The sequence below is a fragment of the Homo sapiens genome, chromosome 18, assembly GCF_000001405.40.
Source record: "Homo sapiens chromosome 18, GRCh38.p14 Primary Assembly".
Taxonomy (NCBI): domain Eukaryota; kingdom Metazoa; phylum Chordata; class Mammalia; order Primates; family Hominidae; genus Homo; species Homo sapiens.
Window position 1 is genome coordinate 537,423 of NC_000018.10, and position 552,236 is coordinate 1,089,658.

At 41.5% G+C, this 552,236-nt stretch overlaps 6 protein-coding genes, 5 long non-coding RNA genes and 4 pseudogenes across 85 annotated transcripts, besides 33 other annotated features; 7 read left to right on the top strand and 8 right to left on the bottom strand.

Moving 5' to 3' along the window:
• Window positions 27,430-27,930: an enhancer, noted in NCBI's record as "H3K27ac hESC enhancer chr18:564852-565352 (GRCh37/hg19 assembly coordinates)". NCBI's record gives its function as "activates a minimal SCP1, AML or CMV promoter by ChIP-STARR-seq in primed H9 embryonic stem cells {active_cell/tissue: H9 hESC(primed)}" and the evidence as "EXISTENCE:reporter gene assay evidence [ECO:0000049][PMID:30033119]".
• Window positions 27,931-28,431: an enhancer, noted in NCBI's record as "H3K27ac hESC enhancer chr18:565353-565853 (GRCh37/hg19 assembly coordinates)". NCBI's record gives its function as "activates a minimal SCP1, AML or CMV promoter by ChIP-STARR-seq in primed H9 embryonic stem cells {active_cell/tissue: H9 hESC(primed)}" and the evidence as "EXISTENCE:reporter gene assay evidence [ECO:0000049][PMID:30033119]".
• On the top strand, window positions 42,958-44,692 carry CETN1 (centrin 1). Its single transcript, NM_004066.3, has one exon. It carries the CDS (start codon window positions 42,987-42,989, stop codon window positions 43,503-43,505), a length of 519 nt encoding a protein of 172 aa, NP_004057.1. The 5' UTR covers window positions 42,958-42,986; the 3' UTR covers window positions 43,506-44,692.
• RN7SKP146 (RN7SK pseudogene 146) lies at window positions 49,185-49,428 on the bottom strand (annotated as a pseudogene).
• Window positions 59,315-59,444: a silencer, noted in NCBI's record as "fragment chr18:596737-596866 (GRCh37/hg19 assembly coordinates)". NCBI's record gives its function as "represses an EF-1alpha promoter that drives an FKBP-Casp9 reporter gene in an ReSE screen in K562 erythroleukemia cells {active_cell/tissue: K562}" and the evidence as "EXISTENCE:reporter gene assay evidence [ECO:0000049][PMID:32094911]".
• Window positions 59,505-59,624: a silencer, noted in NCBI's record as "silent region_9239". NCBI's record gives its function as "represses an Ori minimal core promoter by ATAC-STARR-seq in GM12878 lymphoblastoid cells {active_cell/tissue: GM12878}" and the evidence as "EXISTENCE:reporter gene assay evidence [ECO:0000049][PMID:35858748]".
• Window positions 59,566-112,760, top strand: CLUL1 (clusterin like 1). 12 transcript variants are annotated; one of them, NM_001393346.1, is made up of 13 exons: window positions 59,566-59,707; window positions 60,924-61,160; window positions 69,556-69,677; window positions 75,343-75,489; window positions 75,737-75,859; window positions 80,566-80,684; window positions 81,791-81,939; window positions 87,443-87,610; window positions 89,675-90,107; window positions 95,876-96,013; window positions 103,905-104,119; window positions 107,488-107,675; window positions 112,476-112,760. In NM_001393346.1, exons 6-13 carry the CDS (start codon window positions 80,579-80,581, stop codon window positions 112,477-112,479), a joined length of 1,401 nt encoding a protein of 466 aa, NP_001380275.1. In that variant the 5' UTR covers window positions 59,566-59,707; window positions 60,924-61,160; window positions 69,556-69,677; window positions 75,343-75,489; window positions 75,737-75,859; window positions 80,566-80,578; the 3' UTR covers window positions 112,480-112,760. The 12 variants fall into 12 exon arrangements, with proteins under 12 accessions (NP_001380275.1, NP_001380277.1, NP_001380274.1 ...); NM_001393348.1 differs by lacking the exon at window positions 60,924-61,160; NM_001393345.1 differs by lacking the exons at window positions 75,343-75,489; window positions 75,737-75,859 and having other exon boundaries at window positions 61,078-61,160.
• Window positions 60,047-60,546: an enhancer, noted in NCBI's record as "H3K4me1 hESC enhancer chr18:597469-597968 (GRCh37/hg19 assembly coordinates)". NCBI's record gives its function as "activates a minimal SCP1, AML or CMV promoter by ChIP-STARR-seq in primed H9 embryonic stem cells {active_cell/tissue: H9 hESC(primed)}" and the evidence as "EXISTENCE:reporter gene assay evidence [ECO:0000049][PMID:30033119]".
• Window positions 67,387-67,681: an enhancer, noted in NCBI's record as "tiled region #12053; HepG2 Activating non-DNase unmatched - State 13:Ctcf, and K562 Activating DNase matched - State 5:Enh". NCBI's record gives its function as "activates a minimal TATA promoter and a strong SV40 promoter by Sharpr-MPRA in HepG2 and K562 cells {active_cell/tissue: HepG2 | K562}" and the evidence as "EXISTENCE:reporter gene assay evidence [ECO:0000049][PMID:27701403]".
• LOC105371952 (uncharacterized) lies at window positions 83,230-107,492 on the bottom strand. 3 transcript variants are annotated; one of them, XR_935082.4, is made up of 7 exons: window positions 104,487-107,492; window positions 103,853-104,285; window positions 97,981-98,066; window positions 95,231-95,284; window positions 93,809-93,903; window positions 87,098-87,324; window positions 83,230-86,785 (listed from the first exon to the last, which is right to left on the bottom strand). It is a non-coding gene; the product is annotated as an uncharacterized LOC105371952 (long non-coding RNA). The 3 variants fall into 3 exon arrangements; XR_007066265.1 differs by lacking the exon at window positions 97,981-98,066 and having other exon boundaries at window positions 86,302-86,785; window positions 103,853-105,096; XR_007066266.1 differs by lacking the exons at window positions 83,230-86,785; window positions 87,098-87,324; window positions 104,487-107,492 and adding an exon at window positions 92,664-93,053 and having other exon boundaries at window positions 103,853-103,933.
• Window positions 103,733-104,932: an enhancer, noted in NCBI's record as "MED14-independent group 3 enhancer chr18:641155-642354 (GRCh37/hg19 assembly coordinates)". NCBI's record gives its function as "activates an origin of replication core promoter dependent on BRD2, BRD4, P300/CBP and CDK7 cofactors, and independent of MED14, by STARR-seq in HCT116 cells {active_cell/tissue: HCT116}" and the evidence as "EXISTENCE:reporter gene assay evidence [ECO:0000049][PMID:35650434]".
• Window positions 112,198-120,869, bottom strand: TYMSOS (TYMS opposite strand RNA). Its single transcript, NR_171001.1, has 2 exons — window positions 120,420-120,869; window positions 112,198-112,542 (listed from the first exon to the last, which is right to left on the bottom strand). It is a non-coding gene; the product is annotated as a TYMS opposite strand RNA (long non-coding RNA).
• Window positions 119,955-120,456: an enhancer, noted in NCBI's record as "H3K27ac hESC enhancer chr18:657377-657878 (GRCh37/hg19 assembly coordinates)". NCBI's record gives its function as "activates a minimal SCP1, AML or CMV promoter by ChIP-STARR-seq in naive H9 embryonic stem cells {active_cell/tissue: H9 hESC(naive)}" and the evidence as "EXISTENCE:reporter gene assay evidence [ECO:0000049][PMID:30033119]".
• Window positions 120,194-120,373: a silencer, noted in NCBI's record as "silent region_9240". NCBI's record gives its function as "represses an Ori minimal core promoter by ATAC-STARR-seq in GM12878 lymphoblastoid cells {active_cell/tissue: GM12878}" and the evidence as "EXISTENCE:reporter gene assay evidence [ECO:0000049][PMID:35858748]".
• TYMS (thymidylate synthetase) lies at window positions 120,231-136,156 on the top strand. 4 transcript variants are annotated; one of them, NM_001071.4, is made up of 7 exons: window positions 120,231-120,525; window positions 122,219-122,292; window positions 124,724-124,898; window positions 131,650-131,751; window positions 133,270-133,445; window positions 133,958-134,029; window positions 135,438-136,156. In NM_001071.4, exons 1-7 carry the CDS (start codon window positions 120,321-120,323, stop codon window positions 135,573-135,575), a joined length of 942 nt encoding a protein of 313 aa, NP_001062.1. In that variant the 5' UTR covers window positions 120,231-120,320; the 3' UTR covers window positions 135,576-136,156. The 4 variants fall into 4 exon arrangements, with proteins under 4 accessions (NP_001062.1, NP_001341796.1, NP_001341797.1 ...); NM_001354867.2 differs by lacking the exon at window positions 131,650-131,751; NM_001354868.2 differs by lacking the exons at window positions 122,219-122,292; window positions 124,724-124,898.
• Window positions 120,457-120,956: an enhancer, noted in NCBI's record as "H3K27ac hESC enhancer chr18:657879-658378 (GRCh37/hg19 assembly coordinates)". NCBI's record gives its function as "activates a minimal SCP1, AML or CMV promoter by ChIP-STARR-seq in naive H9 embryonic stem cells {active_cell/tissue: H9 hESC(naive)}" and the evidence as "EXISTENCE:reporter gene assay evidence [ECO:0000049][PMID:30033119]".
• Window positions 120,544-120,593: a silencer, noted in NCBI's record as "silent region_9241". NCBI's record gives its function as "represses an Ori minimal core promoter by ATAC-STARR-seq in GM12878 lymphoblastoid cells {active_cell/tissue: GM12878}" and the evidence as "EXISTENCE:reporter gene assay evidence [ECO:0000049][PMID:35858748]".
• Window positions 120,824-120,943: an enhancer, noted in NCBI's record as "active region_13021". NCBI's record gives its function as "activates an Ori minimal core promoter by ATAC-STARR-seq in GM12878 lymphoblastoid cells {active_cell/tissue: GM12878}" and the evidence as "EXISTENCE:reporter gene assay evidence [ECO:0000049][PMID:35858748]".
• ENOSF1 (enolase superfamily member 1) lies at window positions 125,564-175,208 on the bottom strand. 47 transcript variants are annotated; one of them, XR_007066184.1, is made up of 18 exons: window positions 175,082-175,208; window positions 169,048-169,156; window positions 159,818-159,933; window positions 156,826-156,912; window positions 156,460-156,486; window positions 153,782-153,854; window positions 153,646-153,684; window positions 153,127-153,209; window positions 151,152-151,186; window positions 148,499-148,586; window positions 145,824-145,958; window positions 141,274-141,315; window positions 140,321-140,450; window positions 139,923-140,022; window positions 137,899-137,980; window positions 136,739-136,984; window positions 135,188-135,654; window positions 132,896-133,500 (listed from the first exon to the last, which is right to left on the bottom strand). XR_007066184.1 is itself a non-coding variant. In NM_017512.7 (16 exons), the coding sequence occupies exons 1-16, from the start codon at window positions 175,163-175,165 to the stop codon at window positions 136,883-136,885; spliced, it is 1,332 nt and encodes a 443-aa protein (NP_059982.2). In that variant the 5' UTR covers window positions 175,166-175,208; the 3' UTR covers window positions 132,896-136,882. The 47 variants fall into 47 exon arrangements, 26 of the variants coding, with proteins under 26 accessions (XP_047293567.1, NP_059982.2, NP_001426065.1 ...); XR_007066181.1 differs by having other exon boundaries at window positions 174,938-175,208; NR_148707.2 differs by having other exon boundaries at window positions 132,896-135,654.
• Window positions 148,712-149,300: an enhancer, noted in NCBI's record as "OCT4-NANOG-H3K4me1 hESC enhancer chr18:686134-686722 (GRCh37/hg19 assembly coordinates)". NCBI's record gives its function as "activates a minimal SCP1, AML or CMV promoter by ChIP-STARR-seq in primed H9 embryonic stem cells {active_cell/tissue: H9 hESC(primed)}" and the evidence as "EXISTENCE:reporter gene assay evidence [ECO:0000049][PMID:30033119]".
• Window positions 160,190-160,322: a silencer, noted in NCBI's record as "fragment chr18:697612-697744 (GRCh37/hg19 assembly coordinates)". NCBI's record gives its function as "represses an EF-1alpha promoter that drives an FKBP-Casp9 reporter gene in an ReSE screen in HepG2 liver carcinoma cells {active_cell/tissue: HepG2}" and the evidence as "EXISTENCE:reporter gene assay evidence [ECO:0000049][PMID:32094911]".
• Window positions 175,133-175,452: a silencer, noted in NCBI's record as "silent region_9242". NCBI's record gives its function as "represses an Ori minimal core promoter by ATAC-STARR-seq in GM12878 lymphoblastoid cells {active_cell/tissue: GM12878}" and the evidence as "EXISTENCE:reporter gene assay evidence [ECO:0000049][PMID:35858748]".
• Window positions 175,404-175,983: an enhancer, noted in NCBI's record as "H3K27ac hESC enhancer chr18:712826-713405 (GRCh37/hg19 assembly coordinates)". NCBI's record gives its function as "activates a minimal SCP1, AML or CMV promoter by ChIP-STARR-seq in primed H9 embryonic stem cells {active_cell/tissue: H9 hESC(primed)}" and the evidence as "EXISTENCE:reporter gene assay evidence [ECO:0000049][PMID:30033119]".
• Window positions 178,207-178,501: a silencer, noted in NCBI's record as "tiled region #6782; HepG2 Repressive non-DNase unmatched - State 23:Low". NCBI's record gives its function as "represses a minimal TATA promoter and a strong SV40 promoter by Sharpr-MPRA in HepG2 cells {active_cell/tissue: HepG2}" and the evidence as "EXISTENCE:reporter gene assay evidence [ECO:0000049][PMID:27701403]".
• YES1 (YES proto-oncogene 1, Src family tyrosine kinase) lies at window positions 184,166-275,331 on the bottom strand. Of its 10 annotated transcripts, none has more exons than XM_024451244.2 (12): window positions 275,248-275,331; window positions 219,135-219,413; window positions 214,283-214,382; window positions 210,498-210,596; window positions 208,526-208,629; window positions 208,286-208,435; window positions 205,838-205,993; window positions 205,496-205,675; window positions 202,313-202,389; window positions 199,386-199,539; window positions 195,412-195,543; window positions 184,166-187,210 (listed from the first exon to the last, which is right to left on the bottom strand). In XM_024451244.2, the coding sequence occupies exons 2-12, from the start codon at window positions 219,403-219,405 to the stop codon at window positions 187,002-187,004; spliced, it is 1,632 nt and encodes a 543-aa protein (XP_024307012.1). In that variant the 5' UTR covers window positions 219,406-219,413; window positions 275,248-275,331; the 3' UTR covers window positions 184,166-187,001. The 10 variants fall into 10 exon arrangements, with proteins under 10 accessions (XP_024307012.1, XP_024307014.1, XP_024307011.1 ...); XM_024451246.2 differs by lacking the exon at window positions 275,248-275,331 and adding an exon at window positions 274,986-275,148; XM_024451243.2 differs by lacking the exon at window positions 275,248-275,331 and adding an exon at window positions 274,962-275,148.
• Window positions 204,502-204,571: an enhancer, noted in NCBI's record as "active region_13022". NCBI's record gives its function as "activates an Ori minimal core promoter by ATAC-STARR-seq in GM12878 lymphoblastoid cells {active_cell/tissue: GM12878}" and the evidence as "EXISTENCE:reporter gene assay evidence [ECO:0000049][PMID:35858748]".
• RNU1-109P (RNA, U1 small nuclear 109, pseudogene) lies at window positions 260,567-260,713 on the bottom strand (annotated as a pseudogene).
• Window positions 274,427-274,516: a silencer, noted in NCBI's record as "silent region_9243". NCBI's record gives its function as "represses an Ori minimal core promoter by ATAC-STARR-seq in GM12878 lymphoblastoid cells {active_cell/tissue: GM12878}" and the evidence as "EXISTENCE:reporter gene assay evidence [ECO:0000049][PMID:35858748]".
• Window positions 274,587-274,646: a silencer, noted in NCBI's record as "silent region_9244". NCBI's record gives its function as "represses an Ori minimal core promoter by ATAC-STARR-seq in GM12878 lymphoblastoid cells {active_cell/tissue: GM12878}" and the evidence as "EXISTENCE:reporter gene assay evidence [ECO:0000049][PMID:35858748]".
• Window positions 274,697-275,206: a silencer, noted in NCBI's record as "silent region_9245". NCBI's record gives its function as "represses an Ori minimal core promoter by ATAC-STARR-seq in GM12878 lymphoblastoid cells {active_cell/tissue: GM12878}" and the evidence as "EXISTENCE:reporter gene assay evidence [ECO:0000049][PMID:35858748]".
• Window positions 274,697-275,480: a biological region, named in NCBI's record as "NANOG-H3K27ac-H3K4me1 hESC enhancer GRCh37_chr18:812361-812903".
• Window positions 274,938-275,480: an enhancer, noted in NCBI's record as "NANOG-H3K27ac-H3K4me1 hESC enhancer chr18:812361-812903 (GRCh37/hg19 assembly coordinates)". NCBI's record gives its function as "activates a minimal SCP1, AML or CMV promoter by ChIP-STARR-seq in naive H9 embryonic stem cells {active_cell/tissue: H9 hESC(naive)}" and the evidence as "EXISTENCE:reporter gene assay evidence [ECO:0000049][PMID:30033119]".
• Window positions 275,481-276,022: an enhancer, noted in NCBI's record as "NANOG-H3K27ac-H3K4me1 hESC enhancer chr18:812904-813445 (GRCh37/hg19 assembly coordinates)". NCBI's record gives its function as "activates a minimal SCP1, AML or CMV promoter by ChIP-STARR-seq in naive H9 embryonic stem cells {active_cell/tissue: H9 hESC(naive)}" and the evidence as "EXISTENCE:reporter gene assay evidence [ECO:0000049][PMID:30033119]".
• Window positions 292,902-293,468: an enhancer, noted in NCBI's record as "NANOG hESC enhancer chr18:830325-830891 (GRCh37/hg19 assembly coordinates)". NCBI's record gives its function as "activates a minimal SCP1, AML or CMV promoter by ChIP-STARR-seq in naive H9 embryonic stem cells {active_cell/tissue: H9 hESC(naive)}" and the evidence as "EXISTENCE:reporter gene assay evidence [ECO:0000049][PMID:30033119]".
• On the top strand, window positions 294,721-295,092 carry BOLA2P1 (bolA family member 2 pseudogene 1; annotated as a pseudogene).
• LOC441806 (proteasome 26S subunit, non-ATPase 8 pseudogene) lies at window positions 319,105-319,999 on the top strand (annotated as a pseudogene).
• Window positions 362,872-363,072: a silencer, noted in NCBI's record as "peak3036 fragment used in MPRA reporter construct". NCBI's record gives its function as "represses an SCP1 promoter by STARR-seq MPRAs in K562 erythroleukemia cells {active_cell/tissue: K562}" and the evidence as "EXISTENCE:reporter gene assay evidence [ECO:0000049][PMID:32103011]".
• On the bottom strand, window positions 365,342-369,230 carry LOC124904340 (uncharacterized). The gene is made up of 2 exons (XR_007066435.1): window positions 367,660-369,230; window positions 365,342-366,926 (listed from the first exon to the last, which is right to left on the bottom strand). It is a non-coding gene; the product is annotated as an uncharacterized LOC124904340 (long non-coding RNA).
• ADCYAP1 (adenylate cyclase activating polypeptide 1) lies at window positions 366,989-374,750 on the top strand. Of its 4 annotated transcripts, XM_005258081.5 has the most exons (6): window positions 366,989-367,136; window positions 367,339-367,638; window positions 367,964-368,074; window positions 370,237-370,368; window positions 370,843-370,941; window positions 372,024-374,750. In XM_005258081.5, exons 1-6 carry the CDS (start codon window positions 367,021-367,023, stop codon window positions 372,211-372,213), a joined length of 948 nt encoding a protein of 315 aa, XP_005258138.2. In that variant the 5' UTR covers window positions 366,989-367,020; the 3' UTR covers window positions 372,214-374,750. The 4 variants fall into 4 exon arrangements, with proteins under 4 accessions (XP_005258138.2, NP_001093203.1, XP_047293244.1 ...); NM_001099733.2 differs by lacking the exon at window positions 366,989-367,136 and having other exon boundaries at window positions 367,449-367,638; XM_047437288.1 differs by lacking the exons at window positions 366,989-367,136; window positions 372,024-374,750 and adding an exon at window positions 371,123-372,010 and having other exon boundaries at window positions 367,449-367,638.
• Window positions 370,294-371,015: an enhancer, noted in NCBI's record as "H3K27ac-H3K4me1 hESC enhancer chr18:907717-908438 (GRCh37/hg19 assembly coordinates)". NCBI's record gives its function as "activates a minimal SCP1, AML or CMV promoter by ChIP-STARR-seq in primed H9 embryonic stem cells {active_cell/tissue: H9 hESC(primed)}" and the evidence as "EXISTENCE:reporter gene assay evidence [ECO:0000049][PMID:30033119]".
• Window positions 371,738-372,459: an enhancer, noted in NCBI's record as "NANOG-H3K27ac-H3K4me1 hESC enhancer chr18:909161-909882 (GRCh37/hg19 assembly coordinates)". NCBI's record gives its function as "activates a minimal SCP1, AML or CMV promoter by ChIP-STARR-seq in naive H9 embryonic stem cells {active_cell/tissue: H9 hESC(naive)}" and the evidence as "EXISTENCE:reporter gene assay evidence [ECO:0000049][PMID:30033119]".
• Window positions 374,751-388,660: 13,910 nt separating the features above from the next.
• LINC01904 (long intergenic non-protein coding RNA 1904) lies at window positions 388,661-390,571 on the bottom strand. The gene is made up of 2 exons (NR_146724.1): window positions 390,512-390,571; window positions 388,661-389,461 (listed from the first exon to the last, which is right to left on the bottom strand). It is a non-coding gene; the product is annotated as a long intergenic non-protein coding RNA 1904 (long non-coding RNA).
• Window positions 411,914-412,488: an enhancer, noted in NCBI's record as "H3K4me1 hESC enhancer chr18:949337-949911 (GRCh37/hg19 assembly coordinates)". NCBI's record gives its function as "activates a minimal SCP1, AML or CMV promoter by ChIP-STARR-seq in naive H9 embryonic stem cells {active_cell/tissue: H9 hESC(naive)}" and the evidence as "EXISTENCE:reporter gene assay evidence [ECO:0000049][PMID:30033119]".
• Window positions 412,489-413,062: an enhancer, noted in NCBI's record as "H3K4me1 hESC enhancer chr18:949912-950485 (GRCh37/hg19 assembly coordinates)". NCBI's record gives its function as "activates a minimal SCP1, AML or CMV promoter by ChIP-STARR-seq in naive H9 embryonic stem cells {active_cell/tissue: H9 hESC(naive)}" and the evidence as "EXISTENCE:reporter gene assay evidence [ECO:0000049][PMID:30033119]".
• On the top strand, window positions 413,707-524,114 carry LOC107985165 (uncharacterized). The gene is made up of 3 exons (XR_001753317.1): window positions 413,707-413,856; window positions 512,598-512,766; window positions 524,041-524,114. It is a non-coding gene; the product is annotated as an uncharacterized LOC107985165 (long non-coding RNA).
• Window positions 465,246-465,540: a silencer, noted in NCBI's record as "tiled region #14540; HepG2 Repressive non-DNase unmatched - State 24:Quies, and K562 Repressive non-DNase unmatched - State 8:EnhW". NCBI's record gives its function as "represses a minimal TATA promoter and a strong SV40 promoter by Sharpr-MPRA in HepG2 and K562 cells {active_cell/tissue: HepG2 | K562}" and the evidence as "EXISTENCE:reporter gene assay evidence [ECO:0000049][PMID:27701403]".
• Window positions 473,633-474,832: an enhancer, noted in NCBI's record as "MED14-independent group 3 enhancer chr18:1011056-1012255 (GRCh37/hg19 assembly coordinates)". NCBI's record gives its function as "activates an origin of replication core promoter dependent on BRD2, BRD4, P300/CBP and CDK7 cofactors, and independent of MED14, by STARR-seq in HCT116 cells {active_cell/tissue: HCT116}" and the evidence as "EXISTENCE:reporter gene assay evidence [ECO:0000049][PMID:35650434]".
• Window positions 477,689-478,250: an enhancer, noted in NCBI's record as "OCT4-NANOG hESC enhancer chr18:1015112-1015673 (GRCh37/hg19 assembly coordinates)". NCBI's record gives its function as "activates a minimal SCP1, AML or CMV promoter by ChIP-STARR-seq in primed H9 embryonic stem cells {active_cell/tissue: H9 hESC(primed)}" and the evidence as "EXISTENCE:reporter gene assay evidence [ECO:0000049][PMID:30033119]".
• Window positions 524,115-552,236: the final 28,122 nt, after the last annotated feature.

Below are 552,236 nucleotides of genomic sequence, written 5' to 3' on the forward strand. Positions count from 1 at the left end.
AGAATTTTCAACCCAGAATTTCATATCCAGCCAAACTAAGCTTCATAAGTGAAGGAGAAATAAAATACTTTATAGACAAGCAAATGCTGAGAGATTTTGTCACCACCAGGCCTGCCCTAAAAGAGCTCCTGAAGGAAGCGCTAAATATGGAAAGGAACAACCGGTACCAGCCACTGCAAAATCATGCCAAAATGTAAAGACCATCAAGACTAGGAAGAAACTGCATCAACTAATGAGCAAAATCACCAGCTAACATCATAATGACAGGATCAAATTCACACATAACAATATTAACTTTAAATATAAATGGACTAAATTCTGCAGTTAAAAGACACAGACTGGCAAGTTGGATAAAGAGTAAAGACCCATCAGTGTGCTGTATTCAGGAAACCCATCTCACGTGCAGAGACACACATAGGCTCAAAATAAAAGGATGGAGGAAGATCTACCAAGCCAATGGAAAACAAAAAAAGGCAGGGGTTGCAATCCTAGTCTCTGATAAAACAGACTTTAAACCAACAAAGATCAAAAGAGACAAAGAAGGCCATTACATAATGGTAAAGGGATCAATTCAACAAGAGGAGCTAACTATCCTAAATATTTATGCACCCAATACAGGAGCACCCAGATTCATAAAGCAAGTCCTGAGTGACCTACAAAGAGACTTAGACTCCCACACATTAATAATGGGAGACTTTAACACCCCACTGTCAACATTAGACAGATCAACGAGACAGAAAGTCAACAAGGATACCCAGGAATTGAACTCAGCTCTGCACCAAGCGGACCTAATAGACATCTACAGAACTCTCCACCCCAAATCAACAGAATATACATTTTTTTCAGCACCACACCACACCTATTCCAAAATTGACCACATAGTTGGAAGTAAAGCTCTCCTCAGCAAATGTAAAAGAACAGAAATTATAACAAACTATCTCTCAGACCACAGTGCAATCAAACTAGAACTCAGGATTAAGAATCTCACTCAAAGCCGCTCAACTACATGGAAACTGAACAACCTGCTCCTGAATGACTACTGGGTACATAACGAAATGAAGGCAGAAATAAAGATGTTCTTTGAAACCAACGAGAACAAAGACACCACATACCAGAATCTCTGGGATGCATTCAAAGCAGTGTGTAGAGGGAAATTTATAGCACTAAATGCCTACAAGAGAAAGCAGGAAAGATCCAAAATTGACACCCTAACATCACAATTAAAAGAACTAGAAAAGCAAGAGCAAACTCATTCAAAAGCTAGCAGAAGGCAAGAAATAACTAAAATCAGAGCAGAACTGAAGGAAATAGAGACACAAAAAACCCTTCAAAAAATCAATGAATCCAGGAGCTGGTTTTTTGAAAGGATCAACAAAATTGATAGACCGCTAGCAAGACTAATAAAGAAAAAAAGAGAGAAGAATCAAATAGACACAATAAAAAATGATAAAGGGGATATCACCACCAATCCCACAGAAATACAAACTACCATCAGAGAATACTACAAACACCTCTACGCAAATAAACTAGAAAATCTAGAAGAAATGGATACATTCCTCGACACATACACTCTCCCAAGACTAAACCAGGAAGAAGTTGAATCTCTGAATAGACCAATAACAGGCTCTGAAACTGTGGCAATAATCAATAGTTTACCAACCAAAAAGAGTCCAGGACCAGATGGATTCACAGCCGAATTCTACCAGAGGTACAAGGAGGAACTGGTACCATTCCTTCTGAAACTATTCCAATCAATAGAAAAAGAGGGAATCCTCCCTAACTCATTTTATGAGGCCAGCATCATTCTGATACCAAAGCCGGGCAGAGACACAACCAAAAAAGAGAATTTTAGACCAATATCCTTGATGAACATCGATGCAAAAATCCTCAATAAAATACTGGCAAACCGAATCCAGCAGCACATCAAAAAGCTTATCCACCATGATCAAGTGGGCTTCATCCCTGGGATGCAAGGCTGGTTCAATATACACAAATCAATAAATGTAATCCAGCATATAAACAGAGCCAAAGACAAAAACCACATGATTATCTCAATAGATGCAGAAAAAGCCTTTGACAAAATTCAACAACCCTTCACGCTAAAAACTCTCAATAAATTAGGTATTGATGGGACGTATTTCAAAATAATAAGAGCTATCTATGACAAACCCACAGCCAATATCATATTGAATGGGCAAAAACTGGAAGCATTCCCTTTGAAAACTGGCACAAGACAGGGATGTCCTCTCTCACCACTCCTATTCAACATAGTGTTGGAAGTTCTGGCCAGGGCAATCAGGCAGGAGAAGGAAATAAAGGGTATTCAATTAGGAAAAGAGGAAGTCAAATTGTCCCTGTTTGCAGACGACATGATTGTTTATCTAGAAAACCCCATCGTCTCAGCCCAAAATCTCCTTAAGCTGATAAGCAACTTCAGCAAAGTCTCAGGATACAAAATCAATGTACAAAAATCACAAGCATTCTTATACACCAACAGACAAACAGAGAGCCAAATCATGAGTGAACTCCCATTCACAATTGCTTCAAAGAGAATAAAATACCTAGGAATCCAACTTACAAGGGATGTGAAGGACCTCTTCAAGGAGAACTACAAACCACTGCTCAAGGAAATAAAAGAGGACACAAACAAATGGAAGAACATTCCATGCTCATGGGTAGGAAGAATCAATATTGTGAAAATGGCCATACTGCCCAAGGTAATTTACAGATTCAATGCCATCCCCATCAAGCTACCAATGACTTTCTTCACAGAATTGGAAAAAACTACTTTAAAGTTCATATGGAACCAAAAAAGAGCCCGCATTGCCAAGTCAATCCTAAGCCAAAAGAACAAAGCTGGAGGCATCACACTACCTGACTTCAAACTATACTACAAGGCTACAGTAACCAAAACAGCATGGTACTGGTACCAAAACAGAGATATAGATCAATGGAACAGAACAGAGCCCTCAGAAATAATGCCGCATATCTACAACTATCTGATCTTTGACAAACCTGAGAAAAACAAACAATGGGGAAAGGATTCCCTATTTAATAAATGGTGCTGGGAAAACTGGCTAGCCATATGTAGAAAGCTGAAACTGGATCCCTTCCTTACACCTTATACAAAAATCAATTCAAGATGGATTAAAGATTTAAACGTTAGACCTAAAACCATAAAAACCCTAGAAGAAAACCTAGGCATTACCATTCAGGACATAGGCGTGGGCAAGGACTTCATGTCCAAAACACCAAAAGCAATGGCAACAAAAGCCAAAATTGACAAATGGGATCTAATTAAACTAAAGAGCTTCTGCACAGCAAAAGAAACTACCATCAGAGTGAACAGGCAACCTACACAATGGGAGAAAATTTTCGCAACCTACTCATCTGACAAAGGGCTAATATCCAGAATCTACAATGAACTCAAACAAATTTACAAGAAAAAAACAAACAACCCCATCAAAAAGTGGGCGAAGGACATGAACAGACACTTCTCAAAAGAAGACATTTATGCAGCCAAAAAACACATGAAGAAATGCTCATCATCACTGGCCATCAAGAGAAATGCAAATCAAAACCACTATGAGATATCATCTCACACCAGTTAGAATGGCAATCATTAAAAAGTCAGGAAACAACAGGTGCTGGAGAGGATGTGGAGAAATAGGAACACTTTTACACTGTTGGTGGGACTGTAAACTAGTTCAACCATTGTGGAAGTCAGTGTGGCGATTCCTCAGGGATCTAGAACTAGAAATACCATTTGACCCAGCCATCCCATTACTGGGTATATACCCAAAGGACTATAAATCATGCTGCTATAAAGACACATGCACACGTATGTTTATTGCGGCACTATTCACAATAGCAAAGACTTGGAACCAACCCAAATGTCCAACAATGATAGACTGGATTAAGAAAATGTGGCACATATACACCATGGAATACTATGCAGCCATAAAAAATGATGAGTTCATGTCCTTTGTAGGGACGTGGATGAAATTGGAAACCATCATTCTCAGTAAACTATCGCAAGAACAAAAAACCAAACACCGCATATTCTCACTCATAGGTGGGAATTGAACAATGAGATCACATGGACACAGGAAGGGGAATATCACACTCTGGGGACTGTGGTGGGGTCGGGGGAGGGGGGAGGGATAGCATTGGGAGATATACCTAATGCTAGATGACACGTTAGTGGGTGCAGCGCACCAGCATGGCACATGTATACATATGTAACTAACCTGCACAATGTGCACATGTACCCTAAAACTTAGAGTATAATAAAAAAAAAAAAATTAAAAAAAAAAAAAAAACAAACGAAAAACCTAGTTACAGAATTAATTAACATCCAAGCCAGAAGAAAATTAGAATGATAGACTCTTAGAGCTAGGAAAAGCTAAGAAATAAAATTCAAGTTCTCCAGGTAGATTGATGTTTGTAATTAAGTTCTGAGCACTCATAAAGTTGGGCATTGATAAGGGAGAAAAAAGTTTTGGTCCAATGATAATCAATATACAATTTTCTAGGCACAGATGGGAAACAGCAATGAAAAGATCATAGCTCTTTCAGCCTAGCTTAGAGAAGGAACTCCATGTGGGAGTTAATAGGGTGAGGGAAGGGTAGTGGCTACATGATTTGTGGGCCTTGTTGCAAAATGAGATGGGAGAACCATTTCAAAAATTAAGAATTGACTGGGCACGGTGGCTCACGTCTGTAATCCCAGCACTTTGGGAGGCCAATGTGGGCAGATCATTTGAGGTCAGGAGTTCAAGACAAGCCTGGCCAACGTGGAGAAATCTGTCTCTACTAAAAACACAAAAATTAGCTGGGCGTGGTGGCGGGAGCCTGTAATCCCAGCTACTAGGGATGCTGAGGCAGAAGAATTGCTTGAACCCGGGAGGCAGAGGTTGCACTGAACAGAGATTGTGCCACTGCACTCCAGCCTGGGAGACAGAGAGAGACTCCGTCTCGTAAGAAGAAAAAAAAAAGAAAAGAAAAGACGGAGCAAGACCGTCTCAAATAAAAATAAAAATAAAATAAAATAAAAAACTAAATACAAATAAAAAACTTCAAGACAACACTAGCAGAGCATCACAACGAGCACAAGTTGCACACCCACAAAGCCAGTCCTGGGCAGTGGGTCAAACATTGTCCTGTCCCACCAAACTCAGGTGCCGGGGCTTTTCCACTCATGTCCAGAAGCTCACCTTCTGTTTCCTGGTACTTACAAGCATTTCAGGCTTTAAAAGAACAATCAATGATTATATCCACACTGGCAGATGTCAAGACATGAATGACTCAAATGGGCATGAGGACTGCTGTTTTGTAGACCCACATGCCACAGTGAAAACTCTGGCTTTGATGGCTGCTTTTTCTGTGTAGTTTGCTGTGTTCATTAGCAAAGCAATAGTCCCAAAGAACCTTAAGGCAATAGGAACAAAGAAAAACATCTTTGTCACACCCCCCCAGATTCTCTGTAGCACAATTGCAAAGCTTAGCAATTCTGGGCCCTGCCTCTGAGAAGCCACACCCAGCCCACCCAGCCTCACATACTTTGACTTAACAATTCTCGCCTTGTCCCCTTAAAACTTCCTTAGAGGAGGGATGGCACACACCAGCAAATGGCCTTGGAGGGAAGGCTTTTGGAAGATACCTCTTTTAAGAACCTTATTGCAGAATAATGAGTACATATGCAGCATTTGGGCCACAAGACAAACCACTAAGACAACTGCACCTGTGCCACTATGTTACATGTCACTTGAGAAATGAAATGGGACATACCCCCAGCCTTGGGCAGACACAATCTGACACCAAATTGCCAAGTGGCTGGGGTGGCTGTGACTCGGTGGTAGTGCAGGGTGTTGAAACAAGTATTGAACTAGAACCTAAGGGTCCTTCTTTCTTGATTTGACTTAGCCTCTTTCTAGCTGTGTGAGTTTAGATAAGTTGCATAATCTCTCTGGGTTTTAATGGCTTTGTCTCTTGAATTAGAAGGTTGGATTATCTCAACACTAGGATCTTTTCCTGTGAAGAAAGAGAAATTCTACACATATTTTGTTGAAAATATATTAACAGAAGATAGGGTAAGGAAAGGGGAAAGAGTGTGTTCAAGGGAAAAAGATGTTCATTGACATAAATAATGAAATACCCAGGAGGATGAATCATGTCCAGGACACTAGAGGAGACAAGAGAAAGGACTAATATTTAGGGATTGAAATAATTAGCTACAGAGCACGTCAGGGTGGTGGGCCAGGGAGTTGAAGGATGTTTAGGGCAAGCTCTTGGCTTAGTGTAATAGAAGAGGCGGGGAGAAAGGCTGGATGGGATACAGATTTTAATTTCAAACTTCCAAGAGGTTATTACAAACAACTGGAGAGAAGGTTGTTCTAAATTGTGTTTAATGCGAGTATTCTCTTGTTGGCAGTGATCAGCATTTCCTATAAATACCACTTACATCTTATGGAGTGAAGCTGTGACGGGGAACATGTTAGGAGAAGAGGTGAAGAAAGAGCCATGAGGGAAACTTGGAACCTGAGCCCTTGGCATGAAAAATTGGAGAAACTGAGCTCCCCTCCTTTTATTCTTTTTGGAACTTATGGCAAACAATTGCCTTTTGAATGGCTGTGATCTTATTAGTATACATTTTTGCTTTGCTTTTGAGTATTTAATGTGCTCTCCAGAGACTGGTTCAAAGCCTTTAAAATACCACTTGCCAATTTCTCCTTCTTTCTAATTAATACCAAGTGGTTACATTCAAACTGAAGTTTCAAGCTGATTCAACATAAGCAAAATTAAGTGTAGACTTGAGCTTTGGAGCCGGAATGATCTGAAAATCCCTGCTCCACCACTTGCTAGCTGTATGCCTTAGGAAAATCATAGAACCTATCAGAATTTCAAATGTATCTTCTTTAGCATGAGAATTGTTATGATTATTGAGACAACATCTAACAGTTCTTTTTCTTTTTCTTTTTCTTTTTGAGACAGAGTTTTGCTCTATCACTCAGGCTGGAGTGCAGTGATCCAATCATGGCTCACTGCAGCCTTGTCCTCCTGGGCTCAAGCAATCCTCCTGCCTCAGCCTCACATGTAGCTGGGACCACAGGTGCACATCACCATGCCTGGCTAATTTTTGTATTTTTTGTAGAGATGAGGTTTTGCCATGTTCCCCAGGCTGGTCTTGAACTTCTGACTTCAAGCAATCTGCTCACCTTAGCCTCCCGAAGTGCTGGAACTACAGGCGTAAGCCACTGTGCCCAGCCACTAAGACAGTTCTTGAAACGTAGTAGGAACTCAACAAAGAGTAGCTGTGTCTATTCTTCCATCTATACTTCCCTCTCCCTGAGAGGAAAAGCATGTGATTTGGGAGGTGGGAATTACAGTTGACTCTTGAACATCTCAGGTACTAGGGGCGCCGACCCCCGGCACAGTAAAAAATTTGAGTATACCTTCTGACTCCCCAAAACTTAACTACTCATAGCCTACAGTTGATGGAAGCCTTACCGATAACATAAACAGTCTATTAACACATACTTTGTATATGTATTACATACTGTATTTGTACAATAAAGTAAGCTAGAGAAAAGAAAATGTGATTAAGAAAATCATAAGGAAGAGAAAATATCCTTACTACTCATTAAGTGGAAGTGGACCCTCATAAAGGTCTTCATTCTCGTCGTCTTCATATTGAGTAGGCTGAGGAGGAGGAGAACAAGGAGTTGGTCTTGCTGTCTCAGGAGTGGCAGTGGCAGAAGAAAATCCACATATAGGTGGACCTCCACAGTTCAGGCCCATCCTGTTCAAGGGTCAGTGGTATTAGCACACACACTTATGTTGGTCACATTGCCAAGGGTGACCACTCACCCTGCTCCACTTTGTGCCTGCAGATGAAGGCTTGGGTAAGAGCCTCTCCTCAACATCTCAGCTCCTTATGTGGCTCTGGTGGGTGCCTTATGCATTGGCTCGGGCAGTCCCATGTGCCCGCAATTCCCATTCTTCCCTTCCCACCTCACCCCACTTTGGGGTTCCTCCTAGGGGGTAACTGATGCAGAAACTTTCCCTGACCCTGTCACTTACGGGTCCTTTCACAATACCCTGTGCACACAACACAGTAAATTTCCCTTGCTGGTTGTATTGCTATTATCTCTTTACATGTTAGTCTCCCTCACTGGTCTGTGTGTCCTGAGAGCAGGAACATGGTGTCCAGCACATGATAGGCACCCAACACTTACTGAAAGGAAGAATAAAAGTCATCATATCTAAAATGACCTTTTCTCATCAAATTGTGTTTCCTCCTTGCTTTCCCATTTTGCTGATACCAGGCGGTTTTTCTAGAAGCTCTCTCTGAAAACCCCAGTAAACCTTCCCTTGCTTCCTACTATCGCAAATAGGGTCACATGACAATCTTTGGCCAAGAATGGTGGTCAGAGGCAACATTATGTGACTGCTGAGACACACACTCAATTCTTCAATGCAAGGTTGTCACCGTTTCCTCAAAAGCACATACCCTTGCATTCAGCTGGGATAGATGTTTAAATTAAAAGTAGGATAGTACCAACAAAAATGGGAATGGATATTGAGAAGACAACCACAATATCCGGAATATCAATGGCAAAGCAATGGTGATGAGGCATATTCAATTTTGTCTTTGAATACTGTTGCTTTCATATTTCCCTACTTGATATGACACATTTATGTAATTTTGGTTGGTTTCCTGTCTACCAAGGCTGAAATTAGGGGAAATGTGTGGACACAAATAATATATTGGCCTTGGTGCCAAGATATTCAGGATACTTGGTTCCAAATGGGATTTGGCAATATTTGTGAAGTGAGAGCATGGAGTTGACAGCCCCCAAGAATTGAACATTAGTTCATTTTTATGCTGCTGATAAAGACATACCTGAAACTGAGAATAAAAAGAAGTTTCATTGGACTTACAGTTCCATATGGCTGGGGAGGCCTCAGAATCATGGTGGGAGGCAAAAGGCACTTCTTACCTGGTGGCGACAAGAGAAAAATGAGGAAGAAGCAAAAGCAGAAACCCCTGATAAACCCATCAGATCTCGTGAAACTTATTAACTATAACGAGAATAGCACAGGAAAGACAGGGCCCCATGATTCAATTACCTCCCCCTGGGAGCCTTCCACAACAAGTGGGAATTCTGGGAGATACAATTCAATTTGAGATTTGGATAAGGACACAACCAAACCATATCATTCCATCCCTGGCCCCTCCAAATCTCTTGTCCTCACATTTCAAAACAAATCATGCCTTCCCAACAGTCCCCCAAAGCCCTAACTCATTTCAGCATTAACCCAAAAGTCCACAGTCCAAAGTCTCACCTGAGACAAGGCAAGTCCCTTCCACCTAAGAGCCTGTAAAATCAAAAGCAAGCTAGTTACTTCCTAGATACACGAGGATACAGGTATTGGGTAAACACAGCCATTCCAAATTGGAGAAATTGGCCAAACAAAGGGGTTACAGGGCCCATGCAAGTCCAAAATCCAGCAGGGCAGACAAATTTTTAAGGTCCAAAATGATCTCTTTTGACTCCAGGTTTCATATCCGGGCCATGCTGATGCAAGAGGTGGGTTCCAATGGTCTTGGGCAGCTCCACTCCTGTGGCTTTGCAGAGTACAGCCTCCCTCCCAGCTACTTTCACAGGCTGGCATTTAGTGTCTGCAGCTTTTCCAGGCACATGGTGCAAACTGTCAGTGAATCTACCATTCTGGGGTCTGGAGGACAGTGACCCTCTTCTCACAGCTCCATTAGGCAGTGACCCAGTAGGGGCTATGTGTGTGGGCTCTGATCCCACATTTCCCTTGCATTGCCCTAGCAGAGGTTCTCTATGAGGGCCCTGCCCCTGCAGCAAACTTTTGCCTGGACATCCAGGAGTTGCCATACATCTTCTGAAATCTAGGCAGAGGTTCCCAAACCTCAATTCTTGACTTCTGTGCACCTGCAAGCTCAACACACGTGGAAGCTGCCAAGGTTTGGGGCTTCCACTCTCTGAAGCCACAACTCCCTATGTTGGGCCCTTTCAGCCAAAGCTGGAACAATTGGGATGCAGGGCACCAAGTCCCTAGGGTGCACACAGCATGGGGTCCTTGGGCCCAGCTCACAAAACCACTTTTTCCTCCTGGGCCTCCAGGACTGTGATGGGAGGGGCTGCTGTGAAGGTCTCTGACATGGTCTGAAGACATTTTCCCCATGGTCTTGAAGATTAACATTAGGTTCCTTGCTACTTATGCAAATTTCTTCAGCTGGCTTGAATTTCTACCCAGAAAAATGGGTTTTTCTTTTCTATTGCATAGTCAGGCTACAAATTTTCCAAACTTTTATGTTCTGCTTACCCTATAAAACTGAATGCCTTTAACAGAACTCAAGTCACCTCTTGAATGCTTTGCTGCTTAGAAACTTCTTCTGCCAGAGGCTGGGCGTGGTGGCTCACACGCCTGTAATCCTAGCACTTTGGGAGGCCGAGGCAGGCAGATCATGAGGTCAGGAGTTTGAGACCAGCCTGGCCAATATGGTGAAACCCCGTCTCTACTAAAAATACAAAAATTAGCTGGGCGTGGTGGCGGGCACATATAGTCCCAGCTACTTAGAAGGCTGAGGCAGAAGAATTGTTTGAACCTGGGAGGCGGAGGTTGCAGTGAGCCAAGATCATGCCACTGCACTCCAGCCTGGGTGACAGAGAGAGACTCTGTCTCAAAAAAAAAAAAAAATTCTTCTGCCAGATTCCCTAAATCATCTTTCTTAAGTTCAAAGTTCCACAAATCTCTAGGGCAGGGGTAAAATGCCACCAGTCTCTTTGCTAAAACATAACAAGAGTCACCTTTGCTCCAGTTCCCAACAAATTCTTCATCTTCATCTGAGACCACCTCAGCCTGGACCTTATTATCCATATTGCTATCAGCATTTTGGGCAAAGCCATTCAACAAGTCTCTAGGAGGTTCCAAACTTTCCTACATTTTTCTGTCTTCCTCTGAGCCTTCCAAACTGTTCCAACCTCCGCCTGTTACCCAGTTCCAAAGTCGCTTCCATATTTTAGGGTATTTTTCAGCACTGCCCCACTCTACTGGTACTAATTTACTGTATTAGTTCGCTTTCACGCTGCTGATAAAGACACACCTGAGACTGGGAACAAAAAGAGGTTTAATTGCACTTACAGTTCCACATGGCTGGGGAGGCCTCAGAATCATGGTGGGAGGCAAAAGCCACTTCTTACACGGCAGCAGCAAGAGAAAAATGAGGAAGAAGCAAAAGTTGAAACTCCTGGTAAACCCATCAGATCTCGTGAGACTTATTAACTATAACAAGAATAGCACGGGAAAGACCAGCCCCCATGATTCAATTACCTCTCCCTGGGTCCCTCCCACAACACATGGGAATTCTGGGAGATACAATTCAAGTTGAGATTTGGATGGGGACACAGCCAAACCATATCACTGGTGATGCCTATAAACACAAACATCTCCTAACTGGGGAGAAGGTCATGCTGACAGGTTTGCTCCTCCTATATCTTTGATAATGACCCCCATGACTTTTCATGCAAATGGGAAGATGAACTGAGAGCAGATTTGGAAATGGACATTTAGAGAATGGGGTTGTATTACATGCAATGCTTTGTCGGAACATACTTCTTAGAGTTAAACTTGGAATGTTGCCTTGCCTTCACCTGACTCTGTGAAACTAATATGAAGTTTCCTAAGGTTATTCGCATCAGGCTGGCCTTCTATCCTCAGTGCTCAAGGAGCCATAGTACTGAAGAAGAAAGTCCTAGAAACAGAAATATATTTTCACTCCCCTACTCAAAATCTATAATGGACCCCCACAGCCAACCATTTGAAACATAAACTCCCTACCCCCACACTCAAGGGCAGCTGCGTTCTGGTTCCAGCCATCCTTATGAGACTTTTTAATGTACTCAACATCGCAGGAAGCCTGGGCAGGTGTGTGTGCTACTCTCTGCTCACTCCCACTATACCCCTTTACCCCACCCATTTATTCAGTCTTTTTTTTTTATTTTTTTAGTGACAGGGTCTCACTCTGTTGCCCAGGCTGGAGTACAGTGGCATGAACATAGCTCACTGCAGCCTCCAACTCCTGGGCTCAAGGGATCCTCCCATCATAGCCTCCTGAGTAGCTGGGACTACAGATGCGCACCACTATGCATGGCTTTTTTTTTTTTGAGATGGAGTCTCACTCTGTCACCCAGGCTAGAGTGCAGTGGCACGATCTTGGCTCACTGCAACCTCCACCTCCTGGGTTTAAGCGATTCTCCTGCCTCAGCCTCCCAAGTAGCTGGGATTACAGGCATTAGCCACTTTGCCTGGCTAATTTTTGTATTTTTAGTAGAGAGGAGGTTTTACCATGTTGGCCAGGCTGGTCTGGAACTCCTGACCTCAAGTGATCCACCTGCCTTGGCCTCCCAAAGTGCTGGGATTACAGGTGTGAGCCACCGTGCCCGGCCCTATGCACGGCTATTTAAACATTTTTTTTTGTAGAGATGGGACGTCGCTATGTTGCCCAGGCTGCTCTTAAACTCCTGAGCTCAAGTGATCCTCCTCCCTTGATCTCCCAAAGCTCTGGGATTACAGGCACCATTTCTTCAGCCTCGAATGCCCTCCCTTCACCATCCTTTTTTCAAGCCCACCTTGCACGCTCCCTCCTCCCCAGCCTGAAACCAACTGTCCTGCCTTGGCCATCTCCTAGTTCTTTGCTTATGTGCATCATGCGCATGTGCCCAGTGCTGAATCTGTGAACAGCAGGCAGGACTGTGCTTGTGATATCTTCCTTACATTGCTGGAGGTTACTTTTGTTGGAAAAAACCATGGGGAAACCATTTGCACATAGGTAATAACAGTTTTGGAAATTCTGCTTTATTATTGAGAAAAGTTCTTGATAAGAAAGATTTGTGTGAATCAATGTAGTATTTAATCCACTGGAGCACATTTGTAGGAGAGAGCACTGATGAAGATCCCAACTTCTTTTATACTTTCTTTTACTTCACTAGTTTTTTTTTCATGATACTGAAAGGCTTACATTTTTCAATTGCAGCCCCATATATCCATTTGTGGGGCACAATGCTGTTACGGGGTAAAAAATGAAGTGCTAATATGTACATCTAGGTTAATTACAAAACATTTCTCCCCTTCCCCTTTTCATATGCCCCCTTCTGTCTTTTCTATTTGGATTGGCATGGAAGCACGGTGTTTCTGCCAAATTAGTAAGTTGAAATAAAAAAAAAAAATTCTTTTTCAGCCGGAAGAGTGTCAGTGTTGATCTAGCGGGGAAATGGGTGCTGATTTGTGTCCTGGCAGACCCTCTCACAAAAAAAGAAAAAAGAAAAAAAAAAAAACATCAGGAGTGCTTGAGGAAACTCCAGCATGAATAAATGGGTTGCTTGATAGTTTAAATAAATGTACTTGCACTAAACTATCTAAATATGGTTGTCTTTTCGAATGAAGCAAAAGAAGGTCTAGATGGATGAAAACAGAATAATTCCAAGCCTGTTCCAATTCTAACTCTTAGTTGAACACATATACATAGCTGCACACACAGACCATGCAGTTTTCTACATAGATTATGGCTAATGAGTTTCATAAGAAAGCAGTGAGAATGGCTGGTAATTATTTTGTCACATGTATAGACAGCCAAAGTCCTGATATCTAGGTCTCTGCAGGAACTTTTCTACCTACATCAATTAATCTCAAGAACTTTTAGCAATTTTTGAATGTTTCTCAATATGGCAGGAGGTCCTGAGCCCAGGAGCAATTTTTTTCTCTTTTTAAAAATTTATTATGATTATTATTTTAAAATGGGATTTGGCCATGTTGTCCAGGCAGGTCTCGAACTTCTGGGCTCAAGCAATCTACCCCACTCGGCCTCCCAAAGTGCTGGGATTATAGGTGTGGGTCACTGCTCCTGGCCAGAGCAATTTCACTGAGCAAAGTTTTACTCTAAGTCCTGACAGAGGTGCCCCAGGACCTCAGAGCCTTCTGCTGTATTTGCTTATGAAAAAATAAAGAAAATGGATGAACTCTCAGCCAGGTGTCTTGGGCTGAGGACTTGAGATATTAAGGGGTTAACCTGAGTGATTAATGGGAGTCGGTGGCACAGCCAACCAGGGAGACAGCAGAGCACTCAGGAGAGAGGTGCCTGGACCTACTCTGTCACCCAGAGTAGTTAGAGACAACTGTCAAATGTGGAGAGGGCAGGACATGCAAACAAAAGATAGGATTCAGGCCCCCCTCACGACTCCTCAACCCTCACTACTTCCTGTGTTGTTTAGAGCAGGGGTCCATTGGTATGTGAGAAGAAAAAATAAAGATTTCTGATTATATTAATATTCTATTTCTTACATTAGGTACCTAGAGTAGTCAACTTCATAGAAACAGAAAGTGGAATAGCGGTTACCAGGGGCTGTGTGGAGAGAGGAACATGAAGTTGTTGTTTAACTATAGGGTTTCGGGTTTACAGGATGAAAACATTCTGAAGATGGCTGATGGTGGTGGCTGTACAACATGAATACACTTAATGCCACCTAACTGTACACTAAAAAATGATTAAAATAGTAACTTTTATGTGATGTATAGTTTATGACAATGAAAAATAAATAAGCATATAAAAATAAACACTCCTACTCTATCACTTCCCAATAAAGGTGATATGTTCACAATGAGTGAGAAAGTAAATATTGTCTGAATGGAATTAATGCTATAAAGTATGAAACTGGATGAATGGTAACAGTTCCACAATCATAGAGTTTTGTTGTCAAAAATAGTGTGTGACATCTATAAAGTCTCTAATATCTGCATATTTAAAAAACTTGGGAAGAGAATTTCTAGCTTTAACAAATCTTCTATTTTAAAAATTTCAATCGTTTCAAATCCACAACACAAAAATGCAACACTTTTTCATTAACTTGCAAGATCCAGCTGACTAACATTAGGGAATATTAAAGTTTACTAGCTGAATTTGACCAAAAGAGCTTTGCATAACTGCTGGATCCAATTAAAAATTAAGTATGATGTTTCAGAAAGTTTAGCCAATGATGCAATTCTTCTATTTGTGTCTATTTATCATTGTAAGAAATCTTTTTCTATGTAGTCCATTAAAAACCAAGTGTTACGTGAATACATAAGTTAGTGTACATGCCTATCTTAATCCTGTCCACTGAATGAGGCTAGAAGAAATGACACCCCAATAGCAATGAACATACCCAGTGCTTAGATCTTGGTCTCTAAATACCATTCTCCTACTAAAGAAACCAGGACTCCTAGAAGAAATGGCTGATTCCAGGACTGGGGCAGAGAAAATACAAGATGAACCAGAAGCATCTTGTAATACCTGAGAGCAAGAAACCATCCCCCAAAACCACAAAAGGATGGTAGCAAGTCAAAGGGACACAGGAGCCAATCTAAAAGAATTCACAATGGCCAGGAACTCAGGGGTATTCAGGGGGAAAGGGTGGGAAATGAGTGAGGGATAAAAGACAACAAATTGGGTGCAGTGTATGCTGCTCAGTTGATGGGTGCACCAAAGTCTCACAAATCACCACTAAAGAAATTACTCATGTAACCAAACACCATCTGTTCCCCAATAACCTATAGAAAAACAAAATCCCAACTCAGATTCAAGGGGAAGGGATCTCATGAATGCAAATAAATAAATAAATTAATTAATTAATTAAAAAATAAAAGAATTTACAATGGCCAAAGCTGGAAAATTTTGAGCAAAAGAATAAATAATGTAGTATAGGATTATAACCCAAATTATCAAATAAATATTCATGAGTCAATGCTAACGTAAATAAATGATTGGATAAATAAATTTTTAAAAAGGGAGAGACAAACCTTTACAGAATTCCAAACAATGTATGTAGATACTCCTTCTCTAGGGGGTAGAACTTAATTCTCAACTCCCTGTCCCCTGCCATGAAAGTGGGCTACACATAGCGACTTGCTTCCAAACAATAGGGTAGCAAAAGGGGAAAACAGCAGCTCCTCAGTGAGGAAGCCCAACAAATAATGTCTTAACCAAGTGACGGCTAACATCCTCTATGACAGCACGTGGCTATCACGTACCCCTGATATGACATAGTGGGAGGGGCACTTGACCTCTGTGCTATTTTTAAATAGAAATTCTTTATTCTTTAAAAATTATTATTAATAATAATAATAACCATAATCATGAGAAAAATAACAGACACACAGATTGAAGAGCATTTTACAGGATATTTGGCTAATACTTCCCAAGACTGCCAAGGTCATAAATAACAAGAGAAGACTGAGAAACTTACAGACCAGAGCGGACTGAGGAGACATGACAGCTAAATGCAATTTAGGACCCTTGGTAGCTTCCTGGAACAGAAAGAGGACATTAATGACAAAGTGATGAAATCCAAATAAGTCTGGAGTTTAGCTGAAAATAATGCAACAATGTCAGTTTCTTAGTTTTGACAAATGTACCATGGTAATGTAAGATGTTAACAATGGAGAAACGAGGGGAGTGGTATATACACAAGTCTGTACTATCTTTACAAGTTCTTTGTGTTTTTGAGATAGGACGTTGCTCTGTTGCCCAGGCTGGGGTGCAGTGGTGTGAACATGGCTCATTGCAGCCTCGACCTCCTGGGCTGAAGCCATCCTCCCACCTTAGCCTCCCATGTAGTTGGGACTACAGGCATGTGCCACCATGCCTGGCAATTTTTTTTTTTTTTTTTTTTTTGGTAGAGACAGGGTCTGGACATGTTGCCTAGGTTGGTCTTGAACTCTTAGACTCAGGTGATCCTCCTACCTTGGCCTGCCAGAGTGCTGTAATCTCAGCACTCTGGCAGGCATGAGCCACTGTGCTCAGCCTGTAACATTTTATAAATCTAAAATTATTCCAAAATAAAAATATTATTTTTAGGCTGGGTGTGGTGACTCTTGCATGTAATCCCAGCAGTTTGGGAGGCCAACGCAGGCAGGTCACTTGAGGTCAGGAGTTCGAGACCAGCCTGGCCAATATGGTGAAACCCCATCTCTACTAAAAATACAAAAATTAGCCCGACATGGTGGCAGCTATAATCCCAGCTACTCAAAAGGCTGAGGCAGGAGAATCACTTGAACATGGGAGGCGGAGGTTGCAGTGAGTCGAAATCGTGCCCATGCACTCCAGCCTGGGTGACGGAGTGAGACTCTGTCTCAAAAAAAAAAAAAAGTTTAAAAAAAAAATCAAAATATATTAAATTGAGGACCAAACTTGAAAATCATTACATGACAAAGTATTAAACCAAGATTTTCATAAATACTGACATTTTGACTATCACATCCCTAAAAATTAACATTACTTATAATTGAAGCAAAAGCAAAAATAATTTTTAATTAATAGAGTTATCTTTAAAACATCATTTATTTCATTTTTTTTATCTGTTTAAAACATGTTTTATTGTATCTTCTATAATGCACTCAATATACGAACATTGTCATAGATTTTACAATTTATAGATGAATAAACTTACCTATGTTTGGAATACAGAAACATTTTCACAGGAATATGAGGCTAAAAATTGTTTGTGGATCAGTGGTTAAAGGATATAACTACCATGTCATATAGAAATCAAGCAAGAATGTCTTGGTACAGGTAAGTGATCATGTATAAGTCACCTTGCTTCTCTGAGCCTCATTTTTCTCATTCATGAAATGGGGACAGTAATACTACCTACTGCTCAAGCTTGTTATTTTGGTCAAATGAGATCATGAATGTGAAAAGCTTCACAGACAGTACAGTGCCCCATAAAGGTGAGCAGGAATTCAGACTAACGAAGGTGGGGCATCTATGGTACCAATGCTGAAAGCTGCAATGCAAGGTCAGAAAAGGCACAAAGTGGACAACTGATTGCTAACTGAAGCAACCTAGGGGGCTTTATACTATGGGCCCTTAGTCCCTCCCTGGGCATTCAAGGTGGCAGGAGTCAGACCCAGAATCCCTTCAGGTCAGCTGGAGCCTTATGAACAGCTGAGGTCATGGAGTCATTGAGTCCTAGAAGCTGGGCCTCAGGTTTCATCTTTGGGTTCAAAACCTTGCTCTGATCAGTTCACTCAGAAGTATTGGAGTTGGGGGAATGTCCAAACTTGAGAAAATTGATTTATGTGCTGATCTGTTTGCAGTGGAGAGGGGAATACTTGGCCCACTGGCCAGGACATGCCTTTCCTTATAAGTTTTGCTTGGAGAATGGAAGATTAGAATGCAAAGAGTTGAGATCTTCATCCAGTTGGATATTTTGCCCGGGGCAGGAACAACTTGCCACTCAAACTGGAGTTCCTCAGTATGCTGGACAGAGGTTCTCTTCTCCGGGTTCCTTGATGGTGACCTCCTCTTTCTGTTACCATAACAACACTCCTTGTTCTCCATTTCATCCAGTTCTCACCATGGGTGACAATCCAGCGACAAAGTGTTAACAGAGATGGTGCCTGCTCCTTCTCATATCTTTGGAGGCATGTTAATCTCATCAGTAGCGTCTCTAAACCCCACAGCAGGGCCTTTCCTTCTGAAAGGGCTTCAGACCATCTGGACCTGTCTGGGTGAATTTCAATAGCTTGAATCTCAGAAGCTATTGCTGTTGTATAGGGCTGTCATTTTAAAAAATTTTTTTAATAATAAAATGATGCTCAGAGGGTGATATTTCCCCAACTTCGGCGTCATGTCCTCTCTTGACCTTCCCCTCCAGATGTGTCCCGTCTTAACTCTCAGGGCCTTTCTTGAGGCTGTTTGTGTTTCCTCTACAATGAGTAAGACCTGATGATTGTGTGTGTGTGTGTGTGTTTGTGTGTGTGTGTGTGTGTGCACGCGCGCGTGCACGCGTGCATTCAGGCCCTTCTGTTTCCCTCCTCACTGATCTTCAGAGATTTGAGCCTGAAGCCAACTGCTGCAACTTCCTGTGTAAACAAAAACAGCCTGTCAAGATCCAAACAAAAAAATACAAACATCTCCTTATGTAGCAGTTATAGCATTCATTTCTCTTGGAAGAAGACTTTACATATCCTCCTGAGAAGCTGGGTACCCCAATCTAAAATTATTAAGATTCTTAATTCATGAAGTTTTGAACAAAGTTTGGTCTCATTAAAAAAAAATTGATGGTGCTGCACAAAACACAACCATCTCTTTCATCTGAATGTTTTGAAAAGCTGCAAAAGTTATGGATTCCACTGTCAGAAGGAGACTCCTTTGATAAAGGAATGTTTTTAATTATTTAAATACCTTCACAGCAAGAGCTTACGGTGGGTTGGTTTCTATAAGTATTACTGGCGTCTCACTGCAGGTAACTGTGTAACTGTCAAAGCCACTGATTAAACAACCTGGCATGAGGCAAAGTATCAGCATGAGGATGTGTATCCCACATATAAACATGCAGCGCCGTCTTAATTGTATATTTTTAAATAACTTAAAGAATGTCACTGGATTGCTTGTAACTCAAAAGATAAATGTGTAAGGGGTGGATGCTCCATTCCCCATGACGTGCTTGTTTCACACTGCATGCCTGTATCAAAACATCTCATATACCCCATAAATATATACACCATGTACCCACAAACATTTTTTAAATAATTTAAAAAAATTTTTTAAAGTGCTGCATGCAATATTAACAGCCATCTGTTTGCTATACTTTATTCACTTTCACCTCTGAGTAAACTGAAGTATTATTATATCCTAAACCACCACAGACTTCCAGGGTTCAGGTAGGAGGAATGCAATTCAGCCACAGACCTCTGCTGGCTTTTTATCTTTTAAAAGATAGTTAAAGAATAACATCTGCAGGGCATGGTGGCTCACACCTGTAATCCTGGCACTTTGGGAGGCCGAGGCAGGTGGATCACTTGAGGTCAGGAGCTCGAGACCAGCCTGGCCAACATGGTGAAACCCTGTCTCCACTAAAAATGCAAAAATGAGCCGGGCATGGTGGCGGGTGCCTGTAATCTCAGCAACTCGGGAGGCTGAGGCAGGAGAATTGCTGGAACCCAGGAGGCAGAGGTTGCAGTGAGCCAAGATCGCACCATTGCACTCCAGCCCAGGTCGACAACAGCGAGACTTAGTCAAAAAAAAAAAAAAGAATAACATCAAAGACAAAGGATTATTTTCCAATCCATAGGCAATTAGGAGTAGCCTTGAGAATTTATGAAAATAGAATTCTCTATTTCTTCTATCCCTTGGGAAAACATTTTCACATATAGAGAGGTAATTGCTATCCCTGGAATCTTTTCTGACTGCTCTTGTTCAAAATGAGCACTGAAAAGGCTTTAAATGAGGTCAAAGTGGAACTGGCCAAAACCACTAAGTATTCTTTTTAACTTAGACAGCTAGATAAGAATACACAGAATTCTTCCCTCTCCTCTTTTCTCCTTTTCTTCCCTCCTATTGTCTTTTTTTTCTTTTTTTCCAAAAAAATTTAACAACACCTACTCTGTACAAACATTATACTAGACACTTGGGATACAGAGATAAATAAGAAGTGGTCCCACATGTCAGATCACCAACTATGGAAGTCAAAAAACTTAGGTCGTTCATTTGTTCATTCATTCATACAAATAGTACCTATTGAGCACCTACTGTGTACTGTGTGTAACCTACACTGTGGTCACAATAAAAAGCTCAGTTACCTAGGGATGTCAGTGAATGCTCATGCCACCTGGGCCAAAAATAAAGGGATGGTAGATGTTCAGGTTATCAATTTTCCCCCCTGCCTGTGTATTTCAAATATACGATAATAATAAAAACAATAAATGTGTTCAAATGATCCACTGTCTAAATCTTTGACATAAAAAATTATCACTAAGAGTAAATGGAATAAAATACCCATAAGGCACTAGGAGGTATCAGTTGAACTGAAACACAGTAAAATGACTTATGTCAAAGATAAGAAACTGGAGACTAGAGGATCCCTGCAGAGTATGTAAAGATATCTTTCCCTTATTATGTAACTTTCTTGCCTGAAAGATGTGCCTCACCTGTTAAAACACTTGTATCTGCCTACTTAGACTTGAAAAAAGATTATTTTTCAACTCTTCAAAATGGAGAATGTCAGTGTACTTTGAACCATTTGTCAAAAATATAAAAAAGCAGCATCCTCCCATCAGGGAAGATGAAAATTTTCTTTTCTTTTTTCTTTTTTTTTTTTTTTGAGGCGGAGTCTGTCGCCCAGGCTGGAGTGCAGTGGCGCAATCTCGGCTCACTGCAAGCTCCGCCTCCCGGGTTCACACCATTCTCCTGCCTCAGCCTCCCGAGTAGCTGGGATTACAGGCGCCCGCCACCACGCCCGGCTAATTTTTGAATTTTTAGTAGAGACAGGGTTTCACCATGTTAGCCAGGGTGGTCTCGATCTCCTGACCTCGTGATCCGCCTGCCTCGGCCTCCCAAAGTGCTGGGATTACAGGCGTGAGCCACGCACCCGGCCCAAACACCATTATTTGTAATGGTATATATATATATACACACATGCCATTATTCGTAATGGTATATACATATATACATGCCATTATTTGTAATGGTATATATATATATATATACATATATATACATGCCATTACATTATTTGTAATGGTATATATATATACACACACACACACACACACACACATATATATATATACACACCATTATTTGTAATGGTGTGTGTGTATATATATATATGTATATATACACACCATTATTTGTAATGATATATATATACACACCATTATTTGTAATGATATATATACACACCATTATTTGTAATGGTATATATATATGTATACACACACACACACACACACACACACCGTTATTTGTAATGGTATATATATATATACACCATTATTTGTAATGGTGTGTGTGTGTGTATATATACACATATATATGTGTGTGTGTGTGTATATATATATATATATATATATATATATACACACACACCATTATTTGTAACTGCACCCAACAACGCACATCTTTCAGCTTCGTATGTATATATTTTTTGTGAAGTATCTTTTTCTGCTATCATAGCCATTAAAATCAAGTATATAGAAATAAACTGAACTGAGAACCAAACCCTTTGAGGGTTAAACTGTTAAACCAAGATTTTATTTTTATTTTTATTTTTTATTTTTTATTTTTATTTATTTATTTTTTTGAGACGGAGTCTCGCTGTGTCCCCAGGCTGGAGTGCAGGGGCGCGATCTCAGCTCACTGCAAGCTCCGCCTCCCGGGTTCACGCCATTCTCCTGCCTCGGCCACCCGAGTAGCTGGGACTACAGGCGCCCACCACCACGCCCGGCTAATTTTTCGTATTTTTAGTAGAGACGGGGTTTCACCGTGTTAGCCAGGATGGTCTCGATCTCCTGACCTCGTGATCCGCCCGCCTCGGCCTCCCAAAGTGCTGGGATGACAGGCGTGAGCCACCGCGCCCGGCCTAAACCAAGATTTTAAAATACGAAGAAGTATTTAATGTCTCAGTAAAGTGAGAACAAAGGTTGTTTAACATAAATAAATGTTTTAGATTATTAGATGTTACTACTTATTATTAACTATTACATATTCAAATACTTGAAAATTTGCTAGCCGTAAATGCTCATAGTAGTAAAGAATAGGCCGGGTGGCTGAGGCAGGGGAATGGCGTGAACCCGGGAGGCGGAGCTTGCAGTGAGCCGAGATCGCGCCGCCGCACTCCAGCCTGGGCGACAGAGCGAGACTCCGTCTCAAAAAAAAAAAAAAAAAAAAGAATAAAGGCTGAAATTCTGTGAACTGAACATGCTGCTTAAGACGTTAAAAAGAGTAACGGGGAAAAAAGGAAAGTAAACGGAGGAAAACAATCAAGAGATCAGAAATTAATGGGGGAAATGCTTCAATAAAGAGGACCAACAAAGCCGGAAACTGGTTATCTCAAAAGACTAATGAAATTGTCACATCTGGCAAGACTGATCAAGAAAACAAGATAAAGTATCCATAAATTATATTAGAAATAGAAAAGAAGACATAACTGTAATTATAGCAGAAATTTACAATAGTATGTGATAATACTATATACAACTTTATGCCAATAAATTTCAAAATCATAAATGAAATACGTAATTTACTAGAAAACTATACATTACAAAAACTGATTCAAGAAACGGAAAATCGTAATGGTTCATATACATTAAAGAAACTGAATCATAAAAAAATTTAAAGAAATCGAATTCATAAAAGAAATGGAAGTAATTCAAAATCTTTCCTTAAAGAAAATACGAGACCCATTGTTTTATTGTTAAGTATTACCAGACATCTAAGAGTTAAATAACTTCAAGCTTTACAATATTTTCAAATTATAAATCCCTAATTCATATTATGACACCAGCTTAACCTTAACGCTAAAACTGGTCCCAGCCAGCACACTAAATTTTTGGAAAATTAAGAGGGTTGGAAAGGGTAAAACAAAGCTACCATTCAGAGACGATAGACTTGTTCACATAGAAGACCCAAAGAAGCTTATACATTATTAGAATTAAAATAAGATTAGTAAAATTTCCAAATACTAAATAAATATACCAGGTTAATTGCCTTTCTCTTCACCAGCTACTATCAATTAGAATATGCAAATAAGAACATTTTATTAATAATTTAATACTAGCAATAAAAATATAAAATACCCAGGAGTAAGTCCAACAAAAGATGTATGAGACTTACATGTAAAAATTATAAAACTTTTTAAAGAAGGCATTAAAAAAAACTTTTTTTTTTGAGACGGAGTTTATCTCTTGTCACCCAGGCTAGAATGCAATGGCGTGGTCTTGGCTCGCTGCAACCTCTGTCTCCAGGTTCAAGCGATTCTCCTGCCTCAGCCTCCTGAGTAGCTGGGATTACAGGTGCCAGCCACCATGTTCGGCTAATTTTTGTATTTTTAGTAGAGATGGGGTTTCACCATGTTGGCCAAGCTGGTCTCGAACTTCTGACCTCAGGTGATTCACCCACCTTGGCCTCCCAAAGTGCTGGGATAATAGGCATGAGCCACCACGCCCAGCCAAAACTTTTTCAAGAATAGAAAGATGGCACATTTATAGATAAAGACTCAATATTTAAAGTCACAAATCCCCTCATCCCAACGATTTATCGATTCAATGTAAATCCAATCAAAATCTCAAAAACAGTCTATCATGAAATTTGTCAAGATGATTCTAAAATTTATAAGGAAGACCAAAAACTCAATAATATAGCAAAGACATTCATGCAAAATAAAAGAGAAGGATGTGCTTACCAGGTATCAAGACTTATTATTCTATAGCTACTGTATTAATTTAAATGATGCAGTAATCGTGTAGGGACAGACAAACCGAATCAACATACATGGAAAACTGATGAGACCATTCAACCTGTGGTGCTGAAGCAATTATCCATATTTAAAGAAATGAAAATGTATCCCTACCTTACACTATTCAAGGTAAATTGAGGAATTTATCAATTCAAGACAGATTAAGGGACTTAAATGTGAAAGGCAAAACCTTTAAACTTTTAGTATACAGTACCTTAAAGTAGGGACAGATTTCTCAAATAAGATATAAAAATCACTAGCTATAAAATATTGAAGAATTCAACTACAGTATAAGTCAGCAGTCCCCAACCCCCAGGCCACAAACCAGTACCTGTCCGTGGCCTGTCAGGAACCCAGCTGCACATCAGGAGGTGAGTGGTGGGTGAGTGAGCTTTACCACCTGAACTCTGCCTCCTGTCAGATCAGCCTGGACATTTGATTCTCATAGGAGCTCAAACCCCATGTGAACTGTGCATGCGAGGGATCTAGGTTGCATGTGCCTTATGAGAATCTAATGCCTGATGATCTGTCACTGTCTCCCTTCACTCCCAGATGGGACTGTCTAGTTGCAGGAAAACAAGCTCAGGGCTCCCACTGATTCTACATTATGGTGAGTAAGTAATAATAATAGAAATAAGGTGCGGAATAAATGTAATGTGCTTAAATCATCCCCAAACCACCCCCATCTCACCCCGCCTGTCAATGGAAAAATTGTGTTCCACAAAACCGATCCCTGGTGCCAAAAAGGTTGGGGACCACTTGTATATGTTACAATTTTTGATAGTCAAAAGATACAGTAGTCCCCCCTTATCTCTTGGGGAGACACTCCAAGACCCCCAGTGGATGCCTGAAACCACAGATAGTCCCCAACCCTATATATACTGTATGTATAGTTGTTCCTATACATATAAACTTGTAATAAAGTTTAATTTATAAATCAGGCACAGTAAGAGATTAACAAGAATAATATAACAATTAGACTGTTATAAAAGTTATATGAATGTGGTCTCTATCTCTCTTTCTTTCTCAAAATACTGAAATATTTTTGGGCCTCGACTGACCACATGTAACAAATCTCAGAGAGTGAAACATGGCCTTCTGTATTATAAAGACAGTAAAAAAGGTATGCCTTGAAACAAGATTTTTAGAGCACATATGATGAATTGTTTCTATTCTATATTGTTGTGTAACTACAAATTTTCTGACTGGAAACAATAATTATTTTATTACCTGTGAGTCTCTGAATCAGGAAATTGGGCTGAGATCAATGGGCAGTTCTCTTTCCTGGAGCATAAGTGGGGATCACAGGTGCAACCAGCTGAGAGTTTGGCTGAGGCTTCCAAGACAGTTTCATTTGTATGGATAGAGCATCAGCTGAGGCGGTTGGAATGAGTAGGGGCTGCCTGGGCCTCTCTTTCTCTGTATACCATGTCTCATCCTGTGGAAAGTCTCTCTGCGTGGCCTCTCTCTCCATCAGGATAGCTGGAGCTTTTCGCACAGCCGCTAACTTCCAAGATGGTGAAATGGAAACCATAAGGCCTCTAAGGCTTTGGCCTGGAGATAATGCAGCATCTCTGCCATATTCTATTGATCAAAGCAACGCACAGGGCCACCTCCAATCCAAGAGGAGGTGCGATAACCCCACCTCACGATGAAAGGTGGCAGGTGGCGTGCACCTGCAGGGATGAGAGGAATTCTTGGCAGCCTTTTCTGCCAACATTCTATGCACTGATAAGGTTTTAATATCCAAAATATGTAAAGGATTCCCATGAATCATCAAGAAAAAGACAAAAATAGAAAAATGCAAAAACACAGACATCCATAGAAGAGAAACATGAATGGCCTGTAAACATATGGAAAGATGTTTACTCTCATCATTCAAGAAAAATAGATTAAATCTACCAAAGAGTGAAAATTTAAAAGTCAGACAAGACCAGTGATGGTGGGAACTGTTATATAGAGCTAATGAGATGTAAAATTACACATTACTTGAGAAAACAATTTCGCATCGCCTAGTAAAGATAAGTGTATATACACAGCAGTTCCACCCTTGGGAAAATTCTTGTGCGTATGTCCTGAAGACAAGTAAAATAATATTCTTAGGAGGATTTGGGAGGTTGGGGGGAAATACTAAAAACAAACTAAATGCCAATCAACGATTGAATGGAGAAATAAGCAGTAGTGGATTCATATCATGCAATACTCTAATCCACAGCTAGATGTGCCTCAATGTGGATGAAGCTTGAAAACATGATGTTGAAATGCAAAAGTGTCACAGAAGGCAATTTCAGTGTAATTCTATTTATACACAAAGCTCACAAACAGGAAAACTAAGCAATATATTGTTTAGAGGGCCAAACTTATAAATCCGTGCGTGCGCGTGTGCGCACACATGCACACACATGCACACACTCACATATGTATGGGGGAAATGCTTAGCCCAAATTTCAGGATAGAGGATAACTGGAGTGGGGAGAGGGAGGAAGCAAACATGGACTTCAAAGATACTGGTAATATTCTCTCTCACTCTCTCTCCTTTGAGCTCAATCATAGTTATACAGGTGTTTGTTCAAATATTATTCAAATATTTTTAGTTCTGATAGTATTGGCTATATACACATTTTGCATGTAGAATGCATTTTTTTAAAAAAAAAAACTCTTGCCCAGGCTGGAGTATAGTGGCACGATCTTGGCTCACTGCAGCCTCTGCCTCCTGGGTTCAAGTGATTCTCCTGCCTCAGCCTTCCAAGTAGCTGAGATTACTGGCATGCACCACCACATCAGCTAATTTTTGCATTTCTAGTAGAGGTGGAGTTTTTAGTAGAGATGTTGGCCAGGCTGGTCTCGAACTCCTGATCTCAAGTGATCCACCCACCTCGGCCTCCCAAAGTGCTGGGATTACAGGTGTGAGCCACTGTGTCTGGCCTAGAATGTATTTTTAAAGTGGCAAAGGATCTTTCAATAAATTGCTGAGAACAAAACACCTTGATGACATGAACAAAAAAATGATACTTTCATGTATGACTGTGGGAAGGACTTCAAATTGGCATGTGACTCAATCCTTTCTTGTTCCCATACACTGAAATACTTGGAGACGAAATGTCTGGGAATTGCTTCCAAATAATCTGACGGGGGTAGATAATGATGCAACCGTATTGACCGTGAGTTGGTCACTGCTGAAGCTGGGTTCATTTGTACTCTTCTCCCTACTGTTGTGTACGTGTGAGGAGGAGGGGTAAGAGGGGACAAGGGTAGAGAACGCTCACCAGAAGATAACTGGAACAAGTGAGGATATTTATAGGTTATCTGAATGCTAAGCATTCCCTGCTATAAAGCATAAAACAGAGTAGATTAAAAAAGAAAGGGGAACAAAATGAAGGGGAACTCGCCAGCTTTTTACATGCAGGGAAGAGTCTAGTTGGCCAGAACACATAAAATGTGCAAGCATGAGAACGCGAAAGACCCAGCCAGGCTGGCAGGGGAGGTGGGGGAGGAGGTGGGATCTGGAAGGCCAGCCATGGATGGCTCTAGAGCTGTGCACGAGTCCATCCCACTGCTGCTGCTGCTGCTGCTGAGAAGCTTCAGGGCTGTGCTGTGGCCCTGAGCCCTTGGGCTGGCCAGAGGAAGCCCACAAACAGGACACTGTGGCCATCCTGTAGTGCCACATTGGCTATCAGCCACCCAACTTGCGTGGTCTATGACAGAGGAAGCCCCATCACCAGACTCTCCCCTTCTAAGACCAACTCCAAGACTGAGACTCTGACTGCCCTCTGAAGACTCTGACTCTGGACTTCCATGGCTTGCAGCTGCCAACCCAGTGCCCACCATACCTGAGTACCCAGCAGCCCTTCACAGGGCTCAGGCCACCCCCAACTTCCACCCCCTAAGTTCACAGGCTCACCTCCTATGCTTAGCCAAGTAGACCCCTGCAGTTCTGAACGTGCTCCCATTCTGGCTTCTACTCCTTTGTATGTGTTCTTCCCTCTGCCTAAAAGCCTTCTGCTCCTCCCTACTCCTTGTTCTCTTGGCAAGTTCATAGTCATTTTGCCAGAATGGGCTCAAGTGTCCTCCTCCTCCAGGGAGGCTTCTCCCTGACTCCGCAAGCCAAGCAGAGCTGTTCGTCCCCTGCTACACAGCATCGTCCTGGGGCCTGTAAGTACCTGCAACACGGCCGGCTCTTTCCACCCTGCTGAACTGTTTCTCTGCTAAACACTGGAGCCTCTTCTAGAGGAACCCGAAGATGAGTTTTCAGCTCTGTTAGGAGGTACTCACTGGAGCCAGAAAATGAAGGAAATTGTTCTCTTCCAATCACAATTGTGGAGGAACTCTTTTTTTCTCTCTCTCCTATCTCTGTGACCAGCATTATACATAGAAAAATGGTCTCAAAAAGCACATGTTTGCTATTTCGACGACTGTAGAAAGTATCAGAGGAAGGCGATTATGTTTGCAAGGGGATGTTGTAGTTTAATCCTGGTTTTGTTCTTTTCAATTTTCCATAATTATGTGTTGCTCTGATTTAGATGAAATTAGCCTAGACAAGTTTTGCTGAAATAAAGGACTGCAGTTGATGCCTTCCTCCCCTGTATATGGGTCCCTCTTCATATTAAATGACCGCTTTCACCAACCTCCACCAGAGGCAAAGTCACACCAACCCCTGAGTGAGCCAGGGTGGAGCGAAAAGGAGAGGAGAGAGAAGGTACTGAGTTTTAGAAAGCTGTAATACCAGTCCCCTTCTTACAGGGAAAGAGAGATCTGGCTCATTAAACATTAAGTTGGGCACGGTGGCTCATGCCTGTAATCCCATCACTTTGGGAGGCTGAGGCAGGCAGATTACTTGAGGTCAGGAGTTCAAGACCAGACTGGCCAACATGGTGAAACCCCGTCTCTATGAAAAATACAAAAAATTAGCCAGGCGTGGTGGCGCACACCTGTAATCCTAGCTACTCAAGAGGCTGAGGCAAGAGAACCGCTTGAACCTGGGAGGCAGGGGTTGCAGTGAGCCGAGATTGTGCCACTGCATTCCAGCCTGTGTAAGACAGCGAGACTGTGTCTCAAAAAATAAAATTAAATATTAATCATTTATAAAACTACATCAAGAAACCTATGCTAAAAAGGAAGATGTGGTTGGACTGGTTCATTTTTCTCCTCCAGTTTAGAGCTCCCATGCTTATTAATCCAAGAAGAAGAACAAAGCTAGCTGTAGCCAAACTTGGCGATTTAAATATCTGTCATATCCATGGCATCTGTTTTTATTTAGTAATATTGTATATTTTTATCCAGCACTGTTCTATTTCACATATGATATAGTACATGTGCAATGTTTTGGATCATATCTACGGTACAGAACAGAGGGCAATTACCCTAATTTATGGGTGATCCCAATTGTCACTTCCCCCAAACAGCAATGGAGTTTTTCAATATCCTCAGAATAAATCCCTCCTCTGGAGCAGTAAACATAATATGACAGTGTGTCAACCATGGATTTGTTTCAAGATTATTTACTTAGAATTCAACAACACTGCTGGCCCATGGAGTGCCCCGTCAGCAAAGGCTGCATTGTTTGAAGTAGCTTGGGGAAACAGCCAGGGTTTCAGAATCCAAAGAATGTAGTTTTCCTAAATACCTCAGGATTATGAGATGCTATAGAACTAATAAATTTGCTCCTTAAAATAGTCCAGAAGGAATCCTTAACCATGGCTACATGTTTGAAAGTTTAGGTTATTAATGGGGAGAGAGAATGCTGTTTCGTCCCTTGGGCTCATATAATGAGTACCACGGGTAACTTTTTTCTCCCTTTCTTCTCTTTATGATTATTTTTAAAAGGATAAATTCCAGAGGTGGAGAACATTTTGGAAAACAAGGAAATAGTAACGAAATGATGAAATGTTGAGAGATGATGTGCAAGAGACCCATGCAATGAAAGCCTTTTAAGTTGGAAAATGCTTACCTGGTGCTGATTGTTGTTTCTCGGGATGGCGAGTTGGGCAGTTTCATCCACCTATGGATAAACTGGATGGTGCTCTGTAGGTGTAACCAGTAATATAGTAACTGGAATCGAATGTTCTACAACTGGTTTCTTGTTTTCATACAGGCGGTAACTAGATCTAACCTATATTTATTAGGTTGGTGCAAAAATAATTAAAAGTAACGGCAAAAAAAAAAAAAACCGCAATTACGTTTGCACCAACCTAAAACATCATATTTTAAAAGTTTTAAAGCACTTTCCCATCTGCAATCTAATTTTTCTCACAGTCACTCAGAGAAAGAAGTTATGATTATCACCAATTACAAATGAGGAAGTTCAAGCCCCGAAGACTTAGCAACTTGCCTAAGTTCACCTGGAAAATGGGTGGAAGTGTGTGGATGAAAACTCTGGTCTCTTAGTTCAGTGGTCATAACCTCTAGCCTATCCATGATGTATTTAGTTGTGCAAATTCAAATTTTATGAAGCATGCACAGAGACTTCATCCATAGTAATGAACTTTTTAACTGAGAGCAAGTGTTTCCAGAATAAAAAATCCGCTGCTCAGCCCCCATTGCAGCTTCATGTGTCCAGTGGAATGTGAGCAGAAAGGATGAAGACAACTTTTGGTACATAAAAGTCTTGTGCATTCCCCTGTCTTGGCCAAGGTCCCCCTGAGAGTAGAATCTAAAGCTAAAACTCAACTGCAGGTTTATTTTGGAAACGATCTCAGGGAGCAAGGGTGAGGGATAGAGAGGGTGGCAAGAAAGAGGCCAGGTCAATGCAAGAAAGAGGTACTAAGTTGGCCACTCTTATGGGTGACTGGTGCTCAATCCCACAGGACCTTCTGATGGGAAGACACAAGGGGGAAATATCCACTGATACTAGACTGTCATTGATCAAGGTGTTAAATCTACACTGCTATGATGCCTGAGATGCCCCAGAACAGAAATTGAGAGGCTTGGGGCATGGGCCAAGGTGAGGTACTAACAGGTTGCAATTGTGCAAACTGGCAAAGTCTGCACAGATCTGATCATCACACGAGTAGTTAGGTGGGGCTGACAGGATTTGAAGCCATCTTTAAGAAGTTTCCCTTCCTGCTGGGTAAGATGCCTGTGGTAGTAAGCCGGCTTAGACCACGTAGACAAGGGCAAACCATCTGGGAGGCCTGGGGCAATAATACTGAAGAATCTTGGCATCCTGGAAATATCTGAGCAGCCATGTGAACTTGAGCTGTACAAGAGAGAAATAAATCTATTTCATTTAAGCAACCCTTATTGTGTAAACTAATAAAAAGTACATCTGATAATCATGAGCTGCAAACATCAAACTGGAGAGACTTGTTTAGACCAGTGAATAAAAATTTTAGGTGTTACTAAGCAGCAAAGCCATGGTCCACATGATGAGCACATTGAAAATTTCACCTCTATTTGGCTCAGTCTGTGATTGGCACTGAATTATTGAATTCACTGGATGGTGTTGCCATCCAAACACAACCCCTCCAAATACTTTGTGAAATACACACATTCTTAGGCCAGGCACGGTTTCTCATGCCTGTAATCCCAGCACTTTGGGAGACCAAGGTGGGAGGATCACTTGAGGTCAGGAGTTCGAGACCAGCCTGGTCAACATGGTGAAACCCCGTCTCTACTAAAAATACAAAAATTAGCCAGGCGTAGTGGTGGGCACCTGTAATCCCAGCTACTCAGGAGGCTGAAGCAGGAGAATTGCTTGAACCTGGGAGGTGGAGGTTGCAGTGAGCTGAGATCGTGCCATTGCACTCCAGCTTGGGCAACAAGAGTGAAACTCCGTCCGCAAAAAACAAAGGAATAAATAAATAAAATAAAATATACACGTTCTTGCCTTGGCACACTGTATTTTAAGCTGAAGCAACGTAATGATGATAATTTTTTTACAAATATGATTATTTTATGTCATTGTATCATACCAGTTATTAAGGAGAATTGATATAGCTTTAGAACACTAAATATACCCCTCACTGAATAATTAAACTTTTAGCTAGTAAGTGACTAAATTTGACAGAGCCTTGAATAGGGTATATAAAGGGACTGTGTTAACTGCTTTCCTTCAACGTGCATGTACTGACTTGAAGAAAAATCTGTGCCACATTATGAAGGAGGAAGTAGGTACAGGGAGTGGGGGATAACTTGACCAAAGTGGCCCAACTCAAAACTGGCAGACATGCAGAGCTAGCATTTGAACCCAGGCATGTTTGACTCAAAAGTCCCTGCTTTACTCATTATGCTAAATCTGACTGAAGAAAGTTTTAGCTTTGATACTCTCTGGGACGCTAGAACACCTAAAATAAATAGTTTGCTTGCCTGGTGCTTAAAGGGAGGGCCTTAAAGGAAGAGGACGACGTCAAGATCAGAAGACTTGGCCATGCATGGTGGCTCACCCTGTAATCCCAGCACTTTGGAAGGCTGAGGCAGGAGGATCACTGAGCCCAAGACTTGAGACCAGCTTGGACAACATAGTGAGACCCCCATCTCTACAAAAAATAAAAAAGTCAGCTGAGTGTGGTAGCTCATACCTATAGTCCCAGCTACTTGGGAGGCTTAGGTGGGAGGATCACTTGAGCCCAGGAGATCGAGGCTGCAGTGAGCCATGATTGTGCCACTGCACTCCAGCCTGGGCAACAGAGGAAGATTCTGTCTCAAAAATAAATAAAAAGATCAGAAGACCAGTGTTGTTCTCTGTGTGAATAGGAAACAGCTGAGACTGTCTGACCTCAGGTGCTTCCTTGATAAAACGGGAATAACACAACCTACCTCACAGGCTTTTGGAGATGTTAAATGAGTGTATGTGTATATAGAAGTGCTTTATAAACCATAAAGTACTACATTTACTTACTGTGGGCCATGCACAGTATTAAAGCACTTTACATGGATAATCTCCTTTAATCACCACTACAACCCTACGAGCTAATTATTCTTCTGTTTGTTGTATAGGAATTTGAAGTTCAGCTTGCCCGTGGCCAAGTAACTAGCAGAAGGAGGAGGCTGGTGTTCAAAGGCAGCCACAAAGGGCTTATGGGCCCACACTCAAGCCCCCCACCACTCGTCTGCCCTGTACACGTGATCATATGGCCACCACCTACGTATTTACATACCACCTACATAATGTGGACAACCCGTCTCAGATTCAAATGGACTCTGTAGCTGCAACATTCCTGCCTTCTCCTCACTGGAGTATTAACAGGCTCTGGTAGAAGTGGAATGATGAGAATCAGAGGACAGACATCTCTCTGGGAGCTGCTTTTCCCTAAGACCAGGGATACAATTTCTGAACACATTCTTAATTTTATCCCATGTATCTAGACATTAATCCTAGTCTGATAAATTCCTGGAGTGCCCTCACGCTACATTTAAACTTCTTTATTTTTGTGTATTATAATTCACCCTTAATGAATCAGGAATTCTAAGGTAACTCTTTATCTTAAATAGTACCTGAGCATAAAATATATAGCTTATGTTTTAGTCTCTAAAATTTGACTGTGTTGGGAAATTAAGATGTTTACAGTTCTAAGCCAGGTACGGTGGCTCAGGCCTGAAATCTCAGCACTTTGGGAGGCTGAGATGAGAGGATCACTGGAGGCCAGGAGTTTGAGACCAGCCTGGGCAACAGAGCAAAACCTCATCTCTATAAATATTTTTAAAAAATAACTAGCTGAGGCCGGGTGAGGTGGCCCATGCCTGTAATCCCAGCACTTTGGGAGGTTGAGGTGGGCAAACTGGTTGAGGTCGGGAGTTCAAGACCAGCCTGACGAACATGGTGAAATCCCATCTCTATTAAAAATACAAAAATTAGCCGGGCATGGTGGTAGGCGCCTGTAATCCCAGCTACTTGGCAGGCTGAGGCAGGAGAATCGCTTGAACCCGGGAGACGGAGGTTGCAGTGACCCATGATCACGCCATTGCACTCCAGCCTGGGTGACAAGAGCAAAACTCTGTCTCAAAATAAAAATAAAAGTAAAAATGATTAGCTGGGCATGATGGCATGTGCCTATAGTCCCAGCTACTCAGGAGGCTGAAGCGGGAGGATCGTTTGAGTCCAGATAGTCAAGGCTGCAGTGAGCCCTGACTGTGTCACCGAACTCTAGCCTGGGTGACAGAGTGAGACCCTGTCTCTAAAAGTATATAAATAAATATTTTTAAAAGATGCTCACAGTTTTAAAGCAGAAAGAGAGGCTAAGAACGTCTACCACTTTCTTCGGATTCACTACATACTCATGATTTTGGGTTCACGAAGACACTTCTGTTGTGAGATATGTATCCCCCCTTTTTAGTCCAGCTCGGTAGATGAGTTTCATGCATGAGTTTACATTTGAGAGTGAGTTTGCCTCCTCTTTCCCCCCTTGCCTTATTCTCATATGTTATCTGTAAAATATTCTTTTTCAGTGTGCCTGTATGAAATCTGTTCTTAGAGGCTGTGGGAGCTTTAAGATTAACTATGGACTCGATAGTAATGCAATGGGGTCTGAGATCACCCTGGCAGGCAAACACTTTGCGTGAGGTGTAATTGAAAACATTAGTACAACTAAATAACCCAGTTTCCATTCTAAGCTTAGTCCCCTGTGCGGCATTCAAGGCAAAGGAAGCCCTGACCAGCGCCACGTGAAACAAAGTAAAAGAACATGGATTTCAGATAAGAATGATCCAGAAACCAAAGGAATTTGGGAAGGACTTTGTAGATGCAAAGGAGCAAATGCAGAACATGAAGAAAACTAAGAGGGCCTCCGTTCGGGTGGTGAACCCACTGAGCTTCAAAAGATGTTTAAGAAGCATCTAAATGAAAAACCTCCCTGGGCGTGGTCAGTTGCCAACTCAAAAGGATGAGGGAGACATCATCCTCCTGCCTAATTGCACCCCCTTTCCTACTTAGAGCTTAGCAGGAGGGGGCTGTAATATGATTACTTGTTGAGAAAGGGATTTCTAGTTGCTGCTTCAGAGGAGACTGAAATGACCTATTGCTTTCCTTTGATGTTTTGTTTGCTGACACAACTGCTGGACTTTGAAATGCAGTAGAACTCTAATTTAGTTCAGGAACTTGTTTTTAAACATATATTTCAGTCAGAGAACTGATTTTAATCTAAAATCCACTTCTCCGAATTTTTAAAAATGCAAGTCTTTTCTTCACAAGAGGTGTAAGTTTCCTCCCCCATCTCATCACTTTCATTTGGCTTCTCCAATTCCCTCTGAGCTGGGAGCAGACTTCTGGAAACAAGACTGTTGTGGAGTGCATGGAAGAGAGTCCTAGCCCCCAGCTGTTCTGTTCCCTCACTGTGCCATGTACTGAACCTCATGGATGGCCTCTAAGACTGGACCTAGATCAGCCTTGCTGCCAATTCTAGAGGCCTGCTAGGCCCAAAGAGGTCCCAGTGGAAAGGACATAAGGACATGGCAGGCAGAGTGGGCTTCTCTCCTTCCAAGCTGGTTTGGGGAGAAAAATCAAACAGGTTAATTGCACATCTTCATTAGTTGACTTTCCCCTGTGGGCTGGTCCTGTGGTGTGACCTAACCTTTAGTAAAGATAGTTATGCTAAAGTAACTAGGCACAGATGGGCTTTAGGCTAGAAATCCATCTTCCCTCTGTCTCTGTCCTTTTCTCTGAGAAGTGTCCTTACTGCTTGAACCTCAGCAGAAGAGGTGGCCACTGCAAGGGCTGGGTGGATAATGTGCACCCTATAGGCCAAGTTCTGCTTCACCTGTGTTCTTGGAACTGCACAGTTTTCTTTTTTTCCTTTCTTTCTTTCTTTTTTTTAAAATTTGAATGTCAGTGTCTTTAAAAAGGGCACAAACTCTCCAGGTCACTGTTAATCCCTAAATCCACCCTTCACAGGCAGCCCATTTGGCTTATTCTGTGTTACCTAACACCACTGTGGGCTTCTGACCTTTCAACCTCTGGTGAGTGAAAAATTCTCAGTTAACAGCCTCAGAGCCAGCTTTAGATCCTGACGTTCCAGGGCCCTTGGAGAAGAAAAGGTGGATCAAAGAGTAACCAATAGCTCAGTCTATGAGCTATTGGTTTAAAATGAGATTTAAAAATCCAATGAAGCCACTCCTGGGCCTCCTGGTTCTGCATTTTCTGTGGATGCCTGCACCTGGTGGGCGCTCTGAAGACCACTTACAGGGTGGGACAACTGCCGAATTGCAAACCCCATGAGGTTCTGCTTGGAGTTTATGTCAACATAGATCTTGTCTTTTCTCAGCCTGTTTCCATCAAAGCAATGCTTAATTGGGGGCTGATCTGGGATCTGGGAAAGAAGGGGAGAGGGCAGTCATTCTTTCACTGGATGCATTTAATTTTACTCCACCTAACAAGTTCAAAATGCCCTGGAGTTTCATTCTTCCTTCCCTTCCTCCTCACACTTTTCCATCCTTTCCCTTCTTTGACTCCCAAACCCAAATGGGGTATAAGTGGAGCAGATAGGGGTTGGGTAGGGGTGAGAAACATTGTAGATCTTTATTTTATTCACCTCAAGCCCCACATTAAATCCCACATCCGTGTTTGCTAAAACATATAAGGTTCTGCAACCCCGGTCATGTCCTTGGAGACCATTTAAAGTCATAAAATAAGCAATGTGTACTTTTTTGGAATGGTCAGTCATTTAAAACTATCATAGAACCAGCAAATGCACTATGAAACAGAAAGCAACATTCACTTTTTAAAAAGCTGAAACACAGGATTATAAAGACATTTGATGCTTTTTGCAGGTTTCTTTCAAATAGTTCCCTGTATCTCAGGGGATAGCTTTCAACTCTCCTTTGCTATTAGGAATATTTGGGTGAAAGTTTGAGAAACCGTGTGAAATTCTGGCAAATCTTTTTAGAAAAGTCTGCTTTTGTATCTGAGAGGAGTATTTTCTTATTTCGGGTGTTCATGGAATAAGGAATCATGTAGCCCTTGGCTGGACACTTAAATGTGTTCCTGGACTTGCCAAAAAGACTTGGGTTGAGTCACTGGACTTGACTTCAAATTCCCATTCAGAGACCACTGGGACTGTAAAACCTTTTGCTGCTGAGTCCATTTCTTGTAACTGGCTCCACATATTTAAGAATAAATAATTCAGCTCTGTTAGTGATGGTTTTGGGATCCCCCTCTACAGCCCCAGCACAGTTATCCTGGTTTGTAGGAGCAGCACCCAGCATTCACATTTTCTCTGTTCTGCATTTGTTGGAAAGTAAATAAGCAGCAGTAAAGAAGCTGTATTGTGCATGTTTTCTGCCTTGGGTGGCACCTGGAATTTGCTGAATTTGCTGAGTGCAACTTTAAAAGGCTCCTGAGCCGCACCTTTTTCATGCCATGCAAGTCAAATGGAAAACCAAATAATCAGCATAAGCAAGCTGTGAGTCCTTTCTCTTGGTCTCAACGGACTCCAGACCCTGTTGTGGAATTCCAGTGCTTCTTTTCTCCCCTCTTCCAGCTGTTAAGTCTCCATGACTGGACTTAAACAACCATCTCCTCTCCCCCTCTCAGAGAATCAATCACTGATTTTGCATAATACTTAGGACATTGTGGTACAAAAAAAAAAAAAAATTGAGGGCCCCCCAAAAACCCAAAAACAAACAGAAACCCGCCCATCTCCACTGATTTTCTAGGATGTCTCGTTTATTTTATGTCAGTCTCACTAGAACTTAAAAATTACTTTTAAAGTAATAAAGCTGATTTTCACATGCCTTGTATAGACTTTCACTAATGCCAAGCAAAGGCATTTTGCCCAGATTGCTTTCCCCAGCTCATATACAGAGTTGAAAGCAGGGAATGGGGTGAAGTGGAATGGAGGAAGAACAGATGTAAATACTAAGCATATTGCAGGTTCAGTGACTCGCCCCAGAATGGGACCCTGTCTTAGATCCTACAAATTCCTGTTCAATCCTTCTAGGCAAGATGCTTAATTATTGTTATGTGTAGGGAAGAAAATTGTTAGCAGCAGAAGGTATCCGAGTCACGTGGCACCAAAATGTATCACTAGTAGCGAATATCCAAGTTACCTTAATAGAATCCGTATGGGTCTGCAGCAACCTCAATTCCTACATCCTCAGAAGAAAGAATTCAACTCAGGGTCATACGGCAGAAAAAGAGACTGAGGCAAGTTTCAGAGCGTTTATTAAAACGCTTTAGAGCAGGAACATAAGGCAAGTGATACTGGAGACAGAAATTATTTTAAGCAGATAATGAGGGCAAAAGAGTCCTCGGCAGAACTTCCCTGCTAACAAAGAACAGCCCAAGAAATCCCTTCTTTTCTAACAAAGAGCAGCCTGGGAGATCGGGCTGCAAACATAGATAAGGAAGCTGGAAACTTGCACGAGGGGATGCCAGAAGCTGCACAGTTAGAAAGAGGTACCTGGGGCCAGGAATGTCCACCCTGGGGGCTCCACCTCCCCTCTATTTTTAGCACATGCACAGTAAGAAGGAAATAAGCGGCCGGGCCCGGTGGCTCACGCCTGTAATCCCAGCACTCTGGGAGGCCGAGGCAGGCGGATCACAAGGTCAGGAGTTTGAGACCAGCCTGACCAACATGGTGAAACCCCGTCTCCACTAAAAATACAAAAATTAGCCGGGCGTGGTGACGCACACCTGTAATCCCAGCTACTTAGGAGGCTGAAGCAGGAGAATCGCTTGAACCTGGGAGGCGGAGGTTGCAGTGAGCCCAGATCTCACCACTGCACTCCAGCCTGGGTGACAGAGTGAGACTCCTACTCAAAAAAAGAAAGAAAGAGAGAGAGAGAGAGGAAGGAAGGAAGGAAGGAAGGAAGGAAGGAAGGAAGGAAGGAAGGAAGGAAGAAGTAACATGGAGTATCTAGCCACGGGCATAATAAAAGACTGGGGTGGGGGCTGCCAGAGATTCGTGCCCTATGCAGATGGCACACCCGGTCCTAACCAGTTTTTCATGCCCTTTGTAGGTCAGACACCGCCTCCCCACTAGCTCATCTATAAAACCCCCTGCATTTAACCACGGATCGGCAACTCCTTTTCTCGGGACCCTTCTCTGGGGCAGAGAGCTATTCTCCTTCTTTCACCTATTAAAATTCTGCTCGAAACCTCACCCTTTGTGTGTTTCCACATCCTTTACCTCCGTGGCCGTGAGACCGAGAACCTTGGGTGTCACCCCAGGCAACAAGGCCACTTCACAAGTACACCTGGAAGAGAGCCAATGGACGCCCTGGAGGTCAAGTGCCCCGTTTGATCTTGAACCTAGGATTTTATACGCTGGCCTACTTCCCGCATCTTGTGCCCCTTTCCCTTATTCTTCTCTTAAGGTGAACCGCCCACATGCATAGTGCCCTGCTTGGGATTGGGAGGTGAGCATGGGCAGTGTGTTTAAGAAGTTGTATGCGTGATCACCTGAGGCTTTCTTCCCCTTTTCCAGTGGAACGCCCCTAGAAGGTCATACGCTGCCATTTTGTCTCTTAATGCGCATGCTCAAGCCCACTGGCCCAATTCCTGAGATCTTATTGGAAGCTGCCGACTACCAATTTCAAGTGTATTCATCTGTTGGGAAACTGCCTCTCCCTGTTGTGGCCATGATCAATGATCATTTTAGAGAGGCAGTGTGACAACTGCCAAACCATCCCCTGATCATCACCTGACATTCCTGGCGGGTTGGGAGGGGAGCCCTTCTCTGCCCCGCTCATGCCTGACTAGCTACCTACTGTAACAAAATCTGTATCATGTCTTCCCAGTGATTCTATATTTTGGTAATATAGAATCAACTTGTGGAGAAGGCAGCATGATGTAGTGAACAAAGCTTCAGCAGGCCAGGATTTAAATCCCAGAGCCACCATTTATTGGCCATGTACCATTAAATATGTGTTACAGGCCTCTCCTGGGCCTCATTTTTTTCATCTGCAAAATAGGAAATGATGGCAAGGATCAAATAAGATGACAACTATGAGAAGCACGCCCAAAGCTAGGCACACATTAAATGTGTTTCCCTTCCCTTCTTAAGTCAGAGTTTGGACTCTGAACATAATGTAACTCCCCACCAAGAGCTGACTGTGACTATGGGCACTGTTTCTATGAAGGGAGCTCTTGGTGGCCCTTTGTTGTAACTGTTGATTGCACACATCTGGAAACCATGACAACCGTTTTGCTTTTAGTTCAGCTTGGCCCAAATGTAGCTCTATATAAGGCAGCTTCCATACTTCAGTTTTTCCCAACACATCATAGCTTGGCTTGAATTTGGGCAGAAGGGTGGGTGCCAAAGGAAATGTACAATGTCTGAGAAAAATTCTTATTCAACTAACAATTACCCAGATCTGTATGGCCCCACTAGGGCACTGTTCCTGGAGCTTTTGTGTACATTCTCCCACTGAAAATGCAGTGGGAAGCTTTATGATGATGCCTACTTTGCAGGTGTTTCGATGACTCTGGGTGGTTTAAGTGACTTTCCAAAGTCACAGAGATAATAAGGCATAGACTTGGGATAAGATCCCAGGCTTCTGACATGGAAAAAAGCAGGTCACAAGGATTTGCGGTGTTAGAAGAACAGCAGCTGTAGTGTCTGCCTGCCAGTGTGCCTTGAGTTGACACTGTCCACAACAAGTACTGGAAGGCAGGAGAGGGGAGGTCCTATGTAAGTTTCCTTGGCCTTTAGAAGAAACCCTGTGTCCAGGCTCTCTGTCAACTAAGTCACATATCGAACTGGGGCAGGTAGTGATATATGGCTAATTAAATGTGCCATGTAAACAATATCTGACCACTAATTTTAAAAAACAGTTTGTAAAACATTCCTGGCATCATTTAATCTTTTGGGGTTTTCACTTGTTGTATTCAGAAGGTATTTTAGGACCAACCTTAATTGTCATGCATTCATTCAACGAATATTTATTAACCTACCTACTGTGTTGTATCCAGCACTGTTTTGTTTTGTTGTTGTTTGTTTTTTTGGGGACAGAATCTCACTCTGTTGCCTAGGGTGGAGTGCAGGGGCACAATATCTGCTCACTGCAACCTCCGCCTCCTGGGTTCAAGCGATTCCCGTGCCTCATACTCCCAAGTAGCTGGGATTACAGTTGTGCGCAGCAACTCTCAGCTAATTTTCGTATTTTTCATAGAGACAGGGTTTCACCTTGTTGGCCAGGCTGGTCTTGAACTCCTGACCTCAGGTGATCCTCCCGCCTTGGCCTCCCAAATTACTGGGATTACAGGTGTGACCCACTGCACCCAGCCATAAAACTCTTTAACACAAACTCTTCAAAGTGACATCTTTTGTAACCTTCATAGGTTACAAAAGGTATTGATATATTAATAGATTGAGATTTGATTGCGGGGGGGCGGGGCAGGGGGAGAATGCTAAAAAAATAAGTCAGCTTTCTTTTCTGTAACTATTTAAAAGAATGCAAAGTAATTCTACAGGCAATTCCTTGGTGGGCTTATTTGGTAATTTTTTTTTTCTTTTCCATTTTCCTCTTGCTCTTTGGTTTGTAGGAGAACCGCTTTATTCCCAGGAGGCAATTTTGAGTCCCAACATGTCCTGCATCATCTCCTGTGCCCATTGCCAAAGGAAGGCGACCAGAGCGTGGGTTTCAGCACAGCTCTGATTGGATGATAAGCAAGGAGAGTAATGTGCTGCTAGGAGGTTAGAGAAAAGAAAATACTAGAATATACCAGAATGTAGTATTTCCACTTCCCTCCCTCCAAATCAAAAGCCTCATGAATGAAATTATGACCATTATTCAAGTGCAATTATACTGAGTATGTAAAATGGAAACACTGAAAGTAAATCATACATTTGGATATTACATTTCATATTTGAGAACATGCCAGAAACATTGTATTATTGTTGAGTGTAATGTCAGGAGACAAACTTCTACGCATTTTATACATAAATTTTTCCATTTTCTCTGTTTCCCATTTATGTCAAGTTGAACACATGGTATGACTTTTAATATTCTCTCTTCCTTCTCCTTCCCCACATTGAATGTCAAGTGATCACACTCAATCTTGATTATCCTAAATTTACCCTTAGGACCTGTCACCTCATTGGGTGTTGCCGCTAGAACAAGAGGGTTTTTTAAATGGTATAAAAAGGAGAGGCCCGGCTTGGTAGCTCATGCCTGTAATTCTAGCACTTTGGGAGGCTGGGGCGGGAAATCCCTTGATCCCAGGAGTTTCAGACCAGCCTGGGCAACATGGTGAGACTCTGTCTCTATAAAAAAAAAAATTTTTTTTTTTAATTTAGCTGGGTGTGGTGGCATGCCCTGTAGTCTCAGCTACTATGGAGGCTGAGGTGGGAGGATCACTTGATCCTGGAAGGTGGAGGCTGCAGTAAGCTGAGTGGCACCAGTGCACTCCTGTCAAAAGAGAGAGAGGAGAGAGAGAGAGAGAGAGAGGAAGAGTCCCTAAAGAAACCTATAAAACTGGGGTCTTATGGATGCTAGCACATATCTTGGAAAGAACTGCCAGCGCCAGTGGATTACAGAAGACAACTGTGGCTACAGGCTGTTCTTGCCAGCTCAGGCGTCAACTCGTGGAAACCGGTTAATGACCCGAGGGGACAGCGGATTCTCGCCTAAGCAAGATCCCGCAGATGGGAGGGCGTAGGAAGAGGTTCCCCGGGCCGGCTCCAGGCCCCAGCGGGCGTGGGCGTTGGCAGTGAGCGAGGGGTGGTCCCGCGCCGCGCCGGCGGGGGGCGCCCGAATGAGAGCGCGGGGCGGTGCCGTTGGGACCACGGCGGCCAGAGCGGCAGGATGGCTTCCGGCTTCAAGAAGCCCAGCGCTGCCTCCACCGGCCAAAAGAGAAAGGTGGCACCTAAGCCCGAGCTCACTGAGGATCAGAAGCAAGAAGTTCGGGAAGCATTTGACCTCTTCGACGTGGACGGAAGTGGGACCATCGACGCGAAGGAGCTGAAGGTGGCCATGAGAGCGCTGGGCTTCGAACCCAGGAAGGAAGAGATGAAGAAAATGATCTCCGAGGTGGACAGGGAAGGCACGGGGAAGATCAGCTTCAATGACTTCCTGGCCGTGATGACGCAGAAGATGTCCGAGAAGGACACCAAAGAAGAAATCCTGAAGGCCTTCAGGCTCTTTGATGACGATGAGACCGGGAAGATCTCGTTCAAAAACCTGAAGCGTGTGGCCAACGAGCTGGGGGAGAACCTCACGGATGAGGAGCTGCAGGAGATGATCGACGAAGCTGATCGGGATGGGGACGGCGAAGTGAACGAGGAGGAGTTCCTTCGGATCATGAAGAAGACCAGCCTTTACTGAAGTCGGTTCAGAAGCTAAAGTGACTCTCTGGGTTGCCTGCTTCCATTTTGTGAAACCTTAGAGGACAGCGGCTGCCTGTCCCTTCTTCACCCCCTCACCCCCATAATTTGTCTAGATCTATTTCCATATCTCTAGTTCAATAATAGAATTTGAAAGATGCTTGTAATGTGAGTTTTGGGTTTTAATTCTCAAGAGTCAACCTGGAGCACATGAGGTTAAACAAAGGGCCCTGAAGTTTGAGTGCGCCCTCCATTTGCCCTGTGCTGAACTTGCTGTTCATCTGTTGATCTGGAGGCAGGACAGCTTCTGGGACACACAAAAATGTGGTTCCCTTTGTCACTTCTTTGGTGGTCTTAAATTATCTTGCTTCATATATCATTCCTTAAATTCCAGTCATTGTTCCAGCATAATGAGATGGAATCTGCCAGTAGATTTGCCTAGCCTGTCCACTTAGCTGAATACCAGTTTGAAGGAAAACAGGGTGGCCACTTACAAACTTACGGAGCTCAGGACAGATAATCTTATAAAGAATAGACTTGCTTGGGTGGTAGTACGTTGTGCAATTTTGACTATTCACTGGCTTTATACCTGCAAATGATTCTTCGTTCATGTGTAAATTGTCCACCATGGGTTTATCTAGGGCTAGTATGTATACCTGGGCTACAGAATAAAAATAAAATCTAATACTGGCCCAAGCAAAGTATAATTTGCTTAAGAGGTTACGCTAACAAACGATTTTGAGTAAATATTTACAAATGTAGGATCTTAGTTTAGGAAATTATAACAAATACCTTAATATAACATTTTAAGCTACTTATAGTCCTTGGAAATAGCAACAAATATCTTAGTTATTGGACTATTATAACCTTAGTCATCTTATTACTGCTTGATTATGAGACACTCTCCCTGCTAATCCTTAGAACATCTTGGTTCTTGGTACTTGACTTTTAGCCCCTCTGACATATAGTTGATGTCAGAGTGTCTGGCATTTCAGTAGTGCTCTATTTTACAAATCCCAGTAAACTGCTCCACTGTGGCTTGTTTATGTGTTAATACTGCTTGTTTTCTGTTATAAATTATTTTTTGCTTTGGAGTAAGATATCATCATTTTGCATAGCTACAAATCTGAAGTTAAAGAAAATTTTAAAAATGTAATTGTGGGAAAATAACAAATAGATCTGCTGAGATGGAGGCTTTGACTAATGTTTTAATAACAGGCAACAAAACAAAGAGGCAGGATATTTTGGTCACAACTAAACCTAAATTAAATCCTCATACAAAGCCCCATTAAGATAAATGCTCAAATTCTGGGAACATTTCACTTGCTTTGCCAGCAATTTTACCCTTCAGAGGGTGTGGATCTAATCAGGGGAACAAACTACCCTGGGCTTAATTCTCATTAACAGGGACTAATTTGTCAAAGCGGCAGTACTAGCTGAAGTGATGGGTATGGAAGCATTCACTGTGAGGATTTTGCTGAGGTGCCTGGCACAGGGTAGGGGAACTCACCCAGGCTGCAAGATGCTAACAGTTCAGGTTCAAGGTCTTAGTGTGGACTAAGGTGCAGTCAGGATGGGAACAGGTGCAACTTGGGCCAACATCAGTATGAAGGGCCTGATCTGAGGGCAGGGGAAGGAGGGGGCATTCTGGGAAGCAAGAGTTCCTGGTATCCTGTTGACCAGAGTCTTGGCCCAAGGATCAACGTATGAATTAAAGTAGAAATACCAGAAACAAAGAAAGTTGGCAGAAACTAGGAGAAGCAGAGTCTCAGCCAACTGGACTGGGCTCAGCCTTGGCTACTGGCCCGGCAGATGATAGAAGAGAAAACCAGGAACCCAGGCTGAAGCCCAGTGGTTGGGCTGGCCACACACCATGCATAGCCTTAAAGGGGTGGCCTAAGGGCATGGTCCGCTCCAAAAAAGGAAAGGGGGCCCCAGAATATTTCTGAATCCCACTCACTGCCAGGGAAGAACCTCTCAATTCACTCAATAGTGCATTCTCCTGCTTCTCAATAGGCTAATACTCTAGAGAATATGGGGACAAGGGGAGGAGGGTCTAGTGGAACAGGTCTAAACTGGCGTTTGAATTTTAAGATAAGTTAATCATACATTGGCTGGGTCAGCCATGTCTCTTAGTCTTTACAAAAGTAGAACACAAAAAAATTCAATGGAAATCTACAGACACCTATTTGCAGATGAGGAAACACGGCTATGAAGATTGGGAAGATTGGGAAGAACTGGCCAGGTGTGGTGGCTCACGCCTGTAATCCCAGCACTTTGGGAGGCCGAGGCTGGTGGATCACTTGAGGTCAGGAGTTGGAGACCAGCCTGGGCAACATAGTAAAACCCTGTCTCTACTCAAATTACAAAAATCAGCAGGGCGTTGTGGTGCCCACCTGTAATCCCAGCTATGCAGGAGGCTGAGGCAGGACAATCACTTGAACCTGGTAGGCGGAGGTTGCAGTGAGCCAAAATCACGCCACTGTACTCCAGCCTGGGTGACAGAGCAAGACTTTGTTTAAAAAAAAAAAAAAAAAGGGAAGAACTAAAAATGTAATTTTCAAGGGGCTATCACAAATGGTCCCAATAAAGAGAAAGCAGGACTCATGTTTAAGAAACCCATGAGATGTGTATGGACCTCATGGAAGAGCTCTTGCTTTCTAATGATCTACGTAACAGATGAAAAGCAGAGCATAGGGCTAAGGATGAAAATACAACAGTAATAAGGTATTAATATATTATTAAGAAAGCTAATGCTCCACATAAGCAGAGGACATTAAAGGGACTTTTTTTTCTTAAGGATATCTTAATGTTTTAAATGAGAAGACATAGAAAGGGATAGGTCCAACTCTTGGGATTGTTGCAGGTTGGTTTCCATCGGAAGCACTCTGAGTCTGAGATTTGTATGCAGAAAATTAATTTGAATGTGCTTTTCAGATCACCCAGGTGGGGGAGGGAGGAAACCAGGACTGGGCAGAGAGAGGCTGGGCTGTAACCAAGTCACAACAAAGGTGTCAGCTGGTCCCATGGTGAATTCTGGACCTAGGATGGCTGATCCCAAGGCATTCCAAACTGGGGCAAGGAAGTTGTGCTTTAAAACTTCTCATTGACTGTCAGTCACTGGGCATGAGCAGTCCCCAGGAAGGGGGGATGACCTTGAGCAAGGTGGATGTCTTCAGCCAAGGGCAATCACTGGGAAGGAGAACCCAGCTATGAACTGTCAGCTGCCAACACTCCCAGCATCTGAGAGGATGAGGGCTTCAATTCTAAGGGCAGGGGCTCCAAGGGCAGGGGTACGGATGGTGGAATCTGGGCAGTACCTTGTGGCTTCCACTACAGTCCACCCCTTGCACCACTTAGTTCCACTGGCTTTTTTTTTTTTTTTCTTTTCTGAGACAGTCTCACTCTGTCACCCAGGCTGGAGTGCGGTGGCACGATCTCGGCTCGCTGCAACCTCCGCCTCCCAGGTTCAAGCAATTCTTGAACCTCCTGAGTAGCTGGGACTACAGATGTGTGCCACCACACCCAGCTAATTTTTTGTATTTTTAGTAGAGACGGGGTTTTACCGTGTTAGCCAGATTGGTCTCGATCTCCTGACCTCATGATCTGCCTGCTTTGGCCTCCCAAAGTGCTGGGATTACAGGTGTGAGCCACCGCACACAGCCAGATCCACTGGCTTCTATATAATTTCTGGGTGAAGCTAATTCAGGATTCTGATGGACCTGTCTTCCCGAGGGAAACTTGTAAAAGGAAAGTTAGAGGGACAAACTATAGCCCCTGCCACAGCAGCTGCTGTCGAGGACAAAAATGGTGCTCCTCATTTCCCTTAACCACCTGACCTAGATTCCCCTAACCCTTAGTGGGCACCTCTGTGGATGGAAGTGGTGGCTCACCTGGTGGGATGATCCAGATCCTCATCCCTGAGTGGTCTGAGCTCCCAGTTACCAGGCCCTTCTCAGGCTGTGGCTGTTGCACTTACCTCCCCAGCCATCCCCCACTTTTTTTTCTTGAGACTGGGTCTTGCTCTGTCACCCAGGCTGAAATGCAGTGGCATAACCTCAGCTCACTGCAGCCTTGATCTCCCAAGCTCAAGCCATCTTCTCACCTCTGCCTCCCAAGTGGCTGGGACTACAGGCACATGCCACCATGCCCAGCTAATATTTTTTATTTTTTATTTTTTTGTAGCAATGGGATTTTGCCATGTTTCCCAGGCTGGGCTTGAACTCCTAAGCTCAAGCTATCCTCCCACCTCTGCTTCCCAAAGTGCTGGGATTACAGGCTTGAGTCACTGCATCTGGCCACATTTATTCCTTTTAAACGTTAAAATTGAATGCAGGATCACTGAGAGACAGGTGAGTGATTACCAGGGTGCCAAACATACCCTTCTCCTCCTTTCCTGCAGCTCTACCTCCTCCTGATGATCAGGACAATCATGTATGATGACTCCTTTCCTTGACTGCTGCTCTCTCAGAAGGAACCCATTGTGTTGGGTGAGAACACATCATTTGAAATTTAGTAAGACTCTTGCTGTGCCTATGGTAGAAGCATTCCCTCTCTGGGGCCAAGATCTTTAAATGCACAGAGTCCAAAGTCGTGGGAACCAAAGCAGAAATTAAAAAGGAGATGACTGGGATTATGGTAAGAACTGTTTCCACCCTTGATTTGCTGCACCCATGTGTTCTACCTAGGAGATAGCACACCATATACTGGTTATTCATTTGGATTACATGCTGCATCCCGGAGAATGGGCACTGCATTCTCACTGGTCATCATGTCAGAGCCTGCGCTGCAGAGGCTTTCCCATTGCTCTGTCAGTGTGTTATAGGGTCAGTGGATTTCATGGTCATGTGCCCACTGCTGCACCTCCATTCTTGTAAAATGGGTCCTCTGGTTCAATGTGATGCCATGTGGGATCTTGTGTCAATAGAATAAATACTCAGATGTTCTGGCTGAAGCTTTACAAGCAGAAAAGGCCAACCGATGACTGAAATAAGCGTTGAGCCCAGTCAAGATGAGTTCCTGCTCTTTCCAGGATAGACGGAGTCTAGTGTAGATCACTTGACATCAAGAGACTGGCTGGTCTCCTTGAGGGATGGTGCTGTTCTGCATTCATCATCCTTGATGAATGAGGGACCCTGCTATTGGGCTCATGTACAGCCCCCATCTCTGCCACAATGAGCGCTCCATTCATGTTCCTATTGTGCCAACACTAGGGTGTCTGTAATCACTGAAAACATTATTGCTATCATTATTATTATTTTTTTTTTTTGAGACAGAGTCTCGCTCTGTCGCCAAGGCTGGAGTGCAGTGGCACGATCTCAGCTCACTGCAACCTCTGCCTCCCGGCTTCAAGTGATTCTCCCGCCTCAGCCTCCAGAGTAGCTGGGATTATAGGCATGCGCCACCACGCCTGGCTAATTTTTGTATTTTTAGTAGAGACAGTCTTTTGCCATATTAGTCTGTCTGGTCTCGAACTCCTGACCTCAGGTGATCTGCCCGCCTTGGCCTTCCGGAGTGCTAGGATTATAGGCGTGAGCCACCACTTGCTATTATTATGTTGAGAAAACTGTTTTCAATTATAAATAAGAAAAAATAAAAGATTATATTTTGCCTTTATTCCTTCTCTAATGCTGTTCTTTAAGTAGATGTGAATTTCTGAACTACATACTTTTTCTTTACTCTTGAGAGGTTGTTTGGAGGTTCCAGCAGGGGACCACAGCTACTCGTATACCCTTGACCAAAGACTGGTCCTTGTCTATCAAGGATGGTCGTCTTCTTCCACCAAGCACACAGCTTCTGGAGGGACGCACATGGAGTGGTGAGGGAGGAAGGGGACACCCGCCTAGCCAGCTAGATCAGCCAAGCAGAATAAACCCTGGTAGTCAATGGGGTGACAGTGTCGCAGCCAGATTGCCCTCACATCCAACTCTTAGTGATCTTCTCTTAACATTTCTTGCAAGGCAGGTCTACTGGTACAAATTCTCTAATTTTTGCTTGTTTGAGAAAGTCTTTGTTTCTTCTTCACCTTTTTTTTTTTTTTTTTGGAGACAGAGTCTCCCTCTGTTGTCCAGGCTGGAGTGCAGTGGCCTGATCTTGGCTCACTGCAAACTCTGCCTCCCAGGTTCAAGTGATCCTCATTCCTCAGCCATCTGAGTAGCTGTGGTTACAGGCGTGTGCCACCATGCCTAGCTAAATTTTGTATTTTTAGTAGAGACGAGGTTTTACCGTGTTGGCCAGGATGGTCTTCAGCCTTCTTAACTTTTAAAGGATAATTTCACGGGGAGAATTCTAGGTTAGTGTATTTTTCTTTCAATACTTTAAATATTTCACTCCACTTTCTTCTTGCTTGTGTGGTTCTGAAGATAATGATATAATTCTTATTCTTGTTTCTCTGCAGGTAAGGTGGTTTCATACCTCTGGCTTCTTTCGAGAATTTCTCTTTGTCTTTGATTTCCTACAGTTTGAATATGATATAATTATGTATAGACTTGGGGCTATTTATCCTTTCTGGTGTAGTCTGAGCTCCCTAAGTCTGTGGTATGGTGTCTTGTAATTGATTTGGGAAAATTCTCAGTCATTATTACTTCAAATATTTCTTCTGTTCCTTTGTGTTTTTTTAACTTGTGCCAACTTTTTAATTGATACATAGTATTTTACATATTTATGGGGTACATGTGATACTTCATTACCTGCATAGAATGTGTAAATGATCTAGTGAAGGTGTTTGGACTATTACCTTGAGTATGTATCGTTTCTATGTGTTGGGAGCTTTTCAAGTCCTCTCTTGTAACAATTTTGAAATATACAATGCCTTGTTGTTAACTAGTCACCCTGCTCTGCTCTCAAACACTAGGATTTATTCCTTCTGTCTAACTGGGTGTTTGTACCCATTAACCAACCTGTCTTCATCCCCTCTACCCACATACCTTTCCCAGCCTTGGGTATCTATCATTCTACTCTTTACCTCCATGAGATCAGCCTTTTTAACTCCCACATATGAGTGAGAACATGTAGTACTTGTTTTGCCGTGTCTGGCTTATTTCACTTAAGATAATGACCTTTTATTCCATCCAGGTCACTGCAAATAACAAGATTTCATTGCTTTTTCTTTTTATGGCCAAATAGTGTTCCATTGTTTATATAGACCACATTTTACTTTATCCATTTGTACATTGATGAACACTGAGGTTGATCCATATCTTGGCTATTGTGAATAGTGCTGCAATAAACATGGGGGTGCAGGTATCCCTTTAATATACCGATTTCTTTTCCTTTGGATAAATACCCAGTAATGGGATTGCCGGATCATGTGGTAGATGTATTTTAAGTTTTTTGAGAAACCTCCATACTCTTCCATCATGGCTGTATTAATTTACATTCCCATCAATAGTATATGAGTTCCCTTTTTTTTCTGCATCCTCACCAGCATCTATTATTTTTGTCTTTATAATAATGGCCTTTCTAACCAGGGTAAGATGATATCTCATTGTGGTTTTGATTTGCATCTCCCTGATGAGTAGTGATGTCAAGCGTTTTTCCATATGCCCATTGGCCATTTGTATGTCTTCTTTTGATGAAGTCTGTTTGTGTCCTTTGCCCACTGTTTATGCTCCTTTTTTTCTTCTCTCTCTGGTATCCCCCTCACACATATATCAGACCTTTTTTAATTGTCCCACAATTCTTGCATTTTCTGTTCTTTTTCATTCTTTCTTCTCTTTGTATTTCAGTTTTGGAAGTTTCTATTGATATTCAAGCTCACTGATTCTTCCTCTGGCTCTGTTCAGTCTATTAATAAGCCCTTCAAAGCCTTTCTCTCTCCTTCTTTCTTTCTCTCTCTCTCTTTCTCTCTTTCTTTCTCTCTTTCGTTCTTTCTTTCTCTATTTCCTTCCTTTCTTTCTTTCTTTCTTTCTCTTTCTTTCTTTCTTTCTTTTTCTTTCCTTCCTTCCTTCCTTCCTTCCTTCCTTTCTTTCTTTCTTTCTTTTTCTTTCTTTTTCCTTCCTTCCTTCCTTCCTTCCTTCCTTCCTTCCTTCCTTTCTTTCTTTCTTTCTTTCTTTCCTTCCTTCTTTCTTTCGACCAGTTCTCACTATGTTGCTCAGGCTAGCCTAGAACCCCTGGGCTCAAGTTATCCTCTCAGCTCAGCCTTTCAAGTAGGTGGGACAAATGCGCCATTCTATCATACCCAACAATTCCTCATTTCTGTTACAGTGGTTTTTATTTCTAGCATTTTCTTTTGATTCTTTCCTAGAGTTTCCATCTCTCTGCTTACATACACATTTGTTCTCTCATATTTTCCACTTTTTCCATTAGGGCCTTCAGCATATTAATTAGTTATTTTCAATTCTAGCCTGATAATTCCAAAATCTCGGTTATATTTGAGTCTGTATCTATGCTTGGTTTGTCTCCTCAGACTGCGTTTTTTCCTTTTAGGATGTCCCTTATCATTTTTTGTTGAAAACAAGACATGATGTATCAGATAAAAGTAATTGAGGTAAACAGGCCTTTAATATGAGGTTTTATGTTTATCTGGCTTGGAGTTAGGCTGTGTTTACTCTTTGCTGTAACTTTGGTGCCAGAGGCTAAAATTTCCTCTGGTGCCCTTGTTTTTGTCTCTCCTGTTATGTTTGTGTTTCCACAGAGTCTCCGTGAATATGGTGTGAGGCTTGAAGTTCTTTAGCTGTAACCCCTCTTATTATACAGGAGCCTTACGGGTGTGGTGGTAATGTGGGAGGGTGGGCTTAAGTATTCAGCAGTCCTGTGATCAGGTCTCAGTCTTTTAATAAGCCTGAGTACTTCCCTTTCCCTTTCTGCATGTTAGAGTGGCCTGGAGTTGGGGGTATCCATTACCCCAGGTTGGTAGGCTTTGGTAAAACCACAGTCTATCAAGCTGTGGTAAAATAGTTTCCCTGCAGTCTGGCTTTGTTAAGGATAACAGAGGGCTCTGGGGGTGTTTCAAAATTGCTACTTTTCCTCTCTCCCTGTCAGAAGCACAAGGAGATTTCTCTTGATCTTCACCCTGAGAGTCTGGTGGGGTTCCTGGAGGTAAAACTCAGGAAAGTGTGAGGGCCTCCACACAAAGCGTCTGCTGAAGTTTGTTCCATAGCCTCAGTTCTCTAATGGATCTAAGAAGAGTTATTGATTTTCAATTTGTCCAACTTAATTCTTGTTTTGAAGACAGAAGTGATGACTTCCAAGCTCTTTATATGTTGAACCCAACCCCATATTATTTTCAATTAGCAATTGCATATAGCAATGGTACATTGCATTTATAGAAATATAATTGATGTTTGCCTGTGTATCTTTTTTCCTATTATGTTGCTGAATTCATTTCTTAGTTCTAGGAATTTTTCAAATACATCCCTTAGGATATTCTGTATACATAATCATGTCATCTGCACATAGGGACAGTTTTATTTCTTTTTCTAGTCTGTATTTCTTATTTCCTTTTCTTGCCTTATTGCAGTGGCTAGAACTTGCAGCACTATATTAAAATAAGAGTGGTAAAAGTGAACATTCTTTCTTTGTTGCTGATCTTGGGGGGAAAGTATTCAGTCTTTCACCATTGAGCATAATGTTAGCTGTAGGTGTTTTAAATCTTTATCCAGTTGACGAAGTTACCCTTTATTCCAATTTTTCTGAGAATTTATATCATAAATGTGTTAAATTTTGTCAAATTTTTTTGCATGTATTGATATGATTATGTGGTTTTTCTTCTTTAGTTACTGCAGTGGGTTGCATTGATTGATTTCTATTATTGAACCAGCCTGCATTCCTGGAATAAACCCCATTTGGTCATGATGTATAATTCTTTTTTTTATATTGCTGAATTCTATTTGCTAATATTTTGTTAAGGATTTTTGCATCTGTGTTCATGAGGGATCTGGGCTGGTAGGTTTTTTTCCCCCCTGCAATGTCTCTGTCTGGTTTTGGTATTAAGGTAATTTTTTTTTTTTTTTTTTTTGAGATGGAGTCTCGCTCTGTCACCCAGGCTGGAGTGCAGTGGCACGATCTTGGCTCACTGCAACCTCCACCTCCCAGGTTTAAGCGATTCTCCTGCCTCAGGCTCCTGAGTAGCTGGGACTACAGGTCACACCACCACGCCCGACTAATTTGGTATTAAGGTAATATTATCATCATAAAATGAACTGGGAAGTGTGCCCTCTTCTTGTATTTCTTTTTTTTTTTTGAGACAGTCTTGCTGTTGCCCAGGCTGGAGTACAATGGTACGATCATGGCTCACTGCAGCCTCAAACTCCCAGGCTCAAGTGATCTTCCTGCCTCAGCCTTCCCAGTACAGGGGCAGGCTACCACATCTGGCCAATTTTTAAATTTTTCTTTTGTAGAGAGGGGTCTCACTATGTTGCCCAGAGGATCTCAAGCAATTCACCTACCTTGGCCCCTCTTCTTGTATTTTATGGAAGAATTATTGGTGTCAATTCTTCTTGAAAGTTTCGTTAGAATTCTTCAGTGAAGCTGTATGGGCTTGAAGATTACTTTTTTTTCTTTTTTTTTTGAGATGGAATTTCACTCTTGTCGCCCAGGCTGTAGTGCAGTGGTGTGACCTCTGCTCACTACAACCTCTGCCTCCCACGTTCAGGTGATTCCCCTGCCTTACTCAGCCTCTGGAGGAGCTGGGATTACAGGCACCCGCCACCATGCCCGGCTAATTTTTTGTATTTTTAGTAGAGACGGGGTTTCACCATGTTGACCAGACTGGTCTCGAACTCCTGACCTCAAGTGATCCACCCGCCTCGGCCTCTCAAAGTGCTGGGATTACAGGCATGAGCCACCGCGCCCAGCTGAAGATTTCTTTTTGGGGAGTTTTAAATTATACAATCAATTTGCTTAATAGGTATAAGCTATTCAAGTTATCTATTTTATACTGGATGAGTTGCAATAGTTTGTGGTTTATGAGTTTATATGGTCCATTTCATCTGAGGTATAAAATTTATTTGTGTAGTATTGTTGGTAGTATTCCCTTGTTATCTTTTTTATGTTCACATGGTATATGGTGACAGTCCTGGTTTAATTCCTAGTATTAGTAACTGGCTCTCTCTCTCTCTCTCTCTCTCTCTCTCTCTCTCTCTCTCTCTCTCTCTCTCTCTCTCTCTCTCTCTGGTCAGTCTTTCCAGAGGTTTGTCAATTTTGTTGACTTTTTTCCCCCAAAGAATCAGCTCTTTGTTTCATGGATTTTCTGCTTTTCTGTTTTCAACTTCATTGATTTCTGCTGTTTATTATTTCTCTCCTTCTGTTGGTTGTGAGTTTGTTTTGCTTTTCTTTTTCTACATATTCGATGTGAAATCTTACATTATTCACTCGGGACTTTTCTTCTTTTTTGATGTATGCATTTAGTATTCTAAATTTACTTCTTAGTACTGCATACTGCTTGAACTATGTCTGACAAATATTAATATATTGTTTTTAAATCTTTATTCAGTTCAGTGTATTTTTAAAATTTCCTTCTCTGCCTCTTCTTTGATTTGTTATTTAGAATTGTGTTGTTATTTTCCGAGTATTTACATTTTCCTCTTATCTTTCTGCATTGATTCCATCGTAGTCAGAGTGCATGCTCTGTACAGTTTCAGTTCTTTCAAATTTATTGAGCTTTGTTTAATGGATCTGGATACAGTTTATCTTGGCATATATATATATATATATACACACATATGTATGTGGGCGCTTGAAAAGAAAGCGTATCTGCTGTTTGGTGGAATGTTTGGAGTGTTCTATAAGCGGTGATTAGATACTGTTGGTTGATGATGTCATTGAGGGTTCCGATAACCCTACTGATTTAAATTTATTTAGTCTGTCAATTATTCAGAGAGAGAGGTGTTGAACTCTGCAATGTGAATTGTGGATTTGTCAATTTCTCCTTTCAGTTCTATTAGTTTTTTCTTCACATATTTTACAACTCTGTTGTTTGGTGCATACACATTTATGCACCAAATTTAGGATTGCTATAACTTCTTGGTGGATTGACCCTTTTACATTATATAATGTCTTTTTCTGTCCCTGGTAATTGTGGTTGCTCTGAAGTCTATGTTATCTCAATATAAATAGACAACTCTGCTTTCTTTTGATTAATGTTTACATGATACATCTTTTTCTATTCTTTTACTTTCAACTTACTTATATTATTATGTTTGAAGTGAGCTTCTTGTAGACAGCATGTAGTAGGTCATATATGTACATAGATATATATATTTTTTTGAGATGGTGTACTCTGTCACCCAGGCTGGAGTACAGTAGTGCTCACTGCAACCTCTGCCTCCTGGGTTCAAGTGATTCTCGTGCCTCAGCCTCCCCAGTAGCTGGGATTACAGGCACGCACCACCATGCCCAGCTAATTTTTGTATTTTTAGTAGAGACGGGGTTTAACCATGATGGACAGGCTGGTCTCGAACTCCCGACCTCAAGCGATTAGCCCACCTTGGCCTCCCAAAGTGCTGGCATTACAGGTGTGAGCCACCGTGCCTGGTTTAATATTTTTAATCCACTCAGTCTTTGTCTTCTACTGGTGTACATAGACATTCGCATGTAATGTAAATGTTGATATGTAAGAGCTTGAATCTGTTATGTTTTTGCTTTCTCTATGTTTTCTCAATTTTTAATTTCTCTGTTTTCTTTTTTTCTGCTTCATATTGGCTAATGAACACTTTGAATCATTCCATTTTGATTTACCTATAGTGTTTTTTAGTGTGTCTCTTTGCATAGCTTTTTTAGGGGTTACTTTAAGTATTTCATTATATGTACATAACTTATCACAGTATATTGGTATCATTATTTTACCAGTTCAAGTAAAGTATGGAAATGTTTCCTCTCTACATTCCTTTACCTCATTTATAATATAATTGTCTTAGGTATTTCTTGTACATACATTTTAAACCGGATGAGTGTTATTTTTGATTTAGCTATCAAATAATTCCAAAAACTCAAGAAAAAAAGGAAAGCTTACTATATTGACCCATATTTTCATTCACCATGTTGTTTCTTCCCTCTTTATGCCCCATAGTTCCTTCTTCTATTGTTTTCGTTTAGAGAACTTCCTAGCCATTCTATTGGGGTAGATCTCCTAGTGACAAATTCTCTTAGCTTTCTTTTCTCTGTGAATGTCTTTATTTCCCTCTTTGTTCCTGGAGGACATTCTCACTGGATATAGGATTCTTGGCTATTGGGTCTTTTCTTTTGGCACTTTTGTAAGTGTGCAGCCTGCTGTCAAAATAAAAATTAAAATAAAATAAAAATGAATGTTTTCCTTTGCTACGTTCATGAAAGTATAATTCACTGAATGAGGAGGGACACCCATCTCTATAATCTGGAGGCCCATGCTCACCTCTGAATAGTACATTTGCAGAGAAATTGGGGAAATCAAAGTCTGTTGAGACCAGCAAGATAAATAAGGCAAAAGGATACAAAACCATATCCAAAGAGAAATGGTTTAAAGGAACTAAGGCTGTTTCTCCTAAAAAGAAAATAGTTGGAGACATGTGACCTCCAAAGAAACAGGACTTTTTCTATGGGGCTCCAAGGGGTTTCTATGAGAGAATGATAAAGGAGAGATTTCAGCTTAGTCTCAGGAAGACTTTTCAACAACCAAACCTGCCCAAAGATGGACTGCCCTGCCTAAGGATTGTGTTCTGACATTAAGGGTATGGAGGTATGGGTTAGATGAATATTTTACCAAAATGCCATAGATATTTCAGGCTATTGATGTTGTAATATCATACTAGGCAACTCCACTTCAATATGAGTCTCTATGATGTAAAATGAAATAGGATGTGTTTCGATAGAGAGTTGCAGATTTCATTTTGATGTTAGCGACCACACAAAATTACTTTCCCTACATAAGAACATGTTATTACTCTAGTTGATGATGACTGCTTATGGGAAATGTGTCTGCTTTGTTAGGAATCTTGCCTAATATATGTATAATTCAAGATGGTATTATAAAGTGACATATATGATTTTAACATTTGCACTTAAAATAACACTTATTCTGTACCATGCACTGTCTAGGAGCTTCTACATATTCCATTATTATCTTTATTTTACAAGACAGGGAACTAAGGCATGGAGAGATTGAGTAATTTGTGCAATATTACCTACCTAGTAAGTGGTAAAGGAAAGATTGGAACCCATTCTGGCTCCAGGATCCAGGCTCAAAGCCAATATACTATCCACCACCCCAACTCTTTAGTTTGATCAATTTGTCAAATTATTTTACAGTTATTTATCTGTAAATTAAGGGGATAATTGCCCAGTCAATAAATGTGTCCCCTTCAAAGGTTACATACTTAACCAATGGTGCTACTGGGCTCAGAACATTTTTGGAACTACGATTTTGGTGGCAACCAAAAAACCTCCAGTACATTCCTCTGAACATTCTCCAGAGGCAAGTCTTTCTCCATGGAGACTGGGCTTCATTTTTTGAATTAGCCTGAAGTTGTTTGAGGTCAAATCTGATGAAAAGAGCGGCTGGGGAAGCTGGATATTTTCGTTCGTGATTTAAAACAGTAAATGCCACCTAAATGAGAAGGCTACTTTCTTTGAATGTTTTGTAAACTGGCTTTGAAGGTACTTCTTTAAAAAAGAAGCACAAGAAAGACGGTGACTGGCAACAGCCTCACTGGAATACGTCTCTAATCATCAAGGCAACCCACACTCATTTGGATGTGTGCATCTGGTGATGTTATTATTTTTAAAGTTATGTGCCACAAAGATGCATTCTTTGCTATACAAAAGAGCTGTTGTTAAATTTATAAAGATATAAAAAGGGGAAAGGGGAAGGCACCAAATGGAAGATTCTTAGGCATTAAGTGCTCAGACAGCATAGATCTTCATTAGATGACGTCAGGGAGAAGAGACACAGACTTTGCCATCTCAGGTAGAAGTATCAAAGTCATCAGCCTCCTAGTAAGACAGACCTGGGTTTGAAGCTCTGCACAGCCATTTCCTAGCTGGTCTGGGGAAAAATTACTTCTTGAAGCCTCAGTGTCTTTATTTGTAAAGTAAGTGGAATTATATTACCTTGTCAGGATGTTGTCAGAATTAGAAATAATTTAAAGAGGTCCAGCACGAGCAGGTCAATCAAGGGAAGATGTTAAAAATAACAACAGGTGAAATGTACTCCCAAAAGATAAAGTGGATACATAGATGAATCTTCCTCACACACAGAGTATAATAACCTCAGAAAAATATTGCCTAGAGTAAACATGCCTCCCAAGCCAACGTTCATCATCCAGGAATACGGAGAGGATGTTTGGGATATGGGGGGCATGAAATTTTACAATTGTAGGGCCCTTTAACAAGGGTAGACTTGCAAGTTGCACTGCCTTTCCTGCCCTCTCTGGCTACCTGTTCCAGCATCCAGAGTTTGTGAACCTGGGGCCCAAGGACAGCACCTGGCATGGGCAGGCCCACTTGGCGACTCTCTCAGGGCTGCTGCAGCTGTGTCAGTGTCCCCACAGGGAGGCTGACATCCAGCCATGACCATCGCATTAAGCCCAGCAGTCGGGCAGGGGAGCAACTGCTCAGAGGCACCTTTGACCCACTACTTTTTTCCCCTCCTGCTTTATCTGCCCAGAGCGAGGCTCTCTTTCTAATGTGTACAAGGCGTTCTACCTATGACTCGTGGTCCTGCCATAGAAATGCTTTTTTTTTTTTAACTGAATTAAGTTGCCAAGTTTGAAAAATCAGGAATTTCACATAAGCATCCCTATTTCTGTCTTCTTTTGAAAAACTGAATGTTCTTTCCACAGTGAGCCCACATTCCTTCCTGACGACCATCACCGTTCAGCTGGAGTAGAGAGGGCTCTGCTCGCTTCAGATCCGGACGCGCAGGTCCTCTGCAGGCCCCGCCCACCCGGCGTCACCTGCAGGTCCCGCCCACCCGGCGTCTGCAGGCCCCGCCCACCCGGCGTCACCTGCAGGCCCCGCCCACCCGGCGTCTGCAGGCCCCGCCCACCCGGCGTCACCTGCAGGCCCCGCCCACCCGGCGTCTGCAGGCCCCGCCCACCCGGCGTCACCTGCAGGCCCCGCCCACCCGGCGTCTGCAGGCCCCGCCCACCCTGCGTCACCTGCAGGCCCGGGCCGCGGGGTTGGTTTCCACCCTGGAGGTTGCTGACACCCTGTGCCCTCGGCTGACTTCCAGCCGGTGGCACAGACGCCTCCAGGGGGCAGCACTCAAGCGCATCTTAGGAATGACAGGTGAGAACATCCTCCGGGCCCCAGATTTCTCTCCTCGCCGCTCTTGCCCATTTCTCCGGAGAGCCAGAGAAAGCCGCTCCCAAGTCCAAGGCCGAGCTCCGCAGACGCCCGGCCCCTCCGGCGCGGACAGAACAAAGCCACTGTTCTTGCCGGGGAAGGTAGAAATACTGTGGGCTGCTTCAGAGGCTGCCAGCAAAACTCAGGCAATCTCCTGGGCTGTTCCAATACGTTTATTCTCTTTTTCAAAACAGGAGGAGGAGGTAGAGGCGGGGAGACACACCATCCCTGCAAAACTACTGGCAAAAACTAAGCGGAGCCGGGTGTGGTGGCTCACGCCTGTAATCTCAACACTTTGGGAGGCCGAGGGGGGCCGATCACTTGAGGTCAGGAGTTGGAGGCCAGCCTGGCCGGCATGGTGAAACACAAAAATTAGTCGATTGTGGTGGTGCATGCTTGTAATCCCATCTACTTGGGAGGCTGAGGCAGGAGAATCGCTTGAACCCGGGAGGCGGAGGTTGCAGTGAGCCGAGATTGCGCCACTGCACTCCAGCCTGGACAACACAGTGAGATTCTGTCTCAAAATAAATAAATAAATAAACCCAAGCAGAAAAAGAATCACTCTGAAAACGATCACATCTAACTATCAATGCTCATACAGTTTATGGAATTATCAGCCCAACTTGATAAAATCAGTATTTGAGGAAACTGTGGATAAGCCCCCTGATTTCAATCCCCATTGTGCCAGGTCCTGGTTAACTGAGGTTAACGAAGTAAAGAGCTGCAGACACTATTAACTGCTACCTTAAACCGATTACTCTAGCTTAGCCTACTTTCCACGTACAGATTTTACCAGTGGACAACATGATGCTTTATCTTGTTTTTCTCTCCCTGGGACTTTTCTCCAGACATTGAAAACAGAAATACTAATAAGGCCACTTTTACCTGCCTGATGCAAGAACAGAATTTTCAAACTCAACATTAATGCAACTCCTCAGTCCCTGACAATGGCGGGTGGAAAAGTTTCTAAAAATATGCAGCAGCACAATTATCGGGAAGAGATGAGATACTGTTACCTAATAAAAATGCCATAAATAGAGAATGATGAACTACCATGGGAAATGAATGCATAGAAGAGGACATGCTGGAATGTGGGACAGTAAAAATCACTTAAACTTTGCGTGACCTTGAAGAAAGTCACGATGATCTGTTTTTCCAGGTCCCTCAAACAGTGAGATGTGGCTGTTTCCCAAGTCTTCCTCTCCAGTGTAAAGGGTCTGAATTTAGACGCTTTGTGAGTCTTCCTTCTTTCGACAGCCTGGAGTCTCTCTTGAGTCTCAAGGCTGCCTGAGTTCCTCTCTAACATCCTCTAGGCAGTATCAGCTAATGAGACAATGAATTCCATGGAGGCAGCAGTGGGAACAGAAGTACCTCTCTTGGATAATTTACAACACTGGTGAGCAGAGGGTCAGATCACCCTGGGGTTTGTGTCACAACCAAAAAAGTGGCTGTGGCACTGAGTTCTTGGATGGTTTTCTACAGCTGGTCCAGATTTTCCATGGGCTCACCTTTAAATTAAAAGAATTTCTGCACTTTGAAGAATTTGAAAACAAAGCCATGTGTGAGAATATGAGATCCACTCATATGCCCTTGCAAGAAATAGGTTGCATTCCTTTTTCCGGACTTAAAAAAAAAGCACCCCCTCTTTCTTTTTTTCAGAAGGCATATATGTAAATGATTCCAAATTAATCTTTAGCATGTGCCTATGTTGTTCTGATTTACTAAACTTTAAAAATATGTCCATTGTTGTCTGTTAACAGCTTTTGGCAACTTTTTCAGAGATTGAAATATGTGAGCAAATTAGAGAAATGAGTACAATTATTAGCTAGTACCATTCAACAAGCGCTAAAGATACAAATACCTCTACAATACATAAAAGGAATGATTATAGTAGATTTTATAATGCCATATAAGGTTTCTTATTTAACTTCATTCTTAATTCTCAAAATAAAATGAAATTACATAGAAGCAAAGTAATATAGTTACCAGAATAGTATTTTTACATGTCTTTAAGTGTATGTTGTTGTTGTTGTTTTTAAGGTAATTATGTGATGTTGTGGAAAGAACAGAGACCTGGGTTAGATAAAATTCCGGTTGTCTACCAGATTGTGATAGTGAGCAAATTACTTAACCTCTATGATCCTTATCTTATTTATCTATGAAACAGGATTGGTAATACTCATATCATAAGGTTGAAAGGATTAAATGAGGCACTATGGAAAATTTCTAACATGGTGGTGCCTGGGACAGTAGAAGATGCTTAATAAAGATAGCTTTCATTATTATTATTAGCTTTTTCAGGTGATGGTGATTGTAAATGTTTAGGTAATTTTTTAAACTTTAGAAATAATTGATTTTCAAATGATTAAGACTGCTTATTTTAATCATTTATTTTTATCACCAGATTTATTTTTATTACCCAAAATGTCAACGACTGTCATAAAGATAAAAATTAATAATAATTGGCCAGGTGCGGTGGTTCACGCCTGTAATCCCAGCACTTTGGGAAGCTGAGGTGGGTAGATCACAAGGTCAGGAGATTGAGACCATCCTGGCTAACGCGGTGAAACCCCATCTCTACTAAAAATACAAAAAATTAGCTGGGTGTGTTGGCGGGCGCCTGTAGTCCCAGCTACTCATAGTCCCAGCTACTCAGGAGGCTGAGGCAGGAGAATGGTGTGAACCCGGGAGGCGGAGCTTGCAGTGAGCCGAGATCGCGCCACTGCACTCCAGTCTGGGCTACAGAGCCAGACTTCATCTCAAAAAAAAAAAAAAATTAATAATAATTTAAACCCGAAGTATGAACTGAATTATTTCCCTTAGTAGCACATCACATAGGCTGATGATAGTTTTGGTGACTGGTTTATCTATTCTTCCTAAAAGCAAACTGTTGTTAGATGGATGATCACTTGCATGTTGTGACTGAACTCAGCAGTTGGGTTTTATTTTTTATTTTTTATTTGCTTCAGTAGCATTAGCCTTTCCTACCAAGATTCGAACAATCCATTTGCCTTTTTTTCCCTAAAATCTCTCATACATTGTAAATACTACATATTGGCTAAATATTTCCTGGACAGACATGAAGGACACATAAATCAGTCTCTGTATGATGTTTCTCACTGTAATGGAGTTTATCTGGCTCAAGACCAGGACATTTATTGCATATCAGGTTTCTACAGTTCAGGCAAAAGTTTGAGGATAAGGACTTACTGCAAAAAGTCTTCTATTGTTCTCAACCATTTTCTCGCTTAGCACATGCAGAGATTTGAAATGGTCCGTGGTACAGTAGTTGTGTCTGTATATTTCTCTTGTAGAATATTAGAACAAGGGATTTGCAGTTTACAGAGAAGAAGGCTTGGCGAGGTGTTTGGAAATACACTCAGAAACCTGAGGAAATTTGTGGAAAGAGAGGCTTATTATTTCTAGAAATATGCTAGAGTACGTTTTGATTGTGCACCTGAGGAATTAATAGATTAAGTAGTTTTATAAGGACTGGGGTTAATAGAATACTGGCAGTGAAGTTTGTCTTAGGACTTCTTAATTGGATAATCAGTGAAGTCACCAGATCCCAGTTAGAGACAGTTCCAAGTTTTACAAAACGCAAGATAACTGTCCAAGAGCTGTAATGGCTTAATCATCTTTGAATAATACCTCTCACTGAAGCTATATCATAAGAAATAAAAATCTACATTTTAAAAAATTGGCTGTAATCATAGGGTGACTAACTGTCCCTGTTTACCCAGGACTCAGGGTTTCCCAGGCTGAGGGACAATGGGTACTAAAACCAGGACAGTCCCAGGCAAACTGGGACGGTTGATCACCCTACCCAATGGCCTCATCTGTCTCATTAAAATATCTGGATTACTTCGTGCCTCAAAAATATCCTCGGCTTACCTGACTCTAGACAGTCAAGAAGCTTTTATTAATTGTCTAATGTATGCCACTTTCTGGAGGTGATATTGTTCAACTGATAGATGAGCATCACTGATTGAAATATTTTGTGGTTTTCATGCTTTGTATCTTGTGCTGATAGCCCCACATGGATATTTCTGTTTCCAAGTTTGTGTCACTTCTGGAGATATTAGCCTGAACTCAGCAAAATAGGATGATCAAAATGAACCTTTCCAGTGAATTCTGTCCTTCTTGTGCTGTTGTCATCTGACTTAGATATACTGGCCGGGCGCGGTGGCTCACACCTGTAATCCCAGTACTTTGGGAGGCTGAGGTGGTTGGATCCCTTGGGATCAGGAGTTTGAGACCAGCCTGGCCAATATGGTGAATGAAGCCCTGTCTCTACTAAAAATACAAAAATTAGTTGTGCGTGGTGAAGTGTGCCTGTAATCCCAGGTACTCAGGAGGTTGAGGCAGGAGAACTGCTTGAACCAGGGAGTCGGAGGTTGCAGTGAGCCCAGATCACACCACTGCACTCCAGCCTGGCAACAGAGTGAGACTCCATCTCAAAAAAAAAAAAAATTAGCTGGATGTGGTGGCACATGCCTGTAATCCCAGCTACCTGGAAGGCTGAGGCAGGAGAATCGCTTGAACCCAGGAGACGGAGGTTGCAGTGGGACGAGATCGTGCCACTGCACTCCAGCCTGGGTGTCACAGCGAGACTCCATCTCAAAAAATAAAAATAATAAAAAATAAATAAATACATAAATAAATGAACACATAAATTAGATATACCAAGAAAAGTATAAAAAAGTCTTGTGTGAACATAAATGAAAATTGGCCAAAATAGGTAACAGACAGGGTCAGGCGTGGTGGCTCATGCCTGGAATCCCAGTACTTTGGGAGGCTGAGGTGGGAGGACCACTTGAGGCCAGGAGCTCAAGACCAGCTTGGGCAACAAAGCGAGACCTCATCTCTATGAAAGAAAAAAAAATTTAAAAGAGGTAATGAACAACTTGCTTGCCTTCCTGCCTGCCTTCCCTAAAATACTAAGTTAAATGCAATACATGCCCTGACATTGTAGTTTGCTTTCACAAAGATTTACTGAATACTTACTCTAGGCTAAACCTTGTGCTACATGTGGGGCTACAGGGATGAAAGAGAATTGGTCTTGCCCTCAGGAACCTTTCATTTAGTACAGAGATTTAGTGTGTGCTGGTTGGTCTCTGTTCTCCCCCTCTCCTCCAGATCTATTCTCTATTTCTTCCCCTCTCCCTGCCTCCAGGAAGGGGGGCTGGATCACTGTGGCTCATTGCTCTGTGGCTTCTGATTGAGTTCAGCCAATGGGAGGCATCATTTTGGCGTGGCAGCTCTGGCTGTTCCTCTGCAATTGCAGTTCCCTCCTCCAAGGCTCTGGCTCTCACTGGGTTCCTGTATCCAATAACAGACTCCCTTAACTGCCCACTTCTGAAAACAGTTTCTGCATAAAGCTATTTTCATAATTTCCTCTGATGTGCCTTCTGTTTCCTGTGTAGACCCTGATTCAATAGGAAAATAAATTATTGAAATAGAGGAAGAGACAGGTAATAATAGAGGTATACACAAGTAGAATGGGGCAATAAATGGCGCATTTTCGCACCATCAAGAGTGCCCATGTAACAGAGATAAGTAAATGCATCTTGAGCTGAACACTGAAGGATAAGAAACAAAGGGGAGAAAGACCTAGAAGGGGCAATATACAGCAAGGAGGGAAAATAAACTACTGTGCATTCATGCCAGTGTTAGCATTTAGGACATCTGGAAGCTAGAGGTGGAGTGGAAAAGGAGAGAGTGATAGGAGCTGGGGTCAGAGAGTTTCAGGGTGGGGAAGGTCTTGCAGGACCTTGTAGGTAATTGTAAAGCATTTGGATTTTATTCTGAGGGTCACTGGGGTGTCATTAGAGACTTTTGAGCAAAGAGGTACATGCTCTGACTGAACTTTATTCTGTGAACAATCAGAATCAACTAGATGGATTTAAGTATGGGTATACCATGAAAGAAAATTACTTAAGATCCTTGCTACTCAAAGTATGAGCCAGGACCAGCTACACTGGCATCAGCTGGGAACTTGTTAGAAATGCAGAATCCCAAGTCCCCGAGACAAACTGAATCAGAACCTGCACTTTAACAAGATCCCAGGTGGCCCATTTGTATGGTAGAGTTTAAGAAGCATTGGTTTAAAAGATCCCTCTGATAGGAGCATGGAAGATACATTTGAGACAGAATAGACAAGTCAGAGACAGGTGGGAAGGGCCTAAAACAGGGCAGAAGTAGGGAGGTAAATGAGGAGACAAATACAAAGGAAGAAAATGCACAGCACAGTGTAGACAATTCCTAAATACTTAAAAAAATTTTTTTTGAAATAATGATAGATTCACAGGAGGTTGCAAAGAAATGCGTAGGGAAGAACAATGCACCCTTTACCCAGCCTCCTCCATCATTAACATCTTATGCAACTATATTATAATATCGAAAACAATCAAGTGACATTGCTACAACCCATAGAGCTTATTCAGATTTCACCAGTTATTAGATGCACTCGTGTGTGTGTATGCATATAGCTCTGTGTAATTTTATCATATGTGAAGCTTTGCTACCACAATCAAGATATTCAAGCCATTAGCAGAAGATTTTCTGGTGTTACCTCCTTATAGCCACACGCATTCCTCCATCATTAACCCCTGGGAACAACTAATCTGTTCATCTCTATAATTATTCTATTTCACGAACATTTTGTAGATGGGTACATGCAGTGTGTATCTTTTGGGATTGGTAACAGAGCAAGACAGGATCTCACTCTGTCACCCAGGCTGGAGTGCAGTGTCGTGATCTTGGCTCATTGCAGCCTCCACCTCCTGGGCTCAGGTGATCCTTCCACCCCAGCCTCCTGAGTAGCTGGGACTACAGACACACGCCACCTCACCTGGCTAATTTTTTGTATTTTTATAATGATGGGGTTTCACCATTTTGCCTAGGCTAGTCTAGAACTCCTGGGCTCAAGTGATCCAACCGCCTTGGCCTCCCAAAATGCTGGGAGTACAGGCATGAGCCACCACCTCCACCAGCTTTTTCATTCATACTTTCTTTGAAGTTCATCCAAGTTGTGTGTATCAATACTTCACTCCTTCCAGTTGCTGAGTAGTATTCCATGGCTTGGAGGTGCTAGAGTTTATTCATCACATTCAACCCATTGAAGGACATTTGGGTGGCTTCCAAGTTTCCAGTTTTGGGCTATTATGAACAAAGTTACTATGAAGATTCATATACAATGGATACTTTTTGTATGAATGAATGGAATAGAATGGATAGGATTTAGTGATCAGCTATGTGGGATGAAGAGTGGCATAAGTAGTAAAAAGTAACCCTCAATGCAATGTGCAGCCAGCAAGTACCACAAAAAGAGTTTATTTTGTTTCATACATATATTTCTATATATACATACACACACTTTATTAATAACCAAATAGTATCCTTTTCAAATGAAAACAGTAATTTAACATAAACTATGAACTTAAAATCTAAAGTAAAACTTGACAACAGTGATGCAGAATTTTTTGCTCCTTAGCTCAGTTAGGTCTGTGTTCTTATCTTATGACCAGGAAGAACTAGGTACCCTGACATCAAAGAATGAGTGGCATAGAATTTATTAAGCAAAAAGGAAAGCTCTCAGGAAAGAGTGGGGTCCTGAAAGCAGGTTGCTGGTTGCCCCTTCGTAGTTGAATACAAGGGCTTCTATATAAAACCTGATGGGGCCGAGTTCCCTGTTCGTATAAGGCATGAATTCCTGGTGGCTCCACCGCCCTCCCCCAGTGCGTATGTGGGACCTTCGTCCACTAGGGACATGTTTAGACAAGCTCCCTGTGCACGTTCCCTTATCTGCACAAAACATGGGTTGGAGGTTCTCCGGGGACCCTTCCTTTACTTTCTGCCTAAAGCAAGCTGGCTAACTCCTTTCAACAATACTAAAGACATACAGACAATGGTTCTCAGTACAATCATTTTAAATATTTAAGTAAACTTAAAATGGTGTTTGTTTTGATTTGACATTTTAAAAGATATCGCTGTTCTAAAAATTCTGTGTTTTTAGTTGTTTGGGCTCCTATTCTACAATGTGCTATTACTATTAAGCATTCTTGTATCATGGCATTCCTCAAATAGTTTTTAAATTACTTTTAATTTGAAGAAGGAACATTCTGTACAGTCACGGAAAGTGTCAAAAATGAAAATGAGGCAGGGTGTGGTGGCTCACGCCTGTAATCTCCGCACTTTGGGAGGCCTAGGTGGGTGGATTGCTTGAGCCTAAGAATTTGAGACCAGCCTGGGCAATATGGTATAACCCTGTGTGTACAAAAAATACAAAAATTAGCCAGGTGTGGTGGCCCAAGCCTGTAGTCCCAGCTACTTGGGAAGTTAGGGTGGGAAATCCTAGGTGACAGAATGAGACCTTGTCTCAAAAAAAAAAAGAAAAAAGAAAATGATAAAGGATACATATCAGGAAAACATGCATGGTATTTTGTATCATCTACTTTAGAGTAATTCCAGTATAGTGGTTTTTTTGTTGTTGTTTGTTTTATTTTTGAGAAAGGGTCTTGCGCTGTCACCCAGGCTGGAGTGCAGTGGTACGATCTTGGCTCACTGCAACCTCCGCCTACCAGGTTCAAGCCATCCTCCCAACTCAGCCTCCAGAGTAGCTGGGACTACAGGTGTGCGCCACCATGTCCAGATAATTTTGTATTTTTTGTAGAGATGGGATTTTGCCATGTTGCCTGAATGCCTGGCCTCAAGCAATCCACCCTCCTCAGCCTCCCAAAGTGCTGGGATTGCAGGCGTGAGCCACCACACCCAGCCCCAGTGTAGTCGTTTTTTCTTTTCTTTTTTATTCTATGTTTTAATGAATTTACACGTTACCCAAATGTTCCCTAGTTTTTCTGCCTTCCAAGATCACTCTGGAAGAATATTTAAGAATATACCAAATAAGAATATGCAAGTCCTCCCCTAAGGGTGGCAGGAAGAACACCCCTCCCCCAGATGGTATTTAGCGCCTCTGGCTGGGAACGGCTTCCCCATGCTCCTAGGTCAGGGTCCTCTCTTGGCATGACACTACCACCACAGTGCAGACCCACAACAGGGAGAAGGACGGCCACAGTCCCTCAATCCCCCTTTTCCAAGATGTGCACAGCCTGACTCCTAACTCCCCACCACTGACTCTAGGGGAAAAACAGCACAGGGCAGGAAACGATTTTCCATGTCACCAACCTTTCTCTGAGGGAACCTACTGGCCACCTCCCTCTTAGGACCAGCCCATCGTCCACAACGTGGAAGTCCAGCTTCCGTTCAAATCGGAGTTCTTTCTTCATGACATTTCTTTGCAAAGTCCCGGAACCCACAGCTCTGAGACTCTGGCTGTCCCCCAACCCACCCCATCTTCCTTGTCCTCACCCCTGGTCAGGAGAAGCCAAAACATCAGTCAGCTTCCCAGTAATCAAGCCTGGCTTTCTCACCCAGGGCTCGCCCCAGAACAACCACCGGCTTCTTTCAGTGTAGCCAAAAGGCTATTGGAGTCTTCTCAAATGAAAGAGATTTTATCAAAGGCTTGGAGAAGAAAAGAAAAAGAGGATTATATAATAAAACGTAAAACAACAAACATATACACACAAACAAAAATAAACGTGAGATATGATTCTCCCGGAGTGTTTAGAGCAGGAATGTTCTTGGGCATCTGCCTTCCCCCACCAGCACCCCCCACAAGGCAAGGCCAGTTCACCCTCAGTGCTCACTACTTTGCAGTGTTCATAGAATATTTGTAATAATTTTAGGCGGCTCCCTAAAATTTCTTTTCTTTTTTCTTTTCTTTTCTTTAGAGTTGCGTCCCTCTCGGTTGCCAGGCTGGAGTTCAGTGGCATGTTCATAGCTCACTGAAGCCTCAAATTCCTGGGTTCAAGTGACCCTCCTACCTCAGCCCCATGAGGACCTGGGACTACAGGTATGCACCGCTATACCCGTCTATCTTTTATTTATTTATTTATTTAGAGACAGAGTCTAGCTCTGTCACCCAGGCCAGAATGCAGTGACACGATCTCAGCTCACTGCAACTTCTGCCTCCCAGATTTAAGGGTTTCTCTTGCCTCAGCCTCCCTACTAGCTGGGATTACAGGCTTGCACCACCTACGTCCGGCTAATTTTTGTATTTTTAGTAGAGATGTGGTTTCACCATGTTGGCCAGGCAGGTCTCGAGCTCCTGACCTCAAGTGATCCACCCGGCGTGGCCTCCCAAAGTGCTGGGATTACAGGCGTGAGCCACTACGCCCAGCCTATTTTATTTTATAATTTTGTTTTAGACAAGGTCTAGCTCTGTTGCCTGGGCTGGAGTGTAGTGGTGCAATCACGATTCAGTGCGGCCCTGATCTCCTGGGTTCGAGTGAGCCTTAGCCTCCTGTTTAGCTGGTACTACAGGTGCATGCCACCACCTAGCTAATTTTTTAAAATTTTTTTGTAGAGACGGGGTCTCACCCTGGTGTCCAGGCTGGTCTCAAACTCCTGGGCTCCAGTGATGCTCCCACATTGGCGTCCCAAAGTGCTGGGATTATAGGAGTGAACTACTGTGCCCAGTCTTTTTAAAAAATTTTCAAGAGATTGGGGTCTTGCTATATTGCCCAGGCTGGTCTCCACTCCTGGTGTTAAGCGATCCTCCCACCTCAGCCTCCTTGAGTAGCTGGGATGACATTACAGGCACACACTGCCACCACTGGCTCTAAAACTTCTTCTGTGCCATTTGTGCACTTCACCCAATTGCCTCTTTGTAGTAATTAATTAGGATCTAGGGTGAAAAAAAAGTCAACAGCTATATATAGTCCTCAAAGTTTTGTACGTATCTGAGCAGTCATCAGTTGCACAGTGCAGAGGGATGAACTGCCGTCCCGCCACCTAAAAAGCATTAGTGACCATCAGGGAACCGTCAGATGCATGCCAGACTAAAGCAGAGTGAGGCTGTGCTGGGTGCTCTGTCTGTGGCTGCCCGTGCTCTCACTTCCCTGTCTTGCTCTGTGCCTTTGGGAGGTTGACCCTGAGTTGGCATCTCAGGGTCTCAGTCTGCTGGTTTCCTGGGTTCCCCTTGAAGGCTACTGCTCCCACAAGGCAACCACGGTCCCCGCTCTGGCTCTCACTGAGCTCCAGAATCATTGTTTCCTCCCCTTACCCAAGTGAGAATAATTATGTTTTATTCCAGAACCCTGACAAATGAAGAGGCCTAAAAACCCCCTAGGTATTATCCGATCTTGGTGATCAGGGAGGTGTTTGTTTTGTTTTTTAATGCAGACACATAGTTTTAAAAATTATTCACTTCATCTACTGTAAGAAAAGTCATATTAATTCACAATTTTGATTAAAACAAACAAACAAACAAACAACTTCTGTGACATTTTGGCTAACAAGTGGTTCAATATTAAAGCTTTGTCCACCAGGTGCAGTGGCTCATGCCTGTAGTCTCAGTGCTTTAGGAGGCTGAGGTGGGAGGATCACTTGAGGCCAGGAGGTCGAGGCTGCAGTGAACCATGATCTCACTACTACACTCCAGCCTGGGCAACAGAGTGAGACTCTGTCTCTAAACAAACAAACAAACAAATAAGTATAGTTCTTTCAAGCATGGCAGACAATCTGTCTCCTTTGGCCTGGGTCTCTCACTGCCTTTTAGATAAAAATCTGGCAATAACCAAAGAGTTTTCATAAGGCCTGTTGATCTATTTATAAGACATGCATATAATTTACTTGACCATTATAATACCATTATAATAATCTAAATCTATTTTCTTTATCGTCCAATAATCCACAGAGTCAGCACACAAGGATTCTTTTTTCCATATATAGGCTGAGTATTCCTTATCTTACATGCGTGACGCCAAAGTGTTTCAGGTTCTGGATGTTTTGGGATTTTGAAATATTTGCATATACACAATGAGATATCTTGGGGATAGAACCTACATCTAAACACAAAATTCATTTATGTTTCATATACACCTTATACACGTAGCCTGAAGGTAAATTTACACAATATTTTTAATAATTTTCCACATAAAACAAAGTTTGTATACATTGAACCATCAGGAAGCAAGGTGTCCCTGTCTCAGCCACCCACAAGGACACTCTGTAGTTGTCTTTCATTCCTGATTCCGAATTTATACGCTACTGACAAGCAATCATTTTCTTACACTTATTCACACAAGAGCACTTAGTAAAAAATATGACATATATATCTGGCATGCTCAGAAAAGCTATTTTGCAGCAGAAAGGAGCTGGGAGGGTCCTTTTTTTCCCTTGGGGACACGGAATAAATTGTGTATTATGTGCCTGCATTTTGACTGTGACCCCATCACATGAGGTTAAGTGTAGAATTTTCCACTTGTCTCTCTGTGCTTAAAAAGTTTAGATTGGCCAGGCATGGTGGCTCATGGCTGCAATCCCATCACTTTAGGAGGCCAAAGCAGGTGGGTCATTTGAGGTCAGGAGTTCAAAACCAGCCTGGCCAACATGGTGAAACCCTGTCTCTACTAAAAATAAAAAAGTTAGCCTGGCATGTTGGTGCATGCTTGTAATCCCAGCTACTCGGGAGGCCGAGGCAGGAGAATCTCTTGAACCTGGGAGGCAGAGGTTGCAGAGAGCAGAGATCACTCCATTGCACTCCAGCCTGGGTGACAAAGCGAGACTCTGTCTCAAAAAAAAAAAAAAAAAAAAGGTTAGATTTTGGAGCATTTTGGATTTTGGATTTTGCATTAAGTGTGTTCAAGCTGAAAAGAAAATCCGATTTGCTCAGGACAAACTTAACAAAACAAGTGAGATATTCCAATACTATATATATGCTCCTGTTTATATTTCCTTAATTAATTTGGACTTGGAACAACTTGGCCAATTATGGATTAGAGGATGAGACTTAAATGTTACTGTACAAGGGATAGAACGATTCATTCCTCTATGTTATCAAATACTTATGGTATTTTACCCATCCTGCTGTCATGCAGATCAAGAACCAAATTAAAACACATTTGCCAGGGTCATAATAATGTGGCCAGAATTTAAAGAAAAACTTGATATTTAATTATGTATGATTTTGCTTGTTTAGTCTACCGATTTCTATTTGCTTTAGCTTACTCAAAAATAAAGCGCGGCACTTCGAAGACTCAATAGTCTTCCATTCATGTGGGCCTTTATAATGCACGGGCCCAGATGCAATACATCTGGCGGTCTGCTTGGGTTGGCCACTGGATTGAAGGAGACAGAGAAGTCTGGGATGATTCCCAAATGTCTGGATCTGGTGACAGGGAGATATGGCAGGGCGAGCTTAGGGGAAAAAGCTGGGTTAGGAACTGTTGAAACTGAAATCCCTGAGGGCTGTGCCGACAGAGAGACAGCCGGTAGAAGGTTGTCTTTGCCTGTCTGTGGTTCCAGGTAACTTCATCGAAAGAGAGTTTCAGGCAGTAGAAATAAGAGCACCCAGGACAAAGCCCCAGGGAAGAGAAACATCTGACGGAGGACAGAGGAAGAAGGGTCAGGAATGAGACTGAGCAGGTGTCATGTGTCTGACACCAGAGCCTGACACATAGTACGTAGTAGACACTCAGCAAATACCGTAACAGAGATGAATCCAAGGCTGGGGGAGGTGGCTCACGCCTGTAATCCCCACACCTTGAGAGGCCTAAGTGGGAGGATCTCTTGAGTCCAGGAGTTCGAGACCAGCCTGGGAAACATGGTGAGACCTTGCCTCTAAAAAAATAAAAATTAAACATTAAAAAAAGAGATGAATGCATAACCTGGCTGCTGGAGCCAACATGGGTTGGGTGAGCCCACTCTTACCAGCAGCTAATCAAAAATTTGCCTGGAATTCTGAGGCTCCTGTCCTACGTCTTGGCTGCTCCTCCCAGATCACCTTCTGGCCGGTCCCAAGTCCACTTCCCATGCTCCTTGCTCCCTTCCTCCTGGTCTCCCTCACACTTTCCTTTCCTACTCCCCTTCCCTCTGTGGCCCTGGCTCAGCCCAGCACAGGGAGAGCCCTGTGCCACCTATTACAGCTCACCTGCACCTTTGCATCTTTCAGAAAGGAGCACCTACAAGATAACCCACCCCCCACCTTTTTTTTTTTTTTTTTTAGTAGTACAGATTGCCTCTCATAGCATAATTGGGCTTCATTATTATCCTTAAAGACCCTCTTTCTGTGGCAGATTGGGATGGATAAAATAAAGAAGATCGAGAGGTTGAAGAACCCATCCTGTTTTGCCAGTGAGAAGGGGATAGAATTAAAAGGATTAGGAGGGCTCAGGCATGGTGGCTCCAGCGTGTCATCCCAGCTACTCAGGAGGCTGAGGCGGGAGGATCACTTGAGCCCAGGAGTTGGAGACTATAGAGCACTATGATTACACCTGTGAATAGCCACTGCACTCTAGCCTGGGCAACATATCAAGACCCTGTTTCTAGGGACAAAAATATTTTTTAATAAATTTAAAAATTAAGGGAAAGGTAACCACATCCTGCTACAAATAAAAGAAGTTGGAGAGGTAAGAGGAGGACCAAGAGCTAATGGCATCATTTACACAAAAAGAGATGCTTTAAAATCAGTTGCTCATCCAATTCCACAAGGACAATAAGTAAGAAAGAGGATAGAAAGTCACCGGTGGATTTGGTCATCATTGGCTTCTTGATGACTTTAGCAACAAAAATTCTTGTTGGTAGTGAGAGTTAGACCCTGGTGGACTGGGTAGGGGGTTCCTGGAGCATGAGCAAAGGCCTGTGCCAGCCAATGGCCCCCACTACACTCTGCCCCGGCCTTTCTCATCTCAAAAAATGGCATCCCCCATCCAAAGCTCAAGTCAAGAATCCAGCAGCCACCTTTGATTCTGCACTTCCCCTCACCTCACAGTCCAGTCCCATCTCCAAAATAAGTTCCAAATCTCACCACTTCTCATTCTCCAAAGAGGCACCATTATCTCTTTCCTGGTGATTAAAACAGCTTCCTAACTGGCTTCCCTTCTACCTTGCTTTCCCATAGTCCATTCTTCTCAGGACAACAACAGTGGCCTTTTAAAACCAGTGCATTATTGTTGCCCTTTGGGAAATCCTCCACAATTATCCAGTCTTGCTTCAAAAAATGTATGTATTTCTGACTTTTTACCCTGCCCTACTTACAGGATATGCACATTTCTGATCTCCAGCCAATATCACACTTCTTCTCTCACTGCACTCTGCCACACTTGGCCAAGTTTGTTCCCACTCCTCTTGCACTTGCTCTCAGATCTCAGAAGAGGCGTGCTCCTTGTCTTTCAGGCCAGCCGGCTTCACACATGTGCCACGTGCACCCCTCGCTCAGAAGGGATCTGTACTCGGTTTGGATCTATTGTTGCCATCTTGAAACTCTTAATACTCTTTGAACACGGGGCCCGTATTTTCATTTTGCACTGGGTCCTGAAAATTGTGTAGCTGGCTCTACTTTCAGGGATTGTATCAGAAGTCTCCTCCTCAAAGAGGCCTTCCTCGGCCACTTATCCTCAAGTAGCTCCTCCCCTTCTAAGTTACTGGCTATCCCATCATTCCCACTTAATTTTCTTCATAACAGTTGTCATGCTTTTATACATTCTGGCTTCTATATTTATTTGTGTATTGTCCAGTTCCCTCCCTTTGGAACGCAGCGTGGGCACCTGCAACGCAGAGACCACTGTATCTCCGGTGCAGAATGTAATGAGTGCCTGATACATTTGCCGAATAAACTATTCCAAGGGTTGAACTTGCTGGAAGCAAGAGAAGCACTATTCTGGGTAAAATGGAAATTTTAAATGTACTTGATATTTATATACATCCTAATCAATAATTAAATTTGTGTAGTGCTGATCTAAACAGATAAATTCTGGCTTCATGATGATGGTGAAGTGGAATATAATTTTCTCATTTTGTATTCAAACTAGATCTTTTTCATGAAAGGATTTGAAGTCTAGATTCAATGCCTACTTTTGCTACTTATGTTATATGAAACTAAAACAATTATTTTATTGTATTTTTTTTGAGATGGAGTCTTGCTCTCGTTGCCCAGACTGGAGTGCACTGCTGCAATCTCAGCTCACTGCAACCTCTACCTCCCAGGTTCAAGCGATTCTCCTGCCTCAGCCTCTCGAGTGGCTGGGACTATAGGTGCGTGCCACCACACCCAGCTAATTTTTGTATTTTTAGTAAAGATGGGCTTTCACCATGTTGGCCAGGCTGGTCTTGAACTCCTGACCCAAGTGATCTGCCTGCCTCGGCCTCCCAAAGTGTTGGGATTACAGGCATGAGCCACTGTGCCTGGCAATAATTTTAGTTTAGTCTGAATTTTTTTTTTTTTTGAGATGGAGTCTCGCTCTGTTGCCCAGGCTGGAGTGCAGTGACGCTATCTCAGCTCACAGAAACCTCCGCCTCCTAGGTTTAAGCAATCCTCCTGTCTCAGCCTCCCGAGTAGCCAAGATTACAGGCACCTGCCACCACCCCCAGCTAATTTTTGTATTTTTAGTAGAGATGGGGTTTCACCATGTTGACCAGGCTGGTCTCAAACTCCTGACCCAAGTGATGTGTCTGCCTCAGCCTCCCAAAATGCTGGGATTACAGGCCTGAGCCACTGTGCCTGGCCTAGTCTGAATTTTTTAAAAAGGTTATTGGTCTACCTTCCAATGACATTGCACTCTGTGTGGCTCAATAAAACATTTTCATTTATAATAACTAATTTGACCTGCTCAGCAATCTCTAAGCAAGATAGAGTAGCTGTAATTCTTCATTTTACAGGTCATGTCAAATCATTTCGTACATTCCAGCTATGTACGAGAGCTTGGTGAGAATATGTGAATAATAATCACAGAACTTCAGAGCTGGGAGTAACAGCTGGAAATATTTCTTCCAATAATTGCATTTTTTATGAGAGGACGATGAGGTCCAAGTGGACAGGACCATGAGACAATCGTGTGGCAAGGAAGTTGATGCAATTTGACCTCTTAAGTCAGTGATCTTTATGTCCATCGGTCCTTTCCAGCAAGTGAGTTAGCCAACCTTTGCCTGCAAAGGAGGAAATTTTTAATTGAGGATTTACACTCTGCTTCTAAAATTTTGCTTATTATTGTGAATAATTTTCTTTAAGTTTATTAAATGAATGGCTGAATAAATGGACATAAGGAAAGAAGGAAGGGAGGAAGGAAGGGAGGGAGGGAAGGAAGGGAGGGAAGGAAGGAAGGAAAGAAGGAAGGAAGGAAGGAAAAAGAAGAGAGGAAGGAAAGGAAGGATAAGTCTGATGACAGCTGCTATTATATTCTACGTGGATAATTTATTTAGATCCTTATACTTTATCTTTTGTTTTACTTCTCTTATGCATATTCTCCTCAACTTTTTTTCAGTGGGCCAGAGGAGGAGGACTGCCTCTTGTGACTGTGGAAGGACTTCTACCAGGCTAACACCCCTGGCCTCTCACCCTCCCATTTCTCACCCTGCAAAGCAGAGTGCTATTTGATTCATGTTCTTAGTCTGTGGATCTCAGTTGAGGAGAACTCGTTAGAGATTTGCCCTCTTTCTGTCTTTTTGAGACCTTACTGGTGCAGGACAGCAAATCCTAGCTGGTGTCTACAGGACACATGCACTCTTAGGTTACATAACTGCAGGGACCACTGTCATTGTATCCTGGAGCTGGTTCTATATAAGACACAGCCTGAGCAGTATATAGGCTTCCTAGTCTGCTCCTGGCCAAATGTCCCAGTTGGAAGCCCAGAGGTTGTCTGGCTATGCCAGTGGCAGGATGGGCAAGTCTAACTCAAGGGTGACATATTAGCAAGACCTTTATGGCCATGCATCTAAGATGCTCTGTCCAAGCCTGAACTTAGCAACAATAAACCTGACATTTTGAAATCCATCTGATTCCTCTATTTTCCAGTTGATGCCACATGCATCCTCTTGCCATCTTTCTTAATTAAGATGACTTTGCTTCTAAATCTCCTTAATTATCAAGCAGCTATCTACAATATTTTGTAATCCCCTTAAATCTTGAGCATAATGATGTCATAATTATGAAAGTGACCGGATTCACATGAAGTATTGCTTAATCTTAAGAACAAAATGGCAGCTGTGAAAACAGATGAAGTAATTAGAGGAAGAGCCTTTTTGGAAGCTTCGAGATATTTTCAAAGTAATTAGTACTAGTTAGCAATAAAGTTCTGTTCTGAGAAATTGCTCTTAAAGGAGGAACATGGATTAAAGAAAAAAATCTGCTACTAGGAAGTAAGCCATCTTTCTATGTGTGTGATTGGTTTTGCTTCCTGAAAACTGGTTCCGTTTTCAACAAAATTTGGGTCTGTTGAAAAAGAACACGCAGATGCCAGCCTTGATGTCAAACGGGCCCAAACTTGGACAGTGGTAAACTAATGAGCAATGGTGCACAGAGTCAGGGTAAAAGCTGGACAATTTCCTATGACCAACTTTTCCAGGACTCTGCTCTGCTCTTCCTGAGAAAAATACCCAAAGTGCTGCCTCTTCCATTGGCCAACCATGCATCTTTCAGGATAGGACACATCTGTTTATAGGTGTGGATTGTAGTTGCTCATAAGTGACATTAGGCTGTTTAAAATAATAATAGTTCGAGTTTTGCTATGAGCTGATCTGTTTTCCAAGAGAGCTAAGAGTTTTCCAGCTAAAAGAGGGAATTAGTGGGTAATCAAGGCAGCTGACATGGGGTGTGGCTGGGCCTTGAATGTGTGTCACTCTCTGTGCCCAGGCAGAGCAAAGATAAACTCCAGACTGCATGTTGCTCAGAGACCAGGACCAACGTCATAGGGCGCCTAAAAGGCAGGTGGCCCAGTTCAGAATTGTCAAGGTCTGACCTGCTTGGACAAGTGCTGAGTACATAGTAAGGATGGATTGGCTAGTCTCTCAAAACTTGCAAACAGGGCGCAGGTGATCTTGAGATTTCAGTTGCCAGAGAGACCCATCGTGTAGATTCCAGAGTTGGCTATCATGACTAACAGCTGTCTAAGTTGTTTTTAAATGAATCATTAAGGGCTACATTTTCAGTTCAGCTAATCAAGTAGCAAATTACGGTGGGTCTAAAATACTTATCTATTGCATTATGTATATGCTAGACTTTATCACTTTAGTTGGTTATATCGCTTCATATACTAACAGTCAAAAAATGCCAAACGAGAAAACAAACAAACAAAGATGCCACATGACTGTGTAAATACACTTTTCGAACTGTTTTATCTAAGAGTTTACTCACTTTCACATTGTGGCTTATAGTATTTTCAATCTAAGAGACTAATTTTGCTTACATAGGAAACTACATATTTTAAATTGAAAATTAAAAAAATATTTTTAAGGTTTTAATGAGTCCTATCAAAACACATTTGTATATAGGAAGGTAGCCCAAGGTCACTGTTGCCAATTGTGTACACAGCCTGCCCTCTAGTGTTTTCTTCTGAACAGTACCAAATTTTAGATCATAGTTGTAAATCTCAAAATGTTGGGTTAATAGGATTAAACACTGTGTCATCAAACTGATAGGACACAGCTAAATCCCTGACACGGATGAAAATTAAAGCAGAGAAAAACGAAGGTCCTTCCAGAAGCTGGTGGCAACTTCACTGGGGAGATATTGCAAAGTTAGTGGTAAATACACTATATTAATAAGTTTTGTTTTGTAAATAGAGTAATGATAGAAGAAGAGTTAGTTGAAATGATGTATGTAAAATGTGATAACTGCATAATTACTAGTACAGTTGCTAGTTTACGACTGTATTAAAAAGACATTCCAAATGTTGATCAAATAATGGAGGTTTCTGTGGTTGTTTTCTTTTTAAAATAGTAAATATACGTAAAGCAGATAAATATCCCCTTTGTGGGAGTTAAAATAATCTAACTTATTTTATAGTTTTAACTTTATTAAAGCATACGACTATTCTAACTTATTTAACTTTTCTTAGTAAAGTTTTAACCTCTGTATTTAGAATATTTATAACTAATGTGTATCGAATTAAACTCAAAGGGAAATTCATTAACTGAGAAGAAAAAATTTTAACTGTGCACTATTCACATAGCATAATGGGTTTTATAAGGAGTATGAGAAAAATGTGTGTGGTTGGTTTTGCTTTCTTTAAAAATAATAGCGAACCACGTAGGTAAAAACTCACTTGAGAACATAGACTTTTGGAGGGAAATGCCAGGTGTGGTGGCTCACGCCTGTAATCCCAGCACTTTGGGAGGCCGAGGGGGGCGGATCACCTGAGGTCAGTAGTTCGAGACCAGCCTGACCCACATGGAGAAACTCCATCTCTACTAAAAATACAAAATTAACCGGGCTTGGTGGCGCATGCCTATAATCCCAGCTACTTGGGAAGGCTGAGGCAGGAGAATCACTTGAACCTGGGAGGTGGAGGTTGCGGTGGGCCGAGATCACGCCATTGCACTCCAGCCTGGGCAACAAGAGCAAAACTCCGTCTCAAAAAAAAAAAAAAAAAAAAGAATTTTGGAGGGAAAAAAATCCCTCTAACAGATTCGAATTAATTCTGTGTTTCGAGATGTTTACAAAATGAAGCTTGGACTCTGAGAGGATGTGATCTATCCTCTCCATTGCATTGAGTTTCAAGTACTTCACATGGCGGGCTTTTTTAACTGTCGTGAAGAGTTTAAACCAAATAGGGACTAGAATTTGTTTGTTTTTTTAACTTACATTTCAAGCTTCCTTATGTCTCAGGCACATTAGCATAAGTTGTCTAAAGTCATAAGGAAAAATTGACAGAAAAATGCTTTGGAGCCCCAGGTGTTTTCAATTGATGCCAACAGAAACTAACCAAATGGAAGACATTTGATGCGGGTTTATTTTTCCTTTGCAGTAACAGCGGGAACATGAAGCCGCCACTCTTGGTGTTTATTGTGTGTCTGCTGTGGTTGAAAGACAGTCACTGCGCACCCACTTGGAAGGACAAAACTGCTATCAGTGAAAACCTGAAGAGTACGTTTGGTTTCTTATCTGTGCTGTGTCCTGTTTGCATGTTGGTTGTCCTGCTGGCGTTTATAGTGAGTCGCAGTTGAGAGATAACCATATTCGCTGTTTTCACGGTGAAACGTTCTCAAGGCGCTTAAACCAGGTCATCCTGACGCCAAACATCTGGGTAAAAATAGAAAATTCCAATCACGTCTCTGCAGGCGTTCACCTTTCCAGATGTTTGTATCATGTAGATACAACTTGCCAGTTTTTTCACTGCATTTTTTTGTATCATCCAGATGGTTGGTGTCATCTCAGCACAGCTCTAATGAACAGTGAAATACTTTTCTAGCATTTGAAAAATTTAAACCATTAGAGTAATCTGTGCAATTGTTCTTAAACTAGTGAAAGAATGGGTTATAATTACGTTGAATCTGGTTGTTCTGTGGCCATTAACTTGCAACTTTGCTTGGTGATATATACTTTGGGTACTTAATATATAGAAGAACAAATTAGCTAAAATGCAGCTGATTTGGGGTCTGTAATAATCAGAGTCAAGAATGAGCTCCTCAGTAGGCCACGTTGGCTATTTTGAACAGGGAATGACAATGAATTTTAAACTTACTAAGGGCTTATTAAAGGTGTATAAGACACGTCCATTGAGTTATTAAGGAAGCTCGTATTACATGGGATACTTTCTAGGTCTCGTGCCTCCTTATTAGGTAACTGAAGCTGAAAGAAAGAGAAATTGCTGACTGTGTTTGAGGTCCCCAGCTGGGCACTTAATATAAATTATGAAGAAAATGCAAAATTTTCTCTAATATAAACACACTTGAGTCTTAAATGAAAGAAAAAAAATGGATAAATGAAAACAGGGCCTGAGCAAGATGACAAGAATGAGGTTCAGTGAACTCTATTTGTTTAGGCGCTCACAAGTGAGGAGTAGAAGGTATGGTCCGTGTGGCAGCTGGGTCCATGTGGCAGCTGACAGCTAATTCATTATGATCTGCTTTCAGAATATGAGCCTATAAGAGAACAATTAAGCCTCTCTTTTGGAGACATGAAAGGTTGGTGAACTTGGTGTTTTGTAATCTGATCAGATCTCAAAGAAAAAATTGCCACATGTCTTTTAGGTTTTTCTGAGGTGGGGGAGATAGATGCAGATGAAGAGGTGAAGAAGGCTTTGACTGGTATTAAGCAAATGAAAATCATGATGGAAAGAAAAGAGAAGGAACACACCAATCTAATGAGCACCCTGAAGAAATGCAGAGAAGAAAAGCAGGTACAGTCATTGAAAATAATGTCTGTTCTTACACAGATCTGGACCAGAAATACTGCACTTGTTAGTGCGATTGATGAATTACTTATTTTCCTTAGTAATAAATTTCATGGGTAGCTGCTTTTATTTGAGGAAAAGTTTAAGGGAAGCTTCAGATTTCCTTGAAGAACATATTTCGTGTAGGATAGGCTTCTGCAAGACTCCAACCCGGAATCTGGGGGATTCATCTCTGTTTAAGTGCTGCTTTCTCAAAAATAGATTATTCTTGGTCTCTTCTGAGTTAGGATATTGAGTCAAAAGTATTTGAAGAGTTTTTTTTTTTACTAGATCAGTGGTCTCCAGAGTTTTTGTTTTTTGTTTTTTGTTTGTTTCTGTTTTTGAGACAGAGTCTCGCTCTGTCACCCAGGCTGGAGTTGATCCCGCTCATTGCAACCTCCACCTCCTGGGTTCAGGTGATTCTCCTGTCTCAGCCTCCCTAGTAGCTGGGATTACAGGCTCCTACCACCACGCCTGGCTAATTTTTGTATTTTTAGAAGAGACGGGGTTTCACCATGCTGGCCAGGCTGGTCCCGAACTCTGGGGCTCAAGTGATCCACCTGCCTCAGCCTCCCAAAGTGCTGGAATTACAGGCATGGACCACCGTGCCTGGCCCAGAGATTTTTGGTCTCTCATTCCTATGACTAAAAAATTTGTTACCACTCACTCCTAAATATATGCATATTCATTTACTTATGAATTAGATACATGAATTGCTACCATTGATATCTCAAGGCACAATATGTATTTAAGGTGAGATTCATCATTAGCGAGTGTGGATATAAGTCCACATTTCAAATAATCTTCTAGATATTTTGAAACTTTTAGCCGACTTGCCAGATCTGATTAGATCACCATAGTTTTCCCTTGTCACTTGGCCAATAAAGAGCTCATAATGATCAAGTGTCAGCTCTGCCATTTGCTTTTGGTCCGCTTGAGCTTAAATTATTCATTTTTAAAATCTGCCAAGTTTTTTTTTTTTTCAAGAATCTTGTTAAGCCTCCTGTCCATTTAGTGAAGGTTACTTTAGTTAAAACTAGATAATAAAATCCATCAGTCTACCTGAGTTCTCTTACATGGCAACTCATTACAATTGGGTGCATGTGAACAGAGCAAGGGAACTATAGTTGATTCTTCTGGAATGTAGAGGATCCCCTTTTCCCCAAGGTCATCACATACAGTTGGGCACACACAGTATCTGACATATGCATCTCAAGAGAGTACCATGTATATCCAATAATGCATCAGCCTAATCACTTTTTCAAATTCAAATAGCTTTATTTAACAGCTATAGCTTGAATTACATATTTTATCAATGGAGAATACATATTATATTCAAATGTCTTTGGAAGATGTAAAAAATTGTTCATATGCCACAGTATAAAGTTCAGTAAATTTCTAAATTATAGACATTGAATAGCTTGCAGTTTAATGACATTAATAATTAACATCACACTCAAAACAATGACTTTTTTAAAAAAGGTTATCTTCAAACATTACCCTTAAATCAAAGAGGAAATTAAAACTGTAACAAAAATAATTTGGAAAATATTTTCAATTTTAATGTTGAGAGTAAATTACTTTTTAAATTTATTTTTATTTTTTGAAAAATGTTAAGTTGTAAAATACATATAACAAAATTTACCATCATAACCATTTTTAAGTGTAACGTTCAGTAGTGTTAAATACATTCATACTGTTGTGCAACCAATCTCCAGAATTATTTTCATCTTGCAAAAACTGAAAGTCTATACATATTAAACAATGCCCCATTCCCCCCACCCCAGTCAGATTTTTAATTTAAAAATACAAGTGGAAGTTCTAATATTTTCTATCTATCCCTCTATCTATAAAGTTGGGGGCCACTGAATTCCAGATTGCTGCTTACATCTTTTTACTTCTGAGGATCATGGCCTCTGGGAGTCCGTTAAGCAACTGGAGCCGGGTAGTGTGACAGGCTGACCCCAAAGCTGTGTGTCAGCGTCACCGGACTGGTTGATGTTGCAGCCTCACCTACTGCCCTGAGTCAGTCAGGGTTCTGGCAAGGAAAGGAGAATGCCTGACCAGCAGCTGCAAACCCTTCTCCCTTTTGGCAGCAATCAAAAGATTTTGAGGAAATCTAAAATAGCTCCTCATCAGGAAAATGTGGAAGCCCCTCCAGCTGGGATCTTCCCTGGTGGGCTTGTGAGCCTGGCCATCTGGGAATAGAGACACTAGATAGCACTCATACACTCTTCACAAAACACATTATCACATGGAATGTTTTGAACATCTGGGTAAACCACTACTTTCATTTTATAGCTAAGAAAACTGGGGTTTGAGATGTTTGTTAATTAACATGTTACTCCAACACTGTAATGAATGAACTGAGATAAAGTCAGCAGATGTGTGCACGGGGGACCCAGTGATTTTCCGCTTTTCTCACTTCCCTGAACCTCCTGGCAAGGAGGACAGGGTATACAGCTTTAACAAGAATATTCCACTTTGGGTGGGTCAAGTAAGCAAATGTGGATTTCACTTCTGGCCCTGAAGAATCCAAGCAACTAGTAGAATTTTTGTTTATTCTTAAAAATCTTATTGTACAAAAATTCATTGAATTATACTCTTAAGTTTGAGGCACTCAATTAGAAAGTTAATCGGAAAAAAAAAATCTGTTTAACCCTGAGTATCCCTCCCTAAAATTACTTAAAGCCTAGAATAAAGGTCAGTTTAGACAAATTATGAATTGGCAAATATGGTGTTAGCAACCCTAGTCTCCCAGTATTGAGCCCCACCCATTCTCAAGAGTACTGCTCAGTGGTGACCCAGCATCCTCACTGTCCCCTTCCTCCACCCCTCCTTATTAATATTTAGTGAGACTATCTGAAACTTATTAAGTAGGAAACCCTAGAGAAGGTTAGAGTGACTTGACCTCCAAATCAGGTTTTATTTGTATGTGTTTTTAATGAAATGGGGTCTTGCTATGTTGCTCAGGCTGGTCTTGAACTCCTGGGCTCAAGGGATCCTCCTGCCTCACTTCCCGAGTAGCTGGGATCACAGGCACTAGCCACCATGCCTGGCTCAATGCCAGGTTAATATAGCGCTTTTGATAAACTGTCATCTATAGGAATAGAGTTATAAGCGTGAATCTGCCAGTTGGTACAATGTCTAGCAGGAAACGGAAGGCGTCGATAGGATATTCCTTAGGAATGTTTACTAGACAGAGGTCTACTTCTTCCATGGCAATGTTTCACTTCCAAAACTTGGGACCTGTGATTTGGTAACTGTTTTTTGTCCTGCTTCTGGGCAGTGAATGGAAGGAAGCCTGAGAGATACTAGTTATTATACTGGACTAGTTATAATAACAGATGTCTTGCCTATGATAATGGATACTAGGTATAATAATAGATGCCTTGCTTGTTTAGCTCATTTAATGCAAAGACCTTGAGAAGTAGATACTGTTATTCCTATTATTCTTATTTGCAAATGAGGAGACTAAGGCTTATATGTATTAAGTAATTTGCCCAAGGGTACACAGCCACTGTAGTTTGGAATTGGGAATATTAGGATTTTGGCTTATGAGGACAATGAGCAGAATATGTAAAATTGGGACTGATTGAGAAAATCCTGGAGGTATTGTTACTTGCCTTGGAGAAACAACTTTTTTTTTTTTTTTGAGACAGAGTCTTACTCTTGTTGCCCAGGCTAAAGGACAATGGCACGATCTTGGCTCACTGCAACCTCCGCCTCCTGGGTTCAAGCGATTCTCCTGCTTCAGCCTCTGAAGTGGCTGGGATTACAGGCACCCACCATCATGACCAGCTAATTTTTGTATTTCTAGCAGAGACAGGGTTTTACTATGTTGGCCAGGCTGTTCTCAAACTCCTGACATCAGGTGATCCACCCGCCTCAGCCTCCCAAAATGCTGGAATTACAGGTGTGAGCCACTGCACCCTGCCGAAAAACAACCACTTTAAGATGTAAGATTCAGCCAGGTGAGGTGGCTCATGCCTGCAATCCCAGCACTTTGGGAGGTCAACCTGGGCAGATCACTTGAGGCCAGGAGTTCGAGATCAGCCTGGGCAAAATGGTGAAACTCCGTCTCTACTAAACATACAAAAATTAGCCCGGCATGGTGGCACGCACCTGTACTCCCAGCTACTGGGGAGGCTGAGGCAGGAGAATCTCTTAAACCTGGGAGATGGAGGTTGCAGTGAGCTGAGATTGCACCACTGCACTCCAGCCTGGGCGACACAGCCAGACTCTGTCTCAAAAAAAAAAAAAAAAAAAAAAAAAGATGTAAGATTCCAAAATTGTTCTACAAAGTCCAAGGACACACACACACTCCTGTCTGGGTCAAAATGTATATTGGCAAGCTGGGGCCCTGGCAGTTTTCTTACGTGGATCATACCAAATGCTACGTGGCTTAGCAGCCAAACTTTACAATGAGGACAACTGACAAATCCTAGCCAGGCAGAGAAGATGTGGAAGATTGTCAGTGCCCAGGTGATTCTTTGGGCTTAATACTCCAGGAAAGGGTCATTTCCATTAGCTCTGAGGCTGTCTTCTTATGGCCAGATCCACTATACTCACTTCATTCCCCTGCACGATATCTCGGCATGGAGGGGGCTGGGGTTCAGAAGTCCACACTTGCAGGGAAGCCAGAGGTTTGGGCAGGGGCACAGGAAGAAAGGTCTGTTGCACCATGGTGCTGACCCGTGAGGCACTCCAGGGGCAGGGCTGAGGCTCGCAGGGACAGGTGCCACTGCTGCTGGGCTCCTCACCACCCAGAGCAGGACTTGGCCAAGTACAGCAAGCACCACAAGGGGGAGCACTGGGAATATAAACAAGAAGAACAAAGCTTGTTTATATTCCCATTTATATTTATTTAATATTACATTATATATAAATATATTTATTATATTACATTCTAATTGCAGAGATGCCATCCTGCGTCTCGGCAATTACAATGTAACTCAACGGGAACATTTAACTTGACATACAAGAATTGTACTTTCTTGCAATGTTTAAGGATATACAACAATTAAAGACAGCATAAATGAAAGAATTAAAATGTACCAGCTTTATAAACTGTAAAGCCCACTTTCCCCATGCACCAGTGGATGAGAATTGAAGACAGACTTACCGGTAAATAGGTAAATCACAGTTGTTCCCAGATCGGGATGGCATCTTCATTGTCAGGTCACCCACACCTAGAGTAATGTCTGTCACATAGCAAACACTCAGTAAATACTTATTGAACAAATGAATGAACAGATGAATAAGATTTACAGTCTTCAATAGGAATCAATCAGTGCTCTTTTCTTAAACTAAACAGAAAGCTTTGGGGGAGATCTGACAGCTGCGAGGCACCTGAAGGAGAAAGAATGAAAAAGCAGTTTAGAATGTATACATTTCAAAGGGTGAAATCAACTAAGGTGCACATAGATTATGAAATGGAAATTGGACTTTTGTTTCTACTTTTAACTAGGAGGCCCTGAAACTTCTGAATGAAGTTCAAGAACATCTGGAGGAAGAAGAAAGGCTATGCCGGGAGTCTTTGGCAGATTCCTGGGGTGAATGCAGGTCTTGCCTGGAAAATAACTGCATGAGAATTTATACAACCTGCCAACCTAGCTGGTCCTCTGTGAAAAATAAGGTAAGAGAAAAAGAGAGCTCAAGATTTCACAGTTCTTGAGGCACCTATTTCAGCTTACTTTTTTATTAATTTATGTTAATATTTAGAACGGAGATGCCTGATCTGATAGGGGCCTTTTGCTTTCTAGAATCTAATACTAATGTTTACATACCATCACCTGTGTATACGCAATTTATAAGGTAGAGCACCCATTCAGTGGTCACTGAATGCATCTCTTAAAATATCCTGGCTTTCTGCCTTGTATTTGTTATTTGTGAACATGTTCCCACTAGATAGTAAGCTCTTTGAGGGCAGGGATCATATCTTATTTGTCTTCACTTATGCATTGGTGGCATCCAGTAAATGTTTACCAAATTGCATTTGGAATCATAGCATTGCAGTCTCTGATTTCAATCCACATTAATTTTTCCTTCTGGAGGCCAAATATTTAAAGATACTCTCTGCCTCCCAAATCTTACCTTCAACATGCTTGCCTCCTTATGCATAACACACACACACACACACACACACACACACACACACACACACCCCTTCATGTCCCCTTTTGCCCTACCCATGTATGTAGGACTGGCATGTTTTCTTTTTTGTACCCTTTGGTTATCTTCTGAGCAGAGGGATCACAGAGGGTGGTGACCTGAATAGGATGAGCTCTGCCCCACTAACGGCTCCAATTAAGCTAGATTTTTCTCCCCCTTCAAGAAGTGAGCTGAATACAAAATTGAGTGGAATTTCACGCTCCATATTAGAGCACATACTAATTAGGGTATGCTCCTGGCTTGGCAATGCCGTACTCAATTACAAAGGGAGCAACTACTAAGATAATGAATGCGCCAAGTTAATTTGCCTCCACTATTAATTGCATCTGCTCTATTTTTAGAGCTACTGTCGCCTGCTAATACACCAGAATATGGTGTAATCAGCACCAGCAGGAAGTCAGGAGATATGGGGACCATTCCCATCTGGGTCAGTTGTGTGATCTTATGAACATTTCTTGGGGCTTTAAAGGTTTGTTTTTGTGGATGAAGAGTCAAGTAAACAGAAGCTGGTAGAGGGAGAGGCAGACAATCCACCCAAATTCTTTTCTTTATTTTTTTTCATGAGACAGGGTCTGGCTCTTTTGCCCTGGCTAGAGGGCAGTGGTGCCATCTTGGCTTACTGCAGCCTCCACCTCCTGGGTTCAAGTGATTCTCCTGCCTCAGCCTCCTGAGTAGCTGGGATTACAGGCGCCCACCACCACGCCTAGCTAATTTTTGTATTTTTAGTAGAGACAGGGTTTTACCATGTTGGCCAGGCTGGTGACCTCAGGTGATCCACACACCTTGGCCTCCCAAAGTGAAAACTTGACCTTTTTAGGCTATTGGTGGGCAATGTAAACCAGGAGAAATTTCAGATCCTGTTTCCATAGGCAAAGGCAAAGTCAGGTATAAGAGGGTTAAGAAATTATCTTAAAGTTAATTGCCTCATACTAGCTTGCCCAGAATTATTCTTGATTTGAAATGACTACTGTAAGTTGACTTTAAAATTTGCAATAAGAAATGGTCCAGGGCCGGGTGCAGTGGCTCACCCCTGTTATCCTAGCACTTTGGGAGGCCAAGGCATGTGGATTACCTGAGCTCAGGAGTTCGAGACCAGCCTGGGCAACACGGTAAAACCCTGTCTGTACTAAAATACAAAAAAAATTAGCCAGGCATGGCGGTGTGCAACTGTAATCCCAGCTACTCGGAAGGCTGAGACAGAAGAATCACTTGAACCCAGGAGGCGGAGGTTGCAGTGAGCCGAGATGGTGCCATTGCACTCCAGCCTGAGTGACAGAGCAAGACTCCATCTCAAATAAGAAAGAAAGAAAGAAAGAAAGAAAGAAAGAAAGAAAGAAAGAAAGAAAGAAAGAAAGAAAGAAGGAAAGAAGGAAAGAAGGAAGGAAGGAAGGAAGGAAGGAAGGAAGGAAGGAAGGAAGGAAGGAAGGAAGGAAGGAAGGAAAGAAAGAAAGAAAGAAAGAAAAGAAAGAAAGAGTCGAGAAAGAAAATAATTTTTTATTCCATTTCTGTCCCCTACTCTACTCCACAGATTGAACGGTTTTTCAGGAAGATATATCAATTTCTATTTCCTTTCCATGAAGATAATGAAAAAGATCTCCCCATCAGTGAAAAGCTCATTGAGGAAGATGCACAATTGACCCAAATGGAGGATGTGTTCAGCCAGTTGACTGTGGATGTGAATTCTCTCTTTAACAGGAGTTTTAACGTCTTCAGACAGATGCAGCAAGAGTTTGACCAGACTTTTCAATCACATTTCATATCAGATACAGACCTAACTGAGCCTTACTTTTTTCCAGCTTTCTCTAAAGAGCCGATGACAAAAGCAGATCTTGAGCAATGTTGGGACATTCCCAACTTCTTCCAGCTGTTTTGTAATTTCAGTGTCTCTATTTATGAAAGTGTCAGTGAAACAATTACTAAGATGCTGAAGGCAATAGAAGATTTACCAAAACAAGACAAAGGCAAGTATTAAAAGATTACTTTTACTTAGAGGTTTACACTAAAGTCAAGTTTTGTTTAGCTTCAGAAATGGTAGACATTTCTGAGTCACATTGTATAGCATTTCTTGAAGAGACAATTTATGGAAAATGTTTCAGAGCCTCTTAAAAGAAGCTTTGAAGTCTGCTAAACACCATCCCTCTTCCATCATCGTTGAGAACTGAACTCTTTCTAGAGCAAATTTTCAAAGCAGAAAGAAAAAATGCTAATAGGTTGAGAACTTGAAAAAAAAAAACCAGTTCCCTCATTTATTATTTCTTTATTTATTTTATTTTGTGACGGAGTCTCACTCTGCCACCCAGCCTGGAGTACAGTGGTGTGATCTTGGCTCACTGCAACCTCTGCCTCCCAGGTTCAAGCAATTCTCCTGCCTCAGCCTCCCAAGTAGCTGGGACTACAGTTGTGCACCACCACGCCCAGCTAATTTTTTTGTATTTTTAGTAGAGACGGGGGTGTCAGTATCTTGGCCAAGCTGGTCTCAAACTCCCGACCTCAGGTGATCCACCCGCCTTGGCCTCCCAAAGTGCTGGGATTGCAGGCGTGAGCCACCATGCATGGCCATTTCCCTCATTTATTAAAGCTCATGTAGATGCTCAGCTCTATTCTGCTAAAGCATCAGAGAGCTTCTTTAAAATTGATCTGGAATCCTCAACTCCCAGTTTGAGAAGCCCACTCTCACATATAACCAGAGCAATTTAGTGCCCTCCTCTGAATCACTACAATCATTCCTTAAATCATAAAATGTATGCATAAAACCACAAAAAATGCTCATAAACCCCAAACTACAGAAATATTAGATAAGAATTGCCTTCTACCAACACTAATCATGCCTCATGGCATCCATGTTGGAGACACAATGCTGCTTTATGTTTTAAGGCGGCAGATATCTTCTGTGGGCTTCTATGGAGTAAGTTAGATACCGCATTCGAGAATGAGAATTGCCACGAGGGTCAAGTGTAGGATCTGCATTTCCTTTGTCACTGTATTGACCCCTAAGCCAGGTTGAAGGCTGCTCCCCTCTGAGATGAAAAATAAAATGGGCTCCTTCTATCTATTTTTCTTTTTCTTTTTTCTTTTTTTTTTTTTTTGAGATGGAGTGTTGCTCTGTTGTCCAGGCTGTATTGGTGTGATCTCGGCTCACTGCAACCTCTGCCTCCTGGGTTCAATCAATTCTCCTGCCTCAGCTTCCCGAGTAGTGGGGATTACAGGTGCCCGCCACCACGCCTGGCTAATTTTTGTATTTTTAGTAGAGACAGGGGTTTCACCATGTTGGCCAGGCTGGTCTCGAACTCCTGACCTCAAGTGATCTGCTCACCTTGGCTTCCCAAAGTGCTGGAATTACAAGCATGAGCCACCACACCCAGCCAGCCACCACACCCAGCCAGCCACCACTCCTGACCCTATCTGACTATTTTTCAATTATATTAGCTGTAGCTGGCAACATCTGAATCAGATTCTCAAAATCGCCATGACATTACATAACTGGCCTCTACATAGGAGAGGTTTACCTTTCAGAAACTGAAGCTAGGAAACAGTGCATTACATCCTTCAGGTGCCATCGTTCCATGAACAGAGAACAGCCATCATTACTGGAATTGTTGGGTTCTATTTCAGAGTCCAGTGGACTTTTTTTATAAGTCAATTATTTGGTCTGGTAGTCCATTCTGAGGTTCCAAATTCATCAAATATTCAGGATAAACACCAGGCGAGTAGACTAAATCTATCCAGGCTGGGTGGTATTAAGTGATTTTAGCCTGACTGTTTACATGGATATCAACTGTCTTGGAATAACACTGAGAATATGTTCATTAGAACAAAAGGGCTCCTCCCCTCCATGTTGTGTAGCAGCCTTACACAAGCATTGGTTACATTCCCATGTGCACAGGACTGTCAGTAGTGATTCAGACATGCCACAATCTAGATAATTTTTCAACCACTGTAACCCCCTCCCACACACCAGCTACGAACATAGGTTTCCACTGTCTGCCACCATTGCCTTCTCATTCACACAGCTGGGGGCCAGCCCTACTCTCAGCTGCCTCACACGCACCCTCCCCAGCCCCTCTGCGCCACTTCCATCTCAGTGATGACCTGGAAAGCCAAGGTCCCCTGTGAATGCAAATAGTAAAGACAAAAACAAAATAGCAACCAAAAAAGTCTGTGTTACACTATTGTACTCTTCTTTCTCCAGTATCCCTCCCCTAGCCAGACAGTACACAGAAGCTACCGCAGAGGAGACACTGTCTTCCCAGATGAGCAAATGTGGACTGTTTATCAAGAATAGTCAGGCAGGCGCTCTACAGCACTTGAATGTGGTTTCCATCACTTTTCTGGACAGGTAGTTGGTGAGGAATAAGCCTACTGCCCCTAGAAAATCTGCCTAATGACTTGACACTTTGAGTTTTGCCCCTTGTGGTAGGCAAAATAATGACTGCCCAAAATATCCCCACCCTAATCCCCAGAACCTGTGAATTTATGTTATGTGGCAAAGGGAAAGTAAGGATGCAGATGGAAATCAATTTGTTAATCAACTGACTTTATTTTTATTTATTTATTTTTTGAGACAGAGCCTTGCTCTGTCACCCAGGCTGGAGTGCAGTGGAATGATCTTGGCTCACTGCAACCTCCACCTCCGGGGTTTAAGTGATTCTCCTGCCTCAGCCTCCCGAGTAGCTGGGATTACAGGCACTCACCACCATACCTGGCTAATTTTTGTATTTTGAGTAGAGGCAGGGTTTCGCCATGTTGTCCAGGCTGGTCTCGAACTTCTGACCTCAAATGATCCGCCCACCTCGGCCTCCCAAAGTGCTGGGATTACAGGCATGAGCCATCATGCCCGGCCTCAACTGATTTTAAAATAGAGAGAGTATGCTGGATTATCCAGATGGATTCAATGTAATCACAGGGTCCTTAAAAGTGGAAGAAGGAGGCAGAAAAGAATTAATAGTAGCAGCCACAAGAGAAGGACTTGGCTCGACTTTGACGACCTTGAAGACAGAGGAAGGGGCCAGGAGCCGAGTAATGTAGGTGGCCTCGAGGAACTGGAAATGGTATAGAAATGAATTCTCCTCTAGAGCCTCCGCAAAAAACTAGCCCTACTGACATCTTTTTTTTTTTTTTTTTTTTTTTTTTTTTTTTTGAGACAGAGTCTCGCTCTGTCTTCAGGCTGGAGTGCAGTGGTGCGATCTTGGCTCAGTACAACCTCCGCCTCCTAGGTTCAAGCGATTCTCCTGCCTCAGCCACCTGAGTAGCTGGGACTACAGGCACGTGCCACCACGCCCAGCTAATTTTTGCATTTTTTTTTTTTTGAGACAGATGACATCTTGATTTTAGCCTAGGGAGACCCACTTCAGACTTCTGACCTAAAAGACCAAACAATAATGAATTTGTGCTGTTTCAAGCCACTGAATCTGTGGTAGCTGTAGCAGAGCTAATAATAATAGTAACTGACCAACATTTACTGAGCAAGTTCCGTGTGGCAACCTTCATGGATGGGCCTTATTGGTCATGATTGTTTAAAGGGCCAAAATTAGAAAAATAGCTAACACTGAATTATGAACACCAGGAAAAGGAGAGCGGAAATAAAAAGAATCAGAAATATCTTGATAATTAATGCTATTTTTGTTGAGTATAGGTTCATTTTGTTCTCATATTTCTTTCCTACCTTGGTCTTTCTGGACCTCAGTTCCTGAATCTGTTGAAAGCGAATAGGTCCAGGAAAGTAGCTCTTGGAATTATCTTCATTTGCCTTATGAATCCCTGGAAGGAACAGATGAGATTGAGTTCTACTGTAGCTTGACCCGTGCGGGGGCCGGGAGACCTGGTTCTAATGCTGCCTTAGAGAGTGTTAGTTAACATTAATTTTCGCGTGGGAGAAACAGACAGGCAGGTGGGAGAGTAGATGATTTAGCTCAGTGACTGCACTGGAAGTAGCTCCCTGGAAGGGTTCTGAGGTTCTGTCAAGGCTAGACTAAGCGAGGTGATGGATTGTGCTGTGGCTGCAGGATGGGGAATTAGTGTCATATGGGCCTAGAATTTGTCATCCTTGGTGTACATACCAGGTATTAATCTAGATGCTAGAGATAAAATGATGATTATGACACAGCCTCTGACTTCCAGGAGCTCAGTCCAGAGAAAGGAAAACAGATTAGTGAACAATTACATCACCATATTGTGGGTAAAATGGCAGAAGAAGGTATGGAAGAATGACAAGATTAAAATGGCAAGACCAAGTCCCTTCCCTCAAGAGGCTTACAGTCTAATGGAAAAGATAAGAAAGCAAACACTACATAAAGCAGGAATTAATTCTACACTGGAAATTCTCACAGGGGGCTATACAGGGCAAAGAAGAGGGTCCAGGAAAGCAGCTGGGAGAAACTGACTTTCTGGTCACCAAAGGGGATGGGTGCCTTACATGCCATTCTATCGAACAGTGCTTCACTGTTTTTAAACTATGGACTTTGCAATTTATCTCAAAATAAAACGTTTCATTTTTAAATGCTGAGGATTTAATATGACAGAAAATCATCAGGTTGTAAATTAGTAATACATGTTTCCTAATGTCAAACACTCTATTGGGAACCGCCAATTTTCTGTTGGATAGACTTCTCTTTTACACATTTTTATATGGATTGTTAATTCTCCTAGGGGAAAAAACTTCTCAAAACTTGATTGGCTTTAGATATTTTCCTAAATCTTTGACCCCCTGTTCATAACAGTATATGCATCTCCACACACACATACTCGCACACATATGTGTGTATATATATGTGTGTGTGTGTGTGTGTGTATATATACATATATATGAGAAATGCAAAAAAAGAATAGTAATAAAATAACCACCTATCACCCACTTTAAGAAACAGACATTTCTAATATCTTTGAAACTTCTTCCCAATTATAGCTTTAAAAATTAATTATTAAAGAGTTTTTTAAAATACAGAAAAGTCCAAGAGAAAAAGTGGTTCACAATCACCTATTTACTTAATCCTATTGACATCAGAAATACTAATGATATAAGACAAATGATTTTTAAAGTAATCAAATATATAAAAGAACAAAATAAATGAAAGCTGCCCTCTCCTACCTTATCAACTCCCTCTTCTAAAAGATAGTTATTAATAATTCTTCATGACTCCTCCTAGAAAATAAAATTACATGCATTAATATATGTGTGTATATACTACTAATAAATTTCTAGTAATGAGATTCTTGGATTCAAGAGTGTGCAATTTTTAATAGCTGTTCAGTTGTCCCAGGAAATTATTGCACCAACGTGCATTTCTGTGTCTAAATATAGGAAAAAGGGCCAGGGGCGGTGGCTCATGCCTGTAATCCCAGCACTTTGGGAGGCCGAGGCGGGTGGATCATTTGAGGTCAGGAGTTCAAGAAACCGGCCTGGACAACATGGCGCAACCCCATCTCTACTAAAAGTACAAAGATTAGCTGGGCTTGGTGGCTCTCACCTGTAATCCCAGCTACTTGGGAGCCTGAGGCAGGAGAATCACTTGAACCCGGGAGGCAGAGGTTGCAGTGAGCCAAGATCCCGCCACTGCACTTTAGCCTGGGCAACAAGCAAGACTCTGTCTCAAAAATAAATAAATTAAATACATACATACATATAGGAAAAAGATTTTGAAAGCACTGGTAAGAAAAAGCTGCGGCATTGTCTCCACTTCTTCAAAGTGCAAACTCTTATGACACTAACGTGTAAATGTTATGTTCCCTGTAGCTCCTGACCACGGAGGCCTGATTTCAAAGATGTTACCTGGGCAGGACAGAGGACTGTGTGGGGAACTTGACCAGAATTTGTCAAGATGTTTCAAATTTCATGAAAAATGCCAAAAATGTCAGGCTCACCTATCTGAAGGTAAATAATTGCTATTTTGTTTTTTATTCTACTTTAAGTTCTCAGGTACATTTTGTTATAAAGTTTCGGTGCCACAAAAGAAATAGCACTCGAATATAAAATTTTCTTTTTAATTCTCAGCAAGGAAAGTTACTTCTATAGAAGGGTGCGCCCTTACAGATGGAGCAATGGTGAGCGTGCACTTGCCAAGGGAGGGGAAGGGGTTCTTAACCCTGACAACGCACGTGGCCCCTGCTGCTGTGTGGTTCCCCTATTGGCTAGGGTTAGACCGCACAGGCTAGACTAATTCCCATTGGCTAATTTAAAGAGAGTGACGAGGTGAGTGGTCTGGAGGGAAAAATGGTTATGACAGAGCATGTAATCGGAATGAATCAGGGCGGAGCGTGTAATCGGAATGAATCAGGGCGGAGCGTGTAATCGGAATGAATCAGGGTGGAGCGTGTAATCGAAAAAGGTTGCTTTACGAGGAAATTAAGTTTAAAAGTAGAAGGCAAAGAATTGAACATACTGACATACTGATTCTTTGGAAAGAAATTTAGAACTCACATCTAACAATTTTTTAGGGTTTCTTTAGTATTCTGGACAGAGGACAAAATCTCATTCTCACAAGCATAGTGGATTCATTTGCTTTCCTCCAAGCACTTTTTTGCAGGCTCATTTCCATCTGGGGGCGTTCAATGTAGGTTTATAAACTGGTGTTTTGTTTGTTTGTTTTATGAGACAGAGTCTTGCTCTGTTGCCCAGGCTGGAGTGGCACAATCTCGGCTCACTGCAACCTCCACCTCTCGGGTTCAAGCAATTCTCCTGCCTCAGCCTGCCAAGTAGCTGGGATTACAGGCATGTGCCACCACGCCCGGCTAATTTTTTTTGTATTTTTAGTAGGGACGAGGGTTTCACCATATTGGCCAGGCTGGTCTCGAACTCCTGACCTTGTGATCCGCCCACCTCGGCCTCCCAAAGTGCTGGGATTACAGGCATGAACCACCGTGCCTGGCCTGGTTTATAAACTTTTATTATTCCAAAGTATGTCATTCTTTCACTTTCTTTAATTCCCTAATTGTTCTTGTGATTTTTTTTATGATTAATGACCAAACACTATTGTGTGCAAAAGAAAAACCTTGAGCAAATTAGCGCAACTCCTTCCTTCTTACCGCAAGCAAAAAGAACCCCTGCCCCCAACCATGAAAGAAACCTTTCATTCTGTAAATCAGTGTTTAGACAAGTGAAATATTTTTTTGAAAGTGGCATTGGCTCTTTCCCATTGGTGGGTTAATGAACTAATTAGCATTTAAATAGGGAAAGTGGCTTCTCCTCCCAAGCCCCAGGAATCCTTTTCCCTCCCTTTCTAGTTCCTTCCCCAGGAAGGAAATCATTCTCCCTTTCCTCCATCCCTCCCCTCATTCCCTTTCCCTTCTCCAGACTAAAGTCACTCCTCCAACCCCACCAGGGCCAAATTACAACTTTTCTTACATAAAACAAGAGCTTTTGATTCCTATGCTTCTGCATTTTATCTCACTAAAGCCCTAAGGGAAGGAAATTTTCAAAGTGTGACTAATGGCTTACAGTAGGAAATTGGAAGATACAGAAGGGACAGAAATCAACATGTCAGTAAATTCTACAACACTAGCTAGAGATTTGGGGCAAGTCATTTATGCTGTCTAGGCCTCAGTTGAGTAATTTGTAAATAAAGGACCCAAGATAATCTTTGGGTTCTAACAAAATTCTTCTGTAAAACAGTGGTCCCCAGCCTTCTGGCACCAGGGACTAGATTCCTGGAAGACAATTTTTCCAAAGATGGTGGGGCAGGGGGCACGTTTGGGGATGATCATCAGGCATTATTCTCCTAAGGAGCGCTCAACCTAGACCCTTTGCATGCACAGTTCACAATAGGGTTTGTGCTCCCGTGAGAATGGAATGCCTCCGCTGATCTGACAGCAGGCGGGGCTCAGGCAGTCATGCTTGCTCACCTGCCGCTCACCTCCTGCTGTACAGCTCCGTTCCTAAGAGGCTACAGGCTGATATGGGTCCGTGGCCCAGGGGTTGGGGACCCCTGCTATAAAGGAAGTTCAGAAAAATCAGATTATAATTCTGATTTTTATAAATCAGAATTTATAAAATTCAGATTATAATTTACTACCAAGTAATAGCTCTTTTGCCCTTAACTTCCCACAGTGAAGACCACTGGAGTAATTTATATCAACGCAAAGAACAAAAAGCATGGTCAGTGGAAACTCCTGCCCCTCCCTTGGCTTTCTCTCCTCAATCTAACAGTGAGCAAGTTGCAACAAATCGCGCCGTTCAGAGAAAAGGGAGGATGGAATTGTTACAACCGTTTCTGTCGCCCAGGCTGGAGTGCAGTGGCGCGATCTTCGCTCACTGAAACCTCTACCTCCTGAGTTCAAGCGATTCTGCTGCCTCAGCCTCCTGAGTAGCTGGGATTACAGGCACGCGCCACCATACCTGGCTGATTTTTGTATTTTTAGTAGAGATGGGGTTTCACCATATTGGCCAGGCTGGTCTCGAACTCCTGACCTCGTGATCCTCCCACCTCAGCCTCCCAAAGCGCTGGGATTACAGGTGTGAGCCATCGCGCCTGGCCAACAAATTGTTACAATGTTAAACAACATAATATCCTAAACATATTGGCTTTTAAAGTATCATTAGATACACCACAATACTAATAAAGGTTACCTTTGGGTTTTAAGATTAAAGATGATTTTTAAAAATACTTCTTTCTGTATTTTCCAAACTCTTAACCATAAACATAAGATATTCCTTGACTTAGGATAGGATTATGTCACAACCCATCATAAGTTTGAAAAATCATAAGTTGAACCATTGTAAATTGGGGACCATATGTACATGTATGCATATATGATATTAAAAATTATTAGACGTCTTTAAAATTTGACTTTTTAACATATTACTTTTATTTAATCACCTTGCTCAAGGAGCCTGTAAATTACATATTAATATTCTCCATTATGAAATGTCTTTCCATTGTGCAAATTAATGCATTGCAGAGGTTCTAAACATCTATATGCTTTGCAACTCGAAAGGAGTAAGTTTCCCTTTCTAATTTTTTTATTCAATTAAATAAAAAAATGAGTTTAATAGAGTCTATTAAATTAGATCATTATTCGAGTGGTTAGTAAACCTGTTTAGAGTCGACAACACTCCCTTTCTCTCTTTTTTTTTTTTTTTTTTTGTGCCAGAGTCTCGCTCTGTCGCCGAGGCTGGAGTGCAATGGCACGATCTCGGCTCACTGCAACCTCCACTTCCCAGGTTCAAGTGATTCTCCTGCCTCAGCCTCTCGAGTAGCTGGGATTACAGGCAACCGCCACCATGCCCAGCTACTTTGTTGTATTTTTAGTAGAGATGGGGTTTCACCATGTTGGTTAGGCTGGTGGCGAACTCCTGACCTCAAGTGATTTGCCTGCCTCTGCCTCCCAAAGTGCTGGGATTACAGGCGTGAGCCACCATGCCCAGCCCCTTTCTCCTTTTTAAATATCACCAGCCTGGGTTCTTTGTTTTTTTTGTTTTGTTTTGTTTTTGTTTTTGTTTTTTTTGAGACGGAGTCTTGCTCCGTCGCCCAGGCTGGAGGGCAGTGGCACAATCTTGGCTCAGTGCAACCTCCGCCTTCTGGGTTCATGCCATTCTCCTGCCTCAGCCTCCTGAGTAGCTGGGACTACAGGCGCCCGCCACCATGCCCGGCTAAATTTTTGTATTTTTAGTAGAGACGGGGTTTCACCGTGTTAGCCAGGATGGTCTCGATCTCCTGACCTTGTGATCCACCTGCCTCGGCCTCCCAAAGTCCTGGGATTACAGGCTTGAGCCACCATCCCTGGCCTCCAGCCTGGGTTCTTATTGACACTGAATTCTCAAGTTAGTTGGGCTAGTGAGGAAGTCAGGTTACACGGGCCACAGAACAAGAACAAGGATTGTTCTTTCTCTCTCTCTTCCACTTCATTCTCTGTCAGCCTCTCCCGACCTCAGTAGTTGGTCTTTTCTCCCCCTTCTTTTGAAAGCAGAGTCCATTATACAAATGGACTTGTTTACTTCTCCACATCCCTCTTGTGCAAATTTTCTGCCATGGACACCTCTACCCCACCTTAGAATGTATATTAGACAATTTTGACATCTAGAATGTCTTGTTGGGCAGAAAAGCGTTTGGAAAGCGTTGCTCCAGGTAGCTCTGATTACAAACTGGACCTTTTCGCGGGGTTACCTAGAGCAGTTGAGAGTGCTCTTTCTCCTGGCCAGGTGCAGTTGCTCATGGCTGTAATCCCAGCACTCTGGAAGGCCGAGGCGGGCGGATCACCTGCGGTCAGGAGTTTGAGACCAGCCTGGCCAACATGGCGAAACCCCGTTCTACTAAAAATACAAAAATTAGCCAGATATGGTGGTATGAACCTGTAATCCCAGCTACTCAGGAGGCTGAGGCAAGAGAATTGCTTGAACCTGGGAGGCAGAGGTTGCAGTGAGCTGAGATCAAGCCTCCAGCCTGGGCCTCAGAGCGAGACTCTGTCTTGAAAAAATAATAATAATAATAAACAGATAAATAAAATTTAAAAAAATAAAAAAGGAGTGCTCTCTCTCCTGAACTGCTGACTCGAGGACTCTCTCAGCCTGTTTTATCATTTGGAAGAGGAAATAATATATCTGCTTCGTACACATCTTTAGAAGTTTAAATAAAATGTCTGAAATATCAATGATTCTCATTATTCAAATATTTGTTTTTTAAGTCACAGTTGCAAGGTTATATACAGAAGCATAGGTTTTTATAACAGAAAAATAGACACTTAATATACTGACCTCTTACAAAAATAGTCCTGCTCAAGCATCCCATCTATGTATCATTAACATCTATTTCTTTCTACCCAGCTAAAATAGTTTATTAATAATCCTTGAATGTCACAAGATAATACAGAATAAATCAGATAATACATTAAAATGCACCTGATAATCAATATGCACCAGATAATGGACACAGTATACATCAGATAATACAGTACAAATTCAATGAAAGTTTAGTGTTGCAAAGGTAAAATGTAAAGAATGTCCTAATGTGCTCCCATGCTGCTTAAAACTGTTATTATAAATTGCTTTTTATTATAAATATATAAAGAATGATGTAATAGGCCAGCCATGGTGGCTCATCCCTGTAATTCCAGGTCTTTGGGAGGCTGAGGCAGGTGAATCACTTGAGGTTAGGAGTTTGAGACCAGCCTGGCCAACATGGTGAAACCCCGTCTCTACTAAAAATATAAAAATTAGCCAGGTGTGGTGGTACGCACCTGTAGTCTCAGCTACTCCGGAGGCTGAGGCAGGAGAATCGCTTGAAACCAGAAGCCGGAGGTTGCAGTGGGTCAAGATCAAGCAACTGCACTCCAGCCTAGGTGACAGAGCGAGACTTTGTCTCAGGAAAAAAAAAAAATTCTCAGTCACCTAGATTGAGAAATAGAACATTACCAAAACAGATAAAGCCCCACTGTGTTCCCATCCACATCACATTCACTTTATCTCCTCAAAAGGAAAGTGCTATTTTGAATTTAGTATTAATTATTTCCTTGCATTTCTTCCTACTCATATCATGTGCCTATATACATATAATATATACAAATGCCGATATCATACATAGCAATGTTTTACATTTCGATTTTTGCATTGTCAATGTAGAATTTTTAAACTTAAAAACATGCTTCATACAGCCGGGTGTGGTGGCTCATGCCTGTAATCCCAGCATTTTGGGAGGCCAAGGCAGGCGGATCACGAGGTCAGGAGTTCGAGACCAGCCTGACCAACATGGTGAAACCCCATCTCTATTAAAAATACAAAAAAAAATATTAGCTGGTCATGGTGGCGCGTGCCTGTAATCCCAGCTACTCAGGAGGCTGAGGCAGGAGAATTGTTTGAACCCAGGAGGCAGAGGTTGCAGTGAGCCGAGATCGCACCATTGCACTCCAGCCTGGGTGACAGAGCGAGACTCCATCTCAAAAAAAAAAAAAAAAAAAAAGCTTCATACAAACATGAAACGGGCACATGTCTGGCTGGGTGCGGTGGCTCATGCCTGTAATCCCAGCACTTTGGGAGGCCAAGGCGGGCAATCACTTAAGGCCAGGAGTTCGAGACCAGCCTGGTCAGCATGGTGAAACCCCGTCTCTACTAAAACTACAAAAATTAGCCAGGCATGGTGGCATGCGCCTGTAGTCCCAGCTACTCGGGAGGCTGAGGCACAAGTATCACTTGATCCCAGGAAGCAGAGGTTGCAGTGAGCCAAGATTGTGTCACTGCACTCCTGCCTGGGTAACAGAGTGATACTCTGTCTCAAACAAACAAACAAAAAAAACAAAGAAAAGAAAAAGAAAAAAGAAATGGGCACATGTCAAATGTTAATTTGACTATGTAACTTATTAATGAAGGAACCAGCAGGGTGTTAGAGCTGGGTCAAAGAAGTATAAGAGAGACTGGAGTGCTTACAGTCAAGCAGAGACAGAATGCTGAAAGGTTATGAAATTAGATATGTTAGTTAATATTCGAAAGGGCAACTAAACTGTAAATCTTGCCATTATCTTTTCTATCAGACCAAAATAATTTACATCTCTACTAGACAAACATTTGCCACTTTTCAATCCATAATCTATGGGTAATTTCATGGAGTCTGGCCCTAATCAACAGTAAATAGTAAAGCCAACAAAGGATCTCTTCCCTAGACCTTGAAGTGATCTTTGGGTGGACCCCTTAGACAATAATTTAGTATGACATTGAGAGGACACGCAAGCCTGGGCAGCATAGTGAGACCCGCCTCTACAAAAAAATTAAAAATTAGCCGGGCATGGTGGTGTGAGCCTGTAGTCCTAGCTACTCAGGAGGCTAAGGTGGAAATACCACTTGAGCCCAGGAGTTCGAGGCTGTAGTGAGCTATGATCATGCCATTGCACTCCAGCCTGGGTAACAGAGCGAGAACCTGTCTTGAAAAAAAAGAAAAGAAAAAAGAAAAAGAAACAAAAGGAAATGCAGCCATTTTTTTTTTGCCTTATTTCCAAGTTCTGGATAATTTTTCTTTTTTAACAATATAAATATTATCACTTATGTATTCTTTTGCAATATGGCTTTTCACTCAGTGTAGTTTGCAAGGGTTAGCCATGTGAATGCATGCTGCTCTAGTTCATTAATTCACTGTTGTATGTTGGTCTATGTAGGCATATCACAATTTATTCATTCCCTAGCTGAAGTACATTTGCTTTCAAGGTTTTGCTATTATAAACAAATCTCATACCTTTAATCAAATAATAATTTTGTCTCTTCAATCAGCTTTGATTTACTTTGTTCTAATACTAAGCACACAACTATAATTATAATTTCATTACTGATAAATATAAAATATTTTCCAAAACATCACAAATCTTTTTTTTTTCACTATTTACTATACACTTTTGGTCTTAATTTAAAGCGGCTTCACTATATGTGGTTCTTTTCCTCTTTTCCCATACTAATTACTGGTACTGGACATATACATCCAAAATCAAATAGTAGTGTCCTTTTTAAGGGATAAATGGGATGTGATGTAGAAGGGGCATAGTAGGGACTTCATCTGTTTTGGCAAATTTTTTCTTAATATAGGTGGTAGGCATGTGGAATTTATAACAAAAGTTCTGTCTCCAGCCCAGTTTCTGTTACATAAAACCATATAATTAACAGTTAAACTGGATCTGGTTTGACACAGATGTAGACGATATTAATAATTACTCCAGAACAACAGGCATAACTAAAAACTACCACAGGCAAAAGGGGAAAATAGAGAATGTAAGGGCTGGGACTTAAGCCCATGTTGCCCACCTCCAAGTTTCATGGACTTTTTCCTTCTCCACATTACTTTCTTCTCTGCTAGACTGTCCTGATGTACCTGCTCTGCACACAGAATTAGACGAGGCGATCAGGTTGGTCAATGTATCCAATCAGCAGTATGGCCAGATTCTCCAGATGACCCGGAAGCACTTGGAGGACACCGCCTATCTGGTGGAGAAGATGAGAGGGCAATTTGGCTGGGTGTCTGAACTGGCAAACCAGGCCCCAGAAACAGAGATCATCTTTAATTCAATACAGGTAAAGGAGAGACCCAAGAGCAGATACGGAAATGACACGTGCATACCTTGATTTCACTGTTAATTTACTTATGAATTGTGTCTGAATTTGAAAACAAGCTGTAGGAGGTATTCATATTTCCATTGTGATTGCCTTCAGGCTGACTTGATTTAACGTAGTTCATGGTCTTTAGAAAACAAGAAAGTCCATAAAGAAAATCAATTTAAAACACAAAATACTTTCTAATCTAGAAATGGCTATTTCTGCTTAGAGTTATAGGGCTATAACTGATAGAGGTAACCTTGAAGAAATATGGCCAATGTAGGTTTTAGGAGAGAAGACTTACAAATAAAGCAATTTGAGTTCAAAATTTGACTCTGAAACTTACCAGCTGAGTAAGCTTGGGAAAGTACCTCAACCATTCTAGGCCTCAGTGTTCCACCTGTAAAATGGTAACAATCATAGCTATCTTAACGTGTACACCTATAAAGTGATTAGTATAGATTTCTTATACAAAACAAGAGCTCTGTAAATTATAGCTCTTATTAGTTGCTGACACAATAAAGCCACTGAGTTATCTTGAGAATTAAACATTTATATGTTACTCGTCACATAAAAATACATTGCCAGCTGGGCGCAGTGGCTTATGCCTGTAATCCCAGCACTTTGGGAGGCTGAGGTGGGTGGATCACTTGAGGTCAGGAGTTTGAGACCAGCCTGGCTAATGTGGCGAAACCCCGTCTCTACCAAAAACATAAAAAATTAGCCAAGTGTGATGGCACACACTTGTAATCCCAGCTACTCAGGAGGCTGAGGCAGGAGAATCACTTGAACCCGGAAGGCAGAGGTTGCAGTGAGCTGAGATCGTGCCACTGCACTCCAGCCTGGGCGACAGAAGGAGACTCTGTCTCAAAAAAAACAAAAATAAAAACATATTGCCATCTTAAATTCCACCTATACCATGACTCCCAGATTCAGTCAATAACTTTTTGCATAACATGCAAGTGACTTTTCTTCCTAAGACATCCCCCCTCCAACACACACACATTACCTTAATCTACAAATGCGCCAGGCTAGTGATTCCTGATGAGGCTGGTTTTGAGGGGTTCCCAAAAAGACTTGGATACAAAAATTACTGGGCAGAGCAATTGAAGATGCAATATTCTGTGTGTAGTATGTTAGGTTATGTTGGTGCCCTATCCAGATCCCTGGGGATCCCTTTTACCAGCTCCCACTGGTGCTGGTGCTGCTGCTAACTGCTTATCTCTGAAACTTTCTCCCAAAGATTGCCCTTGGAGCACTTATGCCCCAGAGCTTCCTGCAGGATCAGGCTGAGGCTAACAGTCATCTGAAGCCATATCCTTGCTTAGCTTCTTTCACTTCTCTAGTTTGCTTTCCTCATCCCCTTAAAAGTTGCACCTGAGAGCATTCTTTATAAACCACTTCTGTCAGAATCTCAGGCACTGCTTCTAGGAAATTAGACTTATGGCATTCTATAATCCAGCATTTCCCTCTTTTTTCAAACTACAAAGCTGTGGATCATGCCTGATTTGAGAAATAAGTTTAGAAAGTCACAGCAAGCTCATTAAAAAACAAAATTAAAAACCATACAAAAAATAGAATAGGACAAAGTAGAAAATATTAGCATGCATTGCATTTCATAAGTCATATGCACATCATGGAATTTCATTTCCATTTTGTATGTGTATATGTGTGTAAACATATATACACATATGTAGACATACGTGTGTGTTTTGAATCATGATGTCAAGTGTATTCATTACTGCAGACCACAGTCAAAGGGTTTTGAAAGCCACTGTTCCAATCCCTGCCAGCTCTCTGATTCTATAACTCTATTAGATTACACTTGAGGAAGGTAAAATAATTCAATATATTTGATCATCCTCGCATATATAGACTTTTAGTTTAACGAGGAAAAAGTCTTGTATTGAAGAATAAAACTTGAAGAAAAATTTTAGCAGTGCTTTCAACCTTTAGAAATCTACAGTCAATATTTAGTTGTTTTTACCATTGTCAGTATTTTCTATTCTGTGCTTTGATTTACTTCCATTCTAGTGTCTCTTGAGTAACATAACAGATTTATCTAAAATTCTTTATGCTGATAACAAAGGCACTTCTATATAAAAACCTCCACATAAAATAAAATTATGGTTTTCAATTATACATTTTTATAACAATTATTACCACTTAAGAGCATTTACTGGGTGTCAGGCAATGTTCTAAGAACTTTTTCCATATATCAGATCATTTAATACCCTCAATGACCCTATAAAGGAAGTAGAATTCTTTCCCCAGTTTTTCAAATGAGGCACAGAGGAGGTTAAGCAACTTGTCTGAGCTCACACAGCTAGTAAATGGTAGAACTAGAATTCAAACTCAAGCAGTATTTCTCTAGAATCAGTGAACGTAACCACTTTGCTAAACTGCCTGTGAAGTTACTTTTCTCAAAACAGCTCCTATTTCACCATGTAAAGAAAAGTACAAACCCATAAAATAGCAAGTGCTGAAGAGAAGCCTTATGAAAGAAATATACAAATTCCAGCAAGTGAAAACGGTTGTGGTCCCTGGTTGTATAATAGTTACATGGGTGTTGACTTTACAATTATTTAAACCAAACATAAATACTTTATGCAGTTTTTATGTATGTTATACTCACAGAAAGAGAAGGGAAAAATTTTTAAATCATTCTCTTAAGGTTACATCAAGTTGCGTATCAGTTCAGTTCCATTTAAATGATTCAAATCAAAGTCTGTGCATTTGAGAATTCATTAAGAGAGTAACATACATGTTATTCATTAAGAGTAACATAAATTTTGCATTGATTCTTGCCAAAATCACACCTACAACCATAAATTGTAAATTTCTAGGAAAACTCAGTACAAAACTTGGTGCAATGCAATAAAGTTTGTGGCACAGACAGTAATACTCAGCAAACATCCCACCTCCTCTCTCATATTTTCCAGCTCCCCTTGTGGTTAAACGTTGCCATGTGGCAAGTTCTGGCCAGTGAAGCGTGAGCAAAACTGAAAAGGGTTCTTTGTAGATTGAGACAGTGAAGAGCCTATGTGTGCTCATCTATTCTCTTTTTCTGCTGAGGGCACAAAGAAAGTCCTGAAATCATGTGCTACAGCTATGAGATAATGTGCCTTTGCCTACCAGGCTTCTCAGTGTTTACTGGTGTGGAGCCCTTGTAATGGACACATAACATGAACAAGAAATAAATCTTTGTTGCATGAAGCCCTAGGAATGCCAGGACTAATCTGTTACCTCAGCACAACCCAGCCTATCCTGACTAAGGTGGTATTAAATTACTATTGAATGTGTATTGGGATTTAGTAAACTTCTACTGTATAATCCTTCTTCTGTAGGTAGTTCCAAGGATTCATGAAGGAAATATTTCCAAACAAGATGAAACAATGATGACAGACTTAAGCATTCTGCCTTCCTCTAATTTCACACTCAAGATCCCTCTTGAAGAAAGTGCTGAGAGTTCTAACTTCATTGGCTACGTAGTGGCAAAAGCTCTACAGCATTTTAAGGAACATTTTAAAACCTGGTAAGCAGAGTGCCTGGTTAGGAATGCCTTGTTGACAGGAATAGTTAATTCTCAAAAGGGAAAAACAAAACTTGTTTCCAAATACCTGGAAAACATGTTTAACCTCATTAATAAAGACATGAAAACAAACAAGATGGCATTTTCTGCCTATCAGATTTGCAAATTAAAAAAAAACCCAGGAAATCCTGATAGGAATGTGATGAAATGGGAATTCTCATATATCATGTATTGGTGGGAACATAATTGGTTTTGCATTTTTGAAAGCTATTTGATTATGCATATGAAGAGCCATAAAATTTCCTTTTGATATAATAATTCCACTTCCGAAATCAATCCTAAGGAATAAATCTAAATTTGATGAAAAGTTCTCCCTCCAAGATCTAGATTTGCAGCATTATTTAAAATATTAAAATGTTGGCCGGGCGCAGTGGCTCATGCCTGTAATCCCAGCACTTTGGGAGGCTGAGGCGGGCGGATCACGAGGTCAGGAGATTGAGACCATCCTGGATAACACGGAGAAACTGCGTCTCTACTAAAATAAAAAAAATTAGCCGGGCGTGGTGGCGGGCGCCTGTAGTCCCAGCTACTCGGGAGGCTGAGGCAGGAGAATGGCGTGAACCCGGGAGGCAGAGCTTGCAGTGAGCAGAGATCGCGCCACTGCACTCCAGCCTGGGCGACAGAGCGAGACTCTGTTTAAAAAAAAAAAAAAAAAAATATATATATATATATATATATATATATATATATATATATATGTTAAACATACTCTTAATGTGTAAAAACAAGAGAATGATTAAGTAGATTATGACTAAATACACTCAATACATTTTATGAAACGTTAAAAATATTCAAAAAATTTAAATAATGACTTGCTAACTACTTTAACAAGAGCTTTATTATCAGCTAGTCTTGGAGGTAATAGTATTATCATGATTTTTCAGAAAAAGATCCTGAGGCTCAGTGTCCAAGGTCCAATGAACTACTCAGGTCGGAGGTGGTAGAGCAGCATGTGGAGCCAGTTCTCTCTCCGACTCCATCATCACACTGCACGGCTTCCTGTTAAGATATTTGCTCAAAAAATGCGAGATATAAAAATCTGGGTAATATGATCAACCTTAAAGAATAATTACATTTTAAATTATTCATGAGACCTTGTTAGTAGGTCACCATCAATGTGTAATTAAGCCAGATGTGACAGGATTTGTTGCCTCTCCCTTTACTTCTGAATTTTGGAGGCCTTTTTTTTTTTCTAGTTGTATCAGTCAGCCAACCAATATCTTTTTAGCATCTACTAAGTTTAGATACGGGAACTGGTACTCTGAAAGAGAAAATGAGAAATTTGACAAGATCCTGTCCCCAAGGAGCTTCCTATCCAACAGGGGCACAAGACAGATAGATAGACACACACACACACACACACACACACACACACACACACACACTATAAAGCAAGGCAAGATTTAGAGAGTGCACAGGAGTGGGCTCTGGGAGTTCAGGGGAGGGTCGTTCACATTCTGGTAGGGAAGATACTTCTGAGCTCAGTATATTCCCTTTCTCACTGTCCTTCTATCCCCTCTCTTCCTCTCCTCCTCTCTTTTCCTCTTTCTTCTCCCTCCTCCCACTCTGTCCTCTCCCTTTCTTTCCTTTTTTCTTTCTTTCTTTTTTTTTTTGAGACAGAGTCTTGTTCTGTCACCCATACTGGAGTACAGTGGCACGATCTCGGCTCACTGCAACCTCGGCCTCCCAGGTTCAAATGATTCTTGTGCCTCAGCCTCCTGAGTAGCTGGGATTACAGGCGCACACCACCATGCCTGGCTAATTTTTGTGTTTTTTAGTAGAGACAGGGTTTCACCATGTTGGCCAGGCTGGTCTTGAACTCCTGACCTCAAGTAATCCACCCACCTTGGCCTCCCAAAGTGCTGGGATCACAGGCATGAGCCACCACACTGGCCTCCTCTCCCTTTCTTAAAAATACATCAATTAATTAAATATATAAATGTAGATACACACACAGGCAGAATCAAAGTGTATAGGTTGGAGAGGAGACTGTTCCAAAAGGGGGGATGGCATGGGCAAATACGGCAAGAAAGAGTAGAGCATCTAGGTACTGAGGGTGCTGGGAAGTCCTGCTAAAAATACGGCAAGAAAGAGTAGAGCATCTAGGTACTGAGGGTGCTGGGAAGTCCTGCTAAAGTGGTCCCCTCCCACTGTGGGGCCTTTGAGTTTCCCTGTGCCAGGGTACCTGCCCTCTGTGAGTTTGAGTTCTTTCTTTGGTTGCAAGCAACCAAGACCAGCTCAGCTAAAAGAAATGGATGGATACCGACTCATGAGTCAGAGGGGAAGCTGGACGTCTATGCCCAGAGCCAGGCAGAAACGGGTCAGGTCTAGAGTCTGGGAGGAGGAAACCGATGGACAGCTGCTTCAGGGCCCAGCGCTCAGGGTGAAGCAGCTGCAGTTGTTTTTAGTCCTCAGATCACTCTGCTCAAGATGTGACTTGCCAGGAGGAATCTGGCTGGCCCAGCTGGGACATGTGTGTCTACCTCTAGACCAGGAGAGAGGAGAGTCTTGGTTGACAGTCCCCATGTAGTACCCCTTTGTTTAGGTTACTGAGTCATCAACAGATCTCAGTTCAAATAGTCACTTCTTCAGGGGCAATATACCCTCTTCTACCCATAAACTAGGGGCAACATACCCTCTCTCCCCTTTCACACATGACCATAACACCATGTAGCACTCAACTCTTGTAAGTTGACATTTACCCATGTGACTCTTTATGAACGTTCATCTCCATCCCGAGACCTACAGTCCATGAGGGTACCACCGTTCTAGGGTTTTTGCTCTTCTCTTTGTCAGTGGGGACTTAGGACTCTGCCTGGCACAGGGCAAACCCTCAATATTTGTTGAATAAATTAATTAATAAACACGTGTAAATGAATATCAGTAGACTACAACAAGAGTAACAGTAGGCGAAGGTGGAAGGCAAAGGTGGGAAGAGGTCAGGGCTCTGAGTGCTGGGCTGTGGAGTCTGAGGTTCACTCTACAGCGCTGGTGAGACACGATAGGTTTTAGAGAAAGGAAGCCTCATGCTGGTGCCCCAGTGGGTACTGACTATGCATTTGTAGCCAAATCAAAGTATTTCCCATAAAGTCATCTATCTCTTCCCAGTTGTTGGGACTTCCAATGGCAATGGGAATTAAGATACTGAGTAATTGGGAGATCAAGCAAATTATTTACTAACAAGGCACACGAAGTGATTTTTCACAGGCAATGTTAATGTTTTTCTTTTTTATGTAGTTTTAAAATTCTAAAAGTAACAAAATCACAACTACCAAACATTTAGACGACAAAAATTATCCATAATCCCACCATCTTAACACAACCACTATTATCATTTGTTTTCCTTATTCACATTTTCTACCTATTTTCTTAGATTCCAAGAAATAGAATTACTTGTTTAGAGGTTATTAACATCTTATTGTTCTGGATATATATATATATATAGCTATATATAGCTAAATTTAATAACAGCAATGTCTGCAGTACCACTTTCTCAAATGCTAACTGGCATTTCAATTTTTTGAGACAGTCTCTCTCTGTTGCCCAGGCAGGATTGCAGTGGCATGATCTCGGCTCACGGCAACCTCCACCTCCCAGGTTCAAGCGACTCTCATGCCTCAGCCTCCCAAGTAGCTGGGATTACAGGTGTGCACCACCACACTTGGCTAATTTTTGTATTTTTTAGTAGAGATGTGTTTTTACCATGTTGGCCGGGCTGGTCTCAAACTCCTGGCCTCAAGTGATCCTTCCACCTCAGCCTCCCCAAGGGCTGGTATTACAGGCATGAGCCACTGCCTGGCCTGGCATTTCAATTTTTAAAATCTTCAGTAATAAATGAAAATTTTTATCTTATTGTTATAATTTTTATGGTTTTTTATTATTCATGAGAATAAACATTTTCCAAGTTTGTTTACTGACTGAATTTCTTTTTTGTGCACCTTACTTGGTATCATGGATAAAATTTTGTCAATTTTCTGATTATATCAATGCATTCAGGGTCCCAAACCTGCCAAAGTTTAAAGAGAAAGATACTAAGGGAAAAACCAGGAAAAGATGGTAGAAAAGAATCACCCTGGCATTTTCAATCACGTAAACATTTGCTAGGTGCCCTAGCTGCAGGTATACAGCTCACTGAAACATGAATTCCAATTTTATAAGGTGAAATATATATTTAGAACCCTCTTCTGGAACTTTCTTCTAGTTATCTAGCATCCTAAGTGCCTGGACGTTCCTGATTGGTTTGCAATGTGTTTTATTTCCCATCCCCAAGTTTCATAGCTGCCGGCCCTGGGATCTACAGTCACAGGCTGTAACACAATATCTTGCACATCCTGAGTCTTTAATAAGCTTTTGTAGATGGGCTCTTACCATCATCATCATCGTGAAAGGCAAATATACAAAATTTGTTGACTAATGTAATGAGTCATGAGTAACAGAAGTTTACTGACCAAACACTACGTGCATGTAGAGTTCAGAATAAACACTTTATTATCACATCAGAGGAAAAGACCATCTTAGAGGCTCAACAACCCAGGAAAGCTGTGACGATTTCTTCAAATTGTTAAGAATATCCATGCATATGGGTTTCACATTATTTTGCTACATACAGTACCAATTTTTCCAAAAGCCAACAGCAGGTATTCTATTACCCATCCTGGACTTTTACTCCAAGAAAAAATACACTGAGTCTGTGAGTAATTTATTAGTATTTTGATCATTGCTGCCTTTTTTTTTTTTTTTAAGGTAAGAAGATCTAATGCATCCTATATCCAGTAAGTAGAATTATCTCTTCATCTGGGACCTGGAAATCCTGAAATAAAAAAGGATAATGCAATAAACACAGTTGCAGGAAAGTATGTTAGCTATATACTATGAAGTACTCTTAGTTTACTTATGTTGAATGGCTTAGCTATTAATACTCAAATTGAGTTAAAATGAAAATTCCTCCTTAAAAAATCAAACGTAATATGTATTACATTTCATGGTACATTAGTAGTTCTTTGTATATTGAATAAATACTAAATCACCTAGGTGTCTATGTTCTATCACATCTACAAACATGTCACTTCCTAATTAACAAAATGTTCTTCCTTTAGTTTGCTTTTGCACTTAAAATATATATAATTGACTTTTTTGGAAAAAAATCTAAGATTCATTGCTTTGTTTTGTAAAGACCAATAGGTTCTGTATAGTCTTTTTTTAAATTGTGGTAAAATACACATGGCATTAATTTACCATTTTAACCATTTTAAAGTGCACAATTTGTGGCATTAAGTACACTCACGTTGCTGTGCAACCATCACCACCGTCCATCTTCAGAACCTTTTTATCTTCCTAAACTGAAACTCTGTACTCGTTAAGCACTCACTTCCCTTTTCCCCATCCCCCAGCCCGTAGCAACCACGACTGTACTTTCTATGAATTTGACTACTCTAGGTACTGCATGTAGGTGGAATCATACAGTATTTGTCTTTTGCTTTGTTTTGTTTTGTTTTTTGTTTTCTAAGACAGGGTCTCACTCTGTCGCCCAGGCTGGAGTGCAGTGGTGCAATCACAGTGTCCTTTTGTGACTGGTTTATTTCACTTAGTGCCATGTTTTCAAGGTTCATCCATGTTGTTGCATGTCTCAGAACTTCCTTTTTTAGGCTAATATTCTTGCATGTATTTACCTAGTTTTGCTTATCCATTCAGCCATTGATGGACACTTGGGTTGCTTCCATCTTTTGGCTATTGTGAATAATGCTGTTTTGAACGTGGGTGTGCTACATAGTTACTTTTTAAAATTGGCACAACAGCGCTGTCTTTTGACATACGTATTTTATGGAAAACACAAGATTTTCCTGGCTGACGCTCAACCTCATAATTTGGACCTTGGTGCAACACAATAATAGGAGAGCTATGTGTCAGTATATATCACTAAGGATTACAATGAGAGTATATACAGTCAGTATTACAAATTATAAAAAGAAATGTAGGCCAGGCACGGTGCCTCACACCTGTAATCCCAGCACTTTGGGAGGCCAAGGTGGGTGGATTACCTGAGGACAGGAGTTCGAAACCAGCCTGGCCAACATGGTGAAAACCTGTATCTACTAAAAATACAAAAATTGGCCAGGTGTGGTGGCGCATGCCTGTAATCCCAGCTACTCAGGAGGCTGAGATGGGAGAATTGCTTGAACCTGGGAGGCAGAGGTTGCACTGAGCCAAGATTGTGCCACTGTACTCCAGCCTGGGCAACAGAGCGAGACTCTTTTTTAATAAATAAATAAATAAATAAATATATAAAAGAAACGTAATGAAAGAGAGAGAACTCTGAACTTTTAAAGAACTTTTCACCCAGTCTTGATCTATCTGACAGAAAGGCTTGTCAGAGAAAGTTAGAGTTCAGAGGCAGCCAATTGAATATAATTAACTCCAAATGAAGATAAACCTTTTCTAAATCATAACTGAAGGCTATAAAAAATGAGAATTATGTTATTTTTTTTTTGAGACAGGGTCTTACTCTATTGCCCAGGCTGGAGTGCAGTGGCATGATCTGGGCTCACTGAAGCCTGACCTCCTTGGCTCAGGTGATCCTCCCACCTCAGCCTCCTGAGTAGCTGGGACTACAGGTACTACCATGCCCGTCTATTTTTGTATTTTTTTAGTAGAGATGGGGTTTCTCCATGTTGTCCAGGCTGGTCTCAAACTCCCAGGCTCAAGCAATCTGCCCGCCTCAGCCTCCAAAAGTGCTGTAATTACAGGCATGAGCCACTGCTCCTGGCAGGGAACTAATAGAATCCTGGGTTCTTCGGTGTGCAATAAATCTCAAATACAGTCTATTCAACCATAGATTTTAAATATTTGTTAGTGAAGGTGACAAAAAAATAAGTGATTAAGAGAACCTATTTTCTATCCAATGAGCTATCAAAAGCTTATAGAGTGGAAAGAGAGTGGGGGAAGTGAGGCTCAAAACAGCTAAATGGAAAGAAGATTTTGCATGCAGGCTGAACTGGATTTTCATCCTGGCTACTATATTCTCCAGATGTGTCACTTTGGCCAAGATCCTTAATCTCAGTGTCATCTATAAGGTAATTAAAGTACACTAGTGCCCCACTAATCTGTGGTTTTGCTTTCCAAGCTTTCAGTTACCCGAGATCAACTGCGGTTTTAAAATATTATGTGGAAAATTCCAGAAATACATAGTAAGTTTTCAATTGCATGCCATTAAATCTCATGCTGTCCCTGACCCCTTCCTCTCCGGAGGTGAATGCTCCCTTTGTCCAGTGGCTCCACGATGACTACATTCCCCAAATTGTTCTCTTAGGAACCCTTTCTGTGTTCAAGGAACCCTTACTTTACTTAATTATGGCCCCAAAGCACAAGATAGGGATGCCGGCATACTGTTATAATTGTTCTATTTTATTATTAGTTATTGTTGTTCATCTCTACCTGTGACTAATTTATGAATTCAACTTTATCATAGGTATGTAGGTATAGGAAAAAAACATGGTATGTATAAGGTTCAGTACTATCTGCAGTTTCAGACATCCCCTGGGGGTCTTGGAACATATCCCCCGTGGATAAGGGGAAACTACTGTAAAAGTTTGTGTTTTATAGAGTAGTTGTGAGAACTACATTAATCCATAATGTGTGGCTCATGATACTCATTGATAGATGGTAGTAGCAACAATAAAAAATAATATTATCAAGTAACTGATTCATAATTGACTCTCAAAAACGTTAATTTTCTGCTTTCCTTTACCTAAGTTTACCTACATGTTTGAATTTGTAAAGGGAAGGTTTTTCTAGACCAATAATTTTCAAATATTTTTGCTCTCATACTTCCTCAAAGGAAACTGAAAAAGTTGCAACATACTTGCATGTCATTTTTCTATATAAGTTGAAAGAATAGCAAATTGTTATTTTCCCACGCATCGTAAAGATTAGCAGGTCATCCCTCTTTAAAATGTACCAAATGGAATCTAAATATCATCGCAATTTGACCCAGCATCATCCATTTAAACAAATATACAAGTTTTTCTTTAACAATGAGAAATTTTATCTCATTACATTTTCTCCCTAAACTCTTATTTCAATCTACATTCCTAAGAATTTTATCCTAATGTAGTATATTTTTATGCTTAAATATCTTTTGTTGATCAACACAATTTTGATCATTTTTAAATTTTAAAAATTAAGAACATCCTGTGACATCAAATTCTAGGTATGAAATATTTATTCTAGATTGGGTGATCATTATAATTATTTTTTGTACATAATTGATCAAAATAACATAAATATACTACAAATTTCTATGACTACTAAACATATAAAAGTAAAATTTTAAACAAATATATCTCTTAATGAGAAGGAAGAGCTTTTTATACTCCAATAAGTTAACGTATCCACTAATAATTATTATTTCTTCCTAGAACAAGACAGGATTAAGCATCATGACCGTCCCTATTGGGGGATGTTTTTATAGATGCAAGCACTGTGGCACCTACTGGTATAAATGCACCTGCTGATTGGAATGTTCTTTCCCCAGATCTTCCCCTGCTGGTTTCTTCCCAGTATTCAGGTCTCAGCTCAAATGTGACTTCCTCAATGAGGCCTCCTGGTGATCAGATCTAAAGCACCCTCTACACAATCACTGTTTAGTGCTATACCCATTAATTTACTATCATCACACTTGTCACTATCTGCAGATGTCTTGTTTGGTTACTTTTGTAGTGTTTGTCACTGCCAGAATATCAGTTCTATGAAGAAAAGGGCCTTGTCTGTCTTGCTGTTTGTAGACATGAGGAAGGCACCATGATATAAATGTGTGTTAATGAATGAATGAATGAAATTTGTCTGAGAGAACCATTCATTCTAACCAACATTTATGGAGTAACTACTTTGAAAAGAACCATTCTGTCTTTACTATCAAGCCAAGATACTCAAGGAAGGCAGCAGAAGTGGAAGCTCCATGTGGGCAGAGGAGCCTAGTCTTGAGATGTGATTTAGCTGGTATTTGGGTGAAACAAATAAACCAGCCTCAAAATAACACAAGGGGCCGGGTGCAGTGGCTCACGCCTGTATCCCAGCACTTTGGGAGGCTCGAGGCAGGCAGATTACTTCAGGTGAGGAGTTCGAGACCAGCCTGGCTAACATGGTGAACCTCCATCTCTACTAAAAATACAAAAACTAGCTGGGCATGGTGATGGGTGCCTGTAATCCCAGTTACTCGGGAGGCTGAGGCAGGAGAATTGCTTGAGCCTGGGAGGCAGAGGTTGCAGTGAGCTGAGATTCTGCCACTGCACTCCAGCCTGGGTGACAGAGCGAGACTCCGTCGAAAAGAAAAAAAGAAAGAAAGAAAAAAAACACACAAGGATGTGCAACTGATGCAGGGCAGGTGAGCCCAGAATTGGGCTTAGCTCAGGAGGGTTCTTGGTTTTGCTCAGGAAAGAATTTAAGAGCTACCTGGTAGAAGAAAAGCTCTACTGATATGGCAACAGCTCCCTGAGTGCCCCTGTAGAGCAGAGCTACCCTATAGGCAGTGTGCTGACAGCAGTAGCTTAAAGGCAGGTCTGCAGTGATATTTATAACCTACTTTCAATTACATGCAAATTAAGGGGCAGATTATGCAGAAATGTCTAGAAAAAGGGTGGTAACTTCCGGTTGTCGGCTCACTGCCATGGAAAGGGGCAGTAAGCTCTGGATGTTGCCATGACAATCGTAAACTGACATGGCACACTGGTGGGCACGTCTTATGGAAAACTACTTCTGCCCCATCCTTGTTTTGACTACTCCTCAATTTGGTCCCATGTCAGAGCCCTGCCTCCAGAGTCAAGCCCTGTCTACCTCACAATTATTATGTATCAGGTTTTTAAAAAATAACACAAGTAAGGCTGGGCATGGTGGCTCACGCCTTTAATCCCAGCACTTTGGGAGGCCGAGGTGGGCAGATCACTTCAGATCAGAAGTCTGAGACAAGCCTGACCAACATGGTGAAACCCTGTCTCTCCTAAAAATGCAAAAAAAAAAAAAAAGAAAAAAAAATTAGCTGGGCATGGTGGCAGGCGCCTATAGTTCCAGCTACTTGGGAGGCTGAGGCAGAATTGCTTGAACCCATGCAGCGGAGTTTGCAGTGAGCTGAGCACCACTGCACTGCAGCCTGAGGGACAGAGCAAGATTCCACCTCAAAAAAAAAAAAAAAAAAAAAAAAGGAAAAAGAATAACACAAGGAAATTAAACACAGATAACGTGCATCTGGATAATCTGGAATATTTTCAGCCTGGGATCTTCCTCGTGCTCGGAAACGTGTAGGGAAACGTGTAGGGACAGTTTTCAGCTGGTGTGGGGTGGGGGAATGCCAACATATGGTTGGCTTTCCACAGTCCTGCTAAAGCCCTGCAATGTGCAGAACAAACCGGTCCAGCTAAGAAAAGTCCCACCCAAAATGCTGAGAGCACCTCTGTACTCAATCAACCGTTGAGGTAAAAGGATGCTTGCAAGTACAACACATGTATCAGTGCATTTTAAACTCATTATAAAATCGTTCTGTAAACCAAAAATAAAATTCTACGCCCAGAACCATCTGAAAAGACCACTCCTCTGGGTCAAAGGCATTCCAAATTTAACCACAAAAACTAGTTCAGGCCATGATGGGAAGGGGAGCCAGACATGCCTCATTATTCCCTCCTCCGTTTGGAATTTAGGCACAGCTGACCAGCATTGACATCAACACAGGCCTCAAGACAGGTAGAACACACTCTTTAAGTCTGACAAGAAACATTTACAATCTATCTCTCTAAAGCCTGCTACCTGGAGGTTTAATCTGCATGATGAATCCATGGTCTCCACAACCCCTTATCTTAACCCAGATATTCCTTTCTATTCATTCAAATCTTTTTTTTTTTTTTCCCCATACGGCTCTGTCACCCAGACTGGAGTGCAGTGGCGCTTTCTCAGCTACTGCAAGCAACCTCCGCCTCCTGGGTTCAAGCGATTCTCCTACCTCAGCCTCCTGAGTACCTGGGGTTACAGGCGTGTGCCACCTCGCCCCACTAATTTTTGTATTTTCAGTAGAGAGGGTTTCACTATGTTGGCCAGGATGGTCTCAATCTCCTGACCTCGTGATCTGCCCGCCTCGACCTCCCAAGTGCTGGGATTACAGGCGTGAGCCACCGCGCCCAGCCCTCTATTGATTCCAGATCTTTAGATAACAATTCTTTCAACCAAATGTATAAAAAATCAAGTTGTAGCCCAACCACCTTGGGGACATGTTCTCAGGATCTGCTGAGGGCTCTATCACCGGCCATTGGTCACTCATATTTGGCTCAGAATAAATTTCTTCAGATATTTTACAGAGTTTAACTCTTTTCATCAACAGTTCCCACTCCCCAGTGTTAATGTTATAAACAATTCAGTAAAACTGGGAAATGTGGTCTATTAAAAACTTGGGGCCGAGTGCGGTGGCTCACGCCTGTAATCCCAGCACTTTGGGAGGCCAATGTGGGTGGATCACCTGAGGTCAGGAGTTTGAGACCAGCCTGGCTAACATGGCGAAACCCCGTCTCTACTAAACATGAAAAAAAAAAATTAGCCGGGCGTGGTGGCGGCGCCTGTAGTCCCAGCTACGCGAGAGGCTGAGGCAGCAGAATTGCTTGAACCCAGGAGGCGGAGGTTGCAGTGAGCCGAGATCGCACCATTGCACTCCAGCCTGGGTGAGAGAGCGAGACTCTGTCTCAAAAAAAAAAAAAAAAGACCGCCAGGGCTCAAACAAAAAACCTCGGAAAAGCCCTGGCGGTCTTTTTTTTTTTTTTTTTTTTTTTTTTGGGACAGTCTTGCTCTGTCGCCCAGGCTGGAGTACAATGGTCGGATCTTGGCTCACTGCAACCTCTGCCTCCCAGGTTCAAGCAATTCTTCTGCCTCAGCCTCCCAAGTAGCCACCACGCCCAGCTAATTTTTGTACTTTTAGTAGAGACGGGGGTTTCACCATGTTGTCCAGGCTGGTCTTGAACTCCTGACCTCAGGTGATCCACCCGCCTCGGCCCCCCAAAGTACTAGGATTACAGGCGTGAGCCACCGCGTCCAGCGCCCTGGCGGTTTTTAATCAAGTAGAAAAGCTGCATTATACCACTTGCTTCGGTTGCTTCAGTGAGAACGAAGAAATGGAAATGCAAATCCCTTATTAGTTGTAGGAAACAGATCTCAAACAGCAGTTTTGTTGACAAGACCGCAGGAAAACGTGGGAACTGTGCTGCTGGCTTAGAGAAGGCGCGGTCGACCAGACGGTTCCCAAAGGGCGCAGTCCTTCCCAGCCACCGCACCTGCATCCAGGTTCCCGGGTTTCCTAAGACTCTCAGCTGTGGCCCTGGGCTCCGTTCTGTGCCACACCCGTGGCTCCTGCGTTTCCCCCTGGCGCACGCTCTCTAGAGCGGGGGCCGCCGCGACCCCGCCGAGCAGGAAGAGGCGGAGCGCGGGACGGCCGCGGGAAAAGGCGCGCGGAAGGGGTCCTGCCACCGCGCCACTTGGCCTGCCTCCGTCCCGCCGCGCCACTTGGCCTGCCTCCGTCCCGCCGCGCCACTTCGCCTGCCTCCGTCCCCCGCCCGCCGCGCCATGCCTGTGGCCGGCTCGGAGCTGCCGCGCCGGCCCTTGCCCCCCGCCGCACAGGAGCGGGACGCCGAGCCGCGTCCGCCGCACGGGGAGCTGCAGTACCTGGGGCAGATCCAACACATCCTCCGCTGCGGCGTCAGGAAGGACGACCGCACGGGCACCGGCACCCTGTCGGTATTCGGCATGCAGGCGCGCTACAGCCTGAGAGGTGACGCCGCGGGCCCCTGCGGGACGGGTGGCGGGAAGGAGGGAGGCGCGGCTGGGGAGAGCGCTCGGGAGCTGCCGGGCGCTGCGGACCCCGTTTAGTCCTAACCTCAATCCTGCGAGGGAGGGGACGCATCGTCCTCCTCGCCTTACAGACGCCGAAACGGAGGGTCCCATTAGGGACGTGACTGGCGCGGGCAACACACACAGCAGCGACAGCCGGGAGGTAAGCCGCGTCCCAGCGGCTCCGCGGCCGGGCTCGCAGTCGCCCCAGTGATGCCGTGGCCCCCGAGGCGGGCGTCATCGGGCAGCGTTTGCCCAGTGCTGGAGGGTTAGGGAGAGCTGCCTGGGCTTGACCGCGCGCCGGTCTCAAAGTCCTGGCTTTGGCCCCTCCTCCGTTTTCCCCTGTGGACCATTCCGCTTCGCAGCGTTTTCAAAAACTGGAGCGAAAGTGATGTGGGCGGGGCAAAGGCGGCGGGAAGAGGAGAGCACTGAAGCTGGCGCGGGAACTTGGTTTCCTGGTGGCCTCCCATCCAATCCCCACGAACCAGCTTTCCTCTTAAACCTTGAAAAGAGAAATTCGGGAGTTCGAGTATAAGTTCTTAGTCGTCCTTTCCTCTTTCCTTTCCGACAGGAGCACCCCAGGCAAAAAATGTCTCGCGGGTCATTGGCGCCAGGCTTTCAGGGGACAGTGGGGCGGGGCGGGGTGGGCACAGGACGTTAGGCAGCCGTTGGCCCTCCCTAAGGCCACACCGTCCTGCCGTCCTGGATCCTGCGCCAGCTGCGCGGGGGAGGGGACTCGAAGGTGTGTGAGCCAGGGGCTGACCTTGACCGCTCAGATAAATGGAGCGCAGCCTTGACACAGGGGTGGAGGTGGTTTTGAATGGGGAAACCCATTCGTGGTGAAGCAGATTCACTGTAGCTAGCGGAAAAGCCCTCCGGCCCACGGACCCATCTAGAGACGAATACATAGCAGCTGCTGTGGCTGATTGGCGTGGGACAGCGTGGGGAGTTTTGTCTGAGGAGAGGGATCCACTTTTCTGCAGCTCCAAGCCCAGGGGCCTTTGATGAGCCATAGACCTCATTTTTAACCCACCTTTCTGCTTAGACATTGAGCAAGTTACTTCTCATATAGCTTCCCTATATGTTAAAAATGGAGAAAATAATGCTTAGTAGGCAATTCTGATAAAAGCAGGTGCTTGCAAAAATCTCTCTGTTGTCTGAATATAAACTGTACCACAAGCGAGTGCGGATGAACGAGGACTGCATTTAAAGATAAGTTTTTACACTTTCATTTCTCTGTGGCTCGACACTTCTGATGCCTCCCTTTTTGTTCCTGGGACACATGCTTGGTGTTGTCTTCACACCTTTGTGACAGGATTAGCACTAGTGGGCAGTGGATGATAGCTCCTCCCTTTTGCCACATGTTCATCCCTGCCCTCGCCACCATCTCACTGTGTGGAATTCCTGTGTCCACTGGTCACCGGGGCACAGAAGTGCTGTCTCAGCCTGAATCGGGCCACTGATGGGACTTGCAGCCTGGGAGCTCCACCGTGATCTCTGGCCCACTTTGCGGGAGTCTAGGCTTTCTGGATGCTCCAGGGCCTCACGTCCCAGGGCAGTTTTCTTCCCTGAAGAAAGTTGGATGGCATGATCTGTCTTCCCATCTTGAAACCGTATGGCAAATTGTTTTTCAGATGAATTCCCTCTGCTGACAACCAAACGTGTGTTCTGGAAGGGTGTTTTGGAGGAGTTGCTGTGGTTTATCAAGGTAAAGAAGTCGCTGCTATTAGAAGTCAGTAGTCTGTTCTCAACACAGCAGCCAGTGAGATCCTTTCAAAACTCAAAGCAGCCAGGTGTGGTGGCTCACGCCTGTAATCCCACCACTTTGGGAGGCTGAGTCAGATCACCTGAGGTTAGGAATTTGAGACCAGCCTGGCCAACATGGCGACACCCCAGTCTCTACTAATAACACAAAAAATTAGCCAGGTGTGCTGGTGCATGTCTGTAATCCTAGCTACTCAGGAGGCTGAGGCATGAGAATTGCTCACGAGGCGGAGGTTGTAGTGAGCTGAGATCGTGGCACTGTACTCCAGCCTGGGCGACAGAGGGAGAACCCATGTCAAAAACAAAAAAAGACACCACCAAAGGTCAAAGCATATCATTCCTCACCCTCAAGCCCTTAGTGGCTCCATTTCACTCAGTAAGAGCCACGGTCCTTATGGTGTCCGTTTTTCAGCTCTGACCTTAGCTGCTGCTCTCTGCACCAGCCCTGCTGTTCTTGTGAGTTTTTGAGCACACCGGGACATCCCCACTCCCTGGAACCTTCTTCCCCCACACTTGGCTTCTTCCTTTGAGTCTCTACTCCACTCGGGCAAGCCTTCCTAGACCTCCTGATTTAAAACTGTGACTCTCCCCCAACCTCCTTGGTGTTTCTCCATAGACGAACATCACCATCTGATGTATGTCAGCCTTTCCCTTCCCCTGTTAGAAGGGGGACAGCAGGTAGTAAAAGTGAAATGTGCTGTAAGCTTTATGAGGGCAGAGGATTTGTTTCTCGTGTTCACTGTTGTATCGCCAGGGCCTCAAACACAGCCTGCCACATAGTAGGAGTCAACATATATTGATCACTAAATGTAGATACCACCTGTGTTCCCATGTTCATATAAATTCTAGAAGAGTCTCTTCAGTAACAAGGTGAACCCCTTCCAGAGGGCTGAGTAGGTACCTCAGGCCGGGGCCAGAGTGCTGTGAAGACAGGCAGCAGCCCAGACCAAGCTTCTCTGTGTTCCGTGTCCTGGTCTAGAACCAGCGATGTTCTTTCTGACCAGTGCTTTTTGGAAGGTGGCTGAGGTCTGGGCTCAGGTCTGGGCCATACTAGAAGCTGGGATCCCTTCTATAGAGCACTTGGTATGGCTTGTATGGTCTTGGGGCAAGCCAGACCCAAGCCCTCTTATCCCATTTTAGAAAGGGCTTCAATTTGGATCCAGCCCCAGGTCTGCCTTAGCTCTGTATTCTTGGGGTATTTTGTTCTGTATTGGCCTATCTTGACTAACAATGAACCTTGGATTTGAAACATATCATCAGAAACCTCAGAAGACAACATTCTTAAACTGGCTAGAGCCTGGTCTGAATGGATGAAAAGGAGAGACTTTTGAAGCAATATGTAAAAGATTGAGAAATGATTTGTTGGAAATTTCTCAATTGGAGAAATTTCTTTGATTTGTTGGAAATTTCTTTGATTCTTTCTCAATCAAAGAAAATCGGGACAAACTCAACAATAGAAAGGGAGGAAGCAAGATACTCAGAAATAAAATGCATTCCCCTGTTTCAACTTAATGCTTCAATTCAGGATTCTAAGGAATCCTTGCCAGGAATGTCAGACTCACCTTGATAGTTGGAGTTACTCCATTGGTGACTCGATCAAATACAGGAGTTGAGGCACCTGCACTGTAAAATACTGATTAGTCTGATCATTAGGAATATCCTGTATGCCAGGTAGAAGATACATTGAACAGATTGCATGTAGGCATTAAATTCATTTTGGGGTATTACATATAGACAACACATTTCATTAAGAAACATAAAACTGTCAGATCGGTGGAATACTTAAAAGCACTTGGAGGTGTTTAGCCTAAAAAGCTTAGTTGAGGGGAATGGAAGAAAAGATCTGGGAGGGTGGTTCCAAAGAAGGGATCAGACTGTCCTAAAGCCCTCAGGAATCTGGGCTGGGACCAGCCTACTTAAAGATAGGATGGGCAGCTGGGTGTGGTGGCTCACGCCTGTAATCCCAGCACTTCGGGAGGCCGAAGTGGGCGGATCACCTGAGGTCAGGAGTTCGAGGCCAGCCTGACCAACATGGAGAAACACTGTCTCTACTAAAAATACAAAATTAGCTGGGTGTAGTGGCGCATGCCTGTAATCCCAGCTACTCGGGAGGCTGAGGCAGGGGAATCGCTTGAACCTGGGAGGTGGAGGGTGCCGTGAGCCACGATCGCGCCATTGCACTCCAGCCTGGGCAACAAGAGCGAAACTCTCAAAAAACAAAAAAAAGGATGGGTTCCATATGGGTGGTGTCAAGTGCCCACCTCCTAGCAAGTCAGCAGGGGCCAGAGGCCCTTGTAAGTGGTGTCTCGGGGGGATCAACTGAGATGGCTTAGGATTTACCTGGATGCCTGCTCTGCTCTCCCCATCTCTTCCAGGGATCCACAAATGCTAAAGAGCTGTCTTCCAAGGGAGTGAAAATCTGGGATGCCAATGGATCCCGAGACTTTTTGGACAGCCTGGGATTCTCCACCAGAGAAGAAGGGGACTTGGGCCCAGTTTATGGCTTCCAGTGGAGGCATTTTGGGGCAGAATACAGAGATATGGAATCAGGTGAGGAGATAGAACAATGCCTTCCATTTCCCGGGTGCCCTTCCTAGCATGTGTTTGCTCCGTTGTTTTAGATAAGGTCTGGGGGATGAGTCAATGTCACAGGAGCTGATGTATAGCTTTGACCTTGTGAGGGGTGGTGCCAGGTTAAGCCACAATTAAGCCTCATGAAGGCCGTTTCACACTCTTTTTTTTTTTTTTTTTTAATTATTATACTTTAAGTTTTAGGGTACATGTGCACAATGTGCAGGTTAGTTACATATGTATACATGTGCCATGCTGGTGCGCTGCACCCACTAACTCATGATCTAGCATCAGGTATATCTCCCAATGCTATCCCTCCCCCCTCCTCCCACCCCACAACAGTCCCCAGAGTGTGATGTTCCCCTTCCTGTGTCCATATGTTCTCGTTGTTCAATTCCCACCTATGAGTGAGAATATGCAGTGTTTGGTTTTTTGTTCTTGCGATAGTTTACTGAGAATGATGATTTCCAATTTCATCCACGTCCCTACAAAGGACATGAACTCATCATTTTTTATGGCTGCATAGTATTCCATGGTGTATATGTGCCACATTTTCTTAATCCAGTCTATCATTGTTGGACATTTGGGTTGGTTCCAAGTCTTTGCTATTGTGAATAGTGCCACAATAAACATACGTGTGCATGTGTCTTTATAGCAGCATGATTTAATAGTCCTTTGGGTATATACCCAGTAATGGGAGGGCTGGGTCAAATGGTATTTCTAGTTCTAGATCCCTGAGGAATCGCCACACTGACTTCCACAATGGTTGAACTAGTTTACAGTCCCACCAACAGTATAAAAGTGTTCCTATTTCTCCACATCCTCTCCAGCACCTGTTGTTTCCTGACTTTTTAATGATTGCCATTCTAACTGGTGTGAGATGGTGTCTCATTGTGGTTTTGATTTGCATTTCTCTGATGGCCAGTGATGGTGAGCATTTTTTCATGTGTTTTTTGGCTGCATAAATGTCTTCTTTTGAGAAGTGTCTGTTCATGTCCTTCGCCCACTTTTTGATGGGGTTGTTTGTTTTTTTCTTATAAATTTGTTTGAGTTCATTGTAGATTCTGGATATTAGCTCTTTGTCAGATGAGTAGGTTGCAAAAATTTTCTCCCATTTTGTGGGTTGCCTGTTCACTCTGATGGTAGTTTCTTTTGCTGTGCAGAAGCTCTTTAGTTTAATTAGATCCCATTTGTCAATTTTGTCTTTTGTTGCCATTGCTTTTGGTGTTTTAGACATGAAGTCCTTGCCCATGCCTATGTCCTGAATGGTAATGCCTAGGTTTTCTTCTAGGGTTTTTATGGTTTTAGGTCTAACGTTTAAGTCTTTAATCCATCTTGAATTGATTTTTGTATAAGGTGTAAGGAAGGGATCCAGTTTCAGCTTTTTACATATGGCTAGCCAGTTTTCCCAGCACCATTTATTAAATAGGGAATCCTTTCCCCATTGCTTGTTTTTCTCAGGTTTGTCAAAGATCAGATAGTTGTAGATATGCGGTGTTATTTCTGAGGGCTCTGTTCTGTTCCATTGATCTATATGTCTGTTTTGGTACCAGTACCATACTGTTTTGGTTACTGTAGCCTTGTAGTATAGTTTGAAGTCAGGTAGTGTGATGTCTCCAGCTTTGTTCTTTTGGCTTAGGATTGACTTGGCGATGTGGGCTCTTTTTTGGTTCCATATGAACTTTAAAGTAGTTTTTTCCAATTCTGTGAAGAAAGTCATTGGTAGCTTGATGGGGATGGCATTGAATCTATAAATTACCTTGGGCAGTATGGCCATTTTCACGATATTGATTCTTCCTACCCATGAGCATGGAATGGTCTTCCATTTCTTTGTATCCTCTTTTATTTCATTGAGCAGTGGTTTGTAGTTCTCCTTGAAGAGGTCCTTCACATCCCTTTTAAGGTGGATTCCTAGGTATTTTATTCTCTTTGAAGCAATTGTGAGTGGAAGTTCACTCATGATTTGGCTCTCTGTTTGTCTGTTATTGGTGTATAAGAATGCTTGTGATTTTTGCAGATTGATTTTATATCCTGAGACTTTGCTGAAGTTGCTTATCAGCTTAAGGAGATTTTGGGCTGAGACAATGGGGTTTTCTAGATATACAATCATGTCGTCTGCAAACAGGGACAATTTGACTTCCTCTTTTCCTAATTGAATACCCTTTATTTCCTTCTCCTGCCTAATTGCCCTGGCCAGAACTTCCAACACTATGTTGAATAGGAGTGGTGAGAGAGGGCATCCCTGTCTTGTGCCAGTTTTCAAAGGGAATGCTTCCAGTTTTTGCCCATTCAGTATGATATTGGCTGTGGGTTTGTCATAGATAGCTCTTATTATTTTGAAATATGTCCCATCAATACCTAATTTATTGAGAGTTTTTAGCATGATGTGTTGTTGAATTTTGTCAAAGGCCTTTTCTGCATCTATTGAGATAATCATGTGGTTTTTGTCTTTGGATCTGTTTATATGCTGGATTACATTTATTGATTTGTGTATATTGAACCAGCCTTGCATCCCAGGGATGAAGCCCACATGATCATGGTGGATAAGCTTTTTGATGTGCTGCTGGATTCGGTTTGCCAGTATTTTATTGAGGAATTTTGCATCAATGTTCATCAAGGATATTGGTCTAAAATTCTCTTTTTTGGTTGTGTCTCTGCCCAGCTTTGGTATCAGGATGATGCTGGCTTCATAAAATGAGTTAGGGAGGATTCCCTCTTTTTCTATTGATTGGAATAGTTTCAGAAGGAATGGTACCAGTTCCTCTTTGTACCTCTGGTAGAATTCGGCTGTGAATCCATCTGGTCCTGGACTCTTTTTGGTTGGTAAGCTATTGATTATTGCCACAATTTCAGCTCCTGTTATTGGTCTATTCAGAGATTCAACTTCTTCCTGGTTTAGTCTTGGGAGAGTGTATGTGTCAAGGAATTTATCCATTTCTTCTAGATTTTCTAGTTTATTTGCGTAGAGGTGTTTGTAGTAATCTCTGATGGTAGTTTGTATTTCTGTGGGATTGGTGGTGATATCCCCTTTATCATTTTTTATTGCGTCTATTTGATTCTTCTCTTTTTCTTTATTAGTCTTGCTAGCGGTCTATAAATTTTGTTGATCCTTTCAAAAAACCAGCTCCTGGATTCATTAATTTTTTGAAGGGTTTTTTGTGTCTCTATTTCCTTCAGTTCTGCTCTGATTTTAGTTATTTCTTGCCTTCTGCTAGCTTTTGAATGTGTTTGCTCTTGCTTTTCTAGTTCTTTTAATTGTGATGTTAGGGTGTCAATTTTGGATCTTTCCTGCTTTCTCTTGTGGGCATTTAGTGCTATAAATTTCCCTCTACACACTGCTTTGAATGTGTCCCAGAGATTCTGGTATGTTGTGTCTCTGTTCTCGTTGGTTTCAAAGAACATCTTTATTTCTGCCTTCATTTCGTTATGTACCCAGTAGTCATTCCGGAGCAGGTTGTTCAGTTTCCATGTAGTTGAGCAGTTTTGAGTGAGTTTCTTAGTTCTGAGTTCTAGTTTGATTGCACTGTGGTCTGAGAGATAGTTTGTTATAATTTCTGTTCTTTTACATTTGCTGAGGAGAGCTTTACTTCCAACTATGTGGTCAATTTTGGAATAGGTGTGGTGCGGTGCTGAAAAAAATGTATATTCTGTTGATTTGGGGTGGAGAGTTCTGTAGATGTCTATTAGGTCCGCTTAGTGCAGAGCTGAGTTCAATTCCTGGGTATCCTTGTTAACTTTCTGTCTCGTTGATCTGTCTAATGTTGACAGTGGGGTGTTAAAGTCTCCCATTATTAATGTGTGGGAGTCTAAGTCTCTTTGTAGGTCAGATGATTGGCACTTACTGGGCGCTTGGCACTTTCCATACTGTGTCATCGGCAGATAGCTGCATGGTTGGTGTTCGTGCTGGGGAATGGGAAGTTCATCGGTGGGACAAGGGACAAAATGCCCCCATTGCTTTGTTGTGGCTTTAATCTCCCTTTCGAGGCTGAGCCACAGCGTGCTGTAGGTGGCGCTGCTGTGAAGCGCAGTGCCAGGGTCACACTCCACTCCCAGCTCTGCAGAGGTGGAGAAAGAATGAAACATCTCACTCCTGGACTTCCACTTTCCTGTCACTGTTGGTGTCACCTCTTACTGGATGTCACAGAGCCCAGCCCCTCCCACCTGTCCCTAGGAAAAGCAGATGCCACCTTGGAATGTGGGGTTTGTGTGTGCAATTTACTAGCTGGGCAGAGACCAGCAACCTGGAGAGCAGGTGTCTCATCTAAGGGGACAGTCACATTTCACCTCCAGCCACCTGGAGGAATTTGGGCCTGGTGATGTCAGAATTCTTCAATAAAAGCCTAAAATCTATATTTTATGTGCGGTCATGAGATCTGTTAAATGTTAGCAACTTCAGGAAGTTTAAAAATGCTGTGTGGACCTAGAATAGGCAAGTTCTTAAAGGCAGAAAGTGGAATGCTAGTTTCCAGGGACTGGGGAACAGGGAGGAATGGGGAGTTCATGTTTAATGGGCACAGAGGTTTTGTTAGGGATGACGAAAAAGTTCGGGAGATGGTGATGGAGATGGTGATGGTGATGGAGATGGTGATGGTGATGGAGATGGTGATGGTGATGGAGATGGAGATGGTGATGGAGATGGAGATGGTGATGGTGATGGAGATGGTGATGGTGATGGAGATGGAGATGGTGATGGAGATGGTGATGGTGATGGAGATGGAGATGGTGATGGTGATGGAGATGGTGATGGTGATGGAGATGGAGATGGAGATGGTGATGGTGATGGTGATGGAGATGGTGATGGTGATGGTGATGGTGATGGAGATGGTGATGGTGATGGTGATGGTGATGGAGATGGTGATGGTGATGGTGATGGAGATGGTGATGGTGATGGAGATGGAGATGGTGATGGTGATGGTGATGGAGATGGTGATGGTGATGGGATGGTGATGGAGATGGTGATGGTGATGGTGATGGAGATGGTGATGGTGATGGAGATGGTGATGGAGATGGTGATGGTGATGGAGATGGTGATGGTGATGGTGATGGTGATGGAGATGGTGATGGTGATGGTGATGGTGATGGTGATGGAGATGGTGATGGTGATGGTGATGGTGATGATGGAGATGGTGATGGTGATGGTGATGGTGATGGTGATGGAGATGGTGATGGTGATGGTGATGGTGATGGAGATGGTGATGGTGATGGTGATGGAGATGGTGATGGTGATGGAGATGGTGATGGTGATGGTGATGGTGATGGTGATGGTGATGGAGATGGGTGATGGTGATGGTTGCCTAACATCAGGAACGTGCTTAATGCTTCTGAATTGCACACAAAAATGGCAAGTTTAATATTATGTGTACTTTATCACAATGAAAAAAGCTGCTGCGTGGGCCAAGTTACTTGTGCAGGTAAGTGTTCTGCAGGTCGTTGCCTGCACCTCAGTTGTAGGGTGTCCGTAGGATGTGAGGCCAGTCCCCGGGCTTAATGATGCTTTAAATCCTGCCTAGTATTCAATTATTTCTTGTCGCTTAAAAGGCCTAATAAAATTATGGTTTTAGTTTACAGTGGTATGAATGCTTAGCTGTTGGATTTTAGTAGGAAAGTTTGTCCCTTTTTGTTTTTAATTTTGTTTTACAGATTCACAGGAATTTTTTTTTTTTTTTTTTTAATGCACAGAAAGTTTCCCTGGACACACTACCCAGTTTCCCCCAGTGATAATATCTTGGGTAACATCCTGTATACATTCACATTGGTGCATTCCTCAGAGTTGTCAGATTTTGCTAGTTTTACGTGCACTTGTGTATGTGTGTATTTGCAATTTTAGCACGTGTAGACTCTTGTAACCACTACAATCAAGTTACAGAACTACACTACCAAGGTTCATCTTTTTAAAATCTTTGATGTTACCTTTTTCGGAACAGTGACCATGAGAGGACTTTCCTCCCAAAATTTTGAGAACTACTGAACCAGAATATAGTCTGACACTAATAGGTAGAAATTTAACCAAAGGAGATTATGAAGCTCTGCACTTCAGTTAACAAATCACTTCTCAGCTTCCAGTTCCATCTCAGAAGGAAGGAAAGGGATTAAAATCCAGAGACCAGAAATGGGAGCAAAGTACAAGGTGGTGTAATCATTACAGAGGTTTCCTGATGTTTCCAAGTCAGTCGTGTGTTGAGCTGCTAAACTCTAAAGTAATTTTAGGTGGAAGTGTTGGAAACATGCTGCTGAGGTGATAGAAAGGAATCCATGGTCCTCTGTTAGTTGGAAAGTATATGGAATACTATATTCTACATAAGATACAACACTCTCTGTGAGACAAGGATAAAGTAGATTTTGTCAGTGAAATTGTGACAAGAATCGCTGATGGGTTTAGAGCCTAAGTTTGCGAGGAGCACTGGAAGAAATTAAGATTGTTGAGATTGGAAAGGGTTAGCTATGGGGGGAACAGGAGGAGGTGACTCCATGACAGACCAAATATTCAAAGGACTGTGTAGAAGAGGAAAAAGACTTTGTTAGGGCTCCAGAGGACAGAGCCAGGAGTCAGACAGGGCCTTGAACTCAACCCACCGAGATCTGCAAACTTTGCAGGATGCACCAGATGTCTTGTAGCCATGGGTCAAGGGGGGACCCTGGGTAAGAGACTGTAATAGATGACCTCTAAGGCCATCTCATGACATGTGTGATTAATGTATGTACCTGTCCTCTCTTTTTGACAATTCTACAGATTATTCAGGACAGGGAGTTGACCAACTGCAAAGAGTGATTGACACCATCAAAACCAACCCTGACGACAGAAGAATCATCATGTGCGCTTGGAATCCAAGAGGTTGAAAGAACCCCGTCGTCTTCATTTATACTAACCATACTCTTAGAGGGAAGCAATCTGGTTTTGTGCAGAGGCACCTGAGGGAGGCAGGACCCTGGGAACTTCCCCCAGCCACATGGTTGATTGTGTGACGTTGGGCAAGTCACATTTTGCTGCACTTTCACCTTCAGATCATGAGGTTGGGCCCAGAGGATTTTTTTTTTTTTTTTTTTTTTTTGAGACAGAGTTTTGCTCTGTTGCCCAGGCTGGAATGCAACGGCGTGATCTTGGCTCACTGTAACCTCTGCCTCCTGGGTTCGAGTGATTCTCCTGCCTCAGCCTCCCAAGTAGCTGGGATTACAGGCATGTGCCACCATGCCCGGCTAATTTTGTATTTTTAGTAGAGACGGGGTTTCACCATGTTGGTCAGGCTGGTCTTGAACTCCTGACCTCAGATGATCTGCCTGCCTCAGCCTCCCAACCAGATGATCTTAATTTGTGTATTTATACTCATTCTTACACCAAAAAGGGTTTTAAATTGCCTAGAAACTACATGTAAGATGTTAACATTTTAAATGGAAGCAGATGAAGTTCCAGCTCGCTGCCACCTCACTAACATTTTTAACAATTATATTGTAAAATTCAACTCTACCAGGGTGTAGAGCCAGGTGTGGTGGCTCACACCTGTAATTCCAACAACTCCAGAGGCCAAGGCGAGAGGATCATTTGAACCCAGGAATTTGAGGCTGTAGTGAGTCATGATCACGCCATTGCACTCCAGCCTGGGCAACAGAGTGAGACCCTGAATATTTAAAAACAACAACAACAACAAAACTCTATCAGGATATCATAAGTACTTAGAGTGAAATACTTGCATCTGTAATAGAGACTTATTTTTTTTTTTTTTTTGAGACACAGTCTCACCCTGTTGCCCAGGCTGGAGTGCAGTGGTGTGATCTCCGCTCACGGCAACCTCCATCTCCCAGGTTCAAGTGAGTTCCCATTCCTCAGCCCCAGAGCTGGGACCACAGGCGCGCGAATTTTTGTATTTTTAGCAGAGACGGGGTTTCACTATGTTGGCCAGGCTAGTCTCGAACTCAAGTTGGCCTCAAGTGATCTGCCCACCCTGGCGTCCCAGTGTTGGGATTTCAGGCATGAGCCACTGTGCCTGGCCATGTAATAGAGACTTTTAATATAGGAGGGTGTACCAGAAGCACCAGTTTCCTGTGGCAAACAGAATTATTCCTGCTGTATTTGTAATCTGGTGCCACGAGGTAGCCCAGATCCCTTCAGCTCTGATGGAAGAGCATTGCTTCAGCCGTAAATGGACACCTGCAGAAACCTTGCACCGATGGATAGTCTCCCTCAGCTCCGTGCCATCGCTGCAGAGGCTGTTATGGACATCACTGCAGCCCAGTGGCTCTCTCTCCTGGTCTCCACCATATGAGTTGGCTTCTGTTTCTCTCCTGTTTTACTTTGCCTTTAGCTGTGGTCTTTCAAACCACCATCCCTCCTTATCTTCCTCTGCTGGTTCCTCAGATCTTCCTCTGATGGCGCTGCCTCCATGCCATGCCCTCTGCCAGTTCTATGTGGTGAACAGTGAGCTGTCCTGCCAGCTGTACCAGAGATCGGGAGACATGGGCCTCGGTGTGCCTTTCAACATCGCCAGCTACGCCCTGCTCACGTACATGATTGCGCACATCACGGGCCTGAAGGTGGGCTGTCTCGGGAAGGGTGACTTGCCAGCCTACCACACTGAGCTCTTCAGTTCTTTAATATGGGAAAACAAATTGCAGAGTTTAGTCTCTGATTAGCTTTTAAATTTGATATGTGTAAGTAAGAAATGAACCAGCTTTTACTTTGAAACCTTCCTCTTCTGGAAGGTTTTCTGGCCCTGTGGTATACGCACTAACAGATCTATACAGGTTGTTTGTGATACAGCTTCTATGGATTTTCTCAAAAGCTATGCTGAGGTTGGGTATGGTGGCTCATGCCTGTAATCCCAGCACTTTGGGAGACTGAGACAGGAGCAATTGCTTGAGGTCTGGAGTTCAATACCAGCCTGGGCAACATAACAAGATGCTGTTGCTACAAAAAAATGGAAAAGCTACACTAAATTATTTTTTTAAAAAAAGCCTTGCGGTGTCTGCATATTCTAATGTTTTTAAATGATGTTTTAAAGAATTGAAACTAACATACTGTTCTGCTTTCTCCCCCGGGTTTATAGCCAGGTGACTTTATACACACTTTGGGAGATGCACATATTTACCTGAATCACATCGAGCCACTGAAAATTCAGGTAAGAATTAGATGTTATACTTTTGGGTTTGGTACCTTCTCTTGATAAAAGGTTGACTGTGGAACAGGCATCTGCTCAATGCTGTGTCCAAGATAAAGATGACTGCTCCAAATGTGGGGCTTCAGTTTAGGGAGAAGTGGTGGGCAGGTGGGCAGGACAAGGCAGGCATCTGCCTCAGCAACCATGGGCACTTAACATGTCAGGTGCTGTGAGGTACTAAGCACCAGTACCAGAGAGGGAAGAGCCACATTCAAGCCAGGGGATTGTCCAAAAGGGGGCATTTTAACTCATTTTAACTTGAAGGAGAATTGAAGTGCAAATGTTTTTCCTTTTCTTTTTTTTTTGAGATGGAGTCTTTCTCTGTCGGCCAGGCTGGAGTGTGCCGTGGTGCGATCTCAGCTCACTGCAACCTCCACCTCCCGGGTTCAAGCAATTCTTCTGCCTCAGCCTCCCAGGTAGCTGGGATTACAGGCACATGCCACCACACCCAGCTAATTTTTGTATTATTAGTAGAGATGGGGTTTCATCATGTTGGCCAGGCTAGTCTCAAACTCCTGACTTCAAGTGATCCACCTGCCTCAGCCTCCGAAAATTCTGGAATTACAGGCATAAGCCACCACCCTGGCCATAAATATTTTTTGTTAATTTTACATTAAGTACAATATTTAGGTCCAAACTTCAAAAGTCTGTTGAAATCCCTAAGTTATAGCAGCCAACAATTGATATGAAATGGCAATAAAAATGTAAGTTCATCTGCTTCATGAGCCTTAAGGAAAAAAACTCAGAACCAGACACTTTTTAGCCCCTTCCAGGTTAGATCCAGGTTTTAAAAGTTACTCCTTTGAGGGAGTTTGGCTGCTTTTGAGTGGAGGTGACTTCAGGCTTATTCTCTCTGGCTCTCTGCTCTGGTCGTTTTTAGACATAGTAATAGGTTGTGACCTGTCTTCACATCCTAATTGCCACTGTCTGTTCATCCCAGGAATCCTGGCTTTCATCCCTTTCTGTTCACTGTCCATGCATGTCATCTTTCCTTCTTTCTGCCAGGGACAGATGGGTTAGGGATTGTGGAATTCAAGTAAACGTAGAGCTACTATGAGTTACAGATTGACTGTGTTCCTGTCTTTAATAAATTTGCCAAGAGTGGTTATAAGAACTTACACCTGATGAGGCACCAGGCTCCTGATGCTGTGTAATGTCACAAAATACCCCTCACTCTCGATCTGTGCAAGAGAACAGCTGGTTGCGCTCCAATCATGTTACATAACCTACGGCAAGGTATCGACAGGATCATACTCCTGTAAAATAGAACTTTGTTGATCACATCCTGTGTACTTGTTTCACGGACATGAGGAGCAATTACAACAGGTCGTACAATTATGGCAAAATAATGGCCTTATTTTGTTTTTAGCTTCAGCGAGAACCCAGACCTTTCCCAAAGCTCAGGATTCTTCGAAAAGTTGAGAAAATTGATGACTTCAAAGCTGAAGACTTTCAGATTGAAGGGTACAATCCGCATCCAACTATTAAAATGGAAATGGCTGTTTAGGGTGCTTTCAAAGGAGCTCGAAGGATATTGTCAGTCTTTAGGGGTTGGGCTGGATGCCGAGGTAAAAGTTCTTTTTGCTCTAAAAGAAAAAGGAACTAGGTCAAAAATCTGTCCGTGACCTATCAGTTATTAATTTTTAAGGATGTTGCCACTGGCAAATGTAACTGTGCCAGTTCTTTCCATAATAAAAGGCTTTGAGTTAACTCACTGAGGGTATCTGACAATGCTGAGGTTATGAACAAAGTGAGGAGAATGAAATGTATGTGCTCTTAGCAAAAACATGTATGTGCATTTCAATCCCACGTACTTATAAAGAAGGTTGGTGAATTTCACAAGCTATTTTTGGAATATTTTTAGAATATTTTAAGAATTTCACAAGCTATTCCCTCAAATCTGAGGGAGCTGAGTAACACCATCGATCATGATGTAGAGTGTGGTTATGAACTTTAAAGTTATAGTTGTTTTATATGTTGCTATAATAAAGAAGTGTTCTGCATTCGTCCACGCTTTGTTCATTCTGTACTGCCACTTATCTGCTCAGTTCCTTCCTAAAATAGATTAAAGAACTCTCCTTAAGTAAACATGTGCTGTATTCTGGTTTGGATGCTACTTAAAAGAGTATATTTTAGAAATAATAGTGAATATATTTTGCCCTATTTTTCTCATTTTAACTGCATCTTATCCTCAAAATATAATGACCATTTAGGATAGAGTTTTTTTTTTTTTTTTTTAAACTTTTATAACCTTAAAGGGTTATTTTAAAATAATCTATGGACTACCATTTTGCCCTCATTAGCTTCAGCATGGTGTGACTTCTCTAATAATATGCTTAGATTAAGCAAGGAAAAGATGCAAAACCACTTCGGGGTTAATCAGTGAAATATTTTTCCCTTCGTTGCATACCAGATACCCCCGGTGTTGCACGACTATTTTTATTCTGCTAATTTATGACAAGTGTTAAACAGAACAAGGAATTATTCCAACAAGTTATGCAACATGTTGCTTATTTTCAAATTACAGTTTAATGTCTAGGTGCCAGCCCTTGATATAGCTATTTTTGTAAGAACATCCTCCTGGACTTTGGGTTAGTTAAATCTAAACTTATTTAAGGATTAAGTAGGATAACGTGCATTGATTTGCTAAAAGAATCAAGTAATAATTACTTAGCTGATTCCTGAGGGTGGTATGACTTCTAGCTGAACTCATCTTGATCGGTAGGATTTTTTAAATCCATTTTTGTAAAACTATTTCCAAGAAATTTTAAGCCCTTTCACTTCAGAAAGAAAAAAGTTGTTGGGGCTGAGCACTTAATTTTCTTGAGCAGGAAGGAGTTTCTTCCAAACTTCACCATCTGGATACTGGTGTTTCTTTACAGATTCCTCCTTCATTTCTGTTGAGTAGCCGGGATCCTATCAAAGACCAAAAAAATGAGTCCTGTTAACAACCACCTGGAACAAAAACAGATTTTATGCATTTATGCTGCTCCAAGAAATGCTTTTACGTCTAAGCCAGAGGCAATTAATTAATTTTTTTTTTTTTGACATGGAGTCACTGTCCGTTGCCCAGGCTGCAGTGCAGTGGCGCAATCTTGGCTCACTGCAACCTCCACCTCCCAGGTTCAAGTGATTCTCCTGCCTCAGCCTCCCATGTAGCTGGGATCACAGGCACCTGCCACCATGCCCGGCTAATTTTTTGTATTTTTTGTAGAGACAGGGTTTCACCATGTTGGCCAGGCTGGTCTCAAACACCTGACCTCAAATGATCCACCTGCCTCAGCCTCCCAAAGTGTTGGGATTACAGGCGTAAGCCACCATGCCCAGCCCTGAATTAATATTTTTAAAATAAGTTTGGAGACTGTTGGAAATAATAGGGCAGAGGAACATATTTTACTGGCTACTTGCCAGAGTTAGTTAACTCATCAAACTCTTTGATAATAGTTTGACCTCTGTTGGTGAAAATGAGCCATGATCTCTTGAACATGATCAGAATAAATGGCCCCAGCCACACAATTGTAGTCCAAACTTTTTAGGTCACTAACTTGCTAGATGGTGCCAGGTTTTTTTGCACAAGGAGTGCAAATGTTAAGATCTCCACTAGTGAGGAAAGGCTAGTATTACAGAAGCCTTGTCAGAGGCAATTGAACCTCCAAGCCCTGGCCCTCAGGCCTGAGGATTTTGATACAGACAAACTGAAGAACCGTTTGTTAGTGGATATTGCAAACAAACAGGAGTCAAAGCTTGGTGCTCCACAGTCTAGTTCACGAGACAGGCGTGGCAGTGGCTGGCAGCATCTCTTCTACAGGGGCCCTCAGGCCACAGCTTACCTTGGGAGGCATGTAGGAAGCCCGCTGGATCATCACGGGATACTTGAAATGCTCATGCAGGTGGTCAACATACTCACACACCCTAGGAGGAGGGAATCAGATCGGGGCAATGATGCCTGAAGTCAGATTATTCACGTGGTGCTAACTTAAAGCAGAAGGAGCGAGTACCACTCAATTGACAGTGTTGGCCAAGGCTTAGCTGTGTTACCATGCGTTTCTAGGCAAGTCCCTAAACCTCTGTGCCTCAGGTCCTTTTCTTCTAAAATATAGCAATGTGAGGTGGGGACTTTGATGACATGAACACACGAAGTCCCTCTAGAGGTTTTGTGGTGCCCTTTAAAAGGGATCAATTCAGACTCTGTAAATATCCAGAATTATTTGGGTTCCTCTGGTCAAAAGTCAGATGAATAGATTAAAATCACCACATTTTGTGATCTATTTTTCAAGAAGCGTTTGTATTTTTTCACATGGCTGCAGCAGCTGCCAGGGGCTTGGGGTTTTTTTGGCAGGTAGGGTTGGGAGGGCCATTTTGTCACTGCCTCAGCTGGGCATCTAGGAAGCATTAGCACTGTGAGGCTTTCTCGGTACACTTTGTACCTGGAAAACAATCCGAACAGGTCCATGGGACCACAACTGAGGGAGGTGGGACACACCCACCTCCATCCAAGAACCAAGACATCTAAGGAAGCAAACCCAGATGCAGAACAATAAAATACATTCCATACTCCCCACCCAAAAAATAAAATCACCAAATGAGGTTCCTTTCAGCTATACAAATGATTTAGATGAAGAGCAGAGGATTTAGAATCAGGTCAATCTGTGTTCAGGTTCTGCGTCAGCCACTTTGTAGTTCTGAGGCTTGGGGCAAGTGACCGAGCTCTGCTGCCTGACTTCCATCGCCTGTTATTGAACAGCTGTGACAGGCAGGCTGATATGGTTTGGATTTGTTTTGGATTTGTGTCCCTGCCCAAATCTCATGTTGAACTGTAATCCCCAGTGTTGGCAGCAGGGCCTGCTGGGAGGTGATTGGATCATGGGAAGTGGTCCTTCATGAATGGTTTGGCACCCGTTCCTTGGTGCTGTTCGAGATAGTTATCACAAGATCTGTTGTTTAAAAGTGTGTAGCACCTTCCCCCCTCACTCTCTCTTCCTCCTGCTCTTGGCCATAAGAAGTGCTTGTTCCCCCTTCACCTTCCATCATGATTGTAAGTTTCCAGAAGCTGAGCAGAAGCCGCTATGCTTCCCGTGCAGCCTGCAGAACTGTAAGCCAATTAAACCTCTTTTCTTTATAAATTACCCAGTCTCAGGTATTTCTTTATAGCAGTGCAAGAATAGACTAATACAGTATAAAATAGTTCGGCTATATTAAAAGACAGCACCTGTCTACTCACTACCCCCCTGAAGAGAAAAACGGTTACCATTATTACTGAAGCCTCCTATGTACCCTCAAGGGTCCCATTTATCACTCACAGTCCTGAATTTGGTGTTTCCCTTTCCCAGTGAATGCTTTTGTGCCTTTGCTATATACTTGCAGTGATCTTTCTGTGAGACATTTAATTCCAGGAGACAAGAAAAGTGGAATAAGCAAAACCCTACGTGTGCAGATGACTGGAAGGAGATTGTCCTAATTTAAAAGCCCACCTGGGGCGTTCTGAGAAATAAGATGAAATAAATGTGTGTCTAGACCATGGAAGACTCCAGTACTGGGAAGAGGAGATGGGACAGAAGTACAGAATACACGTGATGAAAACAGGAGCTGGTTAAGGGAGTAGTGTGGCTGCAAGCCTTACCTTCAATGTACTTAAAAAATAAAGTGAGTCAGCTACCAGACCCTATCTTAGGAGGCAAAATGACCGTTCATTGGTGGGTCTCTGTGAAAGCAAAACCAACTCCGCCTGAGAGTTATAGGACATGCCAGCGGACAAGGTCTTAGTGTGTTCTGGTCATGAAGGCAGAATTTACAAGCTCTGGCCTGGATTGAGGGACCCTACTGAAACAGAAAGTATTAATGCCACATTACTGACCTATTTTCAAGGCTTGCAGAAACTGATATGTAGTCAAATATAATCAGGTGCTGCACCAGTTCACAGAGGCCAACTCCACCAGCATGGGGGCAAACAGGAACTAAAAGGAAATCGTTTCTATTTAATACCAAGAGTAGGGCAGGGAGAGGAAGGGGTGAAAGGGAACTTTCTGGTTTTTCTTATTGCCCACAGGTGATTAAATCATTTATTAATATTTAGGAAGGAAATTCCAAGATGAAAATCATCAAAAATTCCCGGATTAAAGCTAAATGAGAGTTAGAAAAAAATCGAAATGGCAAACTACAGACTCCCATGCATGTGAATTGCAAACCATCAAGGGAGGTGTCTGATTAGTGGGGAAATGAAGGTCTGGTCTGCAGCCGCTGCAGCACGCTTACTTTCAAACTTTTTGGCCATCAGCAATACTGAGAGGTTCTCATTGACACTGCCCAGTCTGCAACTGTCAATCTGGAGGAACTGCAGGGCCTTCGCCTGTAGGAGTTGCTTAAATATCACTCTATTGTGGCACTGGAAATAGAATTGAAAATAACACCAACAGAAGAGTCAGCCTTGGCCTTCAGGATCTCTAAACCTGGCAACGCAGCCACTCTATGCCAATAATTATTCATCAGTGGCCGTCAGGAAGCCCAGACTGTATTTCTTCTTTGTTCTCGCTGGGCATGAGGCGAGCTTTTATAGCGTGGGCAGGGACCTTGTGCTCACTTCTTTACAAATCTGCTAATGCAACAGTGTGAGTCAGGTCAAAATCACACTGGCTCGCCATTTATGAGGGAATGACTGTCACAGCGACTGATAAGTGGGAGATGAAGCATCAGGATGAAATACGGTGACAGTGATGAGCAGGTGGCACAGATGACAACACGGAACCACGGCAGAGCAGTATTGCTCCTTTTGCCGGGAAAACTGAGAATCAGCTCCTCACGCTGCTCTGCTCGTGGGCTGACTGCAGCAGGTTTTGGCAGGCACTCGGGCTTCATTTATAAGCTCAAAAAGTGAACGCAGTCATGTTTATTCAATTTGAAAGCTGGCTTTCTTAAGACCATTTTCTGCCCTTGCAATAGCAACTTTAAATTGCTGCCTTTTCAATTTCAATTAGACACTTTGAAAAAGATACCCGACCTTAGTCATATAAATTGGAGAAATAGCCACAAACTTTTTCTATATCTGACTCTAGACTCTGATAAAATGACCCAGTTTCTAAGATGATGAAAATTTCCCAACTCAAAGTACAGCAGGTGATGGAGCCTAACACACAACTGTGTCCTCGGTCACTGGTCAGCGTGTACTGACCCCAAGGGGACGTCATCCACCTGTTGGGGGCGTCACTCACCTGTTCTCCTGTGGCAATGCCAATTCCTAATGGGACCAGTGCCTATAAAATAGAAGGCAGCCTGGTGTTATTTTCCTAAGTTTTGAACTGCAACTCCTAATGTTTAAAAACATTTATAGCTGAAGGAGGAAACGGCCCTGCTGTTAAGCCATGTGAAGGCTCAAGACTGGCAAAGGATGTCCAGGGGAACACATGCGTGCGGGAGGGCTCTGTGTATCTGCAGAGGAGAAGGTGAGCACTGCTGAGCTGCCACCACCAGCCCCGTTCCTGACCAGGGCTCTGCAGATCTCCTTCTGCGGTGTCCCGGCCCATGCTCCAGCTGCGCTCCTCCCAACGTGGACAGCACCTCCCTCTCCAGCCTGCGCAGTGGCATAAGGACAGGGCTATTCGGAGTGGCTCATTGTGGACTCACAGGGTCCAACCTTTGGACGACTCCTTCCTGTGGGTCATCACTCCATCAATTCCCTTCTTCTTGCCTCCCTGAGAAACCTCCTTCTAGAACCCTCTCATATCTTTTTTTTTTTTTTTTTTTGAGACCGAGTCTTGCTCTGTCACCCAAGCTGGAGTGCAGTGGCATGATCTTAGCTCACCGCAACCTCCACCCCCCAGGCTGAAGCGATTCTCGTGCCTCAGCCTCCTGAGTAGCTGGGATTAGAGGTGCACGCCACCATGCTGGCTAATTTTTGTATTTTTAATAGAGTCAGGGTTTTGCCATGTTGGCCAGGCTGGTCTCAAACTCCTGACCTCAGATGATCCTCCCGCCTCGGCCTCCCAAAGTGTTGGGATTACAGGTGTGAGCCACTGCACCTGGCCTCATGTCTTTGTTGATTCCAAAATCCTCTTCCTTAAGGCAGGAAAAATCCATGAAAAAAAAAAAAATCCTCTTCCTTCCAGCTCAGTGGGTGGCCTCAGACCTCAATCTGCAGGTTAGGCTGAGACCATTGCTCACCTGGTAGAGTCCTCACCTGGTGAGGTACTGGACTCTGCACCTGAACACAGCCCTGCTGCTCTCTGTCCTCTCACCTGGCCCCTGAACACTACCTCCGTCACCTGCCACCTGGACTCTGGGCGCTCCCATCCATCCTCTACTGTGACTGCGACTCCACAGCTACTCCGCACAGGTAGCCTTGGTTCCTCCCTGGCTTCCCTTCCCTTTGCTTAGGGTAATAGTAATCACACTGACAGCTAACATTTTTGGAGCTCTGAGTACCTGTCAGGTGCTGTGCAAAACACTGACTTAAATGATTCCTGGTCTCAATCCAATGGGAGAGGAGCCAGCGTTATCCCCATTTTATAAAAAATGATAAAACTGTGTGCCGGGTTTGAACTGTTCCTGGATCACAAAGCTAGAAAGTGGTAGAGACTGGGTTGGAACTCCACTGATTCCAGAGCCAGAGGAGGCATCTGAATAATCAGACTAAGCCAACTTCTCAGCAGAAAAATCCCTTCACTCAGCAGCCAAGTATCCCTGATTCCGGTGCTGGCCCCGCATCTCACGGGATGTGTGGCCTTGGGCAAGCCCCGCCTGTGCCACCCAAAGCCTCGGCCTCCTCATCTGCAGAAGGCCTTAGTTTGAGCAGATGGTCTCTAAGGCACCTTTTCAAGCCAACATTTTATGCTTCTTAAAATTTCTAATTTAAGTACTCTTGGTTATTTATCTCCAAAGAGAAGAGAAAGGGAGAAACGGAGGAAGGGGGAGGAGGAAAGGCCATTTGACTTATTTGTTCTACCATTTTAAGCATATATGGCAGACTAGGGGCCAAATGTTTTTCCTCCTTTTCAATATTTCCTGAATCTGCTCTATTCAAGCTGCCCTCTCCCTTTATCTCTCTCAGATTCCTGGAAAAGCCTCCTCGCTCCCATCCCTGCCTGGGTTTCTCCCTGCCCATTCCTCACCTCCCACACACCCTCTGTCTCAATGGACTCTACATGTAGCCACCAGTCACATTATCTGTGCTTCAGCTGTCACTATGCTGTTGTGTTTTTTTTTTTTTTTTTTTTTTGAGATGGAGTATTGCTCTGTCGCCCAGGCTGGAGTGCAATGGCGCAAACTTGGCTTACCGTAACCTCCACTTCCCAGGCTCAAGCCATTCTCCTGCCTCAGCCTCCTGAGTAGCTGGGATTACAGGCACACATCACCGCGCCCTGCTAATTTTTTTTTTTTTTCTGAGATGGAGTCTCGCTCTGTCACCCAGGCTGGAGTGCAGTGGTGCGATTTTGGCTCACTGCAAGCTCCTCCTCCTGGGTTCACGCCATTCTCCTGCCTCAGCCTCTCCGAGTAGCTGGGACTATAGGTGGGCGGATCACGAGGTCAGAAGATCGAGACCAGCTAATTTTTGTATTTTTAGTAGAGACGAGGTTTCACCATGTTGGCCAGGCTGGTCTCAAACTCCTGACCTCAGGTGATCCACCCACCTCGGCCTCCCAAAGTGCTGGGGTTACAGGTGTGAGCCACTATGCCTGGCCACTATGCCGTTCTTTCATCGGAGAAGCTGCGGTGGCTCACTCTGACTGGCTGCATCCTCTGAGTGGACAGACCCCATAATCCAGCCCCACGTGGCAGCCTGTCCCTGGCATGTGCCCTGTGCTCCCTGGGGCATCTCCACTGCCCCCGCCTGGACCTGCAGGCTCTGCAGCTGCTCCTTCCTCAGATACTCCTAAGGGGATGGCCTCCCTCATGTAAGCAAAACCTGGGAGGGTTAGAGCCCTGAGGAGCTTCCTGTGAGATGCTCAGGTAGGCAGAGATCAGGTTGGTGCTAGGCCAGCTGGCATTCAGCAGGGCACAGCCAACCTGAAAGAGCCCTAAGGAGGAAAAAGCAAGTGGGACCCAAGGTGAAAAGTCTTGTTTCCCCGGGGCTCCTCACCTGAGATTCCTATTGTGGAATGATTCCTCAGAAAATTTGGGCTCTGTTTAAATAATGAAGGCTGTGGTCGCTCCATGGCTCCTGCTCACCCTTCCCTCACCTGAGGCTTAGCTTTCCTTATGGAGTCAGCTCTGGCCATCTCCCTCGTCCCAGCCCACACCCAACGTTCTCCTCAATGAACTTTTCTACTGTGCTTGGCATTCAGTGCCCTGGCCCAGTATCCTCCGGTCTTTGTTTCACATATCTCGGCTGTTCTCTCCAGCGAGGCTGCAATGTGGAAGGGGAGGGCATTTCTGAAACCCAGGCTTTGGCAGAGTATCCCACATAATGTAGATCATGTGCTGATTTGCTGAGAGAAACAGAGAACTGGTCCCTGAGTCCCCGACTCCACACCTCCAGTACGACCCATGAATTTATGTGGGATGCATCAAGGTGTCCCTCCTAGAACTGGAACCAAGACTGCTCCATCAGAGTTAAAGGTGTAAGATCAACACAAAATGGGGAGTGTATAGCTATGCAAAGTCACCTCAGGAAAAAATGTTCCTAGGCAGGCAGGATGTGGCTATAAGCCACATGAATGTACAGTCGTGTCACTGAATGACAAGGTTACCCTCTGAGAAATGTGCCGTTGGGCTGTTTCATCATTGTGTGAACATCATAGAGTGTACGTCCATGACCCTAGATGGTAGAGACTACTACACGCCCTAGGCTATATGGCATGGCCTATTGCTCCCAGGCTACAAACCTGTACAGCATGCTACTGTTCTGAACGCTGCAGGCAATTGGAACACAATGGCCAGTATCTAAACATACTTAAACATAGGAAAGGTAATGCGTTGCACCACATTACAATCTCTACAACGTCACTGGGCAATGAGTTTTTCAGCTCCATTATAAGCTTATGGGATTATATATACTGCGCCATTATATAGGCAGTCTTTCACTGACTGAAACATTGTTATGGGGCACATGACTGTGCCAAACCAGTTAGCGTGTAGGAGAAAAAAAATTATCAGATGAAAACACAAGGCCGGGCGCGGTGGCTCACTCCTGTAATCCAGCACTTTGGGAGGCCAAGGCGGGCAGATGGTCTGAGGTCAGGAGTTCGAGACAGGCCTGGCCAATGTGGTGAAACCTCATCTCTACTAAAAATACCAAAAAAAAAAAAAAAAAAAAAGCCAGGCATGGTGGCACACATCTGTAGTCCCAGCTACTCAGGAGGCTGAGGCAGAAGAATTGCTTGAACTCGGGAGGCAGAGGTTGCAGTGAGCCGAGATCATGCCATTGCACTCCAGCCTGGGCAACAGAGTAAGACTCTATCTCAAAACAAAACAAAACAAAACAAAAAAAACCACCAAAAAACAAAAAAAAAAAATGCTGTCACATTTCTGTATTTACAAAGCATAGGAACCATGTCTATTAACCTTCAAATTGCTGGTAGCCCTTCAACTTTTAGCAGCTTACTTTATCTAAAACAAACAGAAATAAGGGCAAAGTATAAGCTGAAGTAGAAAAAGGAATGTCAGGTCTGTAACCCCTGTATTTGTCACACATTACAATTATTTCAGCTACTTCAACAGGAAATGCAAGAGGGAACAAGTGAAGAAATTTTAGGATCTGTCCCCAGCACTCTGGAAAACTAAACAGAAAAATAAGCTGCCACAGCAGCAGCAGCCGTTTTCCTACCTTGGAAATGGTGGCGTGCCCCAGAATGTCATCAGGGGAGGTTGGCTCCTCAATCCACAATGGCTTGAACTTGGCCAGCTTGGACATCCACTCCACCGCCTCAGGCACATCCCAGCGCTGGTTGGCATCCATCATCTGCAAAAAGAGACTCTTCACAGGGAGGTCAGCCCTGAGCCAACCTCACAGCAGGGCTGCGGCTCCCAGGGAGGAAATGCTGTCACTCAGTGCCACCAACAGCTGAGTGAGACCCCCTAACGCCTCTGCTGAGGCCCAGCACACGGCCCTAACAAAAAGAGCCAGAGAGCAGCTGCTGAGACGGGGACTCTGGCTCCAGGTACAGTCTTTAGGAGGAGCCGTGAATCGCTTGAGGAGCCACTGGATGTCCAGCAGTGCCCTGGGCTGGGCCATGAGAAGTGCTCGCTGGCCCTGGGCTCTGGTCCAATCTCCATCTAGATGCCACCCAAATACATGTGTCTTGCAGTGTTGGTTCTGTTCGTAGAAACCATTTTGTCACATTCTGAATCATGCACAATCAACATTGTTTGTTCAATAGTCATTTATTGACTATTGCCCACTGTGTGTCTGGCACAATAATAAGTAGCCTTAACTCTCCCATAATGGCACACCTACTCCACTAGGCACTTTATGGATTTTGTTCCATTTAATATTTATAATAACTGGCCAGGCATGGTGGCTCATGCCTGTAATCTCAACACTCTGGGAGGCTGAAGCCCGTGGATTTCTTTTCTTTTTCTTTTTTTTTTTTGAGACAGAGTCTCGCTCTGTCACCAAGGCTGGAGTGCAGTGGCGCTATCTCGGCTCACTGCAACCTCTGCCTCCCAGGTTCACGCCATTCTCCTGCCTCAGCCTCCCGAGTAGCTGGGACTACAGGCGCCCACCACCACACCAGGCTATTTTTTTTTGTATTTTTAGTAGAGACGGGGTTTCACCATGTTAGCCAGGATGGTCTCAATCTCCTGACCTTGTGATCCGCCCGCCTCGGCCTCCCAAAGTGCTGGGATTACAGCCATGAGCCACTGCATCTGGCCCAGCCTGTGGATTTCTTGAGCCCAGGAGTTCAAGACCAGGCTGGGCAACATAGCAAAATCCTCTCTCTACAAAAAATACAAAAATTAGCTGGGTGTGGTGGCTCTCACTTGTAGTCCCAGCTACTCAGGGGGTTGAGGTGGGAGGATCCCCTGAGCCAGGGGAGGTCAAGGCTGCAGTGAGGTGTGATCATGCTGCTGTACTCTAGCCTGGGTGACTGAGTGAGACCCTATCTCAAAAAATAATAATAATAACCCCATGAGGCAGTTCATATTAACCCATTTTACAAATAAGAAAACTGTCATGCAGAGAAATTCAGTAACTTGCTTAAGAACAATAAATCTAGTGAATGGTGAGTTCAAGTCCAGTCCTCTCCCTCCTAGGCCCTGGCTCTCTGTGTACCACTATCCTTCTTGGAAGCCAGGTGATGGCTGTGCCCAGCTTAAGGGACAGCCCCTCATCCCTGATCTTATTGTGCTTGGAGAAATGGACATCTCTACAGAATGTGCTAAGTGATAAGAGCTCTCTCCCAGGACACTATGAAAACCAGAGGACAGTATGCTCAGAATGGATTTTTTTTTTTTAAGAGGCTGGATCTCACTCTGTTGCCCATGCTGGAGTGCAGTGGTATTATTGTAGCTCACTGCAGCCTCCAACTCCTGAGCTCAGTGATCCTCTTGCCCCATCTTCCAAAGTAGGAGGGATTACAGACATGCACCACCACACCTGGTTAATTTTTTTTCTTCTTTCTTTTAGAGAGAGAGTCTTGCTATGTAGCCCAGGCTGGTCCCAAACTCCTGGCCTCAAGTGATCCACCTGCTTCAGCCTCCCAAAGTGTTAGGATTATAGGCATGAGCCATATAATGCTAACACTTTTTTTTCTTGTATTTTTCGGTACAGATGGGGTTTTTCCATGTTGCCAGGCTGATCTTGTACTCCTGAGCTCCGGCAATCCACTCACCTAGGCATCCCAAAGTGCTAGGATTACAGGCATGAGCCACAGCATCTGGCCAGCCCAGAATCAATTTTTATCATAAGTTATTTGGATACAGATGACTTCATTAAAAAAAAAAAGCAGCATTAATTCATGTATAAATAGTGATCCTGGGTCAAGAACTCAAAATTTCTATTTTAACTTATGCAAAAAAGCCTCCAAAGCCTCATAAAAACATCTTACTGTGACTTTATGAAAATATTTTACACGTAAGAACTGGTTTATAAAAATACAAATCAGAAATGACTGATCCTTACATTTATCTCAGCTGAAGTTCCAACATTTCTTCAGTAATGGCCCCCTGACACCCTCCTACCTGAGGAGCTAGGAGGGGAGATTACATGATTGACACACCAGAGCACCAATGGGAAAACTGTTTGCTCAGGTACATCTGTGTTAGTAAGAAAGGATCCTTAACCCCAAACTTACTTAACTAGTTCTGCAGAATTAAAAAACGTAAAACTATTAGTCCCTTTGCTTATTTTTGTTTGAGCTCGCCTACTGCAAGACCACAGAAGTGTACTTCCTCTGACAATTAACTTTTTAAATTCCCAATGTTCTTTAATCTTGAAACGAGTTGTATTTAGCCCTGGACAAAGGCTACTGCTTCTTAGTGGTGTGAGAGGATATTTACCAAAGTCTTTTCCGGTCCAATCATGTCTCGGATGATTTGGCATCTTCGCATGTCATCCTGGAGATCAGCACCCACCTTTACTTTAAACCTAGAAAATGCATTTGGTTTGCTAGTTTAGACCTGTACCTGGACTTGGCAAGGGCATCTGGAGTTTCTGCAGAAGTGACCGTCTCTGTCAACAATTCACAGATATGTTTTTTAGTAACCTCTTGCTCTTTCCTCATCTTCAGATAAGTCACTTGAAATAAACCTGGGAACTTTATCTCTTCATTCAGTATCAGGGCAATGACTCTCAATTATCTGCTGACCTGGAGTTAAGGAGCTAGACAGGGAAGTCAGGTCTTTAATATAATTAACTCCGTTTTTGCCGGGCCATGAAAAGGAATTAAGAACAAAAAAGCCACAGTGAGAACTGAAGAGGAGAGCGGGGCTGAAAAGGGGTGCCGAGTAAGCCACACTGTGATAGACTGAATGGAAAGGGTCTGGTTTACAAAGGAGAGCTTTGTCTTGAATTAACTCAGTGAGAGGAAGGCCACAGGGATGGTCTGTCCCCTGCAGTGCAGGGGCCTGAGGTTCCGGGAGGGAAAGTGATGAGATCAGGTAACTAGGGAATAGCAGAGTGCGGCTGGAGCCTCCGTGCAGAGGTCTCCTTTACACCACATCCAGACACTTGTAGGGAGCTCCTTAATCTCTGTGGATGTCCAGCTGTTCTCTTGAGACATGGGCCTCTATGTCCACACCCTATGACTCTGCTGTCAGAAGAGTGTGTTGCTGGCCTCAGTGTGGGCACTGGCAGGTGGAGGAGGGGACACCACCACGGGGAGGCCAGCATCTGCCCCCTCGAACAGCAGCCTACCCTCCCTGTGCGCCTCCTTGGCTGAGGTCCCCCTGCTGCTTTGCAAAGAGCCCCAGCTTGCAGAGTGCCGCACATTCTCAGGCACCTGCTGTTCTCTTCTGTACCAGCTGGAGGCTTCAACTACATGATCCGTGATGCTCCAGAGAGGGTGGCTGGCCTTAGGCTCTGGGTGCCAGGCTTCCTGTGCTGGGAAGAGACCCTTTAAATCTCCCCACAGCCTTCTCTGACTCACCAGATACACTGCTGCAGCCTCCCCCGGGTATGCAGAGGGAGGGCAAACAGCACTTACAGCAGCTGCTCTGAATCCTGCCCTGTGCTGGTCCTTCTGAGATATGGCAACTTGGAGGAGGACCAAAGCTCATATTATTTCTACTGAGAGAAAATGAAGTTCAGAGAGGTTGAGTAATTGATCACACAGCAAGTACTTGCAGCGGATGAGGGGAAAAGGCAAGATGTGATTTCAGTTCTATCAGATGCCAACACCTCTTTCCGCGGCTTCATGCTGCCTCCTTCAAGTTCTCACTCCTCAAGCCTTTATTTAGCTGAGGCATTAACAAGAATTCAGTGCCTCTCCAACTTAAGAACGCATAGGAATCACTAGGGGATCTTGTTCCAATGCAGATTCCCAGGCAGCGGGTCTGGGGAGAGGCCCAGGCTGCATTTCTCACAAGCTCCCAGGTGATGCTGGAGCTCCTGCTCCACAGGACACACTGAGTAGCAGGAGGCTCAGAGACCAGAGTGGCTGCAAGTCAGATAGGAAGCCTGGTGACATGTCACAGGCAAAAAGTGCCACCGTGAGCTGTGCTGAGGGACACACAGTGACTGGGTCAAAAGAGATGATGGTCCCTCTGCATCCTGCCCTGTTTCAGGATGCAGGGTCATCAACCATCGAGGTTCATCCAGAGAAGGTCTTAGGATGGCCAGAGGTCTTTACCTGCACAGGCGAGAGTCAGAAGGGAGAAGTGCAGATGAGCAGTGTGGAAAGGAGGTGGCCTGGAGGGAGAGGAGGGCACTCAAGTGGAAGAGGAACAGCCTGGCTCTTGGGAACTGGGACCTCTGGCTGGAAATTACATGGAAGCAAAGGGTTGCTGATATTAAAGACCCACCTGGCTGGGTGCAGTGGCTCACGCCTATAATCCCAGCACTTTGGGAGGCTGAGGCAGGCGGATCACCTGAGGTCAGGAGTTCAGGACCAGCCTGATCAACATAGCGAAACCCTGTCTCTATTAAAAATACAAAAATTAGCCAGGTGTGGTGGCGGGTGTCTGTAATCCCAGCTGCTAGGGAGGCTGAGGCAGGAGAATGGCTTGAATCCGGGAGGTGGAGCTTGCACTGAGCCGAGATTGCGCCACTGCACTCCAGTCTGGGTGACGAGAGTGAAACTTCATCTCAAAAAAAAAAAAGAGAAGAAAAGACCCACCTAATACTCAAAGCCCTCAAAGAATGGAAAGTGCCTCACCAAGTTAAGCTCGCTGCCTCTGGAGATGTTCATGCAGAAACTGAATCAACGCTGTTACTGACAGTAAAGACTGGATTTCTACTCTAGGTTAGTGCCCGAAATAAACAATCTCCCAAGCCTCTTTCAACTCTGATGGCCTATAATTCTAATGAGGACTCACATCCTGCCTTTAGAGAAAGAGCCTGGCCTAAGGGGAAACTTCTCTTATGCATCCCTATGAGCCAGGGGGATCCTAGCCCGTGGGTGCCTTTTACTCCTTGGCTCCCTGCCAGGAGAGACTTACTGCCTGAGTCTCTCCTGCCGCCAACTGGGAAAGTCAGGTCCATCATCACACTCACCTGGTCCAGCCATCCTTCAGCGCCTGGGCACAGAGCTGTGGGAAAGGAGCACAGGGTCACACACTGGAGAGAGCCCCTTGGTCTGACCAGGAAGTCAGTCATTGCTGATCTGTTTCACAAGCATTACGGTTATAGCATAGACCAGAGTAACACCCATGTGTTGTTGAAATTAACAGCAGAAACAGCCTGGCTGACAGAGATCACTTTTTACTTGTAGGGTGACTTTCTTTCCTCATCTCTATGGGAACCATTTTTTTAATGGTCACAACCTTCCCGGAAGGGGAAGATAGCACTGATCTCTCTCTTTTTAAAGCTAGAATATTCTGTGGCATCCATAGAATGAGTGGATATAAGAGTAACATGCAGAAGCCAGCCTCTCTCTCCACTCTCTAGAAGTGGGCACAGTGTAAGGAGAAACAGTAATAAATCCACCATGTGCCGACTGCATGCCATGTGCCAGCCATGGTGCCTTGAGCATGACGCAACTTACAGCATGTATCTGAATCCTCAAAACCACCCCATGAAATAGGCATTACTTCTCAATCTCGCAGTGGGTCTACCGCTGGTGCTGCCCAGGAATCTTACCCTAGGCTGTCACCTTCCAGAGCCCAAGGTGACTCACTAAGTCACAGAGTCCTGCGGTCCACAAAATGAATGGCTTTGCATTTGCTTGTGTACTTTCAGAACGAGGGCTTGGATCCAAAATAATTTTTTTGTTGTTTTTTGAGACGGACTCTTGTTCTGTCACCCAGGTTGGAGGGCAGTGGCGTGATCTCGGCTCATTGCAACCCCTGCCTCCTGGGTTCAAGTGATTCTCCTGCCTCAGCCTCCTGAGTGGCTGGGACTACAGATACGCATTACCACGCCCAGATAATTTTTTGTATTTTTAGTAGAGACGGGGTTTCACCATGTTGGCCAGGCTGGTTTTGAACTTCTGACCTCAGGTGATCCACCCACCTCAGCCTCCCAAAATGCTAGGATTATAGGCGTGAGCCACTGCCCTCAGCCAAAATGATTTAGAGAGGTGAACAGGAAAGTATTAAATTTCTCCCAGAGAGGCTGGAATCAAAAGCCCATGTGACATAAGAAGGAATATATATTTTGTCTCTGCCCCCATCGCTGCCCCCCTATTTCCTAACACACAACACACAGCCCCTAAAACCCTTGGCATCTCCTGAGTGATAGGAGTGTCTTTTGTACGTGAACGAGAGAGCCCTGCTGAGGTCCCCTACGTAGCTTCAGGACGGGGCTGGGGACCAGAAAGACCTGAAAGGCATGATTGTGGGGTTGGAAACTTTAGCCTATTCCCAGATAGCTGGGGAGGCGAGGGGGCTGAAGGCTGAATTGATGGCCAATGGCCAAATAATGAATCACATCTAAATACTGAAGCCTCCATAAAACCCCCAAGGAACAGGGTTCAGAGAGCTTCCAGGTTGGTGAACACGTGGAGGTACTGGGAGTGTGGCTCACCTGGAGGGGACATGGAAGCTCTGTACCCCCTCCTCACACCTTGCCCTGTGTGTCTCTTCAGTTTGGCTGTTCTTAAGTTGCATCCTTTATAATAAATGAGTAAACATAAGTAGTGTTTCCCTGAATTCCGTGAGCCATTCCACCAAATGATTCAACTCAAAGCGGGGTTTGTGGGAACCTCTAATCTGAGGCAAAGCCAGTCAGAAGCACAGGTGACAACGTGGACTTGTGACTGGCATCTGCCATAGGGCAGTCCTGTAAGACTGAGCCCTTAACCTGTGGGGTCTGAGGCTAGTTCCAGGTATGTGCTGTCAGAATTGAGTAAAATAGCAGGACACCCAGTTGGTGTCCACAGAGAAGTGGAGAACTGGTTGGCGTGAGAAGGAAAACCACACACATCTGGTGTCAGAAGTGAGGTACTGAGAGTAGTGGTATGAGGACAGAAGGAAAAACAGGTTGGTTTCTCCCCATTCAGCTGTCTACAAAGCCAGGTTAAAATGCCCACCTGCTTCAACGTGTCATCTGAGTACCCCAGCCAGGCGCACGATGTCGTGTAAGCAGGGTATCCTTGTGCCAGCATTTGCTTCTCTGTGAAAACACAGCGCCGTCAACATTTTGCACTTTCCAGGGCCCTTCGGAATTGGAAGTGCCTGTAGCTAAGCTGTTTCCCCTGGAGAGTCCAGCTGTTCTCCTGATCCGGCCCTGCACACACACACCCAGCCACAAATTACTAGGATGTCAAACCCAGGTGATCAGGATACTCTCACGGACTGCCCTGCTCCCCCAGGGCTCTCCCTACAGTGTAATCCTAAAGCCAAACTTCCTTTCAGCAGTGGCTGAAGCAAACTCTGCAGTCAGAGGTCATACCCAGCAGGCTTCACCATGCAGACTTGAATGTTGATTTGAGGGCCTAGCTGCTCAGCACAGGGCATTTGGGAAGACAATGTGTACCCCAAAAGGACAGGGGCACTCAAAAGTGGACAATGTTAGCAAAAACAATGAAGAAAATTTTCTTACAACCCACCTCTTTCTTTTTTACCAATTTGACCTTTCTGCAGTATTTCTGGAAGAAATAAAAAGCATCACTCACTCTTTTAGGAAACAAAGCATGCCACTACTGTGTGTGCACGTCGTGTATCCCAGAAAGCTTCCAAACTCACCTAGGGCATCCTCCTCAGTCAGGACATCAGTGATGTACCTGAAATCTATGCAGGATACCAGCATCCTGGGATCCTGGCAACGTGACAGGAGGGGAAGAGGCCTGAATCAATTATAAGGTGGGTTATATTTTGTTTTTTAAAATTTATTATTCTTTTTTTAGAGACAAGGTCTCACTCTGTTGCCCAGGCTGGAGTGCAGTGATGCCATCATAGCTCACTGCAGCCTCAGTCTCCCTGGCTTATGTGATCCTCCTGCCTCAGCCTCCTGAGTAGCTGGGACTCCAGGTATGTGCCACTATGCCCGGCTAATTTATTTTTATTTTTGTAGAGATGGGGTCTCACTATGTTGACCAGGTTGATCTTGAGCTCCTGGCTTCAAGCAATCCTCCCTCCTTGGCCTCCCAAAGTGCTGGGATGACAGGGGTGGGTTATGTTTCTAAGAAGTTGCTTATGGTGATACATGGGGCTCATTCTTTCCTGGCAGGGACCTTTAGGGCTTTGTTAAATTGTTTGACTCTGTCATTCCTAAATGTAGAGTCCTTTAGAGGCTCCTCACTGCCCCTGACGAAGCCCTCAAACGCTCATGCTCTGATCCCTTGCCACCCGCCCCCACCCTGTTCTTTCCAGCTAAAATGACTTCCCGGAAGGAGGACCTGGCCCCAGGCAAACACTCAGCAGGAGCTCAGTGGGGAGATGAACGCCTGGCATCACTCTGTACATCAGCGCCACACCGCAGGGCTGTCCACGGTGAGCTATGAGGCTGGAGATGGTTCTGGAGCAGTGAACTGCAGAGGAAAGAAGGCTGCCCTACCCCTGGGCCACCAATCACTAGCAGTGTGACCTCCGGCAGCTTCTTCTCCTGCCAAATGGGGATGTTTGCTTCACTGACAGAAACACAGTGGGTGAACCGGGAGTGAGCGGCCCACTTGGCTGACCACTTACCAACATTTCGGCGGGGCCTCGTGCTGAGACCTCTCCCCACCCTGACGGAACAGTCAGTTGGAAAACAGCCAGTAGTTCCATTCCCACTAACATCTTATAGTGACCAATAATACTCTACCATAACTGTCGAAAATCCTAAAAACTCTTTCAACCCTGAGATTCTACTTCTAAGAGTTCTGGGCCAGGTTCGGTGGCTCACATCTGTAATCCCAGCACTTTGGGAGGCTGAGATGGGTGGATCACCTGAGGTCCGGAGTTCGAGCTCAGACTGACCAACATGGTGAAACCCCGTTTTCACTAAAAATACAAAAAATTAGCTGGGCATGGTGGCGGGTGCCTGTAATCCCAGCTACTCAGGAGGCTGAGACAGGAGAATCGCTTGAATCAGTTGCAGTGAGCTGAGATCATGCCACTGTACTGTAGCCTGGGCAACAAGAAGAAAACTCCGTCTAAAAAAAAAAAAAAGAAAGAAAGAAAAAAAGAAAAAAGAAAAGAGTACTGGCATTGAAAGGGAACAGGATCCAAAAATGGAGGGTCCACAGGTGGGACCTCAGGCACATTTCTGGTGGCCTGCAAATCATTCCCTTTTGGTGGCTACCTCCTCCATCCCCGTAAAACGCCAACCTTGAATCTAGAAGGGGGCTCAAGAGCTCTGTGTCCTTCCCCTACGGATGGCCCGGAAGCCACTCTCCATGTCAGAGACGATGTGACAGCCTCCTGTCTTCACTTTCCTCCGGAGGAGGAGCAGTCTCCTGCCCAACACTCTTCAAGGCCATGGTGTTCTTTGTTTTTCCTTAATTTTTTGCCAACTAATAACAAGGGCCTTCATTTGTGGATCACGAGGTTTTTAACCGCCACCCAGGTGTTGCACTGAGGCCACCGCAGCTCAGAGTGGGGAAGTCACATGCTCAAGGTCATGCAGCTGGTGAGCAGTGAAACCCGGACTCACAGCCAGCTCTGCATGGGGTCTGAAGCTCATTCCCCTTTAATTTGCCCAGTTTTTTCCTCCTCAGCATCCAGTTGTTCACCCCTGCTATGAAAAGGTCAAGGAGAAAGAAAACAGTCAAGTGCATAGCTTTAGAATTCAGTGTTGAGCTCCTTCCCTGCTGGAATTGTACAGTAGAGGCTACAATGGCCTGATCTTATTCTTGGTGTCAAAGTGACTGGATAGTATCTTTTCTTTTTTCTTTTTTTGAGACAGGGTCTTGCTCTGTCACCTGAGTGCAGTGGTGCAATTATAGCTCACTGCAGCCTGAAACTCCTGGGCTCAAGCCATCCTCCAGCCTTCCAAAGTATTGGGATTACAGGCTTGAGCCACCATGCCTGGCCTGGATAATATCTTCATAATATTATAACATCTGGCTTTTCAGAGTTTATGAGGTGCTTTTCTCATTGATCTTTAATTTTGTGAGGTTCCTAGAGAAGTTAGGATGATCCTCTTGTCATAGTCAGGCAATGGAGGCTCAGAGAACTGGCACCGTGTGTTACACATGCACAGTGGGGGAGGCAGGACCCCCTCACTGCTTCCCCTCATGCCACCCTGCCTGCATGAGCACAGCCATCTGTTACGTCAGATATCAGAAAAGGAATGTCATATTTTATTGGCTTTTTGCTTTATCATCGCTATAGTGATCAACAGATAGTCCTGAATATATTTACTGATCATCAAAAGGCATGTCATCAATGATATCCATTTCATTTACAGAAACAATTGTAACATTAACAATGCTACTCACCATGTCCACAAGTAACTTCCAGACAGGCTTGAAGTAAAAAAGAAAGGATTTGTAAGACATATGTGTAAAGTCCCCATTTTTTCCTGACAGTAAACGCGTTGGCAGCTCTAATGCTGGCTGTCAGCCACCAGGTCCCCACACCCCCCTCTACTGCTGCCTGCGCCTTCCGCCATCCTGTCTCCTCTTTCTCCTCCTCCTGCAGTTCCCTACCTACTGCCAAAACCTCTCAGAGGAGAAAAAAACACCAAAGCAATTATCTGTATTTCCTTTTGGGGGCTGCAGTGTGTCTGTCTTTCCTCTGTGCGTAGGGAAAGTCAGTGTCGTACAGCTCCCAGGAGCCTCCTGAGCGTTTGTGAGAGGGGTTACCTTTCCCTCCTGCTTGGCCCACAAGTCCCACACCGCGTTTAGGACGGCCGCTGTCGCCAGGTGCACCACGCCCTTTTCTGGACCAATCTGGTTAGGAAGCAAAGTACAAAAGCACTTTTTAGAAATGAAAAAGAGGGCTGGGTGTGATGGCTCATGCCTGTAAACCCAGGACTTTGGGACCAAGACCAGCCTGGCCAACATGGTGAAACCCCGTCTCTACTGAAAACAGAGAAATGAGCCAGGTGTGGTGGTTTGTGCCTGTAGTCCCTACTCAGGAGGCTGAGGCAAGAGGATCTCTCGAACCCAGAAGGCGGAGGTTGCAGTGAGCCAAGATCGCACCACTACACTCCAGCCTGGGCAACAGAGCAAGACTCTGTCTCAAAAAAAAAAAAAAAGAGAGAGAGAGAAAGATATTTAGGTCTTCCGTCCAGGGACACATCTCAAGAATTAAAAGGTAGCAATAGAAACCCACCTAAAGGTTAAGTTTAAAAAAAACAGTTGCTAACCTATTGAAGAGTTTTAAGAATAGCAGGAAAAACACCTGTGTTTTCCTCTCTTCTTTCTCTCTCTCTATATATATGTTAAGTATATGTATGTATATACATATGAACACACACACATATGTACTTCTTTTTTCTGAACCATTTGAATAAAGTTGCAAATATCATGCTCTCTTAACCCTAAATACATCAGTGTATAGTTCCTGAAAACAAGGATATTTTCTTACATAACCGTAGTACAATAATCACACTCAGGGAATATAACATTGATAGAATATTGCTGTCTAAAGGCCAGTCCATAATCAAATGTCACCAGTTTTTTCCAATAATGTATTTTATTTTACCCTAATCCATATCCCATCTGGGATCACGTATTACATTTAGTCGCCATGCCTCTTTAGTCTCTTTTTACCTGGAATAATTTTTCTTCTTCTTTTTTAAATGTTATTAGCATTTTAAAAGAGTACAGGCCACTTGATTTGTACAGCATTCCTCAATCTGGGCTGATCTGGAGTTCCTTCATGACTAGATTCAGGTAATACATTTTTTGGCATCAATACTACATAAGTGATTATGTCATTTTGTTTTATTATTAGGATTGTTAACTTTTACCACTTGGGTAACTTAGTGTCCATTTGCTTTCTCCACTGTGAAGTTACCATTTCATTTTCCAAGTAAGGAGGTTATTATTGTCCCAAAATTTGGGCATCCCTTGATGACTCTTGCCTCAATTAATTGTAGCTATGACAGTTATGGTGATTTTCTGATGTTATCATTCCTTTTATATTTATTAGATTTTAATCAGCTGTAATGGGCTTGACCTTGTTGTTTATTACCTCCTTAAAAATTTTTTATTTTATTATTTTTATTTTTAAAAAGTACAGACGGGGGTCTCAACTATGCTGCCCAGGCTGGTCTTGAACTCCTGGCCTTAAGTGATTCTCCTGCTTCAGCCCCAAGGTGCTGGGATTATAGGCGTGAGCTACTGTGCCCAGCTGATTGTTCATTATCTGAATGGACTCATGGATTTTATTCAATGGGTTATAAGCCATTACTATCATATTTATTTGGATGTTCAAATTGTCCCAGATTCAGCCAATGGGAACTTCTTCAAGGTGACATCTTTCAAGGTAAGTTTAATATTCTCTGTATAAAGTAAAAGATGAAATCCCAGGCACTATTGAAAGTACATTCTCTTGTGCCCTTCTCAGTGCATGGATGGGAGACTAAGCCGGGTTAGGAAAAGACAAAATCCAGTATCACGGGACAAAGGCAAAGGTCAGGGTATTGAATTCACCTTATTGTGTTGGAATCCTTTCTCCAGAGCCTAACTTTTTCATGCCTTGAATTTATAGTTCAAATACCAAACACATAAAAGGTACCATGGTCTTCCATCTTTTTAAATTTGCTCTTCTCTTAATGTTTTCTCTTTAATGACCTTCTTTTACATCTCTCTCTTTTTTTTTTTTTTTTTTTTGTTTTGAGACAGAGTCTCACTCTGTTGCCCAGGCTGGAGTGCAGTGGTGCGATCTCGGCTCACTGCAAGCTCCGCCTCCCAGGTTCACGCCGTTCTCCTGCCTCAGCCTCCTGAGTAACTGGGACTATAGGCGCCCGCCACCATGCCCGGCTAATTTTTTGTATTTTTAGTAGAGACGGGGTTTCACCATGTTAGCCAGGATGGTCTCGACCTCCTGACCTCGTGATCTGCCTGCCTTGGCCTCCCAAAGTGCTGGGATTACAGGAGTGAGCCACCGCGCCCGGCCTGACCTTCTCTTACATCTCTAACACTACTCACATTATTTCTCCATAAAGAGATTGCCCATTTAGTACTTTATCCTCTAGAGCACTTTCCAATTCAGGGAGGAGGAGATGAGGTCCTTAGAGAAGAGATAGCTCTTAGGACCCAAATCTCAGGACCTCATCTCCTTAGTAGAACATTTTATTCAGCTAAATTCAGTCTTGAGTCATTTAGATCATCAGTCTTACAGAAATGAGTTGTTTACCTCAAAATACTGATGATCTAAATGACTCAAGCCTGAATTTAACTGAATAAAATGTTTTACTTTAAAATTATAAACACATCTCTAGGATGGGCATGGTGGCTCACACCTGTAATCCCAGCACTTTGGGAGGCTGAGGAAGGCGGATCACTTGAGGTCAGGAGTTCGAGACCAGCCTGGCCAACGTGGTCAAACCCCATCTCTACTAAAATTACAAACATTAGCCAGGTGTGCTAGTGCATGCCTGTAGTCCCAGCTACTCAGGAGGCTGAAGCAGGAGAACTGTTTGAACCCAGGAGGCGGAGGTTGCAGTGAGCCAAGATTGCATCACTGCACTCCAACGTGGGTGACAGAGTGAGACTCCATCTCAAAAAATAAATAAATAAACAAATAAATAAACCCATCTCTATTTTCACATTCGTTGCACTCAAAGGACATCTCAGACCTTGGTAATATTACTTATGTAAGCATTTTACAAAATAGGTCCCTTACCCATCTGAGCTGCCCATCACTTGTGAGCTGCCTATAGAAGCCTCTGAAGTCACCAACAATGTCCTTGAGGTCCTTGTTGAGCACATGGTGGGCGAGGGCATTCACAGCACAGACAACTATTTAAAAAGGATTGAACTCTTGTTTATGCTTCTATACTAGGTCAAGAAATTAGCACCTGAAAACATCACAAACAAACAAATGTGAAAGTTTTATGAAAAAATTAAATCTAGGCCAGGCGCGGTGGCTCATGCCTGTAATCTCAACACTTTGGGAGGCCACGGCAGGAGGACCACTTGAGATGAGGAGCTCCAGACCAGTCTGGCCAAAATGGCAAAACCCTGTCTCTACTGAAAATACAAAAATTAGCAGGGCACAGTGGTGCGCACCTGTAATCCCAGCTACTCAGGAGGCTGAGGCAGGAGAATCGCTTGAACCCAGGAGGCAGAGGTTGCAGTGAGCCGAGATTGCACCACTGCACTCCAGCCTGGGCAACAAGAGTGAGACTCTATCTCAAAGGTATATTCTTTTTAAAATTGCATCAAATATGTTTTCTTTTCTTTTCTTTTCTTTTTTAGGCAGGGTCTCACTCTGTCACCCAGGCTTGAGTGCAGTGGCACTATCACGGCTCACCGCAACCTTGACCTCCCCGGCTCAGGTAATCCTCCCACCTCAGCTTCTCGAGAAGCTAGGATTACAGGCATGTGCCGCCACACCTGGTTAATTTTGGTATTTTTTGTAGAGACGCAGTTTCGACATGCTGCCCAGGCTGGTGTCAAATTACTGCGCTCAAGTGATCCACCCGCCTTGGCCTCCCAAAGTTCTGGGATTACAGGCATAAGCCACTGTGCCCAGCCCCATATGTTTTCTGTGGTTGTCATAAGAAATATCACACAAGTAGAACACGTGTTAATCCATATACTGAGCTAAACTTCCTGAGTAGAGAACACATTGTGATTGGCTGTCACATGAAAAACAGAATCATAGATTGACAAGTTTAAATATAAATGTTCCCAAATTATTTTCCTATTCACTTTGTAAAGTGTTTGAACAATCAGATTCAAAACCAAACCACACTAGTTCATGTTCCTAAGGAATAAGAAGGCTGACTTCATAGAATTTTTAAAAGGAGAAATGCCTTTTCATTATTGACAAGTATAGAAAATGCCTTGAATTCATAACATAAACTATTAAACATTAAATAAAATGAATTTGCAATTAGCATACTATTTATATGTAAAATGTTAAAATATATGAAAACACTGTCTTAACATGAAATTTCTTACTATTGACTTTCTTATGATATACTACATTTTTCATAAGTAATTTGAAGGTTAAATTTAATTTGGGTCGGCATTACCATCAATTATTTATTTTTGGTACCTTTAATTATTATTTTTTAGAGACAGGGTTTCACTCTGTCACCCAGCCTGGAGTGCAGTGGCGGGATCTAGGCTCATTGCAATCTCTGCGTCCTGGGCTCAAGTGATCCTTCCACCTCCGCCTCCTGAGTAGCTGAGACCACAGGCTTGAGCTGCCATGCCCAGCTAATTTCTTGTATTTTTGGTAGAGACAGGGTTTCACCATGCTTCCCAGGCTGGTCTCGAGCTCCTGAGCTCAAGTGATACACCTGCCTCGGCCACCAAAATTGCTGGGATTACAGGCCTGAGACACTGCACCCAGCACCTCACTGTAATCTTGAATGCCTAGCCTCAAGCAATCTTTTTGTCTCAGCCTCCTGAGTAGCTAGGACCTACACGCAACACCACACCAGCTAATTTTTAAATTTTTTGTAGTGACAAGGTCTTGCTATGTTGCATGGGGCAGTGGGTGGGGAGGTTCTGGAACTCTGGGCTCAAGCAATCCTCCCACCTCGGCCTCCTGAAGTGTTGGGATTACAGGTGTGAGCCACCATGTCCTGTGGTATTTTACTTTGAAAGGATTTCTTGGACCTGGCGCTCACTCCTGTAATGCCAGCACTTTGGGAGGCTGAGGTGGGTGGATCACTTGAGCTCAGGAATTTGAGACCAGCCTGGGCAGTGTGGCAAGACATCATCTCTACAAAAAATACAAAAATTAGCCGGTTGCGGTGGTGCGCCTGTGGTCCCCGCCTCTCGGGAGGCTGAGGTAGGAGGATCACTTGAGGTAGGAGGATCACTTTAGCTTTGGAGGCAGAGGTTGCAGTGAGCTGAGATTGTGCCACTGCACTCCAGCCTAGGTGACAGAGCTGGGCCCTGTCTCAAATAATAATAATAATAATAATAATAATATAAAGGCTTTCTTGGGTTATTTAAGATGATGAATAAGTAAAGTAACCCTTTGATCCTTTGCCAATTCTAGGAAACATTTAGCCTACGTTGTGTAAATGGACACAATAATTGAATCAAGCCATCAACTTAGCTTCAAAGAAAGGAATGTATTCCAAAACGTTTTGATTAATTTGTTTGGTGCTGCCGTGGATTCAATAGTAAAAGTTTTTAGTCATTTAATAGGACAGTTGTAGGGGTACAGTTTTACTGTCAATAAGATCTTGAGAAGGACAGTTTGAAAGTGGTGCCCCAGGCTGGGCGCGGTGGCTCACGTCTGTAATCCTAGCACTTTGGGAGGCCAAGGCCGGTGGATTGCCTGAGGTCAAGAGTTTGAGACCAGCTTGGCCAACATGGTGAAACCCCATCTCTACTAAAAATACAAAAATTAGCTGGGCATGGTGGCAGGTGCCTGTAATCCCAGCTACTTGGGAAGCGGAGGGAGGAGAATCACTTGAACCCAGGAGGTGGAGGTTGCAGTGAGCCAAGACCATGCCATTGCACTCCAGCCTGGGCAACAAGAGCGAAACTCCATCTCAAGAAAAAGAAAGAAAGTGATGCCCCAAGCTTTTAGCACATGCCTGGCTAAGGGTGAAACAGCTCTCGGATGATTGCACACTTTAGGTCAGATGTAGCATTTAGGGCTGAACCAGCCATTCCAGGTTCTCTAGGGCTTTTGTTAATGGGATACACAATCATTCTGGTTCAGACATTCATTCCCTAGAATTGTGAGAAGACAGAGTCCTCCTCACTTCTTGAAGGTTGATGCTCTTGAATTAAAGAAAATCTGAAGTAAGTCAGTGACTCACAGTGAGGTACGTTATTATCGACACCAAACCACCGTCTCAAGGATTTGATTGTTGCTATAAATCATTGACTGAAGCATACCTCTGGTTCATGTCACAATACCAAATGCACTTAACAAAAGCTAAGGATGATCTCATTTTTATGACTCTCAGAGTGCACAAGCAGCACTTATGTATTCATCTACAGTGTATGGATTTTTCTTGCTCAACAGGAGACTAGAATTTGTCGCATTCAATAGAAATTTGGGTTGTGAGGCCAGGCACGGTGGCTCATGCCTGTAATCCCAGCACTTTGGGAGGCTGAGGCGGGCGGATCACCTGAGGTCAGGAGTATGAGATCAACCTGATCAACATGGTGAAACCCTGTCTCTACTAAAAATACAAAAATTAGCTGGGTGTGGTGGCACATGCCTGTAATCCCAGCTACTTGTGGGGGCTGAGGTATGAGAATCGCTTGAACCTGGGAGGCAGAGGTTGCAGTGAGCCAGCCAAGATCACGCCATCGCACTCCAGTCTGGGCGACAAGAGCGAAACTCTGCCTCAAAAAAAAAAAAAAAAAAAAAAAACAAGAGAAATTTTGGCTGTGGCAGGAAATTGACTTGGAAAAGAAAAAAAAGGCCCTTGAAAGCAGCTTCTTGGCAACTAAACCCGGGGGGTTTTCTCTTGTGATTCTATCTGCTCAGGGACTTCAATTCTCTGGAGCCTCTAGCACTGGAAGGACATTGAGTAAAGTCTGTGGGTGACTTGTGGGTGTCTGAAGTAAGAGTGGTGTCATAAACTCTTAAGGCTGGATTTTTAAAAATTTTGTCTATTTAAAAATTCTTTCTTTGTACATCTTTTTCTATTTTTTAAAAAACTAACTTAGTCTACATTGTACATATTATTATACATGTGTCCAAACCTAAGAGTGACCCCTATTGTAAACTACAGACTTTGGGTGATCATGATGTGCCAATGCAGGTTCATCAGTTGTACCAAGTGGGCCACTCTGGGCAGAATGTTGATAATGAAGGAGGCTGTGCCTGTGTGGGGACAGGGGTATGTGGGAAATCTTTGTAACTTCCATTCAGTTTTGCTGTGAACCTAAAACTACTCTAAAAAAATAAAGTCTTAAAAAAAAAAAAGGCTGGCCACGGTGGCTCACGCCTGTAATCCCAGCACTTTGGGAGGTCAAGGCGGGTGGATCACCTGAGGTCAGGAGTTCGAGACCATCCTGGCTAACATGGTGAAACCCCATCTCTACTAAAAATAAAAAAAAAATTAGCCGGGCGTGGTGGCAGGTGCCTGTAGTCCAGCTACTGGAGAGGCTGAGGCAGGAGAATGGCGTGAACCCAGGAAGCAGAGCTTGCAGTGAGCTGAGATCGCGCCACTGTACTCCAGCCTGGGTGACAGAGCGAGACTCCATCTCAAAAAAAAAAAAAAATTAGCTGGCGTGATAGTGGGCACCTGTAATCCCAGCTACTCGGGAGGCTGAGGCAGGAGAATTGCTTGAACCTAGGAGGCAGAGGTTGCAGTGAGCCGAGATCACACCACTGCACTCCAGCCTGGGCAACAGAGTGGGACTCTATCTCAAAAATAAATAAATACATAGATAAATAAATAAATAAATAAATAAAAACAGAAACAGGCCAGGCATGGTGGCTTATAGCTTATGCCTGCAATCCCGTCACTTTGGGAGGCTGAGGCAGGCGGATTGCTTGAGCTCAGGAGTTCAAGACCAGTCTGGGCAAAATGATGAAATCCTGTCTCTACAAAAAATACAAAAATCAGCCCAGCATGGTGGCAGGCACCTATAGTCCCAGCTACCTGGGAGGCTGAGGCAGGAGAATCGCTTGAACCTGGGAGGTTGTTGTTGCAGTGAGCAGAGATTGTGCTACTGCACTCCAGCCTGGGCAACAAGAGCGAAACTACATCTCAAAAAAAAAAAAAAAAAAAAAACCCAGGTCAGGTGTGGTGGCTTACATCTGCAATCCTACCACTTTGGGAGGCCAAAGTGGGTGGATCACCTGAGGTCAGGAGTTTGAGACCAGCCTGGCCAACATATAGTGAAACCCTGTCTCTCCTAAAAATACAAAAATTAGCTGGGCATGGTGGCACACATCTGTAGTCCCAGCTACTTGGGAAACTGAGGCAGGAGAATCGTTTGAACCTTGGAGGTGGAGGCTGCAGTGAGCCAAGAATGTGCCACTCCACTCCAGCCTGGGCAACAGAGCGAGACTCTGTCTCTCAAAAAAAAGAAACATTAGCTAGGCATGGTGGCTTGTGCCTGTGGGCCCAGCTACTCGGGAAGGTGAGGTGGGACAATCATTTGAGTCTGGAAGGTCAAGGCTGTATGAGCCGTGATTGCACCACTGCACTCCAGCCTGGGTGACAGAGCAAGACCTTATCTCAAATAAATTAATAAATAATAAAAACTTTAAAAACATAAAAAAAGGATAAAAATGAATATTAATTAAGTAAATTTAATAAAGTCATGATTTAAAAAAATACCCAACCAAAAACTACATTGGTATATTCTATACATTTGAAAAACAACCCTCCCTCTCTGTCTCACACACAAGCACTCTCTTCACAGTAACCCTATTTTTTTAAATCATAAACAGATGATTAGGTAAGTAAGCAGAAGAACCAGGATGAGCTAATGGAATTTTTCATCTTTAGTGTGAGTGCTGTGTAACACATTTAGTGAGACTGCAGTGAGTCACCTGAAATATGTAGCAAGGTTAAAGTTAAAATGGGTTCTGTCATGTTGTGGTCTGAAAAAGGAGGAAGCCAAAACCCTTAGCACAAAAGAGTCATTAATTAAAGTCATGGAGAGATGGAAGTTGATTTATCCGTGCCTGAGACATCCACCAAGACAGCGGTGTGGGGCTGGGAATGGAGGAGGAGAGGGGAAGTGAAGGCCCTAAACACTGAGCTCAGCACCCATCCCAGAAGGGCTTCTTATCTATCTTAGTGCCCAGGGCCCCTCCACGTGTGCCCAAGTCAGCAAAGTTTAAAGTCTGGGCTGTTAACAGAGAGTGGGTCCAATGGCCTAACATTATCTTGTAAGCTCGCTGAGTTTTATGCAACCTTTGGGGGCTGTGCTGTAGGGTTTGCAGTATGGAGAAAGGCAGCGGCTTCATAAAGTACTCAACTTACAAACAAGGGACAATTAGAGTTGCAGAAGAAGCAGAAACAGCTCACAGCTCTGTCTTAGTAAGTGGTTACTACTCTGGGGAAAACTTTAACAGTAAATTGTTTACTTAATGGAGAAAAGCGGGACTGACTCACAGCATGGTCTTTCTCTGCCTGGCAAATTCCTGTTTGCTCTTCGAGACTCACCTCAAAGCATTACTTCTGCTCTGAAGCCTTCCCTGAGCCTTTTGGACAGAGTGAAGTTACCCCCTGAGATGGTTTAGACATTCTGCACAAATTTCATGTTGAAGTGTAATCCGCAGTGTTGGAGGTGGGGCCTGGTGGGAGGTGATTATTAGATCTTGGAGGTGGATTTCTCCTGAATGGTTTAGCACTATCCCATTGGTACTGTCTTTGAGATAGTGAGTGAGTTCTCGTGAGATCTGGTGACTTAAAAGTGTGTAGCACCTCCCCATTCCCTTTCTCTTGATCCTTTCGACATAGGACGTGCCTGCTCCCCCTTCACCTTCTACCATGATTGTAAGTGTCCTGAAGCCTCCCTAGAAGCTGAGTAGCTGGCATCATGCTTTCTGTAAAACCTGCAGAACCATGAGGCAATTAAACCTCTTTTTCTTTATAAATTATCCAGTCTCTCGTACTCCTTTATAGCAATGCAAAAATAGCCTGGCTCAGAGTGGTGGTTCATGCCTATAATCTTAGCACTTTGAGAGGCCAAGGTGGGCAGATCATTTGAAGTCAGGAGACCGGCCTGACCAAACATGGTGAAACCTCATCTTTACTAAAAATATAAAAACTAGCCGGGCGTGGTGGTGTGTGCCTGTAATCCCAGCTACTCGGGAGGCTGAGGCATAAGAATTGCTTGAACCCGGGAGGTGGAGGTTGTAGTGAGCGAGATTGCGCCACTGCACTCCAGGCTGGGCAACAGAGCAAGACTCTTGTTTCCAAAAAGAAAAGAAAAAAAAAAAAAAAAAGAACAGCCTAATATATCCTCTCTCTGTAAAACTTGTACATAGTTTTAAAAAACAGTAATTCTCAGACTGCACTATGATCATTTCTTTTATGTCTACTTCCCCAATAAGTTCGTGTGCTCCTTGTATGTGGGATTCTGTCTTCTGTATCTTTTTTCTTTTTTTTTTTGGGATGGAGTCTCGCTTTTTCACCCAGGCTGGAGTGCAGCGGCGCAATCTCGGCTCACTGCAAACTCCAACTCCCAGGTTCAAGCAATTCTCGTGCTTCAGCCTCCTGAGTAGCTGAGATTACAGCCATGCATCACCACGGCCAGGTAATTTTTGTATTTTTAGTAAAGACAGGGTTTCACCATGTTGACCAGGCTGGTCTTGAACTGCTTGACTCAAGCAATCTGCCCGCCTCAGCCTCCCAAAGTGCTGGGATTACAGGCCTGAATCACCACGCCTGGCCTATCTTTCTCTTTTTAAAATTACTTTGGTGCCTGATACATGGCAGCACTCAGAAGTCTGCAGAAGGACTGACTTGCTGGACAACTGACCGCCAGCCCTGTGAAGAGCAGTAACAGCAGCCACCTGGGCAGTGTCCATTGAAAGTTCAAGGAAGGTTCCCTTGCCATTCGCACATACACACACTCACAAACTCACACACTTCTTTTATATGCTTAACAATTTAAAATCTCTCAATGGGCCAAGATTTTTTTCTACAACTACTGAGAGCGCTGATGGTGCAAATATCCAAGGGAGAGGTATCACACTACCACCGAAGTTAGAGAAACTCTTTTCCCTCCTTCTAGACCCTTACCCTTCAATCTATCATAATTTGGCTTCAGGCTCTAATAATCCACTGAAATTGATCTGGCGAAGGCCACTGTTTTGGACTTCTTGAATTTTGTACCATGTGTAAGTATTATGTATTCAAAAAGAGTTGCATTTAAAAGTTCTGAAGAGAAAGTGCTCTGGGCAGTCAGGTGGTTCTGCCATGACTTGCTGGGTAGCTGTCTGTGCCTCAGTTTTCTTCTCTCTAAAAAATGAGACGGCTCAAGATCACCATTTGAGATCACATCCAGCTCTGAAAAAAGTTATGTTCTGTGTCTTCTGTTTAAGAAAATAGAAAATGCAAATAAAAAAAGAATGACGTATACATGGCTCAGTATGCATCTTAAAGAATCTGCTCTTCCCCAAGGGAGACCTCCGAGATTGGGCGGGGCCAAAGCCCTTTTCGCCATGAAAATAGTGAACTGGAAACCGATTTGGTGTGAAATATTTTGAAAAGGCCGGGTGTGATGGCTCACACCTGTAATCCCAGCACTTTGCGAGGCTGAGACAGGCGGATCATTTGAGGTCAGGAGTTCGAGACCAGCCTGGTCAACATGGTGAAACCCTGTCTCTACTAAAAATACAAAAATTGGCTGGGCATGGTGGTGGGAGCCTGTAATCCTAGCTTCTCGGGAGGCTGAGGCAGGAGAATTGCTTGAACCCAGGAGGCAGAGGTTGCAGTGAGCTGAGATTGTGCCACTGCACTCCAGCCTGGGCGACAGAGTGAGACTCTGTCTCAAAAATATATACATATATATATTGAAAAGCGAGTAGACGTGCTGTGCACATCACAATGAGCCTTTTTTGCTATGGGAACTCATGTCTCCTCCCTCTCATTGCCCTTGGTTACTCGCCCACTACAGGTTGTCAAAGCTCGACAGTGGCCCCGGGTGAAAGGCAGGTGAAAAGCATCCTTGTAGCTGTCATTTGACACAGAGAAACAGACTAACAGCCAAGGATTTTCTAACAGGCTAGAGATGATTGCAAGGAGAGAGGCCAAATTCTGTCACTTTTAAATTTCTCCCAGTGAAACAAGTAACAAACCATGAAACTTTTTACTCACTTTGAGCAGTGTAAATACAGATAAAAACAAGATCAGAACTCAATCTAAATCAAGATTCTAATGAATCTAAGAATCTAAATTAGAATCTCATCTGAAAATTAAGCATTCTGGAACCTCGAGAGAATCTTCAACTCACCAACTTCAGTGCCTTTTCCCAGAGTGAAGGTAATTCCACACCCCTTGATTCCATCTTCTGCATCAGTTTCTATGACGACATAGGCAGCCGAGTAGTCAGGGTCCGTGTGCTGCAGGAGAAGAGTTCCCCGCCGAAACAATGCCAGTGTGAGAAACCCGAAAAGAACCATGAGAATGATGTCACATGAGGACAGACAATGCCACAGGGGCCGTGCCACAAGAGCTCCCATAGAAGGAACTGTTGCTATACCCCAAAGAAAACAAAGGGCTCTGAATGGAGAAAAGGAATGTCCTCCTGAAAGATCCAAAATGTTTCAACAAGAGCAATGTATGTATATATATATATATTTTTTTTTTTTTTCTTTTTTGAGACAGAGTCTTGCTCTGTCACCTAGGCAGGAGTGCAATGGTGCGATCTCAGCTCACTGCAACTGCAGCCTCCCAAGTTCAAGCGATTCTCCTGCCTCAGCCTCCCGGGTAGCTGGGATTACAGGCACGTGCCACCACACTTGGCTGATTTTTGTATTTTTAATAGAGACGAAGTTTCACCATGTTGGCCAGGCTGGTCTTGAACTCCTGACCTCAGGTGATCCACCTGCCTTGGCCTCCCAAAGTGCTGGGATTACAAGTGTGAGCCACCGCACCTGGTCGCAATGTATACATTTTTATCACCCATTTTCAATTAGGTTAAAAAATGAGGCTCAATTTTATTTACTTATTTATTTTTTAAATAAAAAAATAGAGATGGAGTCTTGCATGTTACCCAGGCTGGTCTCAAACTCCAGAGCTCTAGTGATCCACCCGCTTGGGCCTCTTAAAGTGCTGGGATTACAGGCATGAGCCATCATGCCCGGAAGGGGCTCAATTTTAAGCCAAGGAGTTTTCACTCGCAGCTATCTCTGTCAGCTTTTTGAACAAAGTTACATTCACAAGCAGCTTCAAATTGAACAAGCCAAAGGTTCAGAAAACTGTTGCATAAAATTGGAGTGATCTCACTTATAGCAGTTTATAGCAGGGCTGAAAATACATTGGCAAAAGTTCAGACACCAGTGGGGGAAAATGAAGAAGTAAAGCTTCGAGATTAATTCACTAATTTTTTGTTTTGTTCTATGTCATGGAATAATGGAGACTCCAAAAAGCCAGGCAGAAGATGTGAATGCATTCATAAAGAAGAATTGTGCATAAGGCTATGAAAATTTATTACTGTTATTATTCTATAATATTTATTGTGCCAGACACACTATATTCTAAGAGCTCCACATGGTTTAATTTAATCTTATAACAATATTATAAAGTAGGTGCTCTTATCCTTATTAAAGAGGAAATGAAGTTTTAAGGAGCTTTAGTAATTTACAAAAGGTCACACCACAAGTAAATAATGTTTTATTATTATTATTATTATTATTTTTGAGACTGACTCTCACTCTGTTCTCCAGGCTGGAGTGCAGTGGCATGATCTTGGCTCACTGCAACCTCTGCCTCCTGGATTCAAGCGATTCTTCTGCCTCAGCCTCCCAAGTAGCTGGGATTACAGGCACCCACCACTATGACCAGCTTTTTTTTTTTTTTTTTAGTAAAGATGGGATTTTGCCATGTTGGCCAGGCTGGTCTTGAACTCCTGACCTCAGGTGATCCACTTGCCTCGGCCTCCCAAAGTGCTAGGATTACAGGTGTGAGCCACCACGCCCGGCCACAAGTAAATTATGAAGGCAGATTTTAAATCCCTGTATTGGGGTGTCGTGGCTGAGGGAGCTGTATGTGATGGCTGGGAGCCCTGAGTCTGGTATCACAGTCCAGTGGCAGGAAATCAGTGTGATGCATCGCTGAGCATCAAGTACGTGTCAGAGCTGGTGCAGCTTGCTAGGGGGTTACAGATACGTCTGCCCTTGAGGAGGTTACATTTGAGAAGACCTGCTTATAGAACGGGCATGCTGGCTCATACCTGTAATCCCAACACTTTGGGAGGCCAAGACAGGAGGATTGTTTGAGCCCAGGAGTTCGAGACTAGCCTGGGCAACAAAGCGAGACCCCATCTCTAAAATAAATAAATAAAAAGACATGGTTAAAAAAAAACCTTAATAATATAAGGCAGAAAATGCTAAGGCCTGGGAGGGATGCAAACTATGAACGACTGGCAGAGAGCGCTGTTAGCTGAATGTGCTTCTTGAAGAGGGAGAGCGCTTTATGATGAAGACAGAATGTGAGCTGGCCGGTCAAGGAAGGGGAGCTCCTCAGCAGTGGCAAGGGGAGTGAAGAGTCTGGGAGGGAGGAATATCTCAGGCAAGGTAGCAGCAGCAGCAGTGCAGAAAGTAAAGGGGTCAGAAGAGGGAGAGACTGGAGTGTATTCAAGTGTTGGTGCCCACCTGGGTTGGCTGAGCCATTGGGTTCCTGAAGGAGTTGAGCGATGAGGCTGAGAAGGAGACTCCAAGAATTAAAGACCCATCGGCAGTTTCTGGGTTCCAAGAAGAGGAAGCAATGGAAAAAGGAAACCTTGCACTGAAGCCTCAGATGAGGGTCAACAGGACGAGATGAGCCAAAAGTGACTCGAAGCTTTTGGGTCCCTGTGATTAGCGGAATGATCCAACATGGGTCAGGAGGGAGGGGCGGCAGAGAATGGAAGTTGACTTCCGATTTAGACAAACTGCGTTTAGCATGAAGGTGAAAAACCAAACAGGAAGTATCCAGACCTATAAGTTAAGGAGGCAGATCCGGAAATGAGATCTGGGAGTCTCCGGCATAAAGGGTGGCACCGAAGTCAGAATGCGGAGAGGGTCTTCATGGGAGTGTGTAGGGAGACCGGAAAGACACTGAGGCCTGAGCCTCAGAGAGGGAAGAAGGGGCCAGTGGAGGAAGAAGGAGCTGTCAGAAAGGCAGGAGGCCACGAGGGGAGAGAGCACACGAAGAAGAGGCAGCCGACAGCGGAAAACGTATCTGAGGGTAAGGACAGCTGAAGGAGAAATAACAAGGGCAATTCACAGAGAAGAAAGGAACAGAAGTAGATTTCAGATTAAGAAGGAGGTAAGCCCGGAGTAGTGGCTCATGCCTGTAATCCGGCACTTTGGGAGGCCGAGGCAGGTGGATCACCTGAGCTCAGGAGTTCGAGACCAGCCTGGACAACATGGTGAAACCCCGTCTCTACCAAAAATACAAAAATTAGCCAGGTGTGGTGGTGCACACCTGTAATCACAGCTACTCCAGAGGCTGAGGTACGAGAATCATTTGCATATGGGAGGCAGAGGTTGCAGTGAGATGAGATTGCACCACTGCACTCCAGGCTGGGCAACAAGCGAGACTCTGTCTAAAAAAAAAAAGCAGGAGTCTTTAGCAGATTTTGAGGACAGCTTTATTGCTCTTTCTTGAAAATATCCTACTTCTGATCAGGGAGGCTCACTTTGCTAAGTGCTGATGGTCCAGCATGCCTCGAGGGCATGTGAAGCCATCTCCATGGTGAACTGCAAAACAGCTCATTCTAATAAGAAGGCACTTGAGAGCTGGCACACAACATACACCCTATCTCCCCAAGATAAAATGCTTAAGTATTTATGAGCTTGCAATACAGGTGTTAGATAATGTCTCCTTACCCTGTGTTAGACATCACTCAGGCCCAGAGGCAAATTCCATTTCTTGAATTATTCTACAGTAAACCAGGCTGTCTTTTGAGACAGGGTCTCTCTCTCTCACCCAGGCTGGAGTGCAGTGACACAATTACAGCTCACTGCAGCCTCGACCTCCTGGACTCAAGAGATCCTCCCACCTCAGCCTCCTGAGTGGCTGGGACCACAGGTGCATGCAACTACGCCCAGCTAATTTTTGTATTTTTTTGTTGAGACGAGGTCTCACTATGTTGCTCAGGCTGGTCTCGAACTCCTGGGCTCAAGCGATCCACCTGCCTTGGCCTTCCAAAGTGCTGGGATTATAGGCTTGAACCACCACGCTCAGCCAAACCAGGCTGTCTTAACATTTCACAAATTCAAAGTCAAGTCTAGATTAGGGATTCCTTCTGCTTCAGTTTCCTCAGAGTGAATAGTAATTACAGCCACCCCTCCTTTTTTCTTTAGAAACAGGGTCTCACTGTGTCATCCAGTGCCCAGGCTGGAATGCAGTGGCATGATCATAGCTCATGTAATTGAATTCCTGGGCTCAAGTGATCCCCCTGCCTAGGCCTCCACTTAGGATTAGAGGTGTGAGCCCTCATGCCTGGCCTATAGCCAACTTTACTGACGGCCTTCTCTGAGCCAGGCTCTTTACAGGTATCTCATTTACATGTATAAAGTGAATATTATTATACCCATTTTACAGATGAGAAACCTAGGCTTAGAAAGATTGTGTGACTTAGCCACAGCTGCTAAAGCTTCACAGAGGCAAAGGCAGTTGCATGAGATCGAGTGTTTGGATTCTATAAGCCAGTAAAATTTCCAACATTTATTTTGAGTTCCATAAAGGATTGCCTGCTGGGTGTTTAAGTTATTTACCAACATCATGTAAGAAAGGAAACATGAAGATTTTAAAGAGGATGACAGCCTGGGCCCTGTCTCTACAAAAAATACAGAAAGTAGCTGGGCATCATGGTGCACACCTGTAGTCCCAGCTACTTGGGAGGCTGAGGTGGGAGGATTGGTTGAGTCAGGGAGGTCAAGGCTGCTGTGAGCCATGATAGTACCACTGCACTCCAGCTTGGGCAACAGATAAGAGACCCTGCCTCAAAATAAATAAATAAATAAATTTAAAACATAAAATAGAATAAAATAAAAATTTAAAAATGCAGGATGAACTTAATCTCAAAAAGGACATTGTTTTGCATTTAATAACTTTAACGAGAGATCTATTTTTATAAAACATTTCAGGTACAAAAAGAGTATAGATAATGTAATGGACACCAGCTTGCCATCCACCCAATTTAGGAAGTAAAACATTACAATGGGAATTAGAGACCTCGTGGTCCCCTCCGTGACCCCATTTCCTTCCCTCCCTACTGGTAACCATTTTCCTAACATTGCCGTTCCTCACTTCCCAGCATACTTTCACACATTCACTACATACCCATACAACTCTGCTTTTCTAGCGCGGCCAATCTCATCAGTGGACTACGAGGGGCAGTGAGGACCCAGTGGGGAACAGGCTCCCTGAAAACCCTGCACAGAACCCACTGTATTTGGGAAACACCGCTCTAGACGGGGGCAGGGGAGGGAAGGCCTGACATTCTAACACCCTCAGTAAGCAAAAAAGACCTTCAATATTTAGGTAGGAGTCAGAGTTCCTGCCCTTACTTTATTACATCTCTTAAGACGAACTGACATTTGCATCAGTCCTTTCTAAGCGTGTTTGCGGGTAATTTCACGAGAGCGCCCTCTCATGTGACGCAGTTAGCACGCGCTTGGTTTCTCAACCCGACTGTGACACCTTCATTACACAGACGGGTCCAAGAGACCCAGAGAGGTCTGGAACTTCTCCAAGTCACACAGCAAGTTGTGGAAGCGGGATCACCACTCAAAACTCCCAGCCCCGGGCTTCCCGTTCTCCCTCAGCGCCAACCCCGTCGCGTTCAGGGTACAGAGGAAGCCAGCGAGCGCTGTGCTCTAGGGTTTCCACTGGCGGGAACCCAACAAAATCATTTTGCTGCTATTGCCTATTATGCATTCTACCATTTCCAGCAAAATGTGAGTCGTAAAAGTAAAACCAGGATATTCTAAACTCCAGCAAAGAAAAAACCCAGGAGAGTGGAAAGTTTCTGGATACTTATACAATTGCTCCAAGGCATGAAAAGCGAGTGTCTCCCCCAGGCGCGCCTCCCACTTTACAGAAGCAATGGGTTCGAAGTCGGGAAGCTGCCCGGGGCCCGCAGAGCTGCAGTCGGCGGGGCGGGAGGGACCCGGGCCGCAAGCCGCGCGTACCATGGCGTCCGCGCTTACCATGGCGTCCGCGCTTACCATGGCGTCCGCGCTTACCATGGCGTCCGCGCTTACCATGGCGTCCGCGCTTACCATGGCGTCCGCGCTTACCATGGCGTCCGCGCTTACCATGGCGTCCGCGCTTACCATGGCGTCCGCGCCGTGGCCCCCAAGCGACGTGGGGAAGCGCACGTCCCGGACCGAGAGCCGGGAGATCCTGCCGCGCACCATGGCCCCTGCGCCCCGTGGCCGCGGCCCCCGTGCGGTCAGGACTGGTCGGGATCCCGAGCGCGCGGCGGGAGGGCGGGAGGGCGGGAGCGCGGCAGCGCCGCGAGGCGGGGCACCGTCAGGGCATAGAGGGCGCTCATTGGCCGCGCGGCCGCACCCCGTGAACTTGGCCCCATGGGAGCTGCAGTCCCAGCTCCGGGCTCCCGGGGGCGCACTCCGCCTTCCGCCGTTCCCTTCTCAGCCTAGACGGAGCTGACCCCGAGAGGGTTCGCTCAGGGTCGCCGGGGAACCTGGGCAGGCAGGAGGCCTCGCGCCCGGTCGGCGCCTCCGCGGGACCCTGCTCTGCTCGGATGGAAGACTCGTGAAGGGACCTGCCCGGGAGCCGCGCCCTAGAGGGAGAAGTCGGGTCTGAGCGAGTGCATTCGCTCAGCGGCAGATTCCGGCCAGTGGCTCAGCTCCCAAGCCGAGGCCGCTGGTTGTCGCCAGCGTACCCAGGAGAGCGGTGCCCTAGAAAATGCTAGGTCTCTTTCAGTGCCCACAGCCTCAGTTTGCCACCTGATAAATTAAGAGGCAGGTCATCATTGATTACACCCGTACTGATGCAGATGAGGTCCCCGTACCGTGCCTCAGCCTGTAATCCCAGCACTTCGGGAGGCCGAGGCGGGCGGATCACCTGAGGTCAGGCGTTTGAAATCAGCCTGGCCAATACGGCGAAATCCCGCCTCTACTAAAAACAAAAATTAGCAGGGCGTGGTGGTGCGCGCCCGTAGTCCCGGCTACTCGGGAGGCTGAGGCAGAACTGCCTGAACCCGGGAGGTGGAGCTTGCAGTGAACTGAGATCGCGCCACTGCACTGCAGCCCGGGCGACAGAGCAAGACTCCGACTCAAAAAAAAAAAAAAAAAAAAAAAGATGCTGGGCGGCTCACGCCTGTAATCCCAGCAGTTTGGGAGGCCAAGGCGGGCAGATGGCGAGTCAGGAGATCGAGACCATCCTGGCTAACACGGTGAAACCCCGTCTCTACTAAAAATACAAAAAATTAGCCGGGCGTGGTGGCGGGCGCCTGCAGTCCCAGCTACTCGGGAGGCTGAGGCAGGAGAATCGCTTCAACCCAGGAGGCGGAGGTTGCAGTGAGCCGAGATCGCACCACTGCACTCCAGCCTGGGCGACAGAGTGAGACTGTGTCTCAAAAATAAATAAATAAAAAGAAATAAAAAGAAAATCCAAAGTAAGCAGAAGAGAAGAAATAATAAAAATTAAAGCAGAAACCTGTGAAATTGAAAACAGGAAAGCAACAAAGAAAAATCAATGAAAACAAAAGCTGGTTCTTTGAAAACATTGATAAAATCAATAAGCCTCTAACCAGGCAAGAAAAGAGAACGCAAATAACTAATATCAAAAGTGAAATAAGGAACATTACTACAGATCCGACGGACATTAAAATGATAATAAAGGAATACTATGAATTCTATGTCCACAAATTTGATAACCTGGATGAAATAAACCAATTCCTTGAAAGACACAATCTGCCAAAACTCACACGAGAAGAAATGGACAATCTGAATAGGCCTATATCTATTAAATAACTTGAATAAATAATAGCCTTCCAAAAACAAAAAGCACCAGGTCCATGGTTTCACTGGTGAATTTTACACCAAACATTTAAGGAAGAAATTACAACAATTCTCTATAATCTATTTCAGAAGATAGAAACAGCCACAAACTGACTTTATGGTGAATGATTGATGCTTTCTCCTTAAGATTTGGAACAAGGAAAGGATGTCTGCTTCCACCACTTCTATTCAACATAGTACTGCAGGTTCTAGTTAGGGTAATATAATAAGAAAAGAAATAAAAGGCAGATTGAAAAGGAAGTAAACCTGTTTATTCTTGGATGACATGATTATTCATCTTTGTTGAAAACTGTCTTCATTGGACTTAACGAAAAAAGCTACTGGAACTAATATTGAGCTTAGCAAGTTTGTAGGATACAAGGTCAATTTAAAATCTATAGTTGATGTGCTAGTAATAAAAAATTGGAAACAAATTAGAAAACAGTATCTCTTAAAACAATTGCATTGAAGATATAAAACAGGACAAGTTTAACAAAAATATGCAAGATTTGCACACTGAACTATAAAACATTGCTGAGAAAAAAAGATCTAAAGAAATGTAGAAATGTAGAGAAATTCATATTCTTGGATTGGAAGACTCAATATTGTTAAAATAGCAGTTCTTCCCAAATCGAACTACAAATTCAATGCAATCTAATCTAAATCACTAGCAGGATTTTTTTGAAGAAATTGACAAGTTGATTCTAAAATTTATATGGAAATTTGAATAGCCAAAATAATCCTAAAAAAGAACAAGGCTGAAGAACTTAAACTACTTGGTTTTAAGACTTGCTATACACTAATCGAGTCAATGTGAAATTGACATAAAGACAGACAAGTAGATCAATGGAACAGAAGAGGTCTTGAAATAGTAAAAATACAAAAAATTAGCCAGGCGTGGTAGCACGCGCCTGTAGTCCCAGCTACTCGGGAGGCTGAGGCAGGAGAATCATTTGAACCCGGGAGGCGGAGGTTGCGGTGAGCTGAGATCGCGCCACTGCCCTCCAGGCTGGGCGACAAAGCGAGACTCCGTCTACAAAATAAAAACAACAAAAAAAAACAGGGGCCAAGAAAATTCAACGAGTAAGCTAATCTTTCCAACAACTGGTGCTCGAACAATTGAATATCCATAAGAACAAACAGAACAATCCTGGATCATTACCTTATATCATACACAAAAATCATCTCGAAGTGGAATATAGATCTAAATTTTAAGAGCTAGAATTACAAAACTTCTAAAGAAAACACAGGAGAAAATCTTTTTGTACTTGGATAAAGCAAACTTTCTTAGGACACTAAAAGCATGAATCATAAAAGAAAAACATTGCCAATTAAATTATCAACATTAAAAATGTTTTCTCTTTTATGAAAACCATTAAAGAAATGAAAATGCAAGCTGCAGATTGGAAGAAAAATATTTGCAAAACATATCTGTTAAAAGGACTTGTATGCAGAATACTGAAAAAATTACAACTCAGTAAGATGGCAACTTGATATAAAAAATGGGCAAAAGACTTTTTAATAGACATTCCACCTAAGCAGACATATGAATTTGAAATAAGCTTATGAAAAGACTCAACATTATTAGTCATTAGGGAAATGCACACTAAAACCACAATGATGTACTACTAACACGCACCAGGATGGCTGCAATTAAAGTGACTGGCAATACCAAGTATTGGCAAGGATGTGAAGCAGCTGGAACTCTCATACATTGCTGGAGGGGTATGAAAGGGTACAGCTTCTTTGGAAAATAGGTTATCAGTTTCTTAGAAAGTTAAGCATTCATGTATCATACAACTCAGTAATCCTACTCATAGGTAATTATCCAAGAGAATTTAAAACCTATGTTTAAAATAAAAACTTGTATTTGAATGTTCATAGCAGCTTTATTTGTGATAGCCTAAAACTAGTAACAACCTAAACATCCATCAATTGGTAAAGGACAAAACCAAGATGTAGTACACATCCACACAATGGAATATTACTGAGCCATAAAAAGATCTCAAAAGCATTATGCTAAACGAAAGACATCAGACACAGTGACTACATATGATTCCATTTATATAAAGCCCTAGAAATGTACAATTATAGTGACAGAAAACACTCAGTGGTTGACAGAGGTCAGGGGTGAATGGAAGAGATTGACTGTAAAAGGGCATAATGGAATTTTCTGAAATGATGGAAATGTTCTATGATTCTGGTTTCATGGTGGTTTCATGGCTGTCTACATTTGTCAACAACTCATCTAGTGGTACACTTAAAATGGTGAGCTTTGTTGTATGTAAATTATACCTCAATAAAACAAAAAATGTTGCTTTGGGGTGCTGCCTCCTCTTTGAATTTGATTCTAAGTTTGAATTTTCTTTGAAATTGCACTTAAAACTCTGCGAAAATGTTCTCTTGTATTTCTTTTAGATTGGGTTTCTTCTGGTTCCACGAATTTTTCAAAATTTCTGCTGAAGTGAAGCCACCCTTTTCTAACTTTCTAGCAATGGTAAAGATTACAAAAACCAACCAAACCAAGTTTGCCATCTAGTTCCATGGTATATCCTCTCAATGTTTTAGGAGACTAAGACTTTCCATGAAAATAGTGCAATTATGAGTGAATAAATGGAATTTGATAAACTTTAAGGGCCACACCACTTTAATTCAGTTATTAGAATCACTGTCAACCTTTTTGGCCAACTGCGAAGTTTTTATTTCTCTCATCCCTATTGTCACAGGCTAGTGACAATTTTTTACTTGGATTTTCAAAGTCCTCCAACTTACTCGTTAACTTGACCTTTAAGATAGAAGTGAAGCTGGATTGAACCCCTACGCCATGTCCCTGTGAAATCCAGTGTCTCTCCAAGTATCTCTGGAAGTACTTGGTGAACTTTTCTCCTACTTACCTGATTTATTTCCTGAATTTATTTCCCCACTGCGTTTAAACTAGGTTATGAAATCCATCCCTATCCTTTTTTGTACCTTGTCATTGTACCTCTGGCCGTGACCCCAATCCCTTTTCTTTCCTAAAGGTCACTGACTCACTGTTATGTGTAGCTGATTTGCAGGAAGGTTTGGGGTAGCAAGGACTCTGCAAGCAACTTAAAATTGAATACCGCCATCTGCTTCTTAAAGGTCCCAGGGACCATTCCTGCTACTGGATAAATTTCACATATTATCTATTTAGCTTTTATTGTTTTACTAAGTCTTATTTCTAATTTTTTTTTTTTTTTTTGAGACAGGGTCTCATTCTGTCACCCAGATTGGAGTGCAGTGGTGCAATCACAGTTCACTGCAGTTTCTACCTCCTGGACTCAAACAGTTATCCCACCTCAGCCTCCTTAGTAGTTGGGACCACAGGTACGCACCACCATGCCCAGCTAATTTTTGTACAGATGGGGTTTCGTCTTGCTGCCCAGGCTTATCTTGAACTCCTGGGCTCAAGCGATCCTCCAGACCAGGCTCCCAAAGTGTTGGGATTACAGGCATGAGCCACTGCACCCAGCCTCCTTCCTATACATTTTAAAATTCAACTCATAAATTATTATTGAATTGCAGTAAAACAGCTAATTGAACATTCTGTCCAACAGTTTTGCAACAAATGGTTTTCTAATATTGGAAAAATAGACATTGAAAAACTCTTTTAAAAAAGATTCGTTTTGGGGCGGTTGTGGTGGCTCACGCCTGTAATCCCAGCATTTTGGGAGGCTGAGGTGGACGAATCACCTGAGGTTAGTAGTTCGAGAGCAGCCTGGCCAACATGGCAAAACCCTCTCAATTAAAAATACAAAAATTAGCCGGGCATGGTGGCACACGCCTGTAATTCAAGCTACTTGGGAGATTGAGGCACAAGAATTGCTATAACCTGGGAGGCAGAGGTTGTAGTGAGCCAAGATCACACTGCTGCACTCCAGCCTGGGCGACAGAACGAAACTCTGGGGAAAAAAAAAATTGGAGTTTTCAATATTTCCAAGATTTGGTATGCTCTCTCCACAGTTAATAGTCTTGTAACTTTACATTTAATACAATGTTGCATATATTGCTGAAGTTTTGTATACACAGCACTGAAAATGTTTTGTATAAACTGTCACTTTTATGTGATAATTTGAGTTTCGTATTTTCTACTGATACAGCTGTTGGTATAATGAGTATCAGTCAGGGTCTCAACTGGAAGCAGATGGCATGCTCAAATTAAGATAAATCAAGAGGCCGTGCAGTGGCTCACACTTGGTAATTCCAGCACTTTGAGAAGCCAAGGTGGAAAGATTGCCTGAGCCTAGGAGTTTGAGACCTGCATAGGCAGCATAGCAAGACCTCATCTCTAGCAAAAATACAAAATTTGCTGGGCATGGTGGCCTGTGCTGTACTCCTAGCTACTTGGGAAGCCGAGGTGGGAGGATCCCTTGAGCCCGTGAGTTCGAGACTGCAGTGAGCTATGATCGTGCCACTGCACCCCAACCTGGGCGACAGCGTGAGAGAGATCCTGTCTGTAAAAAAAAAAAAAAAAAAAAAAAAAGCAAATCAAGGATATTTATTTACAAAGAGGTGGGCAGGTTAGGAACCACAAGGATTAATGCAGTATTAGTAGCAGCAAAACTGTCATCACCCCTGAGGCAGAAAACATATGGAATGGAAGCTGCTACCAGTCTCCAAAAGGAGGTGTATTAGGGAGGCCATATTGAGAACGTCCGGTTGACTGAAGGACATAGCCAGCCCAGAGTCTCAAGGAGGGAGCCGGGGGGAATCGAGAGAGCAAGGGAGCCCCCTGTAAGTACAAGTCAGCCTTCCAGAAGGAGCAGGCACAGTCTGGATGTGGAGGGCAAGCAGATGACATTGGGCACAGACTGCTTATTTTAATCAGAAAGTATTCCTTTCCCTCTTAACAATTTGAAAATTAATCAGGACTATGGTCACCAGTGGCAAAAACTCAACTTGATGTAGTTTAAACAAAAAAAAAAAAGGAGATACTGAAGGACAGGGAGGAGCTGATTTTAGGGAAATAAATGCTACTGGGGCAGTTTTTCAACTCTGCATGTTGGTTTCTTTTGTACCAAAATGGGAATCTGGTCTCCAGAAGCACTGGAATGGCACCCTTTGAGCAGTGTAATCAGACACAAGATGAGACTCATCTTCCAACTCCACACAGAAAGCTTAGAGAAGAACTTGATCTAAATGAAGACTTGCACAAATGGGATGAGAAACCTGATGGAAGATGCAAATTTTTACCAAATTAGTTTATAGGCATAATGCTATCCCAACCAAAATCTCACGTATTTTATAGGAATATGAAAAATAAAGGCTACAGTTAATCAAGAATTTGTCAGGACACTAAAATTTTAAGAAAAGGCATAGCAAAGGGAACTTGCTGTATTATTAAAGTGCATTATCAAGTGACAGCAGTTAAAATGCTTTGATGAAAGAAATACTTGGGCAAAACAGTATATGTATAATAAAGGAAGGAACCTAAACCAATGGACCAATGGGAATGAATGAATAATTGATGCTGAGAAAATTACCTATATGGGAAAAAAAATCATGCTAGACTCTTAAGTCACTTTTTTTTTTTTTTTGAGACAGTCTCGCTCTGTCGCCCAGGGTGGAGTGCAATGGTGCAATCTTGGCTCACTGCAACCTCTGCCTCCTGGGTTCAAGCGATTCTTGTGCCTCAGCCTCCCGAGTAGCTGGGACTACTGGCACGCACCACCATGCCTGGCTAATTTTTGTATTTTTAGTAGAGATGGTGTTTCATTATGTCGGCCAGGCTAGTCTCGAACTCCTGGCCTCAAGTGATCCACTGGCCTCGGCCTCCCAAAGTGCTGAGATTACAGGCACTATACCTGGCCCTTAAGTCACATTTTATACTCAACTTCCAAATCAATTAAAATGCTTTTTTTTTTTTTTTGAGACGGAGTCTCGCTGTGTCCCCAGGCTGGAGTGCAGTGGCACGATCTTGGCTCACTACAAGCTCCGCCTCCCGGGTTCACATCATTCTCCTGCCTCAGCCTCCGTAGTAGCTGAGACAACAGGCGCCAGCCACCACGCCCAGCTAATTTTTTGTATTTTTAGTAGAGATGGGGTTTCACCATGTTAACCAGGATGGTCTTGATCTCCTGACCTCGTGATCCACCCGCCTCGGCCTCCCAAAGTGCTGGGATTACAGGCATGAGCCACCGTGCCCGGCCTAAAATGCTTTTTAAAAAGCACAACCTATAGAGCTGGGCGCAGTGGCTTATGCCTGTAATTCCAGCACTTTGGGAGGCTGAGGCAGGCGGATCACTTGAGCTCAGGAGTTCTGAGACCAGCCTAAGCAACATGGCAAAACCCTGTCTCTACAAAATATCAAAAGTTAGCCAGGCAAGGTGGCTCGTACCTGTACTCCCAGCTACTTGGGAGGCTGAGGTGGGAGGATTGCTTGAGCCTGGGAGGTCGAGGCTGCAGTGAGCCATGATGGTGCCACTGCACTTCAACCTGGGCAACAGAGCAAGATCCTGTCACACACACACAGAAGCATAAACTATAATATAGATAGATGAATATTAATCTTGGGGTGGATGAAGACTTCTAAACATAAAAAAGGAATGAACAGATTTGACAATCTACAAATGTACAACTTACATGTCAGAAATTATATGGAAAATTAAAAGGCAAACAGGAAACTAGAAAAACATTCTTAAATTGAGGAACTATTGCTATACTACAAAAATAAATGTTTACTAAATGAAGTGTTTTAGAAATCAGAGAAAAAGCTAATAATTTTGTAATTAACTTATTGAAAATAAATGCTTTTGAATGACCATTCAAAATTTAGTATTAGACAATTTTATTTTCATTATCCTATATAATAATTATAAAACACAGAGATAAGGCTCATTTTTTTTCTTTTTTAGAAAATTAAGCCCCTTAATTTATAATAAAACTGGTCATTCTATTTTATATTCTTCACATAGATTGTGAATAGCTACACTCAAATTACTTAGGTTTCTGCATTAACTGTATTTGCTGGTATAATTTTAAGAAGAAGAAAATACTTGTAAAAATAATGTCACTCACTTGACATAGAAAATTGACCACAGGCCGGGCGCGGTGGCTCACGCCTGTAATCCCAGCACTTTGGGAGGCCGAAGCGGACGGATCACGAGGTCAGGAGATCGAGACCATCCTGGCTAACATGGTGAAACCCCGTCTCTACTAAAAAATACAAAAAATTAGCCGGGCGTGGTAGCAGGCGCCTGTAGTCCCAGCTACTCGGGTGGCCGAGGCAGGAGAATGGCGTGACCCCGGGAGGCGGAGCTTGCAGTGAGCCAAGATCGCGCCACTGCACTCCAGCCTGGGCGACAGAGCGAGACTCCGTCTCAAAAAAAAAACAAAACAAAACAAAAAAAAAAGAAAATTGACCACAAAGAATGAGTTCAATAATGTTCTGAATTTAATAAAGGATTGATTAAATTCTGCTCAGTAGTTACAAGTAACTGAACATTTTTTTCTCAATGGAAGAATAAATTCAGAATATATCAGTTTTTAAAAAACGAATGAGAATATGAATAGCAACTAAAACGATTAATAGGTGCATTCAATGAGAACTTTTTATTTCAATTATCCACAAAACAATATTACAATACTTTATAAAAATATTAAGTTTAGGCTACCATTATTCATTTAAAAAAGTGTGCTAGAAGGCTGTTTTTGCCAACTTCCTTTTTTGGTAAGGGTTAACTTCCACATTAAGACACTGAAGACGAAAAGCTGTTGGAAAATATCTCCAAATTTACAAAGTTGTTTTTCTTGGCAATTTAAAAATACAGAACAATTTAAAATGAATACACATTAAGTTAGTGTTTTATCCCTACTATACAATTGTTATTATATAAGGAACTGCTCCATTCAGTTAAAACCTAATGAATACCATCAACTTTTCCTGCCTTACTTTCCTGATTAGATTTAGTACATAAACGTAATTTTGTCACCCTTTTGAATATGCTTAGAAAAATTACAATATCATAGTTCACATAAAGCCCTTAAAAAATCTCATGTCACAAGTTGTTGATAAGAGGAAATAATGACAGCACTCTTCTTAGGAAGACCCTCTTGGTAGAGAGTGTCAATACTAAGCAGGTTACGTAAACAGAAAAAACAACCACAATTTTTAGTACCAGAACCACTGCCAACTTGCATGAAGTCCATCTTCACATTTTAAAAATGGTTTGAATTTGAACATATATGCCATGGCACAGAATTTCGAATCTGATGATTAAAATCAGGTAAATAATGATAGTTAAGAATTATATCCTGAAAATAGAGGGGCCTAATATAAGGCTTAATTTAAAGTGTGACTATATGAGAGTATTTTAAAACATATACACCAGACCTTCATTTTATTCATCAATTTTTCCTTTGCTAGACACTCAAACCACTAATGCTGCTATTCAAATCTGTATTTTGAAATTACTGAGTTACTCTTAAAAATTAGTCTTATTTTGTATGTTTCACTTTTGCACTTTAGGGTAAAAACTGTCCCCTTTTCACCACCGTTAATATTCAGAATAAGTTTTCCTCCCCAAATCAACCATTTAATGTATTCTAAAAGGGAAAAAATGACCACCATTACATAGACTTTAGAAGTGAATGTAGGCTGGGCGCGGTGGCTCACGCCTGTAATCCCAGCACTTTGGGAGGCCGAGGCGGGCAGATCACAAGGTCAGGAGATCGAGACTATCCTGGCTAACACGGTGAAACTGCGTCTCTACTAAAAATACAAAAAACTAGCCAGGCGTGGTGGTGGGCACCTGTAGTCCCAGCTACTCGGGAGGCTGAGGCAGGAGAATGGTGTGAACCTGGGAGGCAGAGCTTGCAGTGAGCCGAGATCGCGCCACTGCACTCCAGCCTGGGCGACAGAGCGAGACTCCGTCTCAAAAAAGAAAACAAAAAAAAGTGAATGTAGATTCAAACATGATTTGAAAACTGGAGTTCTAAAAATGTTTTACATAAAAACCATATCCCACTGCAATGAATGTGAAGCCATAACTTCATTATTTTGAACAAATACCCATTTAGTGTGTAAGAAAAATTAGTTTTATAGTTATACTTTATAACTCTTCAAAGTCTCAGAATATAGCTAAGTGAGGAGCTCTGAGTGCCAGCAAAGCCATTCTGTCACTCCATGACATCAACATTAAACATTACCTTCCATCCCTCTAACTTGTAAAACTTTCACTTTCTTTTCTCGTATTTCTTTTAAATACATTTTCCTCTCTGTTCATCTATATTCACCATGAGCAAAAGTGCATTCAAGTCCCTGATCTGGTCATATTTTCTATTTGTGGCACCCATCCCCATAAGGACATATAAGCAATACTCACAGTACGAAGTCTAGTTTTTAAAAAGGGCTTTTAAAATGCTGGGTCTTACTTTGCATGCTATCTAAAGATCAAAACATTTCCCCTTTGATTGGACAGTAGTTTCAATTATATATTGCCTTAAAAAATCAATGCAACCTCATACAAGATTAACTCACTTTCTAGTTACCTTCATTATTCTAAGTCAAACTCTTCAGAAAAGGACTGAAGTGAAAAAGTTCTTATTCTTTCAGTTCCATGAACATGAATATTAATGTACTGCATTATACTTTCAAATTCCACTTCTGTGGTCTAACATTTAATCAAGTTTGAGATCCTGTTTATATTCCTTTTGAAAAACCTGGCCCATGTCCATGCAAAAGAAAGCATATATTAAGATTGCATACTGACTGTTTAACTTAGAAAAAACTTTTGAGAATAATAAATGCAAGAAACTTTAAAAAACTGGAATGGAATTATTTGGTCCCATGATATTCCTTAATTTTAGATTTTATTATGGTATAGCTTTTTATCTCTCAAGTTTTATCTGTAACAATAAATAATTTTCTTTGAGCAATTCTGACTTTGGGGAAAAAAAGAAAGGAAATGATTTATAAATAAGCAGGAGCCTCACTGTCCTTCATTACCATGCTGTCACCCACACTGTCATCAGTATCTTAGCTCTATTTTGTTTGGACCCTGAAATACGCTGATAAATTCATCATTGGTACATTAGAGTTTAATACTTGGGGAAAAAAAAGTGGTTTTGTGCAACCATATCTGGGATTCCAGTTTACCATTAAAAACATGCAGAGTAAAGAAGATTTTCTTCTTTTGATTCCTGTAGAAAATCTACACAAGTTCTTTATATTTTGGCAGATTTGTGCATATAAAATAGGCTACTTGAATTATAAATTTTCTCCTGGCTGGTACTGTGGCTCTGTAGCAGTGAAGTAGTCTTCCAAGAAGGACTGAATATATTCAAATGTTGGTCTTTCATCAGGGTCCTTCTTCCAACACAGATTCATCAATTCATGGAGGGATTCTGGACAGCCCTGAGGGCACGGCATCCTGTATCCTCGCTCCACTTGTTCTAATACTTCACGGTTCACCATACCTAATACACAAGATTAAAACATTAAAGAACAATGGTCCTAACTACCACTAGGAAAACATAACAAACCCCCTAGCCACTAACTCATTCAAAGTATATTATTTAGTGAAACAATTCTTTTAACAAAGCAACAAAATAAATTTTAAACATGAGAATATCAAGAAGAGCTTAGAAAATGCTAATCTATGTTTTAACATGTCTAATTTTTCATTCCATCTTATATCTTATTTTTAATACTAATGTCTTCAAAAGCCAACCCCATTTGATTAATAAGAATTTAGGGTGCTACTATGAGGTACTGGTACTTTCTAATATTAACATTTAACAATGACCAAACTTGGGTTACTGAGGAATGGTGGCAAGATCCTGTCTGAAAGAACTTTAAAACAGGAATTCAGAAGAAAGTTCTAGTCTTGGTTTTGCCAAATATACCAACTACATAACTTTATATTGAATTACTTCTGTGAAAGTTTCCTTATCTAATATTACCTGTTTGACTTTCTTCAAGATATTACACATAGTTCCTTTCTTGTATTCCTTTGTAATCCCCCCTTCCTCAACCCCCTGATCAGCAGTTCACCCCATCTTATCACAGGACAGCAAAATGCCTCCTTTTCCAAATTCTTCCTGATAGTGTCTCACTAAGCCAGCAACCTCACCTCACGTCCTATCTCCCGCATCACCTTCCTTCCCTGCCTGCAAGTCAGGCCATCCCTTGTATCTCTTGGAAACTTTATCAACCAATCAGGAATGATATTTAAAATAGTCTATGATTCTCTAAAGAAAATGTAATGGGGTTAAATCATTACTATTTAGATTTTTAGTTATTTTTTTGAGGAATAAGTGATTTCTCAAAATACATTTTTTAAACTATTAAAAAAAACTCTACATGACATTACTTTGAAACTCAATACTTAAAAGGAAGTTTTCTGAGCTTTTCATCTAACTAGGTACTGTCATCTTCATAAGTGAAATCTGGCCGGGCACAGTGGCTCTCGTCTGTAATCCTGGCGCTTTGGGAGGCCAAGGCGGGTGATCATCTGAGGTCAGGAGTTCAAGACCAGCCTTGCCAACATGGTGAAACCACGACTCTACAAACTACAAAAATGAGCCAGGCATGATGGCAGGTGCCTGTAATCCCAGCTACTTGGGAAGCTGAGGTGGGAGAATCACTTGAACGGGAGGCGGAGGTTGCAGTGAGCCGAGATTGCGCCATAGCACTCCAGCCTGGGTGACAGAGCGAGACTCCATCTCGCGGGGTGGGGAAGTGAAATCCAGTACATTTTACTAACAGTGGAAATACAACTAGAAGTTGTTGGGTGAAGGAGAAAAGGAGTAAGGGAATTAATATTCAGTGAGGGCTTACTATAATTGAACTTCTTTTCCATTCTGTGTTCTTTTATTTTATGCTTATTATTTTAATTGACTGTTAGGATTAAGCAATCCAAATAAGCCGGAACCTATGAAAATAACTTCTAATTACCAATAAGCTTTCATTCAAAACTTCACTCAAAGGCCGGGTGCGGTGGCTCATGCCTGTAATCCCAGCACTTTGGGAGGCCGAGGCAGGCAGATCACGAGGTCAAGAGATTGAGACCATCCTGGCCAACATGGTGAAGCCCCGTCTCTACTAAAAATACAAAAAATTAGCTGGGCGTGGTGGTGGGCATCTGTAGTCCCAGCTACTTGGGAGGCTGAGGCAGGAGAATCGCTTGAACCTGGGAGGTGGAGGTTGCAGTGAGCTGAGATCGCACCACTGCACTCCAGCCTGGGTGACAGAGTGGGACTCCATCTCAAAAACACAAAAACAAAAACAACTTCACTCTTCAGAATTTTCTGATAATTAGAACTATTAAATTATTTGATGCCAGCTGGGCATGGTGGTTCACATCTGTAATCCCAGCACTTTGGGAGGCTGAGTGGGCGGATCACCTGAGGTCAGGAGTTTGAGACCAGCCTGGCCAACATGGCGAAACCCCCTCTCTACTAAAAATATAAAAACTAACTGGGCATGGTGGGCACACACCTGTAATCCCAGCTACTCGGGAGGCTGAGGCAGGAGAATCACTTGAACCTGGGAGGCGGAGGTTGCAGTGAGCAGAGATTGCACCACTGCACTCCAGCCTGGGTGACAAAGCAAGACTCTTGTCTCAAAAAAAAAAAAAAAAAAAAAAAAAAAAAAAAAATTCACATGGTAAATACTTAGCATACTGTCAATAAATGTAAGGATTTCATACCTGTTAGCATTTACCAAGGTTTATTACTATCCCCAAATAAGATGAGTAAACAGGCGCTGTTGCTTTGAAATGGACAATCTGCTGTAAGAACAGTAGGCAATGGATCGGTCCACGCTACATGTGGAAAGTTCTTTCCAAATCCTCTTAAAATCGTCAAAGAAAGACAATGAATGATAAAGTATCTCTTTTTCTTCTTTAAAGATGGGTAATCTACAAATCGTTTATATTCTGATTATCATCTGAATAATTAACTAGAATATCCTGATCATATAAATTTTTATGCATTTTGAAGCTATGTAGTTACATAGCTCATTTTGGATTTTTGTTTCCCTGTTGAACTGACCCTTTTATTATTATGAAACGTCCCTTTTTGTCCCTAGTACTATTTCTTGCCTTAAAGTCTACTGCTATCTAGGCTTTCTTCAGTTAGGATTTGCAGAGTATAACTTTTCCATCCTTTTAATTTCAGTCTCCTAAAATACCTTAAAGTATGTATCTTATAAATACCATTATAGTATTTGTGTATGTGTTTAAAATCCAGTCTTATCTTTTTTTATTGGAATGTTTAGTGTACCTAAATGTCATTTAATTATGGATGTAGTTGGGTTTAATTCTACCATCCTGATCTTTGTTCCATCTGTTCGTTTCTCCTCTCTTGCTTTTTAATTTGATTAAACAAGCATTTTTCAATGTTCAATTTTTTCTCTCCTCTGTTGGCTTTTTGTCTTCTCTTGTTATTTTAGTAGTTATCATTGAGACTACAATATGCTTCCTTGGTTTATTGTATGTTACTCAAAATAAGTACTTTTACCTGTTCCAAACTTAGAACGGTTTACCTCTTATTCCCTGACCCCCTCTACCCTTTGTGTTACTGTCACAGTCTATTTTTATATACATTATAAATTCGGTAAGATTTTTTATTGTTGGTGTTTTAGATCAGCAGTTTTCCCCAAAGCACTTTAAAGGCATAATTTCACTCTTCCCTGGCTTCCATATCTGAGGAAAAGTTAGCTGTCTGACTGTTGTTCCTGCGTAGATAATATATAGGCTGAGTATCCCTTATCTGAAATGTTTGGGACCAGAAGTGTTTCCGATTTTGGATTTTTTTGGATTTTGGAATATTTGCATATACATAATGAGATATCTTAAGGGATGGGACCCAAGTCTAAACACAAAATACATTTATGAGCCAGGCACGGTGGCTCGCACCTGTAATCCCGGCACTTTGGGAGGACAGGGCAGGCAAATCGCTTGAGCCTAGGATTTTGAGACCATCCTGGGCAACATGGTGAGACCCTGTCTCTACAAAAATTAGCTAGGTGGATGGCACACACCTGTGGTCTCAGCTACTTGGGAGGCTGAGGTGGGAGGATCACCTGAGCCCAGGGAGGTAGAGGCTGCAGTGAGCCCTGATTGTGCCACTGCACTCCAGCCTGGGTGACAGAGACCCTGTCTCAAAAAAAAAAAAATTCATTTATGTTTCATATACACCTTATACATATAGCCTGAAGGTAATTTTACATAATTTTAAAAATAATTTTCTGCACAAAACAAAATTTTGATGGTATTTTGACTGTGACCTGTCACATGAGGACGGGTGTGGAATTTTCCATTTGTGTTGTTATGTCAATGCTCAAAAAGTTTTGGATTTTGGAGCATTTCGGTTTTTTTTCTCTTTGAGATGAAGTCTTGCTCTGTTGCCCAAGCTGGAGTGCAGTAGTGCAATCTTGGCTCATTGCAACCTCTGCCTCCCAGGTTCAAGTGATTCTCCTGCCTCAGCCTCCAAGTAGCTGGTACTACAGGTGTGTGCCACCATGCCCAGCTAATTTTTGTATTTTTAGTAGAGATGGGGTTTCACTACATTGGCCAGGATGGTCTCAAACCCCTGACCTCGTGATCCACTGGCCTCGACCTCCCAAAGTACTGGGATTACAGGCCTGAGCCACTGCGCCCAGCTGCATTTCGGATTTTTGAATTAGGAATGCTCAATCTGCACCACCTCCTTATGGCTGTTTGGCTTTGATTTTTGTAATTTGACCATGATATGTTTGCTTGAATTTCACTGAGTTTAATTTTCTTGTTTGAGGTTCACTTAATCTGTGGGCTAGTATTTTGTTTTATCATATTTAGAAGATTTTTAGCCATTACTTTTTAAAAATGTTGTTACTGTTTCATTTTTTTCTCTCTTCTGCTTCTGGGACTCCACAAATTAGACCTTTTCACTATGCCCCACTGGTTTCATACATTCTGTTCTGCTTTCTTCCCCATTAGCTTTTATCTATGCATTACCTTGGATACTTTGTTAATGTGTCTGAATCCACTAATCTTGTCTTCTATTATGCCCATCTAGTGAGTACTTAATTTGATATAATGTTTTACAGTTCTAAAATTTCCATTTGAGGGCCAGGCGGGGTGGCTCACGCCTGTAATCTCAGCTACTTGGGAGGCTGAGGCAGGAGAATCGCTGGAACCTGGGAGGCGGAGGCTGCAGTGAACCAAGATCGTGCCACTGTACTCCAGCCTGGGAGACAGAGCGAGACTCTGTCCCAAAAGAAAATAAATAAATAAATAAATACAATTTCCATTTGATTCTTTTTTTTTTAATAGATTCCAATTCTGCTCAAATTCTCCAGTTTTTCATTATTTTGCAAAACTTTTCTTCTATTTTAACATTCCATATATTGCTATTTTGAAGTCTTTTGCTAACTCCAAGATTTGGATTATCTCAGAGTCTGCTCCTATTGATTTTGAACTTTTTTTTTTTTTTTTTTTTTTTTTGAGACAGAGTCTCGCTCTGTCACCCAGGCCAGAGTGCAGCGGCGCAATCTCAGCTCACTGCAACCTCCACCTCCTGGGTTCAAGCGATTCTCCTGCCTCAGCCTCCCGAGTAGCTGGGATTACAGGCGCCCGCCACCATGGCTGGCTAATTTTTGTATTTTTAGCAGAGATGGGGTTTTACCATCTTGGCCAGGCTGGTCTCAAACTCCTGACCTTGTGATCCACCCGCCTTGGCTTCCCAATGTGTTGGGATTACAGGCGTGAGCCACAGCGCCCAGCCAGATTTTGAACTCTTGATAATCAGTCATCTCTTCCCTTCTTCATATATCTAGTAACTTTTTATTTTGTGCTAGACATTTTGAATCATACACTGTAGATTATCTGGATCATGTTATCTTTTTCTGAAGGATGTTCAGTTTAATTCCATTTGGAATTTACCAGCAGATCACCTAGTTGTTAGGGCTTAGTTTTGCTCAGTTTTGCCCTTTCTCCTAGGGTATGGACTTTCTGGGGTCTCAACAAAAAGCCTAGCGTATTCTCCAACATCTATCCAGTTTGGCTGGGCAAGAACTCCTCAGCACTCTGTAGCCTCTGAACTCTGCTCGACTCCCCAGCCTCCTAGTGGCTATTTTCTGTTAGGTCTCCCAGAGACTCTCCCTGTGTATGTGCAGATTAGAACTGACCAAGGACCCAAGAGGATTTTTTTTTTTTTTTTTTTGAGACAGGGTCTTGCTCTGTTGCCCAGGCTGGAGTGCAGTGGCGCAATCATAGCTCACTGCAGCTTCAAATTCCTGGGCTCAAGCGATCCACCCACCTTAGCCTCCCAAAGTGCTGGGATTATAGGAGTGAGTCACCACGCCCAACTGGAATTTTAAAGCAGAATTTTAGAGTTCTTTCCCTATGGTTCCTTCTCTGGGACCCTGTCCTTCAGATCCCAGCACTAGGATCTCTGCCTCATTTGCTTAATAAGACTTATGCTTTCTGTCTGGGTTTTACTGCCCTGTGCTATTTTAGAAAATGCCTTCAGAAAAGCCAATATAAATGGGCTTCCTTGATGCAATGTCCTATCAGTTCTTTTACATATTTTATTTAACTTTTGTAGTTGTTTACAGTGCTATAATAAGTTGGATATTAGCCTCTCCATCATAGCTAAAACTGAAAGTTCCTCATGGTTATACATTTAAAGTGACACTATGTTGCATGGCTGTGTGGTTTTTTTCTAGCCCTGTCTGCAAGTGTGGTGTAGGCAGAGTTGGATTTATTTAATGTGGTGATTTTGCTAAGCAATGATGATGAAATCAGAGAAGGGTGAAATCAGCAAAGGAGTGATTATACTGCTTCACTAGGGAATTTAAGGAGTAGAATTGTTTCATGAAGGGGGTGAGAAGCAGGAAAAGGTGGCAGAAACAGTGGAGTAAAGATCCTGGTAGCATCAAGAAATTGCTAGGGTTGGGGTGGAGGGAGTTATCTGGAAAGATGGCAAGTGGTGGTCAGAAAGTAGATGCATGAAATAGATTTTGAAAGGGTTGCAGTTATTGGTAACATTAAGGTTTAAGGTATGAAGATGGAAAGACTGGCTAAGGTAGAGTGAAAGACAAGATTACACAGGAGAAGAGTTCAAGCTACAAGAGACCAGGGTAATAGAAGAATCATCACCATGTGTATTAAGATGACAATGAGTTAAGACAGGAGAGGAGTTTTGTTGGAGAGGACAATGGTGAGTCATTAAATGAGAATAACTTGAATGGTATCAGTGAATAACAGCAACCAGACAAAGTGGGTGATAAAATTTGATGGCATTAGATCTACAGCTGGAGGGAACTGTAGGGAAGAGGAATATGTTAGATAACATGCAAAACCCATAAGATTAGCAAAACAGTTTTTCCTAAAGATTAAATTTTATATGCTTTCACTCTCAACATTAGGATACTTCAGTACAAGAGTTTAGAAGTAACAAACTAAAGTAATACTGATCGCTGAATTTCAAGTGAGCTAAAATTTCTCCTTCCCCCTAGAAACTATATAAATCTCTTAATTTTGAGGCCAGGCACGGTGGCTCACGCCTGTAATCCCAGCATTCTGGGAGGCCGAGGCGGGCAGATCACAAGGTCAGGAGATCGAGACCATCCTGGTTAACACGGTGAAACCCCGTCTCTACTAAAAATACAAAAAATTAGCTGGGCGTGGTGGCGGGTGCCTATAGTCCTAGCTACTCGGGAGGCTGAGGCAGGAGAATGGCGTGAAGCTGGGAGGTGGAGGCTGCAGTGAGCTGAGATCGTGCCACTGCACTCCAGCCTGGGCGACAGAGCGAGACTCCATTTCAAAAAAAAAAAAAAAAAAAAAGTCTCTTAATTTTGAAAGGGAAACACTTTCATTTTTCCTCTTTATTAATGGCAGATATATTTATTAAAGTGCTGGTTTATAAATAGGTTAGAGAAATAAAACAAGAAAAGAATCTCAAAATAATCTACTGAAGAAAACAAGGCAAGTACATATTTAAAAAAATATACCATGATGGGCACGGTGGCTCACGCCTGTAATCCCAGCACTTTGGGAGGCCTAGGCAGGTGGATCACCTGAGGTCAGGAGTTCGAGACCAGCTTAGCCAACATGGCAAAACCCCATCTCTACTAAAAATACAAAAAATTAGCTGGGTGTGGTGGTGGGTGCCTGTAATCCCAGCTACTTGGGAGGCTGAGGCAGGAGAATTGCTTGAACCCGGGAGACAGGTTGCAGTGAGCCAGACTGTACCACTGCACTCCAGCCTGGGTGACAGAGCAAGACTGTGTTTAAAAAAAAAAAAAAAAAAAAAACAAAACACCAATCACACTACTGGGAAAGAACAGTTATTTAGGGTATAGGGTGGATGAGCCAGGATATTTAAGATATGTTTATTATCTGAGAGAACAGTAAGAGGCCCCTTTGGAAAATGTCCTGAGAAAGCTGAGGTGAATGTGGGGCCTATCTCATGTGCTCACCCTGTCAAGGATCGTGGCTTTCACTGACTTACCCGTCCAATGCCACAGTTACCCATCCAATGCCACAGTAAAGGGAAGGAGTGGGGAGAGGGAGAGGCAGGGGGACTATGAGAAGAAATAAAGGCCTTTTCCCCGCTTACAATTCTGTTCCTAATAAACTCCTGATAAAGCCACTCATGAGATAACCAAGAGCTATAAAATGCAAGCTTACCTGGATATGGCACTCGGCCCTTTGTTACTAGTTCTGTTTGCAGAATTCCAAATGACCAGACATCAGACTTTATTGTAAACCGACCATACAGTGCAGCTTCAGGAGCTGTCCATTTGATTGGAAATTTTGCACCTAAAATAATGTTGACCATCTTGCTTAATTGTTTTTTAAAAATCTATTTGTGTAAACATAGCATATGCAGGGCTAATGTTCTGTCAATATCTCTACTGTAGTCATCAGTGTCAATTCTTTAAATGTACAAGATACATGGGATAAAAATTCTTTAATTTTTAAAATTCATATTGAAATAAATCACATTTCTTCCTGATTAGACAGCTGATGATATAAAAAATAAGTTGGCTGTGGGAACAGAAAACAATTTAAGAAAATAGAGGTTGAAGCTCTAGTAAGCCAAAGATACATGTTATAATATGTGTAACTTTTAAGTACAGTCTGGCACCTAATAGCTGTAGTTAACTATTGGTTGATGAGTGAATATTCTATTGAGTTATAATGTTTATGGGTTTTCCTACTTTTTATATCATTCTGGAAAATTTTATTGTACTACTTTTAAAAGTCCATGTTAATTAACTCAAATACTTACTGTATATCTTTTTTGTGGAGGGCATTATGCTAATCACTATGGAAACCTAAAAAGCATGGCTTTCGGCCGGGCGCGGTGGCTCAAGCCTGTAATCCCAGCATTTTGGGAGGCCGAGGTGAGTGGATCATGAGGTCAGGAGATTGAGACCATCCTGGCTAACATGGTGAAACCCCGTCTCTACCAAAAATACAAAAAATTAGCTGGGCGAGGTGGCAGGAGCCTGTAGTCCCAGCTACTCGGGAGGCTGAGGCAGGAGAATGGTGTGAACCCAGGAGGCGGAGCTTGCAGTGAGCTGAGATTGCGCCACTGCACTCCAGCCTGGGCAACAGAGTGAGACTCCGTCTCAAAAAAAAAAAAAAAAAAAAAAAAAAAAGCATGGCTTTCATGAAGTTTATAAACTTATTGCAGAAATAATATTATAGGTGTCTTACATTCTTTAAGTTATTTATATGTGTTTGTAGATAGTGTTTTAAAACAGAGTTCTTTAGATATTTAGACAAACAGATGATCAATTTTCCTTGGCACCATTACAAAATGTTTTATTTAAAAAGTGGCAGGTGGTTGGGCACAGTGGCTCACGCCTATAATCCCAGCAATTTGAGAGGCCGAGGTGGGCAGATCACCTAAGGTCAGGAGTTCAAGACCAGCCTGGCCAACACGGTGAAACCCTGTCTGTACCAAAAATACAAAACTTAGCCAGGTGTGGTGGTGCATGCCTGTAATCCCAGCTACTCGGGAGGCTGAGGCAGGAGAATTGCTTGAACCTGGGGGGCAGAGGTTGCAGTGAGCCAAGATCATGCCACTTCACTCCAGTCTGGGCAAAAAAGCAAAACTTGGCCAGGCGCGGTGGCTCACGCCTGTATTCCCAGCACTTTGGGAGGCCGAGGTGGGCGGATCATGAGGTCAGGAGATTGAGACCATCCTGGCTAATACGGTAAAACCCCGTCACTACTAAAAATACAAAAAAAAAAATTAGCCGAGCTTGGTGGCAGGCACCTGTAGTCCCAGCTACTCGGGAGGCTTAGGCAGAATGGCGAGAACCCGGGAGGCAGAGCTTGCAGTGAGCCAAGATCGCGCCACTGCACTCCAGCCTGGGTGACAGAGTGAGACTCCATCTCAAAAACAAAACAAAACAAAAAAAACCAGGAGCAACTACAACATACAACATCACTAATCATCAGGGAAATGCAAATTAAAACTACAGTGAGACACTACCTTACTCCTGTAAGAATGGCCATAATGAATAAGTAAAAAAAAAAAACAATAGATGTTGGTGTGGATGTGGTGAAAAGGGAACATTTTTCCACTGATGGTGGGAATGTAAATTAGTACAACCACTATGGAAAACAGTATGGAAACTCCTTAAAGAACGAAAAGCAGAACTACCATTCAATCCAGCAAACCCACTACTGGGTATCTTCCCAAAGGAAATGAAATCAGCCAGGTGTGGTGGCTCACGCCTGTAATCCCAGCGCTTTGGGAAGCCAAGGCGTGTGGATCACCTGAGGTCAGGAGTTTGAGACCAGCGTGGCCAACATGGTGAAACCGTGTCTCTACTAAAATACAAAAATTAGCCGGGCCTGGTGGCAGGTGCCTGTAATCCCAGCTACAGGGGAGGCTGAGGCAGGAGAATCATTTGAACCTGGGAGGTGGAGGTTGCAGTGAGCTGAGATTGTACCACTGCACTCCAGCCTGGGCAACAGATTGAGACTGTGTCTCAAAGCAAAAAAAAAAAAATCATTATATGAAAAAGATACATCCACAAATGTTTATAGCAGCACAATTCGCAATTGCAGATATGGAGCCAATCTAAATGACCATTGACCAATGAGTGGATAAAAAAAAATGTGGCATATATACACCATGGTATACTACTCAGCCGTAAAAAGGAATGAAATAATGTCTTTTGCAGAAACTTAGAGCTAGAGGCCATTATTCTAAGTGAAGTAACTCAGGGATGGAAAACCAAATATTGTATGGTCTCACTTAAAAGTGGGGCTAAGCTATGAGGACACAAAGGCATAAGAGTAATATAATGGACTTTGGGGAGTAAGGGGGAAAGGTTGGGGGGTGGATAAAAGACTACATGTTGGAGGTGAAACCCCGTCTCTACTGAAAATACAAAAATTAGCTGGGTGTGGTGGTACGAGCCTGTAATCCCAGCTACTCGGGAGGCTGGGGCAGGAGAATCGCTTGAATCTGGGAGGCGGAAGTTGCAGTGAGCCGAGATCGTGCCGCTACACTCCAGCCTGGGCTGGGCAACAGAGTGAGACTCCGTCTCAAAAAAACAAACAAAAAAACCTACATATTGGGTACAGTGCAAGATGCTTGGGTGATGGGTGCACTGAAATCACCACTAAAGAACTAGTTTCCCAAAAACTATTGAAAAAAAAAGTGGCAGCTAAATTAGGCCCTAAAGAATGGTTAGGATTTTCACATGTAAAGATTACAGGCCGGGCATGGTGTCTCACGCCTGCCATTTTAGCACTTTGGGAAGCCAAGGCAGGAGGACTGCTTGAGCCCAGAAGTTCGAGACCAGCTTGGGCAACATGGCAAAACTTCGTCTCTACAAAAAATACAAAGAATTAGTCAGGCGTGGTAGTGTGCACCTGTAGTTCCAGCTACTCAGGAGGCTGAGGTGGGAGGATCACCTGAGCCCCAGGAGGTCAAGGCTGCAGTGGGCTGAAATCACGCCACTATACTCTAGCCTGAGCAACAGAGGGAGACCCTATCTCGAAAAACAACAACAACAACAAACATTACAGATAGGAAGGCATTCCAGATGGAGGTAACTGTACAGAAGTATGGAGGTTGAAAGAAAGCACTATGTCTAAAGCAGGGTTTCTCAATCTCAGCACCGCTACCATTTTGGGCCTGATAATTCTGTTGTGGGGGGAAGGGGGGGTTTGCCTGCACATTTCTGTACACTGTAGGAGGTTCAGCAGTATACCTGGCCTCTACCCACTAGATGTCAAGCAGTAGCCCCCAGGTTGTAACCACCAAAAAAGTCTGTAGACATTGTCAGATGTCCCCTGGTGAGTGGCGGTACAGGGCAATATCTCCTCTGACTGAGAACCTCTGGCCTTTCTAGGAAAGAAATTAAAATATATTTGTTGTCATGTCAAAAGAAGTGTAAAGAGGCTACTACTTGCTCTATGTATAATGCAAAGGATACCTAGTCAAGTTCTTTCTTGGAGGAAATAACTATCAGAAAGCCACAGCAGTACATGATTTTATGAATGAAATCAATGTCTCTATGACTCTTCTGAGGGAAGCTAAAACAATTCTTATTCTGGAAAACCCTGTATAGTCAAGAGAGTTAAGCAAAACACACAACACATTACAAGCTTTTATGTAAAAGTAATTTTACCTTGTCTTGCTGTGTATTCATTGTCTTCAATTAACCTTGCTAAACCAAAGTCTGCTATTTTGCACACAAGATTTTCTCCTACAAGAATATTAGCAGCCCGAAGATCTCGGTGAATATAGTTCATTCTTTCAATATATGCCATACCATCAGCAATCTTGGAAAGAGAAAAACAAAAAACACAAGACATACGATACAAAGGGAAGCAGAGAGAAGACAATTATGGTTAATATCAAATTGTGTCACTGAAAATCATATTATTTTAGAAGGAGATGATGGTAACAGGGTATAGTCTAGAAGATAACAGGAAAACCAGAAAACATAATAAAAATGCAGGCTAAATTCAGATTTCAAAAATCTAACACTGGCTGGGTGCGGTGGCCCACACCTATAATCCCATTAATTTGGGAGGCCGAGGCAGGTGGATCATTTGAGGTCATGAGTTCGAGATCAGCCTGGCCAACACGGTGAAACCCTGTCTCTATTAAAAATACAAACATTAGCTGGGTGTGGTGGCACATACCTGTAGTCCCAGCTACTTGGGAGGCTGAGGCAGGAAAATCACTTGAACCCAGGAGGCAAAGGTTGCAGTGAGCCAAGATTGTGCCACTGCACTCCAGCCTGGGAAACAGAGCGAGACTCAGCCTCAAAAAAAATAAAACCTAACATTACTCTGAAGACCAAGATTAACCCTCCTAATGTCTTCTTGTGTCTGTGGTTAGGAGAAGAGGTAAATCACAAGGTAATTTAGTACCTCTGGATACAAGCTCATCAAGGTCTCTATCAGGCACAACCTAAGATGACATGGTGATAAAGGTATTAACCACAAGGTATAGGTTCCCAAACTACAGCTTGTAGGCCAAAAGTGGCCTGCAGCCTGTTTTTGCACAGCCAGAGAACTAAAACTGTTTTTTACATTTTGATTGATTGACTGAGACGGGGTCTCACTCTGTCACGCAGGTTGGCGTGCAGTGGTGCAATCGTGGCTCACTGCAATCTCTATCTTCTGGGCTCAAGCAATTTTCCCACCTCAGCCTAGTGAGTAGCTGGGACTTAGGCATGCGACACCACACCCAGCTAATGTTTGTATTTTTTTGTAGAGATGGGGTTTCACTATGTTGCCCAGGCCCCGCAAAGCGAGATTATAGGAGCCATCTCGCACAGCCTGGTTTTTACATTTTTAAAGGGTTGTAAAAAGAAAAAAGTATGACAGATTGGATGTGGCTCACAAAACCTAATTTTTTTTTTTTTTTAAAAAACAAAAATGGATTGCCAACCTCCCCTACCATAGAGTGTCTAACTCAGAAGCATGAACTGGCGTGGCATATGCCTGTTGCCTATGTATAGTTTCTCAGTATAAAGCTTTTCTGAATTGTCAGATTCTGTGGACATTTGGAGGCTAGGAGGTAAGATTCCAAAACCAGCATGTCAACCAAAGCCAATAATAAGGCCTCTCAAATACCTACCACATATCTGAAGAGAAACTTTTAACAGTTTTCACTATATATTTAAAACAAAAAGTCAGAAGAGTAAAAAAGTCCCATTTTAAACTGTATATATACCATCTTAATTCTTGTGTTGGACTATAGTAAATAACAAATTCAGGCCAGGTGCAGTGGCTCACGCCTGTAATCCCAGCACTTTGGGAGGCCGAGGCGGGCAGATCACGAGGTCAGGAGATCAAGACCATCCTGGCGAACACGGTGAAACCCCGTCCCTACTAAAAATACAAAAGATTGGCTGGGGGTGGTGGTGGGCGCCTGTAGTCCCAGTTACTCGGGAGGCTGAGGCGGGAGAATTGTGTGAACCTGGGAGATGGAGCTTGCAGTGAGCCGAGATTGCACCACTGCATTCCAGCCTGGGTGACAGAGCGAGACTCCCATCTCAAAAAAAAAAAAAAAAAAAAAATTCAGCATACACTTTAGATTACTAATATTTTCTTTGGAACAGCCCTCATCCATTTTAATTTTCTTAAAATTATCTGTTGAAATATAAATACATATAGACTTTACATTTGTGGAAACATCTATTTTCTTGAGATGGAGTCTCGCTCTTGTTGCTCAGGCTGGAGTGCAATGGCGAGATCTTGGCTCACTCCAACCTCCGCCTCCCGGGTTCAAGCGATTCTCCTGCCTCAGCCTCCTGAGTAGCTGGGATTACAGGCGCCCGCCACCACGCCTGGCTAATTTTCAGTATTTTTAGTAGAGACAGAGTTTCACCATGTTGGCCAGGCTGGTCTCGAACTCCTGACCTCAAGTGACCCACCCACCTCGGCCTCTCAAAGTGCTCAGATTACAAGCGTGAGCCACCGCACCTGGCCTGGAAACATCTATTTTCTAAGAAACCGTATGATACAGGACACCACTGGACTAAGAGTTAGATAGCTGGTTCTAATACTCGTTCTGTTACTAACAAGTTTTGTGAATTTTAGATACCTCTCATCTTTTGATACTTCATTAATCTGTATCATTAAGAGCTCACATTGGATTATCTCTGACGTTCCTGCCAGTTCTAAAATTCCATTATTGGCCAGGTAATCCCAATACTTTGGGAGGCTGAGGTGGGAGGATCCTTTGAGCCAAGGACTTTGAGACTAGCCTAAGCAACACAGAGAGATCCCTGTGTCTACAAAAAAAATAATTTTTTAAATTAGCTGGGAATGGTGGCCTGTGCCTGCAGTCCTAGCTACCCAGGAGGCTGAGGCGAGAGGATTGCTAGAGCCCAAGAATTCAAGGCTCTTCAAGCACGGAGCTATCAGTGCACCACTGCATTCCACCCTGGGTGACAGAATGAGACGCTGTCTCTAAAAAATAAAAAATAAAAATAAAATCCCACCATTTCACTACACATACTATAATATTCTGGTAAGATTATTCCACATTTTAATTTACACTTTTAATTCAAATGGATACATGTATATATACAGATACCTGAGCAGCCATATCAACCAGCTGTGGAAGCTTCAAATACTTTCCATCTCCTTCCTTAAGGAAATCTAATAAGCTTCCTGTAACAGACAGCAAGATATTCATAAAAAATAAGCAAATCTTATATTAGGATTGAAATGAATACTCCTCCACCCCAAATCACAACACAAAACTTCTTAGCTTTTCATTTTTTTTAAATTTTGTGCAGTTTTGCAGTTTCCAAATAATTATCTAGGTCCTAGAAGAGGTCTCTAAGCTGAAATTTTGAAAACTTCTGATAACACATGCAAAAAAAGAAAATGCATTAACTTTACCTGACAAGAGGCATTTTTTCCTCGCTTTGATCAATATCCCAATTCTGATTCAAAAAGTAGTATTAAATACTTACATATTTTTAAGTAAATCTGAATCAAGAATTCAGACAACTAGGAATATCTTGGGTGTGGTTAAAACTAAATATAGGTAGCTAAATGAGTCGCTGTGGAACTACTGCTGTGACCAAGCTCTCTCTCTGAAAACTACAAAGTACTATGAATAACAGCAAAGAAAAAGGCTAGAAGTCTGATTACGGCTTCACTATTATTTGTTAAGGCTTATAATCAAGAGAAAACATCACACAAAACCAAATTAAGGCACATTTAAAACATAAAAGTGGTCTATTCTCTTCAGAAGTAACAATGCTATGGAAGACAGAGGAAGGTTGAGGAATGGCTCTAGATTAAAGGAGACTAAATAGAAATGACAACTAAATGGAATGCCTGACCATAAACTGGATCGGGGAAGTGTAGTTGGTGGACTGGTCCAGAGCTAGGGAGACCAAATTCCAGGTCAAAGAGAAAACATGAAAAAATCATGAAAACAAAGAGCAGAACAGTGGGTTTATGCTGGAGTGCATGGGACAATGAGTTTGGACAGATTATAAAGGGACAAGTGCTAAGTGAATACCAAAATGAGGAATTAAAGAGTTTTAAAAATAGAAAGGACTTTTGTTATCTTGTATTCTAAATCTCTCCCGCCTGGAAATAATTGTACCCAGTGGTCTGACAACACAGAATTTTACCATGTTCTCCCAATTAAATAATTCTTAAAATTAATATACAGAGCTAAATGGGCTATTAGCCTTACCTTCATTATATTTCTTATGTTCCAATATCTTTTTTAATTGTTAAAGTCTTTATTTATTTGAAACGGAGTCTCACTCAGTCACCCAGGCTGGAGTGCAGCGGTGTCATCTTGGCTCACTGCAACCTCTGCCTCCCTAGCTCAAGCCATTCTCGTGCCTCAGCCTCCCGAGCAGCTGGAACTACAGGCACAAGCCACCACGCCCAGCTGTTTTTTGTATTTTTAGCAGAGACGGGGTTTCGCTATGTTGGCCAGGCTGGGATCGAACTCCTGACCTCAAGTGATCTGCCTGCCTCGGCCTCCCAAAGCGCTGGGATTGGAGGCATGAACCACTGTGCCTGGCCTGCTTCCAATATCTTGATTTAAACATCTTCCCTGTCCTTTTCTCCTTTTTTTTTTTTTCTTTTTTGAGACAGTCTCATTTTTTCACCCCAGATGGGAGTGCAGTGGCACAATCACAGCTCACTATGGCCTTAACCTCCTGGGCTCAAGCAATCCTCATGCCTCAGCCTCCTGAGTAGGGAATACATGTGTGTGCAACCACGTCCTGCTAATTTTTTTAGTTTTTGTAGAGATGGGGTTTCACCATGTTGCTCAGGTCAGCCACCATGCCTGGCCCTCCCTTCCCCTCTGGTTCATCTAATATACTCTTTGAAAGGGCATATTTGGGCTGGGTGTGGTGGCTCACACCTGTAATCCCAGCACTTTGGGAGGCCAAGGCAGGCTGATTGCTTGATCCCAGGAGTTCCAAACTAGCCTGGGAAACAGGGTGAAATCCCATCTGTAGAAAAATACACAAATTATCTATGTGTGGTGGCATGCACCTGTAATCCCAGCTACTCAGGAGGCTGAGATGAGAGGATCGCTTGAGCCCAGGGAGGTCCAAGCTGCAGAGAAATGTGACTGCACTCCACCCTGGGGGATAGAGTGAGGCCCCACCTCACAAAAAAACAAAAACAACAAACAAACAAGCAAACAAACAAAAAAATGTCATATTTGGCAACTGTTTGCAGTAGACATTCCTTCCAAAGAGCGCCAGGTGCTTTGGGTCTTTAGGTGTGTTCTGGCTATCAATTAATAGGCTGTATAATTTCTTAACTTTTGGTTTCAGTCCCCTTTTGAGGGGAAAAATTTTCCTACAGCAAATATGTAACTTGTAGTTGTCCTTGTCACCACTAGATGGAACTACATCATTGACCAAGACACACCACTGGAGAGGGTGACATAATTAGTGACTACTGTATATTATTGGTTCAAGAGTAAAAATAATAATAAAGCAGATGAAATCAAACACATAAAAATCAGGCCTGTCAGCTTATCTGCTGACTTACTAGTTCCTCTAAGTACCATCTGCACAGGGAAAAAGAGGAAAGAGTATCAATCTTCTCTTTATCCTCCCCCTAACTAACCCTGTTACTGAAGATCCCATCTTGTGGTCTAGAGTTAAGGAAAATGAAGAAACTTCCATTGAAGGTAGTGGGGAGGCCAGGCACAGTGGCTCATGCTGGTAATACCAGCACTTTGGGAGGCCAAAAAGGGAGGACTGCCTGAGGCCAGGAGTTCAAGACCAGCCTGGGCAACATAGTTGAGACCCCAGTCTCTATTTAAAAAAAAAAAAAAAAAGAAAGCAGTGGGGAAAAAAGTTCCTAGAAGTCCTGAATATAGGAATTATGTTTATATTAAAATGAGAAAACTAATTCATTTTAACTTTACCTTATTTCTTTGCTTTAGTACTAAAAATGTAAGTATCTTTCTGATTTTATCATTTTAATTAAATGTGTACAAACACTTTCTATTTTTCACCTTTCTAGCTTTTCCATTTGTTTTAGTCAAACTTAATTTCAAAATTAATTCAGCCTGCCTACTTTTCCTTTTAAACGTCATACTATCCTCTGGAATAACTGGATAATCACTATTCCATTAAACAAAGTGTCAGGTTTCTTCTATCCAAATATGTCTACATAAAAATCTTAAATTAGAAAACAGTATAAGTCTATATGCATACAAATCAAGACTCTTAAAAACATTATCAACACAAATACCTAAGGAGATACTAATACATACCTTTTGACATAAATTCAGTGACAATGTAAATTGGTTCTTCAGAAACAACAGCATATAGTGGAACAAGTTTATCATGTCTTAATTTTTTCATTATCTGAGCTTCTTGAAGGAAAGCTTCTGGCATCATTGTACCTGGTTTTAGTGTTTTGATTGCTACTTTCGTGGTTCCATTCCATGTTCCTAAAGAAATAACACATTTTAGGAATTTATATTTTAAAGGATTTTAGACCAAACTTCAGTGAACAGCACTTCTCTTAAATATTGAAACATATTTTATCATAAATTGTTGCACTTTAATCCACAGCTAAACAATGACAGAAAACAAAAATTCAGGCTTCTTACCCATCCACACTTCGCCGAAACATCCTTGTCCTAGTTTAACCTCTAGTCGCAAAGATTCTCGAGGGATTTCCCAAGCATCTTTTGCTAGACCTTGAGTCTGAGGTTTCACAGTTGGACACACAGTTGTCAACTTGTGGCATAAACCATCAGCATGTTCTAGATAAATGAATAAACTATACTGTAATATCAATTACAAAAATTAAGGGGCATATAGTGTATCAATGTTTTAAGTTTAAACTGTAGAAAAACAAAAACAGAAGTCCTTTCGAGTTTTACTCTAAAAGCACAAAACAAAAAGGGAGTTGTCCATAAGCAGCAAAACATGAAATATACATAAGTGAAACATTTTGTAAAATTTATTTTTAAGGCCGGGCAAGGTGTCTCACGTCTGTAATCCCAGCACTTTGGGAGGTTGAGGCAGATGAATCACGAGGTCAGGAGTTCGAGACTAGCCTGGCCAATACAGTGAAACACTGTCTCTACTAAAAATACAAAAGTTAGCCGGGCATGGTGGTGCATGCCTGTAGTCTCAGCTACTAAGGAAGCTGAGGCAGATGGATCGCATGAACCCAGGAGGCAGAGGTTGCAGTGAGCCAAAATTGCGCCACTGCACTCTAGCCTGGGTGACACAGTGAGATTCTGACTCGAAAAAAAAAAAAATATATATATATATACATGTTATTACTTACTACTTAGTATGTATATACTAATATATAGTAAATATATTGTATTTACTACTTAGTATGTATATACTAATATATAGTAGATATGTTAGTATATTTACTAAATACTTAGTATAACTTAAAATATATATTTTTTTAAGTTATTATTTACTAAATACTTAGTATGTTCCACTATTGTGCTAAATTAGCACTTCACAAGTATCTCATATATAAATGAAGCTTTGAAAACATACGCAACTTTCCCCTAAGGCCCTGCAGTTAGTAAATGGTAGAGATGGGATTCAAATCTAGGTCTGTCTGCTTCCAAAGTTCTGCCTTTGTACACTGGGTTTTATTAATTCTCAAAGAGAATGTTATCATTAAATGTTATTATCTAATAGCCACTAATTTGTAAGAGGCATACCAAAAAATCAAGGAAAAAGTTCATTTAGGATCATTTAGGAGATTTTTTCTTTTTTTTTTTTTGAGATGGAGTCTCACTCTGTCGCCCAGGATGGAGTGCAGTGGTGTGGTCTCAGCTCACTGCAACTTCCACCTCCCAGGTTCAAGTGATTCTCCTGCCTCAGCCTCCCAAGTAGCTGAGCCTACAGGTGCATGCCACCACGCCTGGCTAAATTTTTTTATATTTTAATAGATAGGGTTTTGCCATGTTGCCCAGGCTGGTCTCAAACTCCTGACCTCAAGTGATCTGTCTGTTTCGGCCTCCCAAAGTGGTGGGATTACAGGAGTGAGCCACCACGCCTGGCCTTTTTTTTTTTTTTTTTTTTTTTTTTAAGAGATGAGGTCTTGCTATGTTGCCCAGGCTGTTCTTGAACTCCTGGCCTCAAGTGATCCTCCTGCATCAGTAGTTGGGATTAAAGGCACAATCCACATGCCTAACAGGAGACTGATTTTTTTAAATAAGGGAGACACAAAGTCAGGGAACCCTAGATTCATAACAGCTTGACTTATGAATTCTGCTTATACAATCTTTCTTATTATAAATGAGACATGTTCTCTCCTATTCTCACTAAAATAACCACATAAATTCACATTGTGACAAAGGCAATTACAAGTGATGCCACTGCTTGGTAACATGCTTGATCAATGTCAAGATTGCTGGCTGACTTGATAGACTCAGTTTGCAGCTAGCTGTCATTGAAGACATTACCATGGAAACATCCCCTCTCCTAGTATTAATCATGTAAAGACTTTCAGGTGCATTCATATGCCAAATTGGTAATGAAAAATTTTGAGACAGAAGATTCTAATATTAAATACCTTCAGAGGTCCTTGAAAGACAAAAATGTCTATAATTGCTATAGGTTAATTTTCTAGGATAAGAAAAATGCATCGTCAGACCAAATTTCACTGGATTTATACTTTAGGAAAGCTTATGCGATCCAGCCCATGCAGAGGAAGGTAATCCTTCTGACATAGCTTTTTCTGTTACCCAATGTTTAGTTTTACTTACTAAGTGCCCATAAATATTTGCTTTTAGGTTTATTTTCATAAGGTACATGTGGTGAAATGAACTCCAATGTAAATACTATGCCAGTAAGATATAAGGACCCAAATGATGAGAGTCTATTAGCACATTATCTGAGTAGCACAATGCAAGTACTAAGTATTACCTGTTCCTCCCTTTAGAATACAACAGACATTTATTGGGCATGTATTATGTGTAAATAAGTGTGTTAAATCTTAAGAGAAATGAGGATATGGATTTTGTCCTCATAAACTAGAATATGAAGAAATAATTTTTACCTTTGAAATATTCACATACCTGTGTAGTGTTTCACCAATTTCTGCAGAGTATCAAATTGTGCTCTGGTTGTGATATAGTATCCACCATTGTCAAGTTTCCTAATTTTGTAGTGTTTCACATTGTCACCCCTTATCTCATCCCAATCACGAATAGAAAGGGAATAAGCACCTGGGTGAAAAATAAATACTTTCACTATATCTTTCTCAAAATACTGCCCCAAGAAATTTTATACTTATACTAATATAACAATATTCATACCTTTAGTTGTTTCACTCTCTCTTACTAAGAAAATACCTCGTTGATTTCCAGGATTCAAAAGTAATCTTTCAGCATCTTTTCTCCCCATTTTGCCAAAATACCATCTGGAAAAAAATTAAGTGTTTTGAATTGAAAAGTATGAGGTTCAGAAAAATTATACAGAAGTGTCAGTAAGAATGGACTGGGATAGGTTTGGACGACAAAGAATAGCTAGAGAACATGGCTCAAAATACAGGAAAATGTAAGAGTTTTATTGATTAAATAGTAATATCACAAATATTACTGTTAGAATATACTCTTACAGTATTTCTATATATTAACTACTCAATGTGTCTCTCAAAACTCCACCTGACAGTCACAGGAACAGTAGAGAGGGAAAGGCAGCAAAATAACAGACCCTTTCTGTCAGTGACAAATGGAAATATTAAGACTATGACAGGAAGAATAGAAGTGGTTCCCTGGTAACAGCATCATCATCTGCATTCAGTAAGACACAGGCATATCATACCCAAATTATTAGTAACTCTAAATATGTGTGGGTTTAATTTAATAAGGTTTTGTGAATAAAATGACAGTGTCTGCTATGGAAGAGCTCACAGAAAATGAGAAGAAAGACAAAAGGACAAAACAAAAAGTAAGAAGCACCATAGTAGAACAAAGAGTTATTGAGACACATTACAAATCATTAATAAAAGCAAACAAACATTGATAGAGCACCTATCATATACAAGGTACGGTGTTAAGTGTTATAACATGAAAATAAAGTAGCGTTTATGAATCCCAGATAAACTGGTTTAACCTAAAAGTAGTGTGTCACTGAAGGTGAATTTTTACTTTTTAAAAGTTGCAAAAATAGGACACAGAACTCCCATACACCCTACAATAAACCCTACAACTAGGTTCCCCAATGGCTAACATTTTGCTTTGTCATACTCTCTCCCTCTCTACATATGTATGTGTGTGCATGTATATATATACACATGTATTTTTTCTTAACTAATTGTAAGTTGCAAACATGCTGAATTAGTGCCTCAAATACTTCAGTGTGTACTTGCTAAAAGAGAAGGATACTTTCCTACATAACTACAATGCAAGTGCTTAAATGAAGACATTAACAGTCATATAAAACTAACTGAAAGTAATATTCTTTCATGGGCATATTACTTTTATAATCATAAAATGATAATAAATCTCTGAAATATTTCAAAAATAGTAAAACCTTAAAGAATGTAAGTCTTTGGGCCAGGCACAATGGCTCACGCCTGTGATCCTAGCACTTTGGAAGGCTGAGGCGGGTGGATCACTTGAGGTCAGGAGTTTGAGACCAGCCTGGCCAATAGGCGAAACCCCGTCTCTACTAAAAATACAAAAATTAGCTGGGCGTGGTGGTGCATGCCTGTAGTCCCAGCTACTTGGGAGGCTGAGGCAGGAGAATTGCTTGAGCCTGGGAGGTAGAGGTTGCAGTGAGCCGAGATCACGCCACTGCACTCTAGCCTGGGCGACAGAGCCAAGACCCTGTCTCAAAAAAAAGAAGAATGTAAGTCTTGGCATCATAAATATGGGATGCATATATATACCAATATACCCATCCCTATCAACACACCCTCATATATAAGCTGTAAGTTAAAAAATAAGTCAAGGCAGGGAATGAGGATAATCAGAAGGCAAATTTTTGAAGTGAGACAGTCTGAAAAATATGCAAAAGGCTTATAGATACATATTTAAGTGAAAACATAAAAGAGAGAGACTAGGCATAAGGAAATATGACTGATGCAGATTCGTTTATGATCCTACTCTAAGTGAATAGTATGACATTAGTTATTAATTTTTAAGTAACATCTATTAATATGATACATAAGCTGTATTAAGACTGGTATATAATTCTGTGTGTGTAAAGTTGTGGCTAAGTAGAATGTGCATTAAAACATTTCAAAAATCAAAATAATTAATAAAATATGAAGTAGTGCCATACTCTTCTGCCTGAATGGAATCTGCAGGCGCTACATAATTGCTCGGGATATAACCATTCTTTCCTGTAGCGATTGATCTTGCTTCCCACCAATCTCCTTCCCTGCAACACATAAAACAGCAATCACCGCAAGGTAGACTATTGCCCAAGGTACAATATATTGCAGTGCTATCTTGTATCTGAAGTAAACAAAGGGTATTACTTTCATTTTTTATTTATGCATTCATTGGATGAAGAATTAAACTCAAAGAATGATATTAAAAAATAGGTTACATGAATTAAAGGAAGCACAATTGCATACTTCTGCTCCAAATAAAGCCTCAAAATCCTACACACTTAGTTATAAGATTTCTTTTTTTAACACAATTCTTTCAACCTAAGACAGACGATAGTGAATAAAACAATTTGGGAGGTAAATCTTTCAAATTACTCAGTATTCTTTTCTTTTTTTTTTTTTTAAAGCTTTAAGGTGTAATTTGCATGCCATAAAATTCCCCCACTTAAGATGTACAATTCACTAGTTTTTAATATATTTACAGAGTTGTACAACCATTATCACAATCAATTTTAGAATATTTTCATCACCCCCAAAAGAAACTCTGTACCCATTAGCAGTCACTCTGCACCCCCAACTACCTCCAACCACTGTCAACCACTAATCAGCTTTCTGTCTCTATGGATATGCCCACTGCATGCACCTTATATAAATGAAAATATGTGCATTTATGTGGTCTTTTGTAATTGACTTCTTTTACTTGGCATAATTTTTTAAAGGTTCATCTAGGTTATAGCATGTCTATCAGTAGTTCATTCTTTACTGACAAATGCTTTTCTCTTTATAGTACATAAAATTGTAATACTCTTTTTTACTCATTTTAGATAAAAAAAAAAATCACAATGCTCTAACATTCCTGTAGCCAGACAATTAACAATGAGCAACAAAGTTAAAAACTGAATTTCTGGGCCAGGCGTAGTGGCTCAAGCCTGTAATCCCAGCACTTTGGGAGGCTGAGGCAGGCAGATCACCTGAGGTCCAGAGTTCAAGACCAGTCTGGTCAACATGGTGAAACCTGGTCTCTACTAAAAACACAAAAATTAGCTAGATGCAGCGGCATGCACCTGTAGTCCCAGCTACTTGGGAGGCTAAGTCAGTAGAATCGCTTGAACCTGGGAGGTGGAGGTTGCAGTGAGCCGAGATCATGCCACTGGACTCCAGCCTGGGCTACAGAGCGAGACTCCATCTAAAAAAAACAAAGAAACAAAACAAAACAAAAACCCAAAAAAACTGCATTTCTGGCCGGGCGCGGTGGCTTACGCCTGCAATCCCAGTACTTTGGGAGGCCGGGGTGGGCAGATTACCTGAGGTCAGGAGTTCGTGACCAGCCTGGCCAACATGGTGAATGAAACCCTGTCCCTACTAAAAATACAAAAATTAGGTGGGAGTGGTGGCGTGTGCCTGTAATCCCAGTTACTCAGGAGACTGAGGCAGGAGAATCGCTTGAACCTGGGAGGCAGAGTTTGCAGTCAGCCAAGATCATGCCATTGCACTCCAGCCTGGGTGACAAGAGCAAAACTCCATCTCAAAAAAACAAAAGCAAAACAAAAAAACCCCCTGAATTTCTAGAATAATGCATACTTATAAAAATGTTATCTAGAAGGCTGGGCGCGGTGGCTCACGCCTGTAATCCCAGCACTTTGGGAGACCGAGGCAGGCGGATCACAAGGTCAGGAGATCGAGACCATCCTGGCTAACACGGTGAAACCCCGTCTCTACTAAAAAAAAAACAAAAAAAATTAGCCAGACGTGGTGGCGGGCGCCTGTAGTCCCAGCTACTCGGGAGGCTTAGGCAGGAGAATGGCATGAACCCAGGGGGCAGAGCTTGCAGTGAGCCGAGATTGCGCCACTGCACTCCAGCCTGGCGACAGAGCAAGACTCCGTCTCAAAAAAAAAAAAAAAAAGTTATCTAGAAATATTCCAGTAAGACCAAAATTAAATGATAATTCAGAACATGAGAACTACATGTGGTTTATAACACATAAGCCGTCATTTTTTCAAAATTAATGTGAAAAGACCAAATACAATTAGTCTTTAAATAGGAAGATAGATATGGGATTTGTTACTAAAGATTAAATTCATGTTTTGCTTCACCAAAGATAAAAACTGAAAAGGCACTGTCTAAATTAAAATGTTATAAATGCCTAGATAAATTTGCTCTCTAGAAAATGAATGAAAAATCCCTTAATAATTCAAATATTTAGAAACTCATACACTTGGTTTGTGGTTCCTCATATATACTAAGCACTTTCAGATACACAAACCAAAAACCTTGTATTTGATCCTGCTAAGCATTCATTGATTCACTCTAACATTTACTGAATACCTATTAAGTGACAGACTTTAGAGTGTGCTGGAAATAAAAGTAAAAAGACAGTCCTTGACTTCAAGGAATTCACAGTCTAGAGCTGGGTTTTCCAACTTCAGCACTATTGACACCTTGGACTTGATCATTCTTTGTTGTGGGAGGCTGCTGTGTGCGTTTTAAGATATTTACCAATATCCCTGGCCACTACTCACTAGAAGACAGCGGCAGCACCCCAACTGTGACAACCAAAAATGTCTCCAGATACTGCCAAATATCCCCTGGGTGATTCTGTCCCAGGTTGAGAACCATTGGTCTAAAAGAATAACAAGCAAGTGACAAATTGTAATTCAAAATGTGATGACAGCTATGATTGAGGTTTGCATAGGGTGCTATGTAAACACCTAAGAGAGATACTTAATCCAGCAGGGGATAAGGACTGGGCCAGGCAGGGGAGGAAGAATGTTAAGGAAAGGCATCTTGAGAAAGGACATATTAACTATATTTTGAAGGGTGAGTAGGATTAGCTAAATAAAGGAAAGAAATGGAAAGATGAGAAATCACATTCCAGAAAAAAGAAACAGTATGTGTGAAAGCATGAGAGTATAAGAAACTCCAGCGTACTCAGAAAATTGCAAGTAATTCAGTATGTCTGGGTATTAGAGTTAGAAGAGGGGAGAAGCACATAGTAAATTCTCAATGAATGATTGTTGTTATCATTGTCGTTTTCCTTTTATCTTGATGGCAAGTGGTAGGTACTGAATATTTTAAAAGTAGAAGGATATGACCATATTTTATGTTCCGGAACAATAACTGGTAGCAGATGGGAACATGGATGGAAGAAAATACGACTGGAAGCAGACCATAAATATATATTTTGAGAAGTTACAAAGTGGTCATTATGCTTGCTAATGAAATTATTCGATCTACTTTCTACAACGAGCATCAAATTTTCTACAGTGTACCTCTAGACAAAAAGTCTGTCACAAAAGGAAAAACACAACTTAATTTCATCAATTGGAAAGTAGATGGGTTCCTTACCCAACTTTCTCCCCCTCCTTTTTTTTTAATAGAATGAGACAAGATCTTTACACCATCTGGTACTTAGAAAAATAGGAGCATCAAACTCTCTTTATAAAGTTTTTTAAAAAAATAATACACTTGCATGTACTCCCCTCAGTAACTCTTCATTCTTAAATCTCTACTGTTTATGGCAGAACCACAGCAGCACAAATTGTAGAAGTAATAACTTCTGGCTACAGCAGCAGTGTTGCAACATGCATCTATAGAAGCCAATGCATCGTTAAACACAGTGGGCAGCCCATGCCCTACCTCTCTCATCTCTGGATCATCAACCAGCTCAGTGGTTCCTGTGTAAAGACCAGATTTCTGTCAGTATTTCTCTCACAAAATATTCATGACACTTACGTATTGTTAATTATTTGAAATCTTTCACCCTTCTTAAATGAAAGGTCTTCTGTAGTTCTAGCTTCATAATCATATAAGGCCACAAATATAGTAACACCACCTATCAGAGGGAAAAAAGACCAAGGTAAATTATGTAGCTAACTTAACAAAACAGAAAAAAAGAACTATTGCCAGCCAAAAAAAAAAAAGCTTAAGGATAGTTTTTTCTGTAGTCTCCAGAAACTATTTTTAGAAGTTGGAACTACTGAAGAATTTTAAAGTAGAGAGACATGACCATATTTTATGTTCTGGGACAATAACTCAATAACTGGTAGCAATAACTAGTCTTAAACTCTCCGAAGACCTTCCATAAAACTACTGTATTCTACAAATTATAAAACTCTGTAGACTTGGAGAAACAAATTTAATTTTGTTTCTTTTTGAGACAAAGTCTCACTCTGTCACCCAGGCTGGAGTGCAGTGGTGTGATTTTGGCTTGCTGTAACCTCTGCCTCCTAGGTTCAAGTGATTCTCATGCCTCAGCTTCCCAAGTAGCTGGGATTACAGGCATGTGCCGCCACACCTAGTTAATTTTTTTGTATTTTTAGTAGAGACAGGGTTTCACTGGGTTAGCCAGGTTGGTTTTGAACTCCTGGCCCCAAGTGATTCGCCTGCCTTGACCTCCCAAAGTGCTGGGATTACAGACGTGAGCCACTGTGCCCAGCCAACAAATTTAATTTTGACTCACTGTAGCAACATCTCAGGCTTGGAAATGCAGTCAAATTTCAAATCAATTATTTGACAGAAAAAGGATTGATGACTACTACAAACTAGTGGGGCAGTGTTCTTCATATAAATAATGAATGAACAATTGCATCTAATCATTACCAGTAATAACTAATTTACTAGTTTTAGCAAAATTATTACATATTTAACACTTAAAGATAAAAATGTCATGTTTTGTCTTAAATGGTATCAGACGGTCACAGTGGTTCACGTCTGTAATCTCAGCACTTTGGGAGGCCGAGGTGGGCAAATCACTTGAGGCCAGGAGTTCGAGACCAGCCTGGTCAACAGGGCGAAACCCTGTCTGTACTAAAAATACAAAAATTAGCCAGGCATGGTGGCGCATGCCTGTAATCTCAGCTACTTGGGAGGTTGAGACAGGAGAATCGCTTGAAACCCGGAAGTGGAGGTTGCCATGAGCCGAGATTATGCCACTGCACTGTAGCCTGGGTGACACAGCAAGACTCTGTATCAAAAAAATAAATAAAATAAAATGGTATGGATGATATGAATTATAAAGTATAAATTCAAAAACTGTCATATTTAGCATTATGTGCAGATGCTTAAAGAGATTAGCATACTGAACAGCCAAACTATTATTTGCAAACAAAACAAATAATAAAACAGATGTATACAATATGCATGACATCTCAGTGTTAAAATTATTCAAGGCAGGTATTCAGGTTAAAAACTCCATAATATATTAATATTCTTTTAAAAAACTGTATATATTTATTGCATACAACATGATGCTTTGAAATATATATACATTGTGGAATGGCTAAGTAGAGCTAATTAACGTATGCATTGCATCACATATCATTTTTGTGGTGAGAACACTTAAAATTTTGTTAGTAATTTTCAAGAATACAATATATTGTTATTAACTGTGTTCTACAATAGATCTCTTGAACTTACTCCTCCTATCTAAATTTTGTATCCTTTAGCCAACATATTTTTAATTTGAATATGTATATACTCTACTCAACATAATCCCACTGACTTGTCAGATCAAAAAAAAATTTTTTCTTTTTTGAGACGGAGTCTTGCTCTGTTGCCCAGGCTAGAGTGCAGTGGTACGATCTGGGCTCACCACAACCTCACCTCCTGGGTTCAAGCTATTCTCCTGCCTCAGCGTCCTGAGTAGCTGGGATTACAGGCGTGCACCTCCACGCCCAGCTAATTTTTGTATTTTTTGTAGAGATGGGGTTTCACCATGTTGGCCAGGCTGGTCTCAAACTCCTGACCTCAAGTGATCTACCTGAGTCGGCCTCCCAAAGTGCTAGAATTAAAGGTGTGAGCCACCCTGCCCGGCTGACATCTTTACTTGAATGTCTAATAAGCATTTAAAATTTATTACAAAACAAAGCTCTTGATTTTTCTCCTCTAACCTATATTTACATACCCAAGTCTTTCCTATCTAAGTAAATGGCCCTACCATCTAATCAGGTACTCAAGCCGAGTCCATTACTAGTGCTATCAGTTTTACCTCTAAAATACTATTTACTTTCCATTTCCACTGCTGCTACCCTAACCCAAGTCCTTGTCATTTCTCACAGGGACTGGGTGGACTACTGAGAGTGCCAGTCTCATCTGCTTCTATACTGCTTCTCTACCATCCATTCCCCACACAGATGTCAGAGTCAGTTTTTCTCAAAAGAAAATTCAATCAAATCCTTTACTTAATCTCTTCAGCAGTTTCTTCCTAGCTTTGAATAAAACCTAAACTCGCTACCAGAGTCTGTGGGGTCCTGAGTAATCGTGGTCTCCTAACTCTTCAATCCCATATAATACAATTCTCCCCTCTGTTTATACTAGTCTCCACACTAATACTCAAAACTTCCAAGTCTCTCTGTATCTCCTAAATGTTGCATTTGTTATTTCCTCTCTCTAGAAAGCTCTTTCCCAGGATTGCACATAGGTGGGTCATTCTCACTTATCAAATATCAGCTCAAGGCTGGGTGCGGTGGCTCACGCATGTAATCCCAGCACTTTGGGAGGCCAAGGCAGGCACATCCCCTAAATCAGGAGTTTAAGACCAGCCTGGCCAACGTGGTGAAACCCCGTCTCTACTAAAGTACAAAAAAAATTAGCCGGGTGCCGTGGTGTTTGTTTCTTGTTATCTCAGCTACTCGGGAGGCTAAGGCAAGAGAATGGCTTGAACCTGGGAGGCAGAAGGTTGCAGTGAGCCAAGACTGCGCCACTGCACTCCAGCCTGGGTGACAGAGAGAGACTCCAACTCCAAAAAAAAAAAAAAAAAATCTCAGCTCAAATGATTTCTTCTTGAGATAGCTTTCCCTGATTAACTGCAGGGCCTTCACCATCATTCTAGTTAGTTCCTTCATAGCATTTAAGGATCATTAATCATCCATCCTGTTTAGCTGTTTATTCATTAATTATTGTCCAACCCTCTATAATGTAAGCTCCATCAGAACAGAAACTTTGTCTTGCTCACCTCTCCATACCTGATACACAGACACTGAGTGTACACTGAGTTAATAAATGAATACCCCTAATAGAATATTTCATATAAGTAAATTGCTTTAGGTAACTAAAGTGTGTCTTTAAGTATCAATATTCAACCATTTTAGATTACTATCTTTCCCAAACATAACTCTAAAAGTAAACTTTTGCTAAAGACTTAGAAATGCCCTCATGGCCATCTACTACTGAAGTATTCAGAATTAGGGGGCTGGAATTAAGACTGTAATTGACTTAACATGCATAACTCCCTAAATGAAGTCTAACAGAATCAGTGTATGGCAGTCCTCTGGCCATTGCCTTTTTTTTTTTTTTGGAGACAGAGTCTCGCTCTGTCACCTAGGCTGGAATGCAGTGGCGCAATCTTGGCTCACTGCAATCTCTGCCTCCTGGGTTCAAGCACTACTCGTGCCTCAGCCTCCCGAGTAGCTGGGACTACAGGTGCGCAACACCACACCTGGCTAATTTTTTTTGTATTTTTAGTTGAGACAGTGTTTTGCCATGTTGCCCAGGCTGGTCTCAAACTCCTGAGCTCAGGCAATCTGCCTGCCTCAGCCTCCCAAAATGCTAGGATTACAGGTGTGAGCCACTGCGCCTGGCCTGGCTATTGTTTTTGGTCCAGTTGGAACAGACTGAAGAGACAAATGTATAGTCAGTCTATGCTTGTAGTGGGGATTTATCTTTTGCACCCACTGGCTGTTAATGAGGACATATATTGCTTGATTTGATGCTGGCAGCTGTTTTGCCAAGCCTAAGGATAAAGCAGACACTCCCAAGGGCTGCAGAATAGAGATAAAGAAATCTGAGTCCTTGATGACACCATGGAACTGCTCTATCAAGGAATCCTGAAACTCACTCTACCTTTTTAAGCCAGCTATACTTTGTTACTTCAGTGAAAAAGCATCCTGATACGGGACCCTTTACAAAAGAGCTCATTTTCTCTCTTTTAAAATTGTTTGAATCTATTTTTTTAAGAGCCTTCTGTCTCCACGAAAGGTTGTCAACAATCACTTCTTGCTATTCTCTAAAAGGATATAATAATGTAATAATTGGAGTTCTGGAATAGGACAATAAATCTGAGCTCTCCTACTTACTATCTGTGACTTGGGGGAAAATTTTAAACTGTCTGAGCTTTAGGATTTTTCTTTTTTAAATCAGCAGCATCTGGGAGAAATTCTGTATTATCGCTACTCTACTGTCATTTAATTAACATCTATTAAGTAACCACTATAAGACTTTAATACTGCAAAGTACTTTACAATCCTGAGAAGTTGTCAAATTCTTGAGGGAAAGGTATATGTTTTTAATCTTTATGTTCCCGGTGCCTACAGTGGGGGGGGGCTCAATAACTATTTGAATAATGAGTTAATAAAATAATTAATGACATGATCCAGTACATAATCACCATCAGGTTACTACCAATTTTCCAGAACCATACCCATGTATACAATAAAACTAATTTTTATGTTAGAGACTGATTTTCACATACAATTATTTGAAAAGTCCTCAAGTAAGATATCTTTCTTAAAGGCAGACAAGCCTTAAGTATATATTACCCAAGGTGATGTTCTCAAACAGACAACATAATTGTCCATTTAAATCTCACCTGTTAAACCAGCAGGATATGAACTTGGCACCACTGAAAATGAGGAAGATGCACCTCCAAAAGGCGTTACCCCTGAGGATCCTCCAAATGGTGTCATGGAAAGACTGCTGAAATTAACTGCTGTTCCCTTTGCTGAAGATGACGGACATGGTGACACTGTAGTGGGTTCTGCTCCATAATGGCTCACACTTGTACTGACAGGCTCTGGAGTATTTTCAGGTCTGTATTTAATGGCTGGACTTTTGTTTTCTTTACTTTTAATGCAGCCCATTATCAAATCTACAGAGACAATAAAATATTTTGAGAGTCAGTTAACACACAGGATACTTCAAAAAGACAGGGTTCAAAAAATCATTTTAAGAAAAGCATATGCCATCCCTGCAAAAAGGAACATAAACAAAACAAAAAATAGAAAGCTGAAAACGAGGTCTCTTCCCCTCATTTATCTTTATTACAATTTGCAAAAGCCCTACTCCAATCGCTTCATTCTCCAACTCAATCACCTTTAATAGTCCAATGACAACATGCCACAGTATATTGGGAAAAAACCATGGGCTCTGAAGCCAGAGAGGCCTAAATTTGAATCCTGGCTTCCTACTTAGTAGTGGAGTGATTTCAGGGTATGTTGCTTAACCTCTATGCACTCCAGTTACTTGAAAAAGTATCGCTGGGCGCAGTGGCTCACGCCTGTAATCCCAGCACTTTGGGAGGCCAAGGCGGGCGGATCACGAGGTCAGGAGATTGAGACCATCCTGGCTAACACGGTGAAACCCCGCCTCTACTAAAAATGCAAAAAATTAGCCGGGCGTGGTGGTGGGCGCCTGTAGTCCCAGCTACTCGGGAGGCTGAGGCAGGAGAATGGCGTGAACCCGGGAGGCGGAGCTTGCAGTGAGCAGAGATCGCGCCACTGCACTCCAGCCTGGGCGACAGAGCGAGACTCCGTCTCAAAAAAAAAAAAAAAAGAAAGAAAAAGTATCTGGGGGGCCAGGCGCAGTGGCTCACACCTGTAATTGTAGCACTTTGGGATGCCTAGGCGGACCGATCACTTGAGGTCAGGAGTTCAAGACCAACCTGGCCAACACAGTGAAACTCTTGTCTCTGATAAAAATACAAAAATTAGCTGGGCGTGGTGGTGCACACCTGTAATCCCAGCTACTAGGGAGGCTGAGGCATGAGAATCACTTGAACCCAGGAGGAAGAGGTTGCAGTAAGCTGACATCGTGCCAGTGCACTCCAGCCTGGGTGACAGAGTAAGACTCTGTCTCAAAAAAAATAAAAAATAAAAAAGCATCTGGGTGATAAAATTATCTGTTAAAAAAAAAAGAAAAAGAAAGAAAACAAAATAGAAAAAAAAGAGAAAAACCTACCTCATAAGGTTTACTATGAGGATTAACTTTATTACAAATTCTAGACAATCTGGCACACAATGGGTACTAGCAAATACTGTTGTATTCTGTCTATACCAGGACTATGTCAACAGAAATATAATCTAAGTCACAAATGTGAGCCACATAATTTTAAATTTTCTAATTTAGTGTAGCCATATTAAAAAAATACAAAGAAACAGGTAAAATTAACTTTAGTATTTTATTTAACCCAGTATATAAAAAACATTTATTTCAACATGTAACCGATATAAACATTTTAATGACATTTTATTTTTTCATACTGAGCCTTAAAAATCTGATGTGTATTTTGTACTTGAAGTACATCTCAACTGGACTAGAGACATTTCAAGGGCTCAAGAGTTGTATATGGCTAGTGGCTATCATACAGGACAAAGTAGATCTATACCTTTTCCCTTCCCTGTCAATGGAAACACCCCTAACGCTCACCAAATTTAACCCCAATCTATCTTTCCAACCTTTCCAACTTTATTTCCTACTGTCCTCATACTTACGCTCACACACACACAAATCTTGTTTCCCCAGTGCATATGCCCTGTGCTTTCCCATTTTGGGTTTCTTTTTCCCCCTTCTAAAATTGTCTCTGTTCCAAGTATTCTCCCCACCTCTCTACCTGCTAAAATCCTATCCTTTCACTGATGGTCATCACAAATGTTACTTTTCCATTCAGGCTTTCCTTATAATCAGTAAAATATCTTTTCTCTTAAAACCCACAATATACCTTTGGGGAGATTTTCTTATGAGGCTCACTTTATTCCATTTTATATACCATTTTTAATTTACTGGTCAAATCCCAACCTACCCCCAAATTAATGGCAATACACTCCTTCAAAACAAGAGTTGTGCTTTACTCATCGCTTACCTACCGTATTATCTATCATATAGGTTTACTAACATTACAAAATCTGCATTATTCTATTCACTGTCTACAGAAGCACTAATATAGAATTCATTAATTCACTTAACTTTCAAAGGTCATTCTTATTTGTATAGTTTTTCCCTTTCTATGACATTCAAAAGGAAGTAGGTGAGTGTTGGCCGCCTCATAAATTCTGAAAGACTAAACATTTACAACCTCAGCTGTATAATAATAATTTAAAATGTAGCTACATATATTAAAATAGAAGCAGTCTCAGAACCTCAGAATTGGGTTTTAGATCACTCTCTTAAATTGGTATATTCTAAAGATGTGAGTTAACTATAAGCATCAAAATATAACCGGGGCTAGGCGCGGTGGCTCACGCCTGTAATCCCAACACTTTGGGAGGCCAAAATGGGTGGACAGCCTGAGGTCAGAAGTTTGAGACCAGCCTGGCCAACATGGTGAAACTCCGTCTCTATTAAAAATACAAAAATTAGCTGGGCGAGGTGGCGGGCGCCTGTAATTCCAGCTACTTGGGAGGCTGGCGCAGGAGAATTGCTTGAACCCAGGAGGCGGAGGTTGCAGTGAGCCAAGATTGTGCCATTGCACTCCAGCCTGGGCGACAAGAACGAAACTCCGTCTCAAAAAACAAACAACAAAAACCCATAACCGGATCTGGAAACTTAATATACGGTCTTTTGTATCTATGAGTTCTGCATCCATGGATTCAGCCAAGATTCAAAAGTTTCAGAAAAAAATTGTGTCTGTACTAAATAACGTACAGACTTTTTTTCCTTGTCATTATTCCCTAAACAACATAGTACAATAACTATTTACACTGTATTAGGTATTATAAGTAATCTGGAGACAATTTATTTATTTCTTTTTTTCTTTTATTATTATTATACTCTAAGGTTGTAGGGTACATGTGCACAACGTGCAGGTTACATATGTATACATGTGCCATGTTGGTGTGCTGCACCCATTAACTCGTCATTTACATTAGGTATATCTCCTAATGCTATCCTTCCCCCCTCCCCCCACCCCACGACAAGCCCCGGTGTATGATGTTCCCCTTCCTGTGTCCAAGTGTTCTCATTGTTCAATTCCCACCTATGAGTGAGAACATGCAGTGTTTGGTTTTCTGTCCTTGTGATAGTTTGCTCAGAATGATGCCTTCCAGCTTCATCCATGTCCCTACAAAGGACGTGAACTCATCCTTTTTTATGGCTGCATAGTATTCCATGGTGTATATGTGCCACATTTTCTTAATCCAGTCTATCACTGAGGGACATCTGGGTTGGTTCCAAGTCTTTGTTATTGTGAATAGTGCAATCTGGAGACAATTTAAAGCATACAGGGGGACTGGGCACAGTGGCTCACACCTGTCATCCCAGCACTTTGCAGGGACAAGGCGGGTGGATCACCTGAGGTCAGGAGTTTGAGACCAGCCTGGCCAACATGGTGAAACCCTGCCTCTACTAAAAATACAAAAGTTAGCCACGTGTGGTGGTGCGCACCTGTAGTCCCCGCTACTCGGGAGGCTGAGGCAGAAGAATCGCTTGAATCTGGGAGGCGGAGGTTGCAGTAAGTCAAGATTATGCCACTGCACTCCAGCCTGGGTGAAAGAGTGAGATTCTGTCTAAAAAAAACAAACAAACAACAACAACAACAACAAAAACCCCAAAAAACCGCATATGGGGGATTTGTGCACAGGTTATATACAAATACATGCCATTTTATATCATGGACTTGAGCATCTGGGGATTTTGGTATCCACAGGAGGTTCTAGAAGGCTCTACAATTTCCCATGGATCTTGAGGGATGACTAAAGTGAAAATATTGTAAAGGAATTATAAGCTAAATATATAAAAGGCAGTTGCTTCTAAAAGTATTAGAAAAAATTAAAGGTAAGTAGTTTCATAATCTAAAGTTGGAAAAGTCTTTTAAAGTATAAAGTAACTTCCACATTGAGAGGGGCAGGGGTGGGGACAGAAGTTTAAGAGAAGCTAAAATATCTTTGTACTTGCTCATGCTTTCTTGTTCTCTCAATATATAATAAATGTACACATGTGGAATCTGGTTGACACTCTTAATACAGACAACTCTTATGCATGAAAAGAAAAAGTCCAACAGAAAAACATGAAAACCTATCAAGAGACAATTCACAACACAGGAAAGGCCAATTAACATATGAAAATGCATCCAACCTTCCCAGTCTTCCAAGAAATGCACATTATAAGAAGATACCTTTTGTGGTTACCAGACTGGAAGATTTTGACTCAATATACTTAAGCCTGAAGGCAAAATTGTAACAATCAATATATATCCACAAAATATGTAAAAACTGGGAGGGGGAAAGGTCTACTGTTCCCCACCCCACTTTCTGTCAGGGCCAAGCACTGTTCTTTGCCGTTTAAAAAAAAAAAAAAAAAGTTTAACTGTAAAAATCTTAAAAGTCGGTACAAGGAATTTACAAAATTACCTGCATCCAAAGTCTAAATATCAAGAAAACAGCATTAATTATTACATAAATTATACTTTGAAAGAACAGCAGTTGTATGAAGGAGGAAAAATTATGGGGGAAACCCAGTAATACTGTAATTTAAATTCTGATAGGAGGCCAACTCGGAAATACCATGTCAATTCACAACAGAGGCTCCTATAATTGCCCAACTACCTCAGTTTCCATTCCCAGCTTAATTCCTCATCCTCACCTCCTTTACCCATAACCATCTTAAAGTCCTCTTCCCTCAAAAGTCACACCTTTTCTCCTCACCCTATCAAGTCTTCCATTACTATGCTTAACCTGTCCTCCAGCCTCATTTTCTTAATCCAGAGTATTGAGCCTAATGCCTCACACATCTACGCACTTATCTTTCCAATAACTCTAGGATAGCCCATTAATTTCAGTCCAATTCCACCAGCACCCCAGTATCAATGCATAGGACCCATCATTGCTGCTCATCTCATTTTGAAATATTACTAATGTCATACGTGATTCACATTTTTAAGTAAATTTCAGGTGCAATATGAGTTAAACTGATTTTTATGGGTTGTCTTAGAAACGTTAACATCATGGCTGGGCATCGTGGCTCATGCCTGTAATCCCAGAACTTTGGGAGGCCAAGATGGGAGGATCACCTGAGGTCGGGAGTTTGAGACCAGCCTGACCAATGTGGAGAAACCCTGTCTCTACTAAAAATACAAAATTAGCTGGGCGTGGTGGTGCATGCCTGTAATCCCAGCACTTTGGGAGGCCAGGGTGGGCGGATCACCTGAGATTGGGAGTTTGAGACCAGCCTGACCAATGTGGAGAAACCCTGTCTCTACTAAAAATACAAAATTAGCTGGGCGTGGTGGCCCATGCCTGTAATCTCAGCTACTCAGGAGGCTGAGGCAGGAGAATCGCTTGAACCCAGGAGGCAGAGGCTGCGGTGAGCCGAGATTGCGTCATTGCACTCCAGCCTGGGCAACAAGAGCGAAACTCCATCTCAAAAAAAAGAAAAAAGAAATGTAACATCATTTAAAACATTTATATGGAAACCTACCTGTTGGATATTACACTGATTACCTGGGTAACAAAATTTATCTGTAGGCCAAACCCCACAACACACAATTTACCCATGTAACAAACCTGCACGTGCACCCCTTGAATCTAAAATAAAAGATGGAAAGAAAAAACAAACAATAAACCAAACAAGAAAAATCCCCCAAAATAAAAAAATAAAACATTTATATGGAAAAGTCTCTTCCAAGTTCCAAGCTACTGACTTATATATTCATTAATAACATACATTATGGGATTAAAAAAAACTATATACTGGGTACAACGTACACTACTCCGGTGACGGGTGCACCAAAACCTCAGAATTCACCACTACATAATTCATCCATTTAACCGAACACCACTTGTACCTCAAAAGCTATCAAAATAAAACCAAAAACTAAAAATATTGTATATTAGACACTGTAAAAGGAGCTGGGAGGACAATAAATGGTCCCTTTTCATTAAAAGGTCACAAATGTATGAAACAAATACAACACTGTACAATGTGAAAAATGCTAGAGTGTGACAAAATGTTAGAGTGGAGGTATGTACAAAATACCATGGAAATACAACAAATGTTATCAGCTCTGCTTAAAGCACTTAGGAAAAAAAGTTTTGCAAAGGAAGTGGTATCTGAGCTTGGTCTTGAAGAGTTGGAGACTTGGGGGAAAGAAAAGGATATTCCAGGAAGAATGAAAAGTGTACAGAATGGCTCAGATGCTTGAAACAGCATGGTTCATTTTAGGAACAGAAAATTTCTCTGTTCCAAGAGTGTGAGGGGCTGTTTGTGAGCTGGGTAGGACAGGCAGCTAGAGGAGATTTAATATAGAAGATTATTTGTTATGCAATAACTTTTAGACTTTCTCCAGGGAGCATTAGGAATCCAGAATTTTTGTTTTGAGGAATAGCAGAAGATATGTGTTTTATAATAACTATGACAAAAGGATGAATTATACAGCCTAGAAAGAAGAAAAAATGACAGCAGTTAGACAAGTTATAAAACTATTCCAACTGACCCATGTGAGAAAAGGCAAAAGCAGCCAGGTGTGGCGGCTCATGTCTGTAATCTCAGCATTTTGGGAAGCTGAGGTGGAAAGATTGCTTGAGCCTAGAAATTTGAGAGCAGCCTGGGCGTCATGGCAGAACCCCGTCTCTACAAAAAATACAAAAAATTACCCAGTTGTGGTGTGTGGTGGCACATCCCTATAGTTCTAGCTACTTGGGAGGTTGAGGTGGGAAGATCACCTGAGCCCAGGGAGGTCAAGGCTGCAGTGAGCTGTGATCGTGCCACTGCACTCCATCCTGGATGACAGAGGAGATCCTGTCTTCAAAAAAAAAAAAAAAAAAAAAAGACGAGCTGGAACAGTGTGGGGCCAGTGATAATGGGGGAAATGAGAAGTGTATAAGTATAATAATCAAGGTTGTCAGTTAAATATGGAAAGAGGAGACATTAAGAAAAAGTCGAGGCCAGGCGCAGTGGCTCACATCTGTAATCCCAGCACTTTGGGAGGCCGAGGCGGGCAGATCATGAGGTCAGGAGATCGAGACCATCCTGGCTAACAGGGCGAAAACCCGTTTCTACAAAAAATAGAAAAAATCAGCGGGGTGTGGTGGCGGGCACTGTAGTCCCAGCTACTCGGGAGGCTGAGGCAGGAGAATGGCATGAACCCGGGAGGCGGAGCTTGCAGTGAGCCGAGATCACACCACTGCACTCCAGCCTGGGCGACAGAGCGAGACTCCCTCTCAAAAAAAAAAAAAAAGAAAAAGTCATTCATTCTTCAGTATTTATTGAACCTTTTAAAGTACTTACTATACGTGTATTAAGGGTTGGCTGACTCCAAAGTTTCCAGTTTTTTATTTTTTTTGAGACTGAGTCTCACTCTTGTTGCCTAGGCTAGAGCACAATGGTACAATCCCGGCACACTACAACCTCTGCCTCCTGGATTCAAGTGATTCTCCTGACTCAGCCTCCCAAGTAGCTGGGATTATAGGCATGTGCCACCATGCCCGGCTAATTTTGTATTTTTAGTAGAGACAGAGTATCACCATGTTTGTCAGGCTGGTCTCGAACTCCTGACCTCAAGTGATCCACCTGCCTTGGCCTCCCAAAGTGCTGGGATTACAGGCGTGAGCCACCGTGCCTGGCCAAAGTTTCTAGTTTTAACCAAGTGGAGAGTAACACCATAATTAAGGTAGAGGACAGAGGAAAAGATTTTTTGGACCAGTTTCAGATGGTTCGTTTTAGGTTCATGCTGTGAAGTCTGGTGGGGGATTAATAATATGTTTAAAGCTCAGAAAAAGATGGAAGCCAGAGATAGATTAAACAAAAATAGTTTCATAATTTATCTGAATCTTTCTTTTTTCTCTCTTTTTTTTGAGACGGAGTCTCGTTCTGTCACCCAGGCTGGAGTGCAGTGGCGCGATCTCGACTCACTGTAACCTCCGCCTCCTGGGTTCATGCGATTCTCCTGCCTCAGCCTCCCGAGTAGCTGGGATTACAGGTGCACACCACCACACCCGGCTAATTTTTTGTGTATTTTTAGTAGAGACCGGGTTTCACTATGTTGGCCAGACTAGTCTCAAACTCCTGACCTTGTGATCCGTCCGCCTTAGCCTCCCAAAGGGCTGAGATTACAGGCGTGAGCCACCTCGCCCGGCTTATCTGAATCTTTTAAAGATAACAGAACTCTCAAATAATGTACAGCTTTAGAGGAAATCAAAAGAATTAACACAATGTTGGAGGACACCTACATACAAGCATAAGACAGGGAGAGAAATTAGGAAGCAACCATTAGAGTTGGGAATACCTCCATAGATACGAAAAGATAATCATCAACTTCAAGACACTGGACAGGTTTGGGAAAGAGTTACAACTATATATATATATATATATATATATATATATATATATATATATATCTGTAGCAATTTTTTCATTATATGAAACATGAAGCAAACAGAGAAAATGTTAGTGTGTTAAATGTGGATAAATTATTTTTGTTTGAAGTATTTTATAATTTAACACTTTTTTTTTTTTTTTTTGAGACGGAGTCTCGCTCTGTCGCCCAGGCTGGAGTGTAGTGGCGTGATCTTGGCTCAGTGCAACCTCCCGCTCCCCGGTTCAAGCGATTCTCCTGCCTCACCCTCCCCAGTAGCTGGGATTACAGGCGTGTACCACCACACCCAGCTAATTTTTTGTATTTTTAGTAGAGACACGGTTTCACCTTATTGGCCAGTCTGGTCTCGAACGCCTGACCTTGTGACCCACCCACCCTGGCCTCTCAAAGTGCTGGGATTACAGGCGTGAGCCACCGCACCCGGCCAATTTAACACTTTTTAATAAGGAGTAAAATAAGTGGGAATAAACAGACTTTCAGGAAGAAAATGGCTAATAGTGTTAAAGACAAAATCAAGTCAAGTGGCACTTAAAATGATTTTTTTAAAGGCCAGCTGATTAGTAATTTGGAGCTCACTGGTGACTTTACCAAGAGCATTTCTTAACATCATGAAGACAAAAGCGAGATTGCAGTAAGTTGAAGAATAATAAGTGAGCCATGAAATGAGGTAATCTTTGGAATATCTTCATAAGTTGGGAACACATGCATTATCAAGATGTTTCCTATCATTTCTTTGTCTACTTCACTGATCCTCTACTTCACAGTATTAGTGTAATCAAATACAGTTGCCACTTGGTTAGTCAACAGCCATTCTTCCTCTTCTTTGATAAAAAGAACTGTGATTTTGTTGATCCTTCTTACGTTTGCCAAGTCCTTCAGGGGAGGCTCAGTGCCTATCCAGCCCTACGTAGTAAATATTGATTTATTTAAGCCACTTACACGGTCTTATCTCTATTGCCAGTTGGCTAGTTGAGCCATGAGCATGGGCTTCCAGGAAGTTTTCCCCACTTGTAAAGAGGAATACAAGACAGAAATATTCTATTTTCTTTCCATAGATGTTATCATCGATGATGCCTAGATCAAATGACTTGCTCCACATCCTTAAGACTTGTTATTAACACTTTTAAAAACTGCTAATTAAATGTAAGTTAAAACCGCAAAGGGATAGCACTACATGATTAGTGAAAGATGATTATCTTTTCTATGTTTTCGTATTTATGGAAGTATTCCCAACTCTAATAGGAAGCAACCATTAGAGTTAGGAATACTTCCATAAATACAAAAACATAGAAAAGATAATCATCAACTTCATTCTAGAATCAAAACATTCTAATTTCTCATTCTAATTGGTATGTAGTGATATCCCTTTGTGGTTTTTACATTTCCCTAATGACTACACCTTATTTTGAGCATGTTCTCATGTGCTTATTTGCTTCCCATCTCTACTTTGGTGACGTGACTGTTCAAATCAGTTTTTAAACTAAAGTGTCTGTTCAAATCAAATTTTTAATTGGGCTGTCTTCTTTCTGTTATGTTCTGGAAACAAGAATATTTACTACTCTAACACTATTATATTCTTTATATATTCTGGAATCTAGTTCTCTGTCAGATGTTTATACTAAACTGTGATATTTCTCCCAGTTCATAGGTTGCCTTTGCATTTCCATAACAGTATCCTTGAACATGCTTTTAAATTTTAAGTTCAATTAAAATTTTTTATTTTTATGGTTTATGTTTTATGTGTCCGGAAAATTCTTCACCAGAAGATTTTCTACATGTTCATCTGTAAGTCTGAACTCTTCTGTAAGTCTGAACTCTTCTGTAAGTCAGGCCTATCAAGCCATTTTAAGCTAATTTTTGAATATATTATAATAGTCTTACATTCAAAAAAAATTTTTTTTGAGACAAGGTCTGGCTACTCTGGCTGGAGTACAGTGACATGATAATGGGTCACTGAAACCTTCCCCTTCCAGGCTCAAGACATCCTCTTATCTCAGCCTTCTGAGCAGCTGGGACTATAGGCGAGCACCACCACGCCTGGCTCATTTTTGTATTTTTTTGTAAGGACAGAGTTTCACTATGTTGTCCAGGCTGTTCTGGAACTCGTGAGCTCAAGCAATTCGCCTGCCTCAGCCTCCCAAAGTGATGGGATTACAGACATAAGCCACAATGCCCGGCCCCATGTTCAATTTTTTAAAACTCGATATCTAGTTCTCCTAGTACAATTTGTTGAAAAACCTATCCATTTCCCACTGAATTACCTTGTTACCTTTGTCAAAAAGCAATTAACCATGTATGTGTGTAGGTCTGCTTTCATTCCCTATTTTTCCCATTGTCCTACATATCTATTCTCATGTCAATGACGATAGTCGTCATTACTGTAGCTTTACTGTGTCTTGAAATTATATAATATAAAGCCTCCAGTTTTTTCATTTTTATTTATTTTTTGAGTCAGAGTCTCGCTCTGTGCCTAGGCTGGAGTACAGGGGCACGATCTCGGTTCACTGCAACCTCCATCTCCTGGGTTCAAGTGATTCTCCTGCCTCAGCTTCCCAAGTAGCTGGGATTACAGACGTGCACCACAACAACTGGCTAATTTTTGTATTTTTAGTAGAGATGGGGTTTCACCATGTTGGCCAGGCTGGTCTCAAACTCCTGACCTCAAGTGATCCAACCGCCTCGGCCTCCCAAAGTGATGGAATTACAGGCATGAGCCACTGTGCCCAGCCTTTTTCATCTTTTTCAAAATTGCTTTAAATACTCTAGGGCAGGGTCAGCAAATTTATTCTGTAAAATATTTTAAGCTTTGTGGACCATATGGTGTCTGTAACAACTACTCAACTCTGCTGGTTTACTGCAAAAGCAGGCTCAGACAATACGCACAACACACTAAGTGTGGCAATGTTAAAAAACCATTTCCAAAAGCAGGCAGTTGGCTTGCTAAGACCTGCCAAACCATGCATGAGGGTCTTTGCATTTCCATACAAATTTTAAAATCTCTACAAATTTTAATCATACAAATTTTAGAATCTCCACAAAAATGCCTGCTGGGATTCTGACTGGGATTATTCTTAATCTATAGATCAATCTGGGGAGAAATGATATTTTAAGAATACTGACTTCCGCTTGATCCATGAATGTGGTATTTTATTTATTTGGGCATTTACAGACTTTTCCCAGCAGTGTTTTATAGTTTTCAGTGTACAGGTCTTGTCCAATTTTTGTACAGCTTATCTCTAGACACTATGGTTTATGCCATTATAAATGTTACTACTTTATTTCTATTTCCAACTCTTCATCACTAACATATACCATCATGTGCAGCGTAACATTTTGGTCAAGGAGGGACCACATATATGACGGTGGTCCCGTAAGATTATAATACTGTATTTTTACCATACCTTTTCTATGTTTAGATATGTTATTTATTTATTTATTTATTTATTTTTGAGACAGGGTCTTGCTCTGTCACCCAGCCTGGAGTGCAGTGGTGTGATCTCGGCTCACTGCAACCTCCGCTTCCCAGGTTCAAGAGATTCTCGTGCCTCAGCCTCCCGAGTAGCTCGGATTACAGGCATCTGCCACCACGCCTGGCTAATTTTTGTATTTTTAGTAGAGACAGGGTTTCCCCATGTTGGCTGGGCTGGTCTTGAACTCCTGACCTCCAGTGATCCACCTGCCTCAGCCTCCCGAAGTGCTGGGATACAGGCATGAGCCACTGTGCCTGGCCCTAGATATGTTTAGATACACAAATACTTACCATTGTGTTACAACTGCCTACAGCATTCAGTATAGTGACATGTTTGTAGCCTAGGAGCCATAGGCTATACCATATAGCCTAGGTATATAGGTATATAGGTATAATAGGCTGTACCATCTAGGTTTATGTAAGCACACTGCATGATGTTCACACAATGATGAAATCGCCTGATGACACAATGTCAGAACATATTCCTGTCTTTAAAGTGACGTGCGACCGTAAGTAAATCTGTATACAAAGTATATTTGTATATTACGTTCTTGTGACTGTACTAAACTCTTATGATTTCTAGTACTTTTATAGGTTCTACAGTATTTTCTACACTCAAGATCATGTGTACAAATAAACACTGTCTTGCTCTTTACTCTCCTACATACGTCTTTTTCCCTGCTTACCTTATTCACTGACTAGTACCTCCAGTGCAATGTCGAACACAAGTGAGGAGAGAATATCTATGCCTTGGTTCTCAATCTTAAGAGGAAAGTATTTAGTCCATCACTATTATGTATGATATTAGCTGTAGGATTTTTGTATTATAGCAGAACTTCATAAGGCCAAGCAAAGTTCCCTTGTTTGCTGACAGTTTTTATCATAAATGAGTGAATTTTGTCAAAAGCTTTTCTACATGTACTTAGATTATCATATAGGTTTTTTTCCTTTATTCAATTGATGTAGTGAATTTTACTAATTGATTATTGACTGTTAAGTAAACCTTGGGACCTTTGCATTCTTGAGATAAAACCCAATTGGTCATGGTATATTACCCTTTTATATATTCCTGAAAGCTAATATTTTGCTAAATATTTTTGTCTATGGTCAAGAACCACATTGTTCTTTAGTAGTATTTTCCTGTAATTTCTGTGTTTGCTTTTGGTATCAGGATGTTGGCCTCACAAAATGAATTGGGAAGTATTCTCTTCCTGTTCTTTTTTTTTTTTTGAGACGGAGTCTTGCTCTATCGCCCAGACTGGGAGTGCAGTGGCGTGATCCCGGCTCACTGCAACTGCAATCTCTGCCTCCTGGGTTCAAGGGATTCTCCTGCCTCAGCCTCCCAAGTAGCTGGCAGTACAGGCACGCGCCACCACACCCAGTTAATTTTTGTATTTTTAGTAGAGACAGGGTTTCACCATGTTAGCCAGGATTGTCTTGATCTCCTGACGTCGTGATCTGCCTGCCTCGGCCTCCCAAAGTGCTGGGATTACAGGTGCTGTGAGCCACTGCGCCCGGCCCTTTTATCTTTTTTTTTTTTTTTTTAAGAGTTTTTAAGATTGGTATTATTTCGTCCTTCAATGTGAGTGATCAACAAGGACTTTCCCCTCTAGCTAGTAAAACCTCAAATGCTTCCCAGCCCTCTGTGACCTCTGATGTCTGTCAGTTCACATCAATCTGGTTGCTCTTTGTCTGGCTTTACAGTTTTACTCCATGTATGTTCATTCTAGAATTCAGCAAAAAGTCAGAGACTTCTATGGATAGCATTAATTTTGACAAAGTGTCCTTCCTGCTGAACTTTGCCCTACAACTTCTTGCTGCCTCAGCTTCCATAAATTCTGATCTCTATCTCTTCATCTTGTTCTTTGCTCAAGATTCCCTGTCCCAGATCTACAATTTAGAATGTGCCCCAGGCAAAAAGCCAGGGTGGGTGGGTGCCTGTAAAGCTCACTTTGTTTGTTTCCCTTCTTTTAGGGATCACAGTCCTGCACTGCTGTTGTCCAAAGTCTAAAACCCATTGTTTCATTATTTTGTCCAGATTTTCAAGGTTTTTGTGTGTTTGTGGAGGTGTGGGGGTTGACAGATGGTAAACTCCATCATGGTCACTTGAAAATTCTGAAAAGTTGCCAGAGTGGTGGCTCATGCCTTTAATCCCAACACTTTGGAAGGCTGAGGTGGGAGAACAGCTTGAGGGCAGTGACTGTTAGGCAGTGACAGTAGGTACCACCGCACTCTGCTCTGGGCAATGAAGAGATATCCCATCTCAAAAAAAAAAAAAAATCTGAAAAGTTAAAACCTAGAAAAACATTTCATTCCCCGGTGTTAATAATCATTCAAGTGATGGCTGGGCATGGTGGCTCATGCCTGTAATTCCAGCACTTTGGGAGGCCCAGGCAGGCAGATCACTTGAGGTCTCAGGAGTTCAAGACCAGCCTGACCAACATGGCGAAACCTCGTCTCTACTAAAAATACAAAAATAAGCTGGGCATGGTGGTGCATGCCTGTAATCCCAGCTACCTGGGAAGCTGAGGCATGAGACTCATTTGAACCTAGGAGGCGGAGGTTGCAGTGAGCCAAGATTGCACCACTACACTACAGCCTGGGGAATAAGAGCAAAACTTTGTCTCAAAAAAAAAAAAAATTCATTTGAGTGCAGAGGGTATTATTTCTTAAATGAACTTGTGTTTAACTTTTTATTATAACAGATAAAATATTTATTCCTTAAAAATCACCTTCAAATAAATTAACATTTTAAGTGTTTTATTGTAATCTGTTAAACCACTCCGTGGCATTTTTCTTTTACATTTCAAGAAAGAAAACTTTTTTGTGATGGGGTTTCACTTTGTCACACAGGCTGGAGTGCAGTGGCGCGATCACGACTCACTGAAGCCTAGACCTCCCGGTCTCAAACTATCCTCCCACCTCAGCCTCTCTAGTAGCTGGGACCACAGGTGCAGGCCATGATGCCTGGCTAATTTTTGTACATTTTTGTAGAGATAGGGCTTTGTCATGTTGCCCAGGCTGGGCACAGGGATCCCCACACTTCGGCCTTCCCTGGGATTACAGGTGTGAGCTACCACACCTGGCCTGGAAGAAAAAATGTTAAAAAGTATTTCCTTATGTATCTGCTTGGTAAGTCTAAACATTTATACTCAGCTTAACGTTGGGCTCTTTTGGACTGAAGAAGGGATTTTATTGTAAAGATAAAAATGTTAATAAGGAAGAGGCAAGAATTTCACATAAAAATCAGAAATTACAAGACAGTCTGATCGTACACCACAAAAGCATGTTCAAGTTTTTTTTTTGACATGGAATTTCACTCTTGTTGCCCAGGCTGGAGTGCAATGCCACGATCTCGGCTCACGGCAACCTCTGCCTCCTGGGTTCAAGTGATGCTCCTGCCTCAGCCTCCCAAATAGCTGGGATTATAGGCATGCACCCACCACATCCAGCTAATTTTGTATTTTCAGTACAGACAGCGTTTCTCCATGTTGGTCAGGCTGGTCTCAAACTCCCAACCTCAAGTGATCCTCCCACTTCGGCCTCCCAAAGTGCTGGGATTACAGGCATGAGCCACCGCACCCGGCCTGCATGTTCAAGTTTGAATGCAGGTCTTGATACTAGGTAAACATTGCTTTGTTTTCCAGAACTTATCGCTTCCCTACCATAATGTGGATTAAGCATCTCTATTTCTTTTTTCTTTTTTTTTGAGATAGAGTCTCACTCTTGTCACCCAGGCTAGAGTGCAATGGTGCGATCTCGGCTCACTGCAACCTCCGCCTCCTGGGTTCAAGCAATTCTCCTGCCTCAGCCTCCTGAGTAGCTGGGATTACAGGCACACGCCACCATGCCCAGCTAATTTTGTATTTTTAGTAGAGACAGAGTTTCACCATGTTGGTCAGGCTGGTCTCAAACTCCTGACCTCAGGTGATCCACCTGCCTCGGCCTCTCAAAGTGCTGGGATTACAAGTATGAGGCACCACGCCCGGCCAGCATCTCTATTTCTGTATTTCTGATGTTTCTGGCTAACTACTTTACTCTCTACTGACATACCTATTCTCTACCTCATAATTTCTACTTACTCATAATTTTTATTCATTTGTGGTCTGCTCCAGGTTCCCTCTATCTTCCACAGCACTTTAATTGCCTGTTTCTGAGTTTGCATTTGCATGGCCAAGAGTAAAAGCAAAATAATATAAACTGCTATCTAACTGCACTAACCTGCTGACCAGTTATGGTTTGGCTATAGGCTGGTCCTATGGTTTCCTTAAGAGGCTGTGGACTAGAAGGTACTATGATGACTGGCCTCTTTAGCACAATCTCTTCTTAACATAAGGTCTCCTAGATTGATCTTGCTTTAATAGCTAGTAGAAATACACATTTTAGCAAAATGCACTGAAAGTAATAACTTTTCAAATTGAAACAAATTTCCACATTAGATTTTTCTTTAATAGAGATGAAGTCAAAAATCTGGAAGATTAATGTTTAATGCTGATCCAGCTCTACTAAGTCACCTGCCATTACCAGAGGGAGGAGTCAGGTCAGTACAGACAGCTTTACTTTGTTCCCTCCTCATACCTGAACTACTTTCATCTTCCTGGATAACGGGCAAGAGAAGGCAGAGTGGAACCAAAAGGGCTTTGCTGATGGGGCAAGTTCTCAGGAGCAGAGAAGTAAAACAGCCCCTTTCCTATTTCTTATATGGTTGTCTTGTCACCCCCTAAAAGAAGGTAAATCAGTGTATTCAAAAACTTGAACCATGACAGTCATGTTTCGATTCAAAATCCTGTACGAATTAAAAGGCTGGTAAGACAGTGAGGAAAGACAGACACCAAGAAATGCTACCAGGTATTTAAGATGGTCAGGCATTCTCTTCTCTTTTAAAACCTCTAGACTTTCATAATCCTGTCCATTGTATAATAACTTTCCTGCTTCTTTTCTTTCCACATAACCCACTTCTTTTAGCAAACTTTGTTCCAACTTTCCTATGTTTCTCGCATTCACTTAAAATACAATCTGATCCAATGCTGACTAATAAAAGAAAAAAATAAGAAAAAAACTGAGGTTCTCTCTCTCTCTTCCTTAAAACACTTTTCCCTTTTTTTTTTTGAGACGGAATCTTGCTCTGTCGCCCAGGCTAGAGTGCAGTGGTGTGATCTCGGCTCACTGCAACCTCCACCTCCTGGGTTTGAGCAATTCTCCTGCCTCAGCCTCCCGAGTAGCTGGAATTACATGCGCCCACCATCTTGCCCGGCTAATTTTTGTATTTTTCAGTAGAGACGGGGTTTCACCATCTTGGCCAGGCTGGTCTCAAACTCCTGACCTTGTGATCCACCCGCCTTGGCCTCCCAAAGTGCTGGGATTACGGGCTTAAGCCACGGCGCCTGGCCTTCCCATCTGCTTTGTAAGACATTACCCTCTTGGTTTCCCCCCGTCTTACTGGCTGCTCCTTCTCAGTCTCCTTTGCTAACTGTTCCTCATCTCCCTGACATCTACACACTGGACTGTTGCCGAAAAGACTTCTCCATTTACATTCATTCCTTTGGTGATATCACCCAGTCTTATATCTTTAAATACCACCTGCAAATTGATGATTACCAGGTTTGTATCTTTACGGACTTCTGGACTTCTCACTCCAACTCACTTTTAACTGTCTACGCAATACCTTCACTTGGACGTCTAAAAGGATTTCAAATTTAACATTTCCAAGAAACCTAATCTTCCTCCCCAAAGCAGCTCCTCCTGCAATCTTCCCCAACTCGATAAATGTTAACGCCATTCTTCTAGTTTTTCAGGCCCAAACTCTGAAGTCACCCTTATTACCTATTTCACACCCTTAAACTCCTCAGTAACCCCCCGGCCCTATTCTCAAAATACATTCAGTATCTGACAACTTCTCTCCACCTCCCACTGCTACCCTGGTCTAGGTCACATCACCTTTCACTAATTCAACAATACTGAATTATTCTAATAGCCTAACTGGTCTCCCAGTTCCTGCCATTGCACCTTTTACAGGCATGTCTCACAGCAGTAGTTTAACATCACTCCTCTGCCATAATCCACCCAAAGACTTCCAATTGCACTTAAAGTCAAAGCCAAAGTTCCTACTATGGCCTTCAAGATCCAATAACCTATTATGCAGCCTTCAACTCCTACTACTGTGCCCCAACTTGCCTCACTTCTGCTACACTGGCCTTCCTGCTCTCCTTCAAACAGACCAAGCATACTCCCAGCTTATTGTATGTATGGCAGAACAGTTAAGAGCATAGAGGTCAGAGACAGAGTGTCTGGGTGCAAAGTCTGAGTCCGTCACTTACTAGCTGGGTGAACTTCAACAAGTTACTCAACCTTTCTGTGTCCCAGTTTCCTTATCTGTAAAATATAAAAGTAAACCTCATAGAGTTGTGAAGATTAAATGAGTAAATATATACATATATAAAAAACACACCTAACATAGTGGCTGGTATTTGAAGCACGAATGTTTGCAACTGTGATCATTTTGATAATGGTGGCTCTCTTCCACAGCATGTAAATGTGGGCAAATTTAAAAAAAGTTATTGAAATATAGTACAAAGAAAAATAAATGTACAAGTGAATGAATTACATAAACTCAACACCAATGTACTCACCACCCAGACCAAGACACCCTGTCAGCACCCAAGAAGCCCATCTCATGCTATTAACCCTGCTCAGTTCCTCTTAACCATTACCTTGACTTCTAACATTACAGTTTAAGTTTTGCCTGCTTGTAAGGCTTCTCATAAATGGAATCACGGCCGGATGTAGTGGCTCACACCTGTAATACCAACACTTTGGAAAGCCAAAGCAGGAGGATTGTGTGAGCCCAGGAGTTTGAGACCACCCTGAGCAACATAATGAGACCTCATCTCTACAAAAAGTAAAAAAATTGGCTGAACATGGTGGCATACCCCTGTAGTCCCAGACACTTGGGAGGCTGAGGTTGGAGGATCGCTTGAGCCTGGGAGATAGAGGCTACAGTGAGCCGTGATTGTGCCACTGCACTCCAGCCTGGGTGACAGAGTGAGAACTTGCCTCAAATAAATTAAAAAAAAAAATAGAATCATATATAATGCATTATTTTGTATTTGACCTCTTTCACTTAACGATGCTTCTGAGACTCATCTCTATTATCAGGAACAGCTGTACTTTGTTTTCACTTCTGTGTAGCATTCTTTTATATGAATATACCATAGGTAAGGGATATGAATTGTTTCCAGTTTTTTTGCTATTAGAATAATGACAGCAATGAACATTCCCGAGCCCTCCTTGGTACGCATGTATGCATATTCTACTGGATGTAACCTTGCAATAGATTGCTGGGTCAAAGTGTTTGCACTGCTAAACAGTTTTCCAGAGTAGCTATAGCAGTTTATACTCTCACCAGCAAGCATGAGAATTACCATTGCTTTACATCATCAATACTTGGTATACTCGATCTTTTTTTTTTTTTGAGATGGAGTCTCCCTCTGTCGCCCAGGCTGGAGTGCAGTGATGCAATCTTGGCTCACTGCAACCTCTGCCTCTGGGGTTCAAGTGATTCTCGTGCCTCAGCCTCCCATGTAGCTGGGATTACAGGCTCATGCCACCACGCCTGGCCAATCTTTTAAAATGTATCTGTTTTGGTGGGTGTGTAGGAGTCTCTCACTGTGATTTTAATTTTATGTTCATAATTACTAATGAAGTGGCACCTTTACATATGTTTACCGGACATTATCTTTTGTGAAAGGTCTGTTCAAGACACTTATCCATTGTTCTATAGGGTTGTCTGTCCTTTTCTTATTGACTTGTAAGGCATTCTTTAATTTTCTGTGTATTGGAGGAGTAGGATTTAGTGCATTTACTCCTGTATCCCCAGAACCTAGAAGACAGTCTGAAACATAAAAAGCATTAATATTTTTTACATGAATGAATGCTTGCCTGGCTGTTTTCAGATCCTAATCATACCCGTTTCTACAATTCTGCCTCATAATCTGACAATATATGGTGATTCCTAACCTCCAATCCAACCCAAGGAGGTTCTAAAATGTTGACTGCCTAACAATCTTTATAAAGTAGAACTCTGTCTGTAACACTCCCTTGGATACACCTGTCAAGGGCTTCCTACAACCTACAAAATAAAACCTCAACCCTTAACCAGGCATTCCAGGTTAACTTCCCCAACTTACTTTTCTAATACGCTTTCCCTATCATCTACTAATCTTCCAAAACATGTATTTGTGGTTATGAAAAACAAAAAGGCCAATTAGACATTAACCACAAAAATCAGGGGGCAATTATTAATTTTTTTCATTCTTTTGCTCGAGAAATTATTTCTGAAGCAGAGGCAGCAGGATGTGCAAAAGCTCATAAACAAGAGGGAACAAAGTGGGGTTTTAAGTTGTAAGTAGTCTGGTGCTGGTGAAGTACAACATAGAAGAACAAGAAGGGGAGGAGGCTAAAACAGCAACAAGGAACAGAGCCTATGACTCAAGGATCTTCTATTTCCTTCTATTTAGCACTAATTGTTTTATATATGTATATAAAGACATTCATTTAATTTTGTTGGAAAAATAAACCACTGAATTGTAACTTGATTCTGATTAATTCTATTCAACAACCTGCCAGACATTTATATTCTTCCCTCCTCCAAAAAGCCAAGCCTAACAAAAATTCTAGAAATACTTGTAGGTTTTCCAACTATTTCCTAACTTATCAACTCCATAAGTCATATGAAAAATTTTCAACTTTATGTTAGGTGGTCATCTATCAGAATTACTTATATCAGGCCGGGTGCATTGGCTCACGCCTGTAATCCCAACACTTTGGGAGGCTGAGGCAGGCGGATCACTTGAGGTCAGAAGTTCAAGACCGGCCTGGCCAACATGCTGAAACCCTGTTTCTACTAAAAATACAAAAATCAGCCAGGCATGGTGGTGTGCGCCTGTAATCCCAGCTACTTGGGAGGCTGAGGCAGGAGCATTGCTCTAACCCAGGAGGCGGAGGTTGCAATGAGCTGAGATCACGCCATTACACTCCAGCCTGGACAACAGAGTGAGACTCTGGCTTAAAAAAAAAAAAAAAAAAAATTAAAAAAAGAATTACCTATATCAGAACATACTTTATAGCAGCATGTTTAGTAAAGCTATAACAAATTTGAAATAAGTTTATAATGTATCTGGCTCAATCATTAACAGTTAACACATTATTATGTTGTACACACACATTATGTTGTACAGTGTTACACTGTTAAAGTATTTTGCTTTAATACAATTTTACACTTTGACAGTGCTTTATGTCTTCAAAGCTCTTTGTTATTATTATTTAATTTGATCCCAAAATAATCCCAATATGTTACCAGGACAAGTAGGCATAATCTCTACATTTTACATTTGAAGAAACTGAAATGGAGAGAGGTTATTACATGCCTTGCTCAAGGACAGGGGGCTAAAAGTAGGCAAAACTAGGAACCAGGTCTTCTGACTTCTATACTGCATTCTTTCTACTACCCATACGATCTTCAGGGAAGCCTTGTGTATAGCATTCTTTGTTCATTGGTAAGTTATTAAATATTAGCCCTTTAGAAAATGTAACAAACATGATAACATTATTTACAGCCAAATCCACTGCTCAACCTATGGCACAATCTACTAACTTTGGAAACAGCACCCTGCCTGTCAGCATGACAATGTTGCCTTATTATTAGTAACAGTGACTAAAAATTTTCAAATGATTTAACACATTTCTGAACCTCTTAAAAAATTAAATGTACATTATTCCTATAAATGAACTCTAATAAGTTAACTAATTGTGACATTACATGCTCTATCTAGTTTGGAAGGAATAGCCCTAGTCTGGCATTTTGCCCAGATGGCTCCAATTTACATACAAGTTTTAAATCTTTAGGAAATCCTAGAAAAATAAATTTAGAGACTTAACTTCATAAAACATGAACAATTTCCATAGGTCACGGTGTTCTACAGGCCGTAGTCTATGATTTTTCTCTTTCATTTATAAATCCCCTCCCTTAAGCATAAAGCACAAAGGATAGGCAGGACCATAAAAGAGAAAACATAGGCAGAGAGAAGGAAGCAGCAGACTACTAAAGGGCATACACTTTGTCTTGTAAAAGCAAACAAAGAACTCCATTTTCCAAGAGTCGAAGGAGAAAAGAAATGTTAGCAATGGACAACTGATCTTGCAGGGGTCGGTAATGGTACCAATTTTTTACCATCTTTTTCTTTTTTCTGCCTTTTAGATATACAAACAATTGACCTTAAAGTAACCCAACTCCTTCTAAATTCCTGGAACCTCGTAGTTTCTTTAATGAAGTCTGATATAGGATCAGCCATGAGAAGAGCCTGATGTAAAGAATATGTAAGGAATTTTATGGATGGGGGCAGTGGCTGATCCCAGCAGTTTGGGAGGCTGAGGTGGGAGAATCACTTGAGTCCAGCAGTTCAGGACCAGCCTGGGCAACAAAAGGAGACCCCCGTCCCGGCAAAAAATTTTTTAAATCAGCCAAGCATGGTGGTACACACCTGTAGTCCTGGCTACTCAGAAGGCTGAGGTGGGAGGACAGCTTGAGCCTGGGAGGTCAAGGCTGCGGTAAGTTATGATCGCACCACTGCACTCCAGCCTCGGAGACAGAGTGAGACCCTGTCTCAAAAAAAAAAAAAAAAGAAAGAAAGAAATGTATAGAATAATTTTTTTTGTTATAGATTATAGTAACAAAAATAACTTACAAATTAAAGCCTCAAGATTTTTAAAAAATGTATTAAATTCAACACAGAACAGATCTGAATTATGCAGATCCCAGGTAACAGTTAATTACTTTCAGCCACCTTAGGCAATTATTAAAGGCAGTTTGTTGGCAGAAAGGCACCTATCAAGTACTATTATGTATCATTCCCTCTACAAATCCAGTCAACTCAAAAAATAAGCTGACCATATACCTATCTCAAGAATCTTTATTCTCTCAGATTTTCACACCTTACTTCCAGTCTTTTGTCAAGATTTTTGACCAGCAAATTACAGTAAACAATTAGATACCACTTTCAAGCCCTTATGTCAATTAAATGCTCCTCAGGCACTGCACGTACTCTTCTTTAATTGGGGTTTTAAACTTTAAAAACATCATCCACTTGTTTCTATAACAATGTATGTAGTCCTTTTTTTTTTTTTTTCTTAAATCTCTTTAAGAGAGACTAAAGAGGCTGGGTGCAGTGGCTCACGCCTGTAATCCCAGCACTTTGGGAGGCTGAGGAGGGTAGATTACCTGAGGTCAGGAGTTCGAAACCAGCCTGGCCAACATGGTGAAAGCTTGTCTCTACTAAAAATACAAAAATTAGCCAGGCGCTGTGGCACGCACCTGCTACTTGGGAGGATAAGGCAGGAGAATCACTTGAACCAGGGAGGTGGGGGTCACAGTTAGCCAAGATCATGCCACTGCCCTCTGCACTCCAGCTTGGGCGACAGAATGAGACTTTGTCTCCAAAACAAAAACAAAAACACAAACTTAATCTCCAGTGTGGCAGTATTGAAAGGGAGGCCTTTAAGAGGTGATTGGATCATGAGGACTCCACCCTTATTAATAAATTAATCCATGTATGGATTACTAAAGGATAAATGGATTCATGGGTCATCATGGGAGTACAACTGGTGGCTTTATAAGAGGAAGAGAGATCTTAGCTTAGCACAATAGCACACTCAGCCCCCTCACCATGTGATATCCTCCACCACCTAAGGATTCTGTAGACAAGAGTCCTACCAGCAAGAAAGCCCTTCTCATATGCCACCCCATGACCTTGGACTTCTCTGCCTCCAGATCTGTAAGAAATAAATTCCTTTTCTTTATAAATTAGCCAGTTTCAAGTATTCTGAAAATGGACTAAGATACCTTCCTGTGCCCTATATGGCCAATTGGTCACCAGGACCTGACCATACTGCCCTGTAATCTCTAGAATTCTTCCATTTCTCCCCCAACTACTTACTTGTTCTATAGGGTTGCCTATACTTCCCTTGAAACTTCCCTTGACTACTAATTATTTACGGTCTGGATTATTGCAAAAGCCTCTTTAACTGACTTCCATCCTTCTACAGTGTTAATTCTCCAATCCTTCCTGGCTATAATGTGAAAAATGTTTGTGTTCTCTAGAAAAGAAAGTCTAATTATGAGCCTTTGATGGTCCAGCCCCCTCTTTCTCCCAATATAAAGTCCAAACTCCTTAACATAAAATAGAAGACCTTGGCCAGGGGCGGTGGCTCACGCCTTCAATCCCAGCACTTTGGGGCCCGAGGTGGGTGGATCACCTGAGGTCAGGAGTTTGAAACCAGCCTGGCCAACATGGTGAAACCCCGTTTCTACTAAAAATACAAAAAATTAACTGGGAGTGGTGGCAGGCACCTATAATCCCAGCTACTCAGGAGGCTGAGGCAGAAGAATTGCTTGAACCTGGGAGATGGAGGTTGCAGTGAGCCGAGATCGCGCCATTGCACTGCAGCCTGGGGGACGAGAGTGAAACTCTGTCTCAAAAAAAAAAAAAAAAATAAGAGGGCCTTGTATGATTTGCTTAATTTACCTCTCTTGGCTCTTGATTTCTTTTAGATCCTCAAATGTACCATACTGTTTTCATAAACGCTTGGCACAACCTCCCTCTTTCCTTACGCTTGGCTTGTGACTACTCAACCTTCAGGTCTTAGCTTAAACGTTCAAGGAATCTTCCTTGATCTCCCATGTGCTCACACAGTACATTTTATTCCTGCCCCCACACCATTTATGACACTGAATTGTCACTGCCTGTTTATTTCTATCCTTCTCTGAGCTACAAACTTTGAGACAAGAAAAATTTCTCTCTTGTAGCTTAGCCTAGTGTTGGCTCATAGCTGATGCCCAATGAATATTTTTACAGATCATGAATACAAACTGACTTTGGAGTCAGACACACATTTCAATTCTGGTTCTGTCACTTATTAGCTACTGTGATCCTTGATCAAATTACTTTATCTTTCCTAAGACTGAATTTCCTTTTTTTTTTGGAGGAATAATACCTATCTTGCAAGGTTGTAAGAATTAACTGATATCATATGCAAAGCAATCATAGCACATACCCGAATGACAGCAGTGTTTGCCTTGGTTAAGACTTATGGCTTCAAGGACAGAATCTGACTAGAGGTAGCTTAAGCAAAAAGGGGATTTTTTATAAACATTATCGGAGTGCCTCATGGAATTCAGGGTCATAAGAGAAACTAGAACCAGCAACCCATGTTCTGGAAATTTGGTTCATTTCTTCTCTGTTTCTCCTGGTCTTTCCATCACTTCCCTTGCTTCCCCATTTTCTCTCCTCTCCCCAACTACCTGGTCCCTCTCTCCACCCCACTCCCATCTCTCCTTCACCACCTCCATGTGTTTTATCTTAGTCTCTCTTCATCTTTCATCTTTGCTACTATGCTCATGTGCTTCATTCTTCTCTCCTGTGGCACAATGGCCTTTTCGGCTCTTCATAAGGTAAAACATGGCTGGCAATAGTCCCAGAGTTAGTATTTTCATTTTAGAGCTAGGCTGAGGAACCATAAAATATCAATTCCTAATTCCTAAAGGACCCTGGCCCAGCTTGGATCAGCCGCCTCCCTCTGGGTCAGCCCTCTCCAGCCAAGAGGCAGGGTCACTGATGGAACATGGCAGATCCCACCTGAACCATGAGATGATAGGAAAGGTCCTAGAAAATGAGACAGTCTGGGCAATCAAAATACTTAGGGCTCACTACTCCATCTACTCAGTAAAGGCTATTAACATTTCAAGAGAATTGTTTTACTTAAGTGAATTAGCTGTAATAAAAATATATTATTAATTAGTCACAAGTTTAAAGTTACACATCTATGATTTTAAATCTTATATGAATGGGAAATGTGTGACATCAATATAAAACATGTAAAAAGGATTATTTTTTCTTTCTAATTTTAACTTTCTGAATTTTACATAGAGTCTCGTTCTGTCACCCAGGTTGGAGTGCAGCGGCACAATCTCGGCTCACTGCAACCTCCACCTCCTGGGTTCAAGTGATTCTTGTGCCTCAGGCTCCCAAGCACCTGGGATTACTGGTGTGCACCACCATGCCCGGCTAATTTTTGTATTTTTAGTAGAGACAGGGTTTCGCCATATTAGCCACTCCTAACCTGAAGTGATCCACCTGTCTTGGCCTCCCGAAGTGCTGCGATTACAGGCGTGAGCCATCACGCTCGGCTAACTTTCTGAATTTCTGATCTCAATAGCTAATGCTGCAAACAGACTACAAAGGTTAACTTTTTTTTTTTTAAGAAAAGTATGTAAAGATATCCTAAGAATATTTTTAAAAATTATATAGCCACTAGGTTTGGTGGCACATGTCTGTAAGTCCCAGCTACTCAGGAGGCCAAGGCAGAGGATCACTTGAGCCCAGGAATTTGAGTCTGCCTGGGCAAAATAGCTAGACCCCATCTCTTAAAAAATAAATAAATAAAACATTATACTGCATATTTTAGCTACAGACCCAAAGAGAAAGTTGAGAAAATATCTCAAATATACATTTAAAAACTCAAACTAGTACATCCTAAATGTCTTCTCAAAATCTTGTTCCAAACTGAACAGAAAACTCTTCTTGGTTATGTAGGGGAAACACACACACACACACACACACGGAAAAAATAATCACATAACCTATAGCTCTAAAGGAATTAATATGAATGCAATGTTATAACAAAATTGAATCTGAAAGCTCAATTGAGTTGAATTGGAAAAACCAGGAGAAAAAAGTGAGAAGTCTGTAAGCTCATAGCGTATCTGCTTCCCATTCCCTACCCCCAACAGATTTTTCTAAGCTTCTACATGTATCAATTTTTCTCTTTTTTTTTTTTTTTTGAAACAGAGTTTCACTCCTGTTGCCCAGGCTGGAGTGCAATGGTGCAATCTCAGCTCAATGCAACCTTGCATCCCAGGTTCAAGCAATTCTCCTGCTTCAGCCACCCAAGTAGCTGGGATTACAGGCGCTGCCACCATGCCCAGCTAATTTTTGTATTTTTAGTAGAAACGGGTTTCACCATGTTGGCCAGGCTAGTCTTGAACGCCTGACATCAGGTGATCCACCTGGCTCAGCCTCCCAAAGTGCTGGGATTACAGGTGTGAACCACCGCACCTAGCTCATTAATTTTTCATGTTATTAATATTTGTAACATGCAATAAACACTAAAAGCTTTTTTGTTTTGAGGATAATTAGAAAAATCCATTTCCTTACATTAAGCAAAACAGGCATAATACGACGGAATTTCCCCAAATTTCATACTGGCAAAAAAATATTCATTTTAACACACATGTTGTCATACATATGGCCAAACTTTTCTTGTAATTTTAAATGTCCATGGGACAGTTACTAAATAAAATGTCTAATTTATTCTCATATTTAAGAAGAATTAAGATGAATAATTATTGTTTTCATTACAAGTTTTCTATATGCTCACCATATTAAAATATAAATAATAAAGATGTATCTAAGTGTGTACATTGGATGCACTAACTGATTTAATCCAGGCAATAACCACTGAAGATATGTGTTGTTATTATCTCTGTTTTACAGATGAGGAAACTAAGGCTGGAGACGTTAAATAGGTTTTGGTTCTATGTCACAAAACTAGTAAGTGACAGAGCCAGAAGCTGAGAATGAACTCAGAATATTTCAGCTCAGTGTCTATTAATTATTGCTGCTACAACAAATTACCACAAATTTAGTGGCTTAAAACAATACAAACGTATTTATCTTACAGTTCAGAAGTCTGACGCCGGTGTCCCTGGACTAAAATCAAGGTGTCAGCAGGGCTGCATTTCCTTCTGGAGATTCAAAGACAAAATCAGTTCTTGCCCTTTCTAGCTTGTGGGGGCTGCCCACATTCCTTGGCTCACAGACTCCTTCCACCTTTAAGGCCTGGAATGTTGTCTCTTTCTGATGCTGCTTTGTTGTTACATTTCCTTGACTTTCCTGCTTTTCTCTTCCACTCTTAAAAACCATTGTTACTCTATTATGCCTACCTGGATAAGCCAGGATAAACTCTCTATTTCAAAATCAGTTTATCAGGAACTTTAACTCTACCTGCAACTGTAACTCCTCTTTACCATGTAACCTAATATATTCAAAGGTTCCGAGAATTCACAGAACATGGACATCTCTGGGGAGTCAAGATGCTGCCTACCACAGTACCCATGCTTATAATCAGTATACTACAACAATCATGCTCATGCTCAACTGTTAGGGTTCAGAGAGTCAGTATGCTTCCATACTAAGCAACATAACTGTTAAATTAGGAGGATCATGAGTGTCCAACCCTTTGAATGTGAGGACTATTTTGCTTATCTGTGGTGGCGGATATCACAAAAGTTATGCACAGACCTTTTTTTTTTTTTAACCTCATCAGCTATTGTTAGTTTTATTGTATTTTATGTGTGGCCCAAGATAATTCTTATTCCAATATGGCCCAGGGAAGCCAAAATGTTGGACACTGGTGGAAATTATTAACTCTCAAAGTAAAACCAAGTGATTGAGTCAATGGAGTTAACTCATCTATCTAAATAGGTCTTAAAAGGAAACAAGTCAATAAGAGATATCATCTTCCCCTTTCTTACCAAGCTTCTGAAGTATAATACTGAGTGTTAGGGGGGAGAAAGAGAAACAAGTAAAGCTGGGCTTGTTCTAAGTAGCTTGTTCTAAGTAGCTGGAAGGAGAGAGAAGCACTATAAAAGGTCTGAATTCTGGTAGTAGGGCTGTGGTTGGCATTACATCCAGCCTGTTCAGATGATACTCTATGCTATGGTTTGAATATGCACCCAAAGTTCACGTGTTGGAAGCTTAATCCACAATGCAACAGTGTTGAGAGGTGGGATCTTTAAGATGTAAATAGGTTATGAGGACTGTGCCCTCTGAAGGGGTTAATGTCACCATCATGGGAGTGGGTTTGTTATAAAAGCCAGTCTGTCAAGACCAGTCTAAGCCCAGTGAGACCTTGTCTCTACAAAAGGAAAAAAAAAAAAAAGCCAGGCGCTGTTGAGCACCAGTAGTCCCAGCTACTTGGGAGGCTGAAGTAGGGAGGAACACTTGAGGCCAGGAGTTCAAGGCTGCAGTGAGCCAGGATTGTGCCACTGCACTCCAGCCTGGGCAAAAGAGTGACACTGTCTTTTTAAAGTGAGTTTCTCTCTCTCCCTCACTCTAACCCTCTCTCAGCCTCTTGCCTTCCACCATGAGATAACACAGCAAGAAGAAGGCCCTTGCCAGATGTCAGCACTTTGGTATTGGACCTCCCAGCCTCCAGAACTGTGAGAAGTAAATTTCTCTTCTTTATAAATTACCAAATCTGTGGTACTGTTATAGCAACACAAAATAAACTAAGAAACCCTAAGATGCAATTGTTCTTCAAATAACCTCTAAATGAGAATTTGGCAGGAAGCTGGTCTCCACACAGGAATTACTCAAATCACCAGGACTCAAAAGATAGAAGATGGGGTGGGGGTGGGGGTTGACTTCCTTCTTTGTCACAATATCAAACATGGAGACTTTTTCCCTTTTTTCTTCCTCCCTAGAGTAGGAGGAAGGGGAGCTTCACATAAGAGTGTCAAGTTTGAGGGACACTGGCAAGAGAGCTAAGGAAACCTAAAATAGAATCTTTGTCTATTGTTGTGGTTAGCCTAGAAGGCACTTTGCAACATTCATTACTATAAACATCATCATTAATAAGTCCATACACACACACACACACACACACACACACACACACACACACAGAGTTGCTCCTCATTATTTTGAATTCCATATTTATGAATTCACCTGCTTGCCAAAATTAATACCATATCAGTTCAGGGTGGCAATAACAATTGATAATATCAATTTCTGCATTATTTAGCAACTGCTATTGTTTCCACTTGGAAATAGGAAACTAAGAGCCACCTGAATAAGAACGTATGGGAAAATAGGATTTGCTGCACATCAAGTTTTTATATGGTCAAGCTCCAAGGACCATATCTCTACCATAAAGTCAAATATACCTGCATGTTCTGAAGGACTTCATTCCATTTACATTTTAATATATATACGGCATCTTTGAACAGAAACACACATATAACAAGGTTACATGATTTATTTAAAAAAGCTCATAGGAACCTAAGCCTGTATTCCCTCTAGGAGGAATGGTTCAGTCTTTGATTAGGTAGTTATTTGTAATTTTATAGAACATAACTAGCACAAATAATGAGAACTGACTATATATGAATATTGATAGAAAAGATGGCCAAAATTATGTTTTTTAAAAAACTGTGATACATACTGTCTTTTTTTTTTTTTTTTTTTTTTTTTTTTTTTTTTGAGACAGAGTCTCGCTCTGTGGCCCAGGCTGGAGGAGTGCAGTGGCACAATCTCAGCTCACTGCAACCTCCACCTCCCGGGTTCAAGAGATTCTCCTGCCTCAGCCTCCAGAGTAGCTGGGACTACAGGTGCCCACCACCAAGCCCGGCTAATTTTTGTATTTTTAGTAGAGATAGGTTTCACCATATTGACCAGGCTGGTCTCAAACTCCTGACCTCAGGTGGTCCGCCCGCCTCGGCCTCCCAAAATGCTGGGGTACAGGCATGAGCCACCGCGCCCAGCTGATACATACTGTATTTAAAAAAATTTGTTGGGCTGGGCGCGGTGGCTCACACCTGTAATCCCAGCAATTTCGGAGGCCAAGCCAGGTGGATCACTGAAGGTCAGGAGTTCGAGACCAACCTGGCCAACATGGCGAAATCCCATCTCTACTAAAAATACAAAGATTGGCTGGGCATGCTGGTGCGTGCCTGTAATTCCAGCTACTCCGGAGGCTAAGGCAGAAGAATCACTTTAACCTGGGATGCGGAGGTTGCAGTGAGCTGAAATCGCGCCACTGCACTTCAGCCTGGGCAACAGAGTGAGACTCTGTCTCAAAAAAAAAAAAATATTCTGTTGAATTATCAATTCTTTTCCCCATCATCATTTAGGACCTGACCCAAATGATAAATACTGATCAAAAATTAATGTTTGAATCTACTTTTTTAATTGAAGAGAGTGTGGATAAAAAAGACTGATATTAATCCATAGATCGACATATATCAAATTAATTTACTAGTTATCTGCACCTGTTTTTAAGCTGTGAAGACTTGATAATGCTCTGGAGTTCAACAACTGCTTTAGCCTCGAAATGTCCAGGTAAGGCATCAACGCTGGGAGACAGGAAAACAGCACGTATATGAGAAAGGCAGGATGCACGCTGACTGTTTCCAGCCATTCCTCATATTTATATTCTGACTCTTCACATCCATTTACATGTTTAATCTCCCAACTATATGAACTTGCCTCCTTTGGCTTTTTGGAGTGAAATAATGAAGTAAAAAAATTAATATGGAAATAGCATGAATGGTTTTATTCTAGTTCAATAAAGCTGTTATATTAAAAAGAGATACAAAGTTTTTGATTCAAAAAAGTTCATGTTTCCTTTCTATTTTCATATTACATGGGGAGCCTTTTAGCGTGGGCTATAAAATGATCATTTATATTCAGCTTTTCATTCCTTAGGATGACCTAAAAATTAAAACCAGAACTTCGTATTTCTGAAATAGGGCTTACTTCTGGCTACACTATTTCAACCCTAAAATCATTGTTTAAAATATGTACATAATAACGATGTGTATATATTTAAAATTTTGTTTTATTAAAAAATAAAACCTTTTGATTTTCAAAGTTTAGCACATACACGTATGGAAGTTTCCACCCAGAAAGGCACTAATATTCTGTGGAAAACTATTTTAGAATGCAACAACATTAAGAATTTTTGTAATCCTGATACTACTTTGTGCTCTTAAAACAGTATTAGGGATAGGTGCAGTGGCTCACGCCTGTAATCCCCGGCACTTTGGGAGGCCAAGGTGGATAGATCACTTGAAGCCAGGAGTTTGAGACCGGCCTGGCCAATTTGGTGAAACCCTGTCTCTACTAAAAATATTTTTTTAAAAATTAGCCAGACATGGTGGTGTGCGCCTGTAGTGCCAGCTAGTTGGGAGGCTGAGGCAGGAGAATCACTTGAACCCAGGAGGCAGAGGTTGCAGTGAACCAAGATCTCTCCACTGCACTCCAGCCTGGATGACAGAGTTAAAGATTGTCTCAAACAAACAAAAACAGTATGAGAAATATTTCCTTGCTCAGAGCATGTAAAAAGTTTGTTGAACTGAATTATATAAAGATTTATCATATTATGGCCCCCATTTTATAACATTATTAGTTTGAGAATGGATATTTTAAATTCCATGAAATTACCTATACATGCTTTAGTTGCTTCTGATTGGAAACAATTTTCCACACTGTTGTTTGGCATTCATTGAGTACTGATAACAGAACATATGCTATAAAACCTAAGGAAATGGTACACAAGGTATTTTTTCAAAGTTTTCTTAAGTGAGATGACTATATTAAAATATTCATGACCCAATACACTTATGTCAAAGAGAGAACAAAACCCACAATTATAAAAGAACAACTTTGCGAGGCATGGTGACTCACGCATGTAATCCCAACACTTTGGGAGGCTGAGGTGGGAGGATGGCTTGAGCCCAGGAGTTCAAGATCAGCCTGGGCAACATAGGGAGAATCCTGTCTCTACAGAAAATTTAAAAATTAGCCAAGTGTGGTAGTACAGGCCTGTAGTCCCAACTACTTGAGAGGCAAAGGTAGGAGGATCACTTGAGCTCAGGAGGTCAAGGCTGCAATGAATGGTGACTATGCCATTGCACTTCAGCCTAGGCAAGAGAGCAAGACTCTGTCTCAAAACAAAAACAAAAACCCCCAAAACAAAAAAACCCAACAACGTTCTACATCAATGAACTACAGCAAAGGCTGTATTCAGAGCAAATTTCAGATACTTATACACCTGTTACTAAAAAGGAAATAACATAAACAAATGAGTTGAGGAATTTAGGAGCAAACAAAATTAGGAGAATTTACAATCTAAAAAAAAAAATGGCCAGGCACAGTGGCTCAAGCCTGTAATCCCAGCACTTTGGGAGGCTGAGGCAGGCAGATTGCCTGAGGTCAGAAGTTTGAGACCAGTCTGATCAACGTGGTGAAACCCCGTCTCTATTAAATACAAAAAATTAGCTAGGCATGGTGGCACATGACTGTAATCCCAGCTACTTGGAGGCTGAGGCAGGAGAACTGCTTGAACCAGGGAGGTTGAGGATGCAGTGAGCTGAGATTGTGCCATTGCACCAGGCTGGGCAACAAGAGCAACACTCCGTCTCATAAAAATAAATAAAATAAAATAAACAAAAGATTCCCGGCTGAGTGCAGTGGCTCATGCCTGTAATCTCAGCACTTTGGGAGACCAAGGTGGGCGGATCACCTGAGGTCAGAAGTTTGAGATGAGCCTGGCCAACATGGTGAAATCCTGTCTCTACTAAAAATACAAAAATTAGCCAGGCGTGGTGGCATGTGCCTGTAACTCCAGCTACTTGGGAGGCTGAGGCAGGAGAATTGCTTGAACCCGAGAGGCGGAAGTTGCAATGAGCCGAGATGGCGTCACTGAACTCCAGCCTCGGCAACAAGAGTAAAACTCCGTCTCAGAGCTGGCGGGGGTAACCTCCCAAAAGGATTTTTATTTGTAAATCATACTGAGATTTCTGTTTCTCGTTTCTAATTCATTACCTTTTCTTTTAATTTCCTCTTATTATAACAAAAAATCTAGTATAGTTTACAAATAAACATCAATGAAACAGATAAATCACTAGATTTCATCATAAACTAGAAACACAAAGGGAGAGTACACAGTATTAGGTATGAGAAGGGTACTAGAGCCACAGATGATTTGAAAAGAAAGTGATAACTTTGTATAACTCCTGCCAATAAAGTTTTCAGAACTAGATAAAATGGCTAACTAGGCAAATAAAAATTAATAAAAATAACTCAGTTAAAAGATAGGAGACCTAAATAAAGCAATAACCACTAAAATAGTTTAAATCTTGTTTTAAAAAACTACCAGAAAAGCACAAATATTATGTATTTCATGGGTATTACAGGATGCTTTCTTGGTTGTAGTATCCTTCCAACAGATATCTGGGGTTATCAAAAGAGCTCCTTCCCAACTGTTACCGAGGTTTCTCAGAAATTCTCTATATTCATTCATTAATTCAAAAAAATATTTTTTTAAAGTCTAGGCTGGGTGCAGTGGCTCAAGCCTATAATCCCAGCATTTTGGAAGGCCAGGGCGGGTGGATCATCTGGGGTCAAGAGTTCGATACCAGCCTGGCCAACATGGTGAAACCCCATCTCTATTAAAAATACAAAAATTAGCCGGGCGTGGTGGTGCGCGTTTGTAATCCCAGCTTCTCGGGAGGCTGAGGCAGGAGAATCGCTTGAGTCCAGGAGGCGGAGGTTGCAGTGAGCCAAGATTGTGCCATTGCACTCCAGCCTGGCCAACAAGAGTGAAACTTGAAGAAGAAAAAAAAAAGAAAAAAAAAAAAGAAAGTCTAGAAAGTAGAGATGCAACAGTGAACAAAACGTCCCAGGCATCATGCAGCTTGCAATCTTATTAAGAATAGTAACAGATAACATTAGGCAGCTGCTATGTGCTAAATACTATCCTAAGTACTCTTGTGTATACTAACACATTTAATCCTTACAACCACCCTTTCAGTTAAGGACTATTTTTACTCACCCCTTAAAGATGAGGAAACTAAGGCACACAGAATAGGTAACTAGTCTAAGGTCAAAGACACTCTCAGGCAATTTAGCTCCAGAACAGTACTGTCCAATAGAAATATAATGTGAACCACAAATACAAACCACATATGCAATTTTAAATTTTCCAGTAGCCACATTTAAAAACATAAAACAGAAAGAGATTAATTTTAATATCTTATTTAACCTACTATATCAAAAATGTTATCAACATGCAATTAATATTTAATAGTTGAATTATTCTACATTCTTTTTACCATATTAAAATCTGGTGTGTACTGCACCAGGCGTGGTGGCTCACGTCTGTAATCCCAGCACTTTGGGAGGCTGAGGCAGGTGGATTACTTGAGGTCAGGAGTTTGAGAACAGCCTGACCAACATGGTGAAACCCCGCCTCTACTAAAAATACAAAAATCAGCTGGGGGTGTTGGCGTGCACCTGTGAGCCCAGCTACTCGAAATCGGGTGTGTATTTTACACTTACAGTACATCTCAATTTGGACTAGCCACATTTCAAGTGCTCATCTATTATACTGGAGAGTGTTCATAACCACTGTTCTATGCTTTTCTACTAAAAAAAATAGTGTTTTCTCAGTATGCAAGAATGGTTTAGTTTTAGGGTCTATTAATAATATTAATTCACCATATTAAAAAATAAGGAAGTTTAGCCAAGTGTGGTGGTGCATGCCTGTAATCCCAGCTACTCCAGAGGCTGAGGCAGGAGAATTGTTTCAACCCAGGAGGCAGAGGGTGCAGTGAGCTGAGATTGTGCCACTGTACTCCAGCCTGGATGACAGAGTGAGACTTCATCTCGAAAAACAAACAAACAAATAAATAAAGAAGTCATATTTACCATTTTGGATTTGGGTTAAAAAAATAAAATAAAAAATAAAGAAGTCAGGTGCAGCTGCACACATCTGTAGTCCCAGCTACTCTGGAGGCTGAGGCAGGAGGCCAGGAATTCAAGGCTGTAGTGTGCCATAGTCACACCTGTGAATAGCACTATACTCCAGCCTCAGAAACACACTGAGACTCCATCTCTCTCTCTCTCTCTCTCTCTCTCTCCCTCTGTATATGTGTGTGTGTGTGTGTGTGTATATACATATATACATATATATACATACATATATATACGCACACACATTCATATATATATGAAGGAGGAGCAGCAGGAGCAGCAGCAGCAGCAGCCATGTGCAGTGGCTCAAACCTGTAATCCCAGCACTTTGGAAGGCTGAGAAGGGAGGATTGCTTGAGGCCAGGAGTTCAAGATCAGCCTGGGCAACATAGAGAGACCTTGTCTTTATTTTTTAAAAAAATGTAAAAAAGAAAGAAAAAGAAGAAAAGTTATTTATCTCAATAAAAGCCAAGGGGGGGGAAAAAGCTTAAATCAACACCCACCCCTACTTTTTAATAACTCTCATGAACTAAAAATAGAGGAATCCTTCCATGATATTATATATCTATAAAGTTCAAGTCAACTTTGGCATCACAGCTTAATGGCAAACAATAGAAAGAGTCTTAAGGTTCATTATAATTATTATTATTATTGGTTTTTTTTTTTTTTTGAGACAGAGTCTCACTGTGTCACCAGGCTGGAGTGCAGTGGTGCGATCTGGGCTCACTGCAACCTCCACCTCCCGGGTTCAAGCGATACTCCTGCCTCAGCCTCCCAAGTAGGTGGGACTACAGGCGCATGCCACCATGCCCGGATGATTTTTTGTATTTTTAGTAGAGACAGGGTTTCACCATGTTGGCCAGGATGGTCTCAAACTCCAGACCTCGTGATCCACCCACCTCGGCCTCCCAAAGTGCTGGGATTACAGGCGTGAGCCACCGCGCCTGGCCATTATAATTATTACCTGAAATGAGGTTTCACTCTGTCACCCAGGCTACAGTGCAGTGGCATGATCATCGCTCACTACAGCTTCGAACTCCTGGTCTGAAGCAATCCTCCCATCTCAGCCTCCTGAGTAGCTAGGGCTACAGGCATCTGCCACTACACCCAACTAATTTTTTAATTTTTTGCAGAGATGGGGTCTCACTAAATTGCTCAGGCTGGTCTCAAACTCCTAGGCTCAAGTGATCTTCCCACCTCAGTCTCCCAAAGCACTGGGATTACAGGTGTGAGCCACTGTGTCTGACCTGCATGATCCCTTATACAAAAAAAGTAAGAGAATTAACTGAAAAGCTATCAGACACAGATTTCTATAGAGCAGCTACAAAAATATATTGAGAAATAAGTAGTTTTGTAATATACCAAAAATAGTTATAAAGTAGTACTCAACAAATGATAGGGATCTATCAAAAGTACATAGGAACTAGTTTGAAGAGGCTCTTGCTGACCAAACACAGAATCTGAGCATCAAGAAAAAAAAATGGTGACACTAACAGATTACAACTAGTTGACTAAGATAATCCATAAGTCACTCTGATAAATAAATAAGGACAGGAAGGTTCTCTCTTACAGAATCCCAACTACTAAACTTGGAGTAAGAGAGCTACACATTCAGCACACGTATCCCAGAACAACTCTTACTGCAATAATTAATTCAGCCAAGGAATCATCAATGGAAGCAAAAACTATTACCTTATCTGTAATTTACTAAAAAGAGAAATATGTTCATTTTGTGGTGATGAAACCTGACAGATATCACTTAACTAAGTAATCAAAGTTAATACTGCCAATAGTAGGATAGACTAACACAGCGTGCCTCCTGATGTCTTGTACTCTGAAGAACATAATAGCCTTTAAGTGGTACTCCTGCCTCAAATTCATAATCTAAATCAAATCATGAGGAAACATCAAACAAAAACTCATCGATGTACACTATACAAAACCAGTAGTCTAACTTTTAAAAATATCAATGTCATGAAAGATAAAGCCTGAAGAACTGTTCAGATTAAAGGAGACTAAAGAAACATGACAATTAAATGCAACATGTATTTCTAGATTGGATTTTGGATTTTTGTTATAAAGAATATTATTAGGACAATTGGAAAAATATATGAACTACTGTATTACTTTCCTTGCCACATTTCCTTTATTGTTCCCTCCTAGGGCTGCTGTAGAAAAAAAATGGCTTAAAATAACAAATTTATTATGTCATAGTTCTGGAGGCAGGATGTCCAAAATTCAAGTGTCAGCAGGGCTATGCTCCCCCTGACACTCTGGATACCATCCTTCCTTGCCTCCTCCTAGCTTCTGATGGTAGCTGGCAATCCTTCGTGCTCCTGGCTTACAGGTGCATCCCACCAATTTCTGCCTCTGTTGTCACAAGGCATTCTCTCTGGGTGTCTGTCTTCACATGTGGGTTTTTGGTTTTTGTTTTGTTTTGTTTTTTGAGACGGAGTCTCACTCTGTCGCCCAGGCTGGAGAGCAGTGGTGCAATCTCGGCTCACTGCAACCTTGCCTCCCGGGTTCAAGCAATTCTCCTGCCTCAGCCTCCCAAGTTGCTCGAACTACAGGCGCGTGCCACCATGCCTGGCTAATTTTTGTATTTTTAGTATAGACAAGGTTTCACCCATTAGCCAGGATGGTCTCAATCTACTGATCTCGTGATCCGCCTGCCTTGGCCTCCCAAAGGATGCTATTTCCAAATAAGGCCACATTCACAGGTACTGAGGGTTAGGACCCTTTTGGGGAACATAACTGAATCCGCAACTGCAAATTAGGTAACTGTATTATACTGATGTTGAACTTGTTGAATTCAGTAACTGTACTGCAGTTGTATAAGAAAACGTCCTTGTTTTAGGAAATACATACTGAAATATTTAAGGGTACTGAGACATGCCATTTGCAATTAACTTTCAAATGGTGGTGGTGGGGACACGTATACACACATACCCAAGGAGGGAAACATAAAGGAAATGTGACAAAATGTTAACAACTGGTAAATCTGGGTGGAGGGTATCCAGTTCTTTGTGCTACTCTTGCAACTTTTCTGAACTTTGAAGTTATTTCTAAATAAACTTGCAGCACTATTTACAACAGCAAAGACTTGGAACCAACCCATATCCCCATCAATGATAGACTGGATAAAGAAAATGTGGCACCTATACACCATGGAATACTATGCAGCCATAAAAAAGAAATGAGTTCATGTCCTTTGCAAGGACATGGATGAAGCTGGAAATCATCATCCTCAGCAAACTAACACAGGAACAGAAAACCAAACACCGTATGTTCTCACTTATAAGTGGGAGATGAACAATGAGAACACATGGACACAGGGAGGGGAACATCACACACTGGGGCCTGTTAGGGGGTGGGGGGAAGGGGAGGGAGAGCATTAGGAGAAATACCTAATGCATGCGGGGCTTAAGACTAGATGACGGGTTGATAGGTGAAGCAAAACACCATGGCACATGTGTACCCATGTAACAAACCTGCACGTTCAGCACATGTATCCCAGAACTTAAACACACACACACACACACACACACACACACACATAAGACCTATGAGTAAGTAAAACAAAAGTTCAGAGTCTATATAATAAAACTGGGATATAAAAGACAATCTCAAAAAATAAACACATCACTTATTTTTAGAAGGTACATTACAAAGATGCCCATCCTTCCTACATAAATCTAAGTAACATTAAATCAAAATCACAATGAAGTTCACATGAAAAAGTAAATGCATATGAATAGCTGAGAAAGTTTTGAAAAGGAAAACAGGAAATTTGTCCTTCTAGGAATCACAGCCTCATGGTTAAGGGTATAGGCTCTGGAGTCACAAAGTTAGGTTACAGTCCTAGCGTGTAATTTGAGTAAATTTAACCTCTTGAAGCCTATTTCTTTATCTGTAAAAATAAAGATATCAAGAATACTTAACTGTTGAAGGTTCTGTGAGAAATGAGTTAGCTAAATATGTTAAAGTATTTATACAGGGACTGTCACACAGTCAATTATCAATACACATTAGTTGCTGTTATCATGGTTATAATCAACAGCATCAAGCTATTTGGTATTGGCATAGAAACAAACAATTAGGCCGGGTGCAGTGGCTCACGCTGGTAATCTCAGCACTTTGGGAGACCGAGGCGGGCAGATCACAAGGTCAGGAGCTCAAGACCAGCCTGCCCAACATAGTGAAACCCGTCTCTACTAAAAATACAAAAATTAGCCGGGCGTGGTGGCAGGCATCTGTAGTCTCAGTTGCTGAGGCAGGAGAATCACTTGAACCCGGGAGGTGGAGGTTACAGTGAGCCAAGATGGCACCACTGCACTGGCCTGGGTGACAGAGGAAGACTCTGTCTCATAAAATAAATAAATAAAATAAACAATTAAATCCCTCAAAAGAAAGAGCCCAGAAACAGGCCCAAGAGTAAAAAGAATTTGCAAACACTAAAAGGTGGCATTTTGAACCAGTGTGAAAATAGATTTAATAACTAGCAGTAGTGAGGTATATCATCTGAGGAAAAAAAAATTACCTCACAACATACATAAAATCCAGAGTATAGAGCTAAATGACTTGTAAGACAAAACAAAACAAAAACCTGTAAGTAGAATTTTTAACATCATCTTCAAGTGGAGAAAATATTCTTGAAACACAAAATCCAAAAGTTACAGAAGGAACATTATGCACAGACATGGAAAAGTCTTTGCAACATAAAGACAAAGAAAGAATATCTATAATATATTGAAGAGTCCCTAAAAACCTGTAAGAAAAAGACAAATAACCCAATAGTAAAACTGGTAAAGATTATGAGCAAGCAGTTCACCACAAGGAGAGATGCATAGTAGCCTTCAATTGAAAAAGCAAATTAAAATAATTTTAAGATATCTTTATTCATATATATAACAAAAATAAAACAATGTTCTATCAATCCCCCTAAAAAAACTGGGAAAATATAGAAAGAGCTTTAAACCTGCTAACATCCCTGGCTCTGTTTATCACCAAAAGAAAAAGCAACACCTATCATGCCATTAGAACACTTTATTATGGAAAGAGGAAAAACAAAACCAAAAAAAAACACAGGTAGAAAAGCAATCACTGAACCTTACTGTTAGAAGAAAACTAAGCTTATCAGGTCTGACCACTCACTAACACAAGAAAGTACCACTGACAATGACCTATATGCAGCATTTACTCAAACTCGAGACAAGGTAGTTCAATAAAGCACTTCTAAACAACTGTTAAAAATTACTTCTTTATAATCTTCAAATTGCTTAAAAATGATAAACATCTTTTTAACAAACTTTAAAAATTTTGTCAGGAATCAAAGGCAACTTTCAGTGTCTGCATTTATTAACGTTCACCTTTTAAGACATCATCTAATCATTCTTCTAAGATATCTACCTGTCTCCATGATTTCTCTCTTACTGGTAGGGCCCTGGAAGTATCAGAAATACCTTTCAGAACCTTGAGATATAATTCTTCTAGACCTAGAGACATGAACTCATGTAAAGCTACATGCCTCTATTTTCTTATTATTTATTTGTTTTTAATAATATAAACTTCACACTATGATCTCTTAGGACAAAAAATGACAGGGGAAAGCACGAACACAGTCCCTCACTACTACAAATTCTGCATTTGGGGAAATCACAGGGGTCAGCACAACCAAAGTGCAATGGATGAGCCTCACTCTGAGAACCACCTTCATGATCATGGTATCTCCCCAGCCAGATAAGTGTATTGTCTATTTTCTTTTTGTTTGTTCTAGTTTTTCTAATTTACAGAGCAACTTCTTGTTTCAGAAATGAGAAGATAAAAAGGAGATAAACTATGTGTTCTGTGTCACCTATTATTTCAAGTTTCCTGAACTACAGATTCATGACTTCTTACTCTAGCTATAAATTTATCTCTAAGAATCATCAATATTGTTTTTCCTTTTCTGAAACATCGGTCATTGTAAAAATCCTATTCATCTTCTGACAACATCCTAAGAGCTTCACAACCCTCTTTTCTACTTGACATTTGTTATGAGTTTCTCCTTCTGACTTACAGTGCATGCATTAAAACAAAAACAATACAAAAACTAAGACCCAAGTTGGAGTGACTGATGGGGTAGGGTGGGGGAAAAGGGGAAATGGTGAGAAGATGCATAGGGGAGCCGCTTTAGCTCCACCCTAATTTCTACCTGCTACTACCACCATGGAATTCTTTGATATGGCTAATTAGTATCTGTTCTCAATCACTAGAAGTGGTATGTAGATGGACATATAATACTTTTCTACTCTGACCCCCTCCCTCCACCAGTGCGCTTCCTAACCTTTCATATAAGAAGTCTGGGGCATTTTAAGACTTTTCACTCCTTCAGGGGGTACACTGTCCATTAGAATTTTAAGCCTCACTCTTACTGGTTTTCCAATGTTTCCTAAAGTCTAGTGCACACATCTTAAAATCCAGAACTGTCTTTCCTGCTACTTTTAATATAAACCCGAGATGACATGACTCCTATCGTCAAAGGTTCTTTCTAGAATTTACATATCACTAGCTTTTTTTCCTACTGATCCTAATTAAGTTCAAAATAGCAAATATCTTTATAGCTTACCACCTCAAATATAAAATTAAATTAGTCAGATGCTCTGCTTTAAGAAACACATTTCTTAAATGTGTTAGTCCGTTGGACTAACCAGTTTGCTTTATACCAATACTGTAACCCGAATTAAGATACCATCGATGCCCATACCTTTCAAATATTCTAACCACATTTGTAGAACCAAGTGGTATTTTCCATACAGATGTCTAACTTGTGTAACTACCATACTTTTCATCCCCTTCTGTGACAGAGATAATTACCTGTTCTCCCAAAATTCATTCTCCCCTTCTATGGTATGCAGCCCTCACTGGGAGGTGGCTGACCTGCTAGAAACTATTTTTTCCAGCTCTCCTTACACTCAGATAAATCCATATGACTTGCTTATATCAATGTAATATAAGAGGAACTAATGTGTGCCAGAGTTTTTAAGAAGTATGGTTGTGAGGCTGGGCATGGTGGCTCACGCCTGTAATCCCAGCACTCTGGGAGGCCAAGGTGGGTGGATCACTTGAGGTCAGGAGTTTGAGGCCAGCCTGACCAACATGGTGAAATCCCATCTTTACTAAAAATACAAAAAGTAGCCAGGCAAGGTGGTGCATGCCCGTAATGAGCAACTCAGGAGGCTGAGGCAGGAGAATCCACCTGGGAGGTGGAGGTAGCAGTGAGCTGAGATCGCGCCACTGCATTCCAGCCTGGGCAACAGAGCGAGACTCCATTTCAAAAAAAATTTTAATTTAAAAATAAAAAACACAAATACAAATACAAAAATTAGCTGGGCATGGTGGCATACACCTGTAATCTCAGCTACTTGGGAGGCTGAGGTGAGAGGATCACTTGAACCCAGGAGGCAGAGATCATGCCACTGCCCTCCAGCCTGGGCTAAAGAACGAGACTCTGTCTCAAAACAAACAAACAAAAACAAAAAACAAAAAAAAAAGAAGGTATGATTGCTGGACATATATTTATGGAATATGATATAAAAAAACAGAACTCCTATATTGTAAGTGGGTGAATATGCTTAGGCTAAATACTGCTCTTTAACATTTACAAGCTATTAAACTGCATCAAACCTTAGTTTCTCCATCAGACTCAAGTAGAATGCTTATTTGAAATTCATCCTGAGCGTTAATGATACTAGTTTAGCACAAGTCTGCCACTTCAAAGAGTCTTGAGTAAAAAACATTTGTGGTTACTGCATGAGCTTTTAGTGAAGAACTACTTGTTACTTCTTTCTCTCATGCCCATGATAGGCAGAACATGCCAGCTGACTGCTGCATGTTCCTACAATCAAAAATATTTAATAAATGTCTATGTGTCATTGTTCTATGTGCTTGGAACAACTTTAGTAACCAAAACTAAGATCCCTACCCTCACGGAGCTTACATTCCAGTGGCAGCCATTCCAGTCATTTGGAGTTGGTACAACAGCAGTTCGAAACCTATCTGCCAACCTTTATGTAAAGACTTAATAAACTGTTAGAGTTAACATGTGAAGGAGTTGTACTGTAGATATTGTGGGATAATAATGCTACAAAAATTAAGCTAGTATTCCCGCTAGAAAACAATGTTCCAGCTTATTAGGGAGGACAAAGGGTACATTCTTAGATACAATTGGAGAAATAAAAGGAAGCCAAAGAAGAAAAGGCTACTAAGATGGTGAAGAAAATTATTGTTAATGTAAGAACTTGACACAGTGGCAAAAGAGTGGCAAATAAAATTTCCATTGGTAGCTTCTGATGAGACTCTTCTTCCAGTGATGTTCATATAACAGTAATAGTTACAAGGCTGGAGGTGGTGGCTCATGCCTATAATCTCAGCACTCTGGGAGGCCAAGGTCGGGGAGGATCATGCTCGGCCCCATCTCTGGAAAAAATAAAAACAAAGGCTGGGTGTGGTGGCTCACGACTGTAATCCCAGCACTTTGGGAGGCCAAGGCGGGTGGATCACGAGGTCAGGAGATCGAGACCATCCTGGCCAACTTGGTGAAACTCCGTCTCTACTAAAAATATAAAAATTAGCTGGGTGTGGTGGCGTGTGCCTGTAATCCCAGCTACTCAGGAGGCTGAGGCAGGAGAATCGCTTGAACCAAGGAGGTGGAGGTTGCAGTGAGCTGAGATCACGTCACAGCACTCCAGCCTGGGCAACAGAGCGAGACTCCATCTCAAAAAAATATAAAAATAAAAAATAAAAATAAAATAAAATTAGCCAGGCATAGTGGTGCACACCTGTGGTCGCAGCTACTGGGGAGGCTGAGGTGACAGGATCGCTTGAGCCCAGGAAGAAGAGGCTGCAGTTAGCAGTGATTGTGCAACTGGAGTCCACCCTGGGAGACAGAGTGACACCCTGTCTCAAAAAAATGATTTACATGAACAAACTAGTATAGAAGACTATAAGAATGAGGAACAAGCCAGTATGGAAGAATCCTCACTTCCTCTAGAAGTATAGCCTTGAATGGCTGATGAGTCTGTACCAAGATGTATGTAGGAAACTGCTATTCTACTGACAGGGCAAATTAGAAAATGGCTATCTTTCTGCAACACGTCTGAAATTTTAACTGAACCATCAGGCAATAAAGACCTTCCATCTATTTCTACTAACTCACCTAGAAATAAATGATATAATTAGTAGAAATAAAGGCAATATTGTACAGTAGCAATTTGATCCAGCTTTTGAGGCAGAAGACAGATTTGAGTACAAACTACATATATATGTATAGAGAGTGTGTATGTGTATATACAGAGAGAGAGAGAATATATAGACTTCACAAACCCAAACCTATAAAAGGGCAACACTTGAAACAGTTTAGTGTAATAACTCATCTTTTGCATGTTTCTTTATTCTTTTGATGAATTAAGTTTAGGAAAAAAAGAAACTTGATTGGGAAAACATGCTCTGTTAATCTGGCGGAACAAACACCTTATTTTATAAAAAGATGAGGAATGTTTTGGACTTACTATATCATTTTCCATTACAAACCCCAACTTACAAAAAGACAGCATTTGCTACAGTTGTTAGTGTAATAACACATCTTTTTCAGTTAATGAATATATTTAATATCTGACCTTAATTAACAGCTGATATCTATTATAAAACATGCAGCACAAAGCTACTTCCATTAAAAAGAAAAGTCTAGGGTGGGTGTAGTGGCTCAAGCCTGTAGTCTTAGCTGCTCAGGAGGATTACTTGTGCCGAGGAGTTCGAGGCTGTAATGAGCTATGATCATGCCACTGCACTCCAGCCTGGGCAAACACAGCAAGACCATCTCTCTTAAAAAAGAAAGAAAATAAAATAATTAGAAAGTATTGCCAGGCGTGGTGGCTCATGCCTGTAATCCCAGCACTCTGGGAGGCCAAGGCAGGTGGATCACCTGAGGTCGGGAGTTCCAGACCAGCCTGACTAAAAATACAAAAAATTAGCCAGGCAAGGTGGTGCACGCTTGTAATCCCAGCTACTCAGGAGGCTGAGGCAGAAGAATCGCTTGAACCTGGGAGGCAGAGGTTGCAGTGAGCGGAGACCACACTATTGCACCCCAGCCTGGGCAACAAGAGTGAAACTCCATCTCAAAAAAAAAAAAAAAAAGTATTAATTGAACATTCTCTGCCAGCAATTCAAATGTACTATTTAATGAAGAAGAAAAAAGACAAGAAATCTCCCTTTCCATCATTGCTCCTCATTCCTAAGAAAGTTATGGCATATGGAACAGGCTTGTAGTCAGCCCTAGGTTTAAATCCCAGTTCTGCCGGTTGTGTGACCTTAGCAAATTATATATACTTTCTGATTCTCAGTTTCTTTATCTGTAATAAATACCTACCTCAAGGGGCCCAGCACAGTGGCTCACACCTATAATCCTAGCACTTCGGGAGGTTGAGGCAAGTGGATCGCTTGAGCCCAGGAGTTCGAGACAGCCTGGGCAACAAGGTGAAACCCTGTCTCTATTCTAAAAAAAAATAAAAATAAAAAACAGGCTGGGCATGGTGGCTCACACCTGTTTTCCCAGCACTTTGGGAGGCCGAGGCGGGAGGATCCCTTGAGCCTAGGGGGTTTAAGATCAGTCTGAGCAACATGGTGAGAAATTTTGAATTTTAAAAATTAAAAAAAAAATTAGCTGGGCATGGTGGCTCACAACTGTGGTCCCAGCAGCTACTCAGAGACCAAGGTGGGAGGATCACTTGAACCTGGGAGGCAGAAGTTGCAGTGAGCCAAGGTTTTGCCACTTCATTCCAGCCTGGGTGTCAGAGTGAGACTCCGTCTCAAAAACAAAAAATAAATACCCATCTCATTCCTAATTTTTCTGTGTATTTTGGAAACACATTTCAAAGATTCAAGTCAAATGTGATAATGCATATAAAAGTATGGCATAGCACCTATCATAGGACAGGCTTTCTTCTTTCCCTACCCAATGCCAAAGTGAGGTGAATGGGTGGGAAATAAAAAAAGCACAGAGAAGGTAAAGAAGTTACAAACTCCATATTGTAACACTCCTCATTTTCCCAAACCCTTTTCTACTATTTTTGTTTATTACCCCCAATCTTTTGAAGCTTTTCTATACCTCATACTGTCCTATAGGGTTAGAGTATGAGGCAGGTTTCACTGCCACTAGCAAGCAGGTGGGGAAACCTAGGGAAGTTTCTGTACTTAAATTAAGCTTAATAGCAATGCCTTATTGGGAGAATCTGAGTCTCCTAACAGGGAACTCAAAACAGTGATTTTTAAATAGTGAGGAGCTGGTAAGGTGGGAAAGGAGGGTGACTGGCAAGGCTACAGGTTCACCCACCTCATAATCAGAGCACTTGTAGGCCAAATATTTTATTTGTTCAAAGAGCTCAGCAGTTAACAAAAACCAGGCAAAAACTGATAATCAGTCAGAAAATATTTTACCACCAAAGTATTATTTTACCTATTTGTGAGGCTTTTATAAGACTCCAACGGGCTGCCTAGAAATCAGGCCAAAAGGCTTATGTTACAGAAAAGACTTCCTGGAAAAACAGATTCTAATTTTCAAAACATCAACTTACAAACTTTCAGAACACTGTAATTTTAGTTTCTTTGTTTTAGAAAATCTATTTTACAAACCTTAAAAGGCTAACCATTTTCCAATGCCATGCTTGTCTTGTTCTAAATATTAACTGTATGTGTATAAAGACAAATATCCAGAACAAGTTGTCCATACCTTTGTCAATTAAAAAAATTAAATGTAAATTTTGATGATAGTGGCTATTTTTCTCATATAATGTTGCAAAGTTTTTATTCAAATAGCCACGATTACTTGTTAACTGACATCATAACTATCCACTTCAACAGAATAATTAAGTCATTTTTCTAATTTTATTACGAAAAAATCTGGGCTAGGCACAGTGGCTCACGCCTGTAATCCCAATACTTTGGGAGGCCAAGGCAGGCAGATCACCTGAGGTCAGGAGTTCGAGACCAGCCTGGCCAACATGGTGAAACCCCCATCTCTACTAAAAATAAGAAAATTAGCTGGGTGTGGTGGCACACACCTGTAATCCCAGCTACTGAGGAGGCTGAGGCAGGGAGAATTGCTTGAACCCGGGAGGCAGAGGTTGCAGTGAGCCGAGATTGCACCACTGCACTCCAGCCTGGGCAATAGAGTGAGACTGAGTCTCAAAAAAAAAAAAAAAAAAAAAGGCCAGCTGAGGTGGCTCACACCTGTAAGCCTGGCACTTTGGGAGGCCAAGGCGGGCGGATCACCTGAGATAGGGAGTTGGAGACCAGCCTGACCAACATGGAGAAATCCCATTCTCTACTAAAAACACAAAAATTAGCCGGGTGTGGTGGCACACGCCTGTAATCCCAGCTACTTGGGAGGCTGAGGCAGGAGAATCACTTGAACCCAGGAGGCTGAGGTTGTAGTGAGCTGAGATCAAGCCACTGCACTCCAGCCTGGGCGACAGAGTGAGACTCTGACTCAAAAAAAAAAAACACAAACCAAAAACCTAGCATAGTAGTATAAATGTTTGCTTAATTAGTAGAACTGCAATTTGCTTGAGAAAGTTCCGTGTCAAGTCCATGGGTCAGTTTTTTATAATCTTTACTTATATCTAATGTGATTCCAAATTTTAGACTCAAACATTTCCTTAAAATTTTATCAATACGGTCATGCATCACTTAACATATATTCTGAGAAATGCCTCATTAGGCAATTCTGACATTATGTGAACACTCTAGAGTGTACTTACACAAACCTACGTGGTATAGCTGACTACAACCTTGGGCCATATAGTATGGCCTATTTCTCTCAGGCTACAAACCTGTACAGCACACAACTGTACAGAATACTGCAGGCAACTGTAACAGTATTTGTGTATTTAAACATAACTAAATGTAGAAGAGATACAGTAATTACACAGTATAAAAAAATAAAAAATGGTACACCTATATAGGGCAGCTCTACTATAATCTTACAGGATCACCATCATTGAAACTTCCTTAGGCAGAGCATGACTATATTGTAACAACTTCAACTGCGGCAGAGCACACATTTATATATAAAGCTGAGAAACTATTAGAAACCATGAGGCCCAACTACCTTTTGTTTCAAATTGCAAAACTAACGCCTAGGGAGTTTACTGAATCGACCAAGGCTAAACAGCTCTTCACTGTCAGAAATGAAACTAAAATCTAGATAGTGTTAGTGCTCTACCTTCCAGTCCTTTCCTTATAACACCATATTGCCTTCTCTGCTCCTTCCAAATGTCTGGCTGCTATTATTTTTAAAGTATCCTTATCTGTAAAATATTAATCACATCAGAACAAAAGTTAGAAGTCAATACATTCGCCAGGAAACAATGTGAAGTATTAACTTATACACAACCACCACCAACTTCCTCACCTCACCCCAATTTCTACTTAATGCTAAGAAACTGAAAAGTTACATTAAAAAATTAGAGAAGTGAAAATCCTCTTAAGTCAGTTGAAGAAAACCTAGAATCCACATTTTGCTGGGAATAGAGGCTGAAAACCAGACAATCTTGAAGTTTCAGGGGTCAGTACTTTTCCTCCTAGCACTTCCTGTTCCGTCCTCACCCCCAATAACCCAGCAAAAGTACACCTATGAATTATGCATTCCTTCACACACATTACTGCAAGAAAATCAGGACTTCTTTTTCTTTTTGTCCTAGGTATATATGAACAAGTCATAATTGTAATACTGATTGTCACTACTGTGATGAGATACCAAATGCATTTTTTAAAAATCTAGGATTTTTCTTCAGCATAACTTGGACTTTCTTCACTAAAATAGTACAACGTATTTATTTAAAATAAACCTTACTAGAGACTAGTTTAACTTCAACTACAATGAATTTTCAGTTCATATTAGAAATATCAAAATGACCTTTAAATTCATATTTGAAGGACTGCTTAAGCTATTTTGTAAAATCACCTTCTAGAACAAAACCTTGAGAGCAAAAATCTAAAGAATTAACTTCGAGCTATGAAAAAGTATTAAGCTAGTTTTATAACATTTTAGTAGAGGTGTACTCAAAAGATTTGTTTTGTTTGCGAAAAGTCCATAGCTGTAATTCATATAAATCTGCCCAGAACCACATCCCTACATACAATTCAGAATTTATTTAGTATTTATTGTGCTAAGGGCTGTTCTCAAAGATTGCTATAAAACAGTTCCTTGACACAGTGAATACTAGGTCAAGAATAACAGACAAGCATGGAAAGAAATAATTACAGTGCAAGGAGAGGTGTGTTTTGACATAAGTGTTTTGTGGGAGCACAAAGAGGTCATAACACCAATCTCTTGCTAAGTATATGCCATAATGATGTGTACTTCTTACTGTTCAAATGCATGGTCTAACTGTACCTCATCCTTCCTCTGGTTATACAAGTTTGAGCACTACTTTTCTCAATCCTCTCTAATCTCCATCCCAAATGCCAAACCCCAAACTACCAAATTCCAAAGACAAGATAAGTCAAAGGAATATCTCCAGATTTTCAGTAGATAGTAGTGGTAAAAGTAAGGACAAGACGCTGCTGTGGCTGGGTGTGGTGGCCTGTAATCCCAGCATTTCGGGAGGCCCAGGCAGGTGGACTGCTGGAGCCTAAGAATTTGAGACCAGCCTGGACAACACGGTGAGACCCCATCTCTCCAAAAAATTCAAAAATTAGCCAGGCATGCTCCAGTCTGGCCAACATGGTGAAACCCTGTCTCTACTAAAAGTACAAAAATTAGCCGGGCGTGGTGGTGCACGCTTGCAATCCCAGCTACTCGGGAGGCTGAGGCAGGAGAATCACTTGAACCTGGGAGGCAGAGGTTGCAGTGAGCCAAGATCGTGCCATTGCACACCAGCCTGGGCAGTAGAGTGATACTTCATCAAAAAAAAAAAAAAAAAATTAGCCAGGCATGGTGGTGCACACCTGTGGTCCGAGCTACTCAGGAGGCTAAAGTGGGAGGATCCCTTGGGCCCCAGAGGTCAAGGCTGCGGTGAGCTGTGACTGCACCACTGCACTCCAGTCTGGGCAACAGAGCAAGATCCTGTCTCAAAAACAAAGCAAAACACAAAAACACAAAAGATGCGACTGCTGCTATTTGCTTGGCATATTTATAAGCTGAGCAGCATTTTAGAAGCAGCAAAATTTGCCTATGGCATCTTCCAGTCTGGGGATTGCCATATATAGCTGATAACGTATTTGCAACTGTTGATGTCCATCTTCTCAAACGCCAGGGATAAAGAAAGAACAAAAGGAAAAGAATGCAGAGTTCCTACTAGCAAAATTCAGGCAGCCACCACGGATATGCAATGTATAGCTAATTCTAGAAGTTATCCCTCTTGAAGGCCTTCCACTTCCTAGGAGAAAGTAGAGTCCAAAGAACCTATATGCCAGCAATTCTACTCCCCTCCCCTAAACAACAATAAAAGAAGCAATTCTAAGAATCACAGCTTAAAGTGAAATGAAGTATAATGCTTCAAGGAACCTGCAGTCTCACAGCTTACTGTACATTTGAACAAGAGAAACTGAAGGGCATTGCTACCCTAGATTTGGGGGGGAAAAGGAGTTGAGGCACAGAGGCTTGTAACTCAGTCCATTAGTACCTCAACAGTACATTATTCTATACTCTAAAATTACAGGATTCTCTGTCTTTCCTGGAGTGGGCTTTCAGATCTTAAAGGTAAACCCAACGCAGACCAGGATATATTGCCATCAAGTCTGCTAGTTCCAAGACAACAGTAGTGCTGCTGCAGCCAACGATTCCTTGGCATACAGACATGTGAAAACGATATTGGCGGCAGCACTGGCTCTTCTCTTTCACCCTCTACTGTTACTATAGCTCCTTTTGCTAAATCTGCCTCTGAGTTTAGACAGGAGCTGGATGGTTAGTAATCACCCAGCAGCTGCAGCTGAGCAATACTCAGCCTAATTGTGGCACTGGAGCAGCTGAGAGGAAGAAAAGAGATAATACATACCCTACCATAGCCATACACGAACTACCAATAAGACAAGACACTTTAATAGAAACAGATTATTTCCTTTAAAGAAAAGCAGTTGTGCCTCGCTATAGGACTTATATTATAAAACTGTTTAAATGTGAACTGAAGGTGACCTAAGCCATGTAGGGTTCTAAACAATGGAAGATCTTACTAAAACTTCCTGTAAATATTCACACAACAAAGCGTGCACCACAAACATCACCTTTATAACATGACTGAAAGTTCCTGTGATATAAAAATTTGGCACAGATGAGATCTCTTCTTCAACTCTACAACAATGCAAAGCCACAATATCAACCACTAAAATAGCAAGCCATTACATAAAGCAAATAAAATAGCATGACCCAATGATTCTCTGCATTTCTGAAACTCCAACACCATATTGTCATTTGCCTTTTGAACCAAAACATATTCATCCTTCAGGTGCTGTGAATCTTCATAAACTTTAAACAAAAACTTATTTTATGCTGAGATTTCATGGCATTCTTAAGAATAGAAAAACTAAGGCTGAAATTACTGATCTAAAGAATTACTGTTCTAGAAAACCGAAAATAGATAAAAGTCAAAACTTAGGATCTTGATGCCGTAATTGAGTTTTGAGTTTTAATTGTCATGTTATGTAATTTTCAGAAAAACAGAGTATTTGATGACAGAACAGTATCCATTCGTTCAATAAACATTTTGATTATCTTCTATTGGTTATTTACAACATACAAGCCGAAGCGGATTTTAATTTTGTAAAACCTGTGTCTTCTGTGAAAATATTAAAACAATTAAGTTATTAAAGAAAACGAACTAGAACTTTATTTAGAAATTTTTTCCCAAAAATTCTCTAATTATTGTACATTTCGGAGTATTTGACTTTTTTTTTTGGAGACAGTCTCACTCTGTTGCCCAGGCTGCAATGCACTGGCACTATCTTAGCTCACCGCAATCTCTGTCTCCCGGGTTCAAGCGATTCTCGTGCCTCAGCCTCCCAGGTAGCTGGGATTACAGGGGCGCGCCACCACACCCAGATAATTTTTGTACTTTTTAGTAGAGATGGGGTTTCACCACGTTGGCCAGGCTGGTCTCAAACTGCTGGCCTCAAGTGATCCCCTTCCCTCTGCCTCCTAAAGTGCTGGGATTACAGGTGTGAGCCACCGTGCCCAGCCTGACGTGTTCAAAGTAGTTATACATACAGCTGGTATATGACAATTATGATTTAATAAATCTAATCCTATTTGCAAAGGATAGCCTAGGTAGTGTTCGAAAGTCAGCCACCAAGTTATGTTCTTAAACCAAGCACCTTATATAGACATTACACACTGGATTCCTTAAAAAAACAACAACAAATTCATGTAAAATAAAACATAGAAACAGATTCTGCACACAAACGTAGGGCTTAATGAATTACACTAAGACCAATACCCTTGGTAACTCCTACCAGGTTAAAAGAACTTTGTCACCACTTCAGAAGCCAGGTCCCTATCACAATCTCCTCCCTCTTCCCATATATTTCCCTTCATAGAACCACAGGTATTCTATGCTTCTATTTTTACGTTCACAGAATTTCCTTGCAGGTTTTTTTTTTTTTTTAATTACCCAAGTTTGGGTGACCCCAGCGCTTAGCATCACTTAAAAAATTGTTTTGGCATTAGTCTTCTTTCTTACTATAATGCTAATAGAATAAACGATGTCTACACTGATTTTGTAAAGAAAAACTAGCCATAGTAGTAAATCATTTACTGTCTAACATGATGCAAATTTCAACTTTGAATAAGTAAGTCTTACACCATCGGTTGGTAATATTTCACTTATACAGGTTTACTTCTAGTCTTTTAGCACATTTATTCTTTTATCAATACATACCATGAAGAAATTTTACTTGCATAGACATTAATTTTTCAGCTTGTGAATTTCCTGAACTAAAACACACACACAAAAACAGCCCATGTATTAATATTATACTTCGACCACAAGACAAATTCCACCTAACCCAGGAAGACAGGTCAAAGCTGTAATTTCACTTTCAGATGAACAGAAAGGAATCAATTTTGTGGTTTATGAAGTCAGCAAAACCTAACTACGAAATTAAAGCCATTATAACATTACAGTGGTTACAACAGAGTATATATTTTAAGAGCCCTTTTATCTTTTATCCTGGAAACATGGATATAAACTGTTTTGTTTTCAGATCAAAGGCAATTGTCTTTTTCAAATGTAGGACCCTCTGAATTGTCAACCAGCATTTAAAATCTCCACCGACTTTTAGCTAATGTCCAAAAATAAAAATACAATTTAACTTCCTTTCCTTACATGTCAATTGTGGCAGGGGTCTCACACTTATAAGCAAACAAACAAAAACCAAAAAACCATATATATTATTTGCTAAAGTAAAACTTTCTTACTGTACAATATATGAACATCGTAAGTGATGCATACAAGATCCTTGGCTAATACAAGATACTCCTTTATTACCTGACCATTCAAAATGCTTCCTGTCCACCGTGTGCCAAGCACTGTGATAGTTAAGATATTAGATTTACCATGCACTTTTCCTTAAATGCACAGTCACGTGTATACATTTAGTAATACTTTCCTTAGTGCGTAATTTAACTTTAGAAGTGTAACAGGATGGTTTAAATATTTAAAATTATCAAGGTATCTTTGGCACTGTAATCTTACAGTTATAATACATGAAGATACTATAATCATATCATGTGAAATCGACTGTGAAAACACACACCCGTGGAACGTATATACATAATAAATGGACATAAAATTGTGCTTCCACCAAAGACTTTCATTATTTCCTTTAGTAATTTATAATTATACAGTATGTTATTCCACGCCTGTATCAATTAATTATGCAGAAAATGATTCAACCAAATCCGAACTGTTAAGTCCTACTCATTACAAAACAAAAACTAAAGTCCCTACACCAGACTTGATTTTCAAAGAGCTTCTTAAAACAGCTCTGCCCCATGCCCAATAAAGTGAAAGCTGGAAGCAATTATCAAGAAGAAAAACACACTTTAAGACAATTTTCTTTAACACATGTGGACAGGGAACCGAACGCAACGGGAGGCGGAGTGGCATGATTCCGTAAAAGTGGACGCTGAATGGTAAATTTCCCAACCCCCAACCCAAAACAAAGGAAAACTTTAAACATGTTGCGGTTTTCAATCAAACCAAGTAAAGCCAGAAAGGCTCATCCACTCGCCCCACACACCCGCTCCTCTCCCCGCACAGCTGCTACCGGCGTCGGCCGATACACAGACCCCCAGCCTTTAGGACCCAAAGGGGCCGCTTCCCTCGCCCCTACTTCGGCCGTAGGGGCAAAAATAAACCTCTCCTCCCCGTCGCCGGGCGGTCCACACGACCCCAAAGACAAGGGGTGGGGAGTGTCCCCACGCCCCTGGAACCTCAGGTCGGACTTGGGCGGGACCCGGCAGGTCTGGACAGGGCAGAGACCGAGTCAGGGGCGAGCAGGTAGCGCGGGGAACGAGACAAGCCCGCCGGGCGATCCGGGGGAGGGGAGAAGTTTCTTCCCAACTTCCCGACTCGGGCCCGCGGGGGCGGGGAACCGCGGCGGCGGCGGCGGCGGCGGCTCCGGGCGCTGGGGCCTAGCCCTGTCCGGGCAGAGGTGGAACCCTCCGCCCGCGGGGCCCCACCGGGTCCTTACCTGTCCTCCGGCCGCGCTCTCATGAGTCGCTGCTACCGCAGCTCGAGGTGGCGGAGGGCGGAGGCGAGGCCCGCGGGCCCTCTCCCTCCTCCACCTCCTCGTCCCGGGGCGCCCGGCGGCAGCAACGACGGCAGAGCCGGCCCGGGACGCGTTACTTCAGGAGGAGGGAGTTCCCGGGCTCCCCACGCCTCGGCCTCACTCTCCACCTCCTCCGCCCCCCCCCCCCGGCCCCGCCCCCTGACTTCTAGCGGGGGCGGGGGCTGCGGGTACCTGCGCGCGCCGCCGTCCGCTCACCGGAACTCGGGCCACGCCGGCCCGGCTCCGGGGCCCCCAGCCTTCCGGCGCCTACGCCCCCGTCAGGTCCCCTCCGCGGGCTCCGGGCCGCTTTGCTGTGGTCAGGATAGGCGACCGGTCCGTGTCACTTCTCCCGACCCAACATGGCGGCGGGGTCCGGGGCGGATTCCCGGGGGCGGTGCAGGCCGAGGGGGCGTGAGGAGGAGGTGCTTCCCTGCCCGGAGAGCAGGCCCGCGGCGTCCCTTCCCACCCGCGAACCCACCGACGCTCGGCTGCCGCGGAGATTGAATGGAGCGCTCCGATTCTGCCCCTCTGCCTTTCTCTGTTCCTTGGCCCAGCTCTCAGTAGTGGCCAGGGCTTTGGGGCTTGCTTTTGTGGGGGAGGACGGGGTTGAGTTTTTTTGGTTGGCTGTTTGCTTCTCAGCGCTACGCTTCCGCACCCTTTGTCGTTGGTAGTAAAATCTCAAGCCCAACCGCGTGAGCCGGGGGCGTTACTCACACCCTCATCACCATCCTGATCGCCGTCCAAAAAACGTTCACGTCTTGCCTCCTTCCGAGGCAGGGATCCTGTCCCTGCCCCCAGGAGCTTCCTGTTGACTGTAGGTCGAACCAGCCTTGCCGGGAGGGGAACCGAAGCTGAGTTCTGTTTGGCGACTATCCCAGTCATGGTGGCTTTGGCTTATGTTGGGACAGCGTTTTTCTATATGATGCTGGCGGCAGCCCAGTGAGGGAAGTGCAACAAGTATGGTTCTCCTGCTTGTCAACTGTGGAAACAGCGACCCTGAAAGTGGAGGAGCCACAGCTGGAATCGTGTCCGTCTGAATACACGCACCTTTCCTATGAGCCTTGTAAAGCCAGTCGTTGAAGAAGGGGGAGGACCCGGAAGGATGGGGTGGGGGCGTAAAGATGAAGGTTAATCAAGGTCCTCATGGACTGAACCTTGAGGCCCTTCTGCTGCAGTCACTTTTGCCCTATCAGACTTTTAGAGTAACTTCCTCTCTTTATTTCCTCTTTGGTGGGGTTATCAGAATTATTTTGTGACTATTGGTTTCCTTTGCGGTTTTTAGTGAAATTCAGAATCATCTTCGACGGATAGGAAATAGTGCAATCATATGTGTCAGTATTCCGGTATTCTAGGAACTTAAGGAAATGCATATAAGGGTTTGAACATTTTTTTCTTCAGCTCACTAAATGAACGAAAGGTAGGCGTAGGCGTTAAAGAGACACATAATGTGGAACGATGCTGTATTTTCTTAGCTACTAAAACTTCATTTGTCATTGACTGTCTCAGGGCTTTAAAATTTTATGTAGGTCTATATTCAGCTTTTATTAAAATAGAAAATTCCTTGAGCTGTTGCCTTTCTTCACTAAATAGAGATAATTTCGTCTTCCTAAACACTCAGTCTCAAAAATCACCTCTAAAATAGGCCGGGCACAGTGGCTCACACGTGTAACCCCAGCATTCTGGGAGTCCAAGACAGGAGGATCACTTGAGTCTAGGAGTTGGAGACCAGCCTGGGCAACATGGGAGACCTCCTATCTATTTAGTAAAATATATTTTAAAAAATAATAATGAAATGAAATAGTAGTTTGCCCCAGTTTAAGGGGTAAGGTGGCTTTGAAGATGTTCTATATGGAGTTTTAAAGTTGGGAGAGTATGTCAGAATGTCACCTACAAGTTATGGATTACATTGACTTACTGAGTTTGCTTCTCTTCGCCCTCCCTTTTTTTTTTTATTACTACATTCCCTGATTTCTTTTTTAGTATATTCATCAATGTCAAACTTCAGTCTGTAAATAACCTGGAAAGTTTTCAATCTTACATTTAGTGGCTCACTTGTTTCCAGGAATATTTTTTAAAAAATTTTTTAATGAGGAAGAGAAAACTGGAAAGTCTTACTGAGTTTGGTGTAACAAAAATTGCTTTTAATCTGTTCATCCTGAAACGGACAAATAAGCTTGCCCCTACTTTTCCCTCCTGCACAGCATAGAGGTGTGGTATGTACATGTGTGTTAGGGAGTGATAAGGAACTTAAGTCTTGAAACCCCTGGAAATGTCTGCTGGAGGAAAAAGCTAGGGGAAAGCTTTAAACAAACAAACTTTATGAGATATGTTAGGTCCCTATAAAAGTAAAATGCTTTCATTTATGTAAGTTGATTAATGCTTAAAATTATTTGGCTGGAAGTTTGAAAAGCTGAAAGTTGAACTAGGGCCCACTCAGTACCACCTTGGAACCTGTGATTCTACCAGGAAATGTTTTTGTTTAGGGTAAACCTCTCCTACGTGCTATCAGTGATATGCTGCTGCTGCTGCTTCCGCCACTGAGGCTATGATGATTTTCTCTTCCTGGTAACAGTAAAAAAGCCTGCAGCCCTACACAAGGTGCCTCTTTTCTAACAACCATCCCCTCACCACCTTCCTCAAATCCATTCAGTGCCTGACATTGTCTGCACCACCTTAGCTTTGCCGCCTCCACCTGGCCAAGACTGCTCCTATGCCCAGTTAGGAAGAATATGAGAACCCCTCTCTAAGGATTAATTTGGAAGATCAGGAAAAAGGAAGGTATTTCTCCTTGAGTGTTGGGCCTATTGTGCCAAGCTCAGTGGAGAAATGCACCAACTCATCAAGTTCTCAATGCTCCTGATGTCTTCATTGCCTCAAGGACTGTGGTTTCTATATTACAGTTTTATTTCCCCTCAACTGGGAAAAGACTGTCTAAGCGACCTAAGTAAATGTATATTGAGGGCCAGGCGCGGTGGCTTAGCTTGTAATCCTAGCACTTTGGGATGCTGAGGTGGGTGGATCACCTGAGGTCAAGAGTTTGAGACCAGCCTGGCCAACATGTTGAAACCCTGTCTCTACTGAAAAAAAAAAAATACAAAAATTAGCCAGGCATGGTGGCATGCGTCTGTAATCCCAGCCACTCGGGAGGCTGAGGCAGGAGAATTGCTTGAACCCCGGGGGCAGAGGTTGCAGTGAGCTGAGATCATGCCACTTCACTCCAGCCTGGGTGAAAGAGCAAAACTTCGTCTCAAAATAAATAAATAAATAAATAAATAAATGGATATAGAAGGACATATCCTGCAATGAATATTTGTCAATCAAATGTGTCTTGCAATTAATAAATGTCAAACATGGCAATCTTACATGAACTTCAGCAAGTCTGTCTCCATCTTGCTCCCTTTTGTTGCTCTCTCTAGCTTTTCACTTCTTCACTACCTGGTTTACAATCTTAGAATTTAACCCTGTGCTGAGTATGCCTTCTCCGCTCCAGAACTATTTTCTGGCAGTATAGTCTTTGCTACTGGAATCTACTTTGGGGACATCTCTTGTTTTATTTCTGACTTCAATTCTTTCTAGTTCTGCAGCTTGACCCAGGCCTGTTTTATCTACCAAAGTCCCTGGTTTCAGCTCTAGCTTCTGGTACCACTCTGCTTATTCCTAGGTAGCTTTACCCACAGCTTCAGACTTTCATAGGCTCAGCTTGGTTTCTCACTCTGTTTGGTGACAGCAGTTTCTAGGCCAGATGAGCACCTTACATCCTCTTACATGCCCTCTGCCGAGTAGAATACAGCCTGTAGTGGACACCTCTTGAGGGTGCCTGTTTAACTCAAGTTCCTCTTCTCTGAGAATTAATTCTTCGATAGGTGGCATGTAGGCCTATGATCTGAGTACTGCTAATCCCAGGTTCTAGGCTGAAAGTTTGAATTTTGAGGAGTAACACAAAAGTAACTCGGTTAGTGATTATTCATGGTAACCATGGTGGAGTTGAGTCAAATGACAGAAGATGAGTGTCCAGGGGTAGAGGATTCCAGTGCTGGTGGTGCCTGCGTCATGAGCATACCATCCCCGTGGCAGAACCTGGACTTTGTCTTGCCTTCCTTGCTTCCTGCCTGAGCCTGCTCCTCTAGTCTTCCTGTTGATTCTCACCATCCTCCAATAAATTCCCTTTATGCTTCAATAGAGACCATTTTTGTTCTTTGCAAATGAAAACCATTACTTAGTCTTTGCTACTTACTTGTGCAGCCAACAGTAAACTCAGGAGCTGTGAGGGTGGCATCTCCTGCCACGTGCTTGGAGAGGCAGTGGGAGTGGGATGGGGAATCCAGTTTTCACAGAGGATGAAGCAGGCACAGCCAGAGGTGGGAGATAAGAGATTGTGGGACCCCAACACTGAGACTTGAGACTTGTGACTTTTGTCACATAGAAGACCCCAAACCTAGAACAGAGCTGGCAGGTCAGTCTCTCCTCCTGCTTGCCCATGGCAGTCATGGCTTTTAGACCATGGCATAGCATATACTCTCCCCCAGAGCATTAATACCATCCTCAGAATCCTCAACACAATTCAGGCAACAGCCACTGCAAAACTGGAGTTAGAATACATTGAAAACCATTTCATATCTCTGCCCTATCGGCTTACAATTTCCTCCTGAGTCTATATTTGCAATTTCTGTAGTCATTAGCAAGTGTTTGGCCCATACTTTTCTGAAATATTAAGCTGATATATAGTCGTGTCAGTGTCTGACATTGAGTTTAGACACCAGTAAAATTGCTACCAGATTGCTACTTCCTGGAAATCTTTACAAATGGGTTATGAAAAGTAGAACATAACATTGCTTGAAGGCAAGAAGTTAAAGTAGATTGTTTACCTGCATTGAGTGTTTAGAAAAGAAACTATAAATCAAGCTCTTATCTTTAAAGTTAACGGACATCAGATCATGAAACATAAAAGGTTAGTATTAAGGAAATTTGTATTAGATGTTTTGCAAGGTAACACTGTAACTGGGTTTTTTTTTTAATGTGTTTAGAATAAATCCATGCTTTTGAAAACCTTGTTTTAATCTCCTCTCTAAGGCTAAATCTTCTTTATGCATTTTTGGCTGTATAGATCCTTATTTTTCACATTGAGCAAATTTTAAATTCTGACTAGAGATATTATATGATGTAAAGAGTAAAACAGGCCTGCCGCGGTGGCTCACGCCTCTAATCCCAGCACTTTGGGAGGCTGAGTCAGGTGGATCACTTGAGGTCAGGAGTTTGAGACCAGCCTGGCCAACATGGTGAAAACCCCTCTCTACTAAAATACAAAAATTAGCCAGGCATGATGGTACACGCCTGTAATCCCAGCTACTCTGGAGGCTGAGGCAGGAGAATCGCTTGAACTTGGGAGTCAGAGGTTGCAGTGAGCTAAGATCACGCCACTGCACTCCAGCCTGGGCGACAGAGTGAGACTCTTGTCTCAAAAACAAACCAAAAAACAATAAAACATTTAATATTAACAAACTATGTTCATCTTCTTTGACTTGTATATGAAAAGGGCTTTTGATTACTTGAAATAGCTACTTAATGTTTCTTTTTTCTAAGGAAAGCACATATGCAACAAATGTTTAATGTAAGACCCATGCTTTGATGAAAGGTGTTTTACGTCATGTGAATGAATGAATTAATCAGTGCAGACATGAGGATTGATAAACAACAGCAGTGGCAATGGCTGTCTTTTTATTGAGCCTTCACTATATGCCAGGTGCTTTACCTACATCATTCACTGAATCTGCACAATAACCTTGGAGGTTGGTAGTATTATCACCATTTACTGATTGGATGCCTCAGGCTTGGAGGGGTTAAGCAACAGACAACTAATAAGAGGAGATGCTCCAAAACCTATTCTACTCAAAGTCACTGTGATTACAAAAAAGAAATTATTTTTAAATGTTATTTCAGTGACCATGTAAAATATTATTTCTCTAAATTCTGGAATCATAAAAATGGGTAAATTGCCTTTAAAATTAGGAAGATATAGCTAAGAAATGTGAGAGTGTACAAATTCAAGGAAATCCTTCTTTATATTACAATCTCACATCCCGAAGAAAGGGTTGGAGCAAACAGATTTATGAGAGACTAGCCTAAAAAGAATGAATTCATTTCAGAAAAAAAAGCATGTATTAAATATGACTCTCTGGAGAGATTAGTTATTTGCATCTATCAAGTCAAACTTCCATCGACACTACCTAAAATCATGGTCTTCCAACAAAGAACCAAATATGGGAAATGACCATATACATGCATAAATTACCTTACCAAATACAAAATGTCCAAGTTACGTCAATATTAAGGTTCGTATTTTAATCTGCTCTGACTGTGTAACTGTATAGTTAAACCTTCCATAGTAACTCAATGATAAAAGTCATTAACAGTTAATAATAGCCCAACACTAGGTAAGATTGTTTAATATTTTAAAAATCAGCTCATTCATTCATAAAACAGAGTGCCTCCTGATAAATTCTGTGTCTTTTGGCCTATATTAAGAGATTTTTTTTTTCTCAAGAGGGAGCCTCTCTCTGTTGCCCAGGCTGGAGTGCAGTGGCACGATCTCAGCTCATTGCAAGCTCCGCTTTCCGGGTTCATGCCATTCTCCTGCCTCAGCCTCCCAAGTAGCTGGGACTACAGGCGCCCGCCACCATGCCTGGCTAATTTTTTGTATTTTTTTTTAGTAGAGACGGGGTTTCACTGTGTTAGCCAGGATGGTCTCAACCTCCTGACCTCGTGATCCACCTGCCTAGGCCTCCCAAAGTGCTGGGATTACAGGCATGAGCCACCGTGCCTGGCCAAGAGAGATCTTATGACTTTATTAACTTAGAGATAAATACCAGGACACATTGTACTGAAATCCAAGGAGTGTGAACATTAATAGATTTTCAAATACTTTATTAAAATTTATTTTCAGAGATAAGGAAATTAATATCCTACCAAACTTCATGGGTTTTTTGTTTGTTTGTTTTTGAGACCAAGTTTCGCTCTTGTGCCCAGGCTGGAGTGCAATGGCACGATCTCAGTTTACCACAACCTCCACCTCCCTGGTTCAAGCAATTCTCCTGCCTCAGCCTCCCAAGTAGCTGGGATTACAGAAATGCACCACCATGCCCGGCGAATTTTGTGTTTTTAGTAGAGACGGGTTTTCTCCATGTTGGTCAGGCTGGTCTTGAACTCCGGACCTCAGGTGATCCGCCCACCTCGGCCTCCCAAAGTGCTGGGATTACAGGCGTGAGACACCGCCACCGGCGAAAGTTTATATTTGAATGCATAGGTGTCAGGCTGGGAGTGGTGTCTCACACCTGTACTCCCAGCACTTTGGGAGGCCAAGGCGGGGGGGATCATGAGGTCGGGAGTTCAAGACCAGCCTGACCAACATGGTGAAACCCCATCTCTACTAAAAATACAAAAATTAGCCAGGCGTGGTGGTACATGCCTGTAATCCTAGCTACTCAGGAGGCTGAGGCAGGAGAATCATTTGAACCTGGGAGGCGGAGGTTGTGGTGAGCTAAGATTGCGCCACTGCACTCTAGCCTAGGCGACAGAGCAAGATTCTGTCTCGGTGCGGGGGGTAAAAAACCCATAGGTTTCTCGTGGAAGTTTTCATTAGAGACTAATAAAATCTGTTTTTTTCAGTTTATACCTAATTTGGTTTTAAATTTGTTTTGATTAAAATAACTAGCCACGGCCGGGTGCGGTGGCTCACGCCTGTGATCCTAGCACTTTGGGAGGCCAAGGCGGGTGGATGTCTTGGGCCCAAGAATTTGAGACCAGCCAGGGCAACATGGTGAAAGGCCATCTCTAGTAAAAATAGAAAAATTTCGCAGTGGCTCATGCCTGTAATCCCAACACTTTGGGAGCCTAAGGCGGGTGGATCACTTGAGGTCAGGAGTTCGAGACCAGCCCAGCCAACGTGGTGAAACCCTGTCTCCACTAAAAACACAAAAATTAGCTGAGCGTGTTGGTTTGTGCCTGTAATCCCAGCTACTTGGGAGGCTGAGGCAGGAGAATCGCTTGAACCTGGGGGCTGGAGGTTGCAGTGAACCAAGATGGCACCACTGCACTCCAGCCTGGACGACAGAGTGAAACTCCATGTAAAAAAAAAAAAAAATTACCTTCTAGCTTTATTACCATTATTATCATATTCATTTCTTTATAGTGGAATAATCTACAATCATTTCAAATTATTTGAGCCCTGAGTTCTGATCATTAATTTGCATAGGTATATGTTCTTCTGAATACTTGAAACCACATTTACTAAAGAATCAACAACCATGCACTGAAGATTCAAAATGTATGCAATGACTCTCACTGTTTAAAGGGTGCTATTTAAATTATCTAAACACGACTAATGTTGTAGAGATTTTTCTTTTGGAGACCTAGTAATTTTGGCATAAAATAGAAAATTGGCACTCATGCTTATTTTATGTAAAATTAATTCCAAGTTTAAAATAGAAGCAATGCAGGAGACCAAGGAATGGATGTTTTGAAAACCACAGACTGGAAAATTTGATTTATGTTATAATGAGTGACTTTTAAAATGTATATGAACTCCTATTCAGGAAAATATTCAGGTTCTCCTTAAACCTTTTAAGGACATATTGTCCAGTCGTGGATTCTATTTAAAAACTTTGAAACAGAAAATAATCCTCCGTTTAATAAAAGCCTCCAGAATAAACAACTTCTTTAAGCTTTTCTCTAACGTCTCCCATATTCTCTGTGAAAATTACCAGTCTCATTTCCTTTGAGATGGTGTGCTGTGCATCCAGAGAACAAAGCATTTCCTGAGTCTGTTTAGAGTATGTAGAACCCGTTCTTAAGTGTTTACCATGTATCCTCAAGAATCTGGCATATATTTGAAAAAAAAAAACAAAAAAATCCCAAAGAATACAGAAACTTATATAAAAGCTTGAGATGATTAATGGCACAGAATTATGCAAAGTCTTAGCAAGCATTTGATAAATTTGATTATTTAGACATTAAATACTTATTAAATAAAACTTTACTTAACTAATCAATTTGAATATCCATATATATGACTATGAGAATGCAAAAAATCTTTGAGCTAGAAGTGAAATATAAGTTCTTGTTCCACTGCTAGTGGGTACAGGATTTCTTCTTGGGGCGATGAGAATATTCTGGAATTACATAGTGGTGATGCTTGCACAGCTTTGTGAATATACTAAAAATCACTTTAAACGGTGAATTTTACTGTGTGTAAATTATATCACAATATTAAAAAAATTTCTGGTACCAGAATTTTATGCCCTTTTATAGCTATGTAATCTTAAGCAAGCGAATTTCCCAATTTCTCAAAGACTTCAGTTTTTTCCATTGTAAAGTGAAGGGATTGTATTAGGTCAATGTTTTTTGAACTGTGGGTTGCAATTCCTTACTGAGTAGCAAAATCAATTTAGTGCATGGCAACCAGCACCTTTTAAAAAATGAAACAAATATCACAGCATACTGCATATACTAAGTATAATTTGGCAAAACTTTTATTTTTTCTATGTGTATATACTGAGTTATGATATAAAATATATTTTTTTCATTGTGGGTTACAGTTATAAAGGTTGAAACCCACTGTATTTCCTGATTTGTGACATCTCCATAAAATTTAGTCAATTTACATTCAATTTAGTAGTAGCAAACTCTCCATTTGATCTTATATTTGCAGGTTATGTTCTTGGAACGCTTACCACACATCAGACACCATTCTGAACTCTTTACGTATTAACTCAATCCTCACTGCACACTATGAAACAGAACAATTGTTATGGTTCTTTCATTTTATAGACAAGGAAAATGAAGGAAAGATAAGTTAATAAGGAAGACAAAATCATACAGTTAGAAGTGGTGGAGCTAGAAATTGAGCCCTAATAGTTTAATTTACAGTATGTAAATTATATCTCAATTAAAAAAATTAGTCCCAGAATTGTATGCCCTTTTGTAGCTACGTAATCTTAAACCAGCAAATTTCCCAATTCTGTTTTCCCAAATCTATTTTTGGTTGTGAATATTGTCCAAAAAAATAAGAAAAGTTTCATTGAGGCCAGGTGTGGTGGCTCATGCCTGTAATCCCAGCAGTTTGGGAGGCCGAGGCAGGTGGCTCACCTGAGGTCAGGAGTTCAAGACCAGCCTGGCCAACATGGTAAAACCCCATCTCTACTAAAAATACAAAAATTAGCTGGGTGTGGTGGTGGGCACCTATAATCCCAGCTACTTGGGAGGCCGAGGCAGGAGAATCACTTGAACCTGGGAGGCGGAGGTTGTATTGAGCCGAGATCATGCCACTGCACTCCAGCCTGGGTGACAGAGCGAGAGTCCCTCTCAAAAAAAAAAAAAAAAAAAAAAAAGAAAAGTTTCACTGATCTGAAAGAAACCATACTGGAGAAAGCACTAAAGGAGATGGAGGAAGCATAGTCATCAAATCACTTTGGTCCATCAGTCCTCTTGCCAGTGCCCTCTGTAGACTCAAGGTTTTGGCTGAGTAGCAGAAATTTTCACTTACAAAAACAACAGAAAAGGACACTCTGTATTAAATAATCTTCCCTTAAGAAAAATTAAGTAGGCTGGGTGCGGTGGCTCACCCCTGTAATCCCAGCACTTTAGGAGGCCAAGGCAGGTGGACACTCCTGTAATCCCAGCACTTTGGGAGGCCAGGCTGAGACCAGCCTGGCCAACATGGTGAAACCCTGTCTCTACTAAAAATACAAAATGAGCCGGGCGTGGTGGTGGGCACCTGTAGTTCCAGCTACTCGGGAGGCTGAGGCAGGAGAATCGCTTGAACCCAGGAGGCGAAGGTTGCAGTGAGCCAAGGTCGCACCACTGCACTCCAGCCTGGGTGACAGAGCAAGACTCCATCTCAAAAAAAAAAAAAATAGATAAAATAAAGAAAAATTAAAAACTCCCATCTTTCTTTTGTTTCGTTCTATTAATATAAAGACGTCTTCAACTTCAGTTGAATTTGGCCGCAAACATGTCCAGTGCTTTTCCCCAGGTAACAATTGTTCTAATTAGTCTCCAAGGAAGGCAGTGATAACAGGGTGCATGAGAAATGTGAAACAGAATTCAGATGGATGACTGAAGTCAATGAGATTTTAATAAAAAAAAATACCAAATTGTCTGTCTTCCTATCTTCTTTTTGATGATAGCCATATTCATTGGCACACACATATACCCATGCTTCTAATAATTCAGCAAAAACGCCAGGCGCGGTAGCTCACACCTGTAATCCTAGCACTTTGGGAGGCCAAGGTGGGTGGATCACCTGAGGTCAGGAGTTCAAGACCAACCTGGCCAACATGGTGAAACCCCATCTCTACTAAAATACAAAAATGAGTGGGGCATGATGGCAGGTGCCTGTAATCCCAGCTACTCAGGAGGCTGAGACAGAGAATCGCTTGAACCCGGGAGATGGTGGTTGCAGTGAGCCGAGATCACACCACTGCACTCCAGCCTGGGTGGCTGAGTGAGACTCCATCTTAAAAAAAAAAAAGTAGTAAACACAAAACATTTTTTGCTTGGAGGCTTCTCAAGGAACTTCTGATCTCTTGGCAATCAAAATCGGAAACTCTCATTTGTTGGGTGTTCTTTAGCAGGTACTTGTCCTGCTTTTATATGCTAACACATTTAAATTCATCTTCACCACAATCTGTGAGGTCATCCCTGTTTTGTTTTTGTTTTTAGTGTGAGTACACAGCAACTCACTTAAAATAATTTAGTGTTAAGAGAGCCAGCTTAAATTAAGCTTCAGTTTCTGTGAACCAACCCTGGTAGTTTTTCCTACTATATGAATCTGAAGTATTGCTCCCCTACTCAAATGCACCTCCATACACTGTGTACATGTATACATGCATTTCATATGTTTTCCATTGTTACAATTTATACAGATGTATTATATCTACTCATACATTTCCATTCTTTTGCTTTCATCTGCTATGGGATCTATATTTTACTATTATAGAACATTTAAGGCCAGGCATGTTGGCTCATGCCTATTATCCCAGCACTTTGGGAGGCTGAGGCCAGAGGATTGCTTGAGGTCAGGAGTTTGAAATCAGCCTGGGCAACACAGCAAGACCCTGTCTCTACAAAAAATGGAAAGAAAAAACAAAAACAAAAACAGGCATGGCAGCACATGCCTGTAGTCATAGCTACTTCGGAGGTTGATGCAGGAAAATCCCTTGAGCCCGGGAGTTGCAGTGAGCTATGATTACACAACTGCACTCCAGCCTGAGCCTAGGTGACAGAGTGAGACACTGTCTCTAAATAAATAAATGAGAACATTTTGAAAATTTAGTCAAACAATGGGGAATCTTGTTCTTTTACCTTCAGTTCAGCTCAAATCTTGAATATTTATATTTAATAGTCACATGCAAATGTTCCCCATTATTTCCTATTTAATAAATACTACACTATAAGTTGTTAAATTTAGGTCCAGCTGCTAATGACTAATGGGGTAAGAACAGTATAGCTGTTTATACAGAATTTTGCAAATTGATCATGGAATTTACAGAGGAATGGAGACCCCTGACTTAGTTGTGTGTGTGTATGTGTTTTTAACTATAATCTTATTCTTGGACAATGCTTGAGATAATGATTCCCACAAGAAAATGTAAGTTATGCAGAGAAAAAAACACTTGTATAAAATGTAAAATGAGAGATGAACTTTCAGCCTGTAAAATCTACTTTGGAAAAATCAGATTAGAAGTTCTTTCAAGGCATAGGAAGAACACATTTAACAGAGATTTTAGCCAAGCAGAAATAATGCAGAACCGCTATGAAGAATTTAGTGTGCCTAGCCACATACAAGCTTTCTGTTCGTTTATTTTCGAAGGTAGATACCACTTTTTTCACAATTACTAAAAGCCAGGCAAATTACTAGTATTTTACATCATCATAACTCATTAATCCCTCACAAAGTCCTATAAATTTAGTAATGAAATTAAAATCCCCTGGGAGTCAGAAACATCCCATTTGTGAGAAATACACTTTTCAATTTATGCCAACCAAAAGCAGAATAAAATTTTAATTTATGAATTTTTAAGATGAGAAAAGTGGGGCTTAGCAATGCTAACTAATATGTGCAAGTTTGTGCAGTTATAAGGAATCTGATTCATAATCACTTTTCTCCATTGCCTCCACGGATTAAAAAGGTGTTCCCAGCCCTGCAGTTTTTCTTACAGAGCTCAGTTCCTTAACCACATATCAATAAATTTCAACTGTGGCCGGGTAAGGTGGCTCACACCTATAATCTCAGCACTTTGGGAGGCTGAGGCGGGCAGATCACCTGAGGCCAAGAGTTTGAGACCAGCCTGACCAACATGTCGAAACCCTGTCTCTGCTAAAAATACAAAAAGTAGCCAGGTGTGGTGGCAGGCGCCTGTAATTCCAGCTTCGAGAGGCTGAGAGAGAAGAATCGCTTGAACCCAGGAGGGGTAGGCTGCAGTGAGCTGAAATCATGCCACTGCACTCTAACCTGGGCCACAGAGTGAGACTTTGTCTCAAAAAAAAAAAAAATTTCAATTGCATGTAGTATACGGCTTATGCCTTTTCCAAAAGTTGGAATTTGATTTTTGATTATGGATTAGAATTCTTACATAAAGGAGTATTTTTGGATATTTGCCATTAATAGGAGATTTTTAATCTCAGCAATTTATGTTAATTTCTTTTTGTCATAATAACATTATAAACGAATTATTTTTTCTAAACAAATTATTTTTCTCTGTAACTTACTTGCTCTTTTTATCCTTCTTGGAAGACAAAAATATTTTAGATAATATTCCTGTTATCAAGTATTTTCCTCATTGTGTAGCCTTTGAAAACTCAGGACATTGCAACAAAGTGACTCCCCAGTTTCTCATACTGAGTCAGTAACGGAAAATCATTATTGTCACTCAAGGCATGCTTACTGTACGGGATGAAACAATGAAATATAAGAACATATCCTACTTAAGAAGCTTGATAGAATATTATATACAAACATGAATAGTAGCTTATATTTGATAAATGCTAATGAGGAGTACAGAAAATTAAATCTTTGGGAATTTACAGTAGGGATCTTAGTAGGTGGAGGCAACTGACAAGAGCTTTGAAAAGGCAGTGGGATAATCAGGAGAGACAGCTCCGGAAAGGCATTCCAGAAAAGGAAGATGAGAGCAGAGGCAGAGTTTCAGTTTGAGTAAATGTGCATGAAATAGAGTGCTCCATTATGCCAGAAGTAGAGGATTCGTATGGGGGTAGAGTAGGAGATAAGGGCCCTTGATGATTCAACATTTACAGCTCTTACAATTTGAACATTAATTTTTCTATCAAATGCCTCCAGGTCGCACTCTACTGAACTCCTTGAAGGGTGGGGACTTTCATCTTATCAACCTTGATACCTTTGGTGCCTAACACGGTACTTTCAGTGCCTGGTACAGAAAAGGTATTCTGTAAGTATTTGTTGAATGAATGAATGAATGAATCTCAGATAGAGTAAGTGAATTTCTCAAGGTCAAACAATGGGTAGGTGATAGTATTATGACTGTAATCAACCATTTGTGTTTTTTTTTGAGACAGAGTCTCACTCCGTCGCCCAGGCTGGAGTGCAATGGCGCGATCTTGGCTCACTGCAACCTCTGCCTCCCAGGTTCAAGCGATTCTCCTGCCTCAGCCTCCTGAGTAGCTGGGATTACAGGCATGTGCCACCACACCCAGCTAATTTTTGTATTTTTAGTAGAAACAGGGTTTCACCATATTGATCAGGCTGGTCTCGAACTCCTGACCTCATGATCTGCCCACCTCAGCCTCCCAAAGTGCTGGGATTACAGGCGTGAGCCACGATGCCGGGCCTCAACCATTTGTTTTTACTCTATTCAGACATGAATGATGAAATGTTACAGAATCCTTATTTCTTCATTCTCCGTTGCTTTTTGGAAATTTTCTCGGGTGAACATTACCTTCTACAGAGTAACAGAACCAGTAGGATGTAATATACATAGAAAGACACTTATGAGAAGGAATTGGTTCACATGATTATGGCAGCTGAGAAGTCCCAGCATCTGTAGGGTGAGTCAACAGCTATAGACCCAGGAGAGCAGGTAGGGTAGGTCCAGGCAGAGTTTGAAGGCCTGAAAACCAGGAAGCCAATGAAGTCAGGGAAAAAGCCAGTGTCTCACACTGAAGGCAGTCGGGAAGATTTCTTTCTTTCTTTCTTTTTCTTTCTTTCTTTCTTTCTTTCTCTTTCTTTCTTTCTTTCTTTCTTTCGTCTCTCTCTCTCTCTTTCTGTCTCTTTCTTTTCTTTCCTTCCTTCCTTCCCTCCCTCCCTCCCTCCTTCCTTCCTTCCTTCCTTCTCTCTCTCTCTCTCTCTGTCTCCCTCTTTTTTTTTTTTTTTTGACTCGTTTTTTCACCCAGGCTTGAGTGCAGTTGCCTGACCTCACTGCAACCTCTGCCTCCCGGGTTCAAGCAAGTCTCCTGCCTCAGACTCCCGAGTAGCTGAGATTACCAGCACGTGCCACCACCCCTGGCTAATTTTGTGTTTTTGGTAGAGATGGGGTTTCACCATGTTGGCCACGCTGGTCTTGAAATCCTGACCTCAGGTGATCTGCCCACCTTGGCCTCCCAAAGTGCTGGGATTACAGGCGTGAGTCACCGCACCTGGCTAATAGGAAATATTAATGCATTTAATAAATACGGCATACCACTACTACTTCTTTGATTTTATCAGATAAATAGTCTTTCCAAATATTGAGTTGTGATACTCCTGCATTGCAGAAACCATTCACTTACATTTCTGTTTTCTCTTTTTTTTGAGGCAGGGTCTCTGTCATCCAGGCTGGAGTGCAGTGGTGTGATCTCGACTCACTGCAGCCTCGACCTCCCAGGCTCAAGCAATCTTCTCACCTCAGCCTCCTGAACAGCTGGAACTACAGGCGCGTGCCACCATGCCTGGCTAATTTTTATATATATATATATACGTATATATATATATATATATATGTATATATATACATATATATATGGATATATATGTGTGTGTGTGTATATATATATATATATATTTTTTTTTTTTTTTTTTTTTTTGTAGAGGAGTGGTTTCTCCATGTTGCCCAGGCTGGTCTTAGACTCCTGGGCTCAAGTGATCTTCAGGCCTTGGCCTCCCAAAGTGTTGGGATTACAGGCATGAGCCACCACGCCCAGCCTCATTTACATTCCTGTCTTCAATTCCTAGTATAGTGCCTGGTATGTAGTAAGCATGTGATAAAAATTTTAAGAATATTTAGGGCCGGGCGCGGTGGCTCACGCCTGTAGTCCCAGCACTTTGGGAGGCCGAGGCGGGTGGATCATGAGGTCAGGAGATCGAGACCATCCTGGCTAACACGGTGAAACCCCGTCTCTACTAAAAATACAAAAAATTAGCCGGGCGCGATGGCGGGCGCCTGTAGTCCCAGCTACTGGGGAGGCTGAGGCAGGAGAATGGCGTGAACCCGGGAGGCGGAGCTTGCAGTGAGCCGAGATTGCGCCACTGCAGTCCGCAGTCCGGCCTGGGCGACAGAGCGAGACTCCGTCTCAAAAAAAAAAAAAAAAAAAAAAAAAGAATATTTAGTATTGTTGTCTCTGAGAAAAACATAAGTTATGTATCTAAATTCTGTAGCCCTATAAGAAAATCTGTGTGTGTGTGTATATATATATTATATATATATATATATTTTTTTTTTTTTTGAGACGAAGTCTGGCTCTGTTGCCCAGGCTGGAATGCAATGGCGTGATCTAGGCTCACCGCAACCTCCACCTCCCGGCTTCAAGCGATTCTCCTGTCTCAGACTCCCGAGTAGCTGGTATTACAGGCATGCACCACCACGCCTGACTAATTTGGTGTTTTTAGTAGAGATGGGGTTTCTCCATGTTGATCAGGCTGATCTCGAACTCCTGATCCCAGGTGATCCACCCGCCTCAGCCTCCCAAAGTGCTGGGATTACAGACATCAGCCACCACGCCTGGCCGAAAATCTGTATATTTTTAATATACAAAGTTTAAGAACAACTAAGTTTTATTTATGCAAAAATGTTTATTTGATTTGAAATGAAACTTTGGAGAAGTTATAATAGCAGAAGTCAAATGTCTTCTTTTCCTTTGTGTTTCTTAATTATGTTGCCTTTTTAACCTTTCATTCTAAAATAGTTTCTATGAACAACTAAACAAGACATGATGGTTGACTCAATCAATAAAATATACAGTATGTTTGCATCATGACATATTTAGATTTCAGTGGCACAAATATAATATTACGTTATGCCAAATAATACTTTATATTTTTCAAATTATTTTATTATCACATTTGATCCGTATAACAATCTTAAAAGATGAATAGGTAGATGTCACTACCCCCATTTTACAGGCGAGGAAACTGAGGAATGAGAAATGCAAACCAGTATGCCAGTCACCAAGTGTCAGATTAATTACTGAGCTAGAGGCCAAACGAGGTGGCTCAAGCCTGTACTTGCAGCACTTTGGGAGGCCGAGGCAGGCGGACTGCTTGAGCTCAAGAGTTTGAGACCAGCTTGGGCAAGAAAAAGAATTAGCAGGGTGTGGTGGTACATGACTGTAGTCCCAGCTGCTTGGGAGGCTGAGGTGAGAGGCTCGCGTGAGCCCGAGAGGTTGAAGCTGCAGTGAGCTGTGATTCTACCACTGCACTCCAGCCTGGGTGACAGAGCAAGACCCTGTCTCAAGGTGATGAAATGATTAGAATTATCCCAAATCTACTATCCCGAATGGTATAGTTATTTTGTATCATTGTATAATTTTCTCCTGCTACTCATTCCTTCAGGTTCTAAGGGAGAGTAAGTTCTAGTTGGTTTCCAAAAGCCCCAACTTAAATGGCTTCCTGGCAATTTTGATCTTAAAGATTGTCTTTTTTTAAGCTGGCCAGAGCAGCTGGCATAAAGAGAGAAAAAAAAGATTATGTCTTTTCTTCTTCTCTCTCTCTCTCTCTCCTCTAGTACCTAGAACACATGCAGAAGGTGCTTAGTATACTCGTGAGCAATGAATACATAAATAAAATGAGTTTAGAAGAGACCTGGGAAAGTCTGGGTAGTGGAATGGGAATACTCTTCTTTGTTAGAAGATAATAGATACCTCAGCACTGGGACATCAGCAGTGATAATCCTGCGTCACAGTTGGTGAGAAGCAGCGGGAAATCAGGGGGAAAGGAGGTAGAGGCAGGCACAGTGGCAGCCCAAGGAAATGAAGGCAAACTGTGGTCATGAGACCAAAGACAAGGGGAGCTGGGGAAGGGAATGATGTCATCAGAACAACAATAGAGGAAGATGGTTTTGGCAGCAGCTTTTGAATAGACTTTGAAGAAAAAAATCAGAGAGAGGGGAAAAAGGAAACGGGAAACGGAAGTCTGTTGAGAACTCAGCATGACATTTGGAGTGGGTGGAGAGCTTCCTGTATAGCTTGATGTTTGGAACATCTGGTCACCTCTTACAATAACAAAACCTTAGAAATTTCAAGCTTTCTCAAGTGGCCAGCTTAGAATGAGTGTGAATTCCATGGCCAAACCGTCATTGCCAGAAGACAGGAATATCTAAAGAAAGAAAAATTCAGACAGAAACTGACTCTTAACACTGAGAACACCCCCACTAGTTTTTTGATGTAAGTAGTCCTATTTGTCAATGTATCTATGCTTTATTTTTGGAATACAGTATTGGCTTGGTATTAAATTTAAAGTGTTAAGTCTACTTTAATTCAATTATCTCAAAGGGCTAAGGTTAATCAACAGATTTACAAAGAAAGCAATTGTTTTCAAAGCTTATGATTTTCACTACCCATTTTTCTGGTGTATTAATTTTTGCTAGAGTCCATACCTTGTTTCATTTGCAATATTGGCTGAAATTTTCCACAACTCAATTGTGCCCTCTAGTGTTTATTAGCATTTAGTGACGGCCACTTTGGATGTTTGTTTGTTTGTTTGTTTGAGACACAGTCTCGCTCTGTTGCCCAGGCTGGAGTGCAGTAGCATGATCTCGGCTCACTGCAACCCCCATCTCTCAGGTTCAAGCGATTCTCCTGCCTCAGCCTCCCAAGTAGGTGGGATTACAGGTGCCCGCCACCATGCCCAGCTAATTTTTGTATTTTTAGTAGAGATGGGGTTTCACTGTGTTGGTCAGGCTGGTCTCGAACTCCTGACCTCGTGATCTGCCTGCCTCAGCCTCTCAAAGTGCTGGGATTACAGGCATAAGCCACTGCGCCCAGCCCAATCCCAGGTCTTCAGACAAGGTAAACTCATTGTCAACCAGAAAATGTTTAAATTCACCTATAGCCTGGAAGCCCCAGCTTTGAGCTGTCCCACCTTTCTGGACCAATCCCATGTATTTATTAAATGTATTTGATTGATGTCTCATGCCCCTCTAAAATGTATAAAACCAAGCTGCACCCCGACCACCTTGGGCACATGTTCTCAGGACCTCCTGAGGGCTGTCTCATGGGCCATGGTCACTCATATTTGGCTCAGAATAAAACTCTTCACATATTTTAGAAAGTTTGACTCTTTCTGTCGACAATAGGGAGGTGCTGTAGGATGTTAGGCACATTATTACCAGCTTCGCCATGTTTTTGAAAGTTTTTATTATAATTCTATTGCTAATAGTGTGGTTAACCTCCATATAATAATACAGTAGTCCCTCCTTGTCTGTGAAGAATACATTCTGAGATCCCCAGTGGATGCCTGAAATCGCTACAGTACCAAACTCTATAGATACTGCGGTTTTTTGTAGATATAGACACACACATATCCCTATGATAAAAGTTAATTTATAAATGAGGCACAGAAGAGATCAACAACAATAACTAGTGATAAATCGAACAATTTTAACAATATGCCAGCATCCCTACCCTTGTGCTTTGATGCCATCATTAAGTCAAAGAAAGCTTACGTGAGGGAAGTGGCTCCTGTAAGGGCGCAAAGCAGCGTGGCAGGGGTCCGAGCTGGGGTTCTGTCCCCGCTGGGCTGCCGCCCCAGCTGGACTACCGCCAGGGAACTCAGCGCCAATTACCTCCAGGAGAAGCTGCAGCGGGACCTGGAGGCGGAGCATGTGGAGGTGGAGGACACGACCTTCAACCTGTAGCTTCCGAGTCCTGGTGGTGTCAGCTGCTGCTTCAGAGACACCAGCTGGTGAATGCGTGCCTAGCAGAAGAGCTCCCACACATCCATGCCTTTGAACAGAAAACCCTGACCCCAGAGCAGTGGGCCCGTGAGCAGCAGAAATGAGGGACTGGAAGCTGCACAGCCATTAAATTATAAATCTGGACCCCCCCCAAAAAAACAACAAAAAAACTTACATGAGCACACACTCTTCAATACCGTGACAGTTGATCTGATAACTGGGCCAGCTACTAAGTGATTGATGGGCAGGTAGTGTAGACGGCATGGAGACACTGGACAAAGGGATGATTCACAACCAGCCCCAAGCAGGAGGAAACAGGACAGCGAGAGATTTCATCCTGGTTATCAGAACAGCGCGGGAAACTTATTAATTGTTTATTTCTGGAATTTTTCATTTTTTTTTTTTTTTTGAGACGGAGCCTTGCTCTGTTGCCCAGGCTGGAGTGCAATGGTGTGATCTTGGCTCACTGCAACCTCTGCCTCCCAGGTTCAAGTGATTCTCTTGCCTCAGCCTCCCGAGTAGCTGGTATTACAGGCACCTGCTACCACACCCAGGTAATTTTTGGTATTTTTTGGTAGAGACGGGGTTTCACCACGTTGGCCAGGCTGGTCTTGAACTCCTGATCTCAGGTGATCCACCCGCCTCAGCCTCCCAAAGTGCTGGAATTACAGGCATGAGCCACTGCGCCTGGCCAGAAGGCTGTATTTTGTATGACTATATTTATATGACATTCTGGAAAAGAGAAAACTGTAGCTATTAGGCACTGTTCTAAGTACTAGACAGACAATACGTGATGATGCTAGTCTTTGAAATAGAAAACACAGGAGAAAAAGCAGGATAGCAAAGGGGGAAATGATTACTTGAGTGCTGGGCATGTTGGGTTTGAGGTGTTTGAGGGAAAGCCAGTGGAAGTGTCAATGGGAGGCAGAACTCAGGAGCACTGCCAGGGCTGGAGATAGATTTGGGAATCAATAACATGTAGATAAGAGCTGAAGCTGTGGAACAAATGAGATTCCCGAGAGAGAGAGAATGCGGAGTGTCCACTTAGTCCAGCCCCAGCCCTGAGCTGAGCCAAAGGGATGAGCAGGAATTAGCTAGGAAAGAAGGCCGAAGAGGTCATTTCAGGCGGAGGAAATAGTGATAGCAAAGAAACCTGCAGGTCCCTGGGATCAACTGAAAAAGCACAGGATTTGTAAATTTAGAAAGGAGGGCTAGGCATGGTGGCTCACACCTTTAATCCCAGCACTTTGGGAGGCTGAGGTGGGAGGATGTCTTGAGCCCAGGATTTTGAGGTCAGCCTAAGCAAAATAGAAAGACCCCCATTTCTACAAAAAATAAAATAAAAATAGCTGGGTGGCGTGTGCCTGTAGTCCCAGCTACTCCGGAGGCTGAGGTGGGAGGATTGATTGCTTGAGCCCAAGATTTCAAGGCTGCAGTAAAGTATGATTGCACTGCACTCCAGCCTGGGTCATAGAGCAAGATCCTATCTCAAAAAAAAAAAAGAAAGAAAGAAAGAAAAAAAAATTTAGAAGGAGACTTGGTTGTTTTTTTTTTTTTAATAAAGGATTACAGCCTGCAAGGTGGCCGTTCTGACAGGTTGGGAAGTATAGCCTCTGGGAGAGGCTGAAAGGCAGGTTTTTCAAGGGAGACGGGAATTATGCTGAGGGGGTTGGCCAAACATACATATTCAACAGGTTACAGGAGGAGCTATGAATGTTCATGAAAGGGGTCCTGAAGCATGTAGCAAACGTGCATGTTACATGTGACCCATGTTCACTTTGGAGCGGAGACTTAACATTTAAATGTATTACAATTAGGGCCTATACATCAAAAGGTGAAGCAGGGACATGAAGCCTCTCAAGTGCACAGCTTCTGTAAACTGGCCAGAACCAGTCCACAGTTGGCGGCCTCTTATCAGGAGAAAGTAACAGAACTCAGTCTCTGGTCCAGTCAAAGCTGTAGTGATGGCTGGTGGAACGAGGAGTCGGTCTAAGTGTCTGATGGTGGCTGAGCTGCAACTGCTTCAACATTGCTCATCTCAAGGCCAGTGCTTGTTTAGCTGCTAGAGAAAAAGAAAACCCTGATGGCAGTGGGAACATAGTTTATTCTTTAATTCTAGGGAGTACATGACTTAATCCTTGCCTGGCATGCATGGCCTTAGGTCCTGTTTATAATGTCGTATCTTATTGCCACAAAAAGTCCATTGTGTCAGGATTATGAGCTCCATTTTAACATGAATGCTGGTCAGATTTTGTGCCAAATCTGCAAAAGGGAAGGGATATAATGAGGTGTGCCTGCCCTCCCATTCTGTCATGGCTGGGAACTCAGTTTTTTAGGTTTCTCACCGGCACGGTGGCTCCCGCCTGTAACCTCAGCACTTTGGGAGGCTGAGGTGGGTGGATCACCTGAGGTTGGGAGTTTGAGACCAGCCTGGCCAACAGGTGAAACCTCGTCTCTACTAAAAATACAAAATTAGCCGGGTGTGGTGGCACATGCGTGTAATCCCAGTTACTCGGGAGTCTGAGGCAGGAGAATTGCTTGAACCTGGGAGGTGGAGGTTGCAGTGAGCCGAGATCGCGCCATTGCACTCCAGCCTGAGCAACAAGAGCAAAACTTCACCACGAAAAAAAGAAAAAAAGGTTTCTCGGGGGTTCTCTTGGCCAAGAGCAGGTTCGTTTAGTCCGTCTCTATGAATCTGACTATTCCAGTACCTCAGTGGACTCATACAGAATTTATTGTCAGTGTCTGGCTTATTCAGATCAGTGGTTCCTTTTTTTTTTTTTTTCTGAGTCAAGGTCTGATTCTATTGCCCAGGCAGAAGTCCAGTGGTGCAATCTTGGCTCACTGCAACCTCTGCTTCCCGGCTCAAGTGATCCTTCCACCTCAGCTTTCTGAGTAGCTGAGACTACAGCCACGCGCCACCGCACTGGCTAAGTTTTGCAGAGATGGGGTTGCGTCATGTTACCCAGGCTGGCCCCGAACTCCTGAGCTCAAGCGATCTGCCTGCCTTGGCCTCCCAAAGTGCTGGGATTACAGGCATGAGCCACCATACCCGGCCTCCACAAGTGATTTTGCTGCTCAGTCAGGGTTAAGAACCATTGATCTGGGGTGGGGGGAGGGGGGAGGGATAGCATTGGGAGATATACCTAATGCTAGAGGACGAGTTAGTGGGTGCAGTGCACCAGCATGTCACATGTATACATATGTAACTAACCTGCATATTGTGCACATGTACCCTAAAACTTAAAGTATTTAAAAAAAAAAAAAAAAGAACCATTGATCTGAGGTCGGGCACAGTGGCTTACACCTGTAATTGTAGCACTTTGGGAGGCCGAGGTGGGCAGATCGCTTGAGCTCAGGAGTTTGAGATCAGCCTGGCCAATATGGTGAAACCTGTCTCTGCTAAAAATACAAAAATTAACCAGGCATCATGGCACACACCTGTAATCCCAGCTACTCGAGAGGCTGGGGCAGGAGAATCACTTGAAGCAGAGGTTGCAGTGAGCCAAGATTGTGGCACTGCACTCCAGCCTGGGTGATAGAGCAAGACTCTGTCTCAAAAAAAAAAAAAAATTCACTTTTGGAGCTTTGAAAACCTGCTAATGCCTGGGCTATGCAGCTAGCGATTCTGACCTACATGGTATGAGGAAGGCGTCAAACACCTGCATTTAGAAAGAGCAAGTGAGAATGCCTGTTGTAGAAGTAGAAGATGGGAGGGGAATAGCATGACATGAGCTGCAAGAGGAAAGGCTGCGGCAGAGGGATATAGCAGTGACAAAGCACCTCTGAGGTTTGAAAGGACGAGGACTAGGGACAGCCACTGGGTCTGGCAAACAAGGTTTCATCAGAACCTTTAATAGGAGCAGTTTTAGTAGAAGAATGAGGGAAGAATCATTGGTGAGAAAGTTCTCTGAACTCTGGAGAAATTGGAAGCAAAATTACAGGTAGAATGGGAAGGTTTAAAGGATGGATGGAGATACGGTTAAATAATTAGGTAGAAGGGATGGAAATAGAGGGACTTGATGCCTGAGAGCTTCTATTTTCATTTTCTTTCTTTTTTTTTTTTGAGACGAAGTTTTGCTCTTGTCGCCCAGGTTGGAGTGCAATGGTGTGGTCTCCACTCTCTGCAACATCCGCCTCCCAGGTTCAAGCGATTCTCCTGCCTCAGCCTCCCAAGTAGCTGGGATTACAGGTGGGTGTCACCGTGCTCAGCTATTTTTTGTATTTTTAGTGGAGATGGGGTTTCACCATATTGGCTGCGCTGGCCAACTCCTGACCTCGGGTTATTCACCTGCCTCGGCCTCCCAAAATGCTGGGATTACAGGCGTGAGCCACTGAGCCGGGCCAAGAGAGCTTCTATTTTCTTTTTTTTTTTTATTGTACTCTAAGTTTTAGGGTACATGTGCACATTGTGCAGGTTAGTTACATATGTATACATGTGCCATGCTGGTGCGCTGCACCCACTAACGTGTCATCTAGCATTAGGTATATCTCCCAATGCTATCCCTCCCCCCTCCCCCGACCCCACCACAGTCCCCAGAGTGTGATATTCCCCTTCCTGTGTCCATGTGATCTCATTATTCAATTCCCACCTATGAGTGAGAATATGCGGTGTTTGGTTTTTTGTTCTTGCGATAGTTTACTGAGAATGATGGTTTCCAATTTCATCCACGTCCCTACAAAGGACATGAACTCATCATTTTTTATGGCTGCATAGTATTCCACGGTGTATATGTGCCACATTTTCTTTTTTTTTTTTTTGAGACGGAGTCTCGCTCTGTCGCCCAGGCCGGACTGCGGACTGCAGTGGCGCAATCTCGGCTCACTGCAAGCTCCGCTTCCCGGGTTCACGCCATTCTCCTGCCTCAGCCTCCCGAGTAGCTGGGACTACAGGCGCCCGCCACCGCGCCCGGCTAATTTTTTGTATTTTTAGTAGAGACGGGGTTTCACCTTGTTAGCCAGGATGGTCTCGATCTCCTGACCTCATGATCCACCCGCCTCGGCCTCCCAAAGTGCTGGGATTACAGGCGTGAGCCACCGCGCCCGGCCAGTGCCACATTTTCTTAATCCAGTCTATCATTGTTGGACATTTGGGTTGGTTCCAAGTCTTTGCTATTGTGAATAGTGCCGCAATAAACATACGTGTGCATGTGTCTTTATAACAGCATGATTTATAGTCCTTTGGGTATATACCCAGTAATGGGATGGCTGGAACACTTTTACACTGTTGGTGGGACTGTAAACTAGTTCAACCATTGTGGAAGTCAGTGTGGCGATTCCTCAGGGATCTAGAACTAGAGAGCTTCTATTTTCTAAGTGGCACTTCAGGCACAGTCACCAGAGGCCACATGGCACTGGTGACCAAGAACATAGGTTTTACAGCCAGATGACCTAGGCTCACATTCTCAGTCCTTTGATCTCTGTTCTTCTGATTCTCATTTGTAAAATGGGGATTTTTTTCTGCCCTGTAGGACTGTTGCGAAGGTTAAAGGAGTTAGTACCTATGATGTTTTTGGAATAATATCTGGCATGCAGTGAGGACTCAGTTTTGTGTTAACAGTGATAGAAGCAAGGAATGGGTTGGATGGCCAGGTCATCTCTGTGAGGCATGGAAAAAGAAACCCACTAGAGCTGCAAAGCGGTGTTCATAGTGTCAGTGGCCCAGCTAAAGCTGGAAACCATTAATTTTGTAACAGAACCAACTAGTGACTATTTTATTTTTTTTGGCAGAACTCAGCAGCAGGAAGAAGCCAAGGTAAGGCATTAGCCAGGGAGGTGGGGCAGAAGGGCCAGGGGCTGGAGAATCTCCAGTGCTCCCATGACTGTGGCCACATGGTTCAACTGTGATCCAGGTTGGGGTTCGTAAACTCAGAGGTCAGGGGGACATCAGGTGTCTGAGCCCTGGCAGAGTCCAGGGGAGATTTAGAGGCTGTGGAGGAGGTGGAAATGCAACAGGGAAGAGAATTATGACCACAGAGAGAATATCAATACGACAAGCATGTTTGAGGGCTCCCGGCTCAGAGTTTATTCCACTCCATCAATCATTTTCTTCTTCTTTCTTATTTTTATTTTTTATTTTTTTTTGATACAGAATCTCCCTCTGTTGCCCAGGCTGGAGTGCAGTGGTGGGACCTTGGCTCACTGCAACCTCTGCCTCCCAGGTTCAAGTAATTCTCCTGCCTTAGCCTCCCCAGTAGCTGGGATTACAGGCACCCAGCTAATTTTTGTATTTTTAGTAGAGATGGGGTTTCTCTACTGGCCATGTTGGCCAGGCTGGTCTCAAACTCCTGGCCTCAAGCAGTCCACCCGCCTTGGGCCTCCCAAAGTGCTGGGATTACAGGTGTGAGCCGCTGCACCTAGCCTCATCAATCATTTTCAAACTCTTCTGAGGAACCTGATGGTTCTTCAGCGATGCCTCAGGAATGATTCTTTCAATCAGGGCGACTCCATTTTCATTTGTTGAGACGTGGGGGCGTGGGTGGGGTGGATGGGGGCAGTGACAAAAGTATATTTTATCAATAAAATTTGACTAAAAAAAGTGGTGTTGCTTGTTTTTTGCTTCTGGTTTGAAAACCACTTTGGTTTGGCTGGATGAACTTGGGTTTGACAGTGAGGAGGTGTATCAGTCCGTTTTCACGCTGCTGATAAAGACATACCTGAGACTGGGTAATTTATAAAGAAAAAGAGGTTTAATGGACTCACAGTTTCACGTGGTTGGGGAGGCCTCACAATGAAAGGCACGTCTTACATGGCGGGCAGGCCAGAGAGACAGAGTCAAGGGAAGGGGGAACCCTCTTCTAAAGCCATCAGATCTCGTGAGACTTATTCACTACCACGAGAACAGTATGGGGGAAACTGACCCCATGATTCAATTATCTCCCACCGGGTCCCTCCAGCAACACGTGGGAATTCTGGGAGCTACAATTCAAGATGAGATTTGGGTGAGGACACAGCCAAACCATATCAGGAGGCATAGTTCTGTCTCCTCCAAACTAGCAGTGTAGTTTGGGCTAGGCCCTCACCTTGCTGGGTTCTCAGTGCTCTTTTTGGGAAATCGGCGGGCTGCCCTAGGTCTTTGCGAGCTGCCTTCCCTGAGGGCTGGAGTTGAGTTCACAGCTGTGCAGCGTCTGTGGAGCTCTGCGGGCGCCACCTGGTGGTCAAAACTGGCAGTGCCGTTAGCGGGCTCAGCGGGACGTGAGAACCCAGGCAGCTTGCTAGATGGGCTTCTATTTACATTAGAGAACAATCTCTCCAGGGGACAGGGTGCCCTAACCAGGGTAAGAGAGCTCTTTTGTTAGAATAAATTGAGGATGAGCTGAACATGGCACAGTAGCCAGGATCTCATCATGAAAATCAGAATAACTCATCCACATATGTGAATAATTTATGGCATATGCAGCCTGTTGGAGAGAGAAGGCCCATGCTATTAGTCAGAACTTACTTACAATCAGCTTGCTTCAATTAGGTTTTCCTTTATTGAAACAGTGACCTTGAAAATGACTTCATTTTCATATTCAGGCCTATCTCATGTGTTTCCCAGAATAGTTATAAAACTGATCTGATGTGTGTGCTGTTTATGTTCCAGCACTTGTTGAGTGGCGATGAAGTCAGGGTCACTCTACAATGAGCCACGACAGCCTCTTTTGTCTCTAAATAATTTTTAAAATGGCTGATTGGTAATACTGGAGAGCCAGGTGTATGATTCAGAAGGGTTACTGGAACAAAAAATTCTGAAAATGGCCTTGGATTGTTAATTTCCTATCCATGGGCATAGAAGGTGTCTGCAACACAGGCTCTGTCACAAAACAAATGATATAAAATGATAATAGAGCGGAAGTGGGAGGGAGTTTTTCTGTCATTGTGTTAGTCCCTGAACCCTCAAGGAAAGAGATAACAGTGCCTCTGGCTTTGGACTACAGATACCCACTCCCTTTGTTTAACTCCTACTTTTTTTTTTCCAGAAAAGTTTCAGACTAAAAATGTACCCTCCAAAGAAGTAGCTTCAAAAACTCCTTGCAAGAGCTCAGTTCCTTTACATTTATGGTCATTTTATTTTCTTTATGAGAAACTTGTGGATTAAAAACTATAGGCTAGGTGTGGTGGCTCATGCCTATAATCCCAGTACTTTGGGAGGCTGAGGCAGGAGGATCCATTGAGCCCAGCAGCCTGAGATGAACTGGGCAAGATAGGGAGACCCCACATCTACAAAAAAAAAAAGAAAAAAAAAAGAAAAATTAGCCAGCTGTGGCAGTGCATGCCTGTAGTCCCACATACTCAGGAATCTGAATCAGGAGGATCTCTTGAGCCCAGGAGTTCAGGGTTCATAGTCTCAACCTCCTGGGCTCAAGCAATTCTCCTGCCTCAGCCTCGCAAAGTGCTAGGCTTGCAGGTGTGGGCCACTGTGCCTAGCCATATCTTCATCTTTTAACTCTCTCTTCAATTGGCTTCAGTGACACTATTATCCAGACTCTTATTCTTCCTCTTTAAAAATCCCTTTTCAGTTTTTTTTTTGAAAATGCGAGTGTGTATGTGTGTGTTTGTGTAAGTTCTTGTTTGCCATTTACTGAGCCCCTCCTAAGTGCCAGGCACTGTAATAGTTTGCATACATTTTATAGTGTAATCCTCTGAATGGCTTCTTGACATCAGTACTTTAAATTTCCGTTTTACATGATGAGCCCATGACTCAGAAAAGTTAAATAACTTGTCCATGTTCTACAGAAAGTAACAGATTCAAACCCAGAGACACTGGTGTTCAGAGGTTGAGCTCTTACTCTCTGATGTTATACTGACTCCTCTATCATGCCTCTTGAAGTTTAACCTTCCTGAAGGTGCTGTCCACAGTCCATATTTCCCTAGGGAGTATTATTCTCACCCAGGGATTCAATGACATTTTTAAGCTGATGCATGTGAAGTCACTGTGTGCACTGTCATTCCACACCCATGCCCACTGAGCATCTCTAAATTCATGTCCCATAGGCCATGCAATTTATCAAAGCCCACATAACATGGGAATTTTACCCACTTCCAGCTTCATCCCATATTGCTCTTCTACTTGGTCAGGGCACTCCAGCTGGAATGAGACCACCACTTCTCCTGTTGTCCTTCCCAGCTTCTCCCCCACCTCCCCTTCCCCTAGTTTATAAGACAGGAGAAAAGGGAGAAAGCAAACAGTTGGAAAGAAACAGAAGTAAGATAAATAGCTAGACGACCTTGGCGCCAACACCTGGCCCTGGTGGTTAAAATAATAATAATAATAATAATAATAATAACCCCTGACCAAAACTACTGGTGTTATCTATACATTCCAGACATTGTATGAGAAAGCATACAATGAGAAAGCACTGTATGAGAAAGCGCTGTATGAGAAAGCACTGTAAAACTGTAAAACTTTTTGTTCTGTTAGCTGATGCATGTAACCCCCAGTCACGTTCCTCACGCTTACTTGATCTATTATGACCCTTTCACGTGGACCCCTTAGAGTTGTAAGCCCTTAAAAGGGCTAGGAATTTCTTTTTCGGGGAGCTCGGCTCTTAAGACACGAGTCTGCCAACGCTCCTGGCCAAGTAAAAACCTCTTCCTTCTTTAATCCGGTGCCTGAGGAGTTTTGTCTGCGACTCGTCCTGCTACACAGCCACACCCAACCTCCTTTCTGTTTCTCAAAGATGTCAAACTCATTCCTGCTCCAAGGCCGTTGCCCGGGCTCTTCTCATTTACCAGCATATACTTTTCACTGCTTATTTCACAGCTGGCTTCTTCTTGGACTTCTTGTCTCAGCTGAATTGCCATCTCCTTAGAGAAACTTTACGGACCATCCTATCTATGAAAGTGTTTCCCCTGTAGTTTTTCCTGATCACATCATCCTTTATAATTATCTTGGATTTTGCTTGGTTGTTGTCTATCTGCTCCCATCAAAACATATGTCCCTTGAAGTCGTCATTTGTTCAGGCACATATAAATATTTGTACAGGTTGTGCACTGTGCAAGGACACCTAGCTGAGGTGGGTGTGTGGGCTCAAATCTAGTCTGCCTCCACTTTCTGACCAGAAGGGCTATCTTTAAAAAAATTGTACAAAGACACCATCCAGGGTAGCAGTGGATGTGGCCCTGTGTGTCTTATCCAGCAGTTTATTTTCATAGTCTATAACAGTGACTGGTACATATTAGGCTTTCATAAAATATTTAGCAAATGAATAAAAGGGGGTGATGTAGCTGCAGGACAGTATTTTTTTTTTTTTTTTTGAGATGGAGTTTCCCTCTTGTTGCCCAGGCTGGAGTGCAATGGCACAATCTCGGCTCACTGCAACCTCCGACTCCCTGGTTCAAGCGATTCTCCTGCCTCAGTCTCCCAGTAGCTGGGATTACAGGCATGTGCCACCACGCCTGGCTAATTTTGTATTTTTAGTAGAAACGAGGTTTCTCCATGTTGGTCAAGCTAGTCTCGAATTCCCGACCTCAGGTGATCTGCCCGCCTCGGCCTCCCAAAGTTCTGGGATTACAGGCATGAGCCACTGCGCCCAGCCTGCTTGGTTATTTTCTATCCTGGCTGGGAGCAGTGGCTCAAATCTGTAATTCCAGTACTTTGGGAGGCTGAGGCAGGTGGATCACAAGGTCAAGAGATGGAGACCATCCTGGCCAACATGGTGAAACCCTGTCTCTACTAAAAATACAAAAATTAGCCTGGCGTGGTGGTACGTGCCTGTAATCCCAGCTACTCAGGAGACTGAGGCAGGAGAATCACTTGAAACAGGGAGTTGGAAGTTGCAGTGAGCTGAGATGGCGCCACTGCACTCCAGCGTGGCGACAGGTGGAGTCTCCGTCTCAAAAACAACAACAACAACAAAACAAAAAAATCTGTCCTGCAGCTACGTTACTCCCTTTCGTTAATTCACTAAATATTTTATGAAAGCCTAATATGTACCAGTCACTGTACTCCAGCCTGGGCAACAAGAACGAAACTGCATCTCAAAAAAAAAAAAAAAAAAAAAAAAAAAAAGGAAAATAACCAAGCAGTTCTAACATTTAAAAATTTTCCAATTGCATGTAGGGTAAAACTGAAATTCTTTCTGTGGTCAGGACCTACCTCCAACCTATATCTACCGCCTCATTTCACACCACCTTGGTTGCTATGATAAATTGCTGTGGTTCTTTTTTTTTCCTTGTTATTATTATTATTATACTTTAAGTTCTAGGGTACATGTGCACAACGTGCAGGTTTGTTACATATGTATACATGTACCATGTTGGTGTGCTGCACCCATTAACTCGTCATTTACATTAGGTATATCTCCTAATGCTATCCCTCCCCGTCTCCTGAGCCCACGACAGGCCCCGGTGTGTGATGTTCCCCACCCTGTGTCCAAGTGTTCTCATTGTCCAATTCCCACCTATGAGTGAGAACATGTGGTGTTTGGTAAATTGCTGTGGTTCTAACCCTCAGATATCCTTTGAAAAATCAAAACCTGACTCCAAGTCCAGAGCGCACAAAATGCAGGGAACGCTGTTTCTTCCTGCGTTTTAACTTGCAAGAAGTGGTAGTTTGTATTTTGGGCATTTTTTCCAAAACTTTTTTGCATTTTTTCCCTGTCGCAGAATTTCCTGTCAATCTATCCTAGGATGGTTTCTAATGAGACTCTTCATCAGAAAACAGCCTAGTAACATTAGCTCCCTCAGGAGGTCATGTGATCCCGGTCAAATTTCCCAGTGGATTTTTTTTTTTTTTTTTTGAGACGGAGTCTCGCTCTGTCGCCCAGGCTGGAGTGCGGTGGCGCGATCTCGACTCACTGCAAGCTCCGCCTCCCGGGTTCACGCCATTCTCCTGCCTCAGCCTCCCGAGTAGCTGGGACTACAGGCGCCCGCTACCACGCCCGGCTAATTTTTTGTATTTTTAGTAGAGACGGGGTTTCACCGTGTTAGCCAGGATGGTCTCGATCTCCTGACCTCGTGATCCACCTGCCTCGGCCTCCCAAAGTGCTGGGATTACAGGCGTGAGCCACCGCGCCCGGCCCCCAGTGAATGTTTTCTTGTCAATTTCTATTTGAATACTCACGTAAGTGGGAAATCTGTATGAACTCTGAACTTCCTTGACATGCTCTTTGATAGCTATCTCCAGCCACTTAGCCCTTTGAATTAATTCCTCCTTAGATTTGTCTTTGTGAATCATCAAGCTCTTTTTTTTGTTGTTGAGACGGAGTCTCGCTCTGTCACGCAGACTGGAGGGCAGTGGCGCGATCTCGGCTCACTGCAACTTCCACTGCCTCCCAGATTCAAGCGATTCTTCTGCCTTAGCCTCCTGAGTAGCTGGGATTAACAGGCACCTGCCACCACACCCGGCTAATTATTTTTGTATTTTTTTTTATTTTTATTTTTTTTTAGTAGAGATGGGGTTTCATCATGTTGGCTAGGCTGGTCTTGAACTCCTGACCTCAAGTGATCTGCCCACCTCAGTCTCCTGAAGTGCTGGGATTACAGGCATGAGCCACTGTGCCTGGCCCGATCCAGCTCTTTCAGTAGATTTTAACCCTTACTTAATTTCATTCCAGCAGTCAGATCACCATGTACGTCTGGATGACTTTTTATTTTGTCCTCTCTCCTCTCCATTTTTACAAATGTTGCCCACCAGTCCAGGTGAGACCAAGGCCTCTCTCACCCTGGTTGTAACAGTAATGCAGCCACTGTGGAATCACTTTCCTTCAAGCTCCCTGGGCAAATGATGAGGTTCTTATTTATTTACTTATATTTCATTTATTTATTTATTTATTTTTTTAGTGATGAGGTCTTGCTATGTTGCCCAGGCTGGTCTCGAACTCCTGGGCTTAAGGGATCCTCCTGTCTTGGCCTCCCAAAGTGTTGGGATTACAGCTGTGAGACTCTATGCCAGGCAGGAATTCATTTCGTCATGACTAAACTTCCTCTCTGAAATGTGATAGGAGGGGAAGTGAATGCAAAGATTGTGACCTTCTAAACTTCCTCTCGGGCTTTAATCAGATCTGTTTACAAAGGAACAATTTTAGGAAACCAAGCCAAACCAAACAACACCCTTGAGCCAAAGTTTTAGATACTTCCTTATTCGCTTTTCTGGAAAAGTAAGTGGTGGGGATGGCCAGGCTGACCTTCCCTAACATCAGGAAGATGTTATTTCTCCTGGTCCACGTTTCTGGTTAGTCCCATTTGGCCTGCTTTAACATGCACATACTTCTTTTTGCTGTGCGTTTAGAACTCTCAGATCTCTGGAACAAATGTGACGACCTCTTAAGCCCTCATTAACTTGCTTAATAATTTTAGGAAATGTGCACTAGGATTGGCACTGAAGTGCTTTAACTTTCAACCACAGGAATCCTGGTGTGCAGAGGCTGGACCTATGGACCATTTTTCTGGGAATACTGGTCTGACTCAAATGAAAACCATTTGGCCAAGTAAATTTATTGTCGTGAGCCGATAACACTATATATTAATATATCAAATGAAGGGCTGCTTTTTAAAAAAAAATTGACAATTTAATAATCAGTCATTCTTTACCTATTTCATTTTGAGGTAACTATTTTAGACCAAATTAAAAGTGATCATTTTTCTTTTTAAAATATATTCTGTCCCTCAATATTGTTGCTTTTCAAAAGTGCATCTGACCATTATTAATTCAAAGAGTAAGGTAATGATAATAAAAATGTTAGGCAAAAGTAGGCATTTTTCCAATCTCATGAGTAACTTTTCCACCCAACATGAAATGGAATTTTGTTATTTTGATAAATCTTTTTTAAAACTCTAGTAGTTTTCTTCTGGGTGGGAAAGCAGAACTTATACTGAGTGCCTACAATATGCTAATTGCTTTACATATGCTGTATTATATAATTATCATACTGATTATGTAACACATGTATTATTATCACCATTTTACTCATATGGAAACAGTTTCAAAGATAACTTGTCACATAATTATTATTGAATCAGGTGCAAATCCTGCTCTGTTGGACTGTAAAGCCTCTTCTTGGGAGCTTGTTAGAAATGGGGAATCTTAGGTGCCCCCCATCAGAACTACGGAGTCAGAATCTGCATTTTAACAAGTTTTCCTATAGGTGACTGGGATGCACATTAATTGTATATTAATGTGTATTATTGGTTGGGCCTACATTACATAGAAATGTTTGAAGCTATCTGAGGTTCTTTGATTGTTTTTCTTCCCCCTATCTCCACCTGGTTTCCCATATACCTGTTAAGATAACCCAGGAGGAAGTATGTTTAGATGCTATCATTCATTGATTTCATTGATCCTTCACACATATATCTCAGCTAAGCTTCCTAATCACCCCACAGTGTCATTACTAGCATCCCTACCTTATAGGTAAGGAAATTGAGTCTTGGGGAGATGAGAGTGCTAATGTAGGAATTGGAAAAGATAAAAATAATCATTTTCAGGGGAAATTTGAGTTCAAAATCGTATACACTATTGCTACTTTTGGTCTTCCTGTTAGCGAATATTTAACAGTCAAGTATAACTAATAATAGTACTAGTAAGGAAAATTGTAGCTGTCTGAGTGCTCAGAATTTGCTGAGCACAATATTAAGTGTCTTATGCGTTAGCTAATCAAATATGTAAAACTGTTACGTAAATGGGACTTATTCTCTCTGACTGTAGCAAATAGAAAAATAAATATCATAAAATCATTTGGCTTGTTTATCATGAGCCAATAGCTACAAAAATAAATTGATACTTGTTGACTATTTTTAGCAAGCGCATCTGCCCATCAGCCAGTGATTCTCAATAAGGTTGGGGGTTAACCCTCCAAGGGACATTTGGAACCACACAGGGGCCCTTTCTGGTTGTCATAATGAATAGGGAGGTACAGCTGGCCTTTAGTATCTTGGAACCAGGGATGCTAAAATTCTCCGCCAGTATTGTCCCACCACCACTCCCAAGTGCTAATGACACTCTCCTTGAGGAACAAAGAACTCTGCCAAAGTTTTTGCATGTATAAAACAAGTTTCAGCCTTTAAAGAGAACAATACTAATTATTCCTATCCCCAAAGAGTTAGCACTTTCCATTGCTAAATAATTCTTTTTTTTTTTTTTTGGAGACAGAGTTTCGTTCTTGTTGCCCAGGCTGGAGTGCAACGGCGCAGTCTTGGCTCACTGCAACTTCTGCTTCCTGGGTTCAAGCGATTCTCCTGCCTCAGCCTCCCTAGTAGCTGAGATTACAGGCGCCAACAACCACGCCTGGCTAATTTTTGTATTTTTAGTAGAGGTGGGGTTTTACCATGTTGGCCAGGCTGATCTGAGCTCACTGCAACCTCTGCCTCCTGGGTTCAAGAGATTCTCATGCCTCAGCCTCCATAGTAAGCTGGGATAACAGGCACATGCCACCACACCTGGCTAATTTTTGTATATATATATATTTTTTGAGACAGGGTCTTGCTCTGTTGCCCAGACTGGAGTACAGTGGCGCAATCTCAGCTCAATGCAACCTCTGCCTCTTCAGGTCAAGCGATTCTCCCGTTTCAGCCTCCCGAGTAGCTGGGATTACAGGTGCCCACCACCACGCCCGACTAATTTTTGTATTTTTAGTACAGACAGGGTTTCACCATGTTGGCCAGGCTGGTCTCGAACTCCTGAACTCAGGTGATCCACCCCGCCTTGGCCTCCCAAAGTGCTGGAATTACAGGTGTGAGCCACCACGCCTGGCGGCATTACTAAATAATTCTAATAAACTCACTAATACACAATGTACTGAAAACCCAGGGGCTTTGAGGCCATCAGGAATCCTTTAATGGCCAGAGGGACTGCTAGGGTCAGGCCCTTCTACCTCATTTCCACCACAGCTCACAGATGAGGGCCTTCTACTTCCTCTCCACTCTGGCCAGTGTTGGAGGAAGCAGGTACAGCCCCTCTCTCTCTTTCTTCTGGGAAAAGGAGTGATTAGTTTGATTGTGAGCCTAGAATATTCACAGAGGCAGGTTTTACTCATCAGTGAGATTACTGTGCCCAAGACTTCACCCTTCCTCCTTCACTTCCCACTTTTGCAGCAGCTTGGTCTGCATTCCTGCCCCAGCCACAGGCTAAATGGCCAAAGTCCTCTCGGAGCTGGGGCCTGGGCCAGTGGAAGGTGTGTGACTCCCTCGTGCTATGTTGCCCTTTGCTCTGGCAGTAGGAATGCACTGTGCATTGGGATTTCCTTAGGCGGCAATAGTTCCATCTACCCTAAGATTTGCAGGTGAAATGGCAGATATTTATGGAGAAAGCAGTGGAAAGCTCCACTACCCTCAGTCCTAAGCCTTTCTCCAGCCCAGCTTTTAGCAGAGTTTATGTCAAGTGCTTGCTCAGCTTTTCACAAACAGCCACTGTCTTACCTCCTGAGGTCTTCCTGCTGTGCAAGCTCCACCCGTTGGGCTGACGAAAGGCGCTGGGAGCTCTGGGGCGCAGGAGCTGCCATCTTTGAAGCGCTCACACTGTGCTGGGCACTTTCTGTACCTTATCTTCTTTATTCTTCAAAATGACTCTGGGGGATAGGTGCGGTCCCTGGTTCAAAGACGTGGAAGCAGAAAATTTGGGACATTAGTAACTCTGGGCTACTTAGTGAGTAATAAAGCTGAAATTCAGTTTGTCTGGACTCTAAAACCTATACTTTTAGCACTTTGAAGACAAATTTGTTTCTTCCATGTTTTATGATATGGATTTATCAACAAAGCCCTTCTCTTTGAGTTTCTGAGCGGATCCAAAGCTGTTTTTTGAGAGAAATAATTGGTTCTGGCGGCACCCCTGAGGAAGCAGGACAGGCTTGTCTCTGGCAAGAAAATAAATCACGTTCCTCCATTTTCCCAGCACTTGCAGTCCTGCCATCTGCATGTCTGGGGCCTAAGACATGTGTGTTTTCTTCTACTCACAACACAGAAGACTGGCATTTACTCACTCACCACTGAGTTGGTTGCAACTCAGCATTTGACAGAAGTTTGCTTGTGACATCTGGTGAGACAGGGAGGGAGAAAGAGAGAGAAAGGAATAATTTTAATGTGAAAGAAGATTCGTGGGAGTTATATTTGTCTGGTGTTCTAGGGTATCTGTTATCTGACTGTAATATATTAGGTGATCAGAAATAATGTTTTTTTTTTGAGACAGAGTCTTGTTCTGTCACCCAGGCTGGAGTGCAGTGGTGTGATCTTGGCTTACTGTAACCTCCACCTCCTGAGTTCAAGCGATTCTCCTGCCTCAACCTCCCGAGTAGCTGGGATTACAGGCGTGTGCCACCATGCCCAGCTAATTTTTGTATTTTTAGTAGAGACGGGGTTTCGCCATGTTGGCCAGGCTGGTCTCGAACTCCTGACCTCAGGTGATCCACCTGCCTCGGCCTCCCAAAGTGCTGGGATTATAGGTGTGAGCCACCACGCCCATCCTAGAAATATTTTTTGACTGTCTGTGTGTGTGTGTGTGTGTGTGTGTGTGTGTGTGTGTGTAGTCCTATTTCCCTTAGAAATATCAATATAAAAGTAACCAAAAAAACACTGTTAGGTGAAATTGCTTGTAATGTCTGTCATTTTACTAGTTACTAAAGCTGCTTTAATTGATCCTGCAGGAATGACAGGTATCTCCTTTTCTCACTCTTTGGGGTCTGCCTCATGAAACTGGATGTTTGGTGGAGGAGGTCGTTCTTTTCAGATACAGAAGGCTGGTTCCTTAGTGAAGGTATACAAATGTCTGGGCTTTCATACTCATTAGAATAATTATTCACTATCTTATTTGAGGTATTTATATAAGCATCCCTGTGAGAAATTCCTGCTGAAGTCCAGTTCACTTTTATGAAACAATTCATGTACCTTATTCCAGTTGGAAGTGAGACCTCTAACTTAATATCTTTTTTTTTTTGAGACAGACTTTCGCTGTTACCCAGGCTGGAGTGCAGAGGTGCGATCTGGGCTCACTGCAACCTCCGCCTCCTGGGTTCAGGCGATTCTCTTGCCTCGGCCTCCTGAGTAGCTGGGACTACAGGCCCCTGCCACCATGCCCGGCTAATTTTTGTATTTTTAGTAGAGATGGGGTTTCACCATGTTGGCCAGGCTGGTCTTGAACTCCTGACCTCAGGTGATCTGCCTGCCTCCACCTCCCAAAAATGCTAGGATTACAGGTGTGAGCCACTGCACCTGGCCCTCTAACTAAATATCTTTGCTTTATTGTTTTGGTTATCAGAAAATTCAGGGCCAAATGAGTGCTCAGTTGTACTGCTTGATTCCTAACAGATGCTAAGTACACATATGGTTCTTTAAAATAATAATATTATTATTATTTAGACAGGGTCTTGCTCTGTCGCCCATGCTGGACTGCAGTAGCATGATCATAGCTCACTATGGCCTCCAACTCCTGGGCTCAAGTGATCCTCTCACCACAGCCTCCTGAGCAGCTGGCACTATAGGTATGAGTCCTCATTTTTGAGTCCCTGGCCCATGTTTAATTTCAATTGTCATTGTCAGTTTTAATATGTTGTAAGTTATCTAAGACACCCCTCCTATTTTTTTTTTTTGGCAATAGGCATGGCATTTTCCCATGCGTTACTTGCTAATTGCAAAGGGCAAAATACCTTTGAAATGGAGACATCTGGCTTTTACTACCCCAACGTAGCAAATCAATTTAAAAATTACTAATAGTGGACCAGTCAGGCAGTATATGATTCTTGATGTAAATATTAACCTGAATAAGAGGAAGCCTTTACATCTTACTTCCAATTCCTGGAAATACAGGGGATAGAGAAACAAGCCAAACAATATCACAAAGAAATAAAGTCAAACCTGGAATGTGGGAGACTGTATTAGTTGGTGCAAAAGTAATTGCGGTTTTTGCCATTAGTTGGTTTGGACTTGCTCATGTGGCCATTCCAGCCCAGACAACCTTCTATGGGACTGCCACATAAGCAAGTCCAAAACCGAGCAATGGCAAAAGTGGTAATTACTTTTGCACCAACTAATGCAATGCAACTAGCCAGGTCGCCTAAAACACTTAATTTCATGAAAATAATTGGGGAGATGGAGTCTGTTCTAGAATAAAAGAGATGGGACGATGTACAGAAACTAGATTAACTTTCATTACTGGTGAGAATGTAAAATAGTACAGCCTCTCTGGAAAATAATTAATGTTTCCAGTATGTGATCCAGCAATTCCGTTCCTAGGTATCTACCCAAGAGAAAATATATGTGAACACGAGGACTTGTATATGAATACTCATAGTAGCATTATTATTATTATTATTATTTTTGAGATGGAGTCTCACTCTGTCACCCAGGCTGGAGTGCAGTGGCAAGATCTCAGCTCACTGCCACCTCCGCTTCCTGAGTTCAAATGATTCTCCTGCCCCAGACTCCCGAGTAGCTGGGATTTATAGGCATGTGCCACCACACCCAGCTGTTTTTTTTGTTTGTATTTTTAATAGAGATGGGGTTTCACCAGGTTGGCCAGGTCATCTTGAACTCCCGACCTCAGGTCATCCACCTGCCTTGGCCTCCCAAAGTGCTGGGATTACAGGTGTAAGCCACTGCACCCCGCTCATAGTAGCATTATTTGTAATGATCAAAAACTGGAAACAATCCAAATGTCCATCAACTGGCAGATGAATAAAGAAAATGTGATCCAGCCGGGCGTGGTGGCTCACGCCTGTAATCCCAGCACTTTGGGAGTCTGAGGCAGGCGGATCACCTGGGGTTGGGAGTTCGAGACCAGCCTGACCAACATGGAGAAACCCCGTCACTACAATTAATATAAAATCAGCCAGGTGTGGTGGTGCATGCTTATAATCCCGGCTACTTGGGAAGCTGAGGCAGGAGAATCGCTTGAACCCGGGAGGCGGAGGCTGCGGTGAGCTGAGATCGTGCCATTGCACTCCAGCCTGGGCAACAAGAGCAAAATTCTGTCTCAACAACAACAACAACAACAAAACAAACAATCAAAAAAGAAAATGTGATCTATTCATACAATGAAACATTACTCTGCCATAGAAAGAAACTATGGATGAACCTCAAAAACATTATGCTAAGTAAAAGAAGCCAGAATCCAGATGCGAAAGACAACATATTCTATGATTCCATTTATAAGAACTGCCCAGAAAAGACAAATCTCTAAAGATGGTGAGTAGATTAGTCGTTGCTCAGAAGCTCAGGGTAGAAATGGAGATTTACTACTAATAGGCATGTGGTATCTTTTTGGGTGAAGAAAAGGTTCTACAGCCGCATTGTGGTGATGGTTGCACATCTCTGTAGATTTACCAAAAATATCATTGAATTGTACCCTTCAAGTGAATGAATTTCATGGTAAATGATACCTCAATAAAACCAATTTCAAAAAAACATGGCAGAAGTGATGTTGTGTGAGCCGAAGCCTTAAGAGGCTTTGTGCTTTTACCTTCCCACTATGGAACCTCCCCTGAGACTGCGACAGAGGGAAACTGAGGCACCCAGCCAACAGCAGCACCAACCACTCACTGCACATGGGAGTTTGTCCCTCTTGGACCTTCCAGCCCAGATGAGCTTCTAGGTGACTGCAGCCACATGAGCAAGTCCAGCAGAGGACATGCCCAGCCGAGCTATGAGTCAAGAAATACAAGAAATTGTTTTACATCAATAAAAATTTTATATGTACATGTATAAATAAATAAATATATCTTATTTCATGCATATTTTATATGCAAAATGTGTTATCTTTATACATGTTAAATGATATGGTGAAAGATCAACAACTTTATTTATTTATTTATTTATTTGAGAAGGAGTCTCGCTCTGTTGCCCAGGCTGGACTACAATGGCATGTTCTCAGCTCACTGCAACCTCTGCCTCCCGGGCTCAAGCAATTCTCATGCCTCAGCCTCCCGAGTAGCTGGGATTACAGGCCTGGGCCACCACACCCAGCTAATTTTTGTATTTTTAATAGAGTTGGGGTTTCACCATGTTGGCCAGGCTGGTCTCGAACTCCTGACCTCGTGAGTTGCCCATCTCGGCCTCTCAAAGTGTTGGGATTACAGGTGTGAGTCACCGTGCCTGGCCTAACAATTGTATTTAGACGGTGGATAGATGATTATTTATTGTGCTTGTTCTAGTTGTATCCAAAAAACTCAAAATAAGAAGTTAAACCAAAATAGGCACATTTAAGAAATCATACTTGGAAAGGGAAATAGGCACTGTGGGCAGCTGTAAATCCTTCCCGAAATTCATCTCTGCACTTCTACCCAGGCAATTCTTGGACACTTGACAGAGGTCTTGAGTGAGTAGCCACTCAAGGGAGGGCAGAGGGGATTCTGATCAGAGGACAGAGCAAATGTGGAGAGACAGAGGAAAGCGCGTCATTCTTTTGGGGGTTACTCGCTTGTTTATTCAACAAAAATTGTTGGCCTCTACTATGTGGTCAGCGGTACTGGGAATTGAGCAGTGAATGAATGAGACAACATTTCTGCCCAAATGAAGCTTACATTGGAGTGAAGGAAGAGAGATACTAACAAATAAACAAGTGAGTAGAGTATGTGGAATATGAGATAATCAGGAGCAGATCTGGGTTTTGTGAGGTCTGGAGCTTACACAGATGTAGGGCACACATTAAGAAAATTAAAACCAAAATTACCTTCCGTGGCAAATTTTGTAAAACTTATGACCACGAGAATACATTGCTGGGACCCCTGCCAGGGTCATGGAAGGAGCCTCCGCTAGCGAGGGCTGTGGCACAATGCATCAATAGCTTTGCACTGAGTCTGCTCAAGTGTCTTGGTTTGAATTTCTCCAGAAGAAGAACTGGGATGGGGATTTGAGTGTTGGTGGTTGATATGGGAAGCAACCTCAGGAATTGCTGGTAGGTGATGAGGAACTGAGGCAGGGAAGGAAAATAAGTCAATGCACGTGCATAATCCTAAACAGAGACCTGGGAGACAGCAGAGAACGGAAGTTCAGATGATTGCTTTTTTTTTGAGACAGGATCTCGCTCTGTCATCCAGGCTGGAGTGCAGTGGCACGATCTCCGCTCAGCTTCTCGAGTAGCTGGGATTACAGGCATGCGCCACCACGCCCAACTAATTTTTTTATTTTTGGTAGAGATGGGGTTTCACTATGTTGGCCAGGCTGGTGTCGAACTCCTGACTTCAGGTGATCCGCTCGCTTTGGCCTCCCGAAGTGTTGGGATTACAGGCGTGAGCCACCGCGCCTGGCCAGGAAGCTCAGATTTATCTCACTTGAAAGTCAAGGAAACTGGGGCATATTTGTGTACACTTCCTTCTGTCAGTCACTGGTTGAAGTCTGCTTCCATGGGCATATTTTGATGGCATTCCAGCTTGCAGTAGGAGGCGCAGGTGCTAGCAGCTGGAAGTCAGACTGGCTGCATTAAGAGACTGGAGATACGGGGGCTGCATTGGGGGCGTCACTATTGTCCAGCATTTGCACCACTCGGATCCATTCATGCCCCAATTGGTTCATGGCATTCTGTCACCAGTTCCTCTGGGGTGACCAGTCAAAATTTCTCAAAACTAGACTTACAACAGGATGGCAGGAAGCTCATGCTACAGCTCCACATTGCTTTCTGATTCACTAGCATGAGAAGCTCCAAATGGCAGTTGAAGCGCTAGGTTCAGTGGAACCCCTTATTTAGTCCTTTGGAAGAAGTATTACCCTTTCAGGGAACCAGGACCTGGGGTCCAGCAGAGTCTAAACTTGCAGGGACAGCCACTACTTCTATGCTTTGGGTTCCAAGACCTGTGTACTCCACCTAACAGTGACATAGCACCACGTAATGACCATTGGTTCAGTGCAATTTTACCCTTTTGCACAGATAGAGAAGAAATATTGTGCTGTAAAAGCCCATGCAGATAAAAACAGGTTGCCTGAAAGGAACAAAACAGAGGCTTAGACCTCTATGAATGCTGGAAAATACCAGATCAATGCCATCAGTGCTGGCAGAGAAACGTGTACAATTAGAGAACATTATGCTTGGCCAAACTGTTATCTGTTTGAGAAGACTAAAGAAATATGTTATTATATGTGCAAAAGCTCTGATACATCCCAGTTCATCAAGAGACAAATCAAAATTGGTTGGGGGCTGTGGCTCATGCTTTAATCTTAACCCTTTGGGAGGCCAAGGTGAGAGGATCACTTGAGGTCAGGAGTTCAAGACCAGCCTGGGCAACATGGTGAAGCTCTGTCTCTACTAAAAGTATAAAAAATTAGCTGAGCATCCACACCTGTAATCCCAGCACTTGGGAGGGTGGGTGGATCACGAGGTCAAGAGATCGAGACCATCCTGGCCAACATGGTGAAACCCTGTCTTCACGAAAAACACAAAAATTAGCCGGAGGTGGTGATGCATGCCTGTAGTCCTAGCTACTTGGGAGGCTGAGGCAGGAGAATTGCTTGAATCCAGGAGGCAGAGGTTGCAGTGAGCCGAGATCATGCCACTGCATTCCAGCCTGGGCAACAGAGCTAGACCCCGTCAAAAAAAAAATTAGCCGAGCATTGGGGTGCACGCCTGTAAGCCCAGCTACTCGGGAGGCTGAGGCATGAGAATCACTTGAACCCAGGAGGCAGAGTTTGCAGTGAGCTGAGATTTAAAAAAAAATCAAAATTTAGATGAAATGTAGAATTTAAGAAATGAGAGATGGTGAGATGGTGGCATAAAGGACTGGTAATGAGCATGAAACCCAGTTACATTTAGAATTAGCTACAAAACCAAATGCAAACCTTATTGAAAACACTGAAGAGCTAAATAAATGGAGAGATATATCACATTCAGAGATGGAAAAACGTTTCCAGGGTCAAGAGTCTAGGAATGTTTTTGCTGGGTCCTGGGCTCAAGGCCTCCCAAGCCTGAATTCAAGGTTTCAGCCAGGTCTGCAATTTCACCTGGAGCTCAGGGTCTTCATCTAAAGCTTATGGGTTGTTGGCAGAGTTCAGTTCCTAAGGGTTGTTGGATGGCGGTCTCTGCTTTCTTATTGCTGGCCAACTGGGCTCCCTTCTCATACTCTGGAGGCTGCCTGTGGTTTTCTGCCCTGTGGTCCTCTCTCCAACATGGCAGTTGCTCCTGTGAGGCCAGTGGAAGAATCTCTCTTATACTCTGAATCTCTCCTTCAGGATGGGCCCAGGGACTTTGAAGAGCTCATCCGATTAGGTCAGGCCCATCCAGGATAATTTTCCTTTCGATTGATTGAAAGTCAGCTGCTAAGAGCTACCCAAGTCAGCCTACATGCACCAGCTCTTGGGCCTCAACCTCCTCTTCCTGCTGTCCCAGGATTAGGTGGCTGAGTTCCACATGGAGTTGGAGTGGCTGCCTGCCACGGACACACAGACCAATGCCTACATCAAGCGCCCTGTGTCCCTGGAGCCATACCTGATGGAGGGCGGCTACAACAAGGTGTTCCTGGCCAAGGGTAACATCCCTGCCAAGAGCTACACCTTCATCCACATCCTGCTTGACACTATCAGGGATGAGATGGCTGGGTGCATTGAGAAGGCCTATGAGAAAATCCTTTTCACCAAGGCCACCTGGATCCTCTTCCTCAACACACCCAAACAGATGATGGACAACACCAAGAAGTGAGGGTGGGTCCTGGGCCCCAACAACTACTACAGTTTTGCCAGCCAGCAGCAGAAGCTGGAAGACACCACCATTCCAAGTTGAGTATGCCTGGCAGCCCACCAGGCACTGGGTGGGGCAGGGCATACGTTATTTAAAACAGTTACAGTGCAGGGTTTCCTCTAATAAAGGTGGATTGACATTCTGTCTTCCAGGCCCTTATCTCCCCATTTGGAATGGTGAGGAGCCAAGTTCTTATATCTGAGATAGATAAGTTTTGGGGCCCTCAGGGGATGGAGATAACACCCTCCAACTGGGTCAGCCTCTGTCTGATGGCCATTGCTCAGGGTCTCAAACACAGATGGCCACCGTAGAGCCCCAGCAGCACTGTGGCCTACAGGAGAGCATGGCCCCAGGTAGGGGGATGTTCCAGCCAGCTGTGGACACACAGGAATGCTGGGCCAGGGTACCAGATATTTTTCAACAAAGGGGGTGAAGTGTCCCATTAAAAAAAAGTTGGCAATGAATTAAGCAATTTTTCAAATAATAATAATAATAATAATAATAATAATAATAATAATAAACACAGGCCAGACATGGTGGCTCACGCCCATAACCCCAGCACTTTGTGGGGTGGAGGCAGGCTGATGACCTGAGGTCAGGAGTTTGAGACCAGCCTGGCCGACATGGCGAAACCTCGTCTCTACTAAAAATACAAAAATTAGCTGGGCTTGGTGGCGGTTGCCTGTAATTCCAGCTACTCAGGAGGCTGAGGCAGGAGAATCACTCGAACTCGGGAGGTGGAGGTTGCAGTGAGCTGAGATTGCACCATTGAATTCCAGCCTGGGTGACAAGAGCAAGACTCCATCTCAAAAAACCCCCCAAAACCCCCCAAAAACACATACACACAACAAAGTCAGCTGCTAAGGGGCATTAATTACATCTGCAAAATCCCACTGGTCACAGGATGTCACATAATCACGAGAGCAACTGTCCCATCATAGGCTCAAGTCACAGTCACGCTCAGGGGGTGAGGGTGAGACGGAGCCTGTATACCAGGGAGCAGGAATCTTGGGGGACATCTTAGAATTCCACCTCCTACAGTAACATTTCTCCTCACCATGAACCCACAACAGGTTTTCTGTCTATTCCATAAATACATTTGTGGTTAGAATTTGAGGAATTTCATACAAAACTGTCTGGTCGGTTCCCCCTGGGTCTTTTGGAAAAGAGTAGGCTTGAAGAGAATGGAGGGCAAGAGTGAGATTATTCAGGAAGGAACCCCCAGAGAAGCCACAGAGGATCAGGATAGAGCCAAGGAGTGCTGAGCCTTCCTCTTGGGTTGGGTGTGAGGCTGAAGCCAAAAATATAGCTCGTGTCAGACTTTTGGCTGCTCTATTCATTACACAGAAGAATAACATTTCATTAGCTGTTGTCATTCAAAGTGGAATATATCTTCATTCTCTTTAGGGTTTTTGGCAGTTAGATTTCTGAGTTACTTCATAAAAATTTAAATTAGCTATTTTTAATGATAACTGGTAGAAGAAGATAAATCATCATTCACAGAATTTTTAATGGGAAAAGTAATTTCAGTATTCTTATGGGGGAAGCACTTTTGGGCAAAAGTTATTCCTACAGCCCTCATGTTATTACTTCAAACATGAACCTGGGTTAGAAGAAGAAAGATTTGCTGCTGAGTTTTGTGTTTGGAATTGGTGTACCTGAAGCATGGGAAGTGTCCAATTTATGTGTGTGTGTTTGAGATGGAGTTTCACTCTTGTCGCCCAGACTGGAGTGCAGTGGTGCAATCTCAGTTCACTGCAACCTCTGCCTCCCAGGTTCAAGTGATTCTCCTGCCTCAGCCTCCTGAGTAGCTAGGATTACAGGCATGTGCCACCAACACCGGGCTAATTTTGTATTTTTAGTAGAGATCGGGTTTCACCATCTTGGCCAGGCTGATCTCGAACTCCTGACCTTAGGCGACCCACCCGCCTCGGCCTCCCAAAGTGCTGGGATTACAGGCATGAGCCACTGCGCCCAGCCCGATTTATTTGTAATACAATAAATCATGCATTATATTAACCTTTTTGGTGATTCATTTTCTCATTTATTAATTTAATGCATCCATTGTTTTCAAAGTGAGGCTTAATATTGTAAGTAATACAGTGGTAGTAGAATGGGGCAAGCCTATTCATCTTGGGTTAAGTGAGAACACCTTCATTTTCATAATGTAGAGCATTATCCTTTTCTATGGAGATTAAGCTAAATGCCAGGCTTCCTGTATTCACCCAGAATACTCAGCAGGCTGGTTTGTAAAAGAGGAGATATTTTGAGTTTGGCTGAAAGTAGCAATTTATTAATAAATCAATTTTTATCTTTTTAAAAATAGAGACAGGGTCTTGCTATGTTGCCCAGACTGGTCTCGAACTCCTGGTCTCAAGCGATCCTCCCACCTCGGTCTCCCAAAGTGCTGGAATTACATGTGTGAGCCACCACATCCAGCCTGAAAGTAGCAATTTAGGAAAAAAACAAACAAACAAACTTAGGAAGCTTTTAGTGACTGAGAAAATGAGTTGGTTTCATGCTTCTGGGAATTTATAAATGAACTAACTGAAAATGGAAACAGTGGTTATAAAGATTGTCAATAAAAAAGAAAATGAACTATTGTCTTTGAGAACTTAGAAAGTTTTCTGCGTCTTTGTAGCCAGGAGGAAAAAAAAAAAGAACGTAGAGGCTGAGAGTGGTGGCTCATGCCTGTAATCCCAGTACCTTGGGAGGCCAAGGCAGGCGGATCATGAGGTCAGGAGCTCGAGACCAGCCTGGCCAACACAGTGAAACCCCATCTGTATTAAAAATACAAAAATTAGCTGGATATGGTGGCACGCACCTGTAGTCCCAGCTACTTGGGAAACTGATGCGGGAAAATTGCTTGAACCCGGGAGGCGGAGGTTGCAGTGAGCCAAGACCACACCACTGCACTCCAGCCTGGGTGACAGAGTGAGATTCTGTCTCAAAAAAACAAAAAACAAAAAACAAAAAACTTAGAAACTCATTTTGATAATATATATGTTGTATGTGTAATAATAAATATGTTTCATCTTTTATTCTAATAACTGTCTAAGTGTAGAACTAACTGTAAATAACATACCTGGCTTTTATGAAAAATAAAATACATCAATAAGTTCTAAAAGAAAGGAAAACATGCTTGCCATTGGACCTTATGATATCATAATATCGCCTAATGCACATATGTTGAAAATGCAGTCTTTTACTGACATTCCATCTTAAAAACAAATCATAGAGGATTCATTTCTGGAGGGATTAAACATAGTTTGATTAGGTTTCACCTCAACAGAGGAATCGTATGTGGATACTTCCAGGATTCATGTCTTTGAAACGTTTGGAAAACTGAGGGTTAGTTTGTTCTAGTTTGTTGGGTGGGCGGGGGTGGGGGTGGTGGTGGGGGCACAGCTCTGGCAGATTGCTGCTCACTGCCAGCAGATCAGATTTTTTTTTTTTTTTTTTTTGAGACAAGGTCTCACTCTGTTGCCCAGGCTGGAGTGCAGTGGTGAGATCTTGGCTCACTGCAGCCTCGGCCTCCTTGAGCTCAAGCAATCCTTCCACTTTAGACTCCCAAGTAGCTAGGATTACAGGCATGCGCCACCACACCCAGCTAATTTTTGTATTTTTTGTAGAGACGGGGTCTTGTTTTTCTGTTCAGGCTGGTCTTGAACTCCGCGACTCAAGTGATCCACCTGCCTCGACCTCCCAAAGTGCTGGGATTACAGGGGTGAGCCACCTCGTCTGGCCTCTCATTTTAATAGAAGCAGGAAATCTGGGCTTTGTTTTGTATAAGACGTTTTGATTTTTAAATGTTGGCTCAATTTTTATTAAAAGTGTTGCTTGCTGGGCCCCAGGGAAGTCTGTGCGTGGCCCACTTTGGGCTAGATGGAGAGAGCTGTAGTGGAGGCCTTGACACTGATGTGAAATAGAAAGAGGGTGGATCTGGGTAGCTGTGCCCCTGACCTGTCTGGTCCCATGTAGGGAAGTCTCTTCATCTTCTGAATCCCGACTTCCATTATTCAGGAGGGGTTCTGATGACATTGTCTTGAAAACACCCTCCTCTGTAATGCTCACCCTGTGAAGAATTATTTTTTTTCTATTTTGTATGAGAGACATACTATTCAATATGTGTATGTGTGTGTGTATGTGCACGTGTGTTGAGAGACAGGGTTTCCCTCTGTTGCCCAGGCTGGATTGCAGATGCCTGGTTAATTTTTTAAATTCTGTAGAGACTGAGTCTTGTGATGCTGTCTAGGCTGGTCTCAAACTCCTAGCCTCAAGTGATCCTCCCATCTCGGCCTCCCAAAGTGCTGGGATTACAGGTGTGAGCCACTGCACCTGGCTCAATGTATTTTTTGATGAATCTTTTATTTGATATGTGAATCTCATGAGTTACGTGACTTCTAACATTTTTCTTATGCCCATTTTTTTTTCACGTAGACGTTCTCAGAGCGGTAGCATGCTCTGGATGAGCTGTAGCTTCTTAGTCTTTTGTTTTGACAATTTTCTAATAAGCTACTAGTTGTAGCTTGTTACTCTTTTGTTTTGACAATTTTAAGGATTCATTTCTCATTGTCCAAGAAATAAAGTCCATATAATGTATACAAAGAGAATTAGCATTGCAATTATTTTCTCTCCCCTCTTCCTTTTCATTTTGTGTAGAATGAACTCTTAGGCCATCACCAGGCAGCAGGAAATGAAGCTCAAGTTAGCAGAATGTAGGGAATTTTAGCTTTTCAGGCAGTCAGTGTGGTAAATTCAGTCCCGGTTTCGACTTCACTTGGAACTGTGTACAAATTCTAAAAATTCTAGGGCTAACTGTAGTAATTCTAGTTTTGCAGGTTAGGCTGCAGAATTTGATTTTATTAAGTTCCTGGAATTATTTTTGAACAAGCTGGGGTTGTGATGCCATTTATAAGTGTAATACCATTTCAAAACAACACTCAGGTGTAAGAAAAACAATATGAAACAGGCAGCCTCATTGTAAGATTCCATTCAGTATTGCTAATCTTTTGTCAAAGTCTGCCTACTTTACATATTTGTGGTGAAAAGTTATCCTTGGCAACCAGGATCATTGGTTTGCTATATAAAAGGAGACCCCGGACTGTTCTATTTTTATTTTTATATAATTTTTTCTTTTTCTTTTTTTTATCAGACAAAGGTTAAAGCGTGACCCAGACTGTTCTAACACCTAAAGATTCAGCTGCTTGACCCTGAGTTTGCTTTTCGTTCCCAATGATAATAAGGACACAGATGGCAAGACACAACAGCGAAAGTGTAAGGGCCGCAGCATTTGAATAAAAAGGTGGAATGTGCTTTAGGCCATGTGCGTGGTGTCTTCCCTTCCCAGCTCTCTCTTCGTGTCTTTCAAGAGTCTCTTTTTGGCAAGGCTGCCCAACAAAAGGAAATCTGACATTCCTTATGACACTGGGGAAAATTAAGGGAAAATAAAAATGCTTCTAGATCATTTCAAAAATTCAGAATGAAAGTAGTGATATTGAGTCTCACCTGAAAGCAAAATGTGTATTTTTACAAAGTATCATTAGTGAAAAAAGAATGATAATGAGAAAGAGAATAATGAGAAAAGAATAATTAGTCCCTAAAATGACAATATTTGGGCACACTTGAGAAGTAATGACATAGCTGCTGATTTCTAATTTTTATTCTGATATTAGTGATTTCTTCAATCAAATGGAGTTCCCTGCCTTTATGGTGGTTCTTTTTTCATAAACTGGGTTCGGGCAATTTCCAGAATGAGGCTACTATTTTCTAAATTCCTTTGTGATACTAAATTCCTTCCTCTTTTCTCCTAAAGGAAACAGTGGCAGCAAATGTCTCACTTTGAAGCTACCAAGGAAGCATCTATTAATTTTGTGAATAAGAAAAATAGAAGAGCGCGATCAATGATAACAAAAAAACCTTCCTTTTTTGGCTCTTAGGTTTTGTGTAGCCATTTCCTGAGTCAGCTTTAGTTCTCTTTAGCACCTGTACTATTATAGAAATTGTTTCTAGAATTGGTCATTCACATGTATATTAGAAACCTCTGCACTGACAAGTTATTTAAGATTTTTTTCACTTTTTTTTGACATGGTGTCTCACTCTGTTGCCTAGGCTGGAGAACAGTGTCACGATCTGCGCTCACTGCAGACTCCGCCTCCCTGGTTGAAGCGATTTTCCTGCCTCAGCCTCCCGAGTAGCTGGGATTACAAGCATGCACCGTCATGCCTGGCTAATTTTTGTGTTTTTAGTAGAGACAGGGTTTCACCATGTTGGCCAGGCTGGTCTCGAACTCCCGACCTCAGGTGTTCTTGAGATCGCTTGCCTTGGCCTCCCAGAGTGCTGGGATTACAGGCGTGAGCCATGGTGCCCGGCCTCACCCTTTTTTTTTTTACTGACTGACCATCAAGTGACATCGGCAATTCAGGCAATGCTTTGTATTTCTGACCTGTAGCATAAGGACAAGCAGCCCAGGGAAGCTCATTCTCCACAAGGCTACCCAGAGTTCCCAGGGAACACTCTGTTCCTTCATGAAGTGCAGAAATGAAGAATAGCCTGAGATGTGCAAGGAGTTTTTCAGAACTTCTCTTGTAGAACGAAGATCCATTTTTATAATCTCCTGGTTTATGAAAGCCCAAGGTCACTTTCAACATGAGGCATCATCCAGTAACTGCTGGCAAGTGTCTGGAAGAGTCATCTACACATAGAAAGTGGGAGAGACTCAGACTGCAGCAGGGTTGTTTGCTCTCATGGTTTTTGTTTTTTTAAACCCAGACACGACTTGTTGGATTTCTTTCTTATGAATGAGTTCTTCTTAAGGCACTGACTCAAGCAGTTCTATTTTTTTTCCTGCTTGAAATTACCAAATTCACTCTTATGCTAATCAAATAAAAGGTTGTTACAAATTACTTTCTGGTCTTTCTCTGTGGAAAATCACCGTGTAGAGAACTTGCAGACTTCTCTTATGCAGAATAGAATGCATGAACTACTTGGGAGATAGATTGTGAAGAGCAAAGTTTGGCCATTAACTTGGGATCCACCAACCAACAAAGACTCCTTCAGGCTTCATTCTTCAGCCATTGGTCCTCAAGGGTGAGGAGATTCTTTTTAAAAATGTCATTTTGGGCCGGGTGCAGTGGCTCATGCCTGTAATCCCAGCACTTTGGGAGGCTGAGGAGGGTGGATCACTTGAGGCTGGGAGTTCGAGACAAGCCTCAGCAACCTAGCGAGACCCCCGTCCCTACTAACAATACACAAAGTAGCTGGTTGGGGTGGCATGCGCCTGTAATCCCAGCTACTTGGGAGGCTGAGGCAGGAGAATCGTTTGAATCCAAGAAGCAGAGGTTGCCATGAGCTGAGATTGTGCCACTGAACTCCAGCCTGGGTGACAGAGCGAGACTCTGTCTTCGGAAAAAAAAAGTCATTTTAGCTTATATCTAAAGTACATGAGTCCAGGCAAACACAAGACAAGAACAGGAACTTTTAGAAAGTTCAAGTTCACGTACCACTAAGGAAACCTGGAGAAAAGTATCTCATAGTCTCTTTTTTCTAACTATATTCAGAGATAATCAAGTGCCTCTTTGGTGCAAGATGTCAAATTTAGTATATACATAATGGTCAAATAAATGCTGTATTTTCCCATTTCATTTTTGTGTTCTCTTTTCTGTCTCATGAAGGTTTCTGTAAAATGTTGCACTTCAGACTGCTGCTTTAAATTCCAGTTTTGCCATCTTTTATACATAGGAAGCAGCTGGAAATAAAGCAATGCAGTTTAAATAATTGAGATATTTAAGTGAAAGATGTGAAGATTGAGGTTTCTGCTCAACAGAATAAACTGTTTCTGGTCCCGGTTGGCTTTTTCATAGATGATGATTCTTTGCTACATGGATTGCAATCTGCGGATCACAGCCGTCCTTGTAATAAGGTAGAAGTATTTTCAGGATCACATCTTGGTCCTGATAATTTAAAAAGATCGGCAAACCAGAAAGGCCAAGGACTGAGGTTTTGGATGCGTGAGTCCTTCAAAACGCCACTAGGTGACGGTGCTGCACCGTAAGTGCCAGAACCCGCTCGCCGTGGTGCTTCCAGGCCGGGAAACGTTACCGCAGAGAGAACTCGGATGACTGACGGAGCCGTTTAGGTTGGCCCAGCAGAGGTGGTCTCTCTGTATTATAGATCTTGTAACCGAATTTTCTACTTAGCTTTTGTTGAGGCTGTAATTCATTAAGTCATCAAACTATTGTTTGTCTTTCTAAAAGCTGTGATGGCTTTTTTTGAAAAATTGTCCAGGAACTGTAAAGCCAAAGTTTAGATTTTGTAAAGATTATTAGTAAAATTTTATTTCATTTTATTTATTTTTTTTTCTGAAATGGAATCTTGTTGTGTCACCTAGGCTGGGATGCAGTGGTGTGATCTCAGCTTGCTGCAGCCTCTGCCTCTTGGGTTCAAGTGATTCTCTACCTCAGCCTCCCAAGCAGCTGGGACTACAGGTGTGGGCCACCACGCCCTGCTAATTTTTGTACTTTTAGTAGAGATGAAGTTTCACCACGCTGGCCAGGCTGGTCTCGAACTCCTGACCTCAGGTGATCCTTTTTTTTTTTTTTTGAGACAGAGTCTTGCCCTGTCGCCCAGGCTGGAGTGCAATGGTGCCATCTTGGCTCACTGCAACTTCCTCCTAGCGGGTTCAAGCGATTCTCCTGCCTCAGCCTCCAGAACAGCTTGGATTATGGATGTGCACCACCATGGCCAGCTAATTTTTGTATTTTTAGTAGAGACAGGGTTTCACCATGTTGGCCAGGCTGGTCTCGAACTCCTAACCACATGTGATCCACCTGCCTTGGCCTCCCAAAGTGCTGGGATTACAGGTGTGAGCCACCATGCCTGGCCAACATACAATTTTTTTTTGAAAATTATCTGGGTGTGGTGGTGCACACCTGAGGTCCCAACTACTTGAGAGGCTGAGGCAGGAGAATCCTTTGAGCCCAGGAGGTCGAGGCTGCAGTGAGCTGAGATCGGGCCACTGCACTGCAGCCTGGGTGACAGAGTGAGACCCTTGTCTCAAACAAACAAACAAAAATCCCATTAATTTGTTTTTCCTTGAATGATTAAGTTTTTCCCCCTGTTACTCATGGAGATTATCCTTTCCTTAGGAGAATTATGATCCTAATTAGAAACTCATAGTTACCCCCAACTGACATTTAAAAAGCAACAGTTTGCATTTGCAGTATAGACCATTTCAGGTTCATGGTAACTTTTGCTTATTTAAGAAGTAAATATATGGAAATTTGTCATTCGTTCTGTGAAAAAAGCAAGGGAGAAAATATTCCCAGAATCAATGATTCATAGTTATTTTTGTTAGGGTGAAAAACCATCTCTTGAGAAGGACAATAGTTCAGTGAACAAATGCCACAGTGCATGGGATGACACAGGCTATACTCTTACCTGAATGGAGGAGGAGGAGGAAGTACGTTTTTTTGTTCAAGGACAGTTTTGATGCAATTGAAATATTACAAAGTCCTACTCATTGTTCATGAGTAATTTGATTTTAATGATGATCCTTTGTGTAAGATGCATATATTCTGACAATGAACTCCTCTTTCTACTCCCAAAATGGAATGTTTGAAGTCTCCTATTATTCCTTTTTTTTTTTTGATAGAGTCTCACTGTGTCGTCCAAGCTGGAGTAGAGTGGCACGATCTGGGCTCACTGCAACCTCCGCCTCCTGGGTTCTAGATTCTCCTGCCTCAACCTCCCAAGTAGCTGAGATTACTGGTGCATGCCACCACACCTGGCTAATTTGTTTTTGTATTTTCAGTAGAGATGGGGTTTCACCATTTTGGCCAGGCTTGTCTGGAACTCCTGGCATCAAGTGATCTGCCTGCCTCGGCCTCCCAAAGTGCTGGGATTACAGGTGTGAGCCACTGCCCCCAGCCAGATTCTCCTGTTGTTCCTTATTAACATTTTCTGTATCACTTCCACAACTTGGGCTTATTCTAAGTGCCAAATTCACGTCTAGCAATCAGAATGTACTCTGACCCCTTCCCCAGGGACAATTTTCGGGGTGTTTGTATTGATTTGGAGAATGTTAGAGGCGAACATAGCAATAAAGATCATCTAATCCCTTATTTTACAGGTGGAAAACTACATCTTGAGGAGTTTAGTTACATATCTGATAGGTTGCAGTGCTCCAGCTAGAACTCAGGAAAGACGAGAAGGTACAAGAAAATGTTGATGAAGAATTGACTGTGATAGCCGTGGAACACACCTTGTTTAATTTTAGTCCTCACAATAATCTTATGTCGTTGGCAGATCCCTATTTTTATTCCTCCACAGCTTTATTGAGAAATAATTGGCAAACAAAATTGTAGAAGTTTAAGGTGTACGATCCATGATTTGATATACATATATATTATGAAATGACTACCACAATCAAGTTAGTCAACATATCTATCACCTCACCTACTTACCTTTTTTTTTTTTTTGGTTTTGTTTTGTGGTGAGAACATTTAAGATCTGTCAGCAAATTTCAGCTATACAAATTGCACGCATTAAGTACATTTACAATGTTGTACATCCGTTACTACTATCCATTTCCAGAACTTTTTCATCATCCCAAACAGAAGCTCTATGCCCATTAAATAATAACTCCTCATTCTCCTTCCCAACTGCCCCTGGTAATTTCTATTCTACTTTCAGTCTGTATGAATTTGCCTATTCTTGATACTTAATATAAATAGAATAATAAAATATTTGTCTTTCTATGTTTGCCTTATTTCACTTAGCATAATAGTTTCAAGGTTTCAAGGGTTGATAGCATGTATCAAAATTTCATTTCTTTATTATTATTATTATTATTTGTAGAGACAGGATCTCACTATATTGCCCAGGCTGGTCTCGAGCTCCTGGGCTCAAGCTACTTTCCACCTTGGCCTCCCAAAGTGCTGGGATTGCAGGTGTGAGCCACTGCACCCAGCCTCATTCTTTCTGATTGCTGGATAAGATTCTGTTGTATGTATATATCACATTTTGTTTATCCATTCATCTGTCAGTGAGTATTTGAATTGTTTCCACCTTTTGGCTCCTGTGAATAATGCTGCCATGAATATTGATGTACAAGTATCTGGAATGTAATTTTATCATGCCCTCAGTGTGTATTTCCTCCCATTATCCTTCTCCTTAAATTTTTTTTCTAGCAATTCCATCATGTTAGTATTTTCTGGTTAATCTGAAAATAGTCTGCTGGATTTCCTCTCTCTAATGTCAAATGCTTTTAAAGTTTTGTTTTGCGTAATATCAGAATTGATATTGGTTCACTATTGAGACTTCCCATTCAAGTATTATGTCTTGCCTCTCTATTATTCAGGTTTAAATAATTGTGCCCTCAGTAGAGTTTTGAGCATGTTAATATTGTTCCTCTGCATTGTTTAAGACTATTCTTAGGTATGTTCTTTGATGATTATTTACTTATTTATTTATTCTGAGACAGAGTCTCGCTCTGTTGCCCAGGCTGGAGTGCAGTGGCGCACGATCTTGGCTCACTACAACCTCCACCACCTGGGTTCAAGCGATTCTCCTGCCTCAGCCTCCTGAGTAGCTGGGATTACAGGTGTGTGCCACTATGCCTGGCTAATTTTTGTATTTTTAGTAGAGATGGGGTTTCACCATATTGGTCAGGCTGGTCTTGAACTCCTGACCTCGAGTGATCGACCCGCTTTGGCCTCCCAAAATGCTAGGATTACAGGTGTGAGCCACCGCATCTAGCCTTTGATGGCTATTTTTAGTGGAATATTTACCATTTTATTTTCTACTGCTTATTGTTGGTATTCTAGAAAGCCATTAATTCTTGCATAGTAATGTTATTATTGATACCATTCTTTAATAATATTTATATGATAAATCCTAAACTGTTAGTTAATGTTTTAAATTGGTAGTGTACTTAGGATCCTTCTCTGCATGGATTGCTTTTGTACTTACTAAATATATATATTTAACAGAAAGAACATTTGCTTTAAAAGATTAAATTGTTGTTGCACATTATCCATATGTAGGGAGTAGCAGCATTTATCTTAGAGGCAGATGGTTTGTTTTTTTCTTTAGGCAAAATCTTAGTGGATCTTTTGGTTATGGAAGTCTTAGACTGGTGAAGATTGAAAAAAGGAAAATGAAGCCATTCTCTCTAATAAAGTAATACCATGAACATTCTCAAATTCCTTTGCTACATAAAGAGGGATGGGATGGGAAACCCCAAGGTTGAGAAAAGAAAAACCATGGGGAGAAACGGCCCCAGTGGGGAGCAGAGTCCCATGCAAATATGGCTGCTAAGAAATTCCCTTTAAGGGAATGTCTGAGTGACAGTGATACCTAGTATTAAATTGTAAGTTGATTTCTGTTCTGTGCTCTGTTGTGATCTGTTCTAAAATGAAATACATTAATAGAAAATTTGAGGTATAGTAAGGCCAACAGTTCAGGAAATGATTGCCGCTGAAAGATAAATTACTCACAGTTTCCAAGAGGAACTCTACAAATTCCACGCATTAAGTACATTTACAATGTTGCACAACCATTATTACTATCTTTATGAATTTGCCTATTCTTGATACTTAATATAAGTAGAATAATAAAATATTCGTCTTTCTATGTCTGGCTTATTTAACTTAGCATAACAGTTTCAAGGTTTCAAGGGTTGACAGCATGTATCAAAATTTCATTTCATTTTTTTTTTTCTTTGAGACGAAGTCTCGCTCTTGTCCTCCAGGCTAGAGTGCAATGGCGTGATCTCGGCTCACTGCAACCTCTGCCTCCTGGGTTCAAGATTCTCCTGTGTCAGCCTCCCGAGTAGCTGGGATTACAGGCACCTGCTACCATTCCCAGCTAATTTTTGTATTTTTAGTAGAGGCGGGGTTTCACCATGTTGACCAGGCTGGTCTCGAACTCCTGACCTCAGGTGATCCACCCGTCTAGGCCTCCCAAAGTGCTGGGATTACAGGCGTGAGCCACCGAGCCTGGCCAAAATTTCATTTCTTTACTAATGTTATTATTATTAGTAGTAGTAGTCAAGACCTGTAATGCCAGCACTTTGGGAGGCTGAGGCTGGTGGATCACTTGAGGCCAGGAGTTTGAGACCAGCCTGGCCAACATGGTGAAACCCCATCTCTACTAAAATACAAAAATTAGCCAGGTGTGGTGGCACACGCCTATAATCCTAGCTACTTGGGAGGCTGAGGCAGGAGAATCACTTGAACCCGGGAGGCAGAGGTTGCAGTGAGCTGAGATCATGCCACTGCACTCCAACCGGGGTGACAGAGTGAGACTCTGTCTCAAAAAATGGGAATGGCCCAAGGGACATTTCCCCCCCACAACCCCAAAAGAACCCCAAAACTGAAGACAATCAATATGGTGCTATTCTGAGTTCTGTGAATTGTCCTATTAAATTATCAAATCTGAGGCAGATAATAAGAACCTCCAGGTTTTTAACCAGTTGGACAGAAGCATGGGTGGCTTTGGGACTCTGGAGCTGGTGGCTGGTGCCTAAGTGGGGAGGTTCTTATGGAGGACTGTGTTCTCAGCCTGTGGGGTCTGCGTGATCTCCAGGTAGTTAGCACTGCAATTGTGCTGTAGAAGGAGTTCAGATGGATGAAGAAAAACTTCTCGGCTGGGTGCAGTGACTTGTGTCTGTAATCCCAGCTCTTTGGGAGGCTGAGGCAGGTGGATAACTTGAGGCCACGAGTTCTAGACCAGCCTGGCCAACATAGTGAGACCCCTGTCTTTACAAAAAATAAAATATTAGCTGAGTGCAGTGGTGTGCACCTGTGGCCCCAGCTACTTGAGAGGCTGAGGAAAGAGGATCATTTGAGCCCAGGAAGTTGAGGCTACAGTGAGCTATGATCATACTGCCGCTGCACTCTAGCCTGAGTGACAAAGTGAGACTGGTCTCAAAAAAAAATTTTGTTTAGTATGCTTGGGTAATGGGTGATATGTTTTGGCTGTGTCCCCATCCAAATCTCATTTTGAATTGTAGCTCCCCATAATTCCCACATGTTATGGTAGGAACCCGGTGAAGATAATTGAATCATGGGGGCAGCTTCCCCCATCCTGTTCTCGCGGAAGTAAGTCTCACGAGATCTGATGGCTTCATAAGGGGAAACCCCTTTCACTTGGCTCTCATTTCTTTCTTGTCTGCCACCATGTAAGACATGCCCTTCACCTCCCGCCATGATTGTGAGGCCTCCCCAGCCACATGGAACTGTGAGTCCATTAAACCTCTTTTTCTTTACAAATTACTCAGTCTCAGGTATGTCTTTATCGGCAGTGTGAAAATGGACTGATACAATAGATAAACACAAAGCATGAAAGAACCCCAGAAACCATGGAGAAAACAGAACCTCTGGAGATTGCCATGAGTGCTAAGCCAGCTCTAAACACATATATGAACTAAGTGAAGTTTGTCTTCAGTGCCATTTGGGGACCTGGCCTTCACTCAAACCATCATCCTCCCTCTGTTCAGTTTCCCAGTGCCATCAATCTACCCAGGCAGACCAGAGTCATCCACACAGTTGTCTTCCCAACTTCAGAACACATTTTTCCTATTGCCCCCCATCAGAAGTAGCTCTCAGTTATCATACTGGGAAGGTCTGATAAACTCACTCTCCCTAAGCTCTATTCACTGACGAGTGAAAAACATGATTCTTCCATGAGCGTTTCCCCAGTCCCTTTTATGAGAGTTGAGCTGTGATGGGGAGATTTCCTTTTCACCACCTGTTATCTTTTCTCAAATCCTACCATTAACCTAATTCCTAAGGGTTTGAAGATTTTTGGCTTTTAATGGACCTCTATTAAAATATATTTTACTACTCTACCAGCCAAAACCAGCTAGTTGAAGAGGTGGGAAAAGAATGGGGGCCGGGCATGGTGGCTCATGCCTGTAATCCCAGCACTTTGGGAGGCTGAGGTGGGCGGATCACAAGGTCAAGAGATCGAGACCATCCTGGCTAACACAGTGAAACCCTGTCTCTACCGAAAATACAAAAATTAGCCGGGCATGGTGGCGGGCGCCTGTAGTCCCAGCTACTCGGGAGGCTGAGGCAGGAGAATGGCGTGAACCTGGGAGGCGGAGGTTGCAGCGAGCTGAGATTGCGCCACTGCAGTCCATCCAGCCTGGGCAACAGAGCAAGACTCCGCCTCAAAAAAAAAAAAAAAAAAAGAATGGGGAATAAAGGTTGAAGGAAGGCATGGGGCATGGGTGACATGTGGCTATAGAACCTTGGAAGGACTCTGGAAGCAGAGGGAGAAACCTGCCTTGTTGGGTGGAGTTAATTTCTAAAACTTTGATTTTATGGTCTTACACATAACCATGTGGAAGGAAATCTGGAGAAAATGATACAGGTAACTGTATGGCTGCCTCATCCACCTAGAGGAAGGTGGTCTTGGTCCAACTTCTAGAAACAGAAAAGCAATGGGAATAAGGCACAGTGGGAAAAGTGTGGGCTGGCTCTGGTCTCACCTTTGCCACTGGGCAGCCATATGAACTTGGTGCAGTTATTTAACCTTCCTGGGTCAGAATCTTCAAAGGTGACATATGGGGATCAGACTAGATGATTGTTTTATAGGGCACCTCTGGCTAGAAACCCACTTTCTGATAATCATGAATATGGTGAATGGGATTCACCCCTTCTTTGCAAGGATGGTACAATACTGTAGGTTCTGAGCTCCTCTGCCTGTGAAATCCCTCATTTCTTAAAAGATCCCATCTCTGTCTCCTGTTGCCAGCCACATCCTTTTCAAGGGCCACCATACTTAGCACATAGCATCTTTCTCTTTTACTTTGATAGTGATCATTTTTTCCTTAAACCTTTCAAATTGTTGTTTTTGGCTTTAAATTTAGGAGTATACCTTCCATGGGACTTTGGACCTAGGTCATCTCCCAGGGAGGGACACTGTGGGCAGCAGTGAATCCTGGAAGCAGGATCAGAAGCAAGACAGAAATAGCAGAGGTGAGTCTGGGGTTTAGCTTGAGAATAGATCAAGTGAAAAACTCCCCTTAGGGGTGAAGAGCAAGTACCGAATCAGGAGCAAGCATCGATTCAGAAATGCAGGCACAGACACAATATCCATAGATCAAGAAGCCTCTAAACCACAGAAGACTTCTCACATAATCCCAGATGCACCAGGACCCAGTGTTTGGCCTTTTCAGGGCATGGCCAAGCTAATGTTGAAAGGCTGCAGTGAGCTGGAGGCCATTATCCTAAGTGAATTAACGCAGGAACAGAAAACAAAATACCGCATGTTCTCACTTACAAGTGAGATCTAAACATTGGGTACTCATGGACGTGCAGATGGCAACAGCAGACAGTGGGGACTACTAAAGCCGGGAGTGAGGAGGGGGGAAAGGAGTGAAAAATCAACTATTGGGTACTATGCTCCCTACCTGGGTGATGGCATCACTTGTATCCCAGACCTCAGCATCACACAGTATACCCAAGCAACAACCTGCACGTGTACTGAATCTAAAAGTTGAAATTATAAATAAAATAAAATATTCTAATTTCCAGACCAAAAAAAAATGTAAAAGAAAAGCTGCTGCAATGTAAGAGCTGACCACTCTGGGTAGATTCTGCTCTGCTGGTTGTGAAATAGAGTTATAAAGCAGACAAAATGTATGTGTGTTTGTGTGGAAAGAGGTAGGGAGTGCTGAGTGACTGGCCTAAGATGTCATCCCATTCTGAATACTTAAATATTAAAATGTCTTCAAAAGCGGGTTGGGCGTGGTGGCTCATGCCTGTAATCCCAGCATTTTGGGAGGCCAAGGCAGGTGGATCATGAGGTCAGGAGTTCAAGACTAGCCTGGCCAACATGGTGAAACCCCATCTCTACTGAAAATACAAAAATTAGCCTGGCATGGTGGTGGGTGCCTGTAATCCCAGCTACCCAGGAGGCTGAGGCAGGAGAATCGCTTGAACCCGGGAGGCGGAGGTTGCAGTGAGCCAAGATCACGCCACTGCACTCTAGCCTGGGCAACAAGAGCAAAACTCCGTCTTAAAAAAAAAAAATCTTCAAAACTTCCTGAATAGGTGGTTATTTTATCATTTTTTTTTTTTTGTAAAGTGAAAGCAAATTTATTATGAAAGTGAAAGAATAAAAGAATGGCTACTCCTTAGACAGAACAGCTCGGAGGGCAGCTGGTTGCTCATTTTTATGGTTATTTCTTGATGATATGCTAAGCTAGGGGTGGATTATTCATGCTTCCCCTTTTTAGACCACATAGGGTAACTTCCTGACATTTGTAAACTGTCATGGTGCTGGTGGGAGTGTAGCAGTGAGGACGATCAGAGGTCACTCTCATGGCCGTTTTGGTTTTGGTGGGTTTTGGCCGGCTCCTTCACTGAAACCTGTTTTATCAGCAAGGTCTTTATGACCTGTATTTTGTGCTGACCTCCTATTTCATCCAGTGACTTAGAATGGCTTAACCATCTGGGAATGCAGCTGGTAGGTTTCAGCTTCATTTTACCCAGCTCCTATTTAAGATGGAGTTGCTCTGGTTCACATGCCTCTGACATTTCCCCCCTTCTTTTTATAAGAGAACACTTAATCCTAAGGATTGCAGAGGGATGAAGATCCATCTTCTGTAACTTCTTAGGCTGAATAGGGGCAATGATATTCCTGCCTAACTATGAGGGTCTCTTGCATTCAGGGTAGAGAGGAGCTCAGTCAGAAAGCATCAGTATAGTAAGGTCCATTCATAAGTCTTGAGTTTCGACAAAAAGTGGTATCTGGAAGATTATTAAGTGTTTAAGAAAACATTCAGTAAACTTGTCCTGTATTCCTACACAAAGAATATAACAGCAATATATTCCACAAGAGTAAAGCAAAATAAGTAAAGTGATTCCAAGTAAACTAAATTAGAAGGGTTTTCATGAACTGGGCCACTGTTGGAACTAAGCTGATATGGGGTTGCTAGATGATTCCACTGTGTGCCTAGGATTAGAATATTGATCCAGATTTTTGCATTACCAAACCTCTTGTTTCTTCTGAGTAGCAGTCAGAGATTACTGATTGGTTCACAAGAATAAGCAGGGTTAGCCTAAATTCCAGAAACAAACTTAAAAACAACTAATGAGACTAGAATTTAATACCAAGTGTACCACAGTTCTTGAAACATAATATTTCTCTCTCCAGTTTCCCATTTTTACTAAAGACAAATCATGGTAAGACTGATTTGCTTTATTATACTTGGCCTGATTATTTGCATAAAATGCAGCAGGAATAATTATTTTTCACATAAGCTCTTTTAAAATTGGCTTTGATGGAACTCTGTTCCATAGAAGGAATTTTAGATAAGACTTTTTAAAAGCTGAACCCAGCCATAGGTTTGTACCCTCAAATACCTATGAGTTAGGTACATTTCTTTCCTCTTGAGGTCCCAAGGTAAATTGGGGCTCCTGGACCTGTTAGAAAGTGACATTCTTTATTTACCACAGGTTAGAAACCTTGTACAAGGACTATTGTAGGCAAGGCATGAGGCCAGTTCCCCATGGGGCTTTTATTGGCTCTGTAAGTTTAATTCCTTAAAGGAAAACACACCATTCCAGTAAAATAACCAGTAAAATTCCTTGGTAAAATAACCAGTAAAATTCCTTGGTAAAATAACCAATTTCTCAAATTGTGTCCTGTTACAAAAGAAAACAGATTCTTATTGCACTTATGCAAATAACTATATTGCCATAAGTTAAGAATACTCACAACTAGTTTCCAAAGTCTGGAGAAATTAGGTAGAGAGAAAAAAATGTGCTCCAAATTTTGTTCACAGCAGTATAATTTACTTAATTGCAACAAGCTGTAAATAGCTCAAAAGAAAAGTTTCATTGACTCTGAAAAACAAAACAAAGGGTCAGCAGTGTTTAAAGCAAAGTTAAAAAGATTACTTCAGTTTTCTGCTGGTTCAGTTAATTCAGTTAACTCCTTTTCTGTTTGATATTCATGAACATTCCAGGTCTTCATGAGAGTTCTGAAAGTTGTTTCCTCTATTCTAATGTTACAATTTCCAAAGTTATTAGAAACCTGCATTTAAGAACACCTGCTAGAGTTCTATAGTTGTTTATCATGATTTTCTTACCACTATTTAATTTACAAAGAAACTTAGCATTTATACTATAGTTTATGTTGACATTGTGCCAACTGGGGCTTTCAAATTTTGCCTAATTGGGTTATGTATGGAACCAACATTCTTGGGGAAAACAAGAGTAATTCATTTAACTCTCACAATAATCCCATGAGATAGGTATGGAGAATGAGGAAAATGAATTTCAAAGAGGTTAAGTAACTTGTCCAAGAGCAATTAGAGGGACCATAATGGAACTGGGATTCAAATATAAGCCTGTTAGACCACCTGAAACCCAAGAAAATTTCTCCACTATATGTGCCATCATCAACGGGGAACAAAAATAGTTTCTCTGTTAGAACATTGTAGCTATTGTAGCATGAAAGGACAAATCAAGGTTTTCTTCACTTTTATTTTCTGCCAAAACTCTCAGCTCATTACATCTGTGGAACTTTGTTTTTTCTAGTGAGGGGTGAAGCAGCCAAAATAAAAAACAATCGTTATGAAAAAATATCTTTAGAGTTTCCCTAAGGGAGAACATAGGTTAGAGAGAAAATCCTGTGACTGCTAAGAGCCAGGGGTCTGTGCATGCACCTGTCCCCCATCCAAAAGGATGATCTAATGGGAAAAGCACGTTTGTTCAGTGAGAGCAGAGAGTAGAGTTGAGAAGGGTCCCAGAGTTCTGCTTCCCCTCCCTGGGTTCTATATGTGTGTTTGTGCATGTGTGTAGCATAATAAATTCGACTCTAGGTAGGCTAGTGGTGTGTGAGTGCTTCCTTTCCCAAGTAAGGCTGGGGGACACCCAAGCTTTGCAGAGAAGCCCCCTCCCACCAAAGCTTGGCATGGCAGTGGCAAATGCCTGTGAGAGTGGTGGCCTAGGCAGGGTGCCTGGGTCTTGTTCCCCACACTGCCCACCACCAGTCATGGCGAGTGGGACAGGAGAGCACTGGAAAGTTTCTCGTGCTCTCAAGAGAGGCTCAAGATTGGCTGAGAGAAGCCGGATGGAGTAGAAGTGGCTGCCAATCACGATGAAGGGGAGCCGTCAGCAGATGCTGCATGGCCCATTTGAAAGAGAAACCACAGCTGGCATAGATGCCCCTCACTAAAGACCCAGCAAGGTGAGTACTAGCTCTGTGGAGGCCCTGGAGGGTGGAGAGCCATCAAGAACCAGATGCCGCTGGCCCTGGGGGCTCATGCCTGCAATCCCAGTACTTTGGGAGGCAGAAGCGTTGGAGACTAGGGGCTCATTTGAGCCCAGAAATTTGAGACCAGCCTGGACAACACAGTGAGACCCTGTCTCTTAAAAAAAAAAATTAGCCAGGTGTGGCGGCACATGCCTGTAGTCCAAGCTACTCAGGAGGCTGAAGCGGAAGAATCGCTTCAGCCTGGGAGGTCAAGGCTGCAGCGAGCTGTGATTGCATCATTGCCCTCCAGCCTGGGTGACAGAGCAGGACCGTCTCTCAAAAAAACCAAAAACCAAAAAACAAAAAACAAAAAACAAGAACAACAACAAAAAACCCCAGTTGCTTCTCCCACTCAAATATAGGCACTTCCACAAGCTCTCTAAAACTCATACCTTTAGGTTAAAGTGGAACATAAGGTCCTTGGATTTTCCTGGGAAAAAAATTCTGACTTAACTAATAACATCAATTTTTTTGTAATGATTGATTTGACTGAGTTTACCTAGAAATTATTAGATTAAACTTTCGCTAATAGTAATGGAAGCTCAGGGAAACAATTAAATCCTGTTATAAGAAAATAAAAATACGGTTTTACTCACTTTAGTCATTGACTATAAAAACCCATTCCCCTGTATATAATAACGCAAAACACATCCCAATATGTTCTGCCTGCCTCCGTGTTTTCCCACAGTTTTCCATTGGTTTCTTTCTTATTTCCTCCCACACAGGCTGAATTGCTAGGCTGTCCCTGTCAGCTTTCTTGGATTTAAAGGTCAGGAGCTCCAGGGGATCTCGAAGGTGTCAGATTGTTAGTTATTATTGTAATAACTGTTCAGTTAACTAAAAGCTTTATGAATTTGCATATTGAAAAGTTTCAGATGGTTGCTATTTATTTTAGCTTGCTCCTTTTGCAATAAAAGCTTTCTATTTAATTATTAATTTGGCTGTTATTCCTGGCAATTCTTGGCTATAAATAAATGTTTTCAAAACACTATCCAAAAACCACTAAGGGTTTTTTCCTAGTGGTAGAGCTGTTCTATTTGAGATTCGGATGCTGTAAGTAGTGTTTAACAATGAATAAATACTACTGATATAAATTAAATTTAAATAATAGTTTCTTCATGATTTTGGGAGGGCTGGGAGCATTGTGTATATAATAGTTTAATATAATAATAATATTATAATAATAGTTTCTTCATGATTTTGGAAGTGACTGCATTGATAGTTTAGACAAAACTTGTGATGTCTTAACTGTAATTGGAGGACCAAAAGAATTCTGTTATTTAAATAACTGTTGGAGATTGTAATGACTGGTTTTATGTGTCAATTTGGATAGGCTATAGTGCCTAATTGTTCAATCAAACACTAATCTAAGTGTTGCTGTGAAGGTATTTTGTAAATATGGTTAACAGCTACAATTAATTGAGTTTAAGTAAAGGAGACTATTCTTGTGTGTGGGCCTCATTCGATCTGTTGAAAGCCGAAGAGCAAAGTCAAGGTTTCTCTGAGAAAGAAGAAATCCTGCCTCAAGGCTGTGGCATTAGCTCCTCCCTCATCGTCTGCAGCCTGCTAGCCTGCCCTATGGATTTCGAACTTGCCAGCCTCCACACTCTTGTAAGCCCATTCCTGGAAACCTCTCTCTATCAATCCTGTCTCTGTGTATCTGTCTCTCTCTGTGTGTACGTGTGTATGCATGCATGTATGTACTCATCCATTCTATTTATCTCTCTCCTACTGGTTCTGTTTCCCTGGAGAACTTTGCTGGATTAATGTAGAGTTTTGTGCTAAGAATGGCTCTAGAGGAAAGCATTTTAAGGACGAGTTTTCTGGATTGGTATAGAATATGATTAGGTTTAAATCCAATGATAAAAATGATACTGATAGTCTGTGACATGATGTGGCAATAGAGATATGCAAAATGTCACCATTGGATACTCCTAATCAAATAGTTATAAGAGGCAAGGTTATGGGTGGCCATGTAATTGAAGCCTTAGAGCATTTTTGTCAAATGGAGGATAATGAGATTTGTTGTGTGATGGATATTTTTTTTTTTTTTGAGACAGAGTCTTGCTCTGTTGCCAAGGCTGGAGTGCAGTGGCGTGATCTCGGCTCACTGCAACCTCTGCATCCCGGGTTCACACCATTCTCCTGCCTCAGCCTCCCGAGTAGCTGGTACTACAGGTGCTCGCCACCACACTCAGCTAATTTTTTGTATTTTTAGTGGAGACGGGGTTTCACCGTGTTAGCCAGGATAGTCTCAATCTCCTGGTCTTGTGATCTGCCCGCCTCGGCCTCCCAAAGTGTTGGGATTACAGGCATAAGCCACCGCGCCCGGCCTATGATGGATAATTTTTGTGGGTCAACTTGACTGGGTCAGTGTCTAACCATTGTTTCTGAGTGTGTCTGTGAGTGTTTCTGGATGAGATTAGCACTTGAATCAGTTAATCCAGCAAAGCAGATTACCCTCCTCAACGTTGGTGGTTATCATCCAATCTGTTGAGGTTCTGAATAGAACAAAAGGCAGGGGAAGAGATAACTTATTCCTTCTTTGCTTCATTGCTGAGCTGGGACTTCAGTATTCTGTGCACTTGGACTGGAATTTACAGCATCAGTTCCCCTGGATCTCAGGCCTTTGAACTCACATTAAACTATACCACTAACTTCTGGATCTCTAACTTGCAGACGGAAGATTATAGGACTTCTCAGCTTCCATAATTTCATGAGCCAATTCCTTATGGCAAATCTCTTTCTCTCTCTCTCTCTCTTTTTGTGTGTGTGTGTGTGTGATACTCCAAACAATGAAGTTTTGGTCAATGATGGACTGCAAATACAACTGTGGTCCTATGAGATTATAATACCATTTTTTTACTGTGCTTTTTCTATATTTAGATTTTTGATATTTATTTATTTATTGTTATTTTTTGAGATGGAGTTTAACTCTGTCACCCAGGTTGGAATGCAGTGGCATGATCTCAGCTCACTGCAACCTTTGCCTCTTGGGTTCAAGTGATTCTCGTGCCTCAGCCTCCCAAGTAGCTGGGATTACAGGTGTGTGCCACCACACCCAGCTAATTTTTGTATTTTTAGTAGAGACAGGGTTTCACCATGTTGGCCAGGCTGTTCTCAAACTCCTGACCTCAAATGATCTGCCCACCTTGGCTTCCCAAAGTGCTGGGATTATAGGTGTGAGCCACTGCACCTGGCCTATATTTAGATATTTTTATATATACAAATTTTACCATTATGTTACAGTTGCCTACAGTATTCAGTATACTAACATGCCATGTGGGTTTGTAGCCTAGGAGCCATAGGCTATGCCATATAGCCTAGGTGTGTAGTAGGCTATACTATCTAGGTCTGTGTCAGTACACTCTATGATGTTCACACAATGACAAAATCATATAACAATGCATTTCTCAGAACATATCCCTGTCATTAAGTGGTGCATGACTGTGTATATATATATCCTATTGGCTCTGTCTGGAGAATGCTAATACAGGCTGCTTGCTCTTAATTGCACTGGAGAAAGTGGAGAAAGAAAAGGATGAGCTCAGGGCTTTAAATTCCCAGCTCAAATTCTGCATAAATGACCTGAAAGTTTCTGTGTTCTGAAAGAAACCCATTTGTCCTGTAGGCTCAGACCTGAGATTTCTGAAAACCAAGCTCAGAGTATCATCCTGCAAGTGGCTAAACTACAACACAAATTGAATTTCAAACCTTGCCAACTGTCTTCTGTTGAAGTGACTGCATTGATTGGGAAGAAATGGGATCCTGGAAATGGGAATGGAACATATGGAGAGATTCCGATGAAGCTGGGGACACTGAACTTCTGCCTTCTTCTGAGCTTCATTTACCAATGTAAGCAGCCTCCCACCCCTGTCAGAGGAGGCTGGCCCTGCTTTGCCTGCAGAAACTGTAATGGCCTCCCTTGAGGTTGTTGTCTTGCAAGACACTGCTGATTCTTCTGCATTGTTTTTTGCAATTTATACAGACAGAAATCAGGCGAATGCATTAGTGAAGGTATAGGATAATTGTGCAAGGAACAGAAAGTTGAATCAGGTCGAATTTATTGCCCTGGGCCCACTAGGTAGAGATTCTGAATTCAGTGTTGTAACTCAAGGAGTTAGAAAGAGCTCTAACAGTTTGAACTCATATTAAACTATACCACTAACTTCTGGAGCTCTAACTTGCAGATGGAAGATTGTAGGACTTCTCAGCTTCCATAATTGCATGAGCCAATTCCTTATGACAAATCTCTTTCTTTCTCTCTCTCTCTTTTTGAGTGTGTGTGATACTCCATACAATGATATTTTGGTCAATGATGGATTGCAAAGAGTTGGTGACCGAAACATGAACTGAAAGGTGAGCCTACCCTAAGTGAGGATGAAATGGCAGAACTGGTACACCGTAGAGGAAGGCATCCAAGGCTTCAGGAGATTGGGATGTATACTAGTTAGGGTTCTCCAGAGGGACAGGACTAATAGTGTAGATGTATATATGAAAGGGAGTTTATTAAGGAATATTGACTCACAGATCATAAGGTTAAGTCCCACAATAGGCCATCTGCAAGCTGAGGAGAAGGAAACCAGTTTGAGTCCCAAAAGCTCAAAAGTAGGGAAGCCAACAGTGCAGCCTTCAGTCTGTGGCCGAAGGCCCGAGATACCCTGGCAAACCACTGGTGTAAACCCAAGAGTCCAAAAGCTGAAGAACTTGGAGTCTGATGTTTGAGGGCAGGAAGCATCCAGCACAGAAGAAAGATGGAGACTGGAGGACTCACCCAGTCTAGTCCTTTCATGTTCCTCTGCCTGCTTTTATCCCAGCAGCTGATTAGATGGTACCTACCCAGATTGAGAGTGACTCTGCTTCTCCTAGTCACCTGACTCAAATGTTAATCTCCTTTGGTAACACCCTCACAGACACACCCAGGAACAATACTTTGCATCCTTCAATCCGATCAAGTTGACACTCAATATTAACCATCACAGGATATTAGAGTGGATTTATCATGTAGGGCATGTTTGCCCTCCTTGTGGGGAGGGATTCCGAGGACACACCTTTCACTGTAATTGTGAGAAACAAATTTGTGAGGGGAACCCTAACAGCACTGAAGTATTCTGCTAGGTGACCCAATCACCTAACAATACATTTCTCAGAACGTATTCCTGTCATTAAGCAGGGCGTGACTGTGTCTCTCTTCCATGTAGGTCAGAAATTGCAGTGGAGATTACTACCACTGAACTGGGATCCTTAAATGCAATGGACTTTGGAATAGCTGGGACCAAGTGGTGGCAATTAATGCCAAAGACCAGGTGGGTTTTGTTGCTGTAAGGGACAGTGGATTTCAAGCAGGAATCAGAATAGTCTGATTCATGGAGACCCACGGCATTGGCTAGTTGAACATGCTGTCCCCCTACCTGCCCCCCCGCCCCAAAAAAAAGAGGCCGGGCATGGTGGCTCATGCCTATAATTCCAGCACTTTGCGAGGCTGAGGCGGGTGGATCACCTGAGGTCAGGAGTCTGAGACCAGCCTGGCCAACATGGTGAAACCCCGTCTCTACTGAAAATACAAAAATATTCGAGGGCAGGAAGCATCCAGCACAGGAGAAAAATGGAGGCTGAAGACTCAGCCAGACTAGTCCTTCCATGTTCCACAGGCATGGAAGAATTAGCTGGGCATTTTGGTGGGCGCCTGTAATCCCAGCTACTCAGGAGGCTGAGGCAGGAGAATCGCTTGAACCCGGAAAGCAGAGGTTGCAGTGAGCCGAGATCGCGCCACTGCACTCCAGTCTGGGCAACAAGAGTGAAACTCCATCTCAACAAACAAACAAACAAACAACAAAAAAAAACCCATGAGCGGTCTACTAAATTGCTACTTGATCTGTATAAGTGCAAGGGTTCTAGGTCAGGAGAACAGAAGTTTAATTTGACTCTCTGAAGCAGAGAGTCACAGTCTCTCAATCAGTTCCCAGATTTGAGCCAGTTTATAGAGTAGAACCTCTTTCTTGAATGAAGGAGAGGCCAGGTCCCCTCGAGGAATACCCCCACTACATGAGAAATATTTATACAGTTACTCTTTCTCTCAGTCTTCCCAAAAGAGATGTATGCCTTTTACAAGGGTAATTGTACATTGAAGAAAAATAAATAATCAGACCTTTTGGGGACTACTGGACATTGACTCTGAACTGAAACTAATTCTAGGAGACCCAAATTATCTCTGTGGTTCACCAGTTAGAGTAGTGGCTTATGGAGGTCAGATGACCCATAGAGTTTTAGTTCTGGTCCATCTCATAGTGGGTTCGGTAGGACCCCAAACCCATCCTGTGGTTACTTTCCTAGTTCAGATTGCATAATTGGAATAGACATACTCAGTAGCTGGCAGAAACTCCATATTGGTTCTCTGACCTGTGAGTGAGGGCTGCTATGATGGGAAAGGTCAAGAGGAAGTAACTACAATTGCCCCTACCTGAAAAATAGTAAACTACAAGCTATACTACTTCCCTGGAGGGATTGCAGGGATTACTGCCAGCATTCAGGACTTGAAAGATAAAGAGGTGGTGATTTCTACCACATTCTTCATTAAACTAGCCTATTTGTCCTGTGCAGAAGACAGATGAATCTTGAAGAATGGTAGTGGATTATCCTAAACTTAGCCAGGTGATGACTCCAACTGCAGCTGCTGTTCTGGATATGGTTTAATTACTTGAGCAAATTACCACATCTCCTGCTACGTGGTATGCAGGTACTGATCTGACAAATGCATTTTTCTCCACACCTGTTAGTAAAGACTACCAGAAATAGTTTGTTTCAGTTGGCCAGCAATACACCTTCACTGCCCTATCTCAGAGGTATATCAATTCTTCAGCCCTATGCCACAGTTTAGTCTGCAGGGAACTAATCATCTTTCCCTTCTACAAGATATCACATCGGTCCACAAAATTGATGACAGCAGTCTAATTGGATCAAATGGGCAAGAAGTAGAAGCTACTCAGACTTATTGGTAAAACATTTGCATGTCAGAAGGTGGGAAATAAATTTGACAAGAATTCAAGGGTCTTCTACTTCACTGAAATTTCTAGATATCCCTTCTAAGGTGAAAGAGAAGTTGTTGTATCTGTCCTCTCCTACAACCCAAAATGAGGCACAACACCAAGTGGGGCTCTTTGGATTTTGAAGACAGCATATTCTTCTTTTGGATGTGCTACTCTAGCCCATTTGCTGAGTGGCTGCTGAAGAGCTTCTAGTTTTCTATGGGACTGAAGAGCTTCTAGTTTTCTGTGGGGCCCAGAATGAGAGAAGGATTCTGGTAGGTCCAGGCTGCTGTGCAAGCTGCTCTGCCACTTGCATCACGATCCAGCAGATCCAGTGGTGCTTGAGGTATCAGTGGCAGATGGAGGTGCGATTTGGAGCCTCTGGCAGGCCCCTGTAGGTGAATCACACCACAAGCCCTTTTTGTAGCAAAGCCCTGCCACTCTCTGCGTAGGACTACTCTCCTTTTGAGAAACAGCACTTGGCGTGTTACTAGGCTTAGTAGAAACTAAAAGTTTAACCATGGGCCACTGTCTGTTACGAACTGGGTGTTGTCTGGCCCTCAAAGCCATAAGGCTGGGCATGTACAGCGGCATTCCATCCAACATCAAATGAAAGTGGGATACATGAGATCAGGCTTGAGCAGGATCTGAAGGCACAAGTAAATTACATGAAGAAGTGGCCCAAATGCCCATGGCTCCTACTCGTGCTACATTGCCTTTTCTCTCCCAGCCTGCACCCGTGGCCTCATGTGGCATTCTCTATGATCAGTTGACTGAGGAAGTGTAAACTTGGGTCCGGGTTTCAGATGGCTTTGTTTGATATGCAGGCACCACCTGAAAGTGGGGACAGCTGCAGCACTATAGCCCCTTTCTAAGACATCTTTAAAGGACAGTGGTGAAGGGAAATCCTCCCAGTGGGCAGAACTTTGAGCTTTGAGCAATACACCTGGTTGTTGTTTTTGCTTGGAGAAAGAAATGGCCAGTGGTAAAAGCGTATACTGATTCATGAGCTGTGGTCAACAATTTGACTTGGTGGTCAATAACTTGAAAGAAACATGATTGAAAAATTGGTGATGAAGAGGAGAGGTATGTGGAATAGACATCTCTAAATGGGCAGAATCCATGAAGATATTTGTGCTACGTGTGAATGCTCATCAAAGTGTCACCTCAGTTGAGGAGGATTTTAATAATCAAGTAGAGGGGCTGACCCATTCTGAGGACACCAGGCAGACTCCCTAGCCACCCCTGTCATTGACCAATGGGCTTATGAACAAAGCATCCATGTAGCAGAGATGGAGTCTATGCATGGGCATGGAAACTTTGAATTCCACGCACCATGGCTGACCTGGTTATAGCCCCTGCTGAGTGGCCAGTCTGTTGGTGGTAGAGACAAACATTGAATTTCTGATATGGCACCTTTTTCTGGGGTGAACCTGGTGGCCTGTTGGACTACTTACATCATAAAAAGGGCAGCGTTTGTTATTACTGGAGTAGATATTGACTCTGGTTATGGATTTACCTTTCCTGCACACAATGCACCTTCCAAAACTATCATCCTGTGGACTTACAGAATGCCTTATCCACCATCTTGGTATTCCACATGGTTTGCTTCTGGTCAAGGAATTAACCTCACAGTAAATAAAGTGTGGCAATGGGCCCATGCCTGTAGAACTACTGGTCTTACCATGGTTCCCAGCATCCTGAAAGAGCTAGTTTGATAAAATGGTGGAATGGCCCTTTGAAGACTCAATTACAGCATTATCTAGGTGGCATTACCTCGCACGACTGGAGTAATGTTCTCCAGAATATATACCTTAAATCAGCATCCAATATATAGTACTATTTCTCCTATAGCCAGAATTCATGGCTCTAGGAATCAATGGGTGAAAATGGGAGTGGCACCACTCACTATTAGCCCTAATGTTCCTCTAGCAAATTTTTTTCTTTCTGTTCCCATGACCTTATACTCTGCTGGTCCAGAGGTCTTAGTTTCAAAGGGAAGAATTCTTCAACCAGAAGATGAAACAATGATTCCGTTGAACTAGATGTTAGGACTGCCTCTGGGTTACTTTGGACTTCTCATGCATTTGAAACAACAGGCAAAGAAAGGCACTACTGTACTGGATGGAGTAATTGATCTTGATTATGAAGGGGAAATTGGGCTGCTACTACACAAGGAGGTAAGGAAGAGTATGTCTGGAATATAGGACATCCTTTGGGGTATCTCTTAGTACTATTGTGCCCCATGATTAAAGTCAATGGCAAACTACAACCCAATTCTCTCAGTCTGCTAATGGCCCAGACTCTTCAGGAATAAAGGCTTGAGCCACCTCACCAGGCAAAGAACCATGATTAGCTCAGTTGTTTGGGGTATAGTGAATATGGAAGGGTAGTGGAAGAAGGTAGTTATAAATACCAACTATGACCATATGACCAATTGTGGAAATGAGTGCCATAAGTGTTAACAGTATTTGTTCCTCATTTTGTTATTAATGTGTTTGAGTGTATCTGTCTGTTTATCTATCTCTATCTATGGCAAATATCTGTGTTTCTTTCCTCCCTTATTCTCTTACTGTACAACATTAAGATGTGTTAATAATAGTTAAGTTAAAGCATATCAAGGAGAAGAGTGAATATCACCCTAAGGCTATAACCCTTCTGAGGAAGGGTTAGTGCATTTTAAATTGTATGTTTTGGATAGCTGTATCATGTTAGGAAAAGTATGACTTTGTAATTATCTTTATTTGGGGATTAAGTATGGGTTAACATGTGTATGAATGCCAAGTTAACAAGGGATGAATGACTTAATTTTACGTGTCAACTTGGATAGGCTATAGTACCCAGTTATTTCATCTGAAAATCTATGTATTGCTGTGCAAATATTTTGTTGATATAGTTAACATCTATAATCATTTGATAATGTGTGCGAGCCTCATTTAATCAGATGGCAGGGGAGCAACTGTAGTTTTCCAGAGAAGCAATTCTGCCTGAAAACTGCAGCGTCAACTTGCTCAAGAGATCTCAGCCTGCCAACCTGCCTTACTATGGATTTTGGAGCTGCCAGCTCCCACGATTACATGGGCCAATTTATTTAAAAAATAGCCTATTGTTTGGGAGCTCTGGAAAAATGCACTTCTGTCCAAGCTCAGTGGCTCATGCCTGTAATCCCAGCACTTTGGGAGGCCAAGGCAGGCAGATCACTGAGGCCAGGAGTTCGAGACTGGCCTGGCCAACATGGAGAAACCATGTCTCCTACTAAAAATACAAAAATTTGCTAGGTATGGTGGTGCATGTCTGTAAACCCAGCTACTTGGGAGGCTGAGGCACAAATTCGCTTGAACCTGGGAGGCGGTAGGTTGCAGGGAGCCGAGATCGTGTCACTGCACTCCAGCCTGGATGAAAGAGTGAGGCTCTATCCCCCCCAAAAAAAATAAATAAATAAATAAAAATGCACTTCTATACATACACAGGCTATGACATCTTGTGGGTATTGGAAGATGATTTGGGCTTATATCTGCTACAACTAGTTCATGGTGCTTGAAAAGAACAATTCTATAAAAGGGTCTAGGCCTAGGATGGCAAATAAACTTCATTGATATGACAACTTTGATGGATTTCACATGGCTGGAATGCTGTATTGAGAAGGTTTATGACTCTGAGTCTGGGCTCAGGAGGAAAGAGTGCCATGATTAATCACTTCTGTCTACTGTAAGACGGTGAGGGGAAAGAGTGATATATGAGTCATGAACTTATTAGTGTCTGAAATTCTCTTGTTAATTTATTTGTTGGCGTGTTTTACCTTCTGCTACCCTATCTCTAGGATGTAAGCTCCATGAGAGCATGGGCCTTGCCTGTTTTCTTTGTGGATCTGTCTTCAAAACCTAAAAATGTATCTGGGTTTACAAAATGTTCAAAAATATTTATAAATAAATATTCAAAAAATAGTTGCTGAATGTATTCTTCTCTTGATCTGGCTTATGCATATTTTAATAAACAATTTAAGTAAGAGTCAATACTTTGTAAGCTCTTGTTTCCAGGGTTGGCTTTATGAATCTTTTCCTTTTTGTATAAATTTAAGGGTTACAAGTGCAGTTTTGTTGCATGGGTATATTGTATAGTGGTGAAGTCTGGACTTTCAGTGTAACCTTCACTTGAATAATGTGTGTTGTACGCATTAAGTAATTTTTCATTTCTCACCCCATCCCACCATCCCACCACTCTGAGTCTCCACCATCTATAATTCCACACTCTTATGTCCATGTGTACACATTGTTTAGCTCCCACTTATGAGTGAGAACATGTAGTATTTGACTTTCTGTTTCTGAGCTATTTCACTTAAGATAATGGCCTCCAGTTCTGTCCATGTTGCTGCAAAAGACATGATTTCATTCTTTTTTATGGCTGAGTAGTATTCCATTGTACAGGCTATATGAATCTTAATAAATATTGATTAGAGGAGATAAAATACATGAAATCACAGTATCCAAGACATTTTAAGGTACTCAGTAAATAATACTTGAATCTGAAATCTGCAGTGTTGCTCTTCATTCAGGCAGAATGGTTTATTAATGTTGAGGATATATACATGAATAAAATACAAACATTGGCTTCAGTAAGCCCAAATTTTTATTTAAGGGGAATCAGAGAGGAAAATGAGTGTTGCAATCCAGTGTGATAAGTGCTTTAATAGAGCTAAGTTTGTGGTGATCCCAGAGATAGTACACTCTGGAGGAATAATCAACTTTACCAAATTTAGGGAGAATCAGTTTGTAGGGAAGTTTTCATAGAAGAGAAGACACTTGAGGGAGGAGGAGAGCATTCTGATACGGGAAACATCCTTTGAAAAAGCACAGACATATAGAATGAAATGCTGGGTTTATGAAATGCTAATATATTGCAGATGCCTAGTTAGTAGAATGGAGTGGTTGAGGACTAGGTAAGGACTAGATCTGTTCTGTTCAACATGGTAGCCACTAGCCGCACATGGCTGTCGAGTGCTTGAAATATGGCCATTTCACATTGAGATGTGCCATAAGTAAAGTGCATATTGAATTTGAAAAGTTAGTGAAAAAAGTATAAACGATTTAATTAATAACTTTTCAATGTTTTTCAGATTTTATTTAAATGGTAAGTGATGGTGGGCATGGTGGCTCACACCTGCAATCCCAGTACTTTGGGAGGCCAAGGTGAGAGAGGATCACTTGAGCTCAGGGGTTCAAGACCAGCCTGAGTAACATGGTGAGAACCCATCTTTACAAATTAACAACAACGAGAACAAAAAAAAAAAAAAAAAAAAGAAAAAGAAAAAGGAAAAAAAAATGGTAAATGAAGGTTGCCCAGCTAGCATTTGAGGATTGGCTCTGCTGTGAAAAGTCCCTGAATTTTTCATAGCAGTGAACCAACTTCAAGGAAATTCTTTCCAGCTTTACAGTGGTGGGAATGGAGAGAGTTGGGTCCTGGGAGCCTGGACCAAATCTGTCAGTTATTTATCCTTTCCCTGTGATTTGCATACAAGCTGAAGGCAAGAAATCAGAATGGTATTATCTTCCACACTGAGCCCTCTTTTTGGCCCCCAGGATGGATGTTTCTCTTAATGTGTTCTGCGGCTGAATTCAGTGTTCAGGCCCTGACTGGGGCTCAGAAACTGCGATTCATTTTTATCAGCAGCAGTGTAACTGCCCCTGGGGCCTCAGGTTCCAGGAACCACTTACAGGTGGCTTTAAAGGTGAGGTGAGTCTGGTGTTCAACAGGGGTTGGTCTTGCTCTTCCTGTGCTCATTGTGCTTTTGCAATAGAAGGGAATTAAGTTTTAGGAAACAAACCTTTTCCACTGTGTTGATGCTTCAGATTCAACTATTGCCAACAAATATCTAGGCTTGGTTTTATGGCTAATCTATGTCATGGCCACGTGGTGTATATTTAACCATTGTATACAGGCTTCACGGGATTTCATAACTTTTTTTTTTTTTTTTTGAGACGGATTCTTGCTCTGTGGCCCAGGCCGGAGTGCAGTGGTGCTATCATTGGCTCACTGCACCCTCGCTCTCCTGGGCTCAAGCAATCCTCCCACCTCAATCTCCTGAGCAGCTGGAGCTACAGGCGTGCACCACCAACCCCCACTAATATAAAAAACAATTATTTTATAGAGACAAGGTCTCACTATGTTGCCCAGGCTGATCGCCAACTCCTGGCCTCAAGTGATCCCCCTGCCTTGGCCTCCCAAAGCACTGTGATTATAGGCATCAGCCACCATGCCTGGCTGATCTCATGACTTGTAAAATACAATAATTTTATTAATTCTTATTAACTTATTAATCTATAGGTTATTACTACTATAACTTGATGTGGTATTGATTTGCCTAATTTTGAGCAGGAATACACTTAACAGGCAGAAATAAAAATTTTTATTGTGGTATAACTTGAAGTGCACAAATCTCAAGTCTGCATACTGATAATCTTTTACTTATGTTTAGATATATCTAACCATCATCCAGATTAAGGTGTAGCACCATTCTGGAAGGCTCCTTCCTGTCCCTACCTTGTCAATATCTTTCCTTTAAAGGAAACCACTATACCTTTATCATCGTAGGTTAAAGACAGGCATGATTTTAGCAACTTTTAAAGCATTGTAGATTTTTCTGTATCTGGCTAACTGCATGCTTTTAATTTCAGAATGGTGTGGCTTAAAAAAAAAACAGTAAAAGCAAGGAGATAGCAGTCATAAAATCTTCTTTAGTATATGTGTTCATGTCCTATAAGACTTTGGGGGAAACTAAGAGAAATGACGTTGTAAGTAGAATGACATTTAATTTCTGCCTCTTCTATGTATTCTAATTTAATTGTTGGGTGGAATCTGCTATGTGCCATGAGAGTAAAGTAAATGAGGATGTGTGTGTGTGTGTGTGGTATGCTATTTGTAACACAAAGATATATGTTATTTTTTCTTTTTTTGGAGACAGGGTCTCATTCAGTCACCCAGGATGGAGGGCAGTGGCGTGATCACTGCTTACTGTAGCCTCAACCTTCTGGGCTCAAGCAATCCTACCACCTCAACATCCCTAGTACCTGGAACCGCAGGCATGTGTTACCGTGCCCACTAATTTTTGTATTTTTTGTAGAGACAGGGTTTCCCCATGTTGCCCAGGCTGGTCTCGAACTCTTGGGCTCAAGCAACCTCCTTGGCCTCTCAAAGTGCTCAGATTACAGGCATGAGCCACTGCGCCCAGCCTGTTCTGTTATTTTTACTGTGGAACTGAAAGATAATAGCCTAGGTAAAATCTGTATTAGGAAAGTGCACAGTTTGCAGGCCAAGTAGTCTTTGCAAGTGATTTTTAAAAACAATTTGCAAAGCTGTCGAAGCTTCCATTCATACCTACTGCCTTAGGTAACAACACAGCACTTACCCTTGTGAGTGGCAATGTCTTACCTACTGAGTCAGCCTTCTCTAATTGGGATACTTGCTAGAAGTTTCTAAACAAAATATTTCTGGCAGCTGTGTGCATCTGCAAATATTTTCTGAGTGAGGGCAGTAGCGGATAAGTGGAGAGGACCTGACTTAAGGAACTCAATAGACAACTTACGAAAGTGCATGTTGATTTCAGTTATTTTGATTGCAAACTTCTTGATGGCAGGCGGTTTTCAAGTCTTATGCGGCTTCTCTAGCCCCTTCAGCACTTGATGTTGTTAACTGACAAAAGCTTGCTGATATTTGTATTTTGACTTGGCTTTAGAAGATGTAGTAGAGGTCTACTGTCTACAGTTGTACATATAGTGCTAAACTGCTGACCTTAACCTTCCAGTTGCTCTATGTGCAGCCTACACATGATATTACTGTGTTTAGATTTTTTACATAATTCTGGGCTCAAGAGACAGGACATTTGTTTCACATTTTTGGGGGGCTTGTTCTAAATGTAAAAGTTTGCCTAGCATTTAGGCTGCGTTAAAAGAGGACAGGTAAAATTATTTCCAGCTCTACAATATGTGTTTATCCCTAGAGAGGGGGTATTTGGAGAGGAAAGATGAATGGTCCTGCCTTCAGAATGAGGCTGACATGAGGCTGACCTAGAGTGGTGTCTTTCACTGAATCTAGAATCTATGAGTGTTGAGACACCTTCAAGATGCTTCATCTTAAAGATACTGTGGTCTCCTTCTTTTGTTCTCTGCCTATTCCTCTGAGTCATGCTGTTTTCCTAGAGAGATTTTATTTATTTTGCAAAACACTTGCCTTCCGGGGACAGCCTTATTTATTAGGTGTCTGTCCTGTGACTCTCTAGGGAATGACCATCACACACTGTTGCCCAAGAGTACGTAAACCATGCAGACAGCTCCATGCAGCTCACTCAGCCTGCACATATGAGCTGGTGCAGTGGTTTGTTGTTTTAACACGCACTAGAGAAACATCGTGAAATTGCTGACCATTTAAACAGTATTAGAGTTAACAATTGGCCTAATGTATTATGCCCTGTAGCTACTTCTGTTCAGCGTGTTTAATATGGTTGTAATCTTACTTAGTTCTGTTGTATTTATGTATTCCCTTCCTTCCCAAAGTGCTTCCCAATATGTTTTAAGGTATTAGTTCTGTGCAGTAATCCTGTGAGGATGACCAACTCTTTTTCTCTGTTTAATAAAAAATAATGGAAGGCCGGGCACGGTGTCTCACGCCTGTAATCCCAGCACTTTGGGAGGCTGAGGAGGGTGGATCACCTGAGGTCAGGAGTACGAGACCATCCTGACCAACATGGCAAAACCCCGTCTTTACTAAAAATACAAAATTAGCTGGGTGTGGTGGTGCATGCTTGTAATCCCAGATACTTGGAAAGCTGAGGCAGGAGACTCGCTTGAACCCAGGGGTTGGAGGTTGCAGTGAGCCCAGATCGCACCATTGCACTCCAGCATGGGCAACTAAAGCGAAACTCCATCTCAAAAAAAAAAAAAAAAAAAAAAAAAGGAAAATGGAAGTTGAGGGTGGGAGTATATGTATGTATATATAAAACAGACAGAGGTTCTGCCTATGCATGCAGGCAGGAGACTTCTCGTGCTTTGATGAGCTTTACAGCAGCCAGGCTAGTTGGGCACAGTAGTATTTGAGTATCTTGAGTATTTCCCAGCATCACTTGGGATGCCCTTCTTTTGGAGAGGGAGAGACTCTATCATCCATACTTGTTTCCTAGGGCTGCCCTAGCAAAGAACCACAATCTGGGTGGCTCAGAACAACAGACATTTACTGTCTCTTAGTTCTGGAGGTTAGAAGTCCAAGATCAAGGTGTTGGCAGGGCCATGCTCTTTCTGAAACTTGTAGTCAAAGGATCTTTCCTTGCCTCTTCCAGTTTCTGGTAGCCCAGACATTCCTTGCCCTGTGGCAGCACAACTCCAGTCTTCACATAATTTACTCTTGTACCTGTCTGTGTCTGTGTCCAAATTTTCCCTTTTTATCTTTTTTAATTTTTAATTTTTTTTGAGATGAGGTCTGTCACCCAGGCTGGAGTGCAGTGGTGAAATCTCCACTTACTACATCCTCCACCTCCTGGGCTCAATTGAGCCTCCCACTTCAGCCTCCTGAGTAGCTGGGACTATAGGTACATGCCACCATCCCTGGCTAATTTTTGTATTTTTTTGTGGGGTTGGGGTCTTGCTATGTTGTCCAGGCTGGTCAGGAATTCCTGGGCTCAAGCAATCCACCTGCCTTGGTGTCCCAAAGTGCTGGGATTACAGGCATGAACCACTGCACCCAGCCCAAATTTCCCCTTTTTGTAAGGACACCAGTTATACCGGGTCAGGGTCCATCCTAATGATTTCATCTGAACTACATCTGCAAAGGTTTTATTTCTAAATAAGACCACATTCTGAGGTATTGGGGCATAAGACATCAACCTATATCCACCACGTTTTGGAACTTCTGACTAATGGCCTCAACATGGCCCCTGACCAAGCATGCTTCTAAATGTTGTTCAGCCCTAGTAACAAGTAGCCCTGAAACCTGACATGGGGAAGATGTACTTTATGGGCTATGTGTGTGGGGAGTCAGGAGACAGTCACCAGGTATCTGGACCTCCTTGGTCCCACAAAACATAACAAGATAATTGGATTATAAAGGAGCCAAACACTGACTAAACCACAAGCTAGATGTTCTACCTCTGAATAATGTGGGTGAACTGTGCTTCTAAGATACTGCTTAACCTCATTCGACACAAATTTGATTTAACACATTCAATTAATCTTATCAGCAAATATTACACATGAGATGATTCATTATCTACACTGGAAATGGCCACTGCTGATAGCCGGGTTGCTCGCCTCTCCCTTCTGCTGTTCCTTCTCGCACTTGCTTTGCTCAGCTTGCTTCTTTAATATGTTGGCTTGGTTCTCTTCTTCTTTTATCTGTCCTGGTTTGCTGTTAGCTTTCCTTCCAAGTGGAGGTCAAAAATCAGCATGATGAGAAGAATCCATAGGTGCTTAGCTCTGTATAAGACAAAAGAAACTTTGACAAAGAGGAAGTATATCTTTATTAAAAACATAATAAAGAGAAGTCATGCATTTTATTAAAAATAATTCCCATACTTTTTTCTTTTATAAAAATATACACTTAAAAAGTTTTACGAAAAAATAGATAAACATAAGAAAATAAAAACAATCCATATTCCCCCTCATAATTCCAAAACTAGTGATGCACATTGTTAATGTTTTGGTATAGACCCTTCCAGAAGGAAGATAGATTATGATTTGTACTCGTATGCCCATTGGTGCTGCATCAAATAGATCAAAGGAATAAATGTTAAGTACATAAATATAAAGAAATAAAAATATAAAGAAAAAACAGTAGAAATGTTTTGTTTTTTAAAAATTGATATTGTATTGTACATGTGGGTTTATTATCTGCTCTCTCTCTTTTCAGTAACACATTGTAAGTATTTTCTTTTGTCGTTAAATATTTTTCTATAGCATCATGTCATTTCATCATTCTACAATAGAAATTATCTTCCATTGTAGGAATGTACAAATAATTTAATAAGTTTAATCAATGCTCGTATAGGACATTTTATGATCATTTTCAAATATTCTTTATTATCATCAGTGGTGCTATGCATAGAGTTGTAGTTCATCTTTGAACAGATTCATGCTAACTTTTTTCTTCAGTATTTCCTTTCCTTCATAGAAGTAAAGTCAGTGGGTTAAATGTATGCATAATTGACAGACTGCTCTCTGGGAAAGTTGGATCAATATACACTCCTGCCAGCAGTGCTTGAGGACATGTGCTTCCTAGCTTGTGTGACAGTACAACACAGTAGAATATAAGACATTGTTTCAATTTGATAGATTGTGATTTGTACTTGCATGTCCATTGTTGCTGCATCAGATAGATAAAAGGAATAAATATTAAGTACATAAATATAAAGAAATAAAAATGCTATTATGCAATTTCCAATGGAAAGAGTAGGGTACTGGGAGAACTGACCATCCATTTGAAAAAAGAAAAAATTCTCCTGAAGATTTTTTGCAAATTTGTTGGTCATTCATGTTTCTAATTTTTTGAATTGCCTGTTTATGTCCTTGACCCATTTGGCATTTAGGTGTGATTGTCTTTTCTTTATGGATTTGTGTTCTATTTCAGTAATTTGATTTCTTGATTTTTCATAAATGATACAATTTCTCTCAAAATTTCATTTGTCATTTAAGTTTGTGAATTTTCTTTTAATATAAAGACATGAAAAACATTTTAGTCAATTTATCATTATCTCCTTTGATGGTTTCTTTTTAACTGGCAGTCTTAAAATTTCCTTTACAATTATAAAATTACATATATTTTTTCTTGTACTTTTGTGGTTTTTACATTTAAGTCTTTAATCAATTTGAATATATTTGAGGTTGAAGAATATGAAGTAGACATCTAAGTTCTCTCTTTTTTCAAATGAACAGTTGTCTCAGTATTCTACTCTTTTCATTGGGGATTATATACTAGTAGTTTTTTTTATATTTAACTACTTTAGATTTATTTATTGTTCTGTTATTTCATCAGAATCACATTGTTTTAATTGCTGCAGCTTTATCACATTTTTAAATACCTGTGAGTGCAACTTTATTCATTACTTCTCTTTTGAAATGTTCTTGGAAATGATACTTACACATAACCTCTTCATCTATTTTAAGATGTGAAATAAGAACAAAAATGGTTTTTCTTAAATGCCTGCCTTAAAACTGGCATTTAGTTAAAGAATCAAGCGCATTTTGGGAAAGCTATGCTTCCTCTCCCCTTCCTGATGATTGTAACTGTACAGCAGTTCCAGGGAGGACAACTAGGGAGAAGAAGTATGCTAACTTTGGAAATAGCTAGTCTTAGCTTTGAAAGCTGGTTTTGTCAGTTGTTAGCTGTGTGCTCTGGGCAAGCTAATTAATCTTTAAGAAACCCAGTTTAGCTGTCAATGAAAATAGTGATAATAATACCATACCTATCTCACAGGGCAATAAGAGGATTAAATGAGACAATGTTTGCTAATACAGAGTGTATCATTGCCATCAAAGAAGGAGCTTAATAAATGTTAATTTCCCTTTCCTTCTACTGATCTAGGATGTTTTGTTTGTAAAACATTTTTATACACATCATCTCATTTGACTCACAAAGGTCTTGACTCACTAATCGTACAGTTTCTGTGGTATTGAATTACATGATGATTTAATAAGATATGATGATGATATAATGGATGTTAAATGACGAACCTAGAAGACATGCAGTTTTTGTTATAATTTTTTTACATTAAAAAAAAATTTATACCGACAAGGCTGGTCTCAAACTCCTGAGCTCAAGGAGTTTCTTTTCTTTCTTTCTCTTTTTTTTTTTTTTTTGTGAGACAGAGTCTCACTCTGTCGCCCAGGCTGGAGTGCAGTGGCGCGATCTCGGCTCACTGCAAGCTCCGCCCCCCGGGTTCACGCCATTCTCCTGCCTCAGCCTCCCGAGTAGCTGGGACTACAGGCGCCCGCCACCACGCCCGGCTAATTTTTTGTATTTTTTAGTAGAGACGGGGTGTCACCGTGTTAGCCAGGATGGTCTCGATCTCCTGACCTCGTGATCCACCCGCCTCGGCCTCCCAAAGTGCTGGGATTACTGGCGTGAGCCACCGCGCCCGGCCAAGGAGTTTCTTTTAAGCACATAACAAACTTCTCCTGCGTTCTTTTTTTTAATTTTTAATTTTTTTAATTTTTAGAGATTCAGGGGTATGTGCAGGCTTGTTAATAAAATCATTTTAATTAATGACTTAGGGTGGCAATAGTTTTTACTTTTTCAACAACCTGGTATATGTAAATAAGAATTCATGGTACACTGTTGATGCACATATTTTTAGAAGCATACTTAGTCTATAAAGCAAAACCCATGAGTATGTGATATGTTTGTAGTCTAACTTATCCAGTTTCAACTGTGTTAATAGCTTTGATCCCTATTACATTAAACATGCTTTTTAATTGAAAAATTAATAAGAAACTGATTTTATTCTCAGTTGAGTAACAGATTAAAGCTAATATTAAATTAGCAATCTGTATTTATAACAATCCTAGTGGCCGGGCGGGGTGGCTCACGCCTGTAATCTCAGCACTTTGGGAGGCTGAGGTGGGCGGATCACGAGGTCACGAGATCGAGACCATCCTGGCCAACATGGTGAAACCCCATCTCTACTAAAAATACAAAAAATAGCTGGGCATTGTGGCCCATGCCTGTAGTCCCAGCTACTCGGGAGGCTGAGGCAGGAGAATTGCTTAAACCCGGGAAGCGGAGGTTGCAGTGAGCCAAGATCGCACCACTGCCTCCCAGCCTGGTGATGGAGTGAGACTCCATCTCAAAAAAAAAAAAAAAAAATTCCTAGAGAAAATAAATATGCCAGTATAACATATTATAGTCATTAAGACTGTCTGGAGTCATTGAGACTTGAATCTGAAGTTCAGCATTACAATGTAGCAGCTGTGTAACTTTGGATAAGGTACCTGAGCTCTTTTAGTCCCGATTTCTTGTCTGTAAAATGGAGGTAATAACAGTGCCTACAAAGAAGTTTGTTGTGAGGGAAAGGAAATAAGTAGTCAAGCACTTAGCCCAGGAAGTGTTCATTAAACAGTTGTTGCTGTTGCTGTTATTCACTGGTGAATAACAAAACCATACAGTCCCTTTGGAAGGAAGGATTTAAAATAATTTAAACAAATAATCACTAAAAATTTCAACCAGTACATTTATGACAAATGTAATAGTATTCCAAGCAGATGATAGTTTTTAAAAATTTATGCCTGTGTATATTTGGGTAGAGACAAAGGATTATTTAAAAAGTATTTTCAGGTTGGGCACACTGGCTCATCCTTGCAACCCCTGCACTTTGGGAGGCTTGAGTCCAGGAGTTTGTGACCAGCCTGGGCAACACAGGGAGACCTTGTCTCTGCAAAGTAATAATAATAACAATAATAATAAATAAAATTAGCCAGGCATGGTGGTGGCATGTGCCTGTAGTCCCAGGTATTCAAGAGGGTGAGGCAGGAGTCTCACTTAAGCCCAAGAGTTTGAGGTTGCTGTGAGCTATGAATGCACTACTGCACTCCAGCCTGGGTGACCGAGGAAGACTCAGTAAAAACAAAACTAAACAAACAAACAAACAAAAACTGCAAAGCCGTGATTACCATACAGTGCTAGTAATAATGATAATAAAAACAAAGGCTCCAAAATTATTACATGTAAACCTATATTCACAGGTAGATAATGCCAAGCCTGAGCCCAAAGGGCAGAGGGATGCTAGGGGCTCACAGAGGAAGACCTTCTTTTGATTTTACACACAAAAACCTTGTTTTATTTTGCATATAGATTCCCCTTCCAACATTTTCTGAAGTGGTCTCAAAAGCTTATTTAGGATATTGGTTTTCCTGGATCCTGTCCAAGCTTTTCCTTCTGCATTTAAGCCTTATGTCAGCAGAGGATTTAGACTAAGTAGAGAGAAGACTTTCTTCTCCTTGGCTTTTTAGAGGAGGTGCTCTGGAATTTGGAAGATGCTACACAGTGAAGTCTGGGATATACATTTTTGGTACCCAGTAAACTCATGTTCAGAGAATAAGGCCTTAGTAGAGCCATATATGTGAGATATTTGGAATCATCCAAACCTGTAGCAAAGGTTAGATCCTGGTTTTTGTTTCTCAGATGTCTGCTTTATATCTCAAAACAACAAGCAAAATTTCTTGGCTCTGTGAATATGCAATTCTGTTCTTAGATTAGAGAGAAGCTTTACTCATGTGGTTTGGAAGGCTTCCTTTCCTAGTTGTTTTCAGTGTGTGAGAAGCACTACATTTTGAAGGTCAGAGAAGTCATGACACATTATAGGTAAGCTCATCAGCTTCTTACTTCACAGTGAGTTCTGAAAGGCATGATGCATGCAGTCCAGTAAGTGATGGTCATGATGTTCTGGTTCAGAACATTTGGGTTTCCCTACAGGTGTAATCGGTATGAAGTGAGTCATTAGTCATTGCATTTTCTGGAAAAGTCGGTAGAGAAAAGTTTAAGTGAAATGTAATACAGTGTTATAATTCACTTTTGTCACTCACAGGAGAGGATGATGTTTTGCATCAGGCTTGTTTACTGAAAAAGCTTATTATAGCCTGGTTCTTATGCTAAGTACTGGCTAAAAAAGAATAGAATGTGCCAGGCACGGTGGCTCACGCCTGTAATCCCATTACTTTGAAAGGCTGAGGCAGGTGGATCACAAGGTCAGGAGTTCGAGACCAGCCTGGCGAACACGGTGAAACTCTGTCTGTACTAAAAATACAAAAATTAGCAGGGTGTGGTGGTGGGTGCCTGTAGTCCCAGCTGCTTGGGAGGCTGAGACAGGAGAATCACTTGAACCTGGGAGGCGGAGGTGGCAGTGAGCCGAGATTGTGCCACTGCACTCCAGCCTGGGGGACAGAGCGAGACTTCATCTCAAAAAAAAAAAAAAAAAAGAATGCACAACTTTTCCAATCTTGATTTAGATTATTTATACTAGGAATGTGTGAGGATGCCTTGAACAAACATGTCCTTTTATATGGTTAAGAAAATCAAATGTTGTAGGATATAGAGATAGTGGTAGTAAAAGGTAATGGTGTAGAGATATGTACCTAAGGAAAGAGAATGTCATGGAGAAACCCTGGGTACTATGGGTGACTGAGCCAAAAAGAAAGTAGTGGAAATCTTATCTAAGTGACCAGAAGCCGCACTTCACTGGGCTGCTTAAAGGCAAAAATACTTTTAGCTCACCACTGATTTGCAATATGGGGATGGAGGGGAGCAGTGTTTAAAAGATGCTGAAGATTCCCATGCAAGAGAGGGAAAGCCAATTTCCCAAGTGGTGATGGTCCAAAGGCAGGAACCTGGCACAGACACAACAGTACAAACACTATAGTATTTGCTAATGTTGTGAAGCCATCTGCAATTCAAACTCCCAGTATATATACTAGACATATTCCTCCTGTTTGAATACAAAAACCCACTTCCTCAAAGGCTAGAGTTCTTTAAATTGAATGTTAATTCAAGGTTCAAGGATTGACCCTTCAACAAAGGCGGATGTGTTAGCCACCAGGAAAAACAATTCGGGGAAGGGTTAGTTTGACTTTTAGCTATTATTTATCATTTCTTACCCAAACTTGTTTTCACATCTGAAGGACCAACAGGATAAAAGTTGATACATTAGGGACTTGAAGTTCAGAGTATTATTAAATCATTTCCAACAAATATATATAAACAGCGTCTTCCGGGCAGGTCAGGGCTTAGCTCAAGTCACTTTCAGTTGCTGTGCCTCAGGGAGGATGCTGGTTAGACCTCCCACTGAAAGATTTCCATTGTTCTTCTAACTTTTCTAGCCAAACATGATTCCAGTTAATGTAACAATCTCACAGCCTGGAAAGAAACTGCCAGCCTGGGAAATCTACTTTTCTGGCCTGGGAAGTATTCTGGTGAGCACTGAGGGAAGGGAGTAGGGGTGTTGGAAAGAAGACTTGAAATTCCTTTGTGTTATCTGTAAATAGAACGTTCTAACTCTTTGGTCTCTTCTTCCTCCTCTCCCCCAACCCCCTCTTTCATCATTTTCAATTATATATAGGAGGTTGGAAAGTTTCTCTTGAGCTCTTAACCCCAGTCACCTAAATACCCTTTGTGAGGGAAACTGGGTAAGAACAATTAAAGTGGAAGGCTCTCCTACCCTGGTCTTGCTCTTCCCCAATTCTCCTCTAGCTCCTCCTCCCTTTATCTCTCTCTCTTCTCATAAAAGTGCTTTAGTTGAGGCTTCCTAGGATTCACCCTCCAGCTCCTATCTGCACTTGAAGCCAGGCTGGGGTCTGCACTTGCAATTAGTATGTCTGTTGGACTGGGCCACGGTATCCCACCTGGCCACTGCCGCATGCCTCCTCAGTGCATGCCGGGGCTCCTGGTCTCTCTAGCCTGGGGCTTTGGGCTGACAAGTTCCCTCTTCCTTGCAGCTCCCTCAAAGTCCCAGACACAAAGGCCTCCAGGATGCTCTGTTAATGCTTGACTGGAGCCTTCCAAGATTAGAATCAAAGGGGCATTTGGGGGTAGTTTTGGTCTTTGAGACTTCAGTCATCCCATATTCCCTCTACCCAATAGAAAGCAGAAGGGGCCTATACTCTCATCTAGCAGCTTCTAGTTCCTCCTATCTATTGGCCTTTTCCCTTGGCCCAGGGCCAAGGCCAGATTTTCATGAATAGGAAAGCTCTCCTGCAGAGAGATGTCAAACATGCCCAGCTAGACAATGGCCATGAGCAACAAAAGATCTGTGGGTGATCCTGTAGGAGTTTGATTCCCCCAGGCTGCTGTGGGCAGGGCTGTGTGGGTCTTTAGATTGTGTTGAGCAATTGGTGGGTCTAGGAAGCTTGATTTTCTGGAGTTCAGTGACCAAGAATCTCAAGTTCTCTGTTTAGTCTTTCACTCTCGTGAATGGGTTCAGGTCTGAAGGCCTGTAATTTTTGGGTGCTGAGCCCCGAGTTCTGAGCTGAGAGTATCTAAGCTGAGAAGAGCACGGGGTCGCAGCCTTGGTAAGTCAGAGGCACAGTTCAGCCTCTGTTGGCCCTTGGAGCCAGCAGTTAGTCGTCCTCCCCAGATAGTTAATCGTGTTTGTGGTTTTCCCCCTTTAATGGGCCGTGAAGTCAGCAAACTCCCCACATGGTGGCTCCCTTTACTAAAGTTGAGTAGTGAATTGTACAAGGAGTCTTGGAAATTTTCAAATATTTCTCCAGATTGAACTCAACTCAGAATTCGTGTGGGAGGAAAGAGTAAGGATTTTAATGGGGTTCACCTTTGACGTGAAGCAAGGCGGAAGACAGGAAAGCCACAGTGGGGAATAGCTTTGGGCGCTTTAGTAAGAAAGACATCTCTGCTTGATTATCTGGTAGTGTTCACCGCAGGCTCTTTGTGTGCGAGCTTGCTGCAGAGGCAGAGCTGAACATGGAAAACACGCATGTAAACAGTCCAACATAAATCAGTGAGCATATGTATCAGAGAAAAAGAGACATATTCCCATGTAGATGTGGTTTGAAGCTTTATTGAAGGCAGACAATCTGAAGCACGGCCAGGAATAAACTAAGAGGAAGCAGACAGTTTTCGGTCATTCATGGCCAGGAATAAACAAAACTTAGTTTTTTTTTTTAAGAAGGAGGAAGTATTAAATCTCAAATAAGAGCAGGAACAGCATTTAGAAGGAGAAATATAATATCTTGGAAAAAGCATGCAGAACTAATATAGCTTATTTAAATGTGAGATCCAAATCGTAGTAACAGGAAACCCTCCCACTAAACTGGAATTTCCCCTAATTTTTGTGTAAGATCCAAATAATTAAAATGCACTCTAATGGTTATTGATGGCTCTATTTTCTTTCTTTCTTTCTTCTTCTTCTTTTTTTTTTTTTTAAAGAAATAGACCTGAGTTCTCTTACTGGAGTAGAAATATATGAACCTTCTTCAATTACCCAGGAAATTGGAAGCCTCTGGGTGGATATGGTCTTCCCTTATTGCTTTCCTCTTCCCACATCATTTTCAGTTAAAAAAATTAACTGTTTCCAGCAGAGGGATTCCTGTTAGAAACCTTCATCAGGTGAACTTGTACTGGGAACCCTCATGCTTTCCCAGTCTGTCTGTGTCTCCCAAACAGAGCTGAAGTTGTAAACAAAGTGGAAAAACATATTTCTCGCCCCCAAATTCTTAAAATTTCACTTCTTGTGGAAAACACAATTTCACAACATCAATTTTTAAAATCTGTAAGAGCCACAGAAGGTGTGAAAGTAGCCAAACAGCCGGTCTAGAAATCCAAAAGCCAGGACTAACGGGGGACAGAATGCTTTTTCCTCAAATCCAGGCAGGGATGGGGAGCATTCTCAGCATTAGGGCATTTATGGACGCTACAAGAGGGAAAGGATGTATCTGAACGGTGGGGGTGATTTAGGCGATGAATCGCCACGTTAATAGCACTACTGCCAAATCTTCAAATTTAGAGGCTCTGGTGAAAAATTAAACCGGTGGCAATTTTCAACGTTTGTAGCATCTGTTACCCTACACTTCAGCACCCGGAGTCTGGACAGCTCCGCAGGCCGCGCTCCGGAGGCAGCATGAGCTCTCATCAATCTACTCATAGCCCTACTGTCAACGGCAGCCAGACTCAGGAGAGATTTACTGAAAATCCTCCAAGACTTCCCTTTAAAAACAAAACGACTTCCACATTTAATGGTCTATCTGAAAGAACATACGCAAGAAATTAGGAGATCTAAATTAAATTTATTAATAGGAGAGCTTGATGATGCTTAATTCCAGAGACCAGAGCTCTGATTGGTGAGGCTTGATGAAAAAGTAAAGAGAAATCGTAATTATATAGTTAAAAACATAACTTTTGTCATCCTCAAAATTCTAAAAATTCTTTACCTGTCCTTGAGAAACGGGTGAAATTGAAAACCATCAAAACAATTGGACTTCTTAAAAATTGGATTGTATGAGTGAAAGGTGTTTATGAGAAGTCGATGACTCCGGATCTTATCATCCAAGAGGACAGCACAGAATAGTTAATATGTTCCTTGAGGGACTAGGATGCTGACGTCTTTTTCTGATACCCGATCATTACGTGACTGAGAAAAAAAAAAAGGAAGTCATTTCATGAATAAAAATCGGAGCGCAACAGTGCAACAAAATATTCTGTACTTAAAGGCAACAGGCAGGCAGATGTTGACAAAGAGGGCTCTCCAAAAACCATGTTCGGATAGATTTTTGCGAACTGCACAGATAAATAGGAGCAGAAGGCCGGTCACCTCTGTAACCAGCGGTAGCAGCAGCAGAAGCCGCAGCTTCAGAGGCAGCCGGAGAGACCTCGGAGCAGAGAAGGCGCCGCCGACCCTCGCGGCTGCCTGGCCCGCGGCTCCTACAAAGGCGGGCTAGCCGCCCGCCCTCTCCCTTGCCTTCCTCCCCTTCTTTTCTGACTTTCCCTCTTTCCCTTAATCGCCTGCTTCTTCCTCCGGGTGGACTTACGGCCACCTTGCTCCTCCGCGCTTCACCTCATCGCCCCCTCTTTCTTTCTTCTGCCTCTCTCTCTGCGCCCCCTTCTCTCCGTGTCACGCTCCCTCCTGGTTCTGCGCGTCTACAAACTTTTGAGCAGAACACGAGCCTCGGCAAACGAGTCCCGCAGCTCCTCCTGCTGCTCCCGCTGGTTCCTGCGGCTTCTGCTCAGACACCAACGCCAGACGGCGATGCCTCTCGGGTGGTGACTCCAGCGCAGGAACTTGAAGAAGCGCTTTGCCCGCCGTCCTACCTGGCAGCTCTCCTGGCAGCGGGAGGAGTTGAAGGGTAAGGGAGGGAAAATCTTACCAAAGCGACCGGCTCACTCGACTGCTGATTCTTTCGCTTGGCATCGCGTCAGGGGAGTTAGCTTTCCTTCAGCCGGGTCTGGCTAGTTATTGGGCGCCGGGTAGATGCATATATATATATTTTTTTCTAACTATAGCAAGCAAGAAGTGGCAGGGCGCGCACCGGCTGTCGCCAAGTGCTGTTCAACTCAGGGAGCCGGGGCTTCGCTCCGTCCCTCCCCCGGCTTCCAGAGCTTTTTGGGGTTGGAGGGTGGGAGGCCAGGGGCGTTCTCACAGCTGTGTGTCCTCTTTCCCATCCTGCGCAGAATGACCATGTGTAGCGGAGCGAGGCTGGCCCTGCTGGTCTATGGGATAATCATGCACAGCAGCGTCTACAGCTCACCTGCCGCCGCCGGACTCCGGTTCCCCGGGATCAGGTAGGTGCTGGCTGCCTGGCCCAAGCAGGAGCTGGGGCTTCCCAGGCACAGACGCTTCCTCACGGTCTCCTTCCTGCAGTCCTTTGGGTCCAGACTACTAGCATCGCCCTCTGCGCCCCCGGTGCGCCTCCGCCAGCCTCGGCTGGACAGCGGGTCCCCATTCTAGCCGAGGGTCTGGCAGGCTCCGCGACTGCTCGGACGCCTCCCCCAGCCCTAGGCAGCTCAGGGTCCCGGGTAGAGCCAGTGAGCTTCTGGCCGCTGGAGAACCCCCCCTCCCCCAACCCGGCCCACAGGATGGGGGCAGGGCACGGCCCCTAGCTTGGTTTCTTTTACCTATTCTTGGGACGAGTTAGGAGAACTTCAGCTCTGGAGCCTGGCCGGGGGTTGAGCGTGAAGCTCCCTCGGACTTTGCTTTGTTACTGCTTGTTCTGGACTATCCGGGTGGGGTCTCTCTCTCTCCTCCACCCTTTCTTTTCATTTCATTCCAATTCTTTCCCCTGAAGAGCTTTCTTTCAAGTGATCCGTGTTCCAACTGCATTTTGAATCCCAGGCTGTCTTGGGGGGCGTGCGGTGGGGAGGGTGTTGGCCCGGTGTGATTGAGGAAAAGCGACTTAAGAGAGGGAAGAACAAGGACGAGACTGCGAAGGAGGGGGAAAAACAGGCGCAAAGGAGGAGGAAGGGAAAGCCAGCAGGCAGGCAGGACCGGGAGAGCAGCCCTGCCTGGCCCGGGATGGAGGAACCTTGGCTTTTTTCTTAACCCCGGGTTTCTAACCGGCAGGCGCGGCCCAGGTTCCCGGAGGCAGCCCCAGAGTCGCGGACCGATGTGCCAGGCTGTGGATGAGCCCTGGGTAGGGGAGGGTTCGTACCAGCGGCGCCTGGGGCAGCGAGGAGCGCGCGTTCTGCCTGCGAAGCTGCCTTCTCCGAGCCCCGCCCAGGAACATTAGCTCTGGGGGGCCGCTGATCATTGATTTGGACGGAGAGATGGGTTCTGGGTTCTGTATTAGGATTCCAGCATCTGGGCTCGAGGCAGGGCAATATCCAGAAAGACCCCAGGGTTCGGGGTACCCGGGCCAGGGCTGAGGCGCATCGCCGAGCAAAGGCTGGGTGCGAGGCGTGCGGAATGATGCGCTTGCCTTGCCCGGGCCTCTCCAAGGATGGAGAAAAGGCGAGTGAAGCAGCGAAGTACGACTCCAACCCCGCCCAGAGAGTGCTACTAGCGCTGGCTGCACGCCAAGTCTCTCCAGGGGTCCAAAGCGAGAGGGATTTGTTTTAACCCATCTCTACCCGTCCTGTGTCAAGAACGGAGGCTGTAGAGGGCGACTGCGAAGTCGCCAGGCACTCGCTGGATCTCGGTCCCCCTCCTCGTGCTCTGGGGTTGAGATGGGGCACCGCCATCGATAACAGATCAGCGCGAACTATTCGTTTAGTGGCCTTAAAACACCCTGGTTTCACCCTCAGCTATTTTCAAGTTCCCGTGTGCCTGGCACTTTCTCCGTGCGAGAAGCACCGGAGGGTGCGGACGCGCCACAGTCTGAGCCGCCGCCGAACTGGCTAAGTTTAGGGGCATTTATTATTCATGTTCCTGCCAGATCCTCGCCTGCCCAAAATAGAAACCGAGGTTCTCCGTGACCTACATCTGCTCGGAGAAGGGCTCCCCTGGGCTCGGAGGCTGGGGTGGGGGTGGCTGAGGAGTTGGCCCCCGCACGCCCCACGCATCCTCTCCTTTGCTTTCTGGGCCTCCCCATTCGGGTCTTCGCGTGGGTCAGCGCCCGGTCTCCCAGGGCCTTTCTCGTCCCCGCCCGTTGCTGCTTTGGGGAGGCTCGGGAGCCAGGCGGGGAGGGGGGCGGTCCTTTTCCGTAGACAGGTGTGCGCGATCGGCGGAGACGCCTCGGTTTCCCAGCGCTTGTTGAGGCCGTGGCCCGCAGGACGACCCTTTACCCGCGAAGGGGGGGTGGGCGGGCCGCCCGGCGGGGTAGGAGTGGTTGGGTGTCGTTGCCTCCTCCTTACCTCTGCTCCCACCCCCAGTCCTGGGAGAAGAGACAATTCTCAGCGGAGGACTTTTATCACCTGTGAAAATCCGCGCGAGCCCCTTACTTTGGATCCTCGCCGAGCTGGGGAGGAACTTGCACTGACCACACCTTCTGTCCCCGGCCACCCCGCAGGCCAGAGGAAGAGGCGTACGGCGAGGACGGAAACCCGCTGCCAGACTTCGATGGCTCGGAGCCGCCGGGCGCAGGGAGCCCCGCCTCCGCGCCGCGCGCCGCCGCCGCCTGGTACCGCCCGGCCGGGAGAAGGTGAGATTCGCGCGGCCTCGCGCACACCCGCGGCTGGGAGCTCGGGACTGCGGTGACGGGAGGGGCAGTGTGGTGACCCACCCAGGATTTTTTTTTTTTTCCCGTGAAAGTCCTCAAGCCTGTCCTCTCCCTGGCCCGATCCTATTGCAGCGACAGAAAATCAGCAGCGGGCGGGTCTGTGTGGACCTGAGGGCCGCGTGGGGACCGAGGGGGGCTGTGGCCCAAAGAGTGGCAGTGAGTGGCGTCAAGGAACCCACACTCCGCATCTGCCACTCCTAGAGCCGGGACTAGCTCCCGATCCTAGCAGTTGCTCTCGAGATCATCCCGGGAGTTATTGGCGAGTTCTGGGCCTCTGGAGGTTTCCCTGTCAGCCTCCCCGGCCGCCGAGGGGGCGCGCGCCCAACAAGGGGGTCTCTAGCGGCCACCTGGGGACAGAAACAGTGACCCTGGGCGCGCACTTTGCCTCCCCGTTAGAGATGTCGCCCACGGGATCCTTAACGAGGCCTACCGCAAAGTGCTGGACCAGCTGTCCGCCGGGAAGCACCTGCAGTCGCTCGTGGCCCGGGGCGTGGGGTAAGAGTTTGTGGAAGGATTAACCTGCGCGCGCCGGGGTGGGTGCCTGTGCGGGGCGCGCGGGGCGGGCGGCGGTGGGTGCCCGTGGGGGCCAGGGTGAGTCTGCGCCCCTGGGTCTGGGGTGGGCATCCGCCACGGGTCGCAGTTGGAGATTTTGAAGTGGCACTTTAAATTTGCCCAGAGAGCTCTGGAAGAGGCAAAAAGGGAACGCGAGCCAGGGAGTTTGATCCGTTTTGAATGAAAAGAAAGAGAAACCAAACCAAACCTCTCAGTCATCCAAAACCTTCAGGCTTCCAGGGAGGTTTTGCTATAATTTTCTCTAAGCATGACTGTTTCTGGGGGAGGGGAAAGGGGTGGTTGTATTTACTGAAAATTCAAATCGAAATAATAAATGGCCAAATGTGGACACTTATGGACCCAAACAGTTTTGCTCACGCCAGAGAAACTGAGAGCACAGGGCTTGTGTGAAGCCTATCTCGGCAGAAGGCAACATTCTAATAAAGCCCGTGGGAAAACAGATTACATTTTCGCCATGAATAAGTCATGCAGTGAAAAATATTGCCTACAGCCTGTCGACTTATATTATTATCACGTTTTTCAACTCGGCGTGAGGAGGGAGAGGAGTGTTCATATTTGACTAGGAATTGCAGGATCGATGCAAACTCCAGGGCAGCAGCCAGACTGGCATATGTAGGGCTCTCCGGTTACTTTCTCTGTATGTCGCGGGTGAGAGGAACAGCGAGGACAATTTAGCGCAAACACACGAAGGGTCGGATCTCAAGGGGGCAGCGCTGGGAGAAAGGTTAGGCTTGAAGCGCGCGTCGCCTGCCCGGATCTTATCCCGGGCCCCCTCCGCAGGGTTTGGTGCCAGGAGATCCTGCGTGGGGAGGGGGGCATCGAGGGGCTGCCGTCTCGGCCCTCCCCACGGCTGCTTCCAGGCAGAGGCGGGCGACGCGGTGGGCAGTGCGAGCCCCGGGCCCTCCCCGAAGGCTCCCGCGTGGGGTGGGGCCCGCCTGCTCCCCGCGGCGATTGAACCTGTGTCTCCCGCCCCGCCACCCTCTTCCCGACCCCTTTGCTTGCAGTGGGAGCCTCGGCGGCGGCGCGGGGGACGACGCGGAGCCGCTCTCCAAGCGCCACTCGGACGGGATCTTCACGGACAGCTACAGCCGCTACCGGAAACAAATGGCTGTCAAGAAATACTTGGCGGCCGTCCTAGGGAAGAGGTATAAACAAAGGGTTAAAAACAAAGGACGCCGAATAGCTTATTTGTAGCGATGGGTTACCAGCTACCCTGTGTATACAGCCCTGACGCAATGAAAAGTCGTTTTCCAAACTGACTCAACAGTCATCGCTCGTGTGTTCTATCCAAACATGTATTTATGTAATGAAGTAAAGCCATTAAATGAATATTTTGATAATAATATTGTTTTTCTTTCTACAAAGCACTAGAGAATGCACAGATATACTTTGTGGACCAATTATTGATATATATTATAAATATATATAAAGAATATATATATATATATATATATATATATATATAAAGTATAGAGAGAAGTTCATACAAAGCGTGCACAAGGATTGAAAATTCGCCCGAGCTGTTTATGTTTTTATAAAAATAAATAGAAAAGTAGACAATCATTGTTTTGAATATTACTCCTATTTTTGTAAACTGGAATTAAAAGGATAGTATTTTTATCCATGACAGGCCTGAAGATATTACTACTTACCATTTGCTACTGTACATAAACAATGATGCCCTGCTCCAGGGAGATTTTGAGGTAAAGATATGGAGAATTGCTGAAGGGCATTCTTTCCCAGTGAGTCTCTGGGGCAGGCTGCTTCAATCCCAGCCTAACTCAACTGGGCTCTGTCCCCCTGGTTGGGTGGCAATTCCAATATTTCTGCTTTCTTTGATTCTCCTTTTATGTGTAGTTGTCTCTCTTCAGACTCTCAGCCCAGAAGAAAATTCTCCTGATAAAACAACAGCTCGATCCAAATTGTGCTTCTCCCCAGAATTCACGCCTCTCCCTAGGAGAAGAGTTGAGGAACTGTACAGAAAAGGGCGGCTTCGTTAGACCGCTCTCTTTTCTGTACTTCCTGAGTGGCCAGGGAATCTAATATCCCCAAATTAGGGCAATTGGAACAAAGTGAAGGACATAGAGGTATATTGGAAGAGGCAGAGCCTGAGGTGGTAGGAGGAGGACCCTGGAAATGGACTGGTTTGAGATTGCCCCAGGTCTGGGAAGCTGAGGGCAAATCCAGTCCCAATGGTCCTGACTTTGGGCGCTGGGTATTGGAAATGGATGCAAAGTACAATGTGTTTTTCTCCAGTGCTGTCCATGCTTCTCATCTTGTGAAATGGCCAGGATCCTCTCCTTTGAAACCTGCTCTGTAGGAGCTACCCTTTTCCTTTGTGGTTTTATGGAGACCTCTCCTTCCTACCCTCCTGCACTGTTTAAGTACTGTTTACCATTTTTCATTCACTTCTCTTAAACTTGTGAATGCTTCTCACTTTTTTTTTTTGTTTGATGCAGGCACTTATTGTAAATTTTAGAAACCCCTCTGTAGCCACTAGTAAGTAATTATGCACTAAATATGAACCCTTTGTTTCTTGTTTATTGAGTTTGTAGGTAAAATGTATTTTTCTACATTATTGCTTATTGCTTAGTAAAATTTATTTCATAAAACCAACCTTTGTCATATTAGAATGTGTAGTGTTCACATGTTGCTCAGTTTTGCTAACTGATAAATCATTTAATCCTCTTCTTCATATGTATGAGTACTATCTTATATCTGTGGTCAAGAGTGAGGTAAGCAAGCTCCAACAGACCCTGAGAACCTACGCTTGTATCCTTTCTTTGGCTAAAGAAAGCATGTCTGTTTCCTGTCAATTCTTTGAACATACAGAGTAATCTTTATAAACAAAAGAACCTTCACCCAGCAATCAGATCGAGCAGCAACAGACAAACCAGCCAGCCAATCTCCCAAATTTCAGGCACAAGTTTATTTATTTATTTTTTTATGTTTTGAAAAAAGAAGATGAAGAAGAAGAAAAAAAAAAGAACAAGGAAAGATTAAACGTTAGCTTGTAAAGTTTAAAGGACCTTTCCTTTTCCTTTACGGATTTGATCAGTATGAAGTCATAAATCAAAGAAAACAGAATTGGATTTGCATTCCCAGGCGGGATGGATGCTGCCAGGAGATCACATTGCAAATAGTGAAAACAGAGGCATTCGGTCTATGCCTGAGTCCTGTGTATAGGATCAATCTTCCTTTAATTCCGCAGTCTCCTCAGGCAATGTGACACGGGATGCAGTTTGCAGCTTTAGTGCCTTTCTTCGCCTTTTAAATTGCCACGAATCACAGATGGCTATTTAGTGGCCCTACAATGCTGCAACACATCAGCTTGCATTTTAGTCTTAATTATTTGTTTCTTGGATAATGGGCAGAGTTTTCTGTATTTGTATCAGCTGTTAGTGGTGAAATAGGGCTCTAGTTAACCTTTTATTTATGAAGTCTAATTTAGTGTTCCCGTGGCTAGTTGCAAGCATTTTACAGTGATCACCCAGTTTAATCTTTTGTATACTTTTTAGAAATGCCAAGAGCCTTACTAAACTGAAGCAGATTTATGATATAGTGATAATTTAGGTAGATGTTAGTCTTGAAGCTCTTATTTTGTGTGCAACTGATTATAAAAACACCTTAACCAAGTATTATTACACACATGATATCTATAACTAGGACTTTGATAACTGTTATATAAAGTGTGTAAAATTTGTATGAATAAATTTTTGTAAACAATGCAACTTGGTCTAATGTTTGGGAAAAAAGACATTCAGGAAATAATTACTTTAAAATCTCTTAAAGTATTATATTTCTTTAGCAACCATAAGATTTTTTTACGTCTGGAATATATATCTATCTAAGCACCCTTGTATTTTCATGAACTGCACTTTAATAATTGATGGGCAACTGGATTCTGCTAAAAATTTAAAGTAGCTACTCAGATGGAGATGCCTAAGAAGGTTTTAAGCTCATAAACAGGCATGATGTTGCAACATTATAAGACACACAATTTAGATTAATTTCCATCCCCTAGTGTGTATATACTTTGCTCAATATTCAGAAAGTTACTAGGTAGTAGTGGGAGACAATGCTGGAGCATTAGTTACACATCTAAAATAGCAATCTAACATTGTTCTTTTATTTTTTATTTTAGTGGCCAGGTCTCACTATGTTGCCCAGGCTGGTCTTGCTCAAGCGATCCTCCCACCTCAGCCTCCCAAAGTGCTGGGATTACAGGCGTGAGCCACCACACCCAGCCTAAAATAGGGATCTAACATTGTTCTTATACAAGTAACTCTGCAGACTAAACTTGTCTTGATAAAATTTTGTATAAAATGATCTAAATAATCAGTTTTTGGAGGTTTTAAAATGTGTTTAGAGACATACAAACTACTGTCTCTGATTAAAATGCTTTAGGTAGAAGGAACGTGAACATGAGTAAGTAAAGAGTTAATTAGATGCCTTTAAAAGAAAATGTACTTTGAAGTCCAGGAAGAAACACAAGAAGTCATTTGTGGATTGTATGCTTTCTTAGTTCATATTTACAAACTTTAGGGCAAAGCTTTCATACGAAATTCCTTCAAATTCCGTAGTGGTGTGTGTTTTGGCACCTTTGACTATTTCTGGCTTAGAAAATGTATAGAAAGTCACACAATAATTGACATACCATTTAATTTAAAATGCCAGGGTTTCATCCTAAAAATTAATGGTCTCAATTAGTAAATCAATAAATATGTTACGATAGAATTAAAGGATGAGTGAGGATTCTAAAATTATCTTCAGAATTTAGCTCAGTATTTAAGGCCTAGAATCAAATAGGGAGGAGCCCACAGTCTAGAAATCCCGTTTGTAGTCAATGAAAAAATGAATCCAGTACAGTTCATATTTGCATTTGATTTTATTGGATAAGGAATTTTTCTTCTCCATCTTTAACTGCCCCTCTTTGTCCTTGAAGACATAGTGTGGTAGATGAAAAAATGAAGAAGACTTTATTCGGTTGGGGCTAGGCTAACGACTTGTCAAGAACATAAAGATAAACCCCAGACTTGGCTGACTTCAAGTGAATTTCATGTATTTAGCAACTTGCCATATTATCTTCGGTGATAACTCAAATTACATCTTTTTAAAGGCAGACTTGATACATATGGGTATTCAAGAAGCTGTAATAGGTGCCTTAATGCTGTTAGGGCGGAGAACACACTTATTCAATACAATGCACACTTATTGAACACCTGAAATGGGCCACCGCACTGGTCGAGAGAGCTTGACTAACACCTGGGAGCTCAGGTAGTATTTTTTTCAGAATGTTTTTCTGAAATGTGATCATCTTTGGGGCGGGGGGAGCTTAAAAATGCAAAATTGTAGGGCTCTGCCAGATCCAGTGAATCTGCATTTTAAATAAAAACCCTAGATTACTGTGCACTAAAATTTGAGACTGCCTAGATTTAGAATTGGTGACATATGTAGGCATACATATGTGCTGGTCTGAATGTTTTTTTCATATGAAATAAGCAAAAGGTCATGTTACCTGCATACAGTAATAAATACATAACTGTGCCATATTCTTCCAAGATATCTGGTCATTAAGCTCCTTGACAATTTCAGTATTTCCTTTAGGTCACTAAAACTACTAGTTAGCATTATTTTACTTGTACAGTCTGGTTGGACCTCTCCTACAGGAGCTTGTGGAAGGAGAGTGATCCTCTAAGTTGGGTCCAAAATATTCAATCACAGGACTAAGAGATTATGGCTATAATGAGGAGAACTTGTGCAGCTAGCTAGCCATAATTCTGGGGATCCAGAAGTCAACTTCCAGTTGCATTATATCCCAATTTGGTTTGAATGTATTTACTGCTCCCCAACTGTTTACAAGATGGTTTCTCTTGGATGGCTCACTATAACCTTCAACCCAACCCTACTGTTCACATGATCACAAGATTGGAAGCCAAGATCAAGTCATCCCTCTTCTCTTTTGTTGCCACTCTTTTTTGTAGAAGGGAGATGCCAGCTGCCCCTGCTGCTGCAGATTGCATCACTGCTGGATTCTTACATTGGTTTGTAGTTGGTCATCCTGGTCACTTCCCCTGCAACCACATAGTTTTAGCTCCATCTTAGTATCATGTCCCTCTGATCAGATGTTCCAGAGTAGCTTCCATTGTCAAAGGGTTAAAGGGTTTAAGGTAATCAGTAGTCAATTTTACCTCTCTGTTCTTCAACACGATCCTTCCTCTTTTTTTTGTTTTGAGAAAGGGTCTTACTCTGTTGCCCAGGCTGGAGTGCAGTGGCACGATCTCGGCTCACTGCAACCTCTGCCTCCCGGGTTTAAGCGATTCTCCTGTCTCAACCTCCCGAGTAGCTGGGATTACAGGTGCATGCCAACGCGCCCGGCTAATTTTTGTATTTTTAGTAGAGACGGGGTTTCACTGTGTTGGCCAGGCTGGTCTTGGACTCTTGTCCCCAAATGATCCACCCACCTTGACCTCCCAAAGTGCTGGGATTACAGGCTTGAGCCACCGTGTGCGCCTGGCCTTTTTTTTTTTTTTTTTTAGATGAAGTTTCGCTTTTGTCGCCTAGGCTGGGGTGCAATGGCTTGGCTCACTGCAGCTTCCACCTTCCAGGTTCAAGTGATTTTCCTGCCTCAGCCTTCTGAGTAGCTGGGACTACAGGTGTGTGCCACCACACCTGCCTAATTTTTTTATTTTTAGTAGAGATGAGGTTTCATCGTGTTGGCCAGGCTGGTCTTGAACTCCTGACCTCAAGTGATCCATCCACCTTGGCCTCCTAAAGTGCTGGGATTACAAGCATGAGCCACTGCACCAGGCCAATCCTTTTTCTTTAAAAAAACAGGTTCTTATCAGTTTTGGAAACGCAAATGCTCCCTATCAGCTCCCAGCAATACCCCCATGACCACAATGTCCTTTCTCTACCCACCCAACCTCAATATTCTGTAAGGTCCAACTCAAGCTCTCCTTTCCTAGGCATCTCCTTTAGCCTCTCAGAGTCACAATCATCTTCACTCCCCCACCCCGAGAACCTGCACTGTTTTTCCATGACCATTATACTCTGTATTGCCCTTTCTGTATTCCCTTTCTGACTTTTAATTCCACATTGCTCTGTCCAGTTCCGTAACTGTTTCATAAGAGCATGGCTTGTCTTCCCACTGGATGACCCCCTAGAGGGTGTGGATGATACATTGCACTTTAATGCCAACACACTTCTGGGAACATAAGAAATATCTTTTCTAAGTGATTGGAATAACCAGAGGACCTGTAGAATTCACCATGATATTTCTCCCTTGTAACAGGACAACGGCAAAGCATATACAGGAGTACAATTAACTTTTTTTTTCCTTTTTTTTTTTTTTTTTTTAGTGTGGAAGAGCCAAAGATCTGAAAAATTAACTTATCAATTAGATGGGCATCATGAATCAAACTAGATCTACCTCCAGGAAAAGCTACATAGAAAAGAATGCTAAATTAGTGTGTTTCTATTAGTTAAGATAAACTAAACTCCAAATTCACATACAGGCAAAAGGCTGTCATAGATTCAAGCCACACAGGCTTTTATTTTTTTCATTCTCATAGAAAAAAGAAGAGTCTTATTTTCAAACTAAAAGAGAATTCACCTTATGCTTCAAGACAATGATACCTTTTTTCTAGAATACAGGAAAAGGGATACCTTGAGAGGCAGACTGGGAACTGGACTGCTCTCAAAGTGATAATTAACAGAGCAGTTATCTACAGCTGCCAAAGAAACTTCCCCCATCAACTGAAATGTAATTTGAAATATGAGTTCATAGACAGGAAAAAGAACATAATGAAAAAATACTTTTTTTTAACAGTTTAGCATTATAGTAGGTGATGTCATCTGGTCCAAGTTAAATTTTTTCTTAATTATGTCTTTGCTATATATTATAGAATCCTAAGTCAGAGAGGAATATTGCCTATAAACCACAAAGAAAATAGTATGATGTGTATCTATGTGTATTTCCCTTTCCCTTGTTAACTACCCTGATTTTTGCTTGGTTAACTATACCTACCTCATGCAGGGTATGGATTTTATGGGGACAATAACTCCCCACTTTTAAATATAACTAATCAGGATAATTGCATCTCCTAGCCATAGTTCCTGGCATGGCATGTGATCCATTTTAGAATAGTGGGGTTAGAGAGGAATTTTTTTTTGATGCTTCTAGTAAAGGAGTCCTTTCTTTTCTCTGGAATGGTGTGGTGTGTAATGTAGTGCACCATATAAGAAGCCAGCCTCACAGTGGACCTGTCACCATGGAAGACACAGAGAAGTAACAGGAAAAGGCAGGTTCCTGATGACATCATTGAGTCCCTGAATCAAACCAACCCTGAAACCAGAACTACCACTGGAGTTTCCTGTTAAATAAGTCAATAAGTCCCCTTCATTGCCTAAGTCAGTTTTTTTCTTTTTTGGTTTGTTATTTGTAGTATCAGTTAGGACCCATGTTTCAAGTAGTGGAAAACCCAACTCGAACTGGCTTAGTATGGTTTTCTCAGAACACAGAAGAGAGTTAAGAGTGGTCTACAGAGGTTCCAGGCGACAGGAAGCTTTACAAGTTCCAGTGCCCGAGTGTTCCAAAGATTTCACATCCTCCGTTAAGAATTTAACGTTTCAATATTAAAATATTTCAGAGCACCTAGAAGCAAACCCTAGTCACTAATTTTAACTATAGTAAGAAATATCCTTTGAGGAGCTCTCACCGTCTTTTGCTGCCAACTGTACTACTTCTTTGGACCACGAGTACCTTAGAACTGCTCTTCTCTGAAACATTTTTTGAAATTCTGTTGAGTAGAAACTACTATCCCGTCACTGCTGTCATTCCCTAACACCCAGGAAACTTGTGATCACACTGGAGGCTCCAGTCTTTTGATGCCCTGCCCGCCATTTCCCCAGGCTCCCTGCCCCTTTCTCTCTTCGCTGTTTCTCCTCTCATCCCAGATCAGTTTAATGACCCTGCCTGCCCCCACTGACCATTTTTCACTACCTGACCTTTTTTGCCACACTCACATTAACACTCCTCAAAGTTGGATCAACCCAACCGTGTGTTTTCTCCTGGTTGCTGAAACCCAACTGTGTGTTTTCTCCTGGTTGCTGAAGGCCATCGAGAAAAATCTTGGCTCTGTTTTGATCCTTTCTTACTATAAATTTATGATTACCTATGTCTGTAGGATCTATAAAGCACTCATTGCTAATCAGTCTTATTTTCTATTCCTGTACTTACTTGCTTCACTCTTCAGTATCCTTGGCGCATCCTGCCAGGGTGACCTCATTGTTGATTTTGCCTGCCATTTTCCAAACACAAACAAATACAAAACAAAACTTCCCTAGTTTCTTTTCCTCTAGCTCCATGTGTTTTTTCACTTCAAATTCCCACCTCGATTTCCTGAGGTTTGTATTTCCTCTAACACTTAATTGCAATTTCTTCATGTTCATTTGTCCCATACTTGCCAAGTGCAATATTTTTGCAGTTCCCATCTTGTATAATCTTTTTATAACATTCCCTCTTTCCTAAAACTTTCTTTTCACTTGTTCCTGGAACTTGGCTTTTTGTCTTTTCCCTCTCATACCATTTTGCCTCATTTTCAATCTTTTATATTGCCTCCTCTTCCTTCTTTAAGGTAGATGGCCTCAAGTTCTGTCCTTCCCCCTTTCTCCTAGGGCTATACTTTCACCTAGGATAATCTTATCTTTTATGATCTGATGGTTTGACGACTTGCAATCTTACAGACCTTGTGAGAAAGTTAAAGTGTCCAATTGAGATATTTACCTGGACATCCAGTGAATACTAAAAATCTTTGCAATTATCCCTCAGTATCCACATGGAATTGATTCCAGGACCCCTGCAGAACCCAAAATCTGTGGATGCTCAAGTCCTTGATATAAATGGTGTGGCATTTGCATGTAACCTGTGCATATCCTCCTGTATACTTTATCTATCTATCTATCTATCTATCTATCTATCTATCTATCTATCTATCTATCTATCATCTATCTATCTATCTATCTGAGACAGAGTCTCACTCTGCTGCCCAGGCTGGAGGGCAGTGGTGCAATCTCAGTTCACTGCAACCTCTGCCTCCCAGGTTCAAGTGATTCTTGTGTCTCAGCCTCCCAAGTAGCTGAGACTACAGGCATGTGCCACCACACCTGGCTAATTTTTGTATTTTTGGTAGAGACAGGTCTCACCATGTTGGCCAGGCTGGTCTAAGTGATCCGCCCACCTCAGCCTCCCAAAGTGCTGGGATTACAGGTGTGAGCCACTGTGTCTGGCCTTTTAAATTATCTCTATATTACTTAGAATACTTAATACAATGTAAATGCTGTGTAAAAGTCATTATTGTTTAGGGATTAATGACGAGAAAAAAGTCTGTACATGTTCATACACATGTAATTTTTTGGAATATTTCCATTTGCAGTTGGTTGAATTCACAGATGCAGAACCCATGGATATGGAGGCCGATTATATGTTCCCAGATGAGAATATTATCCACATTTATTCCTCCTCTTTTTTTTTGGCATCATATCCACCACACTTCTTAACCGATGTATTGCAGAGTGCCCTTCCTTTTCCTCCCCATTACTCCATTCATTTAATTGGTCACAAAATCTTAGGATTTTTCAATCCTATTTTCTGCAGAACTCCACATTCACATAATCTTTTGGCTGTTTTTGCAATAGCCTCTCAAACTTGGCTCTAGTGACTCCCCCCGGTTCAGTCTTCTCTGCCTCCGGACAGATCTAAAATAAGACTCTGGTCATGCTACTACCCTATGCTGGCTTGATAAATGTTTATGCCTTCCTGTGGCCTACTGGATGAAGTCCAAAGTCTTTAGCATGTATTTAGCAGTTCTCTTCACTCTAGTTTCCTGCTCTTATCTATCACCTTTTGTTTGTGGTCCCCTGTCTCTAGAATAGTGCTCTATCCCTTTGCCCTCCTAGTGAAATGCTACTGATCTTTCAGGGAAGAACCAGCTCCTTTCTCTGTTTTTCTGCTGCATTTCTTCATATTCCTAGTTTAGCATGTAGCTGCATGCATGTATTTTGCTGATGGGAAGAGGACCATAATTATTCAACTTCCTATTCTTAGAGCCTGTAGTATTTGGCACGTAATGGGCACTAAATCACTATTTGTTGAATTGAAATTAATTCTATGAAAGTTGGCAAGTAGTTCTCTACCACACAGACAACATGAAAAAATATGATTTATATAATTTAAGGTATAGCATAGAAAGATTTTTTTTTTTTTGAGACACCATTTCACTTTGGAGTGCAGTGGCGCGATCCTGTCTTACTGCAACTTCTGCCTCCCGGGTTCAAGTGATTCTCGTACTTCAACCTCCCAAGTAGCTGGGATTACAGGCATGTGCCACTGTGCCCGGCTAATTTTTGTGTTATTAGTAGAGACGGGGTTTCACCATGTTGGCCAGGCCGGTCTCGAACTCCTGACCTCAGGTGATCCACCCATCTTGGCCTCCCAAAGTGCTAGGATTACAGGCATGAGCCACCATGCCCAGCCACATAGAAAGATTTTGATTAGATATTAGGAAGGATTTGGGCTACAACAAAAACTTGTTGAACGATTAAGTCAAAGCATACTCCTTTGAATACTGAAAATGTTTGCTGAGGTTGTCTCAGTTTTGAAGGACTGCTTTCCATTCCATTTTTCTTGTTATCTTCTGATCTAAACCGGTGATAAATTTTATGCTGTCCGATGACAGGCAGGAATGGTAACAGAACTTGCAGATAATAGGTTGCTTACCAAAAGTTATAGATTGACCAAATGAATTTGTTTTCTAAGAAAATGGAGGGCATTAATATAAAACTCAAATTCCTTGGAGTTACTCAAAGCCCTCAAGTATATTTGTCCTTGTCCATTGCCATGGATGTTTCCAAAATGTAAGCTTTGATGAGAAGTGGTAAAGAAAATAAGGCATTCAAACAACAGACATGAGACTCTTGAGTGGCAGGAAATTTTCCATCTCACTTGTAGGTGCAGATGTTCTTGGATTATCCCCTGCTAGGATCTCTTCTGGCTAGTCCACTTTGAGTGTAAACAGGGTTCATCAGGGAAAGGTAGTCTGATTTATTTATTCTCATAAACTTTCTTACATGTGCAAGCCAGATGATTGGTCATGGAGTGAGCTGGGGAAAGAAATGATGCTCTTAGCATAATTAGATAGAACCTGTCTTGGGAGTATGATTTTGTAGGGGGCACATCTTGCCTACACAACTTTTGTAATTATGTAAGGAGCTGATGATCCCATTATCAGACTCTTCTGATCATAAGTTTATTTAATTGTGCTTCAATTAGAGAGAAGGAAGGAGAAGAAACAAAAATGCAAGCCAGTTCAATCTGCTGATTCCTAGGCATCCTGGTGGAAGAGCTGATGAAAAAGGAGATATGAAACTACCAAAGGAAGGCCTCTAGATTTTTCATAAATTAATGAGTGCATATTATCAGTAATGGAGAGAGGATCTTTGTTTTTCCTTTTTGTCTTTGGAGACAGGGTCCAGGGTCTTACTCTGTTGCCCAAGCTGGAGTGCACTGGCATGATCGTGGCTCACTGAAGCCTTGACATCCCAGGCTCAAGTGATCTTCCCACCTCAGCCTCCTGAATAGCTGGGACTACAGGCATATGCCACCATGGCCAGCTACGTTTGCTTATTTTTTGTAGAGAGGAGGTCTCACTATGTTGCCCAGTCTTGTCTCGAACTCCTGGGCTCAAGCAATCCTCCTGCCTGTGCCTCTCAAAATACTGGGTTTATAATCATGAACCAACACACCTGGTGCAGGATCCTGTCTTTTCTTATGGGATCTTTGTTTGAGGTGTAGTAAGCAAGAACCTCTCTCTCTCTCTTTTTAATAGGTTAAAGTTGACAATTAGTGTTAATGAGTAGTTTATATCGCTGACATTACTATAAAAGGCATCCTACTATGAGATTAAAAAAAAACTTAGACAAACTGAGGGAGTAAGGATTTGTCTGATTATACCTTGAAATAAATATATTTTTAAGTTATTCTTAATAAATTATCTCTGTATAGATTATAGTCATTTAGACCAGACTTAACTTTCCATTTTCATTTAAGTTGTCTAAAAACTACATTCAACTTTATTGCCTGGTTGTTGCAAGGATACTTAATTCAAGTCTCTGAAAGCATCTGTTTTTTCCGATTCCTTCTGATGATCCTGAAAAATTCCTTTAGCGAACTGAGCTGGAGGCTTGGCAAAAAAGAACATTCATCGCTTACATTTTCTAGAAGTCACCATTACTATGATAAGCACAAAGGATCCATTTTTAGTGAAGAATATCAGGAGACAGCAGGCTAGTGCTAGAGGAAATTTGATGAGCATGGTTTTCCAGGTCTTCCCAATTCCTTGAGGGAGACGGGCTTGGGTGGGTAGCAATGGTAATTTGCCTGCCCACAGGTACATCTTGGGTCCTGTTGGGTAGAGGGAAGCCCAAAGTAAGGGATTTCCAAATCTCTTTTACCCTCAATTACAATGCCCCAACCCCGCAGCTTAATTTCTTTATATGGTTACAAAAGCAGCCTTTAGCAAACCACCTGTGTCTAACATCTTGACATATTTTCTTATTTCATAACATTTGCTCCATCTTGCGCAGATTATATAATAATGGTTGGACACCAGAAATTTCCAGTCACACAGAATGAACGATGTATGTGTGTAAACAGACACAGTTAGTTCTGGGAAGGACTAGCTACATAATTTGTGGAGCCCAGTACAAAATGAAAATTTAAAAAAATTATTAAGAATTTCTAGATAGCAACAGCAGAGTATTAAACCAAGTGTGTGCCTGTTCTGAGCATAGCGTATGGTTCATACACCCATGAAGCTGGCTCTGGTTCTAGATTTAGGGATGCTGAGCATAGCAGACCCAGCCTGAGTCTGCACCAGAACCCTGTTTTCATTTGTTCTTACTCTATCCTCATTGCGTGTGTGTAATATTTTTTTGACATGCACATAATTTTACAGTCAATTCAGTCTGCGATTTACAATGCAGTAGAGAATAATCAGGTTTAAAAATTTGTGTTTAAAAACATAACATGAGATCTACCCTCAACAAATTTTTAAGTGTACCGTATGTGCAGTGTTGTTTACTATAAGCGCAATGTTGTACAGCAGATCTATAGAACTTTTTCATCTTGCATAACTGAAACTTTCTACCTTTTGAACACCTCCCCATTTTGCCATCCGCTCAGGCCCTGGCAACCACTGTCCTTTCTGCTTTGGTGGATTCGACTACTTTAGATACCTCATAGAAGTGGACTCGCATGGTATTTGTCCTTTTGGGTCTGGCTTATCTCACTTATCATAATGTCTTTAAGGCTCATCCCTGCTCTAGCACATGATTTTCTTCTTTTTCATGGCTGAATAATATTTCATTGCACGTATATGTCACGTACTCTTTATCAATTGATCTGTTGATGGGCATATCAACAGATGGTTGTTTCCGTATTTTGGCTATTGTGAATAGCGTTTCAATGGACATGAAAATGCAGGTATCTCTTATCTTCATGTGTTTTTAATAGGTCTGTATCTCACAAATAGTAGTCCATCCTTTTGGCAATATAATTCAATTATTAAATGAATATAATCAGATTTATGGTTTTACAGACTCCTCTCTATTAAAATGTCCACCTTAGGTTACCTAGCTTGCAATTTGGGCATTAAACCAACTTTCCAGAGAACTAAACTCACTCTGGGACTATGCGAGATGGCGCAGGCCCTGTGATGGATGATCTGCAAGGGTCAGTGGCACATGGTGCTACCTCACCAGCCTCCAAGGGGTGTATTTCATCAGCACAGTAAATAAAAATATCACTCTGGAAGGGATGTTTTGAGACTGAGTAAATATTTGCCAGCAGGGCCTCGGCCCCTTCAGGCAGAGAGAGACCTGGGGCATTCAGCTGCAAACATGTCTCTATTAAGAGCTAAGGCTTGGGTGAGTGTGTTAGCAATGCCTCCAGCAGCAGAAGCAGCAGACAGAAGCAGCAGCAGCAGCAGCAGGCTCTGTGCTGATTCTGGAATCTGTTTTCTTTGCCTAAATCTTAGTTGCTGGGTTTTAGTTCTCATTCTTGATTAGAATGTTTCCGGGCCTTTCACTTCCACAATCTTGTTTTGCTTCAGGGAGGAAAAATGGAAAGTTCAGGTAGCAGTAGTTTGTCTTTGTGAGGAGCAAGCAGCTTGATTTTATATGCACGTGGAAAGCAAAAACAAGAGAGAAAACTGGCTGAGTGATTGCTGCTCCTGCTGTGATAAATTTTCTAGCAAGCTCCAGGTAGTTCTGGCTTTCTCTTGGTCTTTTTGCTTGTCAACCCTATGAGCTGGTGAATGAGGATGACGCTTGCCTTTATACAGACAGACCTCAGCATATAAATCACCTGCAAATGTTCTTAGGCTATTTGTACTTATAGAGGCATCATTGGCACGCGCATGCACTCACGCGCTTGCACACACACACATATATGTGAATATATGTGTGTGTGTCTGTGTGTGTGTGTATATATATATGTATATATAATTCCTCCTTTCTTGTTGTGGTGCTAGATTGAGCATTCTTTTTGTTCTAAACTTTTGTGATGCTCTAGTCATCTGTGATAATAAGAAGTGGCTGCTCTTATCGCATTTTAAACTTGTGAAATCCTGTGGCTCTCTCTTCTCCAGCAGTGCTGTTCAGGAAGGGTCAGTACAAGGTTATGTGCAGGAGCACTCAACACAGCCCGCAGAAATACACGAGGGAAGTGGGCAGCCAATGGAGTGCACACTGAAAGAATCAGCAACGCGGGGCTGTTATATATTAGTGATATTTTGGCATGAACATGACCCTGGCTTTTATTGTGTGGTCTTTCAGAAGCTGGGAAACCAGCCTTTTATTGGTCTGTTCCTCAGAGTATTGCATCCAGCACACTGTGCTGTGGTCTTTACATCTTAAGGTGAATGTGGTAAAATTGGAAAGGGACCACAGATGAGCAATGGAATTGATTAAAGGCATGAAAAATGGGACTTATGCCTTAGGAAATGTCCAAGGAGTTGGGGCTGCTTTAATAGAGAAAAAAAAACCTGAAGGAGTTATTCGTAGGCGTGAAAATATTAAATATATTGTTTAAGTGGCACTGATATCCCTTTTTGAGCAGACTTAAGCAAGTGGATGGAAAACATTTAAATCAGACACGAAAGAATAGTTTTTTTTTTTTAAATGGAGTTTTGCTCTTTTGCCCAGGCTGGAGTGATGTGGCGTGGTCTCAGCTCACTGCAACCTCCACCCTCTGGGTTCAAGTGATTCTCCTTCCTCAGCCTCCCGAGTAGCTGGGATTAAAGGCACCAGCCACCATGCCCAGCTAATTTTTGTATTTTTAGTAGAGATGAGATTTCACCACATTGGCCAGACTGGTCTCAAAGGCCTGACCTTAGGCGGTCCACCAGCCTCGGCCTCCCAAAGTGCTAGGATTACAGGTGTGAGCCACCGCCTCTGGCCAAGAACACCTTTTTAATAGGAAAGAGTACTGAACACAGGAACAGGTCTCTTAAGGAAAGTGAAGAATGCCTCTTTTTCACCATTTACAGACAGACTAGATGACCACATGGACTGGATATTTGAGGTGTAGGCTGAGACTGAGTAAATATTTGCCAGCTGGGCCTCAACCCCTCCTGGCAGGAGGCACCCTTGAGGCCTCACCCACACCGTATTTTCTGTGGTCTCAGCTCAGCTGTCACCCATAGGAAGATGTCAGCAATGTACTCTCCTGATTTAGAAGGGTTGGGATGCCTTGATTACCTGTCTTAATATTAGCCTCCCTCTCCAATTTCTCCTTTAGCCATTTGTTCCATGTTTCAGGGTATACCAGTTTTCCTGATATGAGCAGCCTGGCTGACTACTGCTAGATCTCTTGGGTCAGTTGTGGCCACAGTAAATGGACACTCAGTAGTGGTATATAACTATGATCCGTGTGTATTGCAGGGGACAGAATCATTTGGCACAGCTACTGGTTGTCCTGACACACACAGGTGGAAAAATATGGTAAAGAGACTTACTGAGGCCATCCATGGTGGCTCATGTTTGTAATGCCAGCACTTTGGGAGGCTGAGGTGGGAGGATCATGTGAGACCAAGAGTTCAAGACCAGCCTGAGCAACATAGTGAGACTCCATCTCTACAAAAAATAAAAAAATTTAGCTGGCCTTGTTGGCACATGGCACATGCCTGTAATCCCAACTACTTAAGAGGCTGAGATGGGAGGATCTCTTGAACCCAGGAGTTCAAGGCTGCAGTGAGCCATGATCATGATACTGCACTCCAGCCTGGGTGAAAGAGCAAGACTCTGTCTCTAAAAACCAACCAACCAACCAACCAACCAACCAACCAACCAACCAACCAACCAGCTAACTAACCAACCAACCAACCAACCAACCAACCAACCAACCAACCAACAAACAAACAAACCAACGAACCAACAAACCAACAAACCAACAAACAAACCAAATCACTGGATTTTGAAGACCATGGTTTACAGTCTAGTTCTGCTGCCTACTAGCTCAGTGAACTTAGATGAGCCACTCAAGTTTTCTGAGAAAATAACAATAAGGATGAAAATAACAATGCTCAATTCACTGCGATTTTATGAGATTTTAAGGAGATGAAAAAGTGCTCTGTGAACTGTAAATTCCTGTGCAGCGGTCCGTCTTGTGTGGCCAGTGTTAGCCTTTAATCCCACTTCCTGGCTTCTGGTCCCTGGAACTCTCCTCTGCTCCCTGCTCCCTGGCTCCTGGGATCAGGCTGCTGGACTGTGCAGGTGTCTGATTTCCTCCTCTCAAGAAAGATTCGGGGTTTCTCAGGTCTCTCCATATGTAGCCTTTCTTCTCATCATTCTTTCAGGATTCTAATCCCAAAGGGGTGACAATAGGGGGGCAGTAGAGGGTTGACCAGATAAACGAACCTTTCCAGTCACTCATTTTAAATGGGCAACCTTTGCCAGATAACACAGTGTCTTGATCCAGGTAAAATATGTGTGTTCATTAAGAAGGCTCTCAAAGACTGAAGGTGCTGCTGGTGATGACTGGAAACTCAGGCTTGTGTGTGAAGCTTTTGGAGGAGTGATTCTGGTCAGCAGGCCCCATCACTCCCCAAGTTACACCAGGCAGTACTTGCCTGTGAGGCTCAGTGTGAATGGCACTGTCTGAAGAGAAGCCAGGGCCTGGGGGAGGGTAGGTCTTCCTGTCTTCCCCTCAACATGTGTGCCTGCACAGGCATACACAGTCTCTCTGAGGAGAATGGTCAATCCATAGAGGTTGGGCTGGGGGCAAGTCAGAGAGCTCAATTCTGAACATTTGTCAGTAAAATAATGCTGCCTCTTAAAATAGCTCAAAGATGTTTCTGTGCAAGGTGCTTTTGTGGATATCTGCCTATAAATAAATATATATATACATTATATATATATATAAAACCTATGTCTAAGCAGAAGGTATATCTTTAGCTGCACTATGTATATAAACACATATTCAAGCACATGCCCAAATATAAGTCATCATGAAACAAAAATGATTGAAGTCACATAAGTTACAATATTTATGTCCTGAGGATGGCTAAACTTAGCTACAACATCTAATTTGCAGTGACGTCTTTCTTTAACAAGTTTTATAAGAGGGATGATTTAAGTCAGGGAAGAGCAGTGACTCATTCACATGGTGGGCCAGTGGCTGAGCTATGTTTAGAATAGAAGGGATGCTAGGATCTTCTGGGGCTTAGATTTTTAACATTAAGTCATTTTGCTCTTCCACACTGTTTTTTTTTTTTTAATCATTCACTTAGGTAAAACCAGGAACTTGTAATGCAATAGTAAAATTCTCATTTTCCTTACTTAATTAGTTCACTTTATATAACTCTCTGTTTCAGGTTCTTCTTTTGAGACTCCATTCAAATAGTTTGGGCTTATTTTGGTTGTTTTGCAATTTCTGATATGAGATTTTACCAGATAGTTTTTTACCTTTCAATTTTGATAAAGGCAAAGGCCTTCAGCAATTACATATAGAAATGGAGAGACAGTTGGGAAAAGTAAGAAATTCTCTTGCCCCAAAGGGACAAAAGAGTCAATTCTTTTGCCCCAAAGGGAGGAGTTAATGATCTGAATAATACAATACTTGACATGCATTCAAAAAACATTTAAGGCCAGGCATGGTGGCTCACGCCTGTAATCCTAGCACCTGGGGAGTCCAAGATGGGCAGATCACTTGAGGTCAGGAGTTTGAGACCAGCCTGGCTAACATGGTGAAACCCCGTGTTTACTAAAAATACAAAAAAATTACCCAGGCATAGTGGTTCACGCCTGTAGTCCCAGCTACTCGGGAGGCTGAGGCAGCAGAATCGCATGAATCCAGGAGGCAGAGGTGGCGGTGGTGGAGTGAGACTCTGTCTCAGAAAACAAAAACAAAGACAAAACCAAAAACATTTAATACCTGAAGGCAGTACTAGGGCTACCAGGGAGAGAGGGATTACCCTCAAGGAGCTCACATGTTTTTCTTCTGTGAGAAAGATGGAAATGCAAACAAGTAATTACGAGGTAAGAAGAGAAAAATGAAGTTATAAAAATCGCTGTGGGAACCAGGAGGAGGGACTAACCCAAATTAAAGAGGCTGGGATCTAGACAGTGTCAGAGAGGAGCAGACTGGGGTTTATGGAAGTCAGGGTAGGAGAGCCATCCCGGGCAGCCACTAGTATGTGCAAACGCTTGCAAACAAGGTGTGTGCGGAGCAGCCAGGCCGAAATGAGTCTTCTTTGGATTTTAATAGCTAGGGCTGTTTAAATGCACAAAGCCTCCACCTGGAATTGTTCCAAGGGAGGTGGGGTGGATGGGGCAGAGGGAAGGTGTCTGGAGGCCATAACCATGTAAGATGTTAAAAATCCTTCTCTGATTCTTAAGATTTTCCAGAAATGAGGATTCAGATACTCTTGCTTCTGTTAAGGTGACGGGTAGGTCAAGACTTATGACCTAAGCGTCTAATGTACCATGGCGTAGGGTAGTGGTTCGCAATCTTGACTGCACTCTGGAATTACTTGGGGGAACTTTAAATAAATCTTAGCAGCCAGGCCAATTAATTAGAATACAAGGGTGAGGGAGGACCCAGAGACAAGTATTTTTAAAGCTCTCCAGGTGATTCCAATATACAGCTAAGATTGTGCATCAGTGGTACAGGGCAAAGTAGTTTGCAAAGTGTGGTCCCTGGACCAGCGGCATCACCTGGGACCTTATTAGAAATAAAGATTTCTGGTTCCTACCTGATGCCTACTGCATTAAGAAATCTAGAGGTGAGTCCCAACCATCTGTGTTTTAACAAGCTTTCCAGGTGAGCATGCTAAAATTGGAGAATTGTTTGTCTGAAGAGACCATTTGTTCCGATAACTTCATTTTCCTAATCGACTCAGCAACTTCAAGCTTCACTGATTTTTCAATTGCAACCGCTGCTGCCATAACCTTACCTGGCAACAAAGAGGCTCTTTTCTTTATGGCTCCCTGGTCTGGGTAAGAATCAACAATTTCTTACTTGTTCCACTTGGTCAGATTGAAATTTTCAAAAGGACCTTTACTATAGGAAAGCAAAAAGGAAACAAATGATATTCAAAAGCATAAAAACCATTGGTTGCTTAGCGTGTTGAGAACTGAACATTAACAAAAATCCTCCACTTATTAATTCATTTAAAAAAATGTGCATTGAACATCAGAGACACAAAGATAAAACTAGAAACACCCCTAACATGAAGGGGCTCAGGGTTCTCGGGAAAGACAGATATAAATAAGTGTGTGTAAAGCAACATAAGAGGTGCCACCGTGGAAACCTCTTCTTCACAGGACTCATCAACAGAGTTGGGGACAGGTTTTGTGGGATCCAAAGTTTGCTCATTTTTCTGAGGGAAGCCTTTTAAAGAAAAGAATACAAAATTATGATAAAACATTAGCTGCAGGCCTTGAAATGGGGCCTGAAGTGGCAGCTTCTTGAGCTTCCGGGTAAATGTGCCTCTGGTATCACAGTTTAGGTGGTAGCCTCCTCAGGACGGGGACTGTGTTAATCTGTCTCACCACCATATCCTCTGTGTTTAGCACAGTGACTGGTACTTAGCAGTGCCTTAATAACTATTTATCAAAAGAAAGAGTAAATCTGTTATAGTCTAAGGAGGAGACATAAACTAGTTCTGTCCTTGTTCAGCTGGAGAAACCCCCAATTGTAATTATTTTGGCTTGACGTTGGTCTCATGGAAGGCCTGGAGATATATCTTTCTTCCAGAACTCACTCTTCTCTTTGACGTGCCTTCCATGAAACCTGGACTGTCTATACTGATATTATTACCTGGTTCTGTCTTTCCCGCTAAAGCCTGGTCCATTGGGTGAGAAAGTTCTAACTTCAAGAGCCCTAATCCGAGTATTAGGTTTCTTTGCCGGAATGTCACTGAATCATCTTTCATCCATTGAGAAGCTTCTTTGCTCTGACCTCTGAAACTCTTTCACTTTCTCTTGATCTGAACCTCAAGGTAAGGTTTGATTTAGTGATGCTTATTCATCAACCAGATGACAATAGCTGGTTACGTCGACTGGTTAAGCTTGGCTTTCTCATTAGTGTCTTTGACTATAATCTGGCTCGATGTTCATATTCACCATGTGACTCAAAATGGTGAACTCCATTTGTTTCTCGCCACAGAGGATTTACGTCCATTTTTTTCTTAATTTTTTATTTTTTATTATTATGGGTACATAATAGTTGTATACATTTATGGGGTACATGTGATGTGTTGATACAGGCATACAATGTTGTAATGATCGAATCAGGGTAATTAGGGTATCCATCAACTCAAGCACTTATAATTATGTCTATATTTTTCATCCTCATTCAGAGGATGTCACCCGTATCTGCTTCTCCCCCCTGTGATTGCCTATTCAATTTCAGCATTTGGTTTAAGGAGCGTATCAATTGAGACCTCCTTTGCATAACCACGATGCATGATGTGACCCATGATGCGTGACTGAGCCCAACTTATACTCAGTGCTTTTGCTTCTGTGATTCTCCTGAGAGTTTCTCATAAAGGCTACTTGGTATGGTTTCCCATTGCACCAACTACACCTCTAAGAATATAGGTTTTTAATGGCAGGGGCATGGTTCTCTTGCAAGTTTGGGACTGTGGTCCACGGGGATCTTCATATTTGCTTCTTTGTCTTGTTGCCTTTGGGATTTCTAGATGGTTTTGCTTGAATTGCTTAAAATTTCCTCTGTTTGTCCCACTTTACATTTTTCTCTATTGTTAAACATTAATTTGTTTCTACTTTAAAAACGATTACATTCTGAGGTGCTGACAATATTCTCCTTCTTTATTTAGGTGACGGTTACATGGGTGAATTCAGTTTGTGACAATTTATTGAACTGTAGGTTTATGGAATGTGCACTTCTCTGAGAATAATACTTTAATAAAAATCTATTATTAAATATTATGAAAATGTGCACATTTGTACACAAAGAATTTGTAAAATTTAGTTTTATAAGCATAGAACTACTGGATTATAAACTTTTTAAAGGTTCTTGCTAAATTGCTTTCAAAAGAGTATATCAGTTTAAATGTCCACCATCAGCACTAAATTTTTTGGGTGTTTTTGGAGACAAAGTCTTGCTCTGTTGTCCAGGCTGGAGTGCAATGGGGCAATCATATAGCTCACTGCAGCCTCTAACTCTTGGGTCTTGCTATGTTGCCCATGCTGTTCTCAAACTCCTGGCTTCAAACTATCCTCCTGCCTTGGCCTCCCCAGGTGGTAGGATTACAGGTGTGAGCCACTGAGTCTGGCCAGTACTAAATCTTATTAGTTAAAAAAACTTTGATAATATATAAATAAAATGTACATTATTCTAATTTAAATTTCTTTAAGTATCCATACAGTTGAACATGGCCCAATTTAGAAATTTTAAATTATAAAATAATTTCTTTGTATATTTACGTATACATATATACATGCACCCTTAAAGTAGATACAAATTTGCATATATATACATATATGTAAATGTGTATGTTATCTATACCCATATACCTATTGTGGAAAAACTGGAAATGTAGAAGACTAGAAAGAAAAAATTGGGCTGGATTAACTTTAAGCTCTGAGTGCTATGACCCTAATATCAGAAATTTCGTATCTAAGGCTATATAGCTAAAGTCATGATAAGGAGGCTGGGCTCAAAACCATCTCTAATTAGAACAGCCTTATTTTTTATTCTTAAATAAAAACCTAGGTACTTTTCTTTTCAGATATGGGGGCTTGCTCTGTCACCCAGGCTGGAGTGCAGTGGCATGATCATAGCTCACTGCAGCCTCAAATTCCTGAGCTCAGGCAATCCTCCCACCTCAGCCTCCTGAGTAGATAGGACTACAGGCATGTACCACCATCCCCAGCTAAGTTTGTATTTTTTACTTTTTTTAGAGATAGGGTCTCATTATGTCACCCAGACTTCTGGACACATTTTAATCTAATTGAAAGCCATCCTGAACGAGTGGATCCTATTATTATGTGTCTATAAGTTATATCTACAAATAATTACTGCTCTAAAGATAAACAGATTCTCTTAGATAGAATTCCTCTATCTAGAATACCAGAGCTTTGGGAGGCTGAGGCGGGAGGATCAACTGAGGCCAAGAGTTTGAGACTCTGTCTCTTCAAAAAAAATTTAATTAGCTGATTGGAAGGCATGTGCATGTAGTCCTACCTACTCAGAAGGCTGAGTGGAGAGGATCACTTGAGCCCAAGAATTTGAGGCTGCAGTGAGCTATGATAGTGCCACTGCACTCCAGCCTGGGTGACAGAGCAAGATCTTGTCTTTAAAATAAATAAATGAAAAGTGCAATACAATTATAAAAAAAGAATTCCATTAAACACTCAATGATGAAATTTTACTTATACTTTTAGTTGTATCTCACTGAAAAGGTTACAGTTTCTTTGTTATTTTGAGCACCTCAGAAAGCCTTGCTTGTTCTTGCACATTCTGAATATTGTTTGGGGAACATTTCATTTTGGAACAAGCAACAATGGAAAGTCTGATGACTCTAATTCAGGAGTGTTTGCGTCCCAGGAGGCTCATCTTATCCCAAAATGTATCACTGTGTTTACACTTTCCAACTCTAGTTGTTCTCCATCTTTCATACAGAAAAACAAAATGCCTATTGCTCCCTCTCAAAGTCTCAGAGAATACTAATGCTATGTGTGTCAAGCCTTGCTAAGACTGGAACATTTCTCCACCAAGTGTTTATTTCTAACCAAGCTTTTAATGTCAGTCCTTGGGCCAGTTAACACCAGCCTATCTTAGGTTGGCTCCCCAGACGCAGACCCTGGAAAAAGGATTCTTGGAAGATGATGTACTTATTAGGAAGTGTCCCTTGTAAGGTTTTAGGAAGTGTGACTTGGAAGGGAGCGAAGCCAAGCAAGGGCACAGTGTGAAGTAAAGTCCTACAAAGAGGAACACCTGGAGTTCGACTCTTTTGGGTTGCCCAGCGGAGCAGTTTTCACTCTGCACCTGTCAGTCATAGGTTAAGGGGTCTCCTTCCACCCCTCACAACCTCTGACATAGATTCCCAGGCATTTGTGACAATTTCTGCAGGCAGCAAAGTGGATTGACAAAGGAGACACAAATGCTTGCAACTGGGAATCAAAGTGCACTGGGAGCTAGTGAGCATGAAAACGGTAATGGGATTTGAAGACAAATGAGAGGGTCATGGACAGCCTCTGCTGCATCAGCCTGCAGATCACATGTGAGGGAAAGGAGCTGGGAAGTGGATGTTTTCATTCAGATAAGCTGACTCTCCATAGCTTTAGTTCCACAATCTCTAGAGGCCACTATTTCCCATTGCCATCACAGACAACATCTGGGAGGACTTTCGGGTGTGGGAGGGAAGTAATGACAATGATAATATAATTGAAGCTCATATTTATGTTATATGACAGGTTCAGCTAAGTGCTTGGCACATATTTCTTCATTTGCTGAAGCCCATAAAGTTTTAAGTAGCTTCTTCCAGGTCATTCAATTAGGTAGTGGCAGAGCTGGGTCTTAAGTGGTGGACTGAGAGGAAGTTCATGTTCTTAGTCTCTGTGCAGAGCTGCTCCTGACACATCCTCAGAGGCCTGTGAATCAGGGCTCTGCATTTGTCCTGCAAGGGAGAGGATCCAGAGGACAGGATTTCTAATAACAATGAGGACACAATTCTTTCTTAGGGCACCATTTCCTTAACAACACTTACCATGACTTGTAATTCTACGTATTTTTGTTTACTTGTCTGTGGTCTCAGTTGCCTCAGTGTGTCAGCTACATGAGGGCAGAGATCAAGCTGCTAGGTCACCAAGGATCAGTGTGTCAGGAGTCAGTGAGTGGACAGCTCAGCCTCTCCCTCCTACTCCCAGACTGTGATCAACTGTAGGGACAGGCTCCTTCCTCTATTTACCTAAGTAAATTTGAAGATTAGATTTTCTATGTAATGGCTATATGAACCAGGCCACGTTATTTATTTAGTTTTCTTGAGACAGGGTCTCACTCTTTCACCCAGGCTGGAGTGCAGTGGTGCGGTCACAGCTCACTGTTATCTCCAACTCCTGGGGTCAAGTGATGTTCCCACCTCAGCCCCTGAGTTGCTGGGATTACAGGTGCACCCTCCCATGCCTGGCTAATTAACCTTTTTTTTTTTTTTTTTTTTTTTTTTTTTGTAGAGAGTGGGTCTCACTATGTTGTCCAGGCTGGTCTCATACTCCTGGCCTCAAGGGATCCTCCCTCCTCAGCCTCCCAAAGTGCTGGGATTATAGGCATGAGCCACTGAGCGTGGCCCCTGGACACATTATTTAATCTCTTTGAGCATAATTTTTCCTGGTGAAAAGTGGGGATAGTTGTACTTACTTCAAAAGGTGTTGAAATGACTCAATGTGATAATTATAGAGAGGGCCTGGCTTATAATAGGACACACTGAATGTCCACATTGAATGGGAAAAAACACGACTGCTGTGAGGGAGGCTGGAAGAGGGGCTTTGTCATTTTCCCTTTGAATTAGAACCAGAGATTCAGACTTTACAAAGGGCTCTTGGCTTTGTGTCCCACAAGCTTTTTTGTGCCTGGATTGTGGGTCAGGCCTAGGTAGGCTGTGCACGTGTCTGAGCCCCATGTGGAGCCACAGGGCTCGGGTGCCCTAGCTGCACTGAGAGTTGACAGAGCCCCACCCACCGCCATTCGTCGGATAGATGGGTTTCACTGAGTGTGTCGTACCTCAGCCACATGACTTAGATCCTGGAGAGAAGCAGGTTCCTGAAGGCACTTCCATTAACCACTTAATACGCTTAGGAGCCAGTAACACTGGCAGCATCAGGTTATTAACCAGAAAGTATTTCTCAAGTAGGTTGAAACATATTTGTTTCCCTACTCTTCCTGTCCATTCAGAGCAGATGCCTGTTGTCATGGTAACAGAAACAAGAGCAAGTAAGAGTTTTTGAGTGCCCTAAACGCTTTTGTGCAAGAAGAAGGGTGAGGTTGATCTGAAATGTGGACTTGAAATATCATTTTCATCTCCCTCTATATATAGAGGGCAGATGTCATGATTGTTTCTGAATCCATTCCCTCAAAATAAGCACATTCTGTTACTGTATTTGAAGATTAAAGGAAAGAGAACGGGAGATGGAGAGAAAAGAGGTTCTCCTTTTTCCCTCTTGCATTTTCCTAAACTATTTCATCCAGGGATATGCTTCTGGAAACCTTTTCCCTCTCTCTTGGGCACAGGGATTCTTAATAAACACACTTACCAGTTTTGAGAAAATTTATAACTTTTTCTCCTTGTGGTCTCTGCATTTAAAAAATATGTAGGCTAGGTTCTTTCTTTTTTTAAACATAGATCTGATTTAACTAAACAAACAAATAAACAAAAAATATTGGATTTGGTTTGGAGTTTGATAAAGAGTGAATTTTACTTATTTTTTTTCTGTCTGATTCAAAGTATGTTCCCTGTTCTAGGAATCTCTCCTTCAGTCTAGACCCCTTTTGCCCCCTTTCAGCGATGAGGTTCATATCTTGTGCCTTCTCGGTTCTGTCCCTTTCCTTTTCAAGCTGCACAGACACACCGGATAGTCCTTTATACAGCACACTCCTGGCACAGTGTGCACCTCATGGGTTCCACTCTCGTGCTTCACCCATCTCCCTTTGCAGTCTCTAGGACTCAGCTCACTTCCCTCAGTCCCATCATGGAGTTTAGACTTCCTGATTCCAAGTTATCCCCTCAATCCTGTGTGTGAACTCCTGTGTGTGTCTGTTGTGGGTTTGTGTGTATGCGTGCATGCACATGTGTGCTGAAAGACATCAGTCCCCCTATTGGTCATCTCTATGACCAATAAAATAAGAGATTGCCACAGGAAACCTAAGGTTGGATACCTGAGGCTAAGGTGGGGCTGGGCAAAGATAAGAACTAGAGGGCCTAAGACCAAGAGGAGGTGGAGCTTGGGAGAGGACTGTGGTGCTGGAGGCAGGAGAGCTCAGTGGCAGAGACCAGGCACTGTGCAGGCTTCTGAGCCTGCTGGCACCCAGGATTCTATCCTTTCCAGCTGTGGAAACTTGGACAATTTATTGAACTTCTTTAAGCTTCAGGTTCCTCATCTGTAAGATAAAATAATTTTAGTACCTACCTGATATGGTTTGGCTGTGTCCTCACCCAAATCTCATCTTGAACTGTAGCTCCCACAATTCCCATATGTGGTGCGACGGACCTGGTGGGAGATAATTGAATCATGGGGGTGGTTTCCCTCTACTGTTCCCATAGTAGTGAATAAGTCTCACCAGATCTAATAGTTTGATAATAGGTTTCTCCTTCCTTGGCTCCCATTCTCTCTTGCCTGCTGCCATGTAGGACGTGCCTTTAACCTTCTGCCATGATTGTGAGGCCTCCTCAGCCATGTGGAACTATGAGTCCATTAAATCTTTTTTCTTAATAGATTACCTAGCCTTGGGTATGTCTTTATCAGCAGCATGAAAACGGACTAATACACTACTGTAGAGTTTTTTGAGTATTAGTTGAAATAACATGCATACAAATTACCTGGTGTTGTACCTGGCCCATGCTTAATGCTCAATATTATTATTATTTGTTAACAGTACTACCCCTGTAGATTAACTTTGTCAATTTGTATAGGCTGCCTTTCAAGAGAAACTGTTTGTCTGGACCAAGTACCTCTCTTGGTAAAGTTTGAGAGCATAAGAAATTTCAAAGGTTTAAATAGGCAGTTCTTAACTTGTGATACTTTATTAAGCACTTGTGGTATATTTGGATTTTTGAAGTTCAAGAAAAAAATTGAGAAAAAATGCTTAACATTTGCAAAAACAAGGGACATGAGTATAAATAAAGGTTCACAAATCATAGATCTAAATACTGATAAATCATACATCAAGCTACCAAAATGTAACTCTGTTGTAACTTCCCATCTTGACACATACATCTTCATGACAACCTGGAAGGCAGCTTTGAATTGAGAATTTTTGGACTCCTTGGCAGTCTGTACAGGAATGTGGTGGCACAGCGAGAGCAAGCGCTGGTCCTCGGCCTGAGGCCAGCCCCTTCCCTCCCCATCCCCGGCTCTGTCTTGCATGCAGTGGTGTGGGCCTCCCTCCCTCTCGTGCAGACCACTTCTCAGGCCTAGTGGGGAGCACTCTAGTCATGGGCTCCACCCTCTGGAGGAAGGACCCTGGAAGTGGTGTTGCACAGGCTCCAAAAGCAGGTTTGGGGTCGTTTGACCTGGAAATCCTGGGGTCCTAGATACTCAAAGCATGGTCTAGGAGAGGGTGTGGGCTTCAGGCCCTGTGGGCTCCCCATGAGGAGGGTTACAGCTGGACAAGCACCAGAGTTGTGACAACTCTTGCCTGGGCCTAATGGACACAATTTCCTACCTCTACTGATGGAAAAGAAGTCTGGTAAACTTAACTTAAACATTAAAAAATTCCTGTACAAACATAATGAAGGGCCGATGAAAGCACATTAATAGTCTGTATTTAACAAATAAGTCTAGTTATGCATTACCATAATTTTATTCTGGTAGCAGAGTTGCTTTTGTAGTATCAGTATCTCAGTGCTCACTTATGGTTTAATAAAGCATATTTAGAATCAATACCATATGTTGCAGAATTAATTAAAAACATCATTTGTATTTCTGCTGTCTAAAACATGAGTCACAGATTCACAGATTTTAACAGTTCATTCATTCATGCCACAAATATTGGGTGCCTATTCAATAAGTACTTGCCAGGTACTGTGCAAGGCACTCTACATACTATCAGTAAAATAGAGAATGACTAGATCTGCATTTTATAAACAACTGACACAGGCATTAAGTTGGAAATTCAGGCTCAGAGATGGGAAAGTGTAGGAGTTTTCTGGAGATTATGAGGGTAAATATCTGCTTAGGAAATATTTCTTGATTTATAATATGTTCTTATTTTTCAACAATAGCACTTTATTTGCACTTGCTTAAAAATGTGAATTAGGAAATTTAGAAGCATTCTTCTTAAAAATGGCTCTTCTCTGTGGATCCCAAAACCTGACCATCTGAACTTGTCTTTTGTCTCTCTGGGTCATGTTTTAAGCGTGTAGACCTGGGATGACCTGACTGCGTGATGCTGGGGCACAAGGTGTGGAGGGGTGGATATATAATGGTGGTCTTATCGCAGGCATTTAGGTGAATGTCAGTGTCTCTCTCCAGAGATGAAGGAACTGGGATATGGCAGTAACTTTGAGGGTGGATCTTTTTATTTTTATTTTTAATGTTTGTGGGTACATAGTAAGTGTATATATTTATGGGGTACATGAAATGTTTTGATAAGGGCATGCAATGTCAAATAGTACATCATGAAGAATGGGGTATCCATCCCCTCAAGCATTTATCCTTTGATTTACAAACAACCCTATTATACTCTTTCAGTTATTTTATTTTATTTTTAATTTTTTTGAGATGGAGTTTTGCTCTTGTTGCCTAGGCTGGATTGCAATGGCACGGTCTTGGCTCACTGCAACCTCCGTCTCTTGGGTTCAAGCAATTCTTCTGCCTCAGCCTCCCAAGTAGCTGGGATTACAGGTGCCCACCACCATGCCTGGCTAATTTTTGTATTTTTAGTAGAGACGGGGTTTTACCATGTTGGCCAGGCTGCTCTCGAATGCCTAACCTCAGGTGATCCGCCCACCTAGGCCTCCCAAAGTGCTGGGATTACAGGCACAAGCCACTATGCCTGGCCTCTTTATTTAAAAATGTACAGTTAAGTTATTGTTGACTATAGTCACCCTGTTGTGCTATCAAATAGTGGGTCTCATTTATTCTTTCTAAGTATTTTATTTTTTTACCTATTACACCCCCTGAGGGCGGATCTTAATGCTTGACACTTAGATGATGCTCAATAAAAGTTGGTAGGGTATTGTAACCCCACATTCTGCCAGAGATTCTATCATCAAGGTTTAGTCCTTTATTTACAGTGGGATCAGACCGCCAACATTCTAATGATCACAAATCTAGTTCCTGCTTTGTTTTTACTTTGTGGTTGTGCATGCATATGGAAAGCATTGGAAATGAGAAGAAAGAAATAGTCTTAAAACGAGTATTTGGAGCTGAATAAGGAACTGAGTATGGACTCTCATAGAAATCATAGTCGTATATTCTATCCACGTTGGAATTTTTACACCACTTATTTGCCATGAGTTTTTGGATAGCATTTTGGTGTGACATTTGAAATATTACCTGCATAAATGTACGCCTGTAGTTTACTGAAATCCTGTTAATCTAGATGTAAGAGAAAAAGGCCTGAAGATATGACCACCTAGGGGATCAAGGAATGCGACTCAATGACATCATCCTTAAAGCATCTCCTAGGAGTGAGGAGTCAGATGGGTGAGGTTCTTGCATCACAGGGAGTAGCCACCTTCTTTAAAAAGTGCCAGTCTCCCCACAGTGCTAGAATTCTTTCATTTCTTTGGGCACACAGGCTGAAATCCATATTTCATCTATTAGGAATATATGTGGATAAATAAGTTCTGCTTTAAAAATACGACTACTCTGGAAAATTGATCTTAGAAAGAACACTTTCAACCCTATCACTTTCTTTCTGATACCTTGCAGAAGTCATCCACACTGAAAAAGGGAAGTTTGGTGGGAGACAGGGAGGGATGTTGGCCTCTTGGTGAGAGAGAGAGAAAAGCAGGCCCAGGAAGGGTACTCAGTGCAGGATTCTGGGATGGACCAGGATGACTTAAGGGAGATGAAAGGAGAGAAGGGGAGAAAAAGAGAGGCAGGAGGGCACTACAATTTTTCCAATTTTGCTATTTTGTCACAAACCAAATTATCTAAAAGTGTTGAACGTATTCAATACTTTTTTTTTTCCCAGTAGAGGAAGCATATGAATGAAATAGAATATTATAGATCATCTAAAGCAGTCACAATTCTCTGTGTGTAAATCAAAACGACGACAACAACAACAACAAAACTTATTCGGAGTGTTGGTTACAGTGGTCTCATTTAGGTAAAGAACAGGGTAAGCACCAAGAAGATCCCACGGCTATACCCAAGGCCACTCAGCTAACTGGGCCAGACAGGACCTGGATCCCTGTTCCTGTCCTTGGCTGGGCAGCCTTTTCTCTCCATCACCCTGAGTCTTTGCCATTTAAATGGGGTTCCTGGAGTGCATACACTCAATGTCTGTGAGTCATGTGTGTATATTTAAGGTAGTAGCAACTGCACTCTCTTATGGTTGAAGAGGATCTTTCAGATACTGAGAGTTATTTTAAATCCTTGAGAGGGAATGGTTCATAAGAGAAGAGTTTTATTTTCAAGCACACATCATGTGATGAGCCAAGATGGGACAAGTGCCTCTATAACTTCCTATTCAGTGAATAACTTCCGGGAACTACTGCAAACGTTGAACCTTGCAGAGGGTTTCAAACTTTGGGAAAGTAATTTTCTAGCCTTCCCAAACTATTTTTGTGTGTGTGAGAACTCGGGACTGAAGTTTTTTAAAAATAAGCACTAAATTGCAGTAATTTGAAGCAAGACGCAGTGGAAAGAGCATTACAGACCTTGGCAGACAGACCCAGCTTTAAGGCATGGCTGCATTGCTCACTTGCTGCATGAGCTTGGGCAAGTCTCTTACAGTTTCTGAGCCTCAGCTTTCTCACCTGTAAATGCGGATGGTGGATGCTATTTCATAGCCTTACTGTGAGAATAGAGATAGGGTACGTAATATACATAGCACAGTGCCTGGCACTTAGTAAATGCTCAACAAATGTTCACCCGCTAGCCTCCTTTTCTCCTTTTCTTCAGGTGGTTGCAGCACAGAGTAAAAGGAAGAGTTTGCAGTTACTTCGTGAATTTGAGAATGCACCATGTTTTGAACTATTGAACAGTTTTTTAGAAAACAACTTTTAGAATGAAGCATAACATAATAAAGAAAAGTGTGCAAAGCATAAGTCTACAATTCAGTGCATAGTCTCCAAGTGCTCAGATCCATTTAGCCAGGACCCAGATGAAGAAATGAGCAGCGCCCCAAAAGGCCCTCTTCCACTGACTTCCAAGAAGATAGGTTGTTCTCTCTTTTTTTTGAACTTTATATGTAATCCTTCGAATGTGCTCATTTATATGAGGTTTCCTTCATTCCGCGTTGTATCTGTGAGTTTCACCGGTGTTGTTGCAGGTAACCATAGTTTGTTCTGAATCATTGAATTTTCAAGCTTTTAGAGATCCTAGAGCTTTTCCAGTCTATCCCTCTCCATTGACCAAAACAGGAAAGAGAGGGTCAGAGATGTTAAGTGATTTGACTAGTTAATAGCAGAGATGTAATTAGATCCCAAGTCTTCCAATGTCTAGCCCAGGGCTCCTTCCTGAAGTAGCTGTAGCAGTAGCCTACACAGTTTAAATCCACAGTTCAATTATTATTTAATTTTGGCATTCTCTGTCAGGGTGAAAAAGAAGAGATGCAGGGAAACCATTGTTGGCTACATGTGGATATGTACAAATTCCAGAGTTGGTGATTCACTGACATCTTCAGATCTGATTCTCTCATGTGAATCTCCTTTGCTAGACTGATCTTTGTTCTCAAGGTGTGAACCACGTGTCCCTCTTAGGGCATCAGGGTCAGGAACAGACAGTTAGAAATATCTATACCTAAATCTTCCTGTATTAATAAGATGTTATCCTAATTTTCAAAACTTCTAGAATTCTATAATTACGATTGCTTTTTATAGACATGAATTGAATCTACCCATCTAATTCTTTGAATCTGCCATGTACAGTTTAAAGCTAACTTATTTTTATTTAAGCCTAAAAGTTTTTTGACATTTCTTTATAATGCCATATAATTTCATATTTATAACACCATATATTATATAGTATGCACACATCAGTATCATTCAGGATGCCCCGAATTTGAAGCATTCTTCTAGAGGCTCACCATTCTTAATGCAGCTCCCCAAACCTGCCATCGTGCCCACAACCCTACAATTACACTTATCCAACTAGGTTCAAGCAGTATTTAAAAGTCAATGCTAAGGTTCCTATGTGCTGGCCGGGCGCGGTGGCTCATGCCTGTAATCCCAGCACTTTGGGAGGTTGAGGCGGGTGGATCACTTGAGGTCAGGAGTCCGAGACCAGCCTGGCCAACATGGTGAAACTCCGTCTCTACCAAAAACACAAAAATTAGCCAGGTGTGGTGGTGAGCACCTGTAATCCCAGCTACTCAGGTGACTGAGGCAGGAGAATCGCTTGAACCCAGGAGGTGGAGGTTGGAGTGAGCTGAGATCGTGCTATATCTATAAAGTTTCTATACGTTGACTGTGAATGGCATGCTTTGTGTCATCAGTACACTTTGCTGCTATAACTTAGAGAGGACAGATCCATTTGATTGGCATGGGGAAGGAAAGGGAATTTCCAGTTGGAAGCTGCAGTGTGGTGGAGGAAGGACAGTTTTCTCCGAGCAACAAAATAGACTAGACTGCATTTCTTATAACACAAAATTCCATTCAAAACCAGTTCCCCTTCTTTAATCACTGTCATTCCTTAATAGAGAAAAAGGTCATGAATCCTATGTGCTATGGAAAGTGTGGCAGTGAGAAGAACAGCCAGAAGGACCTTAATTCCCCCCACTCATTAGTAGTTGAAAGCCTGGCCCCTGGAGTTGGAATGTTGGTTCTTCCATTTACTCACTGTTACCTTGGGCAAGTTATTTAATTCTCTATGCCTCAGCTTTCTTACCTAAAAATTCCTCATGGGATTTTTCTGAGGTTTAAATACGTTACTTTATGTGAAGTGTTTGAAACAGTACAGTAAACAGTAATCATAATAAAAATTATTCCATCTAAATAAAAATACCTCTCCCCCTAAAAATAGAAGCAAAGGAAAGGAATAGCTTCTACTGGGCTCTAAATATATAATTTGATTTACTTGATTACATAGTAAAGTAAAATTGGGTGTCAGTTCTGTTTTACCTTCAGGTTTAGTGGGCTAGAAATATGCCTTCTACCAGAATAACAAAATTTAATTTTACTATAACAAAATACAGCTATGCATCGCTTAATGACAGGGATATGTTCTGAGAAATGCATCGTTGGGAGATTTCGTCATTGTGTGAACATCAATATGCTTACACAGGCCCAGAGGCTAGAGCCTACCTGACACCTAGGCTGTGTGGTATGGTCTACAGCTCCTAAGTTATAAATTTGTACAGCGTTTTCGCCTACTGAATACTGTAAGCAACTGCAACACAATGGTAAGTATTTGCGCATCTAAACATAGAAAAGGTACAGTAAAAAATACCATATTATTATAATCTTATGGAACTCCTATTGTATATTCAGTCTGTCTTGCACAGCCCATGACTGTAATAGGGAAACCTTGGAGGGCCTTACCTCAAGATATGTTGGTTTTGGCCTTTATTTATGTGTTTTATTCAAGAGGCATTTAGTAGCTGTGTGCCCTTGAGCAAGTTACTTCACTTTCCTGAATCTCAGTTTCTTTATCTGCAAAATGGCAATAGCAATATTTACCTTGAAGGGTTATAATTGGGCCTAAGTGAAATGATACATGCAAAACACTCAGTTATCAAGCATTTATTGAGCTTATACTGTGAGCACAGTCTGGCTTCAACAACAATTTTCCTGATGATGTTGAACATAAAAACATTCGAATGTATTTAAAGTATGTCTGTGAAGGTATGTAAACATATATACTAATTCAAACATTTTTAAATATCTAGATGAAGTCTCACTGTGTTGCCCAGGGTGGTCTCAAACTCCTGGGCTCAAGTGATCCTCCCACCTCAGCCTCCCAAAGTTCTGGATTATTGGCGTGAGCCACCGTGCCCAGCCAAAAGATATATTCTGGCTTTGGAGGGCAGCTCTGATTTTTACATACTCTGCCCCATTGTCTAACCCTGATGTGTCCTTATTTTTAATTCAAAAACCTTTTACCACATGTGAATTACTGCTTAACCAAAGGATAGTTTTATATACCACTCTTAATTGTTTGAGTAATTAGCTCAAACTGTTCTGGGAATATCTTGAACTTGGTAGATTGGATCAGGGAACAAGAGGCTATTGAGCTAGCAACCCAGACTGTGGAAATGACCTCCGAAGAATTATCAAGTAAAATATGTACACACACACACACACACACACACACACACACACACACTAGTTACTAGTTATATAGAAGAAAGAGACTTTAGAGTAGTCCAGTCTATCTGAAATTTACTTTACGGCTCTGGGTAAGTCTAACCATAGTCCTAGGTTTTTAGCTTTCCACCTATAATTCAATGATAAGAGTATTATTGTTGTGAGGATAACTTGGTAAAATGAATGGAGTACTCTATGAACCCGGAGGGGAAAAAGTTGTAAAGATCACAGCAAGTTTAAAAAAAATTACTTTAAAAATTTACTATAAGAATGCATTGGATTCTGGAAACACCTAATTTGGACTTTGGGTTATATCCTAAGAATTATCAAATGAACAGTAGACCTACTTGATAAAACTAGAAACACTTTATTACTCTGGGCAGTGAGCAGTGAATCACAGTGTCTTGCTTTATTCCCCAAGTGCTTGTGGTTTAAGCAAAATTGTTAACACTGTGCGAAGTTCATGGCCTTCTGCCAATGCCATTGTACAGTCCCTGAGAGAAAAAAGGAGAAAGCTCCTTGGGATAATAAGGTTAGTAAGACAGGCACATCACCAGGCAAGCAAAACAATTTAGTCACCTGCTTCAACAAACACTTAGAGGAGTGGTTCTATGATTTTGTTCTCCCCATTCCCATCTCTTTGCTATAGCTCTCTACCCAGCAACTCTGCTTCCAGTAGGGGTGAAAAGGATTTTTCTGGAGCTGGAGAAAACTTAGAGACCTTTTCTGTCTCCTGCATCTACACCCCTGGACTCACCATAGCCTACCGCATCTGCTTTTGTGTACTTCTGCCGTGGGCCCTGTATTAGTTTGCTCTTGCTGTTTAACAAGTTACTCCAAACTTACGTTTACTATCTTGCAGTTTCTGTGGGCTAGGGGTCTATGCGCAGCTTGGCTGGTCCTCTGCTCAGGATCTCATGAGCCTGTAATCAAGGTATCTTTCGGGCTGTTTTCATCCGGAGCTCTGAGACCTCTTCTAAGGTCATTGGTTGTTGGCAGAATTCATGTTTGTGTGGTTGCAGAGCTGAGGCCTCCCAGGGGCAGCCCACTGTTCTCTGCCACATGGCCCTCAACAGGTGGTGTATTTCTTCAAGGCCAATAGGAGGTGTCTGCTGCTGCTTTGATTCTTTTTATTTCCTTTTTTAAAAAAACTTTTAAATATTTAAAGATGTCTCAGTTTAATTAATTTCTTTATTTTTAGATTCAGTGGGTACATGTGCAGGTTTGTTAGATGGGCAATGTGTGCTGCTGAGGTTTGGGCTTCTAGTGAACCTGTTGCCCAGGTAGTGGACATAATACCCAATAGGTAGTTTTTCAACCCTTACCTCTCTTCCTGGTTCCCTCCTTTTCAAATCCCCAGGGTTTATTGTTCCCATTTTTATGCTCCCTGATTTTCTAATGGCTCATCTGATTAGGTTATACCCACCTAGGATAATCCCCCTAGTTTAAAGTCAACTGATTCGGGAATATTTACATCTGTGAAATCCTTTTACAGAAATACCTAGAAAATGTGTATAGCAGGGGGTAGGAATCTGAGGCTGTCTTAGAATTCTCATACCACAGGCTCCCTGTTGAAGTCTATTCTACTTGCAATGACCCCCTTTCTCAGAGAATGCTCTATTACCAGTATCCATGTTGATGATATCCTTGGCCTCAGATAATTGGGTCCCAGATAGTTCATGGTGTGACCTGTCCCTTGAAGTAGTAAGGGAAAGGTAGAGGTCTTTATTTTCTGGAATTGCCCCTGTTTCTCCTTACATTACTATAAACTCCCATTCAAAAATATTTGATTCTCTTTGCATGTGAGCATTAGCACTTTTAACTTCTTTTTTATTTATTATATTTTTTTGAGACACAGTCTCACTCTGTCACCTGGGCTGGAGTGCAGTGGTGCGATCTCCACTCCTGGGTTCAAGTGATTCTCCTGCCTCAGCCTCCTGAATAGCTGGGATTATAGGCATGCCCCACCATGCCTGGCCACATTTTTAATTTCATAGTTTGAAAAAACTGGAGGAATCCACTCAGGGTTATTTTATATTTAAAAGTAACAGTTTATTACCAAGTGGTGTCCCAGTAACACAGAGCATTAACATCTTCTATTAAAAAGGCTCATTTATTCCTAGAAGTAGGTTATGCACCAGGACAATCTGGTATATCTTCAGGAGCAGCTTCTTATACTCCTGCTCCTGAAGCAGGAGGCCTTTTATTGGAAGCCTTTTATTTCCTTCTCTTGCCTGATTGCCCTGGCTAGGACTTGCAGTGCTCTGTTTTTTTTTTTTAAATTAATTAATTAATTAATTAATTTTTTATTTGAGACAGTCTTTCTCTGTTGCCCAGGCTGGAGTACAGTGGCACCATCCTGGCTCACTGCAACCTCTGCCTCCTGGGTTCAAGCTATTCTCTTGCCTCAGCTTCCTGAGTAGCTGGGATTACAAGCATGTGCTACCATGCCCATACTAACTTTTGTATTTTTAGTACAGATGGGGTTTTGCCATGTTGGCCAGGCTGGTCTCAAACTCTTGGCCTCAAGTGATCCACCTGCTCTGCCTCCCTGAGTGCTGGGATTATAGGCGTAAGCCACGGCGCTTGGCCTTGCAGTGTTGTGTTGAATAGGAGTTGTGAAAGTGGGCAACCTTGTCATGTTCCAGTTTTTAGAGAAAAGGCTTTCAGCTTTCCTTGTTCAGTATGTTAGCTGTGGGTTTGTCATATATGGCTATTATTATGTTGAAGTATGTATCTTCTATGCCTAGTTTGTTGAGAGTTGTCATCATGAAGGGATGTTGAATTTTATCAAATGCTTTTCCTGTACCTATTGAGATGATCATATGACTCTTGTCCTTCATTCTGTTGAAGAGATTTATCACATTTATTGATTTGCATATGTTGAGCCATCCTTTCATCCCTGGGATAAATCCCCCTTGATCATGGCATATTATCTTTTTAATGTGCTGCTGAATCCAATTTGCTAGTGTTTTGTTGATAATTTTTTGTATCTATGTTTATCAGGGATATTGGCCTGTAGTTTTCTTTGTGTGTGTGTGTGTGTGTGTGTGTGTGTGTGTATGTGTGTGTGTGTGTGTCCTTATCTGGTTTTGGTACCAGGGTAATGTTGGCCTTGTAGAATGAGTTAGGGAAAATTCTCTCCTCTTCAATATTTTGGAATAATTTTAGGAGAATTATTCTTAGTTTTTCTTTATAAGTTTGGTAGAATTTGGTAGTAAGCCACCCAATCCTGGCTTTTCTTTTTTGGGAGACTTAAAAAAATTACCAATTCAATCTTGTTACTCATTATTAGTCATTTAGATTTTCTATTTCTTCTTGGTTCAATATTGGTAGGTTGTAGATATCCAGGGATTTATCTGTTTCCTCGAGGTTTTCCAGTATGTTAGCATACAGTTGTTTATAAAGGTATCTGATAATCTGTTGTATTTCCATGGTGTAAGTTATAATGTCTCTTTTTTCATTTCTGCTTTTTTCTATTTGGACTTTCTTTTGATCTTGATTAATCTAACTAGTGGTTTATTAATCTTGCTTATCCTTTCAAGAATATAGCTTTCCATTGTGTTGATTCTTTATATATTTTTTTCAGTTTCCATTTCATTTACTTCTGTTCTGTTCTTTATTATTTCTTTCCTTCTGCTAATTTTGGGTTTGGTTTGTTCTTGTTTTTCTAGTTCCTTGAGGTGTTCCTTCTTTTAAAATTCTTTATTCTTTTTTTTTTGTCTGATTGGGTTATTTGAAAAAAAAACCCTGTCTTCCTGTTCCAAAATTCTTTCTTCTGCTTGATGTAGTCTGTTGTTGAAACTCTTGAATGAATTTTTTTCCAACATTTATTTTGTTTCAGGGAGTACATGTACAGGTTTATTACCTGGATATGATGCTGAGGTTTGGGGTATGAATGATTCCATCACATCACTGAGTTACTGAGCATAGTACTTAATAGTTAGTTTTTCAACCTTGGCCCCCTTCCTACCTCCCCCCTCTAGCAGTCCCCAGTTTCTAAAGTTGATATATATATTTTTTGTCCATGAGTACCTAATATTTAGCTCACTTCTATAAGTGGGAACATGTAGTATTTGGTTTTATCTTCTCACATTAATTCACTTAGGAGAATGGCCTCCGGTTGCATCCATGTTACTGCAGAGGACATGACTTCATTCTTTTTTAGGGCTGTGTAGTATTCCATGATGTATATATACTACATTTTCTTTATTCACTTCATCATTGATGAGCACCTAGATTGATTCCACGTCTTTGCTATTGTGAATGGTGCTACAATGAATATGCAAGTGCATGTGTCTTTTTGGTAGGAAGATTTTTTTTGGGGGGGATATATACCGAGTAATGGGATTGCTGGGTCAAATGGTAGTATTAATTTCTTTGAGAAATCTCCAAACTGCTTTTCACAGTGGCTGAACTAATTTACATTCCCACCAACAGTGTACAAATGTTCCCTTTTCTCTGTAGCCTTGCTGGCATCTATTGCTTTTTGCCTTTTTAATAATAGCCATTGAATGGATTTTTAATTTAATTCATATAATTCTTCAGTTTGAGGATTTCTGTTTGGTTCTGTTAATGATATTTACCTTGTTGATGAATTTCTCATTCATATCTTGAATTGTGTTTTTCTGATTTCTTCATATTGTTTATCTGTGTTGTCTTATATCTCACTGAGCTTCTTTAATATCATTATTTTGAACTCCTTTTCTGGTATTTCATAAATCCTTTTGATTGGAATCTATTACTGGAGAATTATTGTGTTCCTTTTGAGTGTCACATTTTCTTGTGTTTTCATGTTTCCATTGATATCCGCATATCTGGTGTGACAGTTGCTTTTTCCCGTTTTAAAATTTCCTTTCACAGGGTAGCACTTTTTTTGTGAAGATGCATCTATGTTGTTGGTTGGGTAGGGTACTTTAGCTTTGATTCTAGGTGCACGCACCAGTGTCATTTCTTCAGCTGTAAGCGGTGTCAGCGGTGTCTGATTTCCTCAATGGCTGAGTCTGCAGTTGTTAGTGAAGGCTGTGATGAGGTTTTGTTGGGGACGAGAAAGCCAGGAAGGCTAGTTCTTGGGCCCTAGTTGTAGCAGTGGCAGCCTGAGCACGCCTGTCCTTGGGCTCTCAGCTGATGCACGTGGACTCCAATGTTAGCAGGTCTAAGTGGGAGATTCTTGGATCTCCATGTGGCTTCCTCAGGTGCTGGCAGTGGCAGTGGTGGGCTGCACCTCAAGGTGGGTTCTGAGGCCTCTGGGCAGTGTGCTTGGTGTGGCAGTGGCTATAGTAGTGGTGGGACAACCCTGAGGCTCCCAGGAGGCCCATGCTTGTGTTACCAGTGGCTGTGATGGGCTGGGCAGGCCAGTCCCCAGGTCCCCACAGTGGCACATGAGGGTGGATGCCACTGTGATGATAGTGGCAGGCTGGGTTGGCCCATCCTCAGACCCCTGGGAGGAGTGCACAGATGCCAGCAGTGGTGGATGGGGTGGGGTGATCCCCAAACCCCTGGGGGATGTGCTTGGGCACTGGAAGAGCAGTGCCAGGCCAGGTGGGCCTCTCCTCTGTATGGGCTGTGGTGGGCAGGGCAGGGTGATTCTCAGACCCCTCAGTGGAGTTTGTGGGTGGCGGCAGCAGTGGTGGTTAGTGAGGAAAGCCCGTCTTCAGGGTATGTGCAAATGCACCACAGCTTTGCTGCTGGGGGAGGGTGGGGTTGCTATTAGTGGCAGCAGCTGCCGTCAGTTGGCTCTTAGGCTCTGGGGAGCATGTGCTTTGGGCCTTGGTGGTGGCTATCATGGTGTCAGTGGTAGCAGTGGGGAGTGGCAGCAGCAGGGAGAGCCAGTTCTCAGGGTGTGTACAAGTGCACTGTGGTTCTCCTGCTGGGGGAGTGGTGGAGGGCGGGGTTGCTGTCAGTGGTAGCAGCCCCAGGGAGGCAGGTTCCAGGCTCTGTGGAGCATGCACTTTGGCTCCCTTCGTTTTAGGGGAGGACTCCTTAGAGTGCTACACTGTCCATTCTCTGGGGTGCAGGACACGGTGTGTGCTAGAGTGCTAGGGCCCCAGCCACTCCACTGGGTCCAACCAGTGTCACACTACTGCAGCCCTCTAGGTGGACATGTGGGGATGTCAGTAGGGCTCCAAAGATGTGGAGATGGAGGGGCTGCTGGGCCCAAGGGCAGGATGCAGTCTGGTGAAGCTGGACTCTCAAACTGGCTCTGTGCTGCAGTTGCCTGGGACTTGGGTGTGTGTGTAGGACGCAGTGTGAGCTCCCTATCTGGAGCAATGCCACTGCACAGTCCAGGCAGCTCCCTATACTAGTCTCAGGGCCTTGCGAGGGCTGGGGGTTCTCCCATGGCTAGGGCTGCAGGATTCCATGGTGGAAATGTAGACTACTGGGGATCTCTCACTTACCCTTTCCCCATAGTGGAGACCCTCTCTGGGCTCCCAACCAATCCCGCTCAGCAGGCTGCCTGGTTTCCATCTCCTTCCATGCCTTGGGTGTTTCCTGTCTGTCACTTCTCTGTTGAACTCCAATGGCCTTCCCTGTATTTGAAGTGTGATTTTCTTCTTGCTATTTTGGTTCCTCTTTGTGGAGGAGGTGAGTGCTGGATGCCTCTCATCAGCCATCCTGAAGCCCCTCTGGTTATTTATATTCTTTAGCTTTCAATTTTTTCAACTAGAAATTGAGGCTAATGATACCACAGTAAAGACGGCCATGAGAATGTAATAGCATAATTGTGGAAATCACTTAGCCCAAGTCCAGAAGTTTGGTAAGCACTCAGTAAATGGTTGCTATTGTGATGGTTCTAGGAATTTTATAAGACACAACTTTTGGGTATGTAAACATTTCCCCCTGAGAGCACAAGACAGTGGAGTGGCAGTTTATGTCAACTGAGGATGAAAAAGGGCTCTGCTTCATTACTCACTACTGAGGCATTTATGAGCCTGCCCCTTCACTTCTAACCTCCCTGTTTCCTCTGGCAGAAGGGCCCAGAATCGGGATAAGCTGAATTGGAAAATCCAGCAATAGGAAGAAGAGATGGCTGCTGCTGTTCCTGGATCTAGAAAGGAGAGAAGCTACTCAGGGAGCTCTTGATCCTATGCTCAGGGGGAAACATACCAGGAAATTACAGGTGGGTTGCTCATTTATGTTCAGGTTAATGATGTAACCCTTAGAGATTGCTTGAGTTGCTTTCGCAACAGGTACACACTCTCCTCAGTTCGTAATCACTTTTTTGGAATGTTGATTGTATAAAGCATAAACATAACCCTTTGCCACTTTCAAGCACTCCACGAATATTAACTAATTAATCCATTTCATAAAACAGGAGGTTTTTGGCTCCGTCTTGGCAGCCTAACTTTCCAGTCTCAATAACAGTTAGTCACAGAGCCAAGGGACACATTTTATTAACCTTATTAACATACTTTTTTTAAGACTAGAATTCCAGATGTAGAAAGGAACAGCCAAACTCAGCTTGCCTCAACTGACCACCAGCTGGGGGCTTCTGCCTCTGCTCTTGTAATAGCATTATTAGAGCTCTTCATCTGCTAATCCCCAGAAAGAGGGTATTGTGGTGTGAGGCAGAGAATCCCGGACTTGGATTCCATAGACAAGGAGATTTTAAAAAAGAAAAATTAGTTTTCTAAGTGAGGTATGTAAAAGCCCCTATTATCTTTTGTCACTATCATTTCATAAAAAAGGCAGGACATTTTTTTCTTTTTTATTATACTTTAAGTTCTAGGGTACATGTGCACAAAGTGCAGGTTTGTTACATATGTATACATGTGCCATGCTGGTGCGCTGCACACGTTAACTCGTCATTTACAACAGGTCCCGGTGTGTGATGCTCCCCTTCCTGTGTCCAAGTGTTCTCATTGCTCAATTCCCACCTATGAGTGAGAACATGCGGTGTTTGGTTTTCTGTCCTTGCGATAGTTTGCTTAGAATGATGGTTTCCAGCTTCATCCACGTCCCTACAAAGGACATGAACTCATCCTTTTTTATGGCTGCATAGTATTCCATGGTGTATATGTGCTACATTTTCTTAAGCCAGTCTATCATTGATGGACATTTAGGTTGGTTCCAAGTCTTTGCTATTGTGAGTAGTGCTGCAATAAACATACGTGTGCATATGTCTTTATAGCAGCATGATTTATAATCCTTTGGGTATATACCCAGTAATGGGATGGCTGGGTCAAATGGTATTTCTAGTTCTAGATCCCTGAGGAATCGCCACACTGTCTTCCACAATGGTTGAACTAGTTTACAGTCCCACCAACAGTGTCAAAGTGTTCCTATTTCTCCACATCCTCTCCAGCACCTGTTGTTTCCTGACTTTTTAATGATTGCCATTCTAACTGGTGTGAGATGGTATCTCACTGTGGTTTTGATTTGCATTTCTCTGATGGCCAGTGATGCCAGTGATGATGAGCATTTTTTCATGTGTCTGTTGGCTGCATAAATGTCTTCTTTTGAGAAGTGCCTGTTCATATTCTTTGCCCACTTTTTGATGGGGTTGTTTGATTATTTCTTGTAAATTTGTTTAAGTTCTTTGTAGATTCTAGATATTAGCCCTTTGTCAGATGGGTAGATTGTAAAAATTTTCTCCCATTCTGTAGGTTGCCTGTTCACTCTGATGGTAGTTTCTTTTGCTGTGCAGAAGCTCTTTAATTTAATTAGATCCCATTTGTCTATTTTGGCTTTTGTTGCCATTGCTTTTGGTGTTTTAGTCATGTAGTCCTTTCCCATGCCTATGTCCTGAATGGTATTGCCTAGGTTTTCTTCTAGGGTTTTTATGGTTTTAGGTCTAACATTTAAGTCTTTAATCCATCTTGAATCAATTTTAGTATAAGGTGTAAGGAAGGGATCCAGTTTCAGCTTTCTCCATATGGCTAGCCAGTTTTCCCAGCACCAAAGGCAGGAAATTTTAACAGAACAAAATAAGGAAGATACTCTTGGGGTATAGGACACCTTTAAAAAGAGTGTGTTCAGCTTCCTGGAAATCTACATTGTGTTTTCTCCTATTTGCCTCCAACAGTTCCTCATAGACTGGGCCTGGTAAGTGGGTTAGGAGTGGACCATTGGGAGAGGCCCATACCTTAGTGGTCCTGGTACCCACTTAGCCCTAGAAGGACAGGGGCCAGGGCTATTTTATCAGTATACCTTGTGCTTCATGTAATGCTTAGCACATACTAGGGACGTAATAAATATTTGTTGAACAAAGTAATAAATATGATTGTCTGTGATCTTTTCCAAGTCACAGCATGGCTGGGGCTCAGATCTGTACAATTAGATCTGTGCAATCTTATCTGTACAATTGGAGGAGTCATATTACATGGCATCCAACTTCCTTTCCATTCAAACAAACAAACAAACAAACAAACAAACAAAAATCTGGATTTAGAAAGCATTAGTAGAGTGTTTTTGGTTCCTTTTCTGTTTTTAAGGATAATTCAACTTTTTGGACCACGATGACTTTTTCGGAGGTCCGTTGCAATGTTTGTCTACCAAATGAAGGCATTGACTCTTTATAGGGAAATCTTGCTTTTCATCGGCCACAGTTGAGGAAGGGACCCTTGAAAACTGAGTGGTTACTTTGAAAAAATAAGTGTTGGGGGATGAGGGAAGCCTATTATAATTTTTATTTAGAGGCCTAGGAATCAACATTAAACAGCTGTTTTGTTTTTTTCTTTTCCTAGACAGCATTTCTGAAAAAGGTACTTTCATTACCTGCTTTGTTATTATTATTTTTAAGTGTCCCATGGTCACTATATGTAATTGAGTTTGAAGGTCTGATAAATCTTTGATGAATAATACAACAGTCCCCCTAGCTTATACATATTTCAAAGCCAGTTAAATCCCAGGAGCCGGCAGCAGGCGAAGGGTTGAATACACATTATGTGTCTCCTTCCACATTCCTACTCAATCCACTCTCTTTAGTGGAAAGCTTCTTTTTGTCATGATCAGCCAGAGGTGAAGAATGAAGAAGAGATGGATTTTCATTAAGAATAGAGCTTTGTATAAAATTTCTTCATCTGTCTGAACATCTGATAGGAGCAGGGCTTTGAAAATCATCTCAGATCAGATTCTATATGCATTTTGATTTTGAATGATGCTGAGTTATGCGAACATCTTCCCTAGTTATGGCTAATGTTTAGCTAAAAAAGAATTCTTCAGACAACATTAATATGAGTTGTCTGCTTCCTAAAACAATAACCAAGGTCTGCATCCTGTGTGTTTCTTTGGGAATATAGGTAATTCATTTTTCAATTAGGAAATTTCATATGCCTTAAAGGTTTTTTTTATTAACATTTCACGGCATTGTTTCTAGCTCAGATATGGATAGAACCTAATGACACTCTTATTTGGCATTAGAGAGGTTAACTAGATATTATGACATCTTCATTCTATTGTTTCAAGTGGAAGAGCTGTTCATTTAGATAGAAATTGAGAGTATTTTTTAAAAATGCGATCTATCATTTTGGTGCTGTTTTTTTTTTTTTTTTTTTTTTTTTTTTAATGGCGTCTCACTCTGTTGCCCAGGCTGGAGTGCAGTGGCGCAATCTTGGCTCACTGCGACCTCTGCCTCCTCGGTTCAAGTGATTCTCCTGCCTCAGCCTCGATAGTAGCTGGGATAACAGGCACGTGCCACCACTCCTGGCTAATTTTTGCATTTTGTTTTAGTAGAGATGGAGTTTCACCATGTTGACCAGGCTGGTCTCCAACTCCTGACCTCAGGTGATCTGCCCACCTCGGCCTCCCAGAATGTTGGGATTACAGGCATGAGCCACGGTGCCTGGCTGGTGCTATTTCTCTAAGACAGAATGAGGCTTCCTGTTTGCAGAGAATGTCCAGCCTATCCTGTGTCACTCTACTCCCAAGGGAAGCCTGGCTCCACCCTTGATGGCTTTCACTTGGCTTGGTGCTAGACTACTCTTGGACACATTTTTCCCAAGCTGGGATGAGAACCCAACCTCTATTGATGTCACTATAGACTCTGATCTGTGAGTGTATTTGTGAATGTGAGGGAGATAGAAAATCACCACTGGGCTTCCCTTTTCCCTGCTCAGCTGACTTCTGCATCCACATGCCCTCTCCTCTATTCTCATGCATTTTGTGAGGTGGTTTGTGAAAGCCAGTGTGAAGTCTGAGGTGTTTACCATTGCTGGAGGGGACGTTGTGGGTAACAGAGGAGCTCTTTGATTCAGTTTCCAAAGTTGGCTGTACTATTTGCTTGCTATGCAAACTCAAATAAGTTACTTGGCTGCTCTCAACCTCAGTTTGATCATCTGTAAATTTGGAATAAACATATGTACTTTTTGGGATGAAGACTGAGCCCTCTAATCAGAACCAGAATCACCTATGTTTTCATGGTCCTAAGAAATTCCTTTCCCCGGATGTGTAAGCTAAAATTCTGTTGATGATTAACATGAAACTATGACTTGCTGGCTCTTTGAAGCCCTGCTCCTATGAGGACGTGTGAACTTCATGCTAGAATTAAGACAGCTCAGCAGGAGGATGGAGTTTTAAAAATGTCCCCATTGAAGTCTCCATGATTTCATTTACAGTCTGCTCAAGCAATCTGGAGCTGGGAGAAACTTCTTCTTTACTAAAGATTCCCACATTCAACCCACCCTAAAGCAGAAAGAAAGTTCTGCATTAAGTTTTCCTGGCTGCTGTGAAGTGCAGCACAGCCATGGGTGGGAATAGAACAAAGACAATGAAAGCTGGAAAATGCTGTTCTTATCGATGTTCAGGCACAATTAGGTTTGTTCCTCGCCACCTCTGCCACGGGGCTTCCTGTCATTGGTGGGTTGCACCTTCCTCCCCTTCTTCCACCACCGAGAAAGTCCTGACAGGGTTGAAGCAGGGAGAAAAGGGAAATAAGTTTTTATTTTTATTAAAAAATAGCTCTAGGTGAATTATTAAGATTGTGAAATAATTAATTGAAAGTTCTTTGGAATTCCTTTTGGTATTTTATGAAAAAATGATTAAAAGGCCAAATTTTCTTCACAGATGACAACTTAGATAAAGCATTTGTGTTTATTTTTGAACCCACATTGGCCGTTACTCCATAGAACAAACTGTCATGGCATTAACCCCACTTCTACAAGCCTATACCCACTGTTTGGGTAGTTGCGGCCAGAAATGGAGCCCCAGGCCTTTCAGGATTATTCAGGTAGATTTGGTGTTTGAAGTCACTGGGAATTTAATAGGCTGGATGGCTAAACTGGGGAAGGTGGCTATTTGGTCTTCTTGGTGTACTGAGTATTATTTTGTGAGATAAGGTTATTTAGACAACAATATATTTTTGCCTGTTATAAGCAACAATAATAACTACCAATTTCAATGGCAAATAAAATAGCAGCTAAAAGTGCTTACTTTGTGCTAGGCACTCGTGCTGAGTGCTGTGTAATTCATTTCCTCCTCTCTTTGTTCTTTTCTTTTTCTTTCTTTCTTTTTTTTTTTGAGACAGAGTGTTACTTTGTCACTCAGGCTGAAGTGCAGTGGCACAGTCATAGCTCACTGCATCCTCAGACTCCTGGACTCAAGGGCTCCTCCCATCTTAGCCTCCGGAGTCATTAGAACTATAGGTACAAGCCACCATACCAGGCTAATTTCTTACTTTTTATTTTTGTGGAGATGGGGTTTGGCTATGTTGCCTAGCCTGGTCTTAACTCCTGGCCTAAAGCAATCTTTTTGCCTCAGCCTCCCAGAGTGTTGAGATGACAGGTGTGAGTCACTGCACCCAATCTCAATAATTTATTTCTAACAATCCATTATAATAATTCATTTAATTCTTCTAGTAACTCTACTTTTATCCCCATTTAACAGACGAGGAACCCTAGGTTTGGAGATGCTAAGTTGCGGAGCTTTTGATCACGCAGCCAACCAGTGACACAGTTTGGGCCCTGGCAGTGTGCTGTCATACCTACATTCTTTAAGTACTATTTAGGTTTCCAGCGATTTTATGTAAGCTGGCTTGAATTAATTTTCCCTAATTTTGTCTGAATAACTTTTAGCCACATAGCTAAATTTTACTGTAGATTCCCTGGTATTTTCCAGTGTTCAATCCTCCAGATTCTTAAATGTTATTGTTAAGTGTAGAAAAATGGATAGACACTGATTTAGCCATCCCATTAGATCTGCAACTTCCGTAAAATTTTCATCTCAATCCAGAGTAAGAATTACATTTTTACAATATGATCTAGTACAGACATACCTATATGTGTAATTAAAACATGACTGCCGCTTTACCCTTACTAAGTGGGACATGTTCTTATATTGTTCTATTCCATTCCATTTCTGTTCCATTTTATTAAAAACAGGTCTCTAGAGAGAGACTAAATTTCATTTCTCACTAGTGGGTCAGAGCCCACACTTTTGAAAAACAGTTCTTTAGCTGGGTAACTTTCGCCATTCTTTAGAAATTGTCTGCACAGTGCGATGTGCAGCATTTCAGCATCCCTCTAGATAATTTTTCAAATTGTGAGGAATTGCCAAGGTGAAATTGGCAGTAACGGACCCTGAGAAAGGTTGCATTCTCTCTCTGAAAAAGGTCAAGACTATAAACCTGGCTTGCTTTGGAGCACTGAAAACTTCAGCCTTAGAAACAGGGTCCCAGCAGAATAATTCTTAGCATGGCACGAAGTCCAATGAGCCAGTGAATAAAGGCTTGGAAGCCTGTTCTATGTGGGGCAAGGGTTCTTTCAGAGTGTTCAAGGATACAAGTAACCTTGGATTTTTAATAGTTCCTTAAGCAGAAAGTCACCTCTCACCCTTCGGCAGCACGTTGACGAGAACTCAAGTGTCTCATGGAGCTTGCTGGGTTGGATTCAGCTGCTGAGAAATGCTGCGGTTGTTGACTTGCTAGTTATCATGATGTCATGGGCGAGCTGTCACTAGCAAGCATGATCACAGTGAGGCATAAAAGGGAAAGGGAAAAAATACAACAGTTGGGCACAGTCTTTTTTGAAATTCTCAGGCACCAGTTTTTTGTTTATTTCTTATTTCTCTGTTTGGGTGTAATGAAAAAGGGCTTAATACTACTAGCTAGTTACCATTTATCTAATGTCAACTGCAGCCTCAGTACTTGCTCATTGTCTTATGTGGATTGCCTCATTAGGACTTAGAGAAACCTAATTGGGTAAATTATTATTCCTGTCATTTTAACAATGTGAACACTGAGGTTTAGAAAAGCCAAGTAACTTTGCAAAGATTATATAGTTAGTAAGTCATGGACATGGGATGGAACCAAGACAATCTGGATCTAAAGTTTGCACTATGGACAACCAAACTTCAATCTGACGATTTGGCTTCTCTCCTTGGTGACTGGGAGGTGAGTTTCACAGGGAGGGAGGAGAGGTTGGTGTGGGAGGTGTCTGTCTGAGGTGACAGGGACTCAGTCTTTCTTTCTGTATGTGTGCATCATCTTTTCTATACGTGGTGCTGGGGGTGTCTACTGTCCTGCTAGTGAAACTTCCAGTCTCTTGTTCTTCCAGATTCTCAGTGTTTCTGGAACAGGTGAACATTTTTGGATGCTGATACTCAAGTGCTTGGAATTAGTAGTACTTTGATGGACTGTAAAGGTGGCCAAGGAAAGATCTGGAAAGCAGATATGGCATTCAGGGCGGCTGGGTCTCTGAGGAGCATGCCTGGAAGCTGGCAAAGTGAAATGATCTGGATGATCTGGCAAAGCACAGGGACACAGCAGTGGGTGACAGATGATGGAAATATGCCGGAAAGCTTGAAGACAGGGAGTGGCAACTGGGAGGGCTGAGCAGGCAAGAGTGGAAGAGCCCAGCCCTGTGCTCAGATTCTGGGACTAGACTTCAGTTCCTAAGAGGCATCGTAAAGGCAGGTGAGCACCGTTGATAGAAGAACTGAACACTACTCCAGCTTGAACATTAGTCTATGGATCCTTAAATTCTCTTTGAGTAGTAACAGAATTGGCCAAGTATTAGCCTAATCTTACAGCCGAGGGCTAATTCGTTCTAAATGTGGAAATGGAAACTTTGGGGATAGCATGCTTTGCTGTCATTATGTTGAAAAAGGAGACACAAATGACTTTGCCCAAAGAAACATTTCTGCTGAGCAAAATGCGCCAGGAGGCAAGGTTAAATGTTAAAAGTAAAAATGTTATGAAAGAAAAAAAAATCCAGTAGTTTTGCGTTTTTTTTTTTTTTTTTTTTTTTGAGACAAAGTCTTGCTCTGTCGCCCAGGCTGGAGTGCAGTGGCGCGATCTTGGCTCACCGCAACCTCTGCCTCCTGGGTTGGAGCAATTCTCCTGCCTCAGCCTTCCGAATAGCTGGGATTACAGGTGTGTACCACCACACCCGGCTAATTTTTGTATTTTTAGTAGAGACGGGGTTTCACCATGTTGACCAGGCTGGTCTTGAACTCCTGACCTCAGGTGATCCACCCACCTCGGCCTCCCAAAGTGCTGGGATTACAGGCATGAGCCACCATGCCAGGCTGATTTTTTTTTTTTTTTTGAAAGGAATGACAATGTCCTGGCAGGGACTGAAAAATAACTGTGTGTGTGTGTCTGTGTGTGTGTCTGTGTGTGTGTGTGTGTTTGTGTGTATGCAGGAGGATGTAAGGAACTGGGAAAGTGATTAGGAAGCTTTTCCTGAAAAGACAGCCTCCAAACCATTTGAAAGTGAGAACAGCAACAATAACTATGATTTAATAATCATTAACTTTTTAAAGTATACTCAATGAATGCAGAAGATTAAATTATTTTAAGAGATTTGAAATTATTTCAACTTATTTGGCTGCTGTGTATTTCATTTTGTGGCCTAGGGCAAATGACTATGCAAACTCCAGTTGTAATTCTTTGAAAGGAAGTGGATAGTTGGACACTGATGAATGATACTATGCTCTTTGGCTCACCATTAGAATTATATCACCACGTGCTCTCTCCCCGGCTCTCGGCGGTGCTCCCTTAGCTTCTTATCAGAATCCTGTGGGAAAGATCCTGGATCAAACATTTCTATTGTGGAGAAGATTCCATCAAGAGTGCTTTTCACTTGTTCTTTATTTTATTTTACTTTTTCCCAAGAAGATGGCCACACACAGAGAGAATCATGCTTTTAATTCGTAGAGGAACATTGCCACCTGGATGAAAAATTACATTCTGAAGGCTCAATAAATGAGTTTTATTTCCAACTTTGCTTGTGACTCACTCTCTAAGATGCTTTTTCTACATCTGTGAAATGGAACAATTAATTTCCACCTGTGTCACAGTAGTGATAGAAAAAATGTGTTACAAAATACCTGCAGTATACTTCCAGCTTATTTTGGAGGAATATAAAATATTACCATTATGTGGAATTGATAAAGCTTAGTACACAAGTGTGAATTTTTATAGCATTACAGCATGATACATGGAGAAGAAACGGACAAATTTAGATTACAATATATACTGACATAGATTCTCTGGATAATAAAATAATTTCCCAAAAGAAACTTTGAGAATCAAGAACAAAATAAATATTTATATACAGTATTCACAAATTCTTAAATATTCTTAGCAAGAATACCCTAGGCCAGTATTTTCCAAACTGTATTTATAATGCTGTTTTTATAGTTTATTATAATACATTGCATGAGAAATTAAAAGGTAGTCAATGAAGAATATGTTTGGTGCTCAAATAAGTTTGAGAAATGCTAGGTTGAATAAACAAAGTTTAACAGATTTCTCTCTGTGCATTTTACCTTTCCAAAAGTGAGGAATGGTTTGTAGCATTTCAAAACTTCTTTGACAAGGGAATACAGTTGGGAAAAAGTTGTTATGGACCAGAAATAAATGTAAATACACTTATGTTTAAAATGACTGCTCAGTTTTTGGTTGCTTAAGTGTCCTTGGTAATTAGTGATACTGAGATTAAATTATCTTGCTACTTTTGTATACTCGCTGTTAATTTAAAAATAATATATTAATATCTGTTAATAATTGTGAGATTTTTAACAGCCTGACCACATACATATGTGAGGATACTGACTATATGATATATAATTCTATTTTTATGTCCACAAATATTCTATATATTTATATAAATTATATATATTCTATTTATACATACATGCAAAATTATATGATTCTATTTATGATTAAATATATGATTCTGTTTATATAGATTATATATGTGTATACATGCATATATGAAGAGGGTATAATCCTATTGAGTTGTTTTCTGGGCCTCCTTTCTGTCCATGTTCAAATTTATCCTTCCTTTTCTGTGTGTTTATAAATCGTATAGAAATGGGAAGTAGAGGATTTTAGGGGAAGAAGCAATAAGTATTATTAATGGAAGCCTCATAAGTCATGCAGGTTATGTTACTTTCTTAATTGTGAGGTATTAAAAAAATCACTTTTTGCTCCTTGAAATTAAAGAAAACTGCAAAAAGCCATGATATTCAAGGTTGTTTCAGAAAGTAATAATAGACCTGTCAAGGAACATTAAGATCCTAAAATATTCTGTCATTAGATGTTGTCTGTATTTGGAAAGGGTTATGAAAGCTCTGGCTGGAGAAAAATGTTTTTGACTTGGCTCTTTGGAGACTTGCTGGTTGAAGTAGCTACGAAATTTAACAGCGACCCCTGGAGGCTAGCATCGGAACTGTCACCGGCATAATTTCGTTGTTTTTAACTTTTCAGTTAAAAAACTTTTAACTTTTCAGTTAAAAAAGAAAGCAAGCGTTCTTTGGCTGTCTCTGTGCCGGATGCAGAGGGCACAACTGCTCTGTGGCACAGCCCTCTGTGATCGGCCGCGTGAGGGTCCTGTCATCTTGTCTTTCCCTTGTTTCTTCCTTCAGGGCGCTAGGGACACCACCAAAATGGTTTTATCTGATGATTGTGTTGCTCCAGTCTCTTGTGTTGTGCACGAATCGTTTTGAACAGGATGAGAAAACTCTTCTTCTCAAATGAACGCTATTTCTCTAATGAGAATGCGATCAACATTTAAAATCTCTCCCGGGGAAGGAACTGAGAAGAAAACATTTTTTTTTCCCCCTTGGGAGTTTTGTGACTTATCTGCCGAGAATGTGAAGTGTGGGGGGTACTCAGACATTTTACTCCAAAAGCCATTTCAGAAGGGCTTATTTTGGAAAAACATTTTCTATCTGACAGTTTGTGCTGCTTCTATCTTTTCATTTCCAAGTACGAAATGAGGAATGGTTTACATAAGTGCCACCGCTGTTCACTCCACACAGAGCTTTTAATAAGAATGAATTGTTATTTTTGGAAACATTTTGGACTGTTTATCCAAATGGGATAAATATTAAATAGTTTTTCTTCAAACATAATATGTATGTATTAAAGACAAGCATCATATATCCCAAAAAGAATATGAAGGAAAGAAAAATCCACCAAGGTTGTAAACTGAAATGATTTTTATTATTGGTTAGGTTTTTTTGGGATTTGGATTTTTTTTTTTTTCTTAGAGACGGGGTCTTTCTCTGTTGCACAGGTTGGAGTGCAGTGGTATTTGCATAGCTCACTGCAGCCTCAAACTCCTTGGCTCGGGGATCCTCCCACCTTAGTCTCCTGAGTAGCTAAGACTACCACCAGTGTGCTTCACTATGCCTATTTTTAATTTTTTTTCTTTTTTGTGGAGATGAGAGCCTTGCTATGTTGCCCAGGCTCGTCTTGAATTTCTAGCATCAAGTATAGGTCTTTATAATGATAGCCTTCTTCTCTGAGTATCATAGGCATGATGCGTGGAGTCTTTGCATGTGGGACAGAGTCCTGGCTCTGTCACTTTCAGTCCAATGACCTTGAACAAGTTGTTTGCGCTCTCTGTTATCTGTAAAAGAGGAATAAAACTATCTGTCCAGGCCACATTTTAGAATTCACATTGTATTAAAATCATATGTACTCAGAATACGGTTAAGGACCAAACCACTGTGTGTTTGTATTGTTGTTATTTTTCTAATTCTTTGTGTAGTGTAGAAACTGACTTGGCTTCTGGTGTCTTTGGCAACAGCAGTAAGTAGTAGAACAGTGAAAAAGGAGCATTTATGCTGTTCTCCCACAGCATAAATGAGCATGCAGGCAATTTGGAGCCGTGTCCCAGAGCAAATTGTCTTTGCTGATGAAGGAAGAATTTGCACCTGGCAAGAGAAAAGGACAGGGGGACTATTTCAAAGATCCTTCAGACATTACTAGAGAGTAACACCTTGTTTGAGCTGTACAGACGAACAGAGTTAAATTCATACCTGAGGAGCTATTGCCGGCAGAGTACTGTACAGGCATTTATCTTAAGATGAGTTTGGCATGGGGCTGGAGTGGGGCTGGTGGCCTGGGAGATGTCAGAGAGCACTGGTGAGCAGTAAGTTGACAATGGATTGGGAAGCATGCCAGGTTGAGGAGCATCCTATAGAACCAATCTCTCCTTTTATCCCCCAAATACAAGTCTGCAAGGGATCAAAAGTGGGCTATATTTAAATAATTGGCAAACAAAAATTGTAAAGTTTTTGTATTGAAAGGTCAGTGGTGGTAAGACAAAATGTCTTGTAAATTAAGATTTTAAGAAGTGCATTAAAATGTTTTACAATTACTTTCTGAGATTTCTGTATATCACACTAAAATTTTTTATATCATGTTAATAAAAGTCATTGACCTGGTAAAAAAATAAATAATTGCCTTTAGACAAAGCCTCTTTGGACTTACAGAACAAATAAAGGCAAGAAGATTTAAAAAATAGCACCAAACAACCAGATTTCATTGTCTATACTGACTATCCAGTGATGCTGCTTAAGTGAGACACAGTTCTTAGCTGTTGGCTAAGCAGAGATTTAATTTAATTTGATAAGAAATAGGCAGTTAAAGTAGCTGATTTCTTCCTTGTCTGGCAACTGCTCTATATTTGCCCACATTTTATAAAAGAATTTTGTGCTACTGGCAGTGTGAGGAGCTTGGCACAGCCTTTAGTACATATTAAGCTCTCAATACATGCTCATTAGCAATATTATTATTAGTATTTACTGTCATCATCAGTGCATGTAATGGCAAGGGGAGCTGGCTTTAGGGACAACTAGATCCAGCATATCAAACATGATCTTTCTCATTTCTGCCTCTGCTTGCTAACTTCATTCTCTCCTGACAGCTGCTTCTCCACTCAGCTCTGGACATGGCAGCAGGCAGCTCTGTCTTCTCACCTTTGTTATAACCAGACAGATAAACACACAATTCCCCATTAGCTCAGGCAGGAAAGAACCCTGATTGGTCTGGTGCAGCTCATGTGCTCACATTTTGGACCAATTACCAATCAGTTTCATTGCAATATTTTGTAAGTTGTAAAGACACATGAGAATACGTGGTATTATAATTATTAACATCATTATTGTTTCTATCATCTCTCCCTTCTGTAACTGGCTCACTGCTACTTCAAAATTTGGTACAGATGTGGCCTTTCCAAGAGACTCCTTTTCACCTCTTCAGGACGGGAGGTGTAGCCCTTCTTTGTGTTCCATAATACTTGGTGCTTTCCCTTGTCCTTGCATTTACTGCTCTAGGTTCACCCCTCGACTCTGAGCTCTTTGAGAGAAGAAGATGCTTCTTCATCTATAAAATAATAATTTTGTCAATAAATATTTATTAAGTGTGCTAGAAGACAGACAAATTTTTGTGACAGAGACACGCAATTAATTGTTAAGTATTATTGGCTACTTAATAAATATTTATTGACAAAATTATCATTTTATAGATGAAGCATTGAACTAAATTCGTACTGAACCAAGGATGCCCCTTGGAAGTTATTATTTAAAATAAATCCATGAACAGGGTCTGTTACCCTGTAATTTGTTTCTGCCAATCCTATGACTATATACTACTGTGCTGAGGCAAAATTATCTGAAGATCATAGCCAGAGTTAATGTTAGTTGAACACTTACTATGTGTTGGACTCCTTTCTAAGCACTTTACATGTTTTAACACACACAGTCTTTGCAAGAGTGGCTTGTTACTATTATTATTCTCATTTTACAGAGAGGGAAATGAGGCACAGAGAAATTAAGTAACATGCATAGGGGCACCCAGCTAATACATAAATGATAGAAATGGATTTCAAATGTAATTAGTCTGGTTTGAGAGCCTAGACTCTGAATTATAGACTCCTAGTGTGTAATGTTTCCTGAAATGAATTTTAATAATATAATATCCATACAGACACACCTTTTTGTTGGTAGTAAGGGAGCAAACTCTCTAATTCTTTCTTCTCTACTTTGAACTGATCTCAATCACTCACATCAGCAGCACCACCACCAATATTAAAAGAAACCTACTAAGCTAGCCTGTTAAGTGTAGGATACAGTGGTAGGTACAGGAACAAGAGGTTCATGACATAGCCTTTGCCTTCAAAGAGCTTAAGGCTGAGCATGGTGGCTCATGCCTGTAATCCCAGCAATTTGGGAGGCCGAGGCAGGCGGATCACCTGAGGTCAGGAGTTTGAGACAAGCCTGGCCAACATGGTGAAATCCTGTCTCTACTAAAAATACAAATTATTAGCTGGGCGTGGTGGCGGGTGCCTGTAATCACAGCTACTGGGGAGGCTGAGGCAGGAGAATTCCTTGAACCGAGGAGGCGGAGGTTGCAGTGAGCCAAGATCACACCATTGCACTGCAGCCTGGGGACAAGAGCGAGACTTCATCTCAAAAAAATAAAAAAGCTTAAAATCCTGGTAGAAATATGGCCCATATACATAGGAAGATAAACACCTTTCTGGATAGTCTGTGCTAAGCACAAAATGAAATACAGACAATAAAGTGTTTGGGAGTAGTTATGGTATTTTAAAAGGTGGCAGAAAAATCTGGATTGAAACCCGTGAGATGAGGCACACTCCAGTAGACTGTCAGTTCCTCAAAGATCATGGCAATGTCTTAGCAATCTTGGGATAAACACAGTGTCTGCTGCTGTGCAGAGCAGACCCTCGTCTGCGTTGTGAAGCGAATTGGATCCTAGCTGTATTACTTACAACATGGTAGCAAGCCAGCTACCCTATCTGTGCCACAGTTGAGTCATCTTCCTATTCTTGCTGTGTTAGTTGTGAAGTTAACAAGCTAATCTTGTGAAAGTTGGTGGCAGAGTTCTTAGCACCCAACACTGGGTGCCCTCACTATGTGTCTAGTACAAATCTAGGAACTCAGGAAGGGGACATAGGTGTGGGCTGGTTGCAACGGCTTTGTAAAGTCATCCTGTGGGCATTTGGAGAGGAGTACCCTAGGGCTTTTCTTCGGAAGCTGCAATATGGTGTACTCGAGTGTGGTGTCTCTAGTGACAAACTTCTCCATGGGGAGGCTTGTGGTTGCAGTTGCTGACTCAGCTGGTTGTTGGAGGGCCCTGGAGATGTAAGCTGCTGGGATGAACCCAGACTTACACTCAAAACAAGCCACCGTAAGTCAGCTGCCAGTTCTTCACACTTCTCCAGACTGAGCAAAGCATTGCATTGAAAAGTTGGCCCACAAAACATTTCTGGTGAATCCCAACTGGTTCATAATTTGTATATGCGACTGAAACCATGAACATTTCACGTTCTCTTACATTCTGTTCTTGCAGGCTCCTGCGATCTGTTTTGCTTTTTCTCACATTGTTGAAGTTATGACACCCACCTTTTTTTTTTTTTCTTCTGCACGAGATCCTCTTCTCATAGGCATCCATGGGAGTCTGGAGTTACAATTAGTGACAGGAAACAGACTCACAGCATCTTTCACTCTCTTGCCGCTCCTTGGGGTGGCAGCAGGAGGGAGGCATGCTTTCTCTTTGTGGTCTGGAGCCCCCTGGGTGATAATTTTAGACCATGGACCTTAGCCTCCCACCGTTTCATGGTCAAGTTCACTGAGTCTGGAGAAGTCTCTCCTGGTGTATCTGGAATATGAAGTGACCCAAAGGACCTTTATCCTCAAGTTTCTGTTGAAGCACACAACCTCATTTCTACTTTATGCTCGGCAGACTCACTATCTTTTCTGCTTCCTCTGTTGCTTGTGTTACAGATGGAAGATAAGATTGGAGAGGAGGAAGAGTTAGTTTTGAGTCTCTGACAACAGGGCTGCCACTGCCAGATTGCATCAAACCGTTTTAGGTTTTGTCTTCTGGGAAGCACCATTGCATCATAGTCAAACACGAGGGCCAGGAAGCCCAAGAAGTGTGGGTTTCAATTCCATCTCCACTTATCAGCCACACTTTTGTGCCTCAGTTTTCTTATACACAAGATAAGGCTGGTAATCTGGCCAAACTTTCAGGATAAGAATTATAGACATTTAAGAAACCCAGGAAACTGTCCGGCACATAGGAAGCATTGATATTACTGAGTGATAGCACTGAGCCAGTAAAACCTAGACAGAAGTTGGAAGATAGGGCACAGTGTTCTTGTATCTTCTGAGCAGATGGGTAAAGAAATTGGATAAGAATTCAACGTGGTGGCTGTTGAAAGTCATCACTGGGTCTTCTTGGTCCAGCCATTCCCTTTGGTCTCTGTCTTTGGCCTGGACCACCATCTTACCTCCATCATTCTTGAAGGACACACCTGAAGCCTCACCATTGCAGCAGGCTTATCATCAGGAATTAATAAGGTGCAGGGAATTACTGACAACCTCTGAAACACTGCAAAAGGCACTGCCTCATCTCCTTTGGAATCTTGAAATATTAAGAAGGGAAAGGAGGCATTCGAATGACATTTTAAAGAAAATCTATTTTGCATCTGTAGGTTGCAGTCTCCTAGAGGATGGAGATTGGGCCTTGGGGCCCTGGGCTGCCCTATTTGTGGAACGGTTGGAGTGTTTTGTAGGCACACAGCATGATGACGATGGATTAAATTGGACCCCTAACTGTGTCCACATCCTCTTTCATTGTCAATCCTGGATCTAAGTGTGCACTGATTCATTGACCTGACCTCAACCACCAATGATGAATGAGCAGAAGGTTTTTGTTCTCCTGCTTCCATTATAGGCTTAGCATCTCTCAGAGAGCATTGGCTAGGTTGGCAGACTGTGACACAAATCACAATCATGGCATCTTGGTAGGTTCTAGCATCTATTACTTGAAAGAGGGATGAAAATTAAGTAAAATATGTAAATATTGAAACCATAGCCATCTTCCTGAGAGGTGAAAACTTTCGGTGGGTTTCCTGCACACAGGGACTGACCCAAGTATGGAAGCAGTCTAACACAATACTTGTAAGCTGAATCAGACCAGACTGAAATCTTGGACTTCACACACTGCCATTCATTATAGACCAAGTCCCTCTGGTTTGAGTGATAGGCTCTTATCTTAGCCTTTCCACATTTCTTTATTATTATTTTTTTGAGACGGAGTCTTGCTCTGTCGCCCAGGCTGGAGTGCAGTGGCGCGATATCGGCTCACTGCATCCTCCCTCTCCTGGGTTCAAGTGATTCTCCTGCCTCAGCCTCCTGAGTAGTTGGGATTACAGGTGTGCACCAACACACCTGGCTAATTTTTTGTATTTTTAGTAGAGACAGGGTTTTACCACATTGGCCAGGCTGGTCTCGAACTCCTGACCTCAGGTGATTCTCCTGCTTCGGGCTCCCAAAGTGTTGGAATTACAGGTGTGAGCCACTGCGCCTGGCTATTTATTTATTTTATTATTATTTTAAAATTATACTTTAAGTTCTGGGATACATGTGCAGAGTGTGCAGATTTGTTACATAGATATACACATTCCATGGTGGTTTGCTGCACCCATCAACCCGTCATCTTCATTAGGTATTTCTCCTAATGCTATCCCTCCCCTAGCCCCATCCCCTGACAGGCCCCAGTGTGTGATGTTCCCCTCCCTGTGTCTATGTGTTATCACTGTTCAACTCCCACTTATGAGTGGGAACATGCAGTGTTTGGTTTTCTTTTCCTGTGTTAGTTTGCTGAGAATGATGGTTTCCAGCTTCATCCATGCCCCTGCAAAGGACATGAACTCATCCTTTTTTATGGCTGCATAGTATTCCACGGTGTATATGTGCCACATTTTCTTTATCCAGTCTATCATTGATTGGCATTTAGGTTGGTTCCAAGTCTTTGGTATTGTGAATAGTGCTGCAATAAACTATGTGTGCATGTGTCTTTATAGCAGAATGATTTATAATCCTTTGGGTATATACCCAGTAATGGGATTGCTGGGTCAAATGGTATTTCTTCCACAATGGTTGGACTAATTTACACTCCCACCAACAGTGTAAAAGCATTCCTATTTCTCCACATCCTCTCCAGCATCTTTTGTTTGCTCACTTTTTAATGATCGCCATTCTAACTGGCATTAGATGGTATCTCATTGTGGTTTTGATTTGCATTTCTCTAATGACCAGTGATGATGAGCTTTTTTTCATATGTTTGTTGGCCACATAAATGTCTTCTTTTGAGAAGTGTCTGTTCATATCCTTTGCCCACTTTTTGATGGGGTTGTTTTTTTTTTTCTTGTAAATTTGTGTAAGTTCTTTGTAGATTCCGGATATTAGCCCTTTGTCAGATGGATAAATTGCAAAACTTTTCTCCCATTCCGTAGGTTGCCTGTTCACTCTGATGATAGTTTCTTTTGCTGTGCAGAAGCTCTTTAGCTTAACTAGATCCCACTTGTCAATTTTGGCTTTTGTTGCCATTGCTTTTGGTGTTTTAGTGATGAAGTCTTTGCCCATGCCTATGTCCTGAATGGTATTGCCTAGGTTTTCTTCTATGTTGAACCAGCATTGCATCCCAGGGATGAAGCTGTCTTGATCATGGTGGATAAGCTTTTTGATGTGCTGCTGGATTCAGTTTGCCAGTATTTTATTGAGAATTTTCTCATCGATGTGCATCAGGGATATTGGCCTGAAATTTTCTTTTTTTGGTGTGTCTCTGCCAGGTTTTGGTATCAGGATGATGCTGGCCTCATAAAATGAGCTAGGGAGGAGTTGCTCTTTTTCTGTTGTTTAAAATAGTTTCAGAAGGAATGGTATCAGCTCCTCTTTGTACCTCGGGTAGAATTTGGCTCTGAATCTGTCTGGTCCTTGGCTTCTTTTCGTTGGTAGGCTATTAATTGCTGCCTCAATTTCAGAAGTTGTTATTGGTCTATTCAGAGATTCGACTTCTTTCTGGTTTAGTCTTGGGAGGGTGTATGTGTCCAGGAATTTATCCATTTCTTCTAGATTTTCTAGTTTATTTGCATAGAGGTGTTTATAGTATTCTCTGATGGTACTGTGGGTTCAGTGGTTGGTGATATCCCCTTTATCATTTCTTACCGTGTCTATTTGATTCTTCTCTCTTTTCTTCTTTATTAGTCTGGCTAGCAGTCTATCTATTTTGTTAATCTTTTCAAAAAACCAGCTCCTGGATTCATTTATTTTTTGAACAGTTTTTTGTGTTTCTATCTCCTTCAGTTCTGCTCTGATCTTAGTTATTTATTGCCTTCTGCTAGCTCTTGAACTTGTTTGCTCTTGCTTCTCCAGTTCTTTTAATTGAGATGGTAGGGTGTTGATTTTAGATCTTTCCTGCTTTCTTCTGTGGGCATTTAGTGGTGTAAATTTCCCTCTAAACACTGCTTTAGCTGTGTCCCAGAGATTCTGTTATGTTGTGTCTCTGTTCTCATTGGTTTCAAAGAACTTATTTATTTCTGCCTTAATTTCGTTATTTACCCAGTAGCCATTCAGGAGCAGGTTGTTCAGTTTCCATGTAGTTGTGTGGTTTTATTTATTCATTTTTTATTTATTTATTTATTTATTTTTAAGTTTTTTTTCTTTTATTATTATACTTTAAGTTTTAGGGTACATGTGCACATTGTGCAGGTTAGTTACATATGTATACATGGGCCATGCTGGTGCGCTGCACCCACTAACGCGTCATCTAGCATTAGGTATATCTCCCCATGCTATCCCTCCCCCCTCCCCCCATCCCACAACAGTCCCCAGAGTGTGATGTTCCCCTTCCTGTGTCCATGTGATCTCATTGTTCAATTCGCACCTATGAGTGAGAATATGTGGTGTTTGGTTTTTTGTTCTTTTGATAGTTTACTGAGAATGATGATTTCCAATTTCATCCATGTCCCTACAAAGGACATGAACTCATCATTTTTATGGCTGCATAGTATTCCATGGTGTATATGTGCTACATTTTCTTAATCCAGTCTATCATTGTTGGACATTTGGGTTGGTTCCAAGTCTTTGCTATTGTAAATAATGCCACAATAAACATATGTGTGCATGTGTCTTTATAGCAGCGTGATTTCTAATCCTTTGGGTATATACCCAGTAATGGGATGGCTGGGTCAAATGGTATTTCTGGTTCTAGATCCCTGAGGAATCGCCACACTGACTTCCACAATGGTTGAACTAGTTTACAGTCCCACCAACAGTGTAAAAGTGTTCCTATTTCTCCACATCCTCTCCAGCACCTGTTGTTTCCTGACTTTTTAATGATTGCCATTCTAACTGGTGTGAGATGGTATCTCATTGTGGTTTTGATTTGTATTTCTCTGATGGCCAGTGATGATGAGCATTTTTTCATGTGTTTTTTGGCTGCATAAATGTCTTCTTTTGAGAAGTGTCTGTTCATGTACTTCATCCACTTTTTGATGGGGTTGTTTGTTTTTTTCTTGTAAATTTGTTTGAGTTCATTGTAGATTCTGGATATTAGCCCTTTGTCAGATGAGTAGGTTGCGAAAATTTTCTCCCACTTTGTAGGTTGCCTGCTCACTCTGATGGTAGTTTCTTTTGCTGTGCAGAAGCTCTTTAGTTTAATTAGATCCCATTTGTCAATTTTGTCTTTTGTTGCCATTGCTTTTGGTGTTTTAGACATGAAGTCCTTGCCCATGCCTATGTCCTGAATGGTAATGCCTAGGTTTTCTTCTAGGGTTTTTATGGTTTTAGGTCTAATGTTTAAGTCTTTAATCCATCTTGAATTGATTTTTGTATAAGGTGTAAGGAAGGGATCCAGTTTCAGCTTTCTCCATATGGCTAGCCCATTTTCCCAGCACAATTTATTAAACAGGGAATCCTTTCCCCATTGCTTGTTTTTCTCAGGTTTGTCAAAGATCAGATAGTTGTAGATATGCGGCGTTATTTCTGAGGGCTCTGTTCTGTTCCGTTGATCTATATCTCTGTTTTGGTACCAGTACCATGCTGTTTTGGTTACTGTAGCCTTGTAGTATAGTTTGAAGTCAGGTAGTGTGATGCCTCCAGCTTTGTTCTTTTGGCTTAGGATTGACTTGATGATGCGGGCTCTTTTTTGGTTCCATATGAACTTGAAAGTAGTTTTTTCCAATTCTGTGAAGAAAGGCATTGGTAGCTTGATGGGGATGGCATTGAATCTGTAAATTACCTTGGGCAGTATGGCCATTTTCATGATATTGATTCTTCCTACCCATGAGCATGGAATGTTCTTCCATTTGTTTGTATCCTCTTTTATTTCCTTGAGCAGTGGTTTGTAGTTCTCCTTGAAGAGGTCCTTCACATCCCTTGTAAGTTGGATTCCTAGGTATTTTATTCTCTTTGAAGCAATTGTGAGTGGGAGTTCACTCATGATTTGGCTCTCTGTTTGTCTGTTGTTGGTGTATAAGAATGCTTGTGATTTTTGTACATTGATTTTGTATCCTGAGACTTTGCTGAAGTTGCTTATCAGCTTAAGGAGATTTTGGGCTGAGACGATGGGGTTTTCTAGATATACAATCACGTCGCCTGCAAACAGGGACAATTTGACTTCCTCTTTTCCTGATTGAATACCCTTTATTTCCTTCTCCTGTCTAATTGCCCTGGCCAGAACTTCCAACACTATGTTGAATAGGAGTGGTGAGAGAGGGCATCCCTGTCTTGTGCCAGTTTTCAAAGGGAATGCTTCCAGTTTTTGCCCATTCAGTATGATATTGGCTGTGGGTTTGTCATAGATAGCTCTTATTATTTTGAAATACGTCCCATCAATACCTAATTTATTGAGAGTTTTTAGCATGAAGCGTTGTTGAATTTTGTCAAAGGCTTTTTCTGCATCTATTGAGATAATCATGTGGTTTTTGTCTTTGGCTCTGTTTATATGCTGGATTACATTTATTGACTTGTGTATATTGAACCAGCCTTGCATCCCAGGGATGAAGCCCACTTGATCATGGTGGATAAGCTTTTTGATGTGCTGCTGGATTCGGTTTGCCAGTATTTTATTGAGGATTTTTGCATCAATGTTCATCAAGGATATTGGTCTAAAATTCTCTTTTTTTGTTGTGTCTCTGCCTGGCTTTGGTATCAGAATGATGCTGGCCTCATAAAATGAGTTAGGGAGGATTCCCTCTTTTTCTATTGATTGGAATAGTTTCAGAAGGAATGGTACCAGTTCCTCCTTGTACCTCTGGTAGAATTCGGCTGTGAATCCATCTGGTCCTGGACTCTTTTTGGTTGGTAAGCTATTGATTATTGCCACAATTTCAGATCCTGTTATTGGTCTATTCAGAGATTCAACTTCTTCCTGGTTTAGTCTTGGGAGAGTGTATGTGTCGAGGAATTTATCCATTTCTTCTAGATTTTCTAGTTCATTTGCATAGAGGTGTTTATAGTATTCTCTGACGGTAGTTTGCATTTCTGTGGGATCGGTGGTGATATCCCCTTTATCATTTTTTATTGTGCCTATTTGATTCTTCTCTCTTTTTTTTCTTTATTAGTCTTGCTAGCGGTCTATCAATTTTGTTGATCCTTTCAAAAAACCAGCTCCTGGATTCATTAATTTTTTGAAGGGTTTTTTGTGTCTCTATTTCCTTCAGTTCTGCTCTGATTTTAGTTATTTCTTGCCGTCTGCTAGCTTTTGAATGTGTTTGCTCTTGCTTTTCTAGTTCTTTTAATTGTGATGTTAGGGTGTCAATTTTGGATCTTTCCTGCTTTCTCTTGTGGGCATTTAGTGCTATAAATTTCCCTCTACACACTGCTTTGAATGTGTCCCAGAGATTCTGGTATGTTGTGTCTTTGTTCTCGTTGGTTTCAAAGAACATCTTTATTTCTGCCTTCATTTCGTTATGTACCCAGTAGTCATTCAGGAGCAGGTTGTTCAGTTTCCATGTAGTTGAGCGGTTTTGAGTGAGATTCTTAATCCTGAGTTCTAGTTTGATTGCACTGTGGTCTGAGAGATAGTTTGTTATAATTTGTGTTATTTTACATTTGCTGAAGAGAGCTTTACTTCCAAGTATGTGGTCAATTTTGGAATAGGTGTGGTGTGGTGCTGAAAAAAATGTATATTCTGTTGATTTGGGGTGGAGAGTTCTGTAGATGTCTATTAGGTCCGCTTGGTAGCAGAGCTAAGTTCAATTCCTGGGTATCCTTGTTGACTTTCTGTCTCGTTGATCTGTCTAATGTTGACAGTGGGGTGTTAAAATCTCCCATTATTAATGTGTGGGAGTCTAAGTCTCTTTGTAGGTCACTCAGGACTTGCTTTATGAATCTGGATGCTCCTGTGTTGGGTGCATATATATTTAGGATAGTTAGCTCTTCTTGTTGAATTGATCCCTTTACCGTTATGTAATGGCCTTCTTTGTCTCTTTCGATCTTTGTTGGTTTAAAGTCTGTTTTATCAGAGACTAGGATTGCAACCCCTGCCTTTTTTTGTTTTCCATTTCTTGGTAGATCTTCCTCCATCCTTTTATTTTGAGCCTATGTGAGTCTCTGCACGTGAGATGGGTTTTCTGAATACAGCACACTGATGGGTCTTGACTCTATCCAATTTGCCAGTCTGTGTCTTTTAATTGGAGCATTTAGTCCATTTACATTTAAAGTTAATATTGTTATGTGTGAATTTGATCCTGTCATTATGATGTTAGCTGGTTATTTTGCTTGTTAGTTGATGCAGTTTCTTCCTAGTCTCGATGGTCTTTACATTTTGGCATGATTTTGCAGCGGCTGGTACCGGTTGTTCCTTTCCACGTTTAGCGCTTCCTTCAGGAGCTCTTTTAGGGCAGGCCTGGTGGTGACAAAATCTCTCAGCATTTGCTTGTCTGTAAAGTATTTTATTTCTCCTTCACTTATGAAGCTTAGTTTGGCTGGATATGAAATTCTGGGTTGAAAATTCTTTCTTTAAGAATGTTGAATATTGGCCCCCACTCTCTTCTGGCTTGTAGGGTTTCTGCCGAGAGATCCGCTGTTAGTCTGATGGGCTTCCCTTTGAGGGTAACCTGACCTTTCTCTTTGGCTGCCCTTAACATTTTTTCCTTCATTTCAACTTTGGTGAATCTGACAATTATGTGTCTTGGAGTTGCTCTTCTCGAGGAGTATCTTTGTGGCATTCTCTGTATTTCCTGAATCTGAACGTTGGCCTGCCTTGCTGGATTGGGGAAGTTCTCCTGGATAATATCCTGCAGAGTGTTTTCCAACTTGGTTCCATTCTCCCCATCACTTTCAGGTACACCAATCAGACGTAGATTTGGTCTTTTCACATAGTCCCATATTTCTTGGAGGCTTTGCTCATTTCTTTTTATTCTTTTTTCTCTAAACTTCCCTTCTCACTTCATTTCATTCATTTCATCTTCCATCGCTGATACCCTTTCTTCCAGTTGATCGCATCGGCTCCTGAGGCTTCTGCATTCTTCACGTAGTTCTCGAGCCTTGGTTTTCAGCTCCATCAGCTCCTTTAAGCACTTCTCTGTATTGGTTATTCTAGTTATACATTCTTCTAAATTTTTTCAAAGTTTTCAACTTCTTTGCCTTTGGTTTGAATGTCCTCCTGTAGCTCAGAGTAATTTGATCGTCTGAAGCCTTCTCTCAGCTCGTCAAAGTCATTCTCCGTCCAGCTTTGTTCTGTTGCTGGTGAGGAACTGCATTCCTTTGGAGGAGGAGAGGCGCTCTGCTTTTTAGAGTTTCCGGTTTTTCTGTTCTGTTTTTTCCCCATCTTTGTGGTTTTATCTACTTTTGGACTTTGATGATGGTGATGTACAGATGGGTTTTTGGTGTGGATGTCCTTTCTGTTTGTTAGTTTTCCTTCTAACAGACAGGACCCTCAGCTGCAGGTCTGTTGGAGTACCCTGCCGTGTGAGGTGTCAGTGTGCCCCTGTTGGGGGGGTGCCTCCCAGTTAGGCTGCTCGGGGGTCAGGGGTCAGGCACCCACTTGAGGAGGCAGTCTGCCCATTCTCAGATCTCCAGCTGCGTGCTGGGAGAACCACTGCTCTCTTCAAAGCTGTCAGACAGGGACACTTAAGTCTGCAGAGGTTACTGCTGTCTTTTTGTTTGTCTGTGCCCTGCCCCCAGAGGTGGAGCCTACCGAGGCAGGCAGGCCTCCTTGAGCTGTGGTGGGCTCCACCCAGTTCGAGCTTCCCGGCTGCTTTGTTTACCTAATCAAGCCTGGGCAATGGCGGGCGCCCCTCCCCCAGCCTCGCTGCCGCCTTGCAGTTTGATCTCAGACTGCTGTGCTAGCAATCAGCGAGACTCCGTGGGCGTGGGACCCTCCGAGCCAGGTGCGGGATATAATCTTGTGGTTCGCCATTTTTTAAGCCCGCCGGAAAAGCGCAGTATTCGTGTGGGAGTGACCCGATTTTCCAGGTGCCCTCCGTCACCCCTTTCTTTGACTCGGAAAGGGAACTCCCTGACCCCTTGCGCTTCCCGAGTGAGGCAATGCCTCGCCCTGCTTCGGCTCGCGCACGGTGCGCGCACCCACTGACCTGCGCCCACTGTCTGGCACTCCCTAGTGAGATGAACCCGGTACCTCAGATGGAAATGCAGAAATCACCGTCTTCTGCGTCGCTCACGCTGGGAGCTGTAGACCGGAGCTGTTCCTATTCGGCCATCTTGGCTCCCAGTTGTGTGGTTTTAAGTGAGTTTCTTAACTCTGAGTTCTAATTTGATTGCACTGTGGTCTGAGAGACTGTCTGTTATGATTTCTGTTCTTTTGCCTTTGCTGAGGAGTGTTTTACTTTTAATTATGCGGTCAATTTTAGAATAAGTGTGATGTGGTGCTGGGAAGAATGTATATTCTGTTGATTTGGGCTGGAGAGTTCTGTAGATGTCTAGTAGGTCAGCTTGGTCCAGAGCTGAGTTCAAGTCCCGAATATCCTTGTTAATTTTCTGTCTCATTGATCTGTCTAATATTGACAGTGGGGTGTTAAAATCTCCCACTATTATTGTGTGGGAGTCTAAGTCTCTTTGTAGGTCTCTAAGAACTTGCTTTATGAATCTGGGTGCCCTGTATTGGGTGCATATGTATTTAGGATGGTTAGCTCTCCTTGTTGCATTGATCCTTTTACCATCATGTAATGCCCTTCTTTGTCTCTTTTGATCTTTGTTGGTTTAAAGTCTGTTTTATCAGAGACTAGGATTGCAACTCCTGCCTTTTTTTGCTTTCCATTTGCTTGGTAAATATTCCTCCATCCCTTTATTTTGAGCCTATGTGTGTCTCTGCACGTGAGATGGGTTTCCTGAATACAGCACACTGATGGATCTTGACTCTTTATCCAACTTGCCAGTCTGTGTCTTTTAATTGGGGCATTTAGCCCATTTACATTTAAGGTTAATATTGTTATGTGTGAATTTGATCCTGTGTTTATGATGCTAGCTGGTTATTGTGCCCATTAGTTGATTCAGTTTCTTCATAGTGTCAATGGTATTTACAATGTGGTAAGTTTTTGCAGTGGCTGGAACTGTTTTTTTCTTTCCATATTTAGTGCTTCCTTCAGTAGCTCTTGTAAGGCAGGCCTGTTGGTGGCAAAATCTCTCAGCATTTGCTTGTCTATAAAGGATTTTATTTCTCCTTCACTTATGAAGCTTATTTTGACTGTATATGAAATTCTGGGTTGAGATAGACTGGATTAAGAAAATGTGGCACATATACACCATGGAATACTATGCAGCCATAAAAAGGGATGAGTTCATGTCCTTTGTAGAGACATGGATAAAGCTGGAAAGCATCATTCTGAGCAAACTATCGCAAGGACAGAAAACCAAACACCGCATGTTCTCACTCATAGGTGGGAACTGAACAATGAGAACACTTAGACACAGGATGGGGAACATCACACACTGGGGCCTGTCATGGGGTCGGGGGAGGGGGGAGGGATAGCATTAGGAGATATACCTAATGTAAATGACGAGTTAATGGGTGCAGCACACCAACATGGCACATGTATACATATGTAACAAACCTGCACGTTGTGCACATGTACCCTAGAACTTAGAGTATAAACAAAAAAAAAAAAGAGAGAGATGGAAAAAAAAAAAGAAATTCTGGGTTGAAAATTCTTTCTTTAAGAATGTTGAATATTGGCCCCCACTCTCTTCTGGCTTGTAGGGTTTCTGCCGAGAGATCCACTGTTAGTCTGATGGGCTTCCCTTTGCGGGTAACCTGACCTTTCTCTCTGGCTGCCCTTAACATTTTTTTCCTTCATTTCAACCTTGGTGAATCTGACAATTTTTTGTCTTGGGGTTGCTCTTCTCAAAGAATATCTTTGTGGTATCCTCTGTATTTCCTCAATTTGAATGTTGGCCTGTTTTGCTAGGTTGGGGAAGTTCTGTCCAGGCCTGCGGCTTCCCTTAAAACCAAGATTGTCCTTAAAAGCCTAGCATACATGTTTAATCACTTTATTAAACATGGGTAATATCCTGAAGAGTGTTTCCCAACTTGGTTCCATTCTCCCCCGACTTTTCAGATGCACCAATCAAACATAGGTTTGGTCTTTTCACATAGTCCCGTATTTCTTGGAGGCTTTGTTCGTTCCTTTTCATTCTTTTTTTCTCTAATCTTGTTTTCATGCTTTATTTCATTAAGCTGATCTTTAATCTCTGACATCCTTTCTTCCGCTTGATCGATTTGGCTACTGATACTTGTGTATGCTTCATGAAGTTCTCGTGCTGTGTTTTTCAGCTCTATCATATCATTTATGTTCTTCTCTAAACTGGTTATTCCAGTTAGCAATTCATCTAACCTTTTTTCAAGGTTCTTAGCTTCCTTGCATTGGGTTAGAAAGTGCTCTTTTAGATCGGAGGAGTTTGTTATTACCCACCTTCTGAAGCGTACTTCTGTCAATTCGTCAAACTCATTCTTCGTCCAGTTTTGTTCCCTTGCTGGCAAGGAGTTGTGATCCTTTGGAGGAGAAGAGGCGTTCAGGTTTTTGGAGTTTTCAGCCTTTTTGCACTGGTTTTTCCTCATCTTCGTGGATTTATCTACTTTTGGTCTTTGATGTTGGTGACCTTTGGATGGGGTTGGTGTGGATGTCCTTTATGTTAATGTTGATGCTATTCCTTTCTGTTTGCTAGTTTTCCTTCTAACAGGCCCCTCTGCTGCATATCTGCTGGAGCTTGCTGGAGGTCCACTCCAGACCCTGTTCGCCTGGGTATCACCAGCAGAGGCTGCAGAACAGCAAAGATTGCTGCCTGTTCCTTCCTCTGGAAGCTTTGTCCCAGAGGGGCACCAACAAGATGCCAGCTGGAGCTCTCCTGTATGAGGTGTCTGTCGACCCCTGCTGGGAGGTGTCTCCCAGTCAGGAGGCATGGGGGCCAGGGACCCACTTGAGGAAGCAGTCTGTTGCTTAGCAGAGCTCAAGTGCTGTGTTGGGAGATCTGCTGCTCTCTTCAGAGCTGGCAGGCAGGAATGTTTAAGTCTGCTGAAGCTGTGCTCACATTTGCCCCTTCCCCGAGGTGCTCTGTCTCAGGGAGATGGGAGTTTTATCTATAAGCCCCTGACTGGGGCTGCTGCCTTTCTTTCAGAGATGCCCTTCCAAGAGAGGAGGAATCTAGAGAGGCAGTCTGGCTATAGCAGCTTTGCTGAGCTGCAGTGGGCTCTGCCCAGTTTGAACTTCCCCATGGCTTTGTTTACACTATGAGGGGAAAACTGCCTACTCAAGCCTCAGTAATGGTGGACTCCCCTTCCCCCACCAAGCTTGAGTGTCCCAGGTCAACTTTAGGCTGCTGTGTTGGCATTGAGTATTTCAAGCCAGTGGATCTTAGCTTGCTGGGCTCCATGGAGGTGGGATCCACTGAGCTGGACCACTTAGCTCCCTGGCTTCAGCCCTTTTTCCAGGGAGGTGAATGGTTCTGTCTCGCTGGTGTTCCAGGCGCCACTGGGGTATGAAAAAAATCATCTGCAGCTAGCTCAGTGTCTGCTCAAATGGCCACCCAGTTTTGTGCTTGAAACCCAGGGCCCTGGTGGTGTAGGCACCTGAGGGAATCTCCTGGTCTGCGGTTGCGAAGACCTTGGGAAAATTTTAGTATCTGGGCTGGAATGCACCGTTTCTCATGGCACAGTCTCTCATGGCTTCCCTTGGCTATGGGAGGGTGTTCCCTGACCACTTGTGCTTCCTGGGTGAGCTGACTCCCCAACCTGCTTCGGCTTGCCCTCCTTTGGCTGCACCCACTTTCTAACCAGTCCCAATGAGATGAGCTGGGTACCTCAGTCGGAAATGCAGAAATCACCCACCTTCTGCGTTGGTCTCGCTGGGAGTTGCAGACTGGAGCTGTTCCTATTCGGCCATCTTGCCAGCCACCTCTTTATTTTTAATACTTATATGTTTGAAGATTGAAAACTAGGGAGAATGGGAAGGGAATTTATAGTTAAAGAGAATGAGTTTTTCTCTGTCCTTGTGCCCTGGGGAAAGTAGGAAGACAAATCCCTGAGAATTGGAGAATTTCATGCCAGCGTGAGATTACTGTGCTCTGTTCAGGCCTGCGGCTTCCCTTAAAACCAAGATTGTCCTTAAAAGCCTAGCATACATGTTTAATCACTTTATTGTTATGCAAGATAAAGTGACCACATATCTGATTCATTCTTGAGAGGCAAGAAGATGACCATAAGGGAATCTATCTTATCCCTTCTCTTTCGTCCTAGTCTCAGCAAGTGAGAGAAGGTTGGTCGTTTGGTTTAGTCTGGACATTTTCCTTGTTCCAGGTCAATAAATATCTATTGAACAGCTTCTGTGAATCAGGCACAATGTTAGACTCAGGGGAGACAAAAATAAATGCGGTAACAGCTTTTAAGAGTTTGTATTGCAGGAGGAAAGAGAGGGAAAGCAGAAGATGGGGAGGGAAGGGAGCAAGGCCAGTTCTTTCCTCTAGGACACAGGGTGAAATGAACACCGTCACCTGAACTGGCCATCTGCAATAACTTCCAATACTCCACCATTAGTCCATAGAATAATGGCTTCTCCAAGATCCCTCCAGATATAAAAGAAGCACTGCATCCTTTACAAGCCCTCAAGAACATTTCAATAAATGGAATCTTTCCTGCTCTGCCATTTACTACATATATGACTAATGCAAGTTAGTTTAACCGTCCAGGCTTCAGTTTCTTCATCTGTAAAATGGGAATATTAATGGTTTTTGTAAAGTAACACATTAAATATTCTTAGCACACTCAAAAAATTTGGAGTTATTATTATTATTGTGCTTCTTGAGGCACTTTTGGGTAGAGGCTATTTTTTCACATATGATTTATTTAAAGATTAGACAGTGCAGTAAGTGTCTTTCTTCCTCCCTTATGACACAGTTAGACCATAACTACCCTTTCTTTTTTTAAAAATTTCAATCCTTTGGGGCTAAAATCATCCAGGTGTACCACTTTCTCCCCCTCCTATTCATTGTAATTTCCTCACTTTCTGAGAAGTAAATCTCCGTCTCTGTCACTGAAGACTTTAGAACCTGGCTCCCAATCTTTCTGTCTACTTCAACATCTGTCTTCATTCTAGTTGACTTAAACATCCACAGTGAAATCTATTCAACATTCCAAACTTTCGGTTTTTGAGAACTTCATCTACAAGGACTTCCTCTTCCACTTTTAGGTTGAGCAGGCCTCTCCCATGGCTACACTCTGATGGCTGTCATCACTGGAGGCTTCCCCATCTGCAGAATCTCTAAATCACACAACCCACTCCTGAAAGCTGCTTGTTGTATCTTCCCCACTCCCCTGCTCACAATCCCCCTACATCTCCAGTCCATTGACCCTTCCACTTTCTCTCTCCCCACAAGCCCTTCTAGTGTCTACATTCCCTTTGTCCAGCTTAGACTTCATTGTTCACACAAGCTTTTATTTGTTGCAAATATCTTCCTGTTTGTCTTTCTGCCCAGCTGACAAAGCCCCAGGTCTGGATGAACCCAGCCACCAACCTTCTCCGGTCTACTCGCCCCAGTCTTCCTTTTTGAAACAGAATCTTTCTCTGTCACCTGGGCTATAGTGCAGTGGCTCAATCGTAGCTCATTGTAGCCTCAAACTCCTGGACGCAAGCAATCCTCCTACCTCAGCCTCCTGAATAGCTGGGACTATTGGCAGGTGCCACCATGCCCAGCTAATTTTTTGTTTTTTTTGTAGAGATAGGGGTCTCACTACGTTGTGCAGGCTGGTCTCAAACCCCTGGCTTCAAGCAATCCTTCCACCTTTGCCTCCCAAAGTGCTGGGATTACAGGAGTGAGCCTTGGCTCCCAGCTCAGGTCTACTCTTGAATGTCTTGGCATGGCTGGAGAGTATCTCACGGCCTAGCAGATGATAACACTGTGCATTCACAATCACCAAACACAATTGGCTTCTCCTCATGGCATGGCAAGCTTAGTACTACTTTCTTTTAGGAAGCACCATCCTGCTTTCCTGAAAGGCTATTTTATGCCTTTTTCATTCTCCTTAAAACTGCCCACTCTCCCTTGATCTCATAACATGACTCTGCCTCACATTTAGAAGCTCTCAGATGGAAATGCCCTCACGTTCCCTTCACATGATCTACCTGGAAGCCTGCGTCTGCACCCTCTTTTCACAACAGTTCTCATGGAGGACATGCCCCTCTTCCTCTCCAAGGCCAATTGCTCCATATGTGTCTTGAATCCCATTCCCTCTAGCCTTTCCCATCTATCTGGATTTATCCGATCAGTACTAAAATATTCTGTTGTATCTCCCATCAGGAACAATCCCAAAGACAACAGCAACAAAGACAACAGTGACAAATGACAACCATGGCCGCCCCCCACCCATGACCCTGGCCTCTCTCCTGTGACTGTGCTTTCACAGCCACCCTCACCCAAGCCTGGTCTGCTCCTGCCCACGTGCTTCCCCACCTCTGTTTTTCCCACCTCTCCAGCCTGGCTTCTGTCCTCACAACTCCATGGCATCACTACTTACTATGGTTACTTGGGTGTTGTTAAATCCAATGGGCTCATTTCAGCTCTCATTTTTCGTCGTTTGGGTCAACATTCAACATGCCTTTATGGAAATGCTATCTTACTTTCCTGGTACCAAGCACTCTCCGTTTTCCTCCCATCCCATGGCTTCTCCTTCCCAGGCTTCTTGACCTCCATGGGAATGTTGAGCCGTCTTCTTCCTCTATATGTTCCTTGGGCAATCTCAGTCACTCCTGCAGTTTTGCTCATAGTTCATATATGTCTGTAGCTTCCCTGTTTATGTTTTAATTCTGACTTCTCTTTTGAGCGATAGACATATCCACTTTAGTGGTTGGAGACATTTTAAGCTTGAATTATCTGATATTAAACTCTTGACCTTTTTCTACTGCCACTTTTCCCACTCCCCAATATGGTCTTATTTTGGTATACTCCATTCCACAGGTAGTACCCCTGTCTACTCTGTTGTCTGACAGCCATTTGAATTTCAAGTTTGTCAATTCTACTTCAAAAATATGTATTAAACCCATCTCTACATCCTAGTGTAAGCCAATAGCATTTCATGTTAGAGTTGCTGCAATAGCTTCTCAATAGCTCCCCCATGTCTACTTTTATATTCTGATTTATTCTGCACACTGTAGTCAGAATGACTTTTTTTAAAAGCAAAAGTGTGATCATGTTATTGTTTCCCATTGCATTTAGAATAAAATACAAAATTAATAACATAACCAATAAGACTGCCCGATTAGGTTCCTGCCAACTCTTGCCAGTCTTTGCTTTGCTTCTGCTATTCCAGCTACTGAGGCCTTCTTCCAGTTCTGAGAATGTGCCCAGCTCTCTCCTGCCTCAGAGATTTCTCATGGGCTGTTTGCTCTGCCTGGAATTCTCTTTTCCCCACTCTTTCCCTGACTAATTTCTACACATACCTCAGGTCCCAGAAATTAGGTTTGCGTGATATAAATACTCGCATAGCAGTCTCTGCTCCTCCATCATAGCACTTATCATGATCCCTGTCTTCATTTATGTGGTTATTTGTTTATTTATCTCCCTACTAGACTGTGAGCTCTTGGAAGGCAAGGACTACTCAGTCTTCCCACCCCTTTATCATCAGCCGCTAGCACAGTCTGGCACATGGCAAGGGCCCAATAATTTATTCTGAACTCAGGAATCGTTCACTAAAATAATCTGGAGGTGGTTATGTAAGTAGGTGTTTGTTTTCTCATTTATTGACTCATTCATTCATTCATTCAACACATAGCTAGGTATTTTCGAATCCAAGGCGAGAATAAATTGTTCTCTTCAACTTCCCTCAACTCTTTTCTCTCTTAGCAGGTTTTATCTGGCTCCTCAAGGAATCAGTCCCTGGCAGTGGCCACACTTGTCATGTCTGTCTGGTTCACTGGATGGATTAGGTTTCAGGAAAGCGTTCTCTTCTCACTGAGTCTTGCGCTGTTCTGTTCCTGAATGTTCTTACTGTTCTTAATTCTGTCACAAATAATATGAACTCATCCACCAAAGGTGAGATCAGATGGGTCTAGAGGGTCACTTAGGTGATTTGTGGGTATTTTGTTAAACAAATATTTATCAGACAACAAGTGTGTGCTAGGCTTTCCTAGACTTTTATCATGACAATCTTTTATTCTCATAACAACATTTTACATGGGGTTTTGCTATTTCTGCTTTATAGATGGGAAAACTGAGGCTCAAGGAATTAAGTTGCTCCTTATCACAGAGATAGAGCTGTTTTCTTTTTGTTCTAGTATGACTGTATTTTTCAAAATTGTTAATTTATGCTCACAAATAAGCACAGCCAAGTATTGAATTATACTTGATAGTTCTTCTTTTGGAGGATTTAAACACACATATTATGAAATTCTATTTTACAGGAGTGAGATACTAGTGACCCAGAGATCCAGTCAATTGTCCAGAATTTAGCTATGCCCTGTGTTTTGGAGGGAAATGTACACGATTCACTCTGTACCAAGTCAGGCAGAAATATGGCACCGCCCTTCTAGACAGACATCTGTTCAAATATAAATTTCCTGTTTATTGAGGCTTCTGCTCTATTGAAGTAAAGGTCTCGATACGGCTGAACAAGTCAATCATTATAAACCTTGTTAGTGTGACAGCCCCTTGTGTATTGTTTAACTGGAAATGAAACACAAATACACCAAACCCCTGCAGTATCCGCTTCACGGTGCATAAATCTACTGTGCATCATGTCATTTGAAATTTGATGGCAATCTACCAAATGGCAGAAAAGACTCCATCCTCAGAGGGCCATGCAAATGATTCCAGGCTCTGAACAATAAGGTGAGAGGACACAGCCTGTCCTTGGCTCCCCTCCCCCACATCCTTCCCAGAAAGCATTCCCTAGGGTAATTTCTTAGTGGCAACTGGTGAATTATCCAAATACAAACGACCAGTGTTCAGAACCACATGCAGATCTGGCTTCAGATGTACTAAATAGGATTGAATCGTTCTTCCTGCCTTCTACTACCCAAGCTGAATTATTATTGCTTGCAGCGAAACCCTCTCAGACCCTTATTAAGCCGTCTTAATTGCTTTCCTCAGCTTTCTTTCTCTTTTATTCAAACCTCAGAGGTGAAGGATAATCTGCTCTTAGTTATGCTAAGATAAAGATGCTCATCTCGCCTTGCTCTCCCTCCCTCCCTCCCTCCCTCCCCCTACTTTATCACACATCTATGCCATAGACAAACCTGCATTTTCATTTTGGAAAGGTCCAAACCAGCCCGGTAGTCTGCTGATAATAGTCCTGGACTGAGGTTAAATTATTTTAGCAGTGATCATCTTTCCTTGGTTTGGGTTTTAAATGGATAGGGCATTTCTCTATTTAGTTCTCCTGGGAAGATTTAGTCACAAATTGTTAGAATCAGAGCTGGAAATCTCAAAGTACCATCCATTCCGGTTGCTATTCTTGAGCAGATTAAATCATTCAAAACAAGCAGTTGGCTGCTTGAATCGGTCCTTCTGGGTCATGGCCCAACCTTGTCAGGGCTGCCCCTGAAGGCTGGGCCCAGGTGTAGGAAGGCTGGGACAAGCTGGTGGCAGCTCCATTAGCAGCTCATGGGAGGAGGGGGCTGGCTGCAGTCTGGAGAGGTTGGGCCTAGTGAGTACATAAATGGGGCTGCCAAGCCAAGCAGGCAGAGCAGCAGAAGGTGGCGATGAAGCAGAGTTAGGAATGTGGCCAGATTGTGGAGGATCTACTTCCAATAAAGCCATTGTCTACTTCACCAATTCTTTCAGGAGCATCTAAGGGGAGTTATGAGACTCTTAAAGGGCTGAACGTGTGTGACAATCTTTTCTATGTTCAATGACTTTCTTGGAAACATTTAATGATCTTTTTTCCCCTTATCAAACATAACTTCCCCTGTGTCATTGAATGCCTCATTTTTGAGCAAAAGTGTAATACCAGTGGACTGGGGAGGTCCCCAGACACCAGTGGGACCTCAACTTCAGCCAGTGTCAAGGCTCTTAACACCATTGTGAGAAGGAATTCAAGGATGAGTCAGAAAATAGAGAAAGTATAGAGATTTATTGCAAAGTGAAAAGTACACACTCAAGAAGGGGAGCGTGTGTGTACTCAAGAGAGTTGCACAATGGGGCTTGAGGTTTCTATGTTGGGTTTTTAACCAAAGGGTGGAATATGCATGAAAATTCCTGAAAAAGCTGGAGATTTCTTAGAACTGTGGTGCCACCCATTTTTACACCAAATATCAGTGTTCTTGTGTATTAGTCTGTTTTTGCATTGCTATAAAGAACTACCCGAGACTGGGTCATTTATAAAGCAAAGAGGTGTAATTGGCTCACAGTTCTGCAAGCTGTACAGAAAGTATGGCTGGGGAGGTCTCAGGAAACTTACAATCATGGTAGAAGGTGAAGACGAAGGAGGCACATCTTATATGGCAGGAGCAGAAGGAAGAAAGCAGGGAGGTGCTACACACTTTTAAACAACCAGATCTCATGAGAATTCACTCACTATCAGGAGACCAGCAAGGGAGAAGTCTGCCCTCGTGATCCAATCACCTCCCACCAGGCTCCCCCTCCAATATTGAGGATTACAATTAGACATGAGATTTGGGCAGGGACACAAATCTAAACCATATCATCTCAGAGCTGTCATGGCACTTCCAAGCTCCCACTTGGTTTTTCTGTTCCTGTCTTAATTTGCTTAGGATAATGGCCTCTAGCTGCATCCACGTTGCTAAAAAGCACAAGATTTCATTCCTTTTTAAGGCTGCATAGTATTTCATGGTGTATATGTACCACACTTGCTTTATCCAGACCACTGTTTACGGGCATCTAGGTTGATTCCATGTCTTTGTTATTGTGAAAAGTGCTGTGATGAACATGTGTGTGCATGTATCTTTATGGCAGAACAATTTACATTCCTTGGGGTACATGCACAGTAATGGGATTGCTGGCTCAAATGGTAGTTCTGTTTTAAATTCTCTGGGAAATCTCTAAACTGCTTTTCACAGTGATTGGGTGTGTGATTGAGTCAGTCAGTGAGTGTAAAATGAGGTCCTAGGTGAAACATAGGTCAAATCCAGTGTCATACTGGGTCCAGTTGGTCTTCGCCAACTTGGTCCACACCCTGTTTTCCGTGGTCTTATCAACCCATAGCTTCTGCAGCTATTTCAACAATTTCCTTTTGCTTAGTCATGTGAAACTGCTGCCTGGAATTTTCTATTTTCCTGCAACCACTCTGTATTATTCTTGACACAGGAGGAATTTATCAAATGTTATAACACAATCTATTCTTATTTCTCCTTAAGAAAACATCTGTGTAACTTTTGAGGGAATCAAACATGGAAAAGCATATTCCATACAACTGTTTGATTATATTTTAAAATATATTCTTATGATAAGCTCTTGAAACATCGAAGCAATGTATGAAAACATTCTTGAACCATTTTAGGTTAGGCGTACCTTATGAATTAAAAACAGCAGGTTCTATCTCTTGTTGATGAAAGGAGAAAATAGTCTTTCTTTGGAAGGCAAACAATTTTTGTCCTGGAGAACATTTGGTTTCATAGGAAAGCTGTTGATGTCTCAGAAGAAACAGTTTATTTTCTCTCTCAGGACAAGGAAATTGCTCGAAAAATATTTTTTATGATTCAGGAATAGGTGAATCTTTGTAGATTTCAAAACTGTAGTATTCTATAGGAACATACGTATGCTTTTAAGTTTATACAACAGCAAGACGTCCTCTAGATTTAATAATCTTTTCATTATTCTTGGGGCCAGAGAATATGTTGTTTCAAGTTTAGGTTGGTTTTCATTAAACAGGGGGAAGAACAGAGCTTTAGACTTTCGGTTTTGAGGATGCAGCAAGACTTTGCAATTATGACAATCATTAGTTTACAAGTCTTGCTTCTCATGTCACTCCATTAATTCTTCCTGAGCAGCATCATTACATATATATATATATATATATATATATATATATATATATATATATATATATATATATTTATTTATTTATTTTTTTTTGAGATGGAATCTCACTCTGTCACCCAGGCTGGAGTGCAGTGGTGTGATCTTGGCTCACTGCAACCTCTGCCTTCCAGGTTCAAGCAATTCTCCTGGCTCAGCCTCCTGAGTAGCTGGGATTATGGGTGCGCACCACCATGCCTGGCTAATTTTGGTATTTTTAGTAGAGAGGGGTTTCACCATGTTGTTCAGGCTGGTCTTGAACTCCTGACCTTGTGATCTGCCTGCCTCAGTCTCCCAAAGCGCTGGGATTACAGGCATGAGCCACCGCGCCCAGCCTATAATTCCTGACTATGTAATTTTCTGACATTTTTCTTACAGCTTGTCTAGGACACTGATGTGGGACAGTGAGGCAGCCATCATTGTAGGCAGCTATAAAAAGTTGGAGGATATCAAAGAAAAGGGGGGAGGGATAGCATTAGGAGATATACCTAATGTAAATGACGAGTTAATGGGTGCAGCACACCAACATGGCACATGTATACATATGTATACACGTTATGCGCATGTACGCTAGAACTTAAAGTATAATAATAAAAAAAAAGGAGACATGGTGTCTGCCCTGATGAATATTCACCTCTAGCTGGGAAGGCAGAATATATGCTCATGAAAGACACTTAAAGGTAAATCTATAAGGATATGTTTATCAGCATTTATACATTAACATCAAATAATTATAGCTACCACTTTCAAGTGATTATTATGTTCAGTGCTAGAAACTTTACAAAGCATGATGCAGGACACATTACTATCTCTGTTTTACAGATGAGAAAGCTGAGGCTCAGAAAGGTTACATGACCTCTCCAGGATCATCTAGCTAAGAAATGACAGAATTGAGGTGGGACTTTGGGTCTGACCCCCAAGCCGGGTTTTGTGCCCAGTGTACTGCATCTCCACAAACAGTAACTGTGTCTGTCTCATCCACAGTCTTACATCAGCACCTTGCACAATGTTGGGCACAGAGTAGACACTCAAGGATGATTTAACAGATTCAGTACTGCCGAAGCACACAAAAGGTGTATCCTGTCCTAAAGCTGTAAACTTGTCATTGAATTACATTTTTTTTTTTTTCCTGAAATAGCCTGTTTATGATTGGGAGCAAGATTTTTTTTTTTCTCAGAGTATGTGGTTCTGTTTTTTCTGTTTAGCTTCTTTATTTTATATTTTTATTATTTTATTTGTAGAGATGGGGTCTCCCTGCATTGCCCAGGCTAGTCTGGAATTCCTGGGCTCAAGTGATCCTCCCACCTTGGCCTCCCAAGGTTCTGGGATTACAGGTGTTAGCCTGTAATCTACAACCCTGTAAACTACAGCCCAGTTTCTTGATTTATACCTGTCTTTGGCAAACTGTGAACAAATTTTGGACTTAGGGAGGGTAGTGTTTTGGTGGTACTGGCTGGAGTACCCCCAGCTTTGTGGACGTGCAGTGCCTGGCTCTGCAGCCAGGAGCTTGGCTGCAGTGGGGCTAGGAGTGCTATTCTCTGGATGGCTGACCTCCTCAGAGGCTCTAGCATGGAGGAAGAGAAAGGGTGGGCCTTTTTCCTCTGAGCCAGAGAGTTGCACTGCTTGTGCCTTCCTAAGCGCAGGCTGGGAAATGCGACTTATTATTCCTCATTAGAAGATCACTCTAATTTACAGGCCTTAGAATGAAGTTATGTGCATGCTGCACTTTTGAACTCATTACTGAGTATATTAAATCATATCAAAATGCTGTTCCTGCAGCAGGTGTACTGGTGGCTCAGAGCTCAGACAGAGCCTTGGGTATGAAATGTCAGTCTGGCAACATTATTCCCTCTTCTTCTATTGTCATATTCCTCCCCAATTTGGAACATCTGTTCATATTTGTTTATTGAGCCCTTGGGGCTCACTTATCCAAAATCATGCTTAACTTCATGAAATTGCCATTTTAAGGATAGTTTTCTGCCACCCTGCTAAAGATGAATGACACATCATGAAAAAGAATGGGGGTGAGAGGAATCATGACATTTTAGCCCTTTTCTTTTGCTGCAGATGATTAGAGGACACAGACTGTACTCACAGAGGGAAAATCATCTTGGATGCTTGTGGGTTTTGGTGCTCCCTGTTGACGGGCTGGACTTTCAATGTAGTTTTAAACTCAGCTTCTGGTAAGAGGAAGCCAGGATTAGAAAATGACAATGACAACAAGGTTGGAGAGTGCTGCTGCTGGGGGGCGGGTGGTGCATAGAGTGTACTGGTCTGTTACAATTGCCATAACAGAGTCTTATATATTGGGTGGCTTCAACAACGGAAATGTATCATCTCCAGTTCTGGAGGCCAGAAGTTGGAGATCAAGGTGTCCGCAAAGTGAGTTCCTTCTGAGAGCTGTGAGGGAGAATCTGTTCCACACTTCTATCCTAGCTTCTGGTGGTTTGCTGGTAAGGAACATCTGTGGTGTTCCTGGCCTTGTAGTTGCTGCACCCCAATCTTTACTTCCATTTTCACATGGCATTCTCCCTGTGTGCGTATCTGTGTACAAATTTCCTCTTCTTATAAGGACACCAGTCACATTAGATTAGGGCCCATCCCAATGACATCATTTTAACTTGATCTGCAAAGACCTTTCTCCAAATAATGGCACATTCTGAGGTGCTGGGGTTAGAACTCCAACATTTCTATTTTTGGTAGGGTGACAAATTTAACACATAATATAAGGGTAGGGAAATGTAAAAGGAAATATTTTTTATAAGGGAAAAAATTGTAATGAGTGCCTACTCTCTGCCCATCACTGGGCTGAGTGCTATAAATATTGGAATGAAGTTCCTTCTGCAGACTTTGTTGACATTATTTCTGATGTCCAGTAATGTTGTTCTTCTGTCTCTGTTCTTACATGGTTTGAAAGCCAGCACAGACTTCCGTTCTCCCTCCTTCCTTCTTCCTCCTTCCCTGGAACTGCAGATTCTCCTCCAGTGGCCTCTGCCAGCCACCAGTGCATGAGCAATATTGGCCAGCAGTGTTTATATTCACTCAGCCGGGCAATTGGAGTTTATCAGCCATTATTGTTTTTTTTTTTTTTTCCAAAATAACTTCTCTAACAGCTGAAAAAACTCAACACAGAATATGTGGGGTTCACTTTTCTACCTCCCAGGGATAAATTGGCCATGATCCACAGTAAGCTTTCCCTGAAAAGGTTAGCATTTGCTGGGTAGCTCAACTTTGTGTACAAAGATAGGCTTAATAAAGGCTTTGCAAAGATTTGTTTGTTAATGTGTCCTCTAGGGATTTGTTGCCATTTATTTATTTATTAATAGAGTGACTTGTTTGCATAGGGCAAGATACATAACACGATATAGAATTTATAAGATAGTCTAATATCAAGTGCCGTGTACAAATTCCTTCTGTAACACCTCTGCTAAGCCTATCTTGAATAATCCTTGGGATAGGCAGCTCACTACCTGAATAAGGAATTTATTTCCATAGGTAGGCATATTAATTTCTAAAAGTAGAAAGTATTTTAAAAAATTGAACCAAAATCTACTTTGGAATTTATAATTTATCATGATAGAATGTCCACCCAATTGCCCTAATTTTTCTAGGGGCACTTAAAAATTGAGATATCAAAAAATTCACCTTTTAAAAATATACAATTCAGTGGTTTTTAGTTTATTTGCAAAGTTGTGCAAGCATTACCACTGTCTGTTTCATCTCCCTCAAAACACTGCACTCATTAGTAGTCACTCCTCATTCTCTCCTTCCTTCAACCTCTGAAAAACTACTTAACGCCTCTCTGTCTCTATGGATTTATCTATTCAGGACATTTCATATAAATGAATCATATCATATATGGCCTTTTGGGTCTAGTTTCTTTTACTTAGCATGGCATTTCAAGGCTCATCCATGTTGTAGCATGTAGCATTTAGCATGCTCTTCATTTCTTCGTTGCAGCATATACTACATTTCTTTTTATGGGTGAATAATATTCCATCGTATGGATATACATTGTTTATCCATTATCAAGTGATGAACAGTTGGGTCGTTTCCACTTTTTGGCTATTATAAATAATGTCGCTTTGAATATTTGTGTTACACAAGTTTTTGTGTGAATATATATTTTCAATTCTCTTGGGTATATACCTAGAAATGGAATCACTGGGTCACGTGATAACTCTGTTTAACTTTTTGAGGAACTACCAAACTTTTTCCACAGCAGTGATGCCTTTTTACATCCCCATGAGCCATGTCTACGGGTTCTGATTTTTCCACATCCTTGCCAACACTTGCTATTGTTCACCCTTCTAATCATAGCTATTGTAGTGAATGTGAAATAGTTTCTCATTCTGGTTTTGATTTGCATTTCTCTAATGGCTAATAATGTCAAGCATTATTTTATGTGCTTATTGAACACTTGTAAATCTTTTTTGGAGAAATGCAATCATTTAAAATTTTTATTTTGAAAAACATTTCCTCGTTTATTCATTGGGTAAACATTTACTGAACACACATTTATGTGTCAGGCATGTACTACACACTAGGGACACAGACAGGCATGAAAGAAATTTCAGACTGAAAGGTGGAGTTGTCAGATATCTATCTGCATGAGGACTTCAACCTAAAGACAGATTGTCAAGGCCCATGAGGCCTCTTGTGAGAAAGGCCATTCTGAAAGCAAGAGGATGTCTACAACTCATTTGATTTCTGGTTAATTCTCCATGGATTTGGGTCCTCACTCAGAGGACAGGGAACCATAAAAAATGCTTAGAATCATTTAACCAAAATTTCAGGGATGAGCCTACAGAAATACTGTCTCTGTAAAGCAAATGGCAATGAAGAGTTAAGTTCTCTTTATGTTTGGAGCTCATTGAACAAAGTCCGGAACAAATGCTGAGGCTTGAGCAGAAGGCCAGGCCAGCGGAAAGCTATAACTGGCCTGACTCATGGGTGAGGGCATGGGAATTGGCTCCTTTGGTGGATTCTAGAGGATTCTACAGGTAATTTGTGTGGTAGCTTCATTGAACAGTGCTGGTGCTGTTCACTGAAACTACCACACAGATCACCTGTAGAAAGGATCCAGATTCTTTTCTTCTTTCTACTCTGTGGACTTCAGAGGCTTAGTTTCATGTTTGTGGCCTCGTGGTTTCAAGATGGCTGCCACAGCTCCAAGCATCATGAAGGGACTTATAAGCCACAGAAAGTATTACTCCTTGAGCTGCGGCAGGATCACAAAAGAAGGAAAATGGTGGATAGCACGAGGTGACCAAGAAGACTAGCTGAGCATCCTGAGGGGACTCCTGAGCTAGGAAAAATTTGAAGGAATATGGAGGATTCTGAAGAGAGTATATGAACAGAGGTAGAGAAATACTAGTTTTGATTGATAATTTCAACCTACTTTTACTCCTATGCTGGTGTGGCTTGGGGAAGTATGGGTTACAGATGAATAAGACATGGTACTTTCCGTAGACAATCATAGAGAACAGAGGGGGAAACAGAGCAATATACAATTTCAATGCAATGAGATAGTTACTAAGAGAGGTATAAATAAAGTGCCCATTAGTTGGTACCTTGAATATCTCCCTCTCTACACATGCCCAAGGTTATAGTCGTGCCCCCCAAATTGGTTCAGATAACTTACCCAGACTCTTCTCATTCTCCATGTCAGATGTTGGTTCTCTCCTGGTTTCTCCCATTTCTATCCTATTGAGTTTTACCCAGATTTTATCTTTCTGTTTGGTTCCATGAAAGTGAAGTCTCACTTACATAGTTTATCTGATTTTTTGAATCTAGCCCCTCCAGTCTCTGGGGTGTTCCTGTCTACTGCAGCCCATGCCTTTTCTATTCTCCTGCCTGGCCTAGGGTTTTGGGATACTTTATGTATGCTAGTGTCCCTGGAGAGGAGAGCTTTAGGGGCTCCAAAGATGGAGAATTTTGAGCAAGATTTTGAAGGGAATGTTGGTTTTCTTCTTGTGGATATGGAATGAGAAGATAGAGAAACACAGAAGCTTGAAACAGTTTGGTATGTTTTAAAGAGCCTGAAAATACCTTGGGATAAACATAAGGTACTCGCAGGAAAGTGATGGGATGAGGTTATAAAAAATGGACATGGGCCAAATTATGAATGGTTAAGAATATTGGGTTGTACTCTGAATGTCAACGGAGAGCACTGAAAGAGTTTTAGTAGGGGAGCAATTAGGTCAAGTTTGTTTTCAGAGATCTCATTTTGGAAATGCCGTGGAAGCTGTGCTGGGAGCCATGAGACTGGAGAGAGCTACTGCAGTGGTCCAGGGGAGAGACGATGGTGCCAAAGATGTGACATTAGAAATAAAAGAGGGGCTGGGCGTGGTGGCTCACACCTGTAATCCCAGCACTTTGGGAGGCCGAGGCAGGTGGATCACGAGGTCAGGAGATCGAGACCATCCTGGCTAACACGGTGAAACCCCGTCTCTACTAAAAATACAAAAAATTAGCCGGGCGTGGTGGTGGGCCCCTGTAGTCCCAGCTACTCGGGAGGCTGAGGCAGGAGAATGGCGTGAACCCGGGGGGCGGAGCTTGCAGTGAGCCGAGATCGCGCCACTGCACTCCATCCAGCCTGGGCGACAGAGCAAGACTCTGTCTCAGAAAAAAAAAAAAAAAAAAAGAAATGGAGAGAAGTATGGGGATTTGAGAAACCCTAATAAAATAGAGCCATTGACAGTTGGGTGAATGGTGTAACTATATAAAGATAGAGAATGTAGGAGGAGGAATTTTGTGGCAAAGTGGGCAGAACATTTTGTTTTCTTGTCTATACTGCATTAAAAACCTTCAGATGTTTGAATTAGCCGTCATAATTCTTTTTGTCTTTTATTACACAGTATAAAAATAATTCATCCATTCCCTTCAGATATGTCTATATTTATGTTCTTCCTCATTTTAGTTGCTACTGGCACTTGACTTTTCCATGTGCCTCCTAAAATGTAAGACCCTGACCTGAGAAAAACCTACCAAATAGGGTTGGGTCAAGGGACAACAGAGTGGGACTACTATTCTCCATGGTACCTCAGTGATATATTATTTATGTGCTACATAAATTTGTAGGCCAAGAATTTTTCTCCCGTTTTAGAAGCCTCGCCAAAGTTTTCTGGCCAACTGCAATGCCTGAGGTCATTTCCTCATTCCTTTAGAGTTGAGAAGCAGAGCAGTCAGGATGTCCTCAGCTAACAGTGACTCAAACCATAAGGATATTTATTGTCTATTTAATAAGAAGTCTGGAGAAATGCAATTTCAGGCTTGTTTGGTGAATAAATGATGTCATCAAGATCCAGGTTCTTTTCTTCTTTCTATTCTGTTGTCCTCAGAGAATGAGTTTCATGTTTGTGGTCTCATGGTTTCAAGATGGCTGCCACAGCCCCAATCATCAGGCTCCAACACAAAAGTATCTGCAGCAGAAATGAAGGGAGTAGGGGCAAAAAGAACCTCCTTTTTGCATACCGTTCTTCTTTCAGGGATGAAAATCTTTCCCAGAAGGGCCCAGAAGACTTTTCTTTGTCTCATTGGCCAATCACTGGGCCAAATGGGTTGGGATTGCTATGGTTGGCCTAGACCAATGAAGAGTCATTGCCTGGAAGATGAAACACTATTGCCTAAACAAAATCATTGTTTTATTACCAAGGAAAGAGGTTATGACTGTGTAATAGGTAATCAGTGTCTTCCCACAGGAAACCAAAGAAATGTCTGATTAAATACATAAACAGCATGGATGAGTTTGAGTTTAGAGTGGTCTTAAATCTCTATATCTGTCAATTAATCAATCTACATCTATCTATCTCTTTATCTCTCTATCTATCGACCTGCTTTCTAGTTCCTCTAGCTTAAGTCCATATAAATCTATTATCATCTAACTTACATTTAATCATCTTATCCAGAAACATTAGAGAGAATTTGTCAAACACTTTTATTAAAAAAGAAGATGAGAATAATTTGTTGTTATATTATTAGGTGACCTAGCAGGGGTTTTGGGAATCACCACACATTATTTTCTATATATCTACTATTTCATAAACTAGCCTAAATTTTTTTGGTTGTTTCTGAGATCCATCCTTTCCTCCTTTCTGGTAAATCAGGAAAGTGGTCACTGAAAAAAAAATTATTCCCCAAAAGATAGCTTCACTGGTTCAGAGATAAAACCTGGACGTTCTTTCATCCTCTTCGGGTGGAATTTTGTTTGGTCCTCAAGGATTGGACTCATTTAATATGACCTGATTCTATTTTACTTTCATGTTTACTTCGAGATGGGTTGTTTGATCATCCCCCACCTTGTCCCAGCTAGACTCTCTCTATCTCTTCCTCTCTTTCCCCCAACACACACCTACATACAAAGTAAGAATTGTGTGCAGTAGCTCTTGATGTTGCCTGTTAATATTTACCATTCCTTTCTAAGTGATAGACCTATCTTCGCCTTGTTCTTCTGGCTTCAGAAGAACATTTTTTTCTAGCCTTGGTGCACTTTCCATGAATGTGCCTTTCTTCCTGATTGCCATGATCTGTCACATGGAAAGAAGGCTCAAAAGGGTTAAAATGGGTAGATTTCCTAACCAGGGGATGGCAGCATGTGAGTCAAAAGACTTCCTGGGCCGGGCGCCGTGGCTCATGCCTATCATACCAGCACTTTGGGAGGCTGAGGCAGGAGGATTGCTTGAGGCCAGGAGTTTGAGACCAGCCTGACCAATATGGCGAAACCGCATCTCTACAAAAAATCAAAAATTAGCCAGGCATGGTGGCGGGAGGCTGAGGCATGAGGTTCACTTGAACCCAGGCGGGAGGTCGAAGTTGCAGTGAGCCAAGATCACCCCACTGCACTCCAGCCTGGGTGACAGAAACAAGACTCCGTTAAAAAAAAAAAAATAAAAAAAAAAAGACTTCCTGACCCTGCTAGGTACAATTCCTTGTTTGAAATATTTCCTTTGATGTCCATGTAAAAACCATTGTTAAGTCTGTGTAATTTAAAATAATAATTACAATCACATTCTAAAGTTTTGTGTAATTCAAACTTCTATTCATGCTGAGTTAAAGAAATGACATCATCATGCTTATTTTTATTTTGAAACACCTGATGTTTTTCCTTAAAATGGTAACTTTCTAGACATCAGATTCAGGATAGTGTTTACCTCTGGATGGGGGTAGGGGTGGAGGTGGGGGTGAGGGAGAAGGGTATAAGGAGCTCTCCAGCTGTATAGGTAATGTTTTGTTTCTTAAGAAAGATGGCAGCTTAGGAACAGAAAACCACACACTTCATGCTCTCACTTGTAAGTGGTGAGAATACATGGACACAAAGAGAGATACAGCAAACAGTGAGGCCTACTTGAGGATGGAGGGTGGGAGGAGGGAGAGGAGCAGAAAAAATAACTATTGAGGCCAGGCACGGTGGCTCACCCCTGTAATCCCAGCACTTTGGGAGGCCAAGGCGGGCAGATCACCTGAAGTTAGGAGTTCAAGACCAGCCTGGCCAACATGGTGAAACACTGTCTGTACTAAAAATACAAAAATTAGCTGGGCATGGTGGTGGGTGCCTGTAATCCCAGCCACTTGGGAAGCTGAGGCAGGAGAATCGCTTGAACCCAGGAGGCAGAGTTTGCAGCGAGCTGAGATTGTGCCACTGCACTCCAGCCTGGGCAACAGAGTGAGAGTCCATCAAAAAAAAAAAAAAAAAAAAAAAAAACAAAAACCACCAAAAAATAACTATTGAGTACTAGGCTTAGTACCTCGGTGGCGAAATAATCTGTACAACAAACATCTATGACACAAGTTTACCTATTTAACAAACCTGCACATGTGCCCCTGAACCTAAAATAAAAGTTAAAATTTTAAATTTAAATTTTAAGATAACCTAAAAAACCTAAAATAAAAGTTAAATAAGGGTTCTTTTTAGATCTAAAGAAAGAGCCCTTAGATTGGATTTGCCAGATTTGTCTATTTTATTGGTTATCTCAAATAAACAACCCTTGGAATAAAAAAAAGACGTGCCAGCTTAATGTTAATTGTGCTAGACTTTATAACTTTTTATGTCTATTTAATATTGCATAATTTAGCATGGGTATTTCTATACGGATCCAAACTTTGAAAAATAAATGGAATAAATTGGCTGAGCAATCTTATTTATTTTATTTTAAAAAAAAGTTTTAATAAAGAAATCCTGAAAGATTCCTGCATTTTAAATTCACCTATTTATTCAACAAACACTGAGCACTTATTGCGCTATGTGATGGAGCTATAAAGAGCGTTAATATGTGGCTCCAGGCCCCAGCAGATCTCCCCTTACAGTAGGGTAAACAAACACATAAACATATGTATAAGCTATATAATACTATGACCAGTGATACAACAGTTATTTAAAAATGGGCTGTGATCGTTAAAGTTGCATGTGAGTCACACGTGCAGCTAAGTATGCTAGGGCAGTCACAGACGGCTTCACAAAAAGAGTCTCTAAGCCTCCCTTTTCCTTAATTATTTCAAAAGCATGCTTCCAGGGAGCCTCCCTCTGTATTGGGAGCTTATGGGAACTATTTATTCTGAGGCCCCAAGGGCTGATGGAAAGAGGAGATCTTAAATAGCACAGGTGGCTCGTCTTGTTTTCCTGCTGACTGTGTGCTACGGAGGCTTTTTTTTTCTTTTGTTTTTTTTAGATGCATCCTTTTGTAAATTTCTCTCTTATCCAAGACTGATGGATGCTTTACCTTAAGGAGGAGGCCTTTATTCAAGTCACATTGGTAGACTGAGAGGACAGTAGCTGTTGACCTGGGTCATGTGAAGAGGGAATATTGGCTTCAGTGACTGATTTCTGCCTTGCCTCGTTTCTATGTTTTCTCCTTTATTTCAGAAATACAGAGAAGGGGTAGAGGATGGAGGAAAGGGAAAATCAGTTCAGGGGTTCAGTTACACTCGTCACGCAATTTGGACATGACTTGCCTCCAAAACATTGTCTGAGCAGTTTCACTGGAGGAGGTAACACTTGGGGGTTTTATAAATTGAATTTGGTGCTGATGAAAGACCTGGCTTAGAATCTTGGTGTTAGGTTTGTTCCTCAGAGGCAGAGCTGCCCAAAGGGCAGCAGTGAAAGGATAAGTTAAATGAGAAGAGTGCCCTGGGCCTGAGGTCCCAAGGACCTAATGAATGTCTTATGCATCTTGATAGTTGGGGATTGCATTTACAAAATTCACTTACAAGAAGGTAGGGATAGGCACAGGAGCTGATCACAGGCTGAATAAAAAAAAAAAATCACTCTTGCTTCCCCAACATTATTTGTGTGTTTCCTTTAATTTTCATTAGACTGTTGTACTTGTCTGCCTTCCTACCACCAGCAACATTACTCATTCCTTTCTCAGCAATTGCCAGGTTAGAGAGCAGTTTGGGGACCTCATTAAATCTTCAAGATTTAATAATTTGAGATGCTTGACTAGAATAGTCTTGGAAAAGTGAAGCTGATGGTAATTCAAAACTTTTCCACTGCATAATACTCAGGGCTGATATCTCATTCCTGGAGAGTATTACAAATATTCCTTAGCTTCTGTTTTTCTTGACCCACTAATAATTTTCCCAAGAAGATCTATCAAGATTGTTCATTGTAATTGACATTGTGTAACTGCCATGGAAACAACAAGTGATCATTCTTAACAATTTTAATTTGATAAGTAGACACCATTTCTCCTTTAAAATTGCTGAAATTTTAGAAGTCCCAAATAATACCTTCACAGTTAAAGAGAAATAAAATTTAAGATGCAAATATGTAGGCATTTCAGCAAAAGGAATCATGAGAAAAAAATGCCTCATTATTTTCCCCTGCTTCTATGTATCTATCCATTTGTTCATCCATTAGAGAAACATTTATTGAGTAACTATTAGGTGCTAAGCATTGAGAAGAGGCTTCAGGGATAAAATGATGATCAAACAAATGTCTGAGCTCTATAAAACTTACCTGGTGAGAAAGACAGATATGGAATAAATAACCACCTACATTCATCATTGCAAAATGTAATAAGTGCTATAAAGAAAATGTTTGAGGTACTATGAGAACTTGTCATACAAAGACTTGATTTAGCCTGGGGGTCAGAGAAGGTTTCCCTGAGAAGGTGTTTTTTGAGCTAAGGCTTGAGGAAAAAGTAGGTCCTAACTAGGCAAAGAAAATGGAGTGAAGCTCTCTGCAGCTGTAGAACAATATGTGCAATGGTCCTGGGGTTGGAGGGAGCATGTGCATTTAAAGAGCTTAGGGAGGCCAGTGTGGCTGGAGCTCCAAGAGAGGCGTGAAGCACTGCATTATGAAGCTGGTACCAGATCATGCAGGACCTTGTAGTAAGAGTCAAGGATTTTGTGGTTATACTAAGAGAATAGGAAAATCATTTGAGGGTTTTAAGCAGGGAATGGCATGATCATATATGAATTTTGAGACATTGCTAATTGTAATACAGAGAATGGATATTGGACAAGAGAAAATTTCAGGGAGCCAGCAAGGAGGCTACTGCCTAATGCAGGTGAGAAGTCCTAGTAGATTGAATTAGATAGTGGGGGTAGAGACAAAGATTGGTGGAAGGTTTGAGTTATTCAGCGATAAAATTGAGGCCAGGCGTGGTGGCTCACACCTGTAATCCCAGTACTTTGGGAGACCAAGGCAGGTGGATCATTTGAGGTTAGGAGTTTGAGAGCAGCCTGGCCAATATGGTGAAACCTCGTTTCTACTAAAAATACAAAAATTAGTCAGGTGTAGTAGCAGGTGCCTGTAATCCCAGCTGCTTGGGAGGCTGAGGTGTGAGAATCGCTTGAACCTGGGAGGTGGAGGTTGCAGTGAGCCAAGATGGCACCACTGTACTCCAGCCTGGGTGACAGAGTGAGAGTGTGTCTAAAAAAAATAAAAATAAGAAAGATAGGAGTTGGAAATAGAAGTAGATTGGAAATAGAAGGTGAGGGAGGCAGAAAGTGTTAAGCCTTACTCCAGTTACCTGGTTGTACCTTTGTTGTACTTATTAAGTGTGATACTTGCTACTGTGATAAAGATCATTGGAAGAGCATCAGATTTGGAGTGAAAGTTGTGAAGCCTGTTTTGCATATGAGCATTTGAGGTGCCTTTGAGACAGCCAAATGGATAATATATGGAGTAGACAGTTGTATGCAAGTCTGGAGCTCAGAGGAGAGGTCCGGCTGGGCCATGCCAAGTTGTTGATGTACAGATTGCTATTGAAGCCATATTTTGGTGAGATATGGGCTGGGGTGGATGAACTAGCTAATGCAATTTAGCTCAACATGGTCACATGGAAGTTTATACAATTTTAGCATTGGATGGAAACTTAGAAGTTACCTTTAAAGTTTTGCTTCAATAATAAAATAATTTTTGTTATTTCCAGTATAACACACTCATTATTAAAATTTTTTGGAAAGTCTAGCCCTCTCTTGTCTTTCCTTGTTTTTGTAAACAGATGAGAAAACATAGAACTCATGAGATGAAAGTGGCTCTTCTTTAGCAGCAGAGCTGGGATAACAATCCTAAATGCCCTAAATCCTAAAATAACTAAAATTATAGTTATTTTATATTATGGTTATAAGTTGTTTTTAAGCTAGGAGTTTTTTTGACATGGAGGAATAAGATCTTGGATAACAGAGAACCTTTCTATTACTATTATTTTAATTATGAACAGGACCATTTCTTAACAAAGGGTCATTAACAGCAGGACAGTGTAGGCCCTGGGTGACATAAATAGTATAGCACAGAAAGTCATCCTTTTATCTTCCCCTCTCTTCTCCTCTAAAGTTACCTAATTTCCCTAATACCATTCTGATATGGAGAGGGCCAGGTCATACTTGGAGATTTCTGTTATTTCGGACAAATTTGTAGTTTCATAGCTAATTGAATTACTTATATGCATTCATGTACTTCTACAGTTGGAAAAGAGCATTGTTTTCTATCTTAGTGCCATGTCAGGGAAACAAGAGTTAAAGACAATAGTTTCCTTGCTCTTCCCTAGAAATGAAAGGGTTCCAGAGCACCTAAATGAGCTGCTGACGAGCCTAAGTAATAGGAGCATACCTGGCAGGAAAGAATGAATTGAGAAGATAGACAAGAGTTCTTCTGTGCTTTTTGTTGTCCTGGGACAGCCAAGGTGGGAGCTCTTAGAGCAAGGAATTTCCAGAAATCACAAGCAATGATCTGACCTCAAGCCATGGAAAAGGCTAGCTCACTGGAAGTGTAATTAATCTTTCTGGCAGTTTCTTGCTTTCAAAACAAGAATGAATCAGGGATTTTATCTGAGGTTAGTAGTGAGTCATTTTTAAAGAAAAAATCTAATCAAACTCTGGACATCTGGGGCCACCTTGGAAGATGGGATTCTGACCTCTTATAGTAAGTTGTTTCTCATCAATATTCCTATCTGACGAGAAGAAACTATGATCAGTTCAATTATATTTTTGCTTATCTATTAATAGATAATGATGCATGCAATTTAGATGGTAAATGAATTGGCATTTATCAAGTACCATTCCAGGGAGAGAACTTATCTGACAGACACAAGTATCTCTGGTGCCTGTATTTTGGTGCATATCATAGGTTGGGTTCCCTGTGAAGCAGACACTGAGATGAAGATGAACATTCAGGGTTCATTAGGAGTGCCCTTGTAACCAACATCTGTAGAAGGAAGGCAGGATCCTTGGACGGTGGGTGAGATAGAGCCATGAGACACAGTTTCAACAGAGGTCTCAGCCAACTCTCTGGGGAGACCTAAAGCTGTCATGACCCTTTGAAGTTGTCCTGAGTTGGGCCAGAGCCCAGGCCATTGTACTCCCATGTCAATCAGTCATTGAATGCTGGCCATGATAGGACGGGGGTGTGACCTTAGGTGAGGCAGTTCTCTTCAGCCAAGGTAGTCCACATCAGGGCCTGGTAGCTGAGAGCTTCTGCCTTCAGAACTCTCAGAAGGTGAGAGTGAGTCCTTTGTTCCTGATGGAGGATTGGGCAGCATATCACGGTGGCCAACACAGTCCACTCCTTGGGCCATGTCTTAGTCCATTTGCATTGCAATAAAGGAATACCTGACTGGGTAATTTGTAAAGAAAAGAGGTTTATTTGGCTCACAGTTCTGTAGGCTGTATGGGAAGCATGGCACCAGCATCTGCTTCTGGTGAGGACTTCAGGAAGCTTCCAATCATGGTGGAAGAGAAAGGGGAGTTGGTGAGTCACATAGAGAGAGAGAGGAAGAAAGAGCAGAGAGGTGCCATGCTTTTTCAAATGACCAACTTTTTTTTTTTTTTTTTGGAGACAGAGTCTTGCTCTGTCGCCCAGGCTGGAGTGCAGTGGCACAATCTTGGCTCACTGCAACCTCTGCCTCATGGGTTCATGCCATTCTCCTCTCTCAGCCTCCTGAGTAGCTGGGACTACAGGCGCCTGCCATCACGCCCGGCTAATTTTTTGTATTTTTAGTAGAGACAGGGTTTCACTGTGTTAGCCAGGATGGTCTCGATCTCCTGACCTCGTGATCCGCCCACCTCAGCCTCCCAAAGTGCTGGGATTACAGGCGTGAGCCATCATGCCCGGCCTCAAATGACCAACTCTTGAGTGAACTAATAGAGAAAGAACTCACTCATTACCATGGCAATGGCACCAAGCCATTCCTGAGGGATCTGCTCCCATGATCCAAACACCTCCCACAAACCCCACCTCCAACACTGAGGATGAATTTCAACATGAGATTTGGAGGGGACAAACATTCAAACTATATCAGGCTATTTTGATCCACTTCTTTGTATAAGTTCTAGAAGCAGACACTCTTAAGATTCCAGGGGACCTCTTTCTCTCTCTTGCACATTTAGAAGAAAAAGGTAATTGGAAAAACTATAGTCCCTGCATTTGTGGCTGGTCTTGGGGCACAACTGACACTCACACTCACTCTTCTCTCCTCTTCATTCTAGATTTACATCACCCTTAGTTAACACCTCAGCTGATCTCAAAGGCTGACTTGTTGGTGTGACCCAGACCTTCTTTCCTGAAGGATCTAAGCCCTTGGTCATCATGTCTTCCTCTGGCTGAGATTCCTGCACTTTTCCATTTACCATCAAAATAGGGCCAAGGAGGAACCAAGCAGCACCCAAGTGGATCATCCAAGTGTCAAACATATTCCTTCCTCCTTGTGGTATAATAGCAGCCCTACATCCTCCTAATAATCGGCCAATTGCCCCTGCTAAGATGATGGTGCTTTTTTGTGCCTGCTGGTCCCTTGGTGTGAGAAGCCTGAAGTGCCCAGGTTGAAGCTGTAGCTTATCATTCAATGAGACTTTTGCTGTGTCCCCTGGAGAAAGCATTTCCTCTTTGGGTACCAGGATCTTTAAAACCGCAGAGCCCCAAGTTGTGGGGGCAGGAACCGCAAAAAGCCCCAAGTGGGACCCTTGGAACAATGATACTTGGGACTCCTGTTTCTACTCCTCGGTTCTCGGACCCATATATTTTCCCTACTGGGGACATAGTAGGTTGACTATATACCTATAAACATTACTTATTTAAAATGTACACTGCACCCTGGAGGATAGCCCCCTAACCTTGCAAGGTAGTATTTGTGAGTTGGCAATTCCACTGTTCTTTCAACAGGCTGTTCCATCATTTCATCAGCCTGTCAACTTCTAGGTGTTACAGCATTTTATATGAAAAGTAGATTTTATGGTTGTTGCCCTCTCCTATAGCTCCTTTGCTGTAATATGCATACCTTAGTTGGATGGAATATTATGTGGGCTACTTTGCCAGTCCATCAAATACTCAGTAAGCCTTTGGATAGTAGTGCTGGCTGGGGCCCTGTGGTAGGAAAGGCAAACCCCAAACTCAGCATAGATATCTATTCCTATGAGAATGAGTAATTGCTCTTTCTATGGAGGGAGGGGTCCCATGTAGTCAGCTTATCACCATTGGGTGGTTGGCCCCTTAATGGATGGTGCCAGACTGGGGACTCAGCATTGGCTTCTGCTGTTGGCAGGTTAGACATTCAGCAGTTGCAGCAGCTAGATCACCCTTGGTAAGTGAAAATTCATTCTGTTGAGCTCACACATAGCCTCCATCCCTGCCATCATGGTCACTCTTCATGTGTCCATAGTGTCTGCCATGGGTGGCTATTGACAGAGGCTGGCTGAGTCATTCTGTCTATTTGGTTATTTAGTGCCTCCTCTGCGGTGAATTACCTCTGATGGGCATAGAAATGTGATGTAAAGACCTTCATACTTTGTCCTATCCTATATATCCATCCACATGTCTCTACCTAGACCTCCCGATCTTCCATTATTTCTTCTTCCGGGCTCCGGACCAATCAGACAAGCCATTCACTATTGCCCATGAGTCCATGCATAGTCTATCCTTGGGACACTTCTCTTCTTACAAAGTAGCTGACCATGTCCACCACCCAAAGCTCTGCTTGTGGAAGGATCTTCCCTTGCCACTGTGTTTTAAGGCAATTCCCGAGCAAGTTGTAGTGCAGCCATCATCCAGTTTTGTCTTTCAGCCATATATTGAACTCACCCATTTATGAACCAAGCTCAGGCTTTTTCTTCTCCTATCAGCTGGTCAAAAGAAATTACACATGTGAGCACAGGTGTGTGCTGAGGGACAGACTGGTGCAACAGTGGTGGATGACCTGTGGTCTGGTCTACCTGCTTGTACAGCACGGTTGTGCTCTGTGGTGAAACTGTGTTTAATCCTACAGTACCATTTTCATGTTACACTGAATTACTGCTGGACCTGTCGTACTGCTGTTGTACAGCATGGTCGTGCTCTGTGGTGAAACTGTGTTTAATCCTACAAGTACCATTTCATGTTACAGTGAATTACTGCTGGACCTGTCCAACCTATGACTTGATGATTCATACATATCCAGGTCACAAGGGGGCAGTTCTGACTGCATGATCACTTGGTGTCCCATGGCACTCCATCTCCACCAGTGCTCAGTAACATGCTAACAATAATTTCCCAAAAGGTGCATGATTAATTCTGTGACAGGTAGCATGCCCCAGAGCCCTGTGGATCTGCATTATGATTCTTCCACTGATACTGGCCATAAAATGCACGTGGCATTTTTGCTGACCACTGAGGCATCTATTACCATAGGGTCTGCTGGAATATATGGCCCAAAAGACAGATTGCTTGACCTCCAGCCTGGACTTTCTGTATATCCCTTTCCTGCTCCAATCCCAACGAAAAGCTGACAACTCTTCCTGCTCTGGACCTTCACTAAAAGCTGGAAACTTGGTAGATGTGTTGAAGCAATATTCCCAGGTATGGAATATGCTGCCCTCAGAATCCAGAGAAGCTGATCAGGCCTGAGGCACTTCTTCTTTATGGGGGGAGATGCAAGTTATCTTATTTGTCCTTTACTTTGGAGATGACGTCCTCGTCTGCCCCAGTCCATTAAACATCGAAAATTTTTACTGATATGTTGGGGTCCTGAGTCATTGGAAGGCATATTTCCTACACTTGAGAGTTCATGTGTCTTACCACGGCCTCCGGTGTACCTGCTGTATCTTGTTATCTGCCCTGGTTTGAACAGTGTTATCAATAGAGTGGGTCAGTGCTGTGCTATCTCAGAAGTCCAGTCAGTCCAGGATTGTTAGCTTATGCTATGGCAGAGGGGAGGGTGGGAGAATTAACATAATTCTGGAGCACGGCTGTAAGTTTTTGCTGTTGTTCATTTCAGGTGAATGCAGACTCTTTCTGATCTTCTTTTCTAGTAGGGATGGAAAAAATGCCAGATTAATGGCCACATCCTTATGTGCCTGAAGCTGCTCTAGCAAAGATTTCACTTGTGGCACAGTAGCTGCAATTGAGGCTATTACTTGGATGAATTTATGGTAATCCATGTAATTTTTTGGGATACTTGTAGTTTTTGCAGAAACTAGAATGGTCAATTAAATGCATAGATGATGAAGTGGTAATCCTCATCACCCTTCGTCTTTCAGTTCTTTCAGTATGGCATGAATCTCTGCCATTATCCCGAGGAGACAGTGTTATTTTTGATTGTCTGTCTTGGTGGTAGTGGGGGCTTGCAGTTTCAGAGGTAACCTCTTGGCCTTCCACACTGCCCTAAGTCTCATTCCACAGGCCAAGGAGCAAATGTAGGGGTTCTGCCGACTAGCAAGGGTGTCTGTTGCAGTGATGCATCTGTGGACCAGGAAAATGACACCAGGTGGGTCAGTGAACCAACTGTGCTCACCATGAACTGGACCTGGGTCAGGGCTCCATTTATCACTGGCTCCTATGGGGGGGCGGTCATGATGATACCTCAGTTTTCTGGATTTCTGTGTCAACCTCATAGGATGTTGCAGGAAGGCGGTGTGTGCCTTAGGTGAATCACTTTCTTCAGCTAACGCAAATCCCTGTAGAGACTACCAGCTGAGGGCATCCTCTTTGCAGCAACCCTACGAGTGGGCAAGTAAGTTCATCATTCTTGAAGGGGGACTTGGACAGTGCATCACAGTGTTCCCACTACATCCGCTCACCCTCCATCCCCACCATCAATATTCTCCTGTATTCTGCTAGGGGTGTATGCAGAGTAGTTAGTGAGGCTTAGCTTTGGAGCCCCTCACTTGCATGGGCCCCTTCCCAGACTTTGAACCTAATGTTGTATACTTTTTCTTGAAAAGAGCCCCCCAAATGTCGATGCTTCACAAAACTCAATTCTTCCCCTGATTCTGCTTTATTTCCTTTCAGTTTGAGAAGAGGAAGATAAAGGAAATTGACATTCGAGTGCTTACCCTGTTCCAAGCACCAGGCTTGGTGTTTTGCATGTATTGTATCGTTTAAGTTTGAGGATGTTATTTGGATTTCTCCAGAGTTCACAATCTTTGACTTCTGTGATGCATATGCTTTTCCTTTTGCCTGGAAGGTCCCTCCTCATTTTGCTTGTATTTGGAAGTCTTTCTCATTCTTTTGTATTTAACTCAAATACTGTCTTCTCTGTGAGTCCTTCTTCATCCCTAAAAAAAAGCTGGGTGTTTCTCTTGGCACCTTGTGGGTGTCCCTCACTAAGCTCTGCTCTCGGATCACAATTGCTGTTTGCACCTGTGCCTCCCTTGCTCCTTGCTGAGTTTTGAAGTGGCAGATTTCGTGCTGTTCACTCTTGCATCCTCAGGGTCTAGCACAGCTCATATTATAAAGTGGCAGCGCATTCAATATCAGTTGACTTCTTGAGATGGCATTGATTCTCCAGTCCAGAAAAAAATGTCTCAAGAGCATCAAATTCCCTTTCTTTTGAGGTCTGAGCTCATGAAGTTACTTTTGATAAAGAAGCTTGATTTCCTAGTTTCTTGATAACTGGGTGAAGATGTTTTAGAGAAAAGAAACAGGCATGTCCTATAGTAGGGGGTATATTTTCACTGCAAAAGAACAAATCAGCATTCCAGTTTATCCGTCAGATTCTTGAGAATATTTTAGCCAGAGTTAGCCCTTCAGAACTGGAATGTTTCTAAGTTAATAGATAAGATTGTATTTTAGAAGCTAAAATAAAAGTTATAGAACCTGGTCTCTATATGTATTACCAATCTATATATTCATTAGGATTTTTTGTTCCAAAATGGGGTCATCCTATGTATTCTGGTTTATAAATTTCATAACAATCAATAAACAAACATTTATAGCATCATTCTTGTTTTGTCAACAGTATTCCATTAAATAAATATGCCTGAATTTATTTGATCAATCTGCTTAATTTTTAAAGGCTCTTTCTACTTTTTGCTATTAAAACATATATCACCTTTATGCATATATAAGTATATGTATTTATATGTATGTATCTTTGCCCACATATCTATTTCCTTTAGATACATTTCTTAAAGTGGAATTGTTTGGTCAAAGGATGTAACTATTTTAAAAGACATATATGTATGTATGTTTGCATATTTATTTTGCTACTTTGGCAGAGAATGTCATGCCTCTCATCTGCAGTGGAGATTTGTTGCTAGGAAGCAGGTGCTCCCAGCTCCCCTCAGTGGGCCTGTGTGCCTGATTCTCTCCCAGGGACTCAGAGCAGTAAGTATGTCACTTCCCAGACAAGGTTGTTAAAATGTAGGTGTGCCTTTTCAATGGCCTCCCTCTTCTCTGGTCTCTCAGCTGAGTGTCGAATTATGGGGTAGCACTGGAAGCCACACTCAAGGTAGTGTAGGCTGTCAGTCAGGCTCTACCATCCTCTCTGTCAATGAGAGGATGAGGGACTCCTACCACCAGTCAGGATTGTCCACCTCAGCCCCTAGGTAACTGAGAAATAACTTACTGTGTGAAGCTCCTGACATTAGGGGTTCATCTGTTACAGCAGCCAGTGCTTCTGATCAACTATAACTAGCTTGTCCTCCAAGAGGGTTGCTCCTCCACCAACAGCTTAAGAAGATCCTATCCTTGTTCCCTTCAGTCTCACCAATACTTTTGTGGCACTTAAAAATTGGCAGCTTCATAGCTAGTGAGTGGTACATCTCAATGTTGTTTTATCTTATAATTCTTCCGAGTCCTAGTAAATTTCATGTGTTTATTGACTACTTGTATTTCTTCTTAGCCCAGACACCTATAACTTTAAAAATTCCTGGAAGGCCAAAAAAAAAAAAAAAAAATCTAAGTTTTAAAAGTTCTTTTACATGCATATTTATGAAGACTTGAAATACTATCTTTAAGCCAAAAAAATCTAGGCTGAATGAACATGAAGTAAGAGAGTAACTTCAATATAGTTCATTTGGGGCTGCCAACAGTTTCTTATGGGGTTGTGAGCCAATCTGAGGGGGTGTGTATAAATAGAAAAAAAAACCTTAACAGAAGTTGTTCAATTGTTTTAATGAGTCTTGAATCCACTGGATTAAGTGAAAATTCATCTGATTTAATTGAGTGACTCTAATTGGTAAAGAGAAGGGAATCAAATAGGCTGTGCAGTATAGTTATCCAAGGTTCATTTTATTTTTTTCTAATTTACTTCTGATGGTTTACTCTTCTTCCTTGGTGCTCTGTGGGCAGATTCTAAAAATAGCCTAGTATTTATGGAAATATACTACAACAGATTTAGGGACTGATCTGTGTATTTGGATTTGTTTTTATGTTGTTAAACCAAGGGTTATTTTGTTCTTTAAGTTAGATTATTGAACACAAAAATAGCCTATGATAAATCATCATGTTTGTTGTTAAAAACCTAAGTTTACAAGAGGATGAGGTCACCTGCAGAGGTAATAGGAGGGAAAGGGGAAAGTCTGGAGGAAGAATCAGACTGGCTTGGAAGAAGCAATGTGTTTCTGCCTGATGGAAGGCACAATTCTCCCATCTGGGCCCTGTGGGTCTAAAACCAGGCCCATCTTCTTGGTGGTAACTGGTAAGGCAGCCAGATGGATCTCAAAGAGATGGCTGGATGGTGCATAGTAGACAGCTTGACCTCAGGCGTGGGGTTTCTAGCCTTCCATTTATCTTCCTACCTCTGGCAGAGCATAGAAGTCACAAGAATTTTCTGGATCTGAGAGAACATGTAAATCTGGGACAGTGGGTATCTCAGCAATAATTTATGAAGACAGATGACCTTGACATGACCCTGGAGACAGGGGCATCCTCACCAAGCTGCAGGATGGGGACTGAGCAAGAAATTAAGTTTGTTTATTGAAACCTGGACTACTGTGCACACCTGAGTCAGTGGACAGAGATTAATGTCCATTCTAACTGCATTTCCTGGGGCCAAACATCTCAGATCGTTATGTGCTTAGGAGGAGTCATAGTTTTATTTAATTGCATTTGTTCATTTACTATAATTTGATAATATTTCCTATGAGCACACATTTAAATAATTATTCAACTAAAACGATATTTTCCGAGTTAGTCTGGCAAAGGGGCTTTGGAATCAGAAGACTCCAGTTGTGTATGATCCCTCAGCACATGGTTCAGATTTGAATTTCATCATGACTCAGCAGAAATTAGAGCAGATTTATTATGTGCATTTAACTCTGGGTAGAGTTATGTGCAGAACATATTTCTTAAAGTCATGGAAAGTAGTACAAAGTGCCATTGAGCTTCAGTCATAGGACGCTGGATCTCAAATCTTAGAAGACCCTGGAGTTTCTCCCTGAATCTCTGTGTAGGAGTATATGAAATTTCAGTCATTGTATTCAGCTTCAAGTTACTATACTTTGAAGAGGAGAAGTAAGAGGGATGTTCCTGGGGATAGGAACTGTGCTGGCTCTGGCTTGGCCAAAGGCTGGATTCTGGAAAGCCGAATGTCTTATGAGAATGGACCTTCCCACCAAGTCATGTTCTCTATCTAGTTTGATTCAAGACACGAAGCCACATGGGTGATGGCTGGGCTCTCACGGTGGTTTCTGAGTTGCTGCCTTCCTTCCAGTGTAGCTGATTTTGATAGGTACTTGGGAACTGATTCTACTAATGCAGATCATGAAAAACCAATCTCTGGTTTGTTCCCCATTAATAGTCTGCAACATTTTCAGAGTCATGGCTGTTGTCAACATTGTCAGTGGGTGAGAGTGGCTAAAAACCCGGTGTGATTCCAGTTGTTAGGAGTGCAATTTATGGGAGTAATGTGAATATGTTGTATTGAGTTTGTAAGCTCAGATGTCTGCCAAAATGTCTGGAATGCCTAAACTTAATTAGACCAACTGCGTTGGGGTGTTCTGAGGCAGGACAACATCACGTGCTAGGGCGCGCCAACTTTCAAGCTAAGGAGAAATAGGTGGATGCCCATAAAGGGACTACAAAAAGAGAAGCCCTCAGTCAGCCCTACCTGCTCCACTGAGAAACAGACTCACGAGGACAAGATGCTGCCACTCAGAAAGGGACCTGGAGCCAGGCATGCCGTCTTTTTGACTGGATGCTTCGGCCTCAATGCTCCAACCTTGATGCAGGAGGAACCTATTCCTGGATGCCCCAGGACTTGTATGACCAATTCTATGCCTATTCCTGTAAGATTGGCTCGTCGTAGAAGGGTAAAAAATGTTTCCAAGCAGGATAAAAAATAGGAATTGTGGGCAGTGTGAATGGGGATAAAATACCTATATTTGTTAAGAATTTACATGCCAATAAACTGTGTGACTCGAGCATTCAGTTACTGTGTCTCTCATCCTTTGCAGCTTAATCCACTGCACATAATACCAGAGCATTCTGACTATGGCTGCATGGAAGCCCACCTTGACTGAGGGTCCTTCTCACCTCTTGGATGTCCTCTATGTGGGCTCTGCTGCTGTAGCAGCTTCTGCCAGGTCATGGTAATGCCAAGGGGCTTGAAGTCCTGCTTCAGTTCATCTTGGGAGTGTTTCTCTTGGATGAATTGCAGTTCTTTTGCATAGACAACCACATAGTGACTGTAGAGGTGTTAACCACCTCCCACACAGGTTCTGCCTGGCTGGGCTAGTTGCAGCACACACCCCAGGCTGCACAGAAGGTCAACTTGGTGTAGTTTGCAAGGAGATCAACGTACCTAACATCTATTTTCTGAGTCCTGAAAGACCACTCCTAAGGCAGGTATGGGTCTGTTTGGTAGTTCCCCTTTGTGCAGGGGAATTCTGTTAATCACCATTGTGAAGGGAGAGGAGAGTTACCTAATAATGTCTCGATCCTCTCTTTGCATGCGTCTGCTGTGAAATTAAAGATTTTAAACTGACCTGGGGAACTGGGTTGATTTGGAGCAGCCCTGAGCTCTACTCTGTTCCATGAACCACGTATTTTTTCTTTTTTTTTTTTTTAAAGCTTGAGTCCAGGAGTTTGAGACTAGTATGGGTAACACAGTTGAAACCCCATCACAACAAAAAAATTAGCTGGGCATGGTGGCATGTGCCTGTAGTCTCAGCTACTCAGGATGCTGAGGTGGGAGGATTGCTTGAGCCTGGAAGGTTGAGGCTACAGTGAGCCATGTTTATGCCACTGCACTCCAGCATGGGTGGCAGAGCAAGGTCTTGTTTAAAAAAAAAAAAAAAATCAGTCTTGTATTTGACCCTAAACCAGAATTTTAATATTGGGTCTTTACAGGGACCTCTGTGTTTTCTACATTCTTTTTTCTTCAAACTACTGATTAAAACAGGTATTTATTCTTAATTTTTAAAAATATGTCTCAGCAGATAATACCACAAAGCCGATGATCCGATAATACTTCAGACCCTAATTCTTTGAGTGGGTTTTGGAGGAAGCTGGTTAGTGAGAGTGAAGCCCCTATTTCTGTTATAACAGATGTGGTGAGATGCCTGGGTAGGCAGCAATCGCTGTCCTAATAGGAACAGGGAGTGGTAGGTGTGGGAGAGGAGGAGCTGAGTCAGGAGAGGCTGAATTAAAATTGCAACCTCAATGGCTTGTTGCAGTGAATAATTTTTTCTTGATCCTACATGGTATTTTTCAGGTCCTGATGCTCTACTGAGCAACTCCCTTCCAAGCAGTGATCTAGGAATCCCATCTTCTTTTTAACATCTTTGTTATCTTGGCATGTGGATTCCAGTCCACAGTGCCAGGGGAAGGAAGAGCTGGAGGCTTGTGCCTGAGTTTTTTACCACTTTGCCTAGAAGTTACAATGGTACCTCAAGTTAGAGTTCATTGGCCAGGATTAGTCATCTGACCCTGCCTAACCACAAAGAGGCTGGGAGGAGTAGTCTCATTCTAGGAATGAGAGTGGACCCTGATATTTGTGATCAATAGTAGTGCTTACCCAGTGGAAGATATACCATAAGATGAAGCCTCCTGCTGTGAGGTGGAGCAGCTGCGGGGGCATCTGCCTACAGTCTCCTTCCCACCAGGGACCATGCTGCTGGTTTGGCATCTCCAGCAGGGGATGTCCACCTTGCATGTATGACCAGCTACATCTCTCCCTGAGAGCTTCTGCCATGGAGCAGTGAGAAGCAGAGGGAAGCAGTTGGTGTCACTCTTTGTCTCCTGCACTCAGGAAAGTTTTTCTTATTTCTAAGATTCCTTAAAAGTTCTCGTTTTGCTTAGACCATTTGGATAGGTAAGTAGGATTCTGAAAAGCTGCTGCTGATTCCTCCGGCTCATTTAGGAGCCATCTGGAAGAGGCCTTAGGGCCAAGGCGGATGTGTTGTTTCCCCAGCCTCTGAGAGCCGTCCCTAGGGAGCAAATACACATACACTCAGGCTATAAATCACTTCTCTCGTTGGTGCTAAATTAACTTTTAAGCCTTCTAAACTCCTGAACCAGCTGATAGCAGGAACCTGGTAGCAGGATGCTGAGCCCTGTGCTCAGCATTGATTAAATATAAATTGCGTTTGTTGCAAGATTTAATGCATGCATGAATAGAGGCCACAGTGGTTCCTAAATGTTGGCCTGTGACTGGCTGAATCAGAATCACCCAGAATACCAGGTAAAAGATTTTCAGGCTCCATCTCAGACCCACTGAATTAGAATTGCCTGGACTGAGGCACAAGAATCTGTGCTTGAATTAAGCTCATCACTTACATGTACAGTGAGGTTTGCAATGGACTCACTGCAGATGTGGAAAGGGCACTGAAAGGTTGAGGCTCTGTTAGCTGGGTTTCAGTCTTCACTCTGATGCTGTGTGATCCTCAACAAGTCACTGAACCTTTCTGGTCTCAGTTTTGTCATATGCATCATGATGTGATTGAACCTATTTCATTAAATGAAATAGTACTCAGAGCCCCAATATATAAGCAGATAACATATATAAGCCCCAGTATATAAGCAGAAGGCAGTTCTGGTGGAAGGAATGGTCAAGTTAAACTTTTATTCTGAAAATGGTCCTTCAGGGCTGCCAAGAATCCTAGGAATTTCTGTAATGTAGTCTGAAACACTTCTGGCAGAGTGGTCATTAAGGTTCCTTTTAGTGTTGGAAGCCTTTGAGGCCATGGGGGTGGGGCATATCTCTCTGTCTCTGTTCCTGTCTCTCTCTCTCTGCCTGTGCCTTTCTCTTATTATCCCTTGTCTCTGTGTGTCTCTCTTTCTCTCTTCTTGTCTCCTTTTCTTTCTGCTTCTGTCTCTACCTCTTTCTGTATCTGTTTCTCTGTTTCTGTCTTCTTTTCTCTTTCTTTGCTTCTGTATCTCTCTCCTAGAAGAGATGAAAGCTCAGGACATACATTTCTTTCCAAGTTCTCAGGTGATACATGGCAGAGATTTGAGAGGAGAATATCTGAAACCCATTTGAAGGAGCAAAGTTGTTCTTGTCTGTAGATTTTTAAAAAAATTTTTAATGGAATTTGCAGGTCCAGGCCATGATTTTCTGAAGCTGAATTTATCAACTTACAGGTTTTCACATTTCTTAATAGATTTGACCAAAGTCCTGGTAGGTAAAGCAGGCATTTGCTTAATAAAAATGTATGATGTGGTGTAGGCTGTGTAAGCAGACTTTTGTTTTATTATTGCATTTAACCACTCCAACGCCCACTGAATTCCTGATTATTTCTGTTGTGGGGATGCCAGGTATTTATTATATTAGAAGGATATGAGATTAGGCACGACAGAACTCCTTTAGGAGTAAGAGGCTTAATTAGGTTCCAGAATTGTCCTGGTTTAGCACAAGACTGGATCCTACAAGATCTGAATTTAGCACATTTAACAGTTTAATTTTAAAAATAAAGTCACTATTTCCAACATCAACAATAATGACAACTACCATGTGACTTCTAGCTTTCTTAATATTTTCACTCCTAGATACTTTAGGACACAGTTCCTAAGAACAAGGACATTCTGACAGTATAACCACATATCATTCTAACACATAACTGTAATAAAATTTAGTGAGGTTAATTGACATTAAGATAATACTATTTTCAATTATTAGTCCAGATTCAAATTTTACCAACTGCTATTCATTTGTTCATAACAATACCAATATGAATTTTCACATTCATTTTTGAACTTGAATGTGCTAGCCCTATAGTTGTAGTAAGAAATAAGTGCCATGAGATAATTAATCTATATATTCATCCATCATTCCATATTATTAAATAATAATACTTAGGGATACAGGGAAGAAATTTCTAGGAGTGTAGATAAAACATTATTTACCCTGAAGATAGTCCAGAGGTATGCATGGAAGTTAGGCAGAAAATCACAAATAGAACATGTTATGATAGAGAAAACCACAGACTAATATAAAAAAAGGTCTGATCTCATTAATAGAAATGAGATCAGAAGGAGATGGTTTGTGGATGCTAAATTGGAGCCTGTCTTTGTAGTATACAAAACAGGTGGAGACTTCCTGTGGGCATGTAGATTTGTAGTTTTGGAGAGAGATTAAGACTAAAACCATAGTTTGGAAAGTATCATAGAGAGGAGAAAGTAGAAATCTTGAAGGGGTTACATTTTTAAAGGGGTAAACATAAAAAAGTAAGGATAGAAAATTAAAAAGAAGACAAGATCCAGAAAGCCCGCACACAGAGTCTCATATAGGAACTACTGTCTCATCTAATATTTTTTTATCAGGTTATTTGTTTATTAGAGGACTGGGTAATTGCAATTCATATTTTGCTATGCCTGAAAACTTTCTATAATCCATCTTCTGCTTTGGACTAGAGGGTCTGAAGAAAACAGTCCATGCACAAGTTTAAACAGAAAGTTAAAAATTCATAGTGGCCTTTTTCTGTTGAAATTACTATATGAATCACTATTATTTGGGAGGTTTTTTTTTTGCCTAAAATAGGTAACATCCTGTAGATGGGCTCTCACTATTCTATTAATTGAACTGCTGGCATGTTTATGTTTTGAGACGTATTCTAGCACTATTAGATTTGCCAGATGAAAAATACAAAGACCAGTTCAACCTAGGGGATAATCAATTTTTCATGCTCATTATCATTTAGATGAGTCTCTTATAAGGGAATGGTTTCAGCATGACGCATTTTAATGCTGAGTAACACCTCATTCCTCTAGGTAGTGAAGAGGGAGCCTTATATATGCTCTCAGCGAAAATGTTAAGATCTTAAATTACAGAATAAAGAGGAAATCAAAAGGAAATTTGTGAAAACAAAATGAGAGCCAGAGAAATGGTAAAATTTATTGCCAGAAAACTTTTCAGTTTGATCAGTTTTTATAGTTCCTTAACCTTCATCGTTCTTTGTATGCCTCCTGCCTGTCCTGAAGGGAAAAAGAAAAGCATTCAAAGCTTAAGCACTTTATTAAACCTTTTATAGCTTGACACCATTTGGAACCATTTCAGTATTTCATATTGAAGACAAAGACATGTCTTTCTGAAAAATTAAAATGAAAACAGACCCAATTACAGTGGCTTCAGCAGTCTTGGCTGAGGGCTGAACGTCTGACAGCTGCACGACACAGGGCTTTATCCATGTAACCAGCGAGTGGCCTTAGAGACCTGATTATTGGAAGGGTAGAGGGTCCTGTGATTCTAGCGCTTTGATTAATCAATTTACTAACACTTACTAGATCTTACACTTACAGTGGGAATATTCCAAGTAATCTCCCCTTTTCTCATTCTGAAATATTTAAGAAAGGTGTTAATACTGCGTGGGCTGTCTCTTAAGGGGTATGATTTAAAAGCTACTTCATAGGTGTGCTTAATTCTTATCTTTTCAAATGGATTTTGGCCTTTGGCTCTGGCTACCCAGACTACAAGCTTAAACTCATATAGCCTCTTCTATAGTGAGCTCATACTGTCCCTTCTCATGGGGGATTACCCAGAGAGGTGTGTGTACATGTGGCTTGCAACACATGCAATCCCATCAGACATATGTGCCCATATAAGGGAATATGGAACAGAAGAAATGACTTTTTAGGAATGTGAGGACTGGAATGGGAGAACAAAGAAATACTGCTGCCTTCCTCCAATATCTGTTAGGCTTTTCTTTTTTTTTCTTAAAGTATGGAAAGTTTATTCTTTTCACCATAAAAGCCTCTGGCAGTGATAAGCATGATTTCCAAGATTGTACGTAGCACCAGAAGAGCTCCAACTAACGTGCTCAGCTTCGATTTCAGCATTGCTCATTAGAGCAACAATGCAAACCAGCTGTCCCCTGGTGTTTGGCGAAGAAAGATCCAATTAACTGGCCGTCATCCACCTGGTTCCAGATTTAGCCCTCTCCTTATGAGTCTGTAAGAGCAGCCAGTTTGCATGAATTTTTGTCATTAAATTCAAGCCAGGGGGTGAGGAGCCATGGGGGGTGGGGATGGATATTCTCTGGACTGCTGTGGAGGGTTAAAATAAAGTGTAAGGCCCTCTAGAGTTTGGACATCTGGAAAGGCGGCAATGAATTAATTTATCAAGGTTTTGACCTTAACACTGTTCCTTATATTGCATACGTCAATGTGAAGTCTGGCAGTACACAATGTCTCTGTGAATGTGAACATAGAACCATTTTGGGACGTAATAACCTTTGCTTGGATTTTTCTCTTTAGTAATAGTGAGGTTTAAAATGTGAACCACCCATCTATATTGTGAATTAACCAAGTACCTATGCTGGAATATCCAGATTTCACTGGAACTCCTCACTAAAGCTTTCCTTTGTGTATTTGTCAAAAATATCCTGATTAACTCAGAAATAAAAGCAATGACTGGAGCCCTTAAGTCATCATTATTTTATCTTTTAGAGTAAAGCACCTAATTGCTGTCTGACCATTCAGGCCGTGGACTAAAGCAGCTAATGATATGGCTCCTGGAAACAGTACAGGCCTATGTCTTTCTAGAGTAATATCACATTCTCAATAGAGCCATCAATAAAACAATCATTTCTCAGCACTGAAGACTGAAAAACCTGTTGTATTACACTTTCCAATCTCTTCAAAATCACATTTAAAAAATCCATTTTGTTGCAAGATGACCAATCTCATCTGATTTATAAGCTGTGGCCTCAGAGGAAATATGGAATACTTGGAGTTGGAGCCAAGGAACAAATGTGCCTGGTTGGAAGCAGACACTTCCTGAATTTCGAGCAGCTCCCGGGACGTGCTTTAGAATGTGTCAGTTTACAATCTTCAAGTCATGTGGCAAATCATCATTTATTTGGCAGCCCAAGTACAAGGTATAGGCCTTGTATCTTCCATTAAAGGCTTATATTTTAGGTTTACTACACCTGCCCTTTCTCTCTGGTCAAGAAAGCATGTAAGTGGATGATTATTTTCTTAAAATCTCCTTCCTTACCACTTCTAATTTAAAAAAAATTTGTGAATTTTGACTTTTCAAGCCGTCAAATGATCTTAAAATGGTCTGATTTTAGGTAGGTTTTTAGCTTCCATCTCTTTCCTCACTCTTAATAAAATTGCAGGGTATTTTAGAACAAAATCAAGATCCCCCGATGTAAAAGTTGTCACAGCCTCACAGCGCACCAGGGAGAGGGTTCTTCCTGAAGCATACTGAGTGGAGACATCACTGGAGGATTGCAGAATTTGATCCCTGTGTTTTTCTAAAGTTAGAAGTTTACATCCTTCCCCTAACCAAAAACAAATAAAGAACTTGTTGATCTTGGATTCCTATGACCTTAAAAAATTGAATAAAGAAAATAAAGCTCCCCAAACTACAATCAGAGTCTTAATGTTAAAAAATTATTCTTCTAGGAGAAGTTATTTATTAGCCATTGTGAATTAATGGGCTAACATTTGGTTTGAGTAGGTCTGATCAGTATCTTAAATACTTTTTGGTAATTCTCAAATATTCTTTTCCTGCCCTATTCTTACCACTCAAACCTCCTGATCTTGAAGATATTCTCATCATGTTAATCAGTGACTTCAGCATCTGTCTGAAAGTTGGCCTGTTTCACGCCTCAGTCCTCTTCAGTGGCCCTGTTTTCTACATAGCCAACCCTTCTAAAACCATGGCTTCATATTTTCTTGATGTTCTTATCTCTCGTCACCTTCATATCCACTTTAAGCTTTTCAAAACAAAAACTATTCTGAAGCTTGGGCCTTGAAGTCTGAAATTTTCTTTTATTGTAATCATTTCCCTACTATTTTAACTACCTCTGCTTATTCTTTGATTTTTTTTTTCTTTAATAGAGACAGTCTTATTCTGTTGGCCAGGGTGGTCTTGAACTCCTGACCTCAAGCAATCCTCTGCCTTAGCCTCCGAAAGTGCTGGAATTACAGGTGTGAGCCACTGTGACTGGCCTGCATATTCTTATTGATGGAATCATTTCTGCTCATTGTGACGGTTGATGTTTTGTCTGCCGCTCATTACCTGATCTTTTAGACTTAATTTGTTTCCCTATCAGCCCTGATGCTATGTTTAGCCTTAACAAGGATGTCCTCACCAATATCCCAAAATTCCTCAGTTCACGTCACCAACCTCATTTTTGTCTTTGTTTTGGATTGCTCCTTAACAAAAATTGCTAGAGAAAGTCAGCATGTTAACTATGAGTAAACTCACACATATTTTTGGCAGGACAGACCACAATATTCCTAGTAAGGTCTGCAGGATGCTTTGTGAGCTACTTGGTCTGGTGTTCCTAAGTTCTCCTCTTAGACTTCTGTTCTGGCCACATTGGCCTTCTTTTCATTCCTCAAACATTTCTCTCTTCCCCTGGGTTAAGGGCCTTTGCTTAGAACAGTCTTTTCCTTTATCTTCCCCTAGTTAACTCTTAATCAGTCATTAACTGTCAGCTTAAATATCACTTCCTTAGGGAGACTGGTAGTTGAGATTAAGCCCCCACTTCCATCTCGCCCCTCTAGTATATCCTAGACCATATACCTCTATCACAGTCACAATTTTACATTTATTTTTGTGATTATAGATTTGATGTCACTTGGATGAACACATGGACTATGACTGTTTCTGCTTTTTCTTGTGCCCTCAATGACTGTACTGTATCCAATAAATGCCTTATGTGGAGTAAGCATAGGAAATACTTTAGAAGTGGCACTTTTATAAGTGGTAACTCCTGAAGCAAGTGGTATTTAGACATCTTCAAATATTAGAAATGTTTTCTTTATATTGAAGTAAAGTCTGTTTTCCTAATTCTGTTCCTTGGGGTCATTCAGATAAGTGGATTTCTGACATGTTGTCAAATACTTTAACAGAGTAGAAATACCATTGCTTTGGTGTAAAATCTAGTTGTAGCTACCGTATTTGGGAGGGCTTACTCAGTGCCTAGAGCTCTGCTCATCTGTAAAGTGGAAATAATCATAATTGCTTTACCCAGTTCAGTTTAAAAAGCATGTGTTGAGCACCTATTGTGTTCCATTTAGTGCATTAATGCCTGGGATAAAAGATGAGTAACACATATGCTATACTTAAGGAGTTTACTGCTTATTGGAGAAGTCCAAGAAAATATCCCAGGCAGCCTCTTACTGAGAAATTGACTTGATTTTCCCCATTCTCACAGTAATAAACACTCAGAAATGTGTTAGGATTCAGATTCTTTCCAGCTACTAGTCCAAAGTGAGCAGAGAGGCTCTGGAAGCCAGAGCTTCCAGAATAGCTGTGAGCCAGAAATGTGTCAAGAATCTCTGACGATGGGGTATATGGATGAACTTCTTGGAACAATCTCAAGTTGTATCATTGGCCGCTGGGGAGTTCGCTGGGGACTCCTGACCATGGAAACCTGCCTGCTTCACCCTCCCCAACCTAGGGCTGCGCCATTTCTCCTATTCTGTATAGCCATCTGTGTGCTGATACTTTTCCCCTTTTACATAAATAGACTAAATTTTATCTTTTGCCTGTATCTGATAGTGTCTTTCCATCATTCCCTTCATCCTTGTATCAACCACATGAGGAGATGCACATGTGTGTTGATCATTTTTATGAGGTAAGTGATAGGAGGGGGAACTGCAGTAGGAGTATAACTTGGTAATCTTTTTTGTAAATTGGTGTGTTACCTACTCAAGTAGAAGATTTGAAAATGTGCATTCCTATGACTCTGCATTTCCACACTTAGCTATATACCCAACAGAAGTGTGTCCATATATTCACTGAAAGACATATTAGGATGTTCATAGCAGCACTATTCCTTGCAGCCACAAAGCAGAAACCGTCCAAATGCCAATCAACAGTAGATTTGATAATCGACTGTGTTGTATTCACACACTGCAATACTACACAGCAATGAAAATGCACAAACTTTACAGCAAAAAACTACAATATGGATGACTGTCACTTGCATAAGATGCAAGACTAGACAAAATCTAGGTGTTAGAGGGCAGGATAGTGACTACCCTTGGCAGGACTAGTTATTAGAAGAGAGAGCTCAGGATGGGACTTGGTGGGTGCTGATAATGTTCTGTTTCTTGATCTGGGATAGTTTGTGAAAATTCACTGAGCTTTACATTTCTGATGTGTGCACTAACTTGTGTGTTAGTTCCTATTTTAATGTAGAGTTTAAAAAGAGTTTGTTCTATTTTGTCTACTTATTGAACTAAAACCAGCTTGGATTATGAGAATAAAACATGGAAAATTACTATGTAGGTAAAGGCACTGTCCTGTTACGCATTTCAAATTGGCACTTGGTTTGAAAAGCAATCATCATGCTGGTAGGGGGTGTCTTTGAACTGATGCTCCACAGATGATAATACTCATCTTGTAATTGCCCAACTCTCGGATGAACTGACTTGGAATCTATTTTCCTATTTTACTCTTGTTATACTTGTTATTTTTCTTTTAACATGGATTTGATAATCTTAAATAGGAAATATTTCACTTTTTATTATGTAAATTACTCTTATAAAAAGGACAGGTTAGCCACAGGATTTTTATTGCTGCAGAAAATTGCTGGCGATTCCTTGAAAATCCTGTAAAATGAGGCACTGGAGAATGAGTAAGCTTTTAAATGTAAGAGTTACATTTCTAACTTTAAAGTTGTTGCTTTGTCACATATTTCAAAACATGGAATATTTAAAAGGTCCATGTAAAATTAGGACATTTCAGATATTGAAGATGGCTTTAAAAAACATGCAATGATTTTTTCTTTTTATCACTTATTTCCTTGATCATTGACCTACAGTAGCTTAAAAAAATCTTGTCCTAATAACCATTACCAACAGCCTTCACAGGACACTGGATTACACAGCGGTATGAACATGAACTTCAAACCATAGTCATAGAGAGGTTCTTTATACATAGAGCAGTAGTTAGTTCTTGGCAAGAGAGGCCCTTGTTCTGGGTCCTGTTCTTGTTCACGTCTGGCCATATCACTATCTAGGGGATAAGGTTTTCACGGGGATAAGGTTTTCACAGGTCTAAGGAATTGTGGTTTCTTCTTCTAGAACCATGTCCCAGATAGGAGGGGCCATGGAATTCCCAGCACAGCCCTGAGCTGCTTCCAGAGCCTGCACTGCTGTTCCCAGTCTGTTCTCCTGCACTCAGGTGTCACTGATCTGTGGCCTTCTAGGTCCAAAGGATGGACAAGGAGCAGCTATTTCCCTGGGGGTGGATTGGTGTCGACTGAGCTTGGATGTTTATTTTGGGAAGGCCACAGGCCTGTGTTCATGGGCCCTTCAGCATAGAAACAGGAGTAGGAAGAGAATGTTGGGAAGCCCATTGTTGGGTGATTTGGGGGCCAGGGCTTTACTCTCACTATACCACCACCTCCTATTGAGGAACTCCAGGGACTTGGAGAATTCTTCAGTATTTTCATCTGGCCTTCGAAGACATGTAGTTATGTTTGCTAAGGTATGAGGATAGAATGCATTTTATTTAAGTTTGCCAGGATGATTTGTGACATGTATGTATTCTTCACATGGTATATGGACCTGCATCTATAGTCTTGTCCTGGACCTTCTGAATGCTAAAAAAGAGTCTGCATGGACATAAACAACTCGTGAACTAAAGGAGAAACATTTTCAAAGTCCACATTCAATGGTGAATTTTCACAACAAATATCTAACTTCCTTTACTAATGTAGAGCAATTTTAATGATTCTAAAATGTACACATATGTTGATCTGATCAATTAGGTTGCAATCTTTGACTGCTGAATTTGGCACAATTAACTGACCCACTATGTGCATAATCAGCCCTGTTGACCTGATTGGAGAATGGCACATAGGACCCTTTGGACAAACAGAGCCAACTAATGAAAACAGATCTTCATTTGGATAAGACTACACAAAGCTCTTTTCAATTTAGAGCTGGAATGATCTGTCACTCATAGATTTCCTGTCATTCATGTAATCATGATTTAGCAATATAGGTATTATGAATGCCTACTCTGTATGAGGCACTGGAATCCAATGATGAACAGGACCTCTGGTCTCAAAATGCTCTCAGTCTGATAGGGGAGGCTATCTCATGAATAGCGTGTTAATTCCTGTGGCAAAGACGGCTCCATCAGGCCAGGAGTGCACACACTGATGGCTGTGTGCTCTGTGTGCTTCAGAATGTTATGTTCTAGCATCATTCACAAAACTGAGGACACAACATCAAAACTCTATGCCAACATCTTGTAACAGCAGCAGCCTTATTTAAAAATGTACATTCTGTCTCTTTGTTTGGAAACCTCTTTTTCCACATCAATTAGGCCTTTACTTTGAATCTTATTCTCTATTTCAACAAAAGTACATAATGTTGGGTAAATGTCTCCCTTTCTCCACTAATTTCACCTTGTGGTTAAGACACTTGAATAGTCAGAACAAGCCCATTGCTTTAAAAGGATACTTTTTGGCTTATCAGTGCTTAAATTAATTTCTTTATCTGGAGTAATAACACCACATGTCCTACCTAATAGAAATGTGCCTTGCCAAGATCAGCAATTGGGTAATGGGTAAATTCAGATGTACAAAAAATCCATTATGTATTCCGGTGATTTAGGGCCCTCAGGATGTTATACCTATGATGGTTGACACATTTTTTCCTTAATTGTTCCCATTGTTTCTATAGAGAAGGAGCGAATGGGCACAGTTTGCTTTTCATGAATCTGAGTGCTTGCTACCCTAAGTTGTGATAGTTTTCCCGTAAGGGCTCATGTCCTCTGAATAGAGGACCACTAATTTGAGATGAGTGCATTCTGTGTTTGAAAAGAATTAAATTGGAGGATGGTGGATTACATTTTTTATCCACTTTGACTATTTTGAGAATACTGAGTGTACACATCCTGCTATTCCAGAGGAAGCTGTGACACAGTTATGAAGGAGGGTAGCAAGACAACCAGCTCGCCACCACCTACTACCCTCTCAACTACAAGAGATGATTGCCCATAATTATTTGACTTAATACAAAATTGTTTTCAGGGTAAAATGTAACGAAGTTCAATAATCAGTTGTGCCTTGAGTTTTAACAAAATGTATGGATTTGGGCTGGATGATTATCCAATCGATTCGGATGAGGAGTTTCCTTGAGGAGAAATAGATATTTAGAATCATACTGTGTATACCAAGCTGAATTCTGCCATTTTCACTTAACATTTATAATCAGTATCTCTCTATCCCATTAAAACCTTTTCATAATAGTCATGGGTGTGTCATCATTTGATCACTCTATAATTGATAATTCTCAGACACAGAAATTGTTTGCAATTCTAAAATATTTTCTATGGCTTTCTATGTAGATTTGTCTGCATCTTTTATTTTTTTCTTTAAGACAGTTTCTTAAAGGAGAAATTGCTGGATCAAAAAACATGGTATTTTACTGTATGTCCTCACTTATAAGTGGGAGCTAAACGTTGAGTGCACATGGACACAAAGGAGGGAACAGACACTGGGGCCTGCTTGAGGGTAGAGAGTGGGAGGTGGGTGAGGATAGAAAAACTACCTATTGGGTACTATGCTTATTACCTGGGTGATGAAATAATCTGTACACCAACTCCTAACCTAAAATAAAAGTTAAAAAAACAAACAAAATAAATATATGGTATTTTAAAGATATATGTTACTAGATTGTTCTTAGTAATCATGCCAATTATGTTGCTACCACAGATCACCTGAGGTTGGGAGTCCGAGACCAGCCTGACCAACATGGAGAAACCCTGTTTCTAGTAAAATAATACAAAATTAGCCAGGTGTGGTGGTGCATGCCTGTAATCTCAGCTACTTGGGAGGCTGAGGCAGGAGAATCACTTGAACCTGGGAGGTGGAGGGGGTGTTATCATTAAAATTCTTTTCACTATTTTGATAGGTAAAGATATTTTGTCATTTGATTTTATATTTCTGGGGTTACCAATAAGGTTGCATGGGTTTTTATATTTGTTAATTTCTATGGTCCATTTGGTGACTTGTTTCTGTTCATGTTCTTTGTCTCTCTTTTTTGTTTCAGTCCTTTTTTTTTAATATTATATATTGGGCACCATTTTGATAGTGTTTCCTTTGAAAAGCCAGTTTTATTGAGGATAATTTACATGCAATGAAATATATTTGTCTTAAGTGTACAGTACAATGAATTTGACAATTGTATGCACTCATGTAACTATCACCATAATCAAGATACAGATTTTGTTCACTCCAGAAAGTTCTCTCTTATACGTTTACAGTGAACTCATTGTACCCCCAGCCTCAGATAACTTGGGATCTTATATCTGTCATTATAGCTTAGTTTTGTCTGTTACAGAGTCAGAAAGTTTTATTTTTTAAATTTCATTTATTTTATTTTGGCTTCCTTTGTTCAGCATAATGTTTCTGAGATTCATCCATGCTGTAGTATATAGCAGAAGTCTTCCTTTTTATTGCTGAGTAGTATTCCATTGTATGGATATACCACAATTTGTTTATCCATGCACTTACTGGTGGGCATTTGAGTTGTTTCCAGTTTTGAGTTATCACAAATGAAGCTACTGTGAGTAAATCTTTGTGTGGACATATATTTACATTTGTTTAAGGTAAATGCCAAGGAATGAAGTTACAGGGCCATGTGGTAAGTGTGTGTTTATCTTTATAAGAAACTACCAAACTGTTTTTCAGTATATGAACCATGTTACGCTCCCATAAGCAATGTTTGAAGGTTTCAGTTGTGCTTCATCTTTGCCAACACTTGTTATTTCCAGAATTTTAGTTATTTTAGTGAGTGAGTAGTGTATCTCATTCTGGTTTTAATTTAATGCATTTCTCTGAAGACTAATGATGTTGATCTTCTCATGTGCTTATTGGCCTTGTGGCATTTACTTTAGCAATTCTTGATTCAATTTTATTTTTGATATGCTTAAAATTTCTTTAAAGTAAGTGTTACAAATACATGGTAAAATTTTAAGTAATATGGAAAAGTCTATGCTAAAACATATATTAATCCTATCCAAACTTGCCTTAGTTTTCTCAGTTCTTTTTTTATTAAAGGCAACCATGATCACAAGTTTATATGATGCTGTTTGTTGTGTGAATATTTTTAATACTTATAGACTCTATCATATTTTATAAATACACAAGTGATACATTTTTAACCTTTTACTTGGATATAACATATAGAAAAATGCACATATCCTAAGTGTACAGCTTGAGAAGTTTTTACAAACTGAACACAGCTGTATAACCAGCATCCAGATAGAACATCACCAGCACCATGCATTCCATTCCAGTCATTCTTCATCACTTCCCCAAGGGGAAGTGATCTTGATTTTAACAGTATGGATTATTTCAACATTTTTTATACTTCATATAGACAGAGTTACTGCATATACTCTTTGGCGTATGCCTTCTTTTGCTCAGCATTTTGTTTGTGTGACTCATCCATATTGTTGAGTGTATTTGTAGATTGTTCATTCATTCCTATTGCCATTTTGTATTGCAATGGAAGGATATGTGACTACCTATTTATTAATTTTATTGCCAGTGGATATCTACCTGTTACTAAAGATGTCTTGCACGTATTCTATTGCATGTCTTTTGGTGAACATTGTGTGCGCTGTATGCAGTTGGGTATGTACCTAGCAGTAGAATTTCTGGGTCATAGGTAATATATATGACACAGATGTACTAACTCCCACCCACAGAGTTTTGGTTGCTTCCACATCTTCAACAATCCCAATGTATTTTCTCTTCTTAGTATTTTGTGAGTGTTCTAGCTCATTCTATTTTATAAGTTTCTCATGAGTGTTTTCTTACTGTGATTTTAATTTGCATTACCCTATGACTAATGATATTGAGAACCTCGTCGCATGCTCAGAGGCCAGGTGGATAGCCTCATTTGTGAAGCGGCTGTTCAAGTCTTCTGCCAATTTTGTCTACTGGATTGTCTGACTTTTATTTAGTAACTTGTAGCTCTTTAACTCTGAATATGAGTCTTGTGCCATGAGTTATATGAATATCTCAGTGTGGGTTGGTTTTCACTCTTAATGGTACTTTGTTCATGAACAGAAAGCCTCAATTTTTGTGTACTCTGATACATAAATATTTTCTCTTATGCTTTAGTGCTTTTTCCCTCTTCTTTAAGAAGTCTTTTTCTCTAAGTTTACAATGATCTATGTTTCCTCTCAAAACATTTAGATCTGCTATTTTTCTTCTTTTCAAATTTTGAATTAACATTTTGTTGACTTCTTAAAAATAATTAAAAAGTGTTCATTATTTTTCTATTCTTTGGAAGAAGTTTTGCTAAATTGATGTTTTCCTCCTTAAATGTTTGGAAGAATTCACTGGTAAAACTGTTTGGGCCTAGGTTTTATGTGAATGTGAGAAAGTTAAAATAATGGATTCACGTTTGTTGACGAATATCACATTATTCAGATTTTCTCTTTCTTTTGACAGTTTTAATGAATTGTAATTTTGCAGAAATTTTTCTCTCTTCCAAATTCTCAAATTTCTTGGCCTGAAGGTTTTGAACATTGTCATCTATGTATTTTTCATGTCTGTAGGATCTACAATGCTGCTCCTTTTTCATTCCTGAAATCAATAATTTGTATTTTTACATTTTTTTCCTGGATAAGTCTTAGGGTTTTCCCATATCTATATATATTTTTATTATTATACTTTAAGTTCTAGGGTACATGTGCACAACGTGCAGGTTTGTTACATAGGTATACATGTGCCATGTTGGTTTGCTGCACCCATCAACTCGTCATTTACATTAGGTATTTCTCCTAACACTATCCCTCCCCTAGCCCCACACCACGCAACAGGCCCCAGTGTGTGATGTTCCCCTCCCTGTGTCCGTGTGTTCTCGTCGTTAAACTCCCACTTATGAGTCAGAACATGTGGTGTTTGATTTTCTGTCCTTGTGATATTTTGCTGAGAATGATGGTTTCCAGCTTCATCCATGTCCCTGCAAAGGACATAAACTCATCCTTTTTTATGGCTGCCTAGTATTCCATGGTGTATATGTGCCACATTTTCTTTATCCAGTCTATCATTGATGGACATTTGGGTTGGTTCCAAGTCTTTGCTATTGTGAATAGTGCTGCAGTAAACATAAATGTGCATGTGTCTTTATAATAGCATGATTTATAATCCTTTGGGTATATACCCAGTAATGGGATCCCTGGGTCAAATGGTATTTCTAATTCTAGATCCTTGAGGAATCACCATACTCTCTTCCACAATGGTTGAGCTAGTTTACACTCCCACCAACAGTGTAAAAGCGTTCCTATTTCTCCACATCCTCTCCAGCATCTGTTGTTTCCTGACTTTTTAATGATTGACATTCTAACTGGCGTGAGAGGGTATCTCATTGCAGTTTTGATTTGCATTTCTCTGATGACCAGTAATGATGAGCATTTTTTCATATGTCTGTTGGCTGCATACATGTCTTCTTTTGAGAAGTGTCTCTTCATATCCTTCACCCACTTTTGGATGGGGTTTTTTTTTCTTGTAAATTTGTTTAAGTTCTTTGTAGATTCTAGATATTAGCCCTTTGTCAGATGGATAGATTGCAAAAATGTTCTCCCATTCTGTAGGTGGCCTGTTCACTCTGATGGTAGTTTCTTTTGCTGTGCAGAAGATCTTTGGTTTAATTAGATCCCATTTGTCAATTTTGGCTTTTGTTGCCATTGCTTTTGGTGTTTTAGTCATGAAGTCCTTGCCCATGCCTATGTCCTAAATGGTATTGCCTAGGTTTTCTTCTAGGGTTTTTATGGTTTTATGTTTTACATTTAAGTCTTTAATTCATCTTGAGTTAATTTTTGTACAAGGTGTAAGGAAGGGATCCAGTTTCAGCTTTCTACATATGGCTATCCTGTTTTCCCAGCACCACTTATTAAATAGGGAATCCTTTCCCCATTGCTTGTTTTTGTCAGGTTTGTCAAAGATCAGATGGTTGTAGATGGGTGGTGTTTTTTCTGAGGCCTCTGTTCTGTTCCATTGGCCTATATCTCTGTTTTGGTACCGGTACCATGCTGTTTTGGTTACTGTAGCCTTGTAGTATAGTTTGAAGTCAGGTTTGCTTAGGATGTCTTGGCTATGTGGGTTCTCTTTTGGTTCCATGTGAAATTTAATGTAGTTTTTTCCAATTCTGTGAAGAAAGTAATTGGTAGCTTGATGGGGATAGCATTGAATCTATAAATTACCTTGGGTAGTATGGCCATTTTCACGATATTGATTCTTCCTATCCATGAACATGGAATGTTCTTCCATTTGTTTGTGTCCTCTTATTTCGTTGAGCAGTGGTTTGTAGTTCTCCTTGAAGAGGTCCTTCACATCCCTTGTAAATTGGATTCCTAGGTATTTCATTCTCTTTGTAGTAGTAATTGTGAATGGGAGTTCACTCATGATTTGGCTCTGTTTTCCTGTTCTTGGTGTATAGGAATGTTTGTGATTTTTGCATATTGATTTTATATCCTGAGACTTTGCTGAAGTTGCTTATCAGCTTAAGGAGATTTTGGGCTGAGACGATGGAGTTTACCAAATATAAAATCATATCATCTGCAAACAGAGACAATTTGACTTCCTCTCTTCCTATTTGAATATCTTTATTTCTTTCTGTTGCCTGATTGCCCTGGCCAGCACTTCCAATACCATGTTGAATGGGAGTGGTGAGAGGGCATCCTTGTCTTATGCCCCTTTTCAAAGGGAATGCTTCCAGTTTTTTCCCATTCAGTATGATATTGGCTGTGGGTTCATCATAGGTAGCTCTTATTATTTTGAGATATGGTCCATCAATACCTAGTTTATTAGAGTTTTTAGCATGAAACATTGTTGAATTTTTTTGAAGGCCTTTTCTGTATCTATTGAGATAATCATGTGGTTTTTGTTGTTGGTTCTGTTTATGTGATGGATTACGTTTATTGATTTGTGTAGGTTGAACCAGCCTTGCATCTCAGGGGTGAAGCTGACTTCATCATGGTGGATAAGCTTTTTGATGTGCTGCTGGATTCTGTTCGCCAGTATTTTATTGAGTATTTTGCATCGATGTTTATCAGGGATACTGGCCTAAAATTCTCTTTTTTTGTTGTGTCTCTGCCAAGCTTTGGTATCAGGATGATGCTGGCCTCATAAAATGAGTTAAGGAGGATTCCGTCTTTTTCTATTGATTGGAATAGTTTCAGAAGGAATGGTACCAGCTCCTCTTTGTAGCTCTGGTAGAATTTGGGTGTGAATCCATCTGGTCCCGGACTTTTTTTGTTGGTAGGCTATTAATTATTGCCTCAATTTCAGAACATGTTATTGGTCTATTCAGAGATTCAACTTCTTCCTAGTTTAGTCTTTGGAGGGTGTACGTGCCGAGGAATTTATCCATTTCTTCTAGATTTTCTAGTTTATTTGCATAGAGGTGTTTATAGTATTCTCTTATGGTAGTTTGTATTTCTGTGGGATCGGTGGTGATATCCCCTTTATCATTTCTTACTGCGTCTATTTGATTCTTCTCTCTTTTCTTCTTTATTAGTCTGGATAGCAGTCTATCTATTTTGTTAATCTTTTCAAAAAACCAGCTCTTGGATTCACTGGTTTTTTGAAGGGTTTTTTGTGTCTCTATCTCCTTCAGTTCTGCTCTGTATTTAGTTATTTCTTGCCTTCTGCTAGCTTTTGAATTTGTTTGCTCTTGCTTCTCTAGTTGTTTTAATTGTGATGTTAGGGTGTCAATTTTAGATCTTGCCTGCCTTCTCTTGTGGGCATTTAGTGCTATAAATTTCCCTCTACACATTGGTTTAAATGTGTCCCAGAGATTCTGGTATGTTGTGTCTTTGTTCTCACTGGTTTCAAAGAACATCTTTATTTCTGCCTTCATTTCATTACTTACCCAGTAGTCATTCAGGAGCAGGTTGTTCACTTTCCATGTAGTTGTGTGGTTTTGAGTGAGTTTCTTAGTCCTGAGTTCTAATTTGATTGCACTGTATTCTGAGAGACAGTTTGTTGTGATTTCTGTTCTTTAACATTTGCTGAGGAGTGTTTTACTTTTAATTATGTGGTCAATTTTAGAATAAGTGTGATGTGGTGCTGAGAAGAATGTATATTCTGTTGATTTGGGGTGTAGAGTTCTGTAGATATCTATCAGGTCTGCTTGGTTCAGAGCTGAGTTCAAGTCCTGGATATCCCTGTTAATTTTCTGTCTCATTGATCTGTCTAATATTGATAGTGGGGTGTTAAAGTCTCCCATTATTATTGTGTGGGAGTCTAAGTCTCTTTGTAGGTCTTTAAGAACTTGCTTTATGAATCTGGGTACTCCTGTATTGGGTGCATATATATTTAGGATAGTTAGCTCTTCTTGTTGAATTGATCCCATTATCATTGTGTAATGGCCTTTTTTGTCTCTTTTGATCTTTGTTGGTTTAAAGTCTGCTTTATCAGAGACCAGGATTGCAACCAACACCTGCTTTTTTTTTCTGCTTTCCATTTGCATGGTAGATGTTCCTCCATCCTTTTATTTTAAGCCAATGTGTGTCTTTGTATGTGAGATGGGTCTCCTGAATACAGCACACCGATGGGTCTTGACTCTTTATCCAATTTGCCAGTCTGTGTCTTTTAATTGGGGAATTTAGCCCATTACATTTAAGGTTAAGATTGTTATGTGTGAATTTGATCCTGTCATTGTGATGCTAGCTGGTTATTTTGCCCGTTAATTGATACAGTTTCTTTATAGGGTTGATGGTCTTTACAATTTGGCATGTTTTTGCAGTAGCTGGTACCGGCTGTTCCTTTCCATGTTTAGTGCTTCCTTCAGGAGCTCTTGTAAGGCAGGCCTGGTGGTGACAAAATCTCTCAGCATTTGCTTGCCTGTAAAGGATTTTATTTCTCCTTCACTTATGAAACTTAGTTTGGCTGGATATGAAAATTCTGGGTTGAAAATTCTTTTCTTTAGGAATGTTGAATATTAGTCCCCGACTCTCTTCTGGCTTGGAGGGTTTCTGCTGAGAGATCCACTGTTAGTCTGATGGGCTTACCTTTGTGGGTAACCCAACCTTTCTCTTTGGCTGCCCTTAACATTTTTTCCTTCATTTCAACTTTGGTGAATCTGACAGTTGTGTGTCTTGGAGTTGCTATTCTCGAGGAGTATCTTTGTGGCATTCTCTGTATTTCCTGGATTTGAATGTTGGCCTGCCTTGCTAGGTTGGGGAAGTTCTCCTGGATAATGTTCTGAAGAGTGTTTTCTAACTTGGTTCCATTCTCCCCATCACTTTCAGATACACCAATCAAATGTAGATTTGGTCTTTTCACATAGTCTTTTTTCTCTAATATTGTCTTCACACTTTATTTCATTAATTTGATCTTCAATCACTAATATCCTTTCTTCTGCTTGATTGAATTAGCTATTGAAGCTTGTTTATGCTTCATGAGGTTCTCATACTGTGGTTTTCAGCTCCATCAGGTCATTTAAGGTCTTCTCTATGCATTTATTCTAGTTAGCCATTCGCCTAACCTTTTTTCAAGGTTTTTAGCTTCCTTGCAATGGGTTAGAACATGCTTCTTTAGCTTGGAGAAGTTTGTTATTGCCAATCTTCTGAAGCCTACTTCTGTCAACTCGTCAAACTCATTCTCCATTCAGTTTTTTTTCCCTTGCTGGCGAGGAGTTGTGTTCCTTTGGAGGAGAAGGGGCATTCTGGTTTTTGGAATTTTCAGCCTTTCTGTTCTGGTTTCTCCCCATCTTTGTGGTTTTATCTACCTTTGGTCTTTGATGCTGGTGACCTATGGATGGGGTTTTGCTGTGGATGTCCCTTTTGTTTATGTTGGTGCTGTTCCTTTCTGTTTGTTAGTTTTCCTTCTAACAGCCAGGCCCCTCAGTTGCAGGTCTGTTGGAGTTTGCTGGAGGTCCACTCCAGACCCTGTTTGCCTAGGCATCACCAGTGGAGGCTGCAGAACAGCAAATATTGCTGCCTGATCCTTCCTCTGGAAGCTTCGTCCCAGAGGGGCATCTCCCTGTTTGAGGTGTCTGTAGGCCCCTACTGGGAGGTTTCTCCCAGTCAGACTATGCAGGGGTTAGGGACCCACTTGAGGAGGCAGTCTGTCTGTTATTGGAGCTGAAACGCCATGCTGGGAGATCCACTGCTCTCTTCAGAGCTGTCAGGCAGGGACGTTTAAGTCTGCAGAAGCTCTCTGCTGCCTTTTGTTCAGATATGCCTTGCCCCCAGAGGTGGAATCTAGAGAGGCAGTAGGCCTTACGAAGCTGCTGTGGGCTCCACCTAGTTTGAGCTTCCCTGCTGCTTTGTTTACAATGTCAGCATAGAACTGCCTACTCAAGCTTCAGCAATGGTGGATGCCTCAACCTCCCAAGCTCCAGCTTCCCAGGTCAATCTCAGACTGCTGTGCTAGCAGCAAGCAAGGCTCCATGGGAGTGGGACCTGCTGAGCCAGGCATAGGAGGGAATCTCCTGGTCTACCAGTTGTGAAGACTGTGGGAAAAGTGCAGTATTTATTCAGGAGTGTACCATTCCTCCAGGTACAGTCACTCATTGCTTCCCTTAGCTAGGAAAGGGAAATCCCCCGACCCCTTACGCTTCCTGGGTGAGGGAACGCCCTGTCCTGCTTCGGCTCGCCCTCCATGGGCTTTACCCACTGTCCAACAGTCCGAATGAGATGAACCAGGTACCTCAGTTGGAAATGCAGAAATCACCTGTCTTCTGCATCTATCTTGCTGGGAGCTGTAGACCAGAGCCGTTCCTATTTGGCCATCTTGGAAGTGACCTTTTCCATATTATTAATGTTTTCAAAGAACTAACTTTTGGCTTTGACAAGTGTCTGCCTTTCATTTTTGTTTTTAATTTTATTCAAATTAATTTTATTAATCTCTGCTTTTATCTTCATTATTTCTTTACCTGAACTTTTCTTAGGTTGGATTTACTGTAAGATTACATATTTTTGATGCAAGTTTTACATTCTCATGAAAACATTTACAACGTATTTTTAAAAATACATTACACTACACACACACACACACACTCACACACTTCTTTTTCCAAACTTGGTGACAGTGAATTTCTTTCACAACCCAAATGTAAATGTGGGAGATGAACAAAATGGAATATTTTTAAAAGTTGCCACTGAGGGGAGTACAGATCCTGGTCAAAAACCTCTGCATAACTTTCAGGCCCAACCTTAGACAATTACAAAGACCTTATCTGGCAGGCCTCATAGGGCAGAGCTGCCATGCCCCCTGAGACTTGGCGACACCCAGTGCACTGCAGTCTGAGAAAGCAGTGACTGTCAAGGACTCAGCCCTGGCCAGCCATGCTGTTATACATGGCTGCATTCCTAGCCCAGATGCCTCCTTTTGGAAGCCTCTTTATCCAGGGCCATCAGCAGAGACTTCCTTATTGTGGAGAGGGAGGAGGAGACCCTGAAGACATTTTCCTCTACTCTGACTCAGTACTTAATGCTTTTCTACACTCCTGCCTACTTCCCCTTATTGCCCAGGTTCATAAGACTTCAGGGCCTTTTGTTTGGGGCTCCCTTGGCAGTGAGGTGACCGTCACATTTATGCCGATCCTCCTGACCCTGAACTGGTGCTATTCTGAGGGGGAAAATTAAACGGGAGTTGACACTTTCTCTGATTTAGCCTCTTGCTTAGACTATTGCTAAAGGCAAGACTAAAGGCTTGCCTGTTACTTTCTTTTTTAAAAAATGTTTTTTTTAAATTTCAATTTAAATTTTAAGTTTTAGATTCAGGGGGTACATGGGTAGGTTTTTTACATGGGTATATTGCATGATGTATATGCTGAGGTATATCTGCTGAGGCTTGGGCCTCTATTAATCCCATCACCCAAATAGTTAACATAGTCCCCAGTGGAGACTTTATTAACCCTTACCCCTGCCATCCCTGTCTTTCAGAGTTTCCAGTGTCTACTGTTCCCATTTTTGTGTCTGTGTGTACCCAAATGTTCAGCTCCAATTTATAAGTAAGAACAGGCAGTATTTGATTTTCTGTTTCTGCATTAATTCGCTTAGGATAATGGCCTCCAGCTACATCTATGCTGCTGCAAAAGACATGATTTTGTTCTTTTTTTGTGGCTGCATATTATTCCATGGTGTATATGTACCATATTTTCTTTAACCAGTCCACCGTTGATGGGCACATAAGTTGGTCCCATGTCTTTGCTATTGTGAAGAGTGCTGCAATAAACATATGAGAGCCAGTGCTTTTTTGGTAGAACAATTTATTTTCCTGTGGGTATATACCCAGTAATGGGCTTACTGGGTCAAATAGTAATTCTATTTTTAGTTCTTTGAGACATCTTCAAACTGCTTTCCGTGGTGCCTGAACTAATTTACATTGCCACCAACACTGTGTGTTTTCTTTTCTCTGCAACCATGCAAACTCCGTGTTAGGTTGCCTGTTACTTTCATTTGAGCTTGTGTTAGCTGGTTTCCCTGACACCTGACTCAGCAATTTCTAGCTCAGGTCAGCTCCTAATAACTACTCTGATAATCTTGGGATGTTTTAGAAATTTTCATGTAGACAATTTGAAATCATAGGCACATACTGAAAAGTAAGAAGGTGAATAAAGCCTAATTTGATACAGATCGACAATATTCATCTTGTTCTTCTTGTGCAAATATCAAATTTCTCTCTAGAGGATTTTCCCCCTCACATAAAAATATCTCCAAAATCTTTTCACATGCAGGCAAAGAATTAAGAATTTTCATTAACTCTTTTCTTCTCCTAAGGTACGGAAAAGTTTTTAAAAAATATTTTTTCCTGCTTATTGATTTGAAGTTTTGCTTTAAATGGAAAAAGGTCCTGGTTCTCAAACTGCCTAAGATTTAGGTGGAAGAAGTTTGAGGCTACACAGAGTTCTGAAGGGAATCAGACACCAAGAGGAGACATACGTGACTGTTCCTCATAGTGCTAACCTCCTGTATAATGTCTGGGCATTTACACAATGTTTACACTGTGTTTGTGTAGTATAACCAATCATTTTAGATTTTCAAGATATATATCTCTAAGTTGGTTGTTATTAATATCATGTATACTTTTCTACCAAACTTCGTTTTGTTTCTAGCTTTGTTTTGTTGTTAATACAAAATCCCAGAATGATATGTCAGTAAGAAATGACCTGATTTGCCAATTGTTCAGAATTTTTACCTCATATCACTAGCGTTTTTAGAGGAAAAATATGAATGAAAAATGGTGCTCCTCTTTGCCCTCTCCTGTGCAGCTGTTCTTCATTGTTTAGAGCTTTGCCTTGAGGATCCAGAGTGTTGTTTCTCCATCCCGTTCATCCAGTGTCCCCTGGGAGGAGCTGAGAAAACACTGAATAAAATTGCAGTGCTCCATGTTAAGGATGAACAAAGAGTAGCACAACAGAATGAGTATTACAGACCAGAACTACAGGGCTGCATTTATTTTCTCTCCATCTTCTCCCTCTTTTCCTTCTGCATTTAGACTTTCTAAATTGAGGTTACCTTTAGCTTTGGGGTATCTTTAGGAGGATTGTTGTTTTAGAAAAAATTTCAGATCTGAAGAGAGGCCGATTGGCAGCCAGGTAGGCTCTCCAGCCTAGGCCATCATGTCAGAAAAGGAAGTGTGAATTCTGGGCACAAATCATAGAAGTTAGGATTATAAGCATGGTTAAGAGAGTTTTTGCTGCTGAGTATAAGTTAATACCAGAGAATAACACTGAGTTATTGAAAGTAATACAGCAAACTCGTATGGCTAGATTTCCTTTAGTAAATTATTCAGTTTTTTTTTTAAGAAAAATTGAGTTATACTATAGTAAACTGCACAAATTTTAAGACTATGGCTCAATAAATTTTTAATCTATCATCAATCAATCAATCTATTTATCTATCTATCTAATCTCCTGATATCAAGAAAAAGAACAAGAAATAAATCAAGATACAGAATATTTCCAGCACTGCAGGCCACTTTCTCATGTTCTTTCCCAATCAATATGTTCCCACCCCAAGGTTTCCACTATTTGGATTTCTATCTCTGTAAATTATTTTATTATTCTTGACCTTTATGTAATTGGAATAATAAAATACATACTCTTTTGCTGTTTGGCTTCTTTTGCTTATTATGCCTATGAGATTCATCCAAGTTGTCCTCTTCCTCCCCAGTATTTAATTTAAAAATAATTTTAAATATACCTAGACATTGAAAGAATTGTGCAGTGAACACACATGTCCACTAACCATCCAGATTCCACATTGCTGTCATTTTTCTATACCATCTATCCACTTATCAACCCATTTTTTGATGCATTACAAAGTAAGTTGTAAGTTGCAGGTATCATGGTGTACGGGAGGCAGGACTAGATTGCAGTTCTGACTCAGACAGAGCAGCATGTAGAGGATTGTGTCGTGAATTTTTGCCCCATAACGACTGCAGGAATAAATCAGAAAACCTGAGAGGACCCACAGACCCCCTGAAGGAAGCAGATTGCTTCTGTAGGGCCCGGGAGACCCCCAAATACTGTGAGTGCCCAAACTTTGTAAGTGGGAAAGGGAGATTGTCCACCCACGAACACACACCTCCACTGGGGAAATTGAAGGCCTAGATTACAGGAGAACATTTTCACCTTACCTGGAGCTGAGTCAATTTAGAGAGCCGAACGAAATATAGGGTTAGAGGAAGCAGCAGGAAAATCACTTGGAGTTCGCTGGGTCCCTTAGGAAGCTGTTTTTGCCTGGCCTCAGGTGGGTTCTTTAGGAGGGCGGCCAAAAGTGCTGGGAAAACGCCACAGGGAGAAGGAAATCTCCAGCTGAACTTTGTAACAATTTGAACTAATTGATAAGCCTCCTGGTCAGAGCTCAGGGGAGGGTGTGAATCCGGTGTGCAGACTCCACAGTCTGGGGGAAAAGGGAAGCCATATTTGCTTTCACAGCTGGGAGGCGGGTAGGCTGGGGCAAATTCTCAGCCCTGCTTGCCCACTGCCGGGAAACAGATGCGGTGCTGTTGGAGGGGGCACGGTGGGGGTGAGACTGGCGCTTTGGATTGTGTGGGAGCTGGGTAAGGCCTGTGACTGCTGGCTTTCCCCTACTTCCCTGATGACCTGCATGACACAGTAGAGGCAGCCATAATCCTCTTAGGAACATAACTCCATTGACCTGGGAACCTCACCCGCATTCCCTACAGCAGCCACAGCAAGACCCACCCGAGGAGAGTCTGAGCTCAGACATGCCTACTCCTGCCCCCACCCAATGGTCCTTCCCTACTCACCCTGGTCACTGAAGACAAAGGGCATATACTCTTGGGAGTTCTAGGGCCCTGCCCACCGCCTGTTCCTCCCCGTACTACCATAGCTGATGCTCTCTGGAAAGCACCACCTCCTGGCAGGAGGCCCACCAGCACAAAAACAGAACATTAAACCACCAAAGCTAAGAACCCTCACAGAGTCCATTTCACTACCCTGCCACGTCTGCTGGAACAGGTGCTGGTTTCCATGGCTGAGAGACCCACAGACAGTTCACATCATAGGATGCCGTGCAGACAACCCCCAGTACCAGCTTAGATCCTGGTAGACTTGCTGGGTGGCTAGATCCAGAAGAGAGATAACAATCACTACAGCTCAGCTCTCAGGAAGCCACATCCATAGGAAAAGGGGGAGAGTATTACTTCAAAGGAACACCCCACGGGACAAAAGAATCTGAAGAACAGCCTTCAGCCCTAGACCTTCCATCTGACAGAGGCTACCCAAATGAGAAGGAACCAGAAGACCAACTCTGGTAATATGACAAAACAAGGTTCTTTAACACCTCCAAAAAAATCACACTAGCTCACCAGCAATGGACTCAAACCAAGAAGAAATCCCTGATTTACCTGAGAAAGAATTCAGGAGGTTAGTTATTTAGCTAATCAGGGAGGCACCAGAGAAAGGCGAAGCCCAATGCAAGGAAATTAAAAAAAAAAAAAATGATACAAGTGAAGGGAGAAATGTTCAAGGAAATAGATGGCATAAATTAAAAAAAATCAAAACTTCAGGAAACAATGGACACACTTATAGAAATGCAAAATACTCTGGAAAGTCTCATCAACAGAACTGAACAAGTGGGAGAAAGAAATTCAGAGCTCAAAGACAAGGTCTTCAAATTAACCCAATCCAACAAAGACAAAGAAAAAAAGAATATGAAAATATAAACAAAGCCTCTAAGAAGTCTGGGATTATGTTAAATGACCAAACCTAAGAATAATCAGTGTTCCTGAGGAAGAAAAGAAATCTGACATTTTGGAAAACATATTTGGGGGAATAATCAAGGAAAAGTTCCCCAGCCTTGCTAGAGACCTAGACATCCAAATACAAAAAGCACAAAGAACACCTGGAAAATTCATCACAAAAATATCATTGCCTAGGCAAATTGTCACCAGGTTATCTAAAGTTAAGACAAAGGAAAAAGTCTTAAGGAAAGAATCTTAAGAGCTGTGAGACAAAAGCACCAGGTAACCTATAAAGGGAAACCTAACAAATTAACAGCAGATTTCTCAGCAGAAACCGTAGAAGCTAGAAGGGATTGGGGCCCTATCTTCAGCTTCCTCAAATGAAACAATTATCAGCTAAGAATTTTGTATCTAGTGAAACTAAGCTTCATATATGAAGGAAAGACACAGTCTTTTTCAGACAAACACAGGCTGAGAGAATTTTCCACTACCAAGCCTCCACTACAAGAGCTACTAAAAGGAGCTGTAAATCTTGAAAAACATCCTGGAAACACATCAAAACAGGTCCTCTTTAAAGCATAAATCTCACATGACCTATAAAACAAAAATAAAATTTAAAAAACAACTACAAAAAAAATAAAAAACCAAGGTATACAGGCAACAAATATCATGATCAATGGAATGGTACCTCAAATCTCAATACTAACATTGAATGTAAATGGCCTAAATGCTCCACTTAAAAGATACAGAATTGCAGAATGGATGAGAATTCACCAACCAACTATCTGCTGCCTTCAAGAGACTCACCTAACACATAAGGACTCGTGCAAACTTAAGGTAAAGTGGTAGAAAGAGACATTTCAGGCAAATGGATGCCAAAAGCAAGCAGCAGTAGCTATTCTTATATCAGACAAAACAAACTTTAAAAAGACAAAGAGGGACATTATATAATGATAAAAGACCTTGTACAACAGGAAATATCACAATCCTAATTATATATGCACCTAACACTGGAGCTCTCAAATTTATAAAACAATTACTAAGAAATGAGATAGACAGCAACACAATAATAGTGGGGGACTTCAATACTCCACTGACAGCACTAGACAGGTCATCAAGACAGAAAGTCAACAAAGAAACAATGGATTTAAACTATAACCTGGAACAAAGGGACTTAACAGAGATATACAGAACATTCCATCCAACAACCACAGAATATACATTCTATTTAACTGCACATGAAACTTTTTCCAAGATAGACCATATGATAGGCCACAAAATGAGCCTCAATAAATTTAAGAAAATTGAAAATAAACCAAGCACTCTCTCAGACTACAGTGGAATAAAACTGGGAATCAACCCAAAAGGAACCTTCAAAACCATGCAAATACATGGAAATTAAATAACCTGCTTCTGAATGATCACTGGGTCAGAAACAAAATCAAGGTGGAAATTAAACAATTTTTTGAACTGAACAACAATAGTGACACAGTGACACAAGCTATCAAAACCTCTGGGACACAGCAAAGGCGGTGTTAAGAGGAAAGTTCATGGCCCTAACCACTTATATCAAAAGGTCTGAAAGAGCAAAAATAGACAATCTAAGGTCACACCTCAAGGAACTACAGAAACAAGAATAAACCAAACCCAAACCCAGCAGAAGAAAGGAAATAACCAAGATCAGAGCAGAACTAAATGAAATTGAAAAAAAATACAAAAGATAAATGAAACAAAAAGCTTGTTCTTTGAAAAGATAAATAAAATTGATAGACCATTAGCAAGATTAACCCAGAAAAGAGAAAATCCAAATAAGCTCAATAAGAAATGAAGCAGGAGATATTACAACAGACACCACAGAAATATGAAAGATCATTCAAGGCTACTATGAACACCTTTATGCACATAAACTGGAAAACCTAGAAGAGATGGGTAAATTCCTGGAAAAATACAACCCTTCTAGCTTAAATCAGGAAGAATTACATACCCCGAACAGACCAACTTGAAACTGTAATTAAAAACGTACCAACAAAAAAAAGTCCAGGATCAGAAGATTCACAGGAGAATTCTACCAGACATTCAAAGAGGAATTGGTACCAATCCTTTTGACACTATTCCACAAGATAGAGAAAGAAGGAACCCTCTTTAAATCATTCCATGAAGCCAGTATCACCCTAATACCAAAACCAGGAAAGGACATAAGCACAAAAGAAAACGACAGACCAATATCTCTGATGAACATAGATGCTAACATCCTTAACAAAATACTAGCTAACCAAATCCAACAACGTATCAAAAAGATAATCCACCATGATCAAATGGGTTTCATACCAGAGATGCAGGGATGGTTTAACATACACAAGTCAATAAATGTGAGACACCACTTAAACAGGATTAAAAATAAAAATCACATGATCATCTTGATGCAGAAAAAGCATTTGACAAAATCCAGCATCACTTTATGATTAAAGCTTTCAGCAAAATTGGCATACAAGGGTAATACCTCAATATAATAAAAGCCATGTATGACAAACTCATAGGCAACACAACACTGAATGGGGAAAAGTTGAAAGCTTTCCCTCTGAGAACTGGAATGAGACAAGGATGGCCACTCTCACCACTCCTCTTCAACATAGTACTGGAAGTCCTAGCCAGAGCAATCAGACAAGAGAAAGAAATAAAGGGCATCCAAATCAGTAAAGAGGAAGTCAAACTGTCACAGTTTCGTGATAATATGATCATTTACCTAGAAAACCCTAAAGACTCTTCTAAAAAGCTCCTAAAACGGATAAAAGAATTCAGCAAAGTTTCCGAATACAAAATTAATGTACACAAATCAGTAGCTCTGCTATATGCCAACAGCGATTATGCTGAGAATCAAATAAAGAAATCAACCTTTTTTACAATAGCTGCAAAAAACAAAACAAAACAAAACAAACTTAGGAATATACCTAACCAAGGTGGAAGGCCTCTAGAAGGAAAACTACAAAACACTGCTGAAAAAAACCATAGATGACACAAACAAATGGAAACACATCCCATGCTCATAGATGGGTAGAATCGATATTGTGAAAATGACCACATTGCCAAAAGCAATCTATAAATTCAATGTAATCTCTATCAAAATACCACCATCACTCTTCACAGGATTGGAAAAAAAATCCTAAAATTCATATGGAACCCCAAAAGAGCTCTCATAGCCAAAGCAAGACTGAACAAAAAGAACAAATCTAGAGGCATCACATTACCTGATTTCAAACTATAAGGCCATAGTCACCAAAACAGCATGGTACTAGTATAAAAATAGGAACATAGACAAATGGAACAGAGCAGAGAACCCAGAAATAAACCCTAATACTTAAGCCAACTGGTCTTTGACAAAGCAACAAAAACATAAAGTGGGGAAAGACACACTTTTCAACAAATGGTGCTGGAATAATTGGCTAGCCACATGTAGGAGAATGAAATTGGATCCTCATCTCTCACCTTTTACAAAAATTAACTCAAGGTGGATTAAGGACTTAAATCTAATACCTGAAACTATAAAAATTCTAGAAGATAATATTGGAAAAACCCTTCTAGACATTGACCAAGAATCCAAAAGCAAATTCAATAAAAGCAAAGATACATAGCTGGGACCTAATTAAATTAAAAAGCTTTTGCATGGCAAAAAGAACAGTCAGCACAGTAAACAGACAACCCACAGAGTGGGAAAAATCTTTGCAATCTCTACATCCGACAAAGGACTAATATCCAGAATCTACAATGAACTCAAACAAATCAACAAGAAAAAAAGAAACGATCCCATCAAAAAGTGGGCTAAGGGCATGAATAGACAATTCTCGAAAGAAGATATACAAATGGCCAACAAACATATGAAAAAATGCTCAACATCACTAATGATCAGGGAAATGCAAATCAATACCACAAAGCAATACCACCTTACTCTTGCAAGAATGGCCATAATAAAAAATAAAAAAATAGATTTTGGAATGGATGCGCTGAACAGGGAACACTTCTACGCTGCGGTGGGAATGTAAACTAGTCCAACCACTATGGAAAACAGTTTGGAGATTCCTTAAAGAACTAAAAGTAGAACTACCGTTTGATCCAGCAATCCCACTACTGGGTATGTGTCCAGTGGAAAAGAAGTCATTATATGAAAAAGATACTTGCACATGCATGTTTATAGCAGCACAATTCACAATTGCAAAATCATGGAACCAACCCAGATGCCCATCAATGAACGAGTGGATAAAGGAACTGTAGTGTGTATGTGTATATATATATATACACATACATATATGTAGATTCCATCATATATGGGAACAAAAGTTTCCATCATATATGTATATATATACACACACATATATTTATATATAGATTCCATCATATATATATGTGTGTGTATATGTATACATATATGATGGAATACTACTCAGCATTATAAAGGAATGAGTTAATGGCATTTGCAGTGACCTGGATGTGATTGGAAACTATTATTCTAAGTGAAGTAACTCAGGAGTGGAAAACCAAACATCATATGTTCCCATTCATAAGTGGCAGCTAAGTTATGAGGATGCGGGCCTAAGAATGACACAATGGACTTTGGGGACTCGGGGAAAGGGTGGGAAGGGGGTGAGGGATAAAAGACTACAAACAGGGCGCAGTGTGTACTGCCTGGGTGATGGGTGCACCAAAATTTCACAAATCACCACTAAAGAATTTACCCATGTGACTAAACACTACCTGTTCCCCAATAACCTATGGAAATAAAAAACATTGGAATGTAATGCTTGAATTTAGGATTCCCTGTTCTAACATTTCATAGTTTGGCTTTCAGTATTTTGTCTACAGGGGTAGGAGCTGAGGGAGCAAGCAGTTTTGATTTGTAGCTTGTTTTCCTTTTGGGGCTGAAAGAATAATGGGAGCCCTGTGGATCCCACCGGGAGGAAGTGGGAGGGTTTCAGAATTCACGCAGGAGAAGGATGGGATGCAGCAATGCAGGGAAAGAGGAATGAGGTCTGAGCTGTATTTTCCGATTTGAGAAAGAAAGAAACAGGGAGCTGCTTCTCTCATTTAACTCTTAAGTTTGCTGTGGCTAAGTGCCTTTTGTTTAGAGGAAACACTGCTATTGTTTAGTAAAAGCATAACAAATGTGCGTATAGAAAGTGATTGAGAGTGGAATAATTGTTTTTTGGTTTTTACTTTTAAGGTGGGTAGGCAAGGCTGTGAAAAACATCTTCAGAGGAGGAGAATATATAATGAATTTCTAGAATGAAGGAAGAATTGAAAGAGATTTTAGCGACTATTTGGCCTCAACTCAAATTAGAATGCTTTGGGGAGCTTTTAAAAAACCCCAGCTGAGATTTCTGATCTAATCCACCTAGGGTGGGGCCTGGATGCTGGTGTTGTTAAAAAGTTCCCCAGGTGATTCTAAAGTGTAGCTGATTTGAGAACTACTGATGCAGTTCAAACTTTTGGCACCTAACTTTTGCTGATACTTTTAAGGTTTGGATGCAGGAAGATGAAGTGACACTTGATGCATGTTTCTTGGCTATTCTGGGCACAATTAAGGTTGAAGCACAAACTCAGAAGTGTTCATCACAAATTACCACCCGAGAGGAACCTCTCCATGAGTATTCTGTGCTCGGAGGAATTCTTTCTATAAATGGCTTGCTTTTCTGATGTAAACAAGCAGAAACGATTTGGATTTTTTTTTATTTTTTACTTTAAATACTGGAATACATATGCAGAATGTGCAGGTTTGTTACATGGGTATACATGTGCCATGGTGGTTTGCTCACCTATCAACCCATCATCTAGGTTTTAAGCCCTGCATGTATTAGGTATTTGTCCTAATGCTCTCCCTCCCCTTGCCCCCCAACCCCCCGACAGGCCCCAGTGTGTGTTTCCCTCCCTGTGTCTATGTGTTTTCATTGTTCAACTCCCACTTATGAGTGAGAACATGCGGTGTTTGGTTTTCTGTTCCTGTGTTAGCTTGCTGAGAATGATGGCTTCCAGCTTCGTCCATGTCTCTGCAAAGGACATGAACTCATTCTTTTATATGGCTGCATGGTATTCCGTGGTGTATACATGCCACATTTTCTTTATACAGTCTATCTTGATGGGCATTTGGGTTGGTTCCAAGTCTTTGCTATTGTAAATAGTGCTGCAATAAACATACATGTGCATGTGTCTTTATAGTAGAATGATTTATAATCCTTTGGGTATATACCCAGTAATGGGATTTAGAACTTTTTTCTGTGTGAATTGGAGTGATCATATATAGACTCCATGGGGGTGGATTATACAGAATCTAATAATAGTTGAAGAGGTCTGTGTTCTTGCATGTGTATGAGTTGCTGTCTGTGGTGGTGTTATGTGCAATATTGTGGGGTTAGATAAAAGCAGCCCTCTATGGAGGGGACAGTTGATATCTATTGAATACCTGCTTTGAGAGCATTTAGCACGTACAAAAACTTTTCTGCAGTCAGTCACGTGGATCATTTGAGAGTCCTAGTGATCTACTCTGTTCAGGATAGCAAGGTGATATTTAACAAACATGCTTTTAAGTGTTTGCATTTGAATCCCCAAATCAGTTGTAAATATATATTATGAACTGAGCTGGCTTGACGTTTATTTATGTGAACAAGATTTGAGTTGACCACAGCTAATTGAACCCAAAGGTATAGTGATCCCTCTAGTCTATCCCTCACCAAATAGGAATGCGTGGGAGCTAGAAATAATGTCATATGAAGAACAGTAATAAAAATGGAATGGCTCCGAAGGGCTTCGTTGCCATATGAGAATTATCCTGTGTTTTCCCAGAAAGCCAAAATACATGAGTAAGTACCAGAGTGAAGCTAATTTTGACTCTGCGGTAATTATAGCTAACATTTATTGATACTTGCTATGTGCCAACCCTGTGCTAAACATTCTAGGTAGTTTATTCCCTTAAATTTTAACAATAACCCTATTTAACTAAATATAGTTTATAGATAAGTTAGGAGACTGAGGCTTTAAGAGGTACCGGGATTTTGGAGTTAGGACATTTGGTTTAATTCCCAGCTTTCTCCCCTCCTGGCATTCTGTACTTGAACAATTTATACATTTTCAGGTTTCTGTACTCTCATTTATAAAATAGAGATACAAATTTCTACCCTTCACCATTATTGTGGATATTAGAGAGAATTCATATAAAGCATTTGCCATTCAATAAATAGTTACCATTATTATTCAACCTAATTTGGCACGACCTGTACTGTATGGTCAGGGACGACCATCACAGGCCTGATTGTTATGATTTAGTGGAGGCTGAGTAAGGAAGAAGGAATCTGACTTTTAATTAGGCTTCTGGCTAAAGTGAGTCACGTGTGAGGTTTTACTAGGTTTTCATCATATCCCTAAATGAATAGTAAGGGTCATTTTTGATTGGCGGAACTGATTAAAAAATCAATCTAGTTACTTTGAAAGATGGCCTTATTTTCATCAAGGAGAGGGTATACTTACTATCTGTAACTAGGAGGTTTGTCCTCTCAGAAAAGGAGCCTGTTAGTCTACAGATTTCACACTTTAAAACTGCTCTTTGAGTCAGGAAGTTGTTTAAAAATGCATATTATTTTGGCCACTTTAAGAACAATGGAAATTTAATGTGTCCCTTAGGCTAGATTCTAAAACTCTCATGACTTCTTTAAAATCTTCTGTGCACAGACAGGGGCCAGGACTCCTACTTTCTAGTTGTAAATGAGGAGCTTCCTGATTATCCCAGTGGAAAGAGGTTGCTTAAAGGATAATTGTACAGTTTATACCACTGTATTTATCTTTTAAAATGAATTTTTAATAATAAGCGCAGATACATTAGATAACTTTTCTTGCACACCATATACCTATATAAAATAACAGAAAAATTGCTGGCATTTCTGCCAAGGTTGATGGATTTCATGTACATGTATATGTCATGTAATTATCAAATGAGGGTAATCAGCATATCTATCACCTCAAACATTTATTATTTCTTTGTGGTGAGAACATTCAAAATCCTCTCTTCCAGCTATATAGAAACATTCAAAACATTATTGTTAACTATAGTCATGGTGCAATGGGACACCAGAACTTATTCTATCTAGCTGTAGCTTTGTATCCATTGACCAGTCAATCTCTCCCCATTTCCCCCTTCTTTCTACCTTTCCCAATCTGTGGTATCCACTGTTCTGTTTCTGTAAGATCATTTTTTTGTTAGATTCTACATATGACTGAAATCCTGCAGTATTTGTCTGTGCCTAGCTTATTTCACTTAACATACTGTTTTCCAGGTTCATCCATATTGTTGTGAATGAGAGGATTTTATTCTTTTTTTATGGCTGATTAGTATTCCATTGTGTATATACATATGCTGTTTTCTTTATTCATCTGTTGATGAACAGTTATGCTGATTTTATTTATTGGCTATTGTGAATAGTGGTACAATAAACATGGGAGTGCAGATGTCTCTTCAACATACTGATATCATTTCCTTTAGATATATACCCAGTAGTGAGATTGGTGGATCATATGATATTTCAATTTTTAACTTTTTGAGAAACCTCTATACTGTTTTCCATATTGGTTGTACTAATTTTATTCTCACCGACAATGTGTAAGGGTTCCCTTTTCTCCACATGCTTGCCAACACTTGTTATCTTTTGTCTTTTTGATAATAGCCATTCTAACTAGAGAAAGATCATATCTCATTGTGGTTTTGATTTGCATTTCCCTAATGATTAGTGATGTTGAGCATTTTTTCATATACCAGGTTGGCCATCTGTATGTCTTTTTTTTTTTTTTTTTTGAGAAATATTTATTAAGGTCTTTTGCTCATTTTAAAAGTTGGATTATTATTATTATTTTTCTGCTATTGAGTTTTTTGAGTTCCTTATGTATTCTGGATATTAATTCAAGGGATATATTTCTTTTGAAGAAATTATTTTTCTATAGAGTATTTCTGACTCTTCAGGTAAAAATCAATTGAGAAGTTTTTAAATAAAAGAAAGCAATTTTATTGAGTTTTCAAAAAAGAGATTAAAATGCTCAACTCGCTTGCTTTAAAAAAACCAGATATTAGCTAAAGCTTTATTAACACAAATAAATATATAAATAATTACATTTAATATTCTGGTGAAATAGGAAACAAAAAAGAAAATTGAGTGGAGGAGAAGGAATAGCAAAATGGAGACAGCAGCAGAAGATAGAGAGAGGTGGACGAGAGAAAACCCTCAAGATAAAGAGACCAGGGCACAGAAAGGGAAGAAGAGGCAAAGAGACAAATACATGAGGAAACATGGCAGGCTTGGAGGTGGGTGTGTGCATGACTCAGTAACTGTTGAGCTCTGTCATGAGTAAGCATTTTTGTCTGGGGAACAATCACTATAGCTGGAATAATTAAACTTTATTTCAGGGAGAGGAGGTGCTGAATACCTCCAGACCTGTAATTTAGGGCATGAGTATCCAAGCTAGCACCATTGATGAATTTATGTCATTAAAAAGACAAAAAATAAACTCAGTCCTAAAGCCTGGCCTATACCCCATGGATGGTCCCATTGGAGTTGGAAAGAGTGTTACCTGAACAAAGTGAGGGTTCCACTAGAACGAAAAAAGCAAGCAGTGGACACTGGTGGGCAATTCACAGTGTTCACTACAAATAACTACAATGGGCAGAGGGCTGGGTCTGACACCAGAGGAAAAGAGAAACACGATTTCTTCTATAAGTTTGGAGAGAGAGACAAGTAAATACCTAAGCACAGTAAAATGTCATCAATGTCAAACAGAAGTGCAAACCAAGAGCAGCGCTTTTTTGGGCGGGGGGTGGGGCTTGGAGGGGTAGGGGAGTTAGTTTTCCTGGTTGTCTTGCAGAGTCCTTTTCCGTGACTTATACTCCTTGCTGCTCAGTGACCCTAAGGGAGGAGACCAGTGAGATGACCATGGTGAGGGTATTTAACCTTCCTTGTCTTGGATGCTTCCTCCCTTGGAGGGCTGTCCCGCACAGACACTCCTCTGTTCCTTACTCCTTTCTTCCCCTTTTTATTTTCTCTTTAACTTATTCCCTGTAGGTGTTCTCGGTGCCCTTTTGTTGTCCTGATTCTATCTTGGGATGTTTCATGAATTTCTCTTCCATCCTCTCATGTATATGAATCTCAATCCACATATTCTCTTCATTAATTTTGTTGATTTCTCTGCTTCCATTGTCTGATGGATGCCAGGCTTCTTCTTCCCCTCTGCTCTATTGGCATTGCTGAGCAAAGAGGTGAGGAGGATCCTGTAAATGGGTCAGCGTTGAGGGCAGGAGGGAAATCATAAGGGATTTTTACTTGGTTTGGCAGCTGCTTCCTCCCAGAGCCTGATTATTGATACCTCTTCATCAGATATTTGATATTTTCTTCCACATTTAAACAAGAAATTCATATTTCAATATTGATTATTAATATTTTCATATTAATTAAAATATTTGAAACATTTCTTCCTAATATTTCTCAGGAATGACCTGGCTTTATGATGTTAAGGCAGCATTTACCTGCCTTTCTTCTCTGGCTTATAATATAAAGTACCTGCCCATCAGCTCTTCATGAATGCATCACACCCAAATTACTTTTCTCCAATGCCTAGGCTTAGTGCATGACCAGTGACAGAAGGGTAAGAGTGGGAACTAGAAAGAATGACCTGCTATGTGGTGATATAGGAATTCCTAGGAAGGAGGAAGCATCTGGACTGGCCTTTAAAAAATGAGATATGTAGTTAACAAAAAAGTGTGGGGATGAGGAGTTCTGGGCATGAGGGAACAGTTGCATCTGAAACATGGAGGCATAAAAGTGTGTATTCTGTGCAGGAAAAGTTACCCTTGAAAGACTGAAATGCATTTTTACAAGTTGGTGATTGTATCCTTAAATCTTTTCTTCTTTATCCTGGTATAAAATACTTCCTTGTGAAAATATTTTTAACTAAGTCTAGTAGGGCAGGGATCTCCCAATCTTATTTTTAATTATTGACTTGATTCTGTAGTTACGAGCAACAGATGAAATTGGGTTTAATTACATTAGTTCTTTCAGTTTAAAAATAAAGGCAAGTGATGACACCATGTCATGAATCAGCACCTCAGAGTGGAGATGAGGGTTGCTGGGTGGGCGAACAAAATAATTTTTGCTGGGGAGAATTATGGCTAATAAAGGATATTTGGTTTTAATTATGTATTAATTCTTCATGTGCCAAATTAAAGTTCCAGGCTGAGAAATTAATTTCATATCCTGGTGATTTCCCCAAATATCCATCATTATATGGTAATTCTCTTAAAGCCTGGCAATATAAAACTACAAGTCATCCTAATTCCATGTATTAAAATCTGACTGTTTCCTTGCTATCTTTTATTGCTTCGCATCCTTTTCTCTTGCCTATCTAATATTTTACTGCTAAATGAAAGGAAAGGAACTAATAGATACCTTGCCTTTACATTTCATGGAAAGATCAATTAAAATGCCTGTGGAAAATTTGTTACAACCCTTAGTTAGGTTTGGAGACAGATACAGATCTGTTCCTGTGTCCTGTCTTTTAATGATAATAGAATATTTGAAAGAAATGTATCTAAAAGAAAAGGGGAACTGCCTTAGCTCAGCATAGTTCCTTGGTTCCATGTTTTGTGCCTGCAGCATCTCACTGGGGAAAGAGATGCCAAAAATGATGTGAAGCCTGTGGGTGCTTGTGGTCAATCAAAGACCAGCCAGTATTGCCTTAATGTTTTCTGAGATCTTCAAAGGAACTTTTTTCAAATTATAACAGGCAACATTACTTATTCCCTTGACTTTCTTGAAAAGATGTGTTTATATCCTAGCTTTACGTTAAAGGTCTAAGTCATCAAATATTATAGTTGGAAGAAATATTAGACATCATTTAGTCCAGATCATGTGACAAGCTTGGTGAGTTGGAGGGAAATTCAGATTTTATTTTGCATAATGAATTTAGAAAAAAAAACTCAATAGAAGTCAGGAAATAGAATCGTAGGTGTAATAATAATAATGCCGTCAGTGTAAAGCACAGCGCTTCTCCGGAGAGACTTTGATCTGAAAAGGCCAAAAAGAACAGTGAGAAGACCTGGAGCCAGAGGAAGTCTAAAATCACTAAAGTTTTTCAATTAAATTTCAGTTTTAATTTAGTTCATAGCCTTAGGGTTGTCAGGTTAGGTAGCTGATGTCCTAATATGGACGGCTCCAAGGGATGACTGGGAGAAAATGGCGACCACAGTAAATGCCGCTAGGGAAAAAATGAGTCTTCAGAAATATTTTTCTTTCCTATTAATCCATTTCACTACTGAAATTCAAGAATGTTCAATTTTTATCATTAAAAAGATAGCCATATTCACTTGTGCCTTATTAATTGCATTTGTTCACTTCCCCCCAAATTGGCTGTAAAACAAATTTCAGGTTATGAAATTATTTTCACCACGATTGGCACATTGGGAGGGCAATATTATCTCTGGGAAATTGTTTGGCCTCAATATTCAATGCAAAACAAAGCAAAAACTCTAAACATAAAATATTCTATTGCCTTTTGGAATCATGGACTACATTGAACTAAAATCATATAAAATGTTAATGACCTCAAGTCTCCAAATATGCTGCCAGAAATTTTATTCTTTTGGGACTAAATTTATTGAAGGAAATGTACCTCCAAATGACCCTGCCTGGATTCAGTCTTAGTGACAGAACAGTATGAAGGGATGTTGCTGTGTAACAAATTGCTATAAACTTAGAAGCTGAAAACAACACTAATTCGTTATCTCACTGTTCTGTGGGTCAGAACTGGGGACGGGCTCTTCTGCTCAGGGTCTCTCATGACTGAGATCAGTGTGTCCATGGGCTGAGCTCTGGGGAAGAATTTGCTTCTAAGCTCACTGAGGTTGCTGGCAGGAACTTGTTCCTTGTGGCTGCAGGTCTGAGGTCCTCATTTCTTTGCTGGCTGTCAGCCATGGCTGCTTGCTGTTCCTAGGGACTACCTGCATTCCTTCTCACGTGGTCCTCTCTGTCTTCAAAGCCATAACGGTGCATCAAGTCCTTCTCACTCTCAGACTTTCAAACTTCCTTTCTGCCATCATCTGGAGAAAACTCTTTACTTTTAAAGGGCTAATTTGATTAGATTGGGCCCACCAGATTAATCCCCCTTTTGCCATGTAAGGTAATATAATCACAGGAGTGATATTTAATTGTATGCATGGGTTCTACCCACACTAAAACGGAAGGAGATTAAGCAAGAATGAGGGTCATTGGAGGCCATTCTTACAATTCTGCTTACCACAGGGATAAGCTTGGGTCTCTATAAGCCAAATAAATATTTTCTCTGAAAACCCCAAGGTATAAGCTAAAAATAAAACAGTATTAGTTTCTGTATTATTTCTGTAGCTAAGGCATTTTCAGAAGATCTATACTTTAAAAAGTTTTAAACTTTTAAATTTGTAGCCCAAATTTTTAGTTGAATATATATTGCTTTCTGATTACAAGTGGCCTGTAGTCATATATGTATGCATGTATGTATTTATGCATAAATACTTAGGATTTGTTGTTTGCTAGGATTTGTTTATGTATATATATGCATAAATACTTAGGAACAACATATAATACTTAGTAACATCAATAGCTACTGCTAATGTTTTGGGCATATTATCTTTCAGTGCTTTTTTCTGTGCACATGTATTATATTTAATTTTTAATCATACTTGTCACACTATATTTTTGCATTCTCGGTTTTCGGTTTTAAATATTTTTTAAATTGATACATAATATTTGTACATATTTGCAGGATACAAGTGATATTTTGTTACATGCATAGAATATGTAATGATCAAGTCAAGGTATTTAGGATATCCAGCACTAGTTTTCATTGTTTTTACAACTATTTCTCTTACCATTTAGCACATTACATATATGTACTATTAGTAGTTGCCTACTAAATGCTACCTGTTATTCTGTTTATGTTTTTAAGAGCTTTATTCAGGTATAATTGACAAAAAATGTGAGTGTGTGTGTGTGTGTGTGTGGTAAGAACATGTAAGACATACTCTTTTAGCAAATTTCAAATAAACAACACAGTATTATTAACTATAGTTACTGTGCTTTACATTAGGTCCTCAGAACTTATTCATCTTGTAACTGAAAGTTTGTACTCTGACCAATATTTCCCCATTTTCCTCATGCTTGAGCCTCTGGCAACCACCATTCTACTCTTTGCTTTTATGAGTTCAAGTTTTTTAGATTCTACATATAAATGAGATCATACAGTATTTGTCTCTCTGTGTCTGGTTTATTTTACTTAGCATCATGTTCTTGTTCATCCACATTCAACCCAAATGGCAGGATTTTCTTCTATTTTATGGCTGAATAATATCCCACTGTATATATTCATACTATATTTTCCCTATCCATTTATCTTTCGATGGACACTTAGGTTCTGTATCTTGGCTATTGTCATAATGCTGCAATAAACTTGGGGGTGCCAATATCTTTCTGAGATATGGATTTTGCTTCCTTTGGGTATATACCCAGTATTAGGATTGCCGTATTATATAATAGTTCTGTTTTTAATTTTTTTGAGCAAACTCCATACTCTTTTCCATAAGAGATGTACTAATTTGCATCCTCACCAACAGTGTACAAGGGTTTTATTTTCTCCACAGCCTTGATAACTCTTCTTATATCTTATCTTTTTGATAATAACCATCCAAGCAGGTGTGAGGTGATATCTTGTGGTTTTAATTTGCATTTCTCTAATGTTGAGCCCCTTTTCATATCCCTGTTTGTCATTTGTATGTCTTCTTTGGAAAATTGTCTCTTCAGATCTTTTACTCATTTAATTTTTTTTTTGTTTTGGCTTTTGAGTTATATAAGCTCCTTGTATATTTTGGGTATTAACATTTTGTCAGATACATGGTCTGCCAATATTGTCTTGCATTCTGTGGGTTGCCCTTTCATTTTGTTGATTGTTTCCTTTGCTGTGCAGAAGCCCTTTGGTTTCATTTAGTCCCATTTTTTTTTTCTGTTTGCTTTTGTTCCCTTGTGCTTTGGGTGTCATATTTAAAAATGTTTGCCAAGGCCAGTGTCAAGGAGCTTTTCTTCTAACGTCTCTTCTAGGAGTTTTATGGTTTTAGGTCTTATATTTAAGTCTTTAATCCATCTCAAGTTGATTTTGTCAAGTTTTATTTTTTTGTGTGTGTTTATTTTTTTGAGACGGAGTCTCGCTCTGTCGCCCAGGCTGGAGTGTGGTGGCACAATCTTGGCTCACTGCAAGCTCCACCTCCTGGGTTCGTGCCATTCTCCTGCCTCAGCCTCCTGAGTAGCTGGGACTACAGGCACCTGCCACCATGCCCAGCTAATTTTTTCTGTTTTTAGTAGAGACGAGGTTTCACTGTGTTAGCCAGGATGGTCTTGATCTTCTGACCTCATGATTCGCCTGCCTCGGCCTCCCAAATTATGCTGGGATTACAGGCGTGAGCCACCGTGCCTGGCCAAGTTTTAATTTTTAGCATGTGGATATCCAGTTTTCCCAGCACCATTTATTAGGGAAAAGAGGGAAAAAGAGACTATTTTTTTCCTATTGTGTATTTTTTGGTGCCCCTGTTAAAGATTAGTTGACTATATATCGGTGGATTTATTTCTGGGCTCTCTATTCTGTCCCATTGGTCTACTTGTCTGTTTTTAATGCCAGTACCATACTGTTCTGATTACCATAGCTTTGTAATATAGTTTGAAACCAGGGACTGAGATGCCTCTGGCTTTGTTCTTTTTGCTCAAGATTGCTTTGGCTATTTGGAGCCTTCTGTTGATCTATACGCACTTTTAGAATTGCTTTTTCTATTTCTGTGCACAATGCTATTGGCATTTTGGTAGGGACTAGGTAGGGACTGCATTGAATCTGTGAACTGCTTTGGGTAGTATGGACATTTTAACAATATTAATTCTTTTAACCCTTGAACATGGGATGTCTTGTCATTTATTTTTGTCTTCTTTAATTTTCTTCATCAATGTCTCAGGGTTGTCAGAGCACAGATATTTTACCTTCTTAGTTAAATTTATTCCTAAGTATCTTAACGTTTTTAATGCTATGGAAATGGGATTGTTTTCTTAATTTCTTTTTAGATTCCTGTTAGTGTATAGAAATGTGACTGATTTTTGTATGTTGATTTTGTGTTTAATAACTTTACTGAATCCATTTATTTATTTATTTATTTATTTATTTATTTATTTATTTATTTATATCTAACAGTATTTTGGTGGAGACTTTAGTGTTTTCTATATATAAGGTTATGTCACTGCAAACAGAGATAATTTAACTTCTTCCTTTCTCATTTGGATGCCTTTTATCTTTTATTTCCTTGCCTAATTACTCTGGTTAGGAGTTTCAGTACTGTGTTGAATAAAAGTGGTGAGAGTGGGCACCTTGTCTTGTTTCTGATCTTAGAGGAAAATTTTTAGCTTTTCACCTTTTCATATGATGTTAGTTGTGGGCTTATCATATATAATTTATATTATGTTAAGGTACATTTCTTCTATGCCTAATTTATTGAAAGTTTTAAAATCATAAATAGACGTTGAATTCTGTCAAATGATTTTTCTGCAACTACTGAGATGATAGCATGGTTTTCATCCTTCATTTTGTTAACGTAGTATATTGTATTTATTGATTGTGTATGTGGAACCATCCTTGCATCCCAGGAATAACTCCAACTTGGTCATGGTGTATAATCTTTTTACGCAATGCTGTTGAGTCCTATTTGCTAATAATTCTTTTGAGGATTTTTGCATCTGTGTTCCTCAGCAATATTTCCCTGTAGTTTTATTTTCATATAGTGCCCTTATCTGGCTTTAGTGTGCATGTGATGCTAACCTCATAAATTTGGAAGTGTTCCTCTCTTTGTAATTTTTTGGAAGAGTTTGAGAAGGATTAGTCTTGGTTCTTTAAATGCTTGGTGGAATTCATCTGTGAATCCATCTGGTCCTGTACTTTTCTTTATTGGGAGGTTTTTGATTACTAATTCAATCTGCTTACTCATTGGTCTACTCAGATTTTCTATTTTTTTCATGATTCAGTCTCGGTAGGTTGTATGTATCTAGAAATTTGCCCATTTTTTTCCAGGTGGTCCAATTTGTTGGCATAGAATTGTTCATAGTAGTCTCTTATAATCTTTTGTATTTCTGCGGTATTAGTTGTAATGTCTCCTCTTTCCTTTATAATTTCATTTATTCAAGCCTTTCTCTTTTCTTCTTGGTTAGTGTAGATAAAAATTTGGCAATTTTGTTTTTCTTTTTTTAAAAAACCGTGGCCCTTTGTTTGGCTGATCTTTTGTATTGTCATTCTAGTCTCTATTTCATTTACTTCTGTTCTAATCTTTATTATTTCCTCCCCTTTGCCAACTTTGGGCTTTTTTTTTCTGGTTCTTTAAGATGTAAAATAAAGTTGTTTATTTGAAATCATTCTTTTTTCTCTTAATGTATACACTTATCACCATAAACTTCCCCCTTTGAACTGCTTTTGCTGCACCCCATAAGTTTGAGTATGTTGTGTTTTCATTTTTGTCTCAAAATACTTTTTGATTTCTTCTTTGGCCCACTGATTGTTCAGTAGTGTGTTAATGTATTAGTCATTTCTCATGTTGCTATAAAGAACTGCTCGAGACTAGGGTAATTTATAAAGAAAAGAGGTTTGATTGACTCATAATTCCACATGGGTGAGGAGGCCTCAGGAATCTTATAATCATGGTGGAAGGGGAAGCAAACTCATCCTTCTTCACATGATGGCAGGAACGAGAAGTGCCGAGCAAACGGGGGAAAACCCCCTTATAATACCATCAGATCTCGTGAGAACTCACTCACTATCATGAGAACAGCATGAGGGTAACCGGCCCAATGATTCAATTACCTCCCACTGGGTCCCTCCTACGACATGTGGGGATTATGGAAACTACAATTCAAGATGAGATTTGGGTGGGGACACAGCCATACCATATCAGTTAATTACACATAATTTACACATTTTCAAAATTATTCCTGTTATTAATTTCTAGTTTCATATCATTGTGGTTGGAAAAGATACTTGATATGATTACACTTTCTTAAGTTTGTTAAGACTTGTTTTGTGGCCCAACATATGATCTACCCTGGAGAGCATTCTGCGTGCAGTTAAGAAAAGTGTGTACTCTGCTGTTGCTGGGTGGAATGTTCTGCATTTGGTCTGCAGTGCTATTCAAGTCTGCTATTTCCTTAAAGGTTTTCTGTGTGGTTGATTTATTCATTTTTGAAAGTGGAGTACTGAAGTCTTCTACTATTATTATGTTGCTTCTGTTTCTCTCTTCAGTTCTGTTAATATTTGCTTTTTGTATTTATTTGCTCTAATGTTGGGTGGAACTATTCATAATTGGCATATTCCCTTGATGAATTGGCCCCTATATCATTATATATTGACCTCTTTGTCATGACAGATTTTGACTGAAAGTCTATTTTGTTTGATATAAGTATAGCCATACCTGCTTTCTTTTGGTTTCCATTTCCATGGAATATCCTTTTCCATCCCTTTATTTTTAGCCTGTTTGTATCTTTAAGGCTAAAGTGACCCTTTTGTAGGCAGTATATAGTTGAATTTTATTTTTAAGTTTATTCAACCACTGTGTGTTTTTTGATTGGGGAATTTAATACATTTACATTTAAAGTAATTATTGATAAGTAAGGTCTTACTATTTCCATTTTGTTAATTGTTTTCTGACTATTTTTTAGATTTTTTATTCCTTTTCATATCTGTTGGTATCTTTCCTTGTGAGTTGTTGATTTTTTATAGTGGTATGCTTGGATTCCTTTCTGTTTATCTTTGGTGTGTCTACTAGTGGCTCTTTCTTTCTCCCTTCCTTCCTTCCTTCCTTCCTTCCTTCCTTCCTTCCTTCCTTCCTTCCTTCCTTCCTTCTTTCGAGACAGGGTCTTGCTATGTCAACCAGGCTGGAGTGCAGTGGTGTGATCGTGGCTCACTGCAACCTCTGCCTCCCAGGTTCAAGCAAGTCTCCAGCACCAGTCTCCCAAGTAGCTGGAACTACAGGGGCGCACCACCACACCTGGATAATTTTTGTAATTTTAGTAGAGATGGGGTTTCACCATGTTTCCCAGGCAGGTCTTGAACTTCTGGGCTCAAACAATATGCTTGTCTTGGCCTCCCAAAGTACTGGGATTACAGGCATGAGCCACTGCACCCGGCATGGCTTTTTCTTACGGTTACCATGAAGTTTACATAAAACATATTATAGTTATAGCATTGTGTTTTAAGCTGATGAGAATGTAACTACAATTGCATTAAAAGACTCAATACTCTTACTTCTGCCTTCTTCACATTTTATATGATTGATATCACACTTTAAATATATATATATATATATATATATATATATATATATATATATATATATATATATATTTTTGAGACGGAATTTTGCTCTTGTTGCCCAAGCTGGAGTGCAATGGTGCGATCTTGGCTCACTGCAACCTCTGCCTCCTGGGTTCAAGCGATTCTCCTGCCTCAGCGTCCCAAGTAGGTGGGATTACAGGCACACACCACCATGCCCAGCTAATTTTTTGTATTTTCAGTAGAAATGGGGTTTTACCATGTTAGCCAGGCTGGTCTTGATCTCCTGACCTCAGGTGATCCACCCGCCTTGGCCTCCCAAAATGCTGGGATTATAGGCGTGAGCTACCATGCCAGGCTTAAATATTTTTATACTGAATATCCATTAACAAATGATAGTAGCTATAGTTATTTTTAATACTTTTGTCCCCTAACTTTTAATCTAGAGTTAACAAGTGATATACACACTAGCATTAGAGTATTAGAGTATTCTGGACTTGACTATATGTTTACTTTTACCAGTGAGTTTTATCTTTTCATGTGTTTATCGTTTTTATGTTGTTACTATGATGGTTAATACTGAGTGTCAACTTGATTGGATTGAAGGATACAAAATATTGATCCTGGGTGTGTCTGTGAGGGTGTTGCCAAAAGAGATTAACATTTGAGTCAGTGGGCTGGGGAAGGCAGACTCACCCTTAATCTAGTGGACACAATCTAATCAGCTGCCGGGAAATATAAAGCAGGCAGAAAAACATGAAAAGGAGAGGTGGGCCTAGGCTCCCAGTCTACATCTTTCTCCTGTGCTGATGCTTCCTACCCTTGAACACCAGACTCCAAGTTCTTCAGTTTTGGGACTCGGACTGGCTCTCTTTGCTCCTCAGCTTGCAGATGGCCTATTGTGGGACTTTGTGATCATGTAAATTAGTACTTAATAAACTCCCCTTTATATATGTATTTATATATATGTAAATGTCTCATATATATAAATGTCTGCTATTAGTTCTGTCCTCTAAGAGAACCCTGACTAATACAGTTTCTTAGCATCTTTCCATGTTATGTGAAGACATCTCTTCAGCATTTCTTGTAAGGCATATCTAGTGGTGATGAACTCTCTTAGCTTTTGTTTGTTTGGGAATGTCTTTATCTCTCTTTCATTTCTGATGAACACTTTTGCTGGTAGTATTCTGGTTGGATTTTTATTCTCTTTCAGAACTTTGAATATATCATCTCATTCCTTCCTGGCCCACAAGGTTTTTGCTGAGAAGTCTCCTGACATCCTTATGGTGAGTTTCTTGTATATGATGAGTGTCTTTTCTCTTACTACCTTCAAGAGTCTCACTTTGTCTTTGACTTTTGACAATCTAATTATGTGTTTTGGTGTATTTTTCTGTGGGTTGATCTTACTTGAGATCTTTTGAGTTTCGTTAATCAGAATGTTCTTATCGCTCCTGAGATTTCAGAAGTTCTAAGCCATTATTTCTTTAAATAAGTTTTCTGCTCCGTTTTCTGTCTCTTTCTATTGAAATTCCCATAATTAGTATATTTGTTTGTTTGATGATGTCCCAATTTGTCCCTTATGATTTCTTTACTAATTTTTATTCTTTTTTTGTTTTGTTTCTCTAATCAACTAATTTTTAATGATCTGACTTTGATTTCACTGTTCTTTTTTCTGCATAATTGAGTTTGCTCTTGAAGTTCTTTATTGTATTTTTTTAGTTATCTTATTGTATACTTCAGCACTAGGATTTCTGTTTGGTTCTTATTTATGGTTTCTATTTCTTTATTAAAATTTTTATTTTTTCATGCATTGTTTTCCTGGTATTGTTTAATTACATGTGTTCTCTTGCATCTCATCGAGCTACTTTAAGATCATTATTTTAAATTGCTTGTCAGGCAATTTATAGATCTCAATTTCTTTGGGGTTGGAACTTTATTTGTTTCCTTTGGTGGTGTATGTTTGTCTGATTCTTTGTCATTCATGAAGCCTCGTGTTGGTGTCTATGTATCTGAAGTAGCAAACATATTTTTCAGTCTTTACAGACTGGTTTTGGCAGGTAAAGATCTTTTTCTGTTAAATGTCTAGGCTGTTGGGATTGTCTCTGGGATCACAGTTGATTGAGTGGGGTTGGAATCGAGTCACATGGCTACTGCTGGTTCTGCACTGGGTCCATGTTTGATAGGCCTGTTACCAGGGGCTCCAGCAGGTGTGGGTCCTGTCTGGTCCTTGGGCAGACTGAGCTGCCTCCAGGTTCTTGGTCAGTAGGGGTGGTGCTGAGACCAGGCTCTGTTTCAGGGTCCACAGTTGATTTGGCTGATGGTGAGCCTGTTACTAGGTATGTAGAAGGGTATGTTTCCCTCTGAGTCTAGGGGAGTTTCTACTGGGTCACTGGGTAGGTACTTGAAGAGACAGTACTGGCTCCGGATCAAGGCTGAGAGGGGTCAATTAAGTTACAGGGCTGCTTCAGGATCCAGAGCTGAGACTGAGATCTGCAGTCCTGTCTCCAGAGGCAGAGATGAGTGTGCCTCCTGGTGGTTTCTTGGGCAAACACAATTGCCACTGGACCAAAGCTGAATGAGGCTAGAGCCAAGTTACAGGGCTGTTTCAGGATTGGTTGTGGGACCAAGGTTGGCAAGCCTGTTTATTGGAACACAGATGAGTGTGAGTTCAAGCATGTTCTTGAGTGGGCATGAATGCTCTCAGACTACAGTTGAGAGGGGCTGGAGCCGAGTTACCAATTCGTTTCAGGATCTACTGTGGGACCAAGGTTGGCAAGCCTGTCTCCCAGGGCATGACTGGGTATGACTTCTAGAAGGTCCCTCACTGAGTAGACCTGCTTTTAGGCTGCAGCTGAGAGGGACTGGAGATGAGTTATAGGGCTCTTTCAGGGTCTGTATGGGACTGAGGTTGGCAAGTCACAGACCAGCCTGACTACTGGTGGGTCCCAAGGAAGGCACAACTGCTTGCAGACCACAGCTAAGAGGAGCTGGAGCCAAGTTACAAGGCAATTTCATGGTCTGCTGCTGGGATCATGGGCCTATCATTTGAGACTCATGTGGGTGTGACCCCTCTCAGGTCCCTTGGCAGATGGTTCTAGTGGCAGAACCAAGGCAAATGAAGTTGTATCTGATACATAAGGAGATGAGGCTGTTTTTCACATCTGTAGCCTGCATTATGGTTAGTGACACTGCCATCTGAGTGCAAGCCTGTTCTCAAGACAGCCTTCTTAGGTCTTGGGCTCCACCAGGGTTCTCAGTCTCCAACCAAGGCTCACAATAGCACTTTGTCTACAGATGGCTGTCAAATTCTTGTTATTGTAGGGGGATGGGGATACAAGCAGAGGACATTCTATCCCATCATTTGGCTGACATCCCTATTAATCTGTTTAATATGTACCCTTCTTGACATAGAGTAATACTAACTTTTCATAAAATTGAAAAAACCACTATATTTTAACGATTTATACACCTAAATTATTATTTCTATAATAGTAAATTTTTGCATAATGTGTTTAAGTAGATGTATACAACTGCTTTGTCAATCACTTCTCTGTATAGAGGGAGGAAATTCCCAAGTGAAGATTTAAACTTTCTTCTTTCAAGTTTTAAATTATGTTTTTCCTTAGGATGTTATGGTTAAAAATTTAATCCGTCTTTGATCTCTCCTTGGATGAAACAGATTCATCCAATAATAGCACATTGAAATATGTGGTTTAGTGTAATCTCTGCTTCTACTGCAAACAGAAGAGAAATAAAGGATCTCTAGGCACAAAATTAATTGCTCTGCATCAGGTTGCATTGCCATTTAAGGAAAATTTATCTTTCATTATGATTGTATTCTCTATTATTTGAAAACTTGAGGCATGTTTATTTTTAGTATTGTGAGTTTCTATTGTCAAGCTGACCACCATTATTTGTTATTTCTTGAATCTTAACCTCAAACAAAGGCATTGCCTCTTTTTGGGGAAAAAGACTGACTCTTTATAATATAGATAGGCTTTTATTTTTATTTTCGAAACATCTGTATGCTCCACATTTAATTTTGAAAATACTATAAAGATATGGCTCATGTTCCTGATTATTTCATTAAATTGTTAAATGTAAATGTTCCAAATTTGGCAGTTTAAACATTGTGAATCCTAAAACTGATTAAGAAAATTTCATAGAATCACAATTTTAATTGGGCTACCCAATCTTATCAATTCAATTTCACTGCATGTTCTTAATCTACCTAAGTATATTCCCAATCCTTAATATAGATTTCCAATTAAAAAGAGGGAGAATGTTTTGTTTCTTTTATATTTATCCCCTAATTGCTTTTAGGCTCTGCAAAGGTTCTGTTTTGTCCAGGTGGTTGTTTTGAAGCATACTGTGCTTTCAGAATCTCTTGAAATATTTACAGATGATGAATCTGCAGCCAAAACACTCAATAAACAGCACCTGCAGAACTTAGACTTTGTCTAAATTTGGAAGTCAGAACTGAGGACTGGTGATTTGGATAGTTCTAGGGAATATGACTTTTGGAAGAGGATTTCAGAAATTTGAAGTAAAAGCTTGAATCATATTTACAACCTAACTGCTAGAGTTCTTCTTATATAATATATTTTGTCATTTTATGATCGTTCCTTTTTTTTGAAATTTAACATGTCAGGTTACCAATCTTTTTGGTAACTAAGAGATTTAGTAAATGTTACAGATTTGCAAAACTGTAGCTTGAAGTTAACTTGGGGCTGAAAGGAAGGATCTCTTGTACTCATTACCTGGCAGGGTTGGGCCTTGACTGTTCTAGTCTCATCCTCCATCCAGGTGTGCTGGTAAGTGTTTAACAATCACCTCACCAAAAATAGGTAAATAAAAACAGCCTGATTTGTAGCATTTGCTGATTTCCATGTAAATATGTCCTCTGGCTGATTTCAAGATATCAGAGATTTAACTGCTGGCTTTCACAATTTCTGAAAATTTAGTACTTGGCTCTCATGAGCCCTTATAAACCTGCTACAGCAGGTGAATCTATATTATCACCTGTCTCAGGAATCCATAATTCAGGAATTTTCATCTTTATTTGTGTTTAACTTGGTATTTTTTCCATGTTGTTACTGTGGTTAGATTCGTGAAAATGCTGAAGCTTTAAGAAAGTTCTCATTCTTCTAATTTGTATGCAACAGAAACTGCCAATAGCAACTTCCCACAAATACCTTAGAGTGGCTCCTTTGCATTGAAAGCAATAAATCCTATTTACAGGGAGAGCATGAAGTTCCTTATCTATTCCCCTCTCCCCCAAAAGAAACAAATGAACATGTATATATGTGAGAGAGAAAAGGGAAGAGGAATTTTAATATAAAGATAAAATTTAGTCTAGTGCTGATCATTTCTCTTTATAGCCTTATATGAACTTCTGAAGTATAGGCACTTTGTATTCTGGTAAAGAGTAGCTTCTCAAAAAGTTTGCTGGAGGAATGTCAAAGCTGCTTGCCTAACCTGAAGACAGAGAGTCACTTAAACTCTTCTAGAAGTTGCAAGAGCTCTCTGAGGATGTTTTACCTAGAGGTCTTAAGATAGTGATGCAGAATAAGAGAAAAGAAATGATGGGAAAATGGCATTATCAGCTCTCTTCCATTCTGCCATCTCCCACCACTCCTGTAATAAGTGGACTTCTAAAAGATTTGGGGCTGCCGTCTTCTACTATGAATAATCAGGCCACAATCAGCAAAGAAGCTGGGGGATGAGAAGTATGGAGACTTTTTGGTCAATACTGGTTGTATTAGTCAGGGCTCTCTAGAAAGACAGAGATAATAGGATAGATATAAATATAAAGGGGAGTTTAGTAATGAGTATTAACTCACATGATCACAAGGTCCCACAATAGGCCGTTTGCAAGTTGAGGAGCAAGGAAGCCAGCCCGAGTCCCAAAGCTGAAGAACTTGGAGTTTGATGGCAGGAAGAATCCAGCATGGGAGAAAGATGTAGGCTCGGAGGCTAAGCCAGTCTAATCTTTTCACATTTTTCTGCCTGCTTTATATTCGAGCCATGCTGGCATCTGATTAGATGGTGCATACCCATATTAAGGGTGGTCTGCCCCTCCAAGTCCACTGACTCAAATGTTAATCTCCCTTGGCAACACCCTCACAGACACACCCAGGATCAATACCTTGCATCTTTCAATCCAATCAGGTTCACACGCAGTATTAACCATCACACTGGGTTAAGTCAATTAGGGAAAAAGAATGAAGACCACCCAAGATTCTAGGAACAAAGTTTCTATTCTCTTGGCTTTGCTTGTCATTTATTTACTAGTATTTAGATGATTGTGACATATTTCACCTGGGCAAATGATTGTATTGTGATTACTTTGTCAGGAACATTCAGATTTCAGTGATCATCAGAGCCATGGCTACCCTTTAAAACAATAAAAATATGAACAACTTTAATTATATTATCTTAGAAGGACAAAAATTCTTAGGAGTACAAGTATTCGGATATTTTTCTTAAGTTGTGCTTTCACTATGAACTATTTGTCAAACTAATATCCAAAGAAAGTGGGGTTTTTTTTGGTGCATTTAGTATAATTTGGGGAAACTTGAAGTTATATTGGCATAAAAATTTTAGAAATTCTTTCCTTATTTTCAGAAACCATTGCATGTACCATCAGAGTTGGATTGATTCTTGATTATTGAGATATGAAAATAGTCTTTTTTAATTTCTCTGTTCTTCAGGCATAATTATAGAGTCATGTCAATTTAAGGCAAAGTAATTCTAATTAAATCTGAGAGAATAATTAGGTAGGTTGCTGTGACTTAGTTAGTTGGATAAGGTGTAGTTTGAACAGAAACCAAAGTTAATCATATGGGAGATTGTGGTTGTCAGTATGTACGAAATATTCTTAGAGTAAATTTCAAATATTCAAAATTCACAAAAATGGATAGTCACTTTGTAACACTGTCCTTAGGCAAACTTTCAGGTTTGAATATGGTGGGGGAGGGGGTGGGCACAGATATTTATTCCTTACAGTTTGCTAATAAAGGGAATTATTTTGACAGATTTAAAGAGGTTAAACCAATTTTGCATTCTGGAGACAATCCTCGCTGGGTCATGGTGTATTACCTTTTTTATATATCGTTGGATTAAGTTTGCTCAATTTTAAGAGTGTTTACATGTATGTCTCAGAGGAATACTGACAGATAATTTTGTTTTCTTGTAATGTCTTTCGTTCTTCTAGCAGGATAATGCTGGTTTTACAGAATGAGTTGGGAAATATTTCCTGGCCTTCAATTTTCTGGAAGAGTTTGGGTAGAATTGATAATGTTTCTTTTTAAAATGCTCATAAGAATTCATTAGTGAAGTCACCTGGGCCTGGAGTTTTCTTTGTGAGGGGTTTTTTAATTAAAAATTTAATTGCTTTAATAGATATAGGGCTATTCAACTTAACTGTATCTATTTCTTTTTATGAGATATTAGGCAATTTGTGTCTTTTGAGGAATTCATATATTTTATCTAAGCTGTTGAATTTATAGGCATAAAGTTGTAGATAATATTTTCTTAATTCCTTATCTGTGGATTGTAGTGATGTCACCTCTCTCATGCTTAATATTGGTATTTTGGCTCTTCTCTTTTTTTCCTGATCAGTTGGGCTAAATGTTTATCAATGTAGTTTTATCTTTTTATCCATTATTTTTTGTGTTCTATTTCATTAATTTAAACTTTGAGTATCCTTATTTCCTTTCTTCATATTTTGCTTTTAATTTTCTCTTTTTTTCTAGCTTCTTAAGCTCAGGTAACTGTCTTGATACCTTTATTTTTCTAATTTAAGGCATTTAGTTCTATGAATTTCCTTTTAGGTACTACTTTACTTGAATTCCACAAATTTCAATATGTTTTGTTCTCAATTTCATGTATTTCAAAATACTTTTTTTATTTTTATGTTTTATTCATCTTTAGTCTCTTTTTTTCCTATTCTTGTTTAATTCCTACACAGTTGGGGAATTTTCTAGAAATGTTTCGTTATTGACTTCTAATTTGATTCCATTGTGATCAGAGAAAACATTTTGTGTCGATTGAATACTTTTAAATTTATTGAGACATATGGATTACAATATGGTCTGCCTTGGTAGATGTTCTGTGTACAATTGAAAAACTATGTGGAGTGAAGTGTTGAATGCAGTATTCTATACATATCAATTAGGTCAATTTGGTTGATTATATTTTTCACATTATCTATGTGTTTACTGATTTTTTGCCTATTTATTTTGAGATAGGGACATTGAATTCCCTGACTTAGTTATGGCTTGGTCTGCTTTTTCCTTAGAGTTCTGTCAGTTTTTGCTTCATTTATTTTGACGCACCATTATTAGTTACATAAATGTTTGGGATTATTATGCCATCTTGATGACTTGACCACTTTATATGTATGAAATGATTCACTTTATTCCTAGTAATATTCTTGTCTGGATGTCTATTTTATTTTACATCAAAATATCCCCTTCAGCTGTCTTTTAATTAGTGTTAACATGGTATATCTTTATCCAATCTTTTACTTTTAACCTATTTATGCCTTTGTAACTAAAGTGGATTTTCTATAGGCAGCATACTGATGGGTTTTTTTTTAAATCCAATCTGATAATTGCCATCTTTTAATTCTGGTCCTTACACATTTATTGTGATTACTCAAATGTTTGGGTTTTGATTTACCATCCTACAACTTGTCTCTGTGTTTCCCATTTGTTATTATTTCCCTCTTTCCTCTTTTTTTGCCTCCTTTAAGTTAATTATTTTTAAAATTTTATTTTACCTTCTTTGTTGGATTATTAACTAGGACACTTTGCTGTGCTATTTTGATGGTTGCTTTGGGGTTTATAGTATACATATTTAGCTTAACATAGTCAACCTTCAGGTGATATTATACTATTTCACATTTATACATAAACATCTTTCCATAATATACTTCCATCTGTCCTTTCCTGGCCTTTGTGTTTTGTTGTCATATATTTAACCTCTACATTTGTTACAAATCCCACAATATATCATTGTCAGTATTGCTCCAGTATCTTCTGGCTTCCATGGTTTCTGATGAGAAATCTGCTGTAATCTTTATTGGGATATAATGCATCTCTGTATGTTATAAATTGTTTTCTCTGCCTGCTTTTAAGATTTTTCTCTTTATCCTGGTTTTTGGTAATTTGATTATGATGTGCTTTGGTGTGCTTTTCTTCTTTCCTTTTGTACTTGGGTGTTTTAAACTTTTACAGCTTTTATCAATTTTGGAAACGTTTCCTTTTTTTATTTTTTATTTTTTCTGTGCACTTCTCTCTTCTTTCAGGGACTCCAATTACAAGAATATGAGGCCACTTGAAGTGTATATTACATGTTTCCGAGTTCACCAATATTTTCTTTTGCCATGCTTATTCTGCTATTAATCTCATCCAAAATATTTTTTTTCATCTCAGACACTTTAGTTTTTATTTCTAGAAGCTTGATTTGGGTCCTTTAAACATCTTTTGTGACTACTTAACATATTTGTTCTTTTTCTAGCTTTTTGAATGTAATATAACTGTTTTAATGTCCTCGTCTACTAATCCTATCATCTGTGTAATTTCTGGGTTGGTTCTGGTTAATTTTTTAAAATTATGGGTTGTATTATGTGTTGTATGGTTATGGACTGTATTTTCCTTCTTTTTTTCATTCCTCATAGTTTTTGGTTGGATGGGCATAGTCAGTTTTACCTTTTTGAATGCTGGATGTTTCTGTATTCCTATAAACATTTTTGCAATTTGTTTTGGGATGTGATTAAGTTACTTGGAGGCAGTAACACATTCTCATTCTACAGTTTGGTTAGGTGAGATCAGAGCAGTGTGTAGTTTGGTCTAATTTCCCCTCCACTATTTGAGACAAAGTCTTTCTGAGTATTTTCCCCAATGTTTTGTAAATAATTAGGTTTTCTATTTTAGCCTGTGGAAACAAATTATTCCTGGTTCTATGTGAGCTCTAGGTACTGTTTCTTAGCCTTTCAGGTGATTCTTTCTCCCAATCTCAGATAGTTTCCTCACATGTATGATCAGTACTTAGCTGAAGACTAGGAGAGGAACTTCCTTTACAGAGGAACCCCTTACAATCTCTGAAGCTGTATTTCTGTGCACTTCTCTCTTCTCAATACTCTGTCCTGCAAACTCATTGCCTTGGATACTCATTATATTTTGTATGCATTTTATCAGAGCATGTGTGACACACTTTATTTTGCTTATTTGTTTGCTTGTTTTATGCTTCTCTCTACTTATTAGACTTTAATTCCCATGAAGGCATTGAAGATTTCTCATTCTTTGTGACCTCAAAGAATGGTGCTTGGTATACAGTAGGGGTCTAATAAATGTTGGTTGAATATATTTAGTGTTCTTAGGTTTGTGATGTTTCCTTTTGGATCAAATGTTTATTATATAAGATACTAGTTTTGCTTTAAAAAAAGTAGTCAGAGCCTTTTATTTAACATTTTATTACTAATTTCTAATTTTATTGAATTATTGTCAGAGTGTTTGGCCTATATATACTACTTATTAAAAAATTTATTGAGTTTTTCTCTAAAGCTGCCACTGAAATTAAAAAATAAATTTTCTAAAGTTTCAAAAATATGATTTGCTTTTCATAAACATTCTAGAGACAGTTAAAAGGACACTATAGTCTTTGTTTGCAGGAAATGTAATGTTCATGTGTTTAAGACCTTAGTACTTGTTCTCATATATACATTTATCATAATGCTATGAACTGATAGGAATATATCTTCCACTATACTTATAATTCTGCTGATTTCTTCTTATATTTGTATTAGGCTTTGTTTGATATGTTTTAATGCTATGTTACTTAGTGCGTAATAGTTTATGTCTCATACCTTTTATCCAAATAAAACAAACGTCTGTATACTATTTACTTACTGGCTTTTATTTTTTGGCCTGAAACTCATACTTTTATATTAATATGATTGTTGATTGTTTTTAGGCAAGTTTCTGCCTGTACTTGGGTGATAATGAGAAGTTGCCTGAACTTGATAAGATTGGTTTATTAGAGTTAAGTTTTAAAATACTCATAATGGTACAAAGTGATAACATAGAATGTCAATTTAAAGAAATAATAAATATCAAAATAGAACATGTTTATTTTTGTGTTGTTAATTTTGATTCCTGTCTTGTTATTCTGAAGTACATCTGAAATCAGACTTTATGAAACAGTGACATGCACAATAATTTCCTCCGAAAAAAGATGTTTTAGTTTAGTAATGCCCCTTCTTGTGCATTTCTGTATTTCACAGACCATTATCTGCTTGACTTAGCCTCTTAGCAGAAAAGCTTAGAAATGAAATATTAGAAGACAATCAATTTTCCACTGGAAATGGAATTGAAGGATCTCTAAAATTAAAATAAATATATTGGAAAAGATTATGTGATGGACACAAAATTTACTGCTTTTTAGTGTAATAAATGTCATATAGGGCAAGATATGTTTGCACTTGATTTAATAGAGGGGTTGCTGTTTGATTTGGCTGATTTAATTTCTACCTATAATTCTAAACATAAACATAAATGCTCATGAAATGCAATATTAGCACCTTATATTACTTTCTAGCAGTTCTTAGAGTATGCTGAGACTTCAGATTCTTTTGATTTAAAGTGAATTGGGCCTGGTGCGGTGGCTTACGTCTGAAATCCCAGCACTTTGGGAGGCTGAGGCGGGCAGATCACCTGAGGTCAGGAGTTTGAGACCAGCCTGGCCAACATGGCAAAATCCTGTCTCTACTAAAAAAATACAAAAATAGCTGGGCGTGGTGGTGCACGCCTGCAATCCCACCTACTTAGGAGGCTGAAGCATGAGAATTGCTTGAACCCTGGAGGCGGAGGTTGCAGTGAGCCAAGATTGCACCACTGCACTCTAGCCTGGGCAACACAGCGAGAGTCTGTCCCAAAAAAAAAAAAAAAAAAAAGTAAAAAGAATAACCTATTTTTTTATTGTCAGTAATCTAAAAACAGGAAGTGATGGAAGTATCTGTATTTCTCTAACATTGGCCAATAATTTTTATGAGCACTTTCTCTCAAGTTAGAAAAACTGTAAATGTAGTAAACAGTCACTTGTGTTCACACTATTCTTCTACTCCTCTAAAAATATGACTGTGAAATCTTCCAATAATTTGTAGTCATACAATGTGGATCAGTTGTTTTTAAAAAGCTCATACTTGTCAAGAATGTAAAGGCCCAAAACTTGAGAAGGGATTTGAAAGATAGAAATTGATTAAAGGAACTGATATATAAATATAGTAGCAATACAGTAGCTAGTAATAAGATTTTAACCACCTCAATTCTGAAATATGGTTACAGTTCTCAGAAAGGATAGGAAAAATATATAAGTGAAAAAATAGTTGATACAAAGTTCATGTGTCAAAGTCTATGTATTATGTATTTGACTCTACAGAGTCCCCATTCTTCCACCAAGAGTCTGTTTCTACTTTAGACAAAGCACTAACAAGCATTTGAGAAATTGATAGAACCAATAGTATAAAGAATTAAAGAGAGATGGTGGCTAGCTTGACAGCAAGGGAAGAGATAGAAGCCTGTAAAACTAGATACATACATTTTTTCGTGTGTTGTACTTTTATTTATATAGTACTTGACATAAAAATGCCATGCCCCACATTATTAATCAGCACATTTTTATTTTCACTGTCTTGAGATTTAAAAAGATATTGATGTATCCGTTTTGTATTTAGATTATGACTTGATCAGCATCTGTGTTTGCAGAAAAAAAAAGAGAGGTTTGGATAAATTTAGGAATGGGATTAAGACAATGGAACATTCACAATGGAAAAGTCCCACAAGTTTGTAATTCACAAACTGGTTCTCCCCTGATTCTAGAAAAGAGCAATAAAGAGGTCTATCATATTAGGACCCAAATGCAAATCTAGTCTAAAACCTTTTAGCAATTAACATTGGTTTGATGATAGTTTATTTAATGAGCAGAAAAAAATTCAAGAAGACAGAAGTACTCAATTAAGGCTTGAGAAATCTGATGAGATTCAAGGAGCAAGGGGCAAATATTTATTTAAAAAATTCCTTTGAGTTGGAATACTGAGAGTTAAATTTATTAAGTAAACAGGTCACCACTTTAAGTAAATAAATTGAAACAAACATGAATACAATATATTCCAACTCAGGCCTGATTCTTGGAGCTAGAAATTTGTACTTTTATATGTCAATATATCTATTAAATAGCATGATGTTCTTAGTCAATGTTTCCTGATCTAAGAGAAGCATGATTTTTGCTCAGCTCTGGCATTTCAGTTTTTGACCATATGACAATGTCAGAATTAGAAAAAAATACTTTAAAAATATTAGATACATAAATTAAAGGCCTTGTCCTTTGAGAATATCATATTATTTCACATTATTTTATGATATAACAGTTTTTAAGGACTAGACTGAAACGTAGAGAAAGGATTAAATAAAGCTTTAGCATAATCTGGGAAATCTACTTTTGTGGGATACTCATTCTATGATGGTAGACAAATGCTTTGCTGCACAGGTAAATTCACATTGTGCCTCTTCCTAGTTGAGAACAATGTGCTGTCAATTTAGCTGTCATTCCATCATGCTGTAGTATGCAGACTTTCCTGTTGCCTTCACCCCTTTGAAGCCCAGTCAGGTAAAAACAAACTGGGGTTTGGAGACTCAATTAATAGAGATGGTTCAACAGATTCCATTAACAAAAGAGCTGTTTTAAGTCTTTGCCCAGGACTCAGACTAAATAATAACTTGGATTTGTAAATGTGGGCAAATGTAAGGGCTAAAATAAAATATAAAATATACATTTTATATTCCTAACTATAGGAGGAATGGAGAATTTACTTTTTATATCTGTAATTTTATTCAAAAAATATATTTTATGGTACAGTTCTTTGTCTTTTGTATTGATTTGATAATTATCTTCAGCGATACAAACATCTTAGTGTGCTTTCTTGAACCACTGGATATGGAACATCACAGATGTGTAATATTGTACTTGCAAGCTAAACTGACTAGATTTTCAAAATTAGAAAATAAAATCTTATTAAACGTTAAGACACGTTTGAACATAATGAGGAATGCTTTTAAATTATGTTCCTATTTTGTGAGAACCAACAGAGTAGGGTGCCATTGTAGTGCATTTTATTAAGACAATAAATAGATTCTCTCATCTGATATCTTATTTCAGTGTATTACAGAATGTAAATAAGTAAGAATTTTAGGTCATACAACACACACATTCACACACACCTTAAAATTAAAAGCCAGCATCCCTTTGGATTGCATTGTGTTGAACCGGTATGTTTTCTCTAGCAATGAACACAGTTAGCACCCAGTTCTTACTAAGAGTTCCATAAAGATTTGTTAAGTGATTTTATTTTATTCATGAAAGCATTTGTTCAATGGGATCGGTAAATATTTGAGTACACTGAAATATTATTTTAAATCGTGAAAGCTGGGGTGGGATGTTTGAGATCATCTAGTTCAATTGCCACTTGATCATCCACTTCAAGTGCCATAAGATCACCACTAATTTTAGAAATTTTAGACTCTGTATGGCAATTTTCTTGACCTAAAAAATATTTCCTCCAAATGTGATTATAGTTAGACTGAATTACATAAATGAAATAAGATACTAATTTATGTGGACAGACTCCCTTCTAAACCTTTTGTAAAAATTTGATGTTTTCTTTATACCATTGTACAGTATTATGTTACCATAAGCACTTTTACAGATATTTGTTGAAATTCAAGGAGCTATAAGAGTTAATATTTAGTCTGAACAGTTTCCCCAACCAGTAACATTCATTTCAGCTTCCTGTGCATATCATGATGACACTGAGCTCAGCCTGCCTACTAATTGAGTTACTTATTTAAATGCCGAAATGGCTTCTTAATAACTTCTTTAATTATTTAGCTATTTAACAGAACTCTTATCTTCTTGTCTAGAAAATAGTGACATTAAAACTGTTAATACATGATCCTGAGTGCTGGCATTATTTCTGGTTAATGAAAATAACCCAGATCTTTAGTAATGCTTTCATATTTGTATTTCACTCATTTTCTTTGCCTTTGTGTTACCTTAGTTCAAAATTCAAAGCCCTGAACTGTTGACATAGGCCATCTTTAACCGCTAAAAGCACAGCTCAGCCCCAGACTCATTTATTTTGAATTAGGCAAGGTTGGCAACATCCCTGCATAGATGAATGGCTTCTGACTAAATGTGCTGTGTTCTCCTCAATAGGAAAGAGCTTCCCCCCACTGAACAAACACTGCCACTTTTATTACCGATCATTAATGGTTAGACATGAAGCTGGCTGTCCTCTTGATGTTACCCTAGTGATTACATATTCACTTACTACATGCGCTGTTACAAATAGGCTCTGTGTCTTATCTACTTGTGATCATTTCCAGATAACAATATGCAGCCAGGTTGTTCCTGAACCCTGACCGTATGATATTGCTTGTTTTGTGTCATCTTGTTTGTTAACTCATTCCTTGATTACATGGCTCTTATGCCTAATACATTTTTATCACCTTGCAGCAAATTTCTGGTATCCTTATAGTCCAAAGCTCGTGTATCTGCTTTGTCAGAGTCAGAGTCAGTTTGGTAGTGACTTCATCAGCATCTAGCAATACAGTAACAAGTTTCTTCAACAGGATGGGGGAAGGAAATGTTTGGCTATATTCTCAGTATTTTTTTTTTTTTTTTTTTGCATCCTAGAGACTTGGCAAAGGGAGAAGCTATGCCCACTAAGTCTGTTTACAGCCAAGTGTTTTTAGAATCTTGGAAGTTTCTTTTTTGGAGTTCTTCATACTGTGGACCCATTGGAAAGCTGATAAAACAGATTGTCTGTAAGAGAGTCAATATAAAAATAGTCTGCAAGAATGCATGCCACCATCTGTGTTGTCTTATCTAGAAATTGTATCCCTGTCTCAGATTGACTTTCAAATTAATATGCTTATAAATATTAATTGATGGGAAGAAATTAGAAAAAGTGTAAATGTGTGTGTGAATGTTATATATATACATATATACACACATATATATTCTAACACATACACAGTTTTGGATGAGAATTTCTTCTGAATTGTCAGATGAATTCAGTCTGCAGGTTTCTTTTGAATCTGTATTAATCAAAGTACGTACAAGAGTTTAAAAAGTATTATCTTCTTGGCTGGAATGATTGCTTATGCCTGTTAATCTCAACACTTTCGGAGGTGGAGGTGGGAGGTCAGGAATTTGAGACTAGCCTGGGCAACATAGTGAGATCCTGTCTCTAAAAAAAGTAATAATTCTCTTTCATGATAGCAGTTTTGTAAGTTGTAAGTCAAAGGTTAATGATGGAGACACATATTAACCATGGTATCCTTGGTGAGTCACAAAGCACTTAGAAATGCATTTACTTCTGGATAATGTATGAATGTGTACATGATATGCGGCTACCATGTACCAGAATGCTAGCTACTCCTAAGAATAGAAGGAGTAGAGAGGGGAAATTATTCATTAGGCAAAGAAGAAAAAGTAAGGCTGACATGGCATTTAGCAAAAAGCTTTACTTGACCAAATAAGCTAATATTTGAAGGAAAACAAACAGGTAAATATAATCACGTTTGGCCCAAGTTGTTCTAGTAAAAATGAGTGATATTTCCCTTTTAAATGCTCCCCTCCCCCACTTTTGGTAAGAAACTAGTAGCAATACATCTCAGAAGTTCTCTTTGTCTTGATTTATTGACACTGAAGCTCCATGCCTGGAGAAAATCTCTCTGCAAACCTTGTTACATAGTGCTTGTTATTAGTTTTTCCATGTGTTTTTCTAATTAAAATGGTTTTCTTTAGTCTAATATTTGTAGGATGAAAATATTTAAAAGTGAAATGTGATAATCTCTTGGACCTTTCTTCACATTGTTTCATTTCCTACATTGTGTAAAGTACTTTTAATTGGGCAACTTAGGAAAGATATTTCTGGGAGCTGTGGAATGAAGCAAGGCACTAGAACATCCACAGAGTCTTGTTCACTTGTCTAGATGGAGGCAACCAAACTAGATTAAACGTTGATGTTTTTCCTTTTTTAATCTTTCCAATTAATGGTATGGGTTTAGTGAATAGTTAGCTTATGAGTAGACCTAGCCTGGTGTGGAGGAGTCAACAGCTCTCTAATGGGTGTTGATGCAGTCATGTCAGGAAGCACTATCCATCCAAAAGGAATCTCTGCTTGCATAGAGTCCTTTTAAAAGGGGGACAAAGACCTTAATTCCACAATTAGAGTTGAAGACTTTTTTTGAGACAGAGTCTCACTCTGTTGCTCAGGCTGGAGTGCAGTGGCACAAACAGGGCTCACTGGAACCTCTGCCTCCTGGATTCAAGCGATTCTCGTGCCTCAGCCTCCTGAGTAGCTGGGATTACAGGTGTGCACCACCATGCCTGGCCAGAGTTGAACTCTTAAGAGGCAACATAGCAAACTCAGTACACCTTAGTGGGTAAATTACTCTCATCAAGTCACCTCTTAAGACCAGGTTTAGAGAAAAGAGATATAGTGAGAGTATGAAAACCCTGACTTCTTGAAGGGGAGCAGTTAAGGGGACCATACTAAGGGAGGTGCTAAAAAGAGCCTGAGATACACTGGGAGTATTTCCATAAATACGTTTATTCATATTCAAATATAGCAATTTCTAATATGTATTCTCTGGTTAGAAAAGTAACTGAAAAAATTCTACTGAGTAGGTTGATGTGAGTGTGTGTGTGTGTGTGTGTGTGAGAGAGAGAGAGAGAGAGAGAGAGAGAGATCCAGGTAGGATATCTCTGTGTAAACAAGTTAAGGAAATGCTTCTGCAGAACAAATTCTACCTCCTCTTGTAAATGCAGGACATATGACATAACAGGTGGGACAAGCCATTTGAGAACCTACAACGCCGTCTCTGAACCAGCACCCCAGTTAGTGCAGCTGGGGCCTGGTGCCTCATCTACATACATCTGGAGACAACAGCATGACACTAGTCCTAGAAAATGTCCCTAGTCTCTCCCCATGGATGTGTCCAAGCCTGCAGAAGAGCCCAGGGTTTACTTGTGCAGAAGCTGGAGCACTAGCTGGAGCCTAGTCCATGGTCCTTCTTAAGCCTTGCTGTAAGAAGTCTTTTTTCCAGCTGCTGTGTTCTTCCTCAACTATCTCATCCCTAATCTTCAACTTGATGCCTGTGACCACACTGTGGCAGCAGTCTCCAGCCTGGTTGTACTTTAGAATCACCTGAGGAGTTTTCAGAAATGCTAATGCTTGGGTTTCACCCCAGAACACTTGAATCAGGGTTTGTGGTGGTGGGCCTAGACTTTGGGTCTTTTAAAATCTCCCCAGGTAAGTCTAGTGTGTAGTAAGATTGAGAATCATTGTGTGTGTGCCTCTTTAAAAATTCCATAGGCATGGGTGAAACTAGTTGCCAGTATTCAAGAATAATGTCTTGGTTACTGAAAGGAGAAAAAGTATATTAACATTTTGAAATTATGCCTATACAAGGTATTTTTATACTTAAAACCACTAAAATTTGTTTTTAAATTGTGGGAAGTTTCATTAAAGAAAATTAATAGATAACTGGTGGTTAATTGACCACAGAAGGAAAAACCTACATGTAGCTTTTAGATAAATATTTTATAAGGAGATTTATGTATCGTAGTTAATGAAGGGGTAATGATTTTATATTTAGATTAACTAAAGATGCCTTAGGTTGAATTCATTAAATATTAACAGTATCAAAAATGACTAATTACCATAAAAGTACGTATTTCACACTGTATGAATGGGATGTGTATCTTTAGTAGAGATGGGGTTTCATCATGTTGGCCAGGCTGGTCTCGAATTCCTGACCTTGTGATCCGCCCGCGCTGGCCTCCCTAAGTGCTAGGATTACAGGTGTGAGCCACTGTGTCCGGTCCCAACAATCTAATTACTGGGTATATGCCCAAAGGAATATAGAGTTTTCTACACAAAGACACGTGCATGTGTATGTTCATCACAGCACTTTTCATAAAAGCAAAGACATGGAATCAAACTAGCTGCCCATCAACAGAGGACTGGATAAAGAAAATGTGGTACACATACACCATGGAATATTACACAGCCATAAAAAGAATGAAATCATGTCCTTTGCAGCAACATGGAGGCAGCTGGAGGCCATTATCCTAAGCAAAGTAACAAAGGAACAGAAAACCAAATATCTCATGCTCTCACCTATAAGTCAGAGGTAAACATTGTGTACACATTGATACAAAGAGGGGAACAATAGACACTGGGGCTTATTTGAGGGTAGAGAATGGGAGGAGGGTGAGGAGCAAAAAACCGTCTAACAGGTACTATGCTCACCACCTGGATGATGAAATTATTTGTCCACCAAACCCCAGTGACATGAATTTACCATCTAACAAACCTGCACATATACCCCTTGAACCTAAAATAAAAATTGGAAGAAAAAAATAAAAAGCAAACAAATAAAAAAATAAAATTACCCCTTCATAAAACTAAAGAAATATTTAAAAAATTTGGAGAAAGGATTTTTTGGTATTTATTCACTCTATTTTATCTTGATGGAAATATTTATACTTATATTCTTAAGTGCTATTGTTTTGAAAGGAAAACATATCTATTAGTACAATCAAGGGGCTCTGCAAAACTTATTAATAATAGGGTTTGCTGGTATTTTAGACATGTTGGCAAGTAACTTTTCACCATGCTTTCAGACAGTTTTTAACTAGAGCCTAGGTGCGTATCAGGTAACATATTTCACTTTTCTGAAAGAAAATGCTCTAAGACACTTTTCAGAGTGACCATGGGACTGCATGATCTTTCTGCAGACTCATCTGCACCTAAGTGGCTGGACTTTCATTGTTCTAATTTTAATCACATCAATCCCTTGAAAAATACCTAATCCTTCTTCTGGCTTCGCTGTACTTTGCGCATATGTTGGAAGTTTAAGTTGTCTTTCCCCACATTACTTTGTCTGATAAATACTGTTTCCTCGAGTGAATGTCCCTAATGCCCAGCCCCCATACTTGTGGGATTATTTTGATAAGTATCACTTAACTGAACAGCTTTTTGCCCAGTCTCTGTCCTGAGTACAATTCTGGCTTTTCTTAGGATGTAGCTTATTATTCTAACCTGTTTCTTCTTCCCAAACATTTTTTTTTTCTCTATTTAAACCTTTACTGCAATTTCATAGGCTTCTTCAATTTCCACTGTATATTGTACATCTAAATCTTCTGTGCTGTGGATCATTATGTTACTTTCCTTTGTGATTTTTTTTTTTTGCATATATATTTGCGAAGAAGGGCCAACTCATCCACTCAGGAAAGAGTAGACACTTTAAACTGTTTTTCCAGGAGAAAAGACAGATTTTTATTATTCCGTCTGTTTTTGTAGTTTCATCTTTGTTGTGATCAATACCATGGGTTTGTGAGTATGTGGCTGTGAAGGAAGGCTGTGGTTTCAGGGCAATAATGTCTTAGAATAATAAACTTAGAATCATAGACTTATGTACAGAGTAGTCATGTTACTAAAACTGCGGGATGAATTACACATAACATCTAATCTAGCAATTCTCTCCTTTCTGTCACAGTACATTCAGAGAATATACCACATTCACATCAGCAGTAGTGGCTCAATCCAGCAGGTTCCAACAGAGGAAAGAAGCGGGCGTGGTTTTTGGAAGCAGTCTGAAAAAGTCCTAAGGAGATGACACTCTTATTTTGACTTTCTCAACCTTTGCTTTCATTGGAGAGTGAAAAGAATTGAGTTCGCTGGTCTGTAAACTTTATGTATGTAATGTTTCCCATGCTACCCCTAGTATCTTGGGTAGTAGTTAGTCAATAAAAATCTACGGAGTAAATACATAGATGATACCGAGAATGGCGAAAGATTTGAACAAAGTCAAATGGCTAGTAAGTTTTATGGATGAGACTTCTGATTTCTTCCGTTCTTTCGGTCAGTTCATTGCTGTGCTTTATAAAGAGAAGAAACATGAACTCTGCTTACTGTACAGCCATTCACTTTCTCTCATTTTTAGATTTTCCTTGCCAGCCAAGAACTCTAACAGCCACAGCAGCAACAAATACTGATAGTGCTTCGTATATGTTAGGCACTCTTCTATTCTTCAAAACACCATGATTACTATTAACCACACTAGGTACTATGATCCCCAGTTTACAGCTAATGATACTAACCGAGGCATAGAGAGATTAAGTTGCTTGACTGAAGAGACACAGCTAGTCGATTGCTATGTCTCATATACTACCATTGTTATTCCCATAGTCAGAGCACGTTTTGGAACTCCTATCTGTATCATTCTTCTTAGATTTTGTATATATAAACAGTTGAAGGGGAAGAGCTTTTCATTCATTTATTAATTTGTTAAATATTTATTGAGAACATATTCTTTGCCAAAGCTTGAGCTAAGTGCTAGGGGAAAAGGGTGAACATTATAACTCCTATTTTGCAGAAAAAGGTAGACTATAAATTATTATACTAGAACATAAGTGTTATTAGAGAGGTGTTCACTTATTGAAATATTTGACAGCTTGTCGTGCATCAGACACTGTGTCCTAGGTGTTTTGAAAAAGTAATAATTAAGAAACAGTGCCTATTCTCAGACAGAGATTTTAGCTAATGGGGTGGCTGGCACATAAGCAGTTAAAGTATGATATATTATCGTATAATGGTGGTATGCATAAAGTACATTGGGAATATTAGGATGGAGTGCCTAAGTCTTCTTGGAACAGATTTCTTTGTGGGAGTGATGTTGAATTCTGCTCTGAAAGAGAGTTAAGATTTCTGGGTGGATCAGTTGGTAAAGGGCATGCCAAGCCAAGGCACAGAACTGTGATGGTATGAGTATTACTGAAGCATAAGGCTGAAGAAATAATTGAGGGTCAGGTTGTGACAGGTCTTGCTTTTGCCTAGATCACTATCCATTGCTCTCTCATGTCTTAACCTGTCATCCTGATTGTACCCTCTGACTTCTTTAGTCTCAGGATTTCTTCTTGCTTTGACTACATTTTCGGCTTACTTATCTTGACCTTGGTTCCTCTTCTTGGTCTTTGTCTCTAACTTGCCTGAAACTTAGTGCCTTCTGTCCCTTTTCTGCTTGAAGCTCCTGGGTCTGGGATGGATAATCTGAAATTCTCCAGGAAGTAAGAGAGTCACCTGCATGTCAGCTAGGGGAATTCTTTCCTTCTAAAAAGTGTTCATTGCCTGGAAATCATCTAATTTTACCACAGGATGCCTTGGCCACATCATACTATCTGCTTGAGTGGGCATACCTCAATATTCTTTTTTTTTTTTTACCCCAATTTCTATTCTTATTTGGGTAATTTTCTTGTCTCAAATATGGAAACAGAAATTTTTTGCTGTGATGTCATAGAGTATAAATACATACATATTTGTCTTTAGTAAGAACTGAATAAAAGTGATGACCAAAAAATTCTTATGACAATGAAATTATGACATCTAATTTCTTTTCCTCGAATTTATGATGATTAGAGTATCTATAATATTTTCTTTATCCTTTTCTGGATTTTCCTAATTTTGTAAATTTACCATTTTTTTCTTCCAGAATTTCCCTTTAAAGTCTGTCTGATATTATATCCATGTTTTAAAAGTGTTGTGTGTAATTTTTTGGAAATTTATGCCTTTCTAATAATCCTTCTTTGTTGTTTTATATAAAAGATAAGGGAATCCAGTCACTTTGCCACTAAGAACTACTAGGTACATATTTTTGTGAAATTCTACTTTAGGATTTGAACTGGAAGAATCTTTGGTGGGAAACCAGGGTAAAATATAAAAGAGAGAAGTTAGAAAATTGAATAAAACATACCTGAGACATAGCTATCTGCTGGGCTTAGAATTGAGTTTGTAGTCTAAGGTTATTCTTTCTTACATGATAGAAATTATATAATTATTTAGCTTTCTTTTACTTTTATTATTATTGTATTTATTTTTCCATAAGTTATTGAGGTGCAGGTGGTGTTTGATTACATGAGTAAGTTCTTTAGTGGTGATTTGTGAGATTTTGGTGCACCCATCACCCGAGCAGTATACACTGCATCATATTTATAGTCTTCTATCCCTCCTCCACCTCCCATTCTTCCCCTCAAGTCCTCAAAGTCCATTGTATCATTCTTATGCCTTGGTGTCTTCATAGCTTAGGTCCCACATATCAGTGAAAACATATGATGTTTGGTTTTCCATTCCTGACTTACAAAACTCAGAATAATAGTCTCCAATCTCATTCAGGTTACTGCAAATGCTGTTAATTGATTCATTTTTATGGCTGCATAGTATACATATAGTATATGTATACATGTATATATGCATATATTTACACATGTATATATGCATATATGTACACATGTATATATATATGTACACATGTATATATGTATATATGTATATATGTATATGTACATGTGTATATGTATATATGTATATGTACATGTGTATATGTATATATGTATATACATGTGTATATGTATATATGTATATGTACACGTGTATATGTATATATGTATATGTACACGTGTATATATGTGTATACACACGTGTATATATGTGTATACACACGTGTGTATATATATGTGTGTGTATATATATGTATATATACCACAGTTTCTTTATTCACTTGTTGATTGAGGGGCATTTGGGTTGGTTCCATGATTTTGCAATTGTGAATTGTGCTGCTATAAACATGCGTGTGCAAATATCTTTTTCATATAATGACTTCTTTTCCTCTGGGTAGATACTCAGTAGTGGGATTGCTAGATCACATGGTAGTTCTACTGTTAGTTCTTTAAGGAATCTCCAAACTGTTTTCCATAGTGGCTGTACTATTTTACATTCTCACCAGCAGTGTAGAAGTGTTCCCTGTTCACCGCATCTATGCCAACATCTACTGTTTTGTGATTTGTTGATCATGGCCATTCTTGCAGGAGTAAGGTAGTATATTGCATTGTGGTTTTGATTTGCATTTCCCTGATAATTAGTGATGTCAAGCATTTTTTCATATGTTTGTTGGCTCTTCGTGTATCTTCTTTTGAGAATTGTCTATTCATGTCCTTAGAACTCTTTTTGATGGGACTGTTTGTTTTTTTCTTACTGATTTGGTTAAGTTCATTGTAGATTTTGGATATTAGTCCTTTGTCAGATGTATAGATTGTGAAGATTTTCTTCCACTCTGTGGGTTGTCTGTTTACTCTGCTGGCTGTTCCTTTTGCCATGCAAAAGCTCTTTAGTTTAATTAGGTGCCAGCTGTCTACCTTTCTTTTTATTGCATTTGCTTTTGGGTTCTTGATCATGAAGTCCTTGCCTAAGCCAATGCCCAGAAGGGTTTTTCCAATGTTGTCTTCTAGAATTTTTATACTTTCAGGTCTTAGGTTTAAGTCCTTAATCCATCTTGAGTTGATTTTTGTATATAGTGAGAAATGAGGATCCAGTTTCATTCTCCTACATGTGACTAGCCAATTATCCTAGCACCATTTGTTGAAAAGGATGTCCTTTCTCTACTTTATGTTTTTGTTTGCTTTGTCAAAGATCAATTGGCTGTAAGTATTTGGCTTTATTTCTGGGTTCTCTATTCTGTTCCATAGGTCTATGTGCCTATTTTTATACAAGTACCATGCTGTTTCGGTGACTATGGCCTTACAGTATAGTTTGAAATCAGGTAATGTGATGCCTCCAGATTTCTTCTTTTTGCTTAGTCTTGCTTTGCCTATATGAGCTCTTTTTTGGTTCCATATGAATTTTAGGATTGTTTTTTCTAATTCTGTGAAGAATCATGGTGGTATTCTGATGGGGATTGCATTGAATTTGTAGATTGCTTTTGGCAGTATGGTCATTTTCACAATATTGATACTACTCATTTGTGAGGATGGGATGTGTTTCCATTTGTTTGTGTTGTCTGATTTCTTTCAGCAGTATTTTGTAGTTTCCCTTGTAGAGGTCTTTCAACTCCTTTGTTAGGTGTATTCCTAAGTCTTTCACATTTTTGCAGCTATCATAAAAGGGGTTGAGTTCTTGATTTGATTCTCTGCTTGGCTGTTGTTTGTGTATAGAAGAGCTACTGATTTGTGTACATTAATCTCATATGCAGAAACTTTGCTAAATTGTTTTATCAGTTCCAGGAGCTATCTGGAGGATTCTTTAGACTTTTCTAGGCAAACAATCATATATCACCAAACAGTGACAGTTTGACTTCCTTTTTACTGATGTGGATGCCCTTTATTTCTTTCTGTGGCCTGATTGCTCTGGGTAGGACTTCCAGTACTATGTTGAAGAGGAGTGGTGAGAGTGGCCATCCTTGTCTTGTTCCAGGTCTCAGAGGAAAAGCTTTCAACTTTTCCCCATTCAGTATTATGTTGGCTGTGGGTCTGTCATAGAAGGCTTTTATTACATGAAGGTATGCCCCTTGTATGTTGATTTTGCTGAGAGTTTTAATCATAAAGCGATGCTGGATTTTGTCAAATGCTTTTTCTGCATCTATTGAGATGATCATGTGATTTTTGTTTTTAATTCTGTTTATGTGGTATATCACATTTATTGACTTGCGTATGTTAAACCATCCCTGCATCCCTGGTATGAAATCCACTTGATCATAGTGCATTATCTTCTTGACATGTTGTTGGATTTGGTTAGCTAGTATTTTATTAAGGATTTTAGCATCTATGTTCATCAAAGATACTGGTGGATAGTTTTCTTTTTTGGTTTTCTCCTTTCCTAGTTTTGGTATTAGGGTGATGCTGGCTTCATAGACTGAATTAGGGAGGGTTCCTTCTTTCTCTATCTTGTGGAATAATGTCAAAAGGATTGGTACCAATTCTTCTTTGAATGTCTGGTAGAATTCTGGTATAAATGCCTCTGGTCCTGGACTGTTTGTGTTGGTAATTATTTAATTTCCATTTCAATCTCGCTGCTTGTTATTAGTCTGTTCAGGGTATGTAATTCTTTCTGATTTAAGCTAGGAAGGTTGTATTTTTCTAGGAATTTATCCATCTTGTCTAGGTTTTCTAGTTCATGAGCATAAAGGTGTTCATAGTAGAGTTGGATGATCTTTTGTATTTCTGTGGTGTCAGTTGTAATATTTCCTGTTATGTTTCTTAGTGAGGTTATTTGGATTTTCTGTCTTCTTTTCTTGGTAAATCTTGCTAATAGTCTATCAATATTATTTATCTTTTCAAAGAACCAGCTTTTTGTTTCATTTATCTTCTGTATTATTTTTGTTTCAATTTCATTTAGTTCTGCTCTGGTCTTGGTTATTTCCTTTCTTCTGCTGGGTTTGGGTTTGGTTTGCTCTTTTTTCTCTAGTTCCTTGAAGTGTGACCTTAGATTACCTGTTTGTGCTCTTTCAGACTTTTCGATGTAAGCATTTAGGGCTATGAATTTTCCTCTTATCACTGCCTTTACTGTATCCCAGAGGTTTTGATAGGTTGTGTCATTATTGTCATTCAGCTTGAAGAATTTTTTAATTTCCATCTTGATTTCATTTTTGACCCAATGCTCATCCAGGAGCAGGTTACTTAATTTCTATGTATTTGCATGGTTTTGAAGGTTCCTTTGGAGTTGATTTCCAGTTTTATTCCCCTGTGGTTTGAGAGAGTGCTTGATATAATTTCAATTTTCTTAAATTTATTGAGGCTCGTTTGATGGCCTATCATATGGTCTATCTTGGAGAAAGTTCCATGCGCTGCTGAATAGAATGTGTATTCTGCAGTTGTTGGATAAAATGTTCTGTATATATCTGTTAAGTCCATTTGTTCAAGGTATAGTCTAAGTTCATTGTTTCTTTGTTGCCTTTATGTCTTGATGACCTGTCTAGTGCTGTCAGTGGAGTATTGAAGTCCCCCACTATTATTGTGTTGCTGTCTATCTCATTTCTTAGATCTATTAGTAATTGTTTTATAAATTTGGGAGCTCCAGTGTTAAGTGAATATATGTTTAGGATTGTGATATTTTCCTGTTGGACAAGGCTTTTTACCATTAAATAATGTCCCTCTTTGTCTCTTTTAACCACTGTTGCTTTAAAGTTTGTTTTGTCTAATATAAGAATAGCTACCCCTGCTCGCTTTTGGTGTCTATTTGCATGAAATGTCTTTTTTCACCCCTTTAAGTTTATGTGAGTCTTTATGTGTTAGGTGAGTCTCCTGAAGGCAGTAGATGGTTGGTGAGTTCTTTTCCACTCTGTGTTTCTTTATTTTTTTAAGTGGAGCATTTAGGCCATTTACATTCAATGTTAGTATTGAAATGTGAGGTACCATTGCTTTCATCATGATTTTTTTTGGATGTGTACTTTGTGTGTTTTTTTTTTTCTTTTTAACTTGTATTTTTGTTTTATAGGTCCTATGTGATTTATGCTTTGAAGAGATTCTGTTTTGATGTGTTTCCAGGATTTGTTTTTTCAAGATTTAGAGCTCCTTTTAGCAGTTCTTATAGTGGTGGCTTGGTAATGGTGAATTCTCTCAGCATTTGTTTGTCTGAAAAGAACTATATCTTTCCTTCATATATGATGCTTAGTTTTGCTGGATACAAAATTCTTGGCTGATAATTGTTTTGTTTGAAGAGGTTGAAGTAGGCCCTCAATCCTTTCTAGTTTGTAAAGAATCTGCTGTTAATATGATAGGTTTTCCTTTATAGGTTACCTAGTACTTCTGTCTCACAGCTCTTAAGATTCTTTCCTTCATTTTAACTTTGGATAACCTGATGACAATGTGCCTAGGTGAAGATCTTTTTGCAATGAATTTCCCAGGTGTTTACTGTGCTTCTTGTATTTGGGTGTCTAGGTCTCTTGCAAGGCCAGGGAAGTTTTCCTGGATTATTCCCCCAAATATGTTTTCCAGGCTTTTAGAAGTCTCTTTTTCCTCAGGAACACCAATTATTCTTAGGTTTGGTCATTTAACATGATCCCAGACTTCTTGGAGGCTTTGTTCATATTTTCTTATTCTTTTTTTCTTTGTCTTTGTTGGATTGCATTAATTTGAAGACCTTGTCTTTGAGCTCTGAATTTCTTTCTTCTACTAGTTCAATTCTATTGCTGAGACTTTGCAGAGCATTTTGCATTTCTAAAAGTGTATCCAAAGTTTCCTGAATTTTTGATTTTTTTTCCTTTAAGCTATCTATTTCCTTGAATATTTCTCCTTTTACTTCTTGTATCATTTTGTGGATTTCCTTGCACTGGGCGTAGCCTTTCTCTGGTCTCTCCCTGATTAGCTTAATAACTAACCTCCTGAATTCTCTTTCAGGTAAATCAGGGATTTCTTTTTGGTTTGGATCCATTGCTGGTGAACAAATGTGATTTTTTGGGGGTGTTGAAGAGCCTTGTTTTGTCATACTACGAGGGTTGCTTTTCTGGTTCCTTCTCATTTGGGTAGGCTCTGTCAGAGGGAAGGCCTAGGTCTGAAGGTTGTTGTTCAGATTCTTTTGTCCCATAGAGTGTTTCTTTGATGTAATACTCTCCTCCTTTTCCTATGGATGGGGCTTCCTGTGAGCCAAACTGCAGTGATAATTGTCTCTCTTCTGGGTCTAGCCACCCAGCGAATCTGCCTGATTCTGGCTGGTACTGGGGGTTGTCTGCACAGAGTCCCCTGATGTGAACTGTCTATGGGTCTCTCAGCTGTGGATACCAGTGCCTGTTCTGGTGGAGGTGGCGGATGATGCAATGGACTCTGTGAGGGTCCTTAGCTTTGGTGGTTTAATTCTCTATTTTTGTCCTGGTTGGCCTCCTGCCAGGAGGTGGTGCTTTCCAGAAAGCATCAGCTGTGGTAGTGTGGAGAGGGACTGCTGGTGGGCGAGGCCCTAGAACTCCCAAGATCATATGACTTTTGCCTTCCACTACCAGGGTGGATAGGGAAGGACCGTCAGGTGGAAGTAGGGCTAGGCATGTCTAAGATCAGACTCTCCTTGGGCAGGTCTTGCTGTGGCTGCTGTCGGGGGGTAGAGTGAGATTCCCAGATCACTGGAATTGTGTACCTAGGAGGATTGTGGCTGCCTCTGCTGAGTCATGCAGGTTGTCAGGGAAGTGGAGGAAAGCCCGCAGTTGCAGGCCTCACCCAGCTCCCATGCAAACCAGATGGCTAGTCTCATTCCCACTGTGCACCCTCCTCACCCCCAGCTGCCCCAAGTCTGTTTGGAGGCAGAGGGCATGATAGGCTTGAAAACTTGCCTGAGCTATCTGCCTCTCAGCTGCCAAAGAAAAGGGCTTTAGTTCTTCCCCTGCCTGCGAAGTCTGCACACGGGATTTGCCCCCTCCCGCAAGTTCTGGCCAGGGGGCTTCTCATGCCATTCAAACTGTTACAAATTTCCGCTAGAGAATTCCTTCTCCCTATGGAGTTTTACCACCTACTCCTCTGGCC

Coding starts and splice junctions, on each gene's coding strand:
- CETN1 (NM_004066.3), top strand. CDS start 42,987: ATGGCTTCCGGCTTCAAGAAGCCCAGCGCTGCCTCCACCGGCCAAAAG.
- CLUL1 (XM_011525651.3), top strand. CDS start 69,658: ATGAGGACCTGGGACTACAG. Junction 81,940..87,442: donor AATGCAGAGAAGAAAAGCAG/GTACAGTCATTG, acceptor ACTTTTAACTAG/GAGGCCCTGAAACTTCTGAA. Junction 96,014..103,904: donor TCAGGCTCACCTATCTGAAG/GTAAATAATTGC, acceptor CTTCTCTGCTAG/ACTGTCCTGATGTACCTGCT.
- TYMS (NM_001071.4), top strand. CDS start 120,321: ATGCCTGTGGCCGGCTCGGAGCTGCCGCGCCGGCCCTTGCCCCCCGCC. Junction 120,526..122,218: donor GGCGCGCTACAGCCTGAGAG/GTGACGCCGCGG, acceptor ATTGTTTTTCAG/ATGAATTCCCTCTGCTGACA. Junction 124,899..131,649: donor ATACAGAGATATGGAATCAG/GTGAGGAGATAG, acceptor ACAATTCTACAG/ATTATTCAGGACAGGGAGTT.
- ENOSF1 (XM_047437611.1), bottom strand. CDS start 127,854: ATGGATAAATTCCTTGACACATACACTCTCCCAAGACTAAACCAGGAA.
- YES1 (XM_024451244.2), bottom strand. CDS start 219,405: ATGGGCTGCATTAAAAGTAAAGAAAACAAAAGTCCAGCCATTAAATAC. Junction 208,630..210,497: donor GATTCCATTCAGGCAGAAGA/GTATGGCACTAC, acceptor ATTTTTTTCCAG/ATGGTATTTTGGCAAAATGG. Junction 195,544..199,385: donor TGAATACACAGCAAGACAAG/GTAAAATTACTT, acceptor ACATTATTTTAG/GTGCAAAATTTCCAATCAAA.
- ADCYAP1 (XM_005258081.5), top strand. CDS start 367,021: ATGTTGACAAAGAGGGCTCTCCAAAAACCATGTTCGGATAGATTTTTG. Junction 367,639..367,963: donor GCAGCGGGAGGAGTTGAAGG/GTAAGGGAGGGA, acceptor CATCCTGCGCAG/AATGACCATGTGTAGCGGAG. Junction 368,075..370,236: donor CTCCGGTTCCCCGGGATCAG/GTAGGTGCTGGC, acceptor GCCACCCCGCAG/GCCAGAGGAAGAGGCGTACG.